The sequence below is a fragment of the Scyliorhinus torazame genome, chromosome 6 (assembly GCF_047496885.1).
Source record: "Scyliorhinus torazame isolate Kashiwa2021f chromosome 6, sScyTor2.1, whole genome shotgun sequence".
Taxonomy (NCBI): Eukaryota; Metazoa; Chordata; class Chondrichthyes; order Carcharhiniformes; family Scyliorhinidae; genus Scyliorhinus; species Scyliorhinus torazame.
In genome coordinates, this window is record NC_092712.1 from 314,797,437 (window position 1) to 315,250,134 (window position 452,698).

Consider the following 452,698-nt stretch of genomic DNA (forward strand, 5'->3'; position numbering starts at 1 on the left):
GTACTTCAGGATATCTCAGAATTGGAGAATTAAGGGTAAACTGAGTGGTCAAACATGTGATGACTTTTCATTCAGATTTTTTTGCCAAAATGTCTCCACAGCCTAACATGTGGACATAAAAACGTTATGTATACAGATGCACACACACAAACAAGATTAGATGTAGGGCAAGAGCACAAGTTGAATAATAAAGGGAATTAGAGAAGGGTCATTATATAAAAAGAAAAGCAAGAGAGAGGAGTGAAGAGGGAACAATGCGAGTCAGTTATATTTCCTCACCCCTACAAAAGAAGGAGTGTACTACTGGAGGTTAAAATTAGCTCCTAAATTACCTGCAGAAGCTTCTCTGGGCACTTCCAGTCATTCATTCTTGTCATGGCTTTTTTGTTGTTGGTACAGACAACAACTGAGCTTGCCCACACAGGATAGTTCCTGCATTTAAAAACGGGATTCATTCAGTGAAGTGCTTTGAGTTGTAATTGGAAGGATTCTGTGCAAATTCAGAATCGAGGGCAAGTGTGAAAATAGATAGATGCGGAAAGTGTCTTGAAATACAAGACTGACGTGCGTGATGGGCTGAACGGCCTTTTCTTATCCTGGGCTTTTTCGTTTATTCTGTCACTTATTCCATATGGAGATTAGCTACTTCTGATGGGACTGGATGAGACGAGAGGGAAACAATATCTTGTCCCGATCTCCCTCGATGGTCACCCACAACCAGCACTGTGCCTAGTCCTGGGCAACTTCCCCCACAGTCAACCCAGGCCATCGCTCATTTACATTTGCCTACCAGTCATCAACAGCACAAGAAAATGCGGTGGAATTTCTATAAAGCAGAATGGGCAAAATACAGCGAGGCTTTGAAAAGCATCATTATAACTATATTCATAATATACCTGTGGATGAATCGTTGGCACTTTTATGCTGTTGACAAAACTGCTTGCACAGCCATTCCTCATGGCTATTGACCCAACGACATCCCATGCCTTAATGCAGAGATTGCAGAACTCCTGAAGGAATATGCTTCATCGAATGGCTGCTATAGTAGGCCACCTCATCAAACTTCTCAATGCTGCATGATGCGCCAGGTGGGAGGAAAGGGCAGCAGGACTTAATTTCACACATTCCAGTCAGAAGTGTTGGGACTGCTGGAGCCTGATTCATCGCCTTGGAGCAGCCCAAAAATCGCCTACATTAAAATTGGCCAATCACCCTGAACCAAGTTGCCAGTCTGCTTCATGTCGCGAGGACACAGTTGGGCAACAAACTAAAACACATCACCTATAATAAACTGAAAAAACTTCATCAACATGCAGAACATGGCAGTCCTGATCCCTTCAAGGTCACAGAACTGGAGAAAAAACATTTTGAGGGGCCTGAAATGTGGCAAAGCAGTGGGAAATGATATCACCAGAAAGCACTCGGTACCCGTACTCGTGCCTAGCTGACTCTGTTCTGCACAAGAATCATCAACTCAAACTCACATACGAAGGGACAAAAATCATTGCCATTCCAAAACCTAGAAAAGATCTCACATTGGCAGTCAGCTATTGACCAATTAGATGACTCTATGTGCTTTATGATCTTTCAGCATCTTATTCTGCAACACAAATCTCTGGCAGTCGAGATCTTCTTTAATGTTGACCAAGCTGGTTTTCATTAGAGGCTCCGTGCATGTGATGAAGTTCTGGTACTCACTACCTGCATCGACATTGACTACCAGAAGAACCCGAAGCCAGGCAGAGTGCTATTGGACCTCACAGCTGCCTAGGATACAGTGTTTCACACTAACCTGCCTCTAAAGCTGTCCAGAATGTGTCCAATGAGGGTTGGGACAGTTCTTGAAACACCCCTTCACAACAGACAATTCAGAGTCCACTATGAACAAAGGAGAAATGCATGGAGAAGACATGCCAATGAATTACCACAACACTAGCCCCAACCTTGTTCAACATGTACACAAATAACTTGGCACAACCACGTCCCAAAAGTTCATCTCTGCTGATGACCTTTGTTGTTCTACCAAAGCTCCATGCACAATGAACCAGGTCCTTAATGAAGACATTAGAAAGTTAGCAGACTACTGCAGCACCCGTCATCTCGCATTGAATCCCTCTAAAATCATACCTAGCGTATTCCACTGTTGAATGCCACGCCAATAAAAAATTGCATATTTACATGGATGACCAACCCAACATGCCTGGCAGTTGATATCGAGATAGCGCATAATCTCTTTTAGGAACATCTGAAGACAACAGCAGCAAAGGATAAAACCAGAACAACTTACTAACCAAACTTGCTGGATCCACATGCCACAACACTGAATCATACTTCGCAGCAGAGTACTGTGCATCTGTCTGGCACAGGTCATTACACACACATCTTGCTGACACAATTAAGTGCAACAATGCGCATCAAGCTAGAACCCACTGCTCAAAACCCCAACTCTGCCTTCCTCTCCTCACAAATAATACTCCCCACACACGTGATGAAAACCCACAAGCTGGTTGAAACCATCCATGCTGTACCTCACTTACCACTCCACGGTGATCTGTTCAACCCACCTACCATCCACCTTTCATCACAGCACTTTATATGGAGCACTTTTGCTTTTTTAAAAAATAATGTTTTAGTGGAGCACCTTTCCTGAGCAAGTGCTACTAGCGGATGTCCTTGGGATCAAGGAATAGGAAACATAGGAAGGCACAGAGCCAGAGAGGTCTACAGCACTCGTCAAAAACAACCACTTAACTATTCTAATCACAATTTCCAGCATTTGGCCCATAAGCCTTGTATGCCTCGGGCCTAGGCACCACAAGTGCACATCTAAATATTTCATTGATGTTATTAGGGTCTCTGCCTCCTTCACCCTTTCAGGCAGTAAGTTCCAGACTCCCACCACCCTCACATCCCCTCTGAACCTCCTGCTCCTTACCTTAAATCTACGCCCCCTGGTCATTAATCCCTTTACCAAGAGGAAAAAACTTTTGTCCAGTCTACTCTCATCCATACTCCTCCTAATTTTCTACATCTCAATCATGTCCCCCCTCAGTCTCCTCAAGAACTCCAGTGTATCCAATCTCTCGTCAAAACTACACCTTTCCTGTCCAGGCAACCCTGGTAGATATCCTATGCATCCTTTCCAGTGCTATCACATCCCAATTATAATGTGGATTCCAGAACTGCACACAAGTCACCAACAATCTCCCTGTCAAATGGCAGGCCTTGAACTACCATGGTGAGAGTAGTCCATGCTAACCAGGTTCAAGATAGGTCAAGGTCCCTGTGCAGCCAACCTCCACCACTGGGTGTCAATACAAATGCCTTATGCGTTTGTGGAAAAAAATACGCAATGCTGCACATTGCTGAAGAGAAGTCCCCTCCTCAGACTAAGTGGTGGGCTAATCACTTTAAACTCAGCAAATGAGGAGGCTATCATTTGGCTTTGGGGATTTGCATTTGCTAAATTAAACAAACAAAAATAGGGTTCTGTACTTTAGAAAACTAGGATCAGAGAATAGGTCACCAGGCCCTTGAACCTGTTCTGCTATTCAAATAGATTATGACTGACCCGAAGAAATCTCATTTCATTTCAGAAAACCCCATCTTAATCAGAAACTTTTGCCTAAATTCCCACTTATGACCCCCAGTAGTTTAAAAAAAAAAATGTTTTAGTGGAGCACCTTTCCTGAGCAAGTGCTACTAGCGGATGTCCTTGGGATCAAGGAATAGGAAACATAGGAAGGCACAGAGCCAGAGAGGTTTACAGCACTCGTCAAAAACAACCAATTAACTATTCTAATCACAATTTCCAGCATTTGGCCCATAAGCCTTGTATGCTTCGGGCCTAGGCATCACAAGTACACATCTAAATATTTAATTGATGTTATTAGGGTCTCTGCCTCCTTCACCCTTTCAGGCAGTAAGTTCCAGACTCCCACCACCCTCACATCCCCTCTGAACCTCCTGCTCCTTACCTTAAATCTACGCCCCCTGGTCATTAATCCCTCTACCAAGAGGAAAAAACTTCCTTCCCGTCTACTTTGTCACCATTCAATACTTGAGTGGTACTCGCCTTATTAGAATTCCCAGACAATTTATGGTTTACACTCTGACTGTGTTTGACAGGGACAATAAGCAATTTTAGAAGAAGGGACAATGATCAGCTTGGACCTAGATTAGAATACATACAGACAGTATGCCTGCTAGAGCTGTGATTAAAATTGATGTAATCAGTGATTTTGCAGGGGAAATGTTTTGCTAATAGATATTAAAATCCATTTACCTGTTTGCAGATGGATAGCTAATATAATGTTCTAACAATTTGAGCCTGGGTAAACAAATCAAGGCACATCTTGTAACAAGAGACAAAGAAATGCTGTGTGCTTTGAGTGTAGCTGGTATAACAGGAGGAGCCTCATCTGTCAGCCCAGCAGCACGTTTTCAGCTTTGTCCTAAAAAAGGTTTCTCTCTCCAAGGTCTCTACACCAAGATACATATGCGGCACCAAGATAAGTAAGGAAAACCTGGTTGTTGACTATATACATAAGTGGTCTTTGAAATATATGGAATGCTTAATTGGAATTTAAAGGCAGATTTCAGGAAGAAACTTAAGATGTTGTAACTATTATCTGTAAAGCTATTTCTTTGTTGCTAATGTGCTTAATTATGTGTTCAAATTAAAGTTTGTTTTAATATAAAAGCTGTCCACTGTTCAGAGTTATCACTCCTGTGGAGCAGTAACATTTCCTCAGTTTTACCAAATGCAAATAATAGGGTTGTCGTCCGGGATCATAACCAATATCAGGGTTCCGGTCCTTCATCCTACCCCACTTCACCCACCCCCAGTACTGCTGCCAAAGTCCTACTGTGTGATTTCCATTGTTATAAATTGGCAACAGGATATTGACTCCGAGTGTTTGGTCAATTGTAAGATAAAAGAAACTGAGGCAATGATTTCATGGAGGGAATTGGAGGATACGGATGGGGAAGAGGAATGGGAGAGAGGATAAAGAGTTTAAAGGGGTGAAAAATAATTTAACTAAGGAAAGAGCATTACCTGATCCGGGAGGTAAGGGATTGGGGAAGCAAACCTGGCCTTGAGGAAAATGTTACGCTGGATAAATTTGTATTTTGCAACATTTAATATGTAGCAGCATCAGTGAAAAGAAATCCCACTTTTAGATGATTGAACCCTTTTGCCTGTTGAAAACAAAGCTAACATGCCAGTAGGTAACTTGCAGTCTTTAGGCAAATTTAACCGACATCTAACAATAAACAATCACTTAATCTCAACTATTACATATATTTAAGAAAGTCACCTCTCTCGAATAAGGTTCAGCAAATGTCACTGTATTAAAAAGAAATTCTTTGCTTTGTTTCACAGATTGAGTGGTTCATTTCAAAGATTGCCTGCTCACCTGGTGCCTGCCAGCTTTGATAGCTGCAGGTTTACCTGGCCATCTTTGTGCCACAGCACTCCTCCATGGAAGCTCCCCTGGGTGAGATAGTTACCCTGTTCTATACTGTATATGTGGCAGCAGCACTCCACTCACACCGAGATAATTCACTCAACTCAGTTAATCCACATTCCTGATGGAACGGTGAACGATTGACAACAAAAAACGGAACAAAAACTGACAGCTCACTCTTGGAACTTCCTATTGACGGGTTTGGCGGCAGCGGGTGGGGGGGGGGGGGCTGTTCAACCCAACTGCTACTTGCAATCTGTGTAAAAGAATCTTTTTCTTAAACCACCGTTTCAGGGTATCCTGCCATTCCATCATCTTCCACACACCCCTGATCACAGTGCCATAGGGAGGAAGAATATAGCATTATTCAAGAAGTACTTCCAAATAATTATATTTTTCTCCCCTGTTCAGTGCAGAACAGCTTTACTTATAAACCTATGTCCCATTGCATTTTATACAACTCAATATGTCACAGGTTGTTGCAGTTTTTGTAAGGTTATCATAGTTGTGTAAAAGTATAGTAGTGCCACTTAAATCCTGTGCACCGGTGTTGTCTTTAAATTTGAAACCTTTCACCAAGAAAGAAGTTGCATTCATCAAGCTGAGTAATGTCAGTGCTAGTGGCCTGGATTCTCCGAAATCCCGGTCAGGTGTTGACGCAGGCGTAAACACCAGAGTGCTGTACGCCGGCGTCAATGGGCATCCTGGCCCAGCAATGGTGTTCAGGGGGCTAGCACGGCGCCGGAGTGCTGCGCGCTGCTCCGGTGGCAAAAGGAGGCCGTGCACGGCCGGTGCGGGTCCACGCATGCGCGTGCCAGCGCATGGTTGCCGTCTCCGCTCCGGCGCATGCACGTGGTGGCCGTCTCCGCACCAGCGCAGAGCAACATGTCGGGGACCTTACAGCAGGCCGTGGGGAAGGAGGTAGGCCCCCTCCAGATCACGGCCGCCCGCCGATCAGAAGCCCCCGATCGCGGGCCTGGACCCCGTGGAGGCCCCCCGCCCCAGGAGTCAGATCCCCCCACCAGGATGACCACCGTGGCCACGGGTCCGACCTCCCGCGGAGTGGTACGAGGTTGGAACCACGCCGGCGGGATTCGGCGGAACTCGGCGGGAGTTCAGCCAGTCGCCCGCAGAGAATCGACACGGGGGCCTATTTCAGCGGCCCCCGACCTGCGCCGTGACCGCGAGGGTGCGATTGCCGCCGATTCTCCGGTCACCAGAGAATTGCGGCCCGGCATAGCTGGAATTTCCCGCGCCTTCGGCGGTTCTCCGACCCTGCGCGGGCTCGGAGAAACCCGCCCAGGATGTTTAGTTTTCTGTTTTAAAGATCCAGGCTTAGGATTAACTGCATCAGGTTAGGTCTCATTTGGCACAGAACAAAACTCTCTACAATCTGTGTTAACAATGTATCTCAGCAAGGCTGAGCAGACCATCTCAGATCTAACCCTCAATTTCTCACACCAACCATCAATGTAATTGAAAAGCACCAATATGCTGAATTACAAGCAATTTTGAACCGTGCACTTCTACCTGTTCACATTTCAGTTCCAATTCTTACTCAGCCTCCCAATTATGCCAGGTAACAGGCCCATTAATCTTTGCACTCAGTACCAAATGCAGTACTTACAGTTCTACTTTTCATTAAAAATCAACCATACAAGTTTATTTAAATTGTAGATTTATTTTAAACAAAAATGTATTAACGTATCGGTTCACGAATCCTTTGTATATAATTTTGTTTTCCTTGCGACAACAGTGCTGGTGAGCAGCAGAAAAGATGGAAGAGCAGAAACTCAACGTGTGAAAATGGGCCAGCTGACAAAGAACAAAAAGTGATCCTTGAAAGAAAAAAAATGGCCAGATAGTAATCACACCAAAATCCAGTCACTCATTACCTTCTTACACCTGCATTGAGGGGATTCTTTTCCAGATACAGGACATTATGTTTATGCATCACTATACAACATTTAAACTATTTACAAATAATTTGTGAATCAGCTGTTCTCTCAGAGAAGATTAGTAAAATCTCAGTGACTATGTCACATTAACGAGTTTGCAACTCCTAGGAGTTAGTCTTTAAAGTCTACAAGTTTCTATGACTTTCACTTTAAAAAGCCATGATTTTAGAAATACCACATTTACAGCATTAACTAGAATCATTCATTCATAATACTTAGGCTTTCCTGTTTTTAAAACAAATACTCAACCGTTTAAGAATAATGACTGCCTGCAATGTACTAAATGTGTCCTCATCTTGTACAAACGATATGCTATAGGGAAACTGATGTTAATCGGTTATTTATATCTCAATTAATCAACAACAGAAACAACTAGAGATGATTTTAAAATGGCTGCACATCAGTGTGTGGAACTGGCAGAGGGAGGGTTTAGAAAGTGGGACAAAAATCTCTTGATATTTGAACAGTCTCAATTTGAAAGTAAATTTAAAAGAGCAAATAAGTATCAAATTCATTAAAACTAATAGTTTTCCTCCTGGTCATAGAGGTGTATCATAGCAATCTGGGAGCTGGTCCAGTTGATACTGGCGTTGTTGTTGTTCCTGGTGTTGCTTCATTATCTCCTTCACTTCTTCCTCCAATTCTGGGGGAATTATAAATTGGTCATCTGGATCGGGCTGCGCAGGAGCAGCAAAGTAGCCTCCACTCTTTTTCATTGGTGCATCAGCTGCCACCTCAATCATGTTGTGGCTCTTCTCTGAAGGTGCAACAGAACCATTTCCGCGCCTCCGACCAATAGTCCCTGTTGTGGAGTATTCAAATTTATTGTTGTCATTACCCAGCCAGTCATTTTCACCATGAACTTTAAGAAGGAGCAGTTTTTCAGAGTTTTCATCTTCATTTGCACTGATAACTATTCCTTCGTCACATGCATCAGAGGTTGAATGTATTGACATCTTTTCCTTGACCTGAATGCAGTGAATGTCAACCTCAACTTCCACTCTGCTGCCATTGGAAAAGACACCTTCAATGGGCTCTTCGTCTTCGCTGTCCAATCCGTTGTCTGAAAATGCGCTAGAGAAGGTGGCACTGGAGAGTTGTCGCTGGAATGAGTTGGTCAAACATACTGGGTGCAGCATACAACGCTGCTCACCATGGAACATGGGGCCTCCATCATTCATTGTGACATGAAGAGGCTCATCAGAGGCTGTTGAACCAACTTCGCTGCTCATCTCAGAGGTGGATATTTCACTGCTTATCTCTGAGGCAACGCCACTGCTGGATGATGGCATCCCCAATGTATCTGCTGGCCTGTCTTTTATAACCATGTTTACTGATGGAGGGAAACTGCCTGGGCTGGGAGGTGGTACGCCATTCATGTCACAACAGCAGAAGCAATCCTCACTAACGTTCAACTGGACAACCACAGCGCTGATGCTGTCATTGCACCCATAGCTTTGGGCTAGAGTACAGAGCTTCTTAGCAGCAGCTTGGGCATCAGGTACATTTCTCACAGATTCCACAGCCTCCAAATAGGAGATGCTGTCCCAGAGACCCTTACTGCCGAGAATGAAGAACTCGTCTTGAGGTGTCAGTGTAACAGAATGAACATGAGGCCGAGGAACAACGTATGGATGGAGGAATGTGTAGCCCAAAATCCGTGTAGAATCAGTCACCCCATTGACTTTATTGTCCTGCAATAAAAGGTAAAATGTTATTTCAGAGTAATGCAAAATGGTATATAAAAGATGTAGAAATTTTACAAATTAACAATGATAAAATAGCTTATTGTAGCCAATACGAACAGAAAAAAATTAATTTGAATTGCAATTGCTTATCTTTTAAATTTGCACAGAGAGTTTTGGGAACCAATCAGGAGCTTCTTAATGTCAGAATTTGCTCTGAAATCACGACATGAGAATTTCATTGAGACATAGGGTTCATTAGCACCGATCAAAAACCACCACCTAACTATTCTAATCCCCTTTTCAGCACTTGGCTCATAGCCTTGTATACCTTGGCATCGCAGGTGCACATCTAAATACTTCTCAAGTTTTATGAGGGTCTCTGCCTCCACCACCCTTTCAGGCAGCGAGTTCCACATTCCCACCATCCTCTGGGTGAAAATGTCTTTCCTCACATCCCCTCTAAAACCTCCTGCCCTTTACTTTACGCTCCCTGGTCACTGATCCCTCCACCAAGGGTAAAGTTTCTTCCTGTCTATTCTATCTCATAATTTTATACATCTCAATCATGTCCCCCCTTAATCCCCACTGCCCCAAGGAAATCAACTCCAGTCCATCCAATCTCTTCATAAACAAATTCTCCAGCCAGGCAACATCTTGGTAAATCAGACTATTTAAAAAGCAGAATTTGAGATTATATTTTAAGCCTTAATGAGGGTAATTTTAATTAAAATTGGCAGTTTTGTTTGTTGTGCTATCGCCTTCTGTCCATGTGGCTGAGCATTCTCAGCTGAAAAATTCCTACTTCGGAAGACAGATTTAGGATAACTGATAGCCCTTGCTCTGATTGTCCTAAATTTGGAAACTGGGATTCCTGGATCAGCCAAGCCAGAAGATACATTTTCTCGAATGCACCTCAGCATGACAGCACATTTCTGGTAAAAGGAAGGATCAACAGCATCTTCTGAAGTTCAGCTGGAAACAGCTGAACATTTGCACCAGTTTCCCTTGATTTGCTGTTCCGTGGCTGCATTGAGAGAATTAATTTTGAACTGTTCCAGCTTTGTTGGCTGTGTATTGGTTTGGCATGTACACCAAGTAATAGAATAATTTAAATTCTTCCATCATTTCCTTGTAGGAAATTCCTAAACAGCAACTGAACTTCTCTGCATTGGATCTAACCAGTAACAGAAAGAGAGGGCTCGGAAATTATCACAAAACTGAATGAGGGTTACTAAGAGAATGATTTTCCCAGGTCATTTTCCCTTGTAGAACTGGAGCAGTTCCAATTTCATTATGTAGAATGAATGAATGAATGAATGAAGAAGAATTGAGGTTCAAGAAGTGTAATCCAGTCCACTATATGGCCTCAAGTTTGTGATTTAAAAAAATAATTCAAAACACATTACTCATCACTTTTCAAATATAACGCAACATGCCTACATTACTCATGAGGGCAATTCTGTTGAGAACAATTTAATGATTTAAAATCTATTCACTATTTCTGGCAATTGTAAATTGAATTAGAGGCAATTGCTTTGATAGAATGGCTATAAAAAGCACATACTTTTCTTCTGCATTTATCGGATTCCATATGCACTTCTCAGTGTCAACTAATATTCAGTCCCTGGTGTCCCTCCGTAGAAGCACAAAAAACTGAGCCAGACTGCAGCAAACACGCACAGCCACAGCTGCACAGCCTTTGAAAATACTAATTTGTTTGTTTCGTAATCTAATACAACTTTTAAAAGAAACAAACAGAATTGATTTGTTAATTTCAAATATCAACAATCTCACCACCTACAGTGCCAACTGAGACCCATCACTCCCTTATCAGTGGGAAGCTGCAAGTTTGTTCTCGCTTCATTTCACAAGATAATACTAGATCCATTGTTTCTTTTATCATATTAAGGCGCACAATGAATTTCAGTAACATCTTTGTTGCCATCAATTATTTCCGAGTTTGGGCGGCATGTGGCACAGTGGTTTGCACTGGGACTGCGGCGCTGAGGATCCGGGTTCGAATCCTGGCCCTGGGTCACTGTCCGTGTGGAGTTTGCACATTCTCCCCGTGTCTGCGTGGATTTCACCCCCACAACCCAAAGATGCACAGGTTAGGTGGACTGGCCATGCTAAATTGCCCCCTAATTGGAGAAAAAAATAATTGGGTACTCTAAATTTATTTTAAAAAATTATTCCCGAGTCTATAAATTGTGCTCTTAAAAACTGCATTTCAACAAGACTGCCTCAAATCCTGCCGGACAAAATGCATACATGTGCCAGAATTGTCCAAAAATTTTTAAAACTAGTTACATGCAGCCTCAACTGTATCCATATTAAGAATATCATCTGGAAGTAATTAAAAACTGGCTAAAACATTTTTGCAGTAATTTGGTCACCTGGAAAACTGCCCAGGTAACTCTAGCTGAGTACTGGATATTTTACCTCAGTGACAATAGCTTTGTGCTGTTTAACTCTCTCCAATTCTTCATCACAGCGGACAGAATACAACTTTGAGAGAGGCAATGGCTTGCCATCTCTGCATAGGATGGCTTGGCACTTTCCCACATTAGCTGCAGTCAGCGTGAAGCAGCCACTGGGATCCATAGGATCGTGTTTTATATGACAAAGCACAGCAGAACCTCCTAGCTTCTGTCCGGCAGTTCCAAGTTTCCTAAAAAATTAAAATCATTATCAGAACAATTGGAATGAACTATAGTGATGTCAAACGTAATAGGTCGCAATAAAAAACATATTGGATGGTACACGTTTTGTTCCAGAAACATACAATGTTTCCATAAGCTGCAGAACAACAATCCACTTAAAAATGATCTGTGGAGACTGATAGAGAAATTGTATATCAATGTATGAAAGAATGCACTTCTGACTTTGATTTGAATAGCATTGAGCAAAAAAATCTCTCCCCAAAGAATAACTAAATTGTCTCTGAATTCTAGGTTATGATTTATTTGAAACATGTTCTGTGGTGAATTGTGTGCAATTATTAGGTTTCAGCAATCGGTGGCTTTGAAAGCAGACCAAGGCAGGCCAGCAGCACGGTTCAATTCCCGTAACAGCCTCCCCGAACAGGCGCCGGAATGTGGCGACTAGGGGCTTTTCACAGTAACTTCATTTGAAGCCTACTTGTGACAATAAGCGATTTTCATTTCATTTCATGTGTAGCACTGAGAATCTCATTAAACAGACACACAAATGAAACTGAACAAATAATTTTGCTGTGGAAGAGAAATAGCTGATGTTCGTGTTAATACTAACATCATAATAAAGTAACCAATCCAATTTCTCAGTTTTGACCCACAATTTATGTCTATAAATCTGCAATAATAACACTGGTTGTTTACACATCATAACATATTAATAAACAATATAGAATATAACTCAAAAGTTGGCACTGACGCCTGCTGATGGAATGAATTAAAGAATCAAATAAACACCTTCTTATAAAGTTCATAGTGCATAATTACATATACTCTAGAGTAATTCAAGACTGTAATCTAATCGAGGAATACAGATTACTATTACAACAAAAATCCTTGAGCTTTGCTCTCATGCTTTATGCCATTTAAAACCCTTGATTAGATTACTTCTTTGTAATTACTTCCAGCCCAAAATGACTCTGTATAACCTCTGAAACCCTCCTGTTTGTTCTTGGAGCTTTATCGTTAAACTTTCCTCCATTTTGAACAGCTACATTAGACTTTGTTCAGAATTGATGGCAAAAACGTGTGTGGAAATTTACAGACTGAATTTGTTAAATATCTCTACATTTGCCAGTTTATTTCTTACAGTATCACACTGGCTTTGAACAGATGCATGGCATTTCTCGTTGAAGACAGATCTGTGTTGGGAGATGAAATTACTGTTTTAATCTTGCCCCCTTTAACCTGTGAAGAGATCTCCTCGAGCTGCATGTTCAATTAAATCTTGTAATTATATTACTAAAAGGTTCTTGAGATGTAACACACAATTTTTCAAAACGACAAAGGGAAACTGATTCCTGGAATGTGTTGAATTAGTTAAATTCAGTCAGTGCAGCAGGTGCATTACAACAGGCCTCAGAACCCCTAGGTCAAGGCTGGTGCTGGGGAGAGATATCAGTCAGATGGTAACCTCTGGTGTGAAACATGATTAAGAAGAGGATCAGCTATAATCTGTCCAATAGTCACACAACTTCCTTCAGTGACTTGGCTGACGTGTGAAGAATGACCACTTTTCCATGAGGAACTAGAGGTTTACAGGCATCCACAGAACAGTGTGAAGGGGGCAAGAATAAGGCAGTAATTTCACTTCCACACACATCTGTATTCAAAGAAAAATACGATGCATCTGTTCAAGGTCAATACTAAAGGAGCTAAAATGTTCAGGAAAGCTGGATGTATGATTCAAAGAAAGCAATGAGCACCTATTTTATTTGTTATTTTTTGATCATGGTTAGAATTTTCATTATAGCAGGAAAACAAGACTGAAATATTCACAGATCAAATAATTGTACATTCAACTCCAGTTTACCTGTAATTACCATTAACTGTCCATGTGCTCTGTATATCACTCGAAATTGGGTAGAGAACAAAAGAACAAACTCAAAAGGTCAAGTTTGACAAACCTTCAGCCACACACTATTTAGTCCAACTTATTCACAGAAAGTGTTTTAAGGCAGGATTGAAGAATCCAGAAGTTTTGTACAAGAATATTAAAAATTATCAACAGTATCGTTAACTAATGAGAAAACCTATTTGTCTGACAAATAGACACTGGGGCAACTGCCAGGAAAGCACATTCATTATTCACATGTGTCATGGAAACCAAAGACAAAGTGTTTGGTGCTACAATTTGAATTAAAATACTTACTTTGTGCAATTTTAAGTTTTCATTTTTCCTCTTGAACTTTAAGCAAAAGAGTGAAGTTGGTACTTGAGAGCTGATGAAAACCCTTGTGGGGAGGTTAGAGAGGGAAAAAAGATTCCTCCGGTATGCTATTTGCAGCAAAATTGCTCTTTATTAATACTCTTTATAGGCAACAGTGGAAATCTTTCCCACGGTTAAAATGGCATTAACATATAGCACACTGCCGTGAAAATATATATATTGCCAAAGGGGAGTACAATTGCTCGACTTTGCAGCTGCAATTGCCCTAAAAGCAGAATTTGGGATGTCAATGGTGTCTGTGTGATGTAGCCACCTAAAATGGCTGATTCCCTATTAATTTGGCCAAAACCCGATTTAAAACCCGAAAAGGCTGATGGGAAAAGCAGCCGACAGGACACAAATGGACAGCTGCAGACAGAATAGCGTATTCGGCTCTGGGGAAGTCGGCCCAGATCGATACTCAAGACTTTTAGCAGCACATCAACCCAGACATCTGCAGTTTAATCCGCTATCCCCGGGAACAATTGCAACATATTAGCAATTGAATGCCGGGCCAGACCTGTCGGCGCCTGCAGTGGCCGAAACAAAAACAGGTGAACTACCACCCCCCCGATCGAGGAATCGCCCCGTTATTGGACATATCGAACCCAGTGATTGGGAACAAGTCCAATCACTTGGGACTCAGGGTCAAGGGCCGCCCCGAGAGGCGGGAAGCCCCTGGGCCCTATAAAGTGAGGGGCCAAGTTCAGATCTCTCTCTCTCTCCCTTCTTCTCCTGCTCGAGACCTTCGCAAGAACATCGACCAGAAACAGTAAGTCTGACTCCAGCGATCGCTACCCGATAAAGACTCCTAGCCATCGATCCGTATCAGCCTTTTTGAATCCCGCGTGCCAGATCCGATTCGATAAGCCATTCGTTTCCCAGACCTGGTGGGCCCTTCCTAAAGTTAAGTATTGGCCAGTAGTGGTAGGTTTCTATATAGATAGTAGGATTATTGTGTAAGCATTAATTGTATATAATAAATGACCGTTGATTTCAATCTTACTAAGCGGTGTGCTGACTTATTAATCATAACTCGAGCTTGAACCACGTGGCGGTATCAGAAAGATACCTGGCGACTCGTGAGCAAAGGTGACATAATCAGAGGTAATAAAACTAAGGCTAAAAAGAGCAAGTGAAGAAGGTCCGAGTGTAGGTAAGATACTCCTCAAGAGTAAAGATGTTGACAAAATTGTCTCCATTCTCAAGTTGTTCTTATGCATTATTACATTGCAAGCAGATTTTAGTAATTGTCTAAGAATGACCACCTGCCCACCCTCTCCAACAGCAACAGGTGCAAGTGTGAGAAGGTCCAATTGAAAATAATTTGTGTCACAGCTGGACTTTCGATCCTGCTCTTTTTCATATTACCTTTTATGCAAGGAAATGAGTCATATACAACATGCATTGTGCTGGTTAAAAAAAACAAATCATTGTCTTTCAGGGGACTCAGTTGTGAATAGCACAGGAAAAGCACATTATTTAGTTGCTGATTGATTTCAGTTTTGAGGTTATTTTCTCCAAAGTTAAATGGGTAATCTTCCAGATTTTAGTTCATACAGGAAGTCCCCACTTAAAAAGTTGTAGTTGTGTTCCTCAAAATCATGACTTTATCAACTTGTGATCATTGGTTTTATCACTGATTCCTATGAAAACCTAAGTTAGGCTCTTACTTGCTTGGAAAAATCAATGTACAAGTTGAAATACTGTACAGGTATACGTGCAGTATTGTGCATTCTTAGCTGCACAAGCTTGCAAAATAGAATAAATCACTAAATATAAAATAAATACTGCAGTTGGTATTTTAGTACCATAATCAGAAAGAAACTTTAAAACATTACAAGTCTAGAACCAGAAGATACATCTCAGAATAAGAGGCAAGGCCATTTAGGATCGAGTTGATGGGGAATTTCCATCAGTCAGAGGGCAGTAAATGTTTGGAATTCCCTGACCCAGAGGGCTGTGGAGGCTCAGTCATTGAGTATGTCCAAAACAGAAGTCGATACATTTCTTGATACCAATGACATTAAATGATACACGGATAGTACGGGAAGATAGTGTTGATGTAGAGCAGCCATGACCATGATCTTATTAATGGCGGAGCGGGCTCGAGGCCGAATGGCCTACTCCTGCACGTATGTTCCTAAATGTCTAAATTAATAAATTAAATAACCATTAAAATAAAATAAATTTTAAAATATAAAATAAGTATAAATGCAAATTAATGTTAAAAATGATTATAAACAAGGCAACACAGTGGTTATCACTGCTGCCTCACAGCGCCAGGGGCCCGGGTTCAATTCCGGTTTTGGGTGACTGTGTGCGGAGTTTGCACTTCCTCCCCATGTCTGCGTGGGTTTCCGCCGGGAGCTCCGGTTTCCTCCCACAGTCCAAAGATGTGTAGGCTAGGTGGACTGGCTATGCCAAATTTCCCCTTCGTGTCCAAAACGTTAGGTGGGGTTACTGGGTTACAGGGATAGTGTGGGGGTGTGGATTTAATTAGGGTTCCCTTTTCCAAGGGCTGGTGCAGACCCGATGGGCCGAATGGCCTCAATCTGCACTGCTGATTGTATGAACTGCCTGGTTGCTGAGTGACCGGGTTCCATCTAGTGGCAGAGGTTTGTCGGCGTAGGGAGCAGTTGAAGAACAAGTCCCAGAACTTTAGCTGAGAGCTGGAACTGGAATGTTGGGGAATTGAGCCAGCTGAAGAAGCCCCCGATGGCAACGACAGGCACTGGTGACTTTCAAGGTAAGAACAGAGGGTGCAAACAGGGGGAAGAGGGATTACAGGGCTGAAGGCAAGGGCGAGGAGTAAGTTTAAGAAGTCCCTGATGTTGGCAATGGACACTAGGGACTTTATATGTGTGAATAGAGGGTGGGAACAGGATGGGGTTTCAAGATGGACTGAGGGCAGGAGTGCGAGCAGGAAAGGAACTGAGGGCAGGAGAAGAGAGGCACAGAAGAGGTTCCCAGTGCTGGCGGTACTGGGGAAAATGCCAATTACGCATGTGGGATGCAGGCCACAACAGTTACAGTGAACGTTGCAACATTAAACATATATTATTTAAATATATACTTATTTTATGAACAATGTTAAAGTGAGACAATGATTACTCTTTCTTTATTCATTCACGGATGAGGGCTTCACTGATTATACCTGTTTATTTACCATCCCTAATTATCCTTGAGAAGGTGACGGTCAGCCGCCTTCTTGAACCACTGCAGTCATGTGGCGTAGGTACACCCAACTGTGCTGTTAGGGAGGGAGTTCAAGGATTTTGACCCAGATACAGCGAAGAAACAGTGATATATTTCAAGTCAGGATCATGATTGGCTTGGATGAAACTTCAGATGGTGGTATTCCCAGGTATCTGCTACCCTTGTCCTTGTAGATGATTGTGCTTGTGGGTTCGGAAGGTGCTGTCTGAGGAATGTTGGGTGAGTTCCTGCAGTGCACCCTGTAGATGGTACATATGGCTGCTAGTGTGCTTTGGTAGTGGAAGGAGTGAATGTTTCTGAAACAGTTGCCTTAGCCTGGATAGTGTCAAGCTTCTCGAGTGTTGTAGGAGTTGCATTCATCAGGCAAGTGAACAGTGTTCCATCACACTCCTGACCTGTGCCTTCTAGACGGTGGACAAGTTTTGGTGAGTCAAAGAGTGAGTTACTTGCCACATAATTCCAAGCTTATTAACCTGCTCTTCTCGCCACAGCATTTATACGGCTAATCTAGGTAAGTTTCTGGTCAACGGTAATTCCCAGAATGTTGATAGTGGAGGATTTTGCTGTGGTAATGCCATTGAATGTCAAGGGGCAAAGGGTAGACTCTCTCTTGTTGGAGACTGCACTGGCTTGGCACTTGTGTGGTGAAAATATTACTTGCCACTTCTCAGCCCAAGCCTGGATATTGTCCAGGTCTTGCTACATTTGGACACAGACAGCTTCAGTAGCATAGCCTTCGCGAATTGGGCTGAACATTGTGCATTCATCAGTGAATAATAAATGAAAAATGCTAACATAATGCCCTTATTCAAAAAGGGAGGGAGGCAGAATGTGGGAAATTACAGACCAGTTAGTTTAACATCTGTTGGTGAGAAATTATTCGAATCAATTATCAAGGACGTAATATCAGGACATTTGGAAAGTCAAACGCTATCCATCAGAGTCAGCATGGTTTTATGAAGGGCAAATCATGTTTGACTAATTTGCTGGAATTCTTCAAAGATGTAACAAGCAAAGTGGATAATGGACACCCTGTAGATGTAGTATATCTGGAGTTCCGGAAGGCATTTGATAAGGTGCCGCGCAGAAGGTTAATTCACAGGTTAGATCACATGGGATTAGGGGTAATTTATTAGCTTGGATAGAAGACTGACTGATGGACAGAAGACAGAGAGAAGGGATAAACAGTTTAGGCCTATACTCTCCAGAGCTTCGAAGAATGAGGGGAGATCTAATTAAGGTATATAAGATGATAAAATATATGGATCAAGTAGCCATGGAGCGGATGCTTCCTCTTGTGGGGCATTCTAGAACGAGGGTCATAGTCTTAGGATAAGAGGTAGCAAATTCAAAGCAGAGTTGAGGAGAAACTACTTCTCCCAAAGTCTTGTGAATCTGTGGAATTCGCTACCCCAGAGTGCGGTCGATGCTGGGACAGTGAGTAAAATTTGAGGAGTTAGATAGATTTTTAATTGGTAACGGGTTGAAGGGTTATGGAGAACGGGCAGGATGGTGGCGTTAAGGCCAGGATGAGATCAGCCATGATCTCAAGAGGTGGCACGGTGACACAGTGGTTAGCACTGCTACCTCAGAGCGACAGGGACGGGTTCAATTCCAACCTCGGGTGACTGTGTGGAGTTTGCACTTTCTCCCCGTGTTTGCGTGGGTTTCCTCCGGGTGCTCTGGTTTCCTCCCACAGTCCAAAGATGTGCAGGTGAGGTTAATTGGCCATGTTGAATTGCCCCTAAGTGTCTAAAGGTTGGGTGGGATTGCGGGGATGGAGCAGGAGATCGGGCCTAGGAAGGATGCTCTTTCGGAGGGTTGGTGCAGACTTGATGGGCCAAATGACCTCCTCCTGCACTGTAGGGATTCTATGGGCAGCACAAGTGGATAGCACTGTGGTTTCACAGCGCCAGGGACCAGGTTCGATTCCCCGCTGGGTCACTGTCTGTGCCGAGTCTGCATGTTCTCCCATGTGTCTGCGTGGGTTTCCTCCGGGTGCTCCGGTTTCCTCCCACAGTCCAAAGATGTGCAGGTTAGGTGGATTGGCCATGCCAAATTGCCCTTAGTGTCCAAAATAGGTTAGTAGGGGCTATTGGGTTACGGGGATAGGATGGAAGTGAGGCCTTACGTGGGTCGGTGCAGACTCGATGGGCCAAATGGCCTCCTTCTGCACTGTATGTTCTATGTTCTATGATCGATGGCGAAGCAGACTTGTTGGGCCAAATGGCCTAATTCTGCTCCTGTATCTTATGAACTTATCTTATATCTTAGGAATATCCCCACTTCTGCACTTATGTTCAAGTGAAGCAGCTGAAAATAGTTAGGCCTAGGACAATACCCTGAGGAACACCTGCAGTAATACACTGGAGCGGAGATGACTGACCTCCAATAAGTACAACCATATTCCTTTGTGCAAGGTATGACACAACGGACAGTTTTCCCCCAGATTCTCACTGACTCTAGTTTTGCCAGGGCTCCTGGATGCCGCACTCAGTAAAATGCGGCCTTTATGTCAAGGGCAATAACTCTTAACTCACCTCAGGAGTTTGTCTTTTTTGGCTATTTTGAACCAAGACTGCAATGAGGTCAGGAGCGGAGTTACCCTGTGTGGAATCCAACCTGAGCGCTAGTGAGCAGAGTATTGTTAAACAAGTGCCACTTGATGGTACTGTTGATGACCACTTCTATCAAGATGTACACTGATACCAGAGTGGTCCAGTCTTGTGTGTACAGGACATACCCAGCAATTTTCCACAGATGCCAGTATTGGTTAGAGGCATGACAAGTTCTGGAGCACAAGTCTTCAATATTATTGCTGGAATATTGTCAAGGCTCATAACCTTCGCAGTATCCAGTGCCTTCAGCCCTTTCTTGAAATCACGTGGAGCAAATTGAATTGGCTGAAGACTGGCATCTGTGATGCCAGGGATCTCTGAAGGAGGCAGAGATGGATCATCCACCCAGCACTTCTGGCTGAAGATTGTAGCAAATTGTAGCCTCATCTTCTGTACTCGGGCTAGGCTCCCCCATCATTGAGAATGGTGATATTTACGGAGCCTCCTTCTCCAATGAGTTGTTCATTGTCCAGGATTTGACAGGAGAAAAATCAAATCAATTGGCTGGATGTACGAACATATAAACAATAAGGAGAAGGCCATTCGCTCCTCAAGCCTGCTCCTCTATTCAATAGGATTGTGGCCGATCTGATAATAACCGCAAATCTGTATCCTGCTTACACTCGATAACGAATCACCCGCTTGCTTCCAAGAACATATCCACTTTTGCTTTGAAAATATTCAAAAGACTGTGCTTCCACCGCCTTTTCAAGAAGAGGGTTCCAAAGACATTTGCTTCCTCTCCACTTTAATGGGCGACTCCTTATTTTTAAACAATGACCCCTAGTTCTAGATTCCCCCACGAGAGGAAACATCGATTCCACATTCACCCTGTCAAGATCCCTCAGGATCTTATATGTTTCTTTTTATAATTCTTTTTAAAATTCCAATTAAGGGACAATTTTAGCGTGGCTAAATTTCAGTTGCGAGGGTGAGACCCATGCAGACAGGGAAAGAATGAGCAAACTCGACACGGACAGTGAACCGGGGCCGGGATCAAACCCGCATCAATCAGCGGCATGAGGCTGCAGTGCTAACCACTGCACCACCGTGCCACCCTAGGATCTTAATGCTTCAATCAAGTCCCCTCTTACTGTTCTGAACCCCAGCGGATACAAGCCTGGCCTGTCCAACCTTTCCTCCTAAGACAACTCATTCATTCCAGGTATTCATCCAGTAAAGCTTCTCTGAACTGCTTCCAACACATTTACATCCTTCCTAAAATAAGGTGACCAATACAGTACTCCATATGTGGTCTCACTAGTGCCCCTAAAACTGAATCATAACCTTTGTATTCAATTCCCCTTACAATAAATTACAACATTCCTAATTCCAGCTTTCCAAATTACTTGCTGTACTGCATACTAGCCCTTTTGTGATTCATGCACTAAGACACCCAGATCTCTCACCAATTGGATAATATGCTCTCTCTTATTCTTTCTACCAAAATGAACAATGTCATATTTGCCCACATTATACTCCATTTGCCAGATATTTGCGTACGCACTTAACCTACATCCTTTTATACCCTCATTATATCTTCTTCACAACTTACTCTCCTATCTATCTTTTTATCATCAGCAAATCAGGTAACCATCCCATCCAAATCATTTCTATAAATTGTAAACAGTTGAGGTTGCCGCACTGATCCCTGTGGCACACCACTCATTACACCTTGCCAACCTGAAAAAAAAACTATTTATACATAGTCTCTGCTGCCTGCCAGCCAACCAATCTTCTATTCGCGCCCTCTGTACCAGGACTTTTTATTTTCTGCAATAACCTTTGATGTGGCACTTCATCAAATTCCTTCTGGAGATCTATGTACAATACATCCACCTTTTATCCAAAGCACAGATTACTTCCTCAAAGAACTCCAATAATTGTTTAAATGTGATTTCCCTTTCACAAAACCATGTTGACTCTGCCTGATTACCTAAAGGGCACGATCTAACCAAATTCGTTCCAAGTGTGGTAGCGAGCGGGAAATATCGATTGTTTCCCGACAGCTGACACAGCAAGGCCGTCACCCATATCTAACATTAATTGGCCCACATAACAAGGCCTCACGAGTTTCACGCTGCAAATGACTGACCCGCCAGCTGATTCGCTGGGACCAAGACCGGCAGCTTATTGCTAACGAAGGAGCAGCTCTTAAACCAGTCCCGCAGAGCAGACTCCACACAGCATGCAGCTATGCCACCGTAGTGGCAGCATGGTGGCGCAGTGGATTAGCCCTGCTGCCTCACGGCACCGAGGTCCCAGGTTCGATCCCGGCTCTGGGTCACTGACTGTGTGGAGTTTGCACATTCTCCCCGTGTTTGCATGGGTTTCGCCCCCACAACACAAAGATGTGCAAGGTAGGTGGATTGGCCAAGCTAAATTGCCCCTTAATTGGAAGAAATGAATTGGGTACTCTAAATTAATTTTTTAAAAAGCTATGCCACCGAAGAGTCCAGCTCCAAGATTCAGAGATGCATACCTCGCCAGACTGTTGGACGCGATGGAGTCCAGACAGGATACCCCGTTCCCCCGAGGTCAGCCACGGGGCAGCTACCGCCAGCGCAGGGAGTGTGAGCAGGAGGACCGGCACCCAGTGCCGCAATAAGATCAACGACCTCCAAAGGGCCGCATAGGTGAGTTGGCACCAGCCCCCTGGAACCGGTCCCGCCTGTCACCTCCACCCCCCCCCCCCCCCAACAATCCAGATGGCCATGTGCCTGGCACCACCCCCACCCAGCAACATACCATGACCCCCCCCCCAGCAATGCTCATGACGTCCCCACCCAGATTACATTCTGCGCCCTTGCCACACTCCGTGCTTCCTCCAAGTGGTGTCCAACATTGAGGAGGACTGATTCATCAGTTTGGGGAGGTGGTGGTGTCAGTGATACATGGTAATCAACAGGAAGCTTTCATGCCCATGTTTGACTTGATGCCTGAGACTTCATGTTCTCCGGAGTCAATTTTGAGGACTCCAAGTGAAACTCCCTCCTAACTTTCTAGCACTGTGCCACCACCACTTCTGCTCAGTCTGTCCTGCCAGTGGACAGGACATGTCCAGGAGCGATGATGATGATGTCTGGGACATTGTCTCCAAGGTATAATTTCATGTGTATGACTATGTCAGGCTGTTGCTTGACGAGTGTGAGAGACAACCAATTTTGGCATAAGCCCCCCATTTTCATAAGTAGCACTTTACAGGATCGACAAGGCTGAGTTTTCCATCATTTCCAGTGCTCAGGGTGGCACGGTAGCGCAGTGGTCAGCACTTCTGCCTCACGGTTCCGAGGTCCCAAATTCGGTCCCGGCCCCGGGTCAGATCCCAGCCACGGGACACTGTCTATGTGGAATTTGCACATTCTCCCTGTACCTGCATGGGTCTCAACCCCACAGCCCAAAAGGATATGCAGGGTAGGTGAATTGGCCACGCTAAATTGCCACTTAATTGGAAAAAAAGAATTGGGTACTCTAAGTTTTTTAAAAATCATTTCCGGTGCCTAGGTCGATACTGGATGGTCCATTCTTTTGAGACTTTGTCGTGTTTCTGTACAACTGAGAGGCTTGTGAAGCCATTTCAGAGGGCAGTTAAGTCACATGGAGGCCAGACCAGGTAAGGATGGCAGATTTCCTTCCCGAAAGGACATTTATGAACCACAATCGGCAGTGGTTCATGGCCATCACTAGACTTTTATTTCCACTATTTATCCTACCATCAATGTTAACCTGACTGGTTTACAACTCCCTGCACGTGTTCTGTCCTCCTTAAATATAAGAATTGAGTGATGAATATAGGGATAATTATAAGTGAAAATTAATATGACTCATGGAAGCTTTTAAAATGAGGCATTGTATTGTTTCTGTGTTGTCATCTTGATGTGGTCAGATGGTCAATGGCCTGAGAAACGAAGCCCGACAAAGAATTGGACACTTTAAATTAAACCGCAGCAGGGCAGCATGGTTGCGCAGTGAGTAACACTGCTGCCTCACGGCGTCAAGGTCCCAGGTTCGATCCCGGCTCTGGGCCACTGTCCGTGTGGAGTTTACACATTCTCCCCGTGTTTGCGTGGGTTTCGCCCCCACAACCCAAAGATATGCAGGCTAGGTGGATTGGACATGCTAAATTGCCCCTTAATTGGAAACAAATTAATTAGGTAATCTAAAAAAATGTTTTTAAATTAAACTGCAGCCACTAGCCTCCACAATAAGGCCTGATGGGAACTTGGACAGGCTAAGTTCGAATACACTAGCCAGGGACAGTCAAACAAGGGCAAATCCGAACTTGTCCTGCAAGCTGGGATCGGAGATAGTCAGCCTTATCCTTATAAGGACGTTGTGCATTTCCCAGTTTCGGCCAGACTCTCTGGCACCTCGGATTCCAAACATCACCATATATGGAATTGGATAACATGCGGACAGTGCACCTGAAGATGGGATCTGGGGGTTCTTGGTGTCCTACAGATTTGGAATCGGCAACTCCATTGGGTGTTGCGATCCCCGGCCTATGAGCTCATTGGCTCAAGGTCAAAGAATCTTCTGAAGGACTGAAAGGGGGGGGGGGGGGGAAAGAGAGGATGGGGGGGTGGGGGGGGGGGGGGGGGGGGGTAGAAGAGGGGTGGGGGTAAGAAGGGACGCCTGAACACCATCCCCAGTGAAGACACGACCTGACCCATTGCAATCCCATGTCGACGGAAGAGGACAGGCGAGATCAACCTTGGAGCTTGAGAGCCGGCAGAGCATGGTGAATTGGACCTAGTGACTCGAACAAGTTCATCGACACGGGTAGTGTTTTTACAAAAAATGAATTTAGAGTACCCAATTCATTTTTTCCAATTAACGGGCAATTTAGCATGGCCAATCCACCTACCTTGCACATCTTTGGGTTGTGGGGGCAAAACTCACACAAACACAGGGAGAATGTGCAAACTCCACACGGACAGTGGCCCAGAGCCGGGATCAAACCTGGGGCCTTGGCGCCATGGGGCAGCAGTGCTATCCACTGTGCCACCGTGCTGCTCTACGGGTAGTGTTTTTAGTCTCAGACAGATAGCTATCGAGAGCTAAGAGTTACTTTGTGAGAGGATTAAGAGTTGTTCTACCGCTTCCGGGTGCGGCGATGACCAGCTGAGTCGCACGTTTCGGCAGCTCCCTGTGAAACGGACTTTTGGGCTCTTGATAGGAGCCCCAACGGCAATTTTGACGGCTAAAAACACTGTGCGGTAAACCAGAAGGGAATCCCCCCTGGATACGGATGGAAAAAGGAGGAGAGAGTGGCCAGATTGCAGTGGATCCTTTAGAACAGCGGCAAGGAAGGCAAGCAAAAACCAAGATGGCGTCGGAAGGTGGCAGTTTAACATGGGGCCCTGAACAACAAGAGTTCTTGAAATGCTGTGTGGAAGAGATCAAAAAGGAAATGAAGAAAGAGCTGTTGGCCCCGATACTACAGGCGATCGAAGGGCTAAAGGAGGAACAAAAGACCCAGGAGCGGGAGCTTCGGGTCGTGAAGGCAAAGGCAGCCGAGAATGAGGACGATATACAGGGCCTGGTGATGAAGACGGAGACGCAGGAGGCACATCAGAAACGATGTGTGGAAAGGTTGGAGGCACTGGAAAACAACGCAAGGAGGAACAACCTGAGGATTCTTGGTCTTCCTGAAGGTGTGGAGGGAGCGGACGTCGGTGCATATGTGAGCACGATGCTGCACTCGTTAATGGGAGCGGAGGCCCCGGCGGGTCCGTTGGAGGTGGAGGGAGCATACCGAGTGATGGCGCGAGGACCGAGAGCAGGAGAAATTCCCAGAGCCATAGTGGTGAGATTCCTCCGTTTTAAGGATAGAGAAATGGTCCTTAGATGGGCGAAGAAAACTCGGAGCAGTAAATGGGAGAACGCGGTGATCCGCGTTTATCAAGACTGGAGTGCGGAGGTGGCGAGAAGGAGGGCGAGCTTTAATCGGGCCAAGGCCGTGCTTCATAAAAAGAAGATAAAATTTGGAATGCTGCAACCGGCAAGACTGTGGGTCACATATCGAGGGAGGCACCACTACTTTGAGACGGCGGATGAAGCGTGGACTTTTATTGTGGAAGAAAAACTGGAATGAGCGGGTTATTAAAAAGAACGTTCGAACAAAGTAGTGGGGCGAATGTGGGGGGCAAAGAGGGGTTTTATGTACTAATCCTGCGATGTGGTAACTTTTCTCTCTCCCACAGGTGGTGATGGGGGGAGGAGGGGAGGTGGAGGAGATGGGGCGTTGGCCATTGGGGGCGGGGCCAAGGGAGAAGCGCAGGCTTGGTTCCCGCGCTATGATAATCATGGCGGGAATAGAGAAGCAGGAAGGAGGGGGCGCCGCACGGTGCGAGCCGAGGTCACGGGGGGAAGCCGAGGTCAGCCAGAGTTTGCTGACTTCTGGGAGCAACATGGGGTGAGTAAATACGCTAGCGGGGGATCTAGCGGGGGGGGTGGGAGGGGGGAATTACTGGGTTGCTGCTGCTGGGGAGAGGGGGGAGCTGGTATGGGAGAGGATGGGCGGGGGGCACCGCCTGGGGGAGATACAGCTGCGTGGGAACCGGGTGAGGAGCTGGAAAAAGGTGATGGCTAATCGACAAGGGGGGGGGGTAGGAAGCCCCCCAACTCGGCTGATCACGTGGAACGTGAGAGGGCTGAACGGGCCGATAAAGAGGGCACGGGTACTCGCACACCTTAAGAAACTTAAGGCAGATGTGTTGTATTACAGGAAACGCACCTGAAACTGATAGACCAGGTTAGGCTACGCAAAGGATGGGTGGGGCAGGTGTTCCATTCGGGGCTAGATGCGAAAAACAGGGGGGTGGCTATATTAGTGGGGAAGCGGGTAATGTTCGAGGCAAAGACTATAGTGGCGGATAACGGGGGCAGATACGTGATGGTGAGTGGCAAACTACAGGGGGAGACGGTGGTTTTGGTAAACGTATATGCCCCGAACTGGGATGATGCCAATTTTATGAGGCGGATGCTAGGACGCATTCCGGACCTAGAGATGGGAAAGCTGATAATGGGGGGAGATTTTAATACGGTGTTGGAACCAGGGCTGGATAGGTCGAAGTCCAGGACTGGAAGGAGGCCGGCAGCAGCCAAGGTACTTCAAGATTTTATGGAGCAGATGGGAGGTGTAGACCCGTGGAGATTTAGCAGACCTAGGAGTAAGGAGTTCTCGTTTTTCTCCTACGTCCATAAAGTCTACTCGCGAATAGACTTTTTTGTGCTGGGTAGGGCATTGATCCCGAAGGTGAGGGGAACGGAGTATACGGCTATAGCCATTTCGGATCACGCTCCACACTGGGTGGACTTGGAGATAGGGGAGGAAACAGGAGGGCGCCCACCCTGGAGAATGGACATGGGACTAATGGCAGATGAGGGGGTGTGTCTAAGGGTGAGGGGGTGCATTGAAAAGTACTTGGAACTCAATGATAATGGGGAGGTCCAGGTGGGAGTGGTCTGGGAGGCGTTGAAGGCGGTGGTTAGAGGGGAGCTGATATCAATAAGGGCACATAAAGGGAAGCAGGAGAGTAAGGAACGGGAGCGGTTGCTGCAAGAACCTTTGAGGGTGGACAGACAATATGCGGAAGCACCGGAGGAGGGACTGTACAGGGAAAGGCAAAGGCTACATGTAGAATTTGACTTGCTGACTACAGGCACTGCAGAGGCACAATGGAGGAAGGCACAGGGTGTACAGTACGAATATGGGGAGAAGGCGAGCAGGTTGCTGGCACACCAATTGAGGAAAAGGGGAGCAGCGAGGGAAATAGGGGGAGTGAGGGATGAGGAAGGAGAGATGGAGCGGGGAGCGGAGAGAGTGAATGGAGTGTTCAAGACATTTTATAAAAAATTATATGAAGCTCAACCCCCGGATGGGAGGGAGAGAATGATGGGCTTCTTGGATCGGCTGGAATTTCCCAAGGTGGAAGAGCAGGAAAGGGTGGGACTGGGAGCACAGATCGAGGTAGAAGAAGTGGTGAAAGGAATTAGGAGCATGCAGGCGGGAAAGGCCCCGGGACCGGATGGATTCCCAGTCGAATTCTATAGAAAATATGTGGACTTGCTCGCCCCGGTACTGACGAGGACCTTTAATGAGGCAAAGGAAAGGGGACAACTGCCCCCGACTATGTCTGAAGCAACGATATCGCTTCTCTTAAAGAAGGAAAAGGACCCGCTACAATGCGGGTCCTATAGACCTATTTCCCTCCTAAATGTAGATGCCAAGGTCCTGGCCAAGGTAATGGCAATGAGAATAGAGGAATGTGTCCCGGGGGTGGTCCACGAGGACCAAACTGGGTTTGTGAAGGGGAGACAGCTGAACACGAATATACGGAGGTTGTTAGGGGTAATGATGATGGCCCCACCAGAGGGAGAAACGGAGAAAGTAGTGGCGATGGATGCCGAGAAAGCATTTGATAGAGTGGAGTGGGATTATTTGTGGGAGGTGTTGAGGAGATTTGGTTTTGGAGAGGGGTATGTTAGATGGGTGCAGCTGTTGTATAGGGCCCCAGTGGCGAGCGTGGTCACGAATGGACGGGGATCTGCATATTTTCGGCTCCATAGAGGGACAAGGCAGGGATGCCCTCTGTCCCCATTATTGTTTGCACTGGCGATTGAGCCCCTGGCGATAGCGTTGAGGGGTTCCAAGAAGTGGAGGGGAGTACTTAGGGGAGGAGAAGAGCACCGGGTATCTTTGTATGCGGACGATTTGCTACTATACGTGGCGGACCCGGCGGAGGGGATGCCAGAAATAATGCGGATACTTGGGGAGTTTGGGGATTTTTCAGGGTATAAATTGAACATGGGGAAAAGTGAGTTGTTTGTGGTGCATCCAGGGGAGCAGAGTAGAGAAATAGAGGACCTACCGTTGAGGAAGGTAACAAGGGACTTTCGTTACCTGGGGATCCAGATAGCTAAGAATTGGGGCACATTGCATAGGTTAAATTTAACGCGGTTGGTGGAACAGATGGAGGAGGATTTCAAGAGATGGGATATGGTATCCCTGTCAATGGCAGGGAGGGTGCAGGCGGTTAAGATGGTGGTCCTCCCGAGATTCCTCTTTGTGTTTCAGTGCCTCCCGGTGGTGATCACGAAGGCTTTTTTTAAAAGGATTGAAAAGAGCATCATGGGTTTTGTGTGGGCCGGGAAGACCCCGAGAGTGAGGAAGGGATTCTTACAGCGTAGCAGGGATAGGGGGGGGGCTGGCACTACCAAGCCTAAGTGAGTATTATTGGGCCGCTAATATTTCAATGGTGAGTAAGTGGATGGGAGAGGAGGAGGGAGCGGCGTGGAAGAGATTAGAGAGGGCGTCCTGTAGGGGGACTAGCCTACAGGCTATGGTGACAGCCCCATTGCCGTTCTCACCAAGGAACTACACCACGAGCCCGGTGGTGGTGGCTACACTGAAGATTTGGGGACAGTAGAGACGGCATAGGGGAAAGACTGGAGCCTTGGGGGGGTCCCCGATAAGAAACAACCATAGGGTTGCCCCGGGGGGAATGGATGGGGGATATGGAATGTGGCAAAGAGCAGGAATAACGCAACTGAAAGATCTGTTTGTGGATGGGAAGTTCGCGAGTCTGGGAGCGCTGACCGAGAAATATGGTTTGCCCCAAGGGAATGCATTCAGGTATATGCAACTGAGGGCTTTTGCGAGGCAACAGGTGAGGGAATTCCCACAGCTCCCGACACAAGAGGTGCAGGACAGAGTGATCTCAAAGACATGGGTGGGGGATGGTAAGGTGTCAGATATATATAGGGAAATGAGGGATGAAGGGGAGACTATGGTAGATGAACTAAAAGGGAAATGGGAAGAAGAGCTGGGGGGGGAGATCGAGGAGGGGCTGTGGGCAGATGCCCTAAGCAGGGTAAACTCGTCGTCCTCGTGTGCCAGGCTAAGCCTGATTCAGTTTAAGGTATTACACAGGGCACATATGACTGGAGCACGGCTCAGTAAATTTTTTGGGGTGGAGGATAGGTGTGCGAGGTGCTCGAGAAGCCCAGCGAATCATACCCATATGTTTTGGTCATGCCGGCACGACAGGGGTTTTGGATGGGGGTCAAAAGTAGTAGGAGTCCGGGTCGAACCAAGCTGGGGGTTGGCTATATTTGGGGTTGCACAAGAGCCGGGAGTGCAGGAGGCGAGAGAGGCCGATGTTTTGGCCTTTGCGTCCCTAGTAGCCCGGCGCAGGATATTGCTAATGTGGAAAGAAGCCAAGCCCCCGGGGGTGGAGACCTGGATAAATGACATGGCGGGGTTTATAAAGCTAGAGCGGATTAAGTTCGTCCTAAGGTGGTCGGCTCAAGGGTTCACCAGGCGGTGGCAACCGTTCGTCGAATACCTCGCAGAAAGATAGACGGAATGGGAAAAAGAAGGCAGCAGCAGCAGCCCAGGATCGGGGGGGGGGAACCAGAAGGACTCTCAGGGTTGTTAATATATACTGTATAGTATGTATAGGTCGTTGCTCCAGATAATTATATATTGGACTGTTAAATTATATTTTTGGAGAGTGTTACTTGTGACAAGGCAGTTGCCAATTAGGGCTAGTTTTCATTTTTGTTATTTATTATTTATTCATTTTTTGTTTATAAAATAGGTCATTGTTATTTGTGTTGTTATAATATTGTGTAAAGGATGCACAATGTACGGTGTTGGTTGACCAAAAATTTTCAATAAAATATTTAATTTTAAAAAAGAGTTGTTCTACCAAGAGTTCGTCATAGGAGGGCTAAGGGTTGTTTTATCGAGAGTTAACAGTTGTTTTATAAAAGAATTATGAGTTGTTTTGCACAAGAGAATTGAGAGTGGTTTATGAATAAAATTGGGTTAACCTGTGAACCTGTTGTCCTTTGTTCATCTCAGAAGGTAAACGTTTTAATAATAAGTGTCTGAAATTCACCAGACAACACTGAATATAAATCAATTATTTTAAAACATTACTGAGTGAGGAATAATGAATATAAGCTTCCGAAAAACTTTTTTTTTTTAAAGCAGGAAATATCTTATTTAGCAGGAGTGAAAATAAATTGGAAATCTGGGGTTCAAATTGGCATTTTTTTTTGACTGAACAAAAAGTTGATTAAATGCACAAACAGAATATGCATGAAGACAGCAAGACATGTCACCGAGGTACCCTCAGCTAAGCCGAGCCAAACCGAGACAGCTCAATTAGACAACTGATACTAGACACTAAATTTCTCCATTCAAATAGGATGGTATTAAATTGCAACATTCAAACTATCCAGGAGCAACAACACATCATCATGTAACAGATTCTGAATGAATTTACTAACCTCTGCATGACCAGGAAAGTATTAGTCATGTATTCCTCATCGCTCTTTGATTTCTGCAGTTCCTCTGCCAAAACATCGCTCATGGTGCACTGCAGGAGGTAGGGCACTTCTACATTCCGGTCACCATCAAATACCCCGTACAGAGCCTCTCTGTTGTCACAAAAATTATTCACTGACAAGGCAGCCACACACAACCTGGGTTTGAAATAAAGAAAGCAAATTTACCATTTCTTTCCTCCCACAACCTTTTTCTTTAAAATAAAATCCAAATTTTCTGGTTGATTTATTGAGGCGTCAAGGAAGAGTTTCAAATCTCTTCACAATTAAAATTCCACAGTTTTATAAAATTAACTGCACCATCATATAAAATATTGACTCATCTTTAAAAAGTTTAAGGAATGTTTTAATTGCAATGTATTAAAAACTTGATTTAAAACCTCTGGAAAAGACCAAATACTGTTCTTCATCACTGCACAGTAAATCCTCCAAGTATTTAAGGCAGCCTGATCTTTTAAAAATGAAAACTACATTTAGCTTTCGCCAAGAGAATGCAGTTATTTTTTAAGGAACGGCCATAGTCACTTAAATTCGATTCTATGGATGGAATTTCTTTTGAGTATTCATTTTCTGAGGTTGCTCTCATTTTTGTCATTCTCCTTTTCAATTCTTCTGCAAACTTGCTTCAGTGGAAGATAAAGAAGCCTTTGAATTTGCAAAGATCTATTAAGACACAAGCTCTTTACTTCTGAGGACACAAGATCTTATATAGATGTAATGTGTGAGTTATTTTCTGCATCCTAGCAACGACACAAACAAAGGAAAGAATCTTTGGCAAAGAGCAGACCAGATCGCAACAGACAAACCTAGCTTCCAGGATTGGTTTCTTCAGTAAAATGCAAGCTTCTATTAACTGACTTTCAGATGAGAATTTTTCAGAGCAGATGAAGAACTCGCTTTACATGGCACAAATGTCTTTTTCCCTGCACTCATCACAACATAAACACACCTGTTTTTCACTCCAGAAGCTTCTGTATAACCGTGACTCCATACAGCAGGTGCACCGGAAGCCTCACCGACTGTAAAAGATGTGGAGGATTGATCTATCTTAAAGCAACGGATGTTACTGGGATGAATAAGTGGAGCGGGGTGGGGTGAGGAAACCATACAGTGGGAAGAGGATTTGAGGGGAGAGAAAAAAAGAAATCAATTAGACCAGTTTACACGTTTAAAATACTTGAGCAGTATAAAAATATGAACAAGTTTTTTTTATAGTATTTGATTTTTTTTTTTTTTTTAAATCTGTATAAAGCCCTGTGCTTCTAGTGGAAGTACTTACTATACATACTGTGCAGTACTATACATACGTTCTGTACATATACAGTGCACACTGAGTGATTGGCCATGGAAATAAGAACATAAGAACTAGGAACAGGAGTAGGCAATCTGGCCCCTCGAGCCTGCTCTGCCATTCAATGAGATCATGGCTGATCTTTTTGTGGACTCAGCTCCACTTACCCGCCTGCTCACTGTAACTTTTTATTCCTCTACTGTGCAAAAATCTATCTATCTTTGCCTTAAAAACATTTAACGAGGTAGCCTCAACTTCTTCACTGGGCAGGGAATTCCACAGATTCACAACCCTTTGGGTGAAGAAGTTCCTCCTCAACTCAGACCTAAATGCAAGAGATATGTGCACTGAATATGCAAGAGTTAACCAGGCTATTTTCATCTTCGAAATGGGCAGCGAGAGTTGAGACATTTCTCAACTTGGTCGACCTATCTTCAAACAAAGCACCGTGTCAGACCCAATTTTCGCCCCCGAAGCAGATCAGAGATGGCTGCAGAGGTGGCAGAATGTGAAGGTGGGCTGTTGAAAAGGCTCGCTTGTTTCTCTGGGACTTAATGTTAGATATTCCTTATATTTTGGGTCCTCTATCCCTAACACACTCACATGCCACCTGCATGATTCTGAAAGAGGTTTATTAATACGCAATGGTGAAAATGTTAAATCAGAAATTCTAGAGAACTTGAGCCACAAGATCAAATAATCCAAATTATTCTACTTTATAATATTTACTTGGAATATTGCGCACAATTCTGGTCGCCACACGACCAGAGGGATGTGGAGGCTTTGGAGAGGGTGCAGAGGAGGCTTACCAGGATGTTGCCTGGTCCTGAGGGTGTTAGCTATGTGGAGAGGCTGAATAGACTCGGACAGTTTTCATTAGAAAGACGAAGGTTGAGGGGTGACCTGATCGAAGTCTACAAGATTATGAGGGGCATGGATAGAGTGGATGGGCAGGCACTCTTTCCCAGGGTGGAGGGATCAGTCACCAGGGGGTATAGGTTTCAGGTCCGTGGAGCAAAGTGTAGAGGAGATGTGCAAGATAGGTTTTTTTACACAGAGGGTGGTGAGTGCCTGGAACGCGTTGCCAGGGGAGGTTGTGGAAGCAGCTACATTAATGGCATTTAAAAGGCATCTTGACAAGCGCACTGATAGGATGGATATAGAGGGATATGGCACATGGAAGTGCTGAGGGTTTTGGCAAAGGTTGGTATCATGACCAGTACAGGCTTGGAGGGCCGGGGGGCCTGTTCACGTGCTGTATTGTTCTTTGTTCTTATAACAAAAAGATAGTGGTATTCATCGGCCTCTGTTTGCAATATCTTCTACGGCTTCAATTTTACCACAAACGTCAGTTTTCATTTATTTGAAGTTTATACAAGAAAGATGTAAAGGCAAATGATTTTCGGCTGGCACCAAGCAATTCAATTAGCCAGTCAATCTTATTGATCTAGAAAACGTCCGGTTGCGGATATGCCTAGGTAGGTCGCACGTTCGGCAGCTCCCGCCGGGAACGGACTTTTGGGCTCTCCAGAGGGGCCCCAACGGCAATTGTTCGACGACTTCCAGTGTGGGAAGGTGACAGCAGTGTCACCCTGACATTATATGGATTGGACCAGGAGCGGAGCGGTGAAAAAAGTTATCTTGGGGCAGCGAAAAGTGCGAGGGAGGAAAAGCAAGATGGCGACGGGTGGCGACCAAGCAGCATGGTGGTCGCAGGAGCAGCAGGAGTTTCTCAAACGCTGCTTTGAGGAGCTGAAGACAGAAATGTTGGCGCCACTGAAGGTGGCGATTGAGAAGCTTGTGGAGACCCAGAAGGCCCAAGGGGCGGCGACGATCCGGGAGGTGCAGCAAAAAGCCTCGGAGAACGAGGATGCGATCTTGCGCCTGGCGGTGAAGGTGGAGGCGCACGAGGCGCTGCACAAGAGGTGGGCGGAAAAATTTGAGGACCTGGAGAATAGGTCGAGGAGGAAGAATCTTCGGATTCTGGGTCTCCCTGAAGGAGTGGAGGGGCCCGAAGCTGGGGCATATATGAACACGATGATCAATTCGCTGATGGGCGCGGGAGCTTTCCCGAGGCCCCTGGAGCTAGATGGGGCTCATCGGGTCCTGGCAAGGAGACCCAAAGTCAACGAGCCGCCAAGGGCTGTAGTGGTGCGGTTCCACCGCTTTATTGACAGAGAGTGTGTCCCGAGATGGGCCAAAAAAGAGCGGAGCAGCAGGTGGGAGAACACGGAGATCCGAATTTACCAAGACTGGAGTGCAGAGGTGGCTAAGAGGAGAGCTCGTTTCAATCGGGCTAAGGCGGTGTTCCATTGGAAGGGGGTGAAGTTCGGTCTGCTGCAGCAAGCGCGATTGTGGGTCACGTTCCAAGATCGGCACCACTATTTTGAAAAGTCCGATGAGGCATGGAGCTTTATACAGACTGAAAAGTTGGACTCAAATTGAGGGTTTGGCGTGGGGGGATGTTTACTGTGTTCACTGTGTCTATTACGTGTGGGGAATGTTCTTTTGGTTTGAGTGCTGGGTGGGGATGGCTGAATGGATTTGATGTGGGAGCTGTGGGAGAGTGTGGGCGTCGGTGTTGGAGGGGCAGACCCCCACGAAGGAAGAGGGGGAGCGGAGGCCCGGTAATGGGGAGTTGGGGTAAGGCCGCAAAAAGGAGCTGCGCCAGAGGGGGCAGGGCCGGCTCAGGAAAACGCGGGCTTTTTCCCGCGTTAGGGAAGGACGGGGGGGGGGGGGGGGGGGTGCGGCTGGAGAGGAGCGCACACTGACTGCCAAGGGGAGGGGGAATTCTCACACTGGGAGGTCGATGGAATAGCGGGAGGCAGGGGTCAGCAGGAGTCAGCTGACTTACGGGAGTGTTATGGGGGGCGCAAAATGGCTAGATTAGAATCTAGCGGGGGGAGGGGGGGGGGGGGAAGGAGGGTTGCTGCTGCATTGGTCAAAGGGGAGCTGGAAGTAGGAGAGGTGGTTGGGGCGGGGGTCAGCCGCCTGGGGGACGCGGGCACATGGCTGGCCTAGAAAAGGAGATGGCTAGTCGACGGCGGGGGGGGGGGGGGGGGGTAGCCCCCCAATCCGGCTGATAACTTGGAATGTGGTGAGGGGCCTGAACGGGCCGATCAAGAGGGCCCGGGTGTTCGCGCACTTAAAGGGACTGCAGGCAGACGTGGTTATGCTCCAGGAGACACATTTGAAGGTGGCAGATCAGGTTACGCTGAGAAAGGGATGGGTAGGGCAGGTCTTCCATTCAGGGCTGGATGTGAAGAACAGAGGGGTTGCAATACTGGTGGGGAAGCGGGTGTCGTTTGAGGCAATGAATATTGTAGTGGATAATGGAGGTCGATATGTGATGGTGAGCGGTAGGTTGAAGGGGGTGCGGGTGGTACTGGTGAACGTATATGCCCCGAATTGGGATGATGCCCGATTTATGAAACGCATGCTGGGTCGGACTCCGGATCTGGAGGTAGGAAGCTTGATAATGGGGGGGGGGGGTGGCTTCAACACGATGCTGGACCCAGCACTGGACCGCTCTAGGTCCAGGACGGGTAAGAGGCCGGCTGCGGCCAAGGTGCTCAGGGGGTTTATGGACCAGATGGGGGGAGTGGACCCATGGAGGTTTGTCAGGCCGCTGGCCAGGGAACTTTCCTTCTTTTCCCACGTCCATAGAGCCTACTCCCGGATAGATTTTTTCATTTTGAGTAGGGCGCTAATCCCGAAAGTGGAGGGAACGGAATATTCGGCCATAGCCATCTCGGACCACGCCACGCATTGGGTGGAGCTATTATTGGGGAGGAGAGGGACCAGCGCCCGCTCTGGCGCCTTGATGTGGGACTGTTGGCGGATGAGGAGGTGTGCGGGCGGGTGCGGGGGTGCATTGAAAGATATTTGGAGGCCAACGACAATGGGGGGGTGCAGGTCGGGGTAGTCTGGGAGGCGCTGAAGGCGGTGGTCAGGGGAGAGCTAATCTCCATTAGGGCCCACAGGGAGAAGAGAGAGGGGAGGGAGAGGGAGAGGTTGGTGCGGGAGATTTTAAGGGTGGACAGGAGGTATGCAGAGGCCCCCGTGGAGGGGCTACTCAGGGAGCGACGGAACCACCAGACGGAGTTCGACCTGTTGACCACAGGGAAAGCAGAGGCACAGTGGAGGAAAGCGCAGGGGGCGACGTATGAGTATGGGAAGAAGGCGAGTCGGATGCTGGCACACCAGCTTCGTAAGAGGGAAGCAGCAAGGAAGATTGGTGGAGTTAAGGATAGAGGGGGAATACGGTGCTGAGTGCGGTGAGAATAAACAAGGTATTTAGGGACTTCTATGGGGATCTGTACAGGTCTGAGCCCCCAGCAGGGGAGGAGGGGATGCGACGATTCTTAGATCAGCTGAGGTTCCCGAGGGTGGAGGAGGAGGAAGTGGCTGGTTTGGGGGCGCCGATTGGGCTGGAGGAGCTGGTTAAAGGATTGGGGAGCATGCAGGCGGGGAAGGCTCCGGGGCCGGATGGGTTCCCGGTTGAATTCTACAGGAAATACGTGGACCTGCTGGGCCCGTTGCTAGTGAGGACTTTCAATAAGGCGAGGGAGTGGGGGACCTTGCCCCCGACAATGTCTAGGGCGCTGATTTCTTTGATCCTGAAGCGGGACAAGGATCTACTGCAATGTGGGTCATATAGACCGATCTCGCTCCTCAATGTTGATGCTAAGTTGCTGGCAAAGGTGCTGGCTACGGGAATTGAGAACTGTGTCCCGGGGGTGATCCATGAGGACCAGACGGGATTTGTGAAGGGTAGGCAATTAAATACAAATGTGCGGAGGCTCCTCAATGTGATTATGATGCCCCGGTGGAGGGGGAAGCGGAGGTAGTGGCAGCTATGGACGTGGAGAAGGCCTTTGACCGGGTGGAGTGGGAGTATCTTTGAGAAGTGTTGCGGAGGTTTGGGTTCGGGGAGGGGTTCATCAGCTGGGTCAGGCTGCTATATAGAGCCCCGGTGGCGTGTGTGGCTACGAATCGGCGGAGGTCGGAGTACTTTCGGCTGTACCGGGGGAACGAGGCAGGGGTGCCCCCTGTCCCCCTTGTTTGCACTGGCAATTGAGCCTCTGGCCATGGCACGAAGGGAGTCCAGGAAATGGAGGGGACTGGTCCGGGGGGTGGGGGAGAAGAGGAACACCGGGTATCGTTGTATGCTGACGACCTGTTGCTGTATGTGGCAGATCCAGTGGAGGGGATGGCGGAGGTCATGCGGATCCGAAGGGAGTTTGGGGACTTTTCGGGGTATAAACTCAACGTGGGGAAGAGCGAGCTCTTTGTGGTGCATTCAGGAGACCAGGGAAGGGGGATAGACGAGCTACCGCTGAGGAGGGCCGAAAGGAGCTTTCAGTACCTAGGGATCCAAGTAGCTAGGAGTTGGGGGGCCCTGCACAAGCTCAATTTGACACGGTTGGTGGAGCAGATGGAGGAGGATTTTAAAAGATAGGATATGCTGCCACTCTCACTAGCGGGTAGGGTGCAGTCGGTCAAAATGACGGTCCTCCCGAGGTTTCTCTTTGTGTTCCAGTGCCTTCCCATTATACTCCTCAAGGCCTTTTTCAAACGGGTAAGTAGGAGCATCATGGGTTTTGTGTGGGCGAATAAGACCCCGAGGGTGAAGAGAGGGTTTCTGGAGCGTAGCAGGGACAGGGGGGGTTGCGCTGCAGAATTTGTGCAGCTATTATTGGGCAGCCAATGTGGCGATGATTCGTAAGTGGGTAATGGAGGGAGAGGGGGTGGCGTGGAAGAGGTTAGAGATGGCGTCCTGTGTGGGCACGAGCGTGAGGGCGCTGGCGACGGCACTGCTGCCGCTCTCGCCAACAAGGTACACCACGAGTCCGGTGGTGGCGGCGACATTGAAGATCTGGGGGCAGTGGAGGCGACACAGGGGAGAGGTGGGAGCCGCGGTTTGGTCCCCGATTCGGGAGAATCATCGGTTCGTCCCGGGAAGGATGGATGCGGGGTTTCGGAGCTGGCATCGGGCAGGGATTAGAAGAATGGGGGACCTGTTCATCGATGGGACGTTTGCGAGCCTAGGGGCGCTGGAGGAGAAGTTTGGGTTACCCCCGGGAAACACTTTCAGGTACATGCAAGTGAGGGCGTTTGTGAGGCGGCAGGTGAGGGAATTCCCGCTGCTCCCGTCACAGGGGATTCAGGACAGGGTGATTTCGGGTGTATGGGTTGGAGAAGGCAAAGTTTCGGTGATTTACCAGGACCTGAAGCAAGAGGAGGCGGCCTCGGTGGAGGAGTTAAACGGCAAGTGGGAGGAGGAGCTTGGGGAGGAGATAGATGAGGGTCTGTGGGCTGATGCCCTGAGTAGGGTTAATTCTTCCTCCTCTTGCGCCAGGCTCAGCCTAATACAGTTCAAAGTTACTCACAGAGTGCATATGACAGGGGAGAGGTTGGGTAGGTTCTTTGGGGTGGAAGCCCGGCAAATCACGTCCATATGTTCTGGTCGTGCCCGGCACTGGATGGGTTTTGGAGGGGTTTTGCAAGGACTATGTCCAAGGTGGTGAAAGCCCGGGTCAAGCCGAGCTGGGGGTTGGCATTATTTTGGGGTAATGGACGAGCCGGGAGTGCAGGAGGCGAAATAGGCCGGTATTCGGGCCTTTGCGTCCCTGGTAGTCCGGAGGATTTTGCTATTATGGAAAAATGCGAAGCCCCCTAGTGTGGAAACTTGGATCAATGACATGGCAGGGTTCATCAAGCTGGAGAGGATAAAGTTTGCTTTGTGAGGGTCTGTGCAGGGGTTCCTCAGGCGGTGGCAACCGTTCCTAGACTATCTCGTGGAGCGTTAGGAGGAGGTCAGCAGCAGCAGCAGCCCAGGGGCGGGAGTGGGGGGGGGGGGGGGCTTCCCTATTGGTGCTTTTAAATGTTATATGGGGGGTTATTGTATATGGGGGAAATCCAATGTATACTTTTTGTATAATTTTTGATTGTTGTTTTTTTGTTTCTTTCTTTTTGTTTGGGGGGGGGGGGGTTGTTGAAAATCTGTTGAAAATTTTGAATAGATTTTTTTTTTTTTTTAATTAAAAAGTCTTATTGATCTATAGATTGGTGTGCAAATCAAGTGCTCTGGTTTCTAATATAAAAGCAAAATACTGGGTCTGCTGGCAGTCTGAAATTAAAATTTAAAATGCTGGGAAAACTCAGAGGGCTAGCACGATCAGTGGAGAGAGAAGCAGAGTGACGTTTCAAGTCCAGTATGACTCTTCTTTGGAACTGTTCTGCTTCTAACTGTTCATATTCTCTTTGCAGTTTCCTTTGATGCTGTGGCTATCTAAATCTTACACCGTTTTTGTTTGATGAACAAAGATGAATTTTTCCACTCAGGACAATTTTATGAAATGCAATTTCTTTAATCAACTATGATGACATCACTTGCTCCATTTCCACAATACAAAAGATATTCAGGCCAATTTTTCATCTTCGAGATGGCAGACCTGTCTCAGCACAAAGTGCCCAATTTTAATTTGGGGAGGGGGAAGGGTTGGGGGTGGTGGTATTGGCAGAGGCGGCAGGGGTGGAATGGAATTGGGGCCACTGTTCCCGTAAGCCTGGAGGCAGCCATGGGGGTGGCCAAATGCTGAGGCAGGCGGTTTTAAAAACTCGCCTTGGTTCTCAGGGACTTTGTCCCAGTTATCTGCTTATATTTTAGGCTCTCTAGCCCACACCGCCAAACACTCCCCACACCACCTCAAGCACTGCCACCCACTCCTAATTGCTCCCTCTCACCCTCCATGCCAACACATGGCACTTCCATGCCCATTCATCCAGCGTACACTCTACACAGAACCACTGAACTCTGTAATAAAAATGGCCTGTGTGGAACTGCTTAAAAAGCACCAATTCAGAATGTTCTTTAAACACTGCTGTTGCCACAACTCTACAAAAGTGTAAATCAACCAGAAAAATAAAGCATTGTGAATAGAAGCTATGAGCACTTGATATTTCTTTATCTTGTGAAAATAAACAATCAGGTTATTGCCAAAACAGATCACAAAAACCTAGATAATAGCTCATAAAGCTATCAATTCGGCAAAGGTTTCCTTTCTCCTCAGCTGTGTCAACTAAAACTTTTTCTGGGAGTCTGGGCTCTCAGCTGAGTCCCATTATGCATGTTTTAAGCACGGGAGGGCCATGATTTGTCATGGAGGTTACGAAGGGCCATTGGGGATGGGAGTGGGGTATATGCTGACATGTAGGGAATATGGGGGGCATGGGTATGACCTTTTATTTTTTGGAAATCTCTTGATTGGCTTTTCTCATAGTTATAAACAGTTGTTACTTATATACATTACATTTTTCTTGCCCGCGCTAATTTGCTTTATTTTATAAAGAGGTTTGTTTGGTCCTTCATTTGACTAACTATACGTACACCTTGCTGCCCTCTGGATCGGTCTATGATATCCCCCCTTCCTCCACATCCCCACCCCCCTCCCTCCCCCCACACCATTGGTTTCAGCACCCTTCCTTCTCTTGTGGTTTCCTCATTTTTCTCCCCCCCCCCCCCCTTTGGTTTTTCATCTTTTTTTTCCCCCTGGCTTACTCCTCGTTGCTGGCCTCGAACAGGTTTTGGAACAGGCCGACGAACTGCCAAGTATCCAGGAAGCCTTCCTCGGACCCTCGGGTGGCGTACTTAATTTTCTCCAGGTGGAGAAATTCCGAGAGGTCAGCGAGCCAGTCTGCAGCTTTGGGGGGTGCTGCCGATCGCCAGCAAGCTGGATTCTCCGGCGTGCGATTAGGGAAGCAAAAGCAAGGGTGTTGGCCGCCTTTCCCATGTGTAGCTCTGGCTGCTTCGATACCTCGAAGATTGCCACTATTGGGCACGGCTTCACCCTCACACCCACAACTTTAGACATTGCCTCAGAGAAGGCTGTCCAGGACCCAGCAAGCTTGGGGCAAGCCCAAAACATGTGGGTGTGGTTGGTCGGGCCCCTCTGGCACCGTTCTTATTTGTCCTCCACCTCCGGGAAGAACCTGCTCATTTGGGTTCTGGTCAGGTGCGCTCTGTGCACGACTTTGAGCTGCATTAGGCTTAGCCTTGTGTTAAGTAATGGGTTAAGAGACATTGCAATTATCTCATTTATGTTAAGTATCCATTAATTGACACTGATATGTAAAGGGTCTTCCGGTGGCCTCTGGGAGGTGGTGTGTTGTTAAGAGTTTTGTGCAGAGGCTGTGCAAGTGAAATAAATGGTGTTTGGTGAAAAGGAACAAGACCTTTGGACTCTTCATTTCACAGCAACTAAAACATCTAACAATGGGAGCAGAGGATGGTTGCTGTGCAAATGTGAAGGTTTGAAAGATACAACTTTTCCTGATCAAACCAAGGAGTGAGTGAGAAGGAAAAAAAAGATACATGGCTGAACCTGGGATAAAGATGGCTGGATATGACTATCCTCCCTTATTTTCTGAAAGGGAATCGTACGACCAATGGAGAAGTGCAGTAGTTATGTGGACTAAAGTAACTGCTTTGGGAAAGAGAAAACAAGGTATGGCATTGGCTCTTTCCCGACCATATGGCAGTAAAATCCGAAGTGCTTTCTGAGCTGGAATTGGAAGAGTTAGACTCAGAAGAAGGTCTGGAGACTTTATTACATTATATGGATAAGATTTATAAGAAAGATGACTTGTTAAGTGCGTATGAAGCATGGTCGGATTTTGATAAGTTCCGGAAAATGGAGGATATCTCCATGGAAGACTATATAATGGAATTTGGCAGACTATATAAAAGGCTGCAGAAACACAATCTGGAATTTCCACAGTCTGTGTTGGCCTTTAAATTACTTGACTGTGCTAGAGTGAGCAATATGGATAGGCTCCTGGTTTTGACCGGAGTTCAGTTTAATGATAAGGATGCCTTATTCGAACAGATGACAAAAGCTTTACAAAAGTTTCTGGGGAAACATTCGACTCCGATGGCTCTGATGACCCAAATAGGTCAGCCGGCAATAAGGCAGAATATGGAAGATACACTAGTAACAGGATGGCAAAATCGTATGGCTACGAACAGGGCTCAAGACTATAGACGGAGACAAGGAAATTATGAAGACAGAAACCCAGTTAGAAGCTACAATCGGAAGATGAACCCCAGAAATGCACGGGGCATGATAAATCGATGTTTTCGATGTGACTCTCAATACCATTATGCTTTCAACTGTCCAACTCATTATGATAGAGTGTTTGAAGCGACACATGACGTGGAAGAGTCAGAAGAGGAAAAGGATAGTGACCAGAAAGAAGACATTGTCCTATTGACAAGCAGTTTTACGCCGGTAATGAGGGTGTTGGTTGCAGAATCCTTCAACTGTGCTGTATTGGACAGTGGCTGCACATCTACTGTGTGTGGAATTGATTGGTTAAAATGTTACCTGGACTCTTTGAATGCTGAAAATCGTAACAAGGTTAAGGAATTTGAAAGTTCCACAAGTTTCAGGTTTGGGGATGATAATACTCTGAAGTCGCTGAAAAGAGTGGTGACCCCTTGCAATATTGCCGGAGTGAATCATTTCATTAGCACGGATGTTGTATCAAGTGAGATACCTTTGCTTCTGAGCAGACCATTGATGAAGAAAGCACACATGAAACTGGATTTGGAACAAGATAAGGCAACAGTTTTTGGAAAGACGGTGGACGTACAATTTACACAGTCGGGACACTATTGTATTCCATTGCTGACAAATCATTTTTCAAGTAGAGTGGTTAAGGATGTGTTAATGGCAGTTGAAAATGGGACTTTAGCTGATAAAAAGCTTGTGGTATTAAAACTGCATAGGCAATTTGCGCATCCGTCTCCTGGGAGGCTGAAAAATTTATTAAAGGATGCAGGGGTAAGGGATGACGACTATACTAAACTGATAGAACAGGTTAGTGACCGCTGTGAAGTTTGTAGGAAGTACAGAAGGACACCAGCACGACCGATAGTAACCCTACCTTTGGCCAGGGATTTTAACGACATTGTGGCCATGGATCTTAAGATCTGGGATAAAGCAAATAATATATTTATTTTGCATTTTGTAGATTTAGCAACCAGATTTAGTCAATCAACGATTGTACGAAGTAAAGAAGAGAGAGTAATTCTGGATCAAATCGTGGAAAAATGGATAGGGACAGGAATGGGCCGGGTCCACCGGCAAAATTCCTTACGGACAACAGGGGAGAATTTGCTAATGATGAGTTTAGGGATATGTGTGAAAACATGAATATCAGAGTTTTGAATACGGCTGCAGAAAGCCCATTTAGTAATGGTGTCTGTGAAAGAAATCATGCTGTCATCGATGACATGCTTCGGAAAATTTTGGCAGATCGACCAAATTGCAGGCTAAATTCAGCTTTAGCATGGGCAGTACATGCAAAGAATTCATTGCAGATGATTGGGGGCTATAGTCCTTATCAATTAGTGTTTGGTAGAAATCCTAAAATTCCGCCCATTTTGGATGACCAGCCTCCAGCTTGGGAGGGGACTACAATTAGCTCTGGTTTTGCGGAACATTTAAATGCATTACATAGCAGTAAAAAAGCTTTTTTGGAAGCAGAAGTCTCTGAAAGAATTCGCAGAGCTTTAAGACATAACGAACGGCCATCAGATGCCGTTTTTCAGCAAGGAGGCATGGTATACTATATGAGAGACAATTCTAATGAATGGAAAGGCCCAGGGAAGATCATAGTCATAGATGGCAAAACAATTATTTTGCAACATGGTAATCAAACTGTTAGGGTACATTCATCAAGGATAATGGGTACAGATTACAAATTTTCAAATTTAGACAGAGCAGACAGACATGACGAGGAACCAGAGTCATTTGGTACGCATGTGTTACAGAACTATGAGGACCAATTAACTGATATAGACAGGGTTTCGGTGGAGGAACACAACACTTCGGATGAATGAGAACAGGCCATTTTTCCGAAAGGGCAACTGCCAAAAGTTGGTACAAAAGTGATTACTTGCCTGAAGGGTCTAGTAAATGGAAGGATGCAACTGTTATTAGTAGAGCAGGGAAGGCCACTGGAAAGTATAAACATTGGTTGAATGTACAGCATTCAGGGGAAGGAGTCAAGACAATGGATTGGGAAAACGAAGTTCAAAAATGGAGGGCACAGAAACGCAGTGCCAGTTCAGATAGTACATCGGATAGTGAACAGGTCCGCAGGAAAAGGTCGAGAACTATTGAAAGGACATCCCATAGGAGAAGGGAAAGATCAAGCAGTAGCAGTACAGAACAAGATACCAGGCAGGAGAGGAGACTTCGTTTATCAAGATCTCGGAACATGAGTAAGACTACGAATACTAATAGGAGTAGACGCTCACATGCACGTGAGATTTTGGTGGCTTCAAATAAATTAGATGAAAAAGTTATCGAGAAGCCAAACAGCAAGAATTGCATAGTTGGAGTGAATTTGGGGTGTACACGGAAGTACCGGATAGGTTCTTCCGGGTGGAACTTATAAGGCAAAGGCAGGCAAGGGGATTTGAAGAAAACTTAGAAGATCAGGATTTAAGGGTAGATTCACCTACAGCAGGAAAGGTTATTTTAAAGATCTTCTTGGCTCTATTAGCCACAAAGGCATGGGAATGCAAATCTATAGATATAAAAGCTGTTTTGTTGCAGGGGCATCAGCTCCAGAGAGACATTTTTCTCCGTCTTCCTAAAGAAACAGCTAACACGAAGGAGTACTCTGGAAGTTGAACAAATGTGTATATGAATTAAATGATGCATTGAGAGTCTGGTATTTTTCGGTAAGGTCAGTTTTGTTAAAGTTATTCTGTTGCCAGTTGAAAGCAGATCCTGCAATGTTTTACTGGCACTATAAAGGAAATCTTTCTGGCATTTTTATGATGCATGTCGATGATTTTTTGTGGGGTGGGACTAGTGATTTTGAAGCTATTGTAATCTCTGGTTTGAGGAAAGAATTCAGGGTTGGAAGTCAGGCTTCCGGTGCATTTAAATATATTGGACTGGAAATCGGACAGACTAAGTTAGGGGCAACTTTGCATCAGCAATTTTATTTGGAAAGCATCAGCCCAATAGCAATTAGTCGTGGCCGAGTTTCACAAAAAGACGCAACGGTTTCAAAGATAGAAAAAGAGAAACTGCGAAGTTTAATTGGGCAACTGAACTGGTTAGGTAGACAGACTAGACCGGACGTGAGTTTTGATGTCTTAGAGTTGAGTACAAAAATGAATGATCCCAAAGTGGAAGACATAATAAGAGCAAATAAAGCATTGGCCAAACTAAAAATGCAGGAGTGTGTTTTGAAGTTCCTGGTTTTAGGTGACTTTAAGCACTTGAAACTCATAGTTTATAGTGATGCGTCCTATGTAAATTCATGTGATTGGGTTTCAAGCGCAGTAGGTTTGATAATTTTCCTTTTGGGGAACAATGGTAAATGTTGCCCGCTTGTGTGGGAAACAAAGAAAATAAGGAGAGTGGTAAAAAGCACTTTGGCTGCTGAGACGTTAAGCCTTGTAGAGGCGGTGGATATGGCCTTTTATACAAGTATGATATTGACAGAAATTTTGGGATTAGGGGATTTGGGCAATATACCTATTGACTGTCACATTGACAATAAATCCCTGTGGGAAAATGTGCACTCTACAAAAAGTGTCAATGAAAAGAGGTTACGGATAGACATCGCAAGTTTGAAGCAGATGTTGGGCAGAGGGGAAATAACAAAAATTAAATGGGTCGACAGTAGCTATCAACTGTCAGACTGTTTTACGAAAAGAGGGGCGCGTTCACAGAATCTTTTGGATATTGTTAATGAAGCGCGCTTGTTTCTGTGACTGTTTTTTTTCTTTCTCGTCTAAAAAAAAGGGGGGGGAATCATGTGTGTGTTTTTGAGTTTCTTGAAATTTTGTTTTTACCTAATTTTTTTTTTTCTCCAAGGAAGGGGAGACTGTTAAGTAATGGGTTAAGAGACATTGCAATTAGTTGTCTCATTTATGTTAAGTATCCATTAATTGACACTGATATGTAAAGGGGCTTCAGGTGGTCTCTGTCAGGTGATGTATAGTTAGAGTTTTGTGCAAAGGCTGTTGGAATGAAATAAATGTGTGTTTGTGAAAAAGGAACAGAACTTCAGACTCTTCATATCAAAGCAACTAAAACGTCTCACACCTTGCGCAGGAGGAGGTGGAGCTCACCCTGTTCAGTGCCCTGCTCAGTGCTTCGCGCCAGAGTCCCCATCCTGCTCTGTCCCCAGTTCGACCTCCCATTTGTGTCTGGTCCTGTCCAGTGGTGTTTGGGCTCTGTCCAGTAGCTGTCCGTATATTTTCCCAGATAGCCCCCCTTCTCGCTGCTTGTGCCTATCAGGTCCTCGAGTGGTATGCTTTATGGGGCCCCGGGGTACCCTACTGTCTCTTTGCGGAGGAAGTGCTTTATTTGGAGGTGTCTCAATTCCTGTCCACTTGCTAGTTTCCACTTGCTCGTCAGTTCGTCCAGTGTTGCCAGTCTGCGCCAAACGTAGAAGTCCCCGACCGTCAGTGTGCCCCCGTCATCCCTCCACCTTTTGAAGGTGGTATCTAGCATGGCTGGGGGCAATCTGTGATTGCTGCAGATAGAGGCCATCAGGGACATTTTGGTTATCCCGAAGTGCTGTCTCAACTGGGTCCACGTTCTCAGCGTGATCGCTACCACTGGGCTTGTTGTGTACCTTGTTGAGGAGGATGGGAGTGCTGCTGTGGCCAGGGCCCGGAGGGTTGTTCCTTTACAGGATGCCTCCTCCATTTGTACCCCACCTCTCACTTTTTCTGCCGTTGCTGCCCAGTGGCAGTATTGTAGGTTCGATAGAGCCAGGCCCCCTCTGACTTTCCCTCTTTGCAGTGTCGGCTTGGGAATTCTCGGGTTCTTGCCCCTCCACACAAATGCGATGATTAGCCTGTCTATGTTTTGGAAAAAGGCCTTGCGGATGAAGATCGGGATGGATCTAAACAGGAAGAGGAACCTTGGCAGTACGTTCATTTTGATCATCTGCATTCTTCCCGCCAGGGAGAGTGGGAGTGAGCCCCACCATTGAAGGTCTTTTCTTACTTCCTCCACCAGGCTGGTCAGGTTCCACATGTGGATCTTTGTCCAGTCTCTGGCTATTTGGATCCCTAGGTAACGGAATCTGTTCTGGGTCACTTTGAACGGGAGCCCCTTCAGCTCTGTCCCTCCCCTTTTGGGTTCACTGGGAATGTCTCACACTTTTTCCCAGGTTAAGTTTGTAGCCCGAGAAGGTTCCAAACTCTTTCAGGATTTGGGGGTATGACCTTTTGACCTTACTTTTCAAAAGGTTCCTGAATTCAGACCATTATTCATGACTCCTCTGAGGGGCTGTGAACCACGAGTCATGGAGAGGCTGGCCCGACTCTATGAAAATTGCTGGGGGGTAAGAGATGCCTCCTCCCGCTATGGAGCTGAGCAGGTCAGAAATTAGGATGCATTTCCGGGTGCGGCGATGACCAGCTAAGTCGCACGTTTCGGCAGCTCCCGGTGGAACGGACTTTTGGGCTCTTAATAGGAGCCCCATCGGCAATTTTAACGGCAAATAACACTGTGCGGTAATTCAGAAGGGAATCCCCCCTGGACACGGATGGAAAAAAGAGAGGAAAGTAGCCGGATTGCGGTGGATCCTCTAGAGCAGCGGCCAGGAAGGTAGGCACAAAGCAAGATGGCGTCGGAAGGAGGCAGTTTAATATGGGGCCCTGACCGACATCCGGGTGCGGCGATGACCAGCTGAGTCGCACGTTTCGGCAGCTCCCGGTGAAACGGACTTTTGGGCTCTTGATAGGAGCCCCAACGGCAATTTTGACGGCTAAAAACACTGTGCGGTAAACCAGAAGGGAATCCCCCCTGGATACGGATGGAAAAAGGAGGAGAAAGTGGCCGGATTGCAGTGGATCCTTTAGAACAGCGGCAAGGAAGGCAAGCAAAAACCAAGATGGCGTCGGAAGGTGGCAGTTTAACATGGGGCCCTGAACAACAAGAGTTCTTGAAATGCTGTGTGGAAGAGCTCAAAAAGGAAATGAAGAAAGAGCTGTTGGCCCCGATACTACAGGCGATCGAAGGGCTAAAGGAGGAACAAAAGACCCAGGAGCGGGAGCTTCGGGTCGTGAAGGCAAAGGCAGCCGAGAATGAGGACGACATACAGGGCCTGGTGGTGAAGACGGAGATGCATGAGGCACATCAGAAACGATGTGTGGAAAGGTTGGAGGCACTAGAGAACAACGCAAGGAGGAACAACCTGAGGATTCTTGGTCTTCCTGAAGGTGCGGAGGGAGCGGACGTCGGGGCATATGTGAGCACGATGCTGCACTCGTTAATGGGAGCGGAGGCCCCGGCGGGTCCGTTGGAGGTGGAGGGAGCATACAGAGTGATGGCGCGAGGACCGAGAGCAGGAGAAATTCCCAGAGCCATAGTGGTGAGATTCCTCCGTTTTAAGGATAAAGAAATGGTCCTTAGATGGGCAAAGAAAACTCGGAGCAGTAAATGGGAGAACGCGGTGATCCGCGTTTATCAAGACTGGAGTGCGGAGGTGGCGAGAAGGAGGGCGAGCTTTAATCGGGCCAAGGCGGTGCTTCATAAAAAGATAAAATTTGGAATGCTGGAACCGGCAAGACTGTGGGTCACATATCGTGGGAGGCACCACTACTTTGAGACGGCGGATGAAGCGTGGACTTTTATTGTGGAAGAAAAACTGGAATGAGCGGGTTATTAAAAAGAACGTTTGGGGATTATTTGTGGGAGGTGTTGAGGAGATTTGGTTTTGGAGAGGGGTATGTTAGATGGGTGCAGCTGTTGTATAGGGCCCCGATGGCGAGCGTGGTCACGAATGGACGGGGGTCTGCATATTTTCGGCTCCATAGAGGGACAAGGCAGGGATGCCCTCTGTCCCCATTATTGTTTGCACTGGCGATTGAGCCCCTGGCGATAGCGTTGAGGGGTTCCAAGAAGTGGAGGGGAGTACTTAGAGGAGGAGAAGAACACCGGATATCTTTGTATGCGGACGATTTGTTACTATATGTGGCAGACCCGGCGGAGGGGATGCCAGAAATAATGCGGATACTTGGGGAGTTTGGGGATTTTTCAGGGTATAAATTGAACATGGGGAAAAGTGAGTTGTTTGTGGTGCATCCAGGGGAGCAGAGGCGAGAAACAGAGGACCTACCGTTGAGGAAGGTAACAAGGGACTTTCGTTAACTGGGGATCCAGATAGCCAAGAATTGGGGCACATTGCATAGGTTAAATTTAATGCGGTTGGTGGAACAAATGGAGGAGGATATCAAGAGATGGGATATGGTATCCCTGTCACTGGCAGGGAGGGTGCAGGCGGTTAAGATGGTGGCCCTCCCGAGATTCCTCTTTGTGTTTCAGTGCCTCCCGGTGGTGATCACGAAGGCTTTTTTTAAAAGGATTGAAAAGAGCATCATGGGTTTTGTGTGGGCCGGGAAGACCCCGAGAGTGAGGAAGGGATTCTTACAGCGTAGCAGGGATAGGGGGGGGGCTGGCACTACCGAGCCTAAGTGAGTATTATTGGGCCGCTAATATTTCAATGGTGAGTAAGTGGATGGGAGAGGAGGAGGGAGCGGCGTGGAAGAGATTAGAGAGGGCGTCCTGTAGGGGGACTAGCCTACAGGCTATGGTGACAGCCCCATTGCCGTTCTCACCGAGGAACTACACCACAAGCCCGGTGGTGGTGGCTACACTGAAGATTTGGGGACAGTGGAGACGGCATAGGGAAAAGACTGGAGCCTTGGGGGGGTCCCCGATAAGAAACAACCATAGGTTTGCCCCGGGGGGAATGGATGGGGGATATGGAATGTGGCAAAGAGCAGGAATAACGCAACTGAAAGATCTGTTTGTGGATGGGAACTTCGCGAGTCTGGGAGCGCTGACCGAGAAATATGGGTTGCCCCAAGGGAATGCATTCAGGTATATGCAACTGAGGGCTTTTGCGAGGCAACAGGTGAGGGAATTCCCGCAGCTCCCGACACAAGAGGTGCAGGACAGAGTAATCTCAAAGACATGGGTGGGGGATGGTAAGGTGTCAGATATATATAGGGAAATGAGGGACGAAGGGGAGACTATGGTAGATGAACTAAAAGGGAAATGGGAAGAAGAGCTGGGGGAGGAGATCGAGGAGGGGCTGTGGGCAGATGTCCTAAGCAGGGTAAACTCGTTGTCCTCATGTGCCAGGCTAAGCCTGATTCAGTTTAAGGTATTACACAGGGCGCATATGACTGGAGCACGGCTCAGTAAATTTTTTGGGGTGGAGGATAGGTGTGAGAGGTGCTCGAGAAGCCCAGTGAATCATACCCATATGTTTTGGTCATGCCCGGCACTACAGGGGTTTTGGATGGGGGTGACAAAGGTGCTTTCAAAAGTAGTGGGGGTCCGGGTCGAACCAAGCTGGGGGTTGGCTATATTTGGGGTTGCACAAGAGCCGGGAGTGCAGGAGGCGAGAGAGGCCGATGTTTTGGCCTTTGCGTCCCTAGTAGCCCGGCGCAGGATATTGCTAATGTGGAAAGAAGCCAAGCCCCCGGGGGTGGAGACCTGGATGAATGACATGGCAGGGTTTATAAAGCTAGAGTGGATTAAGTTCGTTCTAAGGGGGTCGGCTCAAGGGTTCACCAGGCGGTGGCAACCATTCGTCGAATACCTCGCAGAAAGATAGATGGAATGGAAAAAAGAAGGCAGCAGCAGCAGCCCAGGATCGGGGGGGGGGGAAAGAGGAGGAACCAGAAGGACTCTCAGGGTTGTTAATATATACGGTATAATATGTGTAGGTCGTTGCTACAGATAATTATATATTGGACTGTTAAATTATATTTTTGGAGAGTGTTACTTGTCATAAGGCAGTTGCCAATTAGGATTAGTTTTCATTTTTGTTATTTATTATTTATTCATTTTCTGTTTATAAAATAGGTCATTGTTATTTGTGTTGTTATAATATTGTGTAAAGAATGCACAATGTACTGTGTTGGTTGACCAAAAATTTTCAATAAAATATTTTTTTAAAAAAAAATATGGGGCCCTGACCAACAAGAGTTCCTGCGGCATTGCGTAGATGAACTCAAAAAGGAGATGAAGAAGGAGCTGTTGGCCCCGATATTACAAGCGATTGAGGGGCTAAAGGAGGAGAAAAAGACCCAGGAACAGGAGCTTCGGGTCGTGAAGGCAAAGGCTGCTGAGAATGAGGACGACATACAGGGCCTGGTGGTGAAAACGGAGATCCACGAGGCACTACACAAAAGATGTGTGGAAAGGCTGGAGGTGCTGGAGAATAATGCGAGGAGGAAGAACCTAAGGATTCTTGGTCTTCCCGAAGGTGCAGAAGGGGCAGACGTCGGGGCATATGTGAGCACGATGCTGCACTCGTTAATGGGATCGGAGGCCCCGACGGGTCCGCTGGAGGTGGAGGGAGCCTATCGGGTTATGGCGCGAAGACCGAGGGCTGGAGAAATTCCTCGAGCAATAGTGGTGAGATTTCTCCGATACAAGGACAGAGAGATGGTCCTCAGATGGGCAAAGAAAACTCGGAGCAGTAGGTGGGAGAACGCGGTGATCTGCGTATATCAAGATTGGAGTGCGGAGGTGGCGAGAAGGAGGGCAAGCTTTAATCGGGCCAAGGCGGTGTTGCATAAAAGGAAGGTCAAATTTGGAATGCTGCAACCGGCAAGACTGTGGGTCACACATCTAGGGAAACACCACTACTTCGAAACGGCAGATGAGGCGTGGACATTTATTGTCGAGGAGAAGCTGGAGAGAGCGGGCCAGAAAAAGAACGTTTGGGACAAAAGTGGGGGGGTGAATATGTGGGATGAAGGGGGGGGAAAAAGGGGGAAGAGATGACTTCCCAACTTGTTAAACCTGCGACCCTGTAACTTCTCTCTCTTCCCCATGTCGTGAGGGAGGGGGTGAGGGAGGATGAGGAGCTGAGGGCGCCGGCCATTGGGGGCGGGGCCAAAAGGGAAGCGCGGGCTTTGTTCCCGCGCTATGGTAATCATGGCGGGAACAGGGAAGCAGGAAGTAGTCGGCCTCGCACAGTGTGAGCCGAGGTCATGGGGGGGAAGCCGAGGTCGGCCAGAGTTTGCTGACTTCTGGGTGCAATTACGCTAGCTTGGGATCTAGCGGGGGGGGTTTAACTGGGTTGCTGCTGTGGGGGAGAAGGGGGAGCTGGTATGGGGGAGGGGGGGTCGGGCGGGGGGGCGCCGCCTGGGGGGGATACAGCTACGTGGGAACTGGGTGAGGAGCTGGATTGAAAAAGGAAATAGCTAGTCGTCAAGGGGGGGGGGGGTAAAGAGCCCCCCAACCCGGCTGATCATGTGGAATGTGAGAGGGCTGAACGGGCCGATTAAGAGGGCACGGGTACTCGCACACCTAAAGAAACTTAAGGCAGATGTGGTTATGCTTCAGGAGACGCATCTGAAGCTGATAGACCAGGTTAGACTACGCAAAGGATGGTTGGGGCAGGTGTTTCATTCGGGGCTAGACGCAAAAAACAGGGGGTGGCCATACTAGTGGGGAAGCGGGTAATGTTTGAGGCAAAGACTATAGTGGCGGATAGTGGGGGCAGATACGTGATGGTGAGTGGCAAACTGCAAGGCGAGGCGGTGGTATTAGTGAACGTGTATGCCCCGAACTGGGATGATGCTAATTTTATGAGGCGTTATGAGACGAATCCTGGACCTAGAAGTGAGGAAGTTGGTAATGGGTGGAGACTTTAATACGGTGCTGGACCCAGGGCTGGACAGCTCGAGGTCCAGGACCGGAAGGAGGCCGGCTGCAGCTAGGGTGCTTAAGGATTTTATGGAGCAGATGGGAGGAGTAGATCCCTGGAGATTTAGTAGACCTAGGAGTAAGGAGTTTTTGTTTTTCTCCTATGTACACAAAGTATTTTCACAAATAGATTTTTTTGTTTTGGGAAAGGCACTGATCCCAAAGGTGACGGGGACGGAGTACACGGCTATAGCCATCTCGGATCATGCTCCACACTGGGTGGACCTGGAGATAGGGGAAGAAAAACAACAGCTTCCACCCTGGAGAATGGACATGAGATTATTGGCAGATGAGGGGGGGTGTTTAAGGGTGAGGGGGTGTATTGAAAGGTACTTGGAACTCAATGATAATGGGGAGGTACAGGTGGGAGTGGTCTGGGAGGCGCTGAAGGCAGTGGTTAGAGGGGAGCTGATATCTATTAGGGCACATAAAGGAAAGCAGGAGGGTAGGGAAAGGGAGCGGTTGTTGAAAGAACTTCTGAGGGTGGACAGACAATACGCGGAGGCACCGGAGGAGGGACTGTACAGGGAAAGGCAAAGGCTACATGTAGAATTTGACTTGTTGACTACGGGTAATGCAGAGGCACAATGGAGGAAGGCACAGGGTGTACAGTACAAATATGGGGAGAAGGCGAGTAGGTTGTTGGCCCACCAACTGAGGAAAAGGGGAGCAGCGAGGGAGATGGGGGGGTGAGAGATGAGGAGGGAGAGATGGAGCGGAGAGAGTGAATGGAGTGTTCAAGGCATTTTACGAAAGACAATATGAAGCTCAGCCCCGGACGGGAAGTAGAGAATGATGTGCTTTCTGGATCAGCTGGAATTCCCTAAGGTGGAGGAGCAGGAGAGAGTGGGGCTGGGAGCACAGATTGAGACGGAGGAAGTAGTGAAAGGGATTGGGAGCATGCAGGCGGGGAAGGCCCGGGATCAGACGGATTCCCAGTTGAATTCTATAAGAAATATTTGGACTTGCTGGCCCCGCTACTGATGAGAACATTTAATGAAGCGAGGGAAAGGGGGCAGCTGCCCCCGACTATGCCAGAGGCAACAATATCGCTCCTCCTAAAGAAGGAAAAAGACCCGCTGCAATGCGGGTCATACAGGCCCATTTCCCTCCTGAATGTGGTTGCAAAGATTCTGGCCAAGGTAATGGCAATGAGGATAGAGGATTGTGTCCCGGGGGTGGTCCAGGAGGACCAAACTGGGTTTGTGAAGGGGAGACAGCTAAATACAAATATACGGAGGCTGCTAGGGGTAATGATGATGCCCCCACCAGAGGGGGAAGCGGAGATAGTGGTGGCGATGGATGCCGAGAAAGCATTTGATAGAGTGGAGTGGGATTATTTGTGGAAGGTGTTGAGGAGATCTGGCTTTGGGGACGGGTATATCAGGTGGGTACAGTTGCTGGAAAGGGCCCCGATGGCGAGCGTGGCCACGAATGGACGGGGGTCTGACTATTTTCGGCTCCATAGAGGGACGAGGCAGGGATGTCCTCTGTTCCCGTTATTGTTTGCACTGGCGATTGAACCCCTGTCCATAGCACTGAGGGGTTCCAGGAAGTGGAGGGGAGTACTTAGGGGGGGGAGAAGAACACCGGGTATCTCTGTATGCGGATGATTTGTTGCTATATGTGGCGGACCCGACGGAGGGGATGCCAGAGATAATGCAGATACTTGGGGAGTTTGGGGATTTTTCAGGGTATAAACTGAACATGGGGAAAAGTGAGTTATTTGTGGTGCATCCGGGGGAGCAGAGCAGAGAGATAGAAGATTTACCGTTGAGGAAGGTAACAAGGGACTTCCTGTACCTGGGGATCCAGATAGCCAAGAATTGGGGTACATTACATAGGCTTAATTTAACACGGTTGGTGGAACAGATGGAGGAGGATTTCAAGAGATGGGACATGGTGTCCCTGTCATTGGCAGGTAGGGTGCAGGCGGTTAAAATGGTGGTCCTCCAGAGATTCCTTTTTGTATTCCAGTGCCTCCCGGTGGTGATCACGAAGGCTTTTTTCAAAAGAATTGAGAAGAGCATTATGAGTTTTGTGTGGGCTGGGAAGACCCCGAGAGTGAGGCGGGGATTCTTGCAGCATAGTAGGGACAGGGGGGGACTGGCACTACCGAGCCTAAGTGAGTACTACTGGGCCGCCAATGTTTCAATGGTGTGTAAGTGGATGGGAGAAGGGGAGGGAGCGGCGTGGGAGAGATTGGAGAGGGCGTCCTGCAGGGGGACTAGCCTGCAAGCAATGGTGACGGCGCCGTTGCCGTTCTCACCAAAGAAATACACCACAAGCCCAGTGGTGGTGGCTACATTGAGAATTTGGGGGCAGTGGAGACGGCATAGGGGAGGGACGGGAGCTTCGGTGCGGTCCCCAATAAGAAACAATCATAGGTTCGTTCCGGGGAGAATGGATGGGGGATTTGGAGCATGGCAAAGAGCTGGGGTAGTACAACTAAGAGATCTATTTGTAGATGGGACGTTTGCGAGTCTGGGAGCGCTGACAGAGAAATATGGGTTGCCCCAAGGGACTGCATTTCGGTATATGCAAGTGAGGGCTTTTGCGAGGCAACAGGTGAGGGAATTCAGTGAGGGAATTCCCGCAGCTCCCGACGCAGGAAGTGCAGGATAGAGTGATCTCAGAGACATGGGTTTGGGACAGTAAGGTGGCGGACATATACAGGGAGATGAGGAACAAGGGGGAGATCATGGTAGATGAGCTGAAAGGGAAATGGGAAGAAGAACTGGGGGAGGAGATTGAGGAGGGGCTGTGGGCTGATGCCCTACGTAGGGTAAACTCATCGTCCTCGTGTGCCAGGCTAAGCCTGATACAATTTAAGGTGCTACACAGGGCGCATATGACTGGAGCACGGCTTAGTAAATTTTTGGGGGTAGAGGATAGGTGTGCGAGATGCTCGAGAGGCCCAACGAATCACACCCACATGTTCTGGTCATGCCCGGCACTACAGGGGTTCTGGGTGGGGGTGGCAAAGGTCCTTTCGAAGGTGGTGGGGGTCCGGGTCGAACCAAGCTGGGGGTTGGCTATATTTAGGGTTGCAGAAGAGCCGGGAGTGCAGGAGGCGAGAGAGGCTGACGTGTTGGCCTTTGCGTCCCTTGTAGCCCGGCGCAGGATATTGTTAAATTGGAAGGAAGCCAAACCCCCGGGTGTGGAGACCTGGATAAACGATATGGCAGGGTTTATAAAGTTAGAACAGATTAAGTTCGTGTTAAGGGGTGCGGCTCAGGGGTTCACCAGGCGGTGGCAACCGTTCGTCGACTACCTCACAGAAAGATAGAGGGAATGGAAAAGAAGTAGACAACAGCAGCAACCCAGGGGGGAGGGGGGGGGGGGAAATCGGACGGACTCTCAGGGATGTTATTGTATATGTATAGGTATTTGGTATATGTAATTGTATATTGGATTGTTGGATTGTATTTTTGGAGAGTATTTATTTTGGACAAGGCAGTTGCCATTTAGTTTTGTTTTTGTTTATATATTACTTATTTATTTGTTTAAAACTGGCCACAGTTATTTATATTGCTTTATTGTTGTGTAAAAGAAACACTACGTATTGTTATGTTTGGCCAAAAAACCGGAATAAAATATATTTTTAAAAAAAGAAATCAGGATGCAGGCTTGCTACTCACACCCTTATCTTATGACAATAAAAACTGGATGTCCCATGAACATAAGCAGAAACTGCGTTCTGTCTGCAATTTATTAAATCCCCCACCTCCCTATGAGGCATGAAAATCCAGGCATTAGTGTTTAAGAGTCATTTCTTTTTAAACAATTCAGATATTTGCTAATTGAATGAAGTTGTTTATGTAGATCTATAAAGTTAATTAATTCACCTTCCGTGTATCATATGTACGTGCAGATATTATATATATATATATATATATATATATACATACATATACATACATATAAAATTTAAGTCAAGCATTCTGTCCTGTACATATTTTCTCATGCTTGAGGGAGAATAAGTAATTTAAATCCTCAGTAAAATCTAAAGTTCAAACCCAGCATTCGCCACAGGCCACAGGAAGCCACAAAGGAGAACAAGACTGATTGCTGACACAATATTAAAGGGTATGGTAATTGCCTACTTCAGCAGCTCCAGAGTTTTGTGATCCAGGACCAGCCTGGGGTTTCCAGTCAGATCTAGTTCCTGCAGTTTTAGTGGCAGACTTTCAGGCAATGTGATCTCGTTCAGCTCATTACAACTCAGGTCAACGCACTGCAGAAAGAAGAACACAGGCAATGGATTTTGCTGGATTCCAGTTCATCACCTCCTGTTTCCCATACTTACCGAGTTATGCAAGATTCTGTTAGCTACTGCTTAGGCAAGAATCCAGGGGATTTATGAAGAACTGTACTCTTGAACTAAATGCAGCTAAGCTTTCCCTCTTTTTCTTCCGATTGTGTAGATGCGGCAACAAATTTAGTACTGGTTGAATAAGACTTGTAAAATGGCATTTATCACATAAAAAGGAAGTGTCCAGCCCATTTCTGAGTTAAAGCTTTTAATTATATTTGGCAATTTCCTCAGTGGAAATAATTGATTTTCATCTAGTTCCGGGTATTGTTTTACTAGGAGGCTTGTAGAGAAAATCTCTACCACTGTGGAAGCTACAAAGTCCTGATCCCATGGTTTTAAAAATGGAAATTAGAAGTATGATTCTATTTGTGGAATTAGACACAAAGGTTTGTAAAGTTAAAATAAATAAATGTTTTAGAGATTATTTAAAAACAAATCATGCTACAAAGAAATCTATAATGAACATGATCCTTGATTTAATTCTCCGAAGCAGCAAGTTTGTTTTGTATAAAGAGGATATCTGATTTATACGAAATATTAACTTATTAGTGATCTTCCTGGCAGCTACTAAAGAATAATATACTTACAAAAGCTGGTTTTGTTACATTTGAAATATGCAAATCTCTGTTTTTATTCCTGTGAGTTGACCTAAATCAGTATCAATTATAGCTATGCTTGCTAATTATAGAGATATAAACAGTGAGGGCTTCTATGAAATTAAGAATATTCAACTCCATTCACATTCTTTACACGGTTATACTTTAAAATGCAGCATATTAAAAAATTAATTTAAGCAAAATTGTTCAGATAAAACTCTCAACCTCTGACCGTAATGGATGTTAAGAATTGATTTTTAGACCTATATTCCTCAACATGAGGCAATAGTTAATTCATTATGCTGAGACCCCATGGTATAACCCGGGCTCAATAAATCTGTATTGACAGCTTGAATTGAACTGCCCAAATTATACTCTGCATATAGCAGACATTATTACTTTCTCCTGACACGTTCACACACGGCTAAGAATTGTTTCTTTTTCTTTTGTCTTCCTGTCTAACTCAAACCGTCAACAAAAGAAAATGGCAAATGCAACAGAGAAGTAATGCTTGAAATTGGGTGTCCTGGGGTAGGAAAGAAATTCAGGGGAGTAACAGAGTTAATCCCCAGGGATGGCCGCTTATGCAGACTTTATACACAGGCTCAATGCACAATTGGAAGTGCTGATAATGGATTGAAAGATACAATGAGGAAAGAAGGTAAAGTCATTAAAGAAGGATAGGCTTAATGTTTTTCTCTCCATTTCTAAAGTTTGTCATATTTTATCGTATAGCCATATTATACTGGCATGGATCACAGTCAGCACCATAAAATTCACACAAAAAATATTGGAACATACAAGACATTCGAAATTATTTGGGGTAAGGTCAGCTTTTCTCTCACCTCTTGTAGCTAGCTCTGAAAGTAGAGAGATATTTGCGTTCCAGGCACCAGTTATTAGACCAGTAGTTTTACTGCTGCTATAGTTATATTGATTATTTTTTGCTCTGTAGATAATAGGAGTTGGGCATATTTTCTTACCTTAATTTCAGGGAGCTGCATCACTTCAGGGAAGACTTCGATGCAGTTAGAATGTGAAATAACAGTGTGCATCCTCTTGCAATTCATAATGGTGGTTGGAATGGCTTTCAGTTTGTTCCCACTTAGGTCAATTTCTTCCAATTCTTCAAGTTTTGCCATTTTACTGCAAAGAGATGAGAAATGTTTATATAAACTTCATTTCCAATAATGAGGAAGAGCAACATATTTCTTACAATTAGCAGTCCACTCACTGAGCTGAAAGAGAAGCATCATCAGAAACACTGCTCCTTATGTGATAATCAGCAATGGATTATGATCTGTGTAAGTAAAGCTTGCTCAGCTACATGGAGCAGGACAATTGGGGAAGCTTGTCATCTCCAAGAGTGGGGAATGGAATAAATTCTCACTCACACTCCCTTAATATCTGTCCCATACTCACACCTAGGCAATATGCTTGATTCTCACAAATAACCATTGCGGGAAAGTCTGCAGCCAGTGAAATAATAATGCACATTCATAGGCTGTATGGGTTAAGTGAACCTGCATGTCCAGAAAAAAAAACTTGCATTTGTCTAGTATTTTTAAGGACCACTGGACATCTCAAAGCACTTTAACAGCCAATGCAGTCCTTTTTGAACTGTAGTCACTGTTGGAATGTAGGAAACACAGCAACTAATTTGTGCACAGCAAACTCCCACAAAGAGCAAGGTGATAATGACCACATTGTCTGTTTTTTGAGATGTCAATTGGTCAGGACACAAGGAATAACTCCCCTGCTCTTCTTCAAAATAGTGCCATACAATCTTTTATGTGCACCAAGAGGGCAGATGGGGCCTCAGTTTAATGTCTCATCCGAATTATGGAACCTCAAACAGTGCAGCACTCCCTCAGCACTGCATTGGAGTGCCAGCATTGAATTTTGTGCTCAGATCAACAAATGGGACAAACAAATGTGAAAAGAGTAAATGGCATTCTCAACAACAGAAAACGTATTATTCATCAATCCATTATCTTTAGCATCGCTCAGTGTGGTTTGGTTTCACAAGGATTGTAGAATCATAGAATGGTTACAGCACAGGAGGCCATTCAGCCCATCATGTTCATGACAGCCCTCTGCAGCAAGAGCAACTCACCTGGTCCCACTATCCACCCTTTCCCTGTAGTCCTGCAATTTTCTTCTCATTAGATAATTATCCAACTCTCTTTTGAAAGCCACCATTGAATCTGCCACCACCACACTCTCAGGTTGCACATTCCAAATTCTAATCACAAGCTGCATAAAAAAGTTTTCCCTCGTGTCCTATTTGGTTCTTTTGTTATTCGCCTTAAAACGGTGTTCTCAACCCTTCCGCCAATGGGAACTGGTTCCCCCTGAACTATTCTATCCAGATCCTTCCTGATTTTCAGCACCTTTATCAAATCTGATCTCAATTTTCTCTTCTGAAGATCACAGCTCAGCTTCTTTAATTTATACATGTCCCTCATTCCTGGAACCAATTTCATAAATCTTTTCTCTACCCTAACACTCCCATATTCTTCCTATATTTTGCTACAATGTCAAATTACCTATATTTACTTGAGTCAGCCATTGTGCTCCTGAAGGTCACTGTACTCTATAGCTACTTAGTGCAACAATATAACCGAAACACAGGCGACATGGCGGCGCAGTGGTTAGCACTGCTGCCTCACGGCGCCGAGGTCCCGGGTTTGATCCTGCCCCGGGTCACTGTCCGTGTGGAGTCTGCGTGAGTCTCACCCCCACAACCCAAAGATGTGCAGGGTAGGCGGTTTGGCCACTCTAAATTGCCCCTTAATTGGAAAGAAAAGTGATTTGGGCACTTTAAATTTATAAAAAACAATATACCAAAACCTTAGATACATCTATAAAATAACTATAGCTGTCTCTAGCACAATACTGAATATAATCACACAGGTGGGTGGGGGGGGTTCTGTATTGGCATTGTTTGGTATAGGGATGGCTGGACAATCTCACCTGGCTGGAAAGCTCTGTAGTCTGTTGTATGCAAGATGTAGAACCTTAAGACAAGTGTGACCTGTAAGCATTGGCACACATTTATCTGTGAGATAATTATTTGTTAGGTACAACTCTTGTAATACACTGTTGTTTTCCTCAGACAGGCAGGAGGGAGGGAGTGTCTCCAATTTATTTGCTGAAACATTGAGACACCGCAAACTGTTGGGAAGAAAAGAAAATCTCGATTAGTCTTTAAATTTTAATTATTGAATAATTTTGTAAAATTATGTCTTTTAGCCAACACTGTAACAATCACAAATGATAAAGAATATGCTGCAGCAGGTCACTGAATACCAGCGATATTCAAAGGTGATCTTTGAATCCTTGAAAAACACCTCCACAAATGAGTCAACTTGCAAGCCAACTATAAACGATTTTTGGGACTGAAAGAAAATGGGGTTATCATATATGCTGCGAATGACTGTATATGTGCCGAACAGTAAACTGATTGTCCTAACTGCAACACTGATCTCTTTACAAAATCAAGATAATAACTATCATTACGACTTTTTTTTTTTAAATTACATACGAATTTCTCTACAGCGGAACCAATAGTGGACAATATTGGCCTCTGGTCATGTATTTAGTAGTACGAGGCCTTAAATATTCAAGTCTTGGGCTCAGTTATTACTCTATAACCTGGAATTGCACAATAATTTGAAAGCCAACAATTTCTGTTAAGGATTAACTGCCAATATTCTCTTTTTGTGCTGGGAACAGCTACTAAGTGAGCCGGATGGCAATGGTGGCTGTCAGTTTTCAAGGCATCCTCAGTAATATAGTTTAGCGTTATGTTTTGACTTCCAAGGGTTTTCATATAGTATCTTTAAGGTTATTCAACCTGTCCTCATAATTTAGTCTCTTCAGGCCCTGGCATATCCTAGTGAATCTGTGCTCTCCATCTTCCAAGATCAATGTATCTTCCCTGATGTTAAGTGGGAAAAATTGAATGCAGTATCCCAGATAGGATTTGACCAGGATTTGATCAATACACTGTGCAGCTGAAGCATTACTTCTTCATTTCTGAGTCCAATCTCCTGGAGATAGACCAAATTCCTTTAGCCTTTTTGTAACTGTGCGATTAGTGTTTTCTACACAGTCCCTTTACTCCTCCTCGATTCCTACTCTCTCGCCATTAAGAAAATATGATGATTTGGCTTTCTCAGATCCAAAGTGATCTTCACATTTCTCTGCATTGAATTTGATCTGCCACAGGTGTTCCACTTGCGGAGTCTGTTTATTTTTATTTTTATAACTTCCTGTTGTCATCCATACAACTCATTCCGCATCCTAACTTATTCATCTGCAATTTGGACTTTCAACTCTACTTCTTCATCCAACAATGACCCGCTTCCATTTATATGGTTCCTTTCATTTCCTCAAGGCATCCCGTAGCATTCCACATCCAATGAAATGTTTGCAAATTGTAGTCACTGTTGTAATATACGTAGAGGTGGCACACAGTAAGGTCCCATAAAACAGCAAGATAAATGGCCAGATAATCCAATTTTAATGTTTGCTTAAAAGTATGGCAGTCAGGCCAGCCTCTCTCTATTCTTCAAATAGTGCCATGGGTTTGATTACATGAATAAGTTGAGCGTTTCATTCAAAATTACATCTCTGGCAATACAGTATTGTGTCAGCTCCAAATTGAGAGTTACATGCGTTCATGACTTTTCTCTTGCGTGAAACTTGAACCCGTGACTTTCTGGCTGAGAAGCAAAAGCACTACCACAATGCCAAGATTAAAGTTCAACAATACTTTAGAATTCATCAAGATAGCTTCTGACCATTGTTTAATTATTGCCAAACAGACTAGTCAGTTAACATGAAAGCATCTTGAAAATTGTAACAAGGTACAAAAATAATTTGTGATAGTTTAGACTCAATTACCAGTCAGCTTTTAAGAAAAGGTTTGAGGGGAGCTCAATTAGGTGATTGTGTTGGATGTCAAGAATCTCTGCTTGTGTCCGCTCAAATCGTTCTGGGAGTCTCCGGAGCTGATTATGACCCGCCAGCAATTTGCGTAAACTACCACTGGAGAACAACCTGATAAGAAAATTGACAATATTGAATTCTAGGTTCCTCATCAGTGAAATTATTAACTCTGTCAAAAGTAATCAAGGAAATACAACAACTGTAGGAGCAGAAAATACATATGCAAAAGTGAATGAACTTGGTTAGCAATCACCTCGTACCAAAAGGTGGGGAATATTGATCCCAAACCAAGGTTTTTCCTGTACCTTTCCATTACTAAGACCAGCTACTTTCCACCTTTGTAAATCAAAAACTGTAGATGGGGTAAACATAAAAATAAAAACAGAAAATACTGGAATACTCGGCAGGCCAGGCGGCATTAGTCGAGACAGAAACAGAGTTAACATTTCAGATCAATGACTCTTCATCAGGAATGAGGAAAAAGAGGAATGTAGTAGGTATCGAGCAAGTGAAAGGGATTGAAAGGGATCATTTTTTAAATCTCTCCTACCCTCTTTCACTTATCCAACATATATTACATTTCTAACTTTCCTCAATTCTGATGAAAGGTCATTGACCCAAAATGTTAACTCAGGGCAGAATTGTCCCATCTGGGGACTAGGTCCCATAGCGGGGACAGGAACATGGAACATTTCCCACTGAGGAGATTGGCAGGAAAATGTGGCAAATCTTCTGGCCCCGACTTAATTAATTATGCAACTGGGTGTTTTGCACTGTATTCCGGGACATGGTAGGCCTGATGGTGTGTAGTCCACTGTCCTATCTGGCTGCCATATTGAAAAGCCAGCCAACATTATTAACCTACTATTGAAGGAGATGAACTTCCTGAAAGTGAAGATGGATCTGACTCTCGATGAACCCCTCTCCAAGTCACCGAATCTGGAAGGTCCATCTGAAGATGCTCCCCCCCCCAACCCGCTGCTGTGGCATTCCAGGGTCCAGGATCTCTGATGGCCTCCAGCCCGAACAACAGAGGCAGCCCCAAGGCATTGTTTAGGCGAGTTCCGATGCCTGCATGCCATATTGTTCCAGGCGTATTTTGCACCGGCGTGTTTTTTTATTGCCGCCATGGAGAATCGGGTGTGGGCGGTCGGGCTTTCATCTGCATTCCATTAGTGGGAGGCAAATGAGTTTCACGCCAGCATTGAGCAAGTTTCCCGATATGTCATGGTGGACACAAGCGGAAGATCTCGCTGTAAATTCACACCGTCATAAAACCGATTTCTGGGTATCTCACCATATTCTTCCCCCATGCCTGCCACTGAACCGTGGGGCTTGGGAGAATTCTGCCCATTATTTCTCTCTTCAGATAGTGCCTAACTGGCTGTATATTTCCAGAATTACAAACGACTTCTGTACTGTGGTTTGTTTGCTCCCAATGCCCCTCTCTGTTAATGGTGAACTCATAATCCACACTTATATGACCCAAGATGAATGAACCTTTAAGCTAAAAATGCGGCTTTCACATCCTTTGGAAATTGCAAAGAACTTTGTGATTTCCAATAGATTCTTTTTGCACTGCAAGGTCATACATCATGACCCAAACCTAAACTACCATCCATTAAAAAGTTTGTCCACTGCCACATTTCACCCAGATAGCAGCAGATTTTGGTTATAAAATGACTGTGCATTATATATTTTGTTCCATGATTTTGATACAGATGATCAAAAGAGTTAAATGTGTTATGGGCCAGAGTTTAGAGAACCCCCAAAGTGTATCATGGCGTTCACCTGACACACAACTTTTAATAGATTGTGGTATGGGGAGCACATGGCCCACTCTACAGGTGTGGTACAGCAGAAATGGAAAAGTATTTTTTAAAAGCGAAACAATGTCTATTCTATGAACTCAAGTTAACCTTTTTAAAACATACAGTGATTATCTTAGCAACCATTAATTCAAATACAACCCCCAAAGACTACAACACTAAGTAATCCTTTAAGCTTTCCTTTTAACATCCATACAACTTAAAACACCTTTTTACAGAAAGACATCAGGCTTAACTTCACCACTGAGAACAGTTACCATGTGGAAATCAGCAAATGGACACTCATAAGCTTGCAGAGATTCACACATCCTGCTGTGATTGCAGCTTCTCCAAAACTAAAATGAAACCAAACCCACCCTGCAGCAAAAATCCTAAAGCAAAAGTAAAAAGCTGACAGATAGCCCAGCTCCACCATCTCTCTGACATCACTGCAGCAATAAACACCCATTTCTTAAAGGTACTCTCACTACAGATGCTTATATACACACCCATTTATAAACACCCATTTCTTAAAGGTACTCTCACATGACAAATGGGTTGCTGAAGAAATAATTAGTCACCCGAGGGTTTTAAGTTAATTAACTAAGTATGGATTGCAGCGGTTCAAGAAAATAGCTTATCCCCACCTTCTCAAGGGCAATTAGGGATGAATAATAAATGTTTGCCGAGCCAGCGACGCCAACTTCCTGTGAAATATTTTTTTTTTTTTATAAATAGGTTTACAGAAGTTTAATTTTTGGATAATACTTATTGACTAGCTAGTAACAGGTTCCTAGCAATCAAATATGTAGGTTGATTGAAAGTTGTTCTTGTTGAATTTTCCTTTTGCAGATTTCCTTATAAGAATCAATACTTACTTTGCAGGGAACTCACAGATCTGATTATGACTGATGTCCAAGACTTCCAGCTTCTTACCTTCACATACCCATTCAGGTAAACTATCCAGTCTGTTTCTGAAAGAGCAAAACAATGCAAATACAGTAAGTGAAAAATGATTAAAAGCTGACATTCACACATTCAATATTGCCCCACTTGCAAGTGCGGTGTTATTATTAAGGAGTACAATAGCTTTCTTTGAAACTTTGCTCGTCTCTGAGCAAAGGTTACGTTCTAAACCTCGTCTGGCATAGCTACGCACAAGAGTTAGGATTTGGATCGGATTTAGGTTTACTGTCACGTCTACCGTGATACAGTGAAAAGTACTGTTCTGCATACAGTCCAGACAGATCGTTCCATAAACAAAAGAAAACATAGGACATACGATAAATACATAATGTAAATACACAGACACAGACATTGGGTGAAGCATGCGGAGTGTGGGGGAAAGCCAGAGCACTATGGCTCAGTTCCGCTAGCTGCATATTCAGCATAACATCAGATGCGGTTGAGCTGAAGTTCAGCTGTATTATACTGGCTCTCGCCATTAAACTGGAGTTAACACAACACGATTGGGTCCTCTGATTTTTGTTTTTGGGAAATTTGAAGGAACTGCAACAAAGGTCTTAATGCTACACTACTATTTTGGTATAAGATTTACTTTGAAGCTACAAAATCAGTGTAAAGATAGAATAGCAGCAGCACAAAATATAGCTGTTCTCTCCTTTTACTCCCCCAGAAAACCCCAAAATTCCCTTTTTATAGACTTCACTGAATAGAAATACTTCCTAGAAGCTAACCTAATACAAGTTACCTACCTTGATACATCCATAAAAGTGAGATTGTTGGGGACTGGAAAAGCATCAATGTATACAAGTTCTGAAATGAAGAACAGTTCAATTAGTTTCTTAAACTGGCTTGAGAGGGAGATCATGATTTTATGATTAATATTCTTCTCTTCTGATCTCTCTGGACTACATGCCCCACATAGATCACCCTCTTCCCGGTGCTCCGGCAAATACCAGTCTGGACCTGGCCACTGAGCGATCAGGAATTACAACACTCAATGTCATCATGCTGGTGAGCCAAGACACTGCACTGCCTTTTCCTCAGAGAGAGAGATATATTTTCAGCTCATCCTTTACTCAATATTTATCCAACTTTTGTCTACTTCTTCCATCTTAATCATTGGATAGGGTTGCCAAGTTTCTTTAACAGCGACCAAAATAATTACTATCAACTGTCATTATCTTGGGGCGGCACGGTGGCACAGTGGTTAGCACTGCTGCCTCACGGCCGAGGTCCCAGGTTCAATCCCGGCCCTAAGTCACAGTCCGTGTGGAGTTTGCATTCTCCCTGTGTCTGCGTGGGTTTCACCCCACAACCCAAAGATGTGCAGGTAGGTGGATTGGCCACCCTAAATTGCCCCTTAATTGGGGAATTGGGTACTCTAAATTTATGTTTTAAAACTTATCACCTTTTTTGATGTTGGAAGTGAGATTTGATGCACAAATCTTTTGGACGATGGGGTGGGGCATGGTGGGCTTATAGATTTAAGCATGATTATAAATTTGAGCACAACTTGTTTCTATCAAATTGAAGCAAAGCACTGGAATGTGAATGCTAAACTTTGTATTGTTCGATTGTACTATTTCATTATACTCATGTAATCGTCCACTTATTATGACACCATTTCAAATCACTAAGTCACTTACTATTTATATGGTTTCACCTTGATTCATGTCACACAGATCTTTACGATGGGGATAAAGTTACAAGGTAGTGCTTCCCAAACTGAGCCACGATCAATAGGAGTGCTGATTAGGAAATTGGGCATTGAGGTCAGTGCCCAATTTTGCATCTTAGAATTAATAGCCAAATGATAAAACTGGGAGCATGACAAATCAGGTCCAAGAACCGAATCATAAAATTGTCCCAATGTTTCTAAATTCCAACAAATCAGTGAGTCCAAAGTTTATTGCAAAATTATCCCTCTGTGCAAAACAATCTATTCACACTATCCTGGTCACCATTCTCTTCACATGCTGCAATTCTCCATTACTTATCCCAGCAAGTCTCAAGGTGCAGTCTGTGGACCATTCCTCCAGGTGGTCTGTGGGCTGGTCTAAAATGCAAGCCACTGTTGGGAACTCCAAAGCAGAGGCCGTGCAATAGAACAAGCCAGAACCCTCGTTCCCACCCTTGTGTGACGTACACCGTTATAATATGCCATTAAAGGATTGCAGCATCCCATTACTAGAAGGGAAGTGAGTCATGTGATCCAGATTTAATTTCACTTTGAATTGTGAACGGAATACAGCACACAGTCCTGCTACTGATGTCTTCAGGCTTTCTACTTTTGTTTGGTGTTCTTAAGTGCCTATTCTAAATAAATTAACTCATGTTTACCCAATCACTGCTAAGTGATTGGGTAAACATGAGTTAATTTATTTAGAATCGGCAATTAAGAACACCAAACAAAGGTAGAAAGCCTGAAGACACTTAGCAGTGATTGGTGCCTTTATATCATTATAACAACACAACATGGTGTTCAGCAGTGGTCAAACAGAGTGGCAGCAAGATGATTAACTACAGATACAACATGGTGAGCAGCCTTACGTTGTGCTGCAAACCATGAAATGACCCTCGGCATTTTGTCAGACTACAGTGAGCTCGCAGCGCCAGAGACCCTTGAAACCGCAGCTTGCTGACTACACAGAAAAGCTTGGAAGATAGTGCTTAAGTAAAAACTAGTAAGCAGACAGAGCCCACATGGTGAGATTGCAGTGCAGAACCTATCAGTTTAGTGAGTAGGACAGTGCATCAAGAGGACCAACATTGGGTTAGCTCAGTCAGGAAAGATGAATGAGCAGGGTTAGGTCCAGATCAATAGCAAGTCAGGCAGAGTCAAGCAAAAAAAAACTGTCATAAATATCAAGCCAGGGAAAGATGCAATTATAACAGTGGGCTTTGGGAGTTACTGAACAATAAATTGAATAAAACAAGGAGAAAAGGCAAGAGATACTGTCAGACAAAATTCCTAATTTTGAATTGGAATCACACCAAGATAGGTAGGACAATAAGTTAGTTTTTTAAAATAAACTTAGAGTACCCAATTATTTCTTTTCCAATTAAGGGGCAATTTAGTCTGGCCAGTCCACCTAACCTGCACAACTTTTGAGTTGTGGGGGTGAAACCCATGCAGACACGGGGAGAATGTGCAAACTCCACACGAACAGTGACCGAGGGCCGGGATTCGAACCTGGGTCCTCAGCACTGGAGGCAGCAATGCTAACCACTGTGCCACGTGCCACCCTGTAGGACAATAAGTTGTCGAGAGGAGGTAGAGAGTCTGCAAAAGGATATAGACAGGTTAAGTGAGTGGGCAAACATTTGGCAGATGGATTATAATGTGGGTAAATGTGAACTTGTTCACTGTGGCAAGAAGAATTAAAAACAGTACACTATTTAAATGGAGAAATATTGCAGAACTCGGTGGTACAGAGGGATCTAAGTTTCCTGGTTCAGGAATCACAAAGTATATGCAGGTACAATAAGTAATTAGGAAAGCAAATGGAATGTTGATGTTTATTCCTGCAGGAATGGAATATAAAAGGGAGGTACTACAACTGTATAGGGCCTTGGTGAGACCACATTTGCAGTACTGTGCGCAGTTTTGGGCTCCTTATTTTAAATATAAACTACTTGAGAAGCAGTTCAGAGATGGTTCACTGGACTCATTCCTGGGAAGGGAATGGCAACCTCCAATATGTTGATACTGGGGAGATTCAGGGATGATAGTGCCGTTGAATAAGGGCTGATGGTTAGATGGAATTTAATTTGAGATAGAGTGAGGAAGAACATCCAAGAAGTAGATCAAATTAATTGAGATCTTATGAAAGCTGCAAAATACACTAGCCATAATTCTGTGCCCATGAAAAATAGATATGCAAGCTAAACATGTTTTTAGGCACAGTGTTAGAAAGTATGAACATACCATTTGAAGCAGCATAAAGATTCTTCAGGAAATATCCACTGACTTTAAGACTGGTCAGGTGGTTTCGTTCACAGTGTATAACCTCAATATTCTCAAATACTGTGGCATCAAGGGCAATCAGTTTATTATCGCGTAGATCTAGATGTGTTACGTGTTGTAGGAAATCCACATCTGCTACATCCAAGTTGGTGATGCGATTGAGTCTAAATTCAGTTGGGCAACATTGAAAACAAAAAGAAAATCAGCATTTTCCAAAGAGTTTAGATTTACCATGCTTAGTCCTGCATTTTAAACATGTTGTTTAATAGAAAGCAACTCTTTAAATGAACAAATAATATTCCATTGGAGAAGTATGAGCCTAACACGTACAAAGATTATATGAAATAAAGAAAATCATTAAAAAACTATTTAATGAGCAAAGATGAACAAATTAACTGTGGATTCTAAATTTAGAATCACAAATAAAGTGAGAACGTTGCTCTGAAGTGCAGAAATGCTAGGCTAAATTTTGCCCCAATGGATGAAGCGGGAGGCGACCCTGCTTGGGCAGGCAGCCGGATCCAGGACAATCTATGGCCAGCGGCAGTCAATTAACAGGACACTGTCCATTAAGAACACGTCCTACCCCAAGAGCCGCCAACACAATTAGAGGGCCGGCAGTTCAGCCGCATGAAAGCTTGCAGTGGCCATTGCTGTGGATGTAGGGAGTTCAAACTAACATGTCAGATCATTCAAATGATTTGGAGGTAGGCGAACACATGAGCTGTTAGTTGCCTTTGTTTTACTCAGGCCATGAAAATGGAGTTGTGTTGTAGTGAATCCTATAAATTTGTCAACCCAGTTGAATTTGCAAATGAAAGTACCTTAAATCCACGTGTTTGATGTGAGATAGATTGCTCAAACTTTGCAGGCATAATGTCTCTAGGTAGTTGCCTGACATACAAAGTTTCTCCACAGGTGGCAGATTCTCCAGAACCACTGGAATGTTTTTGAATTCATTGAAGGAAAGGCCCAAGTAGCTCAGCTGCTGCAGATTCCCCAGCTCCAGTGGAAGAGAACTAAGACAGTTGCCATCCAGTAAAAATGTCTGCAGGCTGAATTTCAGAAGGGAGAAAGAGAGCAACATTAGTCCTTTTGCCCATCATTAAAGTTTATTTGGAAGCTCATGATTCAGGCAAAGTAGAACAAATTAATGAGGGTAAATAAAAATGTTTTCTTGCATTGAACTCCAGTACTTACTTATCCATGTTGCTAACTGCTGAAGGGACAGATCGTAGGGCATTGCAAGAAAGGTTGAGTTCAGAAAGGGTCGGGATATCACAAACACCAAGTGGAAATTCTCCCATATGGTTATTGGACAGATTTAGACTTTTCAGCTTCATGAACCTGCAGCATAAATTTCAGGTAAAGATGAAAATATAAAATTGAAGCAACAGCTTCAAATTACAGGTCATAGATCATACAGTACAGCACTGTGAATATTACTCATAATCATTTTGTTTTCATAGAATTTACAGTGCAGAAGGCGGCCATTCAGCCCATCGAGTCTGCACTGGCCCTTGGAACGAGTGCCCTACTTAAATCCATACTTCCACCCTTACCCGTAACCCAGTAACACCACCTACCCTTTTATTGGACACCAAGGGGAATTTAGCATGGCCAATCCACCAAATCTACACATCTTGGGACTGTGGGAGGAAACTGGAACACCCGGAGGAAACCACGCAGACACGGGGAGAATGTGCAGACTCCGCACAGACAGTGACTCAAGCCGGGAATCGAACCTGGAGGCCTGGAGCTGTGAAACAACAGTGCTAACCACTGTGCTACCGTGCCGCCCATTTTGAATCTGTCATTTTCAGAATTTTGCCTTCCCCTTATTAGATCAATACTCATCATTCCCATTTCTCAGTTGAGAAGGCTGCCAGTTCATCTATCTCAAACCCAGCTTGGGAGCTGGAGATGCATTGCCTGAAGTGCCAGCATTAGAAACCTGGCTATATATTATTGACCAACTTTCTGCATAAGGCTTATTGAAAATGGAAATGATTTAACTGTAACAACAAAGCAACTGTTGCAAACTGGACCACTCTGGCAAACATTGTGCACATCCTGGCACACCTGGGCTGTGCATACTGGTAGGAAAACCTGGTTTAGCCAAAATAAACAAATCAAAAACAAAAAATAAACTTCCCACCCATTATAAAAATCAGACACTAGGTCTATGGGTACTGACTTTAAAATCAACTTTCTTTTTTAGTTATACAAACAAATCCTCTTGCATGTTGCATCAGTTAAAGGCTATAAAATTGTCTTACACATTAAAAACTTAGTATCTAAATGCATGCAAAGAGTTTGGTTTTTATTTCCAGAAATAACAGGATTTCTGAGGGCATACCTAAGAAACCAGGTACAAATTAAGTTGGTACTGAAAGCTACCCTTTTGTGAGACATTTAGGAAGCCATTATTACATTTGATGGGAAAAAGTGATTGAGAAATCTCTACTGTAGATAATTTCAAAATGGCATGGGAATTCTGTGGCAATATGGAAAACAATAAATCTAGCCACCCGTCTCAATCCAGGAATGACTGATGCTCACCCCTGACCTCCTGATGAGATTGCTGATTATAACACAGCTGAAGCAGCATATAGACAACCTTGAAGTCTGAAGCCATTAACAGATAATGAATAACAATTTCTATACAAATTGCACTGAATCAATGAACCCATGACAATAGTAGAACGGCAGTATTACAGAAACAAAGCCATGGAGCTCTCATGTGAATATACAATGTGCAAAATAGGATTCTGTCGCATCCAGGAAATGTGCGATGCCACAATAAAGGATTGTTAAAATGGGTTAAGAGAATACACATAGCTACAAAAATTACAGAAAGTTTTTGCATAGCAATTTTTCTTAAGATAGAACCCTTTATCAGCATGGTTAATTATTAAATCAATGACTAAGGAGTAGTAAGTCACTGCTTAAAACCTAGTGTTTTGCCGAAGCTTTTGGTCATGTGTCACAATAGCTGTGGGGCTTTGCGTCAAATTTTATCTGAAGATACTCATATTAAGTTCCGCAGGATGTATTTATTACGCTTGAGATGGTCTCCACAGTTAAATGAAAGTTATTGTTGCTACTACTCATGAGGCAAATTATCAGTTGACCGACATTTCAGACTGAGTGAGCAATATATTATTATGGAGTTACATCTAATCATTTTTTTTTCAAAAAAAGAGTTGCACGTAATTGGGGACTTTTGAAAAGTTGCCAGGAAATATGATTTATGGTTTATTTCACTTTTTTTAAAAAGCCCATGTAGAAAAGCACCAAAAGCTCCAAAGCCCAAACTACACAGAAGCATGCAGCTTTTCCTCTCAATCAATTCTCTTCCAATTTCAAAATATTGAAGAATGCAGTGACATTTCTAAACACAATAATACATGGTGGTGTGCAATCAAAAACATAAATTCATAATTTTTTCTGCCCCATAGAAAGCATGAATATCTTCAGCAGCAAACTGATGCAATCTTACAGCACTTTAGACTGAATGCAAAAACAAATTTGAAAAGGTCACTGATAAATATTTCACAGCAGGTAAAATTGCTCAGCCAAAACATGATGTTACAGCAACACTCAGAAAGAGCACCCTAGTGAAGAGAATACCAAATTAACTGGAATTCCACTTCACTCACTTACTACTTCATCCTGTTCAAAGTCCTCAATAGCAGATGGCAGGAGACGTTCTCTTCCCTCGACCCATAGCGTGTCACAAAGCACATTAACCTTCTCTCCCACTACCTCCTTACAATACCTGAAAACACTCAGCACATAATTCCACACTGCTGATTTGGACTAGTCTTCTGTAATGTGGAAATCGATTTCTTAAAACCTAAATCTTTAACCCAGCTCAAAAGTGTAGCTTCATTATTCCTAACACCCTGAAATCATTTGGAATATTTTTCTTTATTTGACAGAATTGTGGTGTGGAGCAAGGCAAAATAATTCTGACAAGGTAGGAGACTACATTTGAATATAATTCAGCGACAAGGGAGTGCAACATTTCTAAAAGATCAAAAGCAGCATTTCTTTTGAATAGTGCAAGTCTAAAAATATATTCACTCCAAGCCATTCAAAATCCAAAAATCCTAATAATTCATAACTCTACACACTTCCCAAAATGAAAACAGGAATATTTTGATCCATCTTTCTCTTCTCTTCAAATAAATGATGGGACAAATTAATACTAACATTGCAGAGACTCTGAATTATTCAACTTCTCAGCTTTTATTTAATTAGTATTACAGCAAGAATTTTAAATGCCAGCTCCAAATTATCTGTTCTCATAGGACAAATAAAATATTTATAGAGATTTACAAGGGAACGGAGCTTAGACTTTCAGTCGAATCAGAGCCATGACCAGGTTACGCCTAGCCTGAAAATGTCGTCAACACTCACTATTTAGGGTATTACAGAAAGAATGGATACTTGGACAGGGTACTGGAGGATGCCTGTCGAATGTGCTTTCGAGAGAAGACAATTGAAGAAAGAGCTTGAATTTACATAGCGCCTTTCATGATCTCAGGATGTTCCAAAATGTTTCACTGCCAATTAAGCAACTCTGAACTATAGTTGTTATTGAAATGCAGATGAACCGAGAACTTTCGGTGGCTGCATGTAGGTGGAAGTCATGCGTTGGGTGGCTCCTGCTCGAGGCTCTGGTTTTTGGGTTTTAGTGCCTGCTTTCAGGGTTGTTTTTTAAAAATTTTTTTTAAAGAGTATCCAATTATAATTTTTTCCAATTAAGGGGCAGTTTAGTGTGGCCAATCCACCTTCCTTGCACATCTTCGGGTTCTGGGGGCGAGACCCACACAGACATGGGGAGAATGTGCAAACTCCTAGGGCCACGATCGAACCTGGGACTTCAGCGTCGTGAGGCAGCACAGCTAACCACTGCGCCACCGTGCCGCCCTAAAGGCCATTTGTTTGAACAAGCTGTTACAGGAAAACATAAGGAAGGTGAGGAATGCCAAAGACCCCGAAGAAAGCCACTGGGAAGAGGACGAACAAAAGTTTGCCGTCGGGTGAACAGGTCAGCCCTGCAGCAGGGAAAATGGTGGAGGCTGAATCGCTGGGTGGAGCCGCTCCCCTCATAGTGGAAACTCTGACCGAGGTAATGGCCAGAAAATTCGAGAGGCAGTTCACTGAGCACAAGGTGCTGCGAAATAGATGATGGATGCGATGAAGGAGTGGGTGTATGAGGCGATTGCTCCAGTGAAGGCAGCGGTGTTGAAGACATTGGCCGAGGTATAGGAGCAAGGAGAGAGGTTGAAGTGGTGGAAGCTCTGTCGCAGCACAGTGATCAGTTCACTTCGATAGATGAGGAACTGCGGAGGGTGGCAGAGGCTAACAAAGGACTCAGAGCCAAGGTGGAGGACCTGGAGAACAGGTCGAGGCGGCAGAACGTACGAATTGTGGACCTGGCTGAGGGCATGGAGGGCCCGAGGCCGACTGAGTACTTTGCGAAGATGTTGACAAGTTGTTGGGGAGGGGGAAGAATCCGCCCAATATGAGCTGGACAGGGCTCATCGGTCTCTCAGGCCAGGATTAGGAGGGTGATTCTCCAGAGAGGACGACAGGCCAGGGGGGCTAGGCCTCCCAAACGTGCTGTATTATTATTGGGCGGTGAATGCGGAGAAGGTGCAGGTGAGGCCCGGCGGGTTTGTGCAGGGGGTCGGGGTTGCAGGCACTGGCAACAGCGCCGCTTCCGATGGCTCCAGGAAAGTACTCTGTGAGTCCGGTGGCCATATTGAAGATTTGGAGGCAGTTCAGTTAACGTTGCTAGAGAGGTGCTGTCAGTGGGAGGGCTGGAGAGGAGGGTTGTTTCAGCAATCCACGGGAGGATCTTGGAAGAGGACAAGGGGTCTATGGATGGGATTAAGGCAAATTGGGAGAGAGAGAGGGGGTGGTCGGAAGAAGGATTGTGGTGCGAGGTGCTGTGGAGGGTGAATGCCTCGACCTCGTGAGAGATGTTGGGGCTGATACAGCTGTAAGTCGTACATAGGGCTTACCTCACAAAATCAAGGATGATTCGACTGTTGGAGGGAGGGGAGGGGGGGGGGGGGAAGAGAGGGAGAGAGAGGATGTCTGTGAATGATGTGGGAGGGGCCCCACGATCCACGTTCATATGTTTTAGTCCGGCTCAAAGCTGGAAAGATTTTGGAGGCCGGTATTTAGCATATTCTCGGGGGTCTTGCATATGGATGTGGAGCCCGGTCCCCTAGAAGTCATACTCGGGATGTCGGGCCAGCCCGAGTTGCAGGCCGGGACTGAACCTGGGACCTCGGCGCCGTGAAACAGCAGTGCTAACCACTGTGCCACTGTGCTGCCCTAATAAAAATATTTTTTAAAAGAAATGCAGACGAACATGGCAGCCAATTTGCGTACAGTAAGCTCCCACAAACCGCACTAAAATAAATGATCAGATCATCCTTTAGATTGAGGGATAAATATTGACCATGGCACTGGAGGCAACATTATTGCTCATTTTCAAATAGTGCAGTGGGATTATTGTTTTTTTTTTTTGTTTTTTTTTAATTAAATATTTTATTGAAAATTTTTGGTCACCAACACAGTACATTGTGCATCCTTTACACAATATTATAACAACACAAATAACAATGACCTATTTTATAAACAAAAAATGAATAAATAATAAATAACAAAAATGAAAACTAGCCCTAATTGGCAACTGCCTTGTCACAAGTAACACTCTCCAAAAATATAATTTAACAGTCCAATATATAATTATCTGTAGCAACGACCTATACATACTATACAGTATATATTAACAACCCTGAGAGTCCTTCTGGTTCCTCCTCCCCCCCGATCCTGGGCTGCTGCTGCTGCCTTCTTTTTCCCATTCCGTCTATCTTTCTGCGAGGTATTCGACGAACGGTTGCCACCGCCTGGTGAACCCTTGAGCCGACCCCCTTAGGACGAACTTAATCCGCTCTAGCTTTATAAACCCCGCCATGTCATTTATCCAGGTCTCCACCCCCGGGGGCTTGGCTTCTTTCCACATTAGCAATATCCTGCGCCGGGCTACTAGGGACGCAAAGGCCAAAACATCGGCCTCTCTCGCCTCCTGCACTCCCGGCTCTTGTGCAACCCCAAATATAGCCAACCCCCAGCTTGGTTCGACCCGGACTCCTACTACTTTTGAAAGCACCTTTGTCACCCCCATCCAAAACCCCTGTAGTGCCGGGCATGACCAAAACATATGGGTATGATTCGCTGGGCTTCTCGAGCACCTCGCACACCGATCCTCCACCCCAAAAAATTTACTGAGCCGTGCTCCAGTCATATGTGCCCTGTGTAATACCTTAAACTGAATCAGGCTTAGCCTGGCACACGAGGACGACGAGTTTACCCTGCTTAGGGCATCTGCCCACAGCCCCTCCTCGATCTCCTCCCCCAGCTCTTCTTCCCATTTCCCTTTTAGTTCATCTACCATAGTCTCCCCTTCGTCCCTCATTTCCCTATATATATCTGACACCTTACCATCCCCCACCCATGTCTTTGAGCTCACTCTGTCCTGCACCTCTTGTGTCGGGAGCTGCAGGAATTCCCTCACCTGTTGCCTCGCAAAAGCCCTCAGTTGCATATACCTGAATGCATTCCCTTGGGGCAACCCATATTTCTCGGTCAGCGCTCCCAGACTCGCGAACTTCCCATCCACAAACAGATCTTTCAGTTGCGTTATTCCTGCTCTTTGCCACATTCCATATCCCCCATCCATTCCCCCCGGGGCAAACCTATGGTTGTTTCTTATCGGGGACCCCCCCAAGGCTCCAGTCTTTCCCCTATGCCGTCTCCACTGTCCCCAAATCTTCAGTGTAGCCACCACCACCGGGCTTGTGGTGTAGTTCCTCGGTGAGAACGGCAATGGGGCTGTCACCATAGCCTGTAGGCTAGTCCCCCTACAGGACGCCCTCTCTAATCTCTTCCACGCCGCTCCCTCCTCCTCTCCCATCCACTTACTCACCATTGAAATATTAGCGGCCCAATAATACTCACTTAGGCTCGGTAGTGCCAGCCCCCCCCTATCCCTGCTACGCTGTAAGAATCCCTTCCTCACTCTCGGGGTCTTCCCGGCCCACACAAAACCCATGATGCTCTTTTCAATCCTTTTAAAAAAAGCCTTCGTAATCACCACCGGGAGGCACTGAAACACAAAGAGGAATCTCGGGAGGACCACCATCTTAACCGCCTGCACCCTCCCTGCCATTGACAGGGATACCATATCCCATCTCTTGAAATCCTCCTCCATCTGTTCCACCAACCGCGTTAAATTTAACCTATGCAATGTGCCCCAATTCTTAGCTATCTGGATCCCCAGGTAACAAAAGTCCCTTGTTACCTTCCTCAACGGTAGGTCCTCTATTTCTCTACTCTGCTCCCCTGGATGCACCACAAACAACTCACTTTTCCCCATGTTCAATTTATACCCTGAAAAATCCCCAAACTCCCCAAGTATCCGCATTATTTCTGGCATCCCCTCCGCCGGGTCCGCCACGTATAGTAGCAAATCGTCCGCATACAAAGATACCCGGTGCTCTTCTCCTCCCCTAAGTACTCCCCTCCACTTCTTGGAACCCCTCAACGCTATCGCCAGGGGCTCAATCGCCAGTGCAAACAATAATGGGGACAGAGGGCATCCCTGCCTTGTCCCTCTATGGAGCCGAAAATATGCAGATCCCCGTCCATTCGTGACCACGCTCGCCACTGGGGCCCTATACAACAGCTGCACCCATCCACCATACCCCTCTCCAAAACCAAATCTCCTCAACACCTCCCACAAATAATCCCACTCCACTCTATCAAATGCTTTCTCGGCATCCATCGCCACTACTATCTCCGTTTCTCCCTCTGGTGGGGCCATCATCATTACCCCTAACAACGTCCGTATATTCGTGTTCAGCTGTCTCCCCTTCACAAACCCAGTTTGGTCCTCGTGGACCACCCCCGGGACACATTCCTCTATTCTCATTGCCATTACCTTGGCCAGGACCTTGGCATCTACATTTAGGAGGGAAATAGGTCTATAGGACCCGCATTGTAGCGGGTCCTTTTCCTTCTTTAAGAGAAGCGATATCGTTGCTTCAGACATAGTCGGGGGCAGTTGTCCCCTTTCCTTTGCCTCATTAAAGGTCCTCGTCAGTACCGGGGCGAGCAAGTCCACATATTTTCTATAGAATTCGACTGGGAATCCATCCGGTCCCGGGGCCTTTCCCGCCTGCATGCTCCTAATTCCTTTCACCACTTCTTCTACCTCGATCTGTGCTCCCAGTCCCACCCTTTCCTGCTCTTCCACCTTGGGAAATTCCAGCCGATCCAAGAAGCCCATCATTCTCTCCCTCCCATCCGGGGGTTGAGCTTCATATAATTTTTTATAAAATGTCTTGAACACTCCATTCACTCTCTCCGCTCCCCGCTCCATCTCTCCTTCCTCATCCCTCACTCCCCCTATTTCCCTCGCTGCTCCCCTTTTCCTCAATTGGTGTGCCAGCAACCTGCTCGCCTTCTCCCCATATTCGTACTGTACACCCTGTGCCTTCCTCCATTGTGCCTCTGCAGTGCCTGTAGTCAGCAAGTCAAATTCTACATGTAGCCTTTGCCTTTCCCTGTACAGTCCCTCCTCCGGTGCTTCTGCATATTGTCTGTCCACCCTCAAAAGTTCTTGCAGCAACCGCTCCCGTTCCTTACTCTCCTGCTTCCCTTTATGTGCCCTTATTGATATCAGCTCCCCTCTAACCACCGCCTTCAACGCCTCCCAGACCACTCCCACCTGGACCTCCCCATTATCATTGAGTTCCAAGTACTTTTCAATGCACCCACTCACCCTTAGACACACCCCCTCATCTGCCATTAGTCCCATGTCCATTCTCCAGGGTGGGCGCCCTCCTGTTTCCTCCCCTATCTCCAAGTCCACCCAGTGTGGAGCGTGATCCGAAATGGCTATAGCCGTATACTCCGTTCCCCTCACCTTCGGGATCAATGCCCTACCCAGCACAAAAAAGTCTATTCGCGAGTAGACTTTATGGACATAGGAGAAAAACGAGAACTCCTTACTCCTAGGTCTGCTCAATCTCCACGGGTCTACACCTCCCATCTGCTCCATAAAATCTTGAAGTACCTTGGCTGCTGCCGGCCTCCTTCCAGTCCTGGACTTCGACCTATCCAGCCCTGGTTCCAACACCGTATTAAAATCTCCCCCCATTATCAGCTTTCCCATCTCTAGGTCCGGAATGCGTCCTAGCATCCGCCTCATAAAATTGGCATCATCCCAGTTCGGGGCATATACGTTTACCAAAACCACCGTCTCCCCCTGTAGTTTGCCACTCACCATCACGTATCTGCCCCCGTTATCCGCCACTATAGTCTTTGCCTCGAACATTACCCGCTTCCCCACTAATATAGCCACCCCCCTGTTTTTCGCATCTAGCCCCGAATGGAACACCTGCCCCACCCATCCTTTGCGTAGCCTAACCTGGTCTATCAGTTTCAGGTGCGTTTCCTGTAACATAACCACATCTGCCTTAAGTTTCTTAAGGTGTGCGAGTACCCGTGCCCTCTTTATCGGCCCGTTCAGCCCTCTCACGTTCCACGTGATCAGCCGAGTTGGGGGGCTTCCTACCCCCCCCCCCCCCCCCTTGTCGATTAGCCATCACCTTTTTCCAGCTCCTCACCCGGTTCCCACGCAGCTGTATCTCCCCCAGGCGGTGCCCCCCCGCCCATCCTCTCCCATACCAGCTCCCCCCTCTCCCCAGCAGCAGCAAGCCAGTAATTCCCCCCTCCCACCCCCCCGCTAGATCCCCCGCTAGCGTAATTACTCCCCCCATGTTGCTCCCAGAAGTCAGCAAACTCTGGCTGACCTCGGCTTCCCCCCGTGACCTCGGCTCGCACCGTGCGACGCCCCCTCCTTCCTGCTTCTCTATTCCCGCCATGATTATCATAGCGCGGGAACCAAGCCCGCGCTTCTCCCTTGGCCCCGCCCCCAATGGCCAACGCCCCATCTCCTCCACCTCCCCTCCTCCCCCATCACCACCTGTGGGAGAGAGAAAAGTTACCGCATCGCAGGATTAGTACATAAAACCCCTCTTTGCCCCCCACATTCGCCCCACCACTTTGTTCGAATGTTCTTTTTAATAACCCGCTCATTCCAGTTTTTCTTCCACAATAAAAGTCCACGCTTCATCCGCCGTCTCAAAGTAGTGGTGCCTCTCTCGATATGTGACCCACAGTCTTGCCGGTTGCAGCATTCCAAATTTTATCTTCTTTTTATGAAGCACCGCCTTGGCCCGATTAAAGCTCGCCCTCCTTCTCGCCACCTCCGCACTCCAGTCTTGATAAACGCGGATCACCGCGTTCTCCCATTTACTACTCCGAGTTTTCTTCGCCCATCTAAGGACCATTTCTCTATCCTTAAAACGGAGGAATCTCACCACTATGGCTCTGGGAATTTCTCCTGCTTTCGGTCCTCGCGCCATCACTCGGTATGCTCCCTCCACCTCCAACGGACCTGCCGGGGCCTCCGCTCCCATTAACGAGTGCAGCATCGTGCTCACATATGCCCCGACGTCCGCTCCCTCCACACCTTCAGGAAGACCAAGAATCCTCAGGTTGTTCCTCCTTGCGTTGTTTTCCAGTGCCTCCAACCTTTCCACACATCGTTTCTGATGTGCCTCCTGCGTCTCCGTCTTCACCACCAGGCCCTGTATATCGTCCTCATTCTCGGCTGCCTTTGCCTTCACGACCCGAAGCTCCCGCTCCTGGGTCTTTTGTTCCTCCTTCAGCCCTTCGATCGCCTGTAGTATCGGGGCCAACAGCTCTTTCTTCATTTCCTTTTTGATCTCTTCCACACAGCATTTCAAGAACTCTTGTTGTTCAGGGCCCCATGTTAAACTGCCACCTTCCGACGCCATCTTGGTTTTTGCTTGCCTTCCTTGCCGCTGTTCTAAAGGATCCACTGCAATCTGGCCACTTCCCTCTCCTTTTTCCATCCGTATCCAGGGGGGATTCCCTTCTGGTTTACCGCACAGTGTTTTTAGCCGTCAAAATTGCCGTTGGGGCTCCTATCAAGAGCCCAAAAGTCCGTTTCACAGGGAGCTGCCGAAATGTGCGACTCAGCTGGTCATCGCCGCACCCGGAAGTCGTGGGATTATTGTTAAGGCCACAAAAAAGAAAGAGCTTCAGTTCAAACATCTCGTATGAAAAAAGGCACCTAAGACAATACAGCACTCCCTCAGTACTTCCTTGAACAGCCAGCCTACTTTTTTTCCGCTCAAGTCTTAGGACAGTCAGAATGATACCACTGAACGGTGACTGACAGCTGCAAGATGACAAATGAAAGGAAACGGGGGGGGGCAGAATCAATCACTTCTCTCAGTCAGTGCATGATAATGCAATTTCTACTGAAGTTAGCAAAAAAACAACTATACACCAAATTTTGATTGGAGTGAACAGAATATCTACTTATAATTCTGATTAACTTAAAAGTCTATGCATGGATATAAAAAATGGCTTGTGAAAATCTAAGATTAAAATGCAATTGCCAAGCTTTGATCATAACCAGATCAGAAATAAATCTGCTTTCAATTCGGCTCAGTGCTGAATTTATTCTTTTGTACAGATCAGTCAATGTTCTCTGTTTTGGGAACTAAATACTACTTTCCTGAAGCACAGCTGCAATCTGCTGCCACAGAAGAAATTAATGAAGAGAATATTAAAAAATCAAAGTAATTTTCGAAACTGATTAAAATATCATGGTTTTAAATATGGAGGCTACTATTCGCCATCTCTCATTAGAGAAGGAAGGAAAACATTGCCTCTATCTCAAAGATGATGTTAAATGTTTGTGTGCTTTATGTGGGAGATTGCAAGGTACAAATGCTTCAGGAGGGTGGGGGGGGAGCAAGGGGTTTCTTAGGTATTAAATACTTTCAAAGGAATATTTTCATAACTACGTTTTTCATACAGAATGAAGGGACACAGTGGACAAAAAGTATTGCATTATATTTTTTTCAGGGAAGAATCTTTTTATAACCAAATGGGGTTGCGCCCGTTTTCGGATGCTCTGCCCCCTCCAAAACGGCGTCATCGTTGGGATGGCCTCAAGGCGTTACCTGAAGGCCCTCCCCCGATGCTCCGGCCCAATGGGGCGAGTTCACGACGGCGGTGTTCACTTGTGCTCTCAGCTTTCGTGAACCTCGTGTGGCGGCTGCGGGCTGTGTCCAGCGCCGCTACAGTTGGCAGGTGGGGGGGGGTTCATGCCGCTGGCCGTGGGGCCTTCAGCGAGGGGGACTGGTGGGGCTGGTCCGGGGGGGCACTATCTGGCAGGTCAGGTCCACACGCAGCCGGCACCATGTTGTACGGCGCGACCGCTTCAAGTAGTCACCGTGCGCATGCGCGGCCAAGGACCTGGCCATTTTTGGCATGGGAGCCGGGAGTTCTACCCGGCACCACTGCTAGCCCCTCACCGGTCCCGGAATCGGTGAGGGGTCGGCGCCGATTTTGGCATCATAAAACACCACAGTTCCCACGCCGGCATCGGCACTTAGCCGCAGAATCCAGCCCCAAGTGTCCATTGCAGTGAACAGTGCTACTTCTGGGCACACAACATTGGAGGAGCTAAGGAGAAGATGACACTCCAAAATTTGTTTGCGAGCAAAGAATGTTTTGACATCAAGAATTATATATTTTTATAACTATACACTGTAGAGATTGGTTCAATATTTTAAATCAAAAGCATTTCTTCTAGATTTTCTATCCACTTAAGCACATAAGTAAATATTTTAAAATGGCTAAAATTTGAAGCATTAACAAAATCATTGGAATTTATTTTTTAAAATATAAGTTGTTACCTTTGAAGGTCATTCAGACTTCCATTTGCTCCAGGCCCTGGATTCAGTTTGAGGAAATTCTGTTTGAGGTTCAGGTGAGTCAGGTCCTGGCTATAGAAGAGGTTACTTGGGAGATTCTCCAAGCTGCAACATGATAAATCCACTGAACTAATTCTCTGGGACACAATCTGAGAGAGAACAACAATAGGCACATAAAGTTTCCCCAATTTGTAACCCACTTTTTTAACCAAAAACATGGCATTCTGAAATTAAATGCTGTAGGATAATCCTCAGTTTGATGAGGACTGTTGCAGGTAGGTCTTTTAAACGGAGACTCAACGATATTTGGGAGCAATCAGTTTTTAAAAAATGGACTTACCAATGGATTTTATGAATTTCTTGTTACCAAATGAGTCGAGAATGCCAGTGAAAGAAGACATAAATTTTATAAGCATACAGAGAAGTTGTGCACCCCATTAAAGAAAGGATTTAACAAACACATCAGCCATTCACTGCTGTGGAGAACTTTAATAGTTAAACTCTTGCTGTTGTGGTGCTCAAAAACAAACATTAGAATCTATTGCTAGGATCACAACAAAGGAACAACATTCTCCTTGTATGAGACATTGGTTCAGATTCAGCTTGAACACTGTGTCCAGTTTTGGACTCCTCGCAACGGGGCATGTTCAGAGGAAACCCACCAGACTGCTTTCCAACTTTTAAGTTAGCATGAACAACTTATTGTTCATTAAATAAATTTAGAGAAACCCAATTCTTTTTTCCCCCCCTAATTGAGGGGCAATTTAGCATGGCCAATCCACCTAGCCTACACATCTTTGAGTTGTGGGGATGAGGCCCACACAGGAATGGGGAGAATATGCAAACTACACAGGGACAGTTGAACAACTTAGTGTTGATCGTCTATATTTCAATTGAGCATTTTAACATAATGAAGAGACTGTGTCCATATGGATAGACAATTTGAATCAGATAGTTTAGAGGGAATAAGGGGGCATGCAGTTACATAAGAGAACTGGTTTGGATGTCAGGAGGTTTTTCTTTTCACATAGAGTCACTGACCTTTGGAATAGATTGTCACTTTGTACAATAAATGCAGATTCATAAAAGGGACTTGGGTGAATTTGGAACCTTGTTGTGGCTAATATCACTGCACACCAAGTATCACTGAGTGATGCATCTTGTAGTTACTGTAACGATGAAGGTTACTGACTAAGCCACAAAATTGGTATCTGTAGCCATCTGGAATGGCCACTTACAAAGGGAAACATGGCCACTTGCAAAGAATCACGGGAAATATGGCCAATGCAGGATCGAGTAGAACTCAGAGCTTAAGTGTATATTTGCCACTAGATAACCAGACACTATCGAAACCCCCAGCCAATTTGCATTCTAATGGCCCATTTCCCCAGAACAAAAGACTTGTACTCAGGTATCAGATACAGATCCAGACGCATCGGCGCTACTCCCTTCACCCAGGAAGCCCAAACAGCCAAGGTCAATGACCGCTCAGGACACGCCCAGCCATCAAGGCACCCGCCCCTTTATTGGCTAAAATCGAAGGCAGTAATCAAAGCCTGCCGAATTATTGGGTCCAAAGCTAAGGACCGCCCAAAAGAGCGCTAAACCCCCGAAGGATAAAAAGAGACACTGCCATGTGTTCAGTCTCTCTTGGCCCTGGCTTATGCCCCAAACCAATTGCAGCATCACGACCAGAAGCAAGTTCAAGACCAATGATCGCTACCAGACGGATGAGCCCAGCAGAAACAAAGTCACTTCTCCAGACCCAGCCACGCAAGATCCGAACAAAGGCCTTGTTCCTCTGCATAAAGCCGGGTGCCTGAAGTTAAGTATAGGTTGTTGTAGTGTTAGGTGTAATTTAGCTTGTAGTGTTTTATGTTGCACGTCGAAGTAATTCTTGTGTAAATAAACTATCATTGAACTTTAACTAACTAACTGGTTGTTTGGTCTTTGATCGATATCCGGTAAAACTTTGTGGTGGTATCATTTGATACCTGGCAACTCTGAAAAGCAATATTATCATTAATAACTATCAGTATCCAGTTAAAAAGAGCAACATTATTGGTGACTGCGGTGCGAATTAGCAACATATCTTACTCCTGTTTGACCACAAAGGTGACTTTCAATTGCTAGCAGGTAAGCTCCAGATGTTGAGCATTTAGCAAGGCATCGTTCAAAGTGGAGAGGATTTAAAGTATGTTAGGGTTTCCTAATAACTGTATGACCAAATTACATTTATTTTTAAGCAAATTTTTAGCTTTTATAAAAAGAGGCTTCATTTCTGATGCAGCACAAGCGACAGATCAAACCTAGAAACTTCCAATCAGATGGGGAAATTATTCTGGTATGGATTTCTTTTATGGGATTTTGCTGTTCAATATTAGGGTGACTGGCTGTGGAGGTGAGAAAATATTTTTCAACTAAAGCTCCAACTTTCTCTCCCTTGGAATCCTACTGAGTTTCTGCATAAAACATCTTAGACAAGCAGACCCAAAAGAGCGCTTAGCTTCATTCCATGGCTTGATTTGAGTTAACAGTGTAATGGCACAGATCCTAATCTACTATAGTGAAGATTTTAAAGTTATTAATGTGCAAGGTGTGCATATGGATACTAAAAGCAAAATACTGCAGTACTGGAGATCTGAAATAAAACCAGTGCTGGAAAATGTGGCATGTCTGGAAGCATCTGTGGAGAGAGAAACAGTTTAAAAAAAAAAAAATTTAGAGTACCCAATTCATTTTTTCCGATTAAGGGGCAATTTAGTGTGGCCAATCCACCTAGCCTGCACATCGTTTGGGTTGTGGGGGTGAAACCCACACAAACACGGGAGAATGTGCAAACTCCACACAAGTAGTGACCCAGAGCCGTGATCAAATCTGGGACCTCGATGCCGTGAGGCAGCAGTGCTGCCCTGAGAGAGAAACAGGGTTAATGTTCTGAGTTCAATATGCTCTTCTTCGGAATTCTGAAGACTCATATTGGATTAAAAACGTTAACTTGTGTTTCGCTCTCCAGACCTGCTGAGTTTTTCCGGCACTTTGTTTTTATTATGCATATGGGTGCTAGGTTAAGATGGGCTGTGGTCAACTGCGGTAACCTCCACATTAAAATACTTAATGTCATTATCAAAATTCAAGCATGAATCGCATTTGCAATGACAAGGTACCAGAGGATACCGTGTGCACCCACGGACCTCTACCACAGTAAGGAGTCAATGGTTAAAAGAAAGGAGAATATTTACAAAGAAAAAAATTGGTTAACTTCATCCTGAAGGCTCTGTAGGCAATTGCAACACAATGGCCAAAAAAAAAAGACAAATAGATTTTAGAATAGCATTTGGGACATAAAAACTAGCTGAAGTCGGAGGCTAGTGGGGCAAGACTGCAAAATCAACACGGGTTCTGCCACAAATCATTATACAGTGACGCTGGCTAAAAGCACATGTGGTGATGTTGAATGAGGACACAATCGAGCTCAGCTGTAAAACATTCCCTCATAGTTCAATGGATAAATGGACCAACAATGGAATAGCCTGTGGAGGTTCAAAAATGAATTTGTTCTTTACACAAATTACCACAGGCCTGCTGGTGCCCAAGGAATTGAGTTGCACCCATCACCACATAAGCAAGAGGACAGGAGAAATAGTAAACAAAACAAAAGCAAAACCTGCATTCAGGCAGAACTGTTATGCATTCCAGTCAATGCTTCCTTTCAAGTCTTGATGTCAGATTCAGAGATTTCTCGCTTTCTCTTATCCCTCCCAAAAAAAACCACCATCATCATACTATTAGAATGTTGCATGAGTGAGATTGATAATATGTAAATAACGTACAAGAATGTCTCAGAAAAGCTAAGGATTCAAAAGATACAAATTCATTTTGTGTGAATTTATTTTTAGAATGAGAGAATATTTTATGAATGTTAATTCTGGAATGTAAACCACTAAACGAAAGAAGTACCACAGAATTGTTACAGAGCAAGAGGTGACCAATCAGCCCATCGTATCTGCACTGGATCTCTGAATGAGCAATTCACCTAGTACCATTCTTTTACCTTTTCTCCATCACCCTGAAACATCCTTCCTTTTCAGATAACAATCTTATTTCTCTTTTGCCTTGAACCTGCCTCCACCACATTCTAAGCCAGTGAATTCTGGACTCCAACCACTCACTGCCTTAAAAAAATCTCCATGTATCGCTTTTGCTTCTGTTACCACTTATTTTAAACCTGTGTCCTCTCATTTTCAATCCTCACAAGTGGGAATGATTTCTCCCTGCCTATTCGGTTCAGACTCCTAAAATGTTGAACACCTCTCCTCAGCACTTTCTTCTCCAAAAATATAATTCTCCAATCTATCTTCATAATTGAAGTTCCTAAATCATCGCTTTCAAAGCGTGAAGAGATAGGGAGGAAAGGGCGGCTAGGCATCAGCTGGTTGACTCCATACTGGAGGTAGACCGTAAATACTCCAAGGCCCCGACCGTAGAGCTCCTGGCGGAGAGGAAAGAGTTACAAAGGAACTTTGATCTGCTCTCCACCAGGAAAGCAGTGCATCAACTCCGCCAGGCACGTGGGATCCTATACGAATACGGAGATATACGAATACGGAGAATACCTGTGGGAGATGTTCACAGACTCGCTGGCTAAGGGCGCACTGTCACCCACGCTAGCACAGGCCTCAATCTCGCTGATACCCAAGAAAGATAAAGACCCAACGGAATGTGGGTCATACAGACCCATCTCACTGCTGAACGCAGATGCCAACATACTGGCCAAGATTCTTGCCAAAAGGCTAGAAGACTGCGTGCCAGAGGTGGTCGCATAGGACCAGATGGGCTTTGTCAAAAGTGGACAGCTTACTTCGAACATTAGGCGCCTGTTGAACGTGATAATGACCCCATCCGGGGAGAGAACACCAGAGGTGATCGTCTCCCTAGATGCAGAAAAGGCCTTCGATAGAGTCGAATGGAAATACCTCAGAGGTACTGGAATAGTTTGGGCTTGGAACAGGGTTCACCTCCTGGGTAAAACTCCTATACAACGCTCGCATGGCAAGCGTACGGACAAACAATACCAACTCCCGATACTTCCAGCTGCACAGGGGCACCAGACAAGGATGCCCACTGTCCCCACTGCTGTTCGCTCTAGCAATCGAGCCACTAGCAATTGCGCTCAGAGCAGCAAAAAGCTGGAGGGGGATCCAAAGGGGCGGCAGAGAGCACAGAGTCTCACTCTATGCAGATGACCTGCTCCTCTACATTTTGGACCCACAATGCAGCATGGACGGAATCATCTTGCTCCTGAAAAAGTTTGGCGCCTTCTCGGGCTACAAACTCAACATGAGCAAAAACGAGATCTTCCCGGTACACTCACAAGTAGGTGGGGCAGCACTAATGGGACTGCCATTTAAACAAGCCCGACACAAATTCCACTCCCTGGGGATCCAAATCGCCCATGACTGGAAAGGGATCCACAAATGGAACCTCACCAGTCTGACAGAGGAAGTAAAAAAGGACCTGCAAAGATGGAACACACTCCCACTCTCCCTCGTGGGGAGAGTCCAGACGATCACAATGAACGTGCTGCCCAGGTACCTCTTCCTATTCAGATCCATCCCGATCTACATCCCCAAGGCCTTTTTCAAAGCACTGGACAAACTAATCATGGCGTTCGTATTGGGGGGGGGGGGGGGGGGGGGGGGGGGGGGGGGGGGGGGGGGGAGAGGGAAAGAATGCTAGGATCCCAAAGAAGGTCTTACAAAAAACAAATCCGGGGGGGGCTAGCCCTCCCAAACCTACAATTCTATCACTGGGCAGCGACGGCCGAGCAAATAAGGGGATGGATCAAGGAGCCAGAAGCCGAAGGGGCGCGCACGGAGGAGGCCTCCTGCAGGGAGACCTCCCTTCGGGCCCTCACCACAGCGGCACTCCCATCCCAACCCAAAAAACACTCCAGCATCCCAGTGGTGATAGCCACCCTCCAATCCTGGAACCAACTACGGCAGCAATTTGGCCTGACCAAAATGTCGGACAAAGCTCCCAGCTGCAACAACCATAGGTTTACACCAGCGCTGACTGACGCCACCTTCAAAAGGTGGGGACAGGACAGAGGGACACTGACAGTCAGGGACCTATACACGGACGGCAGGATCGCAACAATGGACAAATTGACAGAGAAATTCCAGATAGCCAGGGGGAAGGAGCTAAGGTACCTGCAACTCAAAAACTTCCTACGAAAGGAGACAAGGACATACCCACAACCACCACGACAGACATTACTGGAAGAGTTACTGGACGCAAGCATACTAGAGAAAGGAAACTGTAACGACATGTATGACTGACTGGGAGAAGGGGCCGACAACGTACTGGACGCAACAAGAATGAACTGGGAGGAGGACCTGGGGATTGAAATAGGGTGGGGACTCTGGAGCAAAGCACTGCATAGGGTCAACTCCACCTCCACGTGCGCAAGGCTCAGCCTGACGCAACTAAAAGTGGTACATAGAGCCCACTTAACAAGAACCCGTATGAGTAAGTTCTTCCCGGAGGTGGAGGATAGATGTGAACGGTGCCAAGGAGGCACGGCCAACCATGCCCACATGTTCTGGTCTTGCCCCAGACTTGTAGAGTACTGGACAGCTTTCTTCGAGGCAATGTGCAAAGTGGTGGGGGTGAGGGCGGAGCCATGTCCAAAAGTGGCGGTCTTCGGGGTTTCAGTCCAGCCAAATCTATTCCTGGGGAGGAGGGCAGGTGCCCTTGCCTTTGCCTCCCTGAACTCCCGCCGTAGAATCCTGTTCGGCTGGCGGTCAGCAGCACCACCCAAAGCTGCAGACTGGCTGTCCGACCTCTTGGAATCTCTCCAAATGGAGAAAATCAAATTCGCCCTCCGAGGGTCAGACGACGGCTTCCACAGAACGTTGGAGCCAGTCACCCAATTGTTCCGGGACCTGTATGTAGCCAACAAACAAGCAGAAGAATAGCCAGGTAGCCAAGAACCGGGGAAAGTAGCCAAAGTATGAGACGGAGAGATAGACCGGGGGGACACACTGCTAAATTTAAGAGGAAGGAAAGGTGAACCACGGGGGGGGGGAGGGGGGGGGGGGGGAGATAGGGAAGAGACCAGGGAACAATAGAGGAGAGCCAGGGAGGTTGGGAGGGGGGGACAGGGAAACGTTAACAAACTGGGCATCCACAGGAACAGAGAAAAAGGAGAATACAGGCGGAGACGAGAGGGCCGGTTGAAGTGGAAGTGAGCATGAGACGACAACAAAATCCGTTGGGAGAAGCAAGGGACAACACCAGCACCATTCAAGTATTGCCCTCCGGAATTGTCTCTTCGGCACCCAAATGTATATCTGCGCCCCCCGCCCCCCCCCCAAAACAGATGCCGACTTGTGTAAATAATTGATTTTGTATTTCTCTCGTGTTACCTTTTTTTCTTTTTCTCTTTTTTTCTTTCTCTTTGTGATTTGGGTATGTGTGCCCTTCTCTTCTATATATATATCTATCATATCCTGTATCCATAACGTCAAATATACTTTGTTCAAAAACCCAATAAAAAATCATTTAAAAAAAAAAAATAATAATAATTGAAGTTCCTCATCTCTTAAACCATTCTCGCAAATCTTTTCTGCTGTCTCTACAATGTTGTCACATCTGTCCTAAAGTGCAGTGTCCAGAACTGGAGATAATACTCCAACTGAGGCTGAACTAGTGCTAACACAAGTTCAACATGACTTACTTGTTCTTGTACTCTAAAGGGCATAGCCCAGGATGCTGTATGCTTTATTAACAGATCTCTAACCTGTACTGCTACCTTCAATGACTTATGCACATATACACCCATGCCGCTCTGCTTCTGCATCCTCTTCAAAAGTTGTATTCTTTATTTTATGTTATCTCTCCTTGTTCTTTCTACCAAAATTAATCACTTAACGTTTCTCCACATTGAACTTCATCTTCTTCAGTATATTTAAATACTTGTGGGATCAGTTTTAATTTTTGCAACTCATTCAAATAATAAAATAGTCCATTCATGGCCATAAAGATCAGTACATTTTTAACAATCTTTTGATGATTTGCATTCTCAAATTTTTCTTTGTCCCAATTGCAAAGCAGGTTTCATAAAACTGGAAAGATTTTTAAATTTTAATTATTGTGAAATAAAATTAAGAAATCTCCAACTCGACTGTCTTATGAATTTGTGGGTTTTAATTAGAAAGAATTAAATAAGGTTGCATTCAGACTTGTAGCTCAATTGCAATGATAAATGCATAAAACTTGAAGAAACTATTTCGGTCCCCGCTTGCTTTGAAGAATCCTTTTGATGTATAAACAAGGCACAACCTATGTCGAATGGAAACACACCAAGTAGGCCTCTGTTTTGGAACAAGGAAATGACTAGAAAGTAGTACAAAGCAACATTAGAATCCGAGAACAATGGCGCATTATGTAGACTGTTCTCTCTTAATCAAGAGCAGTGTATTTATTCCACTGCCTAACTGCTTAAAATGGAGATGCAATTAAATGTTTCATTAGCATTCCCTCAATTGATGCAAATGGCTGCCTACCAGCATTGGAAAAAATTGGATTTAAAAGTATGCAAAATCTTTACATTTGCTTCATTTTCTTCACATGATTCCTCTGAACACAATTTGGCAATTCAGTGCTTTGGTACACAACAAGCTAAATAACCAGCTAAATTCTCTCAAACCAGACAGAATAATGTCCCTTTCAAAAAAAATAAAAGCAGATAAATGGATTTCTGCTCAAGAACTACACATTTAAATTTTTGCAGGCCAGAATTTTGTAGGTGAAGTCAAAATAAACAAACGATGACTAAACCAAAACCATTTATAAACAAAACAAGTCTTTTCTGTTTTCAAGGAAAATAATCCAAATTCACCGGTGGTAGAGAAATGCACCACATTTTCTTTTTTCTCATCTTTTCTGAAGATGTAGACTTCTGTAATCCCACGAGCTCTGCCTGTCTTCCGGCATTTCACCTAGGTAGTCACCTCTACATGTCAGTTTCTATCAGGGTTTACAGGCAGGTTGACCACATAAGACATCAGAGAACAATCAAATCTAATTATAATTGACAATAAATTCAAGTTAGCGCAAATCACTGGATAATGATCATCAACAAGATCCTTGGCTGGTTCTTTTACCCTTCATACTTCAGCGTGATTACAGATAAGGCCACCTCTGATCACTTCCTTGTATCACTCACCACACACATCCATCCCCCTTCCATATCTATCTTTGGAAAATACAATCCTCAATTCACTTACAACTACACTTTCAAAACCCCAACTATTTACCCTTTGGCTAATAATTTGCAATAGTATTTCTGCAGTTTGGTTCACTCAGCCACAACTTCACCTCAAGCTTTAACGTTCCAGTCCCCAATAAAACCATTACTGGTCCTTCCCCCTGATAAGGCCCTAGTCACCATTCTCTTACGTCCAACAGACATAGACTTGAAAGGGTATGTTGGACAACTAGTTTAGCTATCCATCGCTAGATCTGGTTATACTACTTAAAACACTATTGGGTCCTGTTTTCATCAACTAAAACCGCTTACTATTCCAGGATCATCCTGGAATGCAAAGATTACCCCGACCTCTTTTCTCTACTGTAAAACGCTTTCTTTAACCCTACTCCCCGTCATCTCCACCCTTACCTCCAGCAAGTCTGCTTGTTGCTGCTCAATCGCATGTCTCCCTTCCACTAACACAGCTGACCAAACTTCCTTTAATGGTCCCAGTTGTCTGGGACATCTTTCCCTAGTATTTCTATCTCCCTTCATATCCTTCTTGAACTCATCTTGGCCATGAGCACATCTTCTATTGCTTCAATCCTATTCTCACTAAATTGATCACCTTGTCGACACAATAGCTGTCATTATAAAATGTATAAAATCTACAGCCCAGAAGAGCCCATTCAGCATATGACCATGAACTATGACCAGTTCTTGAACTGCAGCTAGCTGCTACTTCCATTGCCCCAACTTTTTTCTCGACAATTTTCCTTTTCAAATAGCTACCAATTAAATTTTCAATCGCATCTCATCCCTCAATAAGTTGTTTGTGGTAAAGTAATCCCTATTCTAATAATATTTCTCAACATCCCCATTTATTGTTCTTGCAAAGTCCTGAGTTTATACTCTTTTTATGTTGATTTGTCAATCAGAAGAGTATTATTCACTTTTTCCCTCCAGCAATCTGACAAAGATTTGAAAAGCTCCAACTAGTGTCCCCCATTCCTATACTCCCTGCTCCAATGGAATACACCCCCAGTATTTCAAGCCTTTGGGAGTAAAGCTAGAGATAACTTGAAGACAGTGAAAGGGTTAAAGTTTTGAGAAGATTTGTGAAATGGGGGGAGATAGCAAAGCACTTTTAGGAAGTGTTCTAAGGTGTGATTAGATTTAGATTTATTGTCACGTGTACTGAGGTAGTGAGAAGTATTGTTCTGCGAACAGTCCAGGCAGATCGTTCGATGCATGAAAAAAAACATGCGAGGTGGGAATCTCGGAACGAAGTCGTGAGAGGTTGAAGATGTCTGCGAACGCACCTGACAGTTGGTCCGGCAGGATCTGAGTGCACGGCGAGGGACTCCGTCTGGACCTGTTGCTTTCCGTGGGTTCACTTTCAAGAAGGCCGATCTGACGTCTGAGGCTGTGATGGTTGTTATGGGTATGTGAGAAGCTGTGGGGCAGTTAACAACGGTTTGATGGCCTCCTGCTCGAAACAAGCATAGAATGCATTGAGTTCATCAGGGAGGGGTGCGCTGTTGCCGGAGATTCTACTCGGCTTTGCTTTGTAGCCCGTTATGTTGTTTAAGCCTTGCCACAACTGATAATAGTCCATGCCCTGTGTCCGTTTAGTCTGGTATTGTTTCTTGGCGTCCCTGATGGTTTTGCGGAGGTCGTACCGAGATTTGTTGTATAGGTCAGGGTCACCTGTCTTGAACGCCTCAGACCTGGACTTCAGTATGGAGTGGATCTCCCAGTTAAGCCATGGTTTCTGTCGGAATTGGGGAACATACGTTCTATCTTCTATGCAAGACAAACACAAGACAAATGGAGGCTCTACATGCAAAGATGGTGCAGAAAGAGGAGAGAGGCTTGATCCAAAAGAGCAGAAAAGACACAAAAACATGTAGAGCCAGAGAAAGTTGCATATGTATAGGCGGGTGAGATTTTGAAGAGACTCATGGACAAGAACAAGAATTTGACAAATTGGAAAATAAGCTAATGGAAGCCACGGTGTTCAGAATGATAGAGGAGCAGGGCTACGATTTGGGCAGCAGACTTTTGGATAGATTTACAGTAGAACTGATGAGGCTGGCCATTTGAGCATTTGAGTAGACTTAGGCATCTGAGTAGCCCAAAAGAATCAACAGCATAAGGGTTTCTTTGGCAGTGGAGGCAAAGTAACAGCTGGGTGGACAATATTGTTGCGTTAGACACAAAGCAGGAATGAGGTAGATACAAGTTATATGCTATGACAGCCAGTTTATATCTATTGCTACAAGAATATTTTGAGCCAATAATTCTGTCAGAGTAGCAATTTTTAATTAAGTTTAGAAAGACATCCCACTCTTGGTGTTTTATCCGACTACTTAATATTGGTTAAAAGGAGACAATTTTTCCTGCCTTAATATTGCTGACCTGCTCCAAAAATAAGTCTAATGGTGCATCTTTCCACATATGGTGGCTTACATTCTGACTCAACAAACAGTTTGAAACGCATTTTACAAATCCCTCCTTGTTCAAACGTCTTCAGATCAGTTCTCCTAATCTATGTCTGGTAGATAATCCTCCTTTACTACCGTCTTACTATTTCTACACACCTCTCTGAAATGTCTACAGCATTTCAAACAACTTGACTGTCTGTAAAGGACACCCAATATTGTACTGCACCCTTTCCACAGCAGCCCCCCCCCCCCCCCCCCCACCTTCGTGTCACCGAAATGCTATATTTGTATATTATTTTTTATAATACACCACAGATTTAAGAAAAGTACCAACAGACAGAGAGGAGAGATGAGGAAAACATTTTGTGAATATAAACACAACAAGAGGATATAAACACTGCCTAAGAGGATGGTGCAAACAAATTCAATAGTCATTTGCAAAAATAAATAGGATACATATTTTAAAAAGGCAAGTTCGTAAGGCTATGAAAGGGGTGTAGGACTAGTAATATAGCTCTTAAAAAGAGCACTCTGAAATGAATGGTCTTCTTGTGCGCTGCAAAATTCTATAAACATCTTTCCTCTGATATTGAAACATCTCCATAAATACTACATCTTCCCTTATGCATTACTGATCCCTTCTAAAAATGGTGTACCCCAGAATGTTTAGCACCCAGCCATGACCCATATGAACCCAAGTGGAGCTTCATTATAACAGTCAGATCTGTCTACTGAAACTACTGGTGCCTCAATTATTTTTCTTATATTTTAGCTCCTTTTCCTCATTACTATTAGTAGTCATCCCTCTCTCATGACTTTTCTTCTTTCTCCCTCTCTTGTTACCTTGTCAGGTGACCTGTTACCTTTCTAAACTGACCTACTCCGATATCTGATCCAGTGTTATTTGTCTCACCTGTCACTGTTACTTTCAGTTCCAAGAGGTTTATTTATAGAGAGTTAATACATTCGGAGCGTAAAGTATGGCAGCTTTGACTTGCTTTGCATTTCCCTATATTCCAATGGAGAACCGAGAGAGGAGTATACAATTTGAATCATCTTTTCAGAAGAGATCCTAGACTCAGATTTAGTATCAAGAAGAGCTCCCAAACAGAGGCTGAATGCTTCTGCAAGGTGGAGGGATAGAAAATATTCCAAGAACAGGCTATTCTGGGTCTTTGCCCAACATCTGATTATACAGCAGCATTGCGGAGGCTTGACAACAGCTGGTCTATCTGAATGGTGCAAGGCCAAGGGACACATATTGCAAAATAAAAGAAAGGAGTAAAGGCTTAAAGACATGATACACATTTAACACAGGGAGCAGGGTTTCCTCGGGCACTGCCCCCAACCCTTACCCATCATTGGCTGATCAACTGTGTACCTGTACCTTACACTGGGCATGCTGAAGGAGCAACTGGAAAATTGAAGTAAAAACGTGCAAGAATTTTTTAAAAATAATAAATCAAAGGCTACTCTATCACCACACAGTGCATGAGTAAATATAGACTGGAGAGTGAACTTTGCTAATCTTTTATTTTAACAAAAACTAAGTAAACACATCAGCAGAATTTGCCAGAAGCAAACAAACAAGCTTTGAGGAACAGCCCTCCTGGTTCTCCGCTATGCACAAATAACTATCCAATCTTGAATCACAGCATGCAAAAAGTGGCTTGCTGTCTTGCCAGGAGCAATAATTAGAAACACAACACTTATGGTTAGAAGCACAGTCCCTGTAGTCTCACCTTTGAAGCCTGCCGAAGCCAGCGCAAATATTCAGGGAAAGTGTCAAAGCTGACGTAATAGGTCTGGCTCTGTGGTCCTGATGAGGTGAAGGCCAAACAGTACTGGTGCTTTTTGACTTCTTCCACCTGCAAAAAAAATCTTTGCATTTATACAGTGCTTATGTAGCAACATTTTAGAGTACTTCAAAATTAGTTTTGAATTGCAGTGATTGTTTAACACTCCAATGCAAGCATTTTGTGCTTGAACATCTGAGGCAGTAGTAAGAGAAGACTAATTCACCTGTGTTTCGGAGAACAGTTGGTAGGACAGCCAGGACACCACCCTGCTCTTGTCTGAAAACTATTATGGGGTCTTTAATGCCAACCTGAAGCATTAGAAGGAATAATGGCCTTGGTTTAACATTTAACTGAATGACCCATTTGCAATATTTTACCACTTGCTCAGGACTAGTTTTAGATTCGACCTTAGATTATCTGCTCAATTCTGAAACTCTTTTCTCAGCGGCACATGTGTTGAGATTTAAGGACGTAAGAAATAGGAGCAGAGGTAGACAATACAGCCCTTAATGAGTCAGCTTCAACACTCAATACCACCTTGGGTGATCATCGGCCTTAATTCCACTTTCCCACCTGCAACCCAGATTATTTTATTCCGAGTCTGTCTATCTCTGCCCTAAATGAATTCATCTATGGATGATCCACAACCTCCTGGAGTAGAGTATTCCGAAGATTCTCAGTTCTTTAACTGAAGAAATCTTTCCTTATCTCAGTTCTAAATGATCATCCCCTTATCCGGAAACTGTGCTCCTGTGTGATCCCTCAACAAGAGAAAACACTCTCTGCTTCAGAAAACAATCAAGTCGCTTCAGAATGGGATCACCTCTCATTCTTCTAAATTCCAAAGAGTACATACCCAATTTATTCAACCTCAATTCATAGGACAACTCTTTCATCCTAAGAATCAATCTGGTGAACTTTGACTGCACAGCCTCCAATGCAAGATCAAAACTGCACAAAGTACTCCAGATGTGGGTCTTGCCAAAGTCCTGTAATCCTGTAAAATTGTAGCAAGACTTCTTTATTGTTTCTCCCCATGTCTGCGCAAGTCTCACCCCCGCAACCCAAAGATGTGCAGTGTAGGGGGATTGGCCACGATAAATTACCCCTTAATTGGAAAAGAAAACGTATTTACTGTTGTACTCCAATCCCCTTACAAAACGCCAACATGACACTGACCTTCCTAATTGCTTGCTGTGCCTGCATGCTAACTTTCTGCGTTCCTTGTCCAAGTGCACCCAAGTCCCTTTAAACATCGACATTTACAAGTTTCATGCCTTTTTTTCAAAATCCACTTTTCTATACTACCAAAGTGAATAACCTCATCATTCTCTATTCTACTCCATCTGCCATCTTGTTGCCCACACACTTAACCTGTCTATATCTCTTTGCAGCCGGTTTGTGTCCTCATCACAGCTTACATTCCATCTAGTTTTGTATCGTCAGAAAATTAAAGTACCTGACTTTTGGTCTCCTTGTAAATAAATGTGGCCCTAGCACTGAACCTTACAGCACTCCATTTGTCACAGCCTGTCAACTTAAAAATGCCCTGTTTATCCCGAGGCTCTGGTTCCTGTCCATAACCAATCCTCTAGCCATGCTAATATACAACCCCAAAATCTATCAGCATTTGTATTTACTTTTTCAATGGTACTGTATCAAGTACCTTTTGGAAGTCAGTGTATCCTAAATTCCCCTTTAACTACCCGACTAGTTACATCCTCAAAAAAACCTCTAAATTTGTCAAACGCTATTTCCCTTTCATTAAATCATGTTGACTTTGTTTGATCATACTATGATTTTCTAAGTGCGTTGATTATTAAGACTCCCTTAATAAGAAATTCCAATATTTTCTGGATAACTGACGTCAGGCTACCTGGCCTGTTGCTCAGTTTTCTCTCTCACTCCTTTCTTGAATAGCAGAGTTACATTTGCTGCCATACAATCAGCTGGGACCACTCAAGAACGAGGAAATAATCATAACCATCACATTCACTATCTCTGCAGAAACTTCATTTAGAGCCCTAGAATGTCAGCCATCTAGCACCGGTAATATTTCAGATTTTAATCCCATATGTTTCTTTATATTTTTTCTGTGCTGATATTAATTAGCATCAGTTCCTCATACTTTTAACCCTTGGTTATCATCTAATTCTGGTATGTCATTTGTGTCTTCTACTGTGACATAATTGGCTCATTGGTCGTAAACTGATAGATTAAATACCAGCACATAATAATTTTCACTCTGCACAAAGATAGCAATAGTATTTCAAAAAATTAGTCACTGTCCAAATATATTTGACAAAGTCTGAAATATTTTATGATAGCATTGTTTGAAAATAGACTTTAAAATAGACGACATTGATAAATAGACTCAACATTTTAAAATCTGTTATGAAATAACTTTCGTGCAAGTATATAACTCACACACAATGAGCAATGTCACTATACCTTTCCGCCAATTAAAGGGAGAACGTGCATTTTTCCAGACTGGCTGTCTTTCACAGATGAAACTATTAAACAAGTACCACACAGGATAACTTGACGCTTGGTCCATTTATGAAGCTGTATCTTCCCTTTCCGAACGTTGAAGAATCCGCACAGCTGGATCCGCTCCAAGTGGTCAATACCATAAGGTTTCCCTAGAAGATAAAGAAAGCAATTAATCAACAGAAAGGGACGAGGGAATTAGTGATTACTTACTGTGGCAAAAGGTTTCAACACAATTCAGCTCTTTCTGAATATATGGGTCCAATGATTGAACAGCTTGATATTAAAATTAACTCCTATTAGCTACTGGAAAGTGCAACAAATGAATTCTAGAAAGGTAGGAAGAAGGGAGTCATTATCTTGGCACCTCTCATTTTTAACTGTATACTTAGCATCCGGCACCATTTTCATAGAATTTACAGTGCAGAAGGAGGCCATTCGGCCCATCGAGTCTGCACCGGCTCTTGGAAAGAGCACCCTACCCAAGGTCCACACCTCCACCCTATCCCCATAACCCAGTAACCCCACCCAACCCTAAGGGCAATTTTGGACACTAAGGGAAATTTATCATGGCCAATCCACCTAACCTGCACATCTTTGGACTGTGGGAGGAAACCGGAGCACCCGGAGGAAACCCACGCACACACGGGGAGGATGTGCAGACTCCGCACAGACAGTGACCCAAGCCGGAATCGAACCTGGGACCCTGGAGCTGTGAAGCAATTGTGCTATCCACAATGCTACCGTGCTGCCTCTGATTCCAAGAGACTGGCATCTCTGAGCTGGCTCACTGATTTAACTCAACACTTTTATTTAAATGCTGGAGATACATAGGTCTGTCAGCAACAAAGAAGAAAGAAAGGTTCATGTTTTATGTATAGAGCCTTTTTGAGAAATGGGGAATGATCTGCACAAAACATTACTTTGAATTTTCCCATCACAGATGCTGACAGAACCATGTAGTTCTAAAACTTTTAACTTTTGTTTCAGATTTCCAGTATGCAACAGGTGTGATAGACCAAATGACCTCCTCCAGTGTTGTAATTTCTCTGGTTGTATAAGGGAACAAGGTTTATCAGTGCAAATGTCAAGCATGTCTGCCTCCCAGAAGCTGAAGAAAACCAGCTATTAACAGGCTTGTTTCAACCAGCATACCAGCCATTACAATTTAAAGTATAGTCAGACTATATGTGCTGACACAACACATCTGCATCAATTATAGCTGTCTCTTCCCACATAATAGTCTTTCAAATTGATCCTGTGCTACTAGAATGGTTACAACTTTTGACTGCATTTATCTCTTCCACAATTTATAGATGCAGACTGAAATTGTCCCCCCCTTGATATTCAATGGTAGCATCATATAGGGCAGCACGGTAGCACAGTGGGTAGCACTGTTGCTTCACAGCTCCAGGGTCCCAGGTTCGATTCCCGACTTGGGTCATTGTGTGGAGTCTGCATGTTCTCCCCGTATCTGTGTGGGTTTCCTCCGGGTGCTCGGGTGTCCTCCCACAAGTCCCAAAAGACTTGCTGTTAGGTGAATTGGACATTCTCAATTCTCCCTCTGTGTACCCGAACAGGTGCCGGAATGTGGCGACTAGGGGCGTTTCACAGTAACTCCATTGCAGTGTTATAATGTAAGCCTATTGTGACAATAAAGATTATTATTATTATCACCGAATCTCTCACCACAAGTTTAACATAACCATTGGTCAGAACCTCAACTGGAGCAGCCACATAAATGATAAGATGACTAGAGCAGGTCAGAGATAGTGCATGCTATGCAGCACGTGGCCCATCTCCTGACTCCCCTAACTGCTTCATCTTTCAACAGACAAGATACATTTGAGATGGAATACGCTCTGCTTGCGTAGATGACTACGGCAGCATCATTGCAAAATGCTGAAACTAGGACAAAGCAACCTCCTTGCTCAGTACCCTATCCACTAGCTTAAACACCCATCCATTCCACCACCAGAATACTGTGGCTGTAGTGTATACAATCTACAGGATGCACTGCAGAAAGTTGTAAATGATAATCAGTAGCACACTAATACAGGAATACTCGATATCCCAGGGCGGCACGGTGGTGCAATGGTTAGCACTGCTGCTTACGGCTCTGAGGACCCGGGTTCGATCCCGGCCCTGGGTCACTGTCTGTGTGAGGTTTGCACATTCTCAGTGTCAGTGTGGGTTTCACCCCAACAACCCAAAGATGTGCATATCAGGCGGATTGGCCACACTAAATTACCCCTTAATTTGAAATAAATAATTGGGTACTCTAAATTTATTTTTTAAAAAGGAATACTCTATATCCCTATCGCAAAGCATGTCACCAGCTAACAGCCGGATTGGGAATTGACAATGTTAATGTTGTGTTAGGTACACTGGTATAACACTGGCTGCAACTGGATGCAGCATAGATCAAAAAGATACTCCAGACCTCGAAATTAGTTCAATCAGGTTTATTGAACTAATAGCACAGTTAACTGTGAGTTCGACTCTCTGCTAACCTAAGTGTGGTTACTCTGTCTGACTGAACCAGACTAGCTCTTAGCCACGTGGTGGAGGTGTGAGATTGTAACAACACCCTTGTCTGACTCTCTAGATGTTCATCAGTGGAAAGAGGCGGAATGTGAGTGCCTCGTGTCTTTTATAGTCAGATCCCACCCCCGAGTGTCCTGCCTGCTTATTGGTCATGATGTGTTCTCTGTGTCCATTAGCTGCTTGTCTGTATATCATTGTGTGTGTGTCTGCATATGACATCTTCCTTTTTTATTAATGTTTGGATGACATATGTGAACGTGTTTACAAGAATAGGCCAATATTAACATATATACATGCAGTGGATGTGAACATATGTACATGTGAAAACAGCTGTCTAATGAGAGAACACAGAACATGGCCAGCAGAACAAATGTTCATAAGTCCAGTCTCTGTGGCTTGCGTCTGATCCTGGTCGACCGCCGGAGGTGGTGGTGGTGGGGACGACAGCACCTTGATGGGCAGGATTGAAGCCTGACTGGTGGCCTCAAGTCGAGGTATCAGGAGGTGGCAAAACAACAGAAGGAAATGGAGAAGAAAGCGGTTGCGGGCAGGCAGCTTTGCGCAGTGCCCGTCTGTTTCGTCGCACAACAGAACCATCGGCCAAAACCACAACATACAAGCGGGGGGCATCCTGTCGAACAATGACAGCTGGAAGACCAGCCTCCATATCAGGGATCTTGACCCAAACAGTGTCTGACGGGGATAACATGGGCAAATCGGTGGCATGAGCATCATAGCCCTGTTTTTGCCGGTCTCATAGTTGCTGCACCTTCTGCAGCACCGGGAGGTGATCCAGGTTGGGCACGTGTATGGCTGGAAGTGTCGTTCGCAGGTCCCTGTTCATCAGGAGTTGAGCCGGCGACATGCCGGTGGACAGTGGGGTCGCCCTGTACGCAAGCAGCGCAAGGTGAATGTCAGACGCAGAATCCGTGGCCTTGCAGATGAGCTGTTTCACTATGTGCACCCCTTTCTCAACTTTTCTGTTTGACTGCGGATAGTGTGGGCTGGAAGTGACGTGTTTGAACTGATACGACTGGGCAAACAGAGACCATTCATGGCTGCTGAAGCACGGGCCATTGTCACTCATGACAGTGAGTGGGATACCATGCCTGGAGAACGTCTCCTTACAGGCATTGATGACGGTCCGAGATGGGAGGTCTGAGAGCTTCACGACTTCAGGGTAATGGGGAAAAATAATCAATGATTAACGACCATTTGCATGAAAGAGGTCGATGCCAACCTTGGACCACAGAGAGGTTTCGATTTCATGCTGCTGAAGTGTCTCCTTACTCTGCGCTGGCTGGAAGCGTTGACAGGTCGCACAGTTTTTAAGAAATAAAAATTTACAGTACCCAATTCATTTTTTCCAATTAAGGGGCAATTTAGCGTGTCCATTCCACCTAGCTTGCACATTTTTGGGTTGTGGGGGCAAAACCCACGCAAACATGGGGATAATGTGCAAATTCCACATGGACAGTGACCCAGAGCCGGGAACGAACCTGGGACCTCGGCGCCGTGAGGCCGCAGTGCTAACCCACTGTGCCACCGTGCTGCCCCGACAGGTCGCACAGTTAAGGACCATGTTCGCGATGGCCTGGCCAGTTGACAGGCTGTCTGGCTCTGCGTCTGCACTTTTCCGCACCCAGGTGGCCCTCATGGATTTGGCGGAGCACCAAGCTCTGCAGACTGTGTGGAATTACAATCCGGTCCAGTTTGAGGAGGATACCATCAACCACCGTCAGGTCGTGCTTTACATTGAAAAATTGAGGGCACTGCCCTTTGTGCCAGCCATTGGCTAGGTGTTGCATAACACGCTGCAAGAGGGCGTCTTTGGCTGTCTCCTCACGGATACGAATCACCTTCTCATAGATGCCAGGAGGGTGCTAGCACACAGCTGCACCTGTGACTTAATTTGCCGGATGACGTTCAGTGGTTCACTAGACACAGTGATGGAGCGGTACAGTGTATCGGCAATGATGAGCTCCTTGCCAGGCGTGTAGACCAGGTCAAAGTCGTACCTTCTGAGTTTGAGGAGGATGCGCTGCAACCGAGGCATCATGTCATTAAGGTCCTTGTGGATAATGTGGACCAGGGGCCTGTGATCCGTCACGACTGTGAATGTCGGCAGGCCGTAGACATAGTCGTGAAACTTGAGAATGCCAGTGAGAAGGCCCAGGCACTCCTTCTCGATTTGTGCAGACCTTTGTTCGGTGGCCGTCATTGCCCTTGATATGTAGGCAACCGGTGCCCAGGATAAGGTGTCATTGCGTGGCAGCAGGACCGTACCGATGCCATCCTGGCTCGCATCTGTCGAGATTTTCATTTCCCTGTCTGGGTCGAAAAATGCCAATACAGGTGCAGTGGTGAGCTTGGCTTTCAGCTCCAACCATTCTGCCTGATGGGCCGCCTTCCACTCGAGGGCAGTGGACTTCTTCACTAGGTTTTGTAGGGCCGTGGTGTGTGAGGCCATGTTTGGGATGAACTTGTCCAGAAATTTGACCATGCCCAGGAAGCGCAACGCGCCTTCTTGTCGTCCGGGACCTTCATGGCTGCGATGGCCTTGACCTTGTCTGTGTCGGGGCACTCGCCCTGCTGAGGGATCTGGTCTCCTAGGAACTTGAGTGTCGTCATGTCAAAGCAACATTTGGCCCTGTTCAGCTTCAGGCCATTGGCGTGGACACGGCGGATTACCTGCTGGAGAAGGGAAACATGCTCAAGAGTCATGGACCATATGGTGACGTCGTCCACATACACACAAACCTTTTCGATGCCCTCCATCATCTGCTCCGTGATGCGATGAAATAGCTCCGATGCTGAGACAATGCCGAACGGCATACAGTTATAGCAGTAACTGCCAAACGGTGTGTTGAAGGTGCAGAGACTTCTGCTGGACTCATTCAGCTGGATTTGCCAGAATCCATGTGACGCATCTAACTTTGTGAAAAACCTTGCGTGTGCCATCTCACTGGTGAGGTCCTCCCGCTTCGGGATGGGGGTAGTGTTCACGCATTATATTCTGGTTGAGATCCTTGGGATCAATGCAGATGCGCAGGTCTCCAGAGGGTTTTTTAACCACCACCATCGAGCTGACCCAGTCAGTCGGTTCAGTTACCCTGGAAATGATCCCCTGCTGCTGCAGCTCCTTGAGCTGTTCCTTCAGGCGCTCCTTCAGCGGAGCTGGGACCCAGCATGGTGCATGGACCACTGGCTTGGCATCAGGTCACAGTATGCACAGGTCACCGATATGGCAAAGTGCCCATCCCGTCAAACACATCTGGATACTGAGCGAGGATGTCATCAATGGCAGCTTGAAGATCCAATTTGGAGGATGTTGTTGAATAAACCCGCTACACCAGGTTTGCAGGCACGCGCGCCCAGTAGGGATGCCCTGTCCGGCTTGACAATTTCAAACCTTAGCCGTGCATGGGTGCTCCGGTATGAGACGAGTAGATGGCAGGACCCCAGTGCAAGGATGGCTTTACCGTTATAGTCCAGGAGCTGGCAGGCTGCTGGAAGGACCTTGGGGTGCTTCTTGATGAGTTTGAAGTCTGCCTGTGAGAGGAGGTTGGCAGAAGCACCTGTGTCCAGCTTGAACTGGATGGAACAGCGGTTGACCTGCATCACCACACGTCATTCTTCCTCCGAATCCCCAGCGAGGATGTACTGAATGCGAGATGAGTTAGGTGTGGCATGTTCACGTGTGGTAATGATGCCCACTCGGTAGGCGGACTCCAGGCACTCGTCCTCTGGATCCATTGTACTGCCAGGATCAGAATCCTAAAATCGTCGTTGCACATTCTGGACGCGCCGTCGTCGGAATTGGGAGCGCTGGCCTCTGACTGGTGGTGCAGACCTGCACAAAGCTGCATAAGTGTCCAGGCATCCCGCAGTTTAAACATCGCCTGCCTCTTGCAGGGCAGTGTCCCTTTAAGTAGGCGTTGCCACAGTTCGGGCACGTCATGACATTGGCGTTGTGACGTGGTGTACGTCGTCGCACATGCGCAGTGCAGTCGGCAGACGTCTGCACCTGCGCAGTGTGGGTGTCAGCCACTTCGTTATCCCGTTCGCATCGCGCATGCGTGGGGCCCCGGGAAAAGCGTGCAAAATGGCCGCTGTCTTCAATGCTGAGGCGCTGCATCCGGGTGATGGCCTGCACACTCTGTCTCGTGGGAGGCAAGTTTCTCATTTTCAGACGATTTGTATTGGACATACCGATGTTTTGCGTGCTCATGCACTGTACATGTTTCAATCGTGACTGGCAGGGTCATATGCTTGATTTTTAAGAGCTGCTCTCTCAAGAGGATCAGAGTAACGCCAAACACAATTTGGTCTCTGATCATGGAGTCAGCAATATCACCAAAGTTGCAGGACAGCGCTAGCAGGCAGAGGTTAGTTAAGAAGGCACTGAAAGATTCATCTTTACCTTGAAGACGTTATTTGTTATGTAGCGCTCGAAGATTTCATTGGTGTCCACTTCACAGTGACTATCGGACTTGTCCAGGATGGTCTGAAACTTTGTCTTGTCCTGGCCTTCGGTGAAGTTAAAACGAGTTGAAGAGTTCGATGGCTTGATCGCCCGCTGTTGAGAGGAGAAGCATGATCTTTCTTGCATCAGATGCACCCTCGAGGTCTGAGGCTGCGATGTACAGCAGAAACTTTTGCTTGAATGTCTGCCAGTTGGCACTGGGATTTCCGGAGGTTCTGAGCTGGTGAGGAGCCTGAATCTTCTCCATGGTGCCGGGATACAGTTGCTGGTCATCACGGAACGGACTGAGGTAAGCCACCTTAGGTTAGTAGTCTCCTGGTATCATATCGTGTTAGGTACACTGGTCTAACACTGACTGCAATTGGATGCAGCATAGATACTCCAGACCTTGAAGTTAGTTCAATCAGGTTTATTGAACTAATAGCACAGTTCTGTGAGTTTGACTCTCTGCTAACTTAAGTGTGGTTATTCTGTCTGACAGAACCAGACTAGCTTAGCTACGTAGTGGAGGTGTGAGATTGTAACAACACCCTTGACTGACTCTCTAGATGTTCATCAGTGGAAAGAGGTGGAGTGTGAGTGACTCGTGTCTTTTAGTCAGATCCCACCCGAGTGTCCTGCCTGCTTATTGGTCATGTTGTGTTCTCTGTGTCCATTAGCTGCTTGTCTGGATATCATGACAGTTAATACTTGCAGAACAGTGCAAAATGTTATAGTTTGCACATACAAACAGTTTTCAGTACTGTGATTTTTAAGTAGGAAGTCTTAGAGCCCTTAACGAAGAAAGCTTAACAGTTTTCATAATTTCAATTTGTTTTGAAGAGCCATATTCAACTCGAAACTTTAAATGCTTCTCTTTCCATAAATGCTGCCAAACCTGCTCAGTATTTCCAACTTCCAACACCTTCTGTTTTTATTTCAGTTTGTATGCTGCTTTATGTTTGTTTGTATGCTATTTTATGAAGAGGGCAACAATTTGGCGTGGGATGTACTAATTCGTTTCAGTTCACAATTGTAAAACAGTCTAATTTTATATTCTTGCCTTTTAATAAACATAAGTCAGTGAAGATGTTGAAACTTCGAGAATTCTCCTCAAATACTAAGTCTTGTTCTTTGAATCAAAATGTAACAACCTTTTGAACACTCATACAAAATCTCTCTCCAGTGCCACAAACTGTTTCAAACTATAGAAATTAGTGCTGATTCCAAAAAGATCATTGCACCATCTACTCCAGTTTTATTTCATATGCTCTTTCCTTCATCCCTTCGGCGGGAACAGAAGTACTCCGAGGCCAATCAAATCTCATGTTGGCCCAACAAGAGGTACAGCTATACAGGACTGCACCACCACATATTTGTGAGGGCAGCAGGGCGGTGCAGTGGTTAGCACTGCTGCTTCGTGGTGCCGAGGAGCCGGGTTCGATCCTGCCCCGGGTTACTGTCCATGTGGAGTTTGCACATTCTCCCTGTGTCTGCATGGGTCTGACTCCCATAAACCAAAACTAGGAGCCGGGTAGGCGGCTTGGCCACATTAATTTGCCCCTTAATTGGAAAAAAATAATTGGCTACTCTAAAAAATGTTTTTAAAAAGAAAAGACATTCGTATTTCAAAAGTGATTTCCATGCAAGTCTATAGAAACATGTGAATTTGCAAGCCACAGAAATAAGGTAACGGAAAATGCTACTCTAGTGAATGAACTGGTAAACATTGCCCTCCTTTAACCATACGGTATGAATTTACTCACATATTTATAGTTATTATGCAGCAAATGAAGCAAGAACCACTATTAACTTGGGGTGTGGTAGCAAATTGGTACCAGTAAGTTTATTTAACAAATGTTATTATTCCTTCTTTGTTGCACCTTACAGCAAGAAAAAAATCGCCTGCCATTAGCAGCTCCGAAGGGAGCCAAATTCAACATTGCCAACATCAATAACTTGCATTTCTACAATGCTCATCAAATTCAGAGATGTCTAAGAGCATTTTTCAGGAGGGCAAGTGGCCTGGATGGGCACAATGAAGAATGTTCATCCTGGAGAAAAGCTAATTTATGGTGGGGAGGAGGGAACATACAACAAAGTGTTACAGTGGGTAAGCAGCAGGGTACAAAGCAGGATGAATACAGGCTGCCAGCTAACATATGAGAAGTAGGGATAGTAGGGTGAATGAGTAGAGTGAAGATTAGGTTGGATACAGAAAAGCCTGGAATTGTGCATGTATGAGGCAGGAACAACAAAGATTAAGACATGAAACAGAAATTATAAATAACACAGACCAGCAAAAGAGGTTTCCTGCTTATGATAAACGATATTAGTAGAACAGATACTAGAAGCACAGGATAATAAAAAACAAGACAACCAGGGGTTTGTTTAAAGGTAAATTGTGTCTGACTGGGTTCTTTAATGTGGACGAGGGGGTTGATGATACCACAGAACAAACGCATTTAGAAATAGAAACAAGGCCAGCCTGGAGGCGCAGTGGGTAGCACTGCTGCCTCACGCCACTGAGGACCCGGGTTTGTTCCCGGCCCCAGGTCACTGTCCGTGTGGAGTTTACCTGTCCTATCCGTGTCTGCGTGGGTCTCACCCCCACAACCCAAAGATGTGCAGGGTAGGTGGGTTGGCCATGCTAAACTGCCCCTTAATTGGGAAAAAAATAACTGGGTACTCTTAATGTATAAATAAAGAAATAGAAACGCATTGAATTAATGAGACTATGATAAGCAGAATGTAGTGTTAAACAGATGTTTTTCTGACCGAGGAGAAGTATACAGTGGTATTCCCCCAGGAAGCAAGATCATCGGTTCTGTATGTTCTACATAAAAGACCTGGACTTTGATATGGTACAAGATGTACAATTGCTAAGTTTGCGAATGGTACAAAACTAAGATGGTAAATAGTGAAGAGGATAGTGGCAGCCTTCAGGAGGACATAACCTGGTGAAATGCACAGAACCACAATGCAATTTTATACAGGCAAGTTTGAAGTAATGGACTTTGACAGGAACATGGGGAATAGCAATATAAATTTAAAGGTACCTTTTTTGGCGATGGTTTGGGGGGGGGGGGGGGGGGGGGGGGGAGAGAAGAGGGAGAGAACAGAGAGGCCTGGATGAGTATATGCACAAATCTTTAAAGATGGCAGGGCAGATTATTTAAAATTATTTGATGTTTTGCTAGTTTCTCATTAGTTGCACTGTATCCTCTGGGAAGAGTATCAGTAACCAAAGGCCATACGTTTAAAATAACAGGCAAAGAACTAGAGGATTTTGTTTTCCCAATCAAAAGAGTTGTCAAGATCTTTGAGGAAAACAATGGTGTAGTGACGTTGTCAATGGACTGGTAATCTAGAGGTCAAGGCTAATATCCCAGGGACATGGGTTCAAATTCCACCAAGTCAGCTGGTGGAATTTAAATTAAATGAATATTTTTAAAATTTGGAATATAAAGCTAATGATGGAGACCATGACCACTATCATCAATTGTCACAAAAAAACATTTGTTTCTCTAATGTCCTTTAGGGAAGGAAGTCTGTTGTAACTCCAGACCCACAACAATGTGGTTGACTCTTAACTGCCCGCTGAAATGGCAACAAATGCTGGCCTTGCCAGTGCCACTCACATCCCACGAAAGAGTAAAAACATTATTTATAAAGTATGTTCACTGAGCAGTAATTGAGTCACTTACTAATTCTTAGATAACGTGAAAATAATTTAAGACACATGGTTAAATTTAAAAATGCAGGTGGTGGCAGTGGTATTGTCACTGGACTAGTAAGGGAGAGATTGGACAGGCTAGGACTTTTTTCCTTGGGCGTAGGAGTCTGAGCGGTGATCTTATAGAGGTGTATAAGATCATGCGGGGCATGGATAGGGTGAATGCACTCAGAGTTTTTCCCAGGGTTGGGGAATCGAGAACTAGAAGACAGGTTTAAGTTAAGAGGGGAAAGAATTAATGGGAACATGAGGAGCAACTTTTTTTTCTTTTTTTTTTACACAGAGGGTGGTACTTATGTGGAATGAGCTGCCGGAGGAAGTGGTTGAGGCAGGGACATCGACAACATTTTAAGGCATTTTAACAGATACATGGATAGGAAAGGTTTAGAGGGATATAGGCCAAATGAAGGCAAAAGAGGTTAGCTTAGATGGGCCTTTTGGTCGACATTGACCAGTTTGGGACAAAGGGCCTGTCTCCGTGCTATAGATTCTATGAACTGAGGCAGATCAAAGTTGCCTCCATGGGGCTGGAGAGTCAGTATTTCACCAAGGTTTAGAGAGAGATTGTTGGAGAAACTTCATCAAGCGCACACAGGAATACAGTCCATATGAAAGCAGCAAGAAGCCATTTATGGTATCCATAGAAAGAGATTTGGAAAAGTTGTGAAGCATGTCTCAGAATGAGAAATGATCCAACCAAGGCGCCTTTCATTCCATGGTCAAACATAAGAAAACTATGGGAGCAAATACATGGTGATTTATTTGAAGAAAAACTGAGGTGATGAGAAGCAAGTGATTAGAGTAGATTAGATTGCTGACAGTGCAAAAGGACGCCATTCGGCCCATCGATCTGCACCAACCCTCTGAAAGAGCACCCCACCAGGCCCACTCACCCACCCTATCCCCATTACCCACCCAAACTTGGGGCACTAAGTGGCAATTTAGCTTGGCCAATCCACCTAACTTGCACATCTTTGGACTGTAGGTGTAATGAGATAAGGTGCATTTGCATACCTGGTGAATACTGCATAATTGAAAGTTGTTCAATAATGACCGCTTGCTGGGAATTCACATGGTGAGTTCATCTCAGTACAACACATAACATTAAGGGATTACGGGTAAAGCCATGATCTCATTGAAGAGACGAAAGGCCTAAGCCGTTCCTGAAATAACAGATAATGCTTACTATTCCTCCTACCATCAGTGGCACTGCTGTGTAAGGCACCCAGACCCTCCCACTATTTGGCCTGTTACAACAGACACAGCAAAGCATGTACCTTTCCTCCGACAAAATGTGTACAATACCACAGGACATTCAATCATCGGTGTACATATTTTAAAAAGACTTACTCATATAATTCAAAAGGGACTAGATACACAATCTCTGAACACACATTACTCAAGGGAACAGTGCTAACCTAACTGATGGACTGATTTATATTAGTCATAAACAATAGTCAAAATCTAAAAATAGGAAAAAGTTAAATGACTCACTTCTATGTTCTAAATCTGGACCAGTGTAGCCAGTGGGAAGTAGAGTAAGTGGAATATGCTGCAGTATGCAGTCAAAACGTGAATATCCATTTAGACAGAGGTTGAACAATATAAAATGTTTTAAAAAAAAAATAATGGCCAAGATCCAGTGGCCTCATTCGCTGTGGGCACAATTCGCATTATGGTCAATAAATCTTGAGGAGGCAAAATGGGATTTGGCTGGTGACATCTTGGTTCAAGGCTCCTACCCCAGTGAGACGACCAGCATGAACCTGATCTCCATGAATTTGAATACTTTTTAATGTAATTAAGTGGTGTTACACATATACATCCACTTACGGCTTATCCTTTTCATCCCCCCCCCGCTGGGGGCACAGAGGTGACTGTAGACCCCAGGGGTTGACGGACAAGGCGGGGCAATGCATCTTGGCAATGCCAGGTGACTCTGGTGAGAGTTCTTCATATGCTTATGTGTGGTTGGGGGGGGGGGGGGGCCACTGCCGATGGCGGTGAGCTCCGATGACTGGCGGGGAGGGAGGAGCCCCAATGACTGGGCTTGGGGGAAGAGAAAAAGGAGCGAGAGAGAGAGAAAGAGAAAAAGGAGCGAGAGAGAGAGAAAGAGAAAAAGGAGCGAGAGACAGAGAAAGAGAAAAAGGAGCGAGAGAGAGGAGAAGAGCAGAGGGGGAACCCCAGTGACGGCGGCGCGGGGAGCCCCAGTGACAGCGGCGCGGGGAGCCCCAGTGACAGCGGCGCGGGGAGCCCCAGTGACAGCGGCGCGGGGAGCCCCAGTGACAGCGGCGCGGGGAGCCCCAGTGACAGCGGCGCGGGGAGCCCCAGTGACAGCGGCGCGGGGAGCCCCAGTGACGGCGACGCGGGGAGCCCCAGTGACGGCGACGCGGGGAGCCCCAGTGATGGCGGCGCGGGGAGCCCCAGTGACGGCGGCGCGGGGAGCCCCAGTGACTGAGACGCAGGGAGCCTCAGTGACAGACGCAGGGAGCCCCGGTGGCTGCGACGCAGGGAGCCCCAGTGGCTGCGACGAGTGGCTGCTGAGCCACTTCAGAGGGCTTTTAACTGTCAACCACATTGCTGTGGACCTGGAGTCACATGTAGGCCAGGCTAGGTAAGGATCGCAGGTTTCCTTCCCTAGAGGGGGTTAATAGATGAGTTTTTAAAACAATTGATAATGGTTTTACGGTCATTATTAGACTAATAATTACAAATTTTTATTGAATTTAAATTTCACCATCTGCCATGGTGGGATTTGAACCTGGGTCTCTGGATTATTAGTCCATGTTCTTCACCAAATATAAATCACCTCAAACATACACAATTTCCTTTTTTCCCCTCCATTTTGCTCGAAGTACAAGAACGACAGAAACCTATTCAATGATTGAACTGAATTTCTTGGGAATGCCTGGTCAATATAAAAGGGTGTACAAGAAATGACAAGATAGATTCAAACATGACCTGTGAAAAAGCATGATGAACATCAGTTCTGCTTGCAACAAATTGATCTTCCATACATACTTAAAACATTTCAACAGTTTTCATATCTGTATCCTCTTATGCAGACATGCACTATGGAAAAAAGGACCAACTTCAGTGCTCACTGCTTCACAGACACTCATGATTTTATTCGAGGCATTTGGTGTACTTCCATTTGGACTGCCTTTGATTTTCTGCGGTCTCCTGCTCACTACTTACATAGAACATACAGTGGAGGCCATTTGGCCCATCGAGTCTGCACCGACCAACTTAAGCCCTCACTTCCACCCTATTTCTGTAACCCAATAACCCCTCCTAATCTTTTTTTGGTCACTAAGGACAATTTATCATGGCCAATCCACCACCTAACCTGCAAGTCTTTGGACTGTGGGAGGAAATTGGAGCACCCGGAGGAAACCGACGCAGACACAGGGAAAACGTGCAGACTCCGCACAGACAGTGACCTAGCGGGGAATCGACCCTGGGACCCTGGCACTGTGAAGCCACAGTGCTATCCACTTGTACTACCATGCTGCCCTACTTATGTTGTCCTTGTCCTGTCCTCCCACATACTGGTTTATCAGTAAACTAATCTATGCATATTTCAGAACTGGCTTTAAATTTGTTTTGGATACGGGTGGAAAGAGAATGCTGAACCGATTCGTTTCCAGGTTATTTCTTGACACAAGAATGGTCAGTTGAGTGAGGTACTAGAAAGTGGCTAGAAAGAGAATGAAAGCTGCCAAAATGAAAAATGCTTGCACTTGACAAAAGCGATAATCCACCTGCAACATTTCAGATGAAAGAATTCTGGTTATTATAGTTACATATGAATCTACTGCCTACAACACTCATTTACCAATATGCAAATATAATTCTGTGCAAGTGATAACTCAGTAATCAGGTTTTTCAAATAATGATCTTGTGAAATATAATTCATGGAATCTGGGAGCTGCTGGCAAACCTGGATTTATTGCCCACCCCCAATTTTGTTCTCAAGAAGGTCGTGGTGAGCCACCTCCTTGAATCCTTGCAGTGCATATGGTAATATGGTGTTGTATAGTTATTTTCTGGCTAATTTATGCATTGGCAAAGAGTATTGGATAGGTTAGTTCAGATAAACTGAAGAGATGAATACTACTCCAAGAGGTTCAAGTTAACAGACAGAGAATTACAGAATTATTTGAAATAAGGATTTCAACATTGGATCATACAGGAAAGAAGCAGTTTGTTAAACAGGTTTAATTCAGCCGAGACAGCCATAAACAGCACCAGCATAGTCTGAATGCCATTTCCAGCATTGTATATAAAAGCCTGTTCCAGCAGGCATAGCAGATTGCTGGAGGACAGCCAAACAAAGGAAGGCTACAATCGTCCACAATCTAAAGTGCACCCTGATTCAGTTGATAATACTTATCTCCAAATGAAAAGATTGAGTGTTCAAACCCTGCTCCCAGAATAATCTAGGCATTTTGATGCAGTCCTGGGAATGCTGTACTGTAAATTCCATCTGACTATTCCAATTTAAATGATCGCATTGTAAGTACTGGAACACATGGAATTTTCCCAGATATCCTGACCAACATACCTGTCTTCACCTTTGCAAAGGTGCTCATCTGATTGCAGTGTGCAAAGAGCATTGCTTGGTGGGTTTTGTTAGTCCTTCTTTCTAGAATCTAAATCAAAAGAATCTGGAATCATCAAACAATAACATCCTTGACTGAAACCAGAGTTGACTGGAAATTCATCTAATTCTCACCAAGCTGTTAGTGCCAGAATATAAAGACAATTGTATGAATTTCCCAGGGATCTCAAGAATGCATAATGTTGTCCAAAGGGGAAGTTTATGCGCTCAGTCAAATACTAACTGGAGATCAACATAGGCCGCATGTTCTGGATGAAAGTATACTAATCACATGATGTGTGCTCTCATACTTTTCAGTGGATTAAAAACTCTTCTATACAAGAAGGGAAAACAATAGCAAAATGTTTCAGCCCTGGTAGATCGCCATTCAATCAGATGCTGACAAATACGCGAACTAGCTGTTTATCTGTATTGCTGTTTATCTGTATTGCTGTTTGTGGAACTTTGCAGTATGTAAATTGACTAACATTTATCCATTGAAAAAAAAAACAATTAAGGGGCAATTTAGCGTGGCCAATCCACCTAGCCAGTACACCTTTGGGTTGTGAGGGTGAGACCCACGCAGACATGGGGAGAACGTGCAAACTTCACACGGACAGTGACCCAGGGCCGGGATCGAACCCGGGTCCTCGGCACCGGGAGGCAGCAGTGCTCACCACTGCGCCACCATGCCGCCCCCGCATTTACCCGCTTAACAGTGATTTCAAAAAATAATTAACAGGATGTGAGGCACTTTCGAGTAAGCTGACAGATGTGATAAAGCAGAATAATTAATCCTAAGATTTTTCTTTTCTATTGCTGAGTCGGAGAGTAGGAGGTTGCTATATATACTCAAGTAACATACTGGAAGTACCATTTATAGCTCAAGTAAAAGTCAACCCCCAACCTTTGGTTAAAAAATCATTAATTTTTCATTTATCTCATGTATAAGTCGACCCCCGACTTTGCTACAAAACTCCCAAGTCTGTACTTATCACCTACTTACCACTGAAGTCACACTCGTCCTGATGCAAACCTACTCATTAATAGAATAGCACACCATCAAAAGGCACTGTTCAATTCCTCGTATCTGCACATATGTCAACATATGACATCAAGCTATCATCTCAGTGGTGGTGCTGCATTCTCGCCAATCTTACTCTCTAATATGGCATGACATCAAGAACGAACAACAGATACGCAGCCCAGTTCAAGTTCAGTCACAGATTGCAGAGCAGATAAATAAATGAACAGCATCTAAAGAATTTAAGATATCGACAAAGAATGTTAGAGACTGGGAGAAAGCTTGAACAGATACCCAAAAAAAACGTGCAAACAGAGGAAAGTCCAGCATGCGGCTGCAGTTGGAAAAAGAAGTTGCAAACTACATCAGTGAAAATCACTAGTATGAAAATTAGGCATTGCAGATTCCAAAACCAGCCCTGGAAATGCATCAGGTTTATGAAGAGAAACAATTTTGTGCTACGATAGAAAACCAGCATTTCCCGGCAGAACTTGGTGACAGACATATTTCAATGGTTTATAATCAAGCATCAACAAAAGAACAAATGCAGATTGGCTTGCATTGGGAACATGGATAAGACTCTTTACATGCCAGCCAGTGAAACAGTGAGCAAAGTTGGAGGAAAGTGTTAGTAAAGTCAACTGGCCATGAAAAGTAGAAAAATTGTATAAATTTGTACATATTGCTTTTGCTATTGTGTAAATTAATGTCAGTGTCCATGGAGGTTCTTATTAATTTATACATAAAAATTCAATAAAAACACTTTTTGGCTCTTCCTGTGCAATTTTTGGATGTGGGGTTGATGAGATCAGTCTCCAACTTAACAACTTTGTAATAATGAGACAATGGGACAACCCCTCGAAAATATGTGAAAGCCAACTTCTTCATTTTCAGCCAATAAATTATTCTGAGAAAGTTAACTTTCACATAAGTATATATAGCAACCCCTGAAATTGAGTAATGCTCAATGTAGACAGCATCAAAAGTGCCCAAGATGGAAACCGACATTTCCTACACATCCCTGCAGAACTGTGCATTGTGACAAGCCATCATATTGATCCACAGATGACGGTTAGAGAAAGGAGAAACTTTGCCAGCTAGAACAAAGGATCAGTAAATACATATAAACAATTATTATGTACTGCCCCCAATATTTGTTTATGCGGTGGGTCAGGGAAAAGAAGAGTGAGCTGGTTAGGTTCTATATTTAGATCTGAGCAAGCTAAAACTGACCTACTCCTACTTATCTTTGTTCATTTACTCCATTATTTTTTGTCTGGGTTGAAAACTGTAACGGAATGTTTCTCCCTGGCACCCTGCAAAAGGTTCGTCAGCTTTTTATTTGCTCTTAAGTAGAAGCATCCTGTACAATTGCCTGAGGCATCAGTGCTCCAGGTTACAGGAACCCATCTCCACTTTTGACACTACTTTTGTTTCCACTCAAAGATTACAAATGAAGGGAATTGAAGAGGTGCCGCCTTCCCCACTTTTAAAACACAGTCCTACCAAATGTAAACAAGATACTCCACCAGTTATACAAGTTTGGGAGTGCCCTCGCTACAAAGAAGCCAATGTGTATAGGTATGTGAACCTCCATGGGTCCATTGCCCCCATCTGCTCCATAAATGTGCTGAGTTCTTTCGCCATGCTGGAGGTCTTCCCTGTTTTGGGGTTCAACCTGTCTGTCCGTGGGTCCTGTGCGCAGTTGAAATGCCTTCTCATGATAAGTCGATGTGTCTCTCTGTCGAGAATTTCCGCCATGGTCTTCTTTATAAACTCCGTGTCATCCCAGTTGGGCACATACACGTTAACCAGGACCACTGGTGCCCCTCCATGATGTACCATCCCCCCGTGACCATAACTTTCCTTGTCACAGTAAACACCATCCTCTTACTGAGCAGTACGGCTATCCCTCTATTTCTCGTCCTGTAGCAAGAGTGGTACGCCTGTCCCACCCAGCCCCTTCTCACCTGCAGTCTGTTCTTTTCCCGCAAGTGTGTCTCTTGGGGAAGACTATGTCGGCTTTCATACTTTTCAGGTGGGCGAAGACTCTGGATCTTCTCACTGGTCCATTAAGTCCCGCCATTCAAGGTGCCTATTTTGATGGGGATTTTTTTTTTTTTGTCCCGTGTTCCCCCATCCCTTGCGGGATCAACCATACTTACCTTGTGGATGAGCCCCTAAACTCCGGGGTTTCCCTATGTTAGGGGACCATCCAAACTGGTCGTGATCACCGTACTCACATAAGGCCGGGCCCCTGCACTCCGGGGTTTCCCTTTGTCCAGGGGCCACCCAACATGGCGGCAACGATGTGTACGCTATGCGGGTGAGCCCCTGCACTCTGGGGTTTCCCTTATTTTTGGAGACCCTCCAAAGTGGATGCTTATGGCGCCATCTTGTTCGCTGTTGCAATGTATTGTCTGTTGTCGTCAGCCGAGAGCCCTTGTTCCCCCAATGGTCCTGCACTTTCCCATCCCCCCCTTCTACCAGTGCCCTCCCCACACCCGCTTCCCCCCTTTCTACCTCTCTGTCCATCCCCCACTCCTCGCACATACCTACTGGTGGTAGTTTTCCCGCGAGTGTGGTTGCACTCGGGCCCCCCCCCCCCCCCCCCCCCCCCCCCCCCCCCCCCCCGCCCCAGGGGGTGAGTCTGAGCCTTTCCCTCACCCGCTGTTTTTCGTTCCCTTTCCCCTCTTTCTCCCTTTTTACAGCACCCCACTGTCCTTTCTCCCTCTTTTCCATGCCTTAGCTTTCGGATTTCAGAGCAAGACGTTACAGTCCGGTGCAAAATGTCTTTCAGTCACTCAGGGTGACGTCGTCACCTGTTTCTGTTGCTGCTTTCCCAGACCCTTCTTTTGGTCGAATTTGTCCGCTTCTGCAGGGACTGAAAAATAGTGCTCCTTGGCCTGGAAGGTAACCCATAGATTAGCTGGGTGCAGCCTCCCAAACCTCACCCCACTCTTGAACGGGGTTGCCTGTGCCCTGTTGAATTTGGCCCAGCACTTGGTCAGGTGTGCCCCAAAGTTCTGATATATTCGTATCTGGTGTCCCTCCCGTTTGCACGTTCTCATCTGCCTAGCCCATCTCAGATTCTCTCCCGGTCTTGGCTCCGGTGCATCTTCGCAATTATTGCCCTCGACTGTTCCCTGGCCGTGGGTTTTGGCCAGAGCGACCTGTCTGCCTTGTCTATCTCTCGTGGGCTGGGGAAGCTATCCCCTCTCATCAGGTTTCCCAGCATCTGGGCCAAGTAGTCTATGGCATTCCTGTCTTCAGTTGCCTCCGGCTGTCCCACTATTCAGAGGTTCTGGTGCCTCGACTAGTTCTCTTTGTTCTCCATCTTCCCTTTACGATTCCCCTGGGTCGCCACCAACCTTGCTATTTCTGCCTCCAGGGCAACGATTTGGTCATTCTGGTCCATAGAGGCCGTTTCTAGCTCCCTGACTGTGCTTCCCTCGACCTCTAGTTGTCTCTCCGCTTTTGAGGGCCACGTGCATGGCAGCCAGTGCTTCTGTGGCAGCTACTGGATTCCAAGCCTTATGTCCTCCTTGAGCTCTGGTGAATAACTTCCTCCAGCCATCCTCCGGTGAAGGGGAGATAATAATAAAAACAACAACCACCACCTTTATTAATGTCACAAGTAAGTTTGCAGCAGCACTGCAATGGAGTTACTGTGAAAATTCCCCAGTCGCCACATTCCGGCGCCTGTTCGGGTACACCGAGGGAGAGTTCAGAAGTCTTTTAGGACTTGTGGGAAGAAACCGGAACACCCGGAGGAAACCCACACAGGTACGAGGAGAACATGCAGACTCACAGACAGTGACCCAAGGAAGCGTAGCACGACACATACTCCCGCCTGCATCAATGGCTCCGAAGTGGAGATGGTCGATAGTTTTAAGTTCCTGGGGGTCACCATCACCAAAAGTCTGTCCTGGTCCACTCACGTTGATGCAACAGTCAAGAAAGCCCAACAACATCTCTACTTTCTACAGAAGCTAAAGAAATTTGGCAAGTCTGCATCGACTCTCACAAACTTCTACAGATGTGCGATAGAGAGCATCCTTTCCGGCTGCATCCCAGACTGGTATTGCAACTGCTCTGTCCAAGATCGCAAGAAACTGCAGAGTGTGGTGAACTCAGCCCAACGCATCACACAAGCTTGCCGCCCCCACATTGATTCTGTATACACCTCCCGCTGCCTCAGGACAGCAGACAGCATTATCAGAGACCCCTCCCACCCAGGCATTGCCTTCTTCCAGACCCTTCCATCAGGTAGAAGGTACAGAAGTCTGAAGACCCGCACATCCAGACATAGGAACAGCTTCTTCCCCACAGCTACAAGACTCCTCAACGACTCCCCCTCGGAGTGATCTGTTCCCTGTAAGAACACTATTCACGACGCCCTATGCTGCTCTTGCTCATGTATTTGCTTTCTTTGGCCCCTTGTTCCGCACTGTAACCAATCACTGTTTGTCGATGTACCATTTGTCAATGTTCTCTGTTGATTATTCTTTTTGTCTACTGTGTATGTACTGTGTACGTCCCCTCGGCCACAGAAAAATACTTTTCACTGTACTTCGATACTTCAGTACATGTGACAATAAATCAAATCAATCAATCAAGACAAGATGAGTGTGAATTGCAAGCTTTGATTCAAGGATAAGTATGAGCGGTACTCGAGAGGGCCTGCTCATCACATGCACATGTTGTGGCCCTGTCCCAAGCTGGCGGGTTTTTGGGGGTCCTTTTTCAGCACCATATCGGCAATCCTGAAAGTTGACTTAGAGCCCTGTCCGTTAGTTACCATATTCGGGGTGCCGGACCAATCGGAGTGGAGGATGGGGGCAAGGGTGGATGCTTTTGTATTCACATTGCTATTGACCTAGCGAAGTATATTGTTGGGTGGGAGACAGGCGACGCCACCCAGTGCAGCAGAATAGCTGGATGATTTGATGGAATTCTTGTACCTCAAAAGCTCATGGTGAGGGAGTCAAGCAATGGGTTCTATCGTAGATGGTGGCCATTTATTTGGCACTTCAAAGATCTGGTCACAGTTAGCAGTGGTTGGGGGGGGGGGGGGGGGTTATTGTTTGGGTTGCATTTCTGTTATTGGGGCTCCTGTTACTGTTATTTGTAATTTTTGATACATGTGATAATGCAGTTTGTTTTGAAATTTTAAAAAATAAAATGTTAAAAGTTTTAATAAATATATATATTTTTAAGTGTTGCAAGATTACCTTATCTCTGAAAATTTACACCGACAGGACATCCTTCATCAGGTGCCTGCACCACAACTGCTCTCCAAAGTACTTGTGGGCACGGGAGCAATAGGTCAGAAGGTGAGAGCATTGAGGGAGAACTAGGGAATAGGGACAGTGTGGCTCTGAGGCAGAGCAGACAGGGAGAAGTTGCTGAACACAGCGGGTCTGGTGGCCTGAAGTGCATATGTTTTAATGCAAGGAGCATTACGGGTAAGGTAGATGAACTTAGAGCTTGGATTAGTACTTGGAACTATGATGTTGTTGCCATTACAGAGACCTGGTTGAGGGAAGGGCAGGATTGGCAGCTAAACGTTCCAGGATTTAGATGTTTCAGGCGGGATAGAGGGGGATGTAAAAGGGGAGGTGGAGTTGCGCTACTTGTTCGGGAGAATATCACAGCTGTACTGCGAGAGGACACCTCAGAGGGCAGTGAGGCTATATGGGTAGAGATCAGGAATAAGAAGGGTGCAGTCACAATGTTGGGGGCATACTACAGGCCTCCCAACAGCCAGCGGGAGATAGAGGAGCAGATAGGTAGACAGATTTTGGAAAAGAGTAAAAACAACAGGGTTGTGGTGATGGGAGTCCCAATATTGACTGGGACTCACTTAGTGCCAGGGGCGTAGACGGGGCGGAGTTTGTAAGGAGCATCCAGGAGGGCTTCTTAAAACAATATGTAGACAGTCCAACTAGGGAAGGGGCGGTACTGGACCTGGTATTGGGGAATGAGCCCGGCCAGGTGGTAGATGTTTCAGTAGGGGAGCATTTCGGTAACAGTGACCACAATTCAGTAAGTTTTAAAGTACTGGTGGACAAGGATAAGAGTGGTCCGAGGATGAATGTGCTAAATTGGGGGAAGGCTAATTATAACAATATTAGGCGGGAACTGAAGAACATAGATTGGGGGCGGATGTTTGAAGGCAAATCAACATCTGACATGTGGGAGGTTTTCAAATGGCAGTTGAAAGGAGTACAGGACCGGCATGTTCCTGTGAGGAAGAAAGATAAATACGGCAATTTTCGGGAACCTTGGATGACGAGTGATATTGTAGGCCTCGTCAAAAAGAAAAAGGAGGCATTTGTCAGGGCTAAAAGGCTGGGAACAGACGAAGCCTGCGTGGAATATAAGGAAAGTAGGAAGGAACTTAAGCAAGGAGTCAGGAGGGCTAGAAGGGGTCACGAAAAGTAATTGGCAAATAGGGTTAAGGAAAATCCCAAGGCTTTTTACACGTACATAAAAAGCAAGAGGGTAGCCAGGGAAAGGGTTGGCCCACTGAAGGATAGGCAAGGGAATCTATGTGTGGAGCCAGAGGAAATGGGTGAGGTACTAAATGAATACTTTGCATCAGTATTCACCAAAGAGAAGGAATTGGTAGATGTTGAGTCAGGAGAAGGGGGTGTAGATAGCCTGGGTCACATTGTGATCCAAAAAGACGAGGTGTTGGGTGTCTTAAAAAATATTAAGGTAGATAAGTCCCCAGGGCCTGATGGGATCTACCCCAGAATACTGAAGGAGGCTGGAGAGGAAATTGCTGAGGCCTTGACAGAAATCTTTGGATCCTCGCTGTCTTCAGGGGATGTCCTGGAGGACTGGAGAATAGCCAATGTTGTTCCTCTGTTTAAGAAGGGTAGCAAGGATAATCCCGGGAACTACAGGCCGGTGAGCCTTACTTCAGTGGTAGGGAAATTACTGGAGAGAATTCTTCGAGACAGGATCTACTCCCATTTGGAAGCAAATGGACGTATTAGTGAGAGGCAGCACGGTTTTGTGAAGGGGAGGTCGTGTCTCACTAACTTGATAGAGTTTTTCGAGGAGGTCACTAAGATGATTGATGCAGGTAGGGCAGTAGATGTTGTCTATATGGACTTCAGTAAGGCCTTTGACAAGGTCCCTCATGGTAGACTTGTACAAAAGGTGAAGTCACACGGGATCAGGGGTGAGCTGGCAAGGTGGATACAGAACTGGCTAGGCCATAGAAGGCAGAGAGTAGCAATGGAGGGATGCTTTTCTAATTGGAGGGCTGTGACCAGTGGTGTTCCACAGGGATCAGTGCTGGGACCTTTGCTCTTTGTAGTATATATAAATGATTTGGAGGAAAATGTAACTGGTCTGATTAGTAAGTTTGCAGACGACACAAAGGTTGGTGGAATTGCGGATAGCGATGAGGACTGTCGGAGGATACAGCAGGATTTAGATTGTCTGGAGACTTGGGCGGAGAGATGGCAGATGGAGTTTAATCCGGACAAATGTGAGGTAATGCATTTTGGAAGGTCTAATGCAGGTAGGGAATACACAGTGAATGGTAGAACCCTCAAGAGTATTGAAAGTCAAAGAGATCTAGGAGTACAGGTCCACAGGTCATTGAAAGGGGCAACACAGGTGGAGAAGGTCGTCAAGAAGGCATACGGCATGCTTGCCTTCATTGGCCGGGGCATTGAGTATAAGAATTGGCAAGTCATGTTGCAGCTGTATAGAACCTTAGTTAGGCCACACTTGGAGTATAGTGATCAATTCTGGTCGCCACACTACCAGAAGGATGTGGAGGCTTTAGAGAGGGTGCAGAAGAGATTTACCAGAATGTTGCCTGGTATGGAGGGCATTAGCTATGAGGAGCGGTTGAATAAACTCGGTTTGTTCTCACTGGAACGAAGGAGGTTGAGGGGAGACCTGATAGAGGTATACAAAATTATGAGGGGCATAGACAGAGTGGATAGTCAGAGGCTTTTCCCCAGGGTAGAGGGGTCAATTACTAGGGGGCATAGGTTTAAGGTGAGAGGGGCAAGGTTTAGAGTAGATGTACGAGGCAAGTTTTTTTACGCAGAGGGTAGTGGGTGCCTGGAACTCGCTACCGGAGGAGGTAGTGGAAGCAGGGACGATAGGGACATTTAAGGGGCATCTTGACAAATATATGAATAGGATGGGAATAGAAGGATACAGACCCAGGAAGTGTAGAAGATTGTAGTTTAGTCGGGCAGCATGGTCGGCACGGGCTTGGAGGGCCGAAGGGCCTGTTCCTGTGCTGTACATTTCTTTGTTCTTTGTTCTTTGTACTCATAAAGCACCTGGAAATTCACTGTTTGGAGCCTGACAGATTTCAACAAAGGACTTAAACGTAGTGCCAAATAATTAAGTCTAAGGATTAAGTGAGACTTCAGATTTAGAAGGTCACTGTAAAAGAGAGGGAAATCATGTACCTAAACAAAAAATAACGGAAAAGGAAGCCTCATCATCATGACAGGCAGAAACAGTAAACAATTACAGATACAGACCAAGCTTTTGCTGCAACCCCCTATTGAAGTCTCAGTAGAGACTATAGAACAGCAAGGCTGACAATGAATAATCCATCATTTTAATAAATGCACCATCTATTTCCCTGGAATCCTTTCTTCTATTTTGTATATCTGCTGACTATTTTCAGTCCCAGCTCTGGGCTTCAGTTGGCATTCCTTGCATCCGAATAGGAAAGACATCAAAAGCCATGGTACAGCACATGCAAATGCACCAAAAGTCAAGGACTGAGGAGAACAGATCATAAAACAAACATTGTTCATAACCAAGTCAAAAGTCAAATACATTTCTTTTTAACCCAATGTCATAAAGCTAGCGAAATACATTAATCATGGTATGATGATGTATACGCATCAAAGCTCTGCTCCAAAGGGCCAGAATACAGGTTGAAGCATACAGTCTGAACACTATTATTGTAACACCTTATGGTAAGATGTTTAAGAAGACAGCAGGTATAAGTTCAGGTGATGCCACACTTGCCCGCAGCACTTAATGCATTACATTGCTTGCTCAAGCCTGGAAGCAGGTTGTCAATCGCCTTCTTTGATTTTAGATGGTACACAGTTCAGGAGGTCAGGTGGTAATGAAACAGCTCCAAAAAGTTCAATGCAAATAGCAATATAAATCAATCATTTCAAGTGCAATTTTATTTTGAGAACCTAAATATTGGACTCCTCTCAATCTTGGGGAGTGATGGGAATAATTTATTGAAAGAACTTCACTCGAAGGTTACTTTAATTTCCTCCACTTAAATTATGCTCCAAATACAGATTCAGAGGTTAAGTAACAAGCTGTATTAAGAGGAAGCAAAAAAAATAGAATTTTGCAGAAAAATAGCACTCTCAGGAATATTAATTCAGTGAAGCCAGAGATCAAGTCTTTTAAAAACCGATGCAAAACAGTTTTGGAAAAACAACAGATCAACTTCAAATGATAGAAAATGCAAAGATTTCAAGCTGCTGATATCATAGAAGGTGAAAATTCCACCTCTGAGCCATATTTGAAATGCTCTGTGCCATCAGCCATCAAGCAGAACATATGTAGTTTTCAAATCAATTTAAGTGGAACATAAGCTACCAAATAGAGTCAGGATTTGCTCATAGTGATTGTACAGTGGAATCAATCTGGCAAAAATACCCTTAAATCCTTGGAGATAGGACTGCCATCAGTGTCATGCAATCTGACAAATGCTAATTCTTTATTTCCCTTCGTGTGCAGTACACAATGGACATTGTTCCCTACACCTAAAAAGATATGCAAAATTGCACCACCCTTTTCACTTAAATTCAGGAGAACATCTTTATGAAGGATGAAAATCTGGATTATAATCAAAGGCATGCAGTTTTTTTAAGTTTTAAATTATTTTATCAAAATCATTTAAACAAAATTCAATTGGCACAGCTAGTCATAATCTAATTTTATTTCTTTTTAATCTGTGTTCTCTAAGATGTTCTCTATAGTCTTCCAAAGCCAAGTAACTTTTAATCAAGATATATTTGTCTACTGATTTAAAAAAGCAATCCTGAATTATAAACTCCAGTAAAGTGGAAACGGATTTATTATTCACCAAAATCCTCTCTAACCTGTGTGGGTGCAGCAGTCCAGAACTTATTGCACAAGGTTCCAAATAATACGCACCCAAGCAGTTCCGTTAAAGGTGTGTGCGCGGCCATGTCTTAAAGGGTCCATGCAGTGCAACAAACTCACTGCAAATAGCAACAGTTAATTAGAGGGAACATTTGCTCAGCACACTAATCAAAACTTTTTGAAAATTCTTAGCGACCATATTCAGCTATTTGTCTCTATGTGCAATTTGTTACAATCCGTTCCCAAGTATTCACTCTCAGCAAATGGCAATTTCCATACTCAAACCTCGGACTCTTACAATAAGAAACCGCTACGTCTTGTGTGAATGGTTGCAGTTATCAAAGTTCCACACACCTATTATTCTTAGTCTTGGTGTCACTGGTATTCACATAAGTATTATGAGTTAAAGATTAAAATTAATGCAAAGATCACTAATCTGTTTGTTGCCTTTAGTAGTTATACTTTTTGTGGCAGAGTAAGCCATTAACTTTCAAATTCATCTGATGCAATCTTTACATTTATAATCTCCGAGGTTTGCAAGAATTATTTATGGGCACGGGGTGGGGAAGAAAATGAGTGGCAGAGGCCCTCGAATCTGAAAGGACTAATTTGATTTTTGGAAACCAAATCCTTGGCATAAACATATATGCATCAGAACACAAGACCCAGGATCATAAGTAGATCGTACATGGTCTGTCGAGCCTGCCCTGCCATTCAATATGAACATGGCTGATCTTGGGCTTCAATTCCATTTTCCCACCCCTCCCCATGTCCCTCAATTCCCTCAGACCAAAGATCTGTCAATCCCAGCCTTATTGAAAGATGGAGCATGCACATCTCTCTGGGGTAGAGAATTCCAAAAATTCACAACCCTTTCAGTAAACAAATTTCTCCTCATCTCAGTGATTGGCTTCTCATTGTGCCCGTGTTTTGCACTCCCAAACCAGCAGAACAATCTCCCAGTGCCTATCTTACTAAGCCCCTTCAGAATTTTATATATTTTAATGAGATGTTCTCTCATATTTCTAAACTCCAGCAAATATAAGCCCAATTTATTTAGCCTCTCATCTTAGGACAAGTCCTTGCTCCAGCGACCAATCTAGTGAACCTTCATTGTATTACCTCCAATGCAAGTAATTGGATATCTATTCCATTTTTCTTAATGAGACGACCAAAACTCCGCACAGTATTCCAGATGTCGTCTCACCAAAATCCTGTACAACTGTAGCAAGGCATTTTTATTTTGGTACTTTTTAAATATAAAAAGTACAATTTACTAGCGGTAGTTAAATATTTTCAGAATTCATCTATTTTGGTACTGTACCTACTGACATACACTATACTTTAGCATAAAGCAGTTTAAAGGGACACCTGATTAAAATAAAATATTATAAGCTATTATAGGAAACCCAAGAAGACGTCCAGAATCTCAGTACATACCTGTCTGCCTAAGAGAACGGAACTTGGAATCTTCCTGTGCAACACAGTGATTAGCACTGCTGCCTCACAGCGCCAGAGGCCTGGGTTCAATTCCAGCCTCGGGTGACTGTGTAGAGTTTACACTTCCTCCACATGTGTATGTGGGGGTTTTCTCCGGGTACTCTGGTTTCCTCCCACAGTCCAAAGATGTGCAGGTTAGGTGGATTGGCCATGCAAAATTGCCCCTTAGTGTCCAAAAGATTAGACTGGGTTAGGGGATTGGGTGTGGTTGTGAGCCTAGGTAGGGTGCTTTTTCCAAGGGTCGGTGCAGACTTGATGGGCTGAATGGCCTCCTTCTGCACTGTTGGGATTCGATGATTCCTCAAAATAAATTTATATTTATTTTCTACCATCCCTTAATGAAAATTTCTGTCATGCGGGACGCGTCAAGCTCATGCCAATTCAGATGGCTGCTCAGTGGAAAGTGGTAGGTGGAAATGCAATTTATATCATAGCTACGGTTACTCTCCCACCACAAAACTATCAGTACTTTTTCTGGCATCCCGAACACCAATGGTGAAACTAAAATGCAATATGCAAACAATCACAGATCTAATAGACAGCATGCATTTCATTTTCACAAACAGATAATCAAAACATAGGAGCACAATTCCATTGAGCATACATACGAATGTCTTCCTCTTAGTTTTTCAAGATAACCTTGGTCCTCCTTTACACTATGGCTAGGCCTCCTTTAGCCAAACACAACTTGGATTCCTAAAACCATATGATATAGGTGCAGAATAAGGCCATTCAGCCTATCGAGTCTGCTCCTCTATTCAGAAACTGTTACACCAATGAAGATAACTTCCTTTCTCTTGGAGTAACAGTTTGTGATGTATCAAATAAACCACTGATTACAAATGGATTTATTTGTTGGATTAAAAATGGGAATAGACCTAATATATTGTTATTGGGGCTGTACCAATGTTGAATGTACTTGGGAAGGAAATGAACTATGGTGCCTCAAGTAATATAAATAGATGCTTATATATTTTCACATTTAAACAAAACAAATCCTGAAACCGATGATTCAATATGGGTTATTCACAATTTTTTCCAAGCTCTTAAATTTAAAACTCTGCTCAATTTTAAACATGAACTTTAATGAACAATTTAAAATTCTTTCACTTGAGAGGTATTTATTGCTTGTTGAATACTCAACAATAGTCATGTCAGCTGCCTGATAACCAGACATCCGTAGCTGAATTAATTTGGTTTTACAAATCCCTCAAACCAAAATTGCACATAATTTCCCAACTTGCATATTTCCCAACTTTTCAGGAGAGGGTAATGAGGACATCTGCTCAATAGCCTAAACTGTTCATTTAAAAAGTAGAATACAATCCATAAACATCAGGCCTTATGCAATCAGAGGATTGAGCATTAACATAACTAATCCACTTTGACAATTGGGAATGGACTGCTCAACAGCTCATTATGAAATGCTCCACTGATTCAGCTGGTTAGAAACAACATCCTTTGTCTGAACCTCGGTGGCCTCTTTTTTTTGTCTTCGGGAGTATGACTTCTGATAGCAGATTTTGTTTCTGAACAGTCGGATGTAGGACGCTGAGTTTTTTTATACAAGGGCCATTAAGTTCTCAGGCTGAAAATGTCAATTGGAACAATTTCTGCAGCTCCAGCAAATTTGGTTTGCCAGTGTACTTACACCTGATGATTTAAAGTACCTTTATATCTGTTATACATAGTCATCAAATTTGCTTGTACCTAACATCCCTGTGGAATAAAGGAGCTGGACTTTGTTACATTATGGATTGTGACTGCTGGACAGAGGCCAGATCTTTCACACAAACTAGATAGTGAACTGGAACACTAATTCCAGTAAAACAGCTGAGGTGAACTATAAAAACCCAGTTATTGTTGCAGCAGAGGTCAACTCTTAGCACAGACCATAAACTGAACCTGAAACCTTTTTTGTGCAACACTCTGTTGTGACATTTAACACCCTTCTTAATTTCCAGTCCATTATACTTGTTCCTATACAAAATTGAGAGTGTAGTGGAGGAAAAAAAAAATTCCTTTTGAAACAGCACCAATTGAAATTATTTGGGCTTTCAAACGCAAAGTTCATGTTTAAGGCATCAAATCCATCTTTTTTAGCAATTAAAGAAAGACTTGCATTTCTCAAGTGCACTCCACAATGTCAGGACAACCCAAAGCACTTTATGGCCAATGAAGCACTTTTGAAGCATAGTCATTGTTGTAATGTAAGAATTCATGTCCAAAATTAGTTCAAATTTATTGAAGTTTTAATTTTGTGACTGATGTTTAGTTCTCATATTTTCCAAATTCAAGTTGTTATTTTTCCCATGATTAAGGCTGAGGTGCTGTGTTTTGTATTCTTGTTACCTTCTGACAATTGCGGAGACATAAAAAGGATGACTTGCTGGATCTGTACTTAAAACATTAGCCTTACTGTTTACTCACTGTATATATCCATTCATCAAGCAACAAAAAGCTACAAAGTGGTTTGAAAGAATATAATTTTTAACAGTACATTTCTGCAAAGTAGGCAAATAATTAATTTCAGATTTAGATTTAACTCAATTAAATGATGTTTGCAGGATAAAATTATTAGAGTTGACTGCATCCATTACAGTGGTCACAAATGAGCTCCAACATCCTTACTGGATGGACTTTAGTGGAAGGACGCATCTCTTCCATGAATGAACAGAAGCATGCAGCCATAAGAAGCAGAGAAACTCTGTTTTTTTTCCCTCTTCCTATACCACAGGATTGTTGGCTAATTCAGAATAGTCTGGAGGTCGAATCTGGGATCCTCCGAGTCATTATGACGATACTCTTACCATAACTTAACTCATCATACAATTTTTGTATTTTAATTCTAATGGTAATTTAAAAGTGGCATTAAAATACGAATAGAAGTGCATCAGCTGAAATGTCTATGGGGATTTTCTTTTAATCATCCTATCTCAGATTGACTTGATAGCTTCATACGGGAGAGTAATTCAATTGAGAACTGGGGCCGGATTTTCACCTGGGTGTGGAGATGCGATTGGCCACACTTTATTTTGTAGGAAATCTGTTTTTTCGCTGCATTCGCAACCCCATGCCATTGTCCTCTGGCCCTTTTGCTGGTCGGGAATGTTACGATTGCAACATATACACTTGTTCCAGTTGAGGTTGTGTTCCCCATTCTAAACAGGGGTGAAAATCAGATTTCCTCCCGCACATCATTTTCATCTAGTAGCATGGGATTTTGGAAGCTCATTAAAAGCATGGTTGGATTGAGAGTTTTTGAAGAAAATAGAAAGCCTGCAGAGGAGTCGTGAAAATTCTGAAAGGTAAACGCAAGTGTTTTCACACCTTCAACTGTCACTATTAGATACTGTATGGTAATGTAGATGTGTTTTAATTCAGTGTTTCAACATAGGGTCGATTAAGACAATCCTTACATTGACCAGACTTGTGCATTTATTCAAATATATTACAGTGCTTTTCCATTTGAGAAAGCACCACAGTGCAGTGACAAATGTTACAAAATGTCCTGTCAACCGGTGCTGCCATCTTTTCAATTGTAATTTAAACATTCTGGTTTTGACACTTGGAAAAAACCTACATTAATCAACACACATTTAACATGGCAGTTTCAAGAAGTTGTAATAAGAGATTGCCCCTTTGATGCAGTTTTTGATTTGTTGACTCAAGCTAAAAGAATTACAAGCATTGCATGATTTGTTTTCTCATATGGCAGAATGCATTTTTTCTCAGTATCAATGAGTGGAATTGGGCTGCTCAATGCAAATGGAATTATGAATTTAGAGTGTGTTGCAACCCAGACAGATACAGGAAAGGGAGGAGGGAATCTGAATGCACAAGCAAGAAAACTATGACCAAACAATCTATATCAATGGATGGAATATGGTTATTATTCCCACCATATTTTTAAAAATTCCTATAGCACATGCTTAAAAATCATACTTTGTTAATCACTAGAAATCCACTTTGTATCTGTGCTCAGCACAAGCACTCATCCACCAAACAGGAGGAAGGTTGCTGATCACCATTATTCATTGTTCAGCAAGTGCTCAAACAGCTTTCTACCTGATGTCAGCAGAACAACTTTGAGTGCAGTAACTTAAAATGAGCCTCTAGATAGGACTGCCTGCGTCTGATTGCTATTATGTGATCTGATGATGAAAAATGTAAGTATTTGGATATGATCAGGTTCAGCTGTCTTGCTTTCCAAGGTTGAACAACCTGCCAACATTCATTGTCCAAGCTCACATGAGGCGATATACTGGAGAGCAACTCGGGCCTTGGACCACACTCTGGAATGAATTGTGCTTTTAGATGAGGCAGGGAGGAAACTGGATAGGAAACAACACAAACTCTTCTGTTCATTTTCAGAGGTTGTGTCCAACAGCTTATTGATTTACAGTGATAAATGACTGCACTGATAATTTGCGTTAATTACCAGATCTGGACATCCAGTATAAAATGAAACATTTAACACGTCATGGATCAGCCTAGCAACAGCAGTAAATCGAATTTAATAAAATAGGAAGCGAGATGTCCAGCAACTGGTAGAAATCTGCCTGAAGACAGCAGTAGCCAGTATCCAAAAGCCCCAAACGAGATGCATCTCTCCCCAGTAACAAGTTTAGAAGGCAGTTTAGAGAAGAATCAAACACGAATGGCTTATGAGGAAAAACAGCTTATGGATGATTGGGGAAGATTAATGAGGTATACATAGGTTAATGTATAGTCAAGGATATTGATAGGGGCAGACAGCCATATATAGCCATATACACAGAAGGCGTAATCAAGAGGAACAAAGGAATAGTTGGCCAAACGAGCAGAAGCCAGAGAGACACCTTTTCTTTGTAAATCATTTTTTATCAATTTTCAAAAGAGGAAAGGTGCAGGTAAACAAATTACAATACAGTACCATAATGCAACTCTTCCCCCCCCCCCAATATACAAACAGAAACTACACAAAAAAAACAGTAAAATTAACAGTTGACAGTAATTAACTGTTTAAAGAAAGAGACAAATGGTTGCCATCCACAAAAAAATATTCTCAGTGTATCCTCTTATGGCATACTTAACCTTCTCCAAATATAGAAAATACATTACGTCTTCTAACCAGGATGAAGCATGAGATGGCTTAGGCCCGGGACTTCCAGGTTAATAAAATCTGCCTGCAGGATGAAGCAAATGCCATGACATCTGCCTCAATCTTAGTGAAACTAACCACTGCAGATGAGACTTCAAATATGGCTATCAAGATTGGATTGGATTTGTTTATTGTCATACGTACCGAGGTATAGTGAAAAGTATTTTTCTGCGAGCAGCTCAACAGATCATGAAGTACATGAAAAGAAAATGAAATAAAAGAAAACACGTAATAGGGCAACATAAGGTACACAATATTTACTAGATAGCACCGGCATCGGGTGAAGCACACAGTGGTGTAGTGATAATCAGGTCAGTCCATAAGAGGGTCGTTTAGGAGTCTGGTAACTGTGGGGAAGAAGCTGTTTTTGAGTGTGTTCTCAGACTTTTATATTTCCTGCCCGATGGGAGAAGTTGGAAGAGTGAGTCGTCTTTGATTATGCTGTCCGCTTTCCCCAGGCAGCGGGAGGTGTAGATGGAGTCAATGGATGGGAGGCGGGTTCGTGTGATGGACTGGGCTGTGTTCACAACTCTCTGAAGTTTCTTGCGGTCTTGGGCCGAGCAGTTGCCATACCAGGCTGTGATGCAGCCAAATAGGATGCTTTCTATAGTGCATCTGTAAAAGTTGGTAAGAGTTAATGTGGACATGCCAAATTTCCTTAGCTTCCTGACAAGATTGTAGATCAATATTTGGAACTTTAGAAAGAGTTTCAAAGAAGAATGACCAAAAACTGGCCAGCTTCAGGCACAACCAGAGAATGTGGGTATGATCTGCCGGGGCGATTGTGCATTTGTTGCTTATAACATAAGAACAAAAGAACTAGGGGCAGGAGTAGGCCATCTGACCCTTCCGAGCCTGCTCTGCCATTCAATGAGATCATGGCTGATCTTTTGTGGACTCAGCTGCACTTACCCGCCCGGACATAATAACCCTTTATTCCTTTATTCTTCAAAAAACTATCTATCTTTACTTGAAAACATTGAATGAAGGAGCCTCAACTGCTTCACTGGGCAGGAGGATGTGGAGTTGACCCTAAAAAGAGCCTCCTCCCACCAGTCATCTGTAATGTTGAGCTAAGCTGAGCTTCCCAAACATTTCTTACCTTATGGAGAAGGGAGGGTCCAGAGTATATCATGAAATCATACAACCTTGAGATAGAACGTCTGCTGGTTTGAGGCAATGACAAAATCCCTTCCAACAATATTCTTGGAGATAGTTGAGAAAAGGATGGACAGTGCAAGCGAACAAAACTACCAGCTTGAAAACAGTGGTAAAGACTAGATTCAGGTACATTAAATTTGTCTGCAAGCTTGCAACCGCTGGCAAAATTGCAATCCACAAACAGGTCAGTGAAACATTTGAGTCCGTTATTCCTCCACAATATGTCCTTTCCTCCATAATATGTCCAAAGATGTGCAGGTTAGATGGACTGACCATGCTAAATTGCCCTCTAGTGTCTCAGGGTGTGGGGGATTACAGGGGTAGGGCGGGGGAGTGGGTCTCGGTAGGATCAGTGCAGACTCAATGGGCCGAACTGCCTCCTTTTACTGGATTCTATGGCAAACGTCAAGTCAAGCATGGAGGGCTAGAACAAGTGGTTATTACAAATAGGACCCAATAACGAAGGAGTGGAAAGTTTAAAATGCAGACAAAATTGTTTCCATATTTTTAAAGTAGAAATCACAACAGGGCATAGTGGCACAGTTGTTAGCACTGCTGCCTCACAGCTCCAGGGTACAATTCCAGCCTCAGGTGACTGTGTGGATTTTGCACTTCCTCCCTGTGTCTGCGTGGGTTTCCTCCGGTGCTCTGATTTCCTCCCATAGTACAAAGATGTGCAGGTTAGGTGGATTGGGCATGCTAAATTGCCCCTTAGTGTCCAATAGGGGGGGATAGGGCAGAGGCGTGGGCTTAAGCAGGGTGCTCTTCCCAAGGGCCGGTGCAGACTCGATGAGCTGAATGGCCTCCTTCTGCACTGTAGGGATTCTATCATTTGAGGATTTGACGTGTATTTAGAGGGAGAAAGGATAGCGGGGTACAAATTAAGGCAGGAAGAGAGGATGAGCAGTAGGAGTGCACTTCCATAAGACCCACCAGATTAAACTTGGACCATAACATCATGTTGAGATCTTCTGAATATTGGCCGCCCATTAATAGTGCAGTAGAATAGGAAGAGCCAGCCCACTAAACTGTCTCCCTCTTTCAAGATCGTTCTACGGACTTTTGGAGTTCTGCCTGCCCAATTAAATGTTGATATCAGCTTTTTAAACATAACAAAAGATGATTTTGGTGGAAAAATAGGGAGAAATTGTGAAAGAAACATGGGGGCAGAATGTTCATTTTTATGGATTGAATTCTGGCAGCAAAATAAAGAGGCAAACTATCCCTGCGCTGCAAATCTGCTCTAATTTGGTGACCAGGCTGGTAAGATTTGTTTTGCGAAGCGTCGCAAAAGAGTACATCATGTTCACACCTAAGAAGCAAAAACCAGCACCAGATCTACAAAACGGCAAACCTCTTGGGGGACTTGTTTGGCATTCGAGGTAATTGGGAAACACACTGCTGTTAATAGCCAGAGAAATAGGCAAAGGGGCTGAAAATATTCAATCTGCCTTCAACGCAGGTTTAGTGATAGATAATAGGAGGTCATCAGCATATAAGGACACATAAGTGCTCCACAGCAGCACGAGGGATACCCTTTAGCAGTATGGATGACTTTTTTTTTTTAAATTTAGAGTGCCCAATTATTTTTTTTCCAATCAAGGGGCAATTTAGCATGGCCAATCCACCTATCCTGCACATCTCCACACGGACAGTGACCCAGGGCCAGGATCGAACCCGGATCCTCGGCGCCGTGAAGCAACAGTGCTAACCAGAATGCCACCCTGCCGTGTGGATGACTTTAAGGCTCTTGATTTCATTTGCATCTCTGGGGCAGAAGCAGTGGGGACAGAGGACACCCTTACCGGGCTCCCCTGGATAGGGGGGTAAATCTGAGTATAGAGAGTTGCTGTGCACAATCGTGGTAGGGGAGGAATAAAGAAGGCAAATCCATGGAGTAAATTGTGGACCAAACCCAAATTTATCCAAAACTACAACAGATAATCCACTCCACCTGGTCAAAAATCTTCTCTGCACCCAGAGAGAACTTCAGGAAAGGTCGAAGCAGTTGGGGAAGTATAATGTCAAGAAGACAACGTACATTTGAGGATAATTGGCATCCCTACATAAAATCAGTTTGGTCATCAGATATAATATCAGGAAGACATGTCTCCAAGTGGCATGCCAGTACCTTAGCTAACAGCTTTATGTCTCTGTTTAAAAGAGAGATAGGCCTATATGAACCACATTCTTCAGGGTCTCTGTATTTTCGAGTATAAGCGAAATAGAAGCTTGAGTGAATGTAGGCAGCAGAGAACCATGAAATAATGAGTCGTCAAACATATCTAGCAATAAGGACGCAAGTTGAGTGGAGAACCTTTTACAAAAGATGGGAAGCCGTCAATGGCCTGGAGCCTTACCACTTTGCATCAACTTATTCCAGTTTGTTATTAGGCTCTACTCCTGTCCACACCGTCAGATAGAATGTCCAAATTATTTAGGAATTCGGCCATTGCCATGCTACCTGACATTATCACATTCCAGTGTTATATTGATCAATACTGCCAATGCCCTTTTTTTCCTTCCCTATCTTTCCTGAATATATTTTAGCCAGGAGTCTTAAGTTCCCATCTTCCCGTTGTTTGCACTAGTTCTCTGTTCTAGTCACTGCATCATAATTTGATGTAATTACTTGTGACTGCTCATCTCCCGAGCCCTCGATCACAGTGAGTGTCGGGGAGCAGGGGAACTGGTGACCAAGAGAGAGCAAGCAGGCAAGCTAGTGAGCAGGAGGCATGTAGAAACATCTTGAGTTCTTGTATCACCCATATAAATGTTTTGGTACATTTTCAATTGCTTCTACATTACTTTTATGATATGGAGACCAAAACTGCAAGGACTTAAAGTATGTTCCAACCAAGGTTATGTTATACATGTTCTTATGGACAGGAGAGGGGTTTAATTTAAACAACCCTGATTTCTCCTCTCACCACCCGTCCATAAACAGAAAGATATTTTGATTTTCTCCCTTTCCAACCTGTGGTGTATCTCCCAACCCCTCGCTTTTGGTGATCCAATGTCTATTAATAATCCCACAGCAAACTCGAGATAGGGCAAACTCAGGATTAGTTTATCTGCGCATACAAACGAGATGAGGGTTGCTCAGTAACCTCCTTGTCACTCACAATTAAAAAATGGTGGATATAGAAAGGAAGAGTTTCCAGAGCAAAGACCATAGAACACAAAATAATTGTTTCACGTTAGTCCAGAACCAAAGCCCAATGGTGTATTCCTTCATAGAGGCTGGTAGGTTAAAACCTGATGCTGCAGGGGCAGCATGGTGGTGCAGTGGTTAGCACTGCTGCCTACGGCGCTGAGGACACAGGTTCGATTCTGGCCCTGGGTCACTGTCCGTGTGGAGTTTGCACATTCTCCTCGTGTCTGTGTGGGTTTCATCCCCACAACCCAAAGATGTGCATGGTAGGTAGATTGGCCACACTAAATTGCCCCTTAATTGCAAAAAAATGATTGGGTACTCTAAATTTATTCAAAAGATTTTTAAAAAATCTGGTGCAGCATAATTCACTTTTCAAGCAGTGATGATTTCCACGATGAGATAGACACGTGGAGATGTAGTCTTGTAGGCAATGGTATAGAAGTTCCAGTAGAAACAGTGCAGATGGGGCAGTCATTCAAACTTTGCTGAGCTGTTGCTTTGCAGATAGAAGGTAGCAGACTGATTTGGCGTTGTTAGTTTCGCTTCAAAGATAACAAGGTCTCAGCTTCTCTGACTGACATAAAGTTCCTTTTGTTTGAAAGTCACAGCCAGCATGGTTTCAGTCATTTGAAGTCTTTGTCCAACTGTGCAAACACAATGCATCGCGACTTTAGTGACTTGTATATTTGCACTCCATGATCCTTTTGTTCCATTACCCCAGTTGGACTCTTATTTTCCAGGGTATTTGGTCTCCTCATTCTTTCTATCAAAATGCATCAGACTTTTAATCTGAGGGTCCAGGGTACCTGACTGCGTGCTGCTTTGGGGTTGTATGGTGGCACACTGGTTGGCACTGCTGCCTCACAGCGCCAGGCACCGGGTTCGATTCTGACCTTGGGTAACTGTCTGCATGAGTTTCCTCTAGGTGCTCCAGTTTCCTCCCAACCTACCATCGAAAGATGTGCAGGTTAGGTGATTGGCCATGTTAATTTCCCCCTTAGTGTCGGCCTGGGTGGGGTGCTCTTTGAGGTTTGGTACAGATTTAATGGGCCAAATGCCCTCCTTCTGCACTGTAGGTATTCTATGATCACAATTATCTATCCTAAAATTAATTTGTCACTTACATAATCATTCTAGGAGCTTATTAACGTGGTCTTGTATTTTATCACCATCCTCCTCACGATTAACTGCACTTTTCCGTTTGGTGTTGTCTGCAAATTTTGAAATTCCACTTCCAATTCTAGAATGATTTATGTACAAATGTACACACAAATCCAGAGCAGGAATAGGCCACTCGGTCCCTCGAGCCTGCTCCACCATTCAATAAAATCATGGCTGATCTAAATTTAACCTCAACTTCACAATCCTGGCTACCCAAATAACACTTCACACCCGTTGCCCATCAAAAATCTATCTACTTCTGTCTTGAATATATTTAAAGACTCTGCCTCAACCGCCTTCTGAGGAAGGGAATTCTAAAGTCTCACAACCCTTAGGGAAAAGGCTATTCCTCATCTGCCTTAAATGGGCGACCCCTTATTTTGAAACAGTGGCCCTGGGTCCAGATTCTCCCACAAAAGGAAGCATCCTTTTCACATCCATCCGGTTAAGTCCCTTCAGGATCTCATGTGTTTCAATCAAGTATTATTCTTCGAACTCCATCTGATTCAAACCTAGCCAATCCAACCTTTCCTCAGAAGACAACATGCCCATTCCAGGTTATTAATCTAGTAAACCTTCTCTGAACTGCTTACTATGCATTTAGATATTTCCCTAAATACAGAGACCAGTACTGTACAAAGTACTGCAGATGTGGTCTCACCAATGCGTTGTGTAACTGAAGCAACCTCCCTACTCTTGTAATTCCCCTGGCAATAAATTATGGCAATCTATTAACTTTGCTAATTACTTGCTGCACCTGCATACTAACCTTTTGCAATTCATGCACTCGGATACACAAATCCCTCTGCATCTCAGAGCTCTGTAATCTCTCATCATTTGGATAATATGCTTATGTAAATTGTGAACATTGGGCTCAGTACAACTTTGATGAATAATCAATAATCAAACCCAGCCAGAACCTTTTCTCAGCCCGCCCCCCGCCCCCCCCCCCCAATAATTGCCACACACTTGTATACACAGTTCATGCTTTCTGTATCGAACCAATGTATTAGAAGGATGTGCTTCAGTGAGTTAGAAGGCATTTTCGCACCTCATGTGTTTATGATAGCCTTCATTTGTTAATTTAATTCACCTCCCCAAAGAATTTCAGCAGATTTGTGAAGCATAACTTACTGCATTTAAAATAATTCTGACTGTTTCTTGCAGCCTCCCCTTTTCATTAATGATCTCCGATAAAGTGCGTCTTTGCATTTTCCCATCATCAATATAAAAACTCCACTCTAATTCTCGTCTCTTTTGTTCATTCAAAAGAAGTCACAGGTCAAATATCTAGTTAATGTTGACCTGGTACCATTCCCCTGGACTCCTGCCTTTGCAGGGCAGTGGGGGGCTGCACTTGTCATACAGTGTAGTATATGTTTTCATGAACATATCATAGCATTGTTGTGATAGTTTCCTACTATAAGCACAGCACCAGTATGACCAATGTTCTCTCTTCTCCGATTCCCAGTCAATACGAGACCAGAAGTCAAAAGTTAGTGCCATCACTAATAGATTGATTTGTTGGGAATTTAAATGCTAAAATTGATATATTTTGGGGTTCTAATGGAATCAAGGGATGAGAGAATGGTCAGAAAACAGCTGAAGTCAAAGATCAGCAATGACCTTACTGAATGAATGGGGCAGGCTTGAGGGGCCATATTACCTAATCCTGTTTCAATTTCCACCACATTTGTTTTTTTCAATTTAGCAAGCCCAGCAACATAAGAAACATTTATTCTCAGTACTCTCCTTTGATTTTGATCTGGGCTGGTTTAGCACACTGGGCTAAATCGCTGGCTTTTAAAGCAGACCAAGGCGGGTCAGCAGCACGGTTCGATTCCCGTAACAGCCTCCCCGAACAGGCGCCGGAATGCGGCGACTAGGGGCTTTTCACAGTAACTTCATTGAAGCCTACTCGTGACAATAAGCAATTTTCATTTCATTTTGTGCATTTAGAATTTTATCCACCACTAAGAATACATATTTCTTGTGCTGATGGGCAATCACCTACAGATATCAGTGACAGTTGCACATGTTGAAAGGGGAGCTCATTCCTTATTGTACAAGACCAGCATGCATAGGCTTGGATCCACAGGGATTTTGAGATCAGTCAAGTTTTTGTTATGCTTTTGGATTTTTATTACCCAGGATGTATTTGAAGCTGCATCTTAGCCAAGCATATGTTTTGGGATATTCTGCATGAGAGATGACCCCTTAGTTTTTCAGTTATGGAGAAATTAAACTTGAAACCCGAGAGCTGCCAAATTTTGAGTTCTAAATGGGTAATGTGGAGGGTTTAGTTCCATTAAATAAGACAAGAGCAGGGCAGCATACTCAAGTGTTTTGTGTTCAGTTCTGCCTACTGCATGGATGTCTATGGCCAGTAGAAAGAGAAGAAAATGGGCACTTATATTTGATCTCCTTTGGAGAGGGAATGGCAAGGGGTTCAGCCCTCAGGGGTGGAGATTTTCAAAGGTTCACCACCCTCCGAGAAAATAAATTCCTCCTCATCAGCAGTCCACGCCCAAGCACAGCAACACATGGACAATATCCAGGCTTGGGCTGATAAGTGGCAAGTAACATTTGCACCACACAAGAGAGGAGCCAACAAGAGGATCTAACCAGTGAGTATGCTGCAGTGAAATAACTCACCCTCTGACTCCCCTAAGCCTGTCCACCAGCTACAAGGCACAAGTCAGGGGTTTAATGGAATGCTCTCCACTTGTCTGGATGAGTGCAGCTCCAACAACACGCAAGAAGCTCACCACCATCCAGGACAAAGCAGCCCGCTTGATTGCTACCCATTCCACAAACATTCAAGGCCACCACTATTAATAAACAGTGGCAGCCGTGCGTATCTTCAGGTGGACTTCAGGAACTCAGCAAGGTTCCTTAGACAGCACCTTAAAACCCCATGACCAGTACCATCTAGAAGGACAAGAGCAGCAGATGCATGGGAACACCACTGCCTGGAGGCCCCCTCCAAGTCACTGACCATCCTGACTTGGAAATATATTACTGTTCCTTCACTGTCGCTGGTCAAAATCTTGAATCCCTAACAGCACTGAGTCCCTACACATCAGGGACTGCAGCAGTTCAAGAAGGCAGCTCACCACCATCTTCTGAAGGGAAACTAGGGATGGGCAATATATGCTGGCCCACCCAGCGACACCCAGAACCGGCAAATTAATAAAAGAATTTCACTGCTAAATGACCTACCTCTTATTCGATGTCTGCCCACTGGTTATTGACTCCCCCACCATTGCAACACCTCTCATTTTTCTAAACTCTGGAGAATATAGGCCCAGTCTCCTCAATCTCTCCTCGTAGGACAAAAAATTTGATTTCCTCATTAACGGTAAACACAATTCAGAAAAAATGCTGACTTCTATACAAAAGCAAAATACGACAGGGATGATAGAAATCTGAAATGAAAACAGAAAATTCTGGAAATGTTCAGCAGGCCAGACAGCACATGTGCAGATTGTAACAACTAACTTTGATCAGAGTTGGATAAATTAGAGATGTGACAGGTTTTAAGCTTTCAAGGATGTGAGGCTGGGCATCTTGGAGCAGGAGCTGAATTTGACAGGCAACACTATATGAAATTATTGACAATTCTTTGTCCATACTGCTAGTGAAGGGGTGGGGCAGCATTCCCTGTCAAACACATATTGAAAAACAGTTTTTCTGACCATTAACATTGTGCGACTCATATTGAATTTCTGACTTGTGGTCTCAGCAAGCACAGCTCCAGGAAAGAAGCTTGAAGTTAGAAACTTACTCCTTTATACCACATACATTTGACTCCAGAGTGAAATGAATTATTGACACAGCAGATTTGTCACTGAAGAAAATACACAGTGATGTGAGCAACTATCAAGTTGTTTAATCTGAATGCCATGATGTGCCTACACTTATATCTGTACAGAAATTTTACAATAAAATAATGTGGAATTTAATAAACTGTGTTTGTGAGAGTGTGGGGTAGGGGAGCGAGAAGAGAAGAGATGACAGGTTGGGGAGGGGAGAATAAACCAAGTTGAAAAGGAAAGAAGCAATTTTGGTAAGAAAAGTCACAATCAAAACAAGTTGTTGTATCTGTAAATACGTTGCCAACGGCATATTTGTTATCAGGGCATGGAATAAAAATATTATAATAATTTTTATGCAGTACAATTTGATCACAGACATTCCCTTACTTGTTATTTTAAACATTTGTAGGTAGCATGCAGATGACCTCACCAGAGTTTAAAACACCTGAAATATAAAGCACACTCAGGAACTACTCATCGTAAAGAATAGCAGCGAGCCTTCTAAAATCTCAATTTAGCTTGCTGAAAATTTTAACTCTCAATACAAAACAAAATCTGATCAGACTGTGGTCATACACTCAACTTTTGCAAATCAAGAGACGTACCAAGAAAAAAATCAATTGGGTTGTAAGTATGGTTTTAAATTGAAAACAAATTTACCTCCAACATGGAGGACTATAATCAAGGCCACAAGACCCACAATTATTCCACATCCAATCTCAGTTCTTTTATTAATTTCCATGAGACAGTTAAATTATTTGGCAATTCAGGAAAATATTATCAAATATTGCCTTTTCGGCCTCCTCCTGAAGTTAGCAGAAAATATCAGGCACTCCATTAAACACAACAGATCTCCACTGGGATCAAGAATGGACAATAATTTAGCAAAAACTCTTCAGGTCTCATGCACTCAATAATAAATCACTTGTTTGAAAGCTCTGTGCAATTCTATATCAGGCAACCCAAGAACCACAACACAAATGTATTCCCTTTTATATAAACAGAATTTCCCAGAAACAAAAATCAGCACCAAAACACATCCCCAAAATAATGGACAGCTTCAGAGGTGAAAATACATGCAAATCTATGGTAACAAATGATGCGCAGATAAACATGTTTTAAGAAACTTATTTGTGCTGCATTAAGTTACTGTCAATAGATTTCAGACGTATTGTGGATTTTAATAAAAATTAATTTAATTCTCTCTGTGACTGGATAGTTGTATTCATTAAATCATTAAATCCAGAAGACTCAGGTTTTAAATGCTTCCTGCCTCCCCTGAATTACTGCTCATTCAGAGTCCCATGTCAGCTGAAATTACAGCAGTTTATCACACAACACACATCCCTGGAGACAGCATAAAATGAACTGGAGTCATCCGGAAAACACACTACAATATCAGCAGGTTAATCTATTGAAGAAGCTCTTAACAATAGGGGTTTGGGCATGGGGAGGTGGGGAGATAAAGCGGGGAATGAAAAATATCAAAGGCTAGGGCAGCACGGTGGCGCAGTGGTTAGCATTGCTGCTTCACGGCGTCGAGGTCCCAGGTCCGATCTCGGCTCTGGGTCACTGTCCGTGTGGAGTTTGCACATTCTCCCAGTGTTTGCGTGGGTTTCGCCCCCACACCCCAAAGATGTGCAGGGTAGGTGGACTGGCCATGCTAAATTGCCCCTTAATTGGAAAAAAGTTGGGTACACTAAATTTTTTTTAAAAGAAAAATATCAAGGCTTTAGAGGGGACTCCCACTTATATTAAATGAGCCATGACATTTGTGAACTTCTCACACATTTTTGCTCAAACAAAATGTTGACACCCAAATGCTAACCGATCTTTTCCCTTTTCAAGTGCTGACAGATCTGCTGTATGTTCCCATTATACAATTATGTCACTTCGGTTTGTGAAGAGTTCCACAAAAACTCAACTGCTAAATGTTTACCTATTATTGTTCTGAATCATATAGATAGGGAAGGTATCAGGATATTTACCTTAGCCCCAAAAAGATGCTCTCTTCTTTCAAAACGCTGAATGCTCAACATTCTAAGCAAATCTAAAAGCTTGCAAATACCAACAGAATAAAAAGAAACTACCCAAAATAATAATTTCAATCAAACATCCACTGACAACTAATCATCCACTTACAAATTTAAACCAGGTAAAACAGGCCTCACTCAGCATATTCCAATTGCTGAACCTTTAAGAGCTAGTTGCCCTTCTGCATAAAGACTGAAAATAAAAGTCTAACCTTGGGCAATAAAATTCACAGACCATCGGCTTTCTAGGTTTCTAGGTCAGAAAAATACTCTGTAATTTGAGAGATTGTCCATTACGTTTTGACTTTGATTTTAGTTAACAAAAAGTTATATCCATTTCACTTAAAAACTTGGTGCACACATTCATGTTTTGAAACACAAAGACCATAATTCAATGGCTAAAATGACCCATTAAGCAAGTGAAAGATTTCCAATCAGAACGCCAGCACTCAAACATCAAGCATCTGCTCTGAACCTCGTTAGGCAAGGACCTGTTAAAAATTGTTATCGATAATTTTTCTTAAAGTTTCCCTTCCCTCATGCTTTAAAATGTTGGTATTTTTATCCTGCCAAAATAATCTTGATATGTCACAGCTGAGAAAGATATCATCTATACGGTGTTCTATGGTACATTAGTTTTCATTATTACTGCACGGTTGCTCTTTACACAGCAGCACAAATCCCGATGCAGTAACTCTCCTGGGTGATGGCGGTGCTAAACAAAGCAATAAATTACCCACGCCACTGTTTCCCCAGAGCAACAGTGAGCATCTTTATGCAGAGTGGAAATGGAGGAGAAACACAAGCAGGCTCAAAATGGCAACATTGTATCCGCCAAAAATACTGGCACAGGTAGTCTGAACAATTCAGCCTTTCAGGCATTTTCAAGAATTATATTTCCTGTTAAAACAAGATTGTTCAATTATAATCTGTAATGTGTAGCCTCTCTATTTCAGTGAACAGCCATTTCATGAGTTTGACAAAAGGTAACATGCCTTTTCAGCACCAAATTATTCACTCCTGATTAACAAGGATTTTTTTCCTTCTTAATTCACATCACAATATGGTGACCAAATCTCACTGTTATTGCAGGCCATGAGACAGGAGGCAGATAAGACAGTGTCTTATCTGCCAACCAATTACAGATTGCAAAAGAATTTTGTTTTCATCCAATATTATAGGAATTTTAATTCAGACATGCCTTCATAAAATGACATATTTTGAAAATACACAACTTAATATTTTTTAATATGATGAATGGTTTACAAGCACCTAGCGCGATTTAAACAAAAATAAATCAGTCTGTTCTGGGCAGGATTAGCTCCGATGCGACCCCGGAACCCCCCCCCAATTCCCCAACCTACCAATAAGGGGGTCCTCGGGGGCCCCCCGCACCCCACCTCAAATGGGCAGTGCACCCCCTGGCCCAATCGCTGGCATGGGCAAAATGCCAGCTTGGCATCTGACAGTGTAGAGTGGCATCCAGGTGGCACTACCAGGGTACCAGTGTCAAGGTGCCCAGGTGGCACCAGCAGTGCCAGGGTGCCACCCTGCCAGGAGGCCAACCACCCAGGGGCCTCCGATCACCTGGGAGATCCCAGTACCGTTTTGCCTGGCTCCCACTTTGCGGGGTCCAGTGGCTAAACAGCGCCCTACTAGGGTCTCCTTGGCGAGGCCGATAAATGCCGGGTGCCGGTTCGATCTGGCGTCAGCACGGTAAACTCACTAAACTGTGCAAGTCTGGACCTCGCTCATTGTGGGAGGGATCCAGATTGCAATGTCTTGCAAAATCTCAACCGTTGGGACTCCCGGCCGGCCTCATCCCATCCCGATTCGGACGGGATGTGGCCGGTAAATCGTGGCTGAAAGAGGCACATTACTCATCCCTGAAAAATGAAGATTTAGTTTTGCAACTTTGCCCAGGGCTGACTGATAGACCAACTGCTTTGCTATTGTTCTTCACAAAAGGGCTTCAAATCTTATCACTGAGGAAATACATTTCTCATTGAAAGTAACAGATTTATCATTTCCTTTAACACCTTATAAGGTTACAGTTTATTCAATCAGGGCTGGAAAGGAACAACGTGTTTACATTTTTTTTTAAAAGCTAAGAGCGATCTTTAAGACAATGCATCAATAACTCCCTCTCAAACAGATAATAAAACCCTACAAAATTTACATTCAATTTTTCAAACACAACTACCACAAAAGCTAGGTTCCATAAATCCACTGCAGTGACCGACTCTATTTTATATGCATCATGTCTGGCACTTCCATCACACACCATCGAGGAAATTGGGGAGTGTGGAGAGAGAAGAAATGAATGGGGTCACTACAGGCGGGAAGGAATGTTCATCTAAAATCTAAGTTATGATACACCACTTCAGTCCAAAATTTCCTATTCCATAGATTGTTTATCTTAGGAGGTGGCAGAACTACAATATTCGGGATATTGGCCCTGTTGGTTTTTAAATTCTAGGTTGTCCCTCTGTCCCTCGTCAAACCTGTCATCCCTGACACAGCTCACCAACACTGCTCAATCACTCCCAAACTGCCGACACTCATCACCTCCCCCATCTTCAAACACTGCTCACCCTTCAACACTACTCAACACCTCCAGATTCCTTAATACTTATCTTCTATACTGGAGGTGAGTACATTGTATCCATTTACACTGAACGAACATGGTGGATTTAATGCATGTAAACGAAAACAATGGGGAAAAAATAGATTCAAGACAAATTTCTGGACTTTATGGTATCACTTGCACAGCTATCAGTTGATCACTAAATCACGTTGACTCTCTGTGATAAGTAAGTCATGCCTTTGAAGCGATCACTAGCTTGGTGGATATTGGAACTGTCTGTTGCTGCGTTCAACGACTTTCAAAAGGCATTTAATAAGGTTCCATACATAAGTTTACTAAGTTAGTCTCAACAACTAACGATAATGTACACATGAGTAAAGCAAACATGTTAAATAGTTCAAAGTGAAATTTGAATTTTGAGAAACACCTTTGTGCTCTCAATATTATGTTAATCACAATGGAGTTGGGAGGAAAGTTGTGATTGTGATGAAGAGCCGCTCTGTTTGCCCATGAGGCTCCCCTGTGAAATCGGCCATGTTGCCTGTGCATGCCACCAACACTTTAAATTTTCACTGGAATCAAGTGGAAACCAGCAAAAAGCAAGAGTGCGGAAGTGGTGGCCACTTCTTTTTCTGTCTTGGGGAATGACACTCTATGGTCAAAATTTCATTATGTCACATTCCCACAGTCATTTTAAAAACACAAATTTAAGATTAAATGCAGAAAGTTACATGCAGAAAGATCAATATGTGGAATGAATTTCTGTATGAAGTAATGAAGATGAGAATATTCAAGAAACAATTGGAGAAACAACAGTAAGAAGTTATTTTAAATGAATTAAAATGGACCGAATGGCTTCCCGCTGTTGTATTTTCTATGATACTGTCTGCCTCAACAGTCACTGGTTGCTACATATTCCATCTGCAACAATTTCTGGTGTAAAAAATATCTTCTAACTTTGCCCTTGGTTGTACAAGTGAAAACCCTGGGCGCGATTCGCCACTCCCACGCCGGTTGGGAGAATCGCCTGGGCCGCCAAAATTTCCAGGGATGCCGGTCCGACGCCCTCCCAAGCGGCGGGAACGGCCCGGTCGAGTTTCGCGGGCCGCAGGCCGGAGAATCGCCGGAGACACCCAAAATGGCGATTCTCCGGCACCCCCACTATTCTGAGGCCCGGATGGGCCGAGCGGCCAGGCCAAAACGACGGGTTCCCCCCGGCGCCTTCCATACCTGGTCGCTGCAGTCATGGGCCGTGCGTGAACGCTGGGGGGGCGGCCTGTGGGGGGGCGAGGGGGGATCCTGCACCGGGCTTCATCTGGAATGTGGGGTGGCCCGCGATCGGTGCCCACCGATCGTCGGGCTGTCCTCTCTGAAGGAGGACCTCCTTCCTTCCGCGGCCCCCATCTTCTTGCGGGGCGGACTTAGAGAGGACGGCAACCACGCATGCGCGGGTTAGCGCCGGCCAACCCGCGCATGTGCGGATGACGTCCGTTATGCGGCGCCGGCCGCATCATCTATGCGGCGCCGCTTTTACGCGGGCGACAAGGCCTGGCGCGTGTAGATGACGCGGCCCCGATACTGGCCCATTGTCAGGGCCTGAATCGGTCGGGACCGGGGCCGTTCCGTCGTGAACCTCGACAGCGTTCACGACAGCGCGGCCACTTCGGCGTGGGAGTGGAGAATCCCACCCCTTGAATCTACTAATTCAGCAACCAATGAATATGATCTTGCAATTTCCGCAGCAAATTTTTTTCTCATTTTTGAAACAATCATTACATCCTCCTTTATATTCTCTTTTTTGATGCATAGCCTGGGGAATACTCAGCAGAAGGAGAACATGTGGAATAAAAGGCAACGTGCCTTTATTTAAAGATACAACTCTGATTTCATTCTTACATTAACGCTGCAGTGCTGTTTGAACAGAGATGAGTAACCAATTTATTTAAAGTTATGTTTGCAGATTTGCTTTTCTTAAATGTGAAGATATTCCTAAGCTTTCCAGACAAAATGTAATAGTGGTAATTGGTGTTATTGAAATAAACAAATTAAATTTGATAAACTAAAAAAGTAATGATTAGTAATCTAATCATTTACTAACACTGACTATTCAGCATTAACACAAATGAAGCCATAAGTAAACTGTCACTGGACTTTTCAATTTTATTGATATTAAGAGAAATCCATTTAAAATAGGCAGGGGCTAGACGTAGTCTTGATTCTGTGTCCTATAATATCAGTACCTGCAGGAAAAAGAGATAAATGAAATGTTATCCATATGGATGGCAATTTCACTCCTGGATGAGTGTAGTAGTGTTCTGAATCTGTGAGATCGTGTCTAAAGAGCGAACAATATTGAGAGAGAAAAAACACAGGAGCTGAGAACTGGTCAAGGTGAGTACAATTGAACAGTTACATCCTTCTTGGGTAAGAAGCTGGTCATTTTACTGCCTTGTGCACCCATTTTCTTTTAATATAATGCACATTTTTTTAAAAAAGAGTACTAAAATGGAGTGTGGTATAATAAACATTGGAATAAGGCTGTATCCATAATCTTGTTACTTATCACAATTGTGATAAAAACGCTTCAAGTTAAGATCTTAAATTGGCATATCGGACTTTCAGTCATGCTGTACCCCACCACATTCTCTTTTTGAAAATGTTTTTAATGAGGTTTTTGTAGTATACAGAACAAGGATAAGCATGGACATACATTTGAAGACAAAAGAAAAAAAATAAAGAGAAATATATACACATCGGACAGCTTGTTATTTACATCAGTCGTCTTACGTTATTTACAATCCCTTCCACATTTTATTTAAAATGTTTGACCATTGCTTGTGGCACAGCTTGAACATGGTTTCTCTTCAATCTAGCCCAACAAACCCAGCGCATCCTAGGTAATAATTTCCTGACTCTATCCCCCACGCCCTCATGATTACCTTAGTGCGTCCCATGGCTCCAAAGTCCCACTTCTCTTTCTTGTCTGCATACTGTCCACAGAGTCAGTTTCCACATGCATGCTGACAATGTCCAGTTCTACCTCTCTGCCACCAACCCGGAATTTTCAACTACCCTGTTGTCTAACTGCTTCGTCAATGTAAATTCCTGGATCAACAAGAGCTTCCTTCAGATCAAACTGAAGTCTCTGCTCAAGTCCCAGAAAAATTTGCATCTTATTCAAACTCTGCTCAGCTTCCAAGTTACCTCACTCAGACAATCTGTGACCCATTTGATCCTGACCTAACTTTCAAACCTCACATCCTAGCCTCATCATGGAAGTTGCCTACTTCCACAACATTGTCCATACATCACCTCCATTGTTGCTTCCATAAGCTTTTCCCCACCCCAAGACTCACTACTTCTTTAGATTCAATTGCTCTAATACTGCCCTTGTTCATTCCACCTTCTACAAATTGAAATATCACCCACATCCTATCATTACAGTAGCATAGTGGTTAGCACTATGGCTTCACAGCGCCAGTGTCCCAGGTTTGATTCTCATCACTGTCTAGTGCTGAGTCTGCAAGTTCTCCCCGTGTTTGCGTGGGTTTCTTATGGGTGCTCCAGTTTCCTCCCACAAGTCCTGAAAGACGTGCAAATAGGTCATTTGAACATTCCGAATTCTCCTGTGTGTACCCGAACAGGCGCCGGAATGTGGCGACTAGGGGCTTTTCACAGTAACTTCATTGCAGTGTTAATGTGACAACAAAGATTATAAAATTAACCTTCAGTGGCTTCTATTCCTTGAGACAATAATTTCAAAATCTTTGTCCTCACCTACACATTCTTCCGAGCCTTCTCTTTTCTAACCTCCACAACCTCTTTCAGCCTTCTATCCTGACAGACACAATATCTCCACTCCTCTAACTCTGACCTCCTTTGCCTCCATCGTTCCCTAACTTCAATCCACCTACAGTTTCTGTACCATCCTCTGGAAAGCTCACTAGAGCCCTCCACCCCAATTCCCTGCCTTTCTTCCAGTGAACGCTGCCTCACAACCTGACCTTCAGTCAGCATTGTTCATTTCCTTCCCTCTTATTGGAATGCTGTACATTACTTGAACAGCACTACATAACTTTAAGTTGTCATTGTAAGACAAACACTTCTGTCAATAGCTGTGCTTCTTTTGTTTACTGTTTTACATTACAAACGATAAGTAGTTCCAAAGAAGTGTCATATTTAACTCGAAATGTTAACGGTTTCTCGCTCCACAGATGCTGCCAGACTTCGGAGTTTTTCCAGTACATAGTTTACAATCCAGATTTCCTGCATCTGCTGTATTTTACTTCTAAAATTTGTTTGACGCTGCTTTCTCTACTGAGGCCATTTCAGAAAAGATAAACATTTTAAAATTGCAGGGCTTTCTGACGCATTCAAATTCATTTCTTAAGCAAAAACCTATCCATTGATATCAACAGTTCTATGGAGGGCAGGGGTGAATTTAAATTTGCCATTGTTTGCTTATTAAACACGAGTGCCATATCATGGCATTACAAGGCTGACTGAATTAAATAACTTGCAACAATTACCAAATGTAAAATTTTCTTCACTTTCAGAAAGGTACTAATTGTCATTCCAAACAGCCCAGACAGTGTAGACATTGAAGAAGTCAATGTATTGAAGCAAGGTTTTGTTGGCGGGAAGAGGGAGGTTTAGGAGACTTTCAAGAACGGAAAATCAAAAATGGGCATCAACATGTCAGTGTAAATGAACCACTTTTATTTTACATCACAACAGATGAAGAGCAGAACTATCCCACACTGAAATTCTGTTATCAAGGGAGGCAGTGGTATAGTGGTTACATCTCTGGATCAATAATCCAGAGGCCTGCTCGGGGATCAAGGGTTTAAATCCCACAGCTGTTAGTGGAATTTAAATTCATTTCATGAATCTGGAATTTAAAAGAAATTAATCATGGCAGTTACCCAGTAATGGTTGTTACCTGGTAATGGAAACTATCATTGATTGTCATAATGCCCTTTAGGGAACAAAATAAACCATCCTAGTGTGACTCCAAATCCACAGCAATGTGATTGTTTCTTAAATGGCCCAGCGAGCCACTCAGCCATACCAAACTGCTACAAAGTCAAAAAGGAATGAAATCAAACGGACCACCCAGCATGAAGTGAGGCACAGGAGACAATGACGCACCCAATCCTTTCAGCCCTGAATATTCTTTTGTGCCAAAATTGGGAGCGTTGTCTTAGGGACAAGTCAAGGAACAGCCTGACAAAGTTGTAGTCCTGGAATTTTCCCTTATGCACAATGTCGAAGAGACCACCATCACTGTACAAGAGTCTGGCACATATAGGGTTAATGTGGGACTGAATACTACACCACACTGTGTGAGACAGAGCTGTGTACACTGGCAAGCATAGAGACAGGTCCTGGCTTGTATCTTTTACTATATATTTGTAAATAGTTGAAAGAGTAAATAATGACTTCAGAAATCCAATGTATGACTACAAAGACCTCTTCAGGTCTACCAAATTGTACCTACTACCCTCCAACATGGTGGCAGCTTGTGGAAAAACCCAAGATCTTGGAGAAAATGAAGAGAAAAACTAAAGTGCAGGAAGACAGAGAAAAAAATCAGCAAAGCTGATAGGAGGCTCCAGCAGAGGTACAGAAAAAGAATTGCCTGGAAAAAGTTTCAAGGAAAGGCTTGGAAGCTGGAACCAGAAGTTTTAAAATTCCTTATTGCAGCAGAAGACTCCCATCAAATGTCCTTTCAAAGTCTAGCTTCTAATCCCAGAGTGTTGGGTCAGCAGATCTACCAGAGGTGAGCCAAATCTTAAAAGCTCCAAGCTACAGCAAGTCCGGAGAAATCTTAGACAGAAACAGAAAATGCCATCACTAAAACATAATCCCCAAGTAGGAGCCTGAACACGTGGCATTCAAGCTCGCTTCAAACAGAAAATATAAGTAACTAAAAAATCCAGGAGAATCACAACTGCAAAACTCAGATAAGAGAAAGCAAAAACCAGGATTCCACAAATTCGTGACTTAGGCAAGAGAACTTTGTAGGTAGTCGATCCAGGCATCCATTGTGGTAAATATTATTTTTTCAAGCTGTTGAATGCATTAATATTTGCAACTTTTTAATTTGCATTCCAACCAAAATAAACATAGCACTCAAGAAAGCAAAAATGCTCATTTGAACTTGCATAATAACCCAGAAAAGTTGGTGCGTTGGTGCAAAGCAAAAAATAAAACAGTACATATTATTCCAACTGGCTAAGAAACATAGAAAATCATCACTACATAGAGGACTGCTCACACAACAGACTTTCAGATTCCTTCAGTTTCTCGCAACCCTTACTGCTTTGTAATACTTATATTTGCACAGCATCTTAATCATGTTGTCAAAATGTCTCAAAGCACTTTACACAGTGCTTTCTGAAGTGCAGTCACTTGGGTAAGTAAACGTGACAATCAAGCTAAAGCAGGGTTATATTAATGTGAAGTTGCTGCTTAGTCATAAGAATCACAAGAGCAACAAAATGCAAAAAGGACAACACCCTATTTTATCAGGGTGTAAAAACATCTATTACCATACATCGGTTGACATTAATCAGCACATTTTATCTCCAATTTCAGGATTATGAGAAACTTTTTTAAAAAAATAAGAAGCAAAGAAGGATTTGTAAAAAAAACTATTAAAATATTTGTTATTGATATTAAACAAAGGCTAAAGCTTCTTTTTGAGCACAATGGGGGGCTATTCCTCCCATCATGTCTGTGCTGGCTCTCTGGGGGATCAATTCACCTAGTGCCACTCCCAGTCTTTCCCCTTCTCCCAGTAGCCCTGCATGTTCCTTCTTTTCAGATATTAATTCAGTTCCCTTTTGAATGCCTTGATTGACCCTGCCTCAATCAGATTCTCAAGCAGCGCACTCCAGATCCTAACTACTCGCTGCATGAAACAGATTTCCCTTGTGTCGCCATTGCTTCATTTGCCAACTAACTTAAATTTGTGCCGATTGGCTCTTAATCCTTCCAATGGGAACAGTTTATCTATATTTATTCTGTCCTGATCTCTGGTAATTTTGAATATCTGTAAAATCTCCTCTCAATCTTCTCTTCAAGGAAAACAATTCCAACTTCTCCAATTTATCTCAGTTCCTCATCCCTGGAACCATTCTCGTGAATCTTTTCTCGCCCTATCTAAGATCTTCACATTCTTCCTGAAGTGTGATGCCTAGAACTGGACACAAAACTCCAGTTGAAGCCAAACCAGTATTTTATACAATTTTAACATAACTTTAGGTACTCCATGTCTCTATTGATTAAAGTTTACCAAATCCTCGGCTTTTTTAATCATTCTCTCAATATGGCCTGTTACCTTCAATGATTTATGCACATATATACTCAGGTGGCTTTACTCCTGCACCCGCTTTTGAATGTACCCGTAATGAATTAATTTCACACTTCTCTACGCTAAATTCTGCCCATTCCACCAAACTGCTAATGTCCTTTTGAAGTTTTACACTATCCTCCTCACAGGAGTTTGCAATATTAAGTTTTGTTTTGTATAGTCTGCAAATTTTGATTTTATGCCCTGTTCACCAAGGTCTCGGTCATTAATATATCAGAAAGAACAGGGTGCCAACATCGACCCCAGGGGAAATCCATTGTAAACCTTCCTCCACTCAAGAAAACAACCAAGTCCGACTACTCTCCATTACCAGTCACTCAGCAATGGTATTGTTGCTGACAGATGGTAGTAATCTCTGGATTACTTCCGCTGACACGTGCAAGTGAGCATAGGAATAGGAGGTTAGTCCAGATGAATGTGTGGCTGAACAGAAGGTCCAGAAGTAAGAGCTTTAGATTTAGACCTTGGGACCGTTTTTGGGGACAGTGGGATCTGGACAAGGTGTATGGATTGCACCTGAAACTAAATGGGACCAGCATTCTTGCAGGGAGGTTCGCTAGTGCTGTTGAGCAGGGCTGAAACTAACTTTGCCGAGGGGTGGGATCCTGAGAGAAGGTTCAGCAGGGGAGATGCAGCCAAAATGAGAAGAAACAGTAAGTGAGTCAAGAAGGCAGGACCCCGTCACCCCAGCCCGCCTCCATCTTTTGTGCCTTCCCCTCATACCTCCACCCACACCCAAACAAAAAAACGCCCTAACTCCAACCCCCCACTCTCTCTATCTCTCTCTCTCCTCACCCCCCAAACCCCCGACACCTCAATTCACTTTATGTTTTTTTTATATTTTATTGAAAATTTTTGGTCAACCAACACAGTACATTGCGCATCCTTTACACAATTTTATAACAAGACAAATAACAATGACCTATTTTATAAACAGAAAATGAATAAATAATAAATAACAAAAATGAAAACTAACCCTAATTGGCAACTGCCTTATTACAAGTAACACTCTCCAAAAATATAATTTAACAGTCCAATATATAATTATCTGTAGCAACGACCTATACATATTATACAGTATATATTAACAACCCTGAGAGTCCTTCTGGTTTCTCCTCCCCCCCCCCCCCCCCCCGATCCTGGGCTGCTGCTGCTGCCCTCTTTTTTCCATTCCATCTATCTTTCTGCGAGGTATTCGACGAACGGTTGCCACCGCCTGGTGAACCCTTGAGCCGACCCCCTTAGAACGAACTTAATCCGCTCTAGCTTTATAAACCCTGCCATGTCATTTATCCAGGTCTCCACCCCCGGGGGCCTGGCTTCTTTCCACATTAGCAATATCCTGCGCCGGGCTACTAGGGACGCAAAGGCCAAAACATCGGCCTCTCTCGCCTCCTGCATTCCCGGCTCTTGTGCAACCCCAAATATAGCCAACCCCCAGCTTGGTTCGACCCGGACTCCTACTACTTTCGAAAGCACCTTTGTCACCCCCATCCAAAACCTCTGTAGTGCCGGGCTTGACCAAAACATATGGGTATGATTCGCTGGGCTTCTCGAGCACCTCGCACACCTATCCTCCACCCCAAAAAATTTACTGAGCCGTGCTCCAGTCATATGTGCCCTGTGTAATACCTTAAACTGAATCAGGCTTAGCCTGGCACACAAGGATGACGAGTTTACCCTGCTTAGGACATCTGCCCACAGCCCCTCCTCGATCTCCTCCCCCAGCTCTTCTTCCCATTTCCCTTTTAGTTCATCTACCATAGTCTCCCCTTCGTCCCTCATTTCCCTATATATATCTGACACCTTACCATCCCCCACCCATGTCTTTGAGATCACTCTGTCCTGCACCTCTTGTGTCGGGAGCTGCGGGAATTCCCTCACCTGTTGCCTCGCAAAAGCCCTCAGTTGCATATACCTGAATGCATTCCCTTGGGGCAACCCATATTTCTCGGTCAGCGCTCCCAGACTCGCAAACTTCCCATCCACAAACAGATCTTTCAGTTGCGTTATTCCTGCTCTTTGCCACATTCCATATGCCCCATCCATTCCCCCCGGGGCAAACCTATGGTTGTTTCTTATCAGGGACCCCCCCCCCCAAGGCTCCAGTCTTTCCCCTATGCCGTCTCCACTGTCCACAAATCTTCAGTGTAGCCACCACCACCGGGCTTGTGGTGTAGTTCCTCGGTGAGAACGGCAATGGGGCTGTCACCATAGCCTGTAGGCTAGTCCCCCTACAGGACACCCTCTCTAATCTCTTCCACGCCGCTCCCTCCTCCTCTCCCATCCACTTACTCACCATTGAAATATTAGCGGCCCAATAATACTCACTTAGGCTCGGTAGTGCCAGCCCCCACTATCCTTGCTACGCTGTAAGAATCCCTTCCTCACTCTCGGAGTCTTCCCGGCCCACACAAAACCCATGATGCTCTTTTCAATCCTTTTTAAAAAAGCCTTCGTGATCACCACCGGGAGGCACTGAAACACAAAGAGGAATCTCGGGAGGACCACCATCTTAACCGCCTGCACCCTCCCTGCCAGTGACAGGGATACCATATCCCATCTCTTGAAATCCTCCTCCATTTGTTCCACCAACTGCGTTAAATTTAACCTATGCAATGTGCCCCAATTCTTGGCTATCTGGATCCCCAGGTAACAAAAGTCCCTTGTTACCTTCCTCAACGGTAGGTCCTCTATTTCTCTACTCTGCTCCCCTGGATGCACCACAAACAACTCACTTTTCCCCATGTTCAATTTATACCCTGAAAAATCCCCAAACTCCCCAAGTATCCGCATTATTTCTGGCATCCCCTCCGCCGGGTCTGCCACATATAGTAACAAATCGTCCGCATACAAAGATACCCGGTGTTCTTCTCCTCCTCTAAGTACTCCCCTCCACTTCTTGGAACCCCTCAACGCTATCGCCAGGGGCTCAATCGCCAGTGCAAACAATAATGGGGACAGAGGGCATCCCTGCCTTGTCCCTCTATGGAGCCTAAAATATGCAGATCCCCGTCCATTCGTGACCACGCTCGCCATCGGGGCCCTATACAACAGCTGCACCCATCGAACATACCCCTCTCCAAAACCAAATCTCCTCAACACCTCCCACAAATAATCCCACTCCACTCTATCAAATGCTTTCTCGGCATCCATCGCCACTACTATCTCCGTTTCCCCCTCTGGTGGGGGCATCATCATTACCCCTAACAGCCTCCGTATATTCGTGTTCAGCTGTCTCCCCTTCACAAACCCAGTTTGGTCCTCGTGGACCACCCCCGGGACACATTCCTCTATTCTCATTGCCATTACCTTGGCCAGGATCTTGGCATCTACATTTAGGAGGGAAATAGGTCTATAGGACCCGCATTGTAGCGGGTCCTTTTCCTTCTTTAAGAGAAGCGATATCGTTGCTTCAGACATAGTCGAGGGCTGTTGTCCCCTTTCCTTTGCCTCATTAAAGGTCCTCGTCAATACCGGGGCGAGCAAGTCCACATATTTTCTATAGAATTCGACTGGGAATCCATCCGGTCCCGGGGCCTTTCCCGCCTGCATGCTCCTAATTCCTTTCACCACTTCTTCTACCTCGATCTGTGCTCCCAGTCCCACCCTTTCCTGCTCTTCCACCTTGGGAAATTCCAGCCGATCCAAAAAGCCCATCATTCTCTCCCTCCCATCCGGGGGTTGCGCTTCATATAATTTTTTATAAAATGTCTTGAACACTCCATTCACTCTCTCCGCTCCCCACTCCATCTCTCCTTCCTCATCCCTCACTCCCCCTATTTCTCTCACTGCTCCCCTTTTCCTCAATTGGTGTGCCAGCAACCTGCTCGCCTTCTCCCCATATTCGTACTGTACACCCTGTGCCTTCCTCCATTGTGCCTCTGCAGTGCCCGTAGTCAGCAAGTCAAATTCTACATGTAGCCTTTGCCTTTCCCTGTACAGTCCCTCCTCCGGTGCTTCCGCATATTGTCTGTCCACCCTCAAAAGTTCTTGCAGCAACCGCTCCCGTTCCTTACTCTCCTGCTTCCCTTTATGTGCCCTTATTGATATCAGCTCCCCTCTAACCACCGCCTTCAGCGCCTCCCAGACCACTCCCACCTGGACCTCCCCATTATCATTGAGTTCCAAGTACTTTTCAATGCACCCCCTCACCCTTAGACACACCCGCTCATCTGCCATTAGTCCCATGTCCATTCTCCAGGGTGGGCGCCCTCCTGTTTCCTCCCCTATCTCCAAGTCCACCCAGTGTGGAACGTGATCCGAAATGGCTATAGCCGTATACTCCGTTCCCCTCACCTTCGGGATCAACGCCCTTCCCAGCACAAAAAAGTCTATTCGCGAGTAGACTTTATGGACATAGGAGAAAAACGAGAACTCCTTACTCCTAGGTCTGCTAAATCTCCACGGGTCTACACCTCCCATCTGCTCCATAAAATCTTGAAGTACCTTGGCTGCTGCCGGCCTCCTTCCAGTCCTGGACTTCGACCTATCCAGCCCTGGTTCCAACACCGTATTAAAATCTCCCCCCATTATCAGCTTTCCCATCTCTAGGTCCGGAATGCGTCCTAGCATCCGCCTCATAAAATTGGCATCATCCCAGTTCGGGGCATATACGTTTACCAAAACCACCGTCTCCCCCTGTAGTTTGCCACTCACCATCACGTATCTGCCCCCGTTATCCGCCACTATAGTCTTTGCCTCGAACATTACCCGCTTCCCCACTAATATAGCCACCCCCCTGTTTTTCGCATCTAGCCCCGAATGGAACACCTGCCCCACCCACCCTCTGCGTAGCCTAACCTGGTCTATCAGTTTCAGGTGCGTTTCCTGTAACATAACCACATCTGCCTTAAGTTTCTTAAGGTGTGCGAGTACCCGTGCCCTCTTTATCGGCCCGTTCAGCCCTCTCACGTTCCACATGATCAGCCAGGTTGGGGGGCTTCCTCCCTACACACCCCCCCCCCCCCCCCCCCCCCGTCGATTAGCCATAAGCTTTTTCCAGCTCCTCACCCGGTTCCCACGCAGCTGTATCTCCCCCAGGCGGTGCCCCCCCCCCCCCCCCCATACCAGCTCCCCCCTCTCCCCAGCAGCAGCAACCCAGTAATTCCCCCCTCCCACCCCCCCCCGCCGCTAGATCCCCCGCTCGCGTAATTACTCCCCCCATGTTGCTCCCAGAAGTCAGCAAACTCTGGCAGACCTCGGCTCGCACCGTGCGACGCCCCCTCCTTCCTGCTTCTCTATTCCCGCCATGATTATCATAGCACGGGAACCAAGCCCGCGCTTCTCCCTTGGCCCCGCCCCCAATGGCCAACGCCCCATCTCCTCCACCTCCCCTCCTCCCCCCATCACCACCTGTGGAAGAGAGAAAGTTACCACATCGCAGGATTAGTACATAAAACTCCTCTTTCCCCCCTTTTTAACCCCCCTCTTCGCCCCCCACATTCGCCCCACCACTTTGTTCAAACGTTCTTTTTAATAACCCGCTCATTCCAGTTTTACTTCCACAATAGAAGTCCACGCTTCATCCGCCGTCTCAAAGTAGTGGTGCCTCCCTCGATATGTGACCCACAGTCTTGCCGGTTGCAGCATTCCAAATTTTATCTTCTTTTTATGAAGCACCGCCTTGGCCCGATTAAAGCTCGCCCTTTAATCGGAGCTCGCCACCTCCGCACTCCAGTCTTGATAAACGCGGATCACCGCGTTCTCCCATTTACTGCTCCGAGTTTTCTTCGCCCATCTAAGGACAATTTCTCTATCCTTAAAACGGAGGAATCTCACCACTATGGCTCTGGGAATTTCTCCTGCTCTCGGTCCTCGCGCCATCACTCGGTATGCTCCCTCCACCTCCAACGGACCCGCCGGGGCCTCCGCTCCCATTAACGAGTGCAGCATCGTGCTCACATATGCCCCGACGTCCGCTCCCTCCGCACCTTCAGGAAGACCAAGAATCCTCAGGTTGTTCCTCCTTACGTTGTTCTCCAGTGCCTCCAACCTTTCCACACATCGTTTCTGATGTGCCTCATGCATCTCCGTCTTCACCACCAGGCCCTGTATGTCGTCCTCATTCTCGGCTGCCTTTGCCTTCACGACCCGAAGCTCCCGCTCCTGGGTCTTTTGTTCCTCCTTTAGCCCTTCGATCGCCTGTAGTATCGGGGCCAACAGCTCTTTCTTCATTTCCTTTTTGAGCTCTTCCACACAGCATTTCAAGAACTCGTGTTGTTCAGGGCCCCATATTAAACTGCCACCTTCCGACGCCATCTTGGTTTTTGCTTGCCTTCCTTGCCGCTGTTCTAAAGGATCCACTGCAGTCCGGCCACTTTCTCCTCCTTTTTTCATCCGTATCCAGGGGGGATTCCCTTCTGGTTTACCGCAGTGTTCTTAGCCGTCAAAACTGCCGTTGGGGCTCCTATCAAGAGCCCAAAAGTCCGTTTCACCGGGAGCTGCCGAAACGTGCGACTCAGCTGGTCATCGTCGCACCCGGAAGTCCCTCAATTCACTTTAAAGAAGTTGATAAATGGCTTCCACCTCAGGTGAACCCCTTTTACATTCCACGTATGCCAAACTTAACTTATTCCAGGTGGAACAATTCTGTCAGGTCACTCACCCACACCCTTGCCTTTGGTGGCTCAGAGCCCCACCAATTCAACAAAATCCGTCTCAGAGGGTATTAGGGAGGGAAAGGCCAAGACACGGCCTCTCTCCCCACATAAAACATGTGCACATGGTTCGCTGGCCCCCCCTGTACACCACCCACACGTATCCTCCACCTCCAAAAAGAACCGGCTCATCCTCGAGACCATCATGTGGGCTCTGTGCACCACTTTATATTGGATGGGGCTTCACCTCACACACAACGAGGAAGCATTCTCCTTTCAGTTACTAGTGGTGTACCATAACGATCTGTTTTGGGGCCACTGCTGTTTGTCATTTTTATAAATGACCTGGAGGGCGTAGCAGGATGGGTGAGTAAATTTACGAATGACACTAAAGTCGGTGGAATTGTGGACAGTGCGGAAGGATGTTGCAGGTTACAGAGGGACATAGATAAGCTGCAGAGCTGGACTGAGAGGTGGCAAATGGAGTTTAATACAGAAAAGTGTGAGGTAATTCATTTTGAAAGGAGTAACAGGAACACAGAGTACTGGGCTAATGGTAAGATTCTTGATAGTTTGGATGAGCAGAGAGATCTCGGTGTCCATTTACATAGATCCCTGAAAGTTGCTACCCAGGTTGAGAGGGTTGTCAAGAAGGCGTACGGTGTGTTAGCTTGTATTGGTAGAGGAATTGAGTTTTGGAGCCATGAGGTCATGTTGCAGCTGTACAGAACTCTGGTGCGGCCGCATTTGGAGTATTCCGTGCAATTCTGGTCGCCGCATTATAGGAAGGATGTGGAAGCATTGGAAAGGGTGCAGAGGAGATTTACCAAGATGTCGCCTGGTGTGGAGGGAAAATCTTATGAGGGAAGGCTGAGGGTCTTGAGGCTGTTTTCATTAGAGAGAAGGTTAAGAGGTGACTGAATAGAGGCATACAAGATGATCAGAGGATTAGATAGGGTGGACAGTGAGAGCCTTTTTCCTCAGATGGTGATGACTAGCACGAGGGATCATAGCTTTAAATTGAGGGGAGATAGATATAGGACAGATGTCAGAGGTATGTTCTTTACTCAGAGAGTAGTAAGGGCGTGGAATGCCCTGCCTGCAACAGTAGGGACTCGCCAACATTAAGGGCATTTAAATGGTCACTGGATAAACATATGGATGATAATGGAATAGTGTAGATGGGCTTTAGATTGGTTTCACAGGTCGGCGCAACATCGAGGGCCGAAGGGGCTGTACTGCGCTGTAATGTTCTATGTTCCACTGGGCTTCCCTCCAAACACCAGCCCCCAGCTCTTCCCCCCACTTGCGTCTGACCTCCTCCACAGGAGGGGGGATATCCACCAGCTCTCCATATATATCCGCCACTCTCCTTTCCCCAATGTCATCCTCGGACAACAGCTTGTCTTTCAGCACTGGAGGGTTAGCTCCAGAAAGGTTGGCATCTCTTTTCTAACAAAGTTTCCACCTGCAGGTACCTGTACCCGTTTCCCTTAGGCAACTGATACAGCTCCTCAAACTCCTCCAGGCCTGCAAACTTTCCTCCCACAAACAAGTCCCCGAAGTACTCTATCCCCACCTGCACCCCCGGAACCTCGTATCCAACCCCACCGGCGCAAACCTACGGTTGTCACATTTCGGCGCCCACAGCGACATACCTTCCAGTCCGAAGTGTTGCCTACACTGGTTCCAACGCTGAAACCACCACCAGGCTCATGGAGTACCTTCCTCCACCCCCCCGCAAGTCGATCCATTTCCAGAAGCACCCTCTCACCTTCCTGCCACACGAACCTGAAATAATCCCATTCACCTTTTTAAAAAACGTCAGGAACAAAGATAGGGAGGTTCTGAAATAGAACAGAAACTTGGGCAGCACCGTCATTTTCACCGTCTGGGCACGGCCTGTCAAAGACAAGGCAACACATCCCTTCTCTTGAAGTCCGCCTTCATGCCCTCCACCAATTGTGCCAAATTCAATTTATACAGCTGGGCCCAACTCCGCGCCACTTGTATCCCAAGATAGCAAAAACTCACCTCCACCACCTGGAACGGCAACTCCTCCAGCCTCCTCTCCTGTCCCCTGGCATTTATCGGAAACAACTCACTTTTCTCCATATTCAATTTATATCCTGAGAAACAGCCAAACTCTCCCAGGATTCCCATGAACCTATCGACCACACCGTGGCGGAAATGTACAACAGAAGGTCGTCTGCATACAAGGAGTCCCTGTAATCAACCCCTCCCTGCTCAATCCCCCTCCACACCCTCGACATCCTAAGCCAGTCATTTTCAAACCCAGGGTCGTAACCCATGAGTTGGGGGGGGGGAAGAGAAGCGCAGAACACCTTCTCCTGACGTCAGCGCACTGACCCAGGAGCAGATTTTTTTGTTGTTTTTAAATCGCTGGAGTCTTCTTGCCTGGAGCGGTGGCAGAGAGCAGGTCACGCGCCCCAAACACTAAAGTCACGTGTTCTGGGTGCGAGAGAAATTCCTCCATTTTGCAGCTGCCAGCAGTGCTGGTGTAAACTCCAGGGCTCCGGTGAACAACCCATGAAGCTGAAAACAGGAACAAAGCTGATTACATAAAGGGTTTCCACACTGCAAATCAGGATTCCAAGTGTTATATGCAGGAAGCACTGGCAAATGGAAGTTTAAAACCCTCAAAACCTCAAAGACATTTGAAGACTAAGCATGGCGAGTTAGAGGACAAACCTCGATCTTTTCCAACAAGTGAGATCGTGAGGGCCAAGCAGGCTCACCTGTCACATTAAAGCGAAGTGAAAAATGATGGGTCGCGAAGGTCGCCCAGCGTGGGTCCCGAAGGTTGGCTGGCATGGGTCCCGAATGATGGTCGGTTGATAAAAATGGGTCCGGGGAAAAAGTTTGAAAAACACTGCTGGAAGCGTCATTGCCAACGGCTCTAACATTAGAGCAAAAAGCAGCAGGGACCCCTGCCTCATCCTCCGGTGCAGCCCAAAGTACTCCAAACAATTAGTCTGGACACTAGTATACAACAGCCGAACCCAATCCACAAACCCCTGTCTGAACCCGAACCGTCCCACCACCTCCAACAGATATGCCTGCTCAACCCAGTCAAACGCCTTCTCAGTGTCCATTGCCACCACCACTTTCCCCTTCCTGCCCCTCCAAGGGCAGCATAATAACGTCGAGCAGCCTGCATACATTCGCTGACAGCTGTCGCTCCTTCATGAACCCCATCTGGCCCTTCCTATCACACCCAGCCCACTATCCTCTCTATCTGCGTCGCCAGCACCTTTGCGTCCACATTTTACAATGAAATATGGATGCCTGCGACAACGTGTGTGATTCCCCCCTTGCCATCAACTCATTATACATTCCAAAAAGCAGAAGCTCCAGCTCCAACCCAAATTTCTTATAAAACTCGGCTGGAAACAGATCTGGACCCAGCTCCTTACCTGCCTGCATCAACCCCCTACAGCCCATCACCTCCCTCAACCTAATCGGGGCCCCAATCCCTGCACCTTCTCTTCCTCCACTCTTGGGAACTCCAGCCCATCCAAGAACCGTCTCATACCCTCCTTCCCAGTCGGAGGCACCGATTCATACAGCCTTTGATAGAAGGCCTCAAAGACCCCATTCACTCTCTCTGGCTCCAACACCACCTGCTTCTCCCATCCTCACTCTTCCAATCTTTTTCATCACCTCCTGCTTCCTCAACTAAGGTACCAACATCTTGCTCACTTTTTCCACATACTCAAACTGCCCACCTGGCCCTCCGCAGCTGCTCCGCAGTTCCATGAACCCCATCAACTCTTTCGCCGTTGCCGACAACTTCAGGGATCATGGGCACAGCTGGTCTAACCTAGGATCCAGAGCCGTATTGAAATTTCCCCCATAATCAGCCAATGCATATCCAGGTCTGGAATCTTCCCTGAAACCCACCTCAAAAAATACATGTCAGGCATAAACATTCACTAACACCACAGGTGTCCCCTCCAACTCCCGCTAACCATCACATACCTACCCCCAGGATCCGTTACGATACTACCGATCTCAAAGGCCGCCTCTTGTTGACCAGCACCGCCATTGCCCTCGTCTTCATGTCCAACCCCGAGTGGAACACATACCTCGCCTATCGTTCTTCCGCCTCCCGGTTGGGTAGGTGGTATGTGCGGGGGCTGAACGAGCGGTTAAACGGTTGTGGTTTTCGCTCACTTAGAGTTTGAAGGTGGACGTCATATTTCTTCAGGGGAGACACCTGATACCCTAGCTTCAAGTGTCTCCCCTGAAGAAATACGACGTCCACCTTCACATTCTAAGTGAGCGAAAACCACAACCGTTTAACCGCCCGTTCAGCCCCCGCACATTCTACCTACCCAACCAGGTTGGGAGGCTCCCTGTCTCCCTTCCTTGCCGGTCAGCAATATCATTTCTTTATCCAGTTCTCCGTAGTCCATGCCCCGCACTGCTCAAGATATCCGCCACCATCCCTCCTTAACCAACTGAGCCACACTAGCATTTACTACATCAGCAACCACCTCACCCCTCCATAACCAAATAGCAAACCAACCCACCCCCCCTCCCGTCGACCCCTCACTTCACTCCCATTACCAAGCCAACCAGGTAGCATGGTGGCCCCCAGCCGGGGACTCAGTCTACCCTCCCCTTCCCAAATCCGCCCTTCACCCTCCACACCCCGAAACCCAAACATAAAAGAAAGCACCCTCTCCGCTGTGATTCTTATTAAATTCACCAATCCACCCATTCTGTGAACCCACATTCACCACATTTAACACCTCCACAATCCAGAGTCTTCACACTCCTCCCAGTCCATGGTCTTTCAGAAACTCCAGCTTATCAAAATAAAACTCTGATGCGTGACCCAGAGACAAGCAGACTAGAGCACCCCAAACTTCAGCCATCCTTGTAGAGAGCAGCCTCGATGCTAGCCTGCCACTAGGCCAACTCCACACCCAGGTCCTCATATTCTCAGCTCGCTCCCTTCCCAGGTGTATTTATTCAGCTCTCTCGCCCATCTCATGATTTTCTCCTCATCGAGAAAACGATGCAGTTTCACCACCATCTCCTTTAGCAGCTCCCCCGCCTTCGGCCTCCTCCTCAGTGCCCTGTGCACCCAATCCACCTCGGGGGGAGAGAAAGATGGTCCAACAGCCCACACCCCACCCCACGGGCCTGCACTCCTTCGACCCCCTCAGGCATCCCCACGATCCGTAGATTCTGCCTCCTGGAGTGATTCTTGAGGTCCGCCACCTTCTCCCTCAACTTCTTGTGGCTATCTGCAACCAGCACCATCTCCGCCTCCAGCGAGGCCAGCCAGTCCTCATGCTCCCCCATTGACTCCTCCAGTTAGTGCCAGGCCCTGCGCCTCCAGCCTCTGTTCTACTCTCTTGATAGCTACCTTAAGCGGCTCCACCACCTTAGCTGGGTCCTCGGAGGCTCCTTCCTCTGCTGCTGGAACTTGTTCAAAACGTTCACAAGCTGCTCTGGAGACCACTGGGCAGACAATGATGTCCCAACACCTTCCGCCATCTTTTCCTGTTTCAATATGATCAGATCTGATTTGACCAGAGGGGACTGGGAGCTGACACTTAAGTAAACCTGTGAGAGAACAATGGCACGCATTCGAGGAGAAAATAGGAAGTACAAGACCAACGTGTTCTAATCAAGATGAGGGGTGGGTCCAACAAATCTAGTGAACCCTGGACATTGAGGGATATACAGCATTGGATAAAGAGAAAACGGGAGGCTTATGGCAGACATCAAGGGCTTAAAACAGCAGAAGTCAGAGAGGACTGTAGAATGTGCAAGAGGGAAGGAACTTAAAGAGGCAATTAGGAGAGCAAAAAGGGGATATGGAAGAATACTGGCAGGTAAAATTAAGGGAAATCCTAAGTTGTTTTACAAGTACATTAAGAGTAAAAGAATAATTAGAGAAGGAGTAGGGCCCATTAAGGGCCACAGTGGTAATTTGTATGTGGAGCTGGAGGTCGAAAGTCGGGTTCTAAATGAATACTCTGTGCCGATGTTCACTGGTGAGCTGGACGATGTGAGTACAGAATTCAGTGAGAAGGGCTGCGATAAAATTGGAGAAATTAACATGTACAGAGGAGGTGCCGAGTGGTCTGGCAGGCTTAAAAGTCAATAAATCTCCGGGGCCAGATCAAATATATCCCAGGCTGCTGAGGCAAGGAAAGAACTAGCAGTGGCGCTGGCAATAATTTTCAATTCCTCTCTGGCCACTGTAGAGGTGCTGGAGGAGAGCCAATGAGTCATCATTATTCAAGAAGAGAGAAAGGAATAAACCAGGAAACTACAGGCCAGTCAGTCTAAGCTCAGTGGCGGGGAAAATATTGGGAGCAATTCTGAGACACAGAATAAATCTGCTTTTGGAGAGGAAACGATTAATCAAGAACAGTCAGCATAGTTTTATTAAGTGGAGGTCATGTCTGGCCAATTTGATTGAATTTCTCCAAGGGGTGATCAGGTATGTAGATGAGGGCAATGCATTTGACCTAGTCTACTTGGACTTCAGCAACGCTTTTATCAAGGTCCCATATGGGAGACTGATAGCAACGGCATGAGCCCATGAGATGCAAGGAAATTTGACAAATTGGAACCAGAATTAGCTATGTGGCAGGAAGCAGCGGTTGATGGTTGAAGGATGTTTTTCTGACTGAAAGCCTGTGTCGAGTGGGTCCCACAGGGCTCAGTGTTGGGGCCCTTGCTGTTTGTAGTTTATATAAAATGATTTAGCCTTGAATGTAGGCGGGTTGATCAAACATTCGCGAATTCTAAGGAAATTGGTAGTGTGGTAAAAAGTGAGGTGGATAGCTCTAAATTACAGGAGGATATAGACGGACTGATCAGTGGCAAATTGAATTAAATCCAGATTAAGTTAGAGGTGATGCACTTGGCCAGGACAAACGAGGCATGGGAATATATAATAAACTGCAGGACCCTGGGAAGCACCAAGGATCAGAGGGACCTTGGTGTGAATGTACACCCGGCCCTGAAGGTAGCAGGGCAGGTAAATAAAGTGGTCAAGAAGGCATATGATATACTTGCCTTTATTAGCAGAGGCATAAAGTTTAAGAGCAGGGAGGTTATGCTGGAACTGTATAAAACATTGGTCAGGCCTAGGCTAGATACGGTGTGCAGTTCTGGAATCCATATTATAGGAGGGATGTGATAGCACTGGAAAGGGGCAGCATGGTGGTGCAGTGGTTAGCACTGCTGCATCACAGCATCAAGGACCCAGGTTCGATCCTGGCCCCAGGTCACTGTCCATCTGAAGTTTGCACATTCTCCCCGTGTCTGCATGGGTCTCACCCCTACAGCCCAAAAGGATGTGCAGGGTTTGTGAATTGGCCACCTAAATTGCCTCTTAATTGGAAAAAAATAATAATTGGCTACACTAAATTTATTTTAAAAAAGGAAACGGTGCAGAGGAGATTTACCAGGATGTTATCTGGGCTGGAGTGTTTTAGGTATGAAAAGAGATTGGATAGACTTGGACTGTTTTCCTTGGTGCAGAGGAGACTAAGGTGGGGACATGATTGGGATGTATAAAATTATGAGGGGCATAGATAGAGTAGACAGGAAGAAACTTTTCCCCTTGGTTGAGAGATTAATGACCACGGGGCATAGATTTAAGGTAAGGGGCATGAGAGGAAAAACCTTTTCACCCAGAGGGTGGTGGGAATGTGGAACTGGCTGCCTGAAAGGGTGGTGGAGGCAGAGACCCTCATAACATTGAAGAAGTATTTAGATGTGCACCTGCGATGCAAAGACATACAAGGGCCAAGTGTTGGAAAATAGGATTAGAATAGTTGGTTTTTTTTTAAACCGGTGCAGATGCGATGTGTCAAAGGGCCTTTTCTGTGCTGTAGATTTCACTGTCTCTATGACACTTTTATTCCAAGGGTTCTAACTCTGTTCACAAATCTGTTGTGTGGCACTTTATCAATCCTTTTTGGAAGCCCATGTTCACAGTATTAACTTCATCAACCCTCTTGTTACCTCATGAAAACAACTCAAGTAAGTTTGTCAAACACTATTTCCCTGAACAAATTTACATTGGCTTTCCTTAATTAACCTTCATTTGCCCTTAACCTTTATTTGCCCAAGTGACCATTAATTGTGTCCCGAATATCATTTCTAGAAGCTTCCCCAACAACAAAGTTAAACCGACTTGGCGTATCGTTACACCCTTGTTCAAAAGAGGGCGAAACATCTGCAATTTTCCAGCCTTCCGGCGGCACCACCCCGTGATGTGTTATTTCACTGATCTATAAATTTACAGATTTTGAAAACGCTGCTACAGCAGTCTTTTATTAGACAGAGAAGACTTAATTAATTAAAGTTGCATTCTTTCCTTGGAATACAAGATGATTTTGAACCATATGTTAAGTAACTCTATGCAAAATAATTAAATGCCATATTTTTGGTTGTGATGTAGGTCATCCAAGATCCGGAGGAGAGAAAAAAACCCAAAAGAACCCAATTTCTATGCAAAGCAATCACACATCAACAAGCTTGTTGGTACAGAGTTCCACGAGCACCAGCTAGTTTAGTTCTGACAGGTACATAATTAAATTTGTTAAAAAGCATTTTGCTTGAATAGAAGCATGCATTTTTAAAGACTTACTATACTGCACAATATGGACAAAGTGGATTTTATCTTTCCTGATTTAGAAGCTACAGTCATGGCTGTGTCCCGGGAGAATTCACTGGACTCCAATTTAGATTTAATATTGTCAGGGATTAAAAGCTCAGAGGAAGAAAGTGATCCACTTTCCTGAAATGTGTGTTTTTTAAAAATCTTCAGTCCAGCTGTTCTGCTTAAATCAGCAGTTGAGTTGGTCTGTATTTAAACAAATGTCTCTTCCCATAATTGTGAGTATTATTGTAAAGAAGAACCTTGATAAAAATAAAATGCCACAGACCTGACTTGAACAGAGTTCAACAGTTTGAAACGAGTGTCAAGAAGCATCGAAGTTGAAGACTGCTGTGCAGCCGTAGGCTATCTGTGCATTCAAATAATGGGCTTCCATGCAGAGGTATTTCAATTCAGAACTTTTGAAAATACAGATATATAATATTATCTGAGTGTTCACCACATTGGTGAGTACAGAGCGAAATTTCAAGCTTCCACAACATTTCAGATGTAGCATCAGAAATAGACAGAACCTATGGACTGCTTCTTCCACACTCCCACCCCCCAACACTGACCTTCCCCCTCCCCAAGTCAGCCAACTTGCTATTTTCATTTTAAGGTAAACATTCGGCGGGAACTCCGATCCCCCAGCTGCGTGTTTCTCGGCGGCACTCCATTCACTGATGGCAGGATTTTCTTTTCCCGCCGCCAGCCAATGGAATTTTCCAATAAAGCCATCCCACATCACCAGGAAACCCGCAGGCTGCCAGCGGGAAAAGACAATCCCAACGGCTGGAGAGTTCTGACCATTATTTCTGACCCATTTTTCCTCGGATGGTGATGTCTAGCACGAGGGGACATAGCTTTAAATTGAGGGAGATAGATATAGGACAGATGTCAGAGGTAGGTTCTTTACTCAGAGAGTAGGAAGGGCGTGGAATGCCCTGCCTGCAACAGTAGTGGACTCACCAACACTAAGGGCATTCAAATGGTCATTGGATAGGCATATGGACGATAAGGGAATAGTGTAGATGGGCTTTAGAGTGGTTTCACAGGTCCGTGCAACATCGAGGGTCGAAGGGCCTGTACTGCGCTGCAATGTTCTATGTTCTATGTACATATGAACATGCTAAAAAGGTATAAAGGTGTTAGGTGAATTGGACATTCTGAATTCTCCCTCAGTGTGCCCGAACAGACGCCGGATTGTGGCAACTAGGGGATTTTCACAGTAACTTCATTGCAGTGTTAATGTATGCCTACTTGTGACACTAATAAAGATCATACAATGTGCTATCTGAGGTTTCTTTAAAACAGCATGGTGGTGTGGAATTTTATTATACTGGCAAGGTGCACAGGGACCAAGTGTTTGTGTGTCAACTAAAGAGGTTAGGGATAGCATTAAATTAAAAGAAAGGGCTTACAAAAATGCAAGAAATAGCACAGATCCGGATGAATGGGATAGATACAAAGACCAGCAACAGGTCACAAAGCAGCTTATAAGAGCGACTAAACGGGATTATGAAAGGAAACTTACATGGACATCAAAATCAATAAGAAATGTTATAATTATATAAAGGGAAAGCGAGTGATCAAGAGCAATGTAGGCCCACTAAAAGCTGAAAAGGGAGATATTGTCATCGATAATGGGGAAATGGCAGACATGTTGAACAATTACTTTGCCTCAGTGTTTACAGTTGAACAGGAAGATAGCTTGCCGGAAGTCCCAAAAAATTAATAAACTGATAAAAGGACAGGGACTTAATACAATCAATGTATGCTCAGCATCACTAACTATGAGATGAATGGAACTAAGGGCAGCATGGTGGTGCAGTGGTTAGCACAGCTGCCTGACAGAGCCAAGGTCACCGGTTCAATCCCGGCCGTGGGCCACTGTCCGTGTGGAGTTTGCACATTCTCCCCATGTTTGCATGGGTTTCGCCCCCACAACCCCAAAATGTGCATGGTAGGTGGATTGGCCATATTAAATTGCCCCATAATTGGAAAAAAAATGAATTGAGTATTCTATTTATTTAAAAAAAGGAAATTAATGGAACTAAATAGTGACAAATCCCCAGGGCCTGACGGTTCCCAACTGAGGGTGTTAAAGGAAGTAGGGGAGCACATTGTAGATGCCCTAACTCTAATCTTCAAGAGTTCCCTCGATTCAGAAGTGTCCCTCTGGATTAGAAAATTGTACATGTCATTCCACTTTTTAAGAAGGGTGAAGGGGGGAAAGAAGGGAATTACAGACCAGTTAGTTTAACATGTGTGGTGGGGAAATTGCTGTAGTCTATAATCAAGGATTGGGTAATTGAACACCTTGAACATTTTTGGTCTATCAGGGAGAGCCAGCATGGATTTGTGAAGGAAAGGTCATGCCCAACTAACCTTATTTAATTTTTTGAAGAGGCGACTAAAGTAGTGGACAGGGAAATGTTGATGGATGTCATTTATATGGACTTCCAGAAGGCATTTGATAAAGTACCACACAAGAGACAGTTAACTAAAATGAAAGCCCATGGAGTTAAGGGAAAATTATTGACATGGTGCGGAAATTGGTTGAAGTTGAGTGGCAAGTGAGAGAGAGTGGAGATAATGTGTAATTACTCTAATTAGCAGGAGGTGACTAGTGGTGTACCACAGGGATGTGTGTTCAGGTCTCAATTATTCACACTGTTCATTAATGACTTGGATGAAGCCATAGAAAGTCATATATCCAAATTTGCAGATGATACAAAATTAAGTGGCATTGTAGACAGCCTAGATGATAGCAGAATATTATAAGGAAATATTGACAGACTAGGTGAATGGACAAAATTATGGCAGATTGAATTTAACATGAGCAAGTGTGAGGTTATCCATTTTGGACCAAAAAAGGATAGAGTAGAGTACTTTGCAAATGGAAAGAGGTTAGGTACAGTGGGTGTTCAAAGAGATTTGGGGGTTCAGGTGCATAGGCCCTTGAAATACTAGGAAGATGTGCAGAAAATAAGCAAAATGGCTAATAGAAGCTAGCTTTTATATCTAGAAGACAGGAACATAAAGACACAGGGATTATGCTGCAGCTATACAGAACCCTGGTTAGACCCCACTTGCAGTCACTGTGAGTAGTTCTGGGCACCACATCTTGGGAAGGATATTTTGGCCTTGGAGGGAGTGTAGGTTTACAAAAATGATACCTGGATTACAGGGGTTTCTTCATGAGGAGTGATTACTCAAATTAGATCTGTTTTCGCTAGAATTTAGAAGGTTAAGGGGTGATCTGAACAAACTATTCAAGATATTAACAGGGACAGACAGGATAGATAAAGATAAACTATGTCCACTGGTTGGAGATTCTAAAACTAGGGAGCATAGTCTAAAAATTAGGGCTAAACCGTTCAGGAGAGATGTTAGCAAGAACTTCTTCACTCAAAGGGTGGTAGAGGTTTGAAACTCTCTCTCCACAAACAGCAGTTGAAGCTAGTTCAGTTGTCAGTTTTAAATCGGAGATAGATTTTTGTTCAGCAAAGATGTTAAGCGATATTGGCCAACGGCAGATATAGGGAGTTAGGTCACAGATCAGCCATGATCTCATTAAATGACGGGACAGCTCTAGGGGCTGAATGGCCTACTCCTGTTCCTATGTCTCTAATTTCCCACAAGTCTAATCTCTCCAGTCATCAGGGAAAAATCTGACATAGACTGGATGTTTCCCCACAACTGTATGTTTCCCCACAATGAGGAAATGTATAAATGTACTTCCTAACTTGCTACATAGCTTTTTTCCTTCAATCCCTTTGTGACATTTTTGATGTCGCTTATTCTTCAAGCTATTTTTCTGATGTGTGTCATCATTTTTGTTTTTTTAAATAACCTACACTCTGGTCCAACACCCCCAATGTACTCTGGGCCCGCTGCTACCATGTTCTGAGGTTGAAGTTGCTGTCACAATCAACAGAGGCTGAGGGGACAAAGCAAGGCACAAGATCCTGGAGGATGCCAGTGTATGGAGCCTGACTCAGAAACTTAGTCAGGACAGCCACCACCACTCAGGTAGAAGCAGATTGTGCGAGGTTAGGGGATTATAAGGCTGGAAGCTGTGGAAGGAAGATCTCCAGAGGGAATGACAGTCCTCGAAACAATGGCTTGATGTTTGTTTCTTCCTATCTTGACTCCATCGTCTCCCTCCTTGTCCTGTCCCCTTTTCTTAACTGAAGTTCCCCCCACTGTGGTTGGCAGGGCATTTAGCAGAGTCACTCATTTCCCACACCTCTGCCCCTACCCCTAACCCTCCCTCCCAAAACCATTGTCCTCACTTTCCACATCACCAGCCTCTGCATTCAAAGGATAATCCTCTACCAGTTCCACTAACTCCAGCATGATATCGAACATGAAACACATCTTCCCCTCACACTGCCCCTCCCCACGGTCAGCATTCCGCAGGTATCACCCTGGTTCACTCCTCTATCACGCCCAACTCCTCAAATTTAGAATCAAAACACAAATGGCTAAGTTGAAATAAACATTATTAATAACAAGTGTATTCTTCCTCTTAAGTATACATGACACTTATAATTAGCAATTCTGAAGGGAAATCCACCACAGCATCATTCCCTTCTTTGGTTATTTATAAAATTTAGATCACTCTGCCCTCAAAGTTCTCTCTAAAGTTACAAAACTGTGACCACTACATGAACTTAATTCTAACTTACAAACTAAGGACATTGCTGTGAACCACAGAAGGCACGAAGTGATTCCCAGTATAATTATGATAATCTTTATTAATGTCACAAGTAGGCTTACATTACACTGCAATGAAGTTACTGTGAAAATCCCCTAGTCACCACACTATGGCGTATACAGAGGGAGAATTCAGAATGTCCAATTCACCTACCAAGCACGTCTTTCAGGACTTATGGGGGAAACCGGAGCACCTGGAGGAAACCAATGGGCAGCATGGTGGTTAGCACAGTTGCTTCACGGCTCCAGGGTCCCAGGTTCAAACCTCGACTGGTCACTGTGCGGAGTCTGCACATTCTCCTAGTGTCTGCGTGGGTTTCCTCCAGGTGCTCTGGTTTCCTCCCACAGTCCAAAGATGTGCAGGTTAAGTGGATTGACCATGATAAATTGCCCTTAAGTGTCCAAAAAAAATGTTAAGCGGGGGTTACTGGGTTACGGGGATAGGGTGGATATGTGGGCTTCAGTCTGGTGCTCTTTGTAAGGGTGGTGCAGACTTGAAGGGTCGAATGGCCTTCTTCTGCACTGTAGACTCTATGACTCTATGACACGGGGAGAACGGTCAGACTGCAAAGACAGTGACCCAAGCCGGGAATCAAACTCGGGTCCCTGACACCGTGAAGCAACAGTGCTAACCACCGTGCTACCGTGTCTTCTTTGACATGTTCGTTCACCTCCTAACTTGAGATTTCAAGTCTGCAGGTTTTGTGCTTTTCCACAAACATTGGGACCCCTTCAATGCCCTGCCAAGTAGATGATTTATACATGAGCCTAAACTGCAGGATGCAGAACTGATACCTTCCAAACTGATCTATTTTCATCCAATGCCTCCAGATGCATATTTTGCAGTTTGTCCCTTTGTTCCTGACAGGTAACAGATTCCACAATGTCTATTTTTAACTAGACAATTTGTTTGAAGGTAGCAGTGAGGGGAAACAAATAGCACCAAACAGAAATATAGCTCGCATTCCCATCCTTTACCATTATCCAGTGTTATAACCTGCCTGCTTACCATTGGCTGGGGACTAATGACAATCCCACAATCCTGTGGGAGTATGAGCTTCCCCAATGAGGGGGGGGCGGAGAAACCATTAGTAAACTCCAAGTATAAATACAGCTGGCCAGTTTAGGAACCAGCAGGAAGGAGTGTGCAGCAAGGGAAGTTGTTGCTGCTGTTTTAAATATATATATACGTTATTGTAAATAAATGTTATTACTTTGTATCCTTAAACTCGTGCTGGATTCTTCGTGGCCCTTACAAAACCAGTGACCTCTGCTAGAAGGATTTTTGAATAGGTTGTGACTCTCAACATTGTCTGCATTCATTTGGCTGCACCTACATATTCAATTTATGCTGCAGGCATAACAATCCAGCATGCACAAGAACACATTTTTAAAAAACAGCCTGTAAAACAGCCATTTTATAAAGCAGTGCAAGATTTGACCACTAATCTGAAGTCAGCTTCAGGGCAGCATCTCCAGCAGGAAATACAGAAAATGCAGGAAAATCTCAGCAGGCCTGACAGCATCTGTGGTGGGAGAATAGTTTCAAGTCTGGATGACTCTTCATCAGCTTTGAAACTGTCAGGCCTGCTGAGAATTTCCACCATTTTTTGTTTTGTTTCAGATTCCAGCATTCGCACTCAATTGCATTTATCCCAGCATCTCCATAAATTGAATAAATTGGGGATTTATCTTGCTGAGACTGTCTGTTGTGAAGTTTTTCCATTCAATTCCTAAATAAATTTTAAGAGATCAGCATAAGGAACCACTGGTCTGTAACCACATGTTAAATAACTTCTAATAGCTCTTGCTTTTGCTCAATCTTCACTTGCTCGGAGGCTGCCACCAGATTACAAGACCGAAGGAACACCAGGATCAAGGCCTAGCAGCCAAACGGACCAGTCAGTTTTTGAGGACGAGCCAGAGACATTCATGCCGATTTAACTATTCTTCCTGGGAACGGTGAGTATACTCCCTCAGCCCATAGAAACTCCCAATTAGGTGAGATTGTTGAGGTTGGGGTGGGTGAGTGAATATATATATGTTTGTGTGTGTTTAAGTAAATTTGTGTAAAAGTTAGAATTTTCGATATGCCGTTTAGTTTCTTGCTTCCCATAGTATTTTTATAACCGGTGTTTGTGTGGTATAGTCGGAGTTGTGGAGGGCCTAATTTTCTTGAATAAATTATTTATTTTTAAATCTAAAAAAAAAAAATAACTTCTAATAATTATCCACTGAACATGGCTTCCAAATAATATTTCATTGGTTGTTTTTGTAACCATTTTTCATGGGTACCATTTGACAGACACAATCGTTAATTGAACAAAACATGTCTAAGATGTGCAATTGAGCCTCTGTATGGGCATCATGAATCTTCACAAAAAAAAAAGTTGCAAAATACAGAATTAAACTTGAGGCCACCACCTGATTGTTTGAGAAATTGATTTTTATTTTTAAAATATTTAAACTGCCACAGGGACGCAGATAGAAAGTAGCACAGTTCATTAACAGAAGAATTTGTCCTTTTCAAAATCTGTCATGTAAACTGTTGCTCCAATAATCTGGTGAAGCACACACATAATGCTACTCCAGCTTCAGACATATTCCAACAACAGATTACTTTTTCATGGGGACTGATATGAGATACTGGTGCTACCAATATAGGGCCTAAATCACTTCATACCTGGTTATCTTCTACTGGAATAAGCAATGTATTTATTTATTTTTATTTTTGTTATAAATTTAGATTAGCGTACCCAATTTTTTCCCCAATTAAGGGGCAAATTAGCATGGGCAATTCACCTACCCTGCACATCTTTGGGTTGTGGGGGTGAAACCCACACAGGCACAGGCAGAATGTGCAAACTCCACATGGACAGTGACCCGGAGCCAGGATCGAACCTGGGTCCTCAGTGCCATGAGGCAGCAGTGCTAACTACTGCATCACCACGCCTCCCAATAAGCAATATATTTATTTATTTAAAATTTAGAGTACCCAATTCATTTTTTCCAATTAAGGGGCAATTTAGCATGGACAATCCACCTACCCTGCACATTTTTTGGGTTGTGGGGGCGAAACCTACGCAAACACAGGGAGAATGTGCAAACTCCACATGGACAGTGACCCAGAGCCGGGATCGAACCTGGGACCTCGGTGCTGTGAGGCCGCAGTGCTAACCCACTGCGCCACCCTGCTGCCTCAAGCAATATATTTATAACCAATATATAATTCCTATCATTCCTCAAGTAAAGGTTATTTTATCTTTTGTTTCCCTTCTATGCTGACAGGGCCCCTCCCCATTCCCTTCATAAATCTCATGTTCTACTTCATTGCCCTTTCAATCACTGGCTGTCCTTCACACTTTAAAATGTGCTCAATTCTGGATCATTCACTGAAATCATTTCTGTAAATTTCAGCTGCTGAACATCAAAGGCCCAAATAACATTTCTTGGTTACTATTCTGAATTCAGAAACTAAAAGCACTCCAGAAGCTAATAAGGAAAAATGTGTTCCACTTCACAGAACTAACCTCTTGTCATTTTTATGTGCCATCAAAATACATTACCTTAGAAAATAGTTGTGCAAAGTGCTCCAGTAATCATAATTCACAGTGAACTTCCAAGACCTGTGTAAAACATCTCGACTATTTTTCAAATGGTATTTTTCAATCACAGAAATTATATGCAGCAGCCATTTGGCTTGTTGTGTCTGGGCCAGTTCTCCATAAAAGCAACGCATCTAGTCTTCGAGTGTTTATCCAATTTCCTTTTGAAAGCCGTAATTGAATCTGCCTCCATCACACTTTCAGGCAGTGTATTCCAGATCCTAACCACGCACTGTGCAAAAAGGTTTTTCCTGCAAAGTAATTTTTCCTCATTTTATAACGAGTCATAGCATTTAGTGGGAGGATTGGGACATACGAAATACATTACTCATGAAACGTTTGTAACTTTAATAAGCACAGAAAGGTTTCAGAAATTACAGATACCTAACAAGTATTGCAATGGAATCTTCAACCTACATTTAGCATTGAGGTTCTTATACTGTTTGTTGTCTGCTTAGTCTTGTGTAAGCTACATTAGTGTAGTAATGGTGTTGGTGTAATCTAGGGCACCAGAAACTCAGTTACTTGCTTTTCCTGCCACTTCCTAGCCTAATGTATGGCATGTACTAGACAACTAGAGGCTGCATTTATGAAGTCAAATTTATATTAATAGGAAATAGGAGGATTTTGACTCTGGAATGAAATGAAGTACATTTTAAAATGCATATTAAATAATGAATCAAGATGGAATGCTTCAAACCCCCATTTTATGCCCAGTAATGGTTTGCCATGGTCTCCAAGATTTCAAGTCAGTATCAAGTCAGTTGGTTGCGCCTGCAGGCTCATTGATTTAAATAATATAAATGGATAGAGGATATGCTGTAATCCATGTTTGATTCAAAGACAAATTGGTTGATAAACTATGCAGTCTTAAGTAAACCTCATACTTTTCCATAAGTAAATAATATGAAGGTGAAGGTGCTCCCAACAAATTAGACTTAGACTTGAACAAGTCTCATCAATAGCAAACAAAGAATAATGCACAGAGTTTAAAAGTTTCTAATTGCAGGCTGAGGACCAGCTGAGTTTATAATTAAAATCAATGGAAATGAAAGTCCGGCATGTTTCTGCAGTCTGCAACAATGGTTTTATGCCTCTTGGCAAGTTGAAAACCTACTTGGAGTTTCTGGGTTGCCTTGGACTGATGCATCAGCAACTTGTCTGATGCTTTCTTTGTAAGATGTGAAGAGAAACACAAGCACAGGCTTCCATGTTGCTGAAAAAACTCACGGCAGCATTAAGATCCACCACTTTTGCACAAAGACGGTGCATTATTTCCAGGAAGCAGTATTCCTGTGCTTCTGCAATGAGATCATTGCTACTTCTGACTCAGATCAATATAGCAAGTCAGTAGTAGAGACCTACTGATCATTATCTTTGCAGTGTCGTTTATGGTTAATGGCATTGATGCGGTTTCCATCAATGCAGTTTATGGGTTTCACATCTTGCGCTGTGACATCAATAGCAGTTTTGTGATCCTAAATTAGAATACTACAGTTCAGGATTTTTCAAATTGCGGATCGTGATCAGCTGGTGGGTCGCAGGCAGGTAATAATCTTTATTCGAGTCACAAGTAAGCTTACATTAACACTGCAATGATGTTACTGTGAAAATTCCCCAGTCGCCACACTACAGTGCCTTTTCAGGTACACGGAGGGAGGAATTCAGAATGTCTAATTCACCTAACAAGCACGCTTTTCGAGACTTGTGGGAAGAAACCGCAGCACCCGGAGAAAACACATGCAGACACGGGGAGAACGTGCAGATCCACACAGACTGTGACCCAAGCCATAAATCGAACCCAGGTTCCTGGCGCTGTGAAGCAACCATGCTAACCACTGTGCTACCGTGCTGCCCTCTGTTGGGAGGGTCGTGGAGCGATCAGTCGTGATGTTCTAGCAGTGATCCCGATCGCGGTAGCAGCAGTCAACAGCCACTGCCGGCATTTTTATTGAGAGTGGCTGCCGCTACCACCTTTTAAATTAGAAGGAAATGAGGCTGTGTGCAGTCATCCGGCCATAAGCAGCAGCAGTGAGCAGGTCAAGCGCCCTGCATGTGCACTTGATGTCAAATGCCCTGTATATACGTGCTTTGGCACCAAATCACGAGAGTTTTTTTCCATTTTCTAGCTGCTGGCAAGCAAAGCAATAGGATTGTGAAGATGAATCATTTTGTTACAAGAAGGAGACGGCCAGAAACACAAATAGGCAGAGTACCTGCTGGGCAGAATCTCACATCTGAATCTGGAAAGAGCTTCTCAGGAATGTCAAGGACACGGCAGAGCAGTGCTAGTGTTTGCTCTCTACAGAGCTCCAGGGCCTCTGGTTAACAACATACAAAGAAGAAACTTAACTCGGAAGAAAGCAGTAGAAAGATGATTTCTTGAGGTATGGTTTTGTCAATTGTGCCAATGCAAATAAGGATATAAAGCCCATGTGTGTTATATGCAGGGAACTACTGGCAAATAAGAGAAGTTTCAGATTTTGAAAGTGGGTGGGTGGGTGAAAAATTCCTTTCAGGGTTGAGACCATAGAGTCAGTTATTAGCTTGCAGCTGACACCAAATGAAAAGACTATGTTGCTGTAGCTGACCTGTGACAGCACATTAAAAACATGCCAAAAGCCCATGAGGCTGTTAGCATACTGAAGTAGCAACACCCAGGAGTATCCAATGCTGAGTAAAATAAGCATTTTGTTGCTATTGCCCTTCACGATGACCGACATGTGCACGGTTGGATTTTCCGTTCTCACAAACATGAAGACGGCACAAAGGAACTGGCTGAAGTATGCACCTGATATGCGCATTGTCCTCTCCTCTTGGGAACCTGATTGAAGTGAGATTGTGAGGATCTAGCAAGCTTCGCTTTCACATTAAAGGTAAGCGAACGTATATGGGCCATGCAGGTCAGCCAGCGTGGGTCCCAAAGGTCGGCCGATAGGCAAAAGTGGGTCCTGGGGAAAAAAGTTTGAAAAACACTGCTATAGATCATTTAACCAGCAGGTTATAATCGTCTTTCATTGCCTTAATTCCATTCAACCAGTTACAAATAACGTGGGAATAAATGCTGTTGTCTGAATTACCAGAAAGCACTTTCATCATCACTTTCGAGGGAGACAATTTTACACTTTACAAGGTTGCAGTGCACTATTGCTTCAACTTGCTGTGCCGTAGGAAGCCGGAACTCAGGCATGCTCGTCACCACCATGTACAGAGTTTAGAAGAAGCACACAGCAACATGCTAGTGCTTCCCTAACAAGAGAGCACAGTACGAAGTCTTACAACACCAGGTTAAAGTCCAACAGGTTTGTTTCGATGTCACTAGCTTTCGGAGCGCTGCTCCTTCCTTCACCTGAGGAAGGAGCAGCGCTCCGAAAGCTAGTGACATCGAAACAAACCTGTTGGACTTTAACCTGGTGTTGTAAGACTTCGTACTGTGCTCACCCCAGTCCAACGCCGGCATCTCCACATCATGGCTAACAAGAGAGGGCAGAGTGGTGGGGGGGGGGGGGGGGAGAAAATCAATTCAACAGTGGCGTAAGGATGCCAGATTTCATCACCAATATTCATTCCAGCAGCAGTAAATAAAGTGGCCTTTTCTCGCCTGATCATGCCAGTGAGAATGAAACGTCCCAGTTGAAATTACATTTTTTCTGTACTGACTGCTGTGCATTTTGAACGTCTGGTGCCCTTATTTCTCATCAGCACAGTATCTTGGAAGCAGTTCATCTGCATATTGCTTTCACTTTGCCACATTCTATGTAGCTGATAATTCTGAACATATGCAAGATGGGACAAGAAGTAACAATGTAGGTTATAGTCAAGAACATCCTTGTAAGGACACATGGGGCAAGGCCACTAGCAGTACATTTGAGAGTGTCCTAGTGCACAACATGGTATTTTGTAAATCCTACATAAGTCATATTATTATTCCTATTAATTAGCATATAACTCTGTTCACAGATACCGACATAGCTTAATTTTCTGACTTATAACCCTCAATGAGGCGACATTGGGACTTGGAGAAGGCTACTTGTAACAAAATCCAAACATGGCAAACCAGCAAACAAGAAAAATAGATGCAAATAGCAGAGCTGTCTGGTTGAATGTTTTTTTTAAATAAAGGCCATTCCTCAGACATTTCAGGCTTACAGGCATCATTTAATAATATTCATACCTGCTTTTGTATTAGGACATATTTCTATCACAGGGAAGATTTCTTATGGCTGTGTTTGTCTTTATAAAGAGCATATCTACAATGTTGCTGTCCAGTGCAGAGAGGAATTCTTCCTCAGTTAAAGAAAGGAGACTCGAAGACAGTGTAATGGGTTAAGGGCTGAACAAATTGCATGGAAGCTGAATTTTATAATTCATTCATGGGATGTGGCATTTAGAGTAATACAGCACGAAAAAGGCCTTCAGCCCATCTAGTCTGTGCCAGTCAAAATCACCATCCAACTATTCCAATCCCATTTTGCAGTACTTGGCCCATAGCCTGGGATCGCAAGTGCACATCTAAATACTTCTTAAATGATATTAGGGTTTCTGCCTCCACCACCCTTGTCAAGCAGCGAGTTGCACACTCCCTCCATCCTCTGGGTAAAAAGGCATTTCCGCACATCCCCTCAACTCTTTACCTTAAATCTATGTCCCCTGGTCACTGATCCCTCCACCAAGGGGAAAGGTTTGTTCCTGTCTACTTCATCTATGCCCCTCATAATTGTATACATCTCAATCATGTCCCCGATTTAGTCTCCTCTGTTCCAAGAAAATAGTCCAAGTCCAGCAAGGTGGTGCAGTCGTTAGCACTGCTGTCTCACGGCGCCGAAGAACCAGGTTTGAATTCAGCCCCGGGTCACTGTCCGTGTGGAGTTTGCACATTCTCCCCACGTCTGCGTGGGTCTCACCCCCACAACCTAAAAAGATGTGCAGGGTTGGTCAATTGGCCATGCTAAATTTCCCCTTAATTGGAAAAAAAGGGTAGTCTTAAATTATTTTTTTTTAAATCCAAGTCTATCAAGTATCTCTTCATAACTAACTCTCTCCAGCCCAGGCAACATCCTGGTAAATCTCCTCAGCAACCTTTCAAGTGCTATCACATCCCTCCTGCAATGTGGAGAACTACACACAATACTCCAGGTGTGGCCTAACCAACTTATACAGTTCCAGTATAACCTCCCTGCTCTTAAACGTTATGCCTCGGCTAATAAAGGCATGTATACCATATTCCTTCTTAACCACTGTCTCCACCTGCTCCTACCTTAAGGGATAGGTTTATATGCACAGAAAGGTCCCTCTGATCCTCGGTGCTTCCCAGGGTCCTGCCATTTATCATGCATTCCCTTGCCTGGTTTGTCCTGCCCAAATGCAAAATCTCACACTTATCCGGATTGAATTTTGTTTGCCACTGATCAACCCATCTGACTAGCCAGTCTATATCCTCACTATTTACCACCCCAACAATTTTCGTATCATCTGCAAACTTACTGATGAACCCTCCTACATTCATATCTAAATCATTTATATTAACCAGCTGACTGTTCTTGATTAATCCTTGCCTCTCCAAAAGCAAATTAATTCTGTGTCTCAGAATTGCTTCCAATAGATTCCCCACCACTTGAGGTTAAATTGACTGGCCTGTAATTTCCTGGTTTATCCTTTCCTCCCTTCTTGAATAATGGTACCACATTGGCTATCCTCCAGCACTCCAGTGGCCAGAGAGGAATTGAAAATTATTGCCAGATCCCCTGCTATTTCCTCCCTTGCCGCAACAGCCTGGGATACATTTCACCTGGCCCTGGATATTTGTCTACTTTTACAAGCCTGCCAGACCACTCTGGCCTCATCGCGGTCTACATTAATTTCTCCAATTTTATCACAGCCCTTCTCCGATTTCTATACCCACACTCACGAGTGAACACCTACACAAAGTATTCATTTAGAACCCTACCTACATCCTCCGGCTCCACACACAAATTACCACTGTAGTCCTTAATGGGCCCTACTCTTTCCCTAGTTATCTTTTTACCCTTAACATACTTCTAAAACAATTTAGGATTTTCCTTTATTTTATCTGCCAGTATCCTTTCATGTCCCCTTTTTGTTCTCTTAACTTCCTTTTTAATATTCCTCTTGCACATTCTATACACCTCTAGCACGTCTCCTGTTTTGAGCCCCCAATATTTGCCATAAGCCTCCCTTTTTCTTCTTATCCAATGCCGTATATATCCCTCGATATCCAGGGTTCACTAGATTTGTTGGTTCCACCTTTGTTGCCCATATTTAATTTTGATTGAGAAGGTGGCGGAGTTGCCCTCTTGGACCACTGTAATCCATGTGATGTAGGTACACCCACACCACTGTCACGAGGGAGTTCCTGACCGCTTTTAACGCAGTGAGTGAAGGAAGGGTGATAACGTTCCAAGGCAGAAAGGTGCATAGTTTGCAGAGTAACTTGCAGGTGGCACTGTTCCCAGGTTTCTGCCGCATTGTTCTCCTGACTGATTGCCACTGTCACTGTTTTGAAAGGAGCCAATGAGGAGGCTTGGTGTGTTGCTGCAGGGCACCTTGTTGATGGCAGATACAGCTGCCACTGTGCACCAGTGGTGGAGGGAGTAAATATTTAAGATGGTGGCTAGGGCACTGATTAACCGTGCTGCACTGTCCTGGGTGGTATCAAGCTTCTAACGTGTTGTTGGAAATGCACTCATCCAGCCAAATGAAGAATATTCCAACACATTGCTTGCTTATGCTTTGCAGATGGTGGTCAGGCTCTGGGAAGTCCTGAGGTGAGTTACTAACCTCAGAATTCCTAGTCTGACCTGCTCTTGCAGCCACGGTATTATATGGCTTGTCCAGTTCAGGTTCTGGTCAAAGGTACCCCAGGATGCTGATGATGGATGATTCAGCAATGGTAATGTCATGGAAAGTAAATGGAAGATGTTGAAATTGTCTCTTATTGAGATGATCATTACCCTGCACTTGTGAGATGTGAATGTTACTTACCACCTATCAGGCCAGGCTTGGGTGTTGCCCAGGCATCACTGCACGGGGACATGGACTGCTTCAGACCTACTGAATCAATAGGATTATAAACCCAAGTATGATTCAACATCAGTTCTGTTTTAATTCAGCTTCCTTACAGTATCAGGTTCAATAACCTAATTATGTTACCAGAGCTATAGGGCAGCACGGTGGCGCAGAGGTAGCACTGCAGTCTCACGGCACCGAGGTCCCAGGTTCGATCCCGGCTCTGGGTCACTGTCTGTGTGGAGTTTGTACATTCTCCCCGTGTTTGCATGGGTTTCGCCCCCACATCCCAAAAGAAAATGCGCAAGATAGGTGGATTGAACACTCTAAATTGCCCCTTAATTGGAAAAAATGAATTGGGTACACTATTTTTTTAAAAAGTTACCAGAGCTATTCAAGCATTCTAATAAGCAACCTCAACAGCTGCAACAACTTAAAGTCAATATTTTTTAAAGACCTAATAGTGAGATTCATCTTAGTGACTTGGTAGATTTCCTGAATAAAATCACAAGTAATAGAAGCCAGAGTGTCTAATAGCCTTCAGAGTAGTTTGCTGACCATGAAGTTTTGGGTTCAAGTTCCACTCCAGGGCTTGAACACAAAATCAAGGCTGGGGCAGCAGTGCAGTACTGAGGAAGCATGGCACACTCGGAGGCCAGCTGTCAGAGAAGACATTAAACCAAGACACATCTACCTTCTCGGGTGACTGCAACATTCGCATAGCACTATTTTGAAGATATGCAGGAGTTATCCCAGGTGTCTTGGCCAATATTTATTCCTCAATCAACGTCACAAAAACAGATCATCTGGCCATTCCCACATTGCTCTAGCGGTTTGCAAGCGCAAATTAACTACCACGTGTTTTACAGTGACTACACTTTAAAAAGTACTTCATTGACTGTGAAGTGCTTTGAGCTGTCCTGGTGGGCTTGAAAAGCAGGATATAAAGTGCAAGTCTTTATTTCCTTTTATAATTGCATGGTAGCACAGTGGTTAGCACTGTTGCTTCACAGCGCCAGGGTCCCAGGTTTGATTCCCGCTTGGGTCACTGTCTGTGCGGAGTCTGCATGTTCTCCCAGTGTCTGGGTGCTCTGGTTTCCTCCCACAAATCCCGAAAAACGTGGTGTTAGGTAATTTGGCCATTCTGAATTCTCCCTCAGTGTACCCGAACAGGCGCCGGAATGTGGCGACGAGGGGCTCTTCACAGTAACTTCATTGCATTGTTCATGTAAGCCTACATGTGACAATAAAAATTATTAATTAGTTTTCTCATGAGCAAAACCTCAGTTAAGTAATAAGTGACCCAAGTCCTCGGTGTGTTATGAATTACTTTATCTGTGACGTCAATCCTTCACAGTTCTGTTTTAAGCAATTCAGTTTAAATGGAAATTTTATTGACATCAAAAATAGAAGAGAAAAACAAATGGGTGATTTAATATCCTTCAATACAATGTTAGCCTCTCTTCAGAAGCTTTAGCAGAGATGGAATGGAATTTACAGCCCAAAGTAGAAAATGTTCCAAAAAAGTAGATAACAATTAATGATTAAGTTTACACGCCATAAAATGAATGCTGTAATTAAAAGAAAGTTCACTACTCTAAAATAAGACAACTGTTTAAAATGTCTGAGTCCAATTTCAAGGAAATCTTAAATAGAAAACTGCATGCTATTCATGCTATTCCTGGAATAAAACAATGACACTCTGTAATCTTGCCTCATTTCAAGTTTGAACATTGAAGTGGTACCAGACCTCTCAAAAGGCATTGTTGTCAATTGGGACAGGCTTGGAAAATCTTACTGGCTTTTATACATGTTCTACAACACCCATCTGCTTTCCTGCATCAAACAATCATTGAACTTCAAGCAAATGAGACTAAATCAGACAGAACCTTAACCATATTTTAAAATATTTTTCACTGTACCTCAGTGACAACAAACAAACCATTGTATATTGGTTTAGAATTTTGTATGCAGTAATTTTAATAAGTAGTAATTGTAAGACTGTTTTAGCCTTGCATAACTGCATCTATTTCATTTATTTAGAAATGTTGAATTAAATTCTTGACAAGATTCAATTATATTAATTTTAAGACAGGGCAGCACAGTGGCGCAGTGGTTAGCACTGCTGCCTCACGGCACCGAGGACCCGGGTCCGATCCCGGCCCTGGGTCACTGTCCGTGTGGAGTTTACACATTCGCCCCGTATTTGCGTAGGTCTCATCCCCACAACCCAAAAATATGTGCAGGCCAGGTTGATTGACCATGCTAAACTGTCCCTTAATTGGAAAAAAAAAAGAATTGGGTAGCCTTAATTTTTTTTAAATTAAGACATGCAACTAGGAGGTGTTTTCATCATCTATAGTTCAATATTCAAATTGCATATGAGGAAGTTTTCTTGAATTCTGAGACAATTTAAGTTCAACTTCAACTGTTCATACAAATCTTACAATGTGCTATCAAATCTGGATATGTAAAAGCACAAAATAAGGCCGACATGCAAGATTCAAGAGCTTCTGCACTTGGGTCATTCATAGAAATTTGGAGAAAACAGCATTTGGCACAAAGTTGCTGGCCTTTTGTGGAGCCCCAGGGAGCTTGCTGGGAGGTGTGGGGAGAGCAGATAAAATTCGGTGGGATGGCAGGGGTGACATGCCTGTCAATGTCTTACTGTCGCTGGCATTTTCCCAGCAGCAGGGGAGGTAGCGAATGGCTCGTCCTTTAGCACAGTTACCATTTTGTCACCAGCTGCATGTGGGCCCTCGGTCATATAGTGACACTACAGACTTGGGTTGGGGGGGGGGGGTATCTTTTGGGCACTCTAAGGCCCAGAAAGGGCCCCCCCCCTCCTTGCAGCAAAGGCTACCCCATCTGAAAGACCCTAACTCTGGCCCCATCACTAACCACCACGGCTCTTTCTCTCTTCCCCCCCTCCCTGGCCAGGGACTTCCCGATTACTGCGAGTGAGCCCAACTCTTCTCTCTCTCTCTCCCCCCCACCCCCGAAAACTTCCTGATTACTGCTAGTGAGCCCAACACGACTTACATTAAATCCGAAGGCTCCATCATGGATGCTGTTCCGGGTCTGCGATTGCACCACAGTGGCTGCCAGTCCCAGTAGCACTGCTGGGACTAAGGGTAGCAAGTCATCCAAATTACTAGCAGCACTTGTCAGCAGGGCCTCCTCTCTTAAAGCCCTGACTGTAGACAGTTAATTGCCTGAGGAAAGTAAAATGCAATCAGGGCTCCATCACCTGTGGAGGTAGACTTTCCAGTCAGTGGATACGGCAATTGCCACCCTGTAAAATCTCAGCCAGTGATGAGAAATTAAGTTGGAAAATGCAAATAGAGGTAATTTGCAAACCGACGGTCAGATATTCACACTACATATACTGAAGAACAATTTAATATTTCCATTGGAGTGCTGGGGGAAGGAAGGAATAACAGAAGAATTTTCAATCTTAAAACCAGGAGAGTGCTGTCCTTCTTAGTGCGTACTTTCTCATTGCCCGCTCTTCACAAGGGACATCCGTCCTCTCCTCACAAAGGATCACTCTACTCCCTGATGATGTCGCTTACTACCAGTACTGCTTCAGTACAATCTGGTGCTTTTCCTATCCTGCAGATAAATCCTCTTCTACAGCTGGGAATTCCTGATCTGGCAAAAAACATGAATTCCCTCTCACTCAATAATCCTGGACCATGGGGTGGAACACTTACATTTGTGACCCGAGTATATATTCTGACCGCTGCACAGGAGCTGCAAAGAAATTGTGAAACATTTTCAACAATGTTAATATTTACTTTGGCCAATTTTTTAGGGGGAGGCCTTTAGATCATGGGTCATAGAATTTACAGTGCAGAAGGAGGCCATTCGGCCCATCGGGTTTGCACTGACCCTTAAAAAGAGCACCCTACCCAAGCCCACACATCCACCCTATCCCCGTAACTTGTAACCCCACCTAACCTTTTTTGGACACTAAGGGCAATTAATTAAACAATGCCAATCCACCTAACCTGCACATCTTTGGACTGTGGGAGGAAACCGGAGCACCCGGAGGAAACCCACGCAGACACGGGGAGAATGTGCAGACTCCGCACAGTTACCCCAGCCTGGAATCGAACCTGGGGCCCTGGAGCTGTGAAGCAACTGTCCTCCTGTGCCCCCCTTAGGAGAATGAATTTTAGCCATGATTGAATAGAGCCGCTCTTTTACAGAACGGTTTCTAAGAAACAGGGATTGATTATTTAAATAGGCTCCGTGGTGCAGGAATAGGAAAATGGGCTTTATTTTCAAACATATATTTTCTGCAGCCCACCCCACCACCACCTCACACGGCAAACTGTGTTCTGATATTCAAATTCTAAGCTAATATAATTTATTTGGCGCCGACTTCCAGTTGCGGCAGGGATGAGCTAGCCGCACGTTTCGGCGGCTCCAGCTCCGACGGAACTTCGGGCTCTTTTAAGAGCCCCAACGGGGACTTGGACGGCCGAAAAACCCGGTGCGAGGCGCGAGGGAAGGGAGTCCCCCCCCCCCCGAACGACGGAGGGAAAAACCGGCGGCGGCGGCTGCAGCCCGAAGAATCGGCAACCAGAAGGTCAGAGGGAGTGGAACAAAATGGCGGCAGAGAAACCACAGGTGACATGGGGGCCTGAGCAGGACGAGGTGGTGAGACGGTGCGTGAACCTGCTGAAGAAGGAGGTAATGACCCCGTTGTTACAGGCAATTGAGGGGCTTAAGGAGACTTTAAAGACCCAGGAGACTGAACTTCGCGTGGTGGAGCAGAAGGTGTCAGGTATTGAGGACGAGGTCCTGGGCCTGGCGGTCAAGACTCAGACGCACGAGGCACTTCATAAAAAGTGTGCTGACAGGATTGAGGCCCTTGAAAATGGAGCGCGAAGGAAGAACCTTAGGATACTAGGTCTCCCAGAGGGTGTGGAAGGAGTGGACTGTACGCAAGTAAGATGCTGAGCTCACTGATGGGTGCTGAGGCCCCTGCGGGCCCCATGGAGGTGGAGTGGGCAAATCGGATCACGGCGAGAAGACCAAAAGCGGGAGAACCACCAAGGGCGATAATCGTGCGATTCTACCGCCTTAAGGACAGAGAAGAGGTCCTGAGATGGGCTAAAAAGGTGTGGAGTAGCAGATGGGAGAATGCGGTGGTAAGGATCTACCAGGACTGGAGTGCGGAGGTGGCGAGAAGGAGGGCGAGCTTCAACCGAGCCAAAGAGGTTTTGCACAAAAGGAAGGTGAAGTTTGGGATGCTGCAGCCGGCAAGACTATGGGTCACGCATCAGGAGAGACACTATTATTTCGAGACGGCGGAGGAAGCATGGTCCTTTATCAATAAATAGAAACTGGACCGGAACTGAGGGACTGATGCTGCAGGGAACTGTTATTGTTGTTATTATTGTTTTTGTTAATGGGATGGTGAAAGTTAATCGAGAAGTAAACAGGTAAGGGGGGGGGGGACACTGGGGAAATGTGGGCGCCGGTGAGGGGGGAGAGGCGGGACATAGTCGGAGAATGGGGAAGGAGAGGGGGAGGGGAAAGGGAGCTGCGCCATAAGAGGCGGGTCAGGTAAAGGGATGTTCCCGCGCCAGAAAGAATAAGGCGGGAAGACAGGCGCAAGGAAGTTCCCTCACACCAGGGGGGCCGAGGAGCGAGCAGGAGTAGCTGGGGTCAGTTGAAGTCAGCTGACTTACGGAAGTGATATGGGGGGAGCAATCAAGCTAGATAGGGATCTAGCGGGGGGGGGGGGGGACAACTGGGTTGCTGCTGCGGAAATCCAAAAGGAAATGGCTAAAGAGAGGGTGGTCGGGGGCGGAATGCGACGCTGGGGGAGCGAGCGGGAGCGCGGAGGCGGGATATGGGACTGGCCTAGAGAAGGTAATGGCTAGTCGACACGGGAGGGGGGCAGGTAGCCCCCCAGTGAGGCTGATCACGTGGAACGCGAGAGGCCTGAATGGACCGATAAAAAGGGCCCGAGCGCTCGCGCATTTGAAAGGACTAAGGGCAGACGTGGTTATGCTCCAAGAGACGCACCTAAAGGTGGCGGACCAAGTTAGGCTAAGGAAAGGATGGGTGGGACAGGTGTTCCACTCAGGACTGGACGCAAAGAACAGAGGGGTGGCCATTTTGGTGGGGAAACGGGTAGCATTTGAAGCAAAGAACATCGTAGCAGATAGTGGAGGTAGATATGTAATGGTGAGTGGCAGGCTGGAGGGAATGGAGGTCGTGTTGGTTAATGTGTATGCCCCAAATTGGGACGATGCGGGGTTCATGAGACGGATGCTGGGGCGTATTCCGGACCTGGAGGCAGGAAATTTGATTTTAGGAGGGGACTTCAATACGGTGCTGGACCCGGGGCTAGATAGATCCAGCTCAAGGACTGGAAGAAGGCCGGCAGCGGCCAAGGTACTTATGGGATTTATGGACCAAATGGGGGGAGTGGATCCATGGCGATTTCTTAGACCCAGGGCTAGGGAGTATTCCTTCTTCTCCCACGTCCATAAAGTGTACTCCCGGATAGATTTTTTTGTTTTAGGAAGGTCGTTGATCTCTAGGGTGGAAGAAGCTGAATACTCAGCCATAGCGGTTTCGGATCATGCCCCACATTGGGCGGACCTGGAAGTAGGAGGGGACAGGGAGCAGAGAACACTCTGGCGATTAGATGTGGGACTGATGGCGGATGAGGGAATGTGTGCAAGAGTGAGGGGGTGTATCGAGAGATACCTGGAGGTCAATGACAACGGCGAGGTCCCTGTGGGAGTGGTCTGGGAAGCACTAAAAGCGGTGGTCAGAGGAGAGCTGAGTTCTATTGGGGCCCACAAAAGAAAAACAGAGGCCAAGGAAAGGGATAGATTACTGGGGGAGATTTTAAGGGTGGACAGGGAATTTGCAGAGACCCCGGAGGAGGAGCTGTACAGGGAGAGGAGACGACTCCAGACCGAGTTTGACCTTCTGACCACCAGAAAGGCGGAGGTACAGTGGAGGAAGGCACAGGGGAGGAGGTATGAATATGGGGAAAAGGCTAGTCGCCTGTTGGCGCACCAACTGCGAAAGAGGGCAGCAGCGAGGGAGATAGGAGGAATTAGGGATGAAAGGGGAGACACTGTGCGAAGGGCAGGAAAGATAAATGAGGTGTTTAAGACCTTTTATGAAGAACTGTATAGGTCTCAGCCCCCAGAGGGAGAGGAGGGGATGCGGCAGTTCCTGGACCAGTTGAGGTTCCCGAAAGTGGAGGAGCAGGCGGTGGCAGGCCTGGGGGCGCCGATTGAGGTGGACGAGGTTATTAAGGGACTGGGAAGCATGCAAGCAGGGAAGGCCCCGGGGCCGGACGGGTTCCCAGTGGAATTCTACAGAAAATATGTGGACTTGTTGGCCCCGTTGTTGGCGAGGACGTTCAATGAGGCCAGGGAAGGGGGGACACTACCCCCGACAATGTCGGAGGCGATGATATCGCTAATTTTGAAGAGGGACAAAGATCCGATGCAGTGTGGGTCCTATAGACCTATTTCACTATTGAACGTGGACGCCAAACTGCTAGCAAAGGTGCTGGCATCGAGGATAGAGGACTGTGTCCCAGGGGTGGTGCACGAAGACCAGACAGGGTTCGTAAAAGGGAAACAATTGAATGTTAACGTGCGACGGCTATTAGGGGTGATAATGATGCCCTCAGTGGAGGGGGTGGCAGAGATAGTGGCGGCAATGGACGCAGAGAAGGCATTTGATAGGGTGGAGTGGGAGTATTTATGGGAAGTGTTAAGGAGGTTTGGGTTTGGGAACGGATTTATTCGCTGGGTTAGACTACTTTATGGGGCACCAACAGCAAGCGTAGTTACAGGTCAACATAGATCGGAGTATTTCCGATTATATAGGGGAACAAGACAGGGATGCCCGCTGTCTCCATTGTTGTTTGCGCTGGCAATTGAACCTCTGGCCATGGCGCTGAGAGACTCCAGGAAATGGTGAGGGGTGACTAGGGGGGGAGAAGAACACCGAGTCTCGTTATACGCAGATGACCTATTGCTATACGTGTCGGACCCAGCGGGGGGGATGATAGAGGTTATGCGAATCTTGAGGAGGTTCGGGGAATTTTCGGGGTATAGGTTAAACATGGGGAAGAGTGAATTATATGTGATACATCCAGGGGACCAGAGTAGAGAGATAGAAGGCTTACCGCTAAGGAAAGTGGAAAGAAACTTCCGATACTTGGGGATTCAGATCGCTAGGAGCTGGGGAACCTTGCACAGACTTAATCTGACACGGCTGGTAGAACAAATGGAGGAGGACTTCAAGAGGTGGGACATGCAGCCTCTGTCGCTGGCGGGCAGGGTGCAAGCAATTAAGATGATGGTCCTCCCGAGGTTCTTATTTGTATTTCAATGTCTCCCTATTTTAATCACCAGGACCTTTTTTAATAAAATAGATAGGAGCATTACGAGCTTTGTGTGGGCAGGGAAAGTTCCGAGAGTAAGGAGGGGGTTCCTTCAGCGCAGTAGGGACAGAGGAGGACTGGCACTACCGAACTTGGGAGATTATTATTGGGCCGCCAATGTGGCAATGATACGTAGATGGATGATGGAGGGTGAGGGAGCGGTGTGGGAAAGGCTGGAGAGAAGGTCCTGTAAAGGGACGAGTCTAAAGGCGATGGTGACGGCGCCGCTACCGTTCTCACCGAAAAAGTACACCACGAACCCGGTGGTGGCGGCAACACTGAACATATGGGGACAGTGGAGGCGACAGAGAGGGGTGCGGGGAGCCCTGGTGGGGTCCCCTATCAGGAACAACCATAGGTTCGCCCCAGGAAGAATGGATGGAGGATTTCAGAGCTGGTACCAGTTGGGAATTAGGAAGGTGGGAGATTTATTCATAGATGGGACTTTTGCGAGCTTGGGAGCACTGGAGGAAAAGTATAAGTTACCCCCGGGGGAATTTCTTGAGATATATGCAGGTGAGGGAATTTCCGCAGCTCCCGACACAGAGGATACAGGACAGGGTGCTTTCAGGGGTGTGGGTCGGAGAGGGCAAGGTGTCAGAGATTTATAGTGAGATGAGGGAAGAGGGGGAGGAGTCGGTGGGCGAACTAAAAAGAAAGTGGGAAGAAGAATTAGGGGAGGAGATAGAGGAGGGTATGTGGGCTGATGCCCTAAGCAGGGTAAATTCCTCTTCCTCGTGCGCCAGGCTTAGCCTGATTCAATTTAAGGTGCTACATAGAGCACACATAACGGGGGCAAGATTGAGCAGGTTCTCTGGAGTGGAGGACAAATGTGGGAGGTGTGGCGGGAGCCCGGCAAACCACGCACATATGTTTTGGGCGTGCCCGGCACTGGAAGGGTATTGGAAGGGAGTGACGGGAGTGATTTCGCAGGTGGTGAAGGCCCGGGTCAAACCAGGCTGGGGGTTAGCTCTATTTGGAGTTGCGGAAGAGCCGGGAGTGCAGGAGGCGAAAGAGGCCGATGTCGTGGCCTTTGCGTCCCTCGTAGCCCGGCGCAGGATCCTACTCATGTGGAAGGAGGCGAAACCCCCCGGACTGGAGGCCTGGGTAAACGATATGGCAACTGGAGCAGATAAAGTTTGCCCGGAGAGGATCGGCTCAAGGGTTCACCAGGCGGTGGCAGCCATTTCTCGACTACCTAGGGGAACGTTAGAGGGAAGACGGATGACCAGCAGCAGCAACCCAGGGGGGAGGGGGTGGGGGGGGGGGGCGAGGGTGGGAGGAGGCTTAGTTGAGCATAGGTCAATAGAGTACGAGGTTTTGTTACTTGTATATTATTATTATTATTATTGTTAAAAAGTTAAAAAATTTCTGTTTTGTTATTGTTATCGTTTCGCTTGTTTTGTAAGCGGGAAAAATGTTGCTCAGGGAAAAAAATTTCAATAAAATATATATTTTTAAAAAATATATATATAATTTATTTGGCAAGGATACAGTTCTCAAATGGTGACAGGTCACCACATGCAAATCAATCACAACTGTTCATTTCGCTTGGTAATGCTACAGCACCTTGTTTAAATCACAACACTGCCACAAAGAATACATACTTCAGGGCAGAAGCAACTGCCAAACAAGTTGTGCTGTTGACAGGGCACTGAACTTTAGATAGGCCTAAAGAAAATTAATAGCCCGTTGTGTTGAAAATTGCAAGACAAAGCGCTGTCTTGGGGGAAAAAATAAGTTACAGTAAGTCATAGCTGCACATCTAATTCTTCAGTTTTTCCTGGAAGCCAACCCGAGTCGGCTATTTCACATCATGCCACACTTTATTTTCAATAATGGCAAACTCCTGCAACAGATTCATCTTCAGAAGTACATAGACAACCACTCAATCTTTTACCAGGAAAATTCTGACAAATCTCTCAGCTTGATGTCAAGTAGATTTCACTTAGGACTGCTGTTTCTAAAAATAGTTCCAGTGCAAGATAAATATACGCAGGATAGTGACATTTCTCCAATTTTACAGCTATAAACAAGTGCAATATTCAAAGCACCACAAGATACTAGATTACAACAATTTTCAGGTTCAAACAGAACCCAACAACTATTAAAAGAAAATGTATTTTCAAACTTTAAGTCTTAAATCTAGTCCATCTCTTGCCTGGTGTTCTCAAGCAGTATGGAAACAGCAGGAAACTGAAATCCATAACTAAAATAATCACCTCAAGGAAAAGTCTTTGTTTAAACACAAGTACACCCATTATAGTCAATGTACAGCAAATCATAGACACAGCCCATTGAGTCTGCACCGGCCCTTGGAAAAGCACTATACTCAAGCCCATGCCTCCACCTTATCCCTGTAACCCAGTAACACCACCTAACCTTTTTGGACACTAAGGGCAATTTAGCATGGCCAATCCATCTAACTCACACATCTTTGGACTGTGGGAGGAAACCGGAGGAAACCTACGCAGACACAAAGAGAACGTGCAGACTCTGCACAGACAGTGACCCAAGCCGGGAATTGAAACTGGTACCCTGGAGCTGTGAAGCAACTGTGCTAACCACTACAGTGCGAAAAATATGAAATGCCATGGGTTCTTTAATATCCTCCTCAACAGGAAAAAAACAGAGTATCAAATTAACATCTCATCTGAAGGGCAGAAATTCCAACATTGCTGTGCTCTGAAGTACCGGCATACGTTTTGTGTTCAAATTCTGGAGTGGGGAATGGAAGGCACAATCTATTCTGAGAAAGAGAAGTTTTGAATAATAAGAATCCATGTTCGAAGTGAATTATGAGCTACTTACCCAATTTCTGAGATTCTTATAACCATCAGCGTTTCTTGCTGTTTATGGTATCATCTGAAACCCTCATTTGTATTGGTGGCTTGCAATTTTTCCTTTGCTTCTTCCTTTGTTTTTGTACTTCCAACGTTATATAAGCATTCACTTCAATATGCAGCCACTAGTGTCCCGGTGAACGATATCCACCTCAATACAACACGGCTAATTTTACAAGACGGCTGACTGTAATGTATTAGAAAATAAAATCTTCTACATTATAAAACAAAGATCTTCAGGCTGGGGTGAAATGCAGAAGCACTTTACAATGTCTACAGTGGGGAGCTTATATCATTTGAAAAAACAACTTTGGGGTTCTGTCTTGTGAGGTGCAGACTTAGGGCATTATTCAATATCCAAGGTAGTTTCTGGAAAGCAGAATGTATAATTTTGTCACTTCCACTGTGTTGAAAAAAATGAGAAACATTGCACTGGAGTGCAACCACAGAACATTAGGAAGAATATTCAACTTAATTATCCAAGTACAAAACAAGATTTTAAAAGGAAATGCAAGTTTTAGATAGTCATTAAGATACAGAAAGCAGTCTTACAACATCAGGTTGTCCAACAGGTTTGTTTCAAATTACTTTCGAGGTGGGTTCCAGAACCATGTATATATACACGCACATATTATATATAATATATATAATATATATATATATATATATATATATATATATATATAGAGAGAGAGAGAGACAAAGATAATACTTTGAATGTGAGTCTTTGCAGGTAATTAAGTCTACAGGTCCAGACTGGAGAGAGGGTAATCCCAGGTTAAAGAGGTGTGAATTGTCTCAAGCCTCAATTGTCTCAGTTGGTAGGATTTCACAAGCCCAGGCCAGATGGTGAGGGGTGAATGTAATGCGACATGAATCCAAGGTCCCAATTGAGGCCATACTGATGTGCGTGGAAATTGGCTATAGGTTTCCGCTCGGCGATTCCGCGTTGTCGCACGTCCCGAAGGCCGCCTTGGAGAACGCTTATCCGAAGATCAGAGGCTGAATGCCCTTGACTGCTGAAGTGTTCCCCGACTGGAAGGGAACATTCCTGCCTGGCGATTGTCGCGCGATGTCCGTTCATCCGTTGTCGCAGCATCTGCATGGTCTCGCCAATGTACCACTGTAGCCACTTAAAATGGCGAACGGCAAAGGCTGATGGGAAAGTCAGCCAACAAGACAAAACCAGCAGCTGCAGGCTGGCTGTGTATTTACCTCTGGAAAGGCCAGACAATATCGATACCAGCAACCATCAGCATAACAAAACAACAGCCATCTGCATACTAATGAGCAATCCCCGGGAACGATAAGCAACATTTAGACACACAAAGGAAAACCAGACTCTTCGGCGCCAATAGGAGCCAACACAAAAGGAGGTGAATGAGCACCTCAAGACCGCCCATCGAACATGTAACCGCTCCAGCATTTGAGAAAATCGCACCAAGCGATTGGGACAAAGTCCAATCACTTGGGACCAGGTACAGGGTCCGCCCTGAAAGGAGGGAAGCCCCTGGGGACTATAAGAATTGAGCCCCAAGTTCAAATCGTTCTCTTCTTCTCCACCTCTTGGCGCTCTTCGTCCTGCCCGGGTCACCCAGCAACAACGAACCAACATTGACCGTGACCGGTGCAGTGACACCAGTAAAGATCGAACTCGTAAGTCTTAATTCAACGCTCGCCACGAGATAGGCGCTCCTAGCTACCAATCTGTACCAACTTAGAATCCCGCAGGCTCAGAACCCGAACAAAAGGCCATTTGTTTCCCTGACCTGGTGGGCCAGTTCCAAGTTAAGTACAGGCCTGTTAGTTGTAGAAGTAGCTTAAACGTAGAATTTGTGCATGAGTAGCGATTACGGTGTATAATAAATGTGCTTTGATTTAAATCTTACTAATCGGTGTATTGGATTATTGATCATTACTCGGACTTGAACCTCGTGGCGGTATCATAAAGATACCTGGCGACTCGAGAGCAAAGTTAATAAAACAGAGCAATTGAACTAAGGCAAAGTTAGCAACACCACGCTTCGGGACATCCTTTCCTGCAGCGTATGAGGGAGACAACGTTAGCCAGGTCGCAAGTGTATGTACCACGTACCTGCTGGGTGGTGTTCTCACATGTAATGGTGGTACCCATGTCGATGATCTGTCACGTATTGCAGAGATTGCCATGGCAGGGTTGCGTGGTGTCGTGGTCGCTGTTCTGAAGGCTGGGGGGTTTGCTGCAAACAATGGTCTGTTTAAGGTTGCGCTGTTGTTTGAAGGCAAGTAGTGGGGTCTCCACACCTTGGCAAGATATTAATCTTCATCAATGACATGTTGAAGGCTGCGAAGATGTCGTAGTTTCTCCGCTCCGGGGAAGTACTGGACGACAAAGGGCACTCTCTGTCGGTTGTGTCCGTGTTTGTCTTCTGAGGAGATTGGTGCGGTTTTTTGCTGTGGCACGTTGAAACTGCCGGTCAATGAATCGAGCGCCATCTCTTGTTCGTACGAGGGCATCTCAGCGTCTGTAGATATCTGCTACGCTCTCCTCGTCTGAGCAGATCCTGTGTATACGGAGGGCTTGTCCAGAGGGGATGGCTTCTTTAATGTGTTTAGGGTGGAAGCTGGAGAAGTGGAGCATTGTGAGGTTATCCGTGGGTTTGCGGTAAAGCGAAGTGCTACGGTGACTGTCCTTGATGGAGATGAGCGTGTCCAAGAATGCAACCAATTCTGGAGTAGTCCATGGTGAGTCTGATGGTGGGATGGAACTTATTGATGCCATTGTGTAGTCGTTTCAGGTGATTCTTCGCCGTGGTTCCAAAGGGAAAAAATGTCATCAATGTATCTGGTGTATAATGTTGGTTGAAGGTCCTGTGCGGTGAGGGGGTCTTGTTCAAAATTGTGCATGAAGATGTTGGCATATTGAGGTGTGAATTTGGTCCCCATGGCTGTTCCGTGTGTCTGAATGAAGAACTTGTTGTCAAAGGTGAAGACGTTGTGATCCAGAATGAAGCGGATGAGTTGCAGGATTTCATCTGAAGATTGGCAGTTGACGGTGTTGAGTACTGAGGCTGTTGCAGCAATGCCGTTGTCATGGGGGATGCTGATGTAGAGTGCCGAGACGTCCATTGTGACGAGAAATGTTCCTGGTTCAACTGGCCCATGGGTGCTGAGTTTCTGTAAGAAGTCCGTCGTATCGCGACAGATGCTGGCCGTTCCTTGTACGATGGGCTTCAAGGTGCCCTTGATGTAGCCAGAAAGGTTCTCACACAGGGTCCCATTGCCTGATACGATAGAAGGTGTGTTGGCCTTGTGTATTTTCAGGAGGCAGTCGAGAGCTCCAACGTAGGGAGTACGTGGGATGAGAGCACGTAGGGTGCTCTGATGTTCTGGATCCAAGGTCTTGATCAGTCTGTTGAGTTGGTGGGTGTGTTCCTAGGTCAGATCTGGTGGGTAACTGTCTGTAGTCTTCCTGGTTGTTGAGTTGTCGGTACACTTCTTTGCAGTAGTCCATTCTGTTCAGTATGACGGTGGCCCCTCCTTTATCTGCTGGTTCGACTGGTTTGTCCGCTGGGATATGGCGCTCGACTCATCAATCGACAGTTCCAACGCGCCACAGCAAAAAAACGCACCGACTTCCTCAGAAGACAAACCCGGGACGCAACCAACAGAGTACCCTTCGTCATCTAGTACTTCCCCGGAGCGGAGAAACTAGGACATCTTCTTCGCAGCCTTCAACACGTCATCGATGAAGACAAATAGCTTGCCAAGGTCATCCTCACACCCCCACTACTTGCCTACAAACAACCACGCAATCTCAAACTAGACCATTATTTGCAGCAAACTACCCAGCCTTCAAAATAGCGATCATCGACAGGAGTAGCACCATTACACGTGAGAACACCACCCATCAGGTACGTGGTAAATACTTGTGCGACTCAGCCAATGTTGTCTACCTCATACGCTGCAGGAAAGGATGTCCCAAAGCGTGGTACATTGGCGAGACCATGCAGACGCTGCGACAACGGATGAACGGACATCGCGCGACAATCGCCAGGCAGGAATGTGCCCTTCAGCAGTCAAGGGCATCAGCCTCTGATCTTTGGGTAAGCGTTCTTCAAGGCGGCCTTCAGGACACACAACGCAGAATCACCGAGCAGAAATCTATAGCCAAGTTCCACACAGTACGGCCCAGAGCAACATGTGCACAAAACTAATTTTTTTTAAATGTCGGAAAAAGATACAAGAAAATTCCATCATTAGAACCACTTAAAGGATGGTTAAAACCACATTTTCCTGTCTCCTGTTGGTTAAATTGTCTAATACAAAAGAGGCGTTTCACCAGATGCTCGTGCTGAATGGGACATGGACCATAAATGCTCAGTCATATTCTCCCCTCTTTTCCTAAAATTTTATCCTATTTTAAGGGGCAATATAGCAGGGCCAATCCACCTAACCTACACATCTTTGGGGGGTGTTGAGACCCATGCAGACATGGGGAGAATCTGCAAACTCTACACGGTCCTAAAACGTTATTGATTACTTAACGTAACCAATGGTATCTCATGCAAGTGATCATTATTCACATTAGCCGAAGTGATAAACTGTTCAACAACACTGGGCATGATAGCAGGGTCTGATCTAGTGCTCATCCATTATGTCATCCCTGGAACTTTGGTTAACATTCCTCCAGCCAACTAGGAGCTTGGGTCAACAATGGCACACCAAATATCATTCCATCAAAGACCAACTAATTCGGCATACACTACAGAATCGCTTCCATAGATGCAGCTCATAAATATTCCTCACTTCAGTCTGACACCCGACTGAAAACAGACTGCAACATGGACGGCACGGTAGCACAGTGGTTAGCATTGCTGTCTCACAGTGCCAGGGCCCTGGGTTCAATTCCGGCCTCTGGTCACTGTCTGTGTGGAGTTTACACCTTCTCCCAGTGTCTGCGTAGGTTTCCTCCGGGTGCTCCAACGTCTTCCCACAGTCCAAATATGTGCAGGTTAGGTGGATTAGCCATGTAAAACTGCCCCTTATGTCCAGAAGAGTAGGTGGGGTTACTGGGTTATGAGAATAGGATGGAGGTGTGGACCTAGGTAGGGTGCTCTGTCCGAGGATCGATGCAGACTCGATGGGCCAAATGGCCTCCTTCTGCACTGTAGGGATTCTATGATGCTATGAACACAATCAAACATGATCATCAATGCTGCTCTTAAAGCATCACAAAATAAGGTAGCAACACCCAAGTCACACATCCAATCTAAGCATAAAAACCCCTTAATTTGTTTACAGTAATGTTTACAGTTTCTCTAAGCAGACAGGCATGAGAAACAGCAAGGCATTTAGGTCACAGCACCAAAAATAATTTTGTGGATAAACCAGCAAAAAGAAAAAAAGAACAATTCTTAAAATTGTTATCCATTGTTCAGTTGGTAGCACTCTCCCCGAAGCCACAAGATTGTGGATTTGAATCCCACTCTAAACTGGACCAAAAAATCTAGGCTTACACACTGGTGCAGTACTGAAAATGTACTGCACGGTCAGATGTGCAGTGTTTTGGATCATTCATCTGCTCTCTCCGGTGGATTCCATGGAACATTTTGAAAAACAGGGGAGTTCACCCAAGTGTCTTGGCCAATATTTGTCCCTCAAATCCAATCCAATCCAATAAACAAATCCAATCAAATTAAGATCACAGGTCATTATTATTTGTAGTCATTTGTTGAGCACAAATTGGCTGCTGCATTTTCTACATTACAAAAGGGACACATTGGCTGCAAAGTGCTTTGGGTCGTTCAATAAACCTAACGTCATAAAAGGCACTGCGGAAACAGAAGTCATTTTTTTCTTTTTATAATTAAAAATAAATAATGGAGGCTGTCCATTTCAGTTCTACATTACCACTGTAACTATTTAAGTGGCTGAGCTCTAACAAAAGTTTAATAAAGTAGATTTTACAATACAATTTGTAATGTGTAGATATAAACTCAATTAACAGGGTAGGTAAACTGTACTTGATTCATAAAGTACAAGATTATACCGGAGCATAATGATTCACGGGAGATGTAGCAAAACTCGACATTGGTACCGTTGCAGCTATAAGCACCATGAAACGCAATGTTAGATAAAGCTTATGAATCAGTTCATTACGCAGTGGGATAAATTGGTTGGATTGTCTTGGTTTTACCAAATGCAAGGGCACAAGAAGGCACTAAAAAAACTACAGAAAATGGAAATATGTTTCGATTGAATTGCACCCAGCCACATGGAATGCAAAATCCCCGCCCCAGCATTCCTGTGCCTCCTGATGAATTCAATCTCTGGTTATTAGTGCAACTATTCTAACTTGTAGCCACCTAAAGTGGCCAACTCCCGATTTAAAATGGCGAACAGCAAAGGCTGATGGGAAAGTCAGCCAACAAGACAGAAACCAGCGGCTGGGGGTTTGCTGTGTATTTACCTCTGCAAAAGCCAGACAACATCGATACCAGCGGCTATCAGCATAATAAAGTAGCAGCCATCTGCATACTGATGAGCAATCCCCGGGAACAATAAGTTGGCGCCAGCAGGAGCCAACACAAAGGAGGTGAACGAGCAGCTCAAGACCGCCCATCGATCAGGGAACCGCTCCAGTATTGGAGAAAATCGAACCAAGCGATTGGGACAAAGTCCAATCACTTGGGACCAGGTACAGGGTCCGCCCGAAAGGCGAGATGCCCCTGGGGACAATAAGAGTTAAGCCCCAAGTTTAAATCGCTCTCTTCAGCAGCTCCTCTTCGCTCTCTTCGTCCTGCCCGGGTCACCCAGCAACACGAACTAACATTGACCATGACCGGTGCAGTGATGATCGACTGACGCAAGTCTTAATTCAACGCTCGCTACGAGATAGGCGCTCCTAGCTACCAATCCGTACCAACTTCGAATCCCGCAGACTCAGAACCCGAACGAAAGGCCATTTGTTCCCCTGACCTGGTGGGCCAGTCCAAAGTTGAGTACAGGCCTGTTAGTTGTAGAAGTAGCTTAGACGTAGAATTTGTGCATGAGTAGCGATTACGGTGTATAATAAATGTGCTTTGATGTAAATCTTACTAATCGGTGTATTGGATTATTGATCATTACTCGGACTTGAACCTCGTGGCGGTATCATAAAGATACCTGGCGACTCGAGAGCAAAGGTAATAAAACAGAGCAATTGAACCAAGGAGAAAATCAGCAACAAAATGAGCTGGTTTTCAATTGGGATGATACCAACCTAAGAATTGTTTCAGTTTCTTTACAGCTCAGGAAGTGGACAGGCCAGTTGTGCATGTGGGACCAGAGAATAAAAGTAATCACTGATCCTTTAGCACAGCCACACCTGGCATTCTGCTTTGATGCTATTCATTTATACAGGAAAGATGGATGTTTGTCAAGTAACTGTCACATCCATCTCAAGGCAAAAGTGACCAGCATGGCAAAAGTAATTCTTCACATGTGAAGTACTTGGCAATGTAAGTTTATATTTTCACGTTCTTCCTTTTCAAGACTATTTATTTATCCAATTAAGGGGCAATTTAGCAGGGACAATCCACCTACCGTACACATCTTTGGGTTGTGGGAAGAATGTGCAAATTCCACATCGATCAGAATTATTCTTTTTTTTTCAAATTTAGAGTACCCAATTCATTTTTCCCAATTCAGGGCAATTTAGCGTGGCCAATCCGCCTACCATGTACATCTTTGGGTTGTGGGGGCGAAACCCACGCAAACACGGGGAGAATGTGCAAACTCCACATGGACAGTGACCCAGAGCCAGGATCAAACCTGCCACCTCGGCGCCGTGAGGCAGCAGGGCTAACCCACTGCGCCACCTTGCTGTCCTCATTCTTGAAGAGCAGCACGGTGGTGCTGTGGTTAGCACAGCTGCCTCACGGCACCGGGGACCCGGGTTCGATCCCGGCCCTGGGTCACTGTCCGTGTGGAGTTTGCACATTCTCCCAGTGTTTGCCTGGGTCTCACCCCCACAACCCAAAGATGTGCAGGGTCGGTTATATTGCCCCTTCATTGGAAAAAAAAAAAATTGGGTAAATTAATTTTAAAAGGACTAAAAGGACCCAGTTTCGATCCTGGCCCTCGGTCACTGTCCACTGTCCATGTGGAGTTTACACATTCTCCCCAAATACTTTAAAATATAGTTTATATAATTTTATTGCTATCAGTACAGTGCTTTACTCCGATTTAAATTAGAGTGTTGTCAATTCCCATGTATTGATTGATGCTATTAGTGATACAATCCTGAATTCACCTCAGTAATATTAATGTTGACATAAACGTACATTCACATTAATCTTGTTTATTATATGGACAGCTATACTCAATTCTGTAGTTTGTCATTAAGTGTTATTGCATTGGTTAAAAGGACTGGTTGATTATAGACATTGGACATTGCACACTGGGGCCTGGATCTGAACAAAATTCAAACATGTGGAAAGGCTCTTTTGTATGTTAGCAGTCAGGGCTCACTGAAATTAGATTAGGCCGTCTCCAGTCTCCCTCTAGTTCTTGCTGGGAAACGGCAAGATGATAAAATTATTAGTTTGACTAGTTCTGCTTCAGTAATCGAGAAGATTTTACAACACATTATTAAAGATGAGATTGCAAAGTACTTGGAAGTGCATGATAAAATAAGACTGAGTCAGCAGGGCTTCGTCAAGGAAAGGTCATGTCTGACAAATCTGTTTGAGGAAGCAACAGAGAAGTTAGACAAAGGAGAACCAGTGGACATGATCTACTTAGATTTCCAGAAGGCCTTTGGCAAGGTGCCTTATGGGGGGCTATTAAACAAGTTAAGGGCCCATGGTATTAAGGACAAGATACTGGCATGGATAGAGGATTGGCTAAGCCGCAGAAGGCAGAGAGTGGGGATAAAGGGGTCTTTTTCAGCATGGCAGCCGGTGACTAGTGGTGTGCCTCAGGGTTCGGTGTTGGGACCACAGCTTTTCACGGTATACATTAATGATCTGGAAGAAGAAACTGAGGGCACTATTGCTATTGTAGAGGGACAGGTAGTATTGAGGAAGCAGGGGGGCTGCAGAAGGACTTGGACAGGCTACGAGATGGAATACAATGTGGAAAAGTGTGAGGTTATGCACTTTGGTAGGAAGGGTGGAGGCACAGATTATTTTCTAAATAGGGAAAGGCTTAGGAATTCAGAGGCACAAAGGAACCTAGTTCAAGATTCTCTTAAGGTTAACAGTTTCAGTCAGCAGTTAGGAAGGCAAATGCAATGTTAGCATTCATGGCGAGGGGGCTAGAATACAAGAGCAGGGATGTAATTCTGAGGCTGGATAAGGCTCTGGTCAGACCCCATTTGGAGTAATGTGAACTGTGTTGGGCCCTATATTAAAGGAAGGAAATGCTGGCCTTGGAAAGGGTCCAGAGGAGGTTCACAAGAATGATCCTTGGAATGAAGAGCTTGTCATCTGAGGAGCGGTTGAGGACTCTGGGTCTGTAGTCGTTGGAGTTTAGAAGGATGAGGGGGGATCTTATTGAAACTTACAGGATACTGAGAGGCCTAGAGTGGACATGGAAAAGATGTTTCCACCAGTAGGAAAAATTAGAACCCGAGGGCACAGCCTCAGACTGAAGGGACGATCCTTTAAAACTGAGATGAGGAGGAATTTCTTCAGCCAAAGGGTGGTGAATCTGTGGAACTCTTCGCCCCAGAACGTTGTGGAGACCAAATCACGGAGTGTCTTTAAGACAGAGATAGATAGGTTCTTGATTAATAAGGGGATCAAGGGTTATGGGAAGTAGGAAGGAGATTGGGGATGAGAACCATATCAGTCATGATTGAATGACAGAGCAGACTCAATGGGCCGAATGGTCTAATTCTGTTCCTATGGTTTATGGTCTTACGGTACTCATTTCTTTCAACCTAACTTTAATATACACTACAGTGACATTGTGTACCTCGTTTGTCCAGACACGATGATGCATTTCCATTAGTTAAAGGCTTATAGTTTTATAATTGGTTCAATTCAAATGGGACATCCAGCACCTTAAATTTGCATGCTCGGATATTCAAATCCACAAAATCACAATTGTTTTCTGGTTAAATATTCTGATCAAATCAGCATCATTGTGAAACTGGAGAGAAAAATTAACTTTCCAAGTGAGTTTTTTTTAAATTTAGAGTACCCAATTATTTTTTTTCCAATTTAGGGGTAATTTAGCGTGGCCAATCCACCTAACCGGTACATCTTTGGGTTGTGGGGGTGAAACCCACGCAGACATGGGGAGAATGTGCAAACTCCACACAGACAGTGACCCAGGGTCGGGATTCAAACCCAGGTCCTCCGCGCCGCATCCCAGTGCTAACCACTGCGCCACATGCCACCCCTACTTCCAAAGTCAGTTTAGTTAGATTCCCACAGCAATTGGAAATTCAGGGGACAAAATACTGTATTATTCAAAAAAACGCATAATAGCACAGCTTAGTTCTTAAGAGTTGTGATTTGTTTTCTTTTAGAAACATAGGAAATAGGAGCAGTAAGCTATCCAGCCCTTCGAGCCTGCTCCACCTTTCAATGTGACCATGGTTGATCCTCTATCTCAACATCATACTCTTGTTTTCTCCCCATATCCCTTGACACCTTTAGAGTCAGAAATGTTTCTATTTCCTTCTCAAGTACTTTGTGACTTGGCCTCCATAACCTCCTGTGGTAGAGAATTCCACAAGTTCACCACCTTCTGAATGAAGAAATGTCAGTCTTAAATGGTCTACCCTGTATCCTGAGACTGTTACCCCTTGCTCTAAGACACAAGCCTCCCCGCGCAGCCAGAGGAAACAACATCCCTGCATCCAGTCTGTCCAGCCCCGTCAGAATTTTATTTCTTTTAATTAGATCCCCTCTCGTTCTTCTAAATGTCAGTGAATTCTAGTCAACCCAATCTCGTCTCATATGACAATCTCGTATGTCAACATTTCCAAAATTATTATAATTTAAATAGTATTCAGCCATTGTTTCTGCGTTCGAAGTTGATAGCTTCACATTTCTCCACATTATACTACATCTGCCATGTATTTGCCCACTCACTCATCTTGTCTAAATCACCTTGATGCCTCTTAACATCCTCCTCATCACTCGCATTCCCACCAAGTTTCACGTCATCAGCAAAATTGCGTTTTCCAATTAAGGGGCAATTTAGCGCAGCCAATCCACCTATCCGGCACATCTTTTTGGGTTGTGGGGGTCAGGCCCATGCAGACACGGGGAGAATGTGCAAACTCCACATGGTCAGGAACCCAGGGCCTGGATCTAACCCGGGTCCTCAGCGCCGTGAGGCAGCAGTGCTAACCACTGCGCCACCGTGCTGCCCTATCGCATTTTTATAATAGACTCTAGCATTTTCATTGCCTTGATGTTAGGCTAACGATCTGCAAATCTCGGTTTTCTCTCTCCCTCTCTTTATTTAAATAGCAGGATTCCATTCACCAGCTTTCAATCTGCTGGGACTGTTCCATAATGTACAGAATTTTGAGAGATAACAACCAAAGCATTCATTATTTCAGTGGCCACCTCCTTTAGTACCCTGGGATGTAGATTATCCTGGATTTTATTTTGGGAAATATTTTTGTTATAATTTTTAAACAAAGCTTCCAATGACACAAAATAACAGCTAAAATGCAAGAACCCACCACCCCCACAACCATACAACCTCACCACTAAACCCCTCCCCACAAACCCCATCGCTCTTTCAGCTAACAGTGACCAACTCTTTAAAGTACATTATAAATGGCTGCCATCCTTGGTTAAAACTCTTCGACCAATCCTCTCACGGAATTTAACCCTCTCGAGGTACAAAAACCCCATCAGGTCACCCAGCCACATCAAGGCGCTTGGTGTACTTGACCTACAGCCCAAAAGGATCCACCTCCTTTCCAGAAGCGAGAAAAAGGCCAGGACGTCTGCCCTTGTCCCCTGCCCGAACCTCTGGCACATCCAAACCCCAAAATATCACCACCAGTGGGCAAGACTCCAACTCATGCCCAGAATTGCCGACACAGTATCAAAAAGGATCTCCAAAAAAAAAAAAAAAGGACCTCCAGAAGCCCACCAGCTTTGAACACAACCAGAACATGCGTGCATGGTGTGCCGGCTATCTCGAACACCGATCACATCTATCCTCCAACCTATCGAAAAACCGACTCATTCTAGCCTTCCTGAGGTGTGCTCAAAACACTACTTTTAACTGAATGAGACTTAGCCTCGCACAGGATGAGATCGCATTCACCCTCTTCAGTACTTCACTCCAAACCTCCTCCTCCAAGACCGGCCCCAGTTCTTCTTTGCACTTTTCCTTCACCCTCTCAACTGAGCCCATATCCTCCCCCACTATCCGCTGGTACATGCCCAACGTACTGGCCACCTCTGACCCTGAGCAGGATAAAATCCGCTCAAGCAGGGTAGAAGGCTGTTGGAAGGTACCTATAGACCCAGCTACGCACCTGGAGATACCTGAAACCATCAGCATCTGTAAGCCCATATTTCTCCTTCAGTTTCTCAATCTAGCGAACCAACCCTCTAAAAATAAATCTCCCATCTTCTCCAAGCCTTTTTCCCTTCACTCCCTAAACTTCACATCCAACCTAGCAGGCTCAATTAACTGGTTTGCATAGATGGGAGCGAGCCTTGAGGCAGCCTTCAAATTGAAATGTTGACAGAGTTGCCTCCAAATTTCTAAGATAGCTACTACAACAATCAGGTTAGTCGAGTGTTTCTTTGGCATCACCGGACCCACTCGGCTTCCAACCGGACCCACAGCTCCACCGAAACTCCGCACTACTGAAGCCCTTTTTCAGCATTGGCCGCCCAATAGTAATATTGAAAGTTTGGCTAGCTCAAGCCCCCTGCTCGTCTCTCACTCTGGAGCACCGTCCTCCTGATCCTCGGACCCTTTCCCACCAAAATAAACTCCGTCACAAGCTTGTTAATCTCCCTGAAAAACATCTTGGGCATGAACACCAGGAGGCACTGAAATAAAAATAAAGTCTCGGCAAGCTACTCAGCTTAACCGATTGCTCTCAGCCTGCCAGGCTTCGTGGGAGACCATCCCATCCTTGCAAGTCTGCCTTGACCTTCCCTACCAGATTCGTGCAGTTCAATCTCCGGAGTTTCCCCAGTCCTTTGGCATCTGGACCCCCAAATACGGAAAATGGCTTCTTGTTAGCCAGAACCCCCCCCCAAATCTCCCCTCTTCACCTCGGAGCTCCAAATCAAATATTCCCTTTCCTACATTTAGCTTCTAGACAGAAATGGCCTCAAAACGTTGCAAGGTGGACTCGGGATTTATCCGCTTTAGAGTCCCATTAATTTCTCCAGCACTTTTCTTCGAGTCATACTAATTTCCTTTAATTCCTCCATCTCACTAGACGCTTGATTCCTTCGCATTTCTGGAAAGTTATTTGTACCTTTCTCCATGAGGACAGAATTAAGGTAATTGTTTAATTGCTCTGACATTTACTGGTTCTCAGTTACAAATTCTCTGTGTTTCGGACCACAATGAACCGAAATTTGTCTTCACTAATCTGCTTAAAAACGTTTACAAACTGCTTTTATGTTACTTGCAAGTTTACGCGTAATGTATTTTACTCAATGTTTTTGCCATCTTATTAATTAATGGTTGATAACCTCCCTAATTGTATATTCAAGGGGCATGATTCTCCAACAAGATTTCTCAGTGTTGTAGCGAGCAGGAATTGCTGCGGGCTTCTCAATGCTCGGCCAGCGAGGCTATTCAACGTTAATTGGTCCGCATAATGAGTCCTCACTGGCTTCTCACCGCAAATGAAGGCTCGCCAGCTGATTCGCTGGCACCGCACTCACTAGCTCCCCGCTAACAAGGCCGAGCAGCACTTCAGCTGCACTTGCTCAGCCAACCCCGAAAAATGGCACCGAGGAGACCAGCGTCAAGATTCGGGGACACTGTCCTAGGGAGGCTGCTAGACGTTGTGTAGGCCAGGAGGGATGTCCTGCTCCCCCGGGGATCCAAGAGGGTCAACCATAGGGCAGAAAGTAGTGCCTGGGACGAGGTGGCGGCAGCTGTGAGCTCGGGGAGTGTGACCAGAAGGACTGGCCTCCAGTGCAGGAAGAGGGTCAATGACCTAAACCGGGCAGCACGAGTGAGTAGACACCAACGCCCCCCGCCCCCCAGACCTCTCTTCCTCTCCCCCCCCCCCCCCCAAAGTCCCCGAGACCTTCCCCGCCCACCCCCCACTCCCAAGGGAGCGTCTACCCCCCTTCCTCTTCAATCCTCCCAACCCTTCCTTCACCCACTCCCCCTCCTGCACACATCCCCCTCCTGCACTCATCCCCCCCACCCACAACTGTGAACCACGCGTGGCTAATGATGCCCCCTCAGTCTCTCCGGAGGAAAAGCTCTCCATCAATCGTCGGGAGAGAGCCCAGACTAGCGGTGGTGTGCCAGACATCAGGATCCTCATCACCTCCGAAGAGCATGCCCTGGAGATGACCGGTGTGGCCGAGGACGCAGCAGTCACCAACGCAGAAGGCTGGCGAGCGCTGCAGAGGTGAGGAACCAACAGGCCTCACACGGCGGACGTGTCAAAACGTGTTGCTATTGCCTAACTGACTGATCCAACCCTCCCACTGACCACATGTCCATTCTCCCGGAGACCCTCCAGCCAATGTCGCCGGCCCATCCTGGGTGGCACCCTTTCCAGCCTCCCAGGAGACCACCTTGGAGAGGAGCTCAGAGGATGCCACCATAATAGTCACCGCACAGCTGTCATCCCCATCCGGATCCTCGGCGTTGTGAGTCAGCAGTGCTAACCACTGCAACACTGTGACGCCCAGCCATTACTTGACATGGCTGGTCTTCCAGATTCTACCTTCCATAAATTTGAGGTCATCCAAAATTCTGCTTGCTGCCCGTGTCTTTACTCACATTATGTCCCATTCACCCATCATCCCCATGCTTACTGATTTCATTGGCATCCGGTAAAGCAACACTTTGATTTTAAAATTCCTATCCTGGTTTTCAAATCCGTCCAAGGCCTCATCCTCTCCCTATCTTTGATCTCACCCAAAACCTTACACGATAGGTGTTCATCTAATTCTGACCTCTTGCGCATCCCCAATTTTAACCATCCCACCACTGTGGAAATGCTCCCCTATTGAAACTTCTACCACCTGGCCGGGCTCATTCCCCAATACCAGGTCCAGTACAGCCCCTTCCCTAGTTGAACTATCTACATATTGTTTTAAGAATCCCTCCTGGATGCTCCTAACAAACTCTGCCCCGTCCAAGCCCCCAGCACTAAGTGAGTCCCAGTCAATATTGGGGAAATTAAAGTCTCCTATCACAACAACCCTGTTGCTTTTACTCCTTTCCAAAATCTGTCTACCTATCTGCTCCTCTATCTCCCGCTGGCTGTTGGGAGGCCTGTAGTAAACCCCCAACATCGTGACTGCACCCTTCTTATTCCTGATCTCTACCCATATAGCCTCACTGCCCTCTGAGGTGTCCTCCCGTAGTACAGCTGTGATATTCTCCCTAACCAGTAGCGCAACTCCACCACCCCTTTTACATCCCCCTCTATCCCGCCTGACACATCTAAATCCTGGTATGTTTAGCTGCCAATCCCGTCCTTCCCTCAACCAAGTCTCTGTAATGGCAACAACATCATAGTTCCAAGTACTAATCCAAGCTCTAAGTTCATCTGCCTTACCCGTAATACTTCTTGCATTAAAACATATGCACTTCAGGCCACCAGTCCCGCTGTTTTCAGCAACATCTCCCTGGCTGCTCTTCCTCAGAGCCATAGTGGCCCTATTTCCTCGTTCTCCCTCAATTTTGTCACCTTCTGACCTATTGCTCCGGTACCCACCCCCCTGCCATACTAGTTTAAACCCTCCCGTGTGACACTAGCAAGCCCCGCGGCCAGGATATTTATGCCTCTCCAGTTTAGATGCAACCTGTCCTTCTTATACACGCCACACGCGCCCTGGAAGAGCTCCCAGTGGTCCAGATAACTGAAACCCTCCCTCCTACACCAGCTGTTTAGCCACGTGTTTAGCTGCTCTATCTTTCTATTTCTAGCCTCACTGGCACGTAGCACAGGGATTAATCCAGAGATTACAACCCTTGAGGTCCTGTCTTTTAACTTTCTGCCTAACTCCCCAAATTCCTGCTGCAGGACCTCATCCCCCTTCCTCTATGTCGCTAGTACCATTATGTACCCGACCTCCAACTGTTTGCCCTCCCCTTCAGGATGCCCTCTACCCGTTCTAAGACATTCTGGACTGTGGCACCAGGGAGGCAACATATCATCCTGGAGTCTCTTTCGCGTCCACAGAAGCGCCCATCTGTGCCCCTGACTATAGAGTCCCCTATAACTATTGCTCTTCTGCGCTTTGACCCTCCCTGCTGAACATCAGAGCCAGCCGTGGTGCCACTGCTCTGGCTGCTGCTGTTTTCCCCTGATAGGCTATTCCCCTCAACAGTATCCAAAGGGGCATACCTGTGAGAGATGGGGTCAACCACAGGGGATTCCTGCACTGACTGCCTGCCCCTTCTGGCGGTCACCCATCTCTCTGCCTGCACCTTGGGTGTGACCACAGTCATATAACGGCTATCTAGGACTCTTTCCGCCACCTGCATGCTCCTAAGTGCATCCAACTGCTGCTCCAACCAAACCAAGCGGTCTGTGAGGAGCCCCAGTTGGGTGCACTTTCTGCAGATAAAGTCACCCGGGACGCTGGAAGCCTCCCGGACCTGCCATATCTCACAGTCAGAGCACTGCACCCCTCTAATTGACACTGCGTTAATTAGTAAATTAAATTTTTAAAAATTTTTTTTAAAGAAAGTTACTGTTAACTATGTTTCCTAGCACTAGATTTCTACTATAAATGTAAATGCTAAATACAGTACTCTCCAGTCGCTGGCTCAGATAACTCTCTAAATTATGAATTAGTAATTAATTATGTTCAATTAGTTTAACAATGTTTAATTATTATATTTAGTGCAGATTCTCTACCAGCCAATCATGTCACAGCTTTCCTGTGATGTCACTTTTCAGTTTTCCCCCATCTGTCGGATCACTCAGAATAGCAGAATATTTATCACTTACCTGTTCCCAAGTTGCTCCCCGGCTCTCTCTCCCGCTCCGAAAATGAAGGCAGCTGGAACCTGGGGGTAAGATTTTATATCACCTACCTTCCCAGGGCGCTCCCTGGTTTTCTCCCTGCTTCCCAGAATGCACTCTATATCTCTCCCTGCAGATTACCAGTTAAAGCCAAACGAATGAAACAGAACAGAAAAGGAAACAGCACCTCCTCCCACTCCACGCCGAATTACCAGACTGCCCAAATTACCACGTTCCAATTCCCACTCTGGTTGTGTCTCACTCACTCAGGCTGTGTCTCCTTCACCTGCGCAAAGCTTACAGAGTGCGCTTTCAGTCTGTCTTTTATACAGATATCAGAGAACAGAGTAGGCTCTGCTCCCCAAGGCTTTTCCCGTGCAGCCGTCACCACCAAAAAGGGGAGTGAATTTTCTGTTCAGGCAAAAGGAACAGGACAGCACCCCAAAACCAATAGCACTTCCAATTAGCCTTGCTACACTCATTGCTACACCATAGCCATTCTGGGGCTTTCCTCATGGTTGCTACCAGCATGGCAAGAGTCCTAAATTCAGCTGTGCAAAATAAGTTTCGCCTGGAGACAGTGCAGCTGCCCAAAATAAAATATACAAGGCCTAACTTCAGGCTGACCTCTGGCTTCCTGGGATGTGCTCTTCATTATGCTCTAGTTATGTGGCTGGAAAACAATCCATAATCAATTTTTGGATCATGGTATTGAACGAGCAATGTTTACTGAGCTTTTACATCAATGGGGTTTTGGAGGTTGGTTTTGAAAGAGAAACAAAACTCAGAATGAACTTGAAGCCCTTTCACACAATATCAGTCATGTTACAATATACAATTATTAAACTGGTATATGCTTTTACTTCAGTGCAAAAAATATCTTTAGGATTAGTTAATCCAAGTGTCAATCTCCCTGCAAGAGCTATTATTGACTGTTGCGACAGTGACTTTCAATAACGCATGTAAGACCATAAGACACAGGAACGGAAGTAGGCCATTCGGCCCATCGAGTCCACTCCACCATTCAATCATGGCTGATTTCAACTCCATTTACCCGCTCTCTCTCCATAGCCCTTAATTCCTCGAGAAATCAAGAATTTATCAACTTCTGTCTGAAAGACACTCGACGTCCCGGCCTCCACCGCCCTCTGTGGCAATGAATTCCACAGACCCACCACTCTCTGACTGAATAAATTTCTCCTCATCTCTGTTCTAAAGTGACTCCCTTTTATTCTAAGGCTGTGCCCCCGGGTCCTAGTCTCCTCTGCTAATGGAAACAACTTCCCTACGTCCACCCTATCTAAGCTGTTCATTATCTTGTAAGTTTCTATTAGATCTCCCCTCAACCTCCTAAACGCCAATGAATATAATCCCAGGATCCTCAGACGTTCATCGTATGTTAGGCCTACCATTCCTGGGATCATCCGTGTGAATCTCCGCTGGACCCACTCCAGTGCCAGTATGTCCTTCCTGAGGTGTGGCGCCCAAAATTGCTCACAGTATTCTAAATGGGGCCTAACTAATGCTTTATAAAGCTTCAGAAGTACATCCCTGCTTTTATATTCCAAGCCTCTTGAGATAAATGACAACATTGCATTTGCTTTCTTAATTACGGACTCAACTTGCAAGTTTACCTTTAGAGAATCCTGGACGAGGACTCCGAAGTCCCTTTGCACTTCAGCATTATGAATTTTGTCACCGTTTAGAAAATAGTCCATGCCTCTATTCTTTTTTCCAAAGTGCAAGACCTCGCACTTGCCCAAGTTGAATTTCATCAGCCATTTCTTGGACCACTCTCTTAAACTGTCTAAATCTTTCTGCAGCCTCCCCACCTCCTCCATACTACCTGCCCCTCCACCTATCTTTGTATCATCGGCAAACTTAGCCAGAATGCCCCCAGTCCCGTCATCTAGATCATTAATATATAAAGAGAACAGGTGTGGCCCCAACACGGAACCCTGCGGGACACCATTCGTCACCGGTTGCCATTCCGAAAAGAACCTTTTATCCCAACTCTCTGCCTTCTGCCTGACAGCCAATCGTCAATCCATGTTAGTACCTTGCCTCGAATACCATGGGCCCTTATTTTACTCAGCAGTCTCCCGTGAGGCACCTTATCAAAGGCCTTTTGGAAGTCAAGATAGATAACATCCATTGGCTCTCCTTGGTCTAACCTATTTGTTATCTCTTCAAAGAACTCAAACAGGTTTGTCAGGCACGACCTCCCTTTACTAAATCCATGCTGACTTGTCCTAATCCGACCCTGCACTTCCAAGAATTTAGAAATCTCATCCTTAACAATGGATTCTAGAATCTTGCCAACAACCGAGGTTAGGCTAATTGGCCTATAATTTTCCATCTTTTTCCTTGTTCCCTTCTTGAACAGGGGGGTTACAACAGTGATTTTCCAATCCTCTGGGACTTTCCCTGACTCCAGTGGCTTTTGAAAGATCATAACTAGCGCCTCCACTATTTCTTCAGCTATCTCCTTTAGAACTCTAGGATGTAGCCCATCTGGGCCCGGGGATTTATCAATTTTTAGACCTCTTAGTTTCTCTAGCACTTTCTCCTTTGTGATAGCTACCATATTCAACTCTGCCCCCTGACTCTCCTGAATTGTTGGGATATTACTCATGTCTTCTACTGTGAAGACTGACGCAAAGTACTATTTAGTTCCTCAGCTACTTCCTCGTCTCCCATCACAAAATTACCAGCGTCATTTTGGAGCGGCCCAATGTCTACTTTTGCCTCCCGTTTGTTTTTAATATATTTAAAGAAACTTTTACTATCATTCCTAATGTTACTGGCTAGCCTACCTTCATATTTGATCCTCTCTTTCCTTATTTCTCTCTTTGTTATCCTCTGTTTGTTTTTGTAGCCTCCCCAATCTTCTGACTTCCCACTACTCTTTGCCACATTATAGGCTTTCTCTTTTGCTTTGATGCATTCCCTAACTTCCTTCGTCAGCCATGGCTGCCTAATCCCCCCTCTGATAACCTTTCTTTTCTTTGGGATGAACCTCTGTACTGTGTCCTCAATTATTCCCAGAAACTCCTGCCATTGCTGTTCTACTGTCTTTCCCACTAGGGTCTGCTCCCAGTCGATTTTCGTCAGTTCCTCCCTCATGCCCCTGTAGTTACCTTTATTTAACTGTAACACCTTTACATCTGATTCTACCTTCTTTCTTTCAAATTGCAGATTGAATTCTACCATATTATGATCACTGCCTCCTAAGTGTTCCTTTACTTTAAGATCTTTAATCAAGTCTGGCTCATTACATAACACTAAGTCCAGAATGGCCTGTTCCCTCGTGGGCTCCATCACAAGCTGTTCCAAAAAGCCCTCCTGTAAACATTCAATGAATTCCCTTTCCTTGGGTCCACTGGCAGCATTATTTACCCAGTCCACCTGCATACTGAAGTCCCCCATGCTCACTGTGACCTTGCCTTTCGGACATGCACTTTCTATTTCGTGGTGCATTTTGTGCCCCTAGTCCTGACCACTGTTAGGAGGCCTGTACATAACTCCCATTATGTTTTTTTTGCCTTTGTGGTTCCTCAACTCTACCCATACAGACTCCACATCATCTGACACGATGTTGTTTCGTACTATTGATTTAATTTCATTCCTAATTAACTAGGCAACCCCGCCCCCTCTGCCCACCTCTCTGTCTTTTCGATAGGTTGTGAATTCCTGGGTGTTTTAATGCCAGTCCTGAACCCCCTACAACCACGTCTCTGTGATGCCTACCACATCATGCCTGCCAGTCACAATCTGGGCCACAAGCTCATCTACCTTGTTCCGTACACTGCGCGCATTTAAATATAGCACCTTTAATTCTCTATTGACCGTCCCTTTTTATTTTCTTAGTGTGGTGGACCTTGGTTTACTGAGCCTTTCCATACACTGTCATATTTTGTGAGATGGGGACTATCGTAACCTCTCCTGAGTTCTGCCTTTTTGTGCTTTTTTGTATTCCTAAGCAACTACGCTTCCCACTGATTACTTCACCTCTTGGTTCCCTGACTTTCCCTTCCCCCCCAATCTCTAGTTTAAAGTCCTATTGACCACCCTATTTACTCTTTTCGCCAGAACACTGGTTCCAGCTCGGTTCAGGTGGAGACCATCCCAACGGTATAGGTCCCCCCTATCCCAAAACTGATGCCAGTGTCCCATGAAAAGGAACCCCTCTTTCCCACACCACTCTTTCAGCCACGTGTTAACTTCCCTTATTCTTGCCTCCCTATGCCAATTTGTACGTGGCTCGGGCAGTAATCCGGAGATTATGACCCTTGAGGACCTGTTTTTTAATTTGAATCCTAGCTCTTTATAATCTCTAAACAGGTCCTCTTTCCTAGACTTGCCTATGTTGTCGGTACCGACATGGACCACAACAACTGGATCCTCCCCCTCCCTCTCCAGTATCCTTTCAAGCCGGTCAGAGATGTCCCGCACCCTAGCACCAGGCAGGCAACATACCATGCGGGACTCTTTATCCTGCTCACAAAGGATACTATCTATCCCCCTGATAATAGAATCCCCTACAACTACAACTTGCCTATTTACTCCTTCCCCTTGAATGGCCTGCTGAACCATGGTGCCTTGGTCAGCTGACTCATCCTTCCTGCAACCCTGTTCGCCATCCACACAGGGAGCAAGTGCCTCATACCTGTTGGACAGAGTCAAGGGCTGAGGCTCCTGAGTTCCTGACTGCTGGTTCCCTTTACCTGCCTGGCTTGCAGTCACACCCTGCTGTCCCTGGCCACTGGCAGGATTTAAACTACTTACTCTGACAGGTGTGACTGCCTCCTGAAACACAGTGTCCAGGTAAGTCTCCCCGTCCCGGATGTGCCTCAGTGTTTGAAGCTCAGACTCCAGCTCATCAACTCTGAGCCAGAGCTCTTCGAGCAGCCAACACTTACTGCAGATGTGGTCGCTGCAGCTCGCAATGGGATCTGCCAGCTCCCACATCAAGCAGCTCAAGCACATCACCTGACCAGCCATCTCTAATTAATTAATTAGTTTAATTTAAGTTTACGAGTTTAGCTGTGTTTTTTTTTTTTAAATTTGGGGCAGATTTGCTATCAACCAATCAGATCACAGCTTCCCTCTGACGTCACTTTTGAAAAAAAACTGGAAAACAGGAAGTTATCGTTAGGTTTTTATACTCAGAGACTTCTCCTCCTCCTCCGAACGGCTCCCGAAATTAGGCCCGAAGAAAGAGGGAGAACAAAACAGTAGGGAAAAAGCACCTTCTCCCATTCTGCACCGAATTACGTCACTGCACCAAATTACCAAGTTTCAAATTCTCACTCTGTCTGTGTCTCACTCACTCAGGCTGTGTCTCTTTGACCTGCGCAACGCTTACTGAGTGCACTTTCTGTCTGTCTTTTATACAGACTTCAGGATGACAATCATCTCTGAAGTGAAAAAATCCCTGACAATGCAAAGGGCCCGGTTATCAAATTCAATTAAACTCAAAGACTGCAAAATGTTAGTTACGACAAAGAACAGGAGAGGAGTTAAACAATTGTCATTAGTACCATTTGTTCTTTTACTTAGAACTTAGAACAAAGAAAACACGTATGCTATAATCTTTACTTGCAATCAAATAAGAACCTGAAAAATCACCCAGTAAACAGTACATAAATTTCTTCTTGGAATCCTGACACATAATCCAGAAGGTTTTCCTAACAGAGAAATAAATTAATGGGGAGATGAAAATAGCCGAAAAACCCATCAAGGTTGGGGGCACAAGAGACCTTGCAAAACATAATGACATGACATAATTTCTGAGATTGTTTCCCACCTGCAGTCAACCGAACAGTTTCTACAGTGGTCGGGAAGGAAAACAAACCAGTGCAGAGACTGTAACTTCGGACAGGGAGCTAGGGTTGTAATCTCGAGGGGCAACTTCTAGTTTTGTAGCACATGCCCCACACATCAGCTTTATTTTATGGGATACTGAAAACTGACTCTGCAATTCAAAATGTTGGAAGAAAGTCTCAACTGCAATATTCAAGGTAGCAAGCATATAAACAAAATATCTGTTAAAATTCAACGGGAATGGCATGTACAAAAATTGTAGCTTAATCTCCAGTTTATAACATTTCTGCAATATTGGTCAGGGTTGCTCTTATTTGTTTGAATATTACTTGTGATTTACTTGTGAAATTTTGTTTATTTAGGAATGTCTTGATGGAAAATTCATCCATTACATTGTAGCAAATTCCATACATAAAAAGTGCTTCTTTCTATTTCCAGTCAATGTAGTTCGTGTTTTAGTTTTCACCCCGTAACCTGTAATTTTCTGTAAGGTTATTGTAAAGAAGTGCGACTTTGTTTGGGTTTTGATACTTTGTAATGTCACCTACAATCACTGTCTTGTGGCAAATGGCACCCCTTTTATTTTCCTCATCTGCATGGTTGTCAACAAAGTTGTATCCATAGTCTGACATCTAATTGTGCACTTTCTGCCACTGGAAGGCGTGAATTTGGGAGCACAGTGGATCCTGACATGCTGTAATACCAGAGAATTGAGAGTTTAATAATGCTGTTTTATAGCACCTTCCCTGTTGGCAGGAAAAGGAATAGCCTAGAAAAGTTGAGAATGTGCCTGGATAGCAGCTGTGCACAATTAGTCATCTTGCAGTAAGAATGGGGAGACCTCAGGACAACAAGAATTAATTGCATATTCCACACTGAAATAGTTCTTGTATATAAATGATGCATGAATGTTTTGTTCGTTCGAACATATGAAAGAGTGAACAGCTTGCACAAATGACATGATGGTTTATTTCCTTTCCTCTTCATCTATGTGGGTATGTGATGTCATGCACTTCACCAATGGTATGTCCCAGTGTGAAGGTTCCCCCATTGTTTCCAATTGCCAGGGTAGAGCTGTCATGAGATTGGTCTCAGCAACCCTCCACATGCAGAGTTGTGTGTGGAGGCGGTTGTTAAATTATCAAATGCATGAACCATGATCCTAATTCACTGCACATGCATCATTTGCCATTTCATGGGTCAGAGTATCCTGCAAAGGAGAGGCAGGACACTTGGTTAACATATTTGTATTGAGCTACCATAGTGCAGTTCCAAGCCCAATTCTAAATTAACCACCACTGTGTATGTTTCAGGCATCAGGAAACCTACTGAGGAAGGGAAGGAGACAAGAGCTGCTGGCTTTGCCAAGCAAATGCCTTTTCCAGCACTCCTTGTAGACCAGGAGGAACAGTTCAACTGGCTTCTAAAGGAAGGCTTTGGCCTTTGTTTCCTGACTGTCAACCTTGTGAGACACATACGCACGCAAGCACCCCAGTCTCAATGTCTTTCCGCTTGCTCCCGTGAGATTCCAACCTACTGGTTTTTAAAGTTTTTAAAAAGTGGGCAGCACAGTAGCACAACGGTCGCACTGCTGCCTCACAGCGCCAGGGACCAGGTTTGATTCTGACCTCAGGCGACTGTGGGTCTGCGTGGGTTTCCTCTGTTGCTTCCTCAAACAGTCCAAAGATATGCTTGTTAGGAGCATTGGCTATGCTAAAAAAAAAAAGTTTTAATTTGTTCATGGGACGATGTGCTCGCATTTATTGCCCATCCCTAGTTGCCCTTGAGGGGGCAGTTAAGACTCAACCACATTGCTGTGGGTCTGGAGTCACATGTAGGCCAGACCAGGTAAGGATGGCAGATTTCCTTCCCTAAAGGACATTCGTGAACCAGATGGATTTTTGCAATAATCGACAATGGTTTCATGTTCCTCATTAGACTTTTAATTGCAGTTTGTTTTTTTATTGAATTCAAATTTTACCATCTGCAATGGCGGGATATGAACCTGGATCCCCAGAGCATTACGTTGGGTCTCTGATTTACTGATCCAGTAACAATATAGGGTGTTATTTCGGGCCTAGGTAAGGTGGTCTTTCGAAAGGTTGGTGGGCCGCATGATCTCCTCCTGCACTATAGGGATTCTATGATTATAATGTACTGCATCATAGACTACAGGGTGTGCCAATCACTTTATTTTATTTGTTCTGAAAGGCAGTAAATATTGTACTTTAAATCTATTGTGTTCAGGTTAAAGCTAATAGATATATATATATATATACAATGCACAAAGAAACACAGCATGAATTAGTAGCACCATATTTAATTTACGTAATGAAAAGAATTGCTCCAAGAGAACAAAGACCGAATCCTTGTAGTTCGTTTCAGCTTCTTTAAATTGAATCTGAGGAATGGCACAGTGGTTACCACTGTGATCGCACAGCTTTGAAGACCCGGGTTTGATCCCGGCCCCGGGTTACTCTCCGTGTGGAGTTTGCACATTCTCCCCGTGTTTACGAGGGTCTCACCCACACAACCCAAAAGATGTGCAGGCTAGGTGAATTGGCCACACTAAATTCCCCCTCAATTGGAAAAAAATAATTAAAAAATGAAAACAATTTGAATCGGAGGGATGTTATATTGCAGAGACTTATGCCAAGCCCCTCAAAGCCAACTCAGAGAGGTTGCCCAAAAGAGGGAGCTGAAAACCAACTATGTGATATACCATGAAATGAATTCGGAGGCCTCTCTGATATAAATGCAGGTTCTTTCATCATTGATTTCCTGCTGACACAGACTGACCATTGAACCTAGTCCATGTCGAGACTGCTCCTTGTCAATATCTTTAAGCATTGTATAAGCTAAATTCCACCTACAATAAAGCTTCCTCATGTTTCACCCATTTGAGTATCTGGATTTGTTCCACTTTCAGCAAGTACAATTTCAGGCAGATGAACAAACTATTATGGGTTTGGGTTTACAGAACCCCAATGTGTTTCATGGAGTTCAACCGACTCACAACTTTTAATAGATTGTGGTGTGGGAAGCACACGGCGTACTCTCCAGGTGTGATACAGCAGAAATGGACAAGTGGTTTTTAAAACAAAACAATGTTTATTCTATGAACTCAAGTTAACCTTTTTAAAACAAACATTGAATATCTTAACACCCATTACTTCAAAGATAACCCCAAAAGACTACAACACTAAATAATCCTTCAAACTGTTCCTTTAAACATTCAAAAGACTTCAAACCTTCACAAATAGGAGCACATTAGGTTACATTCAATATACTTATTGTCTTTGGATTGCAGAAATCAACAGACCAGCTCTATGTTTCTTCATGCAGCTCACAGCAAAACACACACACTTCCAGCTGCCTTCTCAAACTGAAACTCAAAAAGCAGAAGTGAGCTCAGCTTCCCCCCACCCTCTGACACCATTCGATAATATGATCAGCTCCATTTCTTAACGGTACATTGCTTAAACATCCCTTTCTTAAAGGTACTCTCACATGACAAAACACTGAACTCTACAAATCAAATATCCATTCTGCCTTAGCTTAGAGAGGCAATCAACTTAAACCAAGCTCATGCATCCTGGCTGATTCACAGATAAAGGGTCTTGCAGACTGTTGGACTCTAGCCTCTGTTATGAAGTTTGGTCAAGGTAAACCGGCTTTCATCTGAACCCTAGCGGTTCTAAAATTGCAATTAGGAATCGGCAATAAATGCTGGCCAAGCCAGCAATGCCTACAGCCACCCGACCATTTCAGTACTGAGGTTTACTGAAGAAAAAGATAGTAGAGAAAAAATGCCTTTCAAAGCAGTTCACATCACTTTTGTGAAATTAGGATTTATTCTAAAACAGCAACTTAAAAAGTTGATTCCTGAAACTCTAATGACATTCAAAAAACAAAGTTTTTCTTAAAATTATGAGACAGAAAAAACACGTAATACTCAAAAAGTAAAACAAATATTTATAAACTGGGGCTCTGAAATTCAGGTTAACTGGTAAGCTTGAAGAGCAAATCTCTTATTTTCCATTGACAAACAGACAGTATCCAAGTAAAGGATAAATGCATAACAGGCACCTATATAAATAAACACAAGAAATTTCTTATCATAACTGAATACCCTCAGCAGTTTAAAACATGCTGATTACAGCTCTTGGAAGATGAACCATTTCCTCATCCTCATAGGAGACAGAAATCAATTATGCAACCTATTCAAGGCAATAGTAGTCAGAAATATGTCGTATTTTAAGCCCCAAGAGCAAAAAGTGAAAAAAAACATGAAAAAAAATTAACATTTAACATTACAAAGCATGAAGAATTACATGCAAGTGCATGTTATCCACTCAATGCACTGTAGTTGACAGATGCCTTCAGGCAGTTATTTGCTAGCTTGTGATTTTTCTATTAAATCTACCAACATTCCAGTGACTCACATTTCTTCAGAGTCTGGGAGCTTGGCAGAACAGCTTTTCACATGGGAATAAAGCATGGTTAATGATGTGGTTATTAATCTTTGTCTGTGGGTGCTGTTGTGACCTTGGCGCGACACCTAGATTCCTATATTAAAACATGACTACACAACAAAATGTACACCATTGACTGCAATGCACTTTGTGACATACCCATGTGATGAAAAGAGCTTTATAAATGGAAATGGACCCAGATTCAATTCTGGCTTAGGGGCACTGTCTGTGTGGAGTTTGCACATTCTACCCATGTCTGTTTGGGTTTCCCCCGGTTTCCTCCCACAGTCCAAAAGGTGTGCCGGTTAGGTGGATTGGCCGTGCTAAATTGCCCCTCGTGTCCAAAAAGATGTGTAGGTTAGATTAAGGGATTAATGGGATCGTGATCTTGGGTGAAGTACTCTTTCAGAGTGTAGGTGCAGACTTGATGGGCCAAATGGCCTCCTTCTGCACTGTAGGGATTATGTTTTGCTTTTATTTCTTACGGATCATACCAGTTTCTGAGAATTCCTTCTTCACCATATTTTGCTAGGTTATTTGTGGCCTTCCAGGAATAATTTTCCCATATCACTATATTTCAGTGTACAGCTTTTTATTCCAAGTTTTAGATTCACAAATTGGCTTACTAGCAGTTGCTTCGTTCCCTACCTTCCTCGTCACTTCAGCTGGCCAGCTAATCCCTATTATCTTTGGAAGACATGCAATGTTGAAAGTGTCATGTTTCTTCTTTGTAGCCTTGCCATTGCCTAGGTTTCAGCACTATACAGTCTGATTTTGTCTTGAGGGATAGTTTAGTATTTCACCTAATGGTATCCAGTTTGCTACTAACAACTGCCTTGCCAACTCTAATTGATGACTCTTCCAAAAATAGCTTAGTTATATATTGTACTTCAATGATGGGTGATGTGGTTGTGGTTTGTAATGTCTCTCCTGTGAGCTTGACTATTAATGTGAACATAAAAATGAAACATTTCCCTAATGGTGGAGGTAGCAGAATTCATGAAGCATTTTGATTAACCAAAAGCAACAAAAAAAAACCCACAACTGTTGAGTTGTAGAAATACTTTACAAAGTGTAGTTAAAGGATCAGCCTAATCCACTCGTGTGAAAAAATGCTCTTGCCAGCAGAGGTGGTACTCGTGTTAACTCTTCTGAATTTAGCTATGCGGCTCCTAAAATGCACAGACAAGCAGAATATTCTGCACTTCAATTAGTAGTACTATAATTATAACCCCAATTTTAACCTAGGTTACCTGGTGGAAGCGGAACATGTTTAGGCGGAAGCCCATCAGTTTTCCACTCCAATTCAGCGGAATTGCCGAAATAGTGTCCTAAATTTCATCCAACCCACCCTCAAGTCGTGTTAAAACGAAATCATGGATCGCATCTCTGTAGTTTAATTTAGAAGGGTATCAGAGTATTTGAAACAATAACATTGCTTGCTTGCAGTTAACCAAATCAGGGCTACCAGACTGACTGACTGAAGGTGCAATAAGGCATTGCATGCGCAGCAAAGTTTCTTTCCTCACTTAGGATCACTAAAATGGCTATATCAATAGCCACATCTGTTGTTTGAATTTCCAATTGACACTTAAATTAGGAGCCTTTCTCAGGGGCCAAGTTAATAAAACCCATTTACTATGATTACCGTTGGGATTTTCTAGGTGGTCCTCCAGGTTTTATTATGCATCAAAGCACAAATCTATACAGTATCCTTTCACTTTGCTCTATCAAAACAATAAGTACAAATTTCCGCTGTAATTCAAATACTTATGAAAGTTTTTTTGGAACTTTTTTTCATGGGTGGCAACGTGTGAAACTCATTCCTTTAGCTAATATATTCATCACAGCACTTAAATTTTTGAACATAAACAGTCCTCCTCCCATCCAGACACAAACACAGCACGATACTGGCACACACAAGCTAATGTTCACGAGTATTGCCGGCAGTGAGTCAGACAATTTTGAAGAAAAATAATTATAACCAAGTACTATGATTAGGGACTCTGAATTATCAGCATTGGAGGCAACCTTGGACCTGGCGGTATTGGAATGACATCTCAGGATCTGGGAGCACTGCAGATGTAGTTTTGGGGGCCAGGAACAAGGAGGTTAGGAGGGAGGGGGTTAGTTACTGCAGTGGTGGTGGGTGAAACAAATTGAGTTCAGCAGCCTCAAAGAGATATTGGCCAGAAGGATGAGACGGAAACCGTCCTTAGAACCCATTTTCAAACATTACAACAGTGACAACAGCCTAAAAATACTTGATTGACTGCAAAGCACTTTGGGCCATCCTGGGGTCGTGGAGAGGTATATAAATACAAGTCTTTCTCCTCGAGCATCAGGTGCATCCCCCCCACCCCATGACATTTGCACTAGTGTCTTTCTCTGAATGATCAAACTTCCTTTTGGGTTATCACTCACTATTTCTTTCCCAGTTATTGGCCTACTTCTACTTTAAAGCACTTATTTGCACTTAAACTAAAGTACAGTGGCTTAAAGATAACCGGACAATTCGAGGAAGGAGGATGAAAAAGGTGAAGCAATAGAAAATCTATAAATCTGTCAGAGATACAAACTGAATTAGGCAAGAGGAGCACGTGTTTGACTGCTAGAATCTACAGTTTGATCACCAAGCTATTTGAAGGAGAAAATGCAAACCCAATTTGCTGCGATCAAATGGTGAAAGGCACTTCTGATGCAATCTACAGTTCATGAACTAAATCAAATATATGGCAAATTTATTGCAAGCTTGTAAATGAGAACTTTAACATTATAGCCTTGCCTTATTGCAAATTTGTACTGCCTTCTACAAAATTGGAACTTTTCCAGACACAATGGAACTTCTATTTGTAAGAACCAGAGAGGAGGGGAAAAAGGAGTTTGATGCATAAAAAAGGAGTTTGGTGCATATGAGATTTTTATTAATACAGATCCTGATGTTATTTTTGGAGTATTAAAACTAAAGTCCAGTGCAAAAGAGAAATAGAACAGATTCCGTCAGCTTAACAAGCCTTGTTTCATCCATTTTAAACTTCAATATCTATTTTAATTCACAATCCAGCTTGCTCTGATTCTGCAAATTTTTCAATATGACTGACCAAATGTTTCAGTCTAGTTATCCAAATAATGCTGATTCAACAGCACCAAGAGAAGCTGAATTGAAGTAAAGTATACCAGATAAGACTGAATTGGCAAGTTTCCAAAACCACTTCAGCTTGACTCAAAAAGCTATCTCAAGACTTCAAGATATATAGCAGCACTAACACTTTCCAGAGTATGACATGTATTGCAGTACCCAGTTTATTCCAAGGATAGTGGTCGCAAGTGGAATATTAAGCTCTTCCTTGTGAAGAAAGTAAAACTCTTGCTCAGCTGTGCCCCACTGTGGAATCTCTTTATATAATGAATTTGAAAAATGTAAAGAAAATAATTACCAGTAAAAAAACACACACTGTAATTATTTTAATCCTCTCTAGGCACATGAACGACTTCAATCAGGAACCTCATGGCCTGAAAAATGTCAAGCTTCTCGCTCCCTTGATCGCTTCCTCTCTTTCGCCGAACCCTCGCTGTCAGCAGGCCAGAGAAGCAGCAAGATTAAGCGTAAGATGGTGGGGGAGTGAAAGTGAAGGAAAGTAGAAAGAGCTATCATATTTCTTTTTTATATTTTACAAGTTATTTAATTTACAAATATGTGAATTTAGGAATGTACAGTAGTTCAACTCACAGGGTATAATAACGCTTTAATGTTTTTTTCTGATAAGGAAGGTCTGCGAAACATAACTAAAGCTTTTACATTGATTGTAATGGGAGAATCTGATTCACGTAAAGTTGTGCCACTTAAATTTGCACTTTTCAGGAACACAGTTTCAACTTTAAGCAAGGACTTACTATATTTTTTCTGATAACAATACATTATTTGGAAGCATCTGCTTAATAAACCAAGATAGAGGAGCAAAAAGTAATGAAATTGCAGTGTTAGGAAGAAAGTGGATTTGATTAATCCTCTGAACACAAGCTTCTTAGTTCTAAATCGGAAACCAGTGCAAAAGAGCATTTAAAGAGATCATTCTACATGAATTTAGTAGGCCAGGAAATGAGTTGGATGAAGACAAAAAAGGGCTGACAAACGGATTTCTCTCATTGTTCATACATTATATCTGAGATACATAAATTAAGCATGTAAGAGGTACATGCTTGCACAATTTAAGTCAAACAACTCACGCCCCAAGGCATGGACAAGTGATGTGCTGTTTCTCTCTCCCCAGGGCACGGTCAGATAGAATGCAGACTCTCTATCCCAGAGTACAGTGCCATTCTCTTCTGTTGCAATAAAGATACAAATTTCATTGTAAATATTTTGCAGGTCTCTGTTGGTATCTGCAGTATACTACAAGATAAGGCACTGCAGTTTGACCAAAGGTGTATTACAAGAAAAAAAAACATTTGCTCCCAAAACTGTAGCACAGTTTTTCCAACTGGCTACCTCGTTTTATTTTTATGCCATACAGCCAACTTTATAACTGGAGACTAGCATTCAAACATAAAAGCATACACTGCCTCCTCAGAAAAGTTAACATTATTTGACAAGTTAACAAATCCACTGGTTGGAGTCATAGCTAGCATAAAGTAAGATGGTTGTGGTTGTTGGAGTTTTCAGTCCCAGGGCATTGCTGCAGGAGAAGGCACAAACATCTTCAGTTGCTTCATTAATGATCTTCTCTCCATCAGAAGGTCAGAAGTGGGGATGTTCGCTGATGTAATGTACAATTATCAGCACCATTTGCGACTCTTCAGAAGCCGAATCAGCCCGTATCCATATAATTACAGAACTGTTACAGAGAAGAGAGAAGACCTTCAGCCCATCATGTCTTCTCTCTTGCCTGGATGTGCAGCTCCAACAAGTCAAAATACTCAACACGATCCAGGACAAATTAACCCAGATGATTGGCACCCCATACACCACCTTGTCATGACAATGTATCATAACCCCGAATTACTACAGACATATTGAACTTTTAATTAAGGCAGATGCTTTCAAAGAATGGACATAGAAGCAATACCTGACTGAGAATGTAAAGTAACCACCTGCTGGAATACTGATGTACAGGGAGCAGAATGGCGCAAAGGAAGCTTGCTGGGCCCATAACCCAGAGGTTGATGGATCGAAACCATTCTCTCTGCTAGTTATCTTTAAGGGGCAGCAAGGTAGCACAGTGGATAACACTGTTGCTTCACAGCACCAGGGTCCCAGGTTCGATTCCTGGCTTGGGTCACTGTCTGTGTGGAGTCTGCGTGTTCTCCGTGTCTGTTCTCCGGGTGCTCTGGTTTCCTCCCAACAAGTCCCAAAAGATGTGCTGTTAGGTGATTTGGACATTCTGAATTCTCCCTGTGTACCCGAACCGGTGCCAGAATGTGGCGACTTGGGGCTTTTCACAGTAACTTCATTGCGGTGTTAATGTAAGCCTTCTTGTGACAATAAAGATTATATTATAGATTACACCGGACCAACTAGTCCAGAAAGAACGGAATGTTGCACTTTTTTCAGACAGAGACACTTCAAAGGAAGAGATGCAATGAAAAAAACGGAACTGTAATCTCCTGTAGAGATAATGGAGGTCGATGGCCATCTAAGCAGAAACCATCTCAACCGAAACCATCTTCTGTGAGGTATATCCCAGTCTGTGGAGATGATGTTTGACCTGATGCTATGAGACTCCATGAGATGATGAGAGTTCAAAGAAAGCAGTTCGGGGCGAAAGGCATGTTTGTCTTTTTCCCCTTCCAGGAATATATATGAAATGGGGTTAAAAATTAACTGCAAAGCTGATTTCTCTGTGCTAGTCGGATGTTCTAAGTGGGAAGTGATGAGGATGACACAAGAATCTAGAGAGAGATATAGACAGGTTAGATGAGTGGGCAAAAACTTGGCATATGAAACATAATGTAGGAAAATGTGAAGTTATACACTTTGGTAGGTAGAATAAAGGAGCTGAATATTATTTAAATGGAGAAAGACTGCAGAAATTTGTGGAATTCTTGACTGCAGTGCACGGTACTGGCTGGGTTGTTAAAGCTGAGATAGACAGATTTTTAATTAGTGAGGGAATCAAGGGTTATAGAGATACGGCAGAAAAGTGGAATTGAGGTTTAAATCAGATCAGCCATGATCTCATTGAATGGCAGAGCAGACTCGATGTGCAGGATGGCCTACTTCTTCTCCTACGCCTTATGGTCTATTGTGCTAGTGTGTGCTGTGAAGGTCACAGCTAAAGAAAATTCACTAAGCATCCGTGTGCTTCCAGGTTAAAAAAAAGTCTCCCTCGCTGATTGTTGGAAGCAAGTTGCAAACAGTCAAAAAGGAAACAGGAAAACTCCCTTCATCTAACCTGCAGAACAAAGAATCGCCAAACCAACTGCTTAACTGTTAAATTCAACACTACTGGAAATCACCCAACTTAACAGGTGCAGCATTTCATCATCTACTCCTTATATACAGACCTGCCAACCTTTCCCAACAGAAATCAGTATTCCAGATACCAAAAATCAGTAATTTGGCAGGAAAATCCAGATTTTTATTTCAAAGGAAAAATGCCCACCAATCTGAAGTATAGCTTTACACCTTTATTGCACAAATCTAAAACACAAATGGAAAATGCAAATCCAACATCATCATGAGTGGGTGTTTTCAAATTAAGTTTCAAATATTCAGTAAATCTAAGAATGAAAAATGTGAACAAAACATTTGCTTTTTTACATGCAATTCAAAATTGTCCTGAACATTTGATTAACTGAATTGAATTCTTACAAGAAACTGTATATCGACAAAAGGAATCCAGTGCATTTCTTTCTTTTAAAAATATTTTCATGAAGTAGCACTAAAAGATTTGATGTTCAAATTAGGGTTTATGAGATTAACGGTAAAAGAGTACAAAGAAAAGAATGGCTACAAAAAGTAGAAAGATATGGTTAAATAGATGTATGATGATTCAGGTTTACTTTTTCACCATTTTTGTTTCATGCTCACAGCAAAAAGCAGTTTCCACAAGTAAAACAAGGATTTGTGAACTGAATCCTGCTGAAACTTAATAATGTGCAATGTATTATCAGCTGCACTCCATCAGTATAGAAAGAGGGAAGTAGAGTTAAAATTTCAGATCAATGACCTTTCAGCAATTCTGAAATGTTAACTCTGGTTCTCCCCATTGATGCTGCCTGGCCTGAGTACTTCCAGCATTTTATTTTCTTTAAATACATAGCAGTGCTCTACAAAGAGCTAGTGTTGAGTCTACTGTAGTCCATCCTCCCTCAACGTTATTTTTTATCCCAATAAAATACAGGCACCTCGATGCCTCAGAGAAGCGCGAAGGTCAGGATCACCTGACAGTCATGCACATGAGGCATCGAGGTGCGTATTGGTTTCCTTGGCGACAGGGCCCCGTGCAGAGGCCCGCCCCTCTCCTATCCATCCCGCACACTAACAGCGCATGCGTGGCAGACACATATGCGTTGTTAATGTGCAGGACGGAGGGGGATCGGCGCCTCGGCACAGAGCCCTGTCGCCAAGGAAACCAAATAACGCATTTCGGGAGGCGGTTTGCAAATCAGCTGTCTCCTTTTCCGTATTGCACCGAGAGAAAGCGTACTTCCCTATTCGAACGGATTTTCCGTATAATTCGTATGTGCAGAGTTGACAACTAGCACAGATTTTCCGTATAATACTCCGTATAATGCACACACGAATCAGTCTTTGGCTTGTCTATCTTTTAAACTTTTATTTTTAGACTCGCTTCTCATTTCTAATCTGTGTACGTGTTTTGCATTTTATTATTTTCTTCTCGCGTTTTAGTAACCAATAAACTAATTATTTCTTTAACTCAAGAAAGCCAGGTTAAATTGGTCCTTTTAAAATAAATTCATCTGGACTGCGAAAATGTATCTATGAGGGAAGGGGTCCTTTTTAAATTAACCTTGTTGCAACCAACCGAGGGGATTGAATAAAGAAGCGAAGCCAGTTTATTCTTCCTCACCGGGGAGCAATTTGAGGTATCTCAACCGGAATAATAAATTTGGGTCCTCGCCCGGGGACCAGTCGTAACAACCTTCATTGCCTCCACCACCGATGCACAGAGACAGGAGTGTACACCCTATGCAACGAACACTGCTGCAACTTGACAAGCCTCCTTGGACAGCATCTTCCAAATCCATGACTTCTTCCAACAGAAGGACAATGGCACCAGATGCATGGGAACACCGCCACCTGGAAGTCCCTTACCAAATGCACGGTGGGTATACCCACATTGACAGCAGCAATTTAAGGCGGTACCTCACCACCACATTCTCAAGAGCAATTAAAATGAGTTTCATAATTGGCAGTTCAGCCCTTAGATCAAGCAGTACTGGCCACAAAAACATGAGCAAACTACTAATATTTTTACCTGTGAACGAAACAATTCATGGGGAGCACTGGGTGGTGTTTGCTTATGCAGCTGGTTCATGTGGAGGACAGAGGATGGGTCCAGAGTACATTGAGGGAGCAGTCTATTGTATTTTTGGATTCTCCAAAGGTATGCGGTGCAATGCATGAAAGGAGGGGAATAACTAAGTACCTCCCATGCCACTGAGATCTATGGTATGATTGAGGCGGCCACTACAAATGGATATAGATGGGTTAGGAGAGTTGGCCAAAACATGGCAGATGGAGTTTAATGGGAATAAGTGTGGGTCATGCATTTTGGTCAGAAAAATGGGAAGGCAAATTGGGGAGCGACTTTGGGGTGCTCCATTGCAGAGGGATCCGGGGTTCCTCATTCATGAGTCACAGAAAACTAGCATGCACGTACAGAAGTTAATAAAGAAAGTAAATGGAATGTTGGCATTTATAGCTAAGGGAATAAAGTATAAAGGTAAAGTAGTGTTGTTGCAACTGTACAAGGCATTGATGAGACCACACCTGGAGTATTTTGCACAGTTTTGGTCTCCTTATTTGAGGAAAGATGTAGTGGCATTGAAAGCAGTTCAGAGGAAGTTCACTAGATTGATGTCAGAGATGAGGGGTTTGTTGTATGAAGAGAGATTGAACAGTTTAGGCGAGTTTAGAAGAATGAATGGAGAACAAATTGAGGTATACTAGATGATAAAAGGTATGGATAAAGTAGAGGTGGAGTGGGTAATTCCTCTTGTGGGATATTCTAGAATTAGAGGTCTGTCTTAGGATAAGAGGTAACAAATACATCTTATGAACTTACAGCAAACCCTCCCGACACCCTAATAACATTATTGAAAGAGGCATTCAGCAACACTGCTCCCACTGGAGAGATAGCTGAATGCCTTTGGGTGGGGGAAAGGGAGGAGGGAAAGAGTGAGGAGAGAGATTAAGTTAATTGTACAGTCTAGCAGAAGATCTGCTACAATACAAATGTGCATTGTCGAATTGCTCAAAGATTGTCACAAAAATGCTGCCAATTGAAAAACAATATAGCCAGAATGAGAATTATTACCTGATGGGCAGTCAATTGCTTTTAACACAAGAGGTTTGCAAAAAATCAACAAAGGAAATAAAAGCAACATATGCTTGGCCAAAATAGAGTCTTTGAAAGCCAGACTAGAATGTATAAGAAACTATTTAGTAACATGTTTTCTTGAAAGATCCAGAAGCAATACAAATTTTAGGTTATGGTATTTTCAAGAATTATATTAAGTGACTATTGCAGGTCAATTTTTTCCCCTTGGCTATAAACGAAGCATTACACAATATGTTTATTCTTTAAACCGTAAACAGCTACACGTTCTAATTAATGCTTGAGCCATTTTGACATTGCTGTACAATGCGACTAGTGTGACATTGTAAGTGCACGTTTTCAGATGAAACAGTCATTATGTGCTGTGACAAAAATAGAAAAATGCGCAAGGAAACATTGAGAGAATAAATGTGGTCTGCCATGCAAAATGCCAAAAGTTTTGAAAGGAGGTAGCTGCAGGAAGCCAGATCAAAGTGGTTAATTGATAGTTACTTTGAGTAGAAGTACAAGCCTGCGTTTATGTTGATTCAGTGGACTGTAAAAAAATGATGCATCCTGGAGTATATTGCTGAATATTCTTCTACTAAACTCCATGGTTATGTCTGATTAGACACTGGTACTGTGTGGAAATGCTCAACTAAGTCTCAAGTAATTTGAGGTTCAGGTCATTAAAAAAGGATTGAACAGATAAAATGAACTACTTACTGCAGCACAATTTTAATTAATATTTTTTCTCCTTTATAACTTACCACTTTGGCTGAGAGGCTACATATTTGGCTAATTATCCTCAGGATCTGTCCCACTGCTGTTTTAGGGCTAATCATAAAAAGGACAAAAAGGTCCATGAGAGAGATAACCGTGTTGAGACGGTCAGTTCCAGAAAGCAGAATCAAGGTGTTAAAACATTACCTTTTGCCTCAGATCAAGTGTCGCGCTTCTCGGCCTTTTGGCTAAGATGAGCGTGCGATCAGGTGTAATGCATGGATCTGGTATGTCTCTCTCATGGGGGCCATGAATTGGATTCATTTGAATTGGTTTTTGGAGCAGACAATGAGCTCGATTAGGCATTCGCCCCTGTCCACACTGAGCACTGGCTTTGTAACTCTGATAAAGTAATAAAAAAACATTAAAACATCCACCACCAATATGATCCGAAGGCCATACACAAGGTTAGAGCCAGAGAAACAACAAATGCAAGAAGAATATGAAACTGAAGGAAATTTCAAAAACAATATGAAGCGGCTGTACTGTAGTTATGGCAAAAACAAAAGACAGTGAATGATTCAGTAGAAAGAGAGCTGAAGGAAGAAGGGGGTAGTTGGTCAACAGTGGCAATAATGAAGGGCTGGAGGAGAGACAGAAGTTTGACAGTGAGATTGGACTGGGGAGGAAATGTTTTTCTTTGCCCCAGAAGCTGATGGCGAAGGCAATGGGGTCAGAGGACAAAGGTGCTAAGGAAAACAAAGGAGTGATCTAAAACAGTCCAGTTGACGATTCGGACTTCTGAAGTTGTGATCAATGGGTAGCGTGGATGGGAGTTTTGCAATGGTACAGAGTAAGTGACGGTAAGGGGACATAAAAGTCAAAGGAGAGAGAGCTACGGGAATGCTAAAGTAATTGAGGATGAAGTGCTGCTTGGTGGAAAAGTTCAGTAAAATGATCTTGATGAGGAAGCCACAATGGTGCTTGAGAGTGCTGGCAGAAGCTAGGAGAGACAGCAAGAATGGATGAAATTAAGCTATTGAAGGAGAGGAGTGGGGGTAGTGAAGCAGGACTTCATTCTGCAATTTGCAGAAATATAGGCCCCTAATGAGGGGAAGGAATTGCTCTGAGAGTTATTTGTAACTAAATTGTAAACAGAATATTTTTGAACGCATTTACAATGATGTTGTACCAAATGAGGACAATTCTTTTCCCATTGATTCCACGGAATGGCATCAAGTTAACTCAGTAAGATAAAAGCAGAGACGCCTAAATTTTTCCTTTGATCTTCAAGCCAAATTGTGAATTAGGAAGGAACATAGGAACAGGGGTGGGCCAGTCAGCCCATCGAGCCTGCTCCGCCATTTCATACAATCATTTCAAACGCACACATCAATGCTTTTGCACCCAGTATCCCCATAACCCTTTATGTTATTGTTAATAATGTTATTGTTAATAATTTTCCTGTCATCTATTAAAAATAAAATAGTTTCACCACAGTACTCAGTTTTTTTATGCCCTACAGCAATACATTTCAGCCAGTATCAAATGGCATAATGGTTAAACTGAAGTCCATGACAACAACAGTAGAGAATGGTAGCATGGTGGTAATGTTACTGGACTGGTAAGCCACTGGCATCTATATAGCATTGGTCTCCTTATTTATGGAAAGGTGTAAATGAATTAAAAGCAGTTCAGAGAAGGTTTACTAGACTAATTCCAGGAATGGGCGGGTTGTCATATTAGGAAAGGTTGGAAAGGTTAGGTTTGTATCCACTAGAGTTTAGAAGACTAAGAGATGACTTGATCAAAACCTTTAAAGATCCTGAGTGGTATTTGCAGGGTGGATGTGGAGAGGATATTTCCTTTTGTCGGAGAATCTAGAACTGGGTATCACTGTTCAAAAATTAAGGTAAAGGGGGTTGGCTCATTTAAGACAGATGAGGAGAATCTTTTCTCAGAGGATCACAAGTTTCTAGAATACTCTTCCTCAAAAGGCAGGGGAAGCAGAGCCTTTGAATATTTTTCAGGCTGAACTAGGGAGATTCTTGATTAAAAAAGGGATGAGGGGCTATCGGTAGGCAGGAATATAGGGCTGAAGTTACAAGCAGATCTGCCATGATCTTATTGAATGGCAGACCAGGCTCAAGGGGTCAAGTGGCATATTCCTGCTCCTAATTCGTATGTTTGTATGCATTCAAACCCCACCACATCAGCTGCAAGAATTTTAATTCAAATAATTAAGAAATCTGAAATTAAAAGACTGGTCTCAATAACAATGAGCATGAAATTACCAAATTACATTAAAAAAAACAACTGGTTCATTATTGTCCTTCTGGGAAAGAAATCAAGCAGCCTAACTGGGTTATTGTCCACGGATCACTCCAGACCCAAAGCAAGGTGGTTCTCTCTTAACCATCCTCCGAAATGGTCAGCAAGCCACTACAGAAAAGTTTAATAAAACCGGGCAGATCACCGAGCAGTGAACGAAGCACACCCTGCCCAGTTGACTGTGCAAAGTTCTCCTCAGTAACATTTGGGGTCTTATGCCAAAATTGGGAGAGTTATCCCACAGTCTAATCAAGTAACAGCCCAACAATTATATTCACGGAATCATACTTTACAACCAATGTCACAGATTTCTCCATCAGCATTCTTAGTTTGACCCCAGTACGAAGTCTTACAACACCAGGTTAAAGTCCAACAGGTTTGTTTCGATGTCACTAGCTTTCGGAGCGCTGACATCGAAACAAACCTGTTGGACTTTAACCTGGTGTTGTAAGACTTCGTACTGTGCTCACCCCAGTCCAACGCCGGCATCTCCACATCATTAGTTTGACCCATCAGCGCACACTTACCAGGACTGTACGAAGTCTTACAACACCAGGTTAAAGTCCAACAGGTTTGTTTCGATGTCACTAGCTTTCAGAGCGCTGCTCCTTCCTCAGGTGAGGAAGGAGCAGCGCTCCGAAAGCTAGTGACATCGAAACAAACCTGTTGGACTTTAACCTGGTGTTGTAAGACTTCGTACAATGCTCACCCCAGTCCAACGGCAGCATCTCCACATCATGGTTACCAGGACTGACAGCGCAGTGGTATACATCTGGGAGAGAATTGCCTTGGGAGCTCTCAACATAATAATAATCTTTATTGTCACAAGTAGGCTTACATTAACACTGCTGGAGGAAACCCACGCGGACACGGGGAGAACGTGCAGACTCTGCACAGACAGTGACCCAAGTGGAAATAGAACCTGGGACCCTGCTTGGGTCACTGTCAATGTGGAGTGTGCACATTACTCTGGATCTCATGGAGTCTCATAGCATCAGGTCAAACATCAGCAAGAAAGCCTGCTGATTGTCACTTGCTGCCCTCCATCAGCTGATAAATCAGCACCCCCCCACATTGAATACAACACTTAGAGAAAGCACCAAAGGTGCCAGGGGCACAAGAATGTACTCTGGTTGGGGATTTCAGTGACCATCATTAAGATGTAGTATCACCACAAACCAAGCTGGCCAAGTTCTGGTAGATATATCTGCCTGAGGCATGTTATAAGAAAAGACAAAAGACCTATTGACCTTGTCCTCAACAATCTACCGAACGGAGATACAATTGGCCATGTCGGTGTTATCTTCACACTCCGTATTACACAATCCAATGGGAGTGTGCCCTATCATCGTGCTAAATAGGACAGATTCAGAAGAGACCTCGCAGATCTAGGTCTATGAGGTGCTGCTCACCATCAGCACCAGCAAAATTGACAGAACAATAAGCAATGCTTACTCAGCAATACCTTGTTCAGTGATGCTCAGTTTGGGTTCCGCAGGGCCTCTTACCTCCACACTTCATTATAGACTTGATTCGAACATGGACAAGAGAGCTGATTTCTAGAGATGAGAGTATCCCTCGACATCGAGACAGCGTTTGACCAAGTGTGCCATTAAGGAGCTCAAGCAAAATTGAAGTAAATGGAAATCGGGGGGGGGGGGGGGGGGGGGGGGGAAGAGTCTTCACTGGTTGGATGGTATAGCTAGCACAAAGGAAAAAGTTGGTATAGAGAAATCATCTCAGTCCAGGACATTGTTGCAGGAGTTAATCAGGGTTCTATGCTAGGTCCAATGATTTTCAGCTGCTTCATGAATGGCCTTTCTCCCATGATTGCTTATAATTGCAGTGTTCGATATAATTCACAACGCCTCAGATTCTGAAAGCAGTTCATGTGGACCAAGACCCAGACAATGCTCGGCCTTGAGTGATTATTGGCAATAGCATTTGTGCCATAAAAGTGCCAGGCAATGACCCTTGCTAACAAGAGAGAATCTAACCATTTCCCAGTGATATTCAATGGCATTACCATCACTCAATCTCCCACTATCAACATCTTGAGGTTACCATTAACCAGAACCCAACAAGCCATATAAATACTGTGGTCAAGGGTAGATCAGAGGCTGGGAATTGTGGGGAGTAGCTCACATCCTTCCCAAAGCCTGACCAACATCTACAAGCCACATGTCAGGAATGTGATGGAATACTCTCAATTTGACTGGGTGAGTGCACTTCAAACCACACTCAAAAATGCTCGACACCGTTTTGGCAATGCAACCCACTTGCATGGCACCCCATATTCACTCCCTCCACTGCCAGCCAAGGCTTCTTCAACAGCACCTTCCAAACCAATTACCTCTACCAACTAGAAGGGGAACAGACACATGGATCACATCCAGCAATTCCTGTTAAAACACATGCCATCATCCTAATTTAGAGCTCTCTCCTGAACAGTCCTGAGGGTTTACTTACGCCACAGGAACTGCAAACATTCAAGAAGGCAGGTCAGCGCCACCAACTAAAGGACAACTGCACAGGATTTTGGGGAAGTTGTGCGGGTTAGAGGAAACATAAACAGCAAGCCACCCAGTACTCAAAAAGGTATTTCATTGTCGCTTTCTCAAGGACAATTAGCAATAGTCAATAAAAGTTGGGCTTGCCATCAACTTCCATATCATATGAATGATTAACAAAATCCTGTTGGAAGAACTACCTTGATCTTCGATTAGAACTGCACTAAACAAGTAGATGGGATCTCACTCATCCAAAAGACAGTTCCACTAACAGCACTGCACTCAAGTGTCGGGAGTAGAGTTTCAGACAAAAATACCACCATTAATATATATTTATTTCTTAATTTAAAAATTATTGAATTATGCAAGTGGTGCAAAACCAACCTCAATGTGAGCTTCCAATTTATTTGAACTTTCCCAGTGATTGGAAGCCTATAAGTGACGATTAGAAATATGGAGGCGACTTCCGGGTGCGGCGATGACCAGCTAAGTCGCACGTTTCGGCAGCTCCCGGTGGAACGGACTTTTGGGCTCTTAATAGGAGCCCCAACGGCAAAAAACACTGTGCGGTAATCCAGAAGGGAATCCCCCTTGGACACGGATGGAAAAAAGAGAGGAAAGTGGCCGGATTGCGGTGGATCCTCTAGAGCAGCAGCCAGGAAGGCAGGCACAAAGCAAGATGGCGTCGGACGGAGGCAGTTTAATATGGGGCCCTGACCAACAAGAGTTCCTGCGGCGTTGCGTGGAAGAACTCAAAAAGGAGATGAAGAAGGAGCTGTTGGCCCCGATATTACAAGCGATTGAGGGGCTAAAGGAGGAGCAAAAGACCCAGGAACAGGAGCTTCGGGTCGTGAAGGCAAAGGCTGCTGAGAATGAGGACGACATACAGGGCCTGGTGGTGAAAACGGAGATGCACGAGGCACAACACAAAAGATGTGTGGAAAGGCTGGAGGATAATGAGAGGAGGAAGAATTTAAGGATTCTTGGTCTTCCCGAAGGTGTAGAAGGGGCGGACGTCAGGGCATATGTGAGCACGATGCTGCACTCATTAATGGGACCGGAGGCCCCGACGGGTCCGCTGGAGGTGGAGAGAGCCTATCGGGTTATGGCACGAAGACCGAGGGCTGGAGAAATTCCTCGAGCAATAGTGGTGAGATTTCTCCGACATAAGGACAGAGAGATGGTCCTCAGATGGGCAAAGCAAACTCGGAGCAGTAGGTGGGAGAACGCGGTGATCTGCGTATATGAAGATTGGAGTGCGGAGGTGGCAAGAAGGAGGGCAAGCTTTATTCGGGCCAAGGCGGTGTTGCACAAAAGGAAGGTCAAATTCGGAATGCTGCAACCGGCAAGACTGTGGGTCACACATCAAGGGAAACACCACTACTTCGAAACGGCAGATGAGGCGTGGACATTTATTGTCGAGGAGAAGCTGGAGTGAGCGGGCCAGAAAAAGGACGTTTGGGACAAAGTGGGGGGGTAAATATGTGGGGTGAAGGGGGGAAAAGGGGGAAGAGATGACTTCCCAAGTTGCTAATCCTGTAACTTTTCTCTCTTCCCCATGTCGTGGGGGAGGGGGGTAGGGAGGATGAGGAGCTGAGGGCGCCGGCCATTGGGGGCGGGGCCAAAAGGGAAGCGCGGGCTTTGCTCCCGCGCTATGGTAATCACGGCGGGAACAGGGAAGCAGGAAGGAGGGGGCCTCGCACAGTGTGAGCCGAGGTCACGGGGGGAAGCCGAGGTCTGCCAGAGTTTGCTGACTTCTGGGAGCAACATGGGGGGTGCAATTACGCTAGTTTGGGATCTAGCGGGGGGGGAGGGGGGTTAACTGGGTTGCTGCTGCTGGGGAGAAGGGGCAGCTGGTATGGGAGGGGGTGGTCGAGGCGGGGGGGGGCGCCGCCTGGGGGAGATGCGGCTATGTGGGAACCTGGTGAGGAGCTGTATTGAAAAAGGAGATGGCTAGTCGTCAAGGGGGGGGGGGTAAAGAGCCCCCCAACCCGGTTGATCACGTGGAATGTGAGAGGGCTGAACGGGCCGATTAAGAGGGCACGGGTACTCACACACCTAAAGAAACTTAAGGCAGATGTGGTTATGCTTCAGGAGACGCATCTGAAGCTGATAGACCAGGTCAGACTACGCAAAGGATGGGTGGGGCAGGTGTTTCATTCGGGGCTAGACCCAAAAAACAGGGGGGTGGCCATACTAGTGGGGAAGCGGGTAATGTTTGAGGCAAAGACTATAGTGGCGGATAGTGGGGGCAGATACGTGATGGTGCGTGGCAAACTGCAAGGGGAGGCGGTGGTATTAGTGAACGTGTATGCCCCGAACTGGGATGATGCCAATTTTCTGAGGCGTATGTTAGGACGAATCCCGGACCTAGAAGTGGGGAAGTTGGTAATGAGTGGAGACTTTAATACGGTGCTGGACCCAGGGCTGGACAGATCGAGGTCCAGGACCGGAAGGAGGCCGGCTGCAGCTAGGGTGCTTAAGGATTTTATGGAGCAGATGGGAGGAGTAGATCCCTGGAGATTTAGTTGACCTAGGAGTAAGGAGTTTTCGTTTTTCTCCTATGTCCACAAAGTTTATTCACAAATAGATTTTTTTGTTTTGGGAAGGGCACTGATCCCAAAGGTGACGGGGACGGAGTACACGGCGATAGCCATTTCGGATCATGCTCCACACTGGGTGGACCTGGAGATAGAGGAAGAAAAACAACAGCGTCCACCCTGGAGAATGGACATGGGATTATTGGCAGACGAGGGGGGGTGTTTAAGGGTGAGGGGGTGTATTGAAAGGTACTTGGAACTCAATGATAATGGGGAGGTACAGGTGGGAGTGGTCTGGGAGGCGCTGAAGGCAGTGGTTAGAGTGGAGCTGATATCTATTAGGGCACATAAAGGAAAGCAGGAGGGTAGGGAAAGGGAGCGGTTGTTGAAAGAACTTCTGAGGGTGGACAGACAATATGCGGAGGCACCGGAGGAGGGACTGTACAGGGAAAGGCAAAGGCTACATGTAGAATTTGACTTGTTGACTACGGGTAAGGCAGAGGCACAATGGAGGAAGGCACAGGGTGTACAGTACGAATATGGGGAGAAGGCGAGTAGGTTGCTGGCCCACCAACTGAGGAAAAGGGGAGCAGCGAGGGAGATAGGGGGGGGTGAGAGATGAGGAGGGAGAGATGGAGCGGGGAGCGGAGAGAGTGAATGGAGTGTTCAAGGCATTTTATGAAAGATTATATGAAGCTCAGCCCCCGGATGGGAAGGAGAGAATGATGTGCTTTCTGGATCAGCTGGAATTCCCTAAAGTGGAGGAGCAGGAGTGGGTGGGACTGGGAGCACAGATTGAGACGGAGGAAGTAGTGAAAGGGATTGGGAGCATGCAGGCGGGGAAGGCTCCGGGACCAGACGGATTCCCAGTTGAATTCTATAAGAAATATATGGACTTGCTGGCCCCGCTACTGATGAGAACCTTTAAAGAGGCGAGGGAAAGGGGGCAGCTGCCCCCGACTATGTCAGAGGCAACGATATCGCTCCTCCTAAAGAAGGAAAAAGACCCGCTGCAATGCGGGTCATACAGGCCAATTTCCCTCCTGAATGTGGATCCTAAGATTCTGGCCAAGGTAATGGCAATGAGGATAGAGGATTGTGTCCCGGGGGTGGTCCAGGAGGACCAAACTGGGTTTGTGAAGGGGAGACAGCTGAATACAAATATACGGAGGCTGCTAGGGGTAATGATGATGCCCCCACCAGAGGGGGAAGCGGAGATAGTGGTGGCGATGGACGCCGAGAAAGCATTTGATAGAGTGGAGTGGGATTATTTGTGGGAGGTGCTGAGGAGATTTGGCTTTGGGGACGGGTATATCAGGTTGGTATAGGGCCCCGATGGCGAGCGTGATCACGAATGGACGGGGGTCTGACTATTTACGGCTCCATAGAGGGACGAGGCAGGGATGTCCTCTGTCCCCGTTATTGTTTGCACTGGCGATTGAACCCCTGGCCATAGCACTGAGGGGTTCCAGGAAGTGGAGGGGAGTACTCAGGGGGGGGAGAAGAACACCGGGTATCTCTGTATGCGGATGATTTGTTGCTATATGTGGCGGACCCGGCGGAGGGGATGCCAGAGATAATGCGGATACTTGGGGAGTTTGGGGATTTTTCAGGGTATAAACTGAACATGGGGGAAAGTGAGTTGTTTGTGGTGCATCCAGGGGAGCAGAGCAGAGAGATAGAGGATTTACCGTTGAGGAAGGTAACAAGGGACTTCCGGTACCTGGGGATCCAGATAGCCAAGAATTGGGGTACATTACATAGGCTTAATTTAACGCGGTTGGTGGAACAGATGGAGGAGGATTTCAAGAGATGGGACATGGTGTCCCCGTCATTGGCAGGTAGGGTGCAGGCGGTTAAAATGGTGGTCCTCCAGAGATTCCTTTTTGTGTTTCAGTGCCTCCCGGTGGTGATCACGAAGGCTTTTTTCAAAAGAATTGAGAAGAGTATTATGAGTTGTGTGTGGGCTGGGAAGACCCCGAGAGTGAGGAGGGGATTCTTGCAGCGTAGTAGGGACAGGGGGGGGCTGGCACTACCGAGCCTAAGTGAATACTACTGGGCCGCCAATGTTTCAATGGTGTGTAAGTGGATGGGAGAAGGGGAGGGAGCGGCGTGGAAGAGATTGGAGATGGCGTCCTGCAAGGGGACCAGCCTACAAGCAATGGTGACGGCGCCGTTGCGGTTCTCCCCCAAGAAATACACCACAGCCCAGTGGTGGTGGCCACATTGAAAATTTGGGGGCAGTGGAGACGGCATAGGGGAGGGACGGGAGCTTCGGTGCGGTCCCCAATAAGAAACAACCATAGGTTCGTTCCGGGGAGAATGAATGGGGGATTTGGAGCATGGCAAAGAGCTGGGGTAGTACAACTGAGAGATCTGTTTGTAGATGGGACGTTTGCGAGTCTGGGAGCGCTGTCGGAAAAATATGGGTTGCCCCAAGGGAATGCATTTCAGTACATGCAATTGAGGGCTTTTGCAAGGCAACAGGTGAGGGAATTCCCACAGCTCCCGACGCAGGAGGTGCAGGATAGAGTGATCTCAGAGACAAGGGTGGGGGACGGCAAGGTGGCGGACATATACAGGGAGATGAGGGACGAGGGGGAGATCATGGTAGATGAGCTGAAAGGGAAATGGGAAGAAGAACTGGGGGAGGAGATTGAGGGGGGGCTGTGGGCTGATGCCCTACGTAGGGTAAACTCATCGTCCTCGTGTGCCAGGCTAAGCCTGAAACAATTTAAGGTGCTACACAGGGCGCATATGACTGGAGCACGGCTTAGTAAATTTTTGGGAGTGGAGGATAGGTGTGCGAGGTGCTCGAGAGGCCCAGCGAATCACACCCACATGTTCTGGTCATGCCCGGCACTACAGGGGTTCTGGGTGGGGGTGGCAAAGGAGCTTTCGAAGGTGGTGGGGGTCCGGGTCGAACCAAGCTGGGGGTTGGCTATATTTGGGGTTGCAGAAGAGCCGGGAGTGCAGGAGGCGAGAGAGGCCAACGTGTTGGCCTTTGCGTCCCTTGTAGCCCTGCGCAGGATATTGTTAATGTGGAAGGAAGCCAAACCCCCGGGTGTGGAGACCTGGATAAATGACATGGCAGGGTTTATAAAGTTAGAACGGATTAAGTTTGTGTTAAGAGGTTCGGCTCAGGGTTCACCAGGCGGTGGCAACCGTTCGTCGATTACCTCACAGAAAGATAGAGGGAATGGAAAAGTAGTAGACAACAGCAGCAACCCAGGGGGGAGGGGAGGGAGGAATCGGACAGACTCTCAGGGATGTTATTGTATATGTATAGGTATTTGTTATAGGTAATTGTATATTGGATTGTTGGATTGTATTTTTGGAGAGTATTTATTTTGGACAAGGCAGTTGCCATTTAGTTTTGTTTCTGTTTTTGTTTATATATTATTTATTTATTTGTTTAAAACTGGCCACTGTTAGTTATATTGCGTTATTGTTGTGTAAAAGAAACACTACGTATTGTTATGTTTGGCCAAAAAATCTTGAATAAAATATATTTTTTTTTAAAAAGAAATATGGAGGCATATGGCAGGAATATTATTGGGGGTTCTCCAGCATCAGTAGAAACGTCCACTAGTTTGTATCTGGGATATCCCCCAATCTTCCAAAGGTTTGGCAACCAATGGAGAGAATCCCCCGGAAATTCCCAGCACTGGTTTCTTGCAAATACTTGCCAACAATAACATATTTAGATATTGCCTTTAATGTAATGAAAGGTCCCAAGCACTTCATCAGAGCATTATAAAATATAAAATGACACTAAGTCACAAGAAGAGATATTAGACAAGAAACTCAGTCAAAGAGGGAGGTTTTCAGAAGTGTGTTCAAGGAGGAAGCACAGCTGAGAGGTGGAAAGACCAGGGGAGAGAATTTCAGAGCTAGGTAACTGAAGACACAGGCACCAAAGATAACCGGTAATGCACAAGAGCTCAGAATTAGAAGAGCACAGATATCTTAAGGAGTTTTTTTTGGGGGGGGTGGTCTGGATAAGATTAAAGAGATAGGGAGGGAATTTGAAAACAAGGTTGTGAATTTTAAAATAAAGACATCGTTTGACCAAGGGAAAACATCAGTCAGCAAGCATAGGAATGAGGGGCGAACAGAACACCCAACATTTTAATTAAGTTGATTTTTTCACCATGATAGCGAATTCAATAATTCAGTTCTATGCTATGGGGGCAGAGGCACAGATAGTGAATTCAGCTGCAGCTTCACTGCAACTAGAATATGGGCCAAGCCACTTAATTGTACAAGGGGACCCAACAGCGAGAGTGCTGGGTATTTGCCCCCATCTGTATTCCGTTAACATAAAAATTCCTTAGACTTTGCCTGGTATAAATTGTTGACCTCCTGAGTCTCAAGCACCTATATTAATATCAGGTCTGTATAGGATATGGGCTGCCTATGGCGCCGAGGACCCAGGTTCGATCCCGGCCCTGGGTGACTGTCTGTGTCGAGTTTGCACATTCTTCCCGTCACTGCATGGGTTTCACCCCCACAACCCAAAGATGTGCAGGTTAGGTGGATTGGCCACACTAAATTGCCGCTTTTTGGATAAAAAGAATGGGGTATTCGAAATTTATTTTTAAAAACGAATAGGATATAGGCAGCACAGTGGCTAGCACTGCTGCCTCATAGTACCGAGTATTCAGGTTCGATCCCGGCCCCGGGTCACTGTCCATGTGGAGTTTGCACATTCTCCCCGTGTCTCACCTCAACAACTCAAAAGATGTGCAGCGTAGGTGGATTGGTCACACTAAATTGCCCCTTAACTGGAAAAAAAATAATTGGGTACTCTAAATTTTTTATTTAAAAAGACTGAATAGGATCACTTCGTCCTTATTAAGAATCTTGTCACAATACTTTTCAACATACCAGTTGTGTTTTTCAATCTTACTTGAGTTTTTTTTCAACGCATTTGCAAAGTGACTCTTAATGTCTCAGTATTTCCCAAAGTGATTTATGAAGCCAATTTTCACATTGTACTGACTCACAAACAGAAGTGAATGAATGTGCATATAATCTGCTCTTGGTGGCTTTGGTTGAGGGAGGAATATTGGCTAGGTTTTCATGAAGAGAATCCCTTCTACCTCTTCAATAGCAGAAGGGCCTCAGTTTAATATCTCATACAAAAGGAGGCACAGACATTACTCCAGAGTACCGCACTGAAATGCCAGCCTATATTCTACTCTCAAATCCTGCAATGTGATTTGACACCACAATGCTGCAATTATTCCAAGAGTGTCAACTGAGCCAAGCCGACAGTGATAGAGGTCTTTACTGCTTTCTCTAATCCAAAAGTCTGATGTGAATGGCTTGTCTTTATTTGTATTTTTGCTTCTCTCTTCCACCCCTCAATGTTTTTATGATCAACAAATAGGTATTGAACAAATGCACCTGAGAGAACATATGCACCACACAAGTGCCAGGCAATGACCATCTCCAAAAAGAGAAAATCTAACCATCTCCCCATGACATTCTATGGCATTAATATCACTGAATCCCCCACCACCAACACCCGGAGAGTTATCATTGACCAGAAACTTAATTGGACTTGTCATTGTCATGGATCTGCCTCGTAACAGCAGTAATACGAATTTAACAAGGCATGATACATACACAGATAGGAGGAGGAAGAGGCCTTTTGGCCCTTCGAGCCTACTCCGCCATTTAAAAAAAAAAAAATTTAGAATACCCAATTCATTTTTTTCCAATGATGGGGCAATTTAGCATGGCCAAGTCACCTAACCTGCACATCTTTGGATTGTGGGGGCAAAACCCATGCAAACATGGGAGAATGTGAAAACTCCACACGGAGAGTGACCAAGAGCCGGGATCGAACCTGGGACCTTGGTGCCATGAGGCATTAGGAGCTAACCCACTGCTCCGCCATTTATCATGATCATAGCTGATCATCCAACTCAATAGCCTAATCCTGCTTTCTCGCATAGCCTTTGATCCCATTCGCCCCAAGTGCAATATCTAGCCGCCTCTTGAATATATTCAATGTTTTAGCATCAACTACTTCCTGTGGTAATGAATTCCACAGGTTCACCACTCTTTGGGTGAAGAAATGTCTCCTCATCTCTGTCCGAAATGGTTTACCCTGAATCCTCAGACTGTGACCCCTGGTTCTGGACACATCCACCATTGGGAACATCTTCCCTGCATCTACCCTGTCTATTCCTGTTAGAATTTATAAGTCTCTATGAGATCCCCCCTCATTCTTCTGAATTCCAGCGAGAACAATCCTAATCTAGTCAATCTCTCCTAATATGACAGTCCCGTTCATCCCTGGGATCAGTCTGGTAAACCTTCGCTGCACTTCCTCGAGAGCAAGAACATCCTTCCTCAGAAAAGGAGACCAAAACTGCACGCAATATTCTAGATGTGGTCCCACCAAGGCCCTCAATAATTGCAGCAACACATCCCTCGAAACCTCCCGCAATGAAGGCCTTCTTTACCGCCTGCTGCACCTTCAGCGACTGGTGCACAAGAACACCCAGGTCCCGCTGCACACTCCCCTTTCCCAATGTACAACCATGCAGGTAGTAATCTGCCTCCCTGTTTTTGCTTCCAAAATGAATAACCTCACACTTATCAAAATTATACTGCATCTGCCATTGATTTACCCACTCGCCCAACCTGTCCAGGTCATGCTGTGGGATTTCTGCATCCTCGCCACAGTTCACCCTCCCACCCAACTTGGTATCATCTGCAAGCTTTGAAATGTTACAATTTGTTCCCTCATCCAAATCATTAATATATATTGTGAATAGCTGGAGTCCCAGCACCGATCCCTGTGGCACCCCACTAGTTACTGCCTGCCAATTTGAAAAGGACCCATTAATTCCTACTCTTTGTTTCCTCTCTGCCATCCAGTTTTCTATCCTCAATACACTACCCCAATTCCATGCACTTTAGTTTTGCACAATAACCTCTTATGCAGGGCTTTGTCAAATGCCTTCTGAAAGTCCAAGTATACCACATCAACTGGCTCCCCCTTGTCAATTGTACTGGTGACATCGTCAAAGAATTCCAACAGATTTGTCAAGCATGATTTCCCCTTCATAAATCCATGCTGACTCTGACTGATCTTGCCACTGCTTCCTAAATGTTCCATTATAAAGTCCTTGATAATGGATTCAAGAATTTGTTCTCCCAATGTTAGGCGTACTGGTCTAAGTCCCTGTTTTCTCTCTACCTTTCTTTTTGAATATTGGAGTGATATTAGCTACCCTCCAATCTGCAGGGACTGTTCCAGAGTCTATAGAATCCCGGAAGATGACCACCAATGCAACCACTATTTCCAGAGCCACTTCCTTAAGCACTCTGGGATGCAGATTATAAGGCCCTGGGGATTTATCAGCCTTCAATCCCACCAATTTTCCCAGCAAACATTTCTCTACTAATAATGATCTTCCTCAGTTCCTCCCTCTCACTAAACCTTTCATTCTCCAACATTTCTGGTGTCCTATTTATGTCCTCTTTTGTGAACCAAAGAGTGGATAGAATACGATCTGCCCAGCAACAGGAAGAAATCTGCCTAGTGTCATGAATTTGCTTGGAGACAGCAGTAGACAGTATTCAAAGGGCCTCAATTAATGTGTCCCTCCTGGTAACAAGTTTAGAACGGCAGTTTTATAATCTTTATTAGTCCTACAAGTAGGCTTACATTAACACTGCAGATGAACTTACTGTGAAAATCCCAAAATCGCCACATTCCGGGTACACAGAGGGAGAATTCAGAATGTCCAATTCGCATAACAAGCACGTCTTTCGGGATTTGTAGGAGGAAACCGGAGCATCCGGAGGAAACCCACACAGACACGGGGAGAACGTGCAGACTCCACACAGACAGTGACCCATGAGGGAATCGAACCTGGGACCCTGTCGCTGTGAAGCTACAGTGCTAACCACTGTGCTACCGTTTAGATAATAATAAAGTGTGAATAGCTTATGGAGAAGAAACAGATTGGGAATCCCCGAGATAAACAAATATTAATGTATAGTCAAGGAAGTTGATGGGGACAAACAGCCAAATACTCAGACAGCATGATCAAGAACAAAGAAAAGTACAACACAGGAACAGGCCCTTCGGTCCGCCAAGCCCGTGCCGACCATGCTGCCCGACTAAACTACAATCTTCTACACTTCCTGGGTCCGTATCCCTCTATTCATGTATTTGTCAAGATGCCCCTTAAATGTCACTATCATCCCTGCTTCCACCACCTCCTCCGGTAGCGAGTTCCAGGCACCCACTACCCTCTGTGTAAAAAACTTGCCTCGCACATCTACTCTAAACCTTGCCCCTCTGACCTTAAACCTATGCCCCCTAGTAATTGACCCCTCTACCCTGGGGATAGCCTCGGACTATGCCTCTCAATTTTGTAGACCTCTATCAGGTCGCCCCTCAACCTCCGTCGTTCCAGTGAGAACAAACCGAGTTTATTCAACTGCTCCTCATAGCTAATGCCCTCCATACCAGGCAACATTCTGGTAAATCTCTTCTGCACCCTCTCTACAGCATCCACATCCTTCTGGTAGTGTGGCGACCAGAATTGAACACTATACTCCAAGTGTGGCCTAACTAAGGTTCTATACAGCTGCAACATGACTTGCCAATTCTTATACTCAATGCCCCGGCCAATGAAGGCAAGCATGCCGTATGCCTTCTTGACCACCTTCTCCACCTGTGTTACCCCTTTCATGACCTGTGGACCTGTACACCTAGATCTCTCTGACTTTCAATACTCTTGAGGGTTCTACCATTCACTGTATATTCCCTACCTGCATTCGACCTTCCAAAATGCATTACCTCACATTTGTCCGGATTAAACTCCATCTGCCATCTCTCCGCCCAAGTCTCCAAACAATCTAAATCCTGCTGTATCCTCTGACAGTCCTCATCGCTATCCGCAATTCCACCAACCTTTGTGTCGTCTGCAAACTTACTAATCAGACCAGTTACATTTTCCTCCAAATCATTTATATATACTACGAACAGCAAAGGTCCCAGCTGATCCCTGCGGAACACCACTAGTCACAGCCCTCCAATTAGAAAAGCATCCTTCCATTGCTACTCTCTGCCTTCTATGACCTAGCCAGTTCTGTATCCACCTTGCCAGCTCACCCCTGATCCCGTGTGACTTCACCTTTTGTACTAGTCTCCCATGAGGGACCTTGTCAAAGGCCTTACTGAAGTCCATATAGACAACATCCACTGCCCTACCTGCATCAATCATCTTTGTGACCTCCTCGAAAAACTCTATCATGCTAGTGAGACACGATCTCCCCTTCACAAATCCATGCTGCCTCTCACTAATACGTCCATTTGCTTCCAAATAACAATAAAGGTATAATTGCCCAAACCCCGAGGAGCAAGAGAGGCAGTTACCATCCAGCAGTCTCAGAAAGTGGACAGGCCAGGTTCCAGCCACAAAGCTGAAAGCCAAGTTTACACAAAACAAGCTTCAACGTCTAAGTGCCATGGCAGTGCAGAAAAAATTTTCTAACAGCAGATTTAAAATTTCTTCCCTGGACCAGGAAAAAGACAGTTCCCAATTTGACGCCAGAATGTGGTGTTGTAACTATAGCTAGTTATTCAATTTGATTGTTGTTTGGGGAGCAGGGCAAATCTTAGAGTTCAGGTATCGTAGATATATAGTGCAACCAGGGGTACGTTCTATATAAAGTGTGTATGTTTATTAATTCATACATCTTAATTGTCTCCTCACACCAAAACAAAGTAAAACTATACACCCTATGAATCAGTGTCCAAGGTGGGATACCCTCGCACATAACATCAGTGTGCTTCATGACACTAGAAACAGCAGTGGCCGGCATTCAAAAGGCATGATGAAATGTGACTTTCCCAGTAATGAGATTAGCAGGCATCCAGACAGAATCAGGTGTAAATTACCCTATCAGTAGAAACAGCTTTCTAGACGACTGTGAGATCACAGATATACTAATTTCTACAGTTAAGGAATTTGAGAGAGTGCAGCCAAATACACAGAAAGAAGGATCAAAGGGGAAAAATGGTATGATTGTCAGCACCCTCAGAAGCAGTGTAGCCCATTTTACATCGAACAAAGAACAAAGAAATGTACAGCACAGGAACAGGCCCTTCGGCCCTCCAAGCCCGTGCCGACCATACTGCCCGACTAAACTACAATCTTCTACACTTCCTGGGTCCGTATCCTTCTATTCCCATCCTATTCATATATTTGTCAAGATGCCCCTTAAATGTCCCTATCATCCCTGCTTCCACTACCTCCTCCGGTAGCGAGTTCCAGGTACCCACTACCCTCTGCGTAAAAAACTTGCCTCGTACATCTACTCTAAACCTTGCCCCTCTCACCTTAAACCTATGCCCCCTAGTAATTGACCCCTCTACCCTGGGGAAAAGCCTCTGACTATCCACTCTGTCTATGCCCCTCATAATTATGTATACCTCTATCAGGTCGCCCCTCAACCTCCTTCATTCCAGTGAGAACAAACCGTCTGAGAGACCTGTCCACCACCCACAACAAGGAGGCTAGGCACGCATCCAAGTCTTAGAGCCAGGTCATGCAGAAACCTTTGTAAAGGTGGTTTAAATATCATCGCTGGATCAGAAAAAGCCATTTCCCAGACTTTATTATCAACCCTGTATTGTGGGGAAACTATAAGCCGGATTTGACTCATAGATTAATTTAATTTGGATGTTGTTTGAGGAAAGGAGAAGTCTTAACGATATCAGGGATCGTAGATATATTTTGGAACAATGGTTTGTTCTACATAAGCTGTATGAAATGTGCTTCATATACTTAATTGTCTTAGAGTAATTTTTGTGAGGGCCACGAAAAATCCAGCACGAGTTTTAAGGATACAAAGTAATAACATTAATTTACAATAACATATATTATATATATATATATATATATATATATATATATATATAGATAAATAAATAACAGCAGCAGCAACTTCCCTTGCTGCACACTCCTTCCTGCTGGTTCCTAAACTGGCCAGCTTTATTTATACTTGGAGTTTAGTAATGGGTTCTCCACCCCCCGCATTGGGGAAGCTCATACTCCCACAGGATTGTGGGATTGTCATTAGTCCCCAGCCAATGGTAAGCAGGCAGGTTATAACATCCCTCCCCCCCCAAAGTCCAAGGAATCCACCGAAGACCCTGGCGAAGGAGGGCGTCGGACTCGTTTTGCCGCAGGTCGGACACCATTTGCACACGGCGCTGGATCAGGCGGCGTGTAACGAGATGGAGACCGGCGCTTCCGTGATGAATGGCGCAACGGTTGTACATCCACGGCCCGTGGACCCGAGGATAGCCCCTCTGATGCGTCCTGTGTCTCCATCTCGGAGTCAGAGTCTGCTGCCTGTCATGTCAGCGTCTCTATCTCCATTCGGTTCTGTAATGACCTGCGCAGGCTTCGAGTGAGGGACCAGTGGAAGATTGTGAGGGCTACCTTCCCTTGTCTCTGCGGCTGTAGAAATGAGCTCCGGGGGCGGGGAATCTTTTGAGGGGATACTCTTCTGGACCGAACGTGGTCTACATGTTTGTGCTGGAGACGACCCTGGGCTTGCACCTGATAAGATATAGGACCCGTTTGGCGAAAGATTACGCCAGGAACCCACTGGGCACCACCAGCAAAATTCCGAACGAACACTGGGTCACCGGGCGCAAACTGCCGAATCGGCCGATGCCAAGAAAATCCCTGTCCCTGCCGTTCTTGTGTGCGGCGTACTTTTGCGACAATGTCCGGGAAAACCATACTAAGGCAGGTGCGAAGTCTCCGGCCCATTAGGAGTTCTGCGGGAGCTTCCCCCAGTCACCGCATGGGGGGTGGTCCTGTACGTAAACAAAAAGCGAGCCAGTCTCGTGTCCATTGATCCGGAAGACTGCTTCTTTAGGCCTCTTTTGAATGTCTGCACTGCGCGCTCTGCCAACCCATTTGAAGCCGGGTGGTAAGGGGCAGTGCGGATATGGCGTATGCCGTTCATCTTCGTGAACCTCGCAAACTCCTCACTCGTGAATGGAGTGCCGTTATCAGTGACCAACACCTCGGGGAGTCCATGCGTACTAAAAGTCAAACGCATCTTTTCAATTGTTGCGCAGGACGTTGTCCCCTGCATCTTATGCACCTCTAGCCATTTAGACTGGGCGTCAATTAATAGAAGGAACATGGATCCTTGAAAAGGGCCTGCGAAATCTGCATGTAAGCGCGCCCAAGGCCGCCCTGGCCATTCCCAGTGATGTAGGGGCGCGGCCAGCGGAAGCTTCTGATGCTCCTGGCAAATGGAGCAGTTTTGGGCCACCTTCTCAATGTCGGTGTCGAGGCCTGGCCACCAGACATAACTCCGGGCCAACATTTTCATTTTGGTCACACCTGGGTGCCCATTGTGCACGTCTGTTAGTATCAGCTCCTGGCCTTTTTCCGGGACAATCACACGCGTCCCCCACAAGAGGATGCCGTCTTCCACGCTGAATTCTGACAGCTTGGAGGAAAATGCCCGCAACTCGCCTGGGAGCTGTCTATGCTGCCCACCATACAGGACTATGTGCCGAACCTTTGACAGGACTGGCTCCGTCTGGGTCCACTCACGGATCTGTGATGCCGTGACAGGCAAGGTGTCCATAAAATTTAGGGTTGCAACCACCTCACCGGTCGTGGGGGTCAACATGGGGCCGGTCGATAAAGGCAATCGGCTCAGTGCGTCGGCATTTGCTATCTGCGTTCCTGGTTTGTGTTCCAGAGAATACTCGTATGCCACAAACAAAGCCCAGCGTTGGATCCGTGCGGAAGCAATGGCCGGTATTGGCTTATCCTCTCTGAAAAATCTCATCCTCGTCGCCAGTTTTGTGAGGGCCACGAAGAATCCAGCGTGAGTTTTAAGGATACAAAGTAATAACATTTATTTACAATAACATATATATATATATATATATATATATAACAGCAGCAGCAACTTCCCTTGCTGCACACTCCTTCCTGCTGGTTCCTAAACTGGCCAGCTTTATTTATACTTGGAGTTTACTAATGGTTTCTCCGCCCCCCCCTCATTGGGGAAGCTCATACTCCCACAGGATTGTGGGATTGTCATTAGTCCCCAGCCAATGGTAAGCAGGCAGGTTATAACAGTAATGTAGTCCTGGTTTGTATAAGTTTGTTTTTTCTTTAAATTAACAAATACTCTTTAATAATTGTTACACGACGATTGCGTTGGTTATTCTGACTGGGATTTCACATGACTCCTCATATCATTCCAAAAGCAAAACTATACACCTCAACAAACCAATATTTCAAATTGGGATACCCTCGCAGATACCATCAGCATGGTTTGTGAAATCATGCAAATACAGTGGCTAAAATGGCAGGTCAGAGGAGGCTGGATATTGTGATAAATAATTCACCTTCTGAATCCCCAAATATTTTCCACCATTTGCAAGGCACAAGTCAGGAGTGTGATGGAATATTTCCCACTTTCCTGCATTCGCACAGCTCCAACCTTCCCCCCCCCCCCCCCAAACACACATACTATCGCTACAGTATGTACCATCTCCAAGATGCACTGCAACAACTCTCCAAAGCATCTTGGACAGCAGCTTCCAAACCCACGATCTCTACCACCTAGTAGGACACGGGAAGCAGGAACATGGAAATACTTACAAGTTTCACTTCAAGAAACATACAATTCCAACTTGGAAATACATCAGCATGCCTTCACCGAGCCAAAATTCCTAAGCCCTTTTCTAACAGTACTGTGGGTGTACCCATACCACATGGACTGTAGAGATTCATGATGGCTGCTTGCCACCACCTTCTCAAGGACAATTAAAGATGGGCAATAAATGTTGGCCTTGTCAACGATATCCACACCCAACACAAATTTAAAAAATATGGAAACTACCACTAATGCTCTGCCAACTAGAATATTTGTATAGTACAACCAAGGATGGCATAGTGGCACACATGAATTACTCCTTCAGAGAGCTGACACAGACAATTGGCTACATGGCCACCTTCTGTGCTGTACTGTTCTATGACACCACCACCATCATCAGTTCATTATCTGCCTAAAACAAATCTAATGACAATACTCAAGTCAAATGCTAAAAGCTGACTAAATAAAGTAGTTCTCCAAAGTCAAGCCTTTTCTATTCAACAATTACATTCAAAACTCTATGAATTCAAGTAGACCCGTCTTTTACTCAAATAGGATGGGGTGGTGATGGACAGCATGTGCATTATGATCATACTTCCATCCTGTCTTCATTATATTTTGAGTGGGCTTATGTCCATGTCACCTTTGCTCCTGTTTTACAGGAAAGCAAATCCACACCAAAACAAATTGTCAGCAGTTACTCCAGATTTCTTTTAAAAAGATCCCAATTTATTTTAACAAAATTTCACCTTGGGTGACCATGAAGGATCATTGCTGTTACACATACTTAATTAGCTTACAACAGCTAGCCGCCCAATATTTATGCAAAACCTTTCGTAAATGTTGACAAAAGGCCACAGCGCTTCAAACCATGGTCAGGGTACCCTAGCAACTATGCTAGTAACACAGTTGTCATTTTATAGGCATACTGTAGCAAGTCAAAGGTCAATTAGTGCAGTAAACTCTCAAGTACAGACTATCAAAAGTAGGTTGATTGCTCTCGGAGGCACTAGCGCGCTTTCCTAACATTTGTTTCGCTGCTCTGCAGCTCTTTTTTTCAATGAATGTGAGAACTTCCTGTGTTCATTGCACTGTGAATAGATTTTGGCAATAAGTCAGGAAGTCAGTACAGGACTCTGTGAATGTATTGAAGCCCAGTCTTGCCACTAAATCAGAGGAATTCACATCCTCAACAATGTTCAAATTGCTGAATGGATTTGGCTTTTTTTTAAATTTGACAATGAACAACATCCGGAGGAAAAATCTTCCTAACAGTGGTAGGGTCATCTAGTTAGAATTTTAACTTGGATTCATTGGTTGGCTTTCACAAAATATTGTTTGTTTTCCTTCTGCATCGATACACATCAACTCAACGCTACTTTGGCTGAAAGCAGTTCCCAGTGTCCCTACTTCTCCTGCACTTCCTCCCACCCCCATCTCATTTTGTTGCCTCTCACCCTTTACATCTGTTACTATAGAAACTCATTTGTTCCTCTTCAATATGTTATGTTGATATAAATGTGTTTTACTGGCTTCATTCTCCTTTTAAATACCTGTCATTCAATGTTGCTTATCATGAGTTTTTAAGCTCACTAGGACCCAGTTTGGCACAAGCAGTCAAAAATGGGGGGGGGGGGGGGGAAATAATTGTGTACTCTTAAAAAAAATTATTTTGAAGCTTTAAAAAAGTCACTGGCATGCAAGACAGAGAGACAAACCTCTAACATCATTACCACAATTGCATTAGCAGTTTCACGTGAAATACTTTCTCCCGTCTTTATCTTAATGCCTTTTATATTCATCCAAAAAGACCTCAACCAAAATGCACATCTGTGCAACTTCCTATAAATATTTTTCTAAACTACTATATTTTACCAATCATGAGCAACGTATAACGTTTCAATATCTTCAGGAGATACTGTAAAGACAATAAACTGCTACTAATCAAACATCCTGGTGACACCAGCATTGCAGTTATTATGTGGCACAACTCATTGAATTGAAGCAATGATTTGGTAGCAGTCATTTGGCCAAAAACAAACATTAGATCTCGTCTTGAAATTAAATATGCAACCAGTATAATAATTTTAAGCCAATGAAATATTTTGTTAGTTCTCCCACCACCCGCCCCCCACCACCACTCCCAAAACAAGATGATTAGTTGGCGGTTGAGTTCAGATGGACAATACAACCACTAGCATTTAAACAGCACCTTAATATAGTAAAACATCCCAAGGTGCTTTACAGGAGATCAACAAAATTTGACACAAAACCACATAAGACGACATCGAGAGTTGACCAAAGGTTTGGTCCAAGAGATAACTTTTTTTTTTAAATTTCCAATTAAAATGGTTTTTCCAATTAATTTAACGTGGCCAATCCACCTACCCTGCACATCTTTTGGATTGTGGGGCGAGATCCACGGAGACACAGAGAGGTTGTGCAAACTTCACGTGGCAGACTGGTACAAAAGGTGAAGTCACACGAGATCAGAGGTGAAGTGGCAAGATGGATACAGAATTGGCTCGGTCACAGAAGGCAGAGGGTAGCAGTAGAAGGGTGTTTTCCTTAATGGAAGGTTGTGACTTGTGGCATTCCACAGGCATCAGTGCTGGGGCCTCTGTTGTTTGTCGTCTACATAAACAATTTGGAGGAAAATGTAGCTGGTTTGATTAGTAAGTTTGCAGATGACGTCAAGGTTGGTGGAGTATCAGATAGTGTTGAGGATTGTCAGAGGATATTGCAAGACATAGGTAGGTTGGAGACTTGGGCAGAGAAATGGCAAATGGAGTTTAATCCAGACAAATGTTAGGTAATGCCTTTTGCTAGGTCTATCAGAGGGGAAACATGCAGTAAATGGCAAAACTCTCAGGAATATATAAAGTCAGAGATCTGGGCGTACAAGGCCACAGATCTTTGAAAGTGGCACAGCAAAAGGACAAGGTAGTCAAGAAATCATATGGAATGCTTGCCTTCATTGGACAGGGCATAGAGTAAAAAACGACAAGTCATGCTGCAGTTGTATAGAACCTTGGTACAGCCGCACTTGGAATATTGCACACAATTCTGGTCGCCACACTACCAGAAGGATGTGGAGACTTTGGAGAGGGTGCAGAGGAGATTTACAAGGTTGTTGCCTGGTCTGGAGGGTTTTAGCTATGCGGAGAGGCCGAATAGACTTGGACTGTTTTCATTAGAACGATGGAGGTTGAGGGGCGACCTGATGGAGGTCTACAAGATTATGAGGGGCATGGATAGAGTGGATGGGCAGGCACTCTTTCCCAGGGTGGAAGGGTCAGTCACTAGGGGGCTTAGGTTTAAGGTCCGTGCGGCAAGGTTCAGGAGATGTACGAGGCAGGTTTTTTTTTTTAAATAAACGCAGAGGGTGGTGAGTGCCTGGAACGTGCTGCCTGGGGAGGTTGTGGAAGTAGATACATTAACGGCGTTCAAAAGACATCTCAACAAATACATGGATAGGATGGGTATAGAGGGATACGGCACGAGGAAGTGCTGAGGGTTTTGGCCAAGGGTGGTATCATGACCAGTACATGCTTGGAGGGCTGACGTTCCTGTTCCTGTGCTGTACTGTTCTTTGAACAGTGACCCAGGGCTGGAATCGAGCCCAAGTCCTCAGCGCTGTGAGGCTGCAGTGCAAGAGATAGCTTTTAAAGCAGTTGATATATAAAGCAGGAGAGGTAGTGGAAAAGTTCAACCACCAAAGGTGGAGCTCTGTACAGCAAAGTAACTTGCTATTTGCATAAAAACGCTTGTGAAGGCGAAGAAGAAAATTAAAATATCATAGTCTCAACCGATTCACCAGAGGGTGGGTGGAAGAAAAGAGCTGCATCTCTCATCACAGAATCATTTACACTCCTTTGCAACTAACTCAAAATGACTATGAAATAGTCATTCGCTAGTACTCTTCAGGTGATGAATACTATATAGGGCATGGAGAAAATAGATCAGCCATTTCTTTTCCTTTAAAATAGCCTGAAAATACACATATTCAATGCCAAAAAGCTATGTTTTTTGCACTTATTTTGTTAAGCATTTTTCTAAATTTGATTGCCATGGCTGTTGAGGGGGAAAGAAGTTATATCTGTATTTTCTGTCCCACTGAAGAGTGTGGCAGTCCCACTTCACATACAAGTTATGAGCTGGCCAAGGGTGCAAATCATTTTCATGCCTGATCACACTTCCCACTCTTTTATTGAAATTGTTAAACATATTCACCATGTTTTGTTAAAGTAAGCATTTGATCACTGCAGTCAACATTAACTAAATTTGGAGTTAGGACTCCAGAGCTTCACTGCAGCAGCAGTCTACTGTAAGCCAGTCCTTGGTATTTAAAGAGACAATGCCTTCATTATCTAGTGAAAAGCTACACTTTTTTTATTTACCAGCATGTGGTGCGTGATGCCCGTGACACCAAAGGTGTATCATGATATTCGGTGCTTCTAATTTTTTCTCCTCCCCAAAGATTTTTCTTCAAAAGAAAATCCCTTCAAAACTTTTATCAGTCGTGGCAAGAATTATATAAAACGTATTCAATGATGGAGACTTGAGGCCAGTCATTGCGCTTCTGATGTATTTGATGGGTGTTTCTGGCACATTTGATGAACGCGTTACTGCAAAATGCTGTGGTTAACAGAACAAAAATCAGAGCAGTTTATTTTAGAAAGTAGAAACTACGGTTTAAGAGGCCACAAATATTGTGTACTGAGGTGGATAAACAGAGAATAGGAAGAAAAAGTTGAAGGAAACTATGTTGATGGAATAACTTGAAATGTACAAAAGAAAATCATATCTAGTAGGTCACACAAGTTACACACAGCTGTGATGTATCACAGAACAGTTTCCACCATTATTGTGGACATATATTGCTCACAAGAATGTGCCACTAGATTTGTGATATCTTAAATAGAATTTTAAATTATTCAATTTATTTTAAAAGGACTGCTAGAGAAAGGATAGTCCCCACTGTAGTATTATCAACTTTGTTGCAAACAATAATCATTCTATTAGGATCTAAATTGGTTTCATTTAAGGGACTTACTGGTTTCATGTAGTGAAAAAAAGTTACATTTTAGACTTAGAAACAGCTTGGTTTCAATCATAACTGACTTTGTGAACTTGTGAATCATATCATAAATATCATAGCTGAGAGAAATGTAACAAAATAGTTATTGGGGGTTTTCAAATCCCAGCCATTTATTGCACAAATTCATTGGAGGAGTTTTCTCCCTATTTTAAACAATCGGGGGCGGGTGGATCGAAATCTGAAAAGGTCTGCAAGGAAATAGACTGGATTAAACCTTTTTTTTCTGACCCTATAAACTGAAAAAATGTATAAACAAGAAATATGAAAAAGGAGCACAAAGGAAACAAACACAATAAAACTTGAAAGAAAAGGAAAACATAGCAAAAGTGTAACAATTTGTGGCTGCATGCCAGAAATACTGAAACTGGTGGGCACTGAAGGATAAAGATGAGAAAGAATTAAAAATCAGGTTGACTCAAACCAAAAGAAAAATCAAGCTATGAACATGCAAGATCAAAATTCACAGAAATAAGAGCAGCACGGTGGCGCAGTGGGTTAGCCCTGCTGTCTCATGCCGCCGAGGTCCCAGGTTCGATCCCGGCACTGGGTCACTGTCCGTGTGGAGTTTGCACATTCTCCCCGTGTTTGCGTGGGTTTCGCCCCCACAACCCAAAAATGTGCAGGGTAGGTGGATTGGCCACGCTAATTTGCCCCTTAATTGGGAAAAATGAATTGGTTACTTTTTTTAAAAAAAAAAAAAAATGTTTAATCCCCAGAAATAGACATGTGCAAAATGAAGTTGCAAAGATGAATGAACATATAACATCACACACTTTAAAGCATCCAAACCATAGCTGCGAGGCCAGAGGGCAACATTTTTTTAAGCATTGTGTAACTGGTTAGGAATCTGCCCTAGAATATGCAGATGGTCAGTTATGTCATATATAATGTGTCAAGACTCACTTTCTACCATCTCTTCTCTTTTAGATACAGTTCACTGAAACACAATTATTGCAGGCTGACAGTTAGGAATGCTTAGGGCTATTAGTACAATTCTGAATAGAAGGAATGAGTGCGGTATCCTATTGTTTTAAGGATTTTCTACAGCAGCCATAATTTTCATCCTCTGTCACAGACTCCATATCGTTGCGACTAAATCCATGCTCCTCCAAGCCACCATCCAAGATTGAATTATTTTGCATACTCTCTAAAGGTTGAACCAGACTGCTCGCTATCGTAATATCACAAGAAACCCCAAACTCAACTTCCGACTCTAAATCCTCTAATCCTAAATTTTAGGATGTTATTCCACCCACTTTCATATCTATCTCAGCCCATCCACCACTGAACCTTCTTCATCCACTTCCAGATCTGAACATTACAATCTTCGACGAGCCAGCCGGTCATGATCCTCCCTGCCTGAACTCACCCAAAGCTCTACTGCCTGCTACTGCACTCAAGTTCTGCTCACTCACCAACCCGTGCCTGCTGACTTGCAGTGTCTTGCACTGCCTCAAATATTACAACTTAAAATTATCATTCATAGAATCACAGGTTTGAATTTCATTCAGAGCTGACTGAACACTTCCCCCAACTAACTATACTGCACTTCAATAATCTCCATTCCTGTGCCACCCTCCATACCAACCATCGGCTGTCATGTATTTAGCTACCTAGTCTCTATCTTGAATTTCTACCTAGAACCCTTTCCATCTCCCTCTGCTACTTTAAGGCTGCCCTTTCACCATCTTTTTGATTAAGCCTTTGCTCATCCCTCCCAATAAGTTTTGCATTTGACTCTACGTCAATTTTAAACTTTCAGATGTGATGGAAGTTGTTCCTGCTGCATTTTTGTTTATGAGAAATAGCTTATTGCAATTCCTGATCTCCAGCTTATAACAAAAAACATTGGCAGCACAGTCAGTTGAGAACAGATTCCTATAATGTTTAGCAAGAGTGTTCAAGCAAGATATGTCAATTGCAATGGTTAATTAGCGTAGAAATATTGTAAGAAACTCCTTGGGGGCTAAGTTAGCTCTGGGGAAAAGTGCCAGTTCACATCTGAATGTTAACTGCTGCAGGACCAAGAATCATGAACTTGACAGTTCCATTATAAGTATTTAGAAGTTCTACAGAACAAATTGATGCTTTAACTAACCCTGGTCAATGAAAACATTAAAATTTTTCAGTCAATAAATCTATATAACAAGTTAACCTTTCCAACATCTATTAAGACCTCGTAAATTTGAGAATGATTTTACCTACTTTAAATGATCTGCCAAATTAAAGCTATTTTGGTATAACATGAGTGAAGACAGTATGTTATGCTTCTACACTTCCAGAAGCATCTCAAGAAATGTAGTTACAGATAGAGAAAAAAAGCAACTCAAACTAATGTAACTAATCTAGAGATACTTTTGTAGGGTTGCTGGGGTGTGGAGGAGTGCTTGAAAACAGTGGCTGAGATTTATTTTGCTTACATTGCAGATTACATTGGAATCAAATATGCTTAAGTGAGTGTAACTAGTCTCCAATGTATTTTATTCAACACACATTCAACTGAGTGGCTTTTAACAACCCTGGTAAACAGCAGCCAGATTAACACCACGAAGACTGAAGGAAGTTGATCCAAGATTTAAAACAAGCTCTGCTAAACTCACTAACCAATCATTAATTACTGAGTTTTAAATAGCATTATACTTTACTGCACTGATGGATGAACAAACCTAGCTCTCAAAAAGCTGCTATGATTCGGTTTTATATATAAATCATTTTAAAAGTGGGAACTTAGTAACTGCAGCATGCTGTTTAAATATTCAAGATTTTGGGGGAGGCGGCATTATAGTGGTATTGGCACTGGACTAATAATCCAGAGACCCAGGTTATGGTCTGGGGTACCAGGTTCGAATCTGACGATGGCAGTTGGTGAAATTTGAATTAATCGTCTGGAATTAAAAGTCTAATGAGGACCATGAAAGAGCATTGCCGAAAAAACCCATCTGGTTCACTAAATCCTTCAAAGGAGGAAATCTGCTGTCCCTACCCAGTCTGGCCTACATGTGACTCCAAACCCACATAGCAATGTGGTTGACTCTTAACTGCCCCCCACTGAAATAGCCTAGGGATGGGCAACAAACGCTGGCCCTGTCGGCGACAACCACATCCCAAGAACAAATCTTTAAAAAGCTTTCAAAGCACGGTGTGTGGAGATTAAAAAAAATAAATGATGGCTATTTGAGAATGCCAAAAATTCTCGAGAAAGAGACAGTTTCACGCTTTAAACCATTATGGGCAGTTGAAGAGAATTATTTTGGAAAAAAAAACTGAATCAGGCCAGTTACATTCAAAGTAGAGTTTTAGTTGTTGGTATTGCAAGTCAATAAACTAGTAAAGTGTAGCAGACAAAAAATATTTTCTCAGGTTCTGAATTGAGAGTACGGGGCTGAGCACAGCCTCAACTGTAACCGTGGGAACGTTGGACTGGCCAGAGGAAGTAGCATGGGTCTTCAAAAGGCCTTTTATTTGAAGTTTCAGGTTGTTCACATTGCTGCTCTTAATTGCCAAGCGGAAAGGACTTGTAAAAGACAATTAGAAAAAGTAACTGTACTTCATTCACATGAATAGTTTTAAAAACTAGAGAAGTTAGTACTAAAACAACATTGACACTGATATTTGAAATGACAGGGTGCTTAAATTAAATGAAATAGTCAAGCCTAGACAAATACAAATGAGAATTATTTTCAAGGATCAACCTTTAATAAGATTTATTTAGAAAGCAAAATCTGAGCTTTTTAATAGTTTTGTTCACCCATCGTTGCGGTAAAGTTTCATGCTAATTAAAATGTGAATGATTAATTTTTCACAGCATGTTCTACATCTTCTTGGAAACAGCATATTTCTGTCTACTGGAAGGTTGTACTTTGTGGTGTTAACCAGAGTGCTGTAAAAAGCCACTCCGTTGAATATATGGTTAAGGAAATACATTGGAGGCAAATCACATTCACTTAAGCATTTTTGTTTCGAATGCAATCTGAAAAGTAAGCAAATTACATCTCAGTCACTGTTTCCAATGGCTGTTCATCTTGTTGTCTTGTCTGTTCATTTTGTTTTCGAAGGAATATTGTTTTTTTATATCACAACTGACAGAGAAAGTATGATACATCAGTACAACCATCTCACAAAGTGACAAGGACATTGCTGATCTCAAATGTGAAAGTTGCCATTACAAAATTTACAGAAACAAAACTCATATCACAAGTTGACTATGGGAAAAGCACACTTCCCTCCCCAATGTAAAAGTGCACATATTTTGGTTCCCTACTTCTTATTCACTTAGATTTCAATATATTTGCCCAGCTACTTTTTCAATGTATTTTAGGTAAAAACAAATGCCAATCTTTGGTAGATGATAAAGTAAATGACAAAATTGTAGTTGTTCACATCCATTTCCTGTGTCCAAGAATTAAATGGCATGCTCACTAAAATCCCATGTGTGTGTGCACAGTGCAAATGAATCAGTGACTTACACACTTGTTTTGTTTAGTGTAAAATTAGCACATTATCAAACCAATTTAAATAAATACATTTCAAGGAAATCATGCTGCTCTTCTACCAGACAGTAGCAACACCAGACAGTTCAGACCCAGAAAGCAAACTTACAAAAATGCTCATTGTGGCTCAGCTCTGAAGCCAGCTACGCCAGGAAGATCCCAGGTTTTATCCATGGTCTACACTAAGTAACTGCACTTAAGCAAAATAGTAAGACATTATAATTCGCAAGGTTAGGGAGGGGAAAGACATCAAGGCTTCTGCTTCTTTTTTTAAAATAAATTTAGAGTACCCAATTCTCTCCTTTTTTTCCCCCAATTAAAGGGGCAATTTAACGTGGCCATTCCACCTACCCTGCATATATTTTGGGTTGTGTGGGTGAGACCCACACAGACACAGGGAGAATATGCAAACACCAAACGGACAGTGACCAGGTCCGAGATTGAACTCGGATATTTGGCGTCATGAGGCAGCAGTGCTAACCACTGTATCACCTTGCCACCAGAAGGCTTCTGCCTACTGTCATCAACGCCTGCTGGAAGAGCATTTAGGTGCTGGATGCGGAGAGGCACAATAATAACAGTTAATATTGTCACAAGTAGGCTTACATTAATACTGCAATGAAGTTACTGTGAAAATCCCCTGGTCGCACCGCTCCGGCGCCTGTTTGGGTAGAGGGAGAATTCAGAATGTCAAAATTACTTAACAGCATGTCTTTCGGGACTTGTGGGAGGAAACCGGAACACCCGGAGGAAACCCACGCAGGCACGGAGAGAACGTGCAGATTTCGCACAGACAGTGACTGAAGCCGGGAAGCGAACCTGGGACCTTGGCACTGTGAAGCAACAGTGCTAACCACTGTGCAAGCCCAGCTAACATTTTCAGTGCTTTTGAAAAAACAAACTGTAGCCCAAGAAGGAATGATTTTCTTGGAAGGAAAGGAAGAAAATTGGCAAGAAGAACTGTACAAAAAAAACAACTGCTTACCTTCACAACTCAACACTCCAATTATTACAAATTAACTTACTGCTCAATTTTCTGGGTTTGCGCTATCACCAGAGAACCTCATCTGTGAGTTGGGAAATCTCAGTCACAGCAGCCACAATTCCATTTATTGGATGGAAAAATCATGTGAACTGCCCATAATTTCCCAATCTGGTGATCCAGCAGGTGAGGATGTTTGCTGGCACCACTCAGCAAGCTGCCTCCTGGGTATCCAGCATTAAAAAGTAATCAGATTTGTCATCAATAACTCTGAGCTAGTCTCACTTTAATGTACAGATTCCCGAGGCGTGAGATTTGGTTGGCCCAGCCAATATGTCAAGCTGGCATTTTTTGTGCACCGGCAATCGGGCTTTGTTTTGCGAGTGCAGGGACCTCACATGGTACATTGGGGCTTGGGGGAGGTGGTCACATCAGGGGCCTCAGAGATTGGGACAAATAGCATTCCGATATCACGTTGAACTGTGAGTTCCAGCGAGCGAAGCTCCTCAATGCATAAAGCGGAGCTAATGTGGGTGGCATTTTATAGTCATGCGTTTCTCAGCGCTATGAGCGCTGGGAAACACACGGCTAAATGCACTCGCTATGGGACCTTTTTCCCCTTTTAGTTGAATAGCGTCCATATGAATATTGATTGCTTCAATTTATAAAAAAATATTTGATTCCTGTGAAGTCAGTACACTTGTTGAGATGTAAAACTCAGTTACAGATCAATAATGCGATCATTTGGTCTATAAAAACCTTCAATTAAGATAACATGAACGTAGCACTGCTGTCTCGTGCCGCTGAGGACCCGGGTTCGATCCCGGGTCACCATCCGTGTGGAGTTTGCACATTCTTCCCGTGTCTGCATGGGTCACAGCCCCACAACCCAAAGATGTGCAGGCTAGGTGGATTGGCCATGCTAAATTGCTCCTTAATTGGGAAAATAAAGAATTGGGTACTCTAAATTTCAAAAAAGATAGCACGAACAAGATAATGTAAAAGAACAAATAACTGCAAACATTGCCTAAAATACACACCGAGCAATTATATGTTCTCTTACGTTTAGCATTTTGGTGCTAAATCAAAGTTTATAATAACAATAATTCAAATGTAAATCATGTGCAATTTGAAAACAAGTACAAAAAAAAATTATCTTTCACCTAACAGGAGAAAGAGAATGTGCTGGAGGTGGGTTCAAACATGAAAAACATACAGTGAGGGAAAAATATATTTGAATACTGTTTCTAGATTTAGCAAGAAAAAGAGTGAGACGGGTTTATTTTACTTTGTTGCCATTTATCAAAAAGAAATTCAACCTTTTGCAGCCATGCTTTTCAAGGTTCATATACTTAATTGAAACTATGTAACAATGTGACAGAAACACTCATATCTGTGGTGCAACAAGTAATATTTTCACATTGTATGCAATTACACTTGTGGTTGCTTTTTAAGCAGCAACCTATTGAAAATATCAGTTACATGTGACAAGGGAGTTATTGATAAAAGATTCAGGTATGTCTTCACTCTTCCGTCGGTTCTTAAATCAATGTATGCTTTATAAGATTCAAACCTAGGACTGCAGGTCTCCTGGGTACGTAAACAGCAGCTAATAATCACTGTAGAAAAATAGGAATTGCCAGACCAAAAAAAGAAGTTTGTCTAGTTTGCCTCCTGCCATCCGAGCAGTATGATACAAATGGTCACAGCAATCAATCTCTATCAATTTGTCGACAACAGACCTAAACATAAAGCAAAGAAAATCCCAGTGATAGAGAGCCACGGTCACCTGCCCTCCCAAGTATGCTACAATCACTGTATCAGGTTTCAAATTATTCATATACCATATCCCAAAAGATAATCTTCTGAAAGAAATGAATTTACATTTGAATTAATCTGAACTAGCTGCTTCCAGTGTTCCCCCAGTGACCACTCACTCACTGTTGGGTCTACTGTTCTGCAGCAGCCACATTTAAAAATTGTGCTTTTTGAGCTCTCACTAATCTGAGCAGTCAGGGACATACCCCTTCCGGTAAGTAAATAATTCAGATAATCAACCCTGTTCTAGTTTAAATGATGTTCTATATTAAAACATAGCTTTAAATATAACTAATGCAGTATAATAAAATAATTGTCAAATTAGTTGAGTAATCAAATTTTTGAAATGTGTACAATAGTCTTCCTGAAACATATGTTTGGCAATTCAGAGTTACAAATTAAAAATGGACCCACTTGCACACAGCAAAGAAGCTCAAGATTGTTCAGTGGATTGGGCCACTGGACACGTGTAGCAGATGAACAACACTAATGTTTGAATATGGCAGTTATATCCCTTCAAAGGGAAAATCTGTCAGCACAATCAAGCATTTATTTTTACTGTGCTTCAGGAACGCTTACTGGTGTGGATCAACGACAAACAGAACCATCCTGCAATGGAAACATAAATCAGATTATCTCCAATGATGACAATTACTCTGATGAATTTGAAGACATGCAAAAAAGTAGCAAGTCTGAGGGTTGAAAGTGTTTTAGAACCCAGCAAAGGGCCACCAAAAAGTTGATTAAAAAGGGAAAAAATAGAACGAGTGTAACTAGCCAGGAATATAAAAAACATAAGGGTTGTTAGAAGTATATAAAAAGAGTAGTCAAAGTAAACATTGGTCTCTTAGAAACAGAGGTAGGAGAAATTATGAGGAAATGCGGAGACATTGAACAAATATTTTGTATGTCTTCACAGTAGAAGACAAAAGTTCCATACCAAAAATAGACGATAACCTTGGGGCTATAAAGAGTAAGGAAATTATTAAGATAAAGTATTGGAAAAAATAAGGGACTGAAGTTCAACAAATGCCCAGGTCCTGATGGCCTATACCCTAGCATTCCAAAAGATATGGCTGCAGAGATAATGTATATGCTAGTTATGACTTTCAAAAATTCCTTTGTTTCACGAATGGTCCCACTGGATTGGAAGTTGGCAAATGTTACACCACTTTTCAAGAAAGGAGGAAGAAAGAGAACAGTAAGCTATAGGTCAGCTTGTCTAACATCAGTTGTTGGAAAAATGCTGGAATCTATTATTAAGGAAGTTTTAACAATGCATTTAGAAAAGCATAGTATAATTGGAACTAGTCAACATGGTTTTACTAAAGGGAAATCGTGCTTCACAAACTTGAGATTGTTGAGGATGTAACTGGGAGGATAGATAGAGGGGTACCAGTAGACATAGCATACCTGGATTTCTAAAAGACATTCAACAAAGTGTTGCACCAAAGGTTAATAGGTAAGATAAGGGTTCATGGAGCTGAAGGCAATATATTAGCATGGATAGGTAATTGGTTGACAGATAGAAAACAGTGTATATAAATGTTGTTTTTTTTCAAATGAGCAGGCAATGAATAGTGGAGTGCTGCAACGGTCAGTGCTGGGGCGTCGGCTATTTACAATGTATTTAAAGACTTAGATGAAGAGACAGAAAGTAATCAATCTAACTTTGCAGATGATACCAAGCTAAGTGGAAAGGTAAGTTGCAGGGAGGACACAGAGACTGAAAAAGGACAGACAGTTTAAGTGAGTGGGCAACAAGATGGTAGATGGAGTGTAATACTGGGAAGAATGAAGTTATCCACTTTGGGCATAAGAATAAAAAAGCGGAACTCTTTTTTTTTTAATAAAAGATGAGAAACTTAAGTGTTGATCTTCAGAGATACTTGGGTGTGCTTGTACGAGGAACACAAAGTTAGCATGCAAATGCAGCAAGCAATTAAGAAAGCAAATGGCATGTTGGCCTTTATTGCATGGGGATTGAAGTACAAGGATAAAGAAGTCTTGGTACAGTTGTACAGGGTTTTGGCAAGACCACATCTGGAGTAGTGTGTGCAGTTTTGATCCCCCATTTAAGAAAGGATATACGTGCTTTGGTGGCAGTACAGCGAAGGTTCACTAAATTTGTACCTGGAATGACGCGAGGGGGTCATCCTTTGACAAGGCTAGTAAATTGGGCTTATATTCGTTGGGTTTTAGAAGAGAATTGATCTCATTGAAACCTACAAAAATTGCATGGGACTTAACAGGGTGAATATCTAAAAGATCGTTTCTATTGGTTGGAGAATCTAAAACATGAGAACACAGTCTCAGGATAAAGAGCCAATCATTTCGGACTGAGATGTGGAGAAATCACTTCACTCAAAGGGTTGTGAATCTTTGGAATTCTGTACTCGTACTTCAGAGGGTTGTGGATGCCCCATTTTTGAGTACATTCAAAACTGGTGTGGACAGATTTTTGGTCTCGAAGAATTAAGGGATATGGGAAGTGAGCGGAAAAATTGAGTTAAAGCCCAATATCAGCCATGACCATGCTGAATGGTGGAACAGATTCAATGGGCCGTGTGGTCTATCCTTGTTCCTTATGTTCTTACTATTACTGATTTTGTCAGTAATTTTGTCGTTTCATCAGGTTAATTTATATCGAGTGCAGAGTCGATGGGTCAAATGGCCTACTTCTGCACTGTAGAGATTCTATAATATTGCACTATTGGTTCAATAAAAAGATTAATTCCTGTATTTCCAAGTATCTTGCGAGATTTTCATTTCAGCACACACAACACTTTCAAAAGGAAATACATTTCATAACACATGAAGATTATATATAAGAATCGCTCTGATCCACATCTAACTTTCCAAAGATGTGCAGGTTAGGTGGATTGGCCATGATAAATTGCCCTTAGTGTCCAAAATTGCCGTTAGTGTTGGATGGGGTTACAGGGATAGGGTGAAGGTGTTGACCTTGAGTAGGGTGCTCTTTCCAAGAGCCGGTGCAGACTCGATGGGCCGAATGGCCTCCTTCTGCACTGTAAATTCTATGAAATCTATGAAACTTATTCAGTTAAATGGTGTTTGGATGAACAGGTTCATAGAATTACACAGACTAATCAGAACTACGGCAATATAAACAGCTTGCATTTGTACAGCAGATTTATTCTATCAGTACACTTACTGGTTATGATCTGGTGAACTGAAATGTTTCCCCTACACAGTCATGTCAAACCATGCTAGGTGGTAAGGTATGGTTCAATAACATATCACACGTTAATTGCCTGGAGTATATTTGAATGCCAGGTGTGGCACAAATTGTGGACAGCGCAAATAAGTTTGATACTGATATTTGGGACAGTGTCATATTTTCATGCAAAGCACAAGATCATTGATCATGTGGGTGGAAGTGTTATGTTACATTCCTGAAGAAGGTAATAATCATCTGTAGTGATGATAAAGCTCATAATAGTCACCAGTGTAGTCAGCTATCCCCAGCACTAGCACCTTTGTGCAGCACATTCTGGAAGTGAGGCAAGCAGTTTCACTGCATTATTAAACCCTTAACAGAAACAGCATTATGCACTAAAACACAAACACATTTGAAACACTCTTGAATGCCAATTCAACTACACAAACATAAAAGGGGCAACACTTCCAAGTAAAAAACATACAATGAGGCGCATATAATGCTCAAATATGGGTGTGATTATGATTTTAATTCACTAGCACAGTTACAACACATAACTAATTCACTTGTGCTTCTCCATCAGTGCCATTTTCCCTTTAAAACCTAGACATGTATGATGCATATGTTCTACATCTATTAATATACATGTTAATGCTGGTTTAAAGCATTTTATTCATATCAGTTGAACAATTTACAAGCTACTCAATGGCAATGGTTTTAAATCATTCTCCTTGATATATTATAAACATTAAAAACATAAATTCTCACCTTTCTACAAGTTAGACTACTGTAATTACACTTTTCAGCACCTGCACCTATAAATTCAAGTACTACCCAAAATATGTGCCTGCAAACTAAGTTACTCACTATATACAGTCAAGTATCTACCATTTTTCCTTCTTTCCACAAGAAAAGTATAATACACACAAACAATTTGAAGGTTTGTGTTCAGCAAGGCAAAAAAGTTATTCATTTTCAGTCAGTACAAGTCGCATTCCAATTTTGCTTTGGAAAAGCAAGATCAATATCACCCAAAACTCATACCTGCATAAAATCGAATCAGGCAGCCGATTTCAACATCCATTCCTTCCTCTTGCACCCGACAAGGATCTTTAAATCCCAGTTTAAAGAGGTACCCATTTTGAATTTCGAGCGGGCTTTCGTGCGGCTCCAGCCTCCTGGTAGTTTCGCCGTGGAGTTGCACGTAGATCAGTGAGGCGGGCAAGCCTTCGGCTCGGGGGCCCGTTCTGGCGGTGCCGGGGTGGGGGTCACACCGCGATTCGGACCTGTCCACGGTGTCACCGGCGGCGTTGCCACTTGCGCTCTCCGGACCTGCTGCGACGCTGTCCGAGGCTGGGGGCCGAGCGGCGCTGTCCACGGCCAGCGGCTTGAAAGAGGCGAGCGGCAACTGGAGTGGAGTCGCCTTCGTGTCCAGCAGAGGCCGGAGCCGGTTGGTTTCAGAGTCATTTGAGTGTTGCCCGGCACTGCCCAGGGACAGTCCTGCTTTGGCGTGAGCATGTCCTTGCCTGGTGGTGGCAGCTGGCCTGGCCAGAGAGGCATACCCCGACCTGGCGCCGCTGCTCCTCAGCGTCCCCACCACCCTGCCGCCCGCCTGGGCCGTGCCACCCCCCGGCTGGCGGGGCCGCAGCAGCCGGGCGCCCAGCTCGGCCGCCGTGGTGTCCAGGGTGCAGAGGAGCGGCCGCGGGCAGCAGGAGGCGGAGGAGGCGGCCGAGTGCCCGCGGTCGTAGAAGTGCAGGCAGCCCCGCCGCGCGTCCGCCCGCACCCACTCGCGGTCCGCCGCGCTCAGCCGGCTGCCCGCCGCCCGCCGGCGGTCCAGGCTGCGGCCGGGGCTGGGGGCAGGCGCGGCGGCGGCGGCGGCCGAGAGGTTCCGCCTCAGCCTCCGGCGGGACAGCAGGGAGTCGGAGTGGTTGTTGTTGCAGCTCTTGTTAGCGGGCTTGGGGAGCGGGGCAGAGGGGCGCGGCGCCGGCCCCCCTCCTCCCCCCCGGCAGCAATCCAGCCTGGGCAACTCCTCGGCGCTGCTGCCTTTCAACTTCACACTTTTACACCTCGGGACAGCCGAGCACTCCCTGTGGAGACGGTGAGCCGCCAGCGCGCCTTCCATCTTCCCCGGTGTTGTTGTTGTTGTCGCTCCTCTCTCACACACACAATGTCCCCTCGCGCTTTATTTCAAAAGCCGCCGCGAGACCTCTCGCTGGATTCGAGGCGGAATGACAGCATCCTTGGGGGGGGGGGGGGGGGGGGGGGTGTCAGCGGCTCTCCCTGCCTCGCCTGCCCTCCTCTCCCTCAGCGCCTGCGGCTGACGATCGCCATTGCTGGGTGGAAGACGCTGGAGCGCTGAGCTGCCGGGCGGGCTGCACTGAGCGCGAGGGGGCGGCCCCTCGGCCTCGTGCATCAGTCAGCAGCCCGCGCGCGCCCAACGGCTCCTCCCTCATGCATATTCATCAGCCTCGCCCCCTTCCTCCCCGCCAGACTTTCCGGGGCACTTTCATCAATGAAGCGGCTATGGGCGCATGCGCACGCTTCACCTCCCACCCACGCCACGGGAAGGGGGCGGAGCTGAGTCGGTGATCATTCATCGCTTGTCCCCGTGACGTCACAGTCCCGCGCACCCAGGCGTTGAGACAGCCCCGCCCCCGGAGCGTGGGGGCTCTCGCGATTCCAACCGCACGCCAGAGCTGCCTGCTTTTCCCTACTTCTGGTGGCTCAAAGCGAAACAGCACTGGACACCGCACACTGCGACCCCGCCCCCAGCACTGCGACCCCGCCCCCAGCACTGGGACCCGCACACTGCGACCCCGCCCCCAGCACTGGGACCCGCCCACTGCAACCCCGCCCCCAGCATTGGGACCCGCACACTGCAACCCCGCTCCCAGCACTGGGACGCGCACTGCAACCCCGCCCCCAGCACTGGGACCCGCACACTGCAACCCCGCTCCCAGCACTGGGACCCGCCCACTGCAACCCCGCCCCTAGCGCTGGGACCCGCACATTGCAACCCCACCCCCAGCACTGGGACCCGCACACTGCAACCCCGCCCCCAGCACTGGGACCCGCCCACTGCAACCCCGCCCCCAGCATTGGGACCCGCACACTGCAACCCCGCCCCCAGCACTGGGGCCCGCACTGCAACCCCGCCCCCAGCATTGGGACCCGCACATTGCAACCCCGCCCCCAGCATTGGGACCCGCACATTGCAACCCCGCCCCCAGCACTGGGACCCGCCCACTGCAACCCCGCCCACAGCATTGGGACACGCACACTGCAACGCCGCCCCTAGCGCTGGGACCCGCACATTGCAACCCCGCCCCCAGCACTGGGACCCGCCCACTGCAACCCCGCCCCCAGCACTGGGACCCGCCCACTGCAACCCCGCTCCCAGCACTGGGACACGCACATTGCAACCCCGCCCCCAGCACTGGGACCCGCCCACTGCAACCCCGCCCCCAGCATTGGGACCCGCACACTGCAACCCCGCCCCCAGCACTGGGGCCCGCACTGCAACCCCGCCCCCAGCATTGGGACCCGCACATTGCAACCCCGCCCCCAGCACTGGGACCCGCCCACTGCAACCCCGCCCACAGCATTGGGACACGCACACTGCAACCCCGCCCCCAGCACTGGGGCCCGCACTGCAACCCCGCCCCCAGCACTGGGACCCGCCCACTGCAACCCCGCCCCCAGCATTGGGACCCGCACACTGCAACCCCGCCCCTAGCGCTGGGACCCGCACATTGCAACCCCGCCCACAGCACTGGGACACGCACACTGCAACCCCGCCCCTAGCGCTGGGACCCGCACATTGCAACCCCGCCCCCAGCACTGGGACCCGCCCACTGCAACCCCGCCCCCAGCACTGGGACCCGCCCACTGCAACCCCGCTCCCAGCACTGGGACACGCACACTGCAACCCCGCCCCTTGCGCTGGGACCCGCACATTGCAACCCCGCCCACAGCACTGGGACCCGCCCACTGCAACCCCGCCCCCAGCACTGGGACTCGCCCACTGCAACCCCGCCCACAGCACTGGGACCCGCCCACTGCAACCCCGCCCCCAGCACTGGGACCCGCCCACTGCAACCCCGCCCCCAGCACTGGGACCCGCCCACTGCAACCCCGCTCCCAGCACTGGGACACGCACACTGCAACCCCGCCCCTAGCGCTGGGACCCGCACATTGCAACCCCGCCCCCAGCACTGGGACGCGCACATTGCAACCCCGCCCCCAGCACTGGGACCCGCACACTGCACCCATGCCCCCAGCACTGGGTCCTGCACACTGCAACCCCGCCCCCAGCACTGGGAACCGCACACTGCACACCCAGCCCCAGCACTGGGACCCGCACACTGCAAACCCCCCCCCCCCCCAGCACTGGGACCCGCACACTGCACCCATGCCCCCAGCTCTGGGACCCGCGCACTGCAACCCCGCCCTCAGCACTGGGACCCGCTCACTGCACCCCTGCCCCCAGCACTGGGACCCGCACACTGCAACCCCGCCCTCAGCACTGGAACCCGCACACTGCACCCCTGCCCCCAACTCTGGGACCCGCACACTGCAACCCCGCCCCCAGCACTGGGATCCGCACACTGCAACCCCGCCCCCAGCACTGGGACCCGCACACTGCAAGCCCGCCCCCAACACTGGGAGCCGCACACTGCAACCCCGTCCCCAGCACTGGGAACCGCACACTGCACCCCCGCCCCCAGCACTGGGAACCGCACACTGCAACACTGCCCCCAGCACTGGGACCCGCACACTGCAACCCCCACCCCAGCACTGGGACCCGCATACTGCAACGCCCCCCCACACCCCCAGCACTGGGACCCGCACACTGCACCCCCACTCCCAGCACTGGGAACCGCACACTGCAACCCCACCCCCAGCACTGGGAACCGCACAGTGAAACCCCGCCCCCAGCACTGGGAACCGCACAGTACAACCCCGCCCCCAGCAATGGGAACCGCACAGTGCAACCCCGCCCCCAGCACTGGGAACGGCACAGTGCAACGCCTCCCCCAGCACTGGGAATGGCACAGTGCAACGCCGCCCCCAGCACTGGGAACGGCACAGTGCAACGACACCCCCAGCACTGGGAACCGCACAGTGCAACCCCGCCCCCAGCACTGGGAACCGCACAGTGAAACCCCGCCCCCAGCACTGGGAACCGCACACTGCCCCCCCCACCCCCAGCACTGGGAACCGCACACTGCAACCCAGCCCCCAGAACTGGGAACCGCACACTGCAACCCCGCCCACAGCATTGGGACACGCACACTGCAACCCCGCCCCTAGCGCTGGGACCCGCACATTGCAACCCCGCCCCCAGCACTGGGACCCGCCCACTGCAACCCCGCCCCCAGCACTGGGACCCGCCCACTGCAACCCCGCTCCCAGCACTGGGACACGCACACTGCAACCCCGCCCCTTGCGCTGGGACCCGCACATTGCAACCCCGCCCACAGCACTGGGACCCGCCCACTGCAACCCCGCCCCCAGCACTGGGACTCGCCCACTGCAACCCCGCCCACAGCACTGGGACCCGCCCACTGCAACCCCGCCCCCAGCACTGGGACCCGCCCACTGCAACCCCGCCCCCAGCACTGGGACCCGCCCACTGCAACCCCGCTCCCAGCACTGGGACACGCACACTGCAACCCCGCCCCTAGCGCTGGGACCCGCACATTGCAACCCCGCCCCCAGCACTGGGACGCGCACATTGCAACCCCGCCCCCAGCACTGGGACCCGCACACTGCGACGCCGCCCCCAGCACTGGGACACGCACACTGCAACCCCGCCCCCAGCATTGGGACCCGCACACTGCACCCCCGCCCCCAGCACTGGGACTCGCCCACTGCAACCCCGCCCCCAGCATTGGGACCCGCCCACCAACCCCGCCCCCAGCTTTGGGACCCGCCCACTGCAACCCCGCCCCCAGCACTGGGACCCGCACATTGCAACCCCGCTCCCAGCACTGGGACCCGCACATTGCAATCCCGCCCCCAGCACTGGGGCCCGCACTGCAACCCCGCCCCCAGCACTGGGACCCGCCCACTGCAAACCCGCTCCCAGCACTGGGACCCGCCCACTGCAAACCCGCTCCCAGCACTGGGATCCGCACACTGCAACCCCGCCCCCAGCATTGGGACCCGCCCACTGCAACCCCGCCCCCAGCACTGGGACCCGCACTGCAACCACGCACCCAGCACTGGGACACGCACACTGCAACCCCACCCCCAGCACTGGGACCCGCACTGCAACCCCGCCTCCAGCACTGGAACCCGCACTGCAACCCCGCTCCCATTACTGGGACCCGCCCACTGCAACCCCGCTCCCAGCACTGGGACCCGCCCACTGCAACCCCGCTCCCAGCACTGGGACCCGCACACTGCAACCCCGCCCCCAACACTGGGAGCCGCACACTGCAATCCCGCTCCCAGCACTGGGACCCGCACATTGCAATCCCGCCGCCAGCACTGGGACCCGTACTGCAACCCCGCTCCCAGCACTGGGGCCCGCACTGCAACCCCGCCCCCAGCACTGGGACCCGCCCACTGCAACCCCGCCCTCAGCATTGGGACCCGCCCACTGCAACCCCGCCCCCAGCATTGGGACCCGCACTGCAACCACGCACCCAGCACTGGGACCCGCACACTGCAACCCCACCCCCAGCACTGGGACCCGCACTGCAACCCCGCTCCCAGCACTGGAACCCGCACTGCAACCCCGCTCGCAGCACTGGAACCCGCACTGCAACCCCGCCCCCAGCACTGGGACCCGTACTGCAACCCCGCTCCCAGCACTGGGGCCCGCACTGCAACCCCGCCCCCAGCACTGGGACCGCCCACTGCAACCCCGCCCCCAGCTTTGGGACCCGCCCACTGCAACCCCGTCCCCAGCATTGGGACCTGCCCACTGCAACCCCGCCCCCAGCACTGGGACCCGCACTGCAACCACGCATCCAGCACTGGGACCCGCACACTGCAACCCCACCCCCAGCACTGGGACCCGCACTGCAACCCCGCTCCCAGCACTGGAACCCGCACTGCAACCCCGCTCCCAGCACTGGAACCCGCACTGCAACCGCGCCCCCAGCACTGGGACCCGCACTGCAACCCCGCCCCCAGCACTGGGACCCGCACTGCAACCCCGCTCCCAGCACTGGGACCCGCCCACTGCAACCCATCTCCCAGCACCGGGACCCGCCCACTGCAACCCCGCTCCCAGCACTGGGACCCGCACACTGCAACCCCGCCCCCAACACTGGGAGCCGCACACTGCAATCCTCCCCCCCCCCCCCCCCGAGGACTGGGAGCTGCACACTGCAACCCCGCTCCCAGCTCTGGGAACCGCACACTGCATCCCCGTCCCCAGCACTAGGACCCGCACACTGCATCCCCGTCCCCAGCACTAGGACCCACACACTGCCTCCCCGCCGCCAGCACTGGGACCCGCACACTGCAACGCCGCCCCCAGCACTGGGAACCGCACACTGTAACCCCCACCCCTCCCCAGCACTGGGAACCGCACACTGCCACCCCCCCCCCTCCCCAGCACTGGAAACCGCACACTGCAACCCCGCCCCCAGCACTGGGAACCGCACACTGCAACACCCACCACCGCTGGGAAACGCCCACTGCACCTCTCCAGCACTGGAAACCGCACACTGCAACCCCCCGCCCCCCCCCCAGCTCTGGGACCCGCACACTGCACCCCCCCTAAGCTCTGGGACCCGCACACTGCACCTCCACAGCACTGGAAACCGCACACTGCAACCCTGCCCCGAGCTCTGGGACCCGCACACTGCAACCCCTACCACCACTGGGAACCACACTCTGCACCTCCCCAGCACTGGGAAACGCACACTGCAACCCCCACCACAACTGGGAAAGGCACATTGCACCTCCCCAGCACTGGGAAAGGCACACTGCACCCCTGCCCCAGCACTGGGAAAGGCACACTGCACCCCTGCCCCGGCACTGGGAAACGCACACTGCACCCCTGCCCCGGCACTGGGAAACGCACACTGCACCCATGCCCCCAGCACTGGGACCCGCACACTGCAACCCTGCCCCCAGCACTAGGACCCGCACACTGCAACCCCGCCCCCAGCACAGGGAACCGCACAGTGCAACCCCACCCCCAGCACTGGGAACCGCACACTGCACCCCCACCCCCAGCACTGGGACCTGCATACTGCAACCCCCCCCCACCCCCAACACTGGGACCAGCACACTGCACCCCCACCCCCAGCACTGGGAACCGCACACTGCAACCCCGCCCCCAGCACTGGTAACCGCACAGTGCAACCCCGCCCCAGCACTGGGAACCGCGCAGTGCAACCCTCACCGCAGCATTGGGACCCGCACACTGCAACCCCGACCCAGCACTGGGACCCGCACACTGCAACCCCGCCCCCAGCACTGGGACCTGCACACTTTGCAACCCCGCCCCCAGCACTGGGAACCGCACAGTGAAACCCCGCCCCCAGCACTGGGAACCGCACAGTGCAACCCCGCCCCCAGCACTGGGAACCGCACAGTGCAACCCCGCCCCCAGCACTGGGAACCGCACACTGTAACCCCCCCCCCCCCCCAGCACTGGGAACCGCACAGTGCAACCCCGCCCCCAGCACTGGGAACCGCACAGTGCAACCATGCCCCCAGCACTGGGAACCACACACTGCACCCCCTCCACCCCAGCTCTGGGAACCGCACACTGCACCCCAGCCCCCCCCAAGCTCTGGGAACCGCACACTGCACCCTCCCCCCCCCAATCACTGGGAACCGCACACTGCACCCCCCCCCCCCAGCTCTGGGACTCGCACACTGCAACCCCACCCCCAGCACTGGGACCCGCACACTGCAACCCCGCCCCCAGCACTGGGAACCGCACACTGCAACCCTGCCCTCAGCACTGGGACCCGCACACTGCAACCCCCCCCCCCCCAGCACTGGGACCCGCACACTGTAACCCCCCCCCCCCCCCAGCACTGGGACCCGCACTCTGCACCCATGCCCCCAGCACTGGGACCTGCACACTGCAACCCCGCCCTCAGCACTGGGAACCGCACACTGCAACCCTGCCCCCAGCTCTGGGACCCGCACACTGCAACCCCTACCACCACTGGGAACCACACTCTGCACCTCCCCAGCACTGGGAAAGGCACACTGCACCCCTGCCCCGGCACTGGGAAACGCACACTGCACCCCTGCCCCGGCACTGGGAAACGCACACTGCACCCATGCCCCCAGCGCTGGGACCCGCACACTGCAACCCTGCCCCCAGCACTAGGACCCGCACACTGCAACCCCGCCCCCAGCACAGGGAACCGCACAGTGCAACCCGACCCCCAGCACTGGGAACCGCACACTGCACCCCCACCCCCAGCACTGGGACCCGCATACTGCAACCCCCCCCCACCCCCAGGACTGGGACCCGCACACTGCACCCCCACCCCCAGCACTGGGAACCGCACACTGCAACCCCGCCCCCAGCACTGGGAACCGCACAGTGCAACCCCGCCCCCAGCACTGGGAACCGCACAGTGCAACCCTGACCGCAGCATTGGGACCCGCACACTGCAACCCCGACCCAGCACTGGGACCCGCACACTGCAACCCCGCCCCCAGCACTGGGACCTGCACACTTTGCAACCCCGCCCCCAGCACTGGGAACCGCACAGTGAAACGACGCCCCCAGCACTGGGAACCGCACAGTGCAACCCCGCCCCCAGCACTGGGAACCGCACAGTGCAATCATGCCCCCAGCACTGGGAACCACACACTGCACCACCTCCACCCCAGCTCTGGGAACCGCACACTGCACCCCAGCCCCCCCCCCCCAAGCTCTGGGAACCGCACACTGCACCCCCCCCTAGCTCTGGGACTCGCACACTGCAACCCCACCCCCAGCACTGGGACCCGCACACTGCAACCCCGCCCCCAGCACTGGGAACCGCACACTGCAACCCCGCCCTCAGCACTGGGAACCGCACACTGCAACCCCGCCCCCAGCACTGGGATCCGCACACTGCAATCCCCCCCCCCCCCCCACAGCACTGGGACCCGCACACTGCAACCCCCCCCCCCAAGCACTGGGACCCGCACACAGCACCCATGCCCCCAGCACTGAGACCTGCACACTGCAAACCCGCCCTCAGCACTGGGAACCGCACACTGCAACCCCGCCCCCAGCACTGGGAACCGCGCATTGCACACCCAGCCCCAGCACTGGGACCTGCACACTGCAACCCCCCCCCCACCCAGCACTGGGACCCGCACACTGCACCCATGCCCCCAGCTCTGGGACCCGCGCACTGCAACCCCGCCCTCAGCACTGGGACCCGCACACTGCACCCCTGCCCCCAACTCTGGGACCCGCACACTGCAACCCCGCCCCCAGCACTGGGACCCGCACACTGCAACCCCGCCCCCAGCACTGGGACCCGCACACTGCAAGCCCGCCCCCAACACTGGGAGCCGCACACTGCAACCCCGTCCCCAGCACTGGGAACCGCACACTGCACCCCCGCCCCCAGCACTGGGAACCGCACACTGCAACACTGCCCCCAGCACTGGGACCCGCACACTGCAACCCCCACCCCAGCACTGGGACCTGCATACTGCAAGGCCCCCCCACACCCCCAGCACTGGGACCCGCACACTGCACCCCCACCCCCAGCACTGGGAACCGCACAGTAAAACCCCGCCCCCAGCAATGGGAACCGCACAGTGCAACCCCGCCCCCAGCACTGGGAACGACACAGTGCAACGCCTCCCCCAGCACTGGGAATGGCACAGTGCAACGCCGCCCCCAGCACTGGGACCTGCACACTTTGCAACCCCGCCCCCAGCACTGGGAACCGCACAGTGAAACCCCGCCCCCAGCACTGGGAACCGCACAGTGCAACCCCGCCCCCAGCACTGGGAACCGCACAGTGCAACCATGCCCCCAGCACTGGGAACCACACACTGCACCCCCTCCACCCCAGCTCTGGGAACCGCACACTGCACCCCTGCCCCCCCCAAGCTCTGGGAACCGCACACTGCACCCTCCCCCCCCCAATCACTGGGAACCGCACACTGCACCCCCCCCCCAAGCTCTGGGACTCGCACACTGCAACCCCACCCCCAGCACTGGGACCAGCACACTGCACCCCCACCCCCAGCACTGGGAACCGCACACTGCAACCCCGCCCCCAGCACTGGTAACCGCACAGTGCAACCCCGCCCCAGCACTGGGAACCGCGCAGTGCAACCCTCACCGCAGCATTGGGACCCGCACACTGCAACCCCGACCCAGCACTGGGACCCGCACACTGCAACCCCGCCCCCAGCACTGGGACCTGCACACTTTGCAACCCCGCCCCCAGCACTGGGAACCGCACAGTGAAACCCCGCCCCCAGCACTGGGAACCGCACAGTGCAACCCCGCCCCCAGCACTGGGAACCGCACAGTGCAACCATGCCCCCAGCACTGGGAACCACACACTGCACCCCCTCCACCCCAGCTCTGGGAACCGCACACTGCACCCCAGCCCCCCCCAAGCTCTGGGAACCGCACACTGCACCCTCCCCCCCCCAATCACTGGGAACCGCACACTGCACCCCCCCCCCCCAGCTCTGGGACTCGCACACTGCAACCCCACCCCCAGCACTGGGACCCGCACACTGCAACCCCGCCCCCAGCACTGGGAACCGCACACTGCAACCCTGCCCTCAGCACTGGGACCCGCACACTGCAACCCCCCCCCCCCAGCACTGGGACCCGCACACTGTAACCCCCCCCCCCCCCAGCACTGGGACCCGCACTCTGCACCCATGCCCCCAGCACTGGGACCTGCACACTGCAACCCCGCCCTCAGCACTGGGAACCGCACACTGCAACCCTGCCCCCAGCTCTGGGACCCGCACACTGCAACCCCTACCACCACTGGGAACCACACTCTGCACCTCCCCAGCACTGGGAAAGGCACACTGCACCCCTGCCCCGGCACTGGGAAACGCACACTGCACCCCTGCCCCGGCACTGGGAAACGCACACTGCACCCATGCCCCCAGCGCTGGGACCCGCACACTGCAACCCTGCCCCCAGCACTAGGACCCGCACACTGCAACCCCGCCCCCAGCACAGGGAACCGCACAGTGCAACCCGACCCCCAGCACTGGGAACCGCACACTGCACCCCCACCCCCAGCACTGGGACCCGCATACTGCAACCCCCCCCCACCCCCAGGACTGGGACCCGCACACTGCACCCCCACCCCCAGCACTGGGAACCGCACACTGCAACCCCGCCCCCAGCACTGGGAACCGCACAGTGCAACCCCGCCCCCAGCACTGGGAACCGCACAGTGCAACCCTGACCGCAGCATTGGGACCCGCACACTGCAACCCCGACCCAGCACTGGGACCCGCACACTGCAACCCCGCCCCCAGCACTGGGACCTGCACACTTTGCAACCCCGCCCCCAGCACTGGGAACCGCACAGTGAAACGACGCCCCCAGCACTGGGAACCGCACAGTGCAACCCCGCCCCCAGCACTGGGAACCGCACAGTGCAATCATGCCCCCAGCACTGGGAACCACACACTGCACCACCTCCACCCCAGCTCTGGGAACCGCACACTGCACCCCAGCCCCCCCCCCCCCCAAGCTCTGGGAACCGCACACTGCACCCCCCCCTAGCTCTGGGACTCGCACACTGCAACCCCACCCCCAGCACTGGGACCCGCACACTGCAACCCCGCCCCCAGCACTGGGAACCGCACACTGCAACCCCGCCCTCAGCACTGGGAACCGCACACTGCAACCCCGCCCCCAGCACTGGGATCCGCACACTGCAATCCCCCCCCCCCCCCACAGCACTGGGACCCGCACACTGCAACCCCCCCCCCCCAGCACTGGGACCCGCACACAGCACCCATGCCCCCAGCACTGAGACCTGCACACTGCAAACCCGCCCTCAGCACTGGGAACCGCACACTGCAACCCCGCCCCCAGCACTGGGAACCGCGCATTGCACACCCAGCCCCAGCACTGGGACCTGCACACTGCAACCCCCCCCCCACCCAGCACTGGGACCCGCACACTGCACCCATGCCCCCAGCTCTGGGACCCGCGCACTGCAACCCCGCCCTCAGCACTGGGACCCGCACACTGCACCCCTGCCCCCAACTCTGGGACCCGCACACTGCAACCCCGCCCCCAGCACTGGGACCCGCACACTGCAACCCCGCCCCCAGCACTGGGACCCGCACACTGCAAGCCCGCCCCCAACACTGGGAGCCGCACACTGCAACCCCGTCCCCAGCACTGGGAACCGCACACTGCACCCCCGCCCCCAGCACTGGGAACCGCACACTGCAACACTGCCCCCAGCACTGGGACCCGCACACTGCAACCCCCACCCCAGCACTGGGACCTGCATACTGCAAGGCCCCCCCACACCCCCAGCACTGGGACCCGCACACTGCACCCCCACCCCCAGCACTGGGAACCGCACAGTAAAACCCCGCCCCCAGCAATGGGAACCGCACAGTGCAACCCCGCCCCCAGCACTGGGAACGACACAGTGCAACGCCTCCCCCAGCACTGGGAATGGCACAGTGCAACGCCGCCCCCAGCACTGGGACCTGCACACTTTGCAACCCCGCCCCCAGCACTGGGAACCGCACAGTGAAACCCCGCCCCCAGCACTGGGAACCGCACAGTGCAACCCCGCCCCCAGCACTGGGAACCGCACAGTGCAACCATGCCCCCAGCACTGGGAACCACACACTGCACCCCCTCCACCCCAGCTCTGGGAACCGCACACTGCACCCCAGCCCCCCCCAAGCTCTGGGAACCGCACACTGCACCCTCCCCCCCCCAATCACTGGGAACCGCACACTGCACCCCCCCCCCCAGCTCTGGGACTCGCACACTGCAACCCCACCCCCAGCACTGGGACCCGCACACTGCAACCCCGCCCCCAGCACTGGGAACCGCACACTGCAACCCTGCCCTCAGCACTGGGACCCGCACACTGCAACCCCCCCCCCCAGCACTGGGACCCGCACACTGTAACCCCCCCCCCCCCAGCACTGGGACCCGCACTCTGCACCCATGCCCCCAGCACTGGGACCTGCACACTGCAACCCCGCCCTCAGCACTGGGAACCGCACACTGCAACCCTGCCCCCAGCTCTGGGACCCGCACACTGCAACCCCTACCACCACTGGGAACCACACTCTGCACCTCCCCAGCACTGGGAAAGGCACACTGCACCCCTGCCCCGGCACTGGGAAACGCACACTGCACCCCTGCCCCGGCACTGGGAAACGCACACTGCACCCATGCCCCCAGCGCTGGGACCCGCACACTGCAACCCTGCCCCCAGCACTAGGACCCGCACACTGCAACCCCGCCCCCAGCACAGGGAACCGCACAGTGCAACCCGACCCCCAGCACTGGGAACCGCACACTGCACCCCCACCCCCAGCACTGGGACCCGCATACTGCAACCCCCCCCCACCCCCAGGACTGGGACCCGCACACTGCACCCCCACCCCCAGCACTGGGAACCGCACACTGCAACCCCGCCCCCAGCACTGGGAACCGCACAGTGCAACCCCGCCCCCAGCACTGGGAACCGCACAGTGCAACCCTGACCGCAGCATTGGGACCCGCACACTGCAACCCCGACCCAGCACTGGGACCCGCACACTGCAACCCCGCCCCCAGCACTGGGACCTGCACACTTTGCAACCCCGCCCCCAGCACTGGGAACCGCACAGTGAAACGACGCCCCCAGCACTGGGAACCGCACAGTGCAACCCCGCCCCCAGCACTGGGAACCGCACAGTGCAATCATGCCCCCAGCACTGGGAACCACACACTGCACCACCTCCACCCCAGCTCTGGGAACCGCACACTGCACCCCAGCCCCCCCCCCCCAAGCTCTGGGAACCGCACACTGCACCCCCCCCTAGCTCTGGGACTCGCACACTGCAACCCCACCCCCAGCACTGGGACCCGCACACTGCAACCCCGCCCCCAGCACTGGGAACCGCACACTGCAACCCCGCCCTCAGCACTGGGAACCGCACACTGCAACCCCGCCCCCAGCACTGGGATCCGCACACTGCAATCCCCCCCCCCCCCCCACAGCACTGGGACCCGCACACTGCAACCCCCCCCCCCCAGCACTGGGACCCGCACACAGCACCCATGCCCCCAGCACTGAGACCTGCACACTGCAAACCCGCCCTCAGCACTGGGAACCGCACACTGCAACCCCGCCCCCAGCACTGGGAACCGCGCATTGCACACCCAGCCCCAGCACTGGGACCTGCACACTGCAACCCCCCCCCCACCCAGCACTGGGACCCGCACACTGCACCCATGCCCCCAGCTCTGGGACCCGCGCACTGCAACCCCGCCCTCAGCACTGGGACCCGCACACTGCACCCCTGCCCCCAACTCTGGGACCCGCACACTGCAACCCCGCCCCCAGCACTGGGACCCGCACACTGCAACCCCGCCCCCAGCACTGGGACCCGCACACTGCAAGCCCGCCCCCAACACTGGGAGCCGCACACTGCAACCCCGTCCCCAGCACTGGGAACCGCACACTGCACCCCCGCCCCCAGCACTGGGAACCGCACACTGCAACACTGCCCCCAGCACTGGGACCCGCACACTGCAACCCCCACCCCAGCACTGGGACCTGCATACTGCAAGGCCCCCCCACACCCCCAGCACTGGGACCCGCACACTGCACCCCCACCCCCAGCACTGGGAACCGCACAGTAAAACCCCGCCCCCAGCAATGGGAACCGCACAGTGCAACCCCGCCCCCAGCACTGGGAACGACACAGTGCAACGCCTCCCCCAGCACTGGGAATGGCACAGTGCAACGCCGCCCCCAGCACTGGGAACCGCACAGTGCAACCCCGCCCCCAGCACTGGGAACCACACACTGTCCCCCCACCCCCAGCACTGGGAACCGCACACTGCAACCCAGCCCCCAGAACTGGGAACCGCACAGTGCAACCATGCCCGCAGCACTGGGATCCGCATACTGCAACCCCGCCCCCAGCACTGGGAACCGCACAGTGCAACCCTGCCCCCAGCACTGGGAACCGCACACTGCAACCCCGCCCCAGCACTGGGAACCGCACACTGCACCCCTCCCCAGCTCTGGGAACCGCACACTGCACCCCCCCCTCCCCCCAAGCTCTGCACCCCCCCCTTCCCCCAAGCTCTGGGAACCGCACACTGCACCCCTCCCCAGCTCTGGGAACCACACACTGCACCCCCCCCAATCACTGGGAACCGCACACTGCACCCCCCCCCAATCACTGGGAACCGCACACTGCACCCCCCCCTCCCAGCTCTGGGAACCGCACACTGCAACCCCGCACCCAGCACTGGGACCCGCACAGTGCAACACTGCCCCCAGCACTGGGACCCGCACAGTGCAACCCCGCCCCCAGCACTGGGAACCGCACACTGCACCCCCCCCCCCAATCAGTGGGAACCGCACACTGCACCCCCCCCCCCAGCTCTGCGGCCCGCACACTGCAACCCTGCCCCCAGCACTGGGAACCGCACACTGCACCCCCCCCCCCCCAATCACTGGGAACCACACACTGCACCCCCTCCCCCCCCAGCTCTGGGAACCGCACACTGCACCCCACCCCCCCCCCCCCCAAGCTCTGGGAACCACACACTGCACCCCCCCCCCAATCACTGGGAACCGCACACTGCACCCCCCCCAGCTCTGGGACTCGCACACTGCAACCCCACCCCCAGCACTGGGACCCGCACACTTCAACCCCGCCCCCAGCACTGGGAACCGCACACTGCAACCCCGCCCTCAGCACTGGGAACCGCACACTGCAACCCCGCCCCCAGCAATGGGATCCGCACACTGCAACCCCCCCCCCCCCCCAGCACTGGGACCCGCACACTGCAACCCCCCCCCCCAGCACTGGGACCCGCACACTGCACCCATGCCCCCAGCACTGGGACCTGCACACTGCAAACCCGCCCTCAGCACTGGGAACGGCACACTGCAACCCTGCCCCCAGCTCTGGGACCCGCACACTGCAACCCCTACCACCACTGGGAACCACACTCTGCACCTCCCCAGCACTGGGAAATGCACACTGCAACCCCCACCACCACTGGGAAAGGCACATTGCACCTCCCCAGCACTGGGAAAGGCACACTGCACCCCTGCCCCGGCACTGGGAAACGCACACTGCACCCCTGCCCCGGCACTGGGAAACGCACGCTGCACCCATGCCCCCAGCACTGGGACCCGCACACTGCAACCCTGCCCCCAGCACTAGGACCCGCACACTGCAACCCCGCCCCCAGCACAGGGAACCGCACAGTGCACCCCCACCCCCAGCACTGGGACCCGCATACTGCAACCCCCCCCACCCCCAGCACTGGGACCCGCACACTGCACCCCCGCCCCCAGCACTGGGAACCGCACACTGCAACCCCGCCCCCAGCACTGGGAACCGCACAGTGCAACCCCGCCCCCAGCACTGGGAACCGCACAGTGCAACCCTGACCGCAGCATTGGGACCCGCACACTGCAACCCCGACCCAGCACTAGGACCCGCACACTGCAACCCCGCTCCCAGCACTGGGACCTGCACACTTTGCAACCCCGCCCCAAGCACTGGGAACCGCACAGTGAAACCACGCCCCCAGCACTGGGAACCGCACAGTGCAACCCCGCCCCCAGCACTGGGAACCGCACAGTGCAACCATGCCCCCAGCACTGGGAACCACACACTGCACCCCCTCCCCCCCAGCTCTGGGAACCGCACATTGCACCCCAGCCCCCACCCCCCCAAGCTCTGGGAACCGCACACTGCACCCCTCCCCCAATCACTGGGAACCGCACACTGCAACCCCGCCCTCAGCACTGGGAACCGCACACTGCAACCCCGCCCCCAGCACTGGGATCCGCACACTGCACCCCCCCCCCCAGCACTGGGACCCGCACACTGCAACCCCCCCCCCCAGCACTGGGACCCGCACACTGCAACCCCCCCCCCCAGCACTGGGACCCGCACACTGCACCCATGCCCCCAGCACTGGGTCCTGCACACTGCAACCCCGCCCTCAGCACTGGGAACCGCACACTGCAACCCCGCCCCCAGCACTGGGAACCGCACACTGCACACCCAGCCCCAGCACTGGGACCCGCACACTGCAAACCCCCCCCCCCCCCAGCACTGGGACCCGCACACTGCACCCATGCCCCCAGCTCTGGGACCCGCGCACTGCAACCCCGCCCTCAGCACTGGGACCCGCTCACTGCACCCCTGCCCCCAGCACTGGGACCCGCACACTGCAACCCCGCCCTCAGCACTGGAACCCGCACACTGCACCCCTGCCCCCAACTCTGGGACCCGCACACTGCAACCCCGCCCCCAGCACTGGGATCCGCACACTGCAACCCCGCCCCCAGCACTGGGACCCGCACACTGCAAGCCCGCCCCCAACACTGGGAGCCGCACACTGCAACCCCGTCCCCAGCACTGGGAACCGCACACTGCACCCCCGCCCCCAGCACTGGGAACCGCACACTGCAACACTGCCCCCAGCACTGGGACCCGCACACTGCAACCCCCACCCCAGCACTGGGACCCGCATACTGCAACGCCCCCCCACACCCCCAGCACTGGGACCCGCACACTGCACCCCCACTCCCAGCACTGGGAACCGCACACTGCAACCCCACCCCCAGCACTGGGAACCGCACAGTGAAACCCCGCCCCCAGCACTGGGAACCGCACAGTACAACCCCGCCCCCAGCAATGGGAACCGCACAGTGCAACCCCGCCCCCAGCACTGGGAACGGCACAGTGCAACGCCTCCCCCAGCACTGGGAATGGCACAGTGCAACGCCGCCCCCAGCACTGGGAACGGCACAGTGCAACGACACCCCCAGCACTGGGAACCGCACAGTGCAACCCCGCCCCCAGCACTGGGAACCGCACAGTGAAACCCCGCCCCCAGCACTGGGAACCGCACACTGCCCCCCCCCACCCCCAGCACTGGGAACCGCACACTGCAACCCAGCCCCCAGAACTGGGAACCGCACACTGCAACCTCGCCCCCAGCACTGGGAACCGCACAGTGCAACCATGCCCGCAGCACTGGGATCCGCACGCTGCAACCCCGCCCCCAGCACTGGGAACCGCACAGTGCAACCCTGCCCCCAGCACTGGGAACCGCACACTGCAACCCTGCCCCAGCACTGGGAACCGCACACTGCACCCCCCCCCCCCTCCCCCCAAGCTCTGGGAACTGCACACTGCACCCCTCCCCCAGCTCTGGGAACCGCACACTGCAACCCCCCCCCAATCACTGGGAACCGCACACTGCACCCCCCCCCCCAAATCACTGGGAACCGCACACTGCACCCCCCCCCCCCAAGCTCTGGGAACCGCACACTGCAACCCCGCACCCAGCACTGGGACCCGCACAGTGCAACACTGCCCCCAGCACTGGGGCCCGCACAGTGCAACCCCGCCCTCAGCACTGGGAACCGCACACTGCACCCCCCCCCCAATCACTGGGAACCGCACACTGCACCCCCCCCCCCCCCAGCTCTGCGACCCGCACACTGCAATCCTGCCCCCAGCACTGGGAACCGCACACTGCACCCCCCCCCCAATCACTGGGAACCGCACACTGCACCCCCCCCCCCCCCAGCTCTGGGACTCGCACACTGCAACCCCGCCCCCAGCACTGGGAACCGCTCACTGCACCCTTTCCCCCAGCACTGGGACCCGCACACTGCAACCGCACCCCCCCAGCACTGGGACCCGCACACTGCAACCGCACCCCCCCAGCACTGGGACCCGCACACTGCAAACGCCCCCCCCCCCCCAGCACTGGGACCCGCACACTGCACCCATGCCCCCAGCACTGGGACCAGCACACTGCAACCCCGCTCTCAGCACTGGGACCCGCACACTGCACCCCTGCCCCCAGCACTGGGACCCGCACACTGCACCCCTGCCCCCTGCTCTGGGACCCGCACACTGCAACCCCGCCCCCAGCACTGGGACCCGCACACTGCAACCCCGCCCCCAACACTGGGAGCCGCACACTGCAACCCCGCCCCCAGCACTGGGAACCGCTCACTGCACCCCAGCACTGGGAACCGCACACTGCAACCCCGCCCCCAGCACTGGGAACCGCACACTGCACCCCCACCCCTGGGACCCGCATACTGCAACCCCGCCCCCAGCACTGGGACCCGCACACTGCAACCCCGCCCCCAGCACTGGGAATCGCACACGGCAACCCCGCCCCAGCACTGGGAACCGTACACTGCACCCCTCCCCAGCTCTGGGAACAGCACACTGCACCCCTTCCCAGCACTGAAAACCGCATACTACACCCGCCGGCCCCCCCCCCCCCCCAAGCACCGGGAACCGGAGACTGCACCCCCCCCCAAAGCTCTGGGAACCGCACACTGCACCCCTCCCCCAGCTCTGGGAACCGCACACTGCACCCCTCCCCAGCTCTGGGAACCGCACACTGCACCCCCCAGCTCTGGGAACCGCACACTGCACCCCCCAGCTCTGGGAACCGCACACTGCACCCCCCAGCTCTGGGAACCGCACACTGCACCCCCCCCCCCCCCAAGCTCTGGGAAACGCACATTGCACCCCCCCCCCAACCCTGGGAACCGCACACTAAACCCCTGCCCCCACTGCTGGGAACCGCACACTGCACCCGTCCCCATGCACTAGGAACCGCACACTGCACCCCCACTCTCCCCCCCCCCCCCCCCCCCCCCAAGCACTGCGAACCGCACACTGCATTCCACCCCCCAGTACTGTGAACCGCACACTGGACCCCCCCAGCACTGGGAACCCACAACATTTAATAACCATTTAGGTGCGCACTTGAAATGCCATAGAACACGAGGCCAAAACTTCAAATTTAAGCAACAGCTATTCCAGTAAATTAACTTTGAAAAGCACAGGTTTCCCGTGGGTCAGGGAAAACCTGGAAAAGTCATGGAATTCGTAAATGACTTTTCCAGGCCCACAGGGGTCCAAATGCAGGTTTTGTTTTCCTCCGGCCTGATCCCACCCATTGCCACCGCTGGTTGGCTGCTTTTGTGACCGCCACAATAACAGTCATTCGCCAAACACCCCGTCAATCGGGGACAGTCTTCGCAGTAGGTGGAAATGAGACCATCAAATAGGAGGTTGAGAATTTATTATGAAGGAATTTGGTTGGGCGGGGGTTACAATGAGGCAGTGTAGGGTAGTCCGAGACCTGGTGCAAGTGAAGGTACAAGCAGCAAGGTGGTGGTGGACGACACCCAGCCAGGCCAGCATTCTAAAATAATGTGGAGCGTGACAAACGCATTGGTGCGGCTCCACCAGCAGATTGGCCGAGTTAAGGAAGAATGCGAACAAAGCATATAGTTGAAAGTGGGCTGTCTTTATGGTGGAATTGTTTTGAGGTTGGAAATTTAGAGTTATTGTAGGCCATGGAGATTGCAAAAGATCTGGTTCAGCCAGAGGGGAAATGGACACTATTGACATGATACCAAAGTTTATGGCAGTCACCTTGACTGTACTGTGGGTAGCTGAAGAACCCCTCCAGTGACAAACAGGAGGAATGATGTGGAGATGCCGGCGTTGGACTGGGGTGAGCACAGTAATAAGTCTTTTGACAGAATATCGCATACCTACATGATGGATGTGCTCTCCAAAATGGGGTTTGGGGAGGGAATTCGCAATTGGATCAAACTGCTCTACACAAACATCTACAGCACAGTCTCAATCAATGGGTGGGAATCAGAAAAGTTCCAGATCAAATCCGGAGTCAGGCAGGGCTGCCCTCTCTCCTCTGCCCTTTTTGTGTGCTGCATAGAACCTTTTGCCGAGTCCATCAGGAGGGATCCGGGTATAAGAGGAGTGACGATCCCAGGCAGTGGAGGCATGCAAGTCAAGGCCTCCCTGTACATGGACGACGTTGCCGTCTTCTGCTCGGATCCTGCGTCTGTACGCAGGCTCTTGACCACCTGCGACCAGTTTGAACTGGCCTCGGGAGCCAAGGTAAACCGTGGCAAGAGCGAGGCCATGTTCTTTGGGAACTGGGCCGACCGGTCCTTTGTCCCCTTCACTGTCAGGTCAGATTACCTGAAGGTGCTGGGGATATGGTTCGGAGCTGCTGGGGCGTGCACCAAAAACTGGGAGGAGCGCATAGCAAAGGTAAGGCAGAAACTGGGCTGGTGGGAGCAAAGCTCCCTCTCCATTGCGGGCAAAACCCTGGTCATCAGGTGTGAGGTACTCTCGGTGCTACTGTACATGGCGCAGGTCTGGCCCATAACCCGACCCTATGCCACAGCAGTCACACGGGCCATCTTCAAATTTATCTGGCGATCCAAGATGGACCGTGTCCGAAGGGACACCATGTACAAACCTCTGGAGAAGGGAGGGCGGAATGTACCCAATGCCTCCCTCATCCTGTTGGCCACCTTTGTGTCCAGCTGCATCAAGCCGTGCGTGGACCCCCAGTATGCAAACACCAAGTGTCACTACATACTGAGGTTCTACCTGTCCCCGGTGTTACGAAGGATGGGCCTGGCCTCATTGCCGCGGAACGCTCCAAGTAGTTGGACCGTACCGTACCACCTGTCCTTCGTGGAAAAGTTTTTGAAGGAAAACACCTTTGACCACAAGGCAATGAAGCAGTGGTCAGCACGTAATGTCCTCGAGGCCCTCAGGGAAAAGGAGACCGTGGAGGACGTTGGATGGTTCCCTGAGCAGACTGCCAGAGTCATCTGGCAGAACGCCTCATCACCAGAACTTTCAAACAAGCACCAAGACCTAGCTTGGCTGGTGGTGAGAAGGGCCCTCCCTGTCAGATTCTTCATGCACACCCAAAGGCTCTGCGCCAATGCACGCTGCCCTCGGAGTGGCTGTGGGGGAAATGAGACGGTCACACGCCTCCTTGTGGAATGTGCCTTTGCAAAGAAGGTCTGGAGAGAGATGCAGTGGTATTTGTCAAGGTTTATCCCGAACAGATCTGTGACACAGGACTCTGTGCTCTACGGACTGTTTCCAGGGACACACACCGAGACAAATATCAACTGCTGCTGGAAGGTCATCAACTCGGTAAAAGATGCTCTTTGGTCTGCCTGAAACTTGCTGATCTTCCAGTGCAAAGAACTGTCCTCGACCGAGTGTTGCAGACTGGCACATTCCAAGGTCCAGGACTACGTGCTGAGGGACGCACTCAAGCTTGGGGCAGCTGCCGCCAAGGCGCAATGGGGAAAGACCACTGTGTAAGGTCTTTCCAGCAAATGTACACCGAAGGGCGGGTAACAGTGTAAACCCCCCTCGGCCTGGGCCACCAACACTCCAATGTATAAAACAAACATGACACTGTAAATATTTAAGAAGGAATTGTAATGTAAAGAGTGATGTGTATGATAATATCAAAATTGAATGCAAGAAAGTCAAGGCAACGTGTAACTCTGCCGGAAATGTACAGTCAAGACAATTTGAAATGTTTCTGTAATGCTTATGATAAATTTTATGAATAAAGTATATTTTTTTGAATTAAAAAAAAAAGAAGTCTTACAACACCAGGTTAAAGTCCAACAGGTTTGTTTCAAACACTAGCTTTCGGAGCACTGCTCCTTCCTCAGGTGAATGAAGAGGTATGTTCCAGAAACATATACATAGACAAATTCAAAGATGCAAGACAATGCTTAGAATGCGAGCATTTGCAGGTAATTAAGTGTTTAGAGATCCAGAGATAGGGGTAACCCCAGGTAAAAGAGGTGTGAATTGTCTCAACCCAGGACAGTTGGTAGGATCTCGTAAACCCAGGCCAGATGGTGGGGGATGAATGTAATGCGACATGAATCCCAGGTCCGGTTGAGGCCACACTCATGTGTGCGGAACTTGGCTAGAAGTTTCTGCTCGGCGATTCTGCGTTGTGTCCTGAAGGCCGCCTTGGAGACCTCTTACCCAAAGATCAGAGGCTGAATGCCCTTGACTGCTGAAGGGCACATTCCTGCCTGGCGATTGTCGCGCGATGTCCGTTCATCCATTGTCGCAGCGTCTGCATGGTCTCGCCAATGTACCACGCTTCGGGACATCCTTTCCTGCAGCGTATGAGGTAGACAACGTTGGCTGAGTCGCACAAGTATTTACCACGTACCTGATGGGTGGTGTTCTCACGTGTAATGGTGCTACTCCTGTTGATGATCTGGCATGTCTTGCAGAGATTGCCATGGCATGGTTGTGTAGTGTCGTGGTCGCTGTTTTGAAGGCTGGGTAGTTTGCTGCAAACAATGGTCTAGTTTGAGATTGCGTGGTTGTTTGAAGGCAAGTAGTAGGGGTGTGAGGATGACCTTGGCAAGATATTTGTCTTCATCGATGACGTGTTGAAGGCTGCGAAGAAGATGTCCTAGTTTCGCCGCTCCAGGGAAGTACTGGATGATGAAGGGTACTCTGTTGGTTGCGTCCCGGGTTTGTCTTCTGAGGAAGTCGGTGCGTTTTTTTGCTGTGGCGCATTGGAACTGTCGATTGATGAGTCGAGCGCCATATCCTAGCGGACAAACCAGTCAAACCAGCAGACAAAGGAGGGGCAGTCATACTGAACAGAATGGACTACTGCAAAGAAGTGTACCGACAGCTCAACAACCAGGAAGACTACAGACAGTTACCCACCAGATCTGACCTAGGAACACACCCACCAACTCAACAGACTGATCAAGACCTTGAATCCAGAACTTCAGAGCACCCTACGTGCTCTCATCCCACGTACTCCCTACGTTGGAGATCTCTACTGTCTCCTGAAAATACACAAGGCCAACACACCTTCTATCGTATCAGGCAATGGGATCCTGTGTGAGAACCTTTCTGGCTACATCAAGGGCACCTTGAAGCCCATCGTACAAGGAACGGCCAGCTTCTGTCACGATACGACGGACTTCTTACAGAAACTCAGCACCCATGGGCCAGTTGAACCAGGAACATTTCTCGTCACAATGGACATCTCGGCACTCTATACCAGCATCCCCCATGACGACGGCATTGCTGCAACAGCCTCAGTACTCAACACCATCAACTGCCAATCTTCAGATGAAATCCTGCAACTCATCCGCTTCATTCTGGATCAGAGCGTCTTCACCTTTGACAACAAGTTCTTCATCCAGACACACGGAACAGCCATGGGGACCAAATTCACACCTCAATATGCCAACATCTTCATGCACAAGTTTGAACAAGAACCCCTCACCGCACAGGACCTTCAACCAACATTATACACCAGATACATTGATGACATTTTTTCCCTTTGGAACCACGGCGAAGAATCACCTAAAACGACTACACGATGACATCAATAAGTTCCATCCCACCATCAGACTCACCATGGACTACTCCAGAATTGGTTGCATTCTTGGACACGCTCATCTTCATCAAGGACAGTCACCTTAGCACATTGCTTTACCGCAAGCCTACGGATAACCTCACAATGCTCCACTTCTCCAGCTTCCACCCTAAACACATTAAATAAGCCATCCCCTCTGGACAAGCTCTCCATATACACAGGGTCTGCTCAGACGAGGAGAGCGTAGCAGACATCTACAGACGCTGAAAGATGTCCTCGTACGAACGAGATATGGCGCTCGATTCATCGACCGGCAGTTTCAACGCGCCACAGCAAAAAACCGCACCGACCTCCTCATAAGACAAACACGGATACAACCGACAGAGTGCCCTTTGTCGTCCAGTACTTCCCCGGAGCAGAGAAACTACGACATCTTCTTCGCAGCCTTCAACACGTCATCGATGAAGATTAATATCTTGCCAAGGTGTGGAGACTCCACTACTTGGCTCCAAACAACAGCGCAACCTTAAACAGACCATTGTTTGCAGCAAACCACCCAAGCCTTCAGAACAGCGACCACGACACCACGCAACCCTGCCATGGCAATCTCTGCAATATGTGCCAGGTCATCGACATGGGTACCACCATTACACGTGAGAACACCACCCAGCAGGTACGTGGTACATACACGTGTGACCCGGCTAACGTCGTCTCCCTCATACGCTGCAGGAAAGGATGTCCCGAAGCGTGGTACATTGGCGAGACCATGCAGACGCTGCGACAATGGATGAACGGACATCGTGCAACAATCGCCAGGCAGGAATGTTCCCTTCCAGTCGGGGAACACTTCAGCAGTCAAGGGCATTCAGCAATGGCGCAATGGGGAACCAGTGTAAGGTATATTTTTAGTTAAAAAAATGAGAGGCGCACTCAAGCTTGGGGCAGCTGCCGCCAAGACACAATGGGGAAAGACCACTGTGTAAGGTCTTACCAGCAAATGTACACCGTGGGGCGGGTAACAGTGTAAACCCCCCTCGGTCTGGGTCATTAACACTCCAATGTATAAAAGAAACATGACAATGTAAATGTTTAAGAAGGAATTGTAACGTAAAGAGCGATGTGTGTGTAAGGTGATCAAAATTGAATGGAAGAAAGTCAAGGGAATGTGTAACTCTGATGGAAATGTACAGTCAAGACAATTCAAAATGTTCTGTAATGTTTATGATAGATTTTATGAATAAAGTATATTTTGGGGGAAAAAAAGAAGTCTTACAACACCAGGTTAAAGTCCAACAGGTTTGTTTCAAACACTAGCTTTCGGAACACTGCTCCTTCCTCGGGTGAAGAAACAGGAGAAAGATCATCCAGCTGAGGCGGCAGATGAGTATTCCTGGAAAAAGTCAACGCAGTCACCTTGAAAAAATTAAAAATTGGGTGGCGCAGTGCTTACTCACAGCTCCAAGATCATGGGTTCAATTCGGGTGACTGTGCGGCGTTTTCACGTTCTTCCCGTGTCTGCGTGGGTTTCCTCCGGGTGCTCTGGTTTCCTCCCCACAGTCCAAAGGTGAGCAGGGTACGTGGATTGGCCACGCTAAAATGTCCCTTAGTGTCCAAAGACTGGGAGGGTTATGAGGATAGGGTGGAGGTGTGAGCTTAAGTAGAGTGCTCTTTCAAGGGCCGGTGTAGACTCGATGGGCCAAATGGCTTCCTTCTGTACTGTAAATTCTATGATTCTAGTGGCTTCAAGACAATGGCCTTTTATCTCTCAATCTTTAGCTGAAGGAACTTGCAACTCACCCAAGGCTGAATGGTGGGCAGTCTGGTAACAAAGGAGGTAGGGAATCTAGAAAGTTGGTGAGGAGGAGCAAAAGATGTTTGACAAAGGAGGATGAATGTATTGACCAAAGGGTAATTGAGTTGTTGAGACAGGTTTAGATTTGGTGAGTTTTTCTATCTCTTTAAAAGACAAAGTATTCTGAATATCAAATGTTTGTGGCATCATAGGATCTATGTCAACAGCCACCCATACACACATACAGCCTTTGGATGATGGTTTTGCAACACTGTAGTCCATCTTGGAGCACCTTCCAACATCAGGAGCATTTGCAGTGGTGCCCCCATGCCAGATACCCTTAGTTCCACCAGCATAGTAGTTTCGGAATTCAGAACAAAATGGGCTATTTCTGCTTTAGCAATCTAGACATCCATGATTCATTGCTGTCATCAGTTTAATTGTGCCCAGATCAGTGGCCATAATTAAACATGCAGCAGGGTCATGCTTGGGACCACTCAGTTGATGGTGCTGTTCCTCAGGATGGCAATAATGGGCGGCATGGTAGCACAGTGGTTAGCACTGTTGCTTCACAGCTCCAGGGTCCCATGTTCGATTCCCGGCTTGAGTCACTTGTCTGTGCGGTCTCCCTGTGTCTGCGTGAGTTTCCTCCCACAGTCCAAAGATGTACAGGTTAGGTGGATTGGCTATCCTAAATTGCCTTTAGTGTCCAAAAAGGTTGGGTGGGGTTACTTGGTCATGGGGATAGGGTGGCAGTGTGGGCTTAAGTGGGGTGCTCCTTCCACGGGATGGTGCAGACTTGATGGGCCGAATGGCCTTCTTCTGCGCTGTAAATTCCATGTTAAATACACCTAGACCTTCCCACCACCCCCTCCAAAGACTTCACATGTGGCAGACAGCCCACTGGGCCATCCATTTACTAAAGTAGCATAGCCTTTGCATCAGGGCTCAGCTGCCACCATGCAAAAGCCACTTCCATCCCAGGACGTCCCTGGGATTGCACAGCTGCCAACGTTAAGTAATCTTACAATCACAAAAGTACATTAATGAGCCACAAGACTCCGTTTAAAAGCACGAATGCCACTTGGGGGAACAGAGGAAGAAAATAGCAAAGAAGATAAGGAAGGGGCTGAAACAATCCAGCGGAAGCAGGTATTTGAAGACATTCAGCCAGAGTCTGAAGGATTTCTAATCAGAGCCAAAATCTGTTCTGTACTGCAGTATTACTCTTTGCCCTGCTAATGTTTAGATTGAGAGCTGTATGTTTCTTCTCTTGTTGTTTAATGGGAAATAGCATAGTCACATTACGGGGTAATTGTGAGCTGTTCTTTTCTGGTGTGAAGTTAGAAAGTTTAATATTGTATTTTAAAGTTTTGTTCAGAAAGACCAACGCCTTATGATTTTTTAAAAATGCAATCACTCGTGGAGCTAATCATTCTTTCCGCACAGTCTTAAAATACACTAAATATTGGAGTTTCGGTCCAGTATCCGAGACACTATTGGGGTCTGGTCTGGGATCACAATATAGTATTGAGGCTGATTGAACCGTGTTATAGTTTTCCTTGATTTGTGCCTCTCTGAAAGATTTTACCTTTGCAATTGCTGCTGTGCTGAGTTATTCTGAACATGGATTGGGTAGTAATTAAAAAAAAAATTTTTTTAGTGCGGTGAGCCATTTCATTCTTATGATATTAACTCATAAGCTCTCACCACATAGCATGTCAGGTCAACCACGTCCTGACATTTCTGAACTGCTTAATGATTTTACATAGTTCCATCTGATTGGGCAAAAACCTTGGGAGAGGAAAGCCGGTGGTGATTTTCTGTCTAATATCCCTCCAAAGAAAATATTCAATCTCTGTTTGTTGCCTCGGAGGTGAGATACCTCTCCAGCGATCGTGGGCGGTGACCGGGACTGATGGAAGTCAAGATTTCAGATGTAATTTTAAAAAATATTGCAAGGGGAGTATTTGCGTATCTTTACAACGTTATGTTTATATCTTTAATCCCCTTTCTTTTTCTGTCAGTTGGTATTATAACTGGATGAAAAGATGCCAAAATGGAACCCTGGCTCAAAAGACCGTAACATTTTTAAAATAAAGCATGGAGAAACAGAATAACAGGACCACAAATTAGTTTTAACAGGGGGAAAAAAAGCATTTAAACATGAAAAGATGGAATATTATGCAATGCTCATTTACTTCCCCCTTAGCTTAACAAATACACAGATTTAAAGATTAACATGAATTACAAAGAACCTCTTAAGCTACAATGGTCTCCACAATGGTTAGGTGAGGTGGATTGGCTATGCTAAATAGCCCCTTAGTCCAAAGATGTGCAAGTTAGATGGGGTTACGGAGATAGGGCAGGGGAATGGAAGCGGGTCGGTGCAGACTCGATGGGCTGAATGGCCTCCTTCTGCACTGTCAGGATTCTATGGAATAACAAACGGATTACAAAGTCCCTTCCAAGCACACAAGATGACTGTGGACTGTGCGGAGTCTGCACGTTCTCCCCGTGTCTGTGTGGGTTTCCTCTGGGTGCTCCGGTTTCCTCCCACAGTCCAAAGATGTGCAGGTTAGGTGGATTGGCCATGATAAATTGCCCTTAATGACCAAAAAGGATAGGAGGGGTTATTGGGTTACGAGGATAGGGTGGAAGTGAGGGCTTAAGTGGACGGGTGCAGACTCGATGGGCCGAATGGCCTCCTTCTGCACTGTATGTTCTATGTACGTATACTTCGCTTTGAACCCAGGGTAATGTCTCTGCATTTTTCTTCAGAATATGATCACATGAGAACTTCTAAACGCCCCGCCCAAAAACACACTTTAAAATATTCTCTCATGATAATGCTTTCGTTACCTTAGTGGATTGCATTCTGAACCCCACACCAGGTTTTCCAAATGAAACTTTTAACCAAAGCTTCTGCTCCACTTTTAATGGCGAATCTTGTCCAGGATTTTACAGCACCCCCTTTTAAGTTTTTTCTAAGTAATATTTTGTTAAAGATTTCATAAATAACACCCCAACTAAACTTCACCACACTGAAAATGGCTCATACATGGTATATTTGTCAGGCTAACAACACAAGATCAGGGAAAAACAGCAACAAATGCCACATCCACACACCCCCCTCCCCCCATAACCTCCTTAATCCGACAACCGAATCCTATCACACCCCTCCCCCCCCCCAACAGCTGATGATAATTAATTATTTGAAGTATGAGATAAATGGCTGCCACTCCAGCTCGAAACCCTTCACCTCCCCCTTAACGGTGTACTTGACTTTTTCCAGGTATAAAAAAACTCCACAAGGTCACCCAACCAAGCTGTGGCACTAGGCGGAACGGAAGCTCTCCATCCCCGCAGAACTCATGTCCGGGCTATCAGCGAGGAATAGGCAAGAGCCTCCGCCCTTCATCCCTGTCACAGCCCCGACGAGTCCCATACACCGAAAATGGCCACCAAAAGACAGGGCTCCAGATCAATGTTAAGAACTGCTGACATAGGACGGCAAGGTGGTTAGCATCGCTGCCTCACGGCGCCGAGGATCCGGGTTCAATCCCGGCCCCGGGGTCACTGTCCGTGTGGAGTTTGCACATTCTCCCCGTGTCTGCGTGGGTCTCACCCCCACAATCCCAAAGGATGTGCCACGCTACATTGCACCTAATTGGGAAAAAAAAAAGAATTGGGAACTCAATTAAAAAGAAAGAACTGCTGATTATGGTGTTAAAAAGGAGACCCAGAAGCCTACCATCTTGGACATGACCGGATCATGTGGGTGATTAGCGGACCCAGGAGAACACTGCTCACACCTGTCCTATATTTCCGCAAAAAACCCACTCATCCTAGTTTTAATTAGATGAGCTCGGTGTACCCCCTTGAGCTAGATCAGACTAAGCCGTGCGCAAGAGGTGGCATTTATCCTACAAAGGGTCTCATTCCACACATCATTTAGAATGGGTCCCAACTCCTCCCATTTCACCTTCACTCGAATCACAGCGCGGATTCCATTGAGACGGTCCGCTCATAGATATTCAGAATCTTCACCCCCAGCCCTTGCCAACCATAAGATTTCCTCCATAAGGGAGGATTGCAGTGCCAAGGGAAAAAATAGGGCGAGCTCCACGAACCAAGTCGCGCAATTGGAAGTATCGAAACAGGTGTGCCCCTAACAGTTGGCATTTTGCCGAAAACTCCTTCCAGCAGGCAAACCATCCCTCCATAAACAGGTCCCTAAAGCCCTTTCCTCTACTTTAAAAGTCAAATCCAAACCTGATGGCGCAAATGGTTAGCGCATATAGGGGCCAATAATGGCATGGCACCCAGCTTGTAATGTCGTCTGAACTGCCTCCATATCTTCACAGTAGAAATCACCACCAGGTTCACGGTATACCTGGCTGGAGAGAACGGGAGTGCCCCGTCACAAGAGCCCAGAGGCTCGATCCCTTACACAAACCTGCCTCCGCCCGCCCCCATACGGTATTCGACTGCCTCTACCACCCCAACACCTTCTTCACATTGGCCGCCCAATAATACAGGAGGAAAATAGGTAACGCCAAGCCCCCCCAACTGCCGACCCCAATGGAGATACACCCTGCAAATTCTTGGCGCCTTACCCACCTATACGAAGGAATTCACTAGCTTGTTCACCTTCACAAAGAATAATTTAGCAAGAAAAATAGAGAGGAATTAAAACAAAATATAAGAACCTCAGCACAATATTCATCTTGATCGTCTGAACTCTATCTGTCAGGAACATCAGGAGGCTACCCCCACCTCTGCAAATTGGAGCTCACCCTTCCCAACAAACTTGTAAAGTTTAACTTGTGAAGCCTAGGCCAATCATGTGCCACTTGGATACCCAGATACCGGAAGCTACCTCTGGCCCGACGGAAAGGTAATAGCCCCAGATTGCCGCCGCCCCCCTGGGGGATTAACCGGAAAATAGTCACTCTTTCCCAGCTTCAACATATAGCCCAAAAAGGAGCCAAAGCTCCTCATCAACTTCATAATCTCCTCCACAGGGGAGACCGGAGCTGTGACATAAATGAGCAGGTCATTAGCATATAGACACCCTACATTTCCCCGCCCCCCCCCCCAATTTATCTCCCTCCACCCCCCCTGAAAACCTATCGCCAGGGCAAAAAGGACACCGGTGACAGTGTGCACTCCTGTCTTGTACCCATGTTCAGTGGAAAGTATGCTGAGCGCGTCACTGTAGTGCAAACACTAGCCCTGGAGGCCCAATAAACAAGCCACACCCATAAAATTAACTCCTGCCCGAATCCAAACCTCCAGAGCACCTCAATGAGGTACTGCCACTCCATCCTGTCAAATGGTTTCTCCGCATCCATAGATATAATCACCTCCGGCTCAGAGGCCGAAGGGGAGCGGACAAGGCTTAGAACACTCCCTTTATTAGCCGACAGTTGTCGCCCCTTTACAAATCCTGGTCCTCTGCAACTATACCTGGGGCACATGGCTCTAAACTCAGAGCCAACACTTCATTCACATTCAGCAACAAAATGGGCCACAATAAGTGAGGTCCTTAGCTTTTTTTTTAGAATGAGGAAGAGGCCTATGAAAGTGGGTCAGGGAGGAAACCACAAACCAATGCGTTGTTAAACACATCTACCTTCATTAATTATTTATAACGCTTTATGGGATACCCATCAGGACCCGGAGCCTTACCCGTTTGCATCATCCCAATCATCCTCAGTACCTCCTCCAAGCCTAGCGGGACCTCCAACTCCTCCCGACTCTCTCCCTCTATTTTTGGGAAGGGCAATCAGTCCAGAAACTCCGTCATGTGCGACACCCACTCCAGAGAATCTGACCTGTAAGGATCCCTATCAAAAGCCTCAGATGTTGCATTGGCTGCCCTCGATGTGGCCACTAAGCTGCTCCTCGAATCCCCCGATCTGCACAATTTCCTGGGAGACCGTCTGCCGACTCAGCTGGTGCACCAACAGACAGCCTGCCTTCGCTCCGTGCTCATAAACTGCACCTCAGTTGTGTCTCAGCCTTTCCGGTGGATATCGGGTCAAACTGCATTTGGAGCTGATACCTGGTTGCAACCAGCTCAGGTATAGTATCCTCCGAGTAGCGACGATCTGTTTCCAGGATCACCTCACCAAATGCTGTCATTCCGTTCTCACTGTCCTGTCTAAGTGCGCTTTATACAGTCCCTTAATGTCAAAAGATGTGCTGGTTAGGTGGGCTTGCGGTGATTGGGCGGGGGTGTGGGTCTGGTGGGGTGCTCTTTTGGATGGTCAGTGCAGACTCAATGGGCTGAATGGCCTCCTTCTTCACTGTAGAGATTTTATGATTACCTCTCCTCTTATCACTGGCTTAAGAGCCTCCCATAGTGTGGAGCCTCTTATCACTGGCTTAAGAGCCTCCCATAGTGTGGAGTGAGACACCAATCCATTCCTGTTCCACCAATGTACACCTCAATGGCCACGGCTATCCGTTCACAGAACATCTTCTTCCATCAGTAGCACCACATCTATCTCCATGGAGTCTGCTGGATGGCATCTGGCCCCAGCTCAAGATCGACAAAATGTGGAGCATGGTCAGAGATTACTATCGCCGAATACTGTGCCTTTCTGAACCCTGGGAGCAGGGACTTGTCCAACAGAAAATAGCCTATCCTTGAGCAGACCTTGTGCACGTGTGGGGAAAGAACCCAAGAATTCTTGATTATGTGGGTGCAGAAATCTCCACTTCTCCCATCTGCTCCATGAAGGTCCGAGGCACCTTCACCATCCCTGAGAGAGCCAGAGACCTGGGTTCCAGCACACAATTGAAGTCCTCCACCAAAACCAACTGGTGTGTATCCAGATCAAGAATAGAGGCCTACCAATCCCAAACAAATGCCCCATCATCCCTGTTAGGGGCATATACATTTAGCATAACTACCAGCGTATTTGCCAAAGACTCACTAACTATCACATTCCTATTATTAGGGTCCGCCACAATTCTGGTGGCCAACAGGGCACTCTCTTTTTAAAAAAATTTAGAGTACCCAATTCATTTTTTCCAATTAAGGGGCAATTTAGCGTGGCCAATCCATCCACATCTTTGGGTTGTGGGGGTGAAACCCACGCAAACATGGGGAGAATGTGTAAACTCCACACGGACAGTGACCCAGGGCCAGGATCGAACCTGGGACCTCAGCGCCGTGACACAGCGGTGCTAACCACTGCGCCACCGTGCTGCAGAAGGGGGGGGTACAAAAACATTAAATTTAGCAGGCCGCATGTGATAAAATTGCCACGGCGATCCTGCTGCCAACAAGTGTACATTCAGGACCCATCTTTTACCCTGAAGTCAGTGTCCTAAAGGTCCACATAAAAATTCACAACATTTCTTCCAAAATCCAGATTGCTGTTGGTTTCTGCCTGTCGGAAGATGCCTCAAGCATGAGAAATGTAGTCTTTGCTTGGCATCCCCCAACTGCAAAAGATCTCAGCTGAGACAAACTCAAATCTGTGTGCACCTAGTGTATGGCACTAAGCTCTAGTAAGAGTCTGTTCTCTAATTCTACATATAGAATCATAGAATTTACAGTGCAGAGGAAGGCCATTCGACCCATCGAGTCTGCACCGGCCCTTGAAAAGAGTACCTTACTTAATCCCACGCCTCCACCCTATCCCCATAACCCCACCTAACCTTTTGACACCAAAGGGGCAATTTAGCGTGGCCAATACACCCAACTTGCACACCTTTGGACTGAGAGGAAACCAGAGCACCCAGAAGAAACCCACGCAGACCTGGGGAGAACGTGCATACTCCACATGATTTGGAGGAAAATGTAACTGGTCTGATTAGTAAGTTTGCGGACGACACAAAGGTTGGTGGAATTGTGGATAGCGATGAGGACTGTCAGAGGATACAGCAGGATTTAGATCATCTGGAGACTTGGGCGGAGAGATGGCAGATGGAGTTTAATCCGGACAAATGTGAGGTAATGCATGTTGGAAGGTCTAATACAGGTAGGAAATATACAGTGAATGGTAGAACCCTCAAGAGTATTGAAAGTCAGAGAAATCTAGGTGTACAGGTCCACAGGTCACTGAAAGTGGCAACACAGGTGGAGAAGGTCGTCAAGAAGGCATACGGCATGCTTGCCTTCATTGGCCGGGGCATTGAGTATAAGAATTGGCAAGTCATGTTGCAGCTGTATAGAATCTTAGTTAGGCCACACTTGGGAGTATAGTGTTCAATTCTGGTCGCCACACTACCAGAATGATGTGGAGGCTTTAGAGAGGGTGCCGAAGAGATTTACCAGGATTTTGCCTGGTATGGAGGGCATTAGCTAGAAGGAGAGGTTGAATAAATTTGGTTTGTTCTCACTGCAACAACAGAGGTTGAGGGGCGACCTGATAGAGGTCTACAGAATCATGAGTGGCATAGACAGGGTGGATACTCAGAGACTTTTTCCCAGGGTAGAGGGGTCAATTATTAGGAGGCATAGGTTTAAGGTGCGAGCGGCAAGATTTATAGGAGATATGTACGGGCAAGTTTTTTTTTTTTTTTTTACACAGAGGGTAGTGGGTGCCTGGAACTCGCTGCTGGAGGTGGTGGTGGAAGCAGGGACGATAGTGATGTTTAAGGGGCATCTTGACAAATGCATGAATAAGATGGGAATAGAGGGATACCGACCCCGGAAGTGTAGAAGATTTTAGTTTAGACGGGCAGCATGGTAGGCGCAGGCTTGGAGGGCCGAAGGGCCTGTTCCTCTGCTGTACTTTTCTTTGTTCTTTGTCCACACAGTCACCCGAGGCCGGAATTGAACCCGGGATCCTGGGGCTGAGGCAGCAATTCTAATCACTGTGCTACCATGCCGCCATACACCAGCACAAGACAGTTTTTGAATGCTTTCATTTTTGCCCAGATAGTCGGAACTCAGACGTGATGTATATTTTTTAAAAAGGAGTAATTGGAGGACATTGTCCCACTTACAAAGACAGCTGTTCACATAGGCTTTATTATGTGAAGGCATACTTTGGCCAACTAACTTTTAAACTGTGATGCAATTGCTGCACAGTAGATGGCAGCAATTCAATCATGCTCGTCAATGTCAAATTGCAACCAGTACTCGGGCTGATGTGACTTTGCAAATTGAACAGAAGAGAACCTTTAAGATCATTTGATTTATTTGGGTTTAAGCAAAACATTAATTCCATTGCGAGATCAGCCGAACTACACAAAACAGGTGAGGTTTTGTCACGAGACATTCATATTCATAATGGAACGTCCTAGAGTTATACACCTGCGCCTACAGAATGGGAGTAACAGTGTTGGATGTAGCTTTCTAGACCTCTGAAGAGAATTGAAACAGTGGAAATTATATATACAAAGTGCATCTACAAAACTAGGATAACACAGAGCATGAAATAAGAATTACCCGTGGGCAGCACGGTAGCAATGGGCAGCACTGTAGCACACGTGATTAGCACTGTGGCTTCACAGCGCCAGGGTCCCAGGTTCGCTTCCCCGCTGGGTCACTGTCTGTGCGGAGTCTGCACGTTCTCCCTGTGTGTGCGTGGGTTTCCTCCGGGTGCTTCGGTTTCCTCCCAGTCCAAAGACGTGCAGGCTAGGTGGATTGGCCTGATAAATTGTCCTTAGTGACCAAAACGTTTAGGAGGGGTTATTGGGTTACAGGGATAGGGTGGAAGTGAGGGCTTAATTGGGTCGGTGCAGACTCGATGGGCCGAATGGCTTCTTTCTGCACTGTATGTTCTATGTAAAAAATAGAATCTTCCAAATTAATTCAGCACAAGAATATTTACTTCAAAAATGAACATGGTGTGTGATTCATTTTGATTGAAATCGAAGACTCATGCTCACCAATATATCACATTGTTATAAATATTTTCCAGATAACGGAGCTAAAATGAACCATCTCCCTCCCTAAACGTTTTTATGAAATTTAAGTAAGAGTATAATTACAATTACATCACCGGTCTATAAAATAAAGCAGCGCTGGGGAATCTCACGCTTTTGCAAACATCAGTAAAGTGCAACTATCAATGAATAGGAACAGATTTTCTCCCATTTAATCAACTCGCGTCATTTCTATTTCTCATTTTTGTTTTTTGTTTTAAAAAGGATCTTTTATTGCTGACTTGCAGACCTTCAAGGGGTCCCTCCCCTCTTACCTCCTCCAAACCATTTTGGCATTTGCTGATGCTACACTGGAGTTGCTGCATGATAAACAGTGAGGCACATGACTTCCGACCTTCTGCACTGTGTGACCTTGGGGTTTTGGAGGACTCTGGCCCGAACAGCAGGCCAATCTGAAGGGCACAATCTCTGCTGTTCTAGGAACCGAAATGGTCTCTTGTGCACGCCAAGAAAGAAGGGGATTCTATCAGATATCTTCACAATTAAAATGCTTCACAAAATGTATGGCAAGAACGTTTTCTAATATAAAGAGGATGAGTATTTAAAACTATGCTACTTCCCGACATTTTCCTTTCTCTGTATCAAAGGAAAACACATGTTCAAAAAATAACACTAATTTCAAACAGTAATATTGCAACCACAATTTTTTCAGTAGTCACCTGCCGGAGTAATTTCTGTCAGATTGTGACAGGTTCATGTCAGTTTGCATCATAGCTCAAGTTTATGGAACAATCTCAAAACACTTGTACTACATTTTAAGCTGCCTTTATTTTTAACTATCCCACTGTAATAGAAAGCACACATAAATGAGTCATTTGTTTCACCTAGTGCTCTACAAAACAGTATCGCCTCGAGTTAATCCAGTATACCCCACACACAGCAGCCCATTTACTATTCATCAACTCAATGAGCAACGGGTATTTATAATCTATCAGCCTCTTCCATTGGTGTTTTGAACTACTTGTAGGCACATTTTCTCTGCAGGTCCAGCAATCACAAAGCTCTTTCTTAGTCTGCCTCGCAGCTCTTCAATATGATTAGCACTCCATGATGTGCCATTAGCTGCTTTTATACTGTACCGAAACAGGTTTGCGAGCAGCCAGCCTTGGTGAATCTGCTAAATGCACTTTGGATTGTCACCGACTGTGCAGGAGCCATTTGCAGCTGGTGCCACTAGCACAGCTTTTATGATTCAGTTAAACGCTGTGTTTGAAAGAGAGAAACGCAAAATGTTTCTAGATTTCATAAGAAATATGAATACACCATTCTGCCTGTTAAAACCACAGCAGCCTAAATCCAGGGGGAAACTTGTCTGACTGATCATAATCCTTTTGTTTGTATTCTGAAAACAGGGTGGGGGGGGGGGGGGGGGGGGGCACACAACTCCAGTAACCCTTTGGGATTAAAAAAAACGAAATTAACAAGAAAATAAATCTTTAGAACCCCAGCTATTCACAATATAGATATCAACACAATAGGTGAAGGAACAACATGCAATATCTCCAAATTTGCAGATGGCACCCCGTTGCGTGGGAGGGCGAGCTGTGAGGAGGACGCAGAGATCCTACAGGGTGATTTGGACAAGTTGAGTGAATGGGCAAATGAATGGCAGATGCAGTATAATTGAGAGAAATGCGAGATTATCCACTTTGGCAGCAAGACGAGAAGGCAGACTATTACGTGAATGGCCATAAATTAGGAGGGGGGAAATGTGCAACGAGATCAGGGTGTCCTCATACACCAGTCGCTGAAGGTAAACGTGCAGCTACAGCAAGGCAGTAAAGATGGCAGTTGGTATGTAGGCCTTCATAGCAAAAGGATTCGAGTTCAGGAGCAGGAATGTCTTGCTGCAATGCTACAGGCTCTTGGTGAGGCCATACCTGGAATAGTGTGCGCAGTTTTGGTCTCCTTATCTGAGGAGTGCTCTAGAGGGAGTGCAGAGAAGGTTTACTGGGATCGCGGGACTGATGTACGAGGAGAGATTGTATCGGTTAGGGTCGTATTTGCTGGAGTTCAAAAGAATAAGGGGGTGATCCCATAGAAACCTATAAAATTGAAACAGGACTAGACAGGGTAGATGCAGGAAGGATGTTCCCGATGGTGGGTGTGTCCAGAACCAGGGGTCACAGTCAGAGGATAAGGAGTAGACCATTTAGGACAGAGATGAGGACAAATAGGGCAGCATGGTAGCACAAGTGGCTAGCACTGTGGCTTCACAGCGCCAGGGTCCCAGGTTTGATTCCCTGCTGGGTCACTCTGTGCGGAGTCTGCACGTTCTCCCCATGTCTGCGTGGGTTTCCTCCGGGTGCTCCGGCTTCCTCCCAGTCCAAAGACGTGCAGGTTAGGTGGATTGGCCATGATAAATTACCCTCAGTGACCAAAAAGGTTAGGAGGGATTATTGGGTTACGGGGATAGGTTGGAAGTGAGGGCTTAAGTGGGTCAGTGCAGACTTGATAGGCCGAATGGCCTCCTTCTGCACTGTATGTTCTATGTCTATGTAAATATCTTCACCCAAAGAGTGGTCGGCCTGTGGAATTTATTACCACAGGAAGTAGTTGAGGCCTTTGTTTGTTTTCAAGAAAGTTAGATATAGCACTTGGAGCAAAGGGATCAAAGGATATCAGGGAAAGAGGTTAGGCCATTGAATTGGATGATCAGCCATGATCATAATGTATGGGCGAGCAGGTTAAAGGGCCGAATGGCCACATCCTGTTCCTATTTTCTATGTTTCCAGACATCACTCCCTTACAGATTTTTAACCATAGAAAATCCAGTAATATTATCCAAGGCAAAATTTGCTGTTATTTTAGTAAAGATATTAACCCACGCGACTTGTCACTCTCTTCCACTCATAGAAATCCAAGACGATTCAGAAACAAGACGAAGATTTTCCTGGTTTCTGGATGGCTGCTTCAGATTTCACACCTCCTCTCAGGACAGAACTATTCCCAGAATGCCTTCCCCACACAACCAACACAAGTCAGCTCAAATACTCCCCTTAAATATTCATTTTTTCCTTTTCTTCAATTCCATTATCCTCAGCACCTCGGACATCAACTTTTCTAAAATATACAAATCGTTCACGTTTACTTACTGACGCTACTTTCAGGTCAAATATAATTGAATAACTGTCCCTTGTTTACTCCAAAGCCCTGACTGTGGAACTATTGGCGGAGAGGAAACAGCTACAAAAATAATTTGGCCCGCTCTTCACTGGGAAAGCAGTGGACCAGCTTTGCCAGGCACGGGGACTTTTTAATGAACCGACCCTCTGAACGAGCACCTTACCTAGGCCCACAACCTAACCCTATCCCCGTAACCCCACCTAACGTTTTTGGACACCAAGGGGAAATTTTGCATGGCCAATCCATCTAACCTGCACATTTTTGGATTGTGGGAGGAAACCGGAGCACCCAGAGGAAATCCACGCAGACACAAGGAGAAAGTGCAATCTCCCCAGTCACCCAAGCCTGGAATTGAACCTGGGACCCTAGCGCTGTAAGGCAGCAGTGCCAACCATAGTGCCGCCCACTAATCTGCCACAAGCTGCTGGAAGAGAGTGATTTAAAATTTTGATTTAAAATTCCACTTCAATTTTCTCCTCGAACTCGCCATTTCAGGTAGTTTTGCTATGACTGACTTTTCAAACTGGAGCATGTTCATGTTAACTATGGCGCTCAATAGTGGGTGATGCTGGAATATATACATCGAGGGGGCCAAACTCCCATCTGCAGTAACCACAGCAACAATAGACTCCTCCTTTAAAAGGTGGAGGCAGGACGAAGGGGTACTGATGGTAAGAGACAAAAACGTAGACGGCAGAGTAGCAACTCCGGGGGAACTAATGTAGAAGCTCCAGCTGCTGAAACGGAAAATGAGCTCCGGTACTTGCAATTAAGGAACGTACTCCACAAGGAGACCGCAACATCCCCCGAGCAACACAGACACACCCTACTGGACAGATTTCTAACACTCGACGAACTAGGGGACGGTAGCTGAACGGCCATGTACAGATGGCTACTCGAGAAGTTAGGACACTGCTGGACTAGACACTGAGAAAAATGGGAGAAAGAACTAGGCACGGAGATGTGGGAGACGGGGACTCTGGATCGAAGCACTGCACAGGATGAACTCCACCTCCTCCTGCGCGGGGCTGAGCCTAACGCAGCTAAAGGTGGTGCACAGGGCGTATCTGACCAGAGCGGTTATGAGCGGGATCTTCCCGGAGGTGGAGGGCAAATGACAACGGTGCCAGGAAGGCCCGGCCAACCACACCCACATGTTCAGGTCTTGCCCCAGACTTGTCGGGTTTTGGGCCGCCTTTTTCAAGGCCATGTCCAAGGTTGTGGGAGTGAGGACAGAACCACGTCCACTAGTGGCGGTCTTCGGGGTATCAAAACAGCCAGTGTTCTCTACGAGGAGAACAAGTCCTAGCCCTTGCCTCCCTGATTGCCTCCCGGAGATTCCTGCTCGGCTGGCTATCAGCAGCGCCACCCAAGGCACAGGCTGGCTGCCCGATTTAGTGGGATTGCTCGAATTGGAAAAGATAAAATTCGCCATCAGAGGATCGGACGAAGACTTTCACAGTATATGGAAGCAATTTGCCAACCTGTTCAAGGACATGTTCGTAACCATCAACAATGGGGGTGGGTGGGAGGGGAAAGACAGTAGGGAGGGGGTGCTGAAATAGACAAAGATGGAAGAGAAAGGGGGGGGGTGGAATAGAAGGAAGACACAACCCAAACGTACAAGGGAAGCAGGGCAGAGGAGCCAAAGGACATCGAGGAGAGGATAGCCCATGGGTGCAGCCAAGGCACCAAAAATGGGATACGCCTGCATGGCCGCAAAACGCACCTGATATGTTTTAATACCGTGGGCCACATGTAAATAGTCAAACAATACAGTTGTGGTAACCAATAACTGGGGACCCAGTGTAAACAGGCCTTGTAGCTGGATGTATGTTTTCTATGTATTCATACCGGATTACCGCATTTTCCAGTTTAAGTTTTTTTATTTTTTATTCTGTTGCCTTTGTTTGATGCAATATTTTCACAATTAAATGCAAAAAACAATTAAAAATTCGAAAAAATATGAGAATAAACTTCAAAAGTTGACCTCCCCTTAGCCACTGCTTCTTTATTGCTGCATCCCCTAGCCTAGTGTCCCAATTCACTGCAGCTAGCACTGCTGTCTTTGAAGAATTGTCCGCAATGTACACCACAAAATGCTGCAAACCTCAATGTACATCTCAAAAAGCTACCACCAAACTTAAAGCCTCTTTCTTCAGTTGAATATTTTTCTGATGTACACTCAACCTCCGTGAGAAATATCCCAATGGCCTCTCCAAGTTCATCTTTTACCAATACCCATATCTCTGGCAGCCATAGCCAACTTAAACTGCCCTGTATGATTGGTGTAGCAGCCAGTGCAGCTTTCAAGCGGGCAGTGGTTAGCACTGCGGCCTCACAGCACCGAGGTCCCAGGTTCGATCCCGGCTCTGGGTCACTGTCCGTGTGGAGTTTGCACATTCTCCCCGCGTTTGCGTGGGTTTCGCCCCCACAACCCAAAAGATGGGCAGGGTAGGTGGATTGGTCACGCTAAATTGCCCCTCAACTGGAAAAAAAAATGAACTGGGTACTCTAAATTTATATATATTTTTTAAAAGTACAGCTTTTCAAGCTGTCAAATGCATTCTGACACTCTCATGTCCATGAGAATCTTCTGTACTTTTTTTTAAAACAACCCAGTCAGTGAGGCAGCTACACTGCTGAAATTTGGCATTTCCAATAAAATCCACTCATGCCCAGAAAACTCAAATCCTCCCATTATGCTGCAGGCACTGGGAACTCTACAATAGCTTTTACTTTAGCATCTGATGGAGGCCACTTGAAAATGCCCAGTGTGGCCTAAATATGCAACTTTCATTTTTTTGCAAATCCGCTTTCAGCCAAATTTACAAGCAAATTGGCTTCCTGCAGTCGCTGACAAAAATGTGGTGACGTGAGACCACAAAGTAAGTATTCGAATGTGTTGTTTAAAAGGAACATCTTTACATACATAATGAAGATTGACAATAACTGTAACTCGGCAGAACAGGAGTAACAATAATAACTATGGAAACAGAGCGGCAGGGTGGCACTGCTGCCTCAGGGCCCCCACGTCTCATCCCGGGTCACCGTCCATGTGGAGTGTGCACATTCTCCCAGCGCAGGTCTCTCCTCCTTCACACCTCCCCATCCTAAAAACCCAAAGATGTGCAGGGTTAGTGAGCTGGCCACGCTACATTGCCCTTAATCGGAAAAAAAATAATTGGGTACACTAAATTTATTTATTTTTTTAAACTAGGAAAACAGGAGCACCCAACAAAGCCGGCACATGCTCCAAGACCCTCAAGACAGACCCCAGAGCAACAATTACATAGGAGAAAGCCTTACGCGAACACACTGTACTCAAAAAGACAATCTGCAACACCGACCACAAACCTTTTTTTGGTATTCTGAAAACAAGGAAATAAACTGGAGGTTGGAGTCTGCCCGAGTGGGATGATGTCCAGAGACCAAAGGAAAGCAGAGTATGAATCCTGGACACCCAGAAAGGACCTGCTCTCTCGTGTTTGCTCCAGAAACGCAGCTGTGTTTCTGAAACTCCAGAGACCTGCATGAATCCAGCGAAAACCTCGAACATGAAAGCAAAGTTTGAAGAGAAGAAAGGTGCTAGAAACAACCATAAGAAACAAAGACTCTTATCTTTAAACTTTCATCCTTATTATTTTCACCCATGTCTTTTCCTCTATGTGTGGTGTGTATATATATATATATATATGTTTAGATTAAAGAATGGGGATTAGGAATTAGAAAATAGTTAACCAGTTGTAGTTGCTGCATATTTCATTATAGTCTTGTTATAAATTTAAAGTAATTGTGTTTAAATTTACAAACCTGGTGACTGTAATTATTGGGCAACCAAGGGCCAAGATTTGGGGTATTTTTGTAAGAATTATCGCTTAATTTAATTGTGTTGCGACTCCGGGTTAAGGAGGGCTGGAATTGACCGCGCACTAGCCCAGGCTGTAATAATGTGGGGGTTCATCCGGGATCGTTGGAACAGTGGATGGCGACGTTTGGGTTACAGTGAATTATAAAGAGACACCATGTTCGGAGTGGTATAACGCAGCGGCTTTGGAAACGGGAAGGATTTTTTTTCAGGTGGACTTGTCTTTGGTTTACTTAAAAGGGCTTTGCAAAGACAAGCTAGTCGAATTGGCAGGCGATTTAAAAATAGAGGTACGAGCTAAAGCTAGGATGGTACAGATACCTCAAGCGATTGTTCAGCATTTAAATTGTTTTTAAAACACCAGAATCACAGGCTGGCCATGGTCACCACCATGGGGGGGGAGAATGGGGAAGGGGAAGAGACGAGGGAGGGAGCGGGGGGGAGGGAGGGACGAGGGGGAGGGAGGGACGAGGGGGAGGGGGAGGGAGGGACGAGGGGGAGGGAGGGACGAGGGGGAGGGGGAGGGAGGGACGAGGGGGAGGGGGAGGGAGGGACGAGGGGGAGGGGGAGGGAGGGACGAGGGACAGGGACGAGGGACAGGGACGAGGGGACGAGGGACAGGGACGAGGGACAGGGACGAGGGACAGGGACGAGGGACAGGGACGAGGGACAGGGACGAGGGGACAGGGACGAGGGACAGGGACGAGGGACAGGGACGAGGGACAGGGACGAGGGACAGGGACGAGGGACAGGGACGAGGGACAGGGACGAGGGACAGGGACGAGGGGGAGGGACGAGGGGGAGGGACGAGGGGGAGGGACGAGGGGGAGGGACGAGGGGGAGGGACGAGGGGGAGGGACGAGGGGGAGGGACGAGGGGGAGGGACGAGGGGGAGGGACGAGGGGGAGGGACGAGGGGGAGGGACGAGGGGAGGGACGAGGGGGAGGGACGAGGGGGAGGGACGAGGGGGAGGGACGAGGGGGAGGGACGAGGGGGAGGGACGAGGGGGAGGGACGAGGGGGAGGGACGAGGGGGAGGGACGAGGGGGAGGGACGAGGGGGAGGGACGAGGGGGAGGGACGAGGGGGAGGGACGAGGGGGAGGGACGAGGGGGAGGGACGAGGGGGAGGGACGAGGGGGAGGGACGAGGGGGAGGGACGAGGGGGGAGGGACGAGGGGGAGGGACGAGGGGGAGGGACGAGGGGGAGGGACGAGGGGGAGGGACGAGGGGGAGGGACGAGGGGGAGGGACGAGGGGGAGGGACGAGGGGGAGGGACGAGGGGGAGGGACGAGGGGGAGGGACGAGGGGGAGGGACGAGGGGGAGGGACGAGGGGGAGGGACGAGGGGGAGGGACGAGGGGGAGGGACGAGGGGGGAGGGACGAGGGGGAGGGACGAGGGGGAGGGACGAGGGGGAGGGACGAGGGGGAGGGACGAGGGGGGCGGACGAGGGGGGGGGACGAGGGGGGGGAGGAGGGACGAGGGGGAGGGGGAGGGGGGAGGGGGAGGGGGGAGGGGGGAGGGGGGAGGGGGAGGGGGGAGGGGGGAGGGGGGAGGGGGGAGGGAGGGACGAGGGGGAGGGGGAGGGAGGGACGAGGGGGAGGGGGAGGGAGGGGGAGGGATGAGGGGGGTGGGACGCGGGGAGGGTGAGGGGCACGGGGAGGGTGAGGGACGAGGGGGGAGGGGGAGGGAGGGACGAGGGGGAGGGAGGGACGAGGGGGAGGGAGGGACGAGGGGGAGGGAGGGACGAGGGGGAGGGAGGGACGAGGGGGAGGGAGGGACGAGGGGGAGGGGGAGGGAGGGACGAGGGGGAGGGGGAGGGAGGGACGAGGGGAGGGGGGGGAGGGAGGGACGAGGGGGAGGGGGAGGGAGGGCCGAGGGGGAGGGGGAGGGGGAGGGAGGGCCGAGGGGGAGGGGGGAGGGAGGGCCGAGGGGGAGGGGGGGAGGGAGGGACGAGGGGGAGGGGGGAGGGAGGGACGAGGGGGAGGGGAGGGAGGGACGAGGGGGAGGGGAGGGAGGGACGAGGGGGAGGGGAGGGAGGGACGAGGGGGAGGGGGGAGGGAGGGATGAGGGGGAGGGGGAGGGGGGGACGAGGGGGAGGGGGAGGGGGGAGGGGGGACGAGGGGGAGGGGGAGGGAGGGACGAGGGGGGACGAGGGGGAGGGGGGGAGGGAGGGACGAGGGGGAGGGGGAGGGAGGGACGAGGGGGAGGGAGGGACGAGGGGGAGGGAGGGACGAGGGGGAGGGGGGGAGGGAGGGGGAGGGGGAGGGGGGAGGGAGGGACGAGGGGAGGGGGGAGGGAGGGACGAGGGGAGGGGGGAGGGAGGGACGAGGGGAGGGGGGAGGGAGGGACGAGGGGGAGGGGGGAGGGACGAGGGGGAGGGGGGAGGGACGAGGGGGAGGGGGGAGGGACGAGGGGGAGGGGGGAGGGACGAGGGGGGAGGGAGGGACGAGGGGGAAGGGGGAGGGAGGGACGAGGGGGAGGGGGAGGGAGGGACGAGGGGGAGGGACGAAGGGAGGGGGAGGGGGAGGGAGGGGCGCGGGGAGGGGGAGGGGCGCGGGGAGGGGGAGGGGCGCGGGGAGGGGGAGGGGCGCGGGGAGGGGGAGGGGCGCGGGGAGGGGGAGGGGCGCGGGGAGGGGGAGGGGCGCGGGGAGGGGGAGGGGCGCGGGGAGGGGGAGGGGCGCGGGGAGGGGGAGGGACGCGGGAGGGGGAGGGACGCGGGGAGGGGGAGGGACGCGGGGAGGGGGAGGGACGCGGGGAGGGGGAGGGACGCGGGGAGGGGGAGGGACGCGGGGAGGGGGAGGGACGCGGGGAGGGGGAGGGACGCGGGGAGGGGGAGGGACGCGGGGAGGGGGAGGGACGCGGGGAGGGGGAGGGACGCGGGGAGGGGGAGGGACGCGGGGGAGGGGGAGGAGCGCGGGGGGAGGGGGAGGTACGCGGGGAGGGGGAGGGACGCGGGGGGAGGGGAAGGGACGCGGGGGGGAGGGGAGGGACGCGGGGGGAGGGGGAGGGACGCGGGGGGAGGGGAGGGACGCGGGGAGGGGGAGGGACGCGGGGGGAGGGGAGGGACGCGGGGAGGGGGAGGGACGCGGGGAGGGACGCGGGGAGGGGGAGGGACGCGGGGAGGGGGAGGGACGCGGGGGGAGGGGGAGGGACGCGGGGGGAGGGGGAGGGACGCGGGGGGAGGGGGAGGGACGCGGGGGGAGGGGGAGGGACGCGGGGGAGGGGGAGGGACGCGGGGGAGGGGGAGGGACGCGGGGGGAGGGGAGGGACGCGGGGGGGAGGGGGAGGGACGCGGGGGGAGGGGGGAGGGACGCGGGGGGAGGGGGAGGGACGCGGGGGGAGGGGGAGGGACGCGTGGGGAAGGGGGAGGGACGCGGGGAGGGACGCGGGGAGGGGGAGGGACGCGGGGGGAGGGACGCGGGGGGAGGGACGCGGGGGGAGGGGGAGGGACGAGGGGGGAGGGAGGGACGAGGGGGGGAGGGAGGGACGAGGGGGAGGGGGAGGGAGGGACGAGGGGGAGGGACGAAGGGAGGGGCGCGGGGAGGGGGAGGGGCGCGGGGAGGGGGAGGGGCGCGGGGAGGGGGAGGGGCGCGGGGAGGGGGAGGGACGCGGGGAGGGGGAGGGACGCGGGGAGGGGGAGGGACGCGGGGAGGGGGAGGGACGCGGGGAGGGGGAGGGACGCGGGGAGGGGGAGGGACGCGGGGAGGGGGAGGGACGCGGGGAGGGGGAGGGACGCGGGGAGGGGGAGGGACGCGGGGAGGGGGAGGGACGCGGGGAGGGGGAGGGACGCGGGGAGGGGGAGGGACGCGGGGAGGGGGAGGGACGCGGGGAGGGGGAGGGACGCGGGGAGGGGGAGGGACGCGGGGAGGGGGAGGGACGCGGGGAGGGGGAGGGACGCGGGGAGGGGGAGGGACGCGGGGAGGGGGAGGGACGCGGGGAGGGGGAGGGACGCGGGGAGGGGGAGGGACGCGGGGGAGGGGGAGGGACGCGGGGAGGGGGAGGGACGCGGGGGGAGGGGGAGGTACGCGGGGAGGGGGAGGGACGCGGGGGGAGGGGAAGGGACGCGGGGGGAGGGGAGGGACGCGGGGGGAGGGGGAGGGACGCGCGGGAAGGGGGAGGGACGCGGGGAGGGGGAGGGACGCCGGGGGAGGGGGAGGGACGCGGGGGGAGGGGAGGGACGCGGGGGGAGGGGGGAGGGGAGGGACGCGGGGAGGGGGAGGGACGCGGGGAGGGACGCGGGGAGGGGGAGGGACGCGGGGAGGGGGAGGGACGCGGGGGGAGGGGGAGGGACGCGGGGGGAGGGGGAGGGACGCGGGGAGGGGGAGGGACGCGGGGGGAGGGGGAGGGACGCGGGGGAGGGGGAGGGACGCGGGGGGAGGGGGAGGGACGCGGGGGGAGGGGGAGGGACGCGGGGGGGAGGGGAGGGACGCGGGGGGAGGGGGAGGGACGCGGGGGGAGGGGGAGGGACGCGGGGGGAGGGGGAGGGACGCGGGGGGAGGGGGAGGGACGCGGGGGAGGGGGAGGGACGCGGGGAGGGACGCGGGGAGGGGGAGGGACGCGGGGGGAGGGGGAGGGACGCGGGGGGAGGGGGAGGGACGCGGGGGAGGGGGAGGGACGCGGGGGGAGGGGAGGGACGCGGGGGGAGGGACGCGGGGAGGGGTAGGGACGCGGGGGGAGGGACGCGGGGGGAGGGGGAGGGACGAGGGGGGAGGGAGGGACGAGGGGGGGGAGGGAGGGACGAGGGGGGGAGGGAGGGACGAGGGGGGGAGGGAGGGACGAGGGGGGGAGGGAGGACAAGGTGGGGGAGGGAGGGACGAGGGGGGGGAGGGAGGGACGGGGGTGGGAGGGACGGGGGGGGGGAGGGAGGGACGGGGGGAGGGAGGGACGGGGGGAGGGAGGGACGGGGGGAGGGAGGGACGGGGGTGGGAGGGACGGGGGGGGGAGGGAGGGACGGGGGGAGGGAGGGACGGGGGGAGGGAGGGACGGGGGGAGGGAGGGACGGGGAGGGAGGGACGGGGGGAGGGAGGGACGGGGGAGGGAGGAACAGGGGGGGGAGGGAGGAACAGGGGGGGGAGGGAGGAACAGGGGGGGAGGGAGGAACAGGGGGGGGGGGGAGGGAGGAACGGGGGGGGAGGGAGGAACGGGGGGAGGGAGGAACGGGGGGAGGGAGGAACGGGGGGAGGGAGGGACGAGGGGGAGAGGGGGAGGGAGGGACGAGGGGGAGGGAGGGACGAGCGGGAGAGGGGGAGGGAGGGACGAGCGGGAGAGGGGGAGGGAGGGACGAGCGGGAGAGGGGGAGGGAGGGACGAGCGGGAGAGGGGGAGGGAGGGACGAGCGGGAGAGGGGGGAGGGAGGGAATTAAGAATTTCCTTAATTAAATTCAACTCTTAGGGCTGAAGAACACTGAGGAGGTGAGGGGAGAAAATTAAAGCTGTATTAACCCAGAATTTGGAAATGTATCTCAGCCGCCAACTCTAATTTGTTCACGAGTACTGTCCAATTAAATCCTTGAAACCCTTCAAATTACAGAAGCGTTTAATGATCCTGCATGAATTATACAACAGGAGGAGCAAATGGTTAGTCCTAAAGCAGTAATGGGATCCCCAATTACCACTGAAAAGTCTCATCCTACTTAGTGCTGCAAAAATAGTTCAAGCAAAAGAAATATTGTCATGGATTTCTGAGAGGTAGAAAATGCTGTGGGCTATTGAAAAAGGTGAGGGAAATGTTTGGAGAGCAGAAGGCCAAGGGAGCTGGGGATGAAAAAAATCCTAGCGTCAAACGATTCTCAAACGAGGGATTTATTTTATTTTTATAAATTTAGAGTACCCCAATTAGTTTTTTTCCAATTAAGGGGCAATTTAGCGTGTTCAATCCACCTACCTTGCTCATCTTTGGGTTGTGGGGGCGAAACCCACGCAAACACGGGGAGAATGTGTAAACTCCACACAGACAGTGACCCAGAGCCGGGATCGAACCTGGGACCTCGGCGCCGTGAGACCACAGTTCTAACCCACTGTGCCACCGTGCTGCCCCTATGAGGGATTGATTTAATATCAGAAGACAATTTTGAAGTGAGTTAATCCGCTGCATGGCAATGATGTTGCTATACAATCGGAAATCCAGTCCTATCTGCAATTAAAATAGAAGTACTGCACATGGGTGAAAATCGGAACAGGAAAGGCTGGATACACTCAGCAGATCAGACAGCTTTTTTCAAGTGGATGACCGAGTGTCAGGAACTGACATTTCTAAATGTCCCATTTCGGGACGGCACGGTGGCACAGTGGTCAGTACTGCCACCTCACGGCATCGAGGACCTGGGTTTGATCCCAGCCCCAGGTCACTTTCCCTGTGCACGTTCTCCCAGTGTCTGCTTGGGTCTCACCGCCACAATCTAAACATGTGCAGGGTAGGTGAATTGACCACGCTAAATTGCCCCTTAATTAGAAAAAAGTAATTGGGCGGGCACTCTAAATTTATTTTTAAAAATCTAAATGTCCCATTTACTCCCCTAAGTTCCACGGATGTGGAGGAGAGATTAGTGACTTTTTTGGGGGGGTTAGAAGCTCAAGGCAACAAAGTCGCAAGATATTTTTTGAATTTCTGGATGATTTCAGGTTATCAGCTGGACCAATGAAGACGCAGGGGCTGCTCTTGAAGATTAAATATTAGATTTGATAGCCATGTTCAGAATCAAGGGATTGGACAGACCTGACAGGAACAAGTCCCAAAAGGACATGAAGGACGAAATTAGGAAAACCTTCATGTAACAATCGGTTAAGGTGTGCAATGCACAGCCCGTGCGCGCGGTGGAGCAGATAGACCTTAAAAAAAGAGAATTGGATAATTATGTGGGGGGAAAAAAACTAACTGCAGGGCTGTGGGGAAAAGAGGAATGGGAATAGAGAGCTGCAGAGCCGGCACGGCTATTACTAGTCAAATGGCCTCCTCTTGTGCTCGGATTATAAATTGCATTGGGCTCTGCACTGTTGGAGCTGCAACAATTACTGGAAAGCATCTGGTGTAGTGTCAGATCCAGAACCAGTAGTTCTCAACATCGAGAAAATACTTCAAATCTGGAGCTATAAAGACTGCTGTACTTTGCGATGAGACGGGCGCAGAGCAAAATTCGTCCTCCTGCATTCAGAAGTGAGATGGTTACCTTGAGGCAAAATGCTGACCTGTATACACTTCATCTCAGTGTAGAGGGTGTGTACCTTCCCAGCTACTGAGAAATCTGAACTTGCTGAGGTTCTGACTGCTATGTGGTCGGTCAAATTGGGTTACATGGCAGACTTATTCAGCGAAATTAATAAATTAAAGCAAACTGTGCAGAGAAGGAGACTTTTTTTGAACCCACAGTGAAAGATTTGGCGTATACAGAGCAGTTGCAAGTCTCGAGAGCTGGTGTTTGTGGGTTGACCACGACCATATCAGAGATCTTGCATTCCAGAAAACAAATGTTGACATAATCAAACCACAACTGATAGTGTAGTACTTTTCAGGTCTCTGCAACAAATTTAATACTTATTTTCCAGATGAAGCAATCTGCTACACACCCAAGTGGGCTGCAACGACCCGTGAGAAAATTCAAGTTAAATATTACCCCTTGCCCCAAAGCTGATCGGAAAAGCTCACTGACTTATCACCAGATAGCTCCCTCGGAACCAAGTAAAACACCATCAGAGACATCTTGGTGCAAAACGCTGAAGACAACACTTCTTCTTCGGCGGCACTGCAAGTGTTGCTTCCGGTTAGCACAACCAGCTGGATTGGCAGAATGACAATGAAAACAAGAATGCTTCGCCAGGATGAACGCGAGTGTTTGAAGATCCTGCCAATTCTTGGTCGAATTAATTCCAATCATCAGCAACAAGTTTCACTCAAGTTTCATTGCATAGCTAGCGCTGAATATAGAAAAAAGGTACTTGTGTTAAGAGTGGAATTTTTATTGCAGGGATGGGGTGGGGGGGGGGGCACCTTTGAAGCAGAAAATTCTGACAAGCCCAGCAGTCGAAGAATTTGAACCATTTTTTAAAATCTGCAAATAAAAGAAAATTGTATGAGCGAAAGCGATTATGAAGCTGTCAGATTGTTGTAAATCCCATCTATTTAGGGAAGAAAATCCATCCCATCTTTTTGCCCGCATAAGCCCCGTGCGTTTTCTCAAATTTCACGTTCCAAAGAAACAGCAGCAAATTACAATTAGAGCAAATAGTTGTCAGACCAGGTCAGCCGCTGCCAATCCGGGAGGAATAAAAAAAAACAAGTCTTGAAACTTGAAAAACTATCAACCACAAATGGGCTGGAAAGTAAGGCTACAAGAGCAAAGAGACGATGAACCAATCAAATCAGTCCAAACGTTAGCAAAGTTAGTTTGCGCTGCCATCTGAGAACTTTTACTTGTTATAAATACTTATAACACGAGCAACCTGCAAAAGTAAACAACCCGGAATAAAATGCTGGTTATTCAATGGACCCCCTGCTGTTGTAAATCACTGGAAAATCTATCAGAGAAGCCAGCTTTTGCATAACTTGGCTGGAAATGGGAATTATTATGAAAGGAAAATTAAATGAAAATCGCTTATTGTCACAAGTCGGCTTCAAATGAAGTTACTGTGAAACGGTGCCTGTTCGGGGGTTTGGGGTTAGGTTTTGCTAACTCCGGATTCAATAAAATGCTTTACCTAATCCTGGTTAGCTGTTTTCCACGAATAATAATAATATTTATTATTGTCACAAGTAGGCTTACATTGAGACTGCAATAAAGTTACTGTGAAAATCTCCGAGTGGCCACATTCCGGCGCCTGTTCGGGTACACTGAGGGGGAATTCAGAATGTCGAATTCACCTAACAAGCACATCTTTCGGGACTTGTGGGAGGAAACCGGAGCATCTGGAGGAAACCCATGCAGACAGGGGGAGAATGTGCAGACTCGGCACACTCAGTGACCCAAGCTGGGAATCGAACCCGGGACTCTGGCGCTGTGAAGCATCAGTGTTAACCACTATGCTGCTGTACCGCCCCTTAAATCACAATGAGCGACACCGCTTTATTGAGGCTCCAGAACGGCAAGGATAATTCTCCTTCAACTGATTCCCAGCTTGGTTCACTGTCTGTGCGCAGTCTGCACGTTCTGCCAGTGTCTGCGTGGGTTTCCTCTGGGTGCTCCAGTTTCGCCCCTCCACTCAAAAGACGTGCAGGTTAGGTAGGATTGGCTGTGCTAAATTGCCCTTAGTGTCCACAAAGGTTGGGTGGGGTTACTGGGTTAAGGGGATAGGGTGGAGGCGTGAGCTTAAGCAGGGTGCTCTTTCCAGGGGCCGATGGGCTGTATGGTCTCCTTCTGCACTGTAAATTCTAGGATTCTACAAGTGAGCATGTCAGAATGACCAGTGTCCTCTTCACCCAGCGCACCCTTTCCAAATGATAGAAAAATACACAAGGATTGGAGTGGTGCACAGTCCCTTCAGCTTCTGACATTGTTTTTGACCCAGAATCCACAACGTATGCGGGGGAATTCCTGATTTCTACTTCCTACCTTAGATTTAATTCCTAGCGTATTGTGCTCCCTTGTCTGGGATTCCTCAATAAGACAAAATAGTTCCTGTATCTACTCATCTAATACCCTTTATCACATTCAATACCTCAATTAGATTATCCTGTCGGCCATTTAGTCACAACGCTTTTAAAATCAGGAATACAAGCAAAGCCTGTGCCTAAAACTAAATGCAGTGCTCCAGATGGTGTCTAAACATAACACAATACAACTCAAATCACTTCCCCTCTATCCCCATTAGAGAAAAGGTCAATGTTCCAGTACTGACAGAATAAGACATTGCAAGTAAAATAAACACACTTTTCTTGGTCTAAAAATATTAAAGGGCAACAGAGGATGGGCCATAAATGCTGCCTTTTCAGCAACATGCACATCCAAACAATACTTGTTTTTTAAAAAAATGAACTTTTGTTCTTTGGAGATGATTTTTGAAAGGTCAAATAATCTTTATAATAAAGGCAACTCATTTATACATTTGGTATTTGTTGAAGGAGCCAAGTTTCTTTTCAATTTTATTATTACAGAGACAGCTAGCCTGCTCAACTTCTTGGACGGATATGTTAAGGTCTGGTTTAGACACCGGGGGCACCCGTCTCCTTTCCATTGCTACAAAACCCACCCGAGCAAATAAACAAGTTGTGATTTTGTTCCAAGTGTCTTAACGAGGCTACTGGATCAAGCATTAGACAGATGTTTGCGATAACCAAGACAATACTGGCACATGGGGGCAAGCCTCTCACAATGGGTAGGATTGGTCACAGTGGACTTAACTATTGCCGTACCAAAGTGCTTTTGCCATTGGCTGCCCTATGGCTCACCACCGAGTACTCGATAGCCCATCAACTCATCACATTCAGGTTGTAACCCACCCAAAATCTTAGTCATATACCACAAGTGCCTCCAAACCCATATGTTCTCTGGTCTCCTGCTCCCAATTCTGCTAGATTGCTTCCCTTGTTCCTTTGCCCCCTCCACAGAAACGGGTTGCGTTCCTTCACTCAAGCTGCATATCCCCTCTGGAGCACAGGTGCTCAAGTTCAGAATCCCAGTACTCCCAAGTGCCTTCTGCCACCCAGTTACTTCCAGGTCCAGCCCTTCACATTTCTTCTCACCCTTCCTCCCAGCTGCTATAAGCCTAGTGTACTCATGGGATAATTCCCTCATCCAGGAACTAGTCTGCTTGAACGTTTGTTGAACTCCCTCAAAAACAAGTTTATTCACCCTTGGGCAAGGAGGCCAAAACTGTACATCCTACTCCAATTGCTGTCTCACTAAGCCCCTGTACAACTGGAGCAAGACTTCCTTATATTCCAGTCCATTACCTGCATGTTTACTTTATGATTCATGTCAAAGGACACCCACAATAATAAATATTACAAAGAGATGTCAACTGACCTACAAAATATTTTATGGGTTTGAAATGTCTGAAATAATGTTTAACTTAAGAGTCCTGCGCATCAGAGAGGCCGTGGGGTTTGATTTATACACCCTTTGTAGGGCCATCACTGAACTACAACTTGCCGCAGACATCTGTGCTTCCTTTTCCAACCATCTCGCCCCCAAGTGCATGCAATGTGGAGAAACTTTGCATGAAATAGTATTTTTTACAGGTAAAGAACACAGGCTCTGGAGTGTGCAGAAAAGATTTAACAAAAATGATAGGACTGAGAGATTATATCCGCCAGGGAAGGATAAACAGAGAAGAGAAAGCTATGGGGTCTCTCAAAAATGATGAAGGGCTTGATAGAGTAGACACAGAGAATATTCTCCAATTGCGGGCAAGAGCAAAACTAGAGCCCGTCAATCGTCACTCAGAAACCAAGTAGGGAATTCAGGACCTTATTACCACATGGAGTGGTTAAGGTGAACAGTATAGGTGCTTGTAAAGAGAAGATAGCCAAGGACATAAGGATGAAGAGAATAGAAGGGCATGTTGATACACGGTTAGGCAACTGATTGGTTGAGGATCAGAGGAGATTTTGAGCGAATGATAAATGCCACTGGTTGGACCAAATGGCCAGTTTTTGTGCTGCATATTCCATGTAACTTGACCAGGTTATGCAATTGTGAATTCGTATAGGGGCTGGTTTAGCACAGTGGGCTAAATAGCTGGCTTGTAATGCAGAACAAAGCAGTAGCGCAGGTTCAATTCCCGTACCAGCCTCCCTGAACAGGCGCCGGAATGTGGCGACTCGGGGCTTTTCAGTAACTTCATTGAAGCCTACTTGTGACAATAAGCGATTATTGTTATTTACGGTGCAACAATAATTGAGTTAGCTTTTCCATTTAACAGACCGACACCTTTTAACGTAGGTTTCGGCATGAAATTATTAGGGCTTTTTATTAGAAAAGAAAATAGTGAAACAAATCACAGAGCACAAGCCTGTGTGTGTGCGGGCATGCATGGGGCGGGGCAGGGTGCACTGACAACAGGGGAGAAATACGGTTATGATTATATATCTCGAAATTCTGCCAGAGGTATTCTTTGCTCCTACTTCCATGTCCAGTACCCGCCTTACTGGTCAGGGCTGTTTTAGCACAGTGGGCTAAACAGCTGGCTTGTAATGCACAACAAGGCCAGCAGCGCGGGTTCAATTCCCGTACCAGCCTCCCCGAACAGGCGCCGGAATGTGGCGACAAGGGGCTTTTCACAGTAACTTAATTGAAGCCTACTTGTGACAATAAACGATTATTATTATTATGATTGCATTACCTTTATCTCACTGAGCAACACCATGCAAAACCTACATCAAGAAATGTTTTTTTTATATTTTTATTAAATATTTTATTGAAAATTTTTGGTCAACCAACACAGTACATTGTGCATCCTTTACACAATATTATAACAACACAAATAACAATGACCTATTTTATAAACAAAAAATGAATAAATAATAAATAACAAAAATGAAAACTAGCCCTAATTGGCAACTGCCTTGTCACAAGTAACACTCTCCAAAAATATAATGTAACAGTCCAATATATAATTATCTGTAGCAACGACCTATACATACTATACAGTATATATTAACAACCCTGAGAGTCCTTCTGGTTCCTCCTCCCCCCCCACCCCTCCCCTCCCTCCCCCCCCCCCCCCCGATCCTGGGCTGCTGCTGCTGCCTTCTTTTCCCATTCCGTCTATCTTTCTGCGAGGTATTCGACGAACGGTTGCCACCGCCTGGTGAACCCTTGAGCCGACCCCCTTAGGACGAACTTAATCCGCTCTAGCTTTATAAACCCCGCCATGTCATTTATCCAGGTCTCCACCCCCGGGGGCTTGGCTTCTTTCCACATTAGCAATATCCTGCGCCGGGCTACGAGGGACGCAAAGGCCAAAACATCGGCCTCTCTCGCCTCCTGCACTCCCGGCTCTTGTGCAACCCCAAATATAGCCAACCCCCAGCTTGGTTCAACCCGGACTCCTACTACTTTTGAAAGCACCTTTGTCACCCCCATCCAAAACCCCTGTAGTGCCGGGCATGACCAAAACATATGGGTATGATTCGCTGGGCTTCTCGAGCACCTCGCACACCTATCCTCCACCCCAAAAAATTTACTGAGCTGTGCTCCAGTCATATGTGCCCTGTGCAATACCTTAAACTGAATCAGGCTTAGCCTGGCACACGAGGACGACGAGTTTACCCTGCTTAGGGCATCTGCCCACAGCCCCTCCTCGATCTCCCCCCCCAGCTCTTCTTCCCATTTCCCTTTTAGTTCATCTACCATAGTCTCCCCTTCGTCCCTCATTTCCCTATATATATCTGACACCTTACCATCCCCCACCCATGTCTTTGAGATCACTCTGTCCTGCACCTCGTGTGTCGGGAGCTGCGGGAATTCCCTCACCTGTTGCCTCGCAAAAGCCCTCAGTTGCACATACCTGAATGCATTCCCTTGGGGCAACCCATATTTCTCGGTCAGCGCTCCCAGACTCGCGAACTTCCCATCCACAAACAGGTCTTTCAGTTGCGTTATTCCTGCTCTTTGCCACATTCCATATCCCCCATCCATTCCCCCCGGGGCAAACCTATGGTTGTTTCTTATCGGGGACCCCCCCAAGGCTCCAGTCTTTCCCCTATGCCGTCTCCACTGTCCCCAAATCTTCAGTGTAGCCACCACCACCGGGCTTGTGGTGTAGTTCCTCGGTGAGAACGGCAATGGGGCTGTCACCATAGCCTGTAGGCTAGTCCCCCTACAGGACGCCCTCTCTAATCTCTTCCACGCCGCTCCCTCCTCCTCTCCCATCCACTTACTCACCATTGAAATATTAGCGGCCCAATAATACTCACTTAGGCTCGGTAGTGCCAGCCCCCCCCTATCCCTGCTACGCTGTAAGAATCCCTTCCTCACTCTCGGGGTCTTCCCGGCCCACACAAAACCCATGATGCTCTTTTCAATCCTTTTAAAAAAAGCCTTCGTGATCACCACCGGGAGGCACTGAAACACAAAGAGGAATCTCGGGAGGACCACCATCTTAACCGCCTGCACCCTCCCTGCCATTGACAGGGATACCATATCCCATCTCTTGAAATCCTCCTCCATCTGTTCCACCAACCGCGTTAAATTTAACCTATGCAATGTGCCCCAATTCTTAGCTATCTGGATCCCCAGGTAACGAAAGTCCCTTGTTACCTTCCTCAACGGTAGGTCCTCTATTTCTCTACTCTGCTCCCCTGGATGCACCACAAACAACTCACTTTTCCCCATGTTCAATTTATACCCTGAAAAATCCCCAAACTCCCCAAGTATCCGCATTATTTCTGGCATCCCCTCCGCCGGGTCCGCCACGTATAGTAGCAAATCGTCCGCATACAAAGATACCCGGTGCTCTTCTCCTCCCCCAAGTACTCCCCTCCACTTCTTGGAACCCCTCAACGCTATCGCCAGGGGCTCAATCGCCAGTGCAAACAATAATGGGGACAGAGGGCATCCCTGCCTTGTCCCTCTATGGAGCCGAAAATATGCAGATCCCCGTCCATTCGTGACCACGCTCGCCACTGGGGCCCTATACAACAGCTGCACCCATCCAACATACCCCTCTCCAAAACCAAATAAACTCAACACCTCCCACAAATAATCCCACTCCACTCTATCAAATGCTTTCTCGGCATCCATCGCCACTACTATCTCCGTTTCTCCCTCTGGTGGGTCCATCATCATTACCCCTAACAACCTCCGTATATTCGTGTTCAGCTGTCTCCCCTTCACAAACCCAGTTTGGTCCTCGTGGACCACCCCCGGGACACATTCCTCTATTCTCATTGCCATTACCTTGGCCAGGACCTTGGCATCTACATTTAGGAGGGAAATAGGTCTATAGGACCCGCATTGTAGCGGGTCCTTTTCCTTCTTTAAGAGAAGTGATATCGTTGCTTCAGACATAGTCGGGGGCAGTTGTCCCCTTTCCTTTGCCTCATTAAAGGTCCTCGTCAGTACCGGGGCGAGCAAGTCCACATATTTTCTATAGAATTCGACTGGGAATCCATCCGGTCCCGGAACCTTTCCCGCCTGCATGCTCCTAATTCCTTTCACCACTTCTTCTACCTCGATCTGTGCTCCCAGTCCCACTCTTTCCTGCTCTTCCACCTTGGGAAATTCCAGCCGATCCAAGAAGCCCATCATTCTCTCCCTCCCATCCGGGGGTTGAGCTTCATATAATTTTTTATAAAATGTCTTGAACACTCCATTCACTCTCTCCGCTCCCCGCTCCATCGCTCCTTCCTCATCCCTCACTCCCCCTATTTCCCTCGCTGCTCCCCTTTTCCTCAATTGGTGTGCCAGCAACCTGCTCGCCTTCTCCCCATATTCGTACTGTACACCCTGTGCCTTCCTCCATTGTGCCTCTGCAGTGCCTGTAGTCAGCAAATCAAATTCTACATGTAGCCTTTGCCTTTCCCTGTACAGTCCCTCCTCCGGTGCTTCCGCATATTGTCGGTCCACCCTCAAAAGTTCTTGCAGCAACTGCTCCCGTTCCTTACTCTCTTGCTTCCCTTTATGTCCCCTTATTGATATCAGCTCCCCTCTAACCACCGCCTTCAACGCCTCCCAGACCACTCCCACCTGGACCTCCCCATTATCATTGAGTTCCAAGTACTTTTCAATGCACCCCCTCACCCTTAGACACACACCCTCATCTGCCATTAGTCCCATGTCCATTCTCCAGGGTGGGCGCCCTCCTGTTTCCTCCCCTATCTCCAAGTCCACCCAGTGTGGAGCGTGATCCGAAATGGCTATAGCCGTATACTCCGTTCCCCTCACCTTCGGGATCAATGCCCTACCCAGCACCAAAAAGTCTATTCGCGAGTAGACTTTATGGACATAGGAGAAAAACGAGAACTCCTTACTCCTAGGTCTGCTAAATCTTCACGGGTCTACACCTCCCATCTGCTCCATAAAATCTTGAAGTACCTTGGCTGCTGCCGGCCTCCTTCCAGTCCTGGACTTCGACCTATCCAGCCCTGGTTCCAACACCGTATTAAAATCTCCCCCCATTATCAGCTTTCCCATCTCTAGGTCCGGAATGCGTCCTAGCATCCGCCTGATAAAATTGGCATCAGCCCAGTTCGGGGCATATACGTTTACCAAAACCACCGTCTCCCCCTGTAGTTTGCCACTCACCATCACGTATCTGCCCCCGTTATCCGCCACTATAGTCTTTGCCTCGAACATCACCCGCTTCTCCACTAATATAGCCACCCCCCTGTTTTTCGCATCTAGCCCCGAATGGAACACCTACCCCACCCATCCTTTGCGTAGCCTAACCTGGTCTATCAGTTTCAGGTGCGTTTCCTGTAACATAACCACATCTGCCTTAAGTTTCTTAAGGTGTGCGAGTACCCGTGCCCTCTTTATCGGCCCGTTCAGCCCTCTCACGTTCCACGTGATCAGCCGAGTTGGGGGGCTTCCTACCCCCCCCCCTTGTCGATTAGCCATCACCTTTTTCCAGCTCCTTACCCGGTTCCCACGCAGCTGTATCTCCCCCAGGCGGTGCCCCCCCGCCCATCCTCTCCCATACCAGCTCGCCCCTCTCCCCAGCAGCAGCAACCCAGTGATTCCCCCCTCCCACCCCCCCCCTAGCGTAATTACTCCCCCCATGTTGCTCCCAGACGTCAGCAAACTCTGGCTGACCTCGGCTTCCCCCCCGTGACCTCGGCTCGCACCGTGCGACGCCCCCTCCTTCCTGCTTCTCTATTCCCGCCATGATCATCATAGCGCGGGAACCAAGCCCGCGCTTCTCCCTTGGCCCCGCCCCCAATGGCCAACGCCCCATCTCCTCCACCTCCCCATCTCCCCCCATCACCACCTGTGGGAGAGAGAAAAGTTACCACATCGCAGGATTAGTACATAAAACCCCTCTTTGCCCCCCACATTCGCCCCACCACTTTGTTCGAACGTTCTTTTTAATAACCCGCTCATTCCAGTTTTTCTTCCACAATAAAAGTCCACGCTTCATCCGCCGTCTCAAAGTAGTGGTGCCTCCCTCGATATGTGACCCACAGTCTTGCCAGTTGCAGCATTCCAAATTTTATCTTCTTTTTATGAAGCACCGCCTTGGCCCGATTAAAGCTCGCCCTCCTTCTCGCCACCTCCGCACTCCAGTCTTGATAAACGCGGATCACCGCGTTCTCCCATTTACTGCTCCGAGTTTTCTTCGCCCATCTAAGGACCATTTCTCTATCCTTAAAACGGAGGAATCTCACCACTATGGCTCTGGGAATTTCTCCTGCTCTCGGTCCTCGCGCCATCACTCGGTATGCTCCCTCCACCTCCAACGGACCCGCCGGGGCCTCCGCTCCCATTAACGAGTGCAGCATCGTGCTCACATATGCCCCGACGTCCGCTCCCTCCACACATTCAGGAAGACCAAGAATCCTCAGGTTGTTCCTCCTTGCGTTGTTTTCCAGTGCCTCCAACCTTTCCACACATCGTTTCTGATGTGCCTCCTGCGTCTCCGTCTTCACCACCAGGCCCTGTATATCGTCCTCATTCTCGGCTGCCTTTGCCTTCACGACCCGAAGCTCCCGCTCCTGGGTCTTTTGTTCCTCCTTTAGCCCTTCGATCGCCTGTAGTATCGGGGCCAACAGCTCTTTCTTCATTTCCTTTTTGATCTCTTCCACACAGCATTTCAAGAACTCTTGTTGTTCAGGGCCCCATGTTAAACTGCCACCTTCCGACGCCATCTTGGTTTTTGCTTGCCTTCCTTGCCGCTGTTCTAAAGGATCCACTGCAATCTGGCCACTCTCTCCTCCTTTTTCCATCCGTATCCAGGGGGGATTCCCTTCTGGTTTACCGCACAGTGTTTTTAGCCGTCAAAATTGCCGTTGGGGCTCCTATCAAGAGCCCAAAAGTCGGTTTCACAGGGAGCTGCCGAAACGTGCGACTTAGCTGGTCATCGCCGCACCCGGAAGTCTACATCAAGAAATGGTGTAATTAGCACATGTCGTCCAACATACACAACATTGCCTCAAACGTATCTGGGAACAATAAAGCCACACTTTATTGAATCATACACTGATTACCAAGTCTGTTCAATAGCCATGTGCACTCCCACATCAGCTAAACAGCCCATAAAGTGCAATGGGAATCAAGTTGTTGTTTATGGATTGTGACCGTATCAATTGTCCCATCTGGATGGCACAGTATATGTAAACTTGCATCTAATTGATGCACGTTTCACATGCATAAAACAACTAAATCACAATGGAGGTGAAACGCACACCTTATCTAGTGGCTGAAAATAGTAAATAGCCACCAATAAAAAGAGCGAATCGAGCATGACCCATTTTACTATTGAGAGCACCATCCAAAGCTATTCAACATGAAAATCCAACTGGGAAAACTTGTTCCTGTCTAGAATTAATGCTTAAAGTGTGCCAGATTGTGTTAGTCATGAATTGGACAGTAAACAGCAAATATCTGCATACTCGATTATAACAAAGGTCAGTTTGCTAAATAACCAAATCAAACAGAAGTGACACTTTAACCAGCAGTCAAATTGCTAACACAGCTTACTAAAGTGATTCTGAAGCACAGACGTAAATTAAATATCCGACTGCTTGGCAGAGAATCAACGATGGTTTGCCAACTAACCGTTAGCTGCTTTTAATTTTGGGAGGGTTGCTGCTCTCTGCTCGTACAAAATCTAAGCAGGTTTATTTACCAAAAAAAAAAAGTTAAAGAAATAAAATCTGCTCCAAATCGAAGAAAAAAGGGGATTTCTTGCTGGGCCAAGAGGGATCTTGCACCTGAAATTTGTTCCATTTGCTAAATATTAATTGATCATAAAATTCTTCACCACCAGAAGAGAAATTGATATGCAAACAAGCATAAATCAGGCTCAAGAAAACTATATATATCCCTTCTTTATGTCTTATGATTGAAGATTTAGGTAATCTAAGCATCATTCACGCACATTAGGCTCAGCATTTTTAAGAAAATGGAGCTGTGGAATCTTGATCATCTCGTATTTAAATCATAAAACTAAATTGAAACAGAAAACAGTCATAAGAACTCCCTTGCACCAGAAAAAGTACAAGTTTCCTGTGGTAACCTAGTGGAGTGGTGTAGCGACAACAATCTCTCCCTCAATGCCAGCAAAACTAAAGAGCTGGTCAGTGACTTCAGGAAGCAAAGTACTGTACACACCCCTGTCAGCATCAACGGGGCCGAGGTGGAGATGGTTAGCAGTTTCAAATTCCTTGGGGTGCACATCTCCAAAAATCTGTCCTGGTCCACCCACGTCGACGCTACCACCAAGAAAGCACAACAGCGCCTATACTTCCTCAGGAAACTAAGGAAATTCGGCATGTCCACATTGACTCTTACCAACTTTTACAGATGAACCATAGAAAGCATCCTATCAGGCTGCATCACAGCCTCGTATGGAAACTGTCGGCCGAGGACCGCAAGAAACTTCAGAGAGTCGTGAACACCGCCCAGTCCATCACACGAACCTGCCTCCCATCCATCGACTCCATCTACACCTCCCGCTGCCTGGGGAAAGTGGGCAGTATAATCAAAGATCCCTCCCACCCGGCTTACTCACTCTTCCAACTTCTTCCATCGGGCAGGAGATACAGAAGTCTGAGAACACGCACAAACAGACTCAAAAACAGCTTCTTCCCCACTGTCACCAGACTCCTAAAAGACCCTCTTATGGACTGACTTCATTAACACTACACCCTGTATGCTTCATCCGATGCCGGTGCTTATATAGTTACATTGTATATGTTGTGTTGCCCGATTATCTATTTTCATTTATTCCCTTTTCTTCTCATGTACTTAATGATCTGTTGAGCTGCTCGCAGAAAAATACTTTTCACTGTACCTCGGTACACGTGACAATAAACAAATCCAATCCAATCCAATAATTGCCTCTCTGAACCAGTACAATTCCAGGAATATCACATGAATGGCTCTTTTGCATGAGGTGGTACCATTATATCAAGTCAAGATGTACATGATGGGCAGCATGGTTGCGCAGTGGTTAGCACTTCTGCCTCACAGCACCGAGGACCCAGGTTCGATCCCGGCACCGGGTCACTGTCCATGTGGAGTTTGCACATTCTCCCCGTGTTTGTGTGGGCTTCGCCCCCACAGCCCAAAGATGTGCATAGTAGGTGGATTGGCCATGCTAAATTGCCCCTTAAATGGAAAAAAATTGCGTACTCTAAATTTAGTTTTTAACAGTGAAGACGTATATGCTCAGACTAAAGGGACGATTCATTAAAACAGAGATGAGGAATTCCTTCAGCCAGTGGGTGGTGAATCTGTGGAACTCTTTGCCGCAGAAGGCTGTGGAGGCCAAATCACGGAGTGTCTTTAAGACAGAGATAGATAGGTTCTTGATTAATAAGGGGATCAAGGGTTATGGGGAGAAGGCAGGAGAATGGGGATGAGAAAAATATCAGCCATGACTGAATGACGGAGCAGACTCGATGGACCGAGTGGCCTAATTCTGGTCCTATGTCTTATGGTTATGCTGTAAGGATCGAGAGACGGGTTTAGGGGATTCATCAAAGTTTAGGTGTAATTACACAATGGTACATTTGTTTGTTTGAGTTTTTATACTGGGTTATTTCACTTTATGCCTAAATTACATGCGCCTCTGGGCACAAATACACAGGAACCCCACTTTAAAAAAAACCATGTAATTTTAATGCAAATATACTTGCATTTAAAAAAAAGCAGCAAATCAGGAGTTAGGATTGAGATTCTGTTTCAACACAACTTGGATCAAATTCAAATAGTTTGAACTTTGGCTTGAAAAATGGAGGAAACAATTAATTCGGATTGTAAATGGTTTTTGGACCAACTGAACATTTAAATTTCAGATGTCCATTTGTAACTTGGGTTTCCCGAACTGGCCTAATTTTGATCAGAGCCAACCAATATGAATCTAGCGTGTACACACACACACTTCTCACTGAAGCTATGGCTCAGGAATCCGCTTTAACTAAACTAACAGATGCAGGCTATTCAGATAATTAAATTCTCTTAGATTTCAAAAAGACAAGTCACAATGGTCTGAATGGGATTATTAAAAAAAAGGAAAACACTTGCTTACATTCATGCAGCAACTCCCATAACCTCAGGATATTCCAAAGCTGCACTTCAGGCAAATCGTTAATAAACACACAGGCGAGACGCTGGGAGATTGTTCTTTCCTCAATACCCGTTTCCACATGGAATCATTCACTGAGATTCAGTCAAAGACGTACTGTCCAAATATAGTCACTGTTGTAATGTAGGAAATGTCACTGCCAATTTGCACATAGTAAGATCCCACAAACAGCAATGAAGTCAGAGCTAGGTCATCTGTTATCGTAATGTTGGTTCGAATCATTGAATGGTGTGGCACAGGGGGTCTCCCGTGTTGGCTCTTATAACCCAGCCCTTATTCTTTCCCCATAGAACTTATATTTTTATTTTTACCTTCCAGGCGATCATGCAATTTCTTTCTGAAAGTTACTATCGGGTTCACTTCTTTCAGGTAACCGACATCAGATCACGACTCAAACTTTGGCGCTTAAAATTATTTTTAAAAAAAATAAATTTAGAGTACGCAATTATTTTTTTCTTTTCCAATTAAGGGGCAATTTAGCGTGGCCAATCCACCTAACCTGCATCTTTGGGTTGTGGGGGTGAAACCCACACAGGCATGGGGAGAATATGCAAACTCCACACGGACAGTGACCCAGGGCTGGGATTTGAACCAGGGTCCTCAGCACCACAGTCCCAGTGATAACCACTGCGCCACTTGCCATCCTATCTTTGGCACAGTTGAGTGGTAACCCACTTAGTCGTACAGGACGGGATTCTACCCATTGTGGACGCAGATCGCTACACATAGCTAGATTTCGAGGCACAATGGCTGTCGAGACGCCCTGGGGGGCCCTCTTCCGTCATCTACCAGCTACATCGTGCCCCCATTCAGGAATTGAAGAATTTGGCTCTGTAAATGGTGATGCTATTGTAGACCGATCTTAGTACAGAATACTGAACTGTACAAGTACTCTTGTATTACAATCCCTCACTGCGGTTGAGGAAATCTCCGTTTGTATATATCTTTATGGGCAGCACGGTAGCAGCGGTTAACACTGTTGATCACGCCCATTATTTTCCACTTCACTGCATCTACCATGAGTCTGCCCATTTCATAAAGTTCATGCCTTCCTGATGTGTGCTGCAGTCCTCCTCAGTTCACTACACAAGTTCCATGTCTTCTACAAACATTAAAATTATGTCCTCTGCAACCAATTCCAGTTTGTCAATATACATTGAGCAGTGGACCTGATACTGGTACCCACTATATTATCACCTTCCAGTCTGAAAGGGAACAACTTCTCCCTGCCCCGTAGTCAATTTTGTATGCCACTAATCCCAGCAGTTTTAATTTTGCCAAAAGGTCTGTTGTGTATGTTATCAAATGCCTTATGAAAGTCGGTGCACACATCAACTCTTACTTTAAAGAGCTCAATTAAGTTTGTCAAACATCATTTGTCTTTAACAAATTCATGCTGGCCATCCTTTGTCAATTTGTTTTTCCAAGTGACATTTTGTCCGGGATTACCGTCTCACTTATAGTCTCACAGCATTAGGTTGTCATGTAGTTATCTGGTTTCTCTCGGGTTTTTTTTGGAATGGGACATAACATTTGAAATTCTCCAGTCCTCTGGCACCGCTCCCATATCCAAGGATGATTGAAAGGTTGCAGCTGGAGCATCTGCTATTTCCACCAATACTTTCCTTAGCAAACTAGGATATATCATATTTGAACCAGGCAATCTTCTACTTTTAAGTACCTTCCCAATCTATTTTTATTCTACCGGATTTCCTTGCCACCCCCATGACAGCGGCAGCTTGTGGAGCCGGGCTCCTGCGTTGTTCAGTACATTGGTGATTGCTGCATGGCTACACAGCTACAGAATATTGATCGTGAAAACAAATGCAAAGTACACATTTAGCAGCTCTGCCTCCAAAGGCATCTCTTTTTTTGGTCACATATCAGTCCCATGCTCGTTTTGACAACCCTTGTAATTATTTATATATCTATTTTAAAAATCTTTAACATTCCTTTTGTGCTTCCTGCTAACCTTTCTTATGCACTCTATCCCCTTTCTTTTTTCACTTTTCTGCAATTAAGTTTCGGTTCTATTTGCCAGTGTAATATTATGCTAATATTCATCATAAATCTGTTTATTTTTAATATCTATATTTTTGTCGGAGTGTTCTATGTTTGGATTGTTTTATTTTCTCCCAGTTATTTCTGCCTAGTCTAACAACCGCCACTTTGCAAGCCTGCTATTCTTCATGTACTGTTTTATCTGTCAGTCTTTGTTTCCAATCCACCTGGATGCGATTTCTTTTAAAGTCACCAAAATTAACTTTTGCCCATATGAGTATCCTTATAAACCGCCTGCTCATAAAGATAATAATCTTTATTAGTGTTACAAGTAGGCTTACATTAACACTGCAATGAAGTTGTGAAAATCCCCTAGTCGCCACACTCCGGCGCCTGTTCGGGTACACTGAGGGAGAATTCAGAATGTCCAATTCACTTAACAAGCACGTTTTTCGGTACATGTGGGAGGAAACCGCAGCAAACCCACGCAGACATGGGGAGAACGTACAGACTCCACACAGACAGTGATCCAAGCCGGGAATCGAACCCGGGTGCTGTGAAGCAACAGTGCTAACCACTGTGCTGCCAATAAAAATATATACAAACTGAGATCTCCTCAACCACAGTGAGGGGTTGTTCTACAAGTTTACTTGTACAGTTCAGTATTCTGTACCAAGGTAGGTCTATGACAGTTTCACCGTTTACAGAGCCAAATTCTTCAATTCCTGGTCAATTTGCCAGTATGTTTCAATCAAGTTTTGATACGAAGGGGGCTATTAAGTCTATTCTTCCAACATTAAACTAGATCTCATCACAATACCTCCCACATAGTGGTACGTGCATCAAATGTTAGCGATCTGGTCAAGCACCAGCAACACGTAATGACCATCATAAGAAAAGTAAATTGTTTTCCCTAAACTCTTGCTACCAATTGTGAAAGTTAAAGGGACCAAGAATCAATGACAAATCAAGTTCAAACAAAGACCTCCATATGGTTTCTCCAAGAAAACAAAATGCAGTGGCAATCAAAATAGAGTCCATGGACAGTGGGAAGAATCTCATACATTCCTTTTATAAACTCGGTATGGTCTGGTGTCTAAAGATATGGACATGGTTACTATCCCAGTAACTGCACATGGATGAGAAAGATGGACGTACCACCAGGAACCATTTCTACTGTTGACAGAACATTAAATTGGAACTAGCAACGTTGCCAGTTGGGACAAGTAATGTCAATCAAAATAAGGATTCAAACACTGCCCTCTTCTGTTGACCAGTCTTCGTTAATGGAGTTTACTAGACAAACAATAGCAAAACAATTTTGGTAACTGGATTTATGTGCACAACATACAAGAACAGTGCTTAAAATGAGAGGAAACTGTAATAAAAGATTTGTATAATTTTTATTGCTGTTAATTCAGGGGAAAAAGTTGCATAAAATCCAAAAATTTGTTCTAGAAATATAAGTGACCTTTCCAGTACATAACATCTTGAATATCAAAGAGTACAGTAAACATATGAACGAACTGAAGGTAGCAGCGTACCTCCTATATACAGTACAGTTTTTAAACCATAAAATTAGTTCCAATATAGCCAAGTTATTTACAACACATTGTCTTACAGGTTCACGTGGCTTACCATTTTTAAATCTTAAAACTCAACAGCACAGTCGCACCAAGATAGCTGTTTTGTATTCAATTGGTCATCCCCCCAAAAAACTGAAGTAAAAGAAATGTGCTTCAAGGAAAATAAATGCCACGCTTCATCCTTTAGCGATCTGGAAATAACAATTATTAATTGATTCACATGGGTGGCATTAAAAAGGCCCAAATGTCAACAGGTATTTCTTACATGCTATTAAAAAGTTTGGGTCAATGTCCTAGCTACTCAAAGCAGCTTGACTGGGATACACATAAGCAGATGAGTCAACTGCAATTTTTCTCCCTTAAAAAAAAAAAACTCTTTGATGACAAGCATTTTGTTGACACCAGGGCTTTAAGACAAGACAAAGGCCTAAGAGCCTACAAACAAAAACACATTCAACTCCTATGACACTCACTCGTTTTCAAGTCCACAAAATACATCAATCCACTCAAAAAGAGTGGGGACTCTATACATTTATAAAAAAAAGCAGACTGCTGCATGCCAATATCACAGCTCCATATATCCCCATTAATGTTAAAGGAATGCCACGGGTCACACTTGGACAGCACTAATTCAACCTTGCGCTGTAGGATGCAGCAACCCTCAAAGCTGCCATCATCTTGCAAATAACCTCAGTGCACTTTTAAGAAATAAACCTGGAAGTAGAATAGTGCATATTGGCTTTTTATCTCTCCTTTCTAAACAAAAAGCAGCAGCATAAATCAGTGACAACGCTGACATGATTAATACCATCTACAAATATCAAGCATCAATCTTCACATTATAGTAGTGGCAAATGCATTTGAAATGGTGAATTCACTACCACGTCAAATCTGCAGAGTTCACGCTACCTACAATAAATATCTGAAGTGTTTTTTCTTTTTTTTTTTTTAAAATCATGGAGACGTGTAACCTTTTGTGTGTACAGCTATGGGTGAAATGGAGTTTGTTTTACATTCTAAAATCCAGGTAAACACTGCCCCAATAATAGCTGTTTCAGCTTAGAGCCTTTTTGTTTAAAAAAAAAAGAAAAGAAAATCAAGTAATATCCGTTACAAGTTTATGGTACAGTATAAAGATGGGATCCACAAAAATGGTTATGGCTATTCATCAATGGTTTGATCCAAAGAAACTGAAAAATATTCATACGTTGTCAAATTTTAACAGTTGTTATAAATATCACCACCAAAAATTAAAAGGTAATTAGCTGCACTAACAAAATGTTTTTAAATTGTTTTTTTAAAGCCTAAAAATAAACTAACCAGACAATATTCTGCTGTTTCCGGTGTTTTTTTTATATCTAGATTAATACAGGCACTCAATTTTCCCAAGTCTTTTTTTCTTCAAAAAAAATCAATATAAAAGGCATTACCTATGTCAATGTCTATATTTACTCTTTTATCCACTATGCCAAACAGAAGTACTTTAAAGTCATGCATCTACTTTTGAAAGCGGAGTGGTTTCTACGTCAACTGAAAGAGAAACAAAAAACCATGAAACAGGATAGGAAGAGACTCGAAATCTGAAGACAATTTGACACAGACAGAAGATGTACCATGATGCAAGATGTGACCTGGCATTTTAAACCAGCAGCAGTCTGCTCATTCCAGCCCAGTGTCTTTATCGGACAGGTTGGTTCTCAAACACTGCCATAAATTATAAACAAACAGCAGAACATTGCACGTGCCACTTGGTATAAGACATTCATCAGTGCAAAACGAGAGGTCAATATTGTAAGCATTTCTAGGTCGACTGCTCTGTTTGCTTCATGAACACTGCAGCCAAAATAGGTCAAGACACGTTCATATATGGGGAAAGAAATGCCACAATAAGTTCAAGACAACCCAGACTTCAGTGACCATGTACTAATCCCAATCTAATGGAGAAAACCATTTTTTTTTTTTTTTTTTTTTTTTTTTTTGCTGGACTAACAGAGCATCAAGTGTATTGTTAGGGTCAGACCCACATATTCGGGCTCATTGTTAAGTTGATATAATTTTTCTAGCTTAGTCGGCTGAATCCAAATCATGAGATGGAGCAAACTTTAATTTGAAGGCACCTGAAAATGAGAAAAAAATTGGTTTTATTAAAAAGCCACTGCAGCATATTCCAAACATTTATTACAAGATACACTGAAGAATGCTGTGAAAGCCATGGCATTAATCAGTGGAGCAAGTTTCCATTGCCATTAATTACATCTTGCTGTAGTTTATACATTTACATTGCAATACGTTATCGATAAGACTACCAAAATTCCACTTTGGTCAAGTGGCATCCATGGTAAAAAATCCTTTTCTGTTTTTGGGGTTGAGGCATGGAAGTGTGCCTGTTGTCAACTTTAATCCCACCCACAGATTTTTTACAAATTCACTGGTCCCAGTGCCTCTGTCACACAATCATTGCTCACTTTAGCTCACGAGGAAGATTGTGAGAGGATCTCTCATTTTTGGACAGCGAGTGCGAGTGATAGTATTGAGATCAGGGTTGGAGGAACAGAACAGGAGATTATTCCGCTTGTTACCATGATCCGCTCAAAAGCAAGACCCACACAGATGTTCCCAGTTAATCACACCCAGCTTTGCTCTAAATTAGAAAAAAAACAAAAGTGAAAGGAGAGGGCTCACAGTTGACTACACCAAAGATTAAAATAAAGGAGAAAACAGGGCTGTGATCAGGAAGCTTGGCTCAGCAATTGTTAAAACACCTGAAATTTATAGAATGAAAAACTAAGGCAGGTGAGGATCTCCTAGTTCTGAGGCCCAGGCAAAGAATAAGTAATGTCCAGGGGACTACAGCTGATCCATCCCTCCCAGTGAAAAGGTAAATCAATTGGTGGGTTAAAGTTTAATTTATACACGAGCTGGCCTGATCAACTGCTTTTGGAAAGGCAATGTCATTTTAAAGTTCCATTTGTTTTCTCATTAATGTGCCTTGAACAAGAGACTCTACTGGGTTAATTTTTACATTTTATACAGCCATACATCATATGCCCAAGAACCTAAACTATAAAAGGTTCTTGAATATTGCTGAAAAGAAAGACATGTTGCTGAAGCTTTTCATCTAGCGACTGCTTTGGCAGCACGCCTCCCTTCTCAGCAATATTCAAGTTCTGTACAGCCAAAAAAAGGTTCTGTACAGCCAAAAATAAAAGGTTCTGTACAGCCAAAAATAAAAGGTTCTGTACAGCCATGAGTTCCCGCACCCTAGGCGTTGCAGATTTATCTTCCCAATTAAACGTTTTAATGTCTGATGCACTTAGAAAGTGCAGTTATTTTCAATTCCTTCATTTGTATTGTGGGTGGACACTTAGTCCCAAAACACCTGCTTTAGCCCAAAACAATTTGCAGGTGAACATGAGCAATTTTCTATTTGACAACCAGGTGACACATGCTTAATGATTTGAGAAACAATTCTAAAATGTGCTGTGGGCCCCCCCCACAATTTGGTCCGGTTAATGAGCAATACTTCAACATTCGGCTCAGCACCACATTAAACCACAACAGATATTAATAGATAATATTAGATAGTGGTGCAGCATATGCCTTTGGTTGCTGTAGTTCCTGCAGGCACGTGACTTGCTAAACAGCTCGAGAAAGTAAAGGTCTCCAAATGCAATCAGGCTCCAAAATCCACTCCTGCAAAAACCCGCCCTGCCCCAATTAAGATGGCTTTCCACTGTACATCATTTCAGATCAATCGTGTGGTTTGTGCCCCTCCAGCTTGGCCCACAGCCAGCCTGTGAAAACCCAATCATGATGAAGAAAGAGCGTAACAAACTCTGGTCTGCTCAATCACATGGTGTGGCCTCATTACATGTAAAACAGTTTACATTTATCACCGTCACAAACTGTGCAGATGAGGGAGTCTTATCCTTCACCAGCGTCCCCCCTCATTAGATTGTAAATGACTTGGGTTTTTGCTTCCAAAACATAACTTAGACAGTCATTTGCAAGATTCCATTTGCTTGCACCTTCTATTGCGCTATAAATACACACGGGACAATTCTTTGATTATGCTCCTGGTGTGAAGCCTGGCAACATACAGATTGAGAAGCCATGAAGACACACCCCTTAATCTCCCCATCCCCTCAAAGAAAACTGGGAACATGCTTGCAATTATTCTGGTAAACAGAAATCATTGAGTGCGCGCTCTGGAAATGTGGCATTTGTAAAATGAGCTGCTGGGAACTGTTGCCCCCTCCCTCCACCATTTCCCAGTCACCAGAACTAGATGCAGTATTAAAGGTGCTGCCAGGCTTTCCCACTTATGTAAGACAGGCTCAGATTTTGCACTCTGTTGAATTGGGCAGTATAGCTGAGCATTGATGCACGATCAATCAATACTGAAGCGAGATTGTAGTCCAATTGAAGGCTTTAATGAACAAGTAGTTACCCCAGCAGCTCTGGTACAAAATGACTGCTGTGGGTGAAACATAGACTCTTATGTTCCGCCTGCTGGGCGGAACCAGCAGGCAGGTTCCACCACTCATACTACAGTATAAGGTACATCCCACCTAGGTACCGCGATACCCCCAATATAGCCTACCACAAACAGGCTGCTCATTCTCCTGTTTACTCCTTCAGAATGTTCAGCGCTCACACTGCCATCAATCCCAGGGATCTTTCAGCCTCCCTCCTCCTCTTCAAGCCACCCACCCCCTTCCCAGGGTATGCGGACACAATTATCTCCTCCCAAGTACCTTCAACCAGCTGAAGTGATAATGGCCATCTTTGTCAATGAATAAAATACTTTGCTCTAATTAGTTTGAAGAAAACGGTATGCTGGCGTGTGACAATGTGGTGGAGCACAACTACACTCGCATTTGCCAAGGATTTCCAATCTCAGGGGTGGCACAGTGGCGCAGTTGTTAGCACTGCTGCCTCACGGCGCAGAGGACCCGGGTTCAATGTCCATGTGGAGTTTGCACATTCTCCCCGTGTCTGCATGGGTCTCGCCCCCACAACCCAAAAGGTGTGCAGGGTAGATGGAATGGTCACGCTAAATTGTCCCCAATTGAAAAAAAAAGAATTGGGCACATTAAATTTATTTTTAAAATTAAAAAAGATTCCCAATCTCCGCTCTGCGGCTGGATTGATACCGTCAGGATAGTGAAGAGGGAAAACAAAATACTATTTCAAAAATCTAATGCTGTAAACAGTTCAGTTATTTGAAGGTTTCAGGTGCATTACCCAGCCTATGCATTCAATTCACTGTTGAGCAAAAGAACAAAATCTGACTTCTCCGACCCTCTCATTTTTAATTCATGCTCAAACAAGGTAGTTGGTATAAGCTGTATTTCAGAATTGCAGAATATAGAAGTTCCATTGATTACTGAATTTTCAAAGTTTCCCTCACAATATGCATGGAGTATATTAACATTCAATGCACAACTCAATAATTGACTGGTTACTCAGTAACCTGGCCATTACATTATCAGATCTATTCATGAGTCTTAAACAGAGTTCAATGGTTCAACCAGGTATCACATGGCTACTGTCTAACATGCCAGCAAATTTCAATGCTTTTCAAACTTAGGATTGGCCACAACGACAAGTGACTGCTAGTTGGCAAGTGAGCATGAAAATAAGCTTTCAAGATTCCAGCACCATAACAATCTAAAATGTTCAAACCAGGTTACTCTTTGGGTTATCTTGAACACGCCGCTTACCTGGCTGACTGGCCTCCATGGATGGCTGTTTACAATCCTGTGCATAGTGTCCACCTACACCACAATTATAACAGGATGCATTTCCATTCTTTTTGGGTCCCAAACCATTTACATTGGTGACCATGTTGGCCACCTGATACATCAGTGGAAATCCTCTGACAAATCCTGGCATTTGTTGCATCCCATAGTTAGTCTGATTTGCCATCGGATCATGCATTAGTCCATTAGTGTAAGGATTCTGATAAAACGGCATTTGGGTTCCATTGTTTTGATGTGCGTGGTTGAGGTAGCTACCATTACAAAGAGAGGTTATCCCACTGAAAGGGATAAAAGGAACTCTGATAAGCTGGCTAGGTATGGTGTTGGGGTAGTAGTAGTTTAGCAGAGGGTTGTTATTGGTCCCACAGCTACCTCGGCATCCACAGGAACTACAAGCCCCACAGCCAAGCTGCTGAGCTGGTTGCATGGTCCCATTAGTACTAGTATTTCCTATTGTGTTAATATAAGAGGTGCTGTCACTGTGAGCTGTACTATGAGTTAATGCAGTATTGAGGCTTGGTACAGGGCCCGGGGTGTGGGTGGGGACTGAAGAGCCAGTGGACTGGATTTGGCCTACAGGAGACGGACAGGTTGCTGTGCCCTGCAAAGGCAAAACACCGGTAGGAGTTCCACTCAAGTTATACGAGCCAGGTGGTGGGAGCAGGCCAGCTGCAGGAAGCATCACTTTTAAACTGGCAGACTCAGGTATGGTTCCTATATTTCCATCAGCCTGCGGCAACAAGGCATTTAGTCCTACAATGTTCTGTGTTGAAGGTTTAGCAGTGGGGTCCAAAACCGAGGGTGCTGATAGTTTCCCTGATGGAGAGTGGCTGTGAACCGGGATGAATGCAGTGTTGGCCGATCCAATGTTCACGGTGCCTGCTGGTGTCTGGGGTCCAGGAACACGACAGTTCTCCAAGTTAATTTGCGATGCTGTCATTTTATGTCTGTGCGCCATGGGATGCAAATCAGGACTAGCAGCCTGCAGGAAGAAAGGAGTTGCCACGGAAAGTGGCGAGGGGATCAGGTCCATTCTCTTCCCTGCTTCAGCAGTGCCAACTGACGTTACATGTGAAGAATCTCGGAGAGAGGCAGCAACAGGAGGGACGGTTACAATCATCCCGACAGTTTTATTGTCCACAGGAGCAACATAGTCTGGCTTCTTTCCGCCATTTTGCATCATGTAGTGCATAGGAGGCATTAAAGGAATGCGAGGGAGAAAAGGGGCAGGTGGATTCCCTGGAACATTACAGTTCTCACTCTGCACGGGAGCAACCTGAGCGGTTGGCCTGGTGATACTTCCACGGACTGAGTTACAGGAGATCCTCTCTTTCTGCTTATCTTTCCCGGAATCCTCTGAAGTGCTATCAGAATCTATCGGAAAGAAATAGAAGCATGAAATGCGTTATATTTGTAACAAAAATAGATAGATCACTTGAATCAACCAAAGATTTATTGCACAAATGCACCTACAAATTGATTAGTGCTCAGAAAAAAATGTCCAGTGCAAAGCGAAGTAGAAGAAAATTGTGGCACTCCTCCAATAACCTGTCAAAGTATGAGCTGGGAAAAAGATTGTGTGGTAAAGGACAATGAGGCTTACCATAAATAATAGGACCAATTTTCAAAATTGACCCGGTATAAATGTGCTTTAGGGACACATCCAGAAGCAGAAAGCTCAGACCCTCAAGCCATTTCAGCCATTCAATTGGTTCATAGCTGATCTGCATTTTAACTTGCATTTACCTGCTCTTGCTCCATACATCCATACCCCTTACCCTAACAGGTACAGCATCCCAAAACCAACAACCTTGGCAGAGAGACCTTGCTGGATTTCAGGTCAGGTGGTACCGACCATGGACAGTTCAGGTCAAACCAGGTGAGGGGGTTTTCAACGTCATTTGGAGCACAGGAATAGACAGACACACCAGCAGAAAAGTAGATAACCAGTCTGGCGACACAGTGCACCAATGCAGCACCTAACCAAATTGTCCATGTACTGTTTTTTTAAAATTGAGGCACATTCTAAAAATGACCAGTTTTCAGAGCCAGATTTGAGACCCTATATTGTAAAACATTGCCAATCTCATCCTTTTTTAACATAAATTTAGAGTACCCAATTCATTTTTCCAATTAAGGAGCAATTTAGCGTGGCCAATCCACCTACCCTGCACATCTTTGGGTTGTGGGGGTGAAACCCACGCAAACACGGGGAGAATGTGCAAACTCCAAACAGACAGTGACCCAGAGCCGGGATCGAACCTAGGACTCCGGGAGGCAGCAGGGCTAATCCACTGCGTCACTGTGCTGCCCCACCAATCTCATCCTTAAATTTTTGTTGAAACTGGCAGGTGATAAAACTAGTGCTTTATTGATACATGCCATTTTAAATGATTTTTTCATGGCTGCACAAAGCAGAGAATAACGTTAGCAGCACTCGAGAAGCACGTTTGGTGACAGAAAGCACTTCTATTTAAAAAGAAACAACAAGGTTCAAATTTTGCATTTAACACATCCATGGATGTAATGACCTATCCAGATTGTAATACACTTGCTGTAAAATTTGAGACACGCTGTATATCGGCAGCATACTAACACTGCATAGAAAGAGATTGGGAACATTTGGTACAACAGTAAGAAAGATGTTCCAATGAGAAAGTAATCAAACACTGAACTTAACCAAGTTGTTGGAGATATCGGATAATACTCAAATTTCAGCCTGCATTATAGGCAGGGGTTCTGAAGTGGGGCTCAAACCTCATGTTTCGGAGACTTGAGTGTTACCATTAGCTGCGTTAAGTGTCAACCTAGCTCAATGTAGTATTGTAATGCAGTTGATAATTAAAATTCATACTAAATTATTAATTGGTAGTAATTTCATGTTAATTTGTTACACACAGCACAGCAGAATCTCATAGTGCCGAGAACTTTTTAAAACCCTCCCAAATCTTTAGTTAGTATTTACTTTGTATTTCATTTTCAACAATGAAAATTTAAATTGGGAACTAAATTTTTTTGGACACGACTTGCAACTGTTTTATTTGCATCAACTTCCCCGTTTGAGATCCAACTATCCCACCACAATGTTACTAATGTCCATTGTGCAATGGATAAGATAAGATACATGCATTTGTCTTAAGGCAATTTCAGTAGTCACATGGTGCCAAATGGTGGTTTGTTTAATTGCAAGTCATTAAAAAATCAAACTAGAGGGATTTTAGAAATCCCAACTAACTCACCTTTGTCTTTCTCATCTTCACTCTCACAGCTCTCTCTCCCATCGTGTCTCGGGCTGGAGGGAGAACTGTAGCTTTCTGAAGAGCTGTCTCCACACGCCTCTAAAGCAGAACCGACATCCCTCAATTCTAAAACAAATCAGGTATGTGCCATTGAGTCATAAAATAAAGTCAATCACCTTTTTAGTTTGCAGCATGATGATGAACAGGTACAGGTCATGTAGGCCACTACATTCTTTTGCAAAATACTTTGTTGACGCCTCTTCATTTTTTCATGCCTGCTTCAGTTAAGTGCACAGGACTGTTTAGGGTACACCTCTGTTGCCACTAAAACCACTCCACAACTGGAGCTGCAGTGCAGCAGCCAGTTCATCTCTTGCGATTGGATAGCCAGCTGCTGTTAACCACCCTCCCCGCCAATCTCAACAGCTACACCAGATGGATTTTGCAAAACATGCAAAAATAAGCAATTTTAAATAGCAAAAGCATACTAAAACCAATGAAGGATATTTTTAAATTGAAATAAAAATACTCAAATCTGCAAATAGATTGCATCAGATGTGAACAAAGATCAAACACTGAACTGGTGTTGGGTCAAACGGTTAGATTAAAGTCAGCTACTGCTTAATCTTTGCCACTAGGTGGTGTTACAATTTCAAAAGGGATAGAAGAAACAATGCCATCAATCACTCTCTGGGACTTTCTTTTTTTTTTAAAATAAATGTTTTATTAAAGTTTTACCAATGAGCGTTTTTACATAACAAAAATAGAAATACAGATAATAATAAAAAATAACAATCAACATATCCCAAAGCTGACAGTGAAACTACTTACACAACAGATTTTTTTAAAAAACAGAACAAGGTGGGTTTTGTCTCCATGCCCAACTCACATTATATCAACAGTACCCCCACCTGAACCCCCCCGCCCCCCCCCCCCCCACCCCCCGAGGATGCTGCTGACACTTACTGCTCCCCTAGAAAGTCAAGGAAAGGTTGCCACCGCCGTGAGAACCCCATCAAGGACCCTCTCAAGGTGAACTTCATTTGCTCCAGGCTGAGGAACCCCGCCATATCGTTAACCCAGGTCTCCACACCCGGGGGTTTTGAGTCCCTCCACATTAGCCAGATCCGTCTCCGGGCTACCAGGGAGGCAAAGGCCAGTACCTCGGCCTCTTTCGGGCTCCCGGATTCTCCGACACCCCAAATATCGCTACTGTTGGACTCGCCTTCACCAGAGTGTCCAAAATCCTAGACATCACCCTCACAAACCCCTGCCAGAAACCTTTAAGCGGCGGGCATGCCCAAAACATATGGGCATGGTTCACCGGACCCCCGCACATCTCGGGCACCTGTCCTCTACCCCAGAAAAACGTACTCATTCTTGCCGCCGTTATATGCGCCCGATGCACCACCTTAAACTGAATTAAACAGCCTGGCACATGATGAGGAGGAGGAGTTCACCCTGCCCAGGGTGTCGGCCCACAGTGCCCTCATCCAGCTCCTCCTCCCACTTGCCCTTCAACTCCTCCACTGAGGCTTCCTCCACCTCCTGCAGCTCCTGATACATGTCCGACACCTTCCCCTCCCCTACCCAGATGCCAGACACCACCCTGTCCTGGATCCTGCGCGGGGGCAGCAGCGGAAATGTCCCCACCTGTTTTCTAAGCAAGTCCCGAACCTGGAGGTACCTGAACGCATTCCCCAGGAGGCAGGCCGAACTTCTCCTCCAGCGCCTGCATGCTAGGGAAAGTCCCGTCTATAAACAGGTCCCCCATCCTCCTAATACCTGCCCTATACCAGCCTTGGTATCCCCCATCCAACCTACCCGGAGCAAATCTGTGGTTATTCCGTATCGGGGTCCACACCGAGGCCCCCTCCTCTCCAGTGTCTGCTCCACTGCCCCCAGATCCTCAGTGCCGCCGTCACCAGCGGACTAGTGGTGTATCGCGCTGGCGAGAACGGCAACGGAGGCGTAACAAGTGCCCCTAGACTGATGCCTTTACACGACGCCGCCTCCAACCGTCCCATCATCCATTTCCTGATCATGGCCACATTGGCCGCCCAGTAATAACTGCAGAGGTTCGGCAGAGCCAGTGCGCCACCAGCTCAACCCCCCCCCCCCCGAGAGAATCATGATAATATTCAGGAGTCTCCTCACATTCGCGTTCAGCTGCCTGCCCTTAACAAAACCCGTCTGGTCCTCCCCAATCACTCCTGGGACACAGTCCTCTATTCTGGTGGCCAGAATTTTTGCCAACAGCTTGACATCCACGTTCAGGAGCGATATCGGCCTGTGGGACCCACACTGAAGCGGATCCTTCTCCTTCTTCAGGATAAGCAAGATCAATGCCTGCGACATTATCGGAGGGAGGATCCCTTTCTCCTTTGCCTCAGGAGTGGGCCCAATAGCTCCGAGAACTTCTTATAAAATTCTACGGAGAAGCCGTCCGTGCCTGGGGCCTTGCCCGCCTGCCAGCCCCGACTACCTCCTCCAACCCAATCGGGGCCCCCAGTCCCTGCACCCGCTCAGCTTCCACCCTTGGGAACCTCAATCGGTCCATGAACCGCCTCATCCCTTCCCCCTCCCCGGGGGGGTTCCCAACTCGTATAACCTTCCGTAGAACTCCCTGAAGACTTCATTGACCCTCTCTGAGCTCAGCACCATGTTGCCTTCCCTATCCCGCACTCCCCCAATCTCTCTGGCCGCCTCCCTCCTGCGCAGCTGGTGCGCCAGCATCCTACTCGCCTTCTCCCCATACTCAAACTGCCCCCTTCGCTTTCCTCAGCTGCACCTCCGCCTTCCCCGTGGACAGCAGGTCAAACTCCGCCTTTAATTTCCGGCGCTCGTTCAAGAGCCCCCCCTCTGGGGCCTCCGCGTACCTCCTATCTACCCTGAGTATCTCTCCCACCAGTCTCTCCCTATCCGCCCTCACCTCCTTCTCTCTATGGGACCTAATGGAGATTAACTCTCCCCTAATGACCGCCTTCAGAGCCTCCCAAACCACTGCCACCGTCACCTCTCCTGTGTCATTCGCTCCCACATAATTCTCAATACTCCTCCTTATCCACCCGTACACCTCTTCGTCCGCCAGCAGCCCCACATCCAATCGCCAGAGAGGGCGCTGACCCCGTTCCGTCCCCAGTCGCAGGTCCACCCAGTGCGGGGCATGGTCCGAGACTGCAATGGCCGAGCATTCTACCCCCTCCACCCTCGGGATTAATGCCCTACTCAGCATAAAGAAGTCTATTCGCGAATAGACTTTATGGACATGGGAGAAAAAAGAAAACTTCTTCGTCCTTGGCCGTGTAAACCTCCAGGGGTCCACTCCCCCCATCTGGCCCATGAACTCCCACAAGGCCCTGGCCGCCGCCGGCCTCTTTCCCGTTCTGGATTTGGAACGATCCAAGCTCGGATCCAAGACCGTATTAAAGTCCCCTCCCATAATCAGGTGACTTATCTCCAAGTCCGGGATCCTACCCAACACGCGCCTCAAAGTCTGCATCGTCCCAGTTCGGGGCATATACATTCACTAACACCACCTGGGCCCCCTGCAGCTTGCCACTCACCATTATATACCTGCCCCCCTTATCCGCCACGATGCTCCCCACCTCAAATGCCACTCGTTTACTGACCAAAATAGCCACTCCTCTGGTCGTTGAGTCTAACCCCAAGTGAAACACCTGTCCCACCCATCCTTTGCTTAGCCTCGTCTGGTCCGCGAGCTTTAAGTGCATCCCTTGCAACATAGCCATCTCTCTCTTTCGGCCAACCGTATGCCCCCGCCTCCAGCTCTCCCCCCGGCGGCCCCCTTGCCCGAATCTCCATCCATACCCTCACCTGGCTCCCCTTCAGTCAGCAAAGCACCCCCCCCCCCCCCCCCAAGCATCCGCTTAGCTCTGGTTTCCACCCCCCATTGTGCTTCCGTGAGTCAGCTCACCCATGCTGACCCTGGCCGCTCCCGCCTCTATATACCAACCCTTAACTTGTTGCCTCCTTCGGGCCACCCTCTTTCCCCCCCCCCCCCCCCCCCCCCCCCCCCCCCCCCCCTGCAGGATAGAGGGGAAAGCGCCATTTGGGTCCTCCCCATGCGCCGGACAGCCCATCCCAGGCGTTTCCCACCCCCTAGCGCCGATCACCTGGAAAACAAAACACCTGGAAAACAAGCAACAAAACCCCCAACTAAACTCGGGCAGACATGCCCATAAACTTATGCTTTACCTGCCGTCCTCCCCTCGGTCCCTCCCCACCCGCACATTTCACCCCATACAACAGTCCCTTAGTTCAAGTCCAGCTTCTCCTGCCTGGTGAATGACCACGCCTCGTCTGGGGTATCAAAATAGTGATGCCTGTCCTGGTATGTTACCCACAGTCTCACCGGGTGCAGGAGCCCAAACTTCACCCCTTTACCGTGGAGGACCGCCTTCGCCTGGTTAAAACCTGCACGCCTCCTCGCCAGCTCAGCTCCCAGGTCCTGGTAAATTCGGATCTCGCCATTCTCCCATTTACTGCTCCGCTCTTTCTTCGCCCACCGCAGGACTCGCTCCCGGTCTGCCAAGCGCTGAAACCGTATCACCATCGCCCTCGGTGGCTCGTTTACTCTCGCTTTCTGGCGAGAACCCTGTGCGCCCCATCCAGCTCCAAGGGCCGGGGGAAGGCCCCCGCGCCCATCAGCGTCCCCAGCATTGTGGCCATATACGTGCTCGCGTCCGCCCTCTCCGCTCCTTCAGGAAGGCCCAGGATCCGCAGATTGTGGCTCAGAGATCTGCACTCAAGGTCATCCAGCCTCTCCTGCCATCTCTTATGGAGCGCCTCCACTTTCACCGCCAGGCCCAGGATCTCGTCCTCGTTATCCGCCACCTTCCTCCTCAGCTCCTTGATCTCCTTCTGCTGCGCCTTCTGGGTCACCACAATTCTCTCCATGGAGGCCAGCATCTCCGTTTTCAGCTCCATGAAGCAGTTTTTAAGGAGCTCCTGTTCTCTGGCCTACTGGGCCCACACCTCCCGATCATCTCCGGCCGCCATTTTGTCCTCCCGGACCTTCTCCCCTGGGGTCGCGCGTCTGCCGGCTCCGCTCCTGGTCCCTCCTGTTAACTGCCGCCGCCGTTCCTTTTAGCGGCCCGAAACACCGATCCCGGCGGGAGCTGCCGTTCGCGTAACCTAGCAGCTCATGGCCGCTACCGGAAGTCATCTCTGGGACTTTCTAAAGGTTCATGTAAGAGCAGTACTGAATTGCTACGAAACCTAAAGAATGTTAAAAACCACAGGAGGGGCAGACGAAGTCTACAAATTATATTGAGTGATTGATCGACTGCGCAAGCAGGTTCAGTTTGAGTACTGTTCATTTACTCAATCTAATTTCAATTCCGAGAATTAGAATACCATTTTCCACAAGGGAGTTTAATCAGGATGCAGTCAGCTTTCCAAGCGCATGAACCACAAGAAGGCATTCTATTTACAGTAATCAAACCATTGCAATTTGAGAATAGGGAAAGGACCAATTAAAATTGTTTCGTTTGATAAAATTACATTTTTCATATTGTTGTTACTGATGCTTCCAGTAGCATTAGAAATCAATTCACAGCTTGCTGGAAAAATCCAATTCTCTGGGGTTTATACTAAGTACTGAATATATTGGCAGTGAGCCAGAGAACTCTGATAAATCTTTGTCTCATTTTCCAGCTACAGTTGGCATCTTTTCTACTGATGGTGAAATTTACCAACTAAATTCAAATTTTAACCACTCCTGATATGGCAATATTTCCATTGGAATGATTAACGCCTCTTGCTTCAAAGACTTATTTGCATAGCTTGTTTGCATAACTTACCAAAACACAAGTTAAACAAAACAAAATCACTACCGTTGTATACCGTCTCGAAATAGGCATCAAAAATCTAAGTATTAATACTGCTGTCAGTAAAACGTCATCACGACCACGTCATAAAACGGATGAGTAATAAAACAGGTATCAACAATTCAGTTTTCAAAAGTTACTTTTGCTACATTTTAAAATGAAAGACTTGAAAATCAAGTGCAGCAAGATGGCGCAGCAGCCTGTAATTCAAAGTTATGCAAGAAATATTCAGGCGAAAAAGCAGATTTGGCTTGTTTGCATGGAAATTCTTTCAGCAGAGAGGGCAAACTCAAGGATACAGAGTGCAACTGAAGCAATTTCTGAAAGTAAGCCAGTTGGAATGCAGGCAGATTAAGCTTTGGCCCCAAATTGTGCTGTGTAAATTAGACTGCTTCCATTAAATTATTTTGGTAAATGTCCCTACCCAGCCAGCTGCAAAATTTAATCGGAGTAATTTTCACCAAACAAAGTGTGGACTCTCATTGGGTGGGAAGCTTAAATTTAAAGAAATTAAAAGTTGAATCCTACCTATCCACTTGCGGCTTTAATATAGAGATAGGACAGTCAATAAATCTGTCCTCGAGACAAGAGTCAAGCACTGAAAACTTAAGGAGGCTGCACGTTTCCACATTAATGAACTTTTGATTTTCAACTGAAGTTTGAGTCTTCCTGGCCTTTTAAAGGCAAGTAAAAAAGGAACGAGAGCTAGATCCGTGCCTACATGGCATTGTATGTTAGCATGAATGTCTCAATCCTGCCCAACCATTCCTCTGCCTCCCACCATCCTTGTGCACATCTTCACTCCACCACTGGCACTCCCCAGTGAGGAAGGCGCTGGACGAACTATACACAGTAATAAACAACTATGAAACAGAACACCCGGAGGCCTTGTTCATCGTGGCCGGAGACTTCCAACAAGACCAACCTCAAGAGTGTACTGCCAAAATTCCACCAGCACAACTCTTGTCCCACCAGGGGCGGCAACACTGTTGACCACTGCTACTCAAAAATCAAGGGCGCCTACCGTTCCATCCCCCGACCGCACTTTGGGAAATCAGACCATAAGACGGTGCTCCTTCTCCCGTCATACAAGCAGAAACTCAAGCGGGAGAATCCAGCTAAGAAGGTTGTGCAGTGCTGGTCCGAGGAGACAGAAGAGCTCTTACGTGACTGCTTAGAGACAGTGGACTGGTCATATTTAAGAACTCAGCGACCAACTTAAATGAGTATGCCACCACCGTCACAGACTTCATCAGCAAATGTGTGGACGACTGCGTGCCAAAGAAAGCAGTACGTGCGTTCCCCAACCGGAAACCATGGCTCAATCGCGAGATTGACTCCCTACTGAAGGACAGATCTGAGGCGTTCAAGGCAGACGACCCTGACCTATACAAGAAATCCAGGTACGACCTCCGCAAAGCCATCTGGAATGCCAAGAGAGAATATCAAACCAAGCTAGAGTCACAGACAGACTCTCGGTGGTTGTGGCAAGGACTAAACAACATAACGGGCTACAAAGCAAAGCCGAACAGCATCTCTGGCAGCAGCGCACCCCTCACCGATGAACTCAATGCATTCTATGCTCGGTTCGAGCAGGTAACCAACAATCCGCTGGCGAGTGCCCCAGCAGCGCATAATTCACCCATACCCACCATCACAGCTTCCGAAGTTAGATTGGCCTTCCTGAAAGTGAACCCTCGGAAGATCCCCAGACGGGATCCCTGGTCATGCACTCAGAGCCTGCGCGGACCAGCTGGCAGAGGTATTCACGGACGTCTTTAACCTGTCTCAACTCCACTCCGAGGTCCCCACCTGCTTCAAGAAGACCACCATCATATCTAGAGGAATAGAAGAACCAGGCAATGTGCCTCAATGACTACCGACCAGTGGCCCTGACTTCAGTCGTAATGAAGTGCTTCGAGAGGTTAATCATGAAGCGCATCACCTCCATACTCCCAGAACGCCTTGATCCACTGCAAATCGCATACCGCTGCAACCGGTCCGCATCAGACACCATTTCCCTGGCCCTACATTCATCTCTAGAGCATCTCGAAAACAAGGACTCCTACATTAGACTCCTATTTATTGACTACAGCTCCGCCTTCAACACCATAATCCCAGCCAAGCTCATATCAAAGCTCCAAAACCTAGGACTTGGCTCCCCACTCTGCAACTAGATCCTCGATTTTCTGACCAACAGACCACAATCAGTAAGAATGAACAACACCTCCTCCACAATAGTCCTCAAAACCGGCGCCCCGCAAGGCTGCGTACTTAGCCCCCAACTCTACTCCCTGTACACACACGACTGCGTGGCAAAACTTGGTTCCAACTCCATTTACAAGTTTGCTGACGATATGACCATAGTGGGTCGGATCTCGCATAACGATGAGTCCGAATACAGGAGGGAGATAGAGAACCTAGTGGAGTGGTGTAGCGACAACAATCTCTCCCTCAATGCCAGCAAATCTAAAGAGCTGGTAATTGACTTCAGGAAGCAAAGTACTGTACACACCCCTGTCAGCATCAACGGGGCCGAGGTGGAGATGGTTAGCAGTTTCAAATTCCTTGGGGTGCACATCTCCAAAAATCTGTCCTGGTCCACCCACGTCGACGCTACCAGCAAGCAAGCACAACATCGCCTATACTTCCTCAGGAAACTAAGGAAATTCGGCATGTCCACATTGACTCTTACCAACTTTTACAGATGCACCATAGAAAGCATCCTATCGGGCTGCATCACAGCCTGGTATGGCAGCTGCTCGGCCCAGGACCGCAAGAAACTTCAGAGAGTCGTGAACACCGCCCAGTCCATCACACGAACCTGCCCCCCATCCATTGACTCCATCTACACCTCCCGCTGCCTGGGGAAAGCGGGCAGTATAATCAAAGATCCCTCCCACCCGGCTTACTCACTCTTCCAACTTCTTCCATCGGGCAGGAGATACAGAAGTCTGAGAACACGCACGAACAGACTCAAAAACAGCTTCTTCCCCACTGTTACCAGAGTCCTAAATGACCCTCTTATGGACTGACTTCATTAACACTACACCCTGCATGCTTCATCTGATGCCAGTGCTTATGTAGTTACATTGTATATGTTGTGTTGCCCTATTATGTATTTTCTTTTATTCCCTTTTCTTCTCATGTACTTAATGATCTGTTGAGCTGCTCGCAGAAAAATACTTTTCACTGTACCTTGGTACATGCGACAATAAACAAATCCAATCCAACCTCTGCCTCCCCCACTGCCACTCCCCAACCTCTGACACCCCCACTGCCACTCCCCAACTTCTCTCCTCCCCATTGGCACTCCCCAACCTCTGTCGTCCCCCCACTGCCACTCCCCAACCTTTGCCCCCCCGCTGCCACTCCCCAACCTGCACCCCCACTGCCCAATCTCTGCTTTCCCCACCCCACTGCCACTCCCCAACCTCTGCACCCCCCCGCTGCCACTACCCAATCTCTGATTTTCCCCCCCACTGCCACTACCCAATCTCTGCTTTCCCCCCCCCCACTGCCACTCCCCAACCTCTGCTCCCCCGACTGCCACTCCCCAACTTCTGTCCACCCCCACTGGCACTCCCCAACTTCTGTCGCCCCCACTGCCACTCCCCAACCTCTGACCCCCCCCCCCACTGCCACTCCCCAACCTCTGACCCACCCCACTGCCACTCCCCAACCTCTGTCCTCCCCCCCCCCACTGCCACTCCCCAACCCACCCCACTGCCACTCCCCAAACTGTCCTCCCCCCCCCCCACTGCCATTCCCCAACCTCTGCCCCCCCCCACCCCCACTGCCCATCCTCTGCTCCACCCCAACTGCCACTACCCAATCTCTGCTTTCCCCCCACTGTCACTCCCCAACTTCTGCCCTCCCCAACTTCTGTCCGCCCCCACTGCCACTCCCCAACCTCTGATCCCCCCCCCCCCCACTACCACTCCCCAACCTCTGCCTCCCCCCCCCCCCCCCCACACTGCCACTCCCCAACTTCTGTCCCCCCCACTGGCACTCCCCAACCTTTGACCCCCCCCACTGCCACTCCCCAACCGGTCTCATTCCCCCCCCCCCACTGCCACTCCCCAACCTGTCTCCCCCCCCACTGCCATTCCCCAACCTCTGCCCCACCCCCCACTGCCACTACCCAACCTCTGCCCCCCCCACTGCCACTACCCAAACTCTGCCCCCCCCCCACTGCCACTACCCAAACTCTGCCGCCCTCCCCACTGCCACTCCCCAACCTGTGAGCCCCCCCCCCCCCACCACTCCCCAACTTCTGTCCTCCCCACTGGCACTCCCCAACCTCTGTTTCCCCCCCCCCCCCCACTGGCACTCCCCAACCTCTGACCCCCCCACAGCCCATCCTCTGCTCCACCCCAACTGCCACTACCCAATCTCTGCTTTCCCCCCACTGTCACTCCCCAACTTCTGCCCTCCCCAACTTCTGTCCACCCCCACTGCCACTCCCCAACCTCTGATCCCCCCCCCCCACTACCACTCCCCAACCTCTGCCTCCCCACCCCACCCACACTGCCACTCCCCAACTTCTGTCCCCCCCACTGGCACTCCCCAACCTGTGTTCCCCCACTGCCACCCCCCAACCTTTGTCCCCCCCCCCCCCACTGCCACTCCCCAACCGGTCTCCTTTCCCCCCCCCCACTACCCAATCTCTGCTTTCCCCGCACTGCTACTTCCCAACCTCTGACCCCCCCCCCCACTGCCACTCCCCAACCCCTGTCCCCCCCCACTGCATCTCCCCAACTTCTGTTCCCCACCACTGCCACTCTCCAACTTGTCCCACCACCACTGCCACTCCCCAACTTCTGTCTCCCGCCTACTGCCACTCCCCAACCTCTGCCCCCCCCTACTGCCACTCCCCAACCTCTGCCCCCCCACTGGCACTGCCCAACCTCTGCCCCCCCTACTGCCATTCCCCAACCTTTCCCCCCCCCTCCCCCACTGCCACTCCCCAACCGCTGTCCACCTCCATCCCACATCTGTAACTGAAACCTGTCTTTTCACTAACAAACAAAATAAAAAACTTGAGTATGAAACTGATTTTTTTTTCTTTTTAAAAGCCAAATAGGAAACAAATGTTCCGGAAATGTGAACATCTGAATTAGGAGTTAGGCCACTCAACCCCTCGAGCCAGCTCCGCCATTCAAGATCATAGTTAATCTAAATTTAACTTCAACTTCACATTCATACCAATCCCCGATAACATTTCAGTCCTTGTTAATCAAGAATCTACCTACTTATGCCTTAAAGGTATCAAAGGCTCTGCCTCAATCACCTTTTAGGAAAAGAATTCCGAAGGCTCACAACACCTCAGGGAAAAGGTTTCCCTTCGTCTGCATTAAATGGGCGACCCCTTATTTTTAAATAGTGACCCTAGGTCAAGATTCTCCCACAAGAGGAAATATCCTTTCCACATCCACCCTGTTAAGTCCCTTCAGCATCTCTCTCGTATTTCAATCAAGTCCTCTCTTACTCTTCTAAACTCCAGTGGATACAAGCCTAGCCTGTCCATTCCAGATATTAGTCCAATAAATGTTCTTTGAACTGCTTCCAATGCATTTCTAGTCCTCATTAAACAAGGAGACCAATAGTGCACAGTACTCCAGATGTGTTCTCACCAATGCCCTGAATAACTGAACCATAACCTCCCTACTTTTGTATTCAATTCCCTTTGCTATAAACAAAAACATTCTATTAGCTTTGCTAATTGGCTACTCGCATACTAACCTTTTGTGATTCATGTACTAGGACCCAGATTGCTCTGCAATCTCTCACCAGTTAGATAATTTGCTTATTTTTTTATCCTTCCTGCCAAAATGGACAATCTCACATTTTCCCACATTATGCCCCATTTGCCAGGACTTTGTCCACTCACTTAACTTATCCATGTCCTTTTTTGTAGTCTTATGTCCTCTGCACAACTTACTTTCCTACCTTTCGTTGTGTCATCAGCAAATTTAGCAACATACCATCAGTCTCTTCATCTAAATCATTTATATAAATTGTAAAGAATTGAGGTCCCAGCATTGATCCCTGTGGAACACCAGTTGTCATATCCTGCCAAGCAGAAAATGACCCATTTATGCCTAGTGTTTATGTTAGCTAGCCAATCTCCTATTCATGCTACTCCCAACACCATAAGCCTTTATTTTCCACAATAAACTTTGATGTGGCACCTTAACAAATACCTCCTGAAAATCTAAGCACAGTACATCCACTGGCTTCCCTTTATCCACAGCACCCGTTACTTCTTCAAAGACTCCAATAAATTGATTAAACATGATTTCCTATGTACAAAATCATGCTGACTTTGCCCAGTTGGCTATCTTGAATTTAGCCAAGTTCCCGGTTATAGCATTTCAATAAAAAAGTCTAGTATTTCCCCTGAGATAGATGTTAAGCAAACTGGCCCATTGTTTCCTGCTTTGTCTTCCTTTTTGAAGTTACATGAACTATTTTCCAATCTAATGGAACTTTCCCGTAATGTAGGGAATTTTGGAAAATTATAACCAACACATCAACTATCTCACTTGCCAGTTCGCAAGACCCTAGGACGAAATCCATCAGGATCCAGGCACTTGTCAATCCGCAGTTCCAACAATTTGCTGAGTATCACTTGGAAACATAGAAAATAGAAGCAGGAGTAGGCCATTCAGCCCTTCGACCCTGCTCCGCCATTCAACATGGCTGATCATCGAGTTCAATCCCTGATCTCACCTTCCCCCATATCCCTTTAGCCCCAAGAGCATCTAATTCCTTTTTGAAATTACACAATGTTTTGGCCTCAACTACTTTTTGTAGAAATGAATTCCACAGGTTCACAACTCTGGGTGAAGAAATGTCTCCTCATCTCAGTCCTAAAAAGGTTTACCCCTTATCCTCAAGTTATGACCTCTAGTTCCGGACTGCCCCACCACCAGGAACATTCTTTCTACCTGGCCTAATTCTGTTAGAATTTTATAAGTTTCTATGAGCCCCCACCCCCCCTCCTTCTTCTAGACTCTAATGAATATAATCCTAACTAACTTTGTCCTGCCATCCCAGGAATCAGCCTGGTAAACATTCGCTGCAAACCCTCCATAACTAGAACATCCTTCCTTACTTCCTTGGTGATCGTACTTTGCAGAGTTCCTCCCTCCCTTCTAATTGCCAGAGTGGCACGGTGGAACAGTGGTTAGCACTGCTGCCTCACAGCCCCAGGGACCCGGGTACAATTCCTCAGGTGACTGTGCGGAGTTTGCACTTTCTCCGTGTGTGCGTGGGTTTCCTCCGGGTGCTCCAGTTTCCGCCCACATTCCAAAGAGTGCAAGTCAGGTGGATTGGCCATGATAAATTTCCCTTCGTGTTCAAAAAGGTTAGGTGGGTTTACTGGGATAGGTTGGAGGTGTGGGCTTAAATTGGGTGCTCTTTCCAAGGCCAGTGCAGACACGATGGGCCGAATGGCCGCCTTCTGCACTGTAAATTCTATGAACTCCTGATTTAGTTATTTCTGGGTTGTTACTGGTATTCTCTATAGCGAAGGCCAATGCAAAATACGTATTCAATTGATTTGCCCCCTCATTTTCCATTACTAATTCCACAGACTCACTTTCTATCAGAACAACACTCACTTTGTTAACTCTTTTTAAAATACCTGCAGAAACTCTTTCTGTCTGCCTTTTTATTTCTAGCTACTTTCTTTCATACCCTTTGCCTCCTTATCGATCTTTTGGTCACTTTGGTGTTTCCTTTATATTATGTCCAATCTTCTCACCTGCCACCCACCTATCTTCGCACAATGATATGCTTTTGCTTTAAGCTTGATACTACCTTCAATATTTTAAGTTAAGATATTGGATCTTCCCCCTGGAAGTTTTATTTCTCATTGTAATGTATCTATTCTGTGTGCTGAAATATCCCCTTAAGTATCTGCCACGGCATCTCTATTGGTGGGAACCAGTAAGGGAAGTCTGAAAAATGAAAAGCATAGAGGTGGTGAAATGGTATTTAGATTTCCATCCATGTTCATCACTGGAATATATAGCTAAAACCTCAGTATTACTGGAATGCTGCAATTCTTCAGACATTTCCACAACACCGCACCCCCAGTCCCCCCAAAAGGCAAGGAATATAGTGGGATGTCAACACCTTTAAAGGTTAAAAAGTAGAATCTTTGGCAGGTAGTGTTAGGTTATATTACGATCAAATGGGCTGACATACATGTTGAGGAGCCATTAAAATAAATTCCTTGGGTGCTTCCTTTAACATAGAACATAGAGCGTAACAGTGCAGAAGGAGGCCATTCAGCCCATCGAGTCTGCACCGACCCACTTAAGCCCTCACTTCCACCCTGTCCCCATAACCCAATAACCCCATCTAACCTTTTTGGTCACTAAGGGCAATTTACCATGGCCAATCCACCTAACCTGCACGTCTTTGGACTGTGGGAGGAAACCGGAGCACCCGGAGGAAACCCACGCATACACGGGGAGCACGTGCAGACTCCGCACAGACACTGACCTAGTGGGAAATCGAACCTGGGACCGTGGCGCTGTGAAGCCACAGTGCTAGCCACTTGTGCTACCGTGCTGCCCTTTAAAAAAAGCTCATGGCGTTATAAAGAGTGGAAAAAACATAAAATTAATTACTTGAGAAATTAAAGAAAGTATCAAAAAGAGTTATGTACAGGTTACCAGATTATGCTCCTGTGAAGCATTGCAGCATCTTCAAGGGACAATATAAATGCAAACTGTTGTTTTGTCAAGAAACAGACTTGGCTAATTTGTCTAAAAGTCAGTTCACCATATACAAAGTAACAAAAAAAAATCCTTTGGAAAAACTTAATACCTTGTGCTCAATAATGCCAAGCTGGAGCAACCTGTGCAGGTGAACCTGACCAGTATCAACACACAACACAGTCCCGTCCAACAGCAAAGACTTATCAAGAACTTTGGATTAATATTCCTGACATCTTCTCCATAAGTGTGGCCATAGATATTTACAACAATATATATTTACTTACATAACAAATATCCATTAGAAACCAGAGAAAAAAGTACTGGAAATACAGGCCAAGCATAATCTCTCTCTATAGTTGATTCCCGCCCTGCTGACTATTCCAAAACTTTATTTCAGTTTTTCAGCATCCATAGCACTTCACTTTTATATCTGGTCTGGTTTAAAATAGTTTGCTAAACTCTGGTCACATCTTTACTATAGTAAAGCTACTGAGTAGGTCACAATGCTCATTTCAAAATGCATTGAAAACTCTTAGGCGAGACCCACTTCTAGGGCAGAATCCAATTTAAAAGTGCCAACAGTTGTGTGAAATGTTTCTATATAGTTCCACGCTCGGCATTTGTAATTACAGACTCTCATTCCAAAAGGACTGCTAAACCTCATGCTTCTTCAGGTAGTACTATATTAGCAGGCAGCTTGAATTTCCTCTACAAAATCACTACATCAAAGAAACACCATTTCCCTTAAGCAAGTACGCACAGAATGAATGACAGCCCCATTTTCACAATTTTGCCTCAGTCAAATTCTTTCAGCCTAATTTGATATTTCCCCTTGCTCATCCACTTCGGCAACATCCACCACACCGCAGAAATGTTAATTCCCTTGCACGCCAGCTGAAAGTTAGCCCACCTTCCCTTCCATCAGATCTAGCTATTGCCCACAAAACTTGACCAATTATCCCCAAGCCCGCTAGCTCAGAATACGGTCTTCATTCTTGACAGAAAGATGGATTGAATAGAAAATTACATTCCATCTTAATAGCCATAAATTACTAAGAGTGTGAAACGAATGACAAGAGTCCTTACCTTTTCCTGACCCAGTCCACACGTGCTGCACAGGCGGAATCCTCAGAATGCCATTGCCAACAGGAGCCCTATGGCTCCCTCGATTGACCTTGTTTTTGCTGCTGTTAAAAAGCAAAAAAGTACAACAATTAAGGATGGATCATGACTAATAACCCTCTCTCCAGAATTAGTCTAAATTATTGCCCCGGCGTATAAAAAGAAGCCAATATAACTTACCCGGTTACAACATTAAAACACATTCAGTACTTGTCCCACAGTTCCCGTAAGCTCCTATAGAAATATGGGCTCCTCCATTATTACCCCACCCCACAAACTTTACTGCCCTAACCAATGTGAAGTAATGTTTTTTTCATAAGATCAGCTGTAGTGTACATTGTTACAGTTGACTTCTGCTAACCTGTCATTTTTTTCTCTACATGATATATAATTCCTGCCCAATTTTCTCATCTTGCACACCACCCCAACCTCTGCCCCAAGAGTCACTCCCTCGCATTTTGATTTAAAAAAAAACCTTTGCTTTTCTATTCAAGGGTGAGAAAGTATTAAATGCTGGCGTTCAGAGGAATTTGGGTGTCCTTGTACACAGATCACAGAAAGTTAACATGTAGATACAGCAAGCAATAAGAAAGGCAAACGGTGTGTTCGGCTTTATTGTAAGAGAGTTGGAGTACAAGTGGAAGCAGGTTTAGCTGCAATTATGTACGGTCTGGGTGCGGTGTAGAGCTAAGGGTTCCTTTCTGAAGGAAGGATAATTGCCTTGGAGGGGTCCAACAAAAGCCCAATGCATTCATTTAGTGGGGAGTGCCTAAGAGATGAGTAAAATTCTGGAGTTTAGAAGAACGAAAGGTGATCTTATTGAAAAGTATAAAATTCTTACAGAGTAGATGTTAAGACATTGTTTCCTCCAGTTGGAGACTATAGCATAAGGGGCCTCAGGATAAGGGGCAGCCATTTAGGACAGAGACAAGGCAACATTTCTCCAGAGGACTGTGAAAGTTTGGAATTCACTGTCTCTGAGGGATGTGGACATGCAAGTGTTACGTATATTTGAGACCAGGGGATAGAGCAGTCCTGGAGAGTTCAGGGGCGGCACAGTGGTTAGCACTGCTGCCTCACAGCACCGAAGGCCCTGGTTCGATCCAGGCCCCGAGTCACTGTCTGTGTGGAGTTTGCACATTCTCCCCGTATCTGTGTGGGTCTCAACCCCACAACACAATGATATGCAGGGTAGGTGGATTTGCCATGTTAAATTGGCCCTTTATTGGGAAAAAAAAAGAATGGGGTACTTGAAATTTATTTTAAAAAAGGAAAGTGGAGTTGAGGCAGAACATTAGTCATGATCTCAGTGAATGGCAGATAAGGCCGGAGGAGCCATATGGTTTACGCCTGCTCCTATTTCTTGTTATGATGGAAAAGGGAAATTGCAGGCATCAGCCAATACCCGAGAGCCATTCTTCACTGTTAGATTTAGATTTGTCACGTGTACCGAGGTAGAGTAAACAGTATTGTTCTGCGTGCAGTCCAGGCAGATCGTTCCGTACATAAGAACTATAGGACATGCATAAATACACAATGTAAATACATAGGCATATGGTGAAGCATACGAAGTGTAGTGCTACTCAGTAAAGAGGATGCGTGGAGAGATCAGTTCAGTCCATTAGAGGGGCATTCAGGAGTCTGGTAAGAGCATGGAAGAAGCATTTTTTGAATCTGTTAGAGTGCGCGCTCAGACTTTTGTATCTCCTACCTGATGGAAGAGGTTGGAAAAGAGAATAACCCGGGTGGGAGGGGTCTTTGATTATGCTGCCCGCTTTCCCCAGGCAACGGGAGATGTAGATAGTGTCAATGGATGGTAGGCGGGTTCACGTGATGAACTGGGCGGTGTGACTCTCTGCACTTTCTTATGGTCTTGGGCCAAGCAGTTGCCATACCATAAGAACATAAGAACTAGGAGCAGGAGTAGGCCATCTGGCCCCTCGAGCCTGCTCCGCCATTCAATGAGATCATGGCTGATCTTTTGTGGACTCAGCTCCACTTTCCGGCCCGAACACCATAACCCTTAATCCCTTTATTCTTCAAAAAGGCTGTGATTGGTAAGAGTCAATGCTAACATGCCGAATTTCCTTCATTTCCTGAGGAGTATAGGTGTTGTGTTTTCTTGGTCGTAGCGTCGATGTGGGTGGATCAGGACAGATTGTTAGTGATGTGCACTCCTAGGAATTTGAAGCTATCAACCCATCTCCACCATTGATGCAGACAGAGGTGTGTACGATACTTTGCTTCCTGAAGTCAATTGACCAGCTCTTTAATTTGCTGACAGATTGTTGTCATTACACCACGCTAAGTATTAGAAGTCTCTTATCAGGATTATTGGGTAGTGCAACCAAGTTTGATCATACGATGAGAAGGAAACGTTTAGCAGGTACAAGAGAAGCAAATCAGCAGATGCATTTGTGGAGTGCAGAAAGTGCAGGGTGGCGCTTAAGAAAAATAAATTAGGAGAGCAAAGAGGGGATGTGAGAAAGCACCGCTGGTAAACATAGGGAAAATCCCAAAATATTCCATAAGCATATCAATGGAAAGAGGATAAACAGGGAAAGAGTAGGGTCCATTAGGGACCACGGAGCAATCTGTGGGTGGAACCAGAGGACAATGGTAGAGTGTTGAACAAATACCTGACATCCAAGAGAATGAGGATGTAGTTATGGAACTCGGTGGGGGGGGGGGGGGGGGGGGGGGGGAGAGAGAAGAGAAGAAGAGAGAGAGAGAGAGAGAGAGAGAGAGAGAGAGAGAGAGAGAGAGAGAGAGAGAGAGAGAGAGAGAGAGAGAGAGAGCGCGCGCGCACGCGCGCGAGAGAGAGCGCGAGGTTCTTGAGCAAGTTGACATACGGAGTGACAAGGTATTGGAGATGTGGAATTGTGTCCCAGGCTGTTGTGGCAGGCGAGGGAGGGGATTGCATGGGCTATGGCTCAAATTTTGAATTCCTCTGGCTTTGGGGGAGGTGGCAGAAGTCTGGAGAACAGCTAATGTGGTTCCATTATTTAAGAAGGGTTGAAGAGATAAGCCAGGGAACTACGGACCAGTGAGTCTCACATCAGTGGTAGGGAAACTATTGGAGAAAATTCCGAAGGAGAGAATCTATCTCCACTTGGAGAGGCAAGTTTTGATCAGGGATAGCCAGCATGGCTTTGTCAGAGGGCGGTCATGCCTAACAAATCTGATTGAAATTTTTGAGGTGGTGACCAGGTTGTAGATCAGAGTAGTGCAGTTGATGTAGTTTATATGGATTTCAGCAAAGCCTTTGACAAGGCCCCACATGGTAGACTTATAAAGATGGCAAATGCACAAGAAATACAAGGTAATTTGATAAGGTGGATTCAAAATTGGCTTAGTTTTAGCAGACAGAGGGTGATGATAGACGCCTGCTTTAGTGTCTGGAAGCAAGTATCCAGTGGTGTACCACAGGGATCTGTGCTGCCTCCCCTATTATTTGTCATTTATATAAACAACATAGATGACTATGTGGATTTGGGGGGGGGGGTGTAGGATCATTAGGTTTACAGATGACACAAAGATTGGTCAGGTGGTTAAGTGAGATTGAGTATCTGCGGTTACAGAATGGTCAAATGGTCAGATGAATGGCAGATGGAATTTAACCCTGAAAAATGTGAGCTGGCACATTTTGCAAGGAGTAATATGACAAGGAAGTACTCAATACACGGCATGACACGAGGAAGTTCTGAGGAGCAAAGGAACCTCTTAACATGTTTTGTCCATCGATCTCTGAAGAGAGAAGGGCAGGTTAATAGGATGGTGAAAAAGGCATACGGGACATTTACCTTTATCAACAGAGGCGTAGATTACAAAAGCTGGGAGGTCAGGTTGTAATTGTATAGAACTTTTGTGAGGTCACAGCTGGAGTAGCGTGTGCAGTTCTGGTCGCCACATTGTAGGAAGGATTTATTGTGCTGGAGGGGGTGCAGAGGAGATTCATCAGTATGTTGCCTGGGATGGAACTGTTAAGTTATGAAGGGAAGTTGGATAGGCTTGGGTTGGCTTATTTGGAGCAGAGAACACTGTGGGGCGACCTGGAGGGGTTTGTTGTATGAAGAAAGGTTGAACAGTTTAGGCCTTCACTCTCTGGAGTTTAGAAGAATGAGGGGAGATTGAATTGAGGTGCACAAGATGATATACGGTATGGATAAAGTAGATGTGGAGTTGACGCTTCTTCATGTGGGGTATTCTAGAACGAGAAGTCACAGTCTTAGGATAAGAGGTAGCAAATTTAAAACAGACTTCAGGAGAAACTACTCCCAAAGGGTTGTGAATCTATGGAATTTTCCTTTAATATAAATTTAGAGTACCCAATTCATTTTTTCCAATTAAGGGGCAATTTAGCGTGTTCAATCCACCTGCCTTGCACATCTTTGCGTTGTGGGGGCGAAACCCACGCAAACACAGGGAGAATGTGCAAACTCCACACAGACAGTGACCCAGAGCCGGAATCGAACCTGAGACTGCAGTGCTAACCACTGAGCCACCGTGTCGCCCATGAATCTATGGAATTTGCTACCACAGAGTGCAGTTGAAGCAAGGACAGTGAGCAAATTTGAGGAGTTAAACAGATTTTTAATTGGTAATGGGTTGAAGGTTAATGGAGAACGGGCAGGCCGATGGAATTACGGCCAGGATGAGATCAGCCATGATCGAATGGCGGAGCAGACTCGATGGGTCAAATGGTCTAATTCTGCTCCTATGTCTTATGAACTTATGACCTTAGCGAGGTGTGCAAGATTATGAGGGGCATGGACAGGATGAATAGACATTCAAGGCTATAGGCCAAGTGCTGCTAAATGGGATTAGATATGGTCAGCTGATTTTCACATCGGTGAAAACCCAATGGGCCTCTTCTGCACTATTTGATTCTGTGATTACCCCAGCACTAATCAACAGGACTTGGCTGTTATTCGGCTTCCCAGCAGAAAGGCACCAATGGCCGATGCTGTAACCCAACCTAGTCCATGTCTTTTTCTCCTCCCTGCACGGAAATGAAGACTTACCATTTTACCCCAACTCATTCCTCATACCAAAATGGAATTCTTTACCTCCCTCAATATTTACTTCAAGCAAAGAAACGTTTAACCTTAGCTGAACATTTTACTAATACGTACTTGTCTGCCTGAGTGTTCAGCTTCTTACTTCCAGATGAAGTATTTCTTTTATCTTCTGATAAACACTACAATGACAGGAGAAAATGCATAATCAGAATCCATTTAAAATATCTGAAGACAAAGTAAATAGCAAATTTGCAGCAGCTGCGAGAGAGGAAGGACCATCTAAATTTGAATTGTATTTTCCCGGGTACTTAATCTTTTAACATTCTGAACCCAGTATTGGTTTATGGAAACAATTGTTACCATGTGGAATTACACATGCATAAAACTCCCTGTGCATAACAGTCTGACACAAAGCCACACATAATTAATTATTTGCTTTAATCTTTCTGCAGTTCTATATATCTTGAACAAAATCAAACACTGGTTCAATGAAGAGTGCAGGGGCATCAACAGCCATACCTAAAAATGAGGTGTCAACCTGAAGCTACAACACAGGACTACTAGTGTGCCAAACAGCATAAGCAGCAAGTAATAGATAGAACCAAGAGATTCCAACCTAAGCTCTGCATGCCTGCCACATCCAGCTGTGAATGGTGGACAATTAAACAACTCACTGGAGGAGACGGCTCCACAAATATCCCCATCATCAATGATGGAGGAGCCCAGTACATCTGTGTAAAAGACAAGGCTGAGAGGCATTTGCAACAATCTTCAGCCAGACCTGCCGAGTGGATGATCCATCTCGGGTCTCTTCCAGAGGTCCCCAGCATCACAGATGTCAGTCTTCAGCCATGCGATTCACTCCACGTGATATCAAGAAACGAGTGACGGCACTGGATACAGCAACAGGTATAGGCTCTGACAAAATTCCAGCAATAGTACTGAAGACTTGTGCTCCAGAACTTTGCGGCCTTAGCCAAGCTGTTCCAGTACAGCTGCAACACTGGCATCATGTGGAAAATTGCCCAGGTGTGTCCTCTACACAAGAAACAGGACAAATCCAACCCAGCCAATTACCACCTCTACTCTCCATTATCAGTAGTGATGGAAGAAGTCATCAACAGTACTATCAAGCCGAACTTACTTAGCGATAACCTGCCCACTGATGCTCAGTTTGGGTTCCGCCAGGGTCACTCAGATCCTGACCTCATTAAAGCCTTGGTTCAAACATGGACAAAAGAGCTGAATGCCAGAGTGAGAGAGTGACTGCCCTTGACATCAAGGCAGCATTTGACCGAGTATGGCATCAAGGAACCCTAGCTAAACTGGAGTCAATGGCACAAAGGAAGATAATAATAATCGCTTGTCACAAGTAGGCTTCAATGAAGTTACTGTGAAAAGCCCCTAGTCGACACATTCCGGCACCTGTTCGGGGAGGCCGGTACGGGAATGGTTGTGGTGTTTGGAGGTCAATCATCTCCGCTCTAGGATATCACTGCAGGGGTTCCTCAGGGTAGTGTCCAACCATCTTCAGCTGCTTCATCAATGACCTCCCTTCCATCATAGGGTCAGAAGTAGGGATGTTCGCAGATGACTGCACAATGTTCAAAACCATTCACAACTCCTCAGATAAAACAGTCCGTGTACAAATGTAGCAAGACCAGGACAATATCCAGGCTTGGGCTGACAAGTGGCAAGTCACATTCACACCACACAAGTGCCAGGCAATGACCATCTCCTACAAGAGAGGATCTAACCATCACCCCTTGACGTTCAATGGCATAACCGTTGCTGAATCACCCACAATCAATATCCTGGGAGCTACCATTGATCAAAACCGGAAACTGACTAGCCATATTAATACGGTAGCTACCAGATCAGGACCATCTATAATTGTTTTTGCAATAATACAAACCATAATTCTGGGGCTTGAAATGTGACATTAATGTTCCTTAAGGGTCAAGGTATTCAGCAGGATGACATGGTATTAAGGTGACATCCTGCAGTCCTCAAGCCAAAATATAACCCTGCATGCTTTCATTTCAATCCCAGGTACACAGGCTAGATTAGTTATAATATAGTACATTCGATCACACTTCCCACTGCCAATACATTTGTTTTTTAAGCAGATGGAGGATAGTGGTAATGTCACTGGCTACTCATTTCGAGGCCCAGTATATGCCCTGGAGCTAAGAGTTCAAATTCTCTCCTGGCAGCTGGTGGAATTTGAATTCAATTAATAAATCTGGAATACAAGGCTAGTCTCAGTAATGGTGACCATGAAACTATCATTCGATAAAAACAAATTACTGCGGATGCTGGATTCTGAAACGAAAGAGAAAATGCTGGAAAATCTCAGCAAGTCTGGCAGCTTCTGTAGGGAGAGAAAAGAGCTAATGTTTCGAGTCCGATGACTCTTTGTCTATCATTCATTGTTGTATACATCCATCTGGTTCACTCATGCCCTTTGAGGAAATTATATTTGCCATCCTCATCTTGCCTGCAAGTGAAGCCAGACCGACAGGAATGTGGTTGGCTCTTAACTGCTCTCAAATGGCCCAGCAAGTCACCCACTTCAAAGGCAATTAGCAATGGGCAACAAATGCTGGTTTCTACCAGTGACATGCAAAGCCCATGAAAGAAGAGCACCAGGGAGACACCGGCAGAAAACAGGTCTCGGGCTCAGTTGAAGCAGCAACCCCCCCCCACAACCACCATTTCAGAGCAGAGTCATATTTTCTAGTTGTCATTTTCATTGGAGGCCAGATGTACCTGCTCAAATGCTCTTAAATGAGGCAACAAGTGATATGGCATGTAACATTTTCCGTCAATATTGGCAACACTGGACACCAGCAAAGGGAGGCAGGACAGTGTGTGCCTGTGTCCAAGAGGAAGTTGCACTCTTAGCCAAGCTTGCAGGGCATCAGAGAAGGGAATATAAGACAAGACTATTTTTTAAAAAACAATCAACCTCAGTATTTGTAGATGTTTTATATTTTCTTCAGTCCACTAAAATTCACACAGCAGAAGCAATCAATTGCTTGAAGGAACTTGAAGAGCTCAACCTGATAAAGGACAGCCACAGCATGCACTCTTTCCTGCCTGTGTGTGGTAAGGTACCCACATCTGTACTAGATGAGTAATGGGAATTACTCACTAATGAGTTCTGTAGTTCATGTCAAAAGGATCTACTTTCAGAAGAGCTCTGAAGTAGCAGATCACCCCAGAAGAAATACTTCAGATTACTTAATTTAAAGAGGATTCAGGCTTTTTGAAAAATTCATTCAAGGGTGTGGGTATCGCTGGTTTGACCAACATTTATTGCCCATTCCGATTTGTCCTATAGGTGGTGTTCATACCTGCCTTCTTGAACCGCCGCAGTCTATAAGGTGTAGGTAGACCCATTGCACTGTTAGGGATGGAGTTCCAGGATTTTGACCCAGCAGTAGCGAAGGAACAGTGATATATTTCCAAGTTAGGAAGGCGAGTGGCTTGGAGGGGAACTTCCACATGGCAGGGTTCCCATTCCTGCTCTTGTCCATCTAGGTGGTAGCGATTGTGGGTTTGAAATGTGTCTTGGTGTGTTCCTGCAGTGCATCTTGTAGATGGTGCACACTGCAGCCAGTGTGTGCCAGTGGTGGAGGGAGTGAATGTTTTTGATGGGGTGTCAATCAAGCAGGTTTCTCCATTCTGGATTGTGTCAACCTTCTGGAGTGTTGTTGGAGCGGCTCATCTTGGCAATGGGAGAGTATTCCATCACACTACTGGTTAGGGATGGGAAGGCAAAGGGGAAAAGAGGCGTACTCAACTCAACTTAACTTAACTGAACCAGCCACATAAATACTGTGGTTACAAGAACTCATCAGAGACTGGCAAATCTGCAGTGAACTCAGCTCCTGCCTCCCCAAAGCCTGCCCACAATCTATAAGGCACAAATCAGGAATGTGATGGAATATTCTCCACTCGCCTGAATGAGTGCATTTCCAACAACACTGACATAATTAGCACCCATCCACCACCGTAAACATTCCCTCCCTCATTAGACGCAATGCGTGCCATCTACAGGATGCAAAGCATCAAGGCTATTTCAAAAGCAGCTTAGAAATCCACAACCTCTACCACCCAACGACAAAGGCAGCAAGCACGTGGGAACACCAAGCCCCACACCATCCGGATTTTGAAATATATTGCAGTTCCCTCACTGTCACTGGGTCGAAATTCAGCAACTCCCCTCCTAATAGCACAGCAAACGGTGTTCACACGGACTGCATCGGTTCAAGAAAGTGGTTTACCACCAGCTTCAAGGCCAATGAGAGATGGGCAACAAATGCTAGCCTAGCCAATTATCTTCACATCCCATGACTGAATTTTTAAAAAATCACAAGTGTTGGATAGTAATCATGGAGACATTAAAAGACAGATTTGCAGCATCTTGAGCTTAACAAGTGCATTGGAAGAATACGGAATTTGGTAAGACAACATTGCAAACCCACATGTTCCATCACAGCTGTACAATGGTCACTGTTGCGTTTTGTGCTGTAGTGCCTTTTCTTCCAGTCCAATGCACCATTCTGTTCAGAGTGCTGTAAACTCACACCGACCCCGGGAGATTTTATACCAGAGACACTGTAAAGAAAATAGAACCGTTCAGGAAAAGAAAAGCCACACTGGAATGATTTTGAAACATGACCTACAACACTGTCAGGAGTATGACCCAGTAGGCCTCTTCCATCAACAAAAAACACTTTAATTCCATGTTCTGGTAGCAGAGGTACAGACCATTAACACAAAATCTGACCACAAAAAGGTTTAGATTTTTTTAAATGCTTTTCTTCACATCTTTCAACCCCATTTCTATTGAATTTATGAAATTATAACATTTTAAAAAGTATGTCGACTAAAGCCAGTTACTGCTAACAGACTTGCAATAATTGAAAGTAAGCTTCGCCTGGAATTTATTTGCAGCATTTAAATACAATGTGTAACTGCTAAAGATCAGAATATCAATTTTGCACTTGTTAATAAGTTAATAGAAGTGACATTACAAATTTTGCATTCATTGAAAAGTTTAATAAAACTGTTAAAAAATTAATTCATAAAACTGGTGGGGGATTTCCTGCAGCTTATAAATTCACATTGTTTAAAATGCAGGATACGGTTGTATTGAAGCATGTTTGAAGTACATCAGATGTACCCACTTGGAGCATACGGCTCAGAATCTTACAAATCCCTATCCAAGTCAAAGTAACAGAGTACTGACAATTAAACACAAAATTCAAATAACTTGATGAGGCTGCCAAAAAAAAAAAAAAAAAAAAGAGTAAAACCTTCAAAAGATTTATTTCAAACTTTCTTTTAAATTGCAAGAGTTAGCAGAGCAGGTCCAGCCCGAACCATAACCATTCCTGTAGGTCAGCAGGTCAGAGAAGAAAATCTACACTTAAAACTTACCTGCAGCCTATAGATTTCCCCATATTTTTCTTATGATGAATCGATTGCTGTTGCCCATCTAGAAAAATACCAGAAGTCACTGTTATAAATATTCTACCAAACCTTCCCATCATAAAAGCAACTCACCCCAAAGGGCCACTTTCCATTTTCTCCCCCCCCCCCACCCGACTAGAAAGGGTCTTCCTATTGACAGTAACACATTACCTGCAGCTCTTAATTTCAGTTATCTGATCAAATGGCAGGTAGTTTCAAATTGCATTTTCCCTTGCACGAAAAAAAAAATCCTCAGGTCGAGTGGGATGGTCAGTAGATACTGACTATATTGAAGAGAGCAGAGACAGGATAGACCACTGGAATGCTAACAATTTGGGGTAAAATAAACATAAAGCTGCATTCATTTCAATGCACAGACACGTTCACCATATTAGCCAACCACACCACCAGGTTTGACATGTGAAGGAAGGGCATGGAAGCAGAACAGATTCCCAATCATTTAAGACTCAGCTCTAGGCGTCACTTGTCTAAAACAAATTGTAAAGGTTTCAACCTATTTCCATTAAATGAGACTTCAACCTACTAATGTTTTCCATGCAATAGCACCGCCAGCTGATCAAATGAAGTGCCATATTAACTTCAACTGCATTCACCTGGCACCTGCCATGTAGCTAAATACATGCATTTAATTGATTCTTTGCCTTACCAGAAATACAAAGAACAACAAAGAACAAAGAAATGTACAGCACAGGAACAGGCCCTTCGGCCCTCCAAGCCCGTGCCGACCATACTGCCCGACTAAACTACAATCTTCTACACTAGAAGAATGTGAGAACATTCATATTAACTGTGGAAAATTAGAAATTTTATGGAGGGGGTCAGGGGCACTGTGATGAAGGGAGAAAGGGGAAACAAACAAAAAAAGACAAAGTTGCATCAATAATTTGCTTCTCTTATCTCAAGTCAAGTTCAAAGGGACTGAAACCCAGAACTGAAGACTTGTAAAAAGCACATGGAGCACAGGATGTAATGCCATGTACCTTCTTCCTGGCTGGAAGCCTCAGAACTATCTTCCTTGAAGTGTTCCACAGATTTAGACAACTTTAACACTGGCTGTAAGTTTGCTGCAAAATAAATTGGAAACAATTTTTAAGAAGCCAACATCTTATTACAATTATATTATTCTAGTAAAACAATTAAACCCATTATGCCAATTCAAGCTCATGAGAAGTTTATACAGAGAACCCCCAAGAAAGAGGGCATCTTTCTGCTGGGGTTAAGGGGTTGGAATACTCGGCAATTGCAGTGTCAGATCATGCTCTGCATTGGGTGGGTAAGGTACTGGAGAAGGGGGTAGCGCAGAGGCCGGGGTGGAAATTAGATGTGGGACTTTTGGGGGACCAAGGGTTCTGTGACAAAATTGAAAAGGTAATTGAGGAATATGTAGGTTTCAACTGTACGGATGACTTCCGGTTGCGGCTATGCCTAGGTAGGTCGCACGTTCGGCAGCTCCCGCCGGGAACGGACTTTTGGGCTCACCAGAGGGGCCCCAACGGCAATTGTTCGATGGCTTCCAGTGTGGGAAGGTGACAGCAAGGTCCCCCCGACATTATATGGATTGGACCAGGAGTGGAGCGGTGAAAAAAGTGATCTTGGGGCAGCGAAAAGTGCGAGGGAGGAAAAGCAAGATGGCGACGGGTGGAGACCAAGCAGCATGGGCGCAGTGGTCGGAGGAGCAGCAGGAGTTTCTTAAACGCTGCAGTGAGGAGCTGAAGACAGAAATGCTGGCGCCAATGAAGGCGGCGATTGAGAAGCTTGTGGAGACCCAGAAGGCCCAAGGGGCGGCGATCCGGGAGGTGCAGCAAAAAGCCTCGGAGAACGAGGATGAGATCTTGGGCCTGGCGGTGAAGGTGGAGGCGCTGCACAAGAGGAGGGCGGAAAAATTCGAGGACCTGGAGAATAGGTCGAGGAGGAAGAATCTTCGGATTCTGGGTCTCCCTGAAGGAGTGGAGGGGCCCGATGCCGGGGCATATATGAGCACGATGCTCAATTCGCTGATGGGCGCCGGAGCTTTCCCGAGGCCCCTGGAGCTAGATGGGGCTCATCGGGTCCTGGCAAGGAGACCCAAAGCCAACGAGCCGCCAAGGGCTGCAGTGGTGAGGTTCCACCGCTTTATGGACAGAGAGTGCATCCTGAGATGGGCCAAAAAAGAGCGGAGCAGCAGGTGGGAGAACACGGAGATCCGAATTTACCAAGATTGGAGTGTGGAGGTGGCTAAGATTGGAGTGTGGAGGTGGCTAAGAGGAGAGCTGGTTTCAATCGGGCTAAGGCGGTGCTCCATCGGAAGGGGGTGAAGTTCGGTATGCTGCAGCCAGCGCGATTGTGGGTCACGTTCCAGGATCGGCACCACTATTTTGAAAAGCCCGATGAGGCATGGAACATTATACAGACTGAAAAGTTGGACTCAAATTGAGGGTTTGTCGTGGGGGGATGTTTGCTGTGTTCACTGTGTTCATTACGTTTGGGGAATGTTAGACCATAAGACATAGGAGCGGAAGTAAGGCCATTCGGCCCATCGAGTCCACTCCACCATTCAATCATGGCTGATTTCAACTCCATTTAACCGCTCTCTCTCCATAGCCCTTAATTCCTCAAGAAATCAAGAATTTATCAACTTCTGTCTTAAAGACACTCAACGTCCCGGCCTCCACCGCCCTCTGTGGCAATGAATTCCACAGACCCACCACTCTCTGGCTGAAGAAATTTCTCCTCATCTCTGTTCTAAAGTGACTCCCTTTTATTCTAAGGCTGTGCCCCCGGGTCCTAGTCTCCCCTGCTAATGGAAACAACTTCCCTACGTCCACCCTATCTAAGCCATTCATTATCTTGTAAGTTTCTATTAGCTCTCCTCTCAACCTCCTAAACGCCAATGAATATAATCCCAGGATCCTCAGACGTTCATCATATGTTAGGTCTACCATTCCTGGGATCATCCGTGTGAATCTCCGCTGGACCCGCTCCAGTGCCAGTATGTCCTTCCTGAGGTGTGGGGCCCAAAATTGCTCACAGTATTCTAAATGGGGCCTAACTAATGCTTTATAAAGCTTCAGAAGTACATCCCTGCTTTTATATTCCAAGCCTCTTGAGATAAATGACAACATTGCATTTGCTTTCTTAATTATGGACTCAACCTGCAAGTTTAAATTTAGAGAATCCTGGACTAGGACTCCCAAGTCCCTTTGCACTTCAGCATTATGAATTTTGTGACCGTTTAGAAAATAGTCCATGCCTCTATTCTTTTTTCCAAAGTGCAAGACCTCGCACTTGCCCATGTTGAATTTCATCAGCCATTTCTTGGACCACTCTCCTAAACTGTCTAAATCTTTCTGCAGCCTCCCCACATCCTCCATACTACCTGCCCCTCCATCTATCTTTGTATCATCGGCAAACTTAGCCAGAATGCCCCCAGTCCCGTCATCTAGATCGTTAATATATAAAGAGAACAGCTGTGGCTGTGGTTTGAGTGCTGGGTGGGGATGGGCGAATGGATTTGGTGTGGGGGCTGTGGGAGAGTGTGGGCATCGGTGTTGGAGGGGCAGGCCCCCACGGAGGAAGAGGGGGAGTGGAGGCCCGGGGATGGGGAGTTGGGGTAAGGCCGCAAAAAGGAACTGCGCCAGAGGGGGCGGGGCCAGCTCAGGAAAGTGCGGGCTTTTTCCCGCATTAGGGAAGGACGGGGGTGGGGTGGGGCCGGGGGTGCTGGAGAGGAGCGCACACTGACTGCCAAGGGAGGGGGGATTCTCACACAGGGGGGTCGATGGAATGGCGGGAGAGGCCGGGGTCAGCAGACTTACGGGAGTGTTATGGGGGAAGAAAAATGTGGATCTAGCGGGGGGGGGGGGGGTTGGGGGCTGCTGCTGTATTGGCCAAAGGGGAGCTGGAAGTAGGAGAGGTGGTCGGGGCGGCGGTCCGCCGCCTGGGGACTGGAGGGTGCGGGAGGCGCGGGCACGTGGCTGGCCTAGAAAAGGAAATGGCTAGTCGGCAGGGGGAGGGGGGGGGCGAGTAGCCCCCAATCCGGCTGATAACTTGGAATGTGGCGAGGGGCCTGACCGGGCCGGTCAAGAGGGCCCGGGTTTTCGCGCACTTAAAGGGACTGAAGGCAGGCGTGGTTATGCTCCAGGAGACACATTTGAAGGTGGCAGATCAGGTTACGCTGAGAAAGGGATGGGTGGGGCAGGTTTTCCATTCAGGGCTGGATGCGAAGAACAGAGGGGTTGCAATACTGGTGGGGAAGCGGGTGTCATTCGAGGCACTGAATATTGTAGTGGATAATGGAGGTCGATATGTGATGGTGAGTGGTAGGTTGCAGGGGGTGCTGGTGGTACTGGTGAACATATATGCCCCGAATTGGGATGATGCCCGATTTATGAAACGCATGCTGGGTCGGATTCCGGATCTGGAGGTAGGAAGCTTGATAATGGGGGGGAACTTCAACACGGTGCTGGACCCAGCACTGGACCCCTCTAGGTCCAGGACCGGTAAGAGGCTGGCTGCGGCCAAGGTGCTCAGGGGGTTTATGGACCAGATGGGGGGAGTGGGCCCATGGAGGTTTGTCAGGCCACTGGCCAGGGGATTTTCCTTCTTTTCCCACGTCCATAGAGCCTACTCCCGCATAGATTTTTTCATTTTGAGTAGGGCGCTAATCCCGAAAGTGGAGGAAACGGAATATTCGGCCATAGCCATCTCGGACCACGCCCCCCATTGGGTGGATCTGGAGTTGGGGGGAGGAGAGGGACCAGCGCCCACTGTGGCGCCTTGATGTGGGACTGTTGGCGGATGAGGTGTGCGGACGGGTGCGGGGGTGCAGTGAAAGATATTTGGAGGCCAACGACAATGGGGAGGTGCAGGTGGGGGTAGTCTGGGAGGCGCTGAAGGCGGTGGTCAGGGGAGAGCTAATCTCCATTAGGGCCCACAGGGAGAAGAGAGAGGGGAAGGAGAGGGAGAGGTTGGTGGGGGAGATTTTATGACATATGACAGGGGCGAGGTCGAGAAGGTTCTTTGGGGTGGAGGACAGGTGTGGGAGGTGCTCGGGAAGCCCGGCAAATCACGTCCCTATGTTCTGGTCGTGCCCGGCACTGGATGGGTTTTGGGAGGACTATATCCAAGGTGGTGAAAGCCCGGGTCAAGCCGAGCTGGGGTTGACATTATTTGGGGTAACGGACGAGCCGGGAGTGCTGGAGGCGAAAGAGGCCGGTATTCTGGCCTTTGCGTCCCTGGTAGCCCGGCGGAGGATTTTACTATTAGGGAAAGATGCGAAGCTCCCTAGTGTGGAAGCTTGGATCAATGACATGGCAGGGTTCATCAAGCTGGAGGATAAAGTTTGCCTTGCGAGGGTCTGTGCAGGGCTTCCTCAGGCAGTGGCAACCGTTCCTAGACTATCTCGCGGAGCGTTAGGAGGAGGTCAGCAGCAGCAGCCCAGGGGCAGGGGGCTCTTTTGGGGGGGCGTTTGGGTGGGGTAGGGGGGGGCTTCCCTATTGGTGCTTTTAAATGTCATATGGGGGGTTATTGTATATGGGGGAAATCCAATGTATAATTTTTGATTGTTGTGTTCTTGTTTCTTTCTTTTGTTGAGTGGGGGGGGGGGGTATATGTTGAAAATCTGTTGAAAAATTTGAATAAATATATATATATATATATATATTTTTTTTTTTTAAAAGGTTTCAACTGTACGGGTGAGGTGTTGAAGGTAGTTGTCTGGGAGGCTCTAAAGGCGGTGGTGAGGGGTGAGGTGATTTTGTTTAAGGCCAGGGTGGACAAAGAGGAAAGGTTGGAGCAGCAGAGGGTAATAGATGAGATGTTGGAGGTAGATAGGAGTTATGTAGAAGATGGGGACCCAGCGAAGTTGGAAAAGAGGAAGGAACTACAGGCGAGTTTTGACCGACTATCTACCAGGTAGGCGGTGCGCCAACTGAGACGAGCAAGGGGTGCAGTTTACGAACATGGAGACAAGTATGTTAGCCGGTTAGCTCCAGAGGGAGGCAGCGGTAAGGGAAATTGTTCAGGTGAGGGATAGGGCAGGGAAGTTGGTGGTGGCTCCGGATCTGATTAACAAGGTCTTTGAGGAATTTTATGAGAGGTTGTAGAGGTCAGAGCCACCTGGGGGAGACCAGGAGATGCAGGAATCTCTAGATGGGTTAGAGCACCCGAGGTTAGGGGAGGGGGACAGAGTTACATTAGAAGGAGCAATAGTGGAGCAGGAGATAAAGGATGCGATTGGGAGGATGCTGTCAGGGAAGGTGGCAGGGCCGGATGGATTTCAAGTGGAATACTATAGAAAATTCAAGGATAAGCTGGCACCCCTGATGGTGGGGATGTTTGAAGAGGCGATAGGGAAGAGGGTGTTGCCACAAACTTTGGGGCAGGCATCGATTTCCCTGTTGTTAAAAAAAGATAAGGATCCGACGGAATGTGGGTCATATAGGCCCATATCACTTTTGAATGTGGACGCAAAAGTATTGGCGAAGGTACTGGCGGGTAGGTTGGAGGTGTGCCTCCCGAAGGTGATTGGTGAAGATCAGACGGGGTTCGTGAGAGGGAGGCAGCTCTTTTCAAACGTTAGACGTGTATTGAACGTCGTTCTGGCACCGGCGGAGGGGAAGCAAACAGCGGTGGTTGTGGCATCGGACGCTGAGAAGGCGTTTGACCGGGTAGAATGGGGGTACTCGATGGCAGTTCTGGAGCGGTTTAGGATTGGACCAAGATTTGTGAACTGGGTAAAGCTGCTATATCAGGAGCCGAAGGCAAGTGTCCGCACAAACAGCATCAGCTCGAGATACTTTTCTCTCCACCGTGGGACTAGGCAGGAATGTCCTATGTCCCCCCCTGCTGTTTGCACTTGCGATTGAGCCATTGGCCATCGCATTAAGTAGTTCGGGGGTATGGAAAGGAATAGTGCCGGGGGGGGAGGGGGGGTAGAGCAGAGCATAGTGTGCCCTTGTATGCCAATAACTTGCTGTTATACGTGTTGGAACCTTGTGTCGATAGGGGGATTATTGGAGCTGCTTCGAGTGTTTGGGTCTTTCTCGGGGTACAAACTAGATCTAGACAAGAGTGAGTATTTTGTAGTGTCTCAGCCGGGGGTGGGGGCAGGGGTGAGGGGGCTGCCATCCCGTAGGGCAGGGACTCACTTTAGGTACCTGGGGATGCAGGTTGCCCGGGACGGGGGGGGGGGGGGGGGGGGGGGCTCCGCAGGTGCATTTCTAGTTTTGTGGGGAGAGTGAAAGCTGATCTGGCAAGGTGGGATGGCCTCCCTCTGTCACTGGCGGGTCGAGTACAGGCGGTTAAAATGAACGTGTTGCCGCAATTTCTGTTTATTTTTCAATACCTGCCAATTTTCCTGCCAAAGGCTTTTTTTCAGAGAGATTGAGGGAAGGATGACTTTGTCCAGATGGGGAGGAATGGTGGCCAGAGTTAGAAAGGTGCTGCTACAGAAGGGAAGGCAGGCAGAGGGTTTGGGACTTCCGAACCTGATGTATTACTACTGGGCGGCGAATGTGGAGAAGGTGCAGTGCTGGGTCAGAGGGGTTGATTCCCAGTGGGTCAGAATGGAGGCGAGTTTGTGCAGGGGGTCGGGATTGAAAGCACTTGCAACAGGGCAGCACGGTCGCAGTGTGGATAGCACAATTGCTTCACAGCTCCAGGGTCCCAGGTTCGATTCCGGCTTGGGTCACTGTCTGTGCGGAGTCTGCACATCCTCCCCGTGTGCGCGTGGGTTTCCTCCAGGTGCTCCGGTTTCCTCCCACAGTCCAAAGATGTGCAGGTTAGGTGGATTGGCCATGATAAATTGCCCTTAGTGTCCAAAATTGCCCTTAGTGTTGGGTGGGGTTACTGGGTTATGGGGATAGGGTGGAGGTGTTGACCTTGGGTAGGGTGCTCTTTCCAAGAGCCGGTGCAGGCTCGATGGGCCGAATGGCCTTCTTCTGCACTGTAAATTCTACGATAATCTATGATAACAGTGCCGCTCCCGATGGCCCCGGGGAAATAATCAGTGAGTCCGGTAATAATAGCTTCATGAGAATTTGGAGGCAGTTTCGCCAACACTTCGGGTTGGGGACAGGGTCAAGGGAAATGCCGATTCGGGGGAACCACAGATTTGAGCCAGGGAAGTGGGATGGAAATTTTCGAAATGGGAGGAGAAGGGGATTAAGGCACTAAAAGATTTGTTTCTTAGGGGTCGGTTTGCAGGATTGAAGAGCTGGAAGCGAAGTATTGACTGGAGCAGGGGGTAATGTTTAGATATATGCAGGTTCAAGATTTTGCCAGAAAGGAGATAGGGCTTTCTGGTGGAGCCGTCCTCCACATTGCTGGAGGAGGTGCTGACGACAGGGGGACTGGAGAAGGGGGTAGTGTCGGCGGTTTACGGAGCTATTTTGGAAGAGGAGAAGGCACCATTGGAAGGGATCAAAGCAAAGTGGGAGGAAGAGTTGGGAGAGGATTATGGAGGAGGGGTTCTGGTGTGAGGTGCTCCGGAGAGTGAATGCCTCCACCTCGTGCGCAAGGTTGGGGCTGATAGAGCTGAAGGTGGTATACAAAGCACACCTCACGAGGGCGAGGATGAGCCGATTCTTTGAAGGAGTAGATGTGTGTGAACGTTGCGCGCGCGGGGGGGGGGCAAGTTTGGGAGAAAATGTGAAAAAGGAGAATAAAAAATATTTTATAAAAAAAGATGGCACCTTTCTGCAATGAAAGGATTTCAAGATATTTCCCCCTCCGGTGTCAGATTTCCTCTTTTCTAAATTTCAGACCCCTTTTGCTTGAACTCCAAAGGGCCTGGAGGCTTTTCAGTAACTCGCTCAAGCAGCTTTTCTTCACAAGCCGAGAACATGACTTTCACGCCCATCTCAGCCCACCTGCAGTTGAAACCTTGATCTTTGTTTAGTCCAGCAGACCCCACTATCCCAATATTCTCCTGTACACCCCACACCCAAACACCAGCTCATCTAAAACAGTCAACTGTAGCTTAACATGCATTACTGCAATTCACCCGGCAATGTTTACACAAGTGCTGAAATCCACGCCCACCCTGCACCCCTACAATGCCATTGTTCCTTCCCACCATTGTAATCACCTTCAGCAATTACAGCCACCAGGTTCTCCTTACAGGATGCCATCCTCAGATACCCACTCTTCTTCACCATCCCTGACAGCCTTACATTCACCAACCTCAGCCCCACTGTTCTGGAATACACCCCTGAATGTTTCCATCTCCCTTTCCTCCTTCAGGCACTTCTCGGAACCCAACTCTTCCAGCAGACATTTGGTTATTCCTCTCCTCCCGCCAATGATCTCTTCCTTTAACTTGGTATCTCAGCGAAGTTTCTTGATATTAGAGGCTTTCTAAGGTTTTTGTGGTGTCGCACTCAGAAGTCTGGAGGCTTATATGACTGAACATCAAGTGTTGAAAAGCAACCCATAACTACAAACATCTCTAGGTGCGGCCCTGCATGGGTGCTGCCTCCTTGCTCGACCGCTGCTGTACTCAGTCTATCATATGACCCTCTACATCATGCTGTGGGCTGTACGGTTTCCTCAGTCCCACACCAGCCCTTGCTGTGCCCAAACACCGTTATACTAGCACTGAACACAAAAGGAAAAAACCCAAGCATTTTAGGAAAGTTGGAAAAACAGATGAGGAGAAACAGGAACTGATGATAGAGCAATTTAATAAGTTGGATACAGCCATGTTAATGATTTGCTAATAAGCAACTTCTAGGTCATTTGCTCCATTATCTCCCCATCTGTGATTGCCCCCCTCTTCCTGATTTTAACTTTTAGCTTTCAATTCTTACTTCTGGCAAAGAGCTACTCCTGAAATTCTGTCATTGCTTTTCTTTACAGGTGCTGACTGGTCTGTGGATGTCTAGCACTTTTTCAGACTTTCACTATAAAAAAATGTTTTAACTAGCCAACAGTTAAAAAACAAATATGAAATGTAATTATATTTTTTAAATGCTCCTCTAAGGAAATAAAGATGCACATACTCCAGTTAATTCGCATAATTTATCAATTCTGCTTAATTTTGCTCACTCACTGTGATGTTGACTGTAGTCAGATAACTTCCCAAGGAAGAATTCATGAACATGTTCACTTTTTAAGAAAGCTCGAGATGGAGATGAAAACAGTTGCCTGATAAAGACAAGAGATTACCTTACTGTGTATATTCAACAGATTTGGAAAACATTACATGCCAGAAGCAAAATACCACATACACAACAAGCACCCAACTTGGTCGATCAGTTAATGCCACAGCACTGCACCTCAAATTTACATTAAGCCACCTCCTCAGCTCTCTTCTGAGAAATTACTGGGGTGCAATACTAGGAACAAGAATCAAAACAGACCCAAAATGAATACGAATTTGATTGCATTTCTACTTACTCCTCTTGTAGTTTTACAAAGTACCAGCTGCATTTTTGTAACAACAGGGTCACGGTACACTATGTGCTTACAATGATTAAAGGCTCTACTAATGGGCATTCAAGTGTATGGTGACTCCCATTTAGGATACGCATCTAAGTTTTGCTTTGTTTGAAGAGAATCAACGGGACAGTTTGCTCTTTCCATTGAGAACAGCACGAGATTAGTGCAAGATTTTTTTTTTAATTCAATCAAACTCGTGGACTTTCTGCTGAACAGCAGAAAGAGGTTGGAATGAGGCAGATAAATGAGTGGATAGACATGCTGCAGGAGAGAAGGGTTTAGGTATTTGAGGCACTGTGCTAAGTTGTAGGACAGGAGAACCTGAAACTGGACTTCCTTCACGTGAATCAAACTCCTAAAGAAAACCAATAGAACAATAGGATGAATTAAAGCTAATATTGCAAGATGGGATATTCAAACATTAACAAAAAGCATAGAATTGAACCACAGAGCAAGCATGCTGAAAATGGGAATTTGAAAACTTTAAAAGGATTAACACAGCTCGAGAAGAATGAGAAGGATGATTTTTTAAGGAATGGGCAGCACGGTAGCATAGTGGTTAGCACAGTTGCTTCACAGCTCCAGGTTCCTGGGATCGATTCCCGGCTCTGGTCACTGTCTGTGTGGAGTCTGCACGTTCTCCCTGTGTCTGCGTGGGTTTCCTCCGGGTGCTCCGGTTTCCTCACACAGTCCAAAGATGTGCAGTTAGGTGGATTGGCCATGATAAATTGCCCTTAGTGTCTAAAAAGGTTAGGTTGGGTTACTGGGATAGGGTGGAGGTGTGGATTTAAGTGGGGTGCTCTTTGAAAGAACCGGTGCAAACACGATGGGCTGAATGGCCTCCTTCTGCACTATAAATTCTATGGAAGTAAATATCTTTAAAAATTTGCACACAAATACATTCAGCATCCAGAAATCATGTAAATAATCCGAATCTCTGGTGTCCGACGGACGGACAAAATCAGTGTGACTATGGTTATTGTGATATGAAAACAGATTAAGATGGCAATTAACCTATGCGTATAGTTATCGGGAATTCATTAACTGCAAGACTAAGTTGGGATCAGGGTCAAGATATATGCTCAACTGAAGGCAAAATGCCATGAATGCCGGAGATCTGAAATAAAAAGAAAGATGGAAAAATTCAGCTGGCCTGGCAGCATCTGTGGAGAGAGAACGCGGAGTCCAATACGTCTCTAGTTTTTCTAGCACCATCTGTTTTTATTCAAGCTATATGCTTCCTGGTTATGCCTACAAATTATCTGTGACTCAGATAGTTAAAAAGCATGAAAAGTTGGCAACTCAATTCGGTTTTACATTCAAAAAACACAAATAATTGAATGTTAAAGTAAAGGAGCACATTAAAATCAAAGCTAGTCACCTCTGTTGGCAGACACACCAGGGTTAAAGGACTACAAGAAATATTTTAGATTTTCTAATACCCATTGGAGGAAAAGTAGAAAGCAATTAATGAAGCTCGGCTGAAAATATTAGAGACAAAGTGTGAAGTAATGATAAACTTTTAACATTATTACAGTATGGTGTACATATACCGCAGGGTCCAGGAGTAAGAAATAACGCAGAGGCTACAAAAGGTGATACGGAAAATGGATCTCAAATAAATATTTCAAGGTTGAAATATTGAAGTCTTACCACACATTTGCTGTCCCCCATAACTCCAGAATCCCATCTATCAAATATCTGTCTAACTCAGCCATAAACAACCTCAATGACCCAGCCACCACTGCTTTCTGGGCAAAGAGAATTCCACTACCCACCAGAGAAAAAAAAAAATTCATCTCATTAGATGACGACAGTGGCAGTGGTCAGCCCTGCTGCCTCAGTGCCAGGGATTCAGGTTCGATTCCAGCCTCAGGCGACTGTGTGGAGTTTGCACATTCTCCCCATGTCTGCATGGGTTTCCTCCCACAGTACAAAAATGTGCAGGTTAGCTGGGTTGGCCACGCTAAATTGCCGCAGTGTCCAAAGATTCGCAGGTTAGGTGAGGGGGAGTGGGCCGACGCAGTGTTCCTTCGGAGGGTTGGTGCAGATCCGTTGGGCTGAATGGTCTCCTTCTACACTGTCGAGGTTCTATGATCTCCACCTTAAGAGGGAGAACTTATTTTCTGTGCTCGTAAAACTGTGTCCCCTATGACAGGACCCCGGTATTCACCCTATTAATTCCCCTCAAATTCTCCTATGTTTCAATAAGATCACCTCTGTGATAAACAAACTGAATACAAGGATAAAGTGAAAACCACTTTTTTTTTTAAAAAAAAGCTTGCAAAAAACATCCAAAACATACAAGAACGCATGAAACAGAAAAAGCTCCTGAAGTACGTCTGGAATAAACCGAGCCAAAAAAGAATGACCTTTGGAGGAGAGGAATTGAGCAAAGATTGTCAATGCCCTGACCAATTTTGTTTTAAACACCAATGTTACTCTTGGAAGAAGACTTCTTTCAAAAACACAAAAATTGTAAGGTGGCATGGCGGCACAATGGTTAGCACCACAGCCTCACGGCAACGAGGACCCGGGTTCGATTCCGGCCCCGGGTCACAGTCTGTGTGGAGTTCGCACATTCTCCCCGTATCTGCATGGGTCCCACGCCCGCAATCCAAAGATGTGCAGGGTAGGTGAATTGGCCACACTAAATTGCCCCTTAATTGGAAAAATGAACGGGGTACTTTAAATTTAAAAAAAAAAGAATTGGGAAATGCCAAAGACTGAGAAGGATACAAACGCCTCTATATTTTACTTGCAAAAACAAAGTGCATGCCCCGAAAAGTGTCCGTTGAGTTGGACAGGTCATGATCAAAACATTTGGAACCACCCTGAAATAGGAAATCCCAAAATATCTGAAGAAGCACTAAGATATCAATGCACATCAGCAAGGCTTTCTGAGTGGGGCAAGTCATTAAAAAATGTGAACAGGTTTATTAAGAATTATTCAAGATAAAAGAAACTTAACGAGCACTGCTTATTGTAAATTCAATAAAGCATTTGTTACAATGCCAAGAGGTTGAAATACAAGGTAAACGATTATGAAATAGGATGGCAGTTTTTCAAATGTACTGTCACAAGCTGTACAACAGAGAAAGTGACAGCTGGGTTCCCAAGAACTATTGCTACTCACATCACACATCTATGATTTGGAAGCAGGAAGAGGAAGGAAAACTGTTGAAATTTGATCATGGCACAAGGGGGTGGTGATGGGTATAAGGGTTAAAAACAAGAGCAGGCTTAGATAGGTTAAACAACTAGGCTAAGACTTGCTAAAATAAATCTAAAATGTTTCGAGATGAAGCTTAAGATCAGATACATCTGCTTCACACAAGTCAGCAATTTATATTTGCGAAGGATGTTCCAGGACAGCGATCAAGGTCAGAAACATCAGGAATTAAGTGACCATTAAGACGGGCAATTGGCAAGAAAATCAATTGAAACATACACATAACTAGATTCTGAGGAGCATTTGAATTTTGAGGCCAGCTAGTTCCGCTGAGCTCGTCTCCAGCAGTCCTGAATATTTCTAGTGTCATATTTTGAGATATTTCAATGGCAACCCATATTACTGTAAATCCAACATTGTTACATTTGACCCATTTTCAATTCATCCCAGGTATTAGGAGTGTTGCTATGGCCAACTTTTATCCAGCAAGTTTACAGAGTAGCATTTAAAGATTAGGTCTTATAACAAAAGACCGAACATTAATTGATGATCATTACAATAGGGATAACCAATAAGCAAAGATGGGGGTTCATTCTGCAGAATGAAATCTCACCACACATTAGCTGTCTGCCCCCCCCCCCACTGTGTATAGTGCTTAAATATCTAATGTTTACCCTTTAGCTTGTGTGTCTTTAGATGCTTTTAGACAAACAATAGTTAATAAAATGGAGAAACTATTTGGTTCTGAAATATAAATAGTGAAAACAGTTTAATCCTTTCCTTCCTAAAAAGGAGCTTATCTTCTCTCCTATGGTTACATGGAAAAGGGCAACAGTTCTTGCTAAATTAGGGAAGGCTGTCAGACAGCTTAGCATGAAGTAGCTTGCAAATGCCCTATAGCACATCACATTTTCCATTTGTGAAAGCACAGTCATCCATCTGTAGTTAGTTTTTTTTTATTGGTTTGCTCAATGTTATTTTGGCTGCATGCAAGATGTCAAAGATTCCTTACTAATATCCTGGCAGCAGCTCTGTGCAAGGATAGTGCAAGTTGATCAGAGTTCCTATTGGGCTGACAAATTTAAGCACAGCGCTCAACTGGATAATTAATGGAAATACTTATTTAGTCTCTAAGGAAATGTACATGGCTTGAAAAGGCCTTTGTCGAGGCAGGAATGCTCCTTGTATCCAAGAAAGTAGGCCCAGAGAAAATAGTCTCTTGGACAGAAAACACTGCAAGTCAACCAGCCCCCCCAAAAAGCTTAAAAACCACTGTGGGAACAATGAAACACGGGGCAGCTGATGGGGAGGGGGAGCAAAAAAACAGGGGAAATGGCTATTATTAATTTTAAGCCATGCTGTTGAAAAGTAGCAACAAGTTAAAATGATAAAATCATGGAAAGTATTATTGCTGAAAGTAGAGTACTAGAGAGACATGTGCCAGTATTGCTTTAATACCAGTGCCCAGTGGTTACCTCATGATTAACTCCAAATCAGAGTGTCGCCTGTCTTCCCTCATCTGTGAACTGTGACTTAATGCCCGCAATGCAGTCTTGCCAGAAGCATCAATACAAAGGTCCTTAGGAAGCTGTCCGAGAAAACACAGAGTACTGTTTTAGTATCGCAGAATACCAAGGGCGGGCACTTGGGTCATGCACAATTAATTCAACCCACCCCACTCGAAACACAACTACGTCCTAATTAGAGATGATAGCATGCAACAAAGTGGCTCATCACCACCATCTTGAGGACAATTAGGGTTGATTAATAATTGCTCAGCTTGCCAATGACGCCTACTTGCCATGAATAAATAAAAGAATGCAAACTAGCAATTTTCATTACCAGCCCAAAGTATGTGTGCTGGTTAATATGCACAGATTTACCAGTTAAGAGCTGCTTGCGTTTGTAAGCATTCAGTACCTATTCTAATTCCCCAATATTTGATCAGCAAAATAATTTCCTTCAGGAAACAAGTCGAGAAAGAATCAAACCAGCTCAACACGAAACCTCATCAGACCTAGACTCCTAAACAAAGAGCTTCATCTTGGCAGGGCTGTGAATGCCAAAGAATCCTGGAATCTAAAGGTCGTATACCTGTAGACATATTGCTGCCTTCACATTGTTCTTTGGCAATTAATTATTCTCTTCAAACAGTAGAAAGAAAGTCACCATGGAAGGTGACTCCTGCAACAAATAGCCAGCAAGTTTGTGCTATGAGCCACAAAAGAAAGAAAATAGTTCTCAACCCCTGGGAAGCAATCTGCCAATTTCAGAAAATATGCCTGCAATACCAGCCTAACACTTGTACTTTTCATATAAATCATCCTTGTAGCAATCTGTCAATTTCGGTGATAACTGGTGACCATCAACTATGTAGGGCTTTATGGCCTTGCAATCCTCACATGTACTCATGCACAGTATCCATCTTCACAAGAGCAACTGAGAGATTGACAATAAATGCTGGCCTTACCAGTGATGTTCCTTTGGACAAATTTTAAAACACTAATTGCCACAGCGGGATCTCAGAATCCCTTCTCAGACTCTATCTGAAGCATCTCGGTTAACAAAAAGGGCCTCACTTGTCTCATTAAAAACTAAGGATACTCTGAATATTTTCCTCCACTAAGGCAAAAGAAGTGGAGGATGGACATGTATGATAAAAAATAGCCAGCATCCAAGCCAACCCAATCAGGTACGGTTATTGTACCAAGCCATCAGCTAATAAATATTTTTTTGATCTTTGCTCAGGACAAAGACAACCAGCAGAGTGTCCTTTAAATAATTATGGTCCTAAATCAAAACAGCAAGGACTGCATTCTAAATGGTTCTTGCAAATACTTTGCACAATGCAAGCGATCTTTTGAAAACTGCACTACAAGCAGCAATGGGACTGAAACCTGTCCAGTTTCGGGAGGATAAAAAGCAAAGTTCCGATTGGTATACAACAAAACCTACTTTAAATAGGAATTCAGGATGGCATGCAACAAACATCAATTACACTGGGTTGTTCAGGAAGTTAATTCCTGCAATTTATTTGAGCTGTTGCATCTCACCTGCCATTAGAGTAAAGATCTGGCCATAATCCCATTTCTTCTGTTCCCAAAAAAGGACACAATACACTTAAACATGGCAAACCGCCGTATGGCATAAGCCTCTTCCACTTGTCAATGACTATTAGGTTATGCTTCTACTTTAACTACAAGAATAAAGACGCCTTTGTAAACAATGTTAATTAAGAATGTTTCTCTTCCAGACTGATTTGGAACACTAAGACCATATGAACAATGGGCAGCCATCTATGCATTTTATTTCTTCCCCCCCCCCCCCCCTTTCCTGCAAATTTGATATTTAGCAAGTTAAAACTTACTTTGGATAAGAACTCCTGCAGCTCCTGGTGAGTTTTCCTCACAATAGATCGCGAGAGATCAGTCCGTAAGACCTTCAAACACAATTTTACAAGTGTTGTGAATGATGGTACAAATGCAATATAAACAAATCAATGTTAACAGCAGGGAAACAAGTCATCGGCCCAATAAGTCTCCATCAAAAGCTTTCTCCCCAAAGTCTAACCTCTCATTCTCTTACTCCTCACACCCTTAAATATTCCTCTTGAAGCAGATAAATAATTTTCTCAAAATATTTATTACTCAACTTCAAGAGCAGATTTTGAGAAAGACCCCACATTCAACTAATCATTGGGTAAAGATATTTTCTCTCCAACAGCCCACTTATTTATTTTGTGAATGTCTTAGACTTGTTGCTGACAACTTATCACTATTCAACTGAATATAATTAATTATCTCAAAGACATCCACCAGGTTGATCATTAAACCTTTACAGCTACACAGGGAAAAGTCTCAAGGCTCTAATGATAACTATCAATTCAGGAAACAGCACTTTTTTCTAAATTCAACATTTACCCCCCCCCCCCCCCTTTTGTATCCATTTTCCCCACACGTTTACCTTTTTACAAAGCAAGCCTGTCTTTTGGGCTCCTGCAGCAGGCATCAACTCTGGTTACAAAACTACCCATCATAAGGGTCGTCAGTGTCAGAAGAGGAGCTTTGAACAGGGTGTCCCAGAGCTCAGTGTTGAGGCTATCATTTCTAAATTGCATAAATTATCTGGGTTCAGAAACTCAAATGCTAAGTGGTCAAATTTGTTAACAATACCAAACTGGAAGAGGCAGTGGAAACTGAAGAAGGCATCTCTGAAATCACAATGATTTGGATAAAATATTTAAGTGGGCAGAAAAATGGCAGATGGATGCAAAGTGCTGCACATTGGAAGGGAAAATATGCAACATGTATCCCACAAAAGTGTTGAAATAGCCACGGACTAAGTTAATTAGTTATAATGGACTTGACACAACACATCCAACTAATGCAGTGCTGCAACAACAAATCCAATAGAATATTGAACAACATGATCAAAACAGTAGTACACCGGTCAGAAATGGTGACTAAACCATATAAAACTCTGGGCAGATTTCACCTCCAGGATCATGGCCAGTTTTGGATGCTGAAACACAAGGGGAACATCCAAGTGCTCCCCACAGTGCTAAGAAAAGCGACAGGTCCAATCCTTAGTGTCTGAGTTGAGAGGAGAGGGAATACAAAAATGTAAATCCAGGCTATTATTCGGAGTTAAGCAGCACCATAGGATAAGGAAACAGATTCAGGCCAGCAAACAGCAAGTGTAGGATTGAAACTAGGAGATTATTGTTTATATTGAGAGTGAACAAGACATAGAAGTGATAAATAGGTATATATTTAAACACAATATTACACAAACAGCTTTGATATAAAATGATTATATATTCTATATGAATGATACTGGTCGAGGGATCCAGATTGGCCAGAGCATGAGGGTACCTCCCTATTTTTTAAAAAATGCCATGGGATCTTTGACATCTCTTCCAACAACAGCACCTCTGAAAGTGTCAACATTCTCTCAATACAACTTTGAAGTGTCAGCCTAGATTATACACTCAAATTTCTGGGGCTTGAATCTACAACGTTCTGATACAGAAACGAGAATGGTAACCCTGAGCAAGGTTGACTATTTTTGGGTGAATAAACTCAGTGTCCTCTTTATCCATACCTATCACTTGATTTAATTCTATCACATGCAGATTATAACATATGTGCTGGTTCTTGTCAATTTCAAATACTGTAACCACCTTCTTCCACTTAATCCAGGACTGTGCACTTAAAAAGGTCAGAAATGACAGATTCTTTGATCACATTTTATGTTTGATTTCTTCCTCCTTTGCAGGGAGTGATGCAAGAGTATACAAAACAAATACTAGAACCACCAATATAATTTTTTGAAAGTAGTGATTATTGGATATTTCCCTGATATGAATGAGAAGGGTTTCTCTGTACTACAGCAAAAAGCAATGCTTGATACCTACAATCTTATCAAGCCTAATAATATCACATGAAAGGTGATATCAATAAGCCATTATTCAATGCAGCTATGACTAGATGTCAAATATAAATCTTTATCCATCTGGAAAAGCAACAACTCCTGAACAAGGTGGCCATTTTCATTCAACTAAAGCAAAATCCGATGTCAGATGGAAAGTGAAGGCTCCACACATGAACTCCACTACTGTCAACAACTATCATGACTAATTGGAGTCTTTTTTTAAATAAATTTACAGTACCCAATTCTCTTTTCCAATTTAGGGACAATTTAGCATGGCCAATTGACCTACCCTCCACATTTCTTTTGGGGGGGGGGGTGAGGCCCACGCAGACGCGGGGAGAATATGCAAACTCCACATGGACAGTGACCCAGGGCTGAGGTCGAACCCGGGTCCTCAGCTGCTAATCACTGCCACCCTGATTAATCTGAGTCTTACCAACATCTTTTGGCCTTCACTTCAGGTTTCTAGCATCTTCTTGTTCTTTTAGCTAATGGAGAGTAAATCAAAGATCACCTATGACTTACATCAAACGTGTACTCCCAGTAATTGTCAGTTCTCTTTTTTGACAGAGTTTTGAAGCTAATGTTTTCAATCTGCACACCTGAAAAGAAAAAAATAAAGAAATCCAAAGTTGCAAAATAAAGAGTCAATGATCAGTTGGAAATAACTTTTGTCCACTAGGACACAATGAAACCGATGTGCAGTCAGCTTGTAGAAAGCTTTATGTGGGACATTTACATTTCAGTTATGGGCTGCAAATCAACAGGCCTACCAAATGGTTTATAAACCATGTAAGACCCCACTCTGGATTTACACTCTTGAGCAGCTCCAAACTGAAGCGGCGTGACAGTATCGCCGCCACCACCTCCTGCCATAAAAAGTCTCACACCACTGGGCTGGGCCCCCAACTGCACATGTCTAAATTGGAGTTCAGCACACGTCTAAAATGAAAGTTAGCTTGCACCAATATTGAACTTGGAAGCGTGAATTGAATAATAAAAAGGAAACGGGTGCCTCTGAGCATTGGAGAATTTGGTCTCCAACTGAAAACAGTTTTAGTCTCCGTTCTCTACAACATCAGAGGACAACTAGACTGTGCCAGAGCTCCAAAGTACAAACTGAAGTTAAGTTGGTACTCTAGACTAGACCAAAGAGGAAACCACCAAATTGGACCACAACCTTAAAAAGAAAAGCTCTACCGTTTATTCCTGGGCTCTGCATTACATCTGTCGGAGAGTAATCACATCACTGCAATGATATTTCGAAAATTCTGTTGAGGAATGTTTAATCTAAAACCTATTCGCACCTGAAAGGCACTCACTATCCCCCAAAATGATGATGGTTCAATCATGTATGCAATCACTAGCACATTTAAATAAGAGGGAATTTGTTACAAGGTGTTAAATGTGAAATAGGAAACGTGAACACTTCAGCAATTACATTGGCGATTCTTTCAATTTTATTCACATAATCCTTCAGTTCAATCTTTTGACTGCATTACAAAATATTTTTATTAAAGCAGAACAATGTGGTTCCTTGGGTGTATACATCAGTCAACACTGATACTTAATGTAACTAGTGTTTTCTTCAATTAGCCTTAAAGATTTGTGCTTTATGGACTGTTTTGCTCACTACAGCATCACATGATCTGCAGTTATTACATTGTTAAGAGCCATGGTGTCAGTAGTTCTCGCCTGTTGACACTGCTTCTCACATCGTAGATGATCATGTAATGAAGCAGGAAGAGGCCAAGCACCATTGTTCCTTATTTATTTATAGTCGTGTACATGGTCAATCAGAAACGCAGAACTCAATTTAGAATTTGAACTTCAATTCTGGCAGAAGTGAAAAGGAAAAACTAATGCAAGTACTTTCTGTGAAAAATATCTTACAACATTATCAATACATTGTCGTCTGCTGGCCAAGAGCTCATCATTTACACAATTTATCATGGACCCAAACAATATTTTGGGCTTCAATCTGCTCCTGAGGTTTTAAGAACATGAACTAGGAGCAAGAGTAGAAACAAATTCACCCCTCAAGCCCGCTCTGCAATTCCATACAAACATGGCACCTCACCTCTCAGCCTTAACTCCAATTTCCTGCTCTGTCTCCATAACCCTTCAACCCATTATTTAAAAATATGTCGATCTCCTCTGTGCATTTACTCAAAATCCCGGCATCCAGCGCACTCTGGAATAGTGAATTCCCATTCACAACCCTTTGAGAAGTAATTTCTTCTAATCCATTAAAACTGCTACCCCTTATCCTAAAACTATGGCCTCTCATTCTAGATTGCCCCACAAGAGGCGGCACCTGCTCGACATTTACTTTGTCAATACCTTTTATCATCTTATATACCTCAATTAGATGTCCTCTCATTCTTCTAAAGTTTAGAAAGTATAGACCCAAATTGTTCAATCTCTCTTCTGGAATCTACATCCAGTGAACCTCCTCTTGCCTTTAATGCAACTACATCCCTCCTCAAATAAGGGGACCAAAACTGTACTTCAGGTGCAGTCTCACCAATGTCGTCCGTGTAGAGTTGCAGCAAGACTTCCCTGTTTCTATACTCTATTCCTTTAGCTATAAGGGCCCAATTTCCATTTGTCTTCCTTATGACCTGCTGCACCTGCATACTAGTTTTCTGCATGAGGGCAGCAGATCCCTCTGCACCGAAGTTTCTTTCCATTTAAATAATAAGTTACCTTTCCATTTTTATGACCAAAACGGATAACCGTACATTTATCCACATTAAACACCATTTGCCAAATTTTGGCCCACTCACCTAACCTATCTACATCCATTTGTAAATTTCTTATTTCCTCATTACAACTTATTATCTCATAGTTTCGTGTCATCTGCAAATTTGGTTATAGTATCTTCTATCCCTACATTCAAGTAATTTATACTGTAAACAGTTGGGTCCCCGAGGACAGGACCCAGTGGCACCCCACTCGTTACATCTTGCCAACCAGAAAAAGATCCATTTATCCCAACTCTGTCTTGTGTCTGTCAGCCTGTCAAGCTAATAAATTACCCCATATCTCACATGATCTTACCTTGTGTATTAACCTTTTGTGCGGCACCTTATCAAATGCAGAGATCCAGTTTCTTGGGCTTAATTGTATAAGTAAGGTATTTTAAACAGGGAATTAATCTTGTGGTCATCTTCTGAACCCTTTTCAAAATATCAACATGAGGTGACTAAAATGGTATACAGTATTCTGACTGCGGCCTAATTAAGGTCAAAATGCTTATATTTTTAAAAAGGAATAAATTGTCTTGTGACTATACTCTACGGCCCTCTCTGCCTTGGTCATCGGTGCACAGCGGTGGTTATGGACCTTTCGGGATAGATAAAACACGCAAATCTCTCTGCTTCATCACTACTTTTAATTATTTCCCTGTTGGAGGATGTTACATTTAATCTGTCCATGACAACTTTTTGAAGTTGAACATCTGGATCTCCAAAAATATTTCCCCATTCTGGGTTCATCAGGCAGTGTTTAAGGGTTGACAAAAATGTGGATTATTAGTACCATATCCTCCTGTTTAGCTGCATAAATCAGACCCTGCAAAAATATCTCTATCCTTTGGAAGGTGGTTAATGAAAATATTGAGCAGCTGAGTGCAAGGAATGGATTGGCAAGAAAAATGATGCAGTAATTTAAAATAGATCAAAGTTTACCTGGTCGCTGAGCAATTGCTTCAGCCCCTTCACAAGATGATGGGGGAGTTCTTTCGTAGTAGTTACTCTCAGTACCCAAAGAATAGTTTTTCCTGGAAAGACGGTCCTTTAGGAAAAAAAATGCAAAGAGGAAATACACATCACAAAAGGCTCTTTTATAGAACCAAACCAATTTTCACAACTTCCTTCCCCAAACGATGAAATATCCCTTCCAAATATGGGATTAGCTGTCTATTGCCAAATAATGCAAGCCAAATTTGAAAGCTGTATGAAAAAATAACTTCCAGGAGAGACATTTATTAACCAGCTTATTGAACACTTCTTCAAGGGGCTTATTTTAAGAACTTCCCATACTTTATGGATATAGCTGTTTCCCCAAATATTGATCTCAACACAAGATATTTAAAAAAAAATAATTTTATGAAGGCAACAATTCCCACTGGACTATTCAATGGGGGATTTATTGAATATTAAATGATGGCAAGCTATTTTTGCTATCATTCAGGCAGGAGATGACAGTGGACAGATTTTCCTGCAAATAAAACATTCCATTTTATTAGACACTCCATATCACTTTTTGTACTCTACTGGCCTCCCAAACTCTCTCCATGCAACTATATTTTGCTGTTGACATTGTCACTCATTCCCCACCTCCTGAGCTGTCACCACCTCGCCACTGTAACAACTCCACTTTCCCTCCAGTTTCTCACGAAATTCTTGGAATGCATCATTGCGACTGAGTTTCACATTTGCCTCTCCAAATGTCTATTCCGATTTCCAGTCTGGTACTAAATGTTCATGCTACAATGAAGGCTGGAGCCTCTCGGTCCCAACACCCCTAATCTGAATGATCGCTTAAAAAAATGTTTATACTCTTCACCTTGCTCCTTCCCCACCAATGCTGGGGCAATTTTTCCACATCACCCGTGACCATTTTCCAGCACTGTGTCTAAGTGGCCAATCTCCATGCGTTAGCTGAACAGAGAGAGTCAATAGACTAATTAAGAAGAAACAGCTTCATACCCAAAGCAGAATCTTGCCTCCATACCCAGACAGCACCGCCAAACTAAATTAGCTCAGTACTCACCAGACATTAAATCTGGGGCTCCCCAATCCAAATGCTTTGTTCGTATTATTATTATTATTATTATTAATAAGGATTGACCATGCTAGTCAAAATGTTGCTTATAAAAATCCTTCACTATCACCTTTGCTTCACTGTATCCACCCAGTTCTGAACATATACATAGTCATTCAATCATTGTGAATTGGCAACACAACATAAATGAGGTGGCATGTGCAAGAGATGCCAAGAACCACCTCAGGAGATATAGTTTTGAAACTCCTGCAGAAGTAGGCGGCCTGTCGAGTGAATGGAACTGGCCAGCAGTGTTGGTTGTTGCAGGCCACCAAACTGCCAGAAAGTGAGACTGCCGCTGTGGCATTAAGGTTTTGAATCAACTGTACAAATACCATTTTTACCGGAACGGCCAGCTATGCTTGACATTTTGTCCAACAACATAAATGAGACAGTTAGGACGAAGACAACAGGTAGCACAGAACCTCCAAATTATCACATTCCCCCCCCTCCCCCCCAAAGAAATGAGCCCTGCAATCCCATTCACATCTCTTATCAAAGCTTTAAATTTCTTCTCAATGTGAAATCTTCTTCAACGATCACTTGCTAACAAGTATGATTGCCCACCTAAGAAACTCCATGTTGCTGATCATGTGTTCGGTGGGTTCTTGCGTGGCTGATGAGCCCGATCCTTCGACAGCACACTTGGCAAGTGTTTTTGGGAGGTGGGTTCTGTCCTTGCACTCTAGATCGATGGTATCCCTTTTCCAGGTCTCCTCTCACCATTGTGTCCGTGACAAAATTGTGTCCCTTCAATCAGGAAGTTCCTCCAAGTAGGTCTTTTCTGAGCAAGGGTCTCCCAGGCGTTGACATTGATGTTGCATTTCTTGAGGCAAGCCTTCAAGGGTGTCTTTGAAGCACTTTCTATATCCTCCTCTTGTTCAGAAGCATTCCTTGAGCTAGGCAAGAAGATTTGCTTTGGCAATCAGGAACAGATACCCTAACCACATGGCTGGCCCAGCAGACTTGGTGTTAGATGATCATGGCCTCTGCTCTGGTGCTCTTGGCTTCTTCAAGGACACTGATGTTAGTACACCTGTCCCCCCAGCTGATGTGGAGAATCCATCTCAGGCCTTGGTGGCATCTGTACGTAATCCAAGTTTCTGAACCGTATAGAAGAGTTGGGAGGGTGACCACCTTGTACATGAGGATCTTGGTGTCAGCTCAGTAGTCAAAGACTCTTATCCTTAGACATCCGAAGTAGGCACTCGCAGATAGGATACAATGTTGGATCTCCGCATGTCAACCTTACAGAGGTGACTCCTCAGGTATGGAAAACGTTCCACGTTTGGTAGAATTTCTCTGTTGATCGTGATGGGGTGGACACCAGATCTTGCACTGGGGTGGGTTGGTAAAGGACCAACTCTGAAGTGGAGACCAATTATTTGGTATGCTTCTGCAAAGTGTCAGGTGTGGCCTGGATATTCCCTTCTGAGTGGAGATTGCGATTTCGTCACACGATCCACGAAAGGTCCACGGGTGATGTCAGTCTCGTCTTGGATTTCAACCGGTTGAGGTTGAAAAGTTTTCTGCCCTCCTGTAGATGATGTCCAATCCACTGGGAAGCTTGCTCTTGACAAACTGAAGGATGGTGGCGATGAAGATGGAAAAAAGGGTGGGGCCGATTACATATTTGCTCGACTCCAGTCTTGACCACAAAGGTTTCTGTCTTATTTCTGTCAGTGAGGACTGTCATCAACATCTCGTCATGGAGGAGTCGGAGAATGTTGAGAATTTCTCGACAGTTGGCCTTTGATAGGGTCTTCCACAGACTTCCCAATTGACCTAGTTAAAAGCCTTAGTCAGATTAATGGAGGCCATGCAGAGTGGTTGATGTTGCTCTTGGCAAATTGCCGAGCAGTGAAAATCAGTCCACTGTTCTGGGATTTGGTCGGAAGCCACACTGGCTTTCTGGAAGAATTCCTTTAGCGACTGAGAGAAGAGGCTAGTGAGGATTTGGGTAATGGTTGTCTCGGCGATGAGAGAGTAGGGAGATTCCTCGGTAGTTCCCACAATCCGCTTTGACTCTTTTACTGAAGATGGTGGTGGTGATGACGGCATCCCTGAGCTTGGCAGGAATTTCTTCTTGTCCCAGATTTTCAGCAGCAGCTGATGGAGATGACTGCGATCTCTTCTCAAGTTTGAACATCTCCGCTGGAATCCCATCCACTCCATCCTTTCATCGATGCTTCGTTTTCGTCTAAACTTGGTGGGAGTCCAAGATCATCTTTGATGGGTAGTTAGGGGATTTCCTCAAACAAGTCATCATCAATGGTTGTATCACGGTTTAGGAGTTCTTTGAAATATTCTCTCCATCAAAGGACAATGTTTTCTCAGGTCTCTCAAGGGGGTTCCATCCCTTCTTCGCCCTAGTTTGAGGCCTGGGATATTGGGTTTGTATATTGCCTCTGCACTGAAGAAGCCTCGGGCATCACGCTTGTCGACGAGGAGTTGCATCTCCTTGAATTTCTCAATCCACCATTGGTTCTTGAATGCGATATATTGTGTACTCAAAAAGACAGTGGCCATAATGTGGTGCAGTGTTCTAGTTTGGTTTTGGCATTCAGCTGCAAACTAAACATTCTAAATTATTTAATCCAATTTTAGAACATCACCTCCTATATCTATGCAACCATTTCCTCTCCAGTTTGTTATTTCTAGTGCTTGTAGTGCCACAGTAGAACAACCAATTTAGTGCAGCATAAGGAACATGGGGCAACTCTTCAAAAAAGATTGCTGAAAGTCATTTTACATTTAGATATTTGTGGTTCCAAGATTTTCAGGTATGGACTCAAAGTACAAATATTTAAAAAAATGAAAGGGCAGCATTCCAGGTGAGCAAGTGTTGCAACATCAGAGATGCACCGTTTCTGCCACTTGCTTTTTTGAGTGGATGCAAAAGGTCAGAAGGCACCATGTCAAGGCCAGGCAAAGAAATTCTCGCCAGTATCTTGACCAATACTTATCCCTCAATCGACATCACTAAAACAGATGATTTATTTGTTTATTTCATTGCTTTTCAAATTGGCAGCCACATTTCCGACACTAGAATAGTGACTCGATTTCAAAATGTACTTCATTGGCTATAAAGAGCTTTAGCAAGTTCTACAGTTGTGAAAGGAACTGAATAGGCTTGTTTTAATTAAATTCCTGAATTCAGAGTAGACTATGTGTGATAACTTAAGCAACGTGCTACTGCTTTGCAACATCCTTCAAGTATTCAGAGGACAAGCTCCAAGAGAATTGCTCCACTAATTTATCAGCTGATGCTTAACAATGGCATCCATCCTGCTTTATTCAGTTTAATGCTCACAAGGCTCGTGCAACCAATATATATGCAAACCATTTATGTGATAACAGGTTATGAAAGACAGCAAGTCTCATCATTAAGCCACGCAATTTGAAATGCAGCACATCCCTTTTATTTTGTTCCATTAATGGAGTTACACATACCATTTATATGATAGAAAATAACAACATTTTATAAATCCAATAAAATCTAATCTTTATGAAGATTAAAGCTTCAGATAGTGTTATGATCACCATGTGAATTGAGAGCACTAAACTACAGTCCAGATATTCAAACAGGGAGCTAGTTATTTTCTATCCATTTGACTACTTTCCAGCTAAATATCAAGATGGGCAAAGTCACCAATTCCTCTCTGATATGATTCAATATATTTTTGAGAAAGTCGACAAACTACCCTGTGTAATGTTTCACTCAACCAGCACCACAGAAGGGGGCCATTCAAACAGTGAACCTATCTACCTCTGCGTCAAGAAATATTCAAAGACTCTGCTTCCGCAACCTTCTCAGGAAGAGTTCCAAAGACTCGCCACCCCGAGTGAATTTTTTTTTGCCTCATCTCTATTTTAAATGGGCGACTCCTTATTTTTTATTCTCCCACAAGAGGTAACATTCTCCATGTCAAGACCCCTCTGAATCAAGTGACCTAATCCTCTTTTGAATGCCATAATTGAATCTGCCTCCACCACGCGCTCAGGCAGTGCAGGCCAGGGACCAAAGGCAGATCAACCGGACATCAACCTCATTACCATTTGCTGCACCTTGCTATGTGCTAAATTGCTGCGACACTGGACTAATGAGGTCACTGTGCAACATTACGTTTAATAGCGAGATTTAAGAATGTAGAAAGCCACAGTACAAAGACAAATCATTCTTATTAATGAAGTCTGTATTACTGACAATCCAAGTCATTAACAATCAGACCTATTTGAGGCACTACATCATTCTTAAACTTTTAACTTCTAGCTCAACTGGGTATTTGGATCACCACAGCCTCCATTTCTAAAAGTCAAATTTCTTGGAGCTTTTGTTTCAAGTAAATCACTATTTAATTGCACTTGTAGATTCAAGTTGCTGTTTCATAAAATTTACAGTGGGGGCCATTTGGCCCATCGAGTCTGCACCGGCCCTTGAAAAGAGCACCTTATTTAAGCCCACACCTCCACCCTATCCCTGTAACCCAGTCACCCCACCTAAACATTTTGGACACGAAGGGGCAATTTAGCATGGCCAATCCACCTCATCTGCACATCATTGGACTGTGGGAGGAAACCACACACGGAGAGGAAGCGCAAACTCGTCATCTGAGGCCGGAATTGAACGAGGGTCCCTGGAGCTGCGATACAGCAGTGCTAACCGCTGTGCCACAATGCCACCCCACACTCCCTTGACCTCTCTCTTCATCCACACCTTTCAATACTCTATTCGGGGTGTGTATTTACTCCTCATTTTGCCTTCCAAAAACCACCTCATGATGTTCCACACAACTGCATTTGCCAGCTCTCACCTCACTAGCCTATGCATTTCTGAAGCCACGTAAGAATCCCACACACAACTTGTACACTCCAGGAATGGACAAACAAATGTTTGGTGAACTTTAACTCTCATATTTTGGTTGAAATACCAAGGATTCCTCCCCCAGAAATCCAACAACGCTGTTTGTTTGGGATGTTATCTGCTGAATGTGGAAGATAGTTTAAGATGAACCCCCTGGAGTGGCTGTGAGATCTACCTGGGGAAATGTCTTTACATAATTTACCTGAGAACACAGCCAATTGCACTTTGTCACAATTGCTCATGTTAAGAAAAAGATTTAGTAACTTAGAAACTAGAGTTACCCCAATGAGCGTTTACATTTAAATATTCTGTCCTCACTAGTTTATTTTAAGTGCCTCAGTATAACCAGTAATAAATACTCTAATAGCTCACGTTCAGTAGTGTAAATATTTCCTAATCTCTGCCCAGACAGAATAAATGTTCTCCGAATATGTCCCATGGGATTAAAAGGCCTCAATGAATTAGCCCTAGTCAAAACATGCCCGAATTGAAGGCATCAGTATAAACCATTGGAGTTCGGAGATTTTGAGTATCTGTGCCCAGAATCACAGAAGGAGTAACAATTCCTGTTGGGCAGAGGTTATTGATTACACAGCACCGAAAGCTGGGGTATTCATTAGAGTGACCCAGTTGTATTTTGCTCCCAACTGCCATTGCTGCTGCAAAGGGAACACAGTTGGCTCTGTGGCACAACCAACAATTGAATATCCCACTACCCCTCACTCTACAGCTTCACATATGAAAAAGTAGATACTTCAGCCACGACCTGGAATTTCCTGGTAACCAAGGAACTTGTACATCAACAAACATTCAGTACCTTCAGGGAAGGGAGTCGGGTTTGCGCGGAGATATTCATCATGACAAGAAAGGAATAGTCTATAACAAAAACCATCCTGCTTTTAAGGGCAGCTTGAGTTTTTGTAGCTGTAAATGAGCATATTGTATTGGGGCATATTCCCCCTAAAGTAAAAGCAGATCAAAAATTGAGGTACAGGAGGTGGGATTTTAAAAGAAAGAACGTGCAACAGTTGTAGTTCTGCTGATAAACACCCTACCTGAAAATGGTTGCATTAATATAGAGTCTTTCACAACCACAGTATATATATCAAAGTTCTTTATCGGAAGACCTTTTGAAATGTAGTCACTGTTCTAATGGCTGAGCAAATATGATAATCAGATCACCTGTCTCCCAGCTGATTTCAGAATATTAGCCAGGTCACTGGAGATAGCTCCCCTGCTCGTGAACACTGGGGTCTATATTTCACACCCAGCTGAGCGAGACAGGCTGTTTAATACCTCCAACAAAAGGAGGGCACCTCAGACAGTGTGGCACTCCCATACTTATGAACTGTGGCCTCAACCTCAATCCACAACTCCTAGAGCGGACCATTCAACTGAGGGAAGAATAATAATCCTTATTAGTGTCCCAAGTAGACGGACATTAACACTGTGATGAAGTTACTGTGAAAATCCCTTAGTCGTCACACTCCGGCGCCTGTTCAGGTACACTGAAGGAGAATTCAGAATTGGATTGGATTTGTTTATTGTCACGTGTACCGAGGTACAGTGAAAAGTATTTTTCAGCGAGCAGCTCAACAGATCATTAAATACATGAAAAGGAAATAAAACAAAATACATAATAGGGCAACACAACATATACAATGTAACTACATAAGCACTGGCATCAGATGAAGCATACAGGGTGTAGTGTTAATGAGGTCAGTCCATAAGAGGGTCATTTAGGAGTCTGGTGACAGTGGGGAATAAGCTGTTTTTGAGTCTGTTTGTGCGTGTTCTCAGACTTCTGTATCTCCTGCCTGATGGAAGAAGTTGGAAGAGTGAGTAAGCCGGGTGGGAGGGATCTTTGATTATGCTGCCCGCTTTCCCCAGGCAGTGGGAGGTGTAGATGGAGTCAATGGATGGGAGGCAGGTTTGTGTGATGGACTGGGCGGTGTTCACGACTCTCTGAAGTTTATTGCGGTCCTGGGCCAAGCAGTTGCCATAGCAGGCTGTGATGCAGCCCGATAGGATGCTTTCTATGGTGCATCTGTAAAAGTTGGTACGGGTTAATGTGGACATGCCTAATTTCCTTAGTTTATAGGCACTGTTGTGCTTTCTTGGTGGTAGCGTCGACGTGGGTGGACCAGGACAGATTTTTGGAGATGTGCACCCCAAGGAATTTGAAACTGCTAACCATCTCCACCTCAGCCCCGTTGATGCTGGCAGGGGTGTGTACAGTACTTTGCTTCCTGAAGTCAATGACCAGCTCTTTAGTTTTGCTGGCATTGAGTCGAGTCACTACACCACTCCACTAGATTCTCTATCTCCCTCCTGTATTCGGACTCATCGTTATTCGAGATCCGGCCCACTATGGTCATATCGTCAGCAAACATGTAGATGGAGTTGGAACCAAATTTTGCCACGTAGTCGTATGTGTACAGGGAGTAGAGTGGGGGCTAAGTACGCAGCCCTGCAGGGCGCCGGTGTTGAAAACTATTGTGGAGGAGGTGTTGTCGTTCATTCTTACTGATTGTGGTCTGTTGGTCAGAAAATCGAGGATCCAGCTGCAGAGTGGGGAGCCAAGTCCTAGGTTTTGGAATCCAATTCGCCTAACAAGCACGTATTTCGGGAAACTTGTGGGAGGAAACCCACGCAGACACGGGGCGAACATGCAGACTCCGCACAGACAGTGACCCAGCCAGGAATCGAACCTGGGACCCTGGAGCTGTGAAGCATCAGTGCTAACCACTGTGCCACCAACTGAGCCACTGCTGATACCAGGGGTTAGAAGACAGCTGGCACAGAAACTCAACCTGGAATAAACATTAAAACTATACATGTATTTTTAACAGCTAAAGCTTGTGTCAACCAACACAGTCAAAAATCAGGTGAAGGGCAGCAGCCCCATCTCTGAAACAACACTTTCTCCCGAAATAACCGCGTAATTGCGGTGAACCTTTCAGTCTAAGCCCCAGACTGGCCCTGTGGAAACTGGCGGGCAGACACAGTCCCTCCCCCTCCCCCACCAACTGACACCCGCCCCGCGCCGCCGCACCCCATTGGCTGCTTTCAAGCGCCAACGGCCCATTCAAAAATAAAGGGACAAAATACCACAACACCCCGCGCCGCGCAGGCGCACTCCGGCCAGCCCCCCCATCCGCCCCCCTCCTAGCGGTCGGAGGAGCGAACGGCAAGAACATATATTAAAAAATTACATTTGTTAAAACAGAGAAAGTCACCCGTCCAGAGATCAGTTAGAAAACCAATGACAGGAACACAGCCCGCATCAACAATTGTGGAGAGGGCTTTAAATTGGCAGAGTAGAGTCGCTGGGGTACAACGGCAGCGGGTTCGCCATCCCCCCCTCAAATCCAATAACTCCCCATTGCCTCCTCCCCATCACTAAACCCCCATCTTCACACTCCCCATTGCCCCCTCCCCTCATACTCCCCCCTTCCCCCCCCTCACCTCACTCCCCATCACTCCCCATTCCCCCCTCCCCTCACTCCCCATTCCCCCCTCCCCTCACTCCCCATTCCCCCTCCCCTCACTCTCCATTCCCCCTCCCCTCACTCCCCATTCCTCCCCCCTCACTCCCCATTCCTCCCCCCCTCACTCCCCATTCCCCCCTCCCCTCACTCCCCATTCCCCCCTCCCCTCACTCCCCATTCCCCCTCCCCTCACTCCCCATTCCCCCCTCCCCTCACTCCCCATTCCCCCCTCCCCTCACTCCCCATTCCCCCCTCCCCTCCTCACTCCCCCCTCCCCTCACTCCCCATTCCCCCCTCACTCTCCATTCCCCCCCCCTCACTCCCCATTCCTCCCCCCTCACTCCCCATTCCTCCCCCCTCACTCCCCATTCCTCCCCCCTCACTCCCCATTTCCCCCCTCCCCTCACTCCCCATTTCCCCCCTCCCCTCACTCCCCATTCCCCCATCACTCCCCATTCCCCCCCCTCACTCCCCATCCCCCCCTCACTCCCCATTCCCCCCCCCCTCACTCCCCATTCCCCCCCCTCACTCCCCATTCTCCCCCCCTCACTCCCCATTCCCCCCCTCACTCCCCATTCCCCCCCCCCACACCCCATTCCCCCCCCTCACTCCCCATTCCTCACTCACTCTCCATTCCCCCTCCCTCCCCCCATTCCCCTCCCCTCACTCCCCATTCCCCCCTCCCCATACTCCCCATTCCCCCCTCCCCTCACTCCCCATTCCCCCCTCCCCCTCCCCTTACTCCCTATTCCCCCCTCCCTCACTCCCCATTTCCCCTCCCTCCCCCACCACTCCCCATTCCCCCCGTCACTCCCCATTCCCCCCTCCCCTCCCTCCCCCCCTCACTCCCTGTCCCCTCCCTCCCCATCCCCTCACTCCCCATTCCCCCCCTCCCCTCACTCCCCATTCCCCCCTCCCCTCACTCCCCCCTCCCCCCACTCCCCCCCTCACTCCCCATTCCCCCCTCCACTCACTCCCCCCTCCCCTTACTCCCTATTCCCCCCTCCCTCACTCCCCATTTCCCCTCCCTCCCCCACCACTCCCCATTCCCCCCTCCCCCTTCCCCCCCTCACTCCCCATTCCCCCCCTCACTCCCCGTTCTCCCCTCCCTCCCTGTCCCCTCCCTCCCCATTCCCCCCTCCCCTCCCTCCCCTCCCTCCCCATTCCCCCCCTCCCCTCCCTCCCCATTCCCTCCCTCCCCATTCCCCCCCTCCCCTCACTCCCCATTCCCCCCCTAACTCCCCCCCCTTACCTTGCAGACGGCCGTCTGGAAGTTGCGGCCGGCGCCGGGCCGCCGCTGCAGGTCGGCGAGCTGCTGGCGGAGACTCTCCTTGTGGTGGAAGGAGAAGGCCGGGTGGTTGGAGGCCATGGTGAGCAGCAGCAGGAACTCCTGGACGCCGCGCTCGGTGAGCGGCAGGCCGCAGGTGCGCACGGCCGAGTCGAGGCGGGCGAGGGCGCGGGCCAGCAGGGCGGCCGCCTCGCGGTTCTCCGAGCCCAGCAGGGCCAGCGACACCACCAGGCGGCTGCGGGTCACCTCGTCGGCCGGCTCGCCCAGGGCGGCCAGCTCCTGCACGCTGTTGGCGCGGATCTCGGAGTCCCGCAGCGAGTGGTAGTCCTTGCGGGCCAGGTCCTCCAGGCAGCTGCCCAGGAAGCGCAGCTCCAGCGGGTGGCACAGGTCGAGCAGGCCGCAGCAGAACTCCAGGCGCTGGGCCGACGTGAGGGCCGAGCCGAACCACTCGTACACCCCCTCCTTCCAGGGCTGGGAGGGCGGCGGCGTGGCGGGGGCGGCCTCCCCCTCCTCCTCGGGCTCGGGCAGCTTCATCAACACCTTCATCTTCATCGGCATCAAGTCAATGCAAACCCCCCCCGCCCCCCAGCCAGCACTCAGAAAAGACAAAACAAATGGTTAATCAATCCCCCCGCATCGCTGCGCACAGCCCCGGCTCCGCTCGCTAATTGTTTTGCTCTCCCCCCTCCCCACCTCACTAATGTCCAACTCCGAAATGGCAGCGGAGAGCTGACTGCATTCAGTCTCCGCCCCCGCCCGCCAGAGTCCCGCCCCCCGCCCGCCAGAGTCCCGCCCCCCGCCCGCCAGAGTCCCGCCCCCCGCGATCCCCGCCCGCCAGAGTCCCGCCCCCGCCCGCCAGAGTCCCGCCCCCCGCGATCCCCGCCCGCCAGAGTCCCGCCCCCGCCCGCCAGAGTCCCGCCCCCCGCGATCCCCGCCCGCCAGAGTCCCGCCCCCGCCCGCCAGAGTCCCGCCCCCCGCGATCCCCGCCCGCCAGAGTCCCGCCCCCGCCCGCCAGAGTCCCGCCCCCCGCGATCCCCGCCCGCCAGAGTCCCGCCCCCCGCGATCCCCGCCCCCCGCGATCCCCGCCCGCCAGAGTCCCGCCCCCCGCGATCCCCGCCCGCCAGAGTCCCGCCCCCCGCGATCCCCGCCCGCCAGAGTCCCGCCCCCCGCGATCCCCGCCCGCCAGAGTCCCGCCCCCCGCGATCCCCGCCCGCCCGCCAGAGTCCCGCCCCCCGCGATCCCCGCCCGCCAGAGTCCCGCCCCCCGCGATCCCCGCCCGCCAGAGTCCCGCCCCCCGCGATCCCCGCCCCCGCGATCCCCGCCCGCCAGAGTCCCGCCCCCCGCGATCCCCGCCCGCCAGAGTCCCGCCCCCCGCGATCCCCGCCCGCCAGAGTCCCGCCCCCCGCGATCCCCGCCCGCCAGAGTCCCACCCCCCGCGATCCCCGCCCGCCCGCCAGAGTCCCGCCCCCGCCCGCCAGAGTCCCGCCCCCCGCGATCCCCGCCCGCCAGAGTCCCGCCCCCCACGATCCCCGCCCGCCAGAGTCCCGCCCCCCGCGATCCCCGCCCGCCCGCCAGAGTCCCGCCCCCCGCGATCCCCGCCCGCCAGAGTCCCGCCCCCCGCCCGCCAGAGTCCCGCCCCCCGCGATCCCCGCCCGCCAGAGTCCCGCCCCCCGCGATCCCCGCCCGCCAGAGTCCCGCCCCCCGCGATCCCCGCCCGCCAGAGTCCCGCCCCCCGCGATCCCCGCCCGCCAGAGTCCCGCCCCCCGCGATCCCCGCCCGCCAGAGTCCCGCCCCCCGCGATCCCCGCCCGCCAGAGTCCCACCCCCGCCCGCCAGAGTCCCGCCCCCCGCGATCCCCGCCCGCCAGAGTTCGCCCCCCGCGATCCCCGCCCGCCAGAGTCCCGCCCCCGCGATCCCCGCCCGCCAGAGTCCCACCCCCCGCGATCCCCGCCCGCCAGAGTCCCGCCCCCCGCGATCCCCGCCCGCCAGAGTCCCGCCCCCCGCGATCCCCGCCCGCCAGAGTCCCGCCCCCAGCGATCCCCGCCCGCCAGAGTCCCGCCCCCCGCGATCCCCGCCTCCCGTGATCCCCACCCGCCAGAGTCCCGCCCACCTAAATCCCCGCCCACCAGAGTCCCGCCCCCCGCGATCCCTGCCCGACAGAGTCCCGCCCCCCGCAATCCCCGCCCGCCCGTCAGAGTCCCGCCCACCGCGTCCGCACCCATATGTGTCCCATCCACCGTGATCCCCGCCCGTCAGAGTCCCGCCCCCGCGATCCCTGCCCACCCGTCAGAGTCCCGCCCACCGCGTCCTCGCCCATCAGTGTCCCGCCCACCGCGATCCCCGCCTGTCTGTCAAACTCCCGCCCACCGCGATCCCCGCCTGTCAGTGTCCCGCCCACCGTGATCCCCGCCCGTCGGTCAAACTCCCGCCCACTGCGGTCCCCGCCCGTCAGTGTCCCGCCCACCGCGATCCCCGCCCATCCGTCAAACTCCCGCCCACCGCGATCCCCGCCCATCCGTCAAACTCCCGCCCAACGCGATCCCTGCCCGTCCATCAGTGTCCCGTCCACCGCGATCCCCGCCCGTCCGGCAAACTCCCGCCCAAAGTGATCCCCACCCGTCCGTCAAACACCCGCCCAACGTGATCCCCACCCGTCCGTCAAACTCCCACCCACCTTGATCCCCGCCCGCCCGTCAAACTCCCGCCCACCTTGATCCCCGCCCGCCCGTCAAACTCCCGCCCACCGTGATCCCCGCCCGCCCGTCAAACTCCCGCCCACCGTGATCCCCGCCTGCCCGTCAATGTCCCGCCCACCGCGATCCCCACCCGTCCGTCAAACGCCCGCCCACCACGATCCCCCCCCGTCCGTCAAACCCCCGCCCACCGTGATCCCCGTCCGCCCGTCAAACTCCCGCCCACCGTGATCCCCGCCTGTCCGTCAAACTCCCGCCCACCGCAATCCCCGCCCATCTCTTGCCCGCCGTATTCCTCGCCCATCTATCTCCCGCCCACCGCAATCCCCACCTGTCCATCTCCCGCCCACTGCAATCCCCGTCTGTCCGTCTCCCACCCACCGCAATCCCCGTCTGTCCGTCTCCCGCCCACCGCGATCTCTCCCGCCCACTGCAATCCCCGCCTGTCATTCTCCTGCCCCCCCATACCCCACCTGTCAGCTTCCTGCCCCCATCCTCACTTGTCAATGTCCCACTCCCCCAACCCACACCTTTCACTCTCATACCCCCCACTCCCCATCTATCAGTCTCACATTCGTCAATCCCGGACTGTCAGTCTCCCACTCCTATCCCTGCCCCCACCTGTCAGTCTCCCGTACCCCATCCCTGCCCTCCCTGTAATCACACTTCCACAACCCCACCGCGCAATTTACCATCACTGCCATGAACCCTTCTCCACATGTCAATGACCTGACTCAAATCCTGCCTTTGCCTGCCAATGACTTGCCCCCAATCCCCACCCCACCTGTCAATCACCTAATCCCACACCCTGCTTTGCATGTCGGTCACCAACCCACACCCTTGCCTGACACTCGCCTGCCTGAACTTTGTCTGTCAATCATATTTGCCAAATCCCATCCTCCCTGAGCCCCCCTCCGCCCCCCGGCCAGCAAACCCTTAGCTCGTCCTGCCCTATCTTGCTCCCACTAACTTTGGTCTAGAGAGGAGAATTAGAAAAGGGCTGGGGAGGATTCTTTCACCCATTGGTGTTGGAGTTATGGAATTCACTGCCTGAAAACAGGGCAAGAGGCCGGATCCCTCATCAGATTCAAAAAAGCACTTGGGTGTGCACTTGAGCTTTACAACAGGACTAGGGACCAAGAGTTTGAAAGTGGGATTTAGCTCTTTTCCCAGCCGGCACAAGCACAATGGGCCAAACGGCCTCCTTCTGTGCTCTTATTCTTTCTATGCATCCACGTTTTTACATCTGCCTTCACTAAAAATACCTACCATCAAAATTCAGGGGGAATAAAGAGGAAAGTTAACTTTGCTATTGGAACTGGGGTCATTCAAGGAGTGCTGTCAGGAAGGATCTCTGCACGCAAGGAGTAAATAGTTAAACTATAATAGGGTGGCGAAGAGTACCTACATGGAATTAGATAGAAGTGCTTCTCTTTATGTACCAATCTCATGGTTTGAGGGTTGCTAATCATGGTTAATGCCACGCCATCGCTATGAGGCATGGTCAGCCCCAAGAACTACAAAAGCCAATATGGGGATTGAACCCATTATTGGTGTTGTTCTGCCAACCCCCTTACACAGAAGCAAAACACTCCCCAAAGAGGAAAATTCAAAGGTAACTCTTCTCTCCGGGGAGGAGGTGGTGTAGTGGTATTGTCACTGGACTAGTAAACCAGGGACCCAGAATAAAGCTCTGGGGACACAGGTTCAAATCCTGCCACTGCAGAAGGTAAAATTTGAATTCAATTTTTAAAAATCTGGAATTAAAAGGTGACATTGTCGTAAAAACCCATTTGGTTCACTAATGTCCTTTAGAACAATCTTTATTGTCACAAGTAGGCTTACATTAACACTGCAACAAAGCCACTGTGAAAATCCCTGAGTCGCTACATTCCGGCGCCTGTTCGGGTACAGAGGGAGAATACAGAATGTCCAATTCACCTAACAAGCACGCCTTTTGGGAATTGTGAGAGGAAGCCGGAGGAAACCCACGCAGACACGGGGAGAAAGTGCAGACTCCGGACAGACAGTGATCCTGGGACCTTGGTGCTGTGAAGCCATAGTGCTAACCACTATGCTACCATGCAGGGAAGGAAATCTGCCATCATTACCTGGTCTGCCCTACATGTGACTCCAGACCCACAGCAATGTGGTTGGCTCTTAACTGACCCCTCAAGGGCAATTAGGGACGGGCAATAAATGCTGGCACAGCCTGCGAGGCCCACGTCCCATGAACGAATAAAAGAAAAATTATGGAAGGGGTCGACGTCGTCAAGTGCACGGCACTTGTATGCAGGTGAACGTTCGAATTTCTCGCTGGCGGGAGCTTCAGTTTGAGGGGGAACTTGAGTGGCCTGGGCTCTTAATGAGCACATATGACAAGCTAATGCAAGCACAAGAGTTTTCCAACGTTGTGCGTTGAGAGGCTCGACCTGCATTTGAAGTCCCGAGAACATAATTACAAAAGTTCACCCTGCAGTCGGGAAACCGATGTTTGGCCTCAGGCCAAATTAAGTTCCCCCACCAGCCAGGCTTCCCACTGCGAGCAGGCCAAGAAGTTCCCGCCCAACTGTCAGTGTCCATCTAGGAGTTACCGTCCTTTCCTAATTACAACTCCCTCCATCAAATCACCCAGCAATTTCCTTTGTGTAATTAAATCAGCCACAGTAGTGTTCAATTCTGGTCGCCACACTACCAGAAGGATGTGGAGGCTTTAGAGAGGGTGCAGAAGAGATTTACCAGGATGTTGCCTGGTATGGAGGGCATTGGCTATGAGGAGAGATTGAATAAACTCGGTTTGTTCTCACTGGAACGACGGAGGTTGAGGGGCGACCTGATAGAGGTCTACAAAATTATGAGGGGCATAGACAGGGTGGATAGTCAGAGGCTTTTCCCCAGGGTAGTGGGGTCAATTACTAGGGGGCATAGGTTTAAGGTGCGAGGAGCAAGGTTTAGAGGAGATGTACGAGGCAAGTTTTTTACACGGGGTAGTGGGTGCCTGGATCTCGCTGCCGGTGGAGGTGGTGGAAGCAGGGACGATAGTGACGTTTAAGGGGCATCTTGACAAATACACGAATAGGATGGGAATAGAGGGATACGGACCCAGGAAGTGTAGAAGATTTTAGTTTAGACGGGCAGCATGGTCGGCGCAGGCTTCGAGGGCCGAAGGGCCTGTTCCTGTGCTGTACTTTTCTTTGTTCTTTGTTCTAATAGCATTCAAAGAATCTGTCCACAGCACTCTAACTGGATGCAAAGGTTTACCCTCAGCTCTTGGCTTTTATTTATACTGTTGTTTTTGAGGTATTCCATTAGCTTTTTAAACAATCAAGCCAGTTAAAGTACTGCTTGTGAATCTGAAATCCCAAATTCCTGCATATTACGTCACCAACCTTCCTTCACTCCCAAGATTTTGTTGAAACAAAAGTGACGTAAAATGTTATCTGCTGTGTATGTTTTTTTTAAATAATGTGACGGTCAGGGTAGCTGTGGTTGATTTAGACCTGCAGGTTTCTCTTTGAATACAGTAGGATGGGGATAGAGAGACCTCCTATTTACCTTCAGCACGTGAAGTGGGGGAGGGATGCATATGGGTTATTTTCAATAGATTGGGTGGGGAAGGGTATCGACAGTTTACCTTTAATACAGAAAGGTGAAGAAAGATATCATAGCTGTAATGGTGAAAGGGAGGAGTTAATTCTTTATTGTAACCTTTTGCTCTTGGTTGCTTTTTGGAGGCTGGGAATGTCAGTTTCAGTTTCATTTCCAGTGAAATGAAAAGCTAAGCCAGGGACAAGCAGCAGATCAGAGTTCAGCAAAGACAAAGACAGACTTTTGTGTGACATTACAGTGGTGGGAATTTTAACTGCCAGGATGGAGGGAGGGTAAATTCTGAAAACCGGTCCAACCCACCAAGAGGACGCCAAACCGGACAGAGAGGGTTCAGTAACTTTAACAAGCCAGTGAAGCCACCTGCCTCAGATTTGAACAGACTTCCACATTTCACATTTGGTGGGAGGATTCTTCACACTGGGCATACCCAACAGCTGAACTGACGGGACAATGATCAGATCCATCAGCTGAGGGCTTTCCCGGCACTACCTTAAGTAGCAGAAGGGCTCTACATCCCCCCCCCCCCACTCCCGTTCAAGCTAACCAGCCATGGTTGGCCTCTCTCTCTACATTCGACCAACCTGCAATCTGTGTCCCCCCCCCCCCCCCCCCGTCCCCCCCCATGACCGCTCCATCCTCTCCAATTCCTGGTTGCAGCTCCACCCCTCCAATTCCCCTGCCCCCCCCTCCCCCATTGATCGCTCCACCCTCACCAATTCCTAATTGCAGATTTCCCCACGTTCCCCCCCCCCCCCCCCCCCCCACCTCGCCCCGCCATGATCTCTTCATCCTGTCCAATTCTTGGTTGCATCCTCCCTTATCCATTCCCAGAGTTCTGCCTAAATACCCACTATTCCAATATTGTGACACAATGTGATAAAGCTGCAGTGGTTTACCTTTAGTACTCTGGGTAGAGGGCAAGCGATCCACCAAATCTCACTGCATTCCAATGTTGTGATACACTGAGGTGAGGTCCCTCTGGTTTATTCTTTCAGACACTGGGGAGAGAACAAGAGAGCCACCAGATCTACTTGTCAAATCTCATTTGTCAATTTAACATTTGTGACAATCCCCTTCTTTAAAAAAGCCTTCGAATAAGTTTGTGATCAGACTATTTTTTGTTAAATCATGTATAAATTTTGTTAACATTTTGGCAAAGTTGGCAGCTATGGAATTACAAATGTCATACTTCTTTTAAACATGAACTATTTCTATGTCTACCCCATTCAACCACAACTTTTAAATTAAGGGGCTTGGAAACTATTCCACTGGGTTGATCATGAATGTCAGAATTAACATTCCTTCTGTGGTAGCAGTTCTGCCCCCCCCCCCCCAACATGGGATCAGAATTTCTTTTTAGAAAGTTAGTGTACTCAATTCATTTTTTCCAATTAAGGGGCAATTTAGCGTGGCCAATCCACCTACCCTGAACATCTTTGGGTTGTGGGGCAAAACCCACACAAACACGGGGAGAATGTGCAAACTCCACACGGACAGTGACCCGGGGCCGGGATCGAACCTGGGACCTCGGTGCCATGAGGCAGCAATGCTAACCACTGCACCACCGTGTTTTGGGATCAAAATTTTAATAAGCAGTTCACATCAAAGAGCTGCACTTACATCACACAATAACGTAAAACACTGTAGAATATATTCAGTGAGAACGCGGTCCCAGCCAAAGGACTTGCTTGTGGCAAGCACAGATTCGTAACAGGGTTCTAACACTATAGACCCAATTCTCCAAACCACACTAACCAAAAGCAAGACCATACTTTGGAAGTACAGCCATGGCAGAAATGCCTGGTGTGCTTGGATATTGTGGTGTAATTTCCAATTCATAGTTTTCCTGTTTCATGGGGATGAGTTTGGATTGCATTCTTTTGATTGAAACTGTTACCTTTCCTTTTAAAAGTAGTTCAAGGAGAAATATTTAGTGTTAAACATTCTGAATTCGTTACCTGCAATGATCTAATTTCCACCCAAAATACCAGCTGTAATGATACGGAAACCAATATTTTTGCTGATTAACCTCATTCTTTGCCTGATAATGTTTAATGCGTAAAGTGCTTTATGGGTTCCACTAAGATCGAGATCAATATCCAATGCATGTTGACCAGATGACTAAGATTTGGCACAGTCACGAGTGAGCTGATCTAATAAAGTATTCAACATAAATTATATCCCATTCATGATACTTCTCCTACACCTGAGTTTAATTAAAATAATATATATTATATATATTTAAATGTCTTTTAAGTACTTTTTATTCATTATGTAACTTTGACTGGCAGTTTTCAATTGTATATTTAAATAATTGAAAAGTTAATTCCCTCTATCCAGTGGCTTAACTTCCCCCATTCCCGAGGCCATTTGGAGTGATAGATGCTAGGAGTGATACATGCTGTAACATGAGTCTCATAGAAAACAGCATTAGGATATAAAAATGTTACAGTTGTCTGTCCATGCTGTCCATACACCAAGTGATAGCACCAGTGAGATACCAGAATTCAAAACAAAATCTCTGGAGGAATGGCTGAATGTAAAAATTGTATCAAATTGTTCCTTTGAAAACGGAATCAAAACGTTCAGTAAGGCGGATGAATTAGGAACATGAGTAGGCCACTCGGCCCTGTGAGCCTGCTCTGCCATTCAGTGAGGTCATGAGTGGTCTGATTGTCTCAGTCAAAGAGACAGAGAGTAATGTGGACTAGGTTTGCTGATGATACAAAGCAAGGTGCAAAAGTAAATTGTGAGAACAGTTCAGAGAAGCTGAAGAATTGTGGGCAGCACGGTAGCATGGTGGATAGCACAATTGCTTCACAGCTCCAGGGTCCCAGGTTCGATTCCAGCTTGGGTCACTGTCTGTGCGGAGTCTGCACATCCTCCCCGTGTGTGTGTGGGTTTCCTCCGGGTGCTCCGGTTTCCTCCCACAGTCCAAATATGTGCAGGTTAGGTGGATTGGCCGTGATAAACTGTGGCTTAGTGTCCAAAATTGCCCTTAGAGTTGGGTGGGGTTACTGGGTTATGGGGATAGGGTGGAGGTGTGGGCTTGGGTAGGGTGCTCTTTCCAAGAGCCGGTGCAGACACGATGGGCCGAATGGCCTCCTTCTGCACTGTAAATCCTATGATAAATTCTATAATTTTATGAAGCTGCAAAGAGATATCGAGAGGCTAAGTGAGTGGGAAACAAGATGGCAGATGAAGATTAATGTGGGGCATTGTGAGGTTGTTCACTGGTGGTAAGAATAGAAAAGCAAAATAATTTTTTATAAATTTAGAGTACCAATTCATTTTTTCCACTTAAGGGGCAATTTAGCGCTGTCAATCCACCTACCCTGCACATCTTTGGGTTATGGGGGTGAAACCCACACAAACACGGACAGTGACCCAGAGCCGGGATCGAATCTGGGACTTCGGCCCCGTGAGGCAGCAATGCTAACCACTGCACCACCGTGTTGCTCTCGAAAAGCAAAATACTTTTGAAAAGGTGCAAAACTTGTAAATGTTGATATTCACAGTGACTTGGGTGTGCTTGTTAAAATAACTGAAAGTTAGCATGTAAGTACAATAAGCAGTTGGGAAGGCAAATGGCATGTTGCCCTTTATTGCAAGGGGATTGGAGTACAGGAATTGTAGAAGGTTTTGGGGGGATACCGTACATAGAGTGGTGTATGCAGTTTTGGTATCCACATTTAAGGAGGAATATACTTGCGTTGGAGGCAGTTCAGTGAAGGTTCACTAGACTGGTCCTTTGCATGTCATATGAGATGCTGAACAAAATTGGGTCTATATTCTCTGGAGTTTATGAGAGTGTATCTCATTAAAACAAACAAGATTCTGGAGGGATAAACACAGAGGTTGCTCCTGCTCTCTGGGGAATCTAGAACAGACTCAGCATAAAGGGGTTGATCAATTAGGATTGAGATTAGGAGAAATCTCTTCACACAAAGGGTCGGGAATCTTTGGAGATATCTACCCCAAAGGACTATAGATTCTCCATTGTTGACTATATTTATTTAGTAGTCACAGAGGAGTTCGGAAAGTAGAGTCAAACAAATGGTTTGTTACCAAAAGTAAAGTATGTACATGTAACAGTCTCAGCCCCAGCCGGGACTACTCTGCAGCTCGACTCCCACCTGGGCCAGCTTTTAATGTCCTGCGTTAACTATCCCGCTGAGGGGAGATTAATCAAGTCAACCCCGTGGGTCTCATGGGGATTAGAACACCCCTTTCCCCGAAGTCTGTAAGTCCCTTTGAAGAAGGTCAAGCTGGAGGACGCCTGCTCCTCTTCTGCCGCGGCTGTACTTCCAATGGCTGTGGTGCTGGGTCGGGGGGTGTATAGCCTGTCGGAGAACATTGTTTCCTCGATGACTGGGGGGGGGGGGGGGGGGGTGTCCCACTACTGGCAAACGATCCCTGGCCAGATTGCCGTCTGAAACTTCGAATGCCTGGGTCTCCATTTCCGAGTTTACCATCTCTCGCACCTCGGTGTTGGAGTCCCCAGGGGGTGACGCCCCCCAGGCCTCTTTGTGTCGGGGTCAACATGGCTAAGAGATGGTTCCTCTGGTGGGCCATGGCCTAACACTAGTCCCCTGCCCCTGAGGTGGGCAAGGTGCACTGTCCATTCTCTCTTCTGCACCTGGTACGAAACCGGTCCAGTCAAACCACTGTCCCTGGAATCCCATTGGGCCACTGTCCCCGAAGTTTCAAATGTAAGCTGCATCCCCTGGTCTGAAATTCCTGGTCCACTTCTGCCTGCCTTGGTTTTGCCTCTGCAGGTCCTGACCCTGTCGTACCTTCCCGCCAAATCGGGGAACGTGAGGCTGAGGCGGGAGCTGAGCCTCCGGCCCATCAACATTTCTGCCAGTGCGGCATGCTGCATGGTTCAATAGCTGCACAGAAACCTTGCCAGTCACATCTCCATGGACCCCATGGTCTGTTTCTTCAGATCCTTCGGCACCGCTCGCCCTGCCAGCCCATTCGAGGCTGTGCGGATGTGCCACGCCCCGTTGGTCTTCATAAACTGTTCAAACTCTTCGCTAGTGAAAGAGGTGCCATTGTCTGTGACCAGCACCTCCAGAATGCCATAGGTGATGAAGAACAGTGATTGCTTCTCGACCGTGGCCTTTGACGTGGTGGACGACATCCAATGGACATCCAGCCACGTGGAGTGGGCGTCAACAATGAGTAAAAACATTGATCCTTGGAAAGGTCCAGTGAAATTTGCTTTGTTTGGCCCCTTGTTCCGCACTGTAACCAATCACTGTCGATGTACCATTTGTCAATGTGCTCTGTCGATTATTCTTTTTTTGTCTACTATGTACGTACTGTGTACGTTCCCTTGCCGCAAAAAAATACTTTTCACTGTACAGGTACAAGTGACAATAAATCAAATCAAAATCAGAAATCAGCGTGTAGTCGCACCCAAAGCCGGCCAGTGCATTGCCATAGATGCAGGGGGGCGCAGGCGGGTTCCTGCTGTTCCTGGCATGTGGTGCACTGTTGGGCCAGTCATTTGATTGCACAATCCAGGCCTGGATCCCCCACATAGCTGCGGGCTAGCATCTTCATTTCAGACACCCCTGGGTGTCCGTTGTGCAGATCCAGAAGGATGTGTCTCTGTCCTAGCGTGGGACCACAAGTGAGCCCCCACAGAAAGATGCCGTCTTCCACACTGAGCTCCTGCATTTTAGCTTCTAAGGCCCGTAATTCTTCAGGCAGTTTTCCTTGTTGGCCCCCTTGGAAGATGATGTGGCATACTTTTGAAAATACAGAGTCTTTTTGCGTCCAGTCATGTATCTGGGTCGTGGTGACAGGCAAGGTATCAATAAAGTTAAGTGTCAAAACGACTTTGTTGACTCCCAGTGGAGACGGGAGGTGGGGGGTTGCGTGTCGGCAGCAGGAGCCTGCTTAACACGTCCGCGTTCGCAATTTGAATGACTGGGTGATGCTCGAAGGTGTACACATACGCTGCTAGCAAAAGAGCCCATCGTTGAATCCTGGTGGACGTTATTGCCGGTATCGCCTTCTCCTCATTAAGAAGTCCTAGCAATGGCTTGTGGTCCATCACAATGGTCAATCGACACCCATACATGGACTGGTGAAATTTCTTCATCACGAATAGGACAGCCAACCCTTCCTTTTCTTTTTTAAAAAAATATATTTTATTCAAATTTTTTGGCCAAACATAACAATACAAAACAAAGATTTTCTTTTTTAACAACCATAAAGCAAAATAAATAACAGTGGCCAGTTTTTAACAAATAAATAAATAATATATAAACAAAGAAAACTAAATGGCAACTGCCTTATCAAAAATAGTTACTCTCCAAAAGTACAATCCAACAGTCCAATATACATTACCTAATACAAATACCTATACATATACAGAGACATCCCTGAGGGCCCGCCCGGGTCTCCCCCCCCCCCCCCCCCCCCCCCCCCCGGGTTGCTGCTGTTGCCTTCCCATTCCCTCTATCGTTCTGTGAGGTAGTCAATGAACGGTTGCCACCGCCTGGTGAACCCTTGAGCCGAACCCCTTAATGCAAACTTTATCCGTTCTAGCTTTATAAACCCTACCATGTCATTTATCCAGGTCTCCACGCCCGGGGGTTTGGCTTCCTTCCACATAAGCAATATCCTTCGCCGGGCTACTAGGGACGCAAAGGCCAAGACATCAGCCTCTTTCGCCTCCTGCACTCCCAGCTCTTCTGCAACCCCGAATATAGCTAACCCCCAGCTTGGCTCGACCCGGACCCCCACCACCTTCGAAAGCACCTTCGCCACCCCCACCCAGAACCCCTGTAGTGCCGGACATGACCAGAACATGTGGGTGTGGTTCGCTGGGCTTCTCGAGCATCTCCCACACCTATCCTCTACCCCGAAAAATTTACTGAGCCGTGTTCCTGTCATATGCGCCCTGTGTAGAACCTTGAATTGTATCAAGCTTAGCCTGGCACACGAGGACGGCGAGTTTACCCTACGTAGGGCATCAGCCCACAGCCCCTCCTCAATCTCTTCCCCCAGCTCTTCTTCCCATTTCCCTTTCAGTTCATCTATCATGATCTCCCCCTCGTCCCTCATTTCCCTGTATATATCCGACACCCTACCATCCCCCACCCATGTCTCTGAGATCACTCTATCCTGCACCTCCTGCGTCGGGAGCTGCAGGAATTCCCTCACCTGTTGCCTCGCAAAAGCCCTCAGTTGCATGTACCGAAATGCATTCCCTTGGGGCAACCCATATTTTTCCGTCAGCGCTCCCAGACTCGCAAACGTCCCATCTACGAACAGATCTCTCAGTTGTACTACCCCAGCTCTTTGCCATGTTCCAAATCCCCCATCCATTCTCCCCGGAACAAACCTATGGTTATTTCTTATCGGGGACCGCACCGAGGCTCCCGTCCTTCCCCTATGCCGTCTCCACTGCCCCCAAATTTTTAGTGTTGCCACCACCACTGGGCTTGTGGTGTATTTCTTCGGGGAGAACGGCAACGTCGCCAGTGCTTGTAGGCTGGTCCCCTTGCAGGACGCCATCTCCAATCTCTTCCACGCTGCTCCCTCCCCTTCTCCCATCCACTTACACACCATTGAGATATTGGCGGCCCAGTAATAATCACTTAGGCTCGGTAGTGCCAGCCCCACCCTATCCCTACTACGCTGCAAGAACCCCCTCCTCACTCTCGGGGTCTTCCCGGCCCACACAAAACTCATAACACCTTTCTCAATTCTCTTGAAAAAAGCCTTCGTGACCATCACCGGGAGGCACTGAAACACAAAGAGGAATCTCGGGAGGACTACCATCTTAACCGCCTGCACCCTACCTGCCAGTGACAGGGACACCATGTCCCATCTCTTGAAATCCTCCTCCATCTGTTCCACCAATCGTGTTAAATTAAGCCGGTGTAAGGTTCCCCAATTCCTGGCTATCTGAATCCCTAAGTTACGGAAATCTCTTGTTACCTTCCTCAGCGGTAAATCATCTATTCCCCTGCTCTGCTCCCCCGGATGCACCACAAACAACTCACTTTTCCCCATGTTCAATTTGTACCCCGAAAAGTCCCCAAACTCCCTAAGTATCCGCATTATCACTGGCATCCCCTCCACCGGGTCCACAACATACAACAACAAATCATCTGCATACAAAGATACCCGGTGTTCTTCTCCTCCCCTAAGCACTCCCCTCCACTTCCTGGAACCCCTCAGTGCTATGGCCAGGGGCTCAATCGCCAATGCAAACAGTAACGGAGACAGAGGACACCCCTGCCTCGTCCCTCTGTGAAGGCGGAAGTAATCAGACCTCTGTCTATTCGTGACCACACTCGCCACCGGGGCCCTATACAGCAGCTGTACCCATCCGATATGCCCTTCTCCAAAGCCAAATCTCCTCAGCACCTCCTACAGATAATCCCACTCCACTCTGTCGAATGCTTTCTCGGCATCCATCGCCACCACTATCTCCGCCTCCCCCTCTGGCGGGGGCATCACCATTACCCCTAGCAACCTCCGTATGTTCGTGTTCAGCTGTCTCCCCTTCACGAACCCGGTTTGGTCCTCATGGACCACCCCCGGGACACAGTCCTCTATCCTCGTCGCCAACACCTTGGCCAGAATCTTAGCATCTACGTTTAAAAGGGAAATGGGCCTGTAGGACCTGCATTGCAGCGGGTATTTTTCCTTCTTTAAAAGGAGCGATATCATTACCTCTGACATAGTCGGGGGCAGCTGCCCCCTTTCCCTAGCCTCATTAAAGGTTCTCGTCAAAAGCGGGGCCAGCAAGTCCATATACTTCCTATAAAATTCCACCGGGAATCCGTCTGGTCCCAGGGCCTTCCCCGCCTGCATGCTCCCAATCCCTTTCACTACCTCCTCCATCTCAATCTGTGCTCCCAGTCCCGCCGTCTCCTGCTCCTCCACCTTAGGGAATTCCAGCTGATCCAAGAAACACATCATTATCTCCTTCCCTTCCGGGGGCTGAGCCTTATATAACCTTTCATAGAATGCCTTGAACACCTCATTCACTCTCTCCGCTCCCCGTTCCATCTCTCCCTCCTCATCTCTCACCCCACCTATCTCCCTCGCTGCTCCCCTCTTCCTCAGTTGGTGGGCCAGTAACCGGCTCGCCTTCTCTCCATATTCGTACTGTACACCCTGTGCCCTCCTCCATTGTGCCTCTGCATTACCCGTGGTCAACAGGTCAAATTCTACGTGTAGCCTTTGTCTTTCCCTGTACAGTCCCTCCTCCGGTGCCTCCGCATATTGCCTGTCCACCCTCAAAAGTTCTTTCAGCAACCGCTCCCTTTCCCTACCCTCCTGCTTTCCTTTATGTGCCCTGATGGATATCAGTTCCCCTCTAACCACTGCCTTCAACGCCTCCCAGACCACTCCCACCTGAACCTCCCCATTGTCATTAAGCTCCAAGTACCTTTCAATACACCCCCTCACCCTTAAACATACCCCCTCATCCGCCAATAATCCCATATCCATTCTCCAGAGTGGGTGCTGTTCCTTTTCCTCTCCTACCTCCAGGTCCACCCAATGTGGAGCGTGGTCCGAGATAGCTATGGCCGTATATTCCGTCCGTGTCACCTTCGGCATCAGTGCCCTTCCCAAAACAAAAAAGTCTATCCGTGAGTATACTTTGTGGACATAGGAGAAAAACGAGAATTCCTTACTCCTAGGCCTGCTAAATCTCCAGGGGTCTACTCCTCCCATCTGCTCCATGAAGTCCTTCAGCACCCTAGCCGCTGCCGGCCTCCTCCCGGTCCTGGACCTCGATCTGTCCAGCCCTGGGTCCAGCACCGTATTAAAGTCTCCCCCCATTACCAACTTTCCCGCCTCCAGGTCCAGTATACGTCCCAACATGCGCCTCATAAAATTTGCATCATCCCAGTTCGGGGCATATACGTTCACTAGAACCACCGCCTCCCCTTGCAATCTGCCACTCACCATCACGTATCTACCCCCACTATCCGCCACTATGGTCTTTGCCTCAAACAGTACCCGTTTCCCCACTAAAATAGCCACTCCCCTGTTCTTCGCATCTAAGCCCGAATGAAACACCTGCCCCACCCATCCTTTACGTAGTCTGACCTGGTCTGTCAGTTTCAAATGCGTCTCCTGCAACATAACCACATATGCCTTTAATTTCTTTAGGTGTGCGAGTACCCGTGCCCTTTTAATCGGCCCGTTCAGCCCTCTCACATTCCACGTGATCAGCCGGGTTGGGGGGCTCTTTACCCCCCCCCCCCCCGCTTGTCGACTAGCCATCCCCTTTTTTAATCCAGCTCCTCACCCGGTTCCCACGTACCCGTATATCCCCCCGACGGCGCCCTCCCGCCTCGACCACCCCACCCCGTACCAGCTCCCCCTTCTCCCCAGCAGCAGCAACCCAGTTAACCCCCCCCCCTCCGCTAGATCCCTTTCTAGCGTAGTTGCACCCCCCATGTTGCTCCCAGAAGTCAGCAAACTCTAGCTGACCTCGGCTTCCCCCCTTGACCTCGGCCCCCACTGTGCGAGGCCCCCTCCTTCCTGCGTCCCTGTTCCCGCCATAATTACCATAGCGCGGGAACAAAGCCCGCGTTTCCCATTTGGCCCCGCCCCTAATGACCGGCGCCCACAGTTCCTCATCCTCCCTCCTCCCCTCCCCCACAACATGGGGAAGAGAGAAAAGTTACAGGGCCGCAGGATTAACAGCTTGAAAAATCATCCCCTCCCCCTTTTTCCCCCCCTCACCCCACATAATCACCCCACCACTTTGTCCCAAACATTCTTTTTCTTGCCCGCCTATTCCAGCTTCTCGTCCACAATAAATGTCCACGCCTCGTCTGCCGTCTCAAAGTAGTGGTGTTTCCCTTGGTGTGTGACCCACAATCTTGCCGGCTGCAACATTCCGAATTTGACCTTCCTTTTGTGAAGCACCGCCTTAGCCCGATTAAAACTTGCCCTCCTTCTCGCCACCTCCGCACTCCAATCTTGGTATACGCGGATCACCGCGTTCTCCCACCTACAGCTCCGAGTTTTCTTCGCCCATCTGAGGACCATCTCTCTGTCATTATAGCGGAGAAACCTCACCACTATAGCTCGAGGTATTTCTCCAGCACTCGGTCTTCGCGCCATAACTCGATAAGCTCCCTCCACCTCCAAAGGGCCCATCGGGGCCTCCGATCCCATTAACGAGTGAAGCATCGTGCTCACATATGCCCCGACGTCCGCCCCTTCTGCGCCTTTGGGAAGACCCAGAATCCTTAAATTCTTCCTCCTTGAGTTATTCTCCAGCACCTCCAGCCTTTCCACACACCTTTTGTGTTGTGCCTCGTGCATCTCTGTCTTCACCACCAGGCCCTGTATTTCGTCTTCATTTTCAGCGGCCTTTGCCTTCACGACCCGAAGCTCCTGCTCCTGGGTCTTTTGCTCCTCCTTTAGCCCTTCAATCGCCTGTAATATCGGGGCCAGCAGCTCCTTCTTCATCTCCTTTTTCAGTTCTTCCACACAGCGCCGCAGGAACTCTTGTTAGTCCGGGCCCCATACCAAACGGCCACCTTCCGACGCCATCTTGCTTTGAGCTTGCCTTCCTTGCCGCTGCTCTAGAGGATCCTCCGCAATATCCGGCCGCTTTCCTCTCCTTTTTCCATACGTGTCCGGGGGGATTCCCTTCTGGTTTACCGCACAGTGTTTTTAGCCGATAAAATTGCCGCTGGGGCTCCTATTAAGAGCCCAAAAGTCCGTTCCACTGGGAGCTGCCGAAACGTGCGACTTAGCTGGTCATCGCCGCACCCGGAAGTCCAACCCTTCCTTTTCTATCTTGACGCAAATGCTATCTGCCTACCTCTCTTCCGTCAGCCATGTGGTGGGACAATACAGCTCCGATTCTGTAAGGCGAGGTGTCGCACATCACCAAAGAGGGTTGGAGGGTCATAATGTGTCAATAATCCGGACGCCATTAGCTGCTGATTCACCCTGACAAAAGCTTCTTCTGGAGGCGCTCTTTCTGCCCATTTTTGGCGAGGATAGTTGCCAAGCCAGGAATACATTTTCTGTAACACGCTTAAAAATTGTACAAGCCGATGACACTCCAAATGGCAGTCTTGTGTATTCATAGAGGCCCCCGGATGTATTAATGGTTATGTAATGCCTGGAATCGGGGGTCCCAGACAGCTTGGGTCACTGTCTGTGCAGAGTCTGCTTGTTCTCCCCCTGCCTGCGTGGGTTTCCTCCGGGTGCTCTGGTTTCCTCCCACAAGTCACAAAAGTTGTGTTTGTTTGGTAATTTGAACATTCTGAAATCTCCCTCAGTGTATCTGAACAAGTGCTGGAATGTGGTGACTGGGAGATTTTCACATGTGACAATAAAGATTATTATTATATCATGGCATAACTAAGAGGCATGATGTAGTTAAGATCAACTGAGACCCCAAAGAGAAGAAACCAAAGCACTGGTCCCTTTGCTCCTTGATGAGTTTGGATCTTTTAAAAACGTTTGTGCACTTTGGGTGACTGCTGTCAAAGCAATATGTGCCCCTCTGATTTCCACCGTTTTAAATGAGGTCGACACCCATTGTGCTACAAGCACTAGTATCAATCCCAAATTCTCAATGACACTATTCCCAGGACTTGGTTAATGTCAAAGCCAGTCCAAACCAGTGGGCAGACATTCCGTTTTACCTGCACTTCCACTCCCTCACAGAGTTCTGTGGCTGTTCAAGTTTACAAATTAGCCTAGTGCTGTTTGAGCCAACTGCATGTTGTCACTCACCTATGATCCCACCTTTATTGCTGGAGTTTTCACTTCGCCATTAATGTTCCATGTTTTTCTGAGAAATATTCAGCAATAGGAATCACACAAGTCGAGGATGCTGTAAAAATACACACATGCCAACTGGCGTTGAAGGTTGTCAAAGTAGCGTTATCCTGACAGATTCTTGTCATTAACACAAAATGCGGCACAGTGGCACTGCTGCCTCACTACGCCAGAGACCTGGGTTCGATTCCGGCCTTGGGTCACTATCTGTGCGGACTTTGCACTTTCTCCCCGTGTCTGCGTGGGTTTCCTCCGGGTGCTCCGGTTTCCTCCCGAAGTCCAAATATGTGCAGGTTAGGTGGATTGACCATGCTAAATTACCCCTTAGTGTCCAAGGATGTGTAGGTTAGGTGGGGTTATGGGATTACGGGAATAGGGCGGGGGAGTGAGCTTAGGCTCTTTCAGAGGGTCGGTGCAGACTCGATGGGCCTTCTGCATTGTAGGCATTCTATTCTATGTTTATAAAGTCCTTGTGTAATTTTAAAATGTAATAACCTTATGAGTAAATGTAAAGTTGCCAAAGTCCCAGATGACCATAGGCTGCTTTCCCCTTTGGCGGGGGGGGGGGGGGGGGGAGAGAAAATGAATGAATTGGTTTAACCTGAGGATCACCTCACCTCGGGGCCTTTATGAATAACCTGCGCTGGTACGGGAATTGAACATGCGCTGCTGGTCTCGTTCTGCATCACAAACCAGCAGAAGTTTGTGATAGACAAACTGTATCTATACAGTTAGTCTGTATAGAACTACAGACTATACAGTAGTCTGTATAGAAGCAAACTGTAAACAGTATATGAAAGCACAATTCAAACTTTTTAACATAATACAGTTAAAATTTCTAGAATTCAACATCAGGGCCACCTTTTGTGATATATTTTTCAATCCGACTTTCTAACTTTTTTTTCTTCTCTTGCCATTTTCAATCGGTTTCAGCATCGCTAGTGCAAGACAAAAATGTTATGAACTATGCCTTTGTATGCTACCTACAATTTGCCTCTACCATATGTCCACCCAAAGTTATTAAAGTTTAAAGTTTCACAAGGTCTACGGACAAAGTGCCGGGAAGTGGGATTGGAATAGATAGGGGCCGGCGTGGACATGGTGGGCCAAACGGCCTCTTTCTGTGCCTGGAAACTCTATGACTTGAAAGCATTCTTTAGAAGCTATAGGGTAAATTCTGTATTCCCAGTATTGCGTTGTGCTAGAAAGGAGTGCGGGTTGGAGAGAGGGAGCTGCAGGCAGATCGCTGACCCAGTGCTTCCAATGAGTCCAGCTCAATGTTGGGAGCCCGGGCTGGGTGAACCTTCCAGCCTCTTTGAGGAACTTGAGTTGATATAATCCAATCGAATTCTGCTATATGCTACGTTGGCCTGTTTTCTGAGTTTACCTCATTTAGATCATAGCCCCGATTCAGAAATCAGCAGCAACGTCTGGACTAGGGCAGTTGTGTAAAAGTCACCTCCAAAGGCTTGGTTGTCGTATAATAAGAGGGCATTTGTAATCAGGTGCCAAGTAATGAAACAATAGATGGACCCATATGCAGAATTGGCGAAATGCACTTTCTCTCAAAAGCCTGTGAACCAGATCGACATGCGGTACACTCTGATTTAGGAGGTTTTTTTTTACTGTTTGCATGCAACTTTATTTGGTATCAGGGAAGAGAGGTCATCAGGCTGTGCTTGCAATTCTTGGGAGTGGGTCGCCAGTAGACATAACCAAAGTTGGCTCCATTTTTATCTGGAGAAACACAAGTGCTAAAAGTTCAGGGTTGATTCTCCATATTTCACTTAGACAAACCAGAACTTCTACCCTAATAGCAGCTGAAAGCTCACATTTCTGTAGATCTGCGGTATTACTGAGACAGGGGCGGGATTCTCTCAGCCCGGGACAGGGCCGGAGAATCCCCGCGACCGGCGCGAATCGCGACACGCCGCCGGGACGCACAGAGCGGAGAATTGGCGCCGGCATGGTTGGCGCGGCGCCAGTCGGGGGCCACTCTACGGCCCCCCCCCCCAACCGATTCTCGGCCCAGGATGGGCCAAGCGGCCGTCGTAAAAAACCCGAGTCCCACTGGCACCTTTCACACCTGCTCTCAGTCGGCAGGACCTCGGCGTTGAAGGGTCCGGGGGCAGTCTGTGGGGGGGGAGGGGGGGTCCGACGCCGGGGGGGGGTCTCCGATATGGCCTGGCCCGCGATCGGGGCCCACTGATTGGCGGGCCGGCCTCTCTGGCTGGGGGCCTCCTTTCTTCCGCACCGGACCCTGTAGCCCTGCACCACGCTGCGTCGGGGCTGGCGCGTTGAAGGGAGCCACTGTGCATGTGTGCATTGGCGCCGATGCCACTGTGGCATGCGCTGATCCCAGTTCACAATAGGATCAGCAGCTGGAGCGGCGTGAACCGCTCCAGTGCTGTGCTGGCCCCTGTAGGGGCCAGAATTGCTGATCCTGAGGCTGTGTTGACGCCGTCGAGAAACTTGCAGCTGAAACCTCCCCTCCCATATAATACAAAGGCACCTAGAGTGTGTTGAGAGAGAACAAAAAGAAGTCAAAGCACCTTTCCCCAATAATGTTGCAGAACAGACTTCTCTAAAATGTAATGGAGGCAGAAGAAGAGAGAGGCATGTATGTTGTATTATATAGGAGAAAGCCACAAAGAATTACATGCATCCCGTACCTATAATCTGGATTGCCAAACTTTGAATTCATTTAGTTCAACTGCATTATCGCTAAGAATGATGAATATGAAATTTAATCATTTCATAAGATTGTTACTGATATTACCATCCCGGACCAGACTGCAACATTTGCTCGGAACCTGGACAGAAACCCCAATATTTGATTTAATTTGCAAAGCTGTGAGGTAAGGATACTTCGTTCCAGGAGTGACTCTATGCACAAATAGGGATATAGTATATTAAACAAATTTTATTATTGACACAGTATGAAACTGACTTTAACATCATACAAGAAACAGCTTACAATTACCAGTTAAACAATGCTTAACAATAAAATGAAACACTTAACTCCTAACTGCTACCTTCCTTATCGCCAATCAAGCAAAACCCACCTCAGGTAAAAATCCACTTTTTAAAACATTTGGGAAAACACAGGAATACTTACTGTATAGAAATGTCTTGGAGAGAGAGATCCTTCAGGAAACAACCTGTATATTCTTGTCTGTGTCAAACCACTGTTTAACTTCACATCTTTTCAAAAGCTGATGTTCTGTTCGCAGCCAAATCTAAACTGACTGACTCCAAACCTGACTGCTTCAGTCCCAGCTCTTCCCATTAATTGCATCATCCATATCCTACTCAAATCATGTGGCCTGATTACTTAAGTTTAAACACATATCTTTAATTATCTACTCCCAGAAATCATAACAAAATTCCATTAGACTTGTTCTTTCACACAAAAGCATGATTTTGAAATAATGATGATCTCATTTTTACGGTGCCTTAATTACCCCACCTGTAACCACAGTGGCTGCCTGCCTTTTGAACCAGGATTTTTAAAAACATTACTGCAGCAGATATATATACATACTGAATCAGCCTTTTAACCATTACTGCACCAGATACACACATCCTACATTCATCATACTGAAACCAAAGTACCTCATTGACTTGCTGAAATGTATCCTGTAAATCGTACGTACAGCCACCACAATTTGCTCGTGGTGGATGGGGAGGTTATTGAGTCTAGTAGCAGGGGAGCTGATCAAGAAAACGGCTCTCTCAAAATAGTGTCCAACCTTGAGCATTGATTCAGCTGTACTTCCCTCAGCAACTGATGTGTATTACATCCCATTTCTGACAAACCCCGGTGATGATGTGGGGCTATGAACGCTTTGGAGGTGAGTCCCCCCTCTCCCTATCTGTTCTTCTCTTGTAGTCATGGTACTGACACTAGGTTTTAGTTCGGTTTTTGGTTATTGGTGACCTTGTTGATAATGAAGGATTTGACAACAGAAAGTCAGAAAGTTAATGTACCTTTGCAGACTTTCCCCATCTTAAAAAAGGTTATTAAAGTGCAAGTTGTTGTTTTATTGATGGCAATGATTAAACATCCTGATGCCTTAACATCCTGCTGGAGGTTTTTATGATATGTGTATATTTAGATTATAAACACAATCTTGACTAATCTGTTCAAGTATGTAAAGTTTAAATGGAGCATAAATTGGGAAAGAAAATGACAGACTGTGAACATTTCCTGAAGAGGTACATGAACCTCCTGCTGGAGAAAGGGACTTAAAAATAAGAAGTCATATTTGGCTCTAAAGAGAGCTCACTTCACGGTCAAATAAAATTAATGACAAGCATAATAATTGCTAATAAAGTGAACGTGATATTTGAAGCAACTTTCAGAAGAATTATGACAAGAACTGTAAACGGTATTCATTTAATTGCCAAACAAAACCCAATGTTTATATCAGGGCTAGTGCCTGAGTTTGGCAAAGCGAAGACTGGACAAGACCCAACTGCTAAACACCATAGAGTGATTCAGCCTTCACAATCTCCAGTTCTCTGTTGTGAAGCATTTGATATTCCATTAAATGGACAAAAATAGTATGGCCCCCAAATCATACTTAATGCATATATCTTCATAAAATAGTTTTCTTAGTAATGCACTAGGAGATTAATAATAATAATCACTTATTGTCATGAGTAGGCTTCAATGAAGTTACTGTGAAAAGCCCCTAGTCGCCACATTCCGGCGCCTGTTCGGGGAGGCCGGAACGGGAATTGAACCCGCGCTGCTGGCCTTGTTCTGTATTACAAGCCAGCTATTTAGCCCACTGCGTTAAACCAGCCTAGCTTTGATCACGTGCAGTAATGCGAACCTAAGAAGCAACTGCAAACAGCTGCTGTTAGAATATTGATTAATTGCTTGTTAAGCAATATAAATATAAGTTAGTTTGCAGAGAAGGCTGTATCGCATTGATAATAATATAGGTAAGGAAAAGATCTAAAACAAGACAGAGGCTGACTCCCAGCAGGCAGTTATTCATGGGATGCAACAAAGGTGTGATTGTTGGCTCATGGGGATAGCGCCAAGGGACGAACTTAATTTGCCAAGCTTGGCTGAAAATCCTAAACAAAGTAAATAATGTGTTCAGAATTATGCATCCAAGATAAAGCAAGGAAGAACGTTTGACCTCATAAAATCTACCACCGCACGCACATTCTACGGTAGATCAATGATGGTTATACAGGTATATTAGCTTAATTAGCTTTTTAGTTACTGGCAGTAGAAGAACTATTGCGGTTAGTGTAAGAATTAAAACTACTTTAGTTGCAGCAGATCAACAATGTTACAGTCCTCTGCATTATGACGCACATAGGAAAAGACAATGCTTACACAAATAAAGATAAAGTAAATCATTGAAATTCCATTAGGACTCCTATGTTACACATGGCTGTTGTAGAGTGAGTATATTGCATGACCTGTATACAGGAAGTTGGTGGTGTGAGAGTCCTCACCAGTTTGGTTACACCCAAGGCGTGTAAGAAGATCTTCCAGTAAAACCGTTTAAGTTGTAATCCTTTCTCACCATTCCGACACAACCCAGCAACTTTACATGATGTCAAGAGCTGGCCGGGATGGCACAAGGACTTCAGTGCATCAAACCGCTCATCTTCGATGGGAACATCGCCAACAATTGGAAAAAGTTCAAAAAGGAATGGCGCGTTCATTACCATGCCGGTTCCTCTGGTACATCAAAGAAAGTACAAGCGTTCACGCTGTTGAACCTGGTGGGCCCAGAGGCGGTCAAACAATCCAAATCCTTCATCTTCCGAGGGGAGGAAGACCAAGAGGACCTGAGATACTACTAAAAAATTTTGAACAGATATGCGCCCTGTATCACTAACCAAAAACTGGATGAATTGGTACAATCATATACCTCAACATTGAAAACTTTGGCAATAAAATGCTTTTTTGGTACTCTCACCAATGAACTTGTTAAGAGACTGTATAGTGTGTGAAATACACACAACAATGCCGTGCACAAGCAGGTGCTCCATGAAAAAAACTTCAAGTTAAAATCCGCCATTAACTTCTGCATGCTAAATGAGCTGTCCACAAGGAACATTAAGGAATGAAGGAGAGAAACTGGAGATTTCTCGTTACAGAACACAGCCTGCTCAAACTCCAGCTGCTAGCACCCACAAAAAAAAGTGAGTACCTTGTATTTAATAAGCATTGAAATAACTGTGGCAAACGGAATCACTTTGCCGAGTGTTGCAGATGAAAGCCACAGCAATCTGCCACGACCAAAAGTCATGGTGCAGCGAGCTACTCCTCCAAAGGTTCGGAACATAAACAAAGTCAATGAGCTGGAGATAAATCAAACTAACCAGAGCATCACCTAACCCGAACCTTAACCCTCCTAACCCGAACCTTAACCCTCCTAACCCCAACCCGAACCCTTAAAACATCCGACTGCAAAAGTGTCGCCTTTATTACAGGAAAAGGTGAAACATTCAAAATGTTAAACATTGCTCACAGCAATGCAAATTTAAAGTCAAAATTGACACGGGGGCAAAATGCAATGTAATGTTGAAGCCACTTCTGCGGCAAGTGTTTTGCCCTAGATTCCACCAACCAAGTATATCTTGTTGCATGTGGCAGACAAACCATGGGTTTCTCATGGAATCCCTACAGTGCAGAAGGAGGCCATTCAGCCCTTCAATTCTGTACCGACCCTCTGAAAGAGTATCCTCCATAGGCCCACTCCCCTGCCCCATCCTATAGCCCCATAACCTAACCTTTGGACACTCAAGACAATTTAGCATGGGCAATCCATCTAGCCTGCACATCTTTGGACTGTGGGAGGAAACTGGGGCACCCGGAGAAAACCCACGCAGACACGGGGAGATAGTGCAAACGCCACACAGACAGTCACCCGAGGCTGGAATTGAACCCGGGTACCTGGCACTGGGAGGCCACAGTGCTAGCCACTGTGCCACCAGGCCGCCCCTCCTGCGATGGTAGCTGCAGAAAGAAAGACGGTGCATTCAGGATCTGCATCGACCAGGTTCACCTAAATGAAGCACTTCTGACACCCCACCTTCCTGTAAAGACGGTTGAACAGCTCATCGCCAATGTGGCCAACACTAAGGCTTTCAGCATCCTGGATACAAAGTGCGGGTTTTGGCAAATCGCGCTGGATGAAGAATCTTCGAAGTTCACTACATTCATGGACAGATACAGGTTCCTCCCTTAATTGGGAAAAATAATTGGGTACTCTAAATTAAAAAAAAAAAGAATGGCAGACCAGTGGCTTTTGCACCAAGGGCTCTCCCTGACATTGAAACCTGCTATGCCCAGATCTAGAAGGTACTCCTTGCCCTAGCTTTTGCATGACAGAAATTCCATGATTTCCTCTACGGCCCCCCTGCCAATGTTGAAACTGAGCATCAGCATCTTTAGAATGCCCCTCCATGCTGCGTAACCACGCCTGCAGCGGATGATGCTCAATCTCCAACGTTACAACCTCAGAATGACCGACAAGCGCGGTAAGGAGCTGCAACTCACCTATGCCCTCTGCAGAGTTTCCTTACCCACCACTGAGCATGCAGTTCTTTTTTTAAATAAATTTAGAGTACCCAATTAATTTTTTCCAATTAAGGGGCAGTTTAGCCTGGCCAATCCACCTGCACTGCGCATCTTTGGGTTGTGGGGGTGAGGCCCACGCAGACACGGGGAGAATGTGCAAACTCCACACTGACAGTGACCCAGAGCCGGGATCGAACCTGGGACCTCGGTGCCGTGAGGTTGCAGGGCTAACCCACCGCGCCACCCTGCTGCCCCGCATGCAGTTCTTGGGGAAGACATAGACATTGTGACAATTCACGTGCTGATGTCCAGCAGAATTGAGGACCTCAAAGCTGCCCTACAGGCGGGTCACACAGGCATCATGAAAGGGTGACCCGTAACGTCAAAAGAGCTTCCCCACGAGCTCTGCAATTTTTACATCATGAAAGAGGAATTAATCGTACGAGATGGACTGATACTACGGGGCCAACGGTTCATCAATCCCAGCTCTCTGCAAAAGTACAACACCCAGCAACTCCACCAAGGACACCCGGGGGTGGAAGCAAGTATAGGGCAAAGGAAACCATGTATTGGCCCTTAATGTACAGTGACAGAGAGAGGGCAGTGTCCAGATATGCACCAGGCAATAGGCACAAGTCTCATCACATCAGAGAACGTGGTACCTCCAGCAGGTTCCAGAACTTTCATGACCACTCACCACAGCAGATATATCTGATTAAAATGGGAGACAATATCTGGTCCTTGTTGATTCATTCAACATGAAGTTGATGACTTGCTCGACATGAAGAGCACCACAGTCTTTGGAAAACTGGAGAGACACTTTGCTGCACAGGCATTCCATAAGGGCTAATAACGCCCGGCAGTTTGTCTCCGGGGAGTTAAAGGACTTTGGACACACATGGGACTGCGAACACATTAAAAGCAGTTTCATATACCCACAATCGAATGGTTTGGCGTAACGTACAGTACGTTCAGGAAAGCACATCCTCAGAAAAATGCCTCACTGACAACACAGACTTCTACGCCGCAATACTCAGTCTGCGTTCTCTACCAAGAGAGGGCCTGCCCTCAGCAGCACAGAGAATGTTCTCCAGCCACACACAAACCATGATCCGTGTCGCCAAGGCCCTGTTGCAACCCAAGGTGGAAGCGAAGGCGAGGGAAGCCCTCATGAAACGCCGACAAAGAGGAAAAGATACTATCACCGTAACACCGGCAGGTTCTGCCCTCAGGAGCCGGGCCAGACAGCCAGAATGCAAAACACACGCGGCTATGACAAACTGATCAGCGGCATGGTGGCGCAGTGGTTAGCACTGCTTCCTCACGGCGCTGAGGACCTGGGTTCAATCCCGGCCCCGGGCCACTGTCTGTGTGAAGTTTGCACATGCTCCCCATGTCTGCGTGGGTCTCGCCCCCACGACCCAAAGATGTGCAGAGTAGGTGGATTGACCACGCTAAATTGCCCCCTAATTGGGACAAAATAATTGAGTACTCTAAATTTTTTTTAAAAGCTATGAAAAACTGGCAGTGGTCCACAGCTTTGTCCCCCAACCAAAACATTATGTAGTCAACTCGGGTAAGGTAAAATCACCATGGTCCCAAATGGCCATAGGCTGTTTGCCCCTTTGAAGGGGAGAGCTGGGTGGTGTGTGATTTAACCTGAGGTTCACTACACCTAAGGCAAGGAGCACAGTTGAGAAGGTGGGGCCTTCATGAATAACCATAAATAACCACTGAAAATACCCCTGGCACTATCCCAGCACTGCCACCTGGTACTGGGCAATGCCATCAGGCAGTGCCAGGTGACTCCCAGGCAAGACCATCTCCCCGCAGAGGGTTCTACTCAGATGTGCACCTGCGGTGGGTTCTGCTCACCAGTTGCACATCATGGGGGACCTGTCCTGTTTTGCAACCCGAATGGACAGTGGTGGTGGGGCGGGGGGTGGGGGAGGGAGGGGAGATCTATCAGGCACAAAGGCCTGATAATGATATTTAAGTGTATTCAACGTTGGGATATCCATTCCAGCATTGCCAGGGAGCGGAGACAACTGCAATTGGAAATTCCGTTGGAGTAAAACATGTTTTGAGACTCTCGTGGGGACGGGCCCTTCCATTTGGTTCCCTTATTTCCTATTTCTTTTATTTTGTCGTTATCGTCTTTGGTCCATGGATCCTTAATGGACATATTTCTTGTAGTCGAGCAGAGGAAGTGAGGAACTCAACAGTTTCAAATACAGTGTGCTATTTGAACAGAAGAACTCAGACTTTCTGACACCCGTGAGATCGGAGGGATTTAGTTCGACTGGTTGGCAGATGGCTGGATTGGCCAGGGACAATATTCTGCCTGGCACAAACAGCGATTGGATTCTGCCAGGTGGTGGTTTTCAGAGGACCCAGCAGAAAAAGCTCCTGGAGGAGCTTTCAGGAGAGGCTGTGTGCTTCTCTATCCCGACTATTTCCTGCCTGCTGTTTCTGAGTCTGCAGAGAAGTCTCGAGATGCTTATGAATCTACAGTGAAAACCATTGCAAACTGAAAACAAAGATATCATCCAACTGGAGGCTGAGACTGGAGAAAAATCTAACTGGAAGACACCCATCTGAAACAGAAACTTTATCCTTTTACTTTTAGTATTTTTTACACCCATCTTTCCCCTCTGTGTTTGTCTGTCTTGTGTGTCTGTAGAGGATGGCGAGTTAGAGGGGGGGTTTAGAAATTAGATAATAGCTAACCAGTTATATTTTCTGCCTATTTAATTATAGTTATTGTTATTAATAAAAGTCAGCTGTGTTTAAATTACAAATCTGGTGACTATAGTTGTTGGGCAACTAAAGACCAAAGACTTCGGGTACTTTTAAAATTAAGAGTCAATTTCAATCGTGTTGCGAGACTCTGGGTCAAGTTGGATTGGAATTAACCGCGCTCAGCCCAGGGCGCCATGACGCATGGCATTCCCCCCCCCCCCCCCGCCCTGCCGATCGTGCCTCCTGAAGATAGGAGTACAACTTTCTTTCTCTCTCCACAGATGCTGCCAGACCTGCTGTTTCTTTCTCATCACTTCCTGTTTTTATTTCCGATCTCCAGCACCCCCAGTACTTTTATTTTATTTTAGCCTCAATGAATGTGTTTCTTTTGTGGGAAAGTTATATTTGCAAGCATATTAGGCAGAATGTAACCCCAGCCAATTATTTTTAGGAATGTTTGACAACTGTAGAAAGTACAAGTCTAACAGGAAAGAGTACAAAAGCTCAAAGTGCTTCTCTTTTATGTAGGTTCTGAAGTCGGCTGCCTCAGGAAAAGTTCCATAATGTATTTGGAACAATGTTCCAGATGCTCAATGTCTACACGAAACAGGCTGTGCTCGAGAAGCTTATGTTCGCTCATTAGTCTTACATGGGGATTTTTCTCACAAGGTGCTGCTATATTCGTTTCCAGTCATTTCAGGACATCTTTGCTGTTTGCCTTTTTGACACTTTTGCTGTTCAACGGCTTTGATAAAAACAAGCTGCCAGCTTTCTTGCAAAAAATAAAGATGCACTCCCATCTGCTGCTCCGCATATTTTTCAGAATCCTTTCGTGCCTTGAGCCTGGATGAACATCCTGCCAGTTTTCCAGGTTGTGCAGGTGGCATGCAAAGCAAGTGCCTTTTCCCTGTTGCCTGTGTGCAGGGACGGCACTATCAGCCCACTCGCATGTTATTAGAAATAAATAGCATGGCGTGCTGCTTCTCAAACATGTCCCATTATACAAAACATATGATTCAATGCGCAACTAAATCAACAAACGTGGCTTCCTTCTTGATGCCAAATCATTTTCTGCAGCTGTTTGCTCTTCACCAGTCTCTCTTTTATGTCAAGCTTCATGTGTCGTACCTCATTAAGGAGACTGCTGTTTTCCTGCACAATATTATAGCCTGCAAAAAGCTGTCGCGATTTTTATAATTCAGAAGCATGTTCGTAAAGTATCCTCTGACCAATTGTGGAATTGACCCCATTGGCAGCTCACTCTGATGTTCTCATCGCACCTGTTCTCCACCTCGGATCAAAGATATGGGGGCGGTTTTGGGCCTGCGTTCACCGTGAGCATAATTGGCAATGTGGGCCCAAAATATCCCCAGAATTGGAAAACGGGATTGTTGCCGATGGGATCTCGTTTTCCGATTTTTCCCTACCCCTGGCCGGTGATGTAACGAGGATCCCGCCCTTTCTTTAATGCATTTTAATATAATTATTGTGGCCCCCCCCCCCCCCCCCCCCCCCCCCCGCAAATAATTTACAACAGCTTCTGTAAAATGCAAAGCAGTCGTGGGGAACCCGCCCGGGGTACAACGGTAAGTATAAGTATAACCTCGCCCTGCCAGTGTGTCACCTCCAGGGGCAGTGCTGGGGCGGGCCCGCTGGGGAGCTCCATTGGGGGGGGGGGGTTGCCCCAGTAGTTGTGGTGGTGGTGGGTTGGGGTGTCCCAACCTTTGTGGAGCCGGTGTTGCTGGCTCTATCAGGCTCCGCCCTTCCAGCATGCCGGTGAAAATAACAGGCCTGGATTTTCTGTGCACACCACGCCACAGAATCTGGAGAGAAAACTCGGCTGTACAGCTGGAGAGCTACAGGTCAGTCTTCTTGCCCCAGCCAGCACTCTGTGCACAGACCGCATAATTCGGCCCATTGTAATCCTTCATTATGCGCTCACCTCATGAGACAGTTTCCACAGGTAGACAAAGTCTGTTAACTGCAAGCTGCATATTTCTATGTGCTGTGAATGAGCTAAGCTGACACGGGACAACCAGCCTCCCCTTCACTGTGGTCTGTTGCAGGGGAGATATTGTAGAATATCCATCAAATTCCCTTGCACACTGAAATATGGTTGATCCAACACTTAACCATAGTATCCAGGAGAAAGCTAAAACAACATTATAGTCAGGATAAAACTAAGGACTAGTGTTACTGACAAGTGAGCTAGTACTCAGATACAGCAGCCACAATTTACCATGGCGGGTGCGGTGTGAAATGAGAGCCAGGAGGAAAGATTGGGTGAAATTCTGCCTGGCCAGAACTCAATCCACTTTGTGTTCTGATACATTTTTGAGTAGGCAGGACAGCAACAGTGGAATTTTAATGTTAATTTAGAAGCACACCGCCACCCTCTACAGTACCTCCGACCGTTCTGATGTACGGGGCATTGAAAGTAAATGATGTCAGTATGAAATGGGCAACCATGGTGGGATTAAGAGAAGTTGTGAAAAAGGCAGAAAATATTAAGATGCTTTCAATAACTGCTTTACTTTCTCTTCTCTTTATATTTTGGCACTTCATTTCCCGTGTTTGCGCCCTCTGCAATGATTGACACATCGTGGGAATAGCAACTATCCGATGTGTTTGGGAACAGAAGAGGACCTATGGCATATGATCCGTCAAGATAGGCTGCAGAAGAGATACTTGGTGCCATTTGTCGCTACCCACATCTGCACAGAGGTGTGGTCAGAGCTTGCTTTGTGCAAATGGAGGTACCTTTTCCCAAGAAAGCTGGAACAACTTCTCTTGACAACCCTACTCGGATAGGGTGAATGTCCGACTAATGGTAACTTCTTAAAAAATCATTCATGCGATATGAGCGTTGCTGGCAAGTCAGTATTTATTGCCAATTCCTAATTGCCCTTGAGAAGGTGCTGCTGAGTCACTATCTTGGACTGCTTCAGGCCTTGTGGCGTGGGGTAACACCCACTACGCCGTTAAGGACGGTGTTCCAGAATTTTGCCACAATTACAGTGAAGGTGTGGTGATATGGTTCCAAGTCAGGATACGTATTGGTCAAGCTGGTGTGCGACTCGGTGGAGAACCAGCAGCTGATGGCGTTCCCATGTGTCTGCTTCCCTTGCCCTTCTAAGTGGTAGAGGTCACGGACCTGGAAGGTGTTGTCGAAGGGGTCTTGGCAAGTTTCTGCCGTGCATATTGTAGACGGTACACACACTGCAGCCACTGTACACCATCTTGTGTCCCCACTGAAGTTAAATTTAATCTCCAAAGTGAGTCCTTTTTGAATTCTAGCTATATCCCGCCTATCCAAAGTAATAATGACAATTACATAGAATTTACAGTGCAGAAGGAGGCCATTCGGCCCATCGAGTCTGCACCGGCTCTTGGAAAGAGCACCCTACCCAAGGTCAACACCGCCACCCTATCCCCATAACCCAGTAACCCCACCCAACACTAAGGGCAATTTTGGACACGAAGGGCAATTTATCATGGCCAATCCACCTAACCTGCACATCTTTGGACTGTGGGAGGAAACCGGAGCACCCGGAGGAAACCCACGCACACACAGGGAGGACGTGCAGACTCCGCACAGACAGTGACCCAAGCCGGAATCGAACCTGGGACCCTGGAGCTGTGAAGCAATTGTGCTATCCACAAGGCTACCGTGCTGCCCGATAATATACATAATATAAATATCTCACAAATTGTTGCAGAAGATTACTGAAGACACAACTACATTAATGCAGTGAAACGTCCCCACCCCCCATTCCCGGTATTATCCTGGCATTCTGCTACCTCCACAAAAAAACAGCCAATCAATTTCTTTTGAAATGTAGTTACTGTTGTGTTTTTATTTTTTGAAACTAAATTCAGAGTATTTTTTCCAATTAAAGGACAATTTAGCGCGGCCAACTCACCTGTCCTGCACATCTTTGGGTTGTGGGGGTGAAACCCATGCAGACACTGGAGAATGTGCAAACTCCGCATGGACAGTGACCCGGAGCTGGGATCGAACCCGGGTCCTTTGCGCCGTGGGGCAGCAGTGCTAACCACTGCGCCACCGTGCCACCCCACTGTTGTAATATAGTCTGTGGAATTCACTTACCCAGAGAGCAGTAGAGGCAGGGTCATTGAATATTTTTAAGAATGAGTTAGATTGACACTTAATTGACAAGGGAGTCAAAATGTTAAAGGGGGTAGAGAAGGAAGTAGAGTTGAGGCTACAATCCAATCAGCCATGATCTTATCGAATGGCGGAGTAGCCTCAAGGGGTCAAATGGACTACTCCTAATTCATATGTTCATAAAATACAGCAGCTAATTTGTGCATAACAACAGCAATGTGATAGTAATCAACAATCCTTTTTGTTTAAGTGATGCGATTTTAAAGAAAGGTTGCAGAGGTAAGCCAGGGATCTACAGACCAGTGAGTCTCAGGTCAGTGGTTGGGAAACAACTGGAGAAGATTCTGAAGGAGGGAATCTATCTCCACTTTGAGAGGCAAGGTTTGATCAGGGAGAGTCAGCATGGCTTTGTCAGAGGGAGGTCATGCCTAACAAATTTGATTGAATTATTTGAGGAAGTGTACCCGAACAGGCGCTGGAATGTGGTGACTAGGGGCTTTTCACAGTAACTTCATTGCAGTGTTAATGTAAGCCTACTTGTGGCACTAATAAAAATTATTATTAAAGATTATTATTATTATAAAGGCAGCAAATGCACACGGAATATTAGGTAATTTGATAAGGTGGATTCAAAATTGGCTTAGTTTTAGCAGACAGAGGGTGATGACAGACAGCTGCTTTAGTGACTGGAAGGAAGTGTCCAGTGATATACCACAGAGATCCATGCTGGGTCCCCTATTGTTTGTCAAGTGCTGGCAAATGACATAGGTGCCGATGTGGGGGGGTAAGACAGTATGTTTACGGATGGCACACAGATTGGCTGGGTGGTTAACAGTAAGGTTGCATGTCTTGGATTACAGAATGGTCAAATGGGCATATAAGTGATAGATAGAAAGAATTTAACACTGAAAAGTGTGAGGTGAAATATTTTGGAAGGCGTAAAATGACAAGGAAGCATTCAATAAACGGCATGACACAAGGAATTCTGACAAACAAAGGAACCTTGGCGTGTTTGTCCATAGATCTCTGAGGGCACAAGGACAGGTTAATATGGGGGTGAAACAGGCATAGGGCACACTTGCCTTTATCAATTGTGGCATAGATTACAAAAGCAAGGAATTCATGTTGGAGTTATGTAGAACATTAGTGAGGTCACAGCTGGAGTACTGTGCGCAATTCTGGTCACCATATTATAGGAAGGATGTGATTGCACTGGAGGGGGTGCAGAGGAGATTCACCAGGATGTTGCCTGAGATGGAACATTTAAGTTATGGAGAGAGTTGGATAAGCTTGGGTTGTTTTCGCTGGAGCAGAGTAGACTGAGGGGCGACCTGATTGAGGTGGACAAGATTATGAGGAGCATGGACAGGGTGGATAGGGAGCAGCTGCTCCCCTTAGTTGAAGGGTCAGTTATGAGGGGACACAAGTTCAAGGTGCGGGGCGGGAGGTTCAGGGGGGATTTGAGGAAAAACATTTTTACCCAGAGGGTGGTGAGGGTCTGGAACACGCTGCCTGGGAGGGTGGTAGGGGCGGGTTGCCTCACATCCTTCAGCAAGTACCTGGATGAGCACTTGGCACATCTTAACATTCAAGGCTATGGGCCAAGTGCTGGCAAATGGGATTAGGTAGGTCAGGTCAGGTGTTTTTCATGTGTCAGTGCAGACTCGATGGACCGAAGGGCCTCCTCTGCACTGTCTTATTCTGCGATTCTGTGATTGAGGAATTAAATATTTTATTGAAAATTTTTGGTCAACCAACACAGTACATTGTGTATCCTTTACACAATATTATAACAGCACAAATAACAATGACCTATTTTATATAAACAAAAAAATGAATAAATATTAAATAACAAAAATGAAAACTAGCCCTAATTGGCAACTGCCTTGTCACAAGTTACACCCCCCCCGCCCCCCCCCCCCCCCTCCCCCCCCCCCCCCCCCCCCCCCCCCCCCCCCAATCCTGGGCTGCTGCTGCTGCCTTCTTTTTCCCATTCCATCTATCTATCCGCAAGGTATTCGACGAACGGTTGCCACCGCCTGGTGAACCCATCCACAAATAGATCTTTCAGTTGCGTTATTCCTGCTCTTTGCCACATTCCATATCCCCCATCCATTCCCCCCGGGGCAAACCTATGGTTTGGTTGTTTCTTATCGGGAACCCCCCCAAGGCTCCAGTCTTTCCCCTATGCCGTCTCCACTGTCCCCAAATCTTCAGTGTAGCTACCACCACCGGGCTTGTGGTGTAGTTCCTCGGTGAGAACGGCAATGGTGCTGTCACCATAGCCTGTAGGCTAGTCCCCCTACAGGACGCCCTCTCTAATCTCTTCCACGCCGCTCCCTCCTCCTCTCCCATCCACTTACTCACCATTGAAATATTAGCGGCCCAATAATACTCACTTAGGCTCGGTAGTGCCAGCCCCCCCCTATCCCTGCTGCGCTGTAAGAATCCCTTCCTCACTCTCGGGGTCTTCCCGGCCCAGACAAAACCCATGATGCTCTTTTCAATCCTTTTAAAAAAAGCCTTCGTGATCACCACCGGGAGGCACTGAAACACAAAGAGGAATCTCGGGAGGACCACCATCTTAACCGCCTGCACCCTCCCTGCCATTGACAGGGCTACCATATCCCATCTCTTGAAATCTTCCTCCATCTGTTCCACCAACCGCGTTAAATTTAACCTGTGCAATGTGCCCCAATTCTTAGCTATCTGGATCCCCAGGTAACGAAAGTCTCTTGTTACCTTCCTCAACGGTAGGTCCTCTATTTCTCTACTCTGCTCCCCTGGATGCACCACAAACAACTCACTTTTCCCCATGTTCAATTTATACCCTGAAAAATCCCGAAACTCCCCAAGTATCCGCATTATTTCTGGCATCCCCTCCGCCGGATCCGCCACATATAGTAGCAAATCGTCCGCATACAAAGATACCCGGTGTTCTTCTCCTCCCCTAAGTACTCCCCTCCACTTCTTGGAACCCCTCAACGCTATCGCCAGGGGCTCAATCGCCAGTGCAAACAATAATGGGGACAGAGGGCATCCCTGCCTTGTCCCTCTATGGAGCCGAAAATATGCCGATCCCCGTCCATTCGTGACCACGCTCGCCACTGGGGCCCTATACAATAGCTGCACCCATCTAACATACCCCTCTCCAAAACCAAATCTCCTCAACACCTCCCACAAATAATCCCATTCCACTCTATCAAATGCTTTCTCGGCATCCATCGCCACTACTATCACTGTTTCTCCCTCTGGTGGGGCCATCATCATTACCCCTAACAACCTCCGTATATTCGTGTTCAGCTGTCTCCCCTTCACAAACCCAGTTTGGTCCTCGTGGACCACCCCCGGGACACATTCCTCTATTCTCATTGCCATTACCTTGGCCAGGACCTTGGCATCTACATTTAGGAGGGAAATTGGTCTGTAGGACCCGCATTGTAGCGGGTCCTTTTCCTTCTTTAAGAGAAGCGATATCGTTGCTTCAGACATAGTCGGGGACAGTTGTCCCCTTTCCTTTGCCTCATTAAAGGTCCTCGTCAGTACCGGGGCGAGCAAGTCCAAAAATTTCCTAGAGAATTCGACTGGGAATCCATCCGGTCCCGGGGCCTTTCCCGTCTTCATGCTCCTAATTCCTTTCACCACTTCTTCTACCTCGATCTGTGCTCCCAGTCCCACCCTTTCCTGCTCTTTCACCTTGGGAATTTCCAGCCGATCCAAAAAGTCCATCATTCTCTCCCTCCCATCCGGGGGTTGAGCTTCATATAATTTTTTATAAAATGTCTTGAACACTCCATTCACTCTCTCCGCTCCCCGCTCCATCTCTCCTTCCTCGTCCCTCACTCCCCCTATTTCCCTCGCTGCTCCCCTTTTCCTCAATTGGTGTGCCAGCAACCTGCTCGCCTTCTCCCCATATTCGTACTGTACACCCTGTGCCTTCCTCCATTGTGCCTCTGCAGTGCCTGTAGTCAGCAAGTCAAATTCCACATGCAGCCTTTGCCTTTCCCTGTACAATCCCTCCTCCGGTGCTTCCGCATATTGTCTGTCCACCCTCAAAAGTTCTTGCAGCAACCGCTCCCGTTCCTTACTCTCCTGCTTCCCTTTATGTGCCCTTATTGATATCAGCTCCCCCCTAACCACCGCCTTCAACGCCTCCCAGACCACTCCCACCTGGACCTCCCCATTATCATTGAGTTCCAAGTACTTTTCAATGCACCCCCTCACCCTTAGACACACCCCCTCATCCGCCATTAGTCCCATGTCCATTCTCCAGGGTGGGCGCCCTCCTGTTTCCTCCCCTATCTCCAAGTCCACCCAGTGTGGGGCGTGATCCGAAATGGCTATAGCCGTATACTCCGTTCCCCTCACCTTCGGGATCAATGCCCTACCCAGCACAAAAAAGTCTATGCGCGAGTAGACTTTATGGACATAGGAGAAAAACGAGAACTCCTTACTCCTAGGTCTACTAAATCTCCACGGGTCTACACCTCCCATCTGCTCCATAAAATCTTTAAGCACCTTGGCTGCTGCCGGCCTCCTTCCAGTCCTGGACTTCGACCTATCCAGCCCTGGTTCCAACACCGTATTAAAGTCTCCCCCCATTATCAGCTTTCCCGTCTCTAGGTCCGGAATGCGTCCTAGCATCCGCCTCATAAAATTGGCATCATCCCAATTCGGAGCATATACGTTTACCAAAACCACCGTCTCTCCCTGTAGTTTGCCACTCACCATCACGTATCTGCCCCCGTTATCCGCCACTATAGTCTTTGCCTCGAACATTACCCGCTTCCCCACTAATATAGCCACCCCCCTGTTTTTCGCATCTAGCCCCGAATGGAACACCTGCCCCACCCATCCTTTGCGCAGCCTAACCTGGTCTATCAGTTTCAGGTGCGTTTCCTGTAACATAACCACATGTGCTTTAAGTTTCTTAAGGTGTGCGAGTACCCGTGCCCTCTTTATCGGCCCGTTCAGCCCTCTCACGTTCCACGTGATCAGCCGAGTTGGGGGGCTTCCCACCCCCCCCCCCTTGTCGATTAGCCATCCCCTTTTTCCAGCTTCTCACCCAGTTCCCACGCAGCTGTATCTCCCCCAGGCGGTGCCCCCCCGCCCATCCTCTCCCGTACCCGCTCCCCCCTTTCCCCAGCAGCAGCAACCCAGTAATTCCCCCCTCCCACCCCCCCCGCTAGACCCCCCGCTAGCGTAATTACTCCCCCCATGTTACTCCCAGAAGTCAGCAAACTCTGGCTGACCTCGGCTTCCCCCCGTGACCACGGCTCGCACCGTGCGACGCCCCCTCCTTCCTGCTTCTCTATTCCCTCCATAATTATCGTAGCGCGGGAGCCAAGCCCGCGCTTCTCCCTTGGCCCCGCCCCCCATGGCCAACGCCCCATCTCCTCTCCCACCCCACCTCCCCCCATCACCACCTGTGGGAGAGAGAAAAGTTACCACACCGCAGGATTAGAACATAAAACCCCTCTTCGCCCCCCACATTCGCCCCACCACTTTGTCCAAACGTTCTTTTTAATAACCCACTCATTCCAGTTTTTCTTCCACAATAAAAGTCCACGCTTCATCCGCCGTCTCAAAGTAGTGGTGCCTCCCTCGATATGTGACCCACAGTCTTGCCGGTTGCAGCATTCCGAATTTTATCTTCTTTTTATGAAGCACCGCCTTGGCCCGATTAAAGCTCGCCCTCCTTCTCGCCACCTCCGCACTCCAGTCTTGATAAACGCGGATCACCGCGTTCTCCCATTTACTGCTCCGAGTTTTCTTCGCCCATCTAAGGACCATTTCTCTATCCTTAAAACGGAGGAATCTCACCACTATGGCTCTGGGAATTTCTCCTGCTCTCGGTCCTCGCGCCATAACTCGGTATGCTCCCTCCACCTCCAACGGACCCGCCGGGGCCTCCGCTCCCATTAACGAGTGCAGCATCGTGCTCACATATGCCCCGACGTCCGCTCCCTCCACACCTTCAGGAAGACCAAGAATCCTCAGGTTGTTCCTCCTTGCGTTGTTTTCCAGTGCCTCCAACCTTTCCACACATCGTTTCTGATGTGCCTCCTGTATCTCCGTCTTCACCACCAGGCCCTGTATATCGTCCTCATTCTCGGCTGCCTTCGCCTTCACGACCCGAAGCTCCCGCTCCTGGGTCTTTTGTTCCTTCTTTAGCCCTTCGATCGCCTGTAGTATCGGGGCCAACAGCTCTTTCTTCATTTCCTTTTTTATCTCTTCCACGCAGCATTTCAAGAACTCTTGTTGTTCAGGGCCCCATGTTAAACTGCCACCTTCCGACGCCATCTTGGTTTTTGCTTGCCTTCCTTGCCGCTGTTCCAAAGGATCCGCTGCAATCCGGCCACTTTCCTCTCCTTTTTCCATCCGTGTCCAGGGGGAATTCCCTTCTGGTTTACCGCACAGTGTTTTTAGCCGTTAAAATTGCCGTTGGGGCTCCTACCAAGAGCCCAAAAGTCCATTCCACCGGGAGCTGCCGAAACGTGCGACTTAGCTGGTCATCGCCGCACCCGGAAGTCCTGTGATTGAGGAATAACTATTGTCCAGCGATAACTCCCCTGGCCTTCTTCAAAATAGTGTCATGAGATATTGTACATCCTCTTGGTATAGCATCTCTTCCAAAAGCTCGCACTTACAACAGTACGTCACTCCTTCAGTACTGCACTGGAGTCTCAACCTTGATTTATGTGACCAAGCACCCCCTCCCCCCAAAAAAATTAAGTACGGGAGAATTGCGAAGGGAACCATGAGGGGACAGGCGGCAGGATTCTCGCCAGTTTTCCCAAATAAATTACACTTAGGGCGGGATTCTCCGGTTGTGCCCACTCGGTGACCGGATATTCCGCCCGAGGTCAATGGACCTTTACATGGTCCGCGTCCCGCCCGTAGTGATCTTGCTGCGGGCGGGATGGAAGAATCCAGGCTATAGTCATTTTGGGGGAGAATTCCACCCCTTGTTTTTAAAATGCCCAAAGTTCAAGGATCTGTAAAATGATTTTGGCCGTGTTGGCAATGACTTAAGGTTTTATACTTGTACAAGTGTCAAAAGGCATGAGGCAGTTACAGAAACATTGGGCAATAGTGTGCCTAGTCAGGCCCTTGTTATGCTTGGCTGGGCAAACTGACAGTCTACCCGATTGCACAAATTATCCAACTGGTATTGTGGTTTTCCGTAAATTTCTGGCTCTTTCAGGCCAGAGTTTTCAGCTTCACTAACAGGGCAACCCACCTTCAGTTTACAAAGGCTGAACAGAATGTATTTGCGCTTTTAGTTCACCTTGTTCATCGAACGACCAGCATCGATTTCAGGAAGTTGCTGCATTTTTGAGCTGAAAGTAAAACTCTCGGCGCTGTTGTGTCGAATTGCATTTGCCATTTGTTGCTCTTGTTTGTACAAAGGCAGCTATTTTTGAACGATAGTAACTTACCAACTTGGGTGTGTCCGGACTGAACAGAGGCTGGTTGAAACATCACTCACGCAAGAGTTGATGGTGAAATGCAAACTCATCATTTTGGGCTGTTAAAATAAAACCAGAGCGTTAAACAGGGGTAAAACATTGTCGCAACCTGGTAACTAATAACACACAAGTTTTGTTCTGACCGGGATGGCAGTATCTCTAGCCCCACTGCTCCACAGGTCGCAACATTAGTGTAAATGTTTAATTCGCTCACCAGAATCCCGCCCATGGGTTCCCAACAGTTTGACACGCTCTAACATTTCTACTCTAGGTAGCAAAGGAATCAATTAAAAATTTGGCAATTCATTAGGTTATAAACTGATTGTGAGGAGATAATTGTAGCATATCGTATCTCATGTTCAAAATACCAGAATTATCAAAATAGCCACACAGTCAAATATTCCTTCAGTCAAATCTCTGGGACTCAGTGCACATCACTTCATTGCTTGCAACAAAATGGGGATTGAGCATTGGAATCAACAGCCAGATTTTCAGTCTGTAACTGGTGTCATTGTTACAAGAGGGAGATATCAGGAAATTGGGTCCAGAAATGGGATCAAAGATGTAGCAGGCAATGTCGGGGTTAAAAAGACTGAGGGAAAAGTTGCTAGCACAGAGTCAAAGGGATATACCACACCTGACCTGAGTTACATTGTCCCATTCAGACTAAAACTCCTTAGTGGGAATGCACAGGATGTCCTTGTTCAGCCAGGGTGATTCACTCAAGATCCATTGTCCTTCAGGACACTCTTGATTGACCAACCATTAGCCCACTACAGAGTCTGATGACCTCTTTGTCTGTCAACGGGAGGATGGTTGCATATCAATAGCATGGCTCTGTTCTTTTGTATAAACAGGAGTGGGATATCAAATAGCCACGATAATGCTGATGGGTTCACGGCTGGGCACCCCTGGAGAGAATCTTTGTTCGAAGGGCAGGGCGGAGCTCAGAAGGAGAGAGAATCATGTTTTCAACAGGTTAAGGAGAAGAATTTGAAAAGCCATCGAGGAGGATCAGGAAAAAAACTCTCCCAGAGACAGGCTTTCGAAAAGGATTCTAAAGGAACTTGACAAGCTATCTTTGCCTGCCTATGTAAGTAGAATGAGAGTGGTATGTTCATTTGAAGTGCTGTTTAATGAGAACTTGTGTGTTACGGTTAAGAAACTACCTGAAATCTATTATTGTTCGGGTTGAAGTTTAAAAGTTTAAATATTGTTTTTCTTTTGTTTTAACAAAGCTTGTTTATAAAATAACCTTTTTAGGGCAGCACGGTAGCATTGTGGATAGCACAATTGCTTCACAGCTCCAGGGTCCCAGGTTCGATTCCGGCTTGGGTCACTGTCTGTGCGGAGTCTGCACATCCTCCCCGTGTGTGCGTGGGTTTCCTCCGGGTGCTCCGGTTTCCTCCCACAGTCCAAAGATGTGCAGGTTAGGTGGATTGGCCATGATAAATTGCCCTTAAGTGTCCAAAATTGCCCTTAGTGTTGGCTGGGGTTACTGGGTTATGGGGATAGGGTGGAGGTGTTGACCTTGGGTAGGGTGCTCTTTCCAAGAGCCGGTGCAGACTCGATGGGCCGAATGGCCTCCTTCTGCACTGTAAATTCTATGATAAACTAAGCCCCATTTCTTATGATATCACTCCTGCAACAAATCGATCTTTCCGTACCCCCTTAAAACTTAAAAACATTATGGTACTGGTCCAGTCTTCTCTTAGCCACTGTTGAGAGCTAACCAGATATCTGTAACAGACATTCATCCTCATCAACAGGTGAAAAGTACCTAACAGCAAACCCCATTGCATCTTGTCTCTGAAGAGATGACTGGAATAAAATAAAAATGTGTCAGGGTCCAAGGAAATCTGCATTACACAGATGGTGAGCTATTTTACCATCACAGGAAATGCCCACAACACATCACTTTAATATGGTAGCATTTTGGACAGGGATCCCCGACAAGTGCTCAACATATTTACTTCACCCGAATGCATGCTTTACCTTTCCAAATATATATTCAAGTGTCCCCGGACCCTCGGGAGGCCATATTCAGGGTGTCGGACCAGCCGGGGTTGGAAACGGGCGCGGAGGCAGATGTTGTAGCCTTCGCCTCGTTGATCGCCCGAAGGCGGATCCTGATACGTTGGAGAGCAACCTCTCCACCCTGTGCCCTGGCGTGGCGGGGGGACCTGCTGGAATTCTTGACTCTTGAGAAGGTTAAGTTTGAACTGAGGGGAAGGATGGAGGGGTTCTACAATTCATGGGCGTTATTCATTATGCACTTTCAAGAACTGGATAATATCGAACATTAATTGGGGGGGGGGGGGGGAGGGTTGGGGGGGTTGGGGGAGGGGGATTGTGTGTGTTAATGGTGACTATGGGTGATTCCTGATTCCTTTTTGTCATTTGTTTATGTTAACATGCGGGCCAATGTTTGGGGTTTGGTGGGAGGATGGGATCGTTGTTATTGATATGGGGATTGACATCATATTCGTTACTGATTATTGTTTATTGATGGAGGGTGCAAATATGGGAGAAAATGTGAAAAAGGAGAACAAAAATATTTTAAAAATAAAAGCAATAAATTCAAGTGTCACTTTTCTTCCTTTTCATTAATCGGTATTGACTTAAAGCCTAGTTTTCATACACAAACTGGAATTAAGCTTGGATGAATCAGACTCTTGCTAGTTTACTGAGTCTGAATCCAATGTCGAACAGCATTTTTCTTTCCACAGATCTGTCGAATCACAGATGCTAGATTTGAGTGCAGATTGTAGTGGTTTGCAAGATTATAGTATCTGTCAAGTAACAGTTGGATGGTGCAGTCACAGACAGACATTTTGCAACATTGGGAAACATTAAATAATATGACAAAAATGTTGACATAGTAGTGTTTTGCCATTTTGCATTTTTCCTATCTTTGGCTGTATGGCCACTTTTCTAATTTCCCTTTTTCTAATTCCCCATTTTGGCACCCATCATACTGACCCTGCTAACCATCCGCTCATGTACCTGTCGCGGTCCCCTTTCCATCTGCCCCTTCCCAATTCCCTCCTTATGCTTGGATTACATTATTTTCATCATGCGGGCAAACACCGCTTCTCACATTAGGGAATAGCAAGGCAGTGTCCATTCCATGGAAGAGACAGGTAAGGAGGAACTGGTCACAAATGATGTGTAGGTACATACAAGACATAAAAATCCTTGGGCTGGATTCTCCGTTCCTGACATTAAGTGTTGACGCCAGGGCAGCATTTGTGGACTTTCGCAACAGCAAAACTGCTGCCGAACGTGGACCGATTCAGCGACTGCGGAGGGGCTGGAACACAATCGATTCCAATGAGAAACGGTGCGGGATTCGCCGGGTCCGTGATTGACTCTAGGGAGGCTGACAAGCTGCAGCCGCACATACACATTACACTCCCCACACACACTCATCCCAGCCGCACAGACACATTACACTCCCCACACACACTCATCCCAGCCAACAGGGTGGCACTGGTTGTGCTGGAGCGCGCCCATCCCGCTGCTGGGCCAGCTGGAGTCCAAGAGCACCTAGGGGAGTTTGCCCTGGGAGGGGGGGGGGGTGGGGGGTGGTGACACCTATTCGACCCATGGTA

General features: G+C 46.9%; 2 protein-coding genes and 2 long non-coding RNA genes across 7 annotated transcripts; 1 reads left to right on the top strand and 3 right to left on the bottom strand.

Moving 5' to 3' along the window:
- Window positions 1–7,132: 7,132 nt before the first annotated feature.
- Window positions 7,133–272,872, bottom strand: phlpp1 (PH domain and leucine rich repeat protein phosphatase 1). The gene is made up of 17 exons (XM_072510108.1): window positions 271,511–272,872; window positions 99,784–99,974; window positions 97,276–97,401; window positions 83,813–83,979; window positions 71,121–71,267; window positions 70,745–70,975; window positions 69,882–70,084; window positions 66,703–66,763; window positions 65,866–65,961; window positions 63,135–63,290; window positions 61,200–61,400; window positions 59,207–59,369; window positions 57,416–57,546; window positions 32,188–32,304; window positions 31,182–31,376; window positions 11,560–11,788; window positions 7,133–9,123 (listed from the first exon to the last, which is right to left on the bottom strand). The coding sequence occupies exons 1-17, from the start codon at window positions 272,586–272,588 to the stop codon at window positions 7,969–7,971; spliced, it is 4,647 nt and encodes a 1,548-aa protein (XP_072366209.1). The 5' UTR covers window positions 272,589–272,872; the 3' UTR covers window positions 7,133–7,968.
- A 39,676-nt stretch (window positions 272,873–312,548) lies between these two features.
- On the bottom strand, window positions 312,549–408,683 carry zcchc2 (zinc finger, CCHC domain containing 2). 4 transcript variants are annotated; one of them, XR_011947906.1, is made up of 15 exons: window positions 408,049–408,683; window positions 397,304–397,409; window positions 394,137–394,213; window positions 391,546–391,617; window positions 389,654–389,766; window positions 384,618–384,712; window positions 375,571–375,654; window positions 374,537–374,594; window positions 373,579–373,711; window positions 369,200–369,264; window positions 364,029–364,129; window positions 348,356–348,481; window positions 345,078–346,490; window positions 340,782–340,881; window positions 312,549–313,826 (listed from the first exon to the last, which is right to left on the bottom strand). XR_011947906.1 is itself a non-coding variant. In XM_072510110.1 (14 exons), exons 1-14 carry the CDS (start codon window positions 408,640–408,642, stop codon window positions 341,416–341,418), a joined length of 3,087 nt encoding a protein of 1,028 aa, XP_072366211.1. In that variant the 5' UTR covers window positions 408,643–408,683; the 3' UTR covers window positions 339,150–341,415. The 4 variants fall into 4 exon arrangements, 3 of the variants coding, with proteins under 3 accessions (XP_072366211.1, XP_072366212.1, XP_072366210.1); XM_072510110.1 differs by lacking the exon at window positions 312,549–313,826 and having other exon boundaries at window positions 339,150–341,468; window positions 364,029–364,126; XM_072510111.1 differs by lacking the exon at window positions 312,549–313,826 and having other exon boundaries at window positions 339,150–340,881.
- On the top strand, window positions 408,098–450,393 carry LOC140425615 (uncharacterized). Its single transcript, XR_011947907.1, has 3 exons — window positions 408,098–408,166; window positions 440,096–440,313; window positions 449,942–450,393. It is a non-coding gene; the product is annotated as an uncharacterized lncRNA (long non-coding RNA).
- Window positions 415,288–449,139, bottom strand: LOC140425616 (uncharacterized). Its single transcript, XR_011947908.1, has 3 exons — window positions 449,055–449,139; window positions 427,139–427,238; window positions 415,288–415,383 (listed from the first exon to the last, which is right to left on the bottom strand). It is a non-coding gene; the product is annotated as an uncharacterized lncRNA (long non-coding RNA).
- Window positions 450,394–452,698: the final 2,305 nt, after the last annotated feature.

Bases quoted from the DNA above. Each gene is read 5' to 3' on its own strand.
- phlpp1 (XM_072510108.1), bottom strand. From the start codon at position 272,588: ATGGAAGGCGCGCTGGCGGCTCACCGTCTCCACAGGGAGTGCTCGGCT. The intron at 59,370-61,199 runs GTGAGATTGTCC...ATCTCTTTGCAG, and splicing joins CTACAGAGCTTTCCAGCCAG to TAAAATGGCAAAACTTGAAG. The intron at 31,377-32,187 runs GTGTGTTTATGT...TTTCAAACCCAG, and splicing joins GCTTCTGGAGTGAAAAACAG to GTTGTGTGTGGCTGCCTTGT.
- zcchc2 (XM_072510109.1), bottom strand. From the start codon at position 408,642: ATGCCGATGAAGATGAAGGTGTTGATGAAGCTGCCCGAGCCCGAGGAG. The intron at 394,214-397,303 runs GTAAACTTTGAT...TTTTCTTTTCAG, and splicing joins AGCAATTGCTCAGCGACCAG to GTGTGCAGATTGAAAACATT. The intron at 384,713-389,653 runs GTAACCACTGGG...TGTCTTTATCAG, and splicing joins GATTTGGAGTTAATCATGAG to GCAACTGTTTTCATCTCCAT.